Below are 534,906 nucleotides of genomic sequence, written 5' to 3'. Positions count from 1 at the left end.
ACCGAACATAGTATTTTCAGAGATATATTAGTTATCAACGTATAGATTTTTTGTTAAAAGAATTGTTGTATAACAGTTAGCTCCGATCACAGGCTCGAAATATTAGGTTACACTGTTCGTCATATTTCAAATCATGAAATATTTTTGTTTCTTTTTTTATGACACCTACAGTCATACTAAATTCTACCAATTTGAACCATACTGTACCCGAGCCAATCAATAAAATATTCAAAAATAAGCGTTAAAAACAAGGATTTTTAGACTAAACTATTACGTACCTCGTCTTGTAGTTCAAATTTAGTGTTTGAAATATGGCATTCTCAAGTGGTTAACAAAAACAAGTATCTAATTTGGACTAGTCAAGGTATAAATTTAAAAACAATGTTAAGTTTCTACATCTTGACAAGTCCAATTTGGGTACAATTGTTCTGTTAGCTACTTGTGAATGCCATGTTTGGCATGTATTCAAACACTATATTTGAACTGCAAGACGAGGCAAGTAATAGTTTAGTTCATACTACGCAGTTCGGGGGCTACAAAAGATTGAATTTAAAGCATTTTTTATTGCATTATTTGATTATAATAAAATAATAAATCTAAGATATAAATTTATTTCGCCAATCGTTGTATAATACCCCGACCCCAACTCCCTAATAGTCTACGATCAAAGATTTATCAAAGTATCAAGTCGTTAAATGTGAAATATTATGGCAGTTTATACTGATTATAACATTACCTTGATCAAGAACGAAGAATTTGTGCAAAAAAGACGGTGAACACCGTTTGAGTTAAGTTTTATGCCCCTTCCTCCATCATTGTGCATGAAAACCTACTATTTTGTTTGTTCGCAATCGAAAAAAATTAATTTAGAATCATGTATACTCAATTATTTAAATACAAATGTTCAACATAAATGACAAATTTTTTCGTCAATACACTTAATTGGCATTTCTAATTCTAATAAAAAATTGTTTCAGTCAATTTATAAAAGAAAGTAATATTAGGGCTACTGTGCAACCGTTGGTAACTCCCCTTCAGGAATTTGGGGGACTACTTTACAAATATTTTTTGCGGCTGCAAAACATTCTGATAATCATTTACAGCGACAACTCTAGTACTGACAGTTGGCTCGAAACATTTATTCCTAATCGATAAATTAGTTTAGGCAGAATACTCGGTTTGCGCTGAAGAGATTGTAAATAATTTGTGTCTTCGATGACCTTGACGTGACCGATGAGTAAAAGGCACGCAACAATGTGACGAGAAATGTGTTACTTTGAGTACTACTACGGAAAACATGAATATTGCATCCAGCAGTAACATGAGTAGAAAGTAAGTCGGACATTGGATATTTCTTTCTTACAGTTTAGGAACATTATAAAACTCATAGAATTTATTTAGGTTTTGCCTTCAATTTATGTTAATATTTTTTTTAAGTTTTGGTTGTTGAAAATTGAACCAGTTAATAAAACAATAACAAATCTTTGTTTACATAAACAAAATAAAAAAATGTAGTAAATATTTCCTTCGCATTGTAAACATTCTTTTTCCGTAGTAAACAATGGGATGATGAATTTTCGCATGTGATAAACATGTACGAAAAAGGTCATTTCACACTAGTGTAGCGAAACAATATTGCATCTAGCAGTATTGCTGGTTAGAGTCTTGGAGAAAGTTGGGTTCAATCCCCGACTATAAATAATAGTTGTTACATGTGTTAGTGTGGGAAGTGGTATTTTGCTGCACACGAGAGACATGTTTACGCACGAGCCGCAAGTTAGTGCAGAAAGTTTCTTGAGTGCAGCAAAGGCACTTTGCACTCGCGTTCCACATTATATTGTACCTACAGTTACTATAAAGCATATGCTGCTGAGCATATGTGCCAGCTGCTGATCACCAGCTGATGGCGAGCAGCCTAGTGTGACCCGTGCTTAAGGTAACTGTGAGAAAAATAAATTGTACCGCTTTGGCGCTTTGCCTTGAATGCGTTCGAATTGGTCTCCAAGCAAAATGTCAATAGTCTAAATGAAAGCTATTTTACACAGTTTGCAATCTTATTTAAATTGCAAGTATGCAATCATTGAATATCCCTAGAAACCGGGATTTCAACTTGAAAATGTTAACAATCGTCTTAAACTTGTAAAAGTTGTTAAAATGTTTCAATTATTATATTTTAACCACCCTACTTATCAACTGACAGTAATGTTGATGTTTTTTTTTTTTATTTGCGCCCTTTGAAGTAAAAATTAATTCGAAAATATTCTAATTCAGGAGATTTAATAAACAAGATCACTTATGATAATGGCTCTTAGCCATAAGCTTAGTTTCTCTTTCTTACCTTAGTTTTCGTTTGACCAATTTAGTAAAATGTTTGCAATATCTTTAAAGGTTATCTTACTAATATTATAAATCTGAAAGTTTGTGAGTTTGTGTGTGTGTGTTGCTCAATCACGCATAAACTACTGGACGGATTGGGCTGAAATCTGGTATGATGATAGCTCAAATTCCCGATTAACATTAAGGCATATTCTTATCTCAAAAATCCTTTCGGGCTCCGCCCCAGTGGCTCTATAGTTCCCCATGTTAACCTTATGAGTATTCATATTTAAAGGGAATTAAAGAATTTAGTCAGCTGTTTCAACTTTACAAGTCGGTTCTATAATATGCAATACTATTAAAAAGTTATAAGGTTTCCCAACAGGGTGCAGCACTATTATTATTTTGTTTTGCCATATTATATGACAACAGCTAATTTGAACTAAGCAGCAACAAAACGCTGTGATACAAAAGAGAACTGTCAAGGTAGGATTGTTTATAGTTAGGTTTGAGATTTTAATTTAATGAATTATTTGTGATATTGTGCGAATGTTTGATAATTAATTTTTTTTCTATTGTTAAGGTGCAGTAGTAGAACATTATGACAATAGTAGATGTGTTACACTATATCATACCGTAAATTTATGAACCAAATTTTATCAAACTGTGTCCTCCCCCATTGCAAACTCAAAGCTTGAGTATAACTGCAATAAACATTCTATACTTATATGCCAACCCCGTACGAAGGACGGGTGCTCCGCTAGTTTTTAATAGTTGTTGGCTTAACACGTCCAAGACATAGGTAGAACATAACGCAACAATTATATACATACTGTAGGCCTACTCCCAATAGTAATAAACACATACGACTCTAAAATATACCTATCTTTATTCCGTACTATAATTTAAAAAAATCAAAACGCGTATCCAAACCATGTCAGAGACTTTCTAATTGATTTTACACCTGTGTTTATAGTTCGGTCAGTAGACGACACAGTAGTTTTAATCCATGTCTATTACACTTAATCGGGAAGTGGTGCTCTAGAACATTTAGTCGAACAAAATTGGCCTAGATTTTCGTCTGGAGTGAGCTAACTACAGATATGCTACATTAACGAGTTTTCAACCCCTGAACAACCCAACATTTATTTCCCCGCTCACATCCGGGTTTACAGTCGCGCCATTCCCAGCACTGTATGTTGTTGGCCCAGTGCCATGTTGGGAAACTGAGATTTTACACGCAAACTGCATAAAACATTTGTACTTTAATGGTAAATTGGAAAAGGGTTGTCGCGTTCTCATTTCTAAGTTGCAGACTTCAATTTATATCATTACTATTTGGACCGTGATTCTAATTTCAGTGCATTCAGAAATCTTATATGGCGTAGTTACTTGTCACTTTATACTTTTTCCTATATACATATACTAAAACATATGTACTTGGGGAAGTTGGGGGGTCGCACTTTTTTCCAATATGCAAATTAAAAATGTAATACCGTTTACATTTTTTTTTAACCGCCATTCTTACTCCATTGTATTTAAAAACATTATACCATTGTTATACTTATGAAATGAAATTGAAAATGCTTTATTGATTTTAGGGGTTTTCCATGGATCGATTTTTGACAAATTTTAGTAAGTTATGTTAATCTGCACACCCAACACTACAAAATAAAACCATAAAACGATTTCTTGCATTTTTTTACAATCCCCGTGTCTGTTTTTTGTTTGCTTAAACTTTTACTGTTTTTTTAAGATGCATGTATTTTTGTAACTTTGAGAGATAAGAACATTTTTTGTTCATTATCTTGTTATTAATAAAAAAATTTATTTAAAAACAAAAAGTGTTCATAAAATCAACCGTAAAGAATTTATAGCGCTAGAAAGGCACCAATATCACCGTTATCGGCCATTTTGGAAGAACTACGTCGTACACAGCTCGACCACACTTTCAGACAAAACACCCGGTAGTACACGATTCTATAGCTCGTTACCTATCTGTCACCACCTGTCATAATAATGTGTAGACTTCCGTATCTGTTGTCAAAACAACCGAACTAAAATAACGATTATTCGATATGTCTATAATTTCATTCGATAAATCATTGGTTTAGTTAGGTTAGGTTAACCTAACTAACTAAACGATATATCGAAAGAAAAAGAATATTGAATAATTGATATATCGATCGATATTTTCATTCGATTGATTTTTTACAACAGATACAGAAGTCTACCCTAAACTCTACGAAGCGTTGCACTAATAGCGTTCAAATTTTGCACATATAATTATGACAGCACTGGGAAGATGTCATTAAAATTCTAAACAATTCGGCTCAGTAGTTAATATGAAAGTCGATTTAAAATTTAATTTAAATGTACAAGGATATTAATCTTAATGAAATTCATTCAGTGTCATTACAGTATTCATATCACAAAAATGATGTAAATATTTTCATTTTATGTAATAAAATACAAACAGCTGTTTACTTAATTAATGGTGCAGATTTAAAAGTATTCATGTGTTTAAATGTAAATAAATCTTTTCTCCGTAAAGACATCAGAACTCTAAAGTCCATGGGGCATATCCTTGATGGAATTGCTTGAAACCCTTTCTTATTGCATCCCTAGAGGTAGATTGGAACCTCCATGTCAATTCCTGAGTTTTTATGGCTTGTGGCTTTTGAGATATAGTGATCAGTGAGAGAGAGGTATTTTACTTTTATAAGTTAAGTCAACCCTTAGGACGCTTACTCTGCGCGTAACATGATTGTTAATCGTTTTGACGCCATTCAACGGGTAGCGCCTTCAAGATTCAGTTGACTAAAACCGCAAATCACCACTGTAGTCAAATCACAATCGACGCCTGAAATTGACTTTACCCTAAATCAGGTGCATTCTATGAGTTTAAAAAAGCTGTAATAACACAAAAATAAGAATTTTAATGTTTTGTAAGTTTTATATTGACCGTAATTGATCAAATTCATTAATAAACAGTGTTCATAGTTATTTTGTGGAATAATTTCTTCATATGAATTTCTTTTGTTACTTGTATTATTTACATTATTAAAGACAAAAATGTATAGACAATATGTGTCTACCAATCTGAATTATAGATATTAAATTCTAGAAATTCAGCATAAGTCCTTTTAAGCCACTGAATACATTTTAGTGTACTAGAATGTTTACAAGAAGATAATTTAAGTGTTAAATGTCTTATAAGGAGTCTTAAATTATAATGTTTGACACTTTTTCCTTAATAATTAATAAGTAATGGAGCTTTTTTTTAATAAATTTACTTTCCGATTAGTAAGATTTTCAACACTATTGTGTATGTACCGTGTGATATTTTTGTTAGTTCGCGATGTTTGTTACAGATAATAAAGTATCAGTATTTTAGTATGTACCACGCATACTAGAACAGACAAAAATGCAAACAAATGATGTTACTGGCCCGAAAGTAAATATCATTTTAAACTTTATTTTTATCATCATTGCTGTTTGTGTCATTGTTATGTTAAAATGCCACAATTAGCAACTTGTTGTACTATAATCAGTGCAAGGAGGCCCACTTTGTCAGGTGACTTTAGTAAAAATTAATTATTTTATAGTTTAGCTAAAAATACTTGAGTCACAGAAGCTCCAATAGACATGTAACCTCTTTTCACAAAGTAGTTATCTTAAGTACCGTACAGCCAGCGTCGATAAGGCCAAAATAAGCTACAGTTATGCAAAAGCACGGCGGGTTGTCACCTCCTTGCCTACTTGATCACCCATTTCTTAAACCCCTAACTCTTCTTTTTAAATAAATTGAAATTCTTCCAGGGTTATTTTATGATTGTTGAAAACTGTGTGTAGTTTTTTGTTCTTTGCAAGAAAATTCGTAATAACAGTGTTTATTAGTTTTCTTACAGACAGGAAAGATATTTCTTGTGATTTGGGTAAAATTTTATGAAGAATTTTAAGTTTTGACCGGCTTAATATATTTGCAGCCAAGGTTAATCAACAGCATGCTGAATGATGTAGATGTATCTCAATTGGTAGCATATGAACTTTTTTGGTTTCAGATGTAGCCTATGTCTTAAGATGACATTTGCACATCCTAGTAAATGTTGCCACCCTAAGTTAAAAACAAATTTGCACCGTATCCACGTCACGAGCTCAAATCAAAAATCTTTTACTGAACACTCATAAAATAGAGTCTCCACCAGGTCAATTTATAAGACAAACACCCCTGTAATCCACATCAAATCCACAATTCACTTTGAAACGTCACAATATACTACATACAATAATTTAATTAGAATTGTATTTCAAAAAGCGTACACGGTAGTAAATATGTCCATGACACTAATTAACAAGCATACTGTAACATACTGTATTAAATGTTACCAAGTAAAAATCCCAATAATTTAATAAGTGCTGCTGCGACTGCAAAGTGTAGGCAACTACAAGTATAATATTAAATTAAGTTTCTGTAACGTCAATTTTGAAGCACATACAGTCTCTTAAGACAGTGTCAGTGTCTCTTAAGATGTTAAGTCTTCTCTAACATACTATAGTGAGTATAGTTAAGTGCCTTAACGATTTCAAGCCATATGTCACTTAAAAGTAAACTTTAAGTCATCAAGACGTCAAGTCCTAAGTCATTAATTTAGTACATACTGCTAAATTTAGAGCTGGTCTAGCGGTAGAGCGCAGCAATTCGAACTTCAAAGCCTGGATTCAAATCCCACCAATCATCAATGAATTTTATCTTAGTGATAATACCGCAACCCTAACTTCCTGTGATGTAATTGGTGTATAACGTTTCAGGGCGAAAACCTACGTCCCAGCATGTAAATGGGGGATATTGAAAAAAAAACTACGTCAATTGTTTAAGCACATACTGTAGTACAGTAGGTATCAGTACAGTATCAAGGGCAGTATATTATGTTATTGTCTCAACATCAAGTCAACCAGTAGCGTCATAGCGTCTTGGCGCCAAACTGCTCGTAAACAAACAGTCTGATCACAACTCGCTAACACCCAAGTTTCCGTTGAAATGTCTTTAACTCGGATTACCATAGAATCGCAATTAACTGATCGAAACTTGTTATTAACGTCCATGCTCCCGATGAGCTAGTTGTTCACAGATTTAGAAACAATCGTCGAATAGTTCAGATGGGTTATATAATTTCGTCATATTTAAAATTTATTTTGATTGTTGTAGCTTCAATTTATTATCCTAGTTGTACGATTATGTCTATTTATTATAACTAGAGGTCATTCAGTGGTAGAAAACTCAACTAAAATGTAATATACAGACTTCAATATTTTCACCCCAAGCTGTAAATAAAACAAGTGATTGGAATTTCTTCCAATTGTTTTGATTTTCTGTTTATATTTCGTTATGTCGTCAACAGCATGAAAACCCATCAGGCCCATGTTAATTTTGTTATTTTAAATAAAGTCTTTGTGCTTATTTTAAGCTTATTTCAATTTATAAAGGGATTCTGCACATCTACAGGCAAATATCTTTCCAACAGTATGCTTAGGTAGATTTTCCCCGCGATGCACACGATCTGAGAAAAAAGGTTTTCACGAAACATGCTTGTCAATTAATATATAGGATGAATCGAGGAATAATTATTTGGTACTCTAAAATAATAAATATATACAAGTGAACGAAAATGATAGTAGGCTGTGACAAAGTGGCCTGTTGCTAGCTAGCTTTATAAAAAGGGTCTCGTATTTGGCGCGAGAGGGACTGGCCCGATCCCAGACATATTCGAGTGTTGGCTGTTTTCTCTAAAGCTGGGTTTTCCTAGGCGCGTAGTCGGCGAGCGGAGAGAGGAACGCGGAGAGCGGAATCCACTTGTCTTAGGCAATTTAATGTTACTGTTTTCCTAGAAGCGGAGCGGAATGCCATGTTAATTTCAATTCCGCTCTCCGCGTTCCTCTTTCCGCTCGCCGACTCCGCGCCTAGGAAAACCCAGATTTAAAAGGAGTTTGTGATTTTATCATTGAGCATAAAAATGCCCTTAGCACAAAAAAGGTCAACGTTAAAAAAACTATCCGAATACTAAAGCAAACAAAATGTACAGTACACAGTTCTAAAAATATCCAATGAAAAGGGAAATATTAAAATTTAGTGGTTAACAACCTATATGATACAAAAAAATATGCATTTTATGCTTTCTGATATCACAGTTTCACAATATGTCTTTCAGATTTTTGTATACATTATTTATTTATGTTTAATGGTAATGTATGAAGAAGTAGGGTTCAGGACTATTCGGCAGTTCGGCCAGCAGTGCCAAAGACAAACATGAAACAGCTGTGATTAACCGGATATTGGCACATTGATGACGTCATCGTTCCTCCCACTTCCGCCTCCAGGCTTTCCACCCTTACCACCTAATGGGGGGAATTGAAAACATATTTTAGTTTCTAGAATTGTTATCAAGTAACAATTTAGGGTTGTTAACAAATCGTCCAAGGTAAAATGGTTATAGTGCTCGCCTTCAAACCCTGGAGACAGATGTTCGATCGAGGTCGATTCTAGATCCAAAGGCTTTGCATTCGAGCTTATAATTAATTTTTCTACGTATACGTTGACATTAAATAATAACAAAAACTGAGGTTTGGACTGTTCTCTTATAATAAACGTCAAAAATGCCAACGGAACAATAACGCGCAAAATAAAATAAAACTAGGTCCAACCAAATAAATTGTTATCTAAACGAATCATTGACCAATATGTCTGCAGTCTCCTGCCCTTTCTAGGTCAATAGTTATGCTTATAGTTCAGTACTACCTCTCACTATTTTCAAAAAGGATTGTTATTTTATCTTAAACAAGTTGAACTATTTGAGTTACCCGGTTTAGTATCTTTTGTTCTTGCAAGTTAGTTGCTCCTCCACATCTTCAGGGAGAGTAGAGATGTTCTATTTACGTATAAATAGCTTACATAGAATAAAATTAGTTCGAAATAGAACTTCTCTACAATCTCCCTGAAGATATACTACACACTGTGGTGAAATATATTGGAGTAAGCAACTAACTGTGCAAGAACAAAGGCTACTAAACAAGGTAACTTAAATATTTCAATTTTCTAGATCTTGCCTCTGAATAAATAAATAAAATCTTAAACAATCTTGTGATCATCATAGTCCTTTAAAAATATTTTTTTTAGTTTTGATTTTAAGAATTTAACTTTGGGTAACATTGAAAATCCTCTCAAATATTAAATTACTAAATTTCTATTATTATTTAAAGCGATAATCTTCTTATTTCTTAGGGGTTCTTGGATGAATTAAATGCTAAGACTATCCTCTCACGGCCACAATACAAGGTTTTTCACCATTTGGCACATTTCCACTACCCAATAAATAAAAAATAATTTTACTGAGCCAAAGTTTTTCCCATTAGGGAATTAAAAGTTGCTAAACTAATTTCGCTAGGTTGGCAGCATTGTGGCGGTCTACATTTCAGGCCGCAGGGAGGCAAGCTAGCCAAGTGGGACGCCCCAGTAGAGCCAGCTTTTGAAAACTAATGACAACTAATGTACAGTAAACAGTGTATGGCTTTATATTACACAAATATTCAACATCTGTCTATACTATTAACCGATATAGGGACAAATACTGCATGTACTATATAGTGTTGTTCTAAGAGCTGTTAGAACATTCATGTATAGACAATTGCATAATATTACAAACTAAAACGGGTGATTTTTTTCTATGATTCGGAATCAACCACTTGACGGATTTTCATAAATTCTTCTGTTAAAAAATCAAATTTTTAGAGGAAGGGAATGTAAAAGCCATAATTTTTATTTTTCGTGTCAGTTTTTTAGCATTAAGTTTTATTTTTTAAGTCTAGCAGCAGCATCTAGGAGCAGTCATCACCTCATTCAGCGTAATTTCAGTGCAAATTCAATTAAATGGTTCCGCTACAAGTTGTTTAAAAAAATATTAATCGTCAGTAGTAGATTTTGTTTGTGAATTTCCCATAGAATGAACTATTACCGTAGGCCTCAGGGTAATGCCTAGACCCGGGACCGACTATTGCTTTCGGTTCGATGTCGCTAAAGGCCGAAAACTATACATTCAAATTTATATATGTATTGTGTAATCAAAATGATAAAGTCAATATTTGTAATCATAGTTAAAGGACATTAACGTATTAAAAATATTTTCCTATATGGCACATCAAAATGAAGCTAAGAATAAGTCAAGTAAAAATCATTTTATCCTATACTCTAATACGAGCAATGTTTGCTTGTATGTATGCTTGCTTGCTTGCTTGCTTGCAGAAAGATCTCGAAAACGGCTCCGACGATTTTCTTCAAATCTTGTAAATAGTTTATTTTTGGCCTCAAAACAAGTTTCATGCAGTTAGAACTGCCAACAAAAATCTAATTACGTAGAAAAACGAAACAGAAAGTCACATTTTTTTAACATTAGTCTTATGGGTTGCTAAGTAACCATGTTGGTTGAATTAAATAACAAGGAAAAAGTAAACAAAAGACTTGAAGTTGTAGCACGTGTTCATAATAAACCAACTACCCACAGTATACTATCAAATTACAAATACAGTACAAAAGGAAAAACATCACTTGTTAATATTGAGCAAATATTATACTTAAGATTACTCGAGACATTGTAGTCAAGGGTAGCAGTGCGAAGTCTAAGATCTGTTTATGACGAATACATTAAGGTATCTGCAATCCTAAAATGCTATGGGAAGGGAAGGAAACAGGTCCGTGACGTAGGAAGTAGTGAAGGAAGTAGTAAAGGCAATCATAAAATGCTATGGGAATAGAGGGAAACAGGTCCGTGACGTAGGAAGTGATGAAGGAAGTAGTAAATGCGAGCAGTCCGGAGTGTGGGGACTGTTTATGACGATAAGATTAGGGTATCTGCAATCCTAAAATGCTATGGGAAGGGAGGGAAACAGGTCCGTAATGTAGGAAGTGGTGAAGGAAGTAGTCAAGGCGAGCTGTCCGGAGTGTGGGAACTGTTTATGACGATTAGATAAGGGTATGGGCTATCCTAAAATGCTATGGGAAGGGAGGGAAACAGGTCCGCGACGTAGGAAGTGGTGACGGAAGTAGTCAAGGCGAGTTGTCCGGAGTGTGGGAACTGTTTATGACGATTAGATTAAGGTATCTGCAATCTTTAAATGCAATGGGAAGGGAGGGAAACAGGTCCGCGACGTAGGATGTGGTGAAGGAAGTAGTCAAGGCGAGCTGTCCGGAGTGTGGTAACTGTTTATGACGATTAGATTAATGTATCTGCAATCTTTAAATGCAATGGGAAGGGAGGGAAACATGTTTGCGACGTAGGAAGTGGTGAAGGAAGTAGTAAAGGCGATTAGTATGGAGCGTGGGAACTGTTTATGACGATTAGATTAACGTATCTGCAATTCTGAAATGCTATGGGAAGGGAGAAAACAGGTCCGCTACGTTGGAAGTGGTGAAGGAAGTAGTCAAGGCGAGCTGTCCGGAGTGTGGGAACTGTTAATAACGATTAGATTAAGGTATCTACAATCTTAAAGTGCTATGGGAATGGAGGGAAACAGGTCCATGACGTAGGAAATGGTGTAGGACGTTGTAAAGGCGAGCCGTGTGGAGTTTGGGAAGAGATTTATGTATCTCCGATACTAAGACTGCTTTCAGAGTGAACTAATGATTTTCTCCGAGCAAAGCTCGGTCCCCAGGTACTTTCAATTAAATGAGGTAATTCGAACGAGCTCGCAACTCAGCATGATCGGGGGTAAGAATTCAATTTTTTTCCATTTTGACTCTCTTAGCTTAATATTTCTTCCATTCTTTCTTGGGAATAAATTGGACGTGTGTAAGGGAATATTGTAGTGAAACTCAAATCATGTAAATTTAAATTCGCAAATTCTGCTGTCTTTTTTTATAAATGTGATTTACTCCTTTAGTGTATTGTACTATTCGATTTATTGTGACCTAACAGAAGCTTTAGTTTACATTCAATGTGGCATCGTAAAAGGTTTGCGAATTGGACAGTAATCAGCAATTTAATGTCGGTGACTCTATTAATTAAACTACGTTAATCCAAAATTTGTTACAATTTTAACAGTTGAATGGGACATCTTCGATCAGTAGTCAATTTTAATACAGAAGTGTTAAATAATAATTTGGTACCATAATCAGTAAGTTCTCACAATCCAAAGTTCTTCTCGTATGAGATATTTTGCGAATGTATAGCAACATTCCTGTATACCGCTATAAGTTAGTATTTAGGATAGCAAGGGTATCCAACCATTAAAGCATAATTAAAACACATAACCACATAGTTGGATTTGAGCCATATAGGCCAACCTAGGATTAGAGTGTTCTCTCTAGTCCTAATTATTGTTATAGTGACATTGCCTTTTTATTACACTAACCCAAATAAGGACAAAGTTTTAATTAAAAACTTAAAACGACGGGCTAGTGAGGTATATTTTTATATTTTCACTATATTTTTTATGACTCATACGAGTATATACTTATTTGATAAAAATGTTATTGAGTTTCTGAAGTCAATGTGAATAAAGACGCAACAAATCGTACTTAACATTAGGTCCACACAATTTTCGATCAGTCTAGAGTAAATTAATTGAAACTTTTACATTTGAAACTTTTACATATTTCACGATGCAATAGGCAAGTAGCCAAACCACAATACAAAAACCAATAAGAAACAGCTTCTTATTAGGGCTTATATGGATTTTAAACAGACAGAACAATTAAGTTGGGATTAAATGCTGTACAATTGACGACTAAGAACGCCTGACTCTCGCGAAGGCAATCGGAGTGGCTTTCATGTCTGCAGTTTTAGAGTGTTGCAAAATGAAGGCAACAGGAGTGTGAAGGTTGGCATTTTCATCAACAATAACCAATGACAAACCAATGACCAATAACCAATGGGAACCATTGACTTTGGATATTTAAATTATACTTCTTGCTTTAACGTGAAATCTTAAACCTAATTTATGTGTGTTAAATGTTGGTCACGTTTAATATTTTTTGCGTTACAATGATGTTATAATAACTTTATACGATTGTAGTAGCTAATTGATATACTTTTTTATATGCAGCTACATTTTTTCAAGTTGATTAAATTATAAGTTACCCTACCTAAAATAAATAACACCATACATTATAGGACTGTTGTAGAGACTATTATTATATTTTTCCATGAACAAATCTCTGGCGTCGTAAATTAATTAAAGTTCTGAACCAAAAAATCAGATAGCCTTCAGCAACTATGTTTCTTATTCACAATATACAATTTATCAGTTTTATTCTTGTATGTAACCTATTATTAGTAAATTTCATAACTATGGCCTAAAGTGACTCTTTTTGACTCGAGCTCAAATTTAACTAGGGTGGAAACACAATTCTGACTCGTGATGAACATATGTTTCGTTATTCTAAATTCCTTCGGCTAACTGAATCACAAATCGATATTTTTATATGTTTTACCTTTCTAAATTAGCTCCCAAAATGGATTTCATCTTGTTTTGTATATACAAACAGCTGTTACCGTTTCTAACAACCTGCATTTACCCCACCAAGACAATAATATACTCAAATTTATCTAAACTACGATGCATGAATACAAACAAGGTCGAAACGTGAAGAGGTTAGTCCAACGATATAAACAACTCAGTTCTTTACATTGTTGGGTTAGCTCCGGTCTTCCGATATTTTCCGGCCCGTGGACCTCCACCATAAACAAAGTATTCCTTACAAAAACAGTCCATCATATGAGCGTAAAGCAGCCCAAGACCACTTCCACCACAACACCCATGCCACACAATTTGTCCATTTATCTTAGGTTGTAATCACATCATGTTTTTATTGTTGTTTGTGTCCCACCTCCACATGGCTCCTGCCCGCAACAGTTTTACCACGAATTAATACTAGAGTTCTTTTAAGTATTCGTGCGTGTTACACATTATTTTAAGCTATATCTAAAGTGCCTACAAAGGGTTTGTATTCATTGCTACGATTTAATTGTGGTGAAATCCTATAACAATTAGATAGGATAGTAAACACAAAACATTTTGATGACGATGCAATACCATACTTATCAGCAGGGGCTTTTTTCTTCGAAAAAATCTGCAGACGAAATTACGAAAAGGTCAGAATTGCCTCGACTAAGCTACAAAAAGAATAGTTATTTGTGCAACTAGTGAGCAAAGGGAACAATTGACTCACTCGAGAGAAATACTTACTCACGAGCCGTATGCGAGTGAGGAATGGCTTCTCGAGTGAGGCAATTGCACTTTGCACTCGAGTTGCTCATTATATTTTTCCTACAGTTACCATAAAACAAATAAATTGGTAAAGAAACGTGACATATTTTTACACAGAAGTGAACTTTTAATATTACTGTACATTTAATGATACGACAGTACAACAGCTGACCTAGAGCGCTGTAAACGTATTTCGCGCGCATACGACCTTGTCTGCATGATACGCGCTCACTATTTCGTGCCTTCACGTTGCAAATTTGGAGTGAGATAAAGTAATTAGAGTGCGACAATGTTAACAAATTCTCACTGATGAGCGAATTGGCCACTTTGCTTTCTCAAATCAGTGAGAGAACATGCACATTGTTAGGTAACTGTAGGAAAAATACATTTATTTTAATTAAGATGACCTCTCTAAACGACTCCCAACTTGTTTTCTATTTTAGTAATACGAATAGATCTTGTTTAGTGATTCAATCATTTTGTCTACTACGATTGTGTAAGTTTACACCATCTGTCACACTATTGACAAGGCAACAATAACAACGTATTAAAACAATCGATTCATGATCGATTACAATCAAAATGTACAACTCAGATAACAGCTGACTTAACCCTAAAATAGCTACTTCACAACGCACTATCTAAACCAGCTGTTTTCTGATGCAGTATGAGGAAAAATATAACTATTGTCAGTTGCAATATTCATTCCAGGAACGCAGCCAAACTGCATACATTGTGTGCAAGCCGCATTATTCCAGTGCGCCTATTGTTGTCTGGGCGGCGCACGGCGCACGACGCACGGCCCGGTAGTGCTCGTTTTCGTGACCGGTCCACGGCATGACACGGCTCATTGCACATCATTACGCATTCGTAACACGTGCGTCGCTTTTGGGCCCCAGGTGACTTATAAATCTCGAGATGAGAAGCTCAAATGAGGATGTAGATCGAATTATTGCGCGGTGTTTCAAATCATCTACAAAGGAGCATTAGTCAGTGTTATCAGGGGGGATATGCTATTCCTTGTGGTGCTATGGAGGTGAAGACTGCAATGGAAGGATCTTTGTACGTGGGATTCAAATTTTTTTTCAATAAGTTGTATCCTTGCTTTGCTACAGGGTGAGGTATCGAAATATATACATTTGCTGAAGATCTAAAAAGGTTTTACGTATTTTCAAAGCCCCAGCTGAACAGGCAATATAAACTGTGCAACAATTATTTCCCCCAAAATGTTGGAAAAATTTTAAATCAGTGCAACATAATTCAACTATGTCATAGCTCTCAATTGAAGAATAATACTAGGCCTACTAATAATAATATAACTACAGTATAATAATAGTGAAGAATACTTTTCTTTTGATCCCTCAGCTTTTTTAGCTTTCTTTTGATTGATTCAATCAGCTTTCGGGGCAGAGGCATTCATCAAAGTGAAGTAGATAAAGTGTAAACATGTTTTTGCCATGGGGGAAAATGAACATCTACATTCAAAATATAATATTTGTTGTTATATAGTTCGTTGGGAACAAACAGAAAGAGAGGCAAGAACTACTTCTAGTTTGTAATATCATAAATGATTGACTTTTAAGAAGGTATTTAGTAAAATGATCATCTAAACAACAAAAGAATGTTGAAACATAAAAACTAACAACACATACGTTTTACGGTCATTTTGAAGGTAATTCACGTGCAAAATAGATCAAGAGCATACTAGCGAAAAATTGAATGTTTAGTTATTATTAACAAATTATCCTTTCCAATTTTTGTACTGTACAAAACCTAAATAAAACTCATTTAGATAACGTTGTAACAAAGAGGCAAATAATCTAAAGAAATTTAAAAAATATCTAAATAATTCTAAATCTATACACCTGCCATTTTTTTGCTTTACATCACTGGCTACAAAAATTAACTCGTACTGAATTTTCTATAAGCAATCTGTAAGTTAGCTCAGACATATTTTGTTAGTAACCTGTTTTGAATGATTACAGCACTAACGTTACCTTATCACATAACAATTAATTGCCGTTCTTCGAACACCTTTTTATTCATATTATCGATCAAACTGTATTTAAAAACTGCACTAATCTGACAAAATAAGACGAGCACTTCACATGTGTAGTTTCTCACAAAACTCGCGAGCTTCAAAGATCATGTGTATAACACTATATATTGTCTGTGACTATACACTATATTATACAATAGCGTAATACACTACGTGCGCACAATTCAAATGTCTTGGATACCCGTCTGTCTTTCAAAGCCTTCTAAATCGAGAACAATCAAAGTAATGCTAAATAAAATTATGTTTCATTGCCACAAGCAAAAACTATCAAAGTAAGATGTTGATAGCAGCGGTGACATAATCAATTAAGCGTTATAAATTTACTATCAACGTTAAGGCATTAATACGATAGCTATAAAAAAACTTAAGTGAACTGCATTGCAATGTTAATTTTCAACTGTACACATTATATAGACTATGGCACGTTAGTTAAAACTGAAGGTACAGTTGACCATCTTTTTTGCTGTTTTATTGCAAAGTTTGAATCATGTTTTTCTAAATGTTAAATTGTTAACCTTACAATTAGGATGGGATTAAAAACTGACAGATAAATAAATACAAACTGTACAATATACAAAAAACAAGAGTTCCATTTGCTTGATTCTTTAACCAGACTAAATAGGATTTAATTGGACACTGACAGATTTAAGTCGACTCACTAATTAGACACAAACATTACAATAAACTAACAATTAAATAGTAGTTTTTGAATGTCGTAAGGCCAACTAGAGAAACTTTAAATCTTGGCTATGAAATACCAAGGAACAATTGCAATCTGTACAGTCTAATTATTAACTAGTTCTAGAAATTTCTCTTAGACGTATTAATGTCAATGCACAAATTTAAATTACTCAATACGTGTTATGGCGTGATTTTGTTGTTTGATCATGATAACAGTTTATTTTACTATCATCCTTTTACTACATTTTCACACTATTTAATCCTTATCTTTATCCTTATTCTTTATCATTTATTTTTATTCTTATACGTGAAGGTGATTTCTACGAAAAACTACTCCTCCGTTAATAATGGACGGGTTTTTACAAACGACGTGTCAAAATAAAGTATTTTTTGTGTAGACGCCCCCTTTCACCAATTCCTGTAACAAAAGTCCTCGGGCTTCGCCCCACAGGCCATCAAAGTCCCAATGTATTTCTTACGAACAAAATATTTTGTTTACTTAAACAGACGAATAATTTGTATTAATAACAGCTGTTCATAGTAAACAAATAACACACATAAGAGCGTTCGTTTTCAGAGTGAGTTAGTTTTTAGTTTCGATAACTGGAGTGGAGTGAGTGACATTCTTTGAGTTGACTCTTTTAAGTCATCGGAAATTATTACTGTTTTTCGTTTTGAAATAACGCCTGTAATACTTTTCAATTGCTCGAATTCGAGCAACAGGTGCACTAGTTAATTTTAATTATATGATGTGTTTTCCCCATAAAATATAAAAGTTGACCCACCACTTGCTCATGATAAGAGAAGTTGACGAACTAATGGAAGAAAATATGTCAGAAAACCGTCTATTAATCAAAAATCGTCCTCACCGTAAACACGAGAATTTAATTTCACATTGCAACAAAGACCACTTGGCAATACCCCAACAACTTAGGGACTTAAAGAACTCAACAGATCACTAACGAAGTGTAAAAGAGGCAAAACTGGAAATGAAAGACTCGGAATAAACAAGTGCAATCAAATTAGTCGGCGGTCGAGACGTCTGGACATGGTCTGGACTATAAATATGCAGGGAGGCGGCGTGGACCGGAGATGCATATTGTGCATCGTGTCCTGCAGCGTCTAGCAGACGACGCATTCACTCCACTCCAGCAGTCTACTACTCCAGCTCTCCAGCGCAGGAACTCCAGAGGTTAGGCTCCAGCTCCAGCAGAACCCACGTGACAGCGACCTACTGTAGAGTAAGTTAAACCATTACCATACTTGGTGTCTTTTGTATTGTTTTAATGGTGTAACTGATAAAGTATGTTAAAATATCCGTAGCCTCAAAACTGAATAATAATTGATCTCTAGTTAAATCCATACATAAATTTTCCTTTAAGTATTTTCCCATCGGGGTTTCTCATTGTTGAATATATTTCATAATTTTGAAAATTGTGTTTAAATACTTAAGAGTGTAGTTGAAAACTTTACGATAGATTTTGTGTTTTTTAAAGGTAAAACTATTGGTTTTTCGATACCCGTGTTGACTTTTCATTTATATGGAACAACTGTACCCCATATGTTATTGAAATATCCCCGCCACAACGAACCTGCAGACTATGCGAATTTAAATTTGTCCTATTGGATTGTACCTACTGTACTGTGTTTTAGCTACTCAACTTATGTTTGCTGCTAAAAGAAAGAGAAAACGGCGTTTTTTTTTATATAAAATGCCAGTAGTAATAGATTAAATAAATCAATTTGACAAGTTTGATCAAAATATATCTATAATCAATCAAACTAAAATAATTTTCCTTTTCTCCTTAACAAAAACATGGGTATTTCAAATGAGCTACAGTTTAAAATTATATTACCTTTCTTTGGATATGCTACTAAGATACGGTACTAATTATGACATATAAGATGTTTTAGCTTACAATAAGTCGTGCCAACTTCAGTTGGTAAAAAAAGTGGTCGAATTCGACATAAATCTGTAATTTACATTCGCGCACTTAGTCGTTGTCTCAGTTCAGTCTATTTATAAATTATTTATGACTTAATAACTTTAATGGTATGGAATGTAAATTTCTACCAAAAGTCATAGGGAAAACGTAATATCGAATAAAAAGGGTGTTTAGAATATACAACAATAAATCTCTAGTCAATACCTTATTTAAGTCTCCTTCACTTTAAATGTCTTATTTTAGGACAAAATGGTGAAATAAAAATGTATAAATGAAAGCACAAAATACTCTTGAACACTTGGAGAAGAGGTTTGCAATTATTACAATTTATTGACAAAACAAGGTGTTCAAAAATACCTCAATTATAACAACTATCTCCAATTAGGGGTTTCATTCGTAAAATTAAAAAATATATATACAAACATTTTGTCTCCAAGCAAAACATATTTTGAAGGAAAAAAACATTTATCAAAGCTCAGCAAAAAGTTAGCGATTTTTGTAAGTAAAGCCTAACTGATGCTGTAGGGTGTATAAAAATCTCTTAGCTGGTAACAGTTAAACTCCTAGGGCTTACCTGGTTTACTATGTGCATGTCAAAAACTATATTTTTGGAACTAAGTAATTTATCTTAAGCAATCGGGAACTTGAGGACATTTGTCTTTAATTACAATCAAAGACAAATTGATTGTAATTAAAGACAAATGGTGTTGGGCTGACTCAATTGTAATCGTTTGATTCTTCGACACTGTAATAGCAAGGACGAACGTTTTAGCGAATTTCCCTATAGGGAAGTAGCTATTACCGTAGGTGGTACGGTAAGACCTAGGCCCGGGGCCGATTTACTTTTTCATTTTGATGTCTCCAGAGGCCTAAAACACCATTCGTTAAAATAAATTTACATATATATATATATATATATATACGTCCGTGAACGCGATAACTTGAGTAATTTTTGTCCAATTTTGATGAAATTTTGTTTAAAGGTGTAAGGCAGGATAAACTTGAATGAGTTCGCGAACGAGCATGATGGGGCCATGGGGACGGGGTTTTACGGGTTTATGGGGTGACAAATGATTTTTCTCATTTTTTACCTTAAAAACACAATATTTCCCAATTTCTCTTTAGATGTTTTAAAAAATCTTTAAAAACAAATTTAGTACATCAAAGGGTTATAACGGTATATATTGATAACGGATAGGATTAAAAAATTGTCAATTTAAAATTCCCATGCTATTCTTCTGGAGAATATTGTCAAATGTTGTAGTTTGCTTGTTTAAGGATATATTTTGATTAAACTTGGCAAATTTATTTATTTTAAAATAAGCTATTAATATTTTACAATAAAACACACTTTATTAGTTTCTTTGTAGCAGCAAACCTAGGTACTCGTTAAACCTAATGTTTTAATTAGATTTGATTCGGAATCAATTTTAACAAATGGAAATTCGCTTAGTTGGCAGGTTTGCTGCAGCGGGGGTATTTTTTGTACGATGATTGACTTAGCATTGGAAATATACTCGTACGTAGGATTACTACATGCCGACATTGTAAACAATTCTATAATGCAGTAATCCATACGCTAAACAACTCTTTGAAATAATTTGTAATGCAACTAAACTCAAAAGTAACTTATCTAGAACAATGTGACTCAAGCCATGCATGATACTGTGTTTTACGGATATTAATTAACTGATTTTATTTGATTAAACTCTCTCTTCTTCTTGGGAAATACGTTAAAATTGCAAAGGAACTAAACCGCTCAATGCACTCGTTAGAGCTGATATGTTTTGGACCTATATTGCCTGTGGTAGGCAATCTCATTTGATGCTGTTTTGCCTATAAAATCAGCGAATTTGCCTAAATATTGCCTAAATATTTCCATTTAGGTGGCAAAACAGCCAATCAGTACGACTATTGGCCTTATTGGCCTCAGGTCGGCGCCAATCATGTCTTTGATTGCCGTCTTTGCAGCCAATCGTCCTAATTGTTAGCGGAATCTGGCGCTTTTCTCACGTTTATCAGCCAATTATTCGTTTGAATCGTCTGAATGTCTGCAAATGACGATTCTCATCTCGACTGTTTGGTAACTTGTTAGTTTGTCGTTGGGACCGTAATATGTATACATTACCGTAATCATTTATACATTTATTCTCTAGTGAAGTGCCTCTGGCGTATGAAAAAAAGAATATATATATATATATATATCAATATCAATATGATATATATATTGATGCGATCTTGGAGGGATTTAAAAATAATGCACCTATAAATATAGGTTCAAATAAAAAGCTGATATTTAAATGAGAACTACTATAGAAATTGTCTGAATGAAATTAAAATTTACAAAGATTATACAAATGTAATTAACTATTTAACTAAGGAAAATGACCATCATAAATATGAAACCACAACAAACAGTAAATAGAAAAGATGTTAAAGAAAAATGATTAAATAGAAAATGTAAAAACTAAATAAAATGTTTATTATTACTTATGAATTATTTCTAATATTATTAACTATATTGTTATTTAATATTATTTTTGAATGTTCAACCAAAGAAATGTCAATGTAGTTTATGCCTAGTGTTGCCTTTTTTTGTAGAAGTAGTTATTTTAAATTGTTTTCTTTATATTGTGTGTTTTATGTGCGAGTCCTCGCTCTGCCATCTGAATGCCCTTTGCATATGTTGCATTTGTAAAGCTTGAATTTGTGTATTTTGTGTGTAATTTATGTCTCTGACTCGTGTTTTTCAGCATGTAATGCACCTTTTGACGTGTCTATACGCATGTATGTGTCGTTTGGAAAAGATTTTGATTCTTGATTAAATATCATATCTTATTATTTTTTAATCGATAGTTTTTTACTGTTAAATTTTGAACTGCTGTTATTGAACTGGCGAGTAGCTATCGAACAAGATGTAATACAAAGAAACATACATATTTTGATGAGATCCCCGATGGACAATACACCAAAGACACTAGAAAAACATAAATTCGCGAACAACCAGGACTTCGAGGCGCGAGCGATTAATCCGATTTTTACCAGGAGACCGTCTCGATGAATTCCCAGTTTCTTTGCTGATTTACACTGCCTTCGGCTTTCATTGGTCGAGACTTCTAGACAGTCCACGTGGACTTGAATTCACTTGAATGTCGAAAGTGCATGGATCGCAGTGTTCCTCCCCGCTCTTTGATGAGCAGCCGACGAGTTACTGAGAGCAGTGACGCCATGGGACAGGATGTTTGTTATTGAATTTTTGACGGGTAAGGGTTTTGAGTTTCAGTTCTAAAAACTAAACTTCCGTTACACTAAATACTAAATAGTGGTACTCTTTAATCTTTGACAAATTACAGTATGAAAGAATTTATCACTAATTTGATTATTTTCAACAACGGTAACACATTAACCAATCACCTTTTCATATATATTTCAACGTATTAAAATACACGAAGAATATTCGGTCTGGCATAAAGGAAGCATGGTTTTCTTGGACGTCTCTTTTTCAAAGACTATTTTAGACACTTTTTCGGGGTTCATTGCAATTTAGAACCACTGTTCTAATGTAACTTAACAATAAACTAGAAACTTATTTAACATTTTAGCTTTGGATATTTAAATGCAATGAATATTTTTTTTATGTTACCAACCAACCCACGGTATGAAAACGTCTACGTAAAATAAGCAACAAACTCGTTCACTAACTTCAGCCTCTTACAAATATGGTTTGAATACAAACGTAAAACATTCCAGCTCAGTTTTACAATGTTATGTTGAAATGTCTATTAAAACAGTCCTACTAAAAAGCAAGAAATTAACAAACAATGTGATTAGTTGAATCCGTTTTTAGAGAAAACCTTTAGTTCTTCATTAAGTTTTAAAGCCTCAAACAATCGAGTTTCTTAAGCCACTCTTAAAGCATTTTAGTTATTGCTATACAGGCCATGTAAAAATAACATTTGAAAAGGTACTTTCTAACCGAACATATTCTACAGCTGTGTTAACAGCTGTTTTTTATCTTTCACGAAAACGCTCAGGGAATCGCCGCGTAAATAACGGCGCCATATCGGAAAACGGCGGGAATTATCAGCTGATCTACATGTCAGCCGCCAGTCAGCTGTGAAGATATCAGCTGATCGGCTATCACATTGCGGTGTCGTATATCACAGGACCAGCTGTACTAACGAACAGGCGTGGGCCGCGCTGCAAGCAGAAAATAAAATGCAAAGAGAACAACAGACTGAATAAATAAGAAGAAATGTACTAGACAACGGGTGTACCAACTGTTCTGTTTCATAGAGTAGTACAGTATTATGTTATTTTCTTTCCCTAAACCTCCTACAATCATTGAGGCCTACAAGTATTGAAGTAAAACTATCATCTGATTGTAAAAGTTTAAGCTTTTTTTGGGGATTGCGTTTTGCAGGAACCACATTATTATGACCGAATTATATGAAAAAAATGGATACACTATTGCAAGAATGTGTATTGAAAGAATTGCAAATCATATTTCGAACACAAAAATCACCTAGTAGAAGAGGTCTACCAATACATAAATAGGGAACGTATAAATTTGTAGAATGTATTGGACGATTTGGACGAGGCCAATATTGTCTAGTTATGGTTATGACCCAATTTAAATACAGTAGTTCTATTGGCAATATCAGCAACCAGATTTTGTGATTTTGTTGTAATTCATAACTTAAGAGTAGTTTTTGCTCGTCTTTTTTTCGTTATTTCTAGTTCGAGACGGTATAGGGTTTATTAAAGGTCGTGGCTGATACAGCTCATCTTAGCAACAAGGCTACACTTATCACCTTACAGTATTCTACACTTTACTCTAGTATTTATAATCAGTATAATTAAATAAACAGTATCAGCAATCTAACACATACTTTCTCCCATTAGCTTTTCGACACTCCTTAAAGTGTTAGGAGTAACAGTATTTTTTACTGGGAAAATAAAATAAGTTGCAATAGCTTTGAAACTTTATTTGGTACAGCAATGGGGGTTGTACACTTTTTGGAGTTAAAGGACCATAACATACTAAATTTGAATCAAAGCCATTTAAAAAAATCCGACTTTTTTCTATTTTATGGGTTTTATGGGAAAATCACACAAGATGCAATAACTTTGGAGCCGTAATATTTACAGCAATGAGGGTTGTACAATTTTGTTCAAGATTACAAGATATATATCGTACTCAATATTAATTCAAATAATTTGGCCCGTTTTTTTTATCAAATGGAAAATCACCATTAAAAATCAAAATTTGGTCCTGAAATGGGTTATCCTTGACTATTTTTTCGAAACAATACTTTTTCCATATTTGTATCGGGTCCCCTATAAGAAAGTACCCATAAGTACGAAGTGACGCTGCGATTATAAAGTGATTAATTTTGGCATTTCTTACAAGTATGGATGACGTTTACATGGATAAACTTCATTTCGCCATATATTTCCGCACAGTTAACAGCTGATTTACCATACCTGAGAGTATGCTCTGTACCAGGTGGAGGAGGTTTTGCGCCACACCCTGTATATCTCAGCAAGGAGTCCGTCTCCCAGCTGGAGGTCTGTAAACGCGCTCGTAAATTTGACTTTATGTCGAAGTTAATTGCGTTATTTTCTAAATATTTCATCCGTCTGCGTCAACACATCCCCCACCACGAGGGCTCTACTGTTTGTTTACATTTAGTTGGTTATTCCTCTATGGTTATACACCATTATACAGTGGCTAATTAACCTATTCCATTTGATAGCACGGAGGATTATTTAATTTGTTTTCCTACGGTTACCTGAAAAAGTGGGTCTTCTTTGCTCAGATTATAGCACGCAAAGTAGCTAATTGCTGCATTTACTTACTTTTGACGCACTCGTTTTACTTTGCCACACTTCAGCATTCCAACCAAACAATAAAAAACAGTGTGCACGTTACGTGCATAAGGCACGTAACTTACGCTTGAAAATAAGTTGGCAACACTTAAAGATACTACAACTACGATCAGCTGGTGCAGCGTTTCACAGCCAGAGTGGTTGATACTACGAGTAGACAGTAGAGTAGAGTATTGATACTACGGCTTAACATGTTGTTTCGTGAGTGTTAACGTTATATTTTTGTTCAACGCATGGATTTAACCTAACCTAAAATGTGTTGTTTAGTGTTTGAAATGCTAACTGTTTGCTTTATAGTAACTGTAAAAAAAAATATAGCGCAAAGTGTCACTTCGCGCACATGTTACACAAATAAATATTTTCTGTCGAATACGCTTAAGTCAAACTTCAAGGTCAACTTATTGTGGATTATAGCATTTTTTGTCACATTGATCTCGGTATCAGAAACTAAGGGGAAAATAAAATTATAGATCAGTTTTCAAACGTAATGGTGTCTTGACAACTTACGAAAATAATATATTTGTAAGCCTTAATTTAAAGGCGATAAAAGGATAAATTTTGTTTCAGAAAGCAGTTTCAAATTATAATAAATACCAATAAATCTGAGTGGTGTTTTGTTGTTTACAGTTTTCATACTTTTTGGATTTTTAATTATTTTTACATCAGTAGTACCAAATGTTACGACCAACTCGACCTAAGTTTTAATTAATATTGTAATTGTGCAGTATTGAGAGGCTGAAAGTCAGTAACGAAGCATTCATTTTAAGTCCTATGTAGGATTTTCTTTAATTTACATATAAATTGCTACAGTAGGCCTACGCTTCCGAAGTTAATACATTTCGCCCTGTTTTCGAGTTTAGGACTCCAATACAAGAGACCGACAGATACGTTACCATAACCACGCATTTGTTTTCACAACTGAAAATAAAAATTACTTAAGGTCGGAAGTTAGAAAATGTAATTTTTTCAGTCAAGTGTCTTTGTTTTTTTGTATTAATTTAAATGTCTTTGTTTGAGACAGTCCATATGTAATTCCACCACATGACCATATCCATTGTTTCTTTCATTCACCGTGAATCACCTCTTATAAGAACATGTATTAATTTTTTCTCTTGTAAATTAAACCTCTTTTTATTTTAATCCTCTCAACTTCCTCACTTATATCATAGCTAAACCGCACATTTTTGGTCCTTCGAGCCGGATAAAGGTTTAGTTTAGTGGTTTGAGCTGAGGGACACGATTGAATATAGTCATTGAATTTATTTAATTGCACTTGGCATTGATTGGGAAATGTTGAAAATCTCATTATTAAAGCTAGTGTCTAAAGTTCAAATGAGTACGTAAGTAGGTAGCCTAGATATTGTAAATGGTTAAGGAGTAATTTGAAGAGAGGACGAATCACGATTAAAATTAGGGTTTCTTTAAACTCCATTGTTGCTTTTATTCACCATAAATCACCTCTCATAAGAACACGTATTCATTTGTTCTCTTATGAGAGGTAATTCGGAGTGAATGAAAGCAACAATGGTTATGGTCATGTGATGGAATTACATATCGACTTTTAAAAACAAAGACATTTAAATTAATACAAAAAACAAAGACACTTGACTAAATACAATTCAATATTTAAAAAAACAATCTGATTTGTCTGCATGTGTAAAGTGATTTCACGTCACCATAAACCTCTTAATGGGCAGTTAGAGGAGATCATTGATATTTTACAACCGTTTTACAGGATGGTGAGCTGGTGGAGCCTCATGGTGTTTTATGGTGTTGCCTCAGTCATGGGTTCCCAGTCTATGGGGACCTACACACGTCTACAACCTGGGTGAGTTTTTGGTTACGAAAATAGATTTAGCATTGTTGAAAATAGTAAATTTGAATCCAAGTGTTGATAGATTACACAGTAGAAGCGATTATCACACATATTATATTAACGTATTGTATTCATCATCAGTCTCTGTATAACGTTGGTACTAAATGTTTAAGATGCCTGGATTACTTATAGGGGATCCTGGATATATTATTTTTTGTATGGTTTCGAACCCTACGGTTTAAATTGGTGGAATATTTCCTACCCTAAAGACTGGGACGGTGGCGTCGTCCTGTAATCCAACTTATAGGAGGTCACAAATATTGGGTATTTGTATAGGCATGCACTGTGGATGCGATGCTCCCTGGTGTGGATTAACGTCCGCACTAGTGAGTACTACGACTAACCGCAGTACTTTCCTGATAATTTGAACAATTCGTTAGTTACAAGGAAAATATGTGGTTCGGATTCCACTATAAACAATAGGTTCCTTAGTTGCCATTGGCTGTATGGGCTTTTAAATAACAGCTGTGTCTAAGGAAAAATGTCGGCCTTAGTCACTAACAAGACTACAAGATCACGCCACTCATCCGACACTCATTTCTATTCATTCTTGGCTTAAAATACCTACATTAGTATAGTCGCCATTTTAGATTAAAGTATAAATAATAAAATACCCTAAATCATCGTATACGTAAAGAAGAGGGTATTAGCAGCATAGACAAAATTATTAAATACTTTGTCTATTAAATTCTTTCGTCTATAATATTAGTTACTTTTAGGTAATAAGACCGCATTTAAATAGTCCCATGAAAGTTTGTGCAAGTCTATATTAACCTATTAACATACTCACTACCAGTCAGTAGACTACACACACATACACAAGACTATGACGGCTATTAGGGAACATATTAAATCAAATTATACTAAACTAGTAGCTGAAACCGTGCTTTGCAGGCGAGAACGCAAAAGAGGATAATTATTTTTCAAATTTGAATATTGTGGCTTTTCTATTTGTTGCCATTTATAACAATCAAAATGTACTTCCCAAAGAGCCTACCTCGAAACTATGAGGAACTGGAGTATAAACCTACCTCAAGTAAAATTTTAAAATCTGCAATATAACTTATCAATGACCTTACACGGTTCTGTAGTTATCATTGTGTAAGAATTTCAGTGAATTTGTTGAGTTAATTTTGCGTCAAGGTAAAGGCAGACAAACTACCTCTTTTCTAATACAAGTTTTTACAATAATAGTTAAGTTTAAGCGTTTCAAACAAATTGTTAAATTCCTATCGGATCCTTTTCATGCGGGCCTTCGTGTAAATAAATGTAAGACTTTTTAGCTTTTTGGACTGGTTTGCATTTTTTCACCTTAGCAATATTGTTTTATTTTTTAAATAAATACATCTGCGCATAGCATGGGTGCATATTCTCTCGCACTTGTATACAAAAATATGTATATTACTGCTTGTTACATGGATGCATTTTCTTTGTGTAATACAATAGCCCATTCAACAATGGTTGATTCAACAGCAAACATGACTTTTTTGTGTTTTTCTCATGGACGTACGCCAGTCTGAATAATTAGCCTTGGCCTACGAGACTGCCTACGTTTGGAAAAATATTAATGAGTGGCATTTATATCTTGAACCATTGACTTTAGATACTACCAATACTCTTCTCGTCTTTCTTTGAAATCTGAATGTATATTGTAAAGGGGGAGCGAGCTGGTCTAGTGGTCAGAGCGCGAGACTTCGGTCAAAGAGGTTCCGGGTTCAAATCCCGCCAAATCATCAATGGATTATATCTAAGTGATAATGCCGCAACCTCTAGGTCTAGCCTGAAGTACTTATGCATAACAAACCCGGGCTCGTGCCTATCATCCTAGGACAAAAAAATGTATATCGTAATGTATATTGGTTAGGCTTATGTGTACCGATGTCGACTACGTTTTTCTCTAATTTAATGGTGTATTTCCAAATGGGTGATTCATTTGTTCATAGTCTAAGTGCAATATTTAACATCTAAATTGCTTTACTTACAAAACACAGCTTAATTGTTGGCTTGATGGTACATTTTAAAATGCTTAATACATAATTATGCCGGACAAAAACATTAATTGATAGTAAGCTGATCCATAAGTATAGGTACTCTCCTTTTTGTGTTGCATATTTAATTCATCCTTAGACTAAATAATACACTATTGTTTATTATTTGATAGGCTAAGTTTGGGGTCATAACTGTTACCTGCTGGTTTGTGTTATACTGTTAACTGTATACGTGTAAAGGGAACTTCCATATACTTAATGTTAAAAATACCTCACCTGTTCTTATTTGTATGTTATTCTTTTAATTTATCGCCTTATTAAAATCTGGTGTGATTATTTGTTTGTAATGCTGTATTCTGTTTTGTTTATTTCAGCTTAACTTAACCAATAAATAGTTTTTTTATAATACTTATGAAGTCAAACGGGGTGAAGCCCGTGGGTAACAGCTAGTCTTTGTAGTTACAAAGGTGTATTAACATGTTTTCTTTAAATGGTCAAAGATTTGTTCACATTGATTACGGTACATACGAAATATCTTTAATTTAGCTAAATAACGTAATAAATTCAATGTTTAATTCAATCCAAGCAAAGCTCATTGCTTCATTAGAAAAATAAGTATTGGCAATATTAGTATTAGTAGTAATTAGTATCGGAATTAGTGTTGTAATTAGTATTAGTATTTATTATCTACAATACCAGTCGACAAGTGTTTATCAACTGTACGGAGTTTGGACACTATTGATTTGCCGGATACTTAGAATTTCAAGCACAGACCTCATAAATGTTGAGAACCTTTGGTGGTTTGGGTAGCTCTTCCACCAAACTTATCATAACCTAATCCTAGACACAACGATGAAGTCTACATCAACATCATTTCACTGGAGTTTAGTACGGGTATGTGAATCGTTTAATATTTACGTGAAGGTAAATGTACTTTATTAAGTATTAAATAATAAAGTTAACTTTAAGCCATTAAAATAAATGAAATTTTATCATTGATCACATGTTATCATGTTAATGATCATTGATGTTTAGGGAATTTGTTTGTAATGTCTTAGAATTGTCTGTTTTTCTGTCGAGTGTCTGGTGCCGCCCAAGACGGCAATGTACAATGCCGAGCTAAGGATAAGGATAAGGATTTTTTCAAACATTTAATTTTTTAAATAGTTTATTTTTTTATTTTTTGCAAGTGAAACCCGATGTGGCTTACTTTAAAACCAAATTATTAACGTTCAACACGCCAGTCAGCGGTATTTTACACTCATCTAAACGTATTTGTAATATATAAACTGTTTACTACCAAATATTTAGTTACCGGTTCTTTTTTTCCTGTCACCGATATGTATATTTAAGTTATAATTTTGTTTACACGACATAATAGATGTTTTAAACCTGATTCAAAGTCATGTAGATTTTATGTTGTCATACCACAATGGTTTTAATGAAATGCATATTTGTATAAAATTCTTATATATTCGAACTTATATATGTTGTGGCGTGAACATATTCTATTTTAATGAGGTAAGGGATACACAATTGAAATTGTTTCTTAATAGTCGATGAGTAACGATTTATTACAGTATATTTACGTTATTACTCATCTCGTTGGGTGAACGGGTAGAACGCTAGTTTGAACAAAAACATATTCCTCAGTATTTAACCAATATATTTTTAGGTAACCATAACGAGCAGCCCTAAGTATTTAACTAGTTTGCAAAAAATATTTCTCAGTATTTAACCAAGATATTTAATCATACCGTGCAGCCCTAAGTATTTACAAGTGAAACACTGCAAAAAAATATTCCTTTAACCAAGACTCAAGCATAGCATGCAGCCCTAAGCGTGACTACAGAATATAAAACTCTTATTTTGTACACAGATCGTTAATCGATCTCCCGCAATGTCGTTCAACCGAGGTTCAAGGTAAACTGGAAGAAATAAAACGCGTGAGCGGGTCATAACTCTGTCTTACATCTCACAGCTGTTCTATACCACTGCGTGACGTGTTTTGAGATGCAGCTGTTATGGGGTGGGAATCTTCAATATAAAAACATTTGGGAGAATTTAGGTGAAATAGTTATTTGTGTAACTAGTGGTGAAAGTGGTACTTTGCTGCACACGAGAGCAATGTTTACGCACGAGCCGCAGGCGAGTGTGGAATGATCTCGAGTGCAGCAAAGGCCTTTTTCACTCGTGTTACACATTATATTTTTCCTACAGTCACTATAAAGCATATAAATAATTAGTCTTTCAAACACTATGCAACACGTTTTTAGGTTCAGCTGGCAACACAAATGGTGCCCTAGAGAAAGTAGTACCCGCGGTCCATATCACTCCGCTATTTTTCCTCGGCAAGAAATGTGCTCCGCGTTTTGAGAATATAGTTCCGTATGTTTTTGTAATTTGAAGTGGTTTCCGCGCCTAAAAAAAATGCTTAAAAGGTATTTTCTTGTTTATTAAGATCGTAGGAAGGTTTTAAAAACGTTTAAAAGAAAAGTCCAGAAAGTTCAGAAATACCGAAACTATAAACACGAAATGACAGGTTAAATCGTAGTTATAATAGTCAATCAGCTGCTCATAGTATAATTATCTTTAAGTGTTGCCAACCTATTTCCAAGCGTACACGGATTACGTGCATAATGGAACCACGCTGTTTTGTGTTGTTTCGTTGGAATCCTGATGTGCGGCAAAGTATAAACCGAACGGCAAAGTATAAACCGTACGGCAAAGTATAAATATGCAGCAATTAGCAGCTTTCTGTACTATAAACAGTACAAGGAAGCCAACTTTGTCGGGTGACTGTAGGAAAATAATATTTTCCTACAGTCACCTGATGGGGTTTCCTTGCTCTGATTATAGTACAAAACGTTGCTAACTGCTGCATTTACTTACTTTTTCCACATTTTTTGCCGCACAACAGTATTTCAACCAAGCAACGCAAAACAGCGTGTTATTATGCACGTAATCCGTGTACTTTTGGAAATAGGTGGGCAACAATTAAAGCTACGACTAAGATCAGCTGTTGCAGTGTTTCCCATTTTGTCCAACGTTTGTATTTAACCATTGACTATTGGATACAGAAGTTGTTGTATTAATAGACAAAGATTTAACTTAAAACGTGTTGTTTAGAGCTTGAAAGAATAATTATTTCTATGCTTTAAAATAACTGTAGGAAAAATATAATGTGTAACACGGGTGTAAATTGCCTTGGCCCACTAGTTACAGTTACACAAATAACTATTTAAACGCAACCCAAATCACAAGTACCCTAGGACTTTCAACTACAACTCTTTAACATGTTCGTATTCCTGTTTTCTTCACTTACCATAAGACCAAGAGTGGCATAAGTTCAAGGATCGGGATTGAGCTCAATTGGATACGAGTTCTTGATCAATGATCTGCATACACGCGACGAAAATTTATTAATTATTAATCCTGCATATACATGATGAATCAAAAGTCAAGACCCCCCCTCTAATATTTTTCTAATTGGATATAAAGAGATATCCATTTGGTGGTCATTCAATCTTAGCAGGAAGTTTCATTTTATAATTTTGAAAAGTTTGAGTGTCCCCCAAAAATTGGGGATTTTGGGGGCAACTAAAAATTTTAAAACGGAAATCCCCTTCAAATGCCTCATTATTTTGAAGTGTTTACAAAAACTTAAAGAATGGTGAAAACCGGAGTTCGCTATCTCTTCTCTATCCAAAGTGGTAGCCCATCAAATATGACGTCTACTCTTACATTACTTTTCTTGTTCTCAAGTCATTTTTATGCTTTTTCCGTTATATAAACTGATGTTACTAACACCCAAGTTCGACCACAGAAGAACAACATTTTTTCAGTTTTCCAGTCTGAGAATGCCTTGGTCTGATCTTGTATTGTTCCTTTTTGGAATATTTCTCCAGAGCTGCGCATTGGCATGTGGACTGACCGGCTTTGGGTTGCGCCGTGCTTGCTCTTTATTTCAGCTACACGGCACGAAATAATTAAATGTTGACGGAGAATGAAATTAATTAAAGTTGTGAGTAAAATTATAGGAAAATGTATTTTTAAATTAAATTTATCTTAAATTTGGTCAGTGCAATATGTGTTTTACTATCGTGTTCCAACACATTGGAGACAGATCCGTGTGTGAAGGATCCAGATAAGACTCGTTTTACCTGTAGGAAATTATTGTAGTATTTAGTATATGAGAGGTATTTTCAGACAAACGAGAATAGCACACATACTGTAATAAAGAAATAAGTTCTTCTTTTTACATTACTTGTGCAGCCGATCGCCGTGAAAATTGGGACAACTGTTCTATATTGAAAGATTTCTCTCATCTATCTATATATATAAAATCCAATGTATGTTTGTTTGTACGTTTGTTTGTTTGTTTGTCCTTTATGGACTCCGAAACCGCTCGACAGATTGTAATGAAACTTTTAGGCATTATTAAGCATTATTCAATGATGGTTTGTGTGAAGTTTGGTGCAGATCCGTCAAAAGGGCTCCGCCCCAGTGGCTCTGGAGTTTCCCATGTTAACCTTATGAGTACTCATATTTAAATGGAATTAAAGAATCTTAACAGCTGGTTCAACTAAACAATTTGATTCTGTGATGTTCAATAGTATTAAAAAGTTGATAGGTTTACCAACAGGGCGCAGCACTACTGTATTATTTTTTAAATTTATGACAGCAGCTAGTTAGCAACCAAAAGGTGAGTGAGCGTAGCGAACGAACTTCAACCAGGACGTGATTGAGTTATGCGAACGAGCTCATCTTGAAAATAAACGAGCATTTGACATAAAACCACATTAGGACAGAACAACGTCTGTCGGGCCAGCTAAGTTCCCTATAAAAATATTTGCACTCTGCACCTTGTCTTACGAAGTTATTCCTCAAACTATTTTGTGATTGGTGGGATTTGAACCCAGCTGACAGGAATATTTAGACCTGCACAACGTAAAACTAGTTATGTAAGCGGTATATGAACAAAACACTACTACCTACTCGTTTTACTATGACATATTAGAAATGTATGCGAATTCACTATTACGATATAATATTGACAGTGATTGTAGACTATTACACTATTAATTGGCCGAGTTATATGTGGCAAAGCTGCGTTTAAGTGTAAAGTATCCTTAATTGCACAACTAAGCCCACGCCATCCAGTAATTGGAGATAGTTCAGATATAGATATGAGGGTGAAGCAGGAAACTAGTTAACTCAAGTCTTGCAAACACGATACACCATTTTCAGCTTTTAAAGTTGAGTCGATTTATTTTTTGCATCACATTTTGAGTGATTACAAAACTTTGTTACAAGCATATCCTAGTGGAATTTCATAGTAACAGTAAATTTTTAGAAAACTATATCAGTCAAACTTGACTTAGATAAACTATTTGACTTTCAAGTCCTTTGCAACGGATGAAGAATAAGGTACTGTACGAAAAAGTTCCCAAAACTAACAATTGTACCAACCTCAAATCTAACGTGCCACTATTTTTAAATTATATTTTGATTGATTCAATCAATTCAAATTGATTAGTTTTGTGTGGAGGGCTAAATGTACAACTTAACAAAATTGTACAGTATAAAAAATATGTTTACAAATTTATACATTTATCAAAGTAAAAATGTAATGTTAGTAGAGGAGTAAAAATTGCAGTTTTATATTTTGCCAAAGTGTGGACCGATCGATGTATATTTTTTAAAGCTAACTCAGAACTTTGGACTACACGAGAAGCTGACTCAGGGAATTTTAAAGGCACGAATAAAATTAGGCTATAGGTTATCAAGGTTTACTATGCAAATTTTACCTTTAACAATGATTACAGACAAACACCATCTCTATGTTGTGATACTTAAAATAGATCAACTTAAAGTAGGTAAACTTTAAACTAAACTAATAATGTCTTTAACTCATCGATTTTTTTTCAATCTTGAGTTCTATTGAAAATATCTGACACAAATAATCAAACATAAACAACTAATTTAAGCTATAAAAATAACAGGTCAATACCCCCTTCTTAAAGTAGTGTGACAAACTGTAATTCAACAAGTAAATCAGCTGTGAGAAGTAAATTTATCAATAATTACACTGAGATGCAAGAAATTATCAGAACCACGAGTGGCATTAACACCTCAAACCACTCTATATCCGTTAATGGACTCCTACAATAATCAGCTGTTAATACCTCGGCTAAGTGACACTGAGTTAATTCTCGCCGCGAACTTCTCTTTCCCTCTCTATTCCATTGTTGTTATGCATATATCCTTCTCTCTCAGGTCCATTGCTCTTTGTTTTGCATATATCTTTCTCTCTCACACGTCTCACTCGTGCAGTTTGACTTGGGCTTTTTATTTTGTCTCGAACCAGTCGTTCGAGCCGCCACTGGCAGCACGAAGCCACGAAGCAGAAACCAGGTGGTCTTGAACCAATATATGAACCGTTGACTTTGGATATGCAAGGCCACTTTTACACCTCTCATCTTGTTGTAAAATGTTAAATCTGAGTTGTTTTATGTCCAATTTATAGCTGAGTACCGGTAGCTAAATGGTTATAGTATTTACGAATTAGGTAGCCAATTCAAACCTGAAGAAAGTTACCTATTTGTTTTTTTCTTTGATCGAAACTAAACTCAGCTGCCCATTGTTATCCATCATTGTGCATAAATGGCCGTGACTGACGGAACAGCTGGTGTTAATCAATAATTAACTTAATCAATGATGCTCAACCCTTTCTACCATAAATTAAACCTGTATCATCCTATATTATACGCACCTGGTGTGCTGTGTGCGTCGCTGTTGCTTACGTGCAGTACTTTGACATATTCCTTTCCTATTTGAGGATCATTTTTTCTATATGGAACAGTTATATTGCAGTGGTATAACGTTACCAAACACGGAGTATTGAAATACATGCGTGGTCATGACCAATTAAAAGTAAATCCCACAGGACAAATTTACATAGGTTGGGAGTGGCAGGTGCACTTTCCTACATGTTTGGTTGCAACACTGAAGCAACTTTATCTGAAAATCCTTTAGAATCACAAATACCGTTTGACGTAAGTAACACGGCCAATGTTTAGGCCTTTTCGTAAAAAAACCATAAAATCCAAAAATGTTTACAAAAGAAATTTATTGTCTTTAGGTTAGGCATATCCATCCAAGTGCAGTCATACTTCTCGTTGCACTCACTTCCTACACAAGCCCCCACATGGTGCAGCAAAGGTCGCGATTCAGATAAAACCATAACATTCTCAGACAGGGAAAAGCGTTGCCATCAAAGCTGGAAATATTTGCAGTAAAATGACAATGAACGCATAACATAAGATAGCCTTGGAGTTTGACACTGCCACTACCTACACACTACTTGCAATACAGTACATAAACACCATAGCACTCTCGGGCTATACATATAGTCTAAAGTGCACAAGGATACTTATTAACTAAATATTTGTAGTTTGTTGGATTATTGCAGACATTTCCCATAATTTTCGTAAAATAAACGGTATCAGCAATCTGACACATAGGCATACTTTCTCCCATTAGCTTGTGAACAACCTTCATCATGGGTAAACGGTGGGAGTAACTTTGATATTTTATAGGGAAAATCAATTAAGTTTCAATATCTTTGGAGCTGTAATGTTTACACCAATGGGAGTTATACCATTTTGTTCAGAATTTAAAGGACCATAACATACTAATTTTATTCAAAACCGGATTTTCCTTATTGTATGGAGTTTTTATGGGACAATAACATAAATTAGGATTTGAACCTTAATTATTACAGTAATGGGAGTTATAGCATTTTGTTCAGAATTTAAAGGACTATAACAAGTTTTTATTAAAACCGTCCAAGCCATTTTTTAGAAAATTTGATATTTCCGTTATTTTATGATATTCATGGGAAAATCCCCATTTAAAATAAAAATTGAAAAAACACCTTGAGATACCATGGATTCATAACAAATTTCATCAAAATTGTACTACAGTTGTGGTCTGTAGCTCTGTACACATCCACACATACAGACAGACATGCGCACACAGACACCACTTTAAAAACCACTTTTTTGCTTCAGTGGGACACAAAACGAATCCACTCAAAACTCAAACTCGAAAATGTTGACAAAAACAAAACTTTCTCCATATGGTATAGGTTCATAAAGGAAAACACTAAAAACAATTCAATGAACATAAAAAAGTCATGCAACCAGAACAAAAAAATTACACAAAACACGGGAATGAGCTGGTCTAGTGGTAACTTGCGGAACTTCGGTTTCTGAGGTACAAGGTACAAGGTTCTAATCCCACCAATCACCATGGCTTTTACCTATATATGATAATGCCGCAATGGGGTGCAAAATCATGGGACACATACAGATGAAGCCCTTAAGACTTCGGTGCTCCCCAAACAGATAAAATAAAACACCAAAAAAGACAAACAACAAAACAAAACCAAAAATTGTGTCATTAGGGCACCCGACTCTTTTCGACCCCAAGTTTAAGCTAAAGGGAAAATGAGCCAGGGCTTTTTATTTTTTATTACATTGCACCATTATATGCAAACTAAGTAAAAAAAAAAAATACTTTTCATCTAAAAAAGAAGCTCCTTAAATAAATTCCATTATTGTTTTTAATTTTACTCTTTTGAACTAGCAACTGTTCTGTCTTTGCTGCAGTATGACGACAATTATCAGAATCCTTAGTGGTTTTGGGTGTTAACCTCATCAGATTGATGATACTGCCAAACTCAGCTTTTAGCTTGATGAGGCATCCTCATTGACTATAGGTTGGATAAGGTCCACTTTGAAAACAACTATGGATTCTAATGACACCTGCTGCAAAACAAAAGTCTCCGGGTTACGACTATACAATTCGAATTCATTGCGTTTATCATTCAATTGTTTGGGCCAAACCACTTAAGTAAACCAATAGCACTTCGGTCAAATGTATGAGTAAAACAGTATATCATTGGGAAGAATAAAGCTTTAAATATACTCAATTTGATCCCCACGTACATGCATAAAAGTACACACTCATTTTGTGATACCAGTCGCAAAACTTACAGTTTAACTATTAAATAGGGTCTACCAAACAAGAATGTGTTGAATGCCATGGGGACGCTATAGTCTAGGAAAGCAGTCATATGTGTAATGTTATTTATTATTCTCTTTCAGGAGACACGTTTGCTCAGTGGAGAAAGAAGTTAGCAGACCTGTAAAGAAGTTTGAGGCTTACAGAAAACCAACCTACCAGAGTTATGTACATCGCTGTCATGACAAACTGTGTCGAGGCGTCAGGTATCAGATGTTTCCTACTAACTATCACTAAAGATACAAAATTATGAAGAAGAGACTCAAACCCTTTGTTAAGGTCGAAGCCGCAGTTTTAGAATGAGAATAAAACTTAGTTCAATTGAACCACTGACAGAATGCACCTTTAAAAATACGTACCTATTTCTTTCTTACGCCAAATTTTTAATTGTGCCAAACTAAAAGAGCTCTTATAACTAAAAGAGCATCATTTGCCAACCTTAAAATATCATGTGGCTATATTATTTTAGCCATGTGTAGGTAATTTTTGAGTTTCACAGGTGGAAAGATGCATCCACTTATCCACGAGTCACAGAGTCAGTTGTTTGTTACAGAGTAGTTTACGAGACAGCGTACAGAGACGTGTACGACAAAGAAGTTGCAAAGGAAACTACCTATCAATGCTGTCCTGGCTGGGCGCAGGATCCCAAGACTGACTACGGATGTAACACTCGTAGGTACCATTCCCATTGGCTGGTCGTACAGTAGTGTATCAACAAACAACAGATTTAGGCAGCACAAATGACAACTAAATCATGATTCACTAAAAATGAATATGAAATATTTGATTTTATTATGATAGACAAAAGTCCAACATAAATGTAAAGTTTTTGGGTTTCTTGTACATGGGTGGACTCTTTTTCATTGAGGTAAGCCTGCTATCTTAACAAAAATCTCTAAATTCTAGGCCCGTGCGCTTTATGTTGCATTCTCAAATCTATCAAGGAGTCTTTATTCATCTTAAAAATTAAAAGGTGTGATTTTCCAGCTGTTTGCAGCAAGCCATGCCAAAATGGAGGACTGTGTTCTCAGCCAGAGGTCTGCTCTTGTCTTCCTGGTTTCACAGGACCTCAGTGTGAACAAGGTGGATATGTTTTGAAATTGTTTCTTCCACAATTACAATGAATGATTTAGGCAGCCGAATTGTTGGAGAGCTCGCTTAGTTCTCCAAGGTTGCCATTTTTGATCTTATCGATTGAAGTACTTTTTAAAAGTTCAAAAGTAGACCGAGCTGTTCTTGGCCATTGAACTTTAAGTTTAAATGATCAAATAAATAATCTGCTGGTTTAGTCAGCAACCAATTTTTCATTCTTGTCTTAAACTACTACCATTATGTGTCGGCATTACAGTTCAAAGTCAGAGCCGCTTCCGTAAACGAGCCTAAGGACGTAAGAGGTTTTAGGTTTGTTGGGGGCACAAGGAGAAAAATTCCTCCACGAGGAAGGAGGGATGGGCACAATTAATTAAGCTTATCTCTCGTGCCCATAACACCTCGCATGCAAACTGTGAGCCTTTTCAAAGTAAATTTACTGACAAAATTACATTTTTGGATTTATTGGATAAGAGATAATAATATCATTGAACAAGCCATATGAATTGGATGAATAATATTATAAAGTTTTATAAAGGAAATCTGTTCCTCAAAACTCACAGATTAAATTAGAGAATATTCTAGCACTGAAGGAAGACTGATTCTGAGGGAATTTTACTGCAATAAAATCTGTTCCAGAATTTTAAGAAATTTTGGTTATGGTTTAGATGCTACTTTTACCATGCTCAATTTTTAAGTATCTTTCGTATAAGTTGTGTAAAGGCTAACTTACGCTACTCTGTAACATTTTTTCAGACGTAGATGAGTGTAAGGAGACTGTAACACCGTGCTCACATATGTGTAACAACACTGTGGGAAGTTACAAATGTAGTTGTCGCCCTGGCTACCGACTAGGACAGGATCAGCGTTCCTGTGTAAAAAAAGGTACTTATAAAATAGGAAAATAATAGATAGAAATTGTGTCTTAAGTTTTGCTTGGTAAATAATTTTCTTTTTAACAGATGATATCACGGTTGGCTAATGAAACAGCTGATCTCAAAGCTACACAGATCATCTCACTCCACTCTAAATTCATTCTTCCCTCATACTGTATTTGGGTTAAAGTATGGGGACCTAGGTGGTGTCCCCATCTCAATTGATTATGATAACTGACAAGATGTGTTACTGTTAGGTATATAAAGTAGCAGTTAAACATAAATGTAAAGAAAAACAGGATAACATTGTAAACTTTGAAGTTTGCATTTTGTCATTCGAACAAACATCTTGCATAAGAAGATATTTATATTTTATACATGTAACTCAAAACCTTTTAAGCCCAAAAGTTCAACATTTAAAGTCAGGAGGATTAGTAACATATGGCAAAATTATTTACAGTGACTAGGAATACAACAAGCATAACTAAACCAAATACCATTGAAAACTAATCCTAGTGCTGCCACCTCAAACCTAACGGTCAAATTTAGATCTAACCATCTAACTGCTAGCAAGAGAATTAGATCTTATTAGACAGTTAGATTAAAGTGTTTAATCAATATTTCATTCAAATTTATGTTTTTCTTACATTATTGTAAAAAGATCTTAGATTCCACAAACATTCTGAACATTAGATGTCTCGTTGAGGGTTATTTGATGCTTTTGCTTTGCATCAAATAATCATTTTTAGTTTTTTAGGTTATCATTTTTAGCAAACTAAAAATAAAAAAAAGATAACAATTCTAGCTTTTTTAAACACCTGCTTTCATTTTCAGGTAAGAATAGAACATTAGAAGGGAAAACTGACGTTGAAATCCTAGCAAGAAAACTTTCTAGACTAGAAAAGGTGGGTTTGATAAAGCTTGTTGAATTTACAAGTCATTCAGTTAATAGAAGTTATGCACTTCTCATGTAGGTAATAAATCTTTTATTGTTTTGTAGATTTGGAAAAAATCTTCAAGACATGAACTAGAGACGGAGCTTTCTGACAGCCCGCCCAATGATGAGTTAAAGGCTTCAATCGACAACTTACACAAGAAATTTGAAGCAATGGTAAGTTGAGCCAGAGACAAATAGAATAAATATAGACCGTCAGCTGTGCTGCGGTTAGCATAAGTTCTGGCGTCGACCGCTAGGTTTGCCGTGTAGTTACGCCGCACACCGCTGCAGCGTCTGCTGGTCACATACGGCTCCTGCGCTCCTCACCTGTAGCGTTGTGCACTGTAACTACACGGTACTCCTAGTGGTGTGCGCCAGAACCTTCCTTCGACAGTCTATATTTATTCTATTTTTCTATGGTTGAGCCATTCTGTTTGTACTGAAGTTGTATATTATGTACACATTGCGAAAATAAATATTCACTCATTCCTGTCTAATTTAAGGTCCTAACCTTAGGTAGTCAGGGTAATTTTTTTACATTACAGAACTATCACAAGTAAACAGATAATCATAAAAGAAATGGTGAAAAAAAATCAAAAAAGTCAAAATTTTTGTAATAATTATTTTTTCCTTGGTATTACACCAAAATACAAGACAAAAAATCTTTTTCAGCTTCTAATTTTTTCAGCAAAGAGCCAAGAACATTGGTTTGTCTTTGCAGGCTAAGCTAAAAATTGACTGGTGTAAGAAAACCAACATGCCAACTCCTAGAGACGGAAGTAACACAAATTGAAGTACAATCACATACCATCTTAATTCAAAACAGTCTGACAGTTAACAAACAGTAAATTTATCTGATACAGGTACGTCAACAGAAAGAGAAGTGGTCTAAGGTAGAGGAAGACTTGCTGAGGTTACAGCCCTTGTGCAGAAGATTGGACGACATTGAGAGAAAAATCAACACTTGCGGATGTAAGTTGAAAATCTTAGGGTTACACAGTAGTACTCAAATATGCCTACATGTAAATCTTTGCTTTGGAAACTTAAAAAAAACATTGTTACTCTCTAGACCCGTTGTTAAATTAAGTACCAAGCACACTTTATGCAATACCTTTCATTCTGTAATTTTAAAGATCGAGAAGTGAAACTCAAATGTCAATCATACAAATTCTGATCTCTGAATCACTGCCACAACTCAATTTAGTTTTTTTTAGAATTCCAGAAGCCAAGTCGTTGGGAACGTATAATAGAAACCTTTACATTCCGTTATTTCTTTGACTTAACATTGACTACGTATAGTCAATGGTCTTCTCATAGCCCTGAAAAACTAGTAGACCTACACAAGTATGCAATTCATGGAGGATATTAAGCTTCCCCTTCTTTGAAACTCTCATTGTTTATCATATACAGCTTTTGTAGCAAGTGTCCCATCCAATACAAAGTGGTACAGGTGCACATGAGAATGGCATTTTCTCTCATGTATTTTTGAAAAATGGGGTTTTCGTACTCAACAATACTATTACCTAGTAAAACCCGGATGCAACATCACAATTTCAATTTTTGGCAACTAGCGTTTATGATTTTACTAGTATCTAATGTTACAAAGAATGTCATTTCAGAGTTGTTAGTAACACAATCGACACACTTTACATCGCCAAGTACTGTACATCCAACGACAGTCCTGGGTTAGTTACTGTACTAGATTCTTTGAAGTATTTTTGTTTTTGTTTTAAAGATTCAATAATATAAACCTATTGTTATAATGTTTAAGTTATTACGTCACATAAATAAAAGTTGCTATTGGAGGAATGTTGTGGTGTTTGAGTGGTTACTAATGCGATGAAATTGCATCTGATTGAAACTACAATTTTTAGTGAACAGAAAATGTATTTTTCCTACAGTTACCTAACAATGTACATGTTCTCTCACTGATTTGAGAAAGCAAAGTGGCCAATTTGCTCACCAGTGAGACAATGTTAACATTGTCTCACTCTAATTACTTTGTCTCACTCCAGATTTGCAACGTGAAGGCACGAAATAGTGAGCGCGTAACATGCAGGCAACGTCATATGCGCGCGAAATACATTGGCAGCACTGGCTGTAAATCAGCTGGTCAGCTGTTGTACTGTTGTATTTGTCACTTCACATTAAATGTTATATTAAAAGTTCACTTCTGTGTAAAAATAGGTTATGTTTCTTCACAAATTTATTTGTTTTATGGTAACTGTAGGAAAAGTATAATGTGCAACTCGTGTTCAAAGTACAATTGCCTCACTCGAGAAACCATTCCTCACTCGCCTACGGCTCGTGAGTAAGGATTTTTCTCGAGTGAGTCAATTGCTCACTTTTCTCACTAGTTGCACAAATAACTATTTCCTCACACTCTTTACATTTTTCGAACATTTGTTACAGGTAAATGTAAGGACCACTTCTATCCGAGGCCGTACCCCTGAAGCACACCTTAGAGATCTCATCCAACGAACACTGCCTCACTGACTGGTGCTTTTTGTACATTTATATAATACATTTTTTTTAATAACAAGTTGTTGATTTATTAATACCTTCAAGAAGCCTATCTTTGCCTTAGTTATTGATGATTATTCTGTGAGCCAAATAATTATAGAAGCAAACATTCAACTGTAAAATATTTACAAATTTTTTATAAGCCATGTAATATTGAACACTAATATTTTAAGCTCAATCACAGGGAATTAAAGTACAGAGGCAACATTCAATGGTACACTTAAGTGGTGTCTAGCAGTAGTCCCTGGTGTCTAGGGCAAACTCCAACACCAACCCCTCGACATCATGTACTACAACGTTCACAATGGAGTATGACCCTGTGCCCATCATATTTAGGAATATGATTTTTAAGTCCAACTACACTCACTCGGCTTTCTATTAGTTTGATTTAAAGTAGTACACAAAGTATGTACAAATCGCTTTTTACTGAAGTGACTGGTTTTATAACAACATCTAACAAAAACCGTTCTGAATACAAAAACTATTATGCACTTTTAAGTAAAGGCCTAATTTCAGACATTATTAGAGATAAACAAAAAGTGTGCAAAACAGTATTCCAGCAAATATTATGCTGAACTTGAAAAGGATAAGTCAAAATATATAACAAAAAAGTTGTAAAAATATTTTTTATTTACACTTTCCTTTCCCACGCTTTTTTTGTTTCTTCTTTATTTCTTTTTTGACCACCTTATTCCTCTTAGCCACTTTTTTCACTTTCCTCGAGCTCATCCACACAGGGTAGTTTCCGTGTTGATCCCTCATTGTCTTCTTGTCGTAAACTCTTCTGCCATCTTCCATCGGCTCAGTTACATCTTTGATCTCAATCACGTCTGAATCCTCCTTTTCTTTGGCTGCCACTTCATTTTTCAACTCAGTTGCATCCCTTACTGAAAACCACAACTTATATTGGTACAAGTTAACCAACAGCTTTGACAGTTGATTGAAGATTAAACATTTCATCATGTTAAAACCTGCTGGTTTACAATGAAGATAGACCAGGGACGTATTTTACTATCTGCCGCCTCTAGGCAGCGAAGTTAGCCGCCCTTCCCCCACCCTCATCAGCGCGCTCACCGACCACAATAAGATTACACCAATACATGACCTGCCAGGTTTTTTTTGTAGAAAAGTACTGGGCAATTGCATGCTGCATCAACAAATCTTAAAATTTTAACCCTCTTTTACAGACATTTTTGTTTCCCTGTATTCATGCAAAGTGCGATTCTGTTTTTAATATATGGAATGCAATGTTGTTGTATCCAATCAGAAGAGTCATAATTGTGTTTTGCAGCGCGTAAACAGCAAAAAAAACGTATGTATACAAGGGTTCTTAATAACGCTTTTCATTGAACACTTTTAGTCAGATAGATTATACAATCACAAATACTTTTATTTACAAAACTGTTATATTTTAAAACTAAATGAATGAAAAAAAAAATTATTGATATAAAAAAGTAAGTGGATCTGACTAAAAGTGTTCAATTAAAAGCATTAGAAGCATTATATATCCACGAGAGATCCTACTTTAAAGAATAACATACAATTTTGAATGAGTTAAGTTAGTAGCCTAGTTCACACTTTTCTCCTTGATTGAAACCTAAAAAATAAATCAATAAGTTAAGTCCAGGGAGTTCAGCAGTTAGTTCTTCAATAGGCTATTCAAGACTGCTAGTTAACTAAGTATTTCTGCAGAAGATCGGCTTCTTAAATAATATGTTGGCCTTTCAAGGCATGAAAACGATCTTTCTGGTGAGCACTTTCATATAGCTGTGCTTTCAAATATCCTTAATGCTACATCTACATTTGGACAAATTGATTGAAGATCTTCTTTTCTAATTTCTTTCGAAAGCCTTAGCGGAGGGATTTTGTTGCTCACCGTCTCCTGAGATCACAGCCATAAAGGCAGTTTTGTACCAACAGCTTAAGTACACAAACATCTACCGCGATCGCGAAGATTAAGCTGACGATATGTTAAATATTACCTATTACATTACCTTTCACAGTTAATGCTATTACAGAATACCGCTGGTTCCAAAATCCCGCTAATCCAAACAGGGTTCAGTTCCAGTTAAAGTTTAGAATAGGACACATCATGGTGGGATGTTTCACTTTCCAAGGGTCACCTTGGAATTGGGAATGAAAAGTTTCTCATATTTTGGACCCACATTGTACAACGGACTACCCAAGAGCCTAAAAACCGTTGCATCCAACAATACCTTTAAGATTAAGTTTAAAACGTTTATAAAATATATAAATGTTTAGTTGTAAGTAAAGTAGTTTAATGACAAAAGTTGTTCTGAAAAACTTATATGTATCAGAGAAACGCTGGCTAATAAAGACATTTTTATTTATTTATTTATTTCCCGGTATTTATTTATTTAACAGCAAGATACAGCAGTTAGCCTACTGTAGCAGTAACAGTGATTTAAGTTTCTAGGCCTACACTAGTTTTGTAGCGCAGAGGTTATAAAATGGAAATTTGTTAAATATAAATAAGTTGTATTTAGGGCCTACTAATAATAGTACATAGATTCATATCAGTGTAAACATTCTTTAGCTTAACCAGGAGTTATTTCCACTGAGCACTAAAAAAAACTCAATTTAATACTTACCAATAACAATATCGTCTAGAGCTTCATCTTTCATTTCAACATCAGTTGGATTAATGCCGAGCATAGTTTTTAATCTTTGCAGTTCTTTTTCGCCATATCTTTCTCTTTTGGCAGATCTCATTTTCCGCTTCCATTTGCTTCTTAAACTTTTTGCCATTTTAATGTGATAATCTGAAACTATGATAAATTTTTTTACACACCACTGCTTACATATAGGCTATTTTCAATGCTGACAGCAGAAAAAATATTCTCAATTTAGAAACTCATAAATAAATGTGTTAAGGTTTTAAATTATATTAAACTTAAAACTTGATTTAGTACCAGAAGATGCCAAGGGCTTGTAGAAGTGATACGGCTGAAACTGTAACATGTTTCGAGTAACATTTTTTTACTCCAGATCCAACAATATCAGTAAGTTTAGGCTTATAATGTGGAATTTGTCTCTCCACTTAGAAAGTGGACTTTAACAAACCGGGGCTACACTTTACTTTACGTCCTACACTCATTCGAATGAAAATATCGATCGATAAGTTATATCGAATGAAACTCTCGATAAACCGATATTTTCATTCGGTTGTTTCATTTGAATGAGTGTAGGACGTAAAGTAAAGTGCAGCCCAAACCGGTTTTAAAGTGATGAGAGTTTATGCAAATGCTAATATAATTTAAAATAGGGCAAGTCTCAGATCAGTCCTGTGACTATACTCCAACAGTAAGCTAGATTATGTTAGTGCTGGTAAATAGTTGTAATGGTGGCCCGTAGCCGTAGCCAAAACCTTGAGTGGGAAAGTGATGGTGGGTGACTGACAATTCCCTGATCAAAGGATCTTGGTGAAGACACCGCAAGTAACAAGTACGGTAAGTAAGTACCTATAACTTTAGGTGATAAGTTTAGTAATCAAACAAACTATTTACAGTAAGCTCTTTATTTGCCAACTTGAAATTCAAAGCAAAGTAGGCCTATTGATGAGAGAAGTATATACATTTACCAGTAACTTACTTGAGAGCATAACTTAAGGTCTAAAAAAAAATAAAGTAACTTAATCGAGTAATAAGACTTGGGAAAGTGTAGACATGGCAATAAATAGAAGAGCTTAGAGGCAAACAAATTGTTACAAACAACCTCTTTTCCTATAACCAAGGTTTACAAGGTTTTAACTAAACCTCATTTCAGATAGGCCTAGGCCTAGTACGCCTCAATTATGGCATAGGCCTATATTAAATATTCTGGGAAGGTTAAACCTCAAAACCTCTCTTTTCAGATCAAAATTTTACTGTTACAATCACGGGACTCGATATCATCATTTTTAGAGCAAATACATTATGTTAATGTCAAAACAATGAAGACTTCATTCAACTTATTGTCTAATTAAATTCAGAGAGTTCAAAGTTGGTTTTCAAGACCATACCAAATTAATTATTTATTCTTTTCGTGGATTTATTGAAATATATGTTTACCATTAAATTTAAATGATTTGATTACTTATTGTAAATGACAGAGAAACTAACCTCAAATTGTAATGTGGATGGATATCAGGCGTTAAGCTAAAAGAAGGAAAATATTTTGTTGTGATTTTTTTAATGTTTTCTCTCTCGGTCGCTCAGGGCAAGCTATAATATTTCACTCATGTAGCTGTAAGAACTCTGATTTATAATCGTTTGCCGTTATGCCATGAGGAGTTTATAGTTTATTTGGTGAATAATTATTGTTTACAGTAAATATTTAGGTTTAATCAAACATTAAAAATAAAATTTAAATTTATTCATATTACGGGATATTCTAGGAATGTCCTTTTGGTAAATTAGCAAACAAATTGTACAAAATTCACGAGAGTATACAAAAGTACTAGAGAGCTAAAAAAAGTAGAGTAGCTCAAAAGAGCTATGGCAACAAACACCTAATGCACCAGGGGCCCTATTTTTGAAATGGTTGACTGTTGAGTTGAGTGTCGAGTCATTCTATTTCCAATCGTTTCGTATTTTTGAAACGGTTGACGGTGGACTTATACAACCAAAACTACTCAACACCTATCGAGCTGTTGAGTGGAGGTTGACTGCACTTTCTTCTTCCTCTCTTTCGGCAAAAAATTACTCTTTTTGAGACGACGCCATATTGTTTTGTTATTGCTTTAATTTACTAATTGCGATTTAGAGGTTATGTATTTGTTGTCAATGTATTAGCACCCAATTATGCGATTGTTTTCTGTAGAATAATCGCATTTTAATTTTATTTACTGTGTCAATACTAGACTATTTAATCAAGGGTTTTAATCTTGTTGGAATGTTTGAAATAGACTAGGCATACTAATTGAACTTATTATAAGATAATTATTGTTATTAGACCTATGATTTAAGGTATTAAAGATTGTGGTAGAGAGAAACAATATCATAGTTTGTTTCAATACCATTCACCTAATAAAGGGATCAAATTAATTTAAGTTACGATATGCTTCCAGTGCAATGGCAAATGGCCGCTTTAACCTAAATAAAAAACAATTAAAAATAACATAAAACAAACCGATGAAGGAAACTAAAATAAGGTGATGTGTTCCGAAATAGAGACGAAGAAAGCAATTAATAATGTATTTAGGATGAGTGTAGGACCTAAAGTAAAGTGCAGCCTATGCCTAAACTTATAATTAGCTACACCCTAAAACAAACATCCATAGTAAATTTTATTTTTAATACTTAAGTTTAGCCTATATAAGTTAAGGTACTTTGCAATCACTAAGATTAAATTAAGCAAGACATAACCCATTATAACCTCAATCTCTCAAGAACGGAGTTGACAGTTTACCTCAGTGTCTCGAAATATGGCAGATTGGATTGAGATTAGCTGCCAGATTTTAGAGTAAGAAGAGGTTAAATCGAAGTCCGCAAGAACTCTGCATTGTGATTGGTTCAAAATGACGTCATCTGAATTTTTGACGGTCGTATGCTCTACATTTCCACCACGAGTCTCTCAACTAGTGATTCCCAACTCGCTTCCCAACTGTTGGGTTTCAAAAATACCAAATCATGTTGTTGGTTGAGTTGAGTGCTGACGATTGACTCAACTGTCAACCATTTCAAAAATAGGGCCCCAGGTTAAAGTTTAGTCGAGTGTGGGTGGAGCTGAGCTACTTGATGCAAAATGTGCACAGCTCCTGGCCGTCACAACTGTATGGACACAACTGTAATTTGCTCCCACAGAAATTATCTATCACTCATTTCATGTCAATTGCATATCATTCATCCTCAAGAAAAATTGAAGAAAATCTTTTTACCCGTTTTGTATTCAATCTCCGTTTGATTCCCAATCAACAAATTTAGACTATGCAACCCAGCAGACGCACATAGGCAGAGTTCGTCTATGTCTGCTGACTCCACAAGACCAATTAATTATAATTAGCTACAAAATTATAAGTTTATTATGTTCGTTTTGCTAGTTTTTGCATAATTCAACATTAAGTTCACAACTTTGTTAATTTTTTTCTGTTCTTGATTATTTTATGTTGTAAACTTAATATTATAGTAAAAAAAAATGTAAACATTAATTGTACTTTGTAGCAAATTAATTTAATAGATCATTCATTCATGTACACCGGAAGCCTTTTTTCATAGGCTGTAAACTCCTAAACGAGTGGGTTTATGAAAAAAAAATCAAGAACTTTAAAGTTTTTAAATTGCATGGTCTATCCGAAAACATTATAAAATATAGGGTGTTCCATAAGAAATTTCAAAGTTGGCCACCATATTGGAAAATTGTGGCTGAATTTTAAAAAAAACCTAAATTCATATTTTTAATTGCCACAAAAATAAAGGAATGTCACCCATTCAAAGTTTTCTCTTCTTACCGTTTCTGAAATTTCAGTGGTGGCCTCCTTGAGTTGATCACTCTGTATAAAGTATCGCTTAAAAAACAGACATTTTAATAAAAAAAAACATTAATTTTAAATTATTAAGCCACAGAGAAGAAACATATATAGGATACATTCAAGTGGTGTCTAACACCAAACGGAAATTATAGAATTTACTTTAGAATTTTCTAGAATAGTCTTCGACGCTAGCGTCCATGTTGTAGGCTACAAAGTTTGGTGCGAATGTTTTGCTACGAATACGCAATATTGGGTTTGGCACAGTTCGGCCGAAGTTAGCCGATAGTGTACTTGGTTAGTTTGGGATGGTTCGGGTTGCACACTCGTCAACATTCGCGGTTGTAATCTGACCCGAACATTCCGGGAAACATTCGGGCGAATGTTCGGCGATAGTGTACTAAACCTAGCGAGCGCACCCGAACATCGAACACAAATTTTGGCGATGTGAACTACCCCGAATGTACACGAGCACACCGAGTACACTATCGCGCTCGTCTTAGTTCGCCTACAGTGGACGATAGTGTACTGCAGGCATAAGAGGTTCATTGGCAAAAGAAATCATTTACATGGCAAACATAAAAATTAATCAGTCTTATAGCTGTTACTATAACCATTTAAAATTTTAAGTGTATATTTTTCTGTGTCATTGGCAACCTTATTTTTTAAGGCATACGTCATTGTCTATTTTCATTAGTAATTATTTTTTCCTTTCAGCCTGTTACTATCTGCATACTGACAATTGAACATGATTATAATCATATGGTTCACCAAATATATATCTGCATGGAATGAGTCAAAATATAAATATTGTTTAGTAAAACAAATAAATATAAACTATAATGACAAAGATTCAAAATTTTTAGTTGTTTATTCTTCTCAAATGTTACATTAATTTACCAAGGTAAGTAGTATACATTGTTCTAATATAGCATCAATTAGCATTTTAACTTACTCCTGAAATTCTTACTTTGACTTATCAATTAATTTCAGTTTACCATAAAATTTAATGAGTTATTCAAAGTTGGTTCTCAACAGACACACAGAAGCTAAAAGTAACAAGTGGATTTTGATAGGATGTATGAACTTCTCTTGTTAGATGCATCTTTGATTGGGCAAATTTACATTTTACCATTCACTTAAGAGTAGAAAACATTATAAAAATAGACAGTATCAGTAATCCCACACATGCTTTCTCTAATTAACTCGTCAACAACCCCTATCATGGTCATGGTTAAACGGTGGAAGTAACTATAATATTTTATGTGGAAAATCACAAAAGTTACAATAACTTTTGAACTGTAAATTTTACAGCAATGGGGGCTGTAGCATTTTTCTTACAGTTAAGATGACTATAACATACTATTAAATGACTATAACATACTAAAATCCAATCAAAATCAGTCAAGCCCTTTTTTAAGAAAACATCTTTTCCGTTACCGGTATTTAATGGGTTTTAATACATGGCAATGATGTGACGACTGTAGCTCTGTACACATCCACACACATTACTTCGAAAACCCCTTTTTCAGGTTCAGGGGGACCCAAAGGCCAAAAACCATCGAAGTAGGCCTATATACTTCGATGGAAAAAACAGATGTATCCACCCCAAACTTAAACTTAAACATTTTAACAAAAACTGATTGTTCTTCATACTATGTATATCACTGAATATAACAAAATTATCATATTTAAAAATGTTTTGCTGTTTCAGATTTCACTTACAGAACAATGGATTATGAACAGTTGTTTGCACAATATGTGTTAGAGCTGTGTTTGCTATATTATTCAATTTTGTTATTAATGTAAGTAGTTTAATATTTAGCACCTATATTGACAATGATTGGGAATCAAAACAAATGCAATACTATGACACTGTCCCACAATCAGTCTTTAAGTAGGCTAATTGAATAATTCTTGACTCAAGTAGACATTCAGTGTTTTTAAGTAATTAAATGGATCTGTTTCTGATTTTATTGGCATATGAATCATGAAGTAATTAAATTACAAGTACCTAGCACAGATTGACAATAATTCATTTGGGATATGTAGAAGCATTATTTGTATTATTTTAGAGCTGAGAGAAACGGGCAGAAGAAAATAAAAATAACTGAAATAACTGAAGAGAGAGTAGCCTAATAAGTCCAAGTGAAAAAGTTACCATATCTTAATGTGATCAAGATAAAAAACTTGTCAAACTAGGTAAGCAATGCATTTATTTAGCCTATTAGTGTAAATTGCTGTTTTCAATTTGATTTTAATTCATCAGTACCTCCAGTACAAATTTAAGTGTTTTCAACTATCTGAATGCAATAAATACTTATGGTTTGGAAACAAAACTGCTCAGTTTCGGGGATAAAAAATGAGAAAACATAATTTCTACTACATAAAATACTTGTCTTATCGTGTGTGGGTCTGTCTGCAGACCGATTTTCTCGGACCAGACTGTCTGCGTGTCTGATGGTTGAACCCTCAGACCACAGACGGTCTGAGGTTCCCCGCCAGTATTTTTGTCTGGTCTGTGAGCGTGTAGCGCTGTCTGTAAAGCCCCCCACACACTACCAGACCAGACCTCCAGACCAGACCGTCTGGCTGCAACCAGACCGTCTTGGACGGCTCTACACACTCCCAGACCAGACGGTCCTAATTCGTAATTGAGACACCGTGGTGAGAACTCCAACAAATGGATGAAGATTGTCACGATGGTCGGCCGTCTGACAGACAGCGCTACACACTCACAGACCAGACAAAAATAGTGGTGGGGGAACCTCAGACCGTCTGTGGTCTGAGGGTTCAACCATCAGACACGCAGACAGTCTGGTCCGAGAAAATCGGTCTGCAGACAGCCCCACACACGATAAGACAAGTGCCAGACGCCAGACCAGACGGTCTGGTCTGGTAGTAAAGACGTCAAGACAGTCTTCATCCATTTTTTGGCGTTCTCACCACGGTGTATCAATTACCAATGTTGGAGTGTCTGGTCTGGGAGTGTGTAGAGCCGTCCAAGACGGTATGGTTTCAGCCAGACGGTCTGGTCTGGAGGTCTGGTCTGGTAGTGTTTGGGGGGCTTTACTATGAGATCTAAGGTTGTAGCTTAATTTTCTAAACGGTATGGGAAATTTGCTAATGACCAATAAGTACACATTACCTAATAGGTACAATTTCTCAATCCCTGTAACTATCTGTATACTGACCATTGAACAAGAGTATCATATGGTTGACCAAATGTATTGATGAAATGGATCAAAAGATAAATATTATTCAGTAAAACAAACAAATAAAATACAATGACAATGATTCAAAATTTGTAGTTGGTTAAATTAATTCTACTCAAGTGTTACCATTAATTTACTAAGGTGAGAAATTTAACAATTCCTAAAATTCTTAATTATCAATTGAAGTTATGAAAATGTATTAAAACATAACTGAACATTCAAAGTTTGTTTTCAAAAGACAAACAGAAGTCATTTAATTTCCCTGTCATTGTACTTACGTTAAAAGGTTTAAGTTTTTAATAATAAATTAATTTATCAGTTCTAGAGAGTACCTTCCAAGCAATGTTTGTTCATATGAATGCAATTGTTTTTAATTATTAGGTTTAATATTGTTCCTTTGAATTTTAAGTTACCGGTAATGTGTCCGTTGTATTTCAAGATACCGGTATTCCAGCTTTTAAATGGATTATCTATACTGTATAAAAATATTATATTCTCTTCTATTTTTGATTTTTTTTTTACAATACCTATCTAAATAATAGTAAAATTATAATTTTTAGAAATGTTTTACTTTTTCAGATTTCACATACAGAACAATGGATTATGAACAGTTATTTGCACAATTTGTGTTAGCAGTGTTTGCTATATTATTCACTTTCGTTATTAATGTGAGTACAGTTTAATATTTAGCACCCATATAGACAATGATAGGAGTCAAAACAAGTACTAAACTGTCCCACAGTCAGTCTTCAAGTAAGTCTTGAGGCAGATAATTAATTGTCTTATTCATAACCTGTCAAAATATGATGTCTCTCTCCAAACAATGATTATGATCAATTATTTAAGATTACAACATGATCGTCTATGCTTATGATGCGTGTGGAGACATTTTGTTTTGACTAATATAATATAAATACCTCGTCACAGCTCTGTAGTTACTGTAGATTACAGCTGTTTCGGCATTAAAATGCCATCATCAGATACACATACATCCACCTGAATTGGCGTCGTTAAACTGTACATATACACGAACACGATAAAAACACAAAAACACGTAAAACAAGAGACAGGCCTGTCGCGTACATGATTGCTACGAGTACGGAAGCTGCTGCAGTCAGCTTCCGTACTCGTAGCAATCATGTACGCGACAGGCCTGTCTCTTGTTTTACGTGTTTTTGTGTTTTTATCGTGTTCGTGTATATGTACAGTTTAACGACGCCAATTCAGGTGGATGTATGTGTATCTGATGATGGCATTTTAATGCCGAAACAGCTGTAATCTACAGTAACTACAGAGCTGTGACGAGGTATTTATATTATATTAGTCATCAATCCAGCTCAGGGGCTAAACCATGTCTATTGATTTTGTTTTGATACACTACCTACTGTAAGATGGGTGGGATTACAACATGAAGATAAAATTAATTGTAGATGAAGTAGTGTTTATTTTTTCTATGGTAAAATGTTTTCAATTTTTAACTAATAAAATCCTTATTGGTTTCTTAAGAATCTTGAGAAGTACAAAAATACTTGTTGCTTAAAAGCTAGTACGTGTGTTGTAATTTTTGTACACACAGACTGAGAAATATCTACATCACATTTGAAGGCTCAAATAGACATACAATTGTTTTATAGTAAATAAACAGGTCTGAATTTTCCTCATTTTATCGGCATTATGAGTCATGAAGACAATCCCAGGTATTCACAGATTGTTGGTAATTCATTTGGGATATGTAGAAGCATTTGTATTATTTCAGAGATCACAGAAAGGAGCAGAAGAAAATAACAAAACAACTGAAAAAATAGGCTAGTGAAAACCCCAAGTGAAAAAAGTAGTTTTAATTTAGAACAATATCAAAATCTTGTAAAGCAGGTAAGTTACACATTAAATTTACTTATTAATGTTGTTAAATGCTGTGTTTTCTGTTTGACCACAATTAATCATTACATTCAGCTTGTCAGAATGTCAGTTAAATTGTTGGTGTCTCGGACTTCGATGCAGAAGGGACGGGTTTGAATCCCAGGATATCCAAAAACTTAAATGGGTTTGAAACGCTTTCCCTTAAAAGCGTTTAATCTCATGTTAACTTTAACTAAAATTCCACTGGCGTAGGAAAATAATTATTTAACTGAAACAATTTATGCGTTTTTGTGTTTGTGCAGTAAGTACATTTCATTGGTTGATAAAAGTATCGTATTTACCATCCTATAATTACAAGGAACTTTTTTTTTAATCCAACACGAATTTGTAAGAACTTAGGATTTACTTTGCTATAGATTCAGCAAGAAAAAATAAACCATCACAACCGAAGCATCATAGCAGCATCAGTCAAACATATTGTGCAAGAAAAAATGGGAAAGCTTCAACATATATCGGTAAGTTATCTTGCAGTGAAGTAATTTCAATACCTATGGACGACGACCTATGGATAACGTTGACAATTTCATTTAAAAGTAATTGAAGTTATTAGGAAAAGTAACCAGCTCCCTTAACTTTCCACTAAAATCCCATCATTACATTTACATTTTTAAAAATAATTCGTTTAACCAAGTATAAAATTAAAATTATAAATGTAATGTGAGTAGTATTTTTACAATAGAGTATACAATGCAAAGACAAACAGGGAATGTTTGGGAGCACAATCTACCTTTACCTTTACGTAGGTTAACGGTGTATTTGGGAGCTGTTTGGGGGAGGGGTGCTTATTAAAATTAAAACTACGGAAATTGTCTCCCACTTATTTGACAATGATACAGCTCGGCAGCCGAGGTACAAATAATACCTACACAGGTATAAACAACTTTACGATGTCAACCATTTAAAAATGATTAAATACTCATAAGGCATTGCTTTATTAACTTTTTGTGTTAACGACAAAATTTACAGTAAATAAAAATGATACAGCAATATATATTTTGATGTATCTAGTTTAGATTGCATGTGGTTAGTCCTCCATTCTCCAGTTAAAAATTGTTCACCTGTTACTAGGTATATTGCTGCAACGTCAGCTGTTTAAAGAACCTTTTATGCATTGTATTATTTAAATTCCTTATTCCAAGGGACATTGCTCCGAAAGAGCCCCCTTAGAGGAACAAAATTTAAGTTGAATGTGTTGTGAATTTACTGTGTGCTATCAATTGCTAGAGCTTTTGTTTACCTAAACAGCAGTAATACATGAGTGCTGCAAATTGGTAAACCTGTTTGAGCTCCACAAGATTACAAATTGAATACGAAACCCGAATTAAAAGTAGTAAAGCATGGTGTTATGGTTTTGTTTCATATAGGACTGGGTAAGAAGTGCTACGTACCATCAAAATACTGCGAATGACCGCTTTAGTGAGAAACCTACAGTGCTTTCAAGTCCAGCACGTAAATGTAAGTTTTTCATCAATTAACAAACGGTAATCTGTATTAAGTACTGAATAGAACTACGATAGCATCATACTCTTAAGCAGTTGTCAGTTCATCCATGAAAGTCATTTCAGAGTTACTTCTTTCTCTTGGCTAGTTTCTCAGACTCATGTAATTCTACTTTCTCTGGACAAATCATATTTTTCTTTGATAATTCTCATTCATCATGGACAATCATTTATCCCTTTCCATGGATAATTCTCCTCCTGTGAGGGCAACTCCCCTTTTTCAGAAGCAATTGAATTTTCTCATTCCTTTCAATCTGGTGTATAACCTTTGTGGTTCCTCTTTTCCTCACAACCGAGCAACTCTCTTGCTCCCTACAAGGAACCGCACCGGCCCGAAGCTGGTGGTGAGAAGGGAGGGAGGTTGAAGGAGAGCGAGAAACAGGGTAGAAAAGAAAGGAAATCTCCAGAAGCAGACGGCCCCCTGATCACCCCATCCAACACCCAACCTACAATCAATCCCACACCAGCACCCTTACCGTGACGATAGTGGATAGAGTACTCAACTGATGTCCATGAGGTTACCAGCTGGAACTCCACCAGTGACACTAACTTTTTGTCAAAGGTTTTGCTTAGAATGTGATTACTTCTTAACTGTACATCTTTTGTTAGAATTTGAGACATTTATAATTTTATTTTATGAACAAAAATATTTTTTCAATTAGTAAACCATCATTCAATTTTTATCTTATATCTTTTTCATATTTTCAGCAAGTGTGGTTGGTTAGGTTAGGTTATGACAGTTTAATTTTATAATTAAAAAATTAATTTTATAATTTTTTTTTAAATCGACATGAGGGGCTCTCCCACAATCCCCCACTCCTTTGCAAAAGAGGTTGTCATCGGTTTTTGACCAAGACCCCTGAGACGCTAGTGACTACTACATATACACAGGGATGTGACAGCCTGTAGTGAACCGGTAGTTTGGTCCAAAAAGTTTTTAATTTATCTCCAAACATTATTTTGGGAAAATATCCCTTGAATTCAATGCCATTTCTAAGAAAAATTTGTCCAGTTTCGATTTACAATTTAAAAAATATCATTTTTGTAAAGATTTCAAAAAATGTATTTATTGATTTTTAAAAATAAGTCAAGCAATTTAAAATACAATATTGCTCAACTTATTATATCATGATGATAGCCTTTAGGCTATTGACAGAATGTTTTTAATTGTTTTTTCCTCTGATATTGCTTCAAGATCTTCATTTAAATTTTTCTTTTTTCTTACTTCTTTAAATCGGTAACTTTCTCTCAATTGTCCTGTTCTTGTTGTATTTTGTTGTAACTTTTTAGTTTTAGTTTTTATAACTTATTGATTGACCATGCATCTGTTCACCAATTGCCTTTGTAATTAAGAATGTTTCATGCAATAAAATACTTATGACTTATTCATACTATTTTCTTATCGATCTCTACTGTCCATTATGGTAACCCTATGTCGACACCTATTTCACCCCTAACCCTGCCTATTTCAACATTTTCCTTATAATCTTATGAGATTTTTTTTATGTTGTGCTATATAGTTATGGTATACTTTATTTTTAAATAGTCATGATTTGTATAATTTATTATTTAAATATACAATGTATTGAATTTCATTTTCATTTTTCAATCACTTCAATTACGATATAAATCTGCAGATTCCATCTTTCACGGATTAGAAAAGAAAATTCAGCAATTAAAGGCAAACTCACAGAAGTCGCTAGATGCCATCTCTAAGACGTGAGTAAAGTCAAAATATTTTTAAGACTATACAAAACAGCAAAAGATAATTTAAGATTTTTAACCGTAGTGTGTTCTATCCTAAATCTAAACTTCATCTGTTAAATACTGTCCAGTCAAGTTGTCTTTTGTTTTAGTATTAATTTAAACGTCTTTGTTCCAAACAGTCTACCTGTAATTCTCATCCCATGATCATAATGATGTAAATCTCCATTGTTGTATTCATTCATCCCGAATCACCTCTAATACATGAACTCATTTTTTTCTCTCGTAAAATAAACCTCTTTTATATCAAAACCCTTGATTTTTTCCTCTTTTATATTATAATTACACCGCACAAATACACTGATAAAGTTTAGTAAAGTTTACTCCCTTCGTCCCTTTTATTCTAGACATTTTGTATAGTATTAGGATTACAATTTAAATGCTAAGCTAATGAGCTTTCCCATTTTCTTGTATCTGGAAAGTTACCATAGCTCATTGTGATAGTTAAAAGAGTGGACTACCTTGTGTTCGTTTCTCAGAACCATACCGTTGTCCGAACTAAAAAACCTGAAATCTGAAGTTAAACATAAGATTAATGGACACGTTTTCCAAACAGTTCTGGACTCTACTAGCCCGTAGCCCCCAATTTAAATAAAAAATTGTAGTAACTATTTTATTTGTCTAAGTTTAACTTTACCTTCTGAAGGAGCCCTTGTAGAAACGAAATATCAAGAAAATAGTGTTGTAAACTTGTTGTGTGCTTTCAACTACATGAAACTCTTTTCTTAGATAACTTAGTTGTCCATCGGTTCATTCTAACTTAATGTGTTTGTCTATTTAAGTGTTACTAATGATGCAAATTCTTTTTACAGGTCCAATCCAGCCAAAAAACATCATCGGATAAAACAGTATACTGTGTATAAATATAAAGTATATTTAAACAATGGAATAGCACAAAACAATATGTACTAAGCCCTCAAGATCGTCTGATAGATATCGCAGTGTGATTTTTCTTTAAATTAAACAATGATGTCCAACCTCAATTTTATTTAAATTCTCAAACATCTTAATTCAATGATTTAAGTGAGGTTTATAAAAGGTTGTTTTAACAAATAAAACAAAACTAAGATTGAATATTGAATAGCATTATGTGTGAAGATGTGTGTATTTTTGTAGGCATTCTAAAAGCTGTCAGCTAAAGAACTGACTTTTTAGAACAGTATTGTACTCACAATTCAACTGAATATTTTAATTGAGCAATATTTCGAGTTTCAGCTCTTAGTCTTAAACTTGGCCAATTTTAATAGAGTACCTACATAACTAAGATTAATTTATCCTATTCTTTTAAATATTTTTTTTATCCTTGGCAACTGAAACTTCCATCCTATCAGACCAAGTTGGGCACCAATATCAACCATCTTTATTCCATCATAATCAAAACTAATCCTAAAATTAATTAAGTAGGTTAATGTTTTCATGACCATATGCTGGTTTAGTAACAAACGCAATTTACATAAATTACATTTATTTACCACACACTCAGTTACTGTCTACAATCCAGGCATGATGTATGCGATGTTGTCGAGTATCTTAGAGAGGGTTTCTGGGGAGCACCCAGAGCTGATGGCAGGTACTTGCTGGGTTAGGCACAGCAGAGGTCCGAGAGCGCAGAGCAGGGAGTCCAGCAAAACAGAGAGACTGCCGGAAACAGCAATTTGACCCTGGACAAAATTATGGAAATATATTTCTACAGTGTTATCGTGTTACTCAATAACAAGTCACCCTTGATAACAAGGGTCATCTTCAAATCCCCTAAAACTTATTTTACCTCTAATGACATGAAATTGCAAACCTCGATCACGATAAGAAGTCAACCTTGATAACAAGTCTTATTTCATAATCCCCACGAATGTTGTTATCGAGGTTTTACCTTTGAATATTGATTCAACGAGACATTCTATCCCATGTTTTAAAGTTGTCACCAGTTGTTTAATCAAAATCGTCACAGTTGATGTGAGCCACAGCAGATTGTGCTGATCTAACTTGCTAATTTCTATCAAAAACACAAAATTGTTTCCAAGTCAAAGTGATGGAATGAATAAAGGGGGCTTCTTCGCAGGGAAGTAGTAAAATTATAGCTTGTGATCATGATAGGTTTTTGTGAGTTCTGTCTACTGCCCAAATTGTTTTCTTGGGTAAGTTTGTTGTGTATCCATTGCTTCTCCCTTAATTTATTTCAAAGTCATGTGCTCTTTCTCCACAAACTAACCTTAATACTGGTTAATTTTCTTCAAGGAAAGGATCTAGGCTAGCTTGCCTTAGAAGAAATAATATTAAACCGTAGAGCACACAGAATACACACAAAACACACAATATTCGTCTTGAGTGGGGACATTGACTAACGTAAGGAAAGAAGAGTTCACAAAAATATAATCGTTAAGTAACCTAAAATACAAGTAAGAAAGTACATAAAAAAACACTTAGGTGATAAATGAGAAGTGCTCTTACTTCATGTTCTTTAAGCCGTTCGCCAATGATAGTGAGCGACTCGCCCAGTAGTCGCAGGTGGGCAGATACATCAATAGGCTGCGTTCCAATCACCTTGTACAGCCCAGGCCCGACCACCGGCTCTGCGACCAGCGTCGATCTGCCTCCCCTGTACAACCAAACCAGCTGATCTATATAGTCATTTTAATTCACACAAAAAAATTACAGGTGGTTTCTGTATTTTTGTCAATGGAACTGTAAATCTTTTTGTCATAAATAAACATCAAAGATTGTAACTCTGGAATATTTATGTCCTTAAAATGCCTTTTGCTTCCTAAAGACTTTGAAAGTTTCATGGTGAGGCTTTAAGAAGTAAATGTTTACTGGTCTTCAATGTAAAACTGAAAAAATCAAATTGAGTGGTATAACCATCCTGCTGTTCACCCCAATAGTAATAGAAACAATACTTCAGTAATTATTTAGACACTTGACACAAGAATTAAGAAAACGCTACTCGCTTGTATCGGGTGACTCACTTGACGGGTGTGTCAGATGATGCAGTGGCCGCGGCTGTTCCCTGGCTGGCTGAGGCTCCCGACTGTTTGTTGATGAACTTGCGAGCCGGGGGTGACCTCTTCTTGGGCGACGCAACCACCATCGTCGGGACCTTCTCCTCCTTCCCACCCTTGCTGGCCAGACGCTTGGCTTTCCTCTTCCAGATCTGTATAAAAGTTATGTTACTACAACCTCCCGTAACCTTGTATCGGGGTTTAACATGTTAAAACCCATAGCAACCATTGTCTGAAGGATCGACTCTGGACACAGTTGTTAATTATTGTTTCTTGGACTGATAATTAATGGTACTTTCTTAAAGAGGTTCTTAGTTGGTAATATGATCATGATTTGAAACATTTTGAAAACATAAAAACTCCACTCACGTATACCTAGACCTACTCAAAACTGATATTAAATTATTAAAATTTGTTCAACTGCAAAACCAGAAGCTACATAGGTACAGTAGACTCCCTCTTATCCGGACTCCTCGGAACCAAGGCCAGTCCAGATAACGGGTTTTCCGGTTAAACCGACGTCCCCAAAAACTCGTTAAAACGGACTGTTTACTGTGATATTTGACTTAAATTTTGGAGAGCATTGTATTTAGACACAAGATCACTGGTCTCAAATTCTTTCCCACAAGAACAGTTGTTTCAGTACCGCCCACTTCCTGCCGATCTAGTCCGGTTAAAGAGATGTCATTTCCGCCGAGTGTAGTCCGGTTAAAAGGTGTCCGGATAAGAGGGAGTCTACTGTAAGTGTAAAAGTATTTTTTTTTTTTATGACAGGAAGTTAAATTATGCATTTCAGCCAAATAAACTGACATATTGACTTGACTTACATATTTTTCATTGTAAGGTACAGTAGCCCACAATTCTCCTAGTTTCTTGCTTGTTTGTGAAAAATCTGAAATAATATATATTTTTGTTAGTAAATTTTATCACACATTAAATATAAAGGATGACCGAAAAAGACCTGACTTTTTAAAAAAAGTATCACTAATTTGTTTTTGTGCCAGTTTTAACTGGTATTACTAAATATTTCAAATACATCACTAACTAAAAATGGCTACAATTTTCATATATCCATTGTTATAAAACAATGTCAGCCAGGTAGAGTCCACTTTCTTCCATGCAGTTTTCAATCCTTTAGTTAAAATTTTCAGAAGCTCATGTCACCATTAATAGCGTTTAGTTAAGCTACTTTCTGGTAAATTTCTCCCTCAAGATTCATCGTGCTTGGGGAATTCCTACCTGAGAATTGTACGGAATGATATTATGGGGTCCAAGTTAAAAGTAAATTTAAAAAAGTCGCTACTCTGCCATAATAGACTGGCCATTTGGCATGCACACATTAAAGGCAAACATACGGTGTTGGCCAATCCAACGCTTCTTATCACGCACAGGTCGTTGTGACCCATGTGATATTTTTATTTGATTCATGTAATGCTGCAAAATAATTTATAAATAAAGAATTTCTCTCTCTCTCTCTTTCTTCTTGGATTCAAAAATGTTCAAAAATCAGTGACCTAACTCCTCTCTCGCCAAACTTACAGTTGCACGTATAGGCTACTAGCCATATAAAAAACATTTATTTGGTTCCTGACGATTAACCTTTATTTGGAATCCTTTATATACAAACGTCAAAACGGATTTTTTTCTCACCTAAATCAGGATTTGCTCGCATCAACTCTTGGCGTATCTCCTTCGCCCACAACATGTACGCCGTAAATCTTGTTTTCTGAAAAATCGGGAAAAGATTACATGAATTCTTCTCTAAAACCTGATGGCATTACTGGTTTTTAAGTGGCTAAAAAGACTGAATGCAAAATCCCTAAAAAGTAACAATATTAGCAGATTCCGCGATACTTTTAGTATGATACATGTATCTGACCGTTCATGAACTTGTTCATGTCTGGTTCAATTACAAATATTGTATTTTATTGATCAAATTAGTTGTTCATTATCACAGTTTTCAATACAAGTAATTCATGAACATTTAAAGTGTAAGTTGTTATCATTTGTTCTTACAAGCAAATCAGTAAATATTCCTAAAAAGTAACAGCGTTCGTATTTTTTACCATTTGAAAAAAAAATTCTGTGTGAGAGGAAATACTTACTCCTTTGTCTTTTCTTTGAGCTTTCATTCGACCGACTATCCTGCCATCCTTGATTATCAATTTTTTCTTTGACGACTTTTCCAGCATGTACAATGATTGAGCCTGTTAAAAGTACAACACAATTTTTACAGTCTATAAAACCTAGTTACAGAAAAAAACATTCAATGCAATGCTGTAAAATATCTAAATATATTGCTAGTCTGATATATTACTAGTTCCCATGTTTATAGGTTTAATATCCATTCACACAACACACGTAATCAGTTCCTATTAGACGGGTCTCGCATCAACTGAGTGAAGATTACCTTAACTGAGCGAAAGCCCTCGAATGGCCCCCAAAAATGTTCCTTAACTGAGCGAAGCCCGTCCAGGTATATGCGAGTTGTCGGGACAAGGAATGTTCTTGTTTATGTAGAATCATATCCCACGCTCATACCAGGGGTGGTCAACCACCTGGCTCCGGCACGCAGTACCCCGTGGTATGTAGTGTAAGCTCTCAGGTGTGCATATTTTGGAATTTCCATGCAACCTAACCTAACCTATCCTAACCCAACCTAACCTAACCTCACAGCAGTGACTAAATATACACGAATTCATATTTTCGCTCAGTTAAGGAACGTCTCTGGTGGTCCCCTGAAGTGCTTCGCTCAGTTCAGGACACCCCGGCTACCTGACTCAGGTCATTTCGCTCAGTTAAGGCCCGACCATTAGACGTGCCTTATCGTAGGTTAAGTAAATGTAAAAATAGTTACCATGTTATTTCATTAAGATTATTTAATAAGCTTAGTATCAATGCTATTGGACCTTAAGTCATTTAAAAAAAGAGCTCAGGACTGGTTACTTTTAAATCCCTTTAATGACATAGAAGAATATTTTAAGGTTGACGAAGTAAACTTTTAATGTCCTCACATTTCCACATTCTTTTTTTATTTGTAAGCATATGTATTAGTATAGCCTATTTTGACTTGTTTTTAGGCTTGTTTTGTTTTGCCTAAAAATAGGCTGTTTATGTAATAACTGAATTTTCTTGACTTTTGTCTATTACATTTGTTGTAAATGTTGAAGGACAATAAAACGTTTCTGATTTCTGAGAGTTAAATAAGTGTGAGAATCCTCCTAGGCTGAGAACCTAAGACAGTTTAGGTGAATAAACTACCAATTTATAATAAATTAAATTTGTTCATTGTAGATCTATAAAAGAGAGGCATTTAACTACTTCAAACAGGTTACAGGTATTACTGAAAGTAGCCTATACTATTTAAAATCCATTTTCCTGAAAACTAAAACTGTTTTGACTCTTGTTTACTATCCGACTATGGATGAATATTCAAATGCAAATGAAGGATCAGCTGTTATTAAAATACCGTTCACATTTAAAACGGTCATAAAGAAAGTTGGTCTTTATCACTGAACCTTTGAAAGTGAATTTTAGAAATAGCTAGATTAAATACTAAAGAGGCAAAGTCCTAAATGAAATTGCCTTCTTAGTTACCATCCGTCCCTCCGCTAGATCATATGTTTTAAAGTTACACCTAAATCGTAAAAATCAGTAGCAAGTAGCACAGGCGAAAATGGGATGTTACAGAGCCCTTATATTGTATTAAGTGTATAGATGGATGAGATAAAAAAAATAGAGCGGTACGACAGTATTATATTGCATTATTTACCTGTTGTGGCTGCCAATGGAGCATGAAAGGAAAACATGTTTCATATAAATTATTATAAAGGAATAATAAATATTTGCTATGACATATTTTCACAATTGATAAAGTAGCAACTAAAATGTTAATAAACATTAGTATGTATAAGATTAGTAACAAAACTTAGTTCTGTAAAAATATCAAGTTTTTGGAAGTTTCCAGTCTGTTGCACGTTATGAAAATCAACTAAAATTGCACAAGGAATAACATACATGAAGACAGAAAGAATTTTCCCAAGTAAAGTTGCAATGAACAGCAACTTTCAAGGTTTAGGGATTTTAAGAATAAAATTAGTTTAAAAGTGTAATTTTTCAAAGCCAAATTTCTGATCATCCATCTAGTCAAAAGTGCCTGAGCGATGACGCCTACCTGGGAAGGTGTTCCCGTGTCCGGACTGTCCGGGTTGATCCTCTGAAAGCCCTCCGTGACTGGAGCATTGTCTTGGTGATCCAGAACCAGCTGATCATCCATATCGTCATCATCCACCTCACTACCTACAGTAGAAATATAATGTACAGGCCTTGTTCACAGTTTAAATATAATCGACTCTCACTAACCAAGTACAAGAAACCTTGAATTTTCTTTGTAAGCTACGTTTGTTTGTTATAGACCCACATATACATATGTGTACGTAAAAATCAAATGAGAACACAAGTTACAGAAGACTTCCTCTTATCGGGCCACCTTTTGACCGGACTACACTCGGCAGAAGTGACGTTTCTTTAATCGGCCAATATATATCAGCACATCAATTTAACCGGACTGGATCGGCAGGAATTGGGTGGTACTGAAACGACTTTACTTGTGGGAAAGATTTGAGACCAGTGATCACGTGTCTAATACAATGCCCTCACAAATAAAATATTAGGTTAGAACTCATAAAATTCCACGTTTTGTGATTGGAAAGACCATGAGGCCACGTGCATTCAACTAAATAAACAAATAATTTTTCGTGTACACTATTGCAAAAGTTAGTATGGTTTTAGAGGAAGTCGGTTTAACAGGAAAACACGTTTTCCGGAATAGCTTTGGTCCCAAGGAGTCCGGATAGGAGAGAGTCTACTCTACTCTACTGTACACTGGTAATAGTGTGATTTTTTCTACAGTCTCAATTCAACAAAATTTATCTTTTAACTATTTATATACAACTTTTAGCCTATCTTTGCCACTGAAATATTCAATGCACGAGCACTGTACAGGGATGGACGGGTCCCGAAATTTCGGGAATTTTTTGGGAAAAAAATATTCCCGATTATCGGGACGGGATTACATTTGACTCGGGAATTTTTCGGGACGGGATTTGGTCCAATCGTCGGCGATTTTTCCGCTTCGCGAGTGCCGAAAACGCCGTTATTGCGAGCGATAGGTCCGCGAACGCAGGAGACGAAGTCATTTCGACGATCGCGCCGTGACCGCGGAGTCATAACGACGATCGCGCCGTAACCGCGAGTCATGACGACGATCGCGCCGTGACCGCGGAGTCATGCTGACGATCGAGCTGTGATCGCGAGTCATACCGAGGATCGCGCCGTGACCGCGAGTCATACCGACGATCATGACGTGACCGCGAGTCATACCGACGATAGCCCCGTGACCGCGGAGTCATACCGACGATCGCGCCGTGACCGCGGAGTCCTACCGACGATCGCGCCGTGACCGTAAGTCATGACGACGATCGCGCCGTGACCGCGAGTCATGACGTCGATCCCGCCTTGACCGTGGAGTCATGCTGACGATCGAGCCGTGATCGCGAGTCATACCGACGATCATGCCGTGACCGCGAGTCATACTTACGATAACCCCGTGACCGCGGAGTCATACCGACGATAACACCGTGACCGCGGAGTCATACCGACGATCGCGCGGTGACCGCGAGTCATACTGACGATCGCGCCGTGATCGCGAGTCATGACGACAATCGCGCCGTGACCGTGAGTCATACAGACGATCACCCCGTGAGTCACAAGTTACTATAGGTACCTGTAAATTGTTACCCATTTTTTGGTTTTTATAGATCAGTGCCACAAAAGGTAAAAATTTATTTTGTATGTCTTTTTTGGTAACTGCAATACAGTACTTTCTTTTTATGCACAGAAAAAAATCCCGTCCCGTCCCGTCCCGAAAATCGGGAAGGAAATAAAAATCCCGTCCCGTCCCGTCCCGAACTAAAAATTCAATCCCGTCCATCCCTAAATAAAAGTATACAGTGACAGCAGACAGATGCTGGACCAAATATGATTCTTTAATGTGTTGTTACACATACAACAGTGGCAGTTTGTCTCGTGCTACAAGTGTGGTCGGTCTTTATTGTCACAACAGGTCTTGTTTGTAAATTGGTTGTCAATTGTTAATTATGGTTCATCATAAAGACCGTTAATACATGTGTGGATTGTATTGATAATTCCTCAGAATGTTCAATTAACTGAGCGGCTTCACAAGTATTTGAAGCTTATGCTAGTGTTCTAAAAAAACACACCCTGATTAAAATATTTTGCTTGGAATGTCTGGCAAAATTTACGCAAGTAATTTAGTCATACATTATGTCAAACAGCTCAGGGGCTCAAAACATAGAATTTAAATGGAAAACTGTTATATCAATGAAATGATGACAGCAGATGCAAATTAACCATCTGAAAGTCCTCGACAACACATTTCTGTTTAAACTTTCTTTAAGTTATAACTTATAATTCATTTTAATAGCCACAGGGTTGTGTTTTATGGCTAATAATAGTAAAAAATTTACCTTGTCACACAATCCTTAACATGTAGGCCTACAGTAGAGTTGTATTTTAAAACTTACTAGATATGTTTTGGCAGTTTTTTAATAAGGCTTACAAAAAAATCCACTTCTGGAGGTGTCGTCAGAATGAGTTACAAACATTTAACACTTAACATAACACACGAAACGTGAAGATAGGCCTATCAATTCACATGTGTACATTGCCGTGGACAGGACTAGAAGTAGACTACTTTCAGTCCTGCCCAATCCAGATCTATCTGTAATGTAATCGTTTTGTGTTAAGTGTTAAATGTTTGTAACTCATTCTGACGACACCTTCTGTAAGCCTTGACGATGGTAAACTTAAAGATATGTAAGTTTATCTTTATTACGGTTAGCAAACAATAATACTGTACAAATAATGAGTTAAAAGGTAAGAGGAACAATTAAATTTAGTCATTCATACCAAGAGAGTCTAAACTAGAATCATTGGTCTGGAACATTCCCATTTCTGAATCGGACTCAGAGTACGGAGGAACTTCTTCTTTCACTGCAAAGTTTGTAGGTGGAACATCATCATCCTAAAACGTGAACAAAAAGTTATAACTTGATTTGAATTTAAAGAAATATATATCGGTACACCACTTTAAAACAGCAAATCAGCTAGAGGTTCTTCGTGATCGTGATAATTAGTCCAGGAAGCTGAAACTCCCCGGACAGGGCTGCTATAGGATCAGATCCTCTTCAGCCTTTGAAAAAAACCTCTCTGTTTGATGTGCCGGGGATCGAACCCGTCCCTCCCGCACCGAAGTCCGGAACGCTAACCATTAGGCTAACAACACACGGTAGAGGTTCTTCTAGTTGTTAAGTTTTAGTTTTGAGTGGAAATATCTGTTTTGGGTCCCTGTGAACCCTAATGTGGTTTTTGTAGTGATGTGCGTGAGTGTATTTTTCTGCATGTGTGTTCCATGTGGATGTGTACAGAGTTACCGGTACACATGTAAACATGTGGTCCGATATTGATAAAATTTGGTATGTGGGTTAGTGATTTTTTTTTCATTTTTTCCATTTTGATTTTTAAAGATGATTTTCCCATAAAATAACAAAAAAATCTTATTTTTACAAAAAAGGGTTGAACGATTTTGATTAAAATTTAGTATGTTATAGTCATTTTAACTCTAAACAAAATGGTACGACCCCCAATCTGTACAAATAAAGGTTCAAAATAAATCTTAACTTTTATGATTGTACCCATAAAATATCGTAGTCACTCCCACCACTCTAGATAAGGCTTGTTGACATGCTGTCATGACTTGCCTTCTACCGGCGCCGGACCTCCTGTGTACAGTAGACTCCCTCTTATCCAGACACCTTTTAACCGGACTTTGGTTTAACCGGACTACACTCGGCGGAAATTACATCTCTTTAACCGGACAATTTTTATCAGCACATTGGTTTAACTGGACTATATCGGCAGGAAGTGGGCAGTACTGAAACGTCTCTGTTTCCGTGGGAAAGATTTGAGACCAGTGATCATGTGTCTTAATAAAATGCTCTCCTAAATTTAAGTCGAATATCACAGTAAACAGTCCATTTTAACGAGTTTTTGAGGACGTCGGTTTAACCGGAAAACCCGTCATCCGGACTGGCTTCGGTCCCGAGGAGTCCGGATAAGAGGGAGTCTACTGTAACGCTTTAATGTATTGGCCAAGTTTGTAAATGTTTTTTCGTACCGTTCGTGTGTTATATGTTTTCGGTGTTTTTCCAAAATTGACGACCTTCACATGAAGAAAATGTTTTAACTTTCGTGATCTTCACCTGAAGATGTGCTCCACGAGCACGAAACTGCAGTAGTGACAAACTACGCAAGGACCATATTGACAGAGGTAAATTAAACTATTATTATTGCTTTTTTCCTGCTATAGTAGCTAGTTTGGAACCCCAAAGCAGAACTATGGGCGACAGTGTAACATTGCCGCAGAAAGATATCGAGGGCTAAAGGCCAGCCTGTCCAACTGGTGTTTTTTTTATTGCAAAATTATCTATTTTTCTTACACTTAACCTGTATAGGTTTCTACAGATAAGTATTATAGATAACAAGTTAGTAAAATTGAATTTTTGCAGAAAACATTTCTGTGGAAATTTGTCAACTTTATTTTCGGCAGAAAAATTCTCCTTTCTGCAAACAGTAACGCTACAAAACATCATGCATTATATAAACAAAAACTGCGAAGTCAATATTCAGTGCATCGATCGTGAGGAAGAACGTATAGAATAACCGAGTTACCAAAGCGATTCAATGTATGTAAGTAGGCGTATTCAAACCGATACAAGCATTTGAAAACTTATTTAGGCCTATTTCCAAATATTCATTAAATTTATCACACACGGGGTTCAATTACACCCAACTTGGCTGCAGAACAAAACGTAAGCCTGCAGATTTTTTTTTGGATTTTTCCAAGTCCGTTGTAGAAAGTTTTCCTTTGGGGGCCCTGTATAATGTCACAATGTTATTGAGGATGACTAAGTTGCAACTAAACACGTCTGTACTAATAAAATTGATAATAGCCTAGTTTTGAATCCTAACCACCCTCACACAATTGGAAGTACAGTATCTCTACAAATGAATGTATACTTTGGTCTGTACACTCCTTACAACATACCTCTTCTGAGTTCATCTCCATCTTGATGGTTACACTTTTCTTCTGTGAGTTAGACATTTTAGGTGTTGCATCTAAAACAAAAAGGCATCAGCGTACATGACTTTGACATACCTTTGACTTTTGTAGCCTATATAATTTAAATGTTGTCACTATTAAATAAACGTTTGATTTTTTTTAGTTTTGGCTGGCAATTACTCTTATGATGACGGTGTGACTTGGACAAAAATTGATACAACGTCTAGGCATTGTAACATATTTAATGTAACTCTAACTAGTATAATTTTACAGTACAATTGTAAATAAATTATCAAGTTGTTAAATCACATCTTCTGCTATTATATTCACTTTAATACTAATCATGCTGATTAGCTAGACCTCAGTAATTATTAGGCTAATTTGTGTTTGGTTAGTAGGTAATTAATTAATTATTAACTCTTTCGGTGTCAATCATATTTTGTATGGTGTCCGTTGATTTTCTGGCACTTTGCAGCAATGTTTACATCATAATTCAGCATTTAAGTTAAGTATGTCACAAATAAAAAGGTAGGCTAACTTAAATAACTACTTACCGATGTAAGAAAGTAATCTAAGAAAGTACCTAGTCTAAAAGGATAAAAACCCATTTTCAATAGAAAAAATATAGGCTAGTACTTAACAAGCTACAAAACACAGCAATAACACTAACAAACAGAAATTACATATAAAGATGTTTGTCTATTGTCTAACAACACACAACTAAGCAAGCAACCAAAACACTGACTTTTTCTCTGAAGACAGCCAGTTTTCTAATATTTCAGTTAATGAAATAAATCCAGTCCATAAATTATTAGAGAAAAATGGGCTAAATTAAAAGACAATTTGTAACCATATACACTACCGTCCGCTTGACATCCCAGAGCAGATCGTTACCATTGATGAATTAATTTATGTCTGACACCGAGCGGATTAATTATAAAGAACTACTTAACTGGTAAGAAGGTTTTTGTAACATAAAATATTTCATACTTGTTGGTGATGCCTCAGGTTTTTCATTTTTCTTTCGGGACCTCTCAGATTCATCCAAAGATTCAAAATCAGTCAGTTTGGAAGATTTTTTTCTCACTCTTCCTGATCTTGAAACTCCCGTTACCTCCAGCTCAGCTGAAAAGTATTGAGACATGTTAATGTTGGCCAGTAGGTTGTCGAAATTGTCGATGAGTTGTTTATAAGTGTAGGCTAAAAATGTTGATACTATAAAAGAGAAGGTACACTGAATACACTGAATTACATCCATGTATTTTGGCAAAGTATTGAAATATTGACATTTTCCATGACTGAATAGTAAGTTATTGGTTTCAGGTTAATTAGCTGTTGCAGTAGGGCCTACCTACTTATGGAGAACAGACAAAAAACTAAAAAAAAAAACATTGAATAACATTCATGTTTTAAGATTAATCAGTGTGGCAGATTGCGTGTAATAAATAAAAAGGTTACTTACAGTCTTCGCAATCCTGTAAATTGAGCACTACGGCCGTTTCGGAGATAACTCCATCGTCGGGTGCGTAGTCATCATACACTAATCTGAACTATTTACATATTTACATTTTTTACGTGGTTTCTTCACTTTCATTACGCACCCGACGATGGAGTTATCTCCGAAACGGCCGTAGTGCTCAATTTACAGGATTGCGAAGACTGTAAGTAACCTTTATATTCATGTTTTAGCCCCGAAAAGTCAATGTTTTTGCAACGATGTTATCGGTAGGCCTACATCGATGTTTCGCATCGATAGTACCATTGATGGTGAACGTCAATGGTTAACCTATCAATGCTCATCCCTATTTATAAATAAACTAGGCCTAACTTATGTTTCACTGCAGGCTTAACTTTAAAACAACAGAACAGTCCATACAAATCTCTTGGGCCTATCACCTATAGGCCTAAGCCACATTGAAATTGACATATTTAGCACAAATTAAAACGCAAAAACTAAAACTGGCCATTGATAAATAGTTTGATTAAAGATAAATTTTTAAATCTATTAGCTACTTACAGCCTACTTCCATCCTAATGAATATGTGTAGGTCCTTGGATAATATATACTGTATTTGCTTAGAATGTATGAATACAAGTTACTAGCTACTTAAAAGCCTACAGAATGCAAATTTGAAATTTTGGCGAAAATTCTGCGGATAACCTCGGTAATGTAGTGTCAATAATAATAACACTACGACTATGACAGAAGAGAAACCGACCAAAACACAGTTGGAAACATTGGTTTGGAAATTGGAGTAAACAAAACAAGAAAGATAGAATTACCTACATACATACATACAGTAAAGCATATGACCAACAGGAGATTACTAAAAAGAGAGCAAAGATTATAGAATGGTAAATTTAATAAATCGATGTATTTTAAATTTTTTCGATATATAATTTATTTTTTATCCTACGCATTTTAATAAATCAATATTTTAAGAAAGCAGCGCATTGAAGGGTCCCATTGATTAACGTAGAAGAGGTCAGTGGTGGATTTTTGTATTAGTCATCAAGGTATCAAGGTACAAGGTCTCAAGGTCATCAAGGTACAATATAATTAATTAATGGGCTTTTTACAAGGCCTTTTTAACTACAGGCCGCGGCCTAGTAGAATTGGCAACGTCGCAAGTGGTGTTGTTTAGTGACAGACGTCCCACAAGATGACATGGCAGACAGGTGACATTACTAGTGGGGCCTTGCATCAGCCCATTAATTCGCAAATTTATTTATTTAAATATAAATTTATGAACATAAATTTAAATTTACTAAAATATTAAAAATAAAACATACAGAATTGAAAACCGAAACAATATAAATTAAAAATCTATATCTGTACATTTTAAGTGGAGTCAATATTGTCATAGTTAAGTAATCAATCTTTCGTAAATACAAAAATACCATCAGCTGCTTCCAAACAAAACAGCTATTATACCACCACTTGCGACGTTGCCAATTCTACCAGGCCGCGGCCTGTAGTTAAAGGCGGCCGTGCTTCAGCAACACAACTAAATGTTATTGTTCTGTTAGTTGTTAAGTTGTTATTTGTTCTGACGATGCCTATTGCATTTCATGCCTAATGGAAAATAAAGCATTTCATTTCATAAAAAGGCCAATTTATTTCTAGTTTACTAGTTTTACTTGTGGATATAACGTATAATCAATGGACATACTAAAGATTGTCTTCCTCCAATCCATAAGAAAGGTAAATCTAGTAGCATAATCAGTTATATTAACATTAACTAAATAATAAATATTCTCTTCAACGATGACTATGCCATCCCCATATTTTACATTAAAACGCAAACGAAAATAATTAATTATAATTTAAAATTGTATTCAGGTTTTATTTCGGATTTCAGTTTACTCTATGTAAGGCCATTAGCTGAAGTTTCATTGTAACTGTTCTACTCTACTGTCACTTGTCAGTCAATGAATCCAGCTGTCTGTCAATACTCCTCGTTGCCGTCAACAACATTGTTTAACCGTGTGTAATTTGTTAATTTGTTAGGTATCGAATAAATTATTACTAAAAGCTGTACGTTGTACGAGTTTGTCAGTTTTGAGAGTATTGCCTTCAAATAATTAAAGTTTAGATATGGTATGTTCACACTTTTATGTGCTATTTATGGGTTAATTTAATGTGCACTAGTTTAGGCTATAAGTTAGTTTGTGATTGTTTCACTTTTGGCTTAGAGTGCCAAGCCAAGTCCGTAATAATTAATGTGTAGAATATTTGGCCAAACTCAACTTTCCCGGGATTCTTCCAAATTTGTCTAGAGATGTTGATCAGGGTAAATTTTAACATCAGTACTCTTGTAGCATTCTATCAGAGAACTGTTCTAAATACTTAGTCATTTCATTTAATAGCTCTTTATTTAAATTAGCTCATCATCAACAATGTGCAAGGTAATTCTCATAATTAAGACCAAAATAGACACAGGTTAAGGATTAACTTATATTTTTTTATTTTGTCTATTTATGCCAGGGGCATTTATTAATGCTTTTTGTAAGGGAGCTGTCCAAACCCTTGTCTTGTTACTATCTAACGTCAACTAATGTATCATTCACTAATATGTTTGGTTAAACTCAACACCCATTAGCCTAAGAGTATGTCATTAGGTTACTGCCTAAGTATACAAAATCAACTTCGGTAAGTTATCTGCTTTATGCATAAAAGTAGTTAGGCCTACCTACATCATGTTTAAGACTCTCCAGGTTAGTAAACTTTTAAAAATGAGGAGAAACACAAAAATAATACAGCATAAATTGGGGTTTTAACATTGAGGACCCAGACCCCAGTTTTTAATGTTCTAAGATCACTTTTAAAATATTCTATGACATCAATACTATAGTTTGGCCGCGTAGAAATCGACCTCCTCTAGCATTGGTTTAGCATTAGCACGCAGGTCGTTTTCTATGCGGCCAAACTATAGGTACAACTTTCTTAAGGTACCCCTAAATGTCTTTTTTTGTGCTGAGACCAGGGTTGCTACCAATGCTCCCCGTCCCGACTCTTTTGGGAGAGCCCCTACTTAGGTCCCTTTTGCCTGTGTATATGTCTGTGTTCCAAGGGGGGGGGTCCGGATTTTTCCCTAACAAAAGGTGGCAACCTTGGCTGAGACCTTTTATAACTAGGTATATCTGAATAGGTATAAGCAATAACCCCAATTTACTAGGGGACCGGTGAGAGTTCAAAGTTTTGGGTGGGGGAGACATCCGGTAAATGTTTATTACATTTGTTTCATATTATACTAGCTTATAGCTTCATTTCCCCTTCGTTAACATGTCTGGTGTTTCGAACAAATCTCTTTGTTCTCTATCATGCTTGACTCTTTATTCTCAACTTTCCACACTGTCCACAGATTTCATGCACACAGTAGGGATAATAAAAAAGTTGCAAAATACTGGCGTCCAAGTCACAAAGAATACACATATTGTAAACTTCTACCAAACAGTCCACAGTTTATTTTATGAGGGCCTCTCCCATCAAGTTCTGCTATAGAAAGTTGGATCCTCATGAGTTGCCTACCTGACTTGACCGAGATGGATTCTAATTCTCAATCTGAGTTGCCGTCTCCTGGCCAGAGAGACAACACTTTAGACCACTTGGGTATAGACGAGATAACGGTTAACCTCACAATAAAAAACAATAAAACGGCTACAATAAAAAACTCAAATGTACTTTAGTTTTAAACTTAACACCAAGGTTGCAGCACTTGTCAAGTATTGCTTTGAGCGTTTACTGTTGAGTTATACCATTGACTAGGTTTAAAGTCGATGGTTATACTCGGTTGGATAGTTGTGCAGTTCATCCTAAATCCCTAAAACCCACCATTAGAATTGATGTTGATTTCACCATTACCTTTGACTATTGTGAATAAATTGTAATAACTTCACTTAATTTGTGTGCCTAATTATAGGCCTTATGCATTTGTCTATTTTTTCAATGTTTTTATTCAATTAATTTAGATAGTATGATTTTACATGGTCAAATGTAACCGAAATGGTATGTAAATCTTGATGTTGCGAATCCCCAGACCACCTTACCTCAATGTAACAAACCTTAAACCTAACTGGTTACAAAGTACTCATTACTGTATAACAAATTCTTGGTTTGGCCCTTCGAAATTCATTACAACAAGGTTGTGCTGTAAATAGAAGTTTGGTTAGCCTATATTACTCATTGTGTCTGATACGTCAGGTTCTGAAGCTTTAAGAGTTAATTGGTGTAGACTGCTTGTATATGAGTCTTCATTAACTTTGGTAGGCCTTATATTATTAATAAGTCAGGTGAACAACGAATATTTTAGTCACAAATTAAACATAACTTTTAGCACACTAGATGGTAAAATTCATATATTGTATATGATGGTTCCATCTGGACTGGATGCACAAAGTTTGTTTGAATTTTAATCGTTGATTATTCTAATTTCTAACAACAAAAATTGTGTTGTATTAAGGCAAAATTAATGCAATTTTTGTTTATTTGATACATTTATTTTATTACAGGCAAGTGAAGTTGAAGAAACTCTCAAACGTATCCAGTCACACAAAGGAGTTGTGGGAACGATTGTCGTCAATGCAGAAGGTATTGATCAATCCTTCGATGTACTCGGTAGGCTCAGTGCATCCAAGGCAATTTTCAGTCATCATGATTATCAATGATATTTCAAGAGAACTAAAAAAATACTTAACCCTGCGTCGATGTCTTTGATTTCAAAACACGATCGGTGACACACAGGGGTTTTTTCCGGTTGTTGAAACAGACAAACGTTGTTTTAGCAAATTTCCCATATAGGGAAATCTGTCTATGGGAACAGGGGATTATGGGGGTAGAAATTGATTTTTCCCATTTTTGACCCTAAAAACACAAAATTTCATAATTTCTCTTCAAACCATTTTGTAGAGCTTAAAAAAATAAATTATTTTGTTTAGTGAAGTGTTGTATGCCCAACGGGTACAGAGATAATTAAAAAATTTTAATTAAACAATTCCCATATTATTAAGAGAATAAATAATCTGCTGTAGTTTGCTTGTTTATGGATATATTTTAACCAAATTTGGATATTTTGTTTATTTCATACTAAGCTATTAACATTTCAATAAATAAAACACACCTCAGTATCTTCCCTGTAGCAGCAAACCTAAGTACTTACTAAAATTAATGTTATTTAAATAGGAAAAATAAATCTGACAATTTTAATGGGATTTTTTAATAGATATCCAGCCAGGTAAATGAAAATTTGCTTAGTTTGCGAATCAATAAAAGTTCTTACTTTAAATATTCATAAAAGTATATAGCAAACAAAAACCACAACACTATCACACTCACGTAGCCGGGCTCCAACTGATTAATAGGGGTTTTGCGGAGAAGGTGTGAGATCAAATGTATGCTCAATCGGTTCCTAGAAAGATGCATGTAAGGTACTGTTACTCTTAAAGTAACCGGCTAGCGATAGGTAATACATATTTTTCTATAAAAACAAATTTATGCGCCCGTAGGAAAATTCCTTGGTGTCACCAACGAAGGGTTAAATAGTCTACCCAATATATAGATTCTATTCTAGTATGCTGACCAGGCAGATTAAAATTCTTCAGTGAAGTGTGTAGTGCAACAAACCCATCAAGTATGTTAATTTTGTATTATAACCCGTCTTGTATTTGATAAACCAATCAAAATATATTGTCTAATGTCTAAACACACCTAATAGTCTATTCCCTGTATGATGGAACTTCTGACTCTTTGTCTACTTGGGCCAATGGTTTAAGGCCCAAGCCAGTCTCAGGTGAACGAGAATCTGAAAACGGATTCATCATACAGATTTAAGTTATAGTCTTACTGAACTTAAGTATTTTACCTATCACTAAAACTTGTATTTAATTGCAGACTTCCTATGGATGCCATTTTTTAAATTTGGTAAAAAATGCAGGACCAATTTGATTGTTTGGTTTCAGGAATACCGATAAAAACCACCATGGACAACACCACAACAGTGCAGTACGCAGGGTTGATCAGCCAGTTGTCGGATAAGGCTCGTAGTGTTGTTCGAGATCTGGACCCTTCAAACGATTTAACGTTTCTCAGAATACGATCGAAAAAGCATGAAATTATGGTAGCGCCAGGTAATTTAATAAACCATTAAGTTGTTTCTTTTCTAATTTTGTTATTTTAAAATGTTAAATATTAAGGAAGAAGAGACATATTCACAACGTTTGATAGCTCTGCACGTGGCATTTGATAGCTCTAAAGAAGTTGACAAAGCAAATAAACGTTATAACTTCAGATAAAAGTAGCAGCTATAACTACTTTTGCATTCTACTACTAACTTTTGAAAAAACTCCCTATTTCCCCCTTAGAGGGAAAATATCAAGTTAATTCCCATTTGAACTTTTGATGTGCTAGCACATCTTTTCTTCCGTGAGTTGTTGTAGTGTAAATAAATTTCTTCTTCCTTAATATATTCCAATTGCAAGGTGTTTTTCTCAAACTAGTTCTAACCCCAAGTTGTTTTTATACAGGAACTTCTATGATTACAACTAAAGATGACAATTCTTAAAATAAACTATTCTTAGTTTATGGCTTCTAGCCAATTCGTTTGATAAAAATCCTCATATTCATTGGAATGATTCTTGTAATCAGTTACAAAGAAATTATTGGCAAGTTTTCAACCATTCTGAATCCTTAGTTTGAAATGTGTTTATTAAATCTTTTTGTGCCAAGATTGTTGATTTGAACTCACAAGTTGAATGTTGCACAGTCCCGTTGAAAAGACTACTAATAGACACTGATTTGATATTTAATTAATTTTTGTTAGTTCTAGAACTATATAGCATAACCACCTTTTGTTTGTATATGACACTTAAGATTGTGTCATATTGAGTGTGCCACTGAGCTTTATTTATGTACTTTTGTCTCCTTATGGTTGTTGACTTTATGTCACTTAAAACCACTGTGCACTATCTTATGTATTATTTTACAGTTTAACAATTATATACTATTTTATGGCTTTCACACAATTTATCTAACATACAATTCTTTATTGTTTTACCCTCCTTCACTAAAATTAGATCCTTAATACATTTAAGGTGAAAGAATGCACAAGCAAAAGTAAAGTAAACACAGGTTTAGGTTAACACATTTTTACTTTCTCCTATACCATGGTATTATGGAGAAAGTATTGTTCTCACCAAAATTTTTGAGTTTGAGTTTTGAGTGGATATATTTGTTTTGGGTCCCCCTGAACCCAAAAAAGTGGTTTTCGAAGTGATGTCTGTCCGTGTGTGTGTGTTTTTCTGTCTGTATGTGTGGATTTGCACAGAGCTACAGACCACATCTGTTGTCTGATTTTGATTAAATTTGGTATGTTGGCATTAATCCATAGAATATGCTAGCGTTTTTTTTTTTTTTTTTTTTTTTTTTTTTATTTTTAATGGTGATTTTTCTATAAAACCCAGAATATAAGGATTTTCTCAAAAATGGCCATAAGATATTGATAAAAATTTAGTATGTTATAGTCCTTTAAATTCTGAACGAAATGGTACTTGTAAATCCCATTTCCGTCAAAATTACAGTTCACAAGTTATTGTAACTTAGGCCTGTGTTATTTTTCCATTAAAAAAATCATAAAATAACATAAAAATAGATTTAAAAGAAAAACAAATTTTGATTAAAATGTGTTGTTCATTCATTATTTTTAAGGAAAACGTAAACATTGCTAAGTTAAACAGGTTAGGTTTACCTGTTGCTTGGAATTTATCATAATTTTACTCATGCAATTAATTCCAGCACTTAGAAATTTTTTATTTTATTTCCTTAAAATTTAAGTGAGCAAAACAGCGATGAAAATCCATTTTACTTCAAGTAACAAAAATCATGACTAAAAGTTGTGTTAAGAAAACAAGGTAATTTTACAATATTTAAAATATTTTACAAAAATAATGTGTTTTAAATTTCTAGGAATATTTGTTTAAAACATTTTGGTTTGCATGGTTTTTTAATTTACGAATTAAGGCCTAGCCTTTCCTCCCCAACCTATCTAGTGCATGCAATCTGGTGTGTTGTAATCAATAATCTGCTTTTCTGTTTCAGATAAGGAGTTTATTCTGATTGTCATACAAAACCCAGCAGAGTAAATCGCTCTCATATTTTAATGTTCTTCACTGTTTTGTTTATTTATTGATATTGCTCACTAATCACCGATGTAAATTAGCTGCTTAAAATTTATTATTAAAACAGATTTTCACTAATGTCTGTTCTGACCTCATTTATTCCTGATGGTTTTTCTACTTTTAACATATATTCTATAAATATAATGTAGAATCGTTGTTTTGGTGACGACCCTGACAAAATACTAACACTACTCACCGACCTTTATCAGGGTGACTTGACTCTGTGATTTGACTTACAGTCCACAGATTATAAGTGTCTGATGTAATATTTTTTCTTTTATTCTTGGACCAAACAAACAAGAAATTGACAATTAATCAGCTACCAGGCCTACAAACTGTGTGACAGGCCTTGGCCCAGGCACGATACAAGCAGCAACCTAAGCGACACGTAAGCAGCGGGGATGGCTATGATAAAAGCATCAATTTCCTGAAAACTCATAAAATTTCCTCTGTTTAGAGTGTAGTTCAAGATTGCAAACTGTGCAGATCATTGGACGTATTGCATTTATTATCGAATTTCCTCCCTTTCCTCCTTTTTAGCGAGTTTCCTCAGGGAAGAAGAAGAAATACCACCATCTACAGTAGTTCTGTAGCTTAGGGAAGATGGCGATAGGTTTTTTTGAATTATCACAAGTATTTCCATCCCTACTTTAGACTACATACTGAGCAGATTGAGGTGGAGAATTGAGAAGGGAAGAGCAAGTTTACAATATCATTACATATGGTTTACAACAAAACTGAAGCATGATCCATCTGAGTTGAGAGCAGCAAAAATTGGTGTGGACTTGGTGCGTCGCTCACAGCTCAGACGTATTATGGCCACCTTCAAAATATTTACGCACAACTAAATGAGACTCGATATCAGAGCAGGTGGCTCGCCGCTCACATCCAGTGGTGTAGTCATAAAATAAATTTCCTAGTGTGGGAACATTCACAAAACGTCGTGAAAAAATACGGGTCGCTTACCAATATACAGGCTGATTCAATTATTAACTTCTTCGGGACAGCTCATGAAGTGTGGACAGTAGTACAGACGTGGCTTAGCGAATGCAACAATCAGAGAAACATTTTGATTATACAATTACCTCTCGCTAAACAATCGATATTTAATAACAATAAAAAAAAAATGATTAAATGATAAGTGGAACATCTTGAGAAGGGACATTTTGATTGTTGTTTACACATCTCGCAATCCAGATCATTAGTGGGAACGGCATTACCAGTATTTTTTTCCAAAGAACCTATACAGGGTGATTCACCTTTGAAGTGTTACAATAGGTAACTTTGTTAGGGTTTTATTTTACAGAGAACTTTAAATGAACAACTTTCCTTATTTTTTTGTAACATTTGATGACAGGAATTATATGCTCATTCCGTGCTAAACGAAACAATCGGCATGATCAGGTCATAAGTCCTCCAGGGTAAGGACTCCTGGTTCTCGGTAAGCGGTAAGGATATCTCATTAAAAACTTTTTGGTAAGAACCTCTCGCTTAGTGAAATACAATTAATTGAAACATACAACCAGAGAGTTCAATCAAAACGTTTTAGTTGTAACATCTCGTAATTGTGCATCAATAGTTCCCACCATAGAACTACAACAGGGTTCCCACCCCACTACTCCCTAGTCCTTCTGAGAAAAAATTAAAACGACTTCTCAACCAGAAATATACACCACAACATGGGACCCACAGAGCTTGTGACCTGGATGTACCCCCGCTGTCGCTGTTGACTTAGCCACACACTTAATTACCCATCGCTACTAATAAAATTATTCAACACCCTGACGCTACCAACAAGCATCCAGACCCTAGAACCAAATCAATTCAAATCCACACTTCGCCAGAGCCTATAGTTGTTAGGCCCCTGTACTGTACTCGACCAAAGAACTGATTAAAGAAAACACTAAACTAATTAAAGAGTCACTCGCCTTACCAAAAGTGTGAGTCACATCTGTCAGTTGCTCTTAAATTGTATATGTTTATAATGTTTTTTACGCAATCTAACCAACTTTTGTTGCTTTTATTCAAGTGCATATCACACCACTGCTCGTATCATACCCGAGGTCTTACATTCACCTGCACCTGCAAACAGAGTGTCACTGGAAACGGAGGTGGCATGCTATTTTTATCTAAACATGCCAAATGTATCTACAAAATACCTATCCTATACAAGTATAATACCATAATATCAAATATAATTAGCAAAGACTGTTGAAACAAATAAAATACAATGAATGTTTGAATTTATAATTAATGACAGTTTGCTAATACTCTAGGCTACTTGGAATTCTTGATAAATGAACTACACTGTAATTATTTTTTGTATTTTTTAGTATAGGCCTACCTCTGTTGAATTGATTGAAATTTATTTTAACAATTGACACCTCTTACTACAAATTATAGTCTGCTGTATTTTCCTTCCACCGCCTAATTATGATAGATAAAGGTGGTTTATTGTAATGTTAATAGAACATTTTACTTAATAATATTTCTTGATAATTATTTTTGACAAAACTTTCTTTTAACATTTAGAACAATGCACAACGACATCAGATCAATATCAGATTATAATTACATTCTCATTGGATTGGAGACATTGTTTGCTAAATGTTTTCATAAATAAAATAAGTGAATTAATTCCGTCAAAACTAGTGCCCAGTGTCACCCATGAACTGGACGCGAAAAACGAGCTTCAAATTTTACAATGGAACGGAACAGGAAGTATACCACGGCCGCCTATGGCGGCTATGAGTATAATTGTGTTGATTGGGTTAGCCTATGGTAGTATCATAGAATAAATCTTCATCTATGGTAGTATCTCATTTTAAAATCGATGCATGCATCTTTATATATATATACGCATTACATTCTGCGTTTTCACTGTTGACTCGTTGCACCGTTGACTCATTGTTATTTTCAGGTTGAAAGAGTAGTTGGTTTGGTTATTAGCGGATGAATACATAACACTATGATTTTTACAATAATTGTACTATTTAAGCTTGATTTTCCCTAAAAATCTTATTAATTAGAATTCAAAGTAAATAATAGACAACAAAACTTTAGAATTGTAATTATTAAGCGGGCTATTATTATAAAACCCTGCATGATACAAAGGGGCTACTTTTTGAGTGGTTGTATTGTAAGCGTCAGGTGTGAGGTCAATTTACTAAAACAGAACAGAACTGTTTCGTTCGTTTGTTGATGTTGACACTGTTGAACTGATGAATTAGTTTGGACCAGCCCTTTGTGATTAAATAATTGGTGATTATTTAAGGTTAGTACAAGATTGAAACTTATAGCATTTAAATCGTTTATCCTACAATATATTTTGGGTCTATACAAAGTATTCGAAGTTGCTTTTACATTGAAAATCCTCACCTACTTCAATAAGAAGATTGAGCCCAGCCCACTTTTGAGACGATTATTCACTAACAAATATATTTGTTGGATAGCCTAACACTACATTTTAAGTGTTCTATAAAAGATCGATTTCAATTACAAAGGTTTATCACCAGTTGAATGTTTATAGCTTGACCTCAAATTAGACCGCTGGAAACAAATCTGGGCACATTCCTTTACATATGGGTAACCTATTGCTGCAAGCTATCTATACCTAGGCTACTTAGCCTAGTTAGTTCCACTTTGTTTACAGGTCCATCCTCTCTATTTTTGTATGGTAAGTATGGTTTAAACACACAAAAATACATATTCTATTACTGGCCAAAGAAGTTAGGCCTTCATAAAAACCAGGCCTAGCCTAAGTTATATTTTGTAAGTTAACTTAATCATGTTAGCCTACCCAGTTTCAAGACATTTTCAATTACGTTAGGCCTAAGTTAAGTTGTACCTGGGCTGCACTTTACTTGACGTCCTACACTCATTCGAATGAAAATATCGATCGATATATCGATTAATCGATTGCTTCATTCGATATATCGTTTGGTTAGTTGGTACTTGAGTATTAAACGGAGGCCACCATTACGAAACGCGCCGCGGCACTTATAGAGGGTTAAATTGTTATAGATGTTGTAGTAGAACTATTCTAGTATTGTTGTGCATCAAGCGTTATCAAATGAGTCATGTGTCTACTCGCAGAATCCCCTCCAAGTAGGCCAAGGTCAGGGTCGTTGACCGGAGCGCGCTCCATTACCTGTCATCGCCTGTCACTGTGTCTGGTCAGCTATATAACTTATCAGTTATAAAATTAAACTATCATAACCTAACCTAACCAACCAAACTTGCTGATAGTGAAAACATCGAATGAAGGTTTACTAATAATCAGTAGGCCTATTATCATAGCTAAGTTAAGAAACTGTAGGTTAGGTGGCCTCCGTTTAATACTCAAGTACCGGTTAGTTAGGTAAGGTTAACCTAACCTAACTAACCAAACGATATAAGTTATCGAATGAAAGAATCAAATGAAAATATCGAATCGAAAAAACCAATCGAATGAGTGTAGGACGTCAAGTAAAGTCCAGCCTGTACCTGTTTTGTTGGTTGCCTCTAACATAGTTCTTGAAGTTATTACTTAGTTGGTTACACTTCCATAGTGGAGAACCTACGATATAAGTTAAAGATGAATAAAACTTAACTATAACTTAAGTTTATCGAAATATAACTTAACTTATCGATATTTATTTGGTTCAATATTATTATCATAATGATTTTATTTTACTTAGGCCTAAATTATAAATAAAATCAATAGGCCTAACTTAGCAATAACATTAACGAAGGTTTTTATTCCTTAACTTAAGTTAGTTTCCACTTAAATTCCTAATCGATATATTGAACCTAAAAAGTTTCGATATGTATTGTTATTCATCCGATGTAATATAGCCTATCGTAGGTTGTCTGCGGAAGTCTAACCTATTTAGTTTCCTGATGTAAATTTCACCTTGAAGTGTAGCATTTTCAGAGGTCACAAATTTAACTTATGTTGTAATTGCATCCTATATAACTTAGCCTAAGTTATATGTTACAAAGGTTTATATTCCAAAAAAAAACAGTGGCGGCTGGTCCATAAGGACTTGGACAGAGTCCTCCTATATTCTAACAATAGCAAAAATAATAACTTATACCTAAATATAATTTTTATTCCTGCATTTACAAGTTAATGTAGGCCTAATAAGTTACAACTTAATGTAACTTAGGCTAAGTTAAACGTTAGCAGGGTCAATGTTTATAGGATGGGTGATAATGGCTGCAACATGTTTTTGCTAACTTAAACAGGTAAGTTAGTACACAGGGACACAGTAGGCCTAGATTAAAAGTCCAAACTCCCATACAAACTGCAAGAAAAAATTTGACAAATCACAGCCCTGTGTCAAGTTCTAACTTAATGCAATAGATACCGTATAGGATGTTTGGGACTCCGTCCAATCAGTAAGTTTTAATTGCCTCAATGAGCGCTGAGCACATTGATTCCTTATTTAAATAGCATTAGTTTAACAAGTACTTAGGTTTGCTGCAACAGGGAGGGTAAAAAAGGGGTTTTTTATGTTACTTAATAGTTTTAAATGAAATGAATGCATTTTCCAAATTTGATCAAAATATGCTCATAAACAAGCAAATTACAACAGTTAACAATTTTCTCCATAAGAATAACATAGGGATTTTATATTTCCATTTTCTTTTTAATTTCCTCTTAATAATGGGGACTTCAATATATTAAATTAGGCCTAGGCCTATTTGTTTTTTTAACCCTAGCAGTGGCCAACGAGCCTAAATACGCTCGTTCGCCCGTCGCCGTGAAGCCTAGAATGGCCACCAGCGTTATACGCTAGTATGGGCCTAAATTTTTTTTACGGTGAAAAAACCGCTTATAATCAACTCTGATATGAACAATATATATAACTTAGGCCCTACCATTCGGAACATTCTGAACTTTCATTTTATTATATAAACAAACCCTGTAAGTAGGTAGCAGGTATTTAACAATATCACGACGATTAGAAATCAAATGAATTTTTGGCGTGGCACGACTTTTGCAGCTGACACTTGGGAACTGTAAAAACACGACTTGTTTGGCATTACCCTGCTTGGATAATTTTCGTCTTGGTATGTTGCGGGTGGTACCACTGGATAGCCATTGATTTTATCTTCATTGTGGTATTGATATTTAGAACGAAATATTGATTGCACAACATTGTGGGATAACAAATGGCCAACCAGCGTAATACGCTAGTACGGTAAATACGAATTAGGCTACATACAGTGTAAGTTATAATTAGACTAAGTACTAGTCATATAATATGTCATTTTGAAGAGGAAGAAATGTAGCTTGTGATAGTGGCAGCTCTGCGCTCAGGGTTATTTCCGTTTTCTCTCACTAAGACGACGAAAGTGCGTCACTACTGTCAAGGTCTCATGCACAAAGTGCCTTGTATTCGCCATTGCGTGTTGTTGCCGGTGGGTTTTCTCTCTCGTTTTATCCCCGATTTATTACTAAATTCGTTATTATTTTGTATTGTTAGAGAAATGTGTGTGTGTGTATAAAAGTAAAGTAATCTTCATGCATTTTAGTGTGAAATTGTGTTTATAAAAGGTTGTATTTTTCTTGCAGTTGTATTTTGCGGTTTTCCGTTTAGGCTATTTATATTATTATGCCCCTAACACGTAAAAACAAAAATTGTTACCCAACGTGTTATACATTTTTATGTAGGTAATTGAATACACTACAAGACCTATGTTGGTTTGAAGTAAAAACATTTGGTAGCCTACAAAAGTTTTATACTAAATAGGCCCACTATGATTTTTTTTTTTTTTTTTTTACTTTCCTGTTAAAGGGAACATTCATTATTAACTTATCGATGATTTTTTTTTTCGATACATCGATATTCTATTTTTTGATCCGATACACCGATATTAATGAACAAGATGTCAGCTGACAACTACGATAAGTAGGTAAGTAGGCCTAAAAATATTGTTCAGTATCAACAAACAATTTTAAAATATTATATTGAAATTAAACTGTTCTAAACTAACCTTTGTTCTTTGTTCTTTTAAAAAAGAGGTTGGCGGCCTCTTTTAACCTTGCATTTGCCCGTCCACATAGACTAAGCGCCCGTGCGTGGATCGTTTACAGCAAAGCAAGGAGTGAGCCGGTACAGTACAAAGGTGAACTGTACTGATAAAATGTTATCGGCAGTGACCAGGATGCGAACCCACGACATCGCTGCCTTGGGCCCGAAGTCCGCGACGCTACCGACTGAGCCACCGACTCACTAAACCACCTTACCTAACCAACCAAACTTGCCGTAATATTTCCAAATCCCGTTTCATATTACTCACATGCCTTTTCTGTTATCAAACAAAATTTTGAAATGGCACAGCAAGTTTGGTTAGTTATGTTAGGTTAGTTTAGAACAGTTTTATTTCTGGATCCACATAATATACTATTTTTACCTAAACAATATCAGTTGTCAATTTGTAATTTAAATGTGTTTGAAGATATTATTAAAACAGAGGGTATGGATCGTAAAGGAAAACAAAAATATCGATATATCGAAAGAAATCAGATCGATAATAATGAATGTTCCCTTTAACAGGAAAGTACCTTTTTTCACAAAATTGCTAAAACACAAAAATATTATTTTATTTATAAATAAAAAATATTTTTACGATAAACTTTATGACTTTTTTGGATTTCTTACTTTATTTCCTCTACAAACATGTATATATCATTATTAATATACACATATATTATATAACTTTTTACAACACAAACTTACACTGTACGGTTTTCAATTTTATCGGTTCTCCGTTTGTTATTGTATTTGCCCCAAAAACTTATAAAAAAATATTTTTCTAACATGTTAAATACATTTCTATGTAGCGAATTAAATTGTCTAAAAAAATGTATGTACCGTAATGAATTTCCCATAAAAAATCTGTAGAAAAAACTTTACCGAGGCTGCTTTTGAAATTTCAAAAAATATTCTTATTTTTTTATTTTTTTCACTTTACCGATAAAATACATTATCTAAATCATTATTATATTAATATTTCTAGATTCTTTTGTTTTTTCTGAACAAAATGAATATAAGGTTGGCTCGGTTTACTTGTACGGTTGAATTATTACTAATTTTTAAAAAAAGGTGTGCAAAATCGCCAAAATGGGTTGGCCATTCCCTACTTCTAACATTGGCCACTGCTAGGGTTAAGCTCTAAAAAATGGTTTGGAAAGAAGCTGCTAAATTTTATGTATGTTTTTTGGGTCAAAAATGGGAAAAACCAATTTTTACCCCATAAGACCACCATAAACCACTGTTCCTGTTCCCATAGTCCGATCATGCTGGTACGCGAACTCGTTTGAATAAACATAGGTTTACACGTTGTATCAAGTTTCATCAAAATCTTATGATTTTTGCTCGAGTTATTGCACTAAGGGACACATAGATATATAATATATAGGCCTATATGAATTTGAACAGATGGTGTTTTGGGCCTCTAGGGACCTGAAAACAAAAAGTAAATCGGTCCAGGTCCTACCACGAGTACTCACGGTAATAGCTTATTCCCTACAAGGGAAATTCACTAAACAGTGGTCTTAACCAACGTTTCAATACTTATAAATTTGTATTAACCTTCCTTAAGTATCAGTAACCTTCCAAAAAATATTTATGCGTCATCCCACTACTTTAACCCACCAGCCGCCACTGTAAAAGAGACACTGCACTGCTTATTACATCACTGACGTTACACACGCGGTAGCAGGGTTGAGAGCACGATATCTTAAACCGTTAGACTGACAGTGTCAGTGGTGTGGACAGACTGGGGCGTGGATTCCTAAACACGGCTAGTGACTTTTTTGTTGTACCTAACTTATACAGTAATAAGTTAGGATATGATTACAAAATAACTTAGTGGCCTCTGAAAATGCCACACTTTGTGGCGAGATGCACATTCAGGAAACTAACTTAAGTTAGTACACTTCTAGAACTAAAGGCAAATGTTTTCTACATCCTAAAATACCAATACGTGATCTCTGAATACTTCATCCAAAGCTTGACATACCAAGGGTTGTTCTTGATGCTGGTAGAAGGGGGTTTTTCTTACTTAAAGTCGGCTCAGTACAATGCACTTCCTTGCACTCCAAAAGGACAACAATTTTAAGTATCGCCTAAAGAGTTTGTAACTAATCTTATTTTGTTTCGCAGTTATAAGAAGTTTTGTTTAGTTTAAGTCCTGACTTGAGTCAATTTGTAAAACAGTTTTGTAACTGAAACTCGCTCATGAATAAAGACCTTATTTATTTTTATTTATTTATTTTAAATGCTCTTATCAATTAGAAAAGATTTTTTTTTTACTTGGTTTCAGTGGATAAGCAAATAAAACAGTTCATTATTCTGAGCTTGTTAATAGAAAATGTAAATACTGTAAATTAACCGGCAAATTGTTTGAGCGGGTTTTTCGTGTTTCTTGATTTAACTTTTAAAGTTAAATTGAAAATCTAAAGCCAGTTTGGTCATCTAGGTGACCTTGTTTTATTGTATAACATGTGAAATTTCTTAAAAAAAGTCTTTTTGCGAAAAAGTTATGTGTAGGGCCTAGCATATTTAATTTAAGTTTGGCATACTGTATATGGATGGATATACAAAAATATATATTTGTAATTTTATAATCTTTGGTCAATGTAATATTTTTTTACTGTATCTAATAAAATGATTTAAATAGCAGGCCTACATTTGGCAATGTAGCCTATTAACCTTTTAAAGGAATATGGAGTTATGGGCCTATATATAGTTGGTACGGGGGGTTAAGGCGTTGTGTATTGAGGGCACAAAAATGTACTCTTGCATGTTCTTGAAAAACACCTTGTACACTGTTGTTACATTGACTAAGTTATCAAATTCTGCCTTTTGATTCTGGTGCCAAACAGAAAATACATTCTTTTTAATTGAAATGGCGACCATAGGAAGGTCTCAGTTATTTTAAGCCAAGTATGAATGGAGAAGGGTGTATGATAAATGGCACAATCTTGTAGTCTTGTTACTCACTATGGTCGACATGTTCCTTAGACAGGTCTGTTAATTAATAGCCCATACAGCCAATGACAACTAAGGGACACAGTTTTATAGTAGAATCCGAACCACATTTTTGCCTTGTGATTTAAAAACGAGTTGGTCTGATTATCAGGATAGTACTGCAGATAGTCGTAGTAAATGCTTAACCTATGCTCATATACATGTATATAGCCTAACAACTGTTAGCATTTTTAAAAAATTTTTCTGAAAGTGAGAAAGTAGGCTACGGTAGGCTCATTTTTAAGTTTCTGGCACCATTTGTTTATCTCAAAACTCAACAACATAATGATTATGGTAGTCATTTTTTACTATGTTATATTATTACTTTCAATACTAAATGATTGTGCTTGTCAAGTGCCTTTAATATGTAGCTTACTTAGTACGATGCTAAATTGTTGGTCAATAAAATTATTGTTTTAAGTTAGTTACTTATTACTAATTATGTTTGGGGAGTAATAGTTGAATAGCGTAATGAATGATGTTGTCAAATGCTTGCTAAGCTGTAGCTTCCTGAAGTCTAAGGTCACTGACCAAGACAGGAGATGCATACTAATAGTTTTGCAACATCTTCCATTTGATATTTTCCTATTGACAAATATTTATTTTAGCATCCTCTATCTTTTTTTTAAACCATCATGATTTATTCTAAAATGACTGGTTTTGGCATTTGAGCGCAAACTTGAAATTACAGTGTTGGTAACTTAAACTCTGTTGGTAATGAATTTCCAAACTTGAGTTTATATAGCCTAAGATCTGTTTAAATTTTAAACATCCTAAAATTTTTTGTAGGCGATTTGTTATCACATGTTTATGGCCTTCAAGGTTTAACAATGATTAAAATATTAATTTTCTTTATATAGGCCTAGTAAAATGTAAAGATAAGTGTGGTCAACATTTAGTTAAATAATTCAAACAAGATAAAAATATTTGAAATAGACTGACCATCATGGATAAGCAAGTTAAATACTTGAACACTTCTTTATTTTTTCTGGCGCTTCACAGAAGCATAGATAAAAGCCAACATCCGTATTTTGATTATTACACGCCAGACATTTAATATACCGGTAGGCTAACAGTTTTTAAACTCTTGTTGTTCTGTAGGTCATATTAACAAAACTCATAGAACCCAGTATAAGCCAATACTTTTAGATAATAGTGTCAAGTAACCATATTTTTTAATGAAACAGAGTTACATCTTGAATACAGACATATTTTTATCATTTTTATGACCAAAAAGGTTAATATATTTTACGAATACTATTTTGCCAGAGAATAGATTAGGCCTAACTATTTTAGGTTACCATAACATAAAAAATTAGGCTCAGTACCGGTAGGTAATTTGGTGATTGTTATAACTTGAATACTTTACACCAAACTGTGATTTCCCAAATGCGGCTAGTAGAAGTGCATGTTTGTTCAACCGGCTATTTCAAGGACTTGTTCTTTTGTTTGTTGTCAACATCAATTATTCCCAGGTTCTCACAGTTGTCCTTGACTTGAGTATTAAAGTGCACCCAATGAGAGAAGAATTGTTATTTAAATAAATTAATAAAACTTTTCATTGAAGAGTGTTGCCTCTGTACAAACCTGTTTTACAGAGGAACACTATAGGCTACTACCAACAGAAAAAATACCCCCTGTCGCAGCAAACCTGCAGACTAAGCGAGTTTTCAATTGCCTGAATTTAATACAATGAAATCTATTTAAATAACATTAGGTTAAACGAGTACCTAAGTTTGCTGCTACAGGGAGGCTAATAAAGTGTGTTGTTTAGTAAAATACTAATAGCTTAGTATAAAAAAAATTTGCCAAGTTTGATCAAAATATATTCATAAACTAGCAAACAATAACATTTTACAATATTCTCCACAAGAATAACATGAGACTTTTAAATTTAGGCTACAATTTTTAGAATTTTCTCCAATAACCGCACAAAAACACTTCAATACGGTACCTATATACATATATAAAAATTTGAACAAATAGCCAAGTGTTTTTGGCCTCTGAGTACATCAAAAATGAAAAAGTAAATCAGTCCCGGGCTCAAGTCATACCATGAGACCTACGGTAATAACTTGGCTACTTCCCTATAGGAAAATTCGCTAATAGCAAATCTTCAATACTTTTGTACAGTAAGGGAATTTTGTTACTTTATTGGCTTTCTGTTCAGTTAATCTTGGATGCCAGAGCTCTTAGTTTAAAGTTCCAATAAGAGATTGTGTTAGAGCTTTAAACGAAAATGGAAAAACGCTTATACAAATTTTAATAATTTATTTAAATTATTGTAAACTGAAATTCAAATACTGTTCTTGGTCATAAATTTGAAAACAGCTGTACAAGTATTTTCTTTGATTCCTTTAGTTATTTTGAGCGTTGTACAGCTAAGCTATTACTGATACTGTGTCAGCGTATTGTCATGTTCTTGGAGCCTATCATGTTATTCTTCCGCTGTCAGAGATAATGTGATAACAATGTTCACTCTTCTGTATTAGCTGTTCATTCACTGCCACACTCAGTTTAAAGGCTGTCATTCATCTTAAATTCTGAGGAAGTTTGAAGTGAAACTGATTATGTTTGTAAAACTAATTGCATGTAAATGATTTAACTGCTCTGACTCATTTGGGTAAGCCGCATTAATATAAATTGAATTAATATAATATCTAATCTAATATATCTTTGGTATTTTAGCACGTTTGTTGATGAATAAAAAAGTGGGAGGTTTAAATCCGAGGATCTTGATTGCTGAGTATTCTTATTTTAAACGTATTTAACTTGAGTGTTGAGTGTGTAAAAAAATGTGTTGTTGAGGGTTTAAATTGTTGAATATTTAAAACATTTTAGTACGAAAATATAAGTAAAAACACTTTACTAGTCTCTAGCTCGGCTAGAATCTCACAACAAAATACATAACAATTATCCTAAATTGGAATAGGCCTATTTCATATTGTTGGTTTCCATCTAAAAATATTTTAAACATTTGAATTTTTTTTGTTCTCTTTTAGGTACTTTACTCAATTTTTTTTTACCGTAAAATTTTGAATTCTAAATGTAACGGTTAAACTCTGTAGATTATTTATGTTTTAGATATGCACTCTGCTAAACCCCTTCATTAAATTGTGGTGTCTATCTTCTTCATTACTGATTTTTGTACCATAAACAATGATGTCCCAGCCTCCATATTCGCAAGACATACCTCCGTGTGACTTTTCCTATTTCCTTAAATAAAGAGGACCTCATTGTTTAAAAAAAAAAAAAAAAAATAAACATAAAAAAAAAAAAAAAAAAAAAAGTGTCATTGTTTTACAACCTTTGTTAAAAGAAGAGCACTGCTGAAAAGAACTAAAATTTATCTAAAAACAATTTGAGCATTTTGGGATTAGAAGAAGCGCTGGCACAAGTACATAGGAGTAGCTATAGGAACTATTCAAGGCGACTACATCACTGTAGACAAATAAATAAATATTGTGTTCAAAAAAAGAAAATTTATTTTCTGATACTTATTTTAAGCACACCTTGAATGCCTACATAAATTTTATTGCAATAGCTATTTGTGTATTAAAAGCATAATGCACGCCATTGCTGCTTGAGAACTCGCACCAATCTTAACTGAGTGCGGTCATACATTTTGAAAGCGGCAATGACTGCGCTCGTTATTCACACAAGGTTTTTCCCACCACCATAATTAACTAACACACAGATTATTTTTTTATCTATAGGCCTACTGTATATAAAATACCCCCGCCGCAGCAAACCTGCCGTCTAAGCGAATTTCCATTTGGCTGAATTGATTTTCAAATGATCTATTTAAATAACATTAGGTTTAACGAGTACCTAGGTTTGCTGCTACAAGGATACTAATAAAGTGTGTGTTTTAAGTAAAATAATTATTGCTTAGTATAAAATGAATATATTTGCCGAGTTTGATCAAAAGATATCCATTTAAACAAGCAAACTACAACATTTTACAACATTCTCCATAAGAATAACATGGGAATTTTAAATGTAGGCTACCATTTTTTTAGTTTTCCCCGTAACCAATAACCGTACAAAAACACTTTGATATACTGAATTGTTTGTTTTTTAAAGCTCTTTAAGAAGGTTTAGAGAAAAATTGGGAAATTTTGTTTTTTGAGGGTCAAAAGTGAGAAAAACCAATTTTTACCCCATAAAACCCCGTTCCCATGGTCCGATCATGCTGGATCGCAAACTCATTCAAGTTTATCCCGCCTTACACCTTCAAACCAAATTTCATCAAAATCGGATCAAAATTACTCAAGTTATCGTGTTCACGGACACATATATATATATATATATATATATATATATATACATATATACAAATTTGAACGAATGTTGTTTTTGGCCTCTTGGGACACCAAAATGAAAAAGTAAATCTGTCCCGGGCGTAAGTCTTACCATGAGACCTACGGTAATAGCTACTTCCTTATAGGGAAATTCGCTAAAATTGGGAAATTTTGTGTTTTGAGGGTCAAAAGTGAGAAAAATAAATTTTTACCCCATAAAACCCCCCGTAAAGCCCTGTTCCCATGGTCTGATCATGCTGGTTCGCGAACTCATTCAAGTTTATCCCGCTTTACACCTTTAAACCAAATTTCATCAAAATCGGACAAAAATTACTCAAGTTATCGCGTTCACAGACGTATATATATATAAGTCTATATATATATATATATATACATATATAAAAATTTGAACGAATGGTGTTTTTGGCCTCTGCGGACATCAAAATGAAAAAGTAAATCGGTCCCGGGTCTAGGTCTTACCGTGCCACCTACGGTAATAGCTACTTCCCTATAGGGAAATTCGCTAAAATGTAATTTAGGTAATGTTGGCTCTTCTACTTTCTCAGATTAATTACTGCATTTTAGTGTTAAAAGAAACGACGAAAGTGAAATCAGCTGATTAGCGAGTGAGAATGAATAAAGCTAAAAGAGCTATTTTGCAAACTGTTAACTTGTATGGCAATTTGATCAGTTCCATTCAGTGGTAGGAAAACATAATTTATCTGCTTGTAAATTAGTTTCCTGTTGTTTAGAAATTCTTAATAGTGTGTTGTGGTTGTTTCAGCCATAAAGATGCCTGAAGAGAAAACAGAAGAGAGTTCGCCAGCCAAGAAGGTTGTGCCTGTGCCCAAGGGTAAGGCAGTTTTGGCTCGTGTAACTCTGTTGGATGGATCCTTGGTGGACATCAGCATTGATGTAAGTTTATCTCAAACGACAGATGTACAATGTATTATACCAGTAGTAATTTAAGGTCCAAGTAGTTTGTTGAAATTTTGTTTCTAAAATGCTGTAACATAATGTGGTCTTGTTTTAGTGGTTGAAACTAACTTGAGTTTCGCTGGTAGAATGGATCTGAAAAGTATTGACAGTGTGTGTACACGGTTGTTTGGTAGCTAGTAGATGCTTGGTAGCTTGCACAGGTTCAGTATTAGGGAATTTAGTGTGAATTGGCTTATTCAGAAATTACAAACTACAGACCAATTAAATGTGGTTAGCCTGTTTCTTTGCTTTAACCCTTTCCAGACGGCCTACAGTATATATACAGACAGCAGAGTTATTTTAAATAAATATAAACTAAAAAATATTTTTTTTACTGTGTATCCATAATTGGTACCCCATAATTTATAGAATGTTGCCCTGCCCTATATAGCACTTTTGTCCAAAATAATTGTTGTATACTTTTTATTATTTTTCTTTCTTTTAGCGAATTTCCCTATAGGGAAGTAGCTATTACCGTAGGTCTCATGGTAAGACCTAAGCCCGGGACCGATTTACTTTTTCATTTTGATGTCCCCAGAGGCCAAAAACACCATTCGTTCAAATTTTTATATATCTATATATAGAGATATATATATATATATATATATATATATATATATATATATATATATATATATATATATATATATATATATATATGTCCATCCGCACGATAACTTGAGTAATTTTTGTCCGATTTTGATAAAATTTGGTTTGAAGGTGTAAGGCAGGATAAACTTGAACGAGTTCGCGAACCAGCATGATCGGACTATGGGAACGGGGGTTTATGGGGGGTTTTATGGGGTAAATATAGGTTTTTCCCATTTTTGACCCTAAAAACACAAAATTTCACAATTTCTTTCTAAACCATTTTGTAGAGCTTAAAAAAACAAATAATTTAGTATATTGAAGCGTTATTATGCGCCTAATTGTTACGGAGAAAATTCAAAAAAATTGTCATTTTAAAATTCCCATGTTATTCTTATGGAGAATAAGTCAGCTGTTGTAGTTTTCTTGTTTATGAACATATTTTGATTGATTTTGGAAAATACTTTTATTTCTTACTAAACTAATTATAAAAAAATCTTTTTTACCCTCCCTGTTGCAGCAAACCTAAGTACTCGTTAAACTTATTCTATTTAAATAGGAAATAAGTGCTATTTTTATGAAGGCATTTTAGTGTAAATCCAATCAGGTTAATGGAAATTCGCTTAGTCTGCAGGTTTGCTGCGGCGGGGGTATTTTATTTTTATTTTTTTATTTTTTATTAAATTTCTTATTTATCTAGAAAAAACATTCCTAGTACATTGGTTAAAGATATAATTGATAAAAGGGTTTTTTTACGAAGATTAATGATGTTAAAAATAGACAATCAACTAGGGCTTATAAAAATAACTTTAGTAATAATTGGCGGATATATATATACTGTCTGCGAAGCCCAAAAAGATAGGCGGATATATCCACCTACCATCCGCTATGGACAAAATGCTAGCCATCCGCCTATAGTCTAGGAGGGTTAAACAACATTGGAACAGTTAGCCTAGGCACTTTAGAACTGAAACTGTAGTGTACATTCTTCTGAAAATAAATAATACAATTTTGAAAACGTAGTTGCAACATATTAGAGGTAATTGAATATTTAATCCATCTTATAAAACAGATTGTGTGACTGTGACGTAGTTTTAAGTTACAAAATACTTCAAAAGTATTCAGTCTATCACTATTTTGTTTCAACAATATCGAATAACATTAAAAAACACAATTTGAAATAAACCAAAGCTTAATTTAATTTTTAATTAATTTCAATCTAATTTCAAAGTATTTTATTTAAAAAATATATGTAATGTTTCTATTTCCGAATAAAGTGATTTGAATTGATTGAATTTGTTTGTGTTTAGGTATAATTAACTCTACAGTATTTTAAAAACAAATTATGTTGTACCTTTTTAAAAACGATTGGCGAGTATTTGGTATTTGTAAAAACGGAAACACATTACCTTTGTTATTTTTAATGTAGCCTTATACACAGTATTTATTATGCATGTTTTTGAGTATTTTTTTCAAAGGAGGTTCCAGATTTACATTTCTGTAGAACCAAAAGATATAGTTGACCCTCCTTGTTTTCCAAAATTACTAGGTGGTTCCTGGCAAATTTCAATCTGCTAGTAGTGTATATCAATGAATATTCCCTACTGTCAAATTTAATTATAATATATAGCCTACTTTGTTCACAATCTTTAGAACAGTTTCTTTTATACATGTAAACGAAAATCGCTGTATGCTGTTTTAAAGATTTGTCTATTCTATAAAAGTCTTTGATTAGACAAATGCATTTGAAACAGCGGGTAAAGGGTGTGGAGACGTGTCAAGTGGTCTGGAATGTTTGGAATTATTGGTGTCAGAAGGTCATTCCTGTGAATCATCAGTCTGTCTGTCTGTCTGTCTGTCCATCAGGTCTTCTCTAGGCTTTACTGCCACTGCAGCCTTCCAATCATTACCAACCACTCACCAACAAATACAATAGGCTATAGACTGGTGCACTTAATGATTTTGAATTTCATCTTTTTTATTTACGTTTTTAAGTATTAATTTTTTTAAATTCAAAGGCTATTGTGCACTTATTTTTATATATTTAAGGTAAAGATGTTAACTATGAGCATGAGTTTCACGTTCACTTTATTTTATTTTATTGTTATTTTGAAATAATTGACCTACTACATAAAAAATTATTACAAAATTATTAAAAAAATGTGTCAGTGTCCTTTTGTTCCTATTAAAACTATTCCCCCTTATAAAATACAACCTACCATGTAGTATTTTACTTATTTATAAAGTAGCCTACATATGAATATTACAGAAATAATTGTACATGTTAATACTAGATACTCATAATCTATTCGGACAAATAAACATGAAATAAAGTAATAAAAAAATTAAACTGATCAGAACTATTTTTACCAAACATCCCAGTAGGCCATACAAAGGTAACGTAGGGAGTTTACATTATGTATGTACAAGTGCTTTGTGAAGACTAAAAATCTCTTTAGAACTGTCCTTCTTTCCTCTTAGGCTTAGTAAAATAAAAAAATAAAATACAAACTACCACTTTTATCATAGGATAATAATCCATTTTTGATTACTTTTTTCCAACTAAAAATCTAATAGGCTACAAACAATACCAATTCTAGTTGTGTGATAGATTTTAAAAGCTTTATCTTAGACATTGGACACTTGTCGCATTGTTCCAAAATATACCTGCTAATTTGTTTTTAAACAAATGCAAATCTGCTTTAGGCTACAGTGTAACCAATGGTGTAATATAATATTTTTCAAACCTTTATACATCTCTGAATAATGAGATTTATTTTGAAAATCGGGCTTATAACTGTCATCACTGTAAATATAGCAATTGTGCGTAATATTCTTTCATAATATTACTCTTTATTGGCCTACTAAATAGAAATTTCACACATATTTCAGAAAATATATTTACACAATAATTTAAGAGAAATTGAAATATAGCTACATATTAACCCTTTGAGGTCGAATTTTTTCCACATTTTCCGGCGAGTTTAGCTTGCCATCCGAGCAGTCAGGAAAGTGGCGCCCAGCGACCTATACTCGCCATTCGACCAAAAAAATTAACTTTTTTTAAGATTTTTTTTGTCCTTGTAGGTTGCCATTGTAGCAGTCGGCAAAATGACAGGCGGCGACCTATGCTCGCCATTCGACCACAAAGGGTTAAAAACAAACACAAAGTAAAAACATTATAAACACAGCTAAATATTAGATGCTAAACTTGTCACGCATAAAAAAAATCATACCATGGTTTTCTGAGTAAAATTTAATGTAAAATCTTTTATTTGCTCCATTTAAAGAATTTGGTGTAAAACGGGTTCACTGGAAGCAATTTTAGTAGTCTTATTTTGAGCAAACTTCACAAATCTTTTTGGTTTCACCCAATATTGTTTTTTCAGAGGAAGGCCAAAGGAGAAGATTTGTTAGAGAAGGTTTGTGACCACATAAACCTGCTGGAGAGGGACTACTTTGGGTTGACGTACGAGGACAGACACGACCCCCACAACTGGGTGGAACTTGACAAGAGGATCGGCAAGTTTGTCAAGAGTAAGTTATACTTGTCTGTGGTGTTTATAGGAAAAATTTTGAACTGAAAAGTCTGCTTTTCCAACTAGCAGAGGTTTGCAATCCTTGTTTTTCTCATTAGTACGGCAGTCTCCGTCTTGTTTGGATCCATTTGGTTTGGACTTCGGAAAGGATCAGATGTTGAAATGTGTATGACACACATACTAGCATCGAAATAATGATAACTTAGTTAAGAATCAATTTACGTTCATCTAGCCTTGATCGGTCTTAACAGATTTCATCTCCTTACTGTATTATTTGAATAGCTACTGATCACATAATTTGTGGTTTTGAATCATATTCATCGGATTATGCATTAACTTGTGATGGTCCAGACATTGTTTGGCACTTAGTTGTATGAACAAAAGGGAGTACTGATGAGTCAGCGGATTATTTCTGTCTAAAACTTTACTTTCCAGATTCTCAGTATCATCTTTTTAGCGAATTTCCCATATAGGGAATAAGCTATTACCGTAGTACTCATGGTAAGACCTGGACCCGGGACCGATTTTTTTTTTTGTTTTGAGGTCCCTAGAGGCCAAAAACACCATCCGTTCAAATTCATATATATATATATATATATTTATATATATATTTATATATATATTTATATATATATTTATATATATATATATATATGTGTCCGTTAGCGCGATAACTCGAGCAAAAATGATCCGATTTTAATGAAATTTGGTACAAACCTGTGAACCTACGTTTATTCGAACGAGTTCGCGAACCAGCATGATTGGACCATGGGAACGGGGGTTTATGGGGGCTTTTATGGGGTAAAAATGGGTTTTTCCCATTTTTGACCCAAAAAACATAAAATTTTGCAATTTCTTTCCAAACAATTTTGTAGAGCTTAAAAAAACAAATAATTTAGTATATTGAAGCGTTATAATGCGCCTAATGGTTACGGAGAAAATTCCAAAAAATTGTAAATTTAAAATTCTCATGTTATTCTTATGGAGAATAAGTAAACTGTTGTAGTTTGCTTGTTTATTAACATGTTTTGCCCAAATTTGGAAAATGTTTTTATTTCTTACTAACTATTAACATTTTTCATAAAAAAACACTTTCACCCTCCCTGTTGCAGCAAACCTAACTATGTGTTAAACTGATTCTATTTAAATAGGGAATAAATGTGATATTTTTAAGGAGATATTTTAGTGTAAATCCAATCAGGCAAATGGAAATTCGCTTAGTCTGCAGGTTTGCTGCGGCGGGGGTATTTTCCTATCAGAAGTATTTATTCTCATAATAAAAGAAAACAATTTTGGTTTCGATCAGCTGTGACCATATCACTGAAATTGTGAAGATTGAATTCAAAACGGTTTCAAACATTAGTATAAATTTGATTGCATTGTGATGTAAATCATTCTTCATATCTTTGAGGCTATTAATGGAATGTAGTGAAATTGTAAAGCTTAGGCAATCTGTCAAAATACATGGCAATAAATATGACACCATTTACTTTGTTTGGTTGAAAACCACAAGATTAAAATAAATGTTAAAATATTTATTTTATTTATTTTAATTTATTAGTCTCAAGTTAATTAAAAATATTAGGATTTTCCTTTGTTGCTTACTATTCCAGTATTAATGTGCAACACATAACGATTCATGTTTTTAAATTACCTTGCAATGCTTGTTAACTTTTGCTTTTTATTTCACCAGCAAATTTTCGTTTTACCAAATGCTGTGATACAAATTTCCGTAAGTTATAATCTTTCATCGTTGAAACCCCACCTTTTAGTATAGTTTACATTTGTGGTTTTTGTTATTGTTTCCATAGATTAGTGACTGGGTACTTTCCTAACACATTTGCACTATGGTGTTGTGGTGTATATTTGTTAAATCTGTCCCCTATATTAGTTGTTTATTAAACCTTGGTATTTTTAATCACCAATTCCTTCCCTGAATAAATATAATTTATATCAATTGATTGTGTGCTATTGTTGAAATGTCTTAGACGAGGCTTGTCAATTAGTTAAAGCATAGGACATTGATTTTGAAGCTGTGTGTTTAAACCCTGTAGCCTAGAGCCATCTTATTAGTGGGTCCACCAATGTAAGCAATAGGCAGATTCATTGGTAAAGACAATTTTTTTAAATGTTTATAGTAAAAATTGCATTTCCATATTTTAAACTTTGAATGTAGGCTACTGTAACTTCATAATAACTTCAAATAATTTATATTCATTCCTGAAGCTTTTGAAACATAACTTTTGAAAGGTCACGGACATTGTTAACTTAAAATTTACCTTTTTTAGATGAACCATGGAAATTCAACTTCGAAGTCAAGTTTTACCCTCCAGACCCAGCTCAACTACAAGAAGACATCACGAGGTGAGATTGAATTGATTATGTTAATTATGTTGTTATGAAAATAATTTTAATCATAAATATGATTCGTAATTACTGAAATGATAATTTGTATTCAAGACAACTTCAATTGAAACCAATGTGGTTGGTACGGTACTTAAGATAACAGTAGCAAAATATACCTATAAGAGTCCTCAAAAGCAGCGGTTTCATATTGTGGGTCCGCTAAGGTTTGGCAGATTGGTGGTTTTAAAATTAATGGTGTTTATTATTTGAGTATTTGGTTGCCATCTTGTAATTTTTCCACAAGACCAGTTTTTCCTAACTGGTCAGTCTTCTTCATTCGATCAAATCTCGAAGATGTGGTTAAATATAGTTGATTGACAACTGAAAACAGACCTTTTTTAAAGCAGAAACTTGTGTGATACTTGATAGAAATATAGCGATTTTTATATTAGTTCATTATACAAATATCAATGTTTCAGATACCAGCTCTGTCTACAGATCAGAAACGATATTCTCAGTGGAAAGTGAGTATTATTTTGTTTTAAATTAGCCTTTAAAGTGACAATTACAATTATCACTTAGGTTCAATTATTTGTTCAGCTATCTTTCAATAATTTATTCAATATTTGCACTTGCATCTACCATCTAATCTCAAGTATTGTTGTATTCTATTCTGTAATGGGTTGAGCAAAATGGTAATCCTTGCTTAAGATTTCTCTCCCTAGTTAAAAGTATTATATTATCGTACTACAGTAATCCTAATTTTCAGATTGCCATGCTCGTTTGTGACGTATGCACTCCTCGGATCATACCTGGTCCAATCAGAGCTTGGCGACTATGATCCAGCAGAACACAAGAACACCGACTATCTCAAAGAGTTCCGCTTTGCTCCCAACCAAAGTGCGGATCTCGAGGATAAAGTCATGGAACTACATAGAACACACAAGTATGTATCATGTGATTGTGATTCCTTCATGTCTAAGTGACCAAACTATATTATTTATAACTACCTACTAACTTTCCTGCGTAATTTGCACATTGCACTTTTCATTGAGATTTTAATTAACTGGCAATAAATATGTGAAGTAGCAAGACAATTTACGGAACAAGAACATAAAACAAGGAACTGAATTGAAAACTGTTTTTTGTTCTTAAGCAAGTTTTTCTAAGGGCTAGGTCATGGACTAAAATAAAGTAAATAAACCAAACATCAACAACTTAAATTTAAGTTTATGAGTTAAATTAAGTTATCAAAAAATTTGCATTTAAACGTTATTTTGAAATAAATATGTTTTTAGCAATCAACAAAATTATTTAAAAAAAGGATTAAGGCAGATTACTATATGTACTTAAGAAACAAATCAAATTTAACCATATTATAGCTGTAACATCCTCCTACCTAACCCATTGGAATTGTGTTCCAAGATTGACTTGATTCAAACGGCAACAGTTTAAGTGGCCAATAAAACTGAGTTATATTCCTTAGATAAGTCGTTGTAAAGCTGTGTTTGGTAACTGGATGCCTTGACCCATATAAGCAATTATTACTACCCTACATAACTTTTTTAACATTATTTCCTCATATTGCATATTTTTAACATTTTTGTTTAAAATATTATTTTTTAATTAACAAAGTTTTGTAAAAATCTACGTTAGCAGAGTAGTAAACGAGATGTTTAATAGAAAACTTCATTGAAAAGTACCTAATACAACCTACTCCAGCATAACTACTTTTTGCAAAATATTAATACATTAAAAAATATAGACTACACTAGAGAAGTATTTTAACATTGAAAAAATCCCATTCAACTCGAGCAATGCTGCTGATTTTTTTTTACTCTTACTAAGTCAAAGTCCCTTAGCTTTCACAAACCCCAGAAAAAAAAAAAAACTCACCACAGATTTCATAATAAACCATTCAATACACTCTTGTGTACACTCAACTGGACCTCCATATTGCAACTTAAGGTTTTGAAATTCAAACATGTTAACAACAATGGAACAGCTGAAGGGTACCTACTAAAGAAACTTAAAGACACCAGCTTTAAAATTAGCCATAGTTGAATTTTCTATGACCCTTTGTAAAACTAATAGTAGGCTATAGATTTGACCCATTCTTTTTGGGACACTCTGTATAATAAGCTGTACAATTTCTATCAGACCCTCACCCCTTCCTTACATTTGATTTTAGCTCATGTATGATTGTGTTGGTAGTAGCCTATAACTGAACATATTTACAATACTGTACAGTAGAAAGGCAATCTCTCTGTTTGTTATAATATTGATGTAAATTTTACTCTTGAAAATCTTAATATTTTGTTAGTGTAAAACGCTCACAAATTTTAATTTTAATTATGATACTGATAGTTATTTCCTTATTTATAAATATAGGATGAATCTTGTTAGGTGTCCAGTATTCATTTCAGTACTGTACAGTAGGGTGATGATTAAATAACTTTTTTCCAACAAAACCAACCTCAAGGATAACGTTGAAATGCTTAAAATACTTGTATATACAGAATGTTCCAAAAACGGAGGATCTGTAATTTGAATCCAAGAAATTTTGTTGTACCAACGGTTTTCAATCAATACTGGACGACATCCTTCAAGATTTACCCTGCGTACACATTTTATTGGCAGAACATTATTTATTTACACAATTAGTTATACAGTCTTAAATCTTTACTTGAAACAGTCAGGTACATACTAAAACTAGACCTGCATGAACATAGTTCTATTTAAGTACCAGTGCAATTAAGATGGGGACTGATGTTTCTAGATTCCTAGGACAAACTACAGTATTACTATTTTTTAAATAGAGCGGACAAACCTACCTTTATTTTGTCCAGGCAGAGGCAGTAAATTTGGTTGGTGAAGAGTGGGTAATACTTCCAGGTATTTCAATGCCGTTATGTAACTGTGTGTTTTGCCTGTTGCAGAGGTCAGACCCCGGCGGAGGCTGAGCTCCACTACCTGGAGAATGCCAAGAAGCTGGCCATGTACGGAGTAGACCTTCACCAGGCCAAGGACTCTGAGGGTGTGGACATCATGCTGGGCGTCTGCTCATCTGGCCTGCTTGTCTACAGAGACAAGTCAGTATTACTCATCTCCTCGTGGCTTCAACGTAACTTTTATTTCAACCTTAATCTTTAGATTCTCTTGAATAGTTATTTGAGTCGTTTATGTCTGTTGCACAGAAGCATATTTGATAATTATAGACAGTGGAACTAGTACAAGGGCTGTCTGTAAATTAAGATCTCCAACGATTACTCGTCTTTCAATGTGTACAAACTTTTCCTTGTAAATTTTTTACATAAAATACACTTTTCTCCTAGCCATCTGTCATCAGGCAATGGATTTCAATAGGGATTGACCCCTTAAGTTACAAAAAATGTAATACAAGGTTAATCTATAGGTAGAGGAAGTGTAGATTTTCTCTGTCATTAACGGCTCTTACTTGAGTGTCGCATAGGTGAGGTCTGGCTAGAATAATTATGAAAGTAATAAAGAACACAGCATTGTGTTAAGATTAGAACTAGCTAGCATCCTCTGTAGACTAGGAGCGCAATTTCCAAACAATTTATGCATAAAATACACATGTTCGATAAAATGATAAATTTGTACCAATTTCACTATTGTTTTTGTGAGTATAAAATAAATATTTAGATCCTTTGTGGTATATACAACTTGTATCTATATTATTAACAGTAATCTATATTGAATATCAAATGCTTTTGTTTTTATAGGTTGAGAATAAACAGATTTGCTTGGCCTAAAATCCTCAAGATCTCGTACAAACGTCACAACTTTTATGTCAAGATTCGTCCTGGAGAGTTTGAACAATTTGAATCAACAATTGGGTTTAAACTCGCAAATCACAGAGCAGCTAAGAAACTTTGGAAAGTTTGTGTGGAACACCATACTTTCTTCAGGTATGTTAAGCAGAATTCAAGTCTTGAAAGATGTTAATTAAAATTTGATACCTCGTCAGACTTAATTTAGCTCAGGATTAGCAGTATTTCTGAAGTTGAACATTTTGAGTAGAGTTTACTATTTTCTGTTAATTAAAAACAGACCAATATTAGTCTAATTAAGTCTAATTATTAGTCTAATAAATTATGGTTAAAGGTGTCCTGGATCTAGATAAATAAAGCAATAAACTGCAATAAATCCTAGGATAAAAAAATTTTAACCTTGTAAATTTTAAAATCAAATAGTAAATTTTGAGTTATTTCACCTAACCTTATTCTCCCTGTTTTAACCATTTTGTCTGTATTGTTGTAGGCTTGCGACCCCTGAACCACCCAACAAGGCAGGTATTTTCCCTCGGCTCGGCTCCAGATTCCGCTACTCTGGTCGCACTCACTTTGAGACCAAGAGGAACCCAATAGAACGCCCGGCTCCACAGTTCGAGCGTAGTCTTAGTGGCCGACGTCTCACCTCTAGAAGTATGGATGGTGAGTAAACCGTAAATGGTTTTCAATGGTCAAGTGAATTCTTCCTTTTTTTAAGCTCATTGAAACTTAATTTTTGCCAAGAATGGAGTTGACGAGCATGATTGAGAAATCACAGTTTAATTGCTTGTATGTACCCAATATCACACATTTCCCTTTGCAGTAGGACTTTTACAAATAATATATTGATAAGAAAATTTCTAATTAAAAAAAGCTTCAAATGATCAATATATCACTTTAACTGACAATCATTATCATCTGCATTCAAATCTTTACGGAAGTCCTACACATTCAGGAGTTGTGTAGGCCTAATAAGCCCATTTCTACTCTGGCAAACCAGCTATTCTAGAAATCCCCAAAACATAGGCCCTTGTGCTCTATGTTACGTAGTTAAAATAGCGGATAATATGTGCAATTCTTTTGTTTCTCTCTAAATATATTTTTCCCATTTGTATAATGCTTTATCATGCATTGCTTCTTATCTTGTGATTGACAAAGATTTTCTCACATAGGTACAGTAGACTCTGTTATCCGAATATCTTATAACCATACATTGTTTAAACCGGTCTGAATAAGCAGGAAGCCGGTATTACGATATAAAGACTTTTCGCAGGGTAGATTTGAGACCTGTGACCACATGTCTTAGATATAATAATATCCCAAATAGTTCTCAAGTGATTTCTGTGGCGTGCACATGTTTCAGGGGATGTCGGTTTGACCGGAAAACTGTTATCCAGACTGGCCTTTGTCCCGAGGAGTCTGGATAAGAGGGAATCTACTTATTAGCTTTTGGAAAATCCTGCTGATGGAATATTCCAGGTACTTAGGAGAACATAAAGTTTTCATCAATATCTTTTAACTTGCAGCTCTTGGTGTGCCGAGGACAGAATACAATGATGCAAGTAAGAGACACACTATGTCTCACCCTCCAGACCACATCCCTGAAATAGACAACAACAAACTTGGGAAACTGTCTCCCGCTAAGTCTAAGATCAAGGAGAAAGTCAAAGACAAGGTATGTGTTTATGTTTATATGATGCAATTTGTTTTTGTTAGCTGCACCTCTTAGATGAATGTTTTTATCCAAGGATATAAATACTGCTGGAAAGTGTTTAAGGGTTGCTTACCGATTGGATAGTGAAATACTTTTTTTTACTTAAAGGAGCTTCTAATCCTATTTAATTAGTGAAAGAAGTTCTCTTAACAACAAATATTTTTTGTTAACTTTATTTTTCTCTAATTTTGTATTCAAGTTTGTAACTTTACAAATTTTTCATTCTTGAGAACCCCATACAACAAAAACGTCTGAAAAACCACTTGAGTATTTTTTATTGTCCTAATGTTACAGTAACTAATATAAATTAAATTAAAGTCAATCCAAAGAATGGTTTTCAAGTCCACCGTTACAAAGAAAGAATTTGTAATATTTGTACAAACAATTGGTCAAAACAATTAATTTGTTCATAGGCTTATAATGTGCCAGTAATGTGAGTGTGAGTGTACAATTTAATTTATTTCCACAATTGAATACATTTTACCCTTTTAGTTGCCCTTTTTCACTTGAAAATCCACCATTATATTCAATTATTTTGTAACATTTCCAGAAAAATAATCCCTTCCTTCAATAGGATGATGGGTGGTGGACTTGCATATTCTTTTGTGTTGCATTCATGCACTATTGATGGACTAATGCAAAGTCAAAAATGATGAGTTTGTGATCTGTTAAGGTGAGCGAGTTGTTTTTGAATGACAGTTACTATTGAAGTTTTTATAAAAAACATAACAACCATTCTTATCTCCAACCTTATGTAGGAATTCAGCTGGGAAATTCCTAATAAGCCATATCATTTTTCTAAGGATTTTATTATGGTTAGGTTTAAAAGCAGGATTACTCTACTGATGAGAATAGATTTTAAATGCATAAATTTAAAACAGAAACACACAAGTTTTTTAGCTCCGAAAATTATGTGTTTATTTGTGTATTTTTGTCAGTAAGGATCACCTGTTGTTAAACTGATCCATTAAAAGTTCTTTATAAACCCTGGCTATCTATACCAAATAACGTCATGTAATACAATTTTACAATTTTTTAACACAAAATTTTAGATTTGTTTGAAAATTTTTTCCATCATAATACTGGACTCAATTACTCGCTCACCATTTGAGATCTGGTGACACTAACCATATGAGTGTGTGTTGACTAACCACTAACGGTACTAACAGCTGGGCAGTGCCAATTCTTCCCAGTCGTCTGTCAGCTCGACCGAGGGCGAGTATGATGCGGAAACTAGCAAAGCCGATGATAAGCCTTCACAGGTTACGTATTCTCTCATCACTCGCCTGCACTAACAGCCTGATTGTACTCATGTACTTGCCTATGCAACTGTTGTCTTTTGCCCTTTCTGTTATGTTTCTTTACAATAGATATCGATGGTTCAGGAATATTCCTTGCTGTTCTCTCTACTTAAATATTTTCCTAGAAGTTGTTTTGTTACTTGTGTTTCAGGAAAGGTATTTCTCAAGCTAATCCATAGCCGTTGTATTGGAGTGGTCGAATTCAGAAATTTTGAATCTCGAATCTGAATAAAAAATTAGTGCCTGTTGTTGAGTTCTTGTACAGTTAATGTTAAATACAACAATTAGTTTTAAGTACAATAAATTAAATATAAACAGTGACAAATGCATTTTCACCACGGTTTACTTAATTTTCAATCAATTCTTATATACAGGGTGTCCCGTAACTCTCTGGACAAATGTATATAGCGTTATTGCTTAGGTCAAGACAAACACATTTCACCATAGGAACATGGGTCTGTGGTGCCTAGTTTTCCGTCTATCTGTATTTATGTGTTTTTTACAAAAAAATTAATAACTCCTAAACGGTTTGAGATACAGAATTGAGATTTTGCAAAAATGTTTATCTTATTTAGACCTATGTTTGTTTAAAATTATACTACATAACTACATAAAACTACATAAAATTTACTATTTTTTTGTGAAATTTGGCATCAAACACTTTAAACGGCTGATGCTTTTTTAGTAAAATTTTAAACAAAGATAGGTCTAAATAAGATAAACATTTTTGCAAAATCTCTATGCTGTATCTCAAACCGTTTAGGAGTTATCAATTTTTTTGTAAAAAACACATAAATACAGACAGATGGAAAACTAGACAGCACAGACCCATGTTCCTATAATGGTGAAATGTGTTTGTATTGACCTAAGCAATAACACTATATACATTTGTTACGGGACACCCTGTATATTTACTACACACATATCTTGCAATTATAACAACATAGTGATCTCATCCTGCAGTTTTGGCAACATCTGTAATATCCACTACCAATGCAACATCTTAATCCATTGATGCTATTGAAATAATATCGGAAAATGTTTTGATAACAGCGCAAAAAACATTTTCTCAAAAATTACTAATCACTAATTTTAAATACCTTTACCGAGCAATATCCTCAAACTGTGGAAGTTTAGAAATGTCAGCTGCGACTTAGTAAGCTACAAATTGATCATAAATATGAAATTCGGGGTTTAAATATGTATGTTCTGTGATTTAGTAGATTCAAGATTGAGATTCGTCACATCACTAGTTACATTATTTTAGTATTACAATGTTTGCAGTTAATGTAATGTTGATGGAGTAGCCTATTATTAGAGGTAACTAATCATAACATAATGTGGTTCTAATTTTGTTTGATATATTGCTAGCTATTTAGTTCAATTTCTAAACATTGATGTTTTCCATTCAATTTTACATCGAAATGGTGTTAGGGTACTTAACTGACTGTCTTAGCTTTTTGTGTCAATGCTTAGGCTTGCTTATAATGTGTAATTTTGAATAAATTCAACTTGACCAAGTGTATTCAGCTTTTTCTGAACGTGCCTGCAGATGCTGCTAAATTTGTTGTCAGCTCTATTTTTGTAAAAGTGTTATATGTAAAAAAACTAAATTGTAACAATAATCTTAAGTTAAAATGTTATGAATTGGAGTAATTTTATTATTCGTTATAGGTGTTATATTAGGCTATGATTCTACGATACCATAATTATCACTTTTGTTAAAAACAAAATCATCATTGGATTAGGTCTTACAATCAAAATATTTGAGTATGGTTCGAATTTTATAGATCAAGACTGGAGTGGAAACTCATAAACTAGTCACGCTATCTTAGAGAAGAAGAAGAATCCTCTCTGTGATACAGCTTTATACACAATCACTTTTATGTTCAATAATGAATTTGTCAGCTTTCCCACAGCTTTCAAACTTCTACTTTTCTATCAAAACAGCACAGTTTCACTCACTAATGGATTTTATTTCTGCTTCTCAATAAAGGTTAACACTGTGGTAACAAGATAAAGTGGATGTAAAACTCCACAAAACTGTTTAAATCAATTTTACCATTTCTAACATGGCATACTTTGTAATATATGCCCAACACAACTATCAGAAGGACTTTTCTGATAGTTAGATTAAACATTAGTCTTACTACTGCACTTTTTAGAATGTTTTTCGATTGTCAATGTTTTTTTAAATTTCCATCCATGAATGACAACTCTTAATCAGTTACTTCCTCTTATCAATATTATTATCTGAAGTCTTAACTCTTATGCTATTGTGTTTTATTTTATAGTAATTTTTTTAACAGAAACCAATCGGAGGCGTAGCAGTACTTCCAACCAAGGCGCTGGGTCTCAACAAGTTGAAGGAAAAAGACAAGAATACTTCCAAGTACGTTTCTGTTTGTTACTGCTTACAAAACTGTTAATTTGTATACACTTAAAAATACAGAAAAACCTCACTAACTCGACAATTTGTCCAGAGGTTATCGAGTTTGGCGGTTGTCTAGTTATCCAGAACATATATACTCATATATACATATATACATGTAGTGTATAAATACATTAATAGAGTTTCTCTGTTGTCATCTATATATAAAGCTAGGATGGATTTGAACTTTTGAGGAAACCGTAAGCCGCACACCTATCCAGCGCATACTTGAATGATAGGTCTTACTGTGAAACTTCCCCGTAAAATATCAGTTTTTCGACAAACCCTTTCCTAAGGGCAGGAACATCAATTGAAGAGCAGTACTTAATCACATTTAAAATATTGAAGATACATCAGCTGTTAGTTTTGTTTTAGTTTGTTTGGTTACTTTTCCTTGAGTCAACCTTTTCTATGTTTCATCAAGAGAAGTGACATTATGTTTTTCTTATAATGTGGGATAGTGTTCAAACCTTTGAGCAATTGATGTTGCATTTAAATGTTATCTAATAAAGTGACACAAGAACCATAGAGTTTGGAAGGAGCCCTTATGTGTCCCAACTGGGAAAAACAAAACGCATCAGTAGAGTATTTTTCCTTGTGACATGGTAATTGATCAAATTAAATTACATCAAGAACAACCGCTTAAACATCCATCATTTTGCATTGGTTGTGGCAGTGAAGAATCTCTGCCATAATCTCTGCGTTTCCTCCCTGTGGGGAGGCACGGGCAGAACAACTAGTACATACTATCTGGTAACATTTTATTTTTATTCTCTTTGTTAACTGACACATATTGCTTGATGATAATAAATTGTTAATTTATTTCGCTATTGTAGTGGCCTGTCGAACGAAAATGAACACGATGACGAAGAAAAAGAAAACAGAGCAACTGAAGGTGTTGTAATAAATACTACGAACTTGATTGAAAAAGAAAAAGAAGCCGCAGAATCTCCAAAGGGCCAGGAAGATAAGAAAGGAAGGGAAAGCTCTCTTTCAAAATTGAAGGTAGGACATTCCAATCGTAAAATATGGTTTGAATTTGTGTACTTTTTGTCGTACCTTTGAATTGGTGTAGCAAATTTTTATAGCGATTTGCCTGTATCTTTTTTGATCTTAGATGCTCTTTAGTGTGTCTTTTTGGTTTGAATAAATCAATAAAATCGTCAATAAATTAACAAAATTAATTTGAAACATTCCAATCAGAAGTTTAAATGGTTAAAGGGATGTTTTTATTTATTAAAATGACTTAAATTTAGTTGATCTGAAAGTAACTTGGTAAAATTAACCTTGAAATAGTGATTCAATTTTAATCCCTCCAAACCACCAATGGATTTTATCCAAGTGATAATTCCGCGGCCTCTAGGCCTAGCCTGAAGTAATAGTGAAAAAGATCCCAAGCTAGAACCTTGCGTCCTAGGATGAAAATAATGAATAAATAAATCCAATGTGCAAGGTTAAAAAAGCTACTTCCCTTTGAAAGTGACCATTGAAGAGCTATGCTACTATGTAGACCTATCTATTTTGTAAATATATTTTATTGTCAAATCTTTACTGGTGAATACTTATTTCTTGGTGATCTAGTTAAATGCAGATGTTTGGGTGTTTTAAACCTCATTCAGAAAAATAACTTTATTAAATAAATTCTAATTATTGACCTGATCTATAAACAACATAAACTTAAGCCAACTCATTAATTACTTCTCGATTTTGTTTAGTGAATAATTTTTTCTGCATTTTAAGACAGATCAATTTTGCTAATTTTTTAAATTGTTATATGAATCTACTCATTAGATGCATGATTATGAATCAAATTGCAGTTATTTTGCTCAAAATTTGTTTGCTTTAATAATGTACCGTGTGTTGTAGAATGGATATTATTTAATATTTTAAATTGGAAAAATGCTGCTTTTTTTAAAGTAGACCTAATGGTTTATTAGTAAAAGTAAATATTTTATTGTGATTTTCCCTTTAAACCATTAAACTGATGCCAGTGATTATAATACTTTATGTCACATCATGATATAACTTTTAACTGCACCATTTTAGAATCTCAGTTTACCATCCTTGATTGCTAAAGAATTTCCTTATCAATTTTCCTTGTCAATTGAAAAACTTATATTTTAAAGCAGCATTTTCCAATTATTGCTTTTTACATGATTTTATTTTGCATGATTAATTGTTGTTTGTTTTGTCTCTTTCTTTTTCCGTTGGTGTTGTAATTGAAGAGCCCAACATTCCTTTTTGGACGCAAGGAAAAAGATAGTAAGAATGTAGCTGATTCCAAAAATGCAAAGGAAAAAGATGGCAAGGATGAAGATGGTACCGGTAAAGAAAAAGATAAAAAAGATAAGGAGAAGAAAGAAAAGGAAAAGAAAGATAAAAAGGACAAAGAAAAAGAGAAAAAGGCCAAAGAAGAAGAAAAAGAAAAGCTCAAGAAAGAGAAAATTGAACTTGAATTACTCGCTAAAGAGTCAAAGAGTAAAAAGGACAAAGACAACAATGAAAAGAAAGACAAAGAAAAGAAGGATAAAGATAAGAAGGATAAAGATAAGAAAGAGAAAAAAGAAAAGGAGAAAAAAGAAAAAGAGAGCAAGAAAGACAAAAAAAGTAAAAAAGACGAAGGTAAGAAAGATGGTAAAGACACGAGTTTTGTTAGTGATAAAGACAGATCTTTGACATTAGAATCCTCCTTTGACACATCCTCGTCTCCTTCAAGTCCAAGTCAATTCAATGAAAGTGCAGAAGGAAATATTCCAGAAGGATCACCTCTTCCAATTTACACTAAACCTTATGACTATCTCGAGGATGGTTCTGACCAGAAACATAAAAAAGCACTAGTTGGAGCATTTTCATATGAAAACAAAGATAAATTAGAATCACCGAAGGATGAGCATGGCAACTCTTCAGGGCGTAAAGCTGTTGGCATAGCTTTCAACTACGCCCCAGGAGAGGCTCAGAAAGTTGCTGAAACTGCTGCTGAGAAAAGAAAAACTCTCTTGGAAAAAAGCGGGAATGAGCCTGATGTAGTACCTGTTGGATTGCGAACACCGGGACTTGATTATGTGGAATCAGCAGCTCGGAAAGAGCAATCCAAGCCTGGTGGTGATTTGTCACCTACGTCCAAGCGTGCTTTGGATATGAAAGGAGGAGGAATCTTTCATTCCGGTAAAGACTCAAAGCCCGGATCAACTTTTGGATCAAAAACTCCTTCAGAAAATCTTGTGACAAAAGTGACTGGAAAAGAAACATCTAAAGATCCCAAGTCAGGTCAACGAGGCACTGATCAATATGGCAGACCACAATTTGATGAAGGAATTATCAGTGGTGCTTATCCTTATGGTGCAGCCGGGGAATCTCCGAAACTGTTGCAAGATATCAACAGAGATTTCCTGAGTGCCGAAAGGAGTCATTTATCTCCAGCTGGTGGAACTGTAGCTCAAGCTGGAGGGCCGAAAATTGTGAAAACGACTACAAAATCCAGCGTGGTTAAAGATAGGGAAGGCGTCACTCAGAACATTGAAGAGAAAGTAGAGGACTTGCAGTCTGGAGAAGTTACTGTGTCTACGCATGTAAATAAGGTATGATTATTAGCGTTGATTTCCCTAGTTCAGCTTTATTTTGATTAATTAGAGTAGTTAGATTTTTAGTGTAGGATAAGATTTATAGTTAGATTTTTCAGAAGGATTGCAGGTTTGAGAAGAAGTAATTCTGCTATTTTGAGTATATACAACATTATAGAAATGTATGATTTAAGACAGTAAATTCAAGATTTAATTAACACTTGTTGCTCAATGAGGGTTGTCTTTTGTCAACGAGGTCCGCCAAACATGATTCACATTCTGTGGTTAGGTTTCTGTGGAAGGGGAGCCAACCTCTACTAAAATTTATTACCAGTTGACGGACATCAATTAGTAAAATTGCTTGTGAGCGTTGAAATAGGCAGAATTTATCATGGAATTTAAGGACAACTCTAAACTCTCTATTTATTTTTATTTTTGTATTAAATTAAAATTACATTCACTAAAATTAATACAAGAAATAGGTATTTAAAGTGAATGAATATAAATGTTTATGCCTCAACAAATACTGAAGTTATTCAGATTCGACAAGACTTACATTGTATGATTGATTAGAAGAATCACTGCTCTTCCATTCCGTGAATATTTACTCATTCCTTGTTTTTTGCTGCATATTTGATCTTAAAACCTTAACCTAAAGCTTGACAGTATGGCTAGATAACAATTATTTCTTTATTTAATAAAATGAACATATCCGTATTACCTGAATGTGAGTTTGCTCTGACTGATGATGTTATTTGTGACAGGCTGAAGGGTTGGAAGACGCAGGGGGAAGATCTCCGTATGTTACAGCCACTGCTGTCACCACACGGACCGCCACCACCCATGAGGATCTGGGCACCAACGCTAAGACTAGTCAGGTTAGAAATAACCATCGTCTCATTCACTAAACTAAATTAGACAAATATATATCCAGGTGTATATAAGATAGTTTTATTTGTAAATTAAAGTCTATAATTGTGCAGCAAATTGAATTGCAGTTGTGAAAAAGTAGAATGTCTTAGTAGTCATGAAGTATGTCTTAGTATCAAAGTAACGTAGCCTAATAGACAATATCACATGTATTTGGTATCGTAGGTGGAAGAAACAACCGTCGCACAAACAACAACCCACAGTGCTACCCGACAGGAGAAGAGAGTGGTTACACAAGAAGTACGAACGCAATCAACAATCGTTAGCGGAGACAATCAGGTAATATTTTTAAAATCATTCATAAAACCCTGTTTAAAACTTGAGTTGGTTGGTAATTAAAAATTACAGTCGGGTCCACATAAGTTTGCAGTTGAGGGAGGAGCCTATTTACCATATGGTTTTAAATGAACCAATGAGAACCGTGCGGTGTTGCCAAATCTAATAGTACCAGCTGATTAGAAAAAATTGCTTAGTATATTTTAATTAGTGTTGTCAACAGGCGATGTGGCAACGTCGCACTAGCCTTGTCTTGTGATTGACTACCACCAACTGCAAACTTACGTGGTGGATAAATGCTTGGATGATAAATTCTCAGAACAACCAAGTAGAAGAAGCTGTTTATCATTGCAATATCTTATAACTCATGTTTTGAATATTTAAAGATTTTTTTAATTCATTGCTTTGACTGGCCTATGTCTTTAAGACAATCGTTTTTACCTTTGTCCTGTAATTTTTTTTATGTTTTGATAGTACATTTTTTGTAGTGAATAATGCAGCGAAGCTATTACTTATGTTTTAGTGCTATGTATGTTTTCCGTTGTTAATGATAGCTAAAATTTATGTTTTACCGTCAATTGTGATTTGCTTGCAATAATACATTCATAGTTATTATTATCATCCCATTAGCTTGTAATGCTGTATTTTTATTTTTGAAATGTTGAAATGTGGACTCACTATTAAAAATTGGAGAGTTGATCACCACAATAAAATGATTTATTAAATGGAATTTTTTTCTTTCATATTCTGTATAATGATCTCTTATACTAGATTACACAAATCTCAATGGTGTCTATTTCTCTTGATCTTGCACACATTCGACTGAACTTGTATTGTCTGATGTCTTTTATAATTTTATTTTTACAACTTAGTCGTGAAAAGAGGCTTTATGAGTTGTGAATAGTAACTAAAGTAACTCATTGCTACAACAGTTTGTGGCAATACAAATGAGTTTGTTAGCGTGTGAGTCCACATTAGCATGTTTGGCTGATCGTAGCATGTTGTTGTCGTAGCTGAGTAGACGTTCCAGCACGTCCTCCTCTAGCTCAAATGACTCCGGCACTCCCGTGGACTTTGACGGATACTACGTCAATGGCAGCTTCCAGGTAAACACCACGTCACATGAACACATTAGTAGAACGTTAATATTTGTTGTTATTTTGATATAGGCCTGTGTTAAAACTAGGTGTGGTCGATGACATATGTTTTTCTTTCAGTAAAATCTTTTTTTAGACTCGAAACACTAAAGGTAGAAAATATGTTGTTTTGTCAACTTATATGCTACAATTAAAACCAACCTCTTCATCAACTACAGTTTTGTATTGAAAAATCTGGTTTACTTTAAACATTAACTACTCACTTATCAATTATGGTAAATTTTTAAATTCTATATCTAACGATGCATAATGGTTTGTTGTGTTGTGATACAGTGCTTTGTAGTGTTATGTATTACTTTTACACTTGTTTGTTGTCGCTAGAAGGAGCCGATAGTCCATACGGAGACGATTGTGTACACCAGTGGTGGGGAGGGGAATGGTGGGCTGCGGTCCACGACGGAGGTGCCTGTGGTTGCCACGGAGACTCGCACTGTCGCGCTAGAGAGTGACGATGGCACGTACTCCGCCACGGGAGAGATTGTCAGCTCACAGACCATCAGCAGCAAGACACGCACAGTGGAGACTGTCACAGTAAGTGGATTACCATTATCAACAGCTTCTGTTATTGGGTTTTGTGACATTACACAGTAAAGGCTGGTTTATCATCTCATATAGGCCAGAAAGGTTTTTTTTACAATAAAACTGATAAAATCCGTTGGAGTCTGGCATATTTACCAAGCAATTTTTCAAAAAGGCTTAAGAAAAAATTTTGAAAGTGAAAAAGCATGTTCTGATGGTTTTAGGACAGTTTGACAATCGTTAATAATATGTGGAGCTTCTACATTTTGCACATTGAATGTGGAATTGACTGTAGGAAGAAGCTTGAAATTAATTTGTTCAAAATTATGTAAAATTATTGCTATCTGTGAAAACCTTAAAAAAGCCTCCGAAAATCATTTTAAAAACCCCATTTTTATGTGAATTTTTTCTGTGTGATTAAATTGTGGATCTAATCCATTTTGGTGTTCACATTCTGCCCAATTTTTCACAGCCTATCTGTAATGTATGTTTAAACAAAGATTTTTCATTTTCTGAAACATTCTTTTTACACATAACTATCATTTTCAGATACGTTCTGATAATTCCCTTCCACTGGGTTTTTTTTTTTTTTATGTGAAAATGTTATAATAGGTATCATCTACATTTACGAATCCTCTCTAGAGTCAGGTTGGGTTAGGTTAGGTTTGAACCGTGGCATAACCTAAACTGATTCTGTGTTGTTACATACAACTTGTATAGTGGCAGCGAATAAAAGGAAAAGGAGCTAATTTCCCAATAAACGTGTTGATTTCAGGCATCAATACGTCTTTAGTTTATAAGTTTGTCAATAAATATCTATGTTTTAGTACAAGACAGAAAAGGATGGTGTGGTAGAAACGCGGGTGGAACAGAAAATCACTATCCAGAGTGACGGAGACCCGATAGACCACGATCGGGCTCTGGCAGAAGCCATCCAGGAGGCAACAGCAATGAACCCTGACATGACCGTGGAGAAGATCGAGATTCAGCAGCAGCAACAGCAGCCGCAGCACTGAGGTGAATCAAATAAGGCACTCGGTAACCTGGCACTACCAGATAGTAGTGTGTAACATCTACTGTACATTACATGTACAGCCCAACCCCAAAAGAACATATCAATTTGTAGTCGGTATAACCTGACCAGTCTTTGGTTGTTGTGACTTAATATACTATAACCTTCAGTGGCGGATATAGAATATTTTTTTGGAGGGGGCCGAGATTAATTTAAGGTTAGGTTAAGTAATTTCAAGTAGACATGCCTTGATACTTTATCTCAGTTTTTTATTCATGATAAATAATAATTTATATAGGGGTGTGCGATGCAGCAATTTTTTTTCGATTCGATGCGTCGATGCGATTCAAAGAATTTCGATTCGAATCGATGCGATTCGATTCGATGCAGCACGGCATGATTTTCTTTCAAAATGATTTACTGCTTGTGTTTCTGTAATGGACCATTTGCCTTAAAGAGGTTCAAGTAAAAAAAATTACTAAGTTAAATGTTTTATGAACAAGAGGATAGTTGTTGACCTAACCTCCTGCTGATAGACACTGCTAATTTTATGGTTAGCCTAATAAAATTCGGACTTTTCAAACAATTAACAAAGCCTTTACAGCAAAGCAATTTTTACTATTAGTGACCTGTATTAAATTAAACTGAGTAACTTATTTTACAAATGATGTTATTTTATTTCCATTTTTATATTGTTTGCTTTCAATACTTTGGGTTTATTCTAAAGGAGTCAGAAAAAAAACAAAAAGTAAATAATCAGTGTTTATTGTCTCTTTGATACATTAATACATTATGTATAATAAATAGATGTAAAACTAAAAATAAAATTGAAATTAATAAAAAATTGTGTTTAACTTAAAAAATATTCAAAGAGATCAGTGAGTAGGCATATCAAAAAGATAATCTATATATTAATCAAAACTTAAAAATAAACTCTTTGTAAAAAAAACATTACTAGATGAATTGTGAAATAAATACATTTTTTAAATAGTCTAAAAGTGTCAAGAGAAAATACACTGAGGAAAAACAAACAAGTAAATGGCAAGAATGAGATCACCTATTCTCAAATGACCACGGAATATAAAAACAACTAGTAAACTAAATGACTACCCGTGATTAAAAATTAAAAATAAAACAAAATATTTGAACAAAACCACAATAGAAAAATAATACTGAGATCAAATAAAGTATTAAAAATTGACTAAATAATATAGATGATACTATTTACAAAACATGAAACAAATAAATATATAATAAAGACAATAACAGATAAAATAAGAACTTACTAACAGGAACAACTTGAGGAAAATACTTGACACATTTAACCTATTTAAGAGAAGACACAAGTTTGATATTGCATTGTTCTGCAATTAAAACTACTAATAAATCAAATAACTATGGGTTGGAATGCTTTTAAATGTACAAAAGATTCTTTCTAGGATAATGAATACATTTTTTGTCAATTACATTACAGATATGTTAGTTTTATCATTTTTACATTATTGTTGGTCCTTTTCATAAAGTGAAATCTAAAATAATGTAATCAGTAGGTCTTACTTGTTTAAAAAAGAGTTAAATAAAAAATAACAAATAAAAATGAAACAAGTAAATGCCAAGAATTAGCTAACTGTTAGTTTGTGCAGTTTTTTTCTCAAATTATTAGACTATATATATATAGATCAAAAGACTAGTAAATGAGTAAATGACTATTTAAATATCACAAATAGAACAATATATTTGAACAAAACAACAATAGAACAACAACAATAATAATAATAATATACTGAGATCAAATATGAAGTCAATTTATTAGAAATTAACTAATAATATATGATAAAATAAAAGAGATAATATTATATCTACACAAAATGAATCAGATAAATAAATAACACTCCTACTAATAAATAAAATAAGAACTTACTAGGAACGACCTGAGCAAAATAGACTTGACACATAAGCTGTACCCTAAGCTCTAAGAAACAAGTTTGATATTGTCATGCAAAATAACAAGTTGTTCTGCATGTGCAGGAAGCAATTCCCTGCGTCTAGAAGTGATGGTGTTTCCAGCTGATGAAAATAGTCTTTCACTTGGTACAGAGGTGGCCGGAATGCCCAGATATTTCAGGGCCACTCTTGCAATTTTGGGAAATAGATATTTGTTTCTGTTCCACCAAGAGAGTGAACATTCATTTTGTTTTATTTTGGGTGACTTTAAATACATTTTCACCTCAATGTCAATTTCATCATCCGTACTCTGTGACAAAATTTCTGGTCCTTCTTCGAGATACCTAAAAATACTTCTTGAATTTGACGGAGCTGTCTCTTCACTAGGCGTATCTATTTGACTTGGGGTTGATTGCTGGTTATCCCTAAGTTCTTTATTGAGGTGTGTCTGAGCTCGAAGGTGAAGCTCTGGGTTTAAGCCCGCCAGCTTGTACTTAGGATCAACGAGGGTTGAGATTAGGTAGAGAGGGTTGGATTCAAGAGGTCCGAATCGTGTCCTTAGAGATCTTCTAACAGCTTCCCCAAACTCGGTGCTGCCATCTTTTTCATCTATATCTACTAGCACCTTCTCTATTCCAAACATCATTGGCAGAATGGAAGAAATTGTCGGATACGTTTCCCCACTTGAAAATGAAGTAGCTTCAACGAGGGGTTCAAAAACCTTTAGGACACTTTCAGCCAAAGCCCACTCGTTGCCTTTTAAGGTGTTTATTTGTGTGTTGCTCCTGCCCAACTCAAGGTTTATTGCATTGCGGCATCGAACTAGTCTTTCCAACATAAAATATTGGCTATTCCACCTAGTTGGAACATCTTGGATTAGTTCTAATGGCTTTTGCCCAAGATTTTCTTGTTCGCTTCTTAATCTTGCGTTTGCCACACTGCTGCGTGTGTAATGGCCAACTATGGTTCTGCATTTAGCCATTAGGTGGCTCACAGGAACTGTTGCCTTAATGGCATCCTCAACACACAGTTGGAGAACATGGCCAAAGCAGTCAATGTGAGTCCACTGTTTCCATTGGGAAATTGCTGATCTCATGTTGTAGGCACCGTCGGTCACAGCATATATCGGAATTTTATTTACACCAATGAGACTCTCTATCTCCCATTCTTGGATTGTGTCTTTTATTCCCTTACAAAGATTGGCACCGGTGTGCTGAACAGTTAATTGTTTCAGTGCTAGACAGTATGATTTTAATTCAAAATTGTCAGTAAGACAATGAAATGTCAGCGACATGTATCCGTCATGTTTTTTAGATGTCCATCCATCTGTAGTGAAACTCCATGACTGCAGGTCATTGAAACTTCTCAGTTCATTTTTTATCTTCTTTGTCAATGCTTCATGCATTTTTGGAATCACACTTCGGGAAAATGTGGTCCTGCTCGGTACTTGGTATCGAGGGCTAGTGAGCTTCATAAGTCCCTTGAACTCCGCCTCTTCCACGATTGAGTAGGGATGGAATCCGGCAACTATAAATTTTCCTATTTGGTTAGTTAGCTGGATGGCCTGTGCATTGGTTGGGGGCCATAACTCCTGTTTTTGGAACGCGCTCTTAATTGTAGGTTGAGACGTAGGCCTACCATCATCAACGGATTTGTTCGACTTAAGTGTAGATGTTTTGCATTTTTTCTTCATCCATTCGGATTTTTTTAGCTCATAGTCTTTAAAGGCACTTACATGTTTTCTTTTCAAGTGATTAATTATTGCAGTTGTCGTTCCTGTAAAAAAACGTATTGCTGTAAACTTAGCCAAATAATAATATTGAGTCAGTCAAGAATGGTGAAATCTTCACTCTCATTATTTCTTATTGTTTAGTTTAGGTAACATTAGGGTACACTTCCATATCTGTTGGCACAAACAACCGAATGAGTAATATTTATTATTCGATTGTTTAATTCGATATATCGTTTGGTTAGTTAGGTTAGGTTAACCTTACCTAACTAACCAAACGATTATCAAATAATCAATATATCAATCGATATTTTTGTTATGGAAGTGTACCCTAACATTATTTGATAACGGAACTTGACTTTAATTATTTTATTTCTTTATTTATATTTTTAAAAAACTTGTAATTTCTAGCATACAGGTCAACTTTCACTGGATTATTTAATAATTATTGCACAATGATTCATTTTTATATACCTAGCCTGATTCATTTCAGCCAAATTAAAATACCCAGCTAAATTTAAATATTAGGCTATAGTTTATATTTTAAGTTATGTTGATGATTGCAAGTTTCATTTCATGTTAAAATAAATAAATGCATTTAATTCAATCCAGCCTATCCATTATCCAATAGATAAAAAGCATTTTAAGCATACCCAAACTTATTCTATAACAAATATAGACAAGTGCTTATGAAATTTTTTAAATAAGTTATGCACAGATGCTGGGAAATTAAGTGGTTGAATTAAAAATAAAAGTATAATTAAAATATTATTAGCATAGCATGGGATATGGTACATTTACACCATTTTGACTTTGATATTGATTCAAAGCCTATATAAATAATTTTAAGATTAGCTGACTTAAAATATAAAAAAGTTGAGTTAAACATTGTTTTAACTAACTTTAATTTGTAACTTAAACATAGTAGGTCTAAAAAGACCATATTAACAAACTTTCAAAGTGGAAAAAGGGCACAGTTAAAAAAAAATCTGGTGGTAAGACTTTCCATATAAAACTATCTTAAATTAGGCCTTTTTGTGATTTGATACATAGGCTATCTATGCTAAATGAATGCCTATTTCGTTGATTTATTTTCAACAGTCTAAAGACAAAGTTATTATCAGTTTTACTTTTTGGGCGAACCAAATTAATCTTTCAAAAGTTGATTTTTAAGTCTACAACTAGGTTAAGTAGGAAAACAAGACGTACCTGTTTTAGCAGCTATTTTAGTTCTGCATGTCTTACAAACTCTTGAATCTTTGCCTTCGCAAAGAAAATACTCATATATCGGGTTTTGGTTTGAAATAACCACGGTACTGGGAGCGGGAGCCGAAGTTCCCCTATCGGTATCGATAGGGGTAGGCCTAGCACATTCTGTATCTGATTCTACCTCTACAGGCACAACGTTTTGGTTTTGGCTACTTGTGCCGGGAATAGCCCAAGAGGGATCGTCTACTATAGCTTCCTCCAACTCTTCAAACATTGTGAAATTTATTTTAAAAAGTCCACATAAGCATCCGCGTCGTGTAACGAACTAAGCAGACGTACTGTCACACACCCTTATCAATCACTACGCAACAGCTGTGGCCCTTGGGGGTGTGTCTGTAGCGTAGCAAACACGGCAGACAGCTCGGCTCGGGTATTTACTCAAGGGAGGTACAGAAGAGCCTTCGATGACGTCAGCTGTCAGATCTCTTGAGGTAACACCATTACCGCAACGATACGGAATTCAGTCATCGGCCACGGTGGTGTAGTGGATAGCGTGTCGGGCTGATAATCCGATCAACAATTTTTTTCATATCAGCAAGTTTGGTTGGTTTGGTTACGTTATGACAGTTTAATGTTAAAAAAAAGTATAACATTGAGTTTTAGGCATTTATAATTTTATTTTATGAACAAAACTATTTTTTTAGATTAGTAAACCTTCATTTGATTTTTTCATTATCAGCACGTTTGGTTAATTTGGTTAGGTTATATCAGTTTGATTTAATAATTGGAAAAAATTAAGATTAATTTTATAATTTTTCTTAATTTTATAATTAAGTAGACCTAATAGTGAAGTAAAAATTACGCGCTCTGCTCTCTACTACAACGCTGTTAACGGAGGAATTTTGCACTAAACTATGATGTCATCGTTGCCTCATTTTTACCTCCCTTAAGTCAGACCCCTCGGCTCGGCGGCTTTACGACAGCTGGTTATACAGTATTGCACAATATTGTTGCTAGACTGAGGCTATTCGCACGTCAGACATCACGTCTGTTCCAAAATGGCACCATTTTACGTTCTTTAATCCAGTTATTTTTATAACTGTTTATGAACATGTTGCACATAAAAAACCCTAGTATTAGGAATGGAAGTAGGCCTACATCTAAACCTCATTAGCCGAAATGGATGGAATAAACTTCATGCTTCACGTTTTCTGCCAGAAATATAAATACTGATTATGAAATATGAGACTGTTCTAAACCAACGTCATATTGATGGTCCATTGGTTGGTAGGTCCATAGCGTCATACTTAATTATAAAATTATAAAATTAATATTATAATTTTAAAATTAAACTGTCATATTTCATAAACTAACCGGACTTGGTGATGATAATGAAAAAATCTAATTATGGTTTACTAATCGAAAAAAATTTTCTGTCCATAACATAAAATTATAAATGCCTCAAATTCTAACAAAAGATGTAATCGCACGCATGTCATCGATGGGACCGGCCTGGCCTTGGCCCCTTTACATTATTTTATAATACTGGAACTACAACGGGAACGGGCTGTGACGTCATTTTGACGTGCGAATAGTCACTTCGCTACCCGATTTAACTTGCTCGGCAGCTAGGCTGCTGTGTTGTGTTGTAGAAATGAGCATCGATAGTCGATTTTCTTACATCGAGTGTAGATTACCGATTAAAATCGATGTTTTCGTGGATGCTACTGCTATTAGGACAGCGATGGTGGACTTATTCATCCCTTTTGTGTGTTGCGATTCCGATTCCTCTGTTGTTATAAACTTGTAACCTAGTTTTATACTTTAAGCAAAAATACGTCCGATATATCGGAATTCGATATTTATCGTTACCCTTCCCACAGCACAGACTAAAACACTTTTCAACATAAAACGGCGTAAAAGCAATCGTCATTTGCTCCCGTGAAACACGAATGTCGATTGGCTGACATGACGATGCAGCGTCGTCTCTCGACCAATGGGAACTCTTGTTACATACTTTGATTTAACTTAGATTGTCAACATTCACCATTCATTATATATTACAAAATCGACATGGACCTTGCGTACTATAGTTTTTAATCGATACACTATATTATAGTAGCACATAAAACTTCACTAAACTCTTTAACTAGTTAAGTAATACGGATAAAATATGGATCTACTTTTTGGCGCAATGTAAGGCAAGCCCCCAACAACACTGACGTTACGGTTACGACGATGACGATGTTGAATCTAATTTTTATTTTTCTAATGATGCGTAATGCAGGGATGAAACTGAACATTTTGACGTGTTTAGGTTATTTATTTTGTAATGAAAATAATACAAAAGTCTGACTTATTGATACAGACATTGTTTTGTATAATTAATTTCGTGTTGGCAGTACATTCGCGCGCCGGTTGTCCAAGTCTGATCTCGCTGTCTGACATCTTGAAGAAACGTAGATTGGGTTGTGCAATATCATCTGCCTGCAGAGAGAACAGCTGAAGCTAAACTTTAGCTGTTTTGAACTAAATAGTGTGCTAAGTTGGTTACTAAAGTTGTTAGCGTGATTACAAAACTAATAGCTATCAAATAGAAATAAATAAATGTTAAAATAAAATATCTATCCATCCCTATCGGGTGTCTGTATCTGCGGAATCGGGTGAAATCGACGTTTGGCAATCGATTCTTGATACCGATATTCCTAGTATCGGCAATGTCCGAGTATCGGTGGTAGCGATAATTGACACTTCCCTATCTAAAACTCATTTTGGAGTCCAAAATTAGTTTTAAATATGCATCGGGACGTATTCGTTGCATCGGGACTTAATCGATGCATCGGTCTTTTTCGATGCATCGAGGCCAAATCGATGCATCGTGATTTCGATGCGTGCTGAATCGAATCGCGATTCGATGCATCGAATCGAATCGAATCGAAATTTCGATGCATTTTCGATGCATCGCACACCCCTAAATTTATACTATGGTACCTATTTTTTCTTGCCCCCGCCCCCCTTATATTTGCCCCTAAAACCTTTAATGTACAGTAGATAGCACTGGGAGTGAATGTGAATTTTCAAGGATGAGAGCTTGCTGTTTTGTAGCGTAGGTCTGCTCATCTTATCTAGTTTTTAATTGTTGTGTAGTAGAGTTTAACCACTTCCACTCTACGTTTTAACAAATTTGTTTGTTTTAACAGGCCAACTGTGTTTTTCCAAGACAATGGAGAGAGCTCCATGAAGTTGTAATAGGTATAATGAATGTTTTTATACAATATAATACTTATGACTTATGTTTGTGAATGTTTGAATTCTACAACACATTAAATTTTGGGTGTTACAGGTTTATAGAGTAAACTGAAGCTTTGCCGAGCCTGCCTTATCGCAAGGACGCCAACTCGCCGGTGTCAACGCTCTCATGACTGTCGCTGGTTTTTTTATCTCCTATCCGAACAAACTTGTGTTATCGTTAGCTATAATTTTTCCTTTATCGCTTTTGTTCATGAAATGTATATTTCATTTAACATGTGGCATTAGTAATTATAGGGGGTTGGTCACTTGCTTGTGCTATCCACATAAAAGGTGTTGTCTAGCAGACCGAGAGGCACAATAATAAGAGATATATATAATTTAAACTTTTGGAGTTGAAAAGGCAATATGCAGGTATGGTGTGTTATTTGTGTTGAGAAACACAGATAAAATGTATATATAACAGCAAGGGGTGGTGGCAAGCTAGTTTTCTTATGTATAGCTCTGGGTTTTCACAGGTATAAATTCATAATTTTTTTTATAAAGTGCCTTACACTTGGTTTTTTTCTGATTTGTGCTTTACGAACAAGCTACGCATCTTTTTTCATCTTTTATTTTGTTCATGGATAGTTTTTGATAGAAAATTTGTTGAACTTGTGAAAAAGATTAACGAGAACTTTCGGAAAAGGATTGGTGAAATCACTGCCAAACATTTTTGAACGAATCTTTTTGGTATCATTGGTTTTTGCATTAAAAGTTTAGTTAGAATCATATGCTCATGTGTTAAATATGAAGTTTAAATCCTATTAGTGTTTATTTTCAGAGTAGATATGCCAAATTTGTAGTTTTCTATCATAACTATCTTAAATATTGTAAATACAAGTTTAGTTTAAAGATAAATGCTAAGCTCACATATTCAAATGAGGATCTATATATGAAACATAGAGATTTAGTATAACTTTTACACAACAGTTACGGTCAGCTGATAGAGCATCCCAGTAACGCTGAAGAGCAGTGCTTTTGCACAACCAGTTCGGCTGGTGTTGTAGTCTGGTAGATTTCTTATTAAATTATAAATTGTATATGCATTTAGGTTAGGGGAGTGTTTTCAGTTTGTTTTTCAATATTCCAATTTAAAGGTTGGTTAAAAACCGTTACCTTTGTTATGGTTACCTGTAATAACATTCAAGTATTGGCCTACAGTGTTATTATTTTACTGGAATCGATTACTTTATATGTAGAACCTTTGAGATATTATCATCAGTAACATCTAGTGTTGAAAGATTCTCCTCTTGCTTAGTAATTCCATAATTTATTAACATTCCAGGGTCACTAGATAGATGAAAATTTCCATTTCCAAGTATGAGTATTTTTGTAAGGTAGTATTTTACATATCGTAAAAAGCACATCACATTATTTAGTACCTGTTGAGTTGAAGTGTCATTCCAGTTGAAAAGCGAACTCCATGTTGGGAAATTTTGTATTCCAGAAAACCTCCCCCTATTTTAAACACGGTCTGCTTGTTAATATATTTGTATGTAACGTTAAATTTTAATATTTAATATATTTATATGTTGAAATATTGTTTTGTAATTTACTTGCTTTTCATTTAGTCTTTCTATCTTACATTTCTTACATTCCAACCTACCGTTATTTACTGCAGGTATATTTATAGCTTTTTTACTGTGTTATTGTTTTATAGATTTTATTATAATATACACTTAAAAGTGAGTGTTCTCCCATCTATTTTTTGTAGTTGTTACTAGGTTTTTTGTATGTAATTTTTAAATCACAGAAATAAAGTGAATTTTAGATGTAACGTTTTAATTTTATCTTTCTTTTCTACACAGTTTACACTTTCCCTTCTACCACTCTTCGCGAGTATAATTTTGCAATGTAAAAACAAAATAAATGTTTGTTAGAATGATTCAGTGTTTCTTTTCTTTCTAGGTTAATACCTGATAACTACTTTGTTGGACAAAATTTACAAGTTTTTGTTTGTTTTAGTCATACTATAACAATAACATACAATCTAGCTGATTCTCTGTGATATGATACATATATGGCACGCCCTGTATGTTACCACAGACTGTAAATAGTAGTTTACGCAACGATTGCGTAAAGATAGTGTTAACGACAAGAGTAGAAAATTTAAGGTACAAGCCTTGGCGAGTGCCTTAAAAACTTCTACGAGTGCCGTTAACACTATTTACGCGAGTTGCGTACACTACTTTACCTACGACGGTGTTTTAATTACTAAAAATCACTACTCATAACTTCTAAGAGAGGTTATGTTTTTGTTTATAACCTCTAATTGCCACTGACATTGATCAAACGAAAAATTGTATCACATACTAATTGCACCAATCAACAATTAAATTGGCCTGAACAGCTGATTAGTTGAATTTCGAATCATTACAATTTTGCTTCTCCTCTCTCAATCCTTGAACCTCATTGGTCCGTTACCCGTGTTGTTTGAGTAAAACTATGCTGTTATGAATGTAAACAATGCTGTTATGAGATACTTTTCAATTCTAAGAACTGTACTGAAACGGCTACTTTAAAAAACAGTCGTAGGTAAAAGTGTTTACATCATACTACACAGAAACAGGTACTTTTCCATCTGTATTGATAGGCTGGAAAGTTTCCCTTTACCGTGCCTAAAAACGGAAAAGTAACGTTATGTACTTTAACTGTGCACTTAAAATAAACAGCTAACTGCAATGGCCTTTTTTATTTTCTGTAATATAAAAATATTATAATTTATGCTATGTATTAATAGTGTCTTTAATCAACACTGTACCGGTATATCAAGGGTTGAATCTACAAACAAAAGGTCATAAGAAAAAATTTATTAGGTTAAGCTTATAAACATCAAATAATAGGTTGAATCTTTTTGAGGACACTTATTTCTTGTCAGCATATGCGTAGTGGAGATCTTTACAATCTTCATCAGAAATGTGAACCCAGCCAGTAGCCTTCATGTGGTATACTGAAAAAAAAATTAAAGTTTATTTGTTGTTTCAAATTTGTATTAAATATTTTTTTGTAATAATAAAAATGTGACAAACAACAAATTTATTGCTAGTATGAAGAGACCTTTATTACTTTATTAAATACTAATAGCAAAACCCGGCTTAATGTAAGGGAATTGATACCTCACCTAAAAAACCATGTTGTTTAAACATAAAATTTGTCATTATACTTGGATAATGTAGAGGTTGAAATTGATCATACTCTAACTAATAAACTTATGAAATATCTCCACCCACCTCTGACGATGCCTCCACTGTAAGAGTCTCGGAAGGTAGCGTGGTAGATGGAGCGGCGGCCAAGCTCGTAAGCCTCGTCGTCACTCAGGTCCCAGCGGTAACCAGAGTCCAAAACTCCCAGAGCGTATGTGGACCCTGAGCCCGCTGAAAACACCTTGCCAGGCGTGCGGGTGCCTTCACTGTCCACGTAGTATAGTCCAGGGCCCTGCAATGTCACGTACATTAACATAGGCCTACTCTTCTTTACAATCACAAATAACAATAGCTATTTTAAAAAACTAGTTTGTTATTTAACTTATAGCTTGTAAAAATAATTAACGCTAAAAAAAGAACTTTCATTGAGAAGCATATTCCTCAATTTAAAGAACTGTAGTTGACTCTCTCAATGAGACTCCACCTCTCATTGACTCACCTCAATAAGAGGTAAGTGTTATTTTTACACAGTAGGATACTTGAAATGGCCGGCCACATTCAATGCAAAGATGAAAGAGAAATGGTAAAGCAGGTGCCAAGGGCAGGAGACCATTGGGAAGGATGCGATTGGCTGGTATATACTGGCCGATGAAGTATTAGTTAAAAAAGATAATGGTATTATTTCACCTTTTACCAAAAAGCTAAGGAAACAAAGCTTTTAAGTATATAAGGAACGTTCCTGACTATTACTGCAGAGTAACAGTATATCCCATCTCTACCCTCAATAATCCGAAATAGGCTAAAATAAATTAGTACAGTTTGGTCATTTGATTACAGTTTTGGCAAAAAACTAGTCCGATTCCACAGTCCTTTTACAGCGAATAGAAAAAAATATTCTTTGTACAATGCACTACTAAATTGACTAATTTTAACAATCAATAGCTGAGATTATACAATTATACTAGGATGCTGTTGTCCGAGATGCTAGCATCCCACTTCGAGCCGAATATGACGTGATTTGTGTTGGGCTAGCCAGCTAGCCTCTTGGACTGCTACATATTTTTCAATCCTACGTTTCATATATTTCTATAATAACCTTTTAACATAACTGTTTGACGTAGAAACACTCAGATTCTTTTAGAGAAATATAGACCTAATTATTGAATCCTTTCATGAAGTTATTTTTTAATTGCTATTATTTAAAATTGAGCTTTTGCTAAAAAAAATTTACAATTTTTTTTTTAGAATAGAATGTGATTATGAGGTAATTACAACCACTCACTTGTCACAACCCAACAACTCGTACTTTGACAATTCATAATTATATTGACTCACTCGCTTATCCCAGCCAGCAATCATCATGCCGATAGACAATCCCATGCCTTTGTAGTTGTAGATCATGTTGGTCATGAGTTTGGACGCAGCTGCCACTGAGATACGTTCTCTGTTGCGCAGCTCGTACATGCGACACTGCTTGGTCAACACTCGGTCCCAATACACACAGTCCGCGGCTCCTCCCGCTATGGTGCCCAGCAGGTAGTCGTTGATCTCTACCACTTTCTTCATCGATTGGGACGCTACAATCAGTTTGAGCATTTTTTATTGTTTGTCATATTCCTTGATGGAACAATTTATGGGTAAAAGTAGGTGGAAGCTAGAGGTTTTATCATTTACGTACTTAAGAACTTAACCAAATCACGCCAAAACCAAAACTTTGATAGTTTGACACTTTTTGGACTAAGGGGATGTTGAACTATTGAAATTTCAAACTATAAGGCTGAGTATATTGGACACTCACGGGGAGTAAAATTAAATCACAATATAAAGCAAACAAATTGACTGAATAGTATGTAAAACTTGACAAAAATAAACAAACTTATCAACTTACTCTCTACATACTGTACATTCTTTGACTTCTTACGGTAAAACATACTTTGTAAGATTAGCCTAGCCAAAACTGATTTTCACTGGGATGGTTAAAGTATTGGGGTTTTGCGTGCTCGAAAATAATAATAAGGCACAAGTTTATGATCTCAGCAAACCTGTCATTGGCTGCTGCCGACATGTAACGTCATCACTGCCCTTGTCGGATTACAGGGTGTCTAGTTTATTTCCATTATAAAATTCAAGACTAATTCCAGACTTTTCAAGACTAATTCCAAATTTTTTAAGACTAGTTTTTCCAACAATTAGTGCGTGTTGATACCAAAATGTATCGATTCTCGATTCTTGATACCGATACCAATTTGTATAGCTTAACCAAATTTTCTGAATAATACTACACCAACCCCTGTCTTTGTCATAAAGTAGTATTATGATAATGTAGTGTTTTCAAGTAAAGAAATAATGCAGCAATAAAAAATTCTAACTAGCAAATTTGTTTTTTTTTTATCATGAAATCTTCCCTGTACCGTACGTTTAGACATCATCATTGACTGCAGCGGTTACAGAAACGTGATCGTCGTCGTCCGCAATCACGGCAAAATCATGAACATTTCCCGCGGCCTTGTAGACATCAATGACATCATCGTCGTCTCCCGCTGTCTCAGAAACGTCATCGTGATCGTCTGCGATCGCGGCAAAATCATGAACATTTCCCGCGGCCGTGTAGACATCATCGTCGTCTCCCGCTGTCTCAGAAACGTCATCGTCATCGTCTGCGATCGCGGCAAAATCATGAACATTTCCCGCGGCCATGTAGACATCATCGTCGTCTCCCGCGGTCACGGAAACGTCATCGTCATCTCCCGCGGTCACGGAAACGTCATCGTCGTCGTCCGCGATCGCGGCAAAATCATGAACATTTCCCGCGGCTGTTTAGACATCACCGTCATCTCCCGCGGTCACGGAAATGTTATCGTCATCGTCCGCGATCACGGCAAAATCATGAACATTTCCCGCGGCCGTGTAGACATCATCGTCGTCTCCCGCGGTCACGGAAACGTCATCGTCGTCTCCCGCGGTCACGGAAACGTCATCGTCGTCTCCCGCGGTCACGGAAACGCCATCGTCGTCTCCCGCGCTCACGGAAACGTCATCGTCGTCGTCCGCGATCGTGACAAAATCATGAACATTTCCCGCGGCCGAGCAGATATCATCGTCGTCTCCCGCGGTCACGGAAACGTCATCGTTGCCGTCCGCGATCGCGGCAAAATCATGAACATTTCCCGCGGCTGTTTAGACATCACCGTCATCTCCCGCGGTCACGGAAATGTTATCGTCATCGTCCGCGATCACGGCAAAATCATGAACATTTCCCGCGGCCGTGTAGACATCATCATCGTCTCCCGCGGTCACGGAAACGTCATCGTCGTCTCCCGCGGTCACGGAAACGCCATCGTCGTCTCCCGCGCTCACGGAAACGTCATCGTCGTCGTCCGCGATCGTGACAAAATCATGAACATTTCCCGCGGCCGAGCAGATATCATCGTCGTCTCCCGCGGTCACGGAAACGTCATCGTCTTCTCCCGCTGTCACGGAAACGTCATCGTCGTCTCCCCCTGTCACGGAAACGTCATCGTCGTCTCCCGCTGTCACGGAAACGTCATCGTCGTCTCCCGCTGTCACGGAAACGTCATCGTCGTCTCCCGCTGTCACGGAAACGTCAACGTCGTCTCCCGCTGTCACGGAAACGTCATCGTCGTCTCCCGCGGTCACGGAAACGTCATCGTAGTCTCCCGCTGTCACAGAAACGTCATCATCGTCTCTCGTGGTTTCGGAAACGTCATCGTCGTCGTCCACTATCGCGGCAAAATCGTGAACATTTTCCGAGGCCGTGTAGACATCATCATTGGCTTTTGCGGTTACGTAAACGCGGTAAATTGAGGGTGTTACATAACTTCAACTGAAAAATCAGTAGTCCTAACGAAGTATCTAGCCTATAAGTATAAAAAGTGGATGTTTGTATATATATATTTGGCAGTGATAAACTCAGACACCGCTGGACGATGGCCACAAAACTTGGTACATACATGTAGAATTTCATGGAATAGGTTTATACATCATTAATTTTGTGATAACTTTCAGGGCATACCCCCTGGGACCATCTTAAAGGTAACCATGTCAGGGTTTTGTAAGACTATTTAAAAAGAATAAAGGAATATTATTAACAGCTGTTTAAAATAAACCAACGAGTTAAGTTGGTCAACAGCTGTTGTTAATGTTAAGTTGACCCCCCTCTTACCATCTTAACCCATTGAGGTAGTAGTTATTTTAGCATGCGCAGGACCCTTGGCAGCAATTAATTTCCAGTTTTTTGCAGGCTTTTGGTAAAAAATGTGTAAAATAATTATTTTAAGAGATAAATCAATAGTTTTTTTTTTTAAATTGTAGGTTATAGTATTATCTATCATAAAATATAAAATTATTAAGGTTTTTTTATTAATAAATATTTTTTACAAGTATATATAAAAAAAAAATTTATATTTTTTTGTTTTTTGAAAGCAAAGGTATTTTTTTCAAATTTTTCATTGGATGAAAACACAAATCAATATATTTTATGAAAGTATACATGAAACTCTACATAAAAATGAAATTTTATTTGCCTGGGTACATAAATAAACAAAATATGCAACATCAAAAGAAAACATACCTTTCTCAATTTTGGTTCCATTTTGGTTTCCACGGTGATCTCCACATATTGCAATCTCCATACAGTATCTTGAAAGTTTTTTGCACTCAAATTAGTTTAATTAGCACTAAAAATGTTATTTACACTATATACATGTTGAACTGGGGCTTAAAAGTTAACTTTTGTGTGAAAGTCCTTGAAGCACTTTTCGAGGTGCAACGGAACTTGGCACTTCTCACACATCCATGGTGTTTCTGATCTCTTTTTGTGGGATGTGCACACTTTGCATGCTCTTGTTGGGTGACTTTTATTTGCTGTAGGGGGTACCTTCACAGGGAAATGGGCCCACTGTTTGGATTGTAGTCTCAACGGCGATGCGGCGATAGGAGCGCGCCCTGGTGATGTTCGAGCTGGAATTGGCACGGTTGTCAATATCTGTTCCACAAAATTCAAACGAAAATCTGTGTAATGCATGTTTTTGATTTTGTTGATTTTCTTGTAGACGCAGAATGCATTAAATAGGGTCATATCCATCAAATAAAAAAAAATCTTCTTATATGCTTTGACGGCACGCCGCATTATGGGAAAACTAGACAGGACTTGGTCTTGCCGGTCAACCCCCAACATACCTCGATTATATTCAATGACACATTTTGGTTTTACAATGTCAACTTCCACATTTCCTTGTTTCACTTTCTTCGAAACTGTCATTTCAATGTCCTCGTGCTTAGTTGACAACATATAGACATCCTTCCTATCACTCCATTTGACAGCTAAAACCCCTCTACCAGACCGTTTGATTGCTTCTCCTTTCTCCAGTTTAGCCTCCTTGAGTGCCTGAGGCATACACCTCCTGTTATTCAATACTGTTCCTACAGCATGTGTGTCTTTTTGGGCTAATTTGGTGTATAAGAGAGGGGAAGAATACCAGTTGTCAAGATATACAGTGTAACCCGTATGCATAAAAGGTTGCATCAAATCAAGAACAACAGCCTCGCTTGCCAAAACATCCTTTTCTTTATCTTCGCCAACATAAATTTTAAAACAGCAACAATACCCCGAAGAAGATTCACACACCTTGTAAATTTTCACACCAAATCTAGCCCTTTTTTTGGGGTTGTACTGAATTATGCCGATTCTTGCCCTCATTTTCAAAAGGGTCTCGTCGAGAGCAATATCTCTTTCCGGCTCAACCATATGTAAAAATTTGGTTTCTAAGTAATTTATTACAGGCCTGATTTTTTTCAGCTTGTCTCGATTGACTTCGGTCTCATCTGAATCGTCGTAAAAATGTAAGAACCTCGATATACTTGAAAATCTCTCATATGACATAGTGTTTGAAAAGATAGGGGTTTCAATGATTTTCCTATGCGACCAATACTGTTTTATATCAGGTTTTCTGACTTGCCCCATATTCACATATAATGCAAAATAAACCTTCAATTCATCCACAGTTACATTGTACCATTTGTCATCAGACTTGAATTTTTTCCTGTCTGGGGTTGCTAAAAGCTTACGCGCATAATCATTAGTTTCAACACATATCATGTTCCAAAACTCATCCCCCGCAAACTGCATAAAGGTTTGCAGTTCTGTTGGATTTTCCCCCAGGGCCCGCAAAGAATGCACATTTATACCGGGTACCCCACGGAAATCAATCTTTTTGGGTATGTTTATTTCATCAACCCAAGGCCAGTCGCTATCTTCAAACTTCCGTTTCTTAGCCTTTGGTGGTTTAGTTACTGTACCGGTAATAGATTTGTTAGGCCTAGGTCTACCTACTTTACAAACCTTAGACATAGGCCTAGTTAGAGGCTTAGTTTTTTGGGCTGGATTAGATTTTTTAGTAACCTTGGGCTTAGGCCTAGTTGGTTTGGATTTGCAAACTTTACTTGTAAGAGTTTGACTACATTCCTTAGGCTTAGAACTTGAAATTTCAGAAAACTTTCTCTTTCCTAGGGTTGATTTGGGTTGTTGTGCATAAAAACTAGTACTCGGGACAGGATCAATGGATTGGTCATAAAAACTAGTATTAGGGACAGGTTCAATAGATTGGCCTTCATCAAAAACATTTTGGGAGGCAGAGTCATCTGCTTTGTTTTCATTGTCAGTCTCTAGGTTTAGGCCTAGCTCTAGCTCATTTTCATTCTCGGGCCTGTTGCATTCTATACCTTGTTCATTATGAAGATTACCTAATTCTAATTCATTACCTGAATTAGGAAAATTATCGTCGTCAAAGTCGTAAAATAACATGGGAGATTTCCTTCCGTGAGATGTATCCACAAGATAATCCACTGGTGTTTCATAATTATGTCCGTGCTGGATTATTTCATCATCGAATCCATCATCACTAACATTATCTGAACTTAGATCATTGTCACTGTCTAATAACCTATCTAATTCAGAAGTACGTAAACTTTTATGATCCATTTTACACAATAAACATAAACATAACCATAAACACAAACAAAACACTCGAAACCGGCGCAACAGATTACTCGTCGATTACAGTCAGCTGACGCGGTGATGGGTCACTAAAAATAAATATTTTCCAAGACACAGAATTACCAACCGGGCAAAACTAAATATCCTAATACAGCTAAAAGACAGTCAAAGAACATGCCAGAGCGATCTATCGGAAAAATAACGAACTACGTCGTCAAACTATTGTGCAATCTGCACATCGAGTCAGACTCGTGTGTCGGCATTCAGTCCCGATCGGCCGCATCGAGTCAGACTCGTGTGTCTACCCCAATGGGTTAAAGGTACCCTAACCATGTCAGGGATTTTGTTAGACTATTTAAAAAGAATTAAAGAATATTATTAACAGCTGTTTAAAATAAACCAATGAGTAAAGTTCTATGATGTTCAACAGCATTAACAAGTTACAAAGTTTACCAACAGATTGCAGCACTATTATTTTTCCCCTGTTGCAAAGTGAAAGCATGCGGTACAGCAACTAGACCGAATCAAATCAAATCAAATAAAATCAAATCGTTTATTTGCACATTAACAGAATAACACCCTTAGTTTGACTTCAGTAGTCCCATTGTATGATTAGCTTCCATGATGAGGCTATATAAAAATGCATTTAATCCTTGATAACTAACAATACGGAATAATAATGTAAAAGGTCATGTTAGTGAAGTCACAACTTCAGCCGGTTCATAACAAAACTCAAAAGTATGTCGGGCAAAGCAGATGGGCAACAGCTAGTTATTTCTAAACAAGTTAGATTGAGTACCTAACTTAGGTTAACTTACAGTTTTGTTTACAATTAAATGTAACACACTTTAAACAAATTTTGTTTGTAAAACTTTACTTAGGCTATTTACCATCTACCGTAATAAGAAAATTTTTTTATTATTAGATTACCAATGTAACTTCCTCCGGTAGCTCGGGAGTCAACGGCAAGTACGATGCCGCCTTGGTACATGAATCCCAGAGTGGTGGTTCCATGTTCAAAATCAATTCTAAGCTTCTTTCCATCTGGCCCAACAATAAAATCTGATAGTTTTTCAGGCTGAAAAATGAGAAGTAGCATCAAAACATATTTTTACTTTTTGACATTCATTTAAGTTTTGTGTTCGGGAAAGAGTTTAAAAATCATAAATATACATTTCTCAGGTCACAACCTTTGGTGGATGTTGTTCAAAGGTTTATTAAGGACATTTTCCATCACGATGGTAAAAAACAATACACAACGTTTCGGCAGCACAACTTTTCTTTGGTGAATTTTGCTTAACTTAAGCTTGACGATAAATTAATTAGGATCTGAGAAAAACACCTACAAAAGACCAGAATAGTTGTTTCAAATGTAGGTTTAATTATAATTACCGTACTATCTTCAACACAAACCTTAACTTAAATACACTGGTCTGTATCTTAAATGTTACCTATTAATTATTATCCTATGCATTAAAGTGTCAAATTATTTAACCCTAGGAGAGGCAAGACCAATTTTCAGTATGTGCTTTGTGGAGTGGCACGCTTATTTTGGTGAATTTGTAAGGGTTTTTTTCAAAAATCTGTAAAAAATTAGTAAGTAGAGAGAGATAAACTAGGCCTATTGAACCGTGTCCGTATATTAATTTTGTTCGTAATAGTCAGTAGAATTCAAAAATAAGAAAAACTGGTAGGCCTAATAAGAACCAATTTTTTTTAGATTTACTAGCAATAATACAGAAAAATTGGAAAACGTCAATTTCTTTGATGGATCCAAAAATGTCCTAAACTAATAATAGGCCTAAATCAATATTATAATACCCCCGCTGCAGCAAACCTGCAGACTTAACGAATTTCCATTTGCCTGGATCGATTTTCAATTAATCTATTAAATTAACATTTATGTTTAACGAGTACCTAGGTTAGCTGCTACAGGGAAACTAATAAAGTGTGTTTTTTATTAAAATATCAATAGCTTAGGATGAAATAAATAAATCTGCTAAGTTTGATCAAAATATATCCATAAACAAGCCAACTACAACATATTATAATATTCTCCATAAGAGTAACATGGGAATTTTAAATTAAACATTTTTTGAATTTTCACCGTAACCAATCACTGTACTAAAACACTATGATATACTAAATTATTTGTTTTTGTAAGCTCTTTAAAAAGTTTGTTTTTTAAGGGTAAAAAATGAGAAAAACCCATTTTTACCCCATAAAACCCCCCGTAAAACCCCGTTCCCATGGTCCCATCATGCTGGTTCGCGAACTCATTCAAGTTTATCCCGCCTTACACCTTCAAACCTAATTTTATCAAAATTGGACAAAAATTACTCAAGTTATTGTGCGGATGGACACACACACACACACACACATATATATATATATAGGTCTATATAATATAGACCTATATATATAGATATATATATATAGGTAGGCCTATACTTATATAAAAATTTGAACGAATGGTGTTTTTGCCCTCTGGGGACATCAAAATGAAAAAGTAAATCGGTCCCGGGCCTAGGTCTTACCATGAGACCTATGGTAATAGCTACTTCCCTATAGGGAAATTCGCTAAAACCTTACATTTTAGAAGCCAATAACATCATTCTAAATAAGAATAAAAAAGATCAAGTTTTAACCCTTTGAGTGCCAACGTCCAGGGAACCGGACGTTTTTAAAACGAGCCAAAAGTGCCGACGTCCGGCCGACCGGACGTTTTTAGAACGAGCCAAAAGTGCCAACGTCCGGCTGACCGGACGTTTCGTAATGATCGAACAGTTGTCATAACAACCGAATGGATACTCGGATTCTTTTAACCCATATATTAACATTGAGTCGAAAGTTACTAGATGCGATACATCGATTTTCGTTGGTCGAAATATCGAAAATTCGATTTTTACGAAATTTTAACCTAAAAATCGCTAGATCGCGCTCGGCATTTTAAGCGCGACCTTCGAGAATAATCATCGGCATTTTTTGAGCGTTACTTTTATTTCTCGCCTGGCACTCTAAGGGTTAAGTAATAGAATAGTTTGTTTTCACATGAGAAGAAATGTAAACAAAAACAACTGATCAGCTGTTATAGGATACACAAATTCACTGACTTTTTATCATATTTTGGATTACACATGTGTAAATATTTATGCGAAATAATGCATAAATATTAGGCCTACACTGTAAAATTACGGATAAAACTCACACTTTGTCTTGTTATTGTACAAAAACTCACGACGACACCACCATTTTAGGTTAGTTGATGACAAGTGTTACTGTTCTTTCAGCTTTGAAAAATCCAACACTTCTATTTGTGTGACCAGACTGATAACATTGAATTATACTTTTCTTAGTTTATAAGAGCTTAATCTTGTACTTTTCAAATTACTTACATGCGTTTCAGAGATCGACAATTTTTGTCAATTAGCCACACTAGCATCACGTAAAAATTGGCTAATTACAAAAATTTGTCATCAGCTGTTGGAATGTAAGCTTAGGACATCATACTGTATACAAAATGAAAGTTTACTTCCTCCTCGTTGCAGTGGTATCACTTGTTTTGTTAGAAACAAAAATTACGTCTGCTAGGCCTATGATTTTTTTTTAATTACTCATCTTTCACTATTTCACAACAAAACATGGCGGTTAGATCGATTATTAGGCTAGATTGATAAGGGTTTTTATTAAGGGTTATTCTTATAATAAAATAAAACTTCAGAATCTCATCTTTCCATTGGTAGGCCTACCCTATAAGAGTTTATGTCATTTCACTTACAATAACTAAGTTATATGCCCCCTACGTAAAACGCAACAGGAAAAATGTTACGGTAATTGACAAATTTTGTCGGCTGCCACTCGTAGGGTTAATGTGATTAGGGAGTACCTAGTTTTTTTACCCCCCCCCCCCCCCCCCTAGGACGCTAGGCATGAGCCCGGAATGGTTTTTAAAATTGCTCCAGGCTATACCTAGGGGTTGCAGCACCGTATCACTTAGATAAAATCCATTGGTGACTTGGTGGGATTTGAACCCGGGACCTCAGGGACCGAAGACCCACGTTCTAACCACTAGACCAGCTCGCTCCCCATAGGGAGTAGGTAGAGTGTAGGTCAGGTGGCGACTGAAACTTAGAAGGTTTTGATTAGCGTTATCTTAGGAGCCTACTGGAAAGACCTAAGTTAAAGCTAAGCCTACTTACGAAGCCTAGGCCTAGCCTACAATAACTTAAAACAAGATTGATCTCAATTACAACGCAAACCAGTACCTAACTTAGCAGTCTAATCCTATATACGTAAGATGGGATTCACAGTCAAATAACTGGCCTATAGCCATGCAAAGATAATTAGGCCTAGCCTAGAAATTCCTTTGGGTAGACTTCTGTAGGTATCTGTTGGCACAAACAAAAGAATGAAAATATCGATCGATATATCGAATGAAACAATCGAATAATCAATATTTTCATTCGGTTGTTTGTGCCAACAGATACGGAAGTCTACCCATTCCTTCTAAACAAGGGAAACAAAACCGGATTTTAGGCTTAAAGCTATGTACTTACTTCACCGAATGGTGGCAAAGCCAGCACAGTGTGATTTATGAAATTAGCACCTCCACTGATGTCAAAATGTATATCATCCTTTGTTCCCCTTCCTTGTTTCTCAGGGAAAAACCTGTCCATCCCACAAATAAGATCCAGAGCCATTTTACCTAAAAATCAAGTAAACACCAATAAAACTTTACTTCGTAATCGTTGACTGTTAAATTTGTGTTCACACAAAATTTACCTTAGGTTACAGTCTTAAATCAGTATTTTAAGTATTTTAAGGGCAAATTTGTGTAAAATTCGAGTTATAACAAAAAAGTTCATCAAACTAACCTCAGATTTTCGAACTAAACCAGCGGAATGGAGTGACAAACAAATTTAGACTAAGAAGAAGAACAAAAACACTAATTTTTTTATACATCATGCATTCAAAACTGGTCATGGTTTGTTTCCAGAATTCCAGGAGCTATTAAGAACACTGTCTCAAAATATGATCATTGATATAGAATGTGAAATATTATTTTCCTCAATGATCAGTAGTTGTTCATGGATTATTGAATTACTGTTATATATCATTAATTGTAACATTACCAAGGGTTAAACCTTTACTAAAAACACAAGAAATACTAGTAAGCCGGCTTTACACTATGTAGCAAAACAAACGTGCATGAAGCAAAATGCTGTACAACCCACGATTACTAGAAATAGTTATTTGTGCAACTAGTGAGCAAAGGGAGCAATTGACTCACTCGAGAGAAATACTTACTCACGAGCCGTGGTTTCTCGAGTTAGGCAATTGCACTTTGCACTCGAGTTGCACATAATATTTTTCCTACAGTTACCATAAAACAAATAAATTGGTAAAGAAACGTGACATATTTTTACACAGAAGTGAACTTTTAATATGGCATTTAATGATACAACAATACAACAGCTGACCAGCTGATTTACAGCCAGTGCTGCCAACGTATTTCGCGCGCATACCACCTTGTCTGCATGAGCGAATTGGCCACTTTTGCTTTCTCAAATCATTAAGAGAACATGTACATTGTAAGGTAACTGTAGGAAAAAAGGTTTTTTCTAGTAATCGTGGTACAACCATAGACTAACCAACACAAGGGTTGGTACTTGGGGGAGTATGTTTTATCTATGGTACAACATTCCAATTCGGAATGTTTTACTCCTGTTAGATGTTACATGTAGCAAATGTTATATGTTACATTTAGCAAAATAGTTTACATATAGCAATTGTTATATGACATTTAGATTTCTTGAGTGCTGCATACTATATATGTAGCAAGAACCAAGAACTTTGTCCATTGGCGAAAATGTGCGGAGACTGTGATATTGGCCTGTCAAAGGCAAAGGAGGCCGGAGGGAATACTCCTTTTATCTATGATAAAACCATAAAGTGGAACCATACTCCTCGTGGAACTGACCTGTTGAAAGATCTTGATGCAGATGATGTAACGAATGTCCTTCATTGAGGCGTGAGATAAGATGATAAGTTGTGACGGTAGTTTTAAAAACTTCTTAGGAATGACTAGTGAAAATTTTGAGTACAATGCCGGCTGTTCGTGAAAAAAATAATTCTGTCCCTGTCCCACACACTATCACAACCTTCCATTGCAAACAACAATAATTACAAACAAAAATAACAAACTTTTCACAAATTCACAAAATTTTCTCAAATCTAAGAAAAAAAAAAAAAAAAAAAAAAAAACTTAAGTCCTTAGCACACGACTACCGGTACCACACCAAAACCCTCAAATTATCCCGTTTTTAAACGCTCACTCTCCCTTTAATTTTTGGCAAAATTGTATGATTAAAGTGTCAAATTACTGTAAATTTTGTAAAGATTTCCAGAATAATTTCCTTTGTTCAATGGGCGGATAGGATTCGCCCCATTTCGCATACTAATTTACATGTATTTCTTATGGAAGGAGTATTTTAAAAAGATATTAAGTAAGTAATAACTCATAATCTGTGTAACCAAAATAAACACATTATATACTTTTCTTGTAGAAAATTTAATCTTCTTCAATTTGATAATTTAGTATAATATACAAAAAAAGTTGATAGTTTTCAAGATATAATAAAAAAAACCAAAATGCGTACCTTTACCCCCTCCACCCCCCTGACTCAACACCTAAGAGTCAGGACTTTTGGTATGCTAACACCCTAAGCCCCCTGAACAAGTCTCCGAAGGAATCGTTTAGTTACCTGCTCACAGACTCTATAACCACTTTTGGATCATTCATTGACTGGACTACTTTTGCTATGTAACATATAGCACGTTTTGCTACGTGTAGTGTAAACCCGGCTTTGCCATGCACTATTTAGCATTTAGCTGGTGATGGACACCAGATTATAAATAGAAAATTACGGTTATTGCATCTTCAGAATTGATTTGATTTAGTGTGTGTGTATCTACGCCAGTTTTTTTTTACGTTTTGAAAGGGACCGGTCCAAAAAACCCTGGTCTTGTTACTATCTAATATTCTAACGTCGACCTTTTTGTTGGATAGCATAAATTTTTTCATATCCTAATGACAAAAATGGCATCTGGGTCTGAAAACAATCTCGTTTGGAATGAAACCAGCAACCTTCAGAAGAAATGCGAGCACTATAACCACTCGGTTACCCAGACAATAAATTTACTTTATTTTTGGTTTCGTGAAACCAAAATATTTTCTAGTTTAACCTTTCTTCAATTGAGTCCAAATCAACGTTTCTTCGACTTGACTTTAACATGTATTAAATTCATATAAAGTTATGTCTTTGCTGGGTGGTGCACTGGGCATAAAATTCAATCCAAGAGGGTTAGCTCCATTTGGTTGACCCTATGTTCACCCTATGTTCAGTAATCATTAGTGATGACATACTACAGTAGTTAGAATGTTATTTTGTGCAGTTGAACTATTTTTTGTGTTGTTTTTCTGTTGCTTTTTAAGTTATTAAGTTCTGACACCACTTACTTCTAGGGTTTCTTTACCTTTTCACACTTTTTGAAAGACAAATAACGTACATAGACCACAACAGTAACTCCTCCATTGCGAGGCATTAACACACCTATAAAAACCTCAGATGTGGAAACTGAGTTGTAAAGAACTGAACATCTAAACAGCACAGCCAAATGCCTGGCAAAACGTAGCGATTTGTTTGCATACATGTTGTAGGTTTTATCCTAGTATGTAAACCTGCTCTTAAGTAACTTAAAACTGTCTTCAGCTGATTCTAAATGACGATAAATTTACTGTTTAAAGGAAAATAATTACGCTAATTAACTATTGTTGGGGACAAACGAGACATAGGTACAGCACAGGTATTTTTAAATACACCAATACATTTTAAAAGGATTTATTATTAAACATTTGAAAAAAACTGTAGTAGCGGTAACTGTGGGATAATCTGGTACAACTTATAGGAGTATAATTGGTGCAGTTTTAACAATGACATATTGCATTCAAATCAGGTTGAAATCACTTCAACACACAATGGTGAAAATCCTTACATTTTTTGTGAACAAATTATAATAATCTAAAAACTACCGTAAGTATCTACTTAACATCACCTTTCTGATCATAACATCATAATTTAAAAAATGGCAACTAAACTATGACATTAATTATTCAATGTTACAAAAGAATGTTTTACTAAATTTTAGTGCATTCAATTCTAGGATCTTTGCTAATACCATTTTGAAGAATGTTAAGTAAAATAGAATAATTTTACATCAATGTTAATAAAAGGCGGTTGGCTCTGTTTAAAATGTTTATCATATCATCATCATATCTTTAGTTTTAATAAGTCAAAACAAATCAATATGATGAGCATTTAGATACAATTGAAAAATTATTTAAATGCTACAGACACCAACCAGTAAAAAAAACATAATTATTAATTTATTCATCTCAGAACAGTAGAAAAAATTAGGTTTTAAAACGGACAACTTGAATAATATTTTAGCCCGGAATTGAATTATGTTTATATATTTTCTGTTAAAAAATTGTTTTAAAACAAACAATATCAATAATATTTTAGTCCATCACTGGATTAAGTTTATGTTTTCTGTCATTGAGCATAACAATCTTAAATTAAATCAAATTAAGTAGATTGTGTTCACCAACGGCATAGAAACACCATAATTACTGGTATATCGAAGAAAACACTATGAATAATGAAGTGAAACTATAATTAATTATACAAACCAAAAATATGCCATATATATATATAGATTGATATTTTGCCAGGTAACAATATTGTAAACTAACTACTCCTATATACACTTTTTATTTATATAATACAATTAATTGTAACAATACTGAAGGAAATGAATCTAACAGAATGGCAAAAATAAAAATAAATAACACAGATTAAATCTCTAAATTATACTATACGAAAGTAACAGCCATTGTAAGTTATCATTATGCTAGGAAAATACTTTAAAAATATATTTGTCTAAAGGAATATTAAAAGCCTAAAAAAGAAATGTAAATATATATGACTATATGACTGTATGAATGATGTATGATGTATGGTAGGCTGTGTGACTGGAAAAACAGTAATGTACAAACATTATCTTTCATTAAATCAATTAAATGTAATTGTCTCAGCTAAACAATTCAATTGTCTGAAAAAGAGTTTGCTTATCTATAGTAAAACTGGTAAAACTAACAACAAATATATTTTTTAAATTTTTTTATAAGTTTTCCTTTTGAAATGTTGAGGAAACAACAATTTAGGCTACATAGAAATCAAACACTTTCCACTACAGTTTAGACGCTTATTTGCACAAATAATTTTTTAACCAATGAATTAAAACATCACGTTTTTGTCTGAGAGTTATAACAATTTAAGACCGGGCATGAACACCTCTCGAACAACACTGGGATAGTTAATAGGAAACAAGAAGGAACATAACATATTCCATACAACCCATTTATAACACACAAGCACGGGCAATACAAATTAATCCTAGACCTAACACAAAAGGCATAATATCATGAGAACTGGTAGGGCAATTTACAATGGCCATCGTAACCAAACAATACTAAGTTTAACATTTGATCACTGTAACAGATAACAAGCACTCCATAGACTACCTAAGTAACACATAAGATGTGTATATTAAAGTACTAATCTTAGTATCTTTTTTTATCTTGTGTGAGAAACAAAAGGTTATTAGGTGGACGTAGCAGACTTACACGAGAGTAAGTTTTGTGAGATCATAACCAACTTTTAGAAAGACTGTCACGAGCTTGTCTCGACGGTTTCCACGAGTTCCTCAGTTCCGTTGGTGAAGATGCCAGATTCTCGCAACGAAGACAGTTTGTCCCTCGCTTTGAAGTGTCTTGGCTGGAATAAAAAAATTGTCGTTAGATTTGGATCTCATTGAGTTTTCCAAGGTAATCCACCTTGGAGCTTATCTTAACTTGTTTCATGGTATATCTGGGTGACAGGGCTAAACCAAATTTAGGCATACCAGAGGCAAAATAATTGCATGACTGCAGCAATGCAACTTTCACCAATACATTTTACCAATCATAAACAGTAAATTTCATCAATACTTTTGTAAATTGGTAGGCCTTATGTGTAGTACAAATTTAAGACCAAACGATATACTTATTGTTTGTTTGAAAACAATGTACAGAGTAGAAAATGCAGACGTAATCGTAATATACAGAGTAGAAATTAAATGTTTGATTATATTTTGTTACGACTGCAGTAAGATTGTTTAGTTGTAGCATAATAACAAGTATAGACAATAATTGTTCCAAATTGTGACCAGTGTATGTTTGACTCCATAAAATTGACAATATTGTTATATTTTTATTTTGAATTTTATTCAATCCAGTATTATCAGTTCTTCTTGAAGACATTTTCTCTTGTTAAAAAAGTTACACTTTTTCCATGAATAACTATTTAATTCTAATGAAGTTCTTGGAAACCCCCTTTACTTTATCCATCTTAGTAAACCTTGTCACCAAAATCTATTGTAAATAGTGCAATTAATATGAATTAACTAATAATTTAAATTTTAAACTATGTTTTTAAAGTTTTGTAAGAGAAAATGATAACCAATGTCCAATATAGTTACTATCAATGTAGCACATAGAGAAATTAGACACTTGTAAGACAAAGGGGCGTAAATACATATGATAAGCCTATGTACATAAACCCCTTCGTCTAGCAAGCCACGAATTAGTCTAACAAATTAGTCTAGGACAAAGGTAAATCGAGAACATGAAAAGGGATGTCCAGTGAATAATATACTGATGTACTAACCTTATAGTTTGTATTTCTCCCCTCCATGCAGCATCTGGGACATTCCCAACTGTTAGGTAGATCTTCGTCTACAATTCCAGACACATCAGGGTACTGTAAAGGTGAAAGATTATTGAAACAGCATTATTGATTGATAGTTATATATTTTAAAATAATGAATGAAGGATATTTATTGGCACAAAACATAAAGAGTAAATTACGAGACTTCGGCCCACTTACCGATGCGGCTATGCACGTTGGATGCACCAGGTCGTAGCAGATGGCACACTCCATGATGGAGCTTGGTATCAACTCCCGAGTCTCAGCTTCTATCCTAGAATGGTCGTTCTCCCACCCGTCTTTACCACAGATCAAACACGTTGTGTTGTTCGGCAACATTGGCTGTTATGACAGACAGAATTTAAACATTGACATAATCAAAGGATAAAATTTTACTTTGACACATTTTACTTTATAGTTAATACAACTTACATTATGAAAATCTTGTTTTAATTACTTTTACATGAATTTTATGACCCTACATAAATAATAATATTAATTACACAAAATATAAAATCTCAAAACTATTATGATGTTTGAAACTTATTTTTAAATGTGATTCAGCTCTTTTCAGTTATAATCCGGCTAAATTTAAGTTCTAAACTAACCTCCAACTAATCCAAATGAAATTTATTTCAAACAAAACAAATGTCTAGATAAAATTGAATTTTTTTTCTTGGACAAGTAACATTGTGATATTTCAGTTATTTAAGTTTCCTGTCGATTATTTGACGATTGTAGGTTGGTTAGATTGAATAACTTACAATGGCTACAAAAAGGTCTAAAAGTTAATGACCATTGACTTTTTAGTTAACAACTGACCTGAAGGCATTGGCGTTGGGTGCAACTTTGCTTGGACTTGCCCGTTCCACCAAACTTGATCATGTCCTTGCAGAAGTTACATTGGCCACAATCATTGTTATTGCAAGCCACGCACTTCTTGCAGCGCGTCCGTCGTCGTTTGGGTGCGGCTATCTTGGGGCTCTTCACAGCCAACTTGCCTTCCTTGTCTTTCTTCGGCTTTGGGCCTCTCTTTAACTTGACTATCTTGCGTTTCGTCTACAAGAGTTACAGTTATTAAAGGTAAGCAAGTAAAAAAGAGTCATTACAGCTGCTGAAATAAAGCGGTTTTAACACCTGTATTACCCTTGACTATTGTTGTTGGTTGTTGGTTCACAATCATGAAAAATCGCTTTAATCGGTTCCATGACTGTGAACCGAAACATGTTGCCACTGCAACCATATTGGATAAATAATAACACAGGTTTTAAAACTACTTTACAGCAAATATTGGTGACCCGGAGGCCAGCTTTCTTAAAAGTGATATTAAATTAATCTTAACATGAACTAAAATGTCAGACAAATAACAAATAATAAAAGGAATAATAATGTCAGATAATCTTTTCCCAATATAAAAGGAATGCCATTTAGTTATCTTTGCTGTAGAGGCAATAAGTGGGCCCATGTTGATATTAATTTGTTAAACTGTCTTACTATCACGTCATTATACATCACTTATTCCCAAAAAAACCCCATTAAAAATTTGAGATTAAGGGTGTAACATAGAGCACAACCGCCTATGTTTTCACTAATTTGTGGAATACAGCAAGCCACCCTGTTAAAAGAAACAAACAACTTTACATAATACACAAAAATTAGAATATTTTTACTATCTCTTAACAGAATTTTCAACCAAGCTTAATCAAACCTTCCTAATATTGACCATATATGTTCAAATTACTAATTAGCAAAATTATTACCATGACAGCCTGTGTTGCCTTGAAGATGGCACATCCAGTGACAGCAGACGCGGGACTGTCGTTGCGATGTCGCTCCACCAAGATGCGAACGTCCTTGATCAGCGACACCGGGTCCTCTATCAACGCGGGCACATTCTTCTTGGTTGTGGGCAGGAAATGCAGATACGACAAGATAGCCTTGATTCCTCTCAGTTCCTGAAGAAATATTGTAGTGTAAAAGAAAAGTTTCCACACAAGCAATATTTTTTTGCAGGAAAGCGATCCAAACCCTTAAATGTTTTTGGCTATGCCGGGATCAAACCCGTCCCTAATGCACCAATAATAGAAATGACAACCACTACACTAGCTCCCAACACCCAAATTTGACTGCTTATATCATATTCAATAGAAAAATATGGGAGGAACAAAAGTCTGAATGATATCTAAACATGTCTATTATAGTGATTTATGATATCTTTTGATGGGTACAATTATTTATATATTCACTTTCAAAATCAAGAATGGTACAAAGAAGTTACAAAATAATCTTATTGTACTAAATCTGATAATATTCTAGTAGACTGTATTCTGATTGGCTCAAGGAAATATAAAGTTAGGTAAAAAAATGTATTTATTTTTACCAATAAGCTAGTTTATTTTAGTATAGTTTGACAATGTCGCCCGTTTTGTCTGGCTGTGCCAGAGCATTAAAAAAAATGTTATGTGACAATAAAAATGACTTTGATATTGAAATAGCGGTGTAAATAGCCTATTATAGTATAGGTAGCATCAGCTCAACTGTATGAACTAAAAACAAAAGTACAGTGGAACCTTGATAAGAAGACCCTCGATAACGAGCCACCCTTGATAACAAGTACAATTTTCAAATCCCCTTGAAATTATTTTACCGCTAATCACATGCTAGTTAATGCAAACCTCAATAAGAAGTCAACCTTGATAACAAGTCTTATATAATAATACCCATGAGAGTCTTCTTATCGAGGTTCTACTGTATAATTAAAAATTTCTGGATTTTACCATCACTAAGTACCACAGTAATAAATATATAGACGGGAATCTCTCACACTGAATCACACATAACTACAACATTCTCACAAACTGCTAACCTGTATAGTGAGGTGAACATGTTCCTTGGCAGGATTGGACGGCGTGTCCTTGATATGGGAAACTCCCAGTAGACAGTGAACATACCTCTCTAGCACATACCACAGCATCTCTGTGAAGAATGGGTAACGGAACTTCTGAGGTACCTGAAACAATAAATGCCATGTTGTCAGACACGTTAACAATTACTTAAACACTTAAACTACACCTGAAGCTTTATAATTTTATCAGTGAACAGCAAGAAACGTTTTTTAAGTCCAGTTGGGTGAATGCCATGGGTGAAGTCAAGTTTTATGCATTGACGTTTTAATTTTGGATTCACAATGTACGGAAAAATAAAAGTTTTAGTTTGCCTAATATTTTTCCTCTATAAGAATTATTAACTAAATTGAATTGATGATCAAGTTGATTGTAGTGTGACAGATTGCAAACAAATATATACGCTACAGTAAACTGCAATTGTTGCAATTTGTTTCAAATACATCCATCTTGTAGATGACTCCATTATCAGTTTAGTGTGCTGCACACAGCACGAGACTTGGCTGTCCAAAAAATTGTAGAGGGCTTCATTTTACATAGTGAGATTTAACTTAAATGAAACAAACGAAGATGGGACATCACAGTACTGTTTAACATTTTTCATCTATCCCACCTTTACATCCTTCCAGCCACATTACTTCAGGCTAAGCCTAAAGCGTTGTGGAATTATCACACATATTAGTTATTACAATATTGGTTATTGCAATTTGCAATATTGGTTATTACAATATTGGGTTATCACAAATGCATTGGTTATTGACAGGATTCGAACCTAGGACCTCGGGGACCACACCTCATTCCCATGGACAGGATTTACAATAGAAATATATAATATAAGTCTCTAGTCATTTAAAATTGGAAATTTATGATACAATTAAAAGAAACAACCCAATATAAGCTTACATGAGTGGTCTCCTCCACTTGCGCTATGCGTAACTGTGTGTCGATGCAATACGAGTGAAGGAAGTTGCCACCAAACACCATGGAGTCAGAGGGTGTGTACACCGCGTGTATCCAACCCGAGGGGATGAAGAACGTGGATCCTTCGTTAAGAGTGACACGACCACACCACTCCACCGTGTCCCCGAAAAACACATCCCCTTGCTGTCCCGACAACACCCACTTCTCATATTTAGAGATGTTCACGTCTGTGGGTGGTATGAGCCAGAAGATCTGCAAATAAGTAAAACTCGCCTAGTAATAATCTTAAAACTAATTATCAATTTAGGAGTTTTTGTGAGAATAGCAGGCTTACATGAATATAAGAGTTCTGGCAAGAGAAACTAACAAATTTAAGCTATGAACCTGACAAATTAGAGAGCAATTTCAAATAAGGAAGAGAGAGTTTTCTTGAGACCTCCTTGGTTGAAAATGCTGACAGTGACATTGAAATATTTAAAATGTGTGTATATAGTGTAAAGTTTTGTGTCTCGTGCCAGTTTGGACTCTTTCCTATTACGGCAAGCCTTCTATCCTCACAAAAAATCCTAAAAACTTGTGTCTAGGTTACATCTTTAATAGAGGTATGCAAGCCTGAGATTTTAAAAAGCCTCAAGCTTTTTCGGAGCAAAGATTTTTTTTCTCATGAATTTACTTAATTACTAATAATAAGTTAATCAAGTCTAGTAAAACCCCTTTTTTAATGCAATTTAATGTTAAGATTGTACAGTAAATGTTTATATATATATATTTTTTAGATAAAATTATTAAAGAGTAAGCTTATAGAAAATTTCACTTAATTTTGTTTTTATCAAAAGGCACCTAAAATTGGCGTGGCGCGTGGCCATAGACAAAGAATACAAGTGAATATTAAAACAATCAATAACTATCCCAACAATGAAAAAACTTGGCTTTTTTATACAGCGTTTGGCATAGAGGCATGTAAAACTGAGTATGTAATTTAAACTCGAATGAATGTCCGAATTTGAATGAGAAAGAGTCTACAGTACTATCAATGATACATATTCAAAATTGTTTTTATTAGACTGCTAACCTTGCTTCCTTTCAGTATGTGATACCACACTGACGTTCCTCCAAAGTCTATGTGAAAGTCTGTGTAACAGCCTTTCACGGACATAAGGCAGTACTTCTGAACCTTTGGATACATCATGTCTTCTATCGCATTCGTAGACTCTGTCTGAGCCTCTTTCAGATGTCTCGGCCAAACTGTGTCCACCCAATCAATCTGTCTCACCTGTAAAAACAAATATTTATATTGATGTTCTTTGGCCTAGGATCACTGCTTGAACATTAAAATGGTATAAAATTACCTGATTCCGTCTGTGATCCTAAATTTTGTAGTGAGCAGCTACCGGTTTCGAGGTTATCACCTCATCTTCAGGCTGTTTATGCTACTCTTGCGAGCTCGTCGAGTTTTAAAAAAGACACTAAACATTTAAATACATTTACAGAACACAGACTCACGGACAATTAACATAAGACCAATAATTTTTACTCAAAATGTTTGAAACAGACTTAAGTTTTCCTCGTTGCATGGAGAGAAATCTGTCGCGTTCCTGTGTCGAAAATCAAGAAGGAATTATAAATCCTGTCCCGAAATTAAAGTAGCCAACAATCCCATCCATCCCTTTTTTTTAGTATCTCTGATATTGGCACTTTTACACGAAAGAAAAAACTCCATTTAAAGGAGAGCAGTTTTTACTCCTATGTTATAACTTTTGTGAATTTGCCGGGGATAGGACCCATCTAAGTAAGAGAGGCATTTCACTGTTGTTCATTCAAAACAAAATTTCATATTTTGCAACATATTGTAGGCATAACATATTTATTGAATAAAAAATGTATCCTTACTACAAGTATATTAAACCACGCAGAAGAAGCAACCAAATTAAGTTAAAATCTATCAATCACGTTATCAGATTTTTCTTCTTTAAGTTGGATGCTTCATAACCAAATTTACTATGCAAACAACTTACAATCATCGGGGACTGCACGTAGTTGTCTAGTTTGGTATGACTGAACTCCAGAGAAAGAACATTGAGCAGTTTATCTCTGACTGGGTCGTCAAAGTATTTCTGCCACTCTTTCATTGTCATCACAATATTTTTCTGCGTGTTGACATCCATCACATCGATGTGCCGTCTTGAACCTAAGTTTATCAGAAAATTCAAGAATCAATTAAAACTGATTTTTTTATGTTTTCCTCTAGCAACAATGATGACTTACCTTAAATTATCTTGAATTATGAGCAAAGAAAGAAACTGTATATAACCTAACTGCAGGCACAGTTTATGTCTTTAGACACAATAAAAAAGGATATTTTGCATTATTCCTAAATCAATGTGTCAAGTGCCCCTTTTGAAATAAAGTAAGAAAACGCACTTTAGCATTTCCGATAGTTGATCTTAGTTTTTATTCACCAATTCAGTTTTACAAAACCATTTTGTAGGCTAAATTTAAAATGTTTACTAATCAAATAAAAAGCTTACAACAACTAAAACATTATTGCTATCCGGTAGGTTTAATAGACAGGCTACTATTTTTTGTATGTGCCTGTCTGTTTTTGCATCACAAGAAAAATTAAGTTGAAATTTCATGACAAGGTTTAACCACAATTTTCCACCAAGGGGTGTTATACAGTAGACTCCCTCTTATCTGGACACCTTTTATCCGGACATCGGTTTAACCATACTACACTCAGCGGAAATGACATCTCTTTAAATGGAAAGCAAATTGGTTTAACTGGACGAGATCGGAAGTGGGCAGTAGGCTACTGAAACGACTGTTCTCGTGGGAAAGATTTGAGACCAGTGATCACGTGTCTAAATACAATACTCTCCTAAATTTAAGTCGAATATCACAGTAAACAATCCGTTTTAATGAGTTTTTGGGGACGTCGGTTTAGCCGGAAAACCCGTTATCCGGACTGGCCTCGGTCCCGAGGAGTCCGGATAAGAAGGAGTCTACTGTAGGTATATTGCCCTTTTGGTATTGTTACCTTACGGTTTTGCATATGCATTAACAATTTAAATGTTGAGCATTTAGAAATAAATATCAATTATTGATCTTGAATATGGAACTAAGAGAATAACTGCTAGGCTATGTTTATATCTGCATTGTGTATTTTTTTTACAGCGCAACACGTTTGGTTGAAAAGAAACAGATCAAACACTAGTTTTAAAACCATTTGAGATGATAAATAATTTTATTGATCTTAATAAAACATTAGCCTATATATATAAATAATTGTTGTTAATACTAAGTGAGTTGCAGAAGCTTTAAATTACAAGACTTTCTTACCAAATACATTTACCAAAATATTAAACCCCACTGGGAAGCATAGGCACTGTAAACTACCTAAATTACAAATTACAAAAACCTAAATTACAAATTAGGCTACCTAAACTTGGTCGAAACAAAACATTAAGTCTACTTACCAACACAAATCTTGACATCATTCACAGAAAATATTTTGCTAGGCACTAACAAACCAAGATCTGATTTTTCTGTTACAAGGATTGGAGTTTCAAACCCGTTCTGTTGCAAGTATGAAATTGTAAAATCTGAAACAAAACCATACAAAAATTACTCTATTAGAAATCGTCAGAAATTATCGTTAGAGTTGGTTTTAAAATAGCTGAATAAGTCGATCGATAAAATAAAATGCACTGGAAATTAAACTGAGGAAATAAAAAATAGGCTAGTTTGCAACACTCCGGAACACATCATTAAATTTTTAGTTAAAAATTAGGAAATTAAGTACTTGAACAGATTAGTCACCATAAAAGAAGTTTCAGTAAGTTATTTGTCTAATTCTAAAAATGTTATCAGTCTTCAAATGACGGTATCTATTATCATTGAATGAAGTTGTAAAATCACATACAGAACAGAATTTATCTAAAAATAATAAACTGACAGAAAAGAATTGTACATGTTATGCACGGTTGTATTTTTAACTGGCCACTTTAAGGCGAAGACTGCAGCAGGATAATAAGGCCAGTTAAACTGACGTGCCCTTAAATTCATTAAATTTCATGTTTGATAGACTAAGAGAATATGTAGACTCGTTGCAATCGGTCTTGTGATTTGAATTTGAAGCACCAGCACTACTAGCAAAAGAGTTGCTTTGTTATCAAGTTAAGTTGTTTGGTATCCTATGGTTTCTTGACATGCAGAACTGTCTAACAGTAGCCAACTAATTGTTCATATTATTTAAAATCTACTGAATAAAAGTTTGGGCCCAAAGTCTGTGACGCTACCAACTGAGCTACCGACTCACCAAAAATTCCTATCATATCAGCAAAAAATGTACTGATTGAATTGTATTTATGTTTATATTTAAGCAGGTATGTGCAGATATTTTCTTGGAAAACAAATATTCAATCTACCTTTTCCTTCCATTTCTTGGATAAAATCTCGATCAAACTTTACAGATTCGAGTTTTTCTTGAAGGTTGAAAGTGTGTTTTCCCTCGATGTCTTCTTCTTCACCTAGCACCCAGTCTTCTGAGTAAAGCTTTGTATCTCGCTGAAAACAGGTTTTCAATATAATGGTGGATTTTCAACAAAATTACAGGTTACTGGTTGTGGAAATGTCCAATCCATAAAAGTAGTGTTTGGGTTTGGGTCAGTTTTTATTTAAATAAATAATAAAAAATTAAAAGTTAATTATCACCATTGATAAAACAGTCCCTTAGTAGATTACTCATCCTTATAGAACAGCTGGAGCCACTTTTATTGTTTGTTCTGTACGGTGCACTGTAGAGGTTGTGTTTTGTTTACAATTTGTTTCTTGTTATTTCAGTCATTTAAAACCTTGTTTAAACAAATAAAACAATCTAAACATAAACAATAACTCGTCCCCTAGTTATACAAGCAAACAGCAAAGCACAAATTATTAAATTAACCCTAAAATAATATAAACAAAATTTTGTCAACAGTAGCCATCAGTGTCACCGGACATGAACTAGACTGGAAAAACGAGCTTCAAATTTACAATGGGATGACAAGTCTATGGTTAGTCAATGTTATCACAAGTCACAGATTGTAATGTAAATTGTTATAGCTTTTGTCAAAGAAATAATGAAATAGACTACATAGTACAACAAATTAACCATGGTATAATTTTACCTTTAGCCATAAGAGCAACCCTGATAAATTTTGAATGAATGAATGAATTAAGTGCTTTATTTTAAAATAAACATTCCTCTCATAAACATAATCAAACACTTAATAAACAATGGTCTACGACCGTCTGTTTGGTTGGCACACCTGGAAAACACATTTATGAAAATGAAGTTGAAACAAAATACACTTAATAACACAAATTTACATACAATTTTACATCCGTTTTAAGCAAAACTAAAAAAAATACCTTTTTCATAACATTGTTTACATAACTTTTATTATTTTATTTTTAAAATTATTAGGTTTTAAAAGCTTTACCCATAATGAAATCTATTAAAATTACTATGAATATTCAAGAAGACAGGCTGACAAGTTGTTTGACATAATTATTGTTTTGCTATAATTTATGAATTAGAAAGAGAATAAAACAATTTTGAATTTGGAAAAAAATTCACTTGATTTGTTCGTAACTAAATTCTCTAATTAACTCCCACCTCCTTCTCCACGCCTCTCTCATAAAGTTTGCTAATTTACGCCAATCCCTACCATTTATGTATTCTATGTCTTCTCCCCTGATCAATTTTAACGGACAGCAAAATTTAGGTTTTTAATTCCATTTATCAGATAAAAAAAGAAAAAAATACCCCCGCCGCAGCAAACCTGCCGACTAAGCGAATTTTCATTTGTCTGAATTGATTTTCAGTTAAATATATTTTAATAACATTAGGTTTAACGAGTACCTAGGTTTGCTGCTACAAGGAAACTAATAAAGTGTGTTTTTGAGTAAAATATTGATAGCTTAGTACAAAATAAATAAATTTGCCAAGTTTGATCAAAATATATCCATAAATAAGCAAACTACAACATTTGACAATATTCTCCATAGAATAACATGGGAATTTTAAATTTACAATTTTTTTAATTTTCTTCGTTACTAATAACCGAACAAGATACTTTTATATACTAAATTATTTGTTTTTTTAAGCTCTTTAAAAAGGTCTAAAGAGAAATTGGGAAATTTTGTGTTTTGAGGGTCAAAAGTGAGAAAAACCAATTTTTACCCCATAAAACCCCCCGTAAAGCCCCGTTCCCATGGTCCGATCATGCTGGTTCGCGAACTCATTCTTGTTTATCCCGCTTTACACCTTTAAACCAAATTTCATCAAAATCGGACAAAAATTACTCAAGTTATCGCGTTCACGGACGTATATATATATATATATAAATCTATATATATATATATATATATATATACATATATAAAAATTTGAACGAATGGTGTTTTTGGCCTCTGGGGATATCAAAATGAAAAAGTAAATTGGTCCCGGGTCTAGGTCTTACCGTGCCACCTACGGTAATAGCTACTTCCCTATAGGGAAATTCGCTAAAACACTAAAATATAATAATTCTAAACATATGTCATCGGACTGAAAGTTTTTTTACATAATTGTAATAAGTTACCTAATTTAAATTGATAATTCATGATATTAAAACTTACCCTCCTTTTTTTGGGTTCTGGGGAACTCATGTTGAAAGTGTAATTTAGCGATGTGTTATCTGAAACAAAAGAAACATGGTGTTTAAATCTTCACTAGCCAAAAATAAAAGTAGGCATAGGTTATAAATCAATTTTACAGGCTGCAAAAAACCAATTTAACATGTTAAAAGTGTTTATTTACATGTTTCTTATTCAGTAAATTATTGATAACAAGTAAATTTTACCTTAAATAGTAATAAAATATGGTTTCACTAGCTCATTTAAATCACATAAAAGATGCCGTCACTAATTAATTTGTGATAAAATGAAAGTGACAATAGGAATTATTATTCTTATAATTTCTATCTTCTACAAGCCATATTAATCAATGTCAAACCAATATTTTAAAACGTAAAAGGTATGATTACAATAGTTTATATAAGTTAGGCCTATGTAGGTTCCACACAACTGAAATGTTCAAGTATTAATTAAGGCGAGGGGTGGATTGACCAAGTATCATCTGTAAATTTATGGGCAATTCTAAAAATAAGTGGAATTTCTGCCTAAGGTTTTTTTTTGTAAAAATGTTTATATAATTTACCTCCATGGAGGTTACATTTTTCTGTTCAGTCACTTGTAAATCCTAACCTATAGATTCATATACATCCAGAGCTTATGTTTTCTTTTCTGAAAGCTGAATACAAGCTTTGAAAACTAAAACTAAACAATAAACCAGAAGAAATTTCCAAATAAGAAAGTTTTATCCAGTTTGGAAATAAGAAGCAACACTGAATACATATGAACAAGAGGTTCTACCCGCGAATTCACGGGTGTACAGAAGCCACCATTAAATTAATTTAATCAACTTTGACTTTATATTTCATTTAAAGGGCCCAAGTTCAAGAAATTGTCATTTGAAAGGGTGTTAAAAGCAGTAGAACCTTCATAGCTTACGTCCTAAGTTGGCCGAGGTGGGTACAGAACTCGCCGCTATCTTTCACGACATCTACTTTAATACTTTTCCACTTTTTTAAATAGGCCTACGTTTCAATGAAATGGCTAACTGTTAAAGATCGGTGACAACCTCTTCGAACGAACAACATAAATGGTTTGTTAATCTCATATTCATCGTGTTTCGACCACCTTTAATCACTCACTTGTATCAAACAGCTAGAAATAGCTTCACTGTCCATTCACCGCACCTCTTTTAAGAACATGAAAGTAAATAATAAAATAAATAAACAAAAATGTAAATAAACTATATTGTCAATTGCATTGGCCAGCTGTTGTTCATTAAATTAATCAAATAACGTTATCTTCCTAAACATGCTAGGCGTAACCCTTTGGAAATCAGCCAGTGGGGCAGAGCCCTTAGGGAGTTCGCCCATATCAATACTTTTCGGCAAATCTACAAACTCTTTTAAGCTTGCCATCTGTCTATATTACTTATTATTTGGTAAATCACTTTAAAAATATAATCGATTTGAACGGATTGTGTTTTTGGCCTCTGGGAACCTCAAATTGAAAAAGTAAATCAGTCCCGAGTCTAGGTCCCTAAACTTATCTACCCCAAGTTTTAAAAATAACTTACCCGGGTATTTTACATCTAGGCTATCTCTAACTTAGTTGTGAGTAGGCTACCGGTACTAAAATTGTGCGGAATTTCACAACAAATTTTTATTAAGTTACAATCCAACAACTAAGTTAAAAAACTCGCAAAACCCGCCACCTGTTTGTAAAGCTGAAACATTTTGTAACTTAGGCCTAAACTTCACTTAACTTACTTGTAGATTTATTCAACTTAACTTATGTGTAGCTCACAAATTCCTTTTTTTCGCCTACTTTGTTAATATATTACTTAATGTTAGCCTAGGGGCCTATTACATCTTTATTAGGCCTACTTAGGTTATTGTAATCAGCTTAAACGCCAGCATTGGTTTAAACTGCGTTGGAGAAACCGGGCCTTAGCGTGGTGTTTCTTGGGTTGGATAAGGTTAAGTTAATCTTCCTTTTTATTTATATGAATATAACATTTAGGCTATTTACGATATGATGGTTAGGCCTCTTGAAAGTAGAGTTGTCATAGCTTATTTGAAACATGTTTTGTAAATAGGCTATAGTGGATTTGGATTTCAAAGTTTCAATTTTGGTTGAGGGGGTCTTTTAGGCTAACTTACTTGTCTAATAGATTTTACCTGTTTAACTCGAGTCTTTAAATGGGGTTTTAAATATCCAGGATTTGTAAATACTTAAGATTATGGCATCTATCATCATGTCAATTAAGTTCACATAAAAACGAAATTGTATGATGTAAACTAAACAAAACATACTTTATCCCTAGTAGGCCTAGGCCTACCAAGTCCTGTTTTGTTTTGGTCAACAATTAGTTTCTAACTAGGCCCTAGTTCCCTTTGGATTAATGCATACGCCTAAAACTAAAATTACACACAATACTTACAAATCGATTTCTAACTTTTAACTTTAATTGAGCATTGTCAGCCTAAGGAAAATCTTTCCTGTAGTAATGTTTAATAAACTTTAATAATAATAGTGTGCACACACGTCAAAGGAAAGGTTCTTGTTTTGTAAATTTGCTTACAAAAAAATTACTTCCGAAAACCGTGATTGGTTCTTTATCATCTTCTTATTCTTGATTGTGGCTCCTACACAAACATACCCTACCGCTCGCTATACACCGAAGTAGAAATTCCGCCATTTCTCAAGGTGCACAATGAACGTAACCCAGTTGACTATAGAACATGAATGTAAATTCATGCTACATCATGAAGCTGTATTATAACATAAGATCAAGTTTCAAATTACTAGCCAAAATCAGGTTAATATAATTTTAAATTATTTTGTCTGTTTTTACTGTAACAACTTCGCAACAGTGGTTCATTATTTTTGATCTGACTTATTGAAAACATTCTACATGCTCAAAAATCAATGGTCTGGATGACTAGTCCTTCGGTTTACTCTATTCTGTCTATTACATGTCAGACCCAGACGTCAACGATAGACGACATTATCTGTTTAATTCTTGTTTGGATTTGTGTTTTGTGTTTTGTTTTTCACTGTCAAGTCACAGAAAATGAGTGTTAATTTTTAACTTACAAGCGTTCGTTTTTTATGGATATGTTTTAAAAAACATCTTAACATGTATTTAATTTGTAAAGTAGATCTTCCTTAACAGTTGATATTTTCTCCAGTCTTTAAAAACAAATTTTACCCTAAAATTAAATCTTTTAGTCTTCATGTGTTGTAGGTTATGACTCTAACCTCGCCCAGAAAACTATCCTCTTATAAATATAAATTCGCAATCAAATAGGTTCCAAACTTTTGAAAACTTAGGGCTAGCGACTTTTTAACAATAAAAATATGACTATGGAAAGGTTTAAGCTTTCTCATATTTGGCAGTTAATTCTTCCAGTCATTATGAAATGTTGGGCACTTTCAGGAGCAGCTGTTTTTACTTTCCTGCTGGTTTATTGGGCCTATGGAGGATTTCTAGCTTTATCTCTGTTGGGATTTGCAATAACAGGTAAATACCACATAACACACGTTCACTAACTTATCGATCGTCAACTATAGTTTACACCAGACTTATCAAATCACTACCCTAACCTGCGGGCCAGGTTCTCGTTTTGGACCAAGCTTATTGAATTAAACATACGTAAAGCGCAACTTTTTCTTATCAAGTTTCTATTAGATTTTCTTATCAATTAGGGTCTAAGTTAAACAATATTTATTTAACTTACATGATATAGCAATAAGAAATTTAATCATGTAGGCCTAATTAAAAATAATTGTTAGGTTAAAGACTTACATGTTTCACCCTTAGTACGGCATCGTCAGGGTAAAAAAACATAAACGACATTAACTTACCGTACTGTCACAGGCACCCAATAATAAAAATAACACAAACAAATAATTAGACAGACCTATCACACAATGTGGACGGTTCTGGCGCAGGTAAGTTTAGTAGACTGCAGCGTCAGACACCTTCCTCCTTGTTGCCCATGTTGTCGGTCAGGCCCAGGTTAAGGTCAGGTGGTCGGTTACTTTGGTTTATTAAAACAATGAAGATAGAGTGGGAACGGAACTGCAGTTTTTCATTGAGGATATGCCCACTGGCGGTGTTGTCGTGGTATAATTTGTAGGTGCAAGAGGTGAGTAAACCTTTTTAAAATGAATTAAATTTGGTCTGGGGATTGTCATTCATCCTATGTTTATCTTTTTCATTGCAGGTATTTTCTATCACATGCAAGATGCCCTGCTGTACCATCCAGGGGACACGTTCCAAAACCGACTCTTTGTGCACACACCTACACTCTTGTCCCTGCCATATGAAAATATTTTTATAAGAAGCATTGACGGAACACTCATTCATATGTACTTCATTAGGCAGCCAGAAGATAAAGCCTCTCACGTCCCAACAATTGTGTTTTTACATGGAAATGCTGGCAATGTAGGACACCGGTAATTAATAACATTTTTTCCTGATAGCCTGTTTGTTAAATTGAAACAGGAACATTGTGTACAGTTCTACAAAGAACCTATGATGTACTATCTGATGAAATATTAGTTTGATTTTCATTTAACATTCAGTTGATACCTGAGATACCTCAGTTGGCCTGAGATACCTGGCATCTAAAATCCTCTATACTAGGCTATATTATTTGTTGGATGAATGTTTGGCCAAGAAGCTGAATTCATACTACAATGTAGCTTATAATGGCAGTAGCTACTGTGAGTATTATTACTAGAGCTATGTGTTCCATTCAAACTAAATTAAATTAAATACAACAAATTTAACGCCTTTTACGCAAACATTATTTTATTGTCCCGGGTGATTATAAATTAATATTGGGGTTTTAACGCTTTATAACTTTTCCTACTATTAAACATACTGCTATAAATAACACATCAGATGAAAAAGTAGCTCAAAGAGTTTATGCCTTACAATGACACATCATTTGACAAAATCGATCCAGTAGAACGGTAGATTTAATTGTAGGCTACAAGTTAAAAAGAAATCTCCAACTTTTAACCGTTATAAATTTGGAGGTTGGTTTACGTTTTTGCAAATACCTAGCTTTTAAATGGCGAGGAAACTGACCAAACCTTTATTGAGTATTTTCAAGAAATGCATACCTAATAGTGCATAGTATAAAATTTAATTCTCTTTTGAAATTTCCATTTTGGTCGATTTCCTCACCATTTAAAAGCTATATTTGCAAAACATTAAGCAACCTCCAAATTCATAGTGTTGACCTTTGAACAATTAAATCTACAGCTATACTGAATCGATTTTGTTAAATAATGTGTCGTTGGAAGGCATAACCTCTAAGGGTTGCTTTTTCATTTGATGTGTTATTTATAGCGGTAAGTTTAATATTATAAAAGTTATAGGCCTAAAGGGTTAAAACCTCAATATTCATTTATAAACACCCAGTACTTTTTAGTATGTTGAATTGCATTCCTCATGCAGAATATTAAGAATCTTTTGATTTTTTTTGTGTCTGCTAATCAGCTTAGACCAAATGCAAAAAATAATGATATTTGACAATACTGTAAAAAATGCAATCCTGGAGGCAATGATGAATAGACAAAGTATTACTCTTTTCATATAAACTAGCGTGTGATTTTGCAGCAATTTAGATGATAAGTGTTTTCAAAGCTCAATGCCAACTCAGACTTCACAAGAGTTTGCATGGGTAATTCAAGTTTAATAAGTAAGAACTGGGAGATTTTAGCAACCATAATAACTTTTCGCTTACAAGATAATCTGGAAAATCAAGCTTACGTACTTTGCCTTACTAGATTGCGTAATGCAAGCGGCCTGTATCACAATCTTCACTGTAACATACTGATGCTGGAGTACCGAGGATATGGTCTGTCAAAAGGGTCGCCCTCAGAACAAGGTCTCTGCATGGATGCCCGAGCCGCCATAGACTTTCTCTCTACTCGTTCCGACGTCAACCATAAGATGGTTGTTGTTTTTGGACGCTCTCTAGGTGAGTTTCATACTGCACTACAGGTATGGTTTTTAATAATTTATTTCAACACGTATGTCTAGTTATCTAACCTTCTGTAGAGCCTCTTCGATGGCAATATTAAATAGAATAGGCGATAGTTCGTCTTCTTTCTTGACACTTAAGTTTAAGTTTAGGTACCTTCACATTAAGTTTCCTCAAAATAATTTAACTGTTGTAGCCACTTTCCTTTGTAGGAGGTCCTACTGCTTTTGCCATAAAGATTTGTCACGCAAGAAGGTTTAGTTAATAATTTTTGTATGTTGGCAGCCTGTAGTCTGGGTTCCTAACTTAGATTTGACACATATATTTTGAGTTTTACTGTGTTTTTAAAATTTGTTTAGTTCTTTTATAAATTTCCTATCTATCGTTTAAGCCAATCGATGTTGGGTACCGGTACTCTAAACCTATCTTAGAGAGTTACAATTGCTATAAATCGATTTTGTCCATGCCAGGTGGAGCAGTCGCCATAGATCTGGTCGCTAGGCCAGAGTACAGTGCTAGAATCTGGTGCGTAGTTCTGGAGAATACCTTCACGAGCATTCCAGACATGGCTTACACCCTCATCCATTCCAAATTCATCAAGCATCTTCCCCTGTGGATTTTTAAAAATAAGGTTTGTAAAAAGTTGTCCATGAACCCTGTTTATTAATTAATTGTTTAATTAACTAATTAAGATAATAGGAAAAGCCATTTTTTATTAATTACCTAACTTGATCACTTTTTAAAATACATAAAGGAAAGAAGAAACAAACTAAAAAATGTAAACAATTGATTAATCCTAAATGCAAGCCTAATGTCAACAAACAAAAGCTCGCAGGTATACTCGTTGTGGGTTCACTGAAACAAAAACATAATAGTATTGATAAATATTGCTGATATACTCTGACAATTTAGTGACACATTCCAAAAACAACTGACATCATTTTTCTTACCCAGTGGTGATTTGGTCAACTACTAACAGTGGTCAACACAATAGTATAGTCAGGCTATCTGGCAAGTATAGCCAGGCTATCTGGCAAGTATAGCCAGGCTATCTGGCAAGTACTCTAATGATGCGCAAAGGGGTGATGTATGAAGTATTTTACTGCATTCACTCCATAGTGAATTGATATTCAACCTATTCGCATTGCAGTTTATGTCCAAGCGCAAAGTGCCTCATGTGCAGATCCCTGTGCTGTTCATCTCCGGCCAGGCAGACACGCTGGTGCCGCCGGCCATGATGCGGGAGCTGCACAAACTCTGTCCCAGCCCTCACAAACAGCTGGTATCGGTAGAGGCAGGTACGCACAATGACACATGGGCCTGTCCCGGCTACTACGCCAGCATCGCCACATTCCTCACCTCCGTCCACGCCATGCAGCCCAACCCTCCTCGGCCGCCCTCCTGCGTGCTGGCCGTCTGACACATGCTTCCACCCGCTGCTTCGACTGTGATAGCTCTCGTAAATGTGAGATATTTGTGAAATGAGTATGAGGTTTTTGGGGATGAAAGATTTTATGGTTAAAAAAATCATGGTTTTAGCGTGATGTGAAATTTTAAACTTTTTAGTATGCCTACAACGAATTGTGGATTTGTACATGATAATTAACTCAAATGAGTTTTAAGTGACTTTGTCCAATATGAGTAAAATAATTGTGTTAAATTTGGGTCTAAAAGACAAGTTTTACCCTTTAAGCTCCAAACGATATACATCGAACGTAAGATTAACAAAACTTCCCCATAATAGTTACATGAGTATAAATCATCAATAGCTGAAAGCTATTACTGACATAGTATCAACCTAGGAATTAAAAACTTACACTTGGGCGTTAACAATTGCTATTAGTAAAACAGACTGATAAATCAGATCAATGGCCAAAGATGTCTCTCTTGACTCGGAGACAACCGTCGTAGGTTGAGGGCTCAACTCTAGTCTCAGCTATGTCTAGTGCGTAACTTACGAGTTCAACTGTGTTTTACAGAGCCAGGTGTACATCGAAGATGCTTTTAAAATCAATTTGAGTTTCACGTTCTTAAGATTATGAAAAAACATAATAGGCATAAATAAATCATTGATTAATCCGTATAATTTTAAGGGCATAACCTTTTAAATTTGTATGCAAACTTTGTAATAGAATAATTTGCAATTTTCAAATGTGCGAAGGAGTGTTCCTTGTGATTCAGGCAGCCTATTTTAATGCAGGATGAACCTTAGTGATAACAACTTGCTATCCGGATTTATCTTGCCAGGTCCGGTATCTTGTTAGACAAAACATTTTTACTATACCTTATCAAGAATCAACTGTAAAACATGAACAAATATACGTGTCACTTTTACTTTGTTTATCCAGACCATTAACATTTTTAAAACTTTTATTGTAACTTAAGTAAGTAGCTTTCAAGCTAATTCTGATCAAGTTGAGTTCTAAAATTAATATTTTAAGCTCAACTCTTTTGCAAATTGTTGATCACCAAGTTATAGTTTATAAATCTGCACTCAAAATTCATATCTTGGCTTTTTATCAATTTTGAAGCTGTTTTAAAAAACTATAGTTTATCGATAAAATGGAAGTAATAACCATCACAGTTATTTACAAATTATTATTGAAAAATAACTATTAACTGACTGTCTGATTTAGCTATTTATTTTTATGGGCTAACACCGCTAAATTGTACATATAGCTAGTTCTAAGCAAAATATCACATGTAAATAATATGTATGGTTTTGTTACCTTGATTATTTTAACAAATTGCAATGCTATGTTTTAAAAGTATTGCGACAATAAAATTGATATATTTTAGATGTATTGCAAGTTTCTATGTCCTAAATCTTTTTTAATATTGGGTGTTTAAAATACACATGGATCGATACCCTTGGATGGCTTATAAAACATCTTGAGCTTGAATTAAATAAATATGTTATATTGTATATTTTTTACGTTAGGGGTCACTATTACCATAGGTCTCATGGTAAGAACTAAACATGGGACAGATTTCCTTTTTGGTTTTGGTGTTCCTAGAGGCCAAAAACACCATCCAATTATTTCATATATATGAAACGGGGTTTTCCAATTTTTGACCCTCAAAATATAAAATTTCTTTCAATTTCTTTAAAAGAATTCTTCAAAATTAATGTCGGATGTATGTAGTTTTTTTTTTTTCAAAGCAAAGGGAAAGGGAAAGAGACTTAGAAGTATATTTTGGTCCTTTATTAAAACAACATTTAAAGTTTCAAGGAACATTGATACAAATACTGATATTTCATCTTAAAATAGTATTTAGTAGGCCTAGTGACTAAATTCTGTGAAAAAAAAACAAGCTTACAAAATATTAAAATCACATAATGAAAACTTATGGTTTCGTACATTTAATAAATAATAATAGTAAGGGAGAAAAATATGAAAAATTGTAAGTTGTAAGCTTTGTAGCAATTATAATAGAAATAACCACAAAACACACATTATTATTTTATACAAGAAAATAATCTAACACATTTGTGAAGCTATAAACTAACTTTTACTGTGTGTTCAACATAAACAATATTCAAATACAATTTGACTGATAAACAATAAATAATACATACATATTTGAGGAACTTGTAAATTTCAATAAATTACGAACTTTGTTCATTTTCTACTTAACTAATAAGTAAATTAATGTTTGAAACCATTTACGATAATGAATATTATTAAGTATTTCTGGTGTGTTACAAAATCCAAACCTCTTTGATTAAGTTAAAGTCGTTACACACTGGTATAAAAATAAAGCATTACATGATTCAATTAGGAAATGTGCATGTTTTCCTGAGTAAAATGACGGCACAAAAAAGTGGTGTTAAAATATCTTAGTGACAAATTTATCTTCTTAGGTTTTTTTACAAGGATGGATTTCTTCAAGCTTATCTTAGAAAATATTGGAGCCCAGGAGCGAATAGATACACCTATTAAAGGCCACAATACATAATCCTATTGGGCTTTTTTAATTATATTTATTTATTTATTGAACGGCATCCATCATTAAACAAGAATAATATAGTCTTACATGCCAATCGTGCCTACAATAGACTCTTCAATCTACGCTCCAAAAGAATACGGTATACAGGGGTGCCCATCCCCCCCTAGACTCATGACGCACCCCCCCCCCCCCAATTGAGCAACAGCCCCCCCCATAAATGATGTACACAACAAATGAGAAACATTATTCCCCCGCCCAGCACTATTTGTAAAACTATAAAAGAAGTTTTATAATTTTTTTCAGATATTTAAAATTCCAACCCAGTTAATCTATATCAATAAAGTTATAGTTTTGTCTGTACATTGTTCAGAATTATACATATTTTGGGTTATTTATGTTTTATACATTGAAGAAGTTGAAACATGTCTTATCTCCATTTATGTCCGTCTGTCACGGCCCAGAAGGCATTTTATGCAGCCTACTCATGGCCTACTCTAAAGAAAACTAGAGTACCGATTATGATTCTAATGGTTTAATTGTATCCACAGGATTGGCGAGAGAGTCCTTATAGCCATTAAAATATGACATCACTATTTTGGAAATAAAATAACGGACGATCAAAAATACAATTTTGTGTGATTTTTCTAGTTTATTTTCTCCATGTTTACTACATACGTCATTAATTTATGAAATACTAATAATCTGTTAAGAGAACACGTTATACAGGGTGACAAAAAAGTCTGGAAACGGTTTAATATCTTTTTAACTAAATTCGTTAGAAAATTCAAACCTTTTACATCAACTTTTATGTATGAAAACTATTTTTTGCAGTCATTGCCATTATTTGACCTTCACCAGGGGACGGCCCACGAGGAGTAGGTACATAATCTTTAATGTAAGCATAGGTTGATATGCACATCATTTTAAAGGTCTGGTCAAGTGGAGTTCATTGCCGAAAACCGCGTCAAAAAAGGTTCATCTGTTACAAAATGGCGGCAGTTCAAAGTTGTTGCGGAATATACCTGCAGAGGCCTTAGTATTGGTAAATTACTATGAGTATTTACTAAATACTCATAGTCAACATTAGCAGGGAAATCTGAAACCCGGTTAAATTTGTTTTGAAGATTGAATACTATTATTCTATGAGCTAGTTGACTTTAAAATACAGTTTAAGCTCTCAAACTAATGTTTAATACGAGGATTTGCCCATACTAAGGCCTGTGCAGGTATATTTCACAAGAACTTTGGACAGCTGCCATTTTGTAACGGATGAACCTTTTTGGACGCGGTTTCCGGCAATGAACTCCACTTGACCAGACCTTTAAAATGATGTGCATATCAACCTATGCGTACATTAAAGATTATGTACCTACTCCTCGTGGGCCGTCCCCTGGTGAAGGTCAAATAATCGCAATGATTGCAAAAAGTAGTTTTCGTTTTCATACATATAATTTGATGTAAAATGTTTGAATTTTCTAACGAATTTAGTTAAAAAGATATTAAACCGTTTCCAGACTTTTTTGTCACCCTGTATATGAAATTACGAACAGCTGTTTTGATAAAGATTCTTTTCCTAGCTGTCACTGATATGTTTACATAAATGTTCTTTAAGAATACTGTGTAGGCCCTAACCATTTCCGATCACGTTTGTAAGCAAGTCCAAAACCAAGTGAGATTAATAACCGTGTGGCTTTGGCTTACATAACGGGTTTGATTTATCACGAGTACTATATGTAACTGTAAATTAAATTAAATAACTAGCCATCATCCAGGTCGGGAACCAGAGATTCTGTGTGTATCAAGTTGTACTTGAATTTGATTACAGGGAAAAGACCGTGAATCAGTGTACAGGACTGGAAAACTTATCTTTCTATATAAATAAAATTAGAGTTTTATAAGTCACCTCAATTTAAGGAATTTTTTATTGCCAGAATATCCATAACGAATTGTCAGCGTCTTTCTCGATATAACGATCCCCTCTCCCTCCCTTTAGAAACATCACAGCTTCTTTGATGAAAATGAAATGGAAACAACGCTTGCGCCAACAATCGTCTGCTCCGTTATACACTTCTGTCTGCTGTGCGCTATGTTACAACAGATTTCAGATACAACAGCTGGGGAATGATGACGATATAACTGTGATTGAGTGATAACCATGGTAACTTTAGTAAGGCTGTGATTGGCCAATGAGTAGGCCTAAATATGGCGACTTGTTGAATTTGTGTATGTATTGAAGAGAAACCTATAAATGAACAGAAGAACAAAGAAAGAGAATAACAAGATTGTTCTCGTTACATTCTTTTTTAAGAGTGTTTTAATTATCTCTAAATATAATTTTACACTTTTTTATTACTTATCTATCAATTCCTATGCTGTGATACAGCATCGGTAGCCTATCTGTCTATCATGAGCAGTACCTTATAACACACTTTCTAAAGGTTCCTTTAATATTTACGTTATTTATAGCAATGTAATGTTTGGCTAGTGATTAGTTGAGTTTGAGTTAGCTACAATTTTAAACGTTGCCGTTTGTACAACTGAACCAAGATAAATGATTTGAAATTTACAATAATAATGATTGTGCAATATTGAATTTCGTTTATAAAAATGTAAATCGTGACTTAATGGCTGTTTACAGCGTTTTAATGAGTTTCTGTTTTTATACTATATTGGATTAACCTATTTTTCATTCCCCCCCCCTCTCCCTATTAACTCAGGTAATCGAGTATACACAATAGTGTAAAGTATTGTAGCCTATGCTACTTGCTACTTGATTGTATTTTAACTAGCTTTATGTCAACAAAGCGTTCTGCTGTGTGGTGTAGCTGGACGTGTCTGTACCACGCGTTATCTTTTATCTATCACAGCAGTTGAGCTATCCCGTGCGCTCCCTCGCTTAGATCTCACGTCTTGCTAATCTTAAATAATAACTTTCTACACGAATCCTAAACTATCCTAAAATCCTATTTTAACTAATTTAATTCAATAATATAACTATTGTCATTAATTATCCACTTTCTATCTGGCGTTTTCGTAATGTATTTTGGATTTTCGTCACGTTGAACACTGTTGCAATTAGCTTTAGCCCCCCCCCCATTTGAATTTTTTTAGCCCCCCCCAAGAATTTCAATGACGCAGTCTGCGTCACGGCCCCCCCTTGTGGGCACCCCTGCGGTATAGGGCCTAGGACAAATAATCAGTGTGGTAACCTGTATTACTTATCTATCTGCCCCTGAATTCTAAAATTTGTCTAGAAAGGTAGCTGCACCCTATCCCTTAAAACACCATCAGCCACTTAGTTATTCTTACAAATATAATTAAAACTTCAATCCTTGCAAGACCTGGTTTATCGTCTCTGCAGACTTGTGCAGCTGTTGTTGCTCTACTTGGTTCAAAGGTTGTTTCACAACATGGGACACTCCGCTTTCACCAAGGACACACGGTAAAGATAGGAAGACGTTGTGGTCGATTCCGTGGAATCCCTGCGACAAAAATAAACTACGTTTAGACAAAATTACAGTAAAAGCGAAGAAAGTTTGGACATACAAGAAGAAAGAATTCCTAGGAAAAAGGAGTTGATTGTGATAAAGGGGGAAACCCCAGAAAAAAACCATAAGGAAGGTTAGGTAGAATAAGTGAAGGAAGATTAAAGGTGAAAGAGTGTGTGGGTAAGATAAGAGTGAGATGGTAAATGTTGGAGGAACTGTGAAATGATATGAGATTAATAGGTTTGTTTTATAAATGCTTAATAAACACAACAAGAAGTATTTACCATCACACTTTTTCTTGTCATACCAGTTTCTAGAACATGAATTAAATTAACTTTGTTGTTGTTTCCTGTGCTCTTGACATCCAGAACTTCTTCTTCTTCTTGACATGTGCTTCTTTACCCAAAGAACATAGGCAACCACAACTAAGGAATGTAATCTGATATAACACTTTTCTCATATTTGGAACATGGCTTAGTAACGTGGAATATCTTGAATTTTTTTGTGATCAAACCTTCAATTATTATCATTTTCAAAGGAGAGTCCAGTTTTTTATACACATAAATAAACAATATCAGCAATCTGACACGTATGTAAAGCTGGTGACAAATGTTCTACTTGGGAGCAGATTACTAGAGGTGTTCCTCAAGGATCTGTTCTTGGTCCACTACTGTTCTCAATTTACATCAATGACATCACAGAACATATCACTAACTCACACTACATCTGTATGCTGACGACTTACAGATTTACTCCACTTTATTGTAGACGAGATGGATACTGCTGTGCGACTCATGAACATTGACATTGAATCAATAACTCACTGGGCCACGAACAACGGACTTAAACTCCACACTGACAAAACTCAAACAATGATGGCTATCCCAGATTAATGACTAAAATAAACTTACTCACTGCACCACGACTTAGCATTGACGGAAAAGATCTTACCTACTGTGACAAAGTGAGAAACTTAGGACTCATAATGAACAAACATTTGAATTGGTCTGACCAAGCAAATTCCACTTGTAACAGGGTTTTTGGGGCTATTCACACCATCAAACGTTTCGCAGAATACCTTCCACTGAACTTGATAATCATGTTAGTAAAAACTCTCATCTTGACTCATTTCAACTACTGTGATGTGGTGATCAATGACATGGCTAATGAGGTCTCTAGCAGACCTCAGCGAGCGCAGAATTCCTGTATCAGATTCATATTTGGCCTTAGACGATATGACCATGTCACTCCCTATTTTAACCTGCTTTCATTAATGAGGCTAAATGAACTTCGGGAATTTCACACCCTCCGTCTTCTACACTCCATTATCAACAGTAAAATTCCTAAGTATTTATCAGATAACTTTCATTTCATTTCTGACATCAGCACCCGTTCCACTCGTATAGGCTCTTTTCTTTTGTCTACACCAATTCACCGGTCAACACTTTTTAATAAATCTTTCTCAGTGTCTGCAATTCGAATGTGGAATTTTCTTCCTGACCATATAAAATCCATAGAGAACTGTGCAGGGTTTGGGGTAGAGATAAAATCTATGATTTTGAGCAGCAGGCATGAATCTCTGGCGCTGGTGTGGCGGGTTGTTGGCGGCTTGTGTGAATGGACTTTTTGGATTTAAATTTATTTTCAACATGTTTATAATATGGTACTTTAGATCATTTAATTTTATTTATAAAGTGGATACCGGTAGTTTTATTTATGTTTTAGAGGTTAAGTGGTAGAGGACTTGCTAGTCCTAACTTCGCCTCTTAAATAAAGACATTTTTCATTTAATTTAATTTAATTTACTTTCTCTCATTAGCTTGTTAACAACCCTTATCAAGCAAGCGGTAGGAGAAACTGATATTTTATGGAGAAATCACAAAAGTTGCAATAACGTTTGAACTGCAGTTTTTACAGAAATGAGAGTTGTACAATTTTGTTAAGAATTAAATGGGCTATAACATACTAAATTTCAAACTTGAAAATTTTAACGAAAACAAAAAAAAATCAATATTTTTTCCATACACTAGGGGGGGGGGGGAAGTAAAAATATAACCAAAGTACAAAAGTGTAGTTTGTTTCAATACAAGTTTGAGGTAGGTTTACCTTAACATCTGTAGAGACTGCGTGTACTGTGTGAGTGTTGTGGAGAATTGACTGACAAAGCTTGGCAACACTTAGTCCGATTGCCCATGAAGTATAACCCTTCAGCTTGATGATTTCATAGGCACTAGAAAATACATTGTTCATAAATGTAAATTACAATATCACTGGCTGAAAAATCACATTAGATTAGTGACAAGAAAGTCGTTTGAAGATTCAGAGCCACTAAATTATACAAGTGTTAATGACGATACCCATTCTCTTGAAAGAAGTGAACTTAGACTGAATGGCAACAAAATGAATAAAATGCTAAGAAAAATGTCTTTTGTAGAGCTCGTATCTATGTGAGTAGTGTTTTTTATATGAAGTTAAAGTCAAACGCTTTTAAAGAAAGCGGACTAAACCCATTAAATGTTTTGTTAATCTATGCGAATATTCTTATCATGATTCAGGTCCCCCGCTCAATAGTAAATTAGTACTACAAAAGGCTTTTCCACAAGATACTAACCTATCCACCACTTGTTTGTGTATTTTTCCGAAGCTGTCGCTGTCGCTATCGGTTCCGACGTGTTGGTTGAGATCTTTTAACCTCACTCCAGCAACGTTTACACCAGACCAGACGGGAACTGAAATAAAAAAATTAACATCAAATGAAATATAAAATCAATGGAGTGATAAGATGCGCAACATGTTGAAGCAAACTTGATATTGCAATGTACGCTTGAAAAGTAAGCTATAACTAATAATGTGAGTAATTGTTAATCTAGAATCTAGATAGAATCTAGATAGAAATTTGAAAATTCAAATTCAATAATTTTCATTGGAATATTCGTTACAAAACCAAGAAGCAAGATACAGAGACTAACCTGACTTGTTAGTCATTAACAAAGCTACACACAGATCATCTCACTCCAATCTACACTTATCTTGCAATCATAGTTTAAAACATGCACCTAAGTTTGCATCACTATCTTGTAATGACAACAATAAGTATAGGGTTTATGCGACTTATTCACTGACCACTTGAGTCTCCATGCTCTCCGATGATCCATCCATGACAACTCTCAACTGACAGGTTTAGTTTTTGAGACACCAGAAATCTGAGTCTCGATGTGTCGAGGTTGGTTCCTGATCCAATCACTCTGTTCTTGGGCAAACCGCTCAACTTCCAAGCAACGTAAGTCAAAATGTCAACTGAAAACCAACAAAGTCAAGATTTATAATTTACAAGATTGTGTCAGCTAAAAGTTTACCGTCATGTGTTCTTAACACGTTCAATGCGGGTGATGAGTAATCCCGTCATCGCTGACGCTGCCAAGCTGCACGCAACGAGTATACTCGTCAAAGCACCACTACAAAATTATTGCCTCGATACGAGCTGAGCCGTCATCGTCAGATGTTGTTTTTCGTTACGCTGTATGAAGTAGTCCTTTGTGTTTCCTTGGGTGGCATCGTTCCCGTCACGCACAGTTTTTGTTATTTGTGTGTATGTTTTTGTGTTTTAGTGTGTTATATGACGTAAGTGTTGTGCAATAGTGATAATAGATTGATAACTTTCTCACTGAAGATGAAATAGGAGATACGGACAACAACTATTTACAACACAAACCAAGGATTACTTTTGGTGTCACGAGCGTCGTTCTACATGGCAGCCAGACAGGTGCGGCACATGACGAGAAATAACGTCATAGTTCAAATTTGTACGAAATAACACCAGGTCATCATCCAAAACAACATTTGGGAAGTTAATTGGAGTTTTCATATTTTAGCCGTACGAGTGATATAGCCAATTTCAGTGCCACATTGAACGTGTTAATTTACAATAGACTTAGGCGATTTATCCTTATCTGTTTTTATTTGATAATTTTTGCGGGTGATCTGAAGTGGTTTCATTATTAATCATTTCATTATCAAATCAAACACTTTTAGTACATGAAAGCATGTATAAAGTTGAAGTTAACTTTCACTACTGTTACTTTCACTGTTGGACATTAACCTGTACAGTGTACACCCATCTTGATTAACTAATTGTGCATATGTAGACTATGTCCCAAGGCACATCATATACGTGTGTGGTTTTTGCACATTCCATTACATGCTTCGAACACCATCAAAATTCTGTTACTTGATAAACTGCCCCTCAACATAGTTTCAAGGACGTTTCCCTTACCTTGATTTCATCAATCCTTTATGATCGCAGGCAAATTGTGGAAACTACATCAGACATATTCAAGCCAGAACTAAACATTAAGCTTATTGGCAAACTCTTATTAATTTGTCATTGACAAATGTTTATCCCTTACCTGGATTGCTGACAATCAGCAGGATTGTGTTGGGGCTGTATTTGACCAACTGAGGGATGATATGTTTGAAGATATCCAAGTTCCGCTGGACCAGGTTGAGTCGGCTCTCCCCCTCCTTTTGTCTAACGCCGGCAGTCACAATGCAAATCTTGGAGTTTGCTGTGATTTCATAGTCTGCAAAATTGTACAGTGTGTTCAAAGAGTCTTGTTATTGACTAAGGCCGACTTATTCCTTAGACACAGCTTTTAATTAATAGACCATACAGCTAATGGCAACTTAGGGGCCTAAAGTTCATAGTGGAATCCGAAGAACTCAACTGTTCATGGGCCTTTAATATATCGTCATTGTTAATGAAACAGCTGGTATTAGTTAGTAACAAAGCTACACATATCATTTCACTCCATTCTACACTCATCCTTCACTCATATTTGCGTCAAAATATGCACATAGGTGGCATTCCATCTCATAAATGAAAATAATATAATAAAAATCCGCCTTGGCCGCAACTGATACTTTCCTGAGACGCTGGGGCAGGTATGCTTCAAAAGAGAGGTATTTATTTATTCCTTAATACATCCTGATTTCGGTTTCAGATATTTCGGATTATTGATTTTGGTTCAGGGGGCTTAATATCAAACTAAGAAAGTAATCATACCTGTGCTAGCTTCTATCTTGGGACTCCTCATGAAACATGCGCCATGTTGAAGGTCCATCAACTCTCCTTTGACCTTGTCTCCCATCACATCCACTAGAGCTATCTCATCAGTCACATACTGTAAGCATATATGGATTAGATTATGCAACATAGACTTACGAGTGTGCGTATTTTAATGTAGAGCTGAGAAAAGTAGCAGTATACATAACAGGGTGTCCACATTCTGGAAAGTCAGGGATAGTCATGGAAAGTCATGGAAACAAATTTTGGTCATTGAAAGTCAGGGCAATAGGCAAGAAGTCATGGAAAGTCATGGAAATTTTCAATTATGGATGGATTTGAGGGGACCATTCAATGCTCTAGTCAGCCGTAACCCGGACTGTTGTAGCATTTTTCAGGATTTTTCACAAATGCTCGACAATTCAATTTATTACAGTTGTATTATTTTATGAGTTTTCGGTTTGTTTTAGTTCATTTTTGTACCTATTGTACTCCATTGTTAACTTTTATTACATATTTCAGTATTTTCTGCAAAATAACATGTCCAGGCAGTATTATTTGTGTGTGTATGTTATATTATAATTTGCGGGTAAAGTTTGTGAGTCATGGAAATCAATGGTAAATGGTCATGGATAGTCATGGAAAGTCATGGAAATTAATGACACATTTTTTGTGGACACCCTGCATAATAATAATGATGATAGCTTTGTTGTCTTTAGATGAGGTGCACCATGGTTCCATAGACATGACCTTTACTAAAACCCCAATGATCAAGTACAGATATGGCAGTGCTCGATTTACGGTGAAACGGCTTTCCGGCACATCTCTTTCGGAAAGATAAAAATATTGGCATAAATAGGTAGGCCTACTAATCACATTAAATGGTTACAGTTCCGGCACCTCATTTTTTTTTATCAAGCACTGGGTATAGGGTTCAAACGATCAGAAAGCTACTGACCTATCTCAGCGCCATATCCACTCAGCTAACCAGCAAAAACAAACTAAAGTCACTTTATAAGCCCAGTATGTATGTGCTATTATAAGTCCAGACACATAGTCATTGGGGAAAATATGTTAAAAAGTACAGTACAAAAACATTTGGCGCAGTCCAAGACGAGGTAAGTAGAGATTGAAAAATAAAGGGGTCAAAGGATATCTGTCAGGCTGCTTTAGTGAATGGGTCCAGGTTAAGGGGCGCAAGAGGTTTTTTGGTTTGTTGGGGACGCAAGGAAGAAAAATTACTGACGAGGAAGGGGGGCAGGGAGAACAAAATGTATCCATAGTTTAAAAATGTATCCATAGCCGCCATAGTGCATCACATGTAAACTGTGGGCCTGATATAGGTCATAGACTTATTCTGAACTGTCATAGTTGCCAAACCTTGAATCAGTCGGTGTCAATCTCTCTCTGCCCACAAATGAGAAACAACCTAAATACTCTTATTAAGATGGTTAAAGAACTATAATCTCTCCACACTTAAAAATGTGTCCTTGATAACAGTAATAAATAACACATTTTTAAAAACAATTACAAGCTATTTAAGTATTTACCTGTGTGAGAATGCTGAAGGCGCAAGCCATGCCCACTTGTCCTACTCCGACGACAGTTATTTTGTTGCCGGAGCTTTGTGATGGCTCGGCGATCTTCGTCATGAGATCTTTGGCGATCGCAGACATTGCTTCCTAAAGAAAAATGAAATATTATCACAAAAGAAAACCAATGGCACACATAATGCAGCATAGAAGAGGATAATTCAAGTATATTAACTAATTTGGAACCGAGGTTGATTTAGATAATCAAATTGGATGGTAATATATTACAACTAATTTAAATGATACAATAATAAAATTACACCCCATGCTGTAAGAACTATTTAGAGATTTCCTGGCACTGAGATCGTTGGACGCCGATCCACTTACCAACCAAATGTGAGGGCTGTAGAAAGACTTTGATATTGATCATGCCCTTACATGTCCTGTTGGTGGCCTAATTGGAAAACGGCACAATGAAATTAGCGATGCTTTAGGAAACCTTATGGAACAGGCATGGGGAAATTGTATAAAAGAGCCCCCCATAGCAGAGAATGAAAATGTAAACGGGCCTGCAATTAAAGCTGACTTGGCATGTAGAGGGATTATGGGAGACACAGAGGGAAGCAATACTTTATATCCGTGTCGTAGACAACAATGCTCCCTCATTTGTCTCCAAACCTCATGACAATGTCATAAAAACCGCAGAAGAAGAAAAGAAAGTATATGTCACCTTGTGAGTGCCGGAATGCCTATTTCACTCCCCTGATAACATCAGTCTGCGGAATCTTAGGCAAGAATTTCAAACACTGATAAGAGCACTGGCTGAGAGGTTGTAAAAAAAAGGGGCAAGCCTTACAGTCTGGTTGTTAGTATTAGAGTGAGATTGACTTGCTCAATTTTAAGGGCACCGAGCATGTGCTTGAAAAGATTGAGAAAAAGTGGAGATCTGCTTGAGAATTTGAAGATGGAGCAGGCATTCAACATATTGAAAGAATCCAAAGTTTTAGTAACATTTGTAAATCTAGATTTATTGATTTTGTATTTATTAATTGAAATAAAACATTGTTTATTCATGTTGAAAGAATTACGTGTAACGTGAGTTTAATTTTCATATTGTACTGAAATAGATTAAATAAAAAACAAAACAAAAGGCTTACAACAGTAAGGATAACATGTTTTGCTTGATACTTAGTCCTACGAGAATCAAAAAAGCGAATCAGAATTTTGAATAACAGGAATTTTAAAAACAAAAGTTTGGAAAAATTGACCAATTGACCCTTTACTGTAGTTCCCGTCTGGTTTAAACAAAGAAAATGTATCCATTGTAATTTTTATCAATTTACTTAAGTTTGTGGTTGACAATATTTATGAAGCCATACTGATGTTAACAAATTTCAAATTGTTTCCATTTAGAATACAGAACTTAAAAAGGCATAACAAGAACTTGGCCATGGCAATCATTTAACTGCAGACCTTCATTCACAGTTAAGAATGACACTTAGTTTCTCTGTTAGTTAAGTTCTCTTCAATCAGGCTCTCAAACTGTCTATACATCCTCCATTAGAGTCCAAGAATACTTAAAATCTAAATATATCTTGTAAAGTGAGTTAAGGTGAGTTTCACTTCCTGGAAGACAATGCTTCAGGCTGTTACTGTTTAATAATAAAGCGATATAATGAAACAAAAATGTTGTGAGGAAGATTATAGTCATCTTTGAACTTGCAATATATAGATATATGTTTATTACTCCATTTAAGTTTGTTAGACATATTTTTATTTTGTTTTAAAACCAAAAATACAACTTAAAATTTTGTGGATTTTTTCCATTTTAAATTATTTGCGTCTCAAGGTCAAAATCAAATTTTAAATTTTATTTGTCAATTTTATGTTTTATTGAAAAAATACTCTTCTGTGTTTTGTGCTATTTTTGTAATAAATTCCATAACATTTTTATATTGATATAAATGTAACGTTTAATGTAGGCCTACCTACCCACCTAAACCCCCTACCCTCCCCACCACCTACGGTACCCATAGTGTTTTATCTAGTTTCCCTGTGTTGTGTATTATTTAATCATTGACTTTGCAGGATTTGCATGGTTTTACAAAAAAATATATATATATTGAAAATGGATATTCTGAGTTTTATACATTTAAATATTTTCCTTATAGGTATTTATATAGTTAATTAACTTATTGACTGCAAAGTTTAGTTTACTGTTTACATTCAATAGCTGAGCCGCTTGCTTAATGCTTTTAGATGAAGGATTTCACAAGGTTGAAGTTTCATTTATCCAACAAACTAATTAGTATCTAGGTAGAAATGGTAGAATTATATTCATAAATCATTAACTTTATGGTCGAATATGTATTGCAATATTGCAATATATTTAGGCTATTACTTACTGTATATAGAAATAATATTCTTCTTATCATTGCAAATATTAAATTACAAGAAAATATAGGTATGTACTCTAGTAAAATAAAGAGTGAAGGTTGTGATTAAATTCCATGCAGTGTTGATGAATTCGTAAACAAATCAATGTTACAAACAGCTGTTACACAATTTTAACAACAATATTTTTATCTAGTCTAAGATGAATCATTCCTGATTTGATTTTATCATCTGATAGAACTCCCCAATATGAGACCACATTAAAACAAAACAAACAAAAAACTAATGCAACTTGTCATCAATTAAATGAATGCCGCAAAACTTACCTATGTCAAAATAGTGTCTCTAAACTAACACAAACTGAAACTATTGACAGCTGTACTGTGAAGAGTGTGAAGGGGATACAAACACAACAGCTGCTGCACAGACTGACTGGCTCCCTCCCCCCCTTACCGCATCTTCCCCCGTCCCTTCCAGCAGAGGTCACCTTGGACGAACCGAATTGTTACAGGTGATTCAACAATGGAAAAAATCGAGGGTTGAAAAATAGACTCAGTGGAACTCACAATAGTTAGTTTAAATTGTGCAACATAAATGATCCAAAGTGTTTTACTTCACCTGAGATTTTTTCCAGTGCCGCACTGTCTTATCTCCAGTATCAATACAGGTGTTGCGCATGCGCCAATCAACAATAACCTACTTGTTGGGTCACCTTACCCCCCCCCCCCTGAATATTCCCCCCGAGACTTCCAGCACGCGTACTTGACTTTCGGCCGTTGACCTGAATGTTATGGGTCTGTAAATTGTGCGAAATTCAGAGCAGGATTTTGCGAATTGGTCGTAAAAGTTGGGAATTACGAGTGTGCTCTAAATAGACTGAAGTGGGTTGTGTTTCGGGGTATTAACTCTTTTTGTATCATCCAAAACTAGATAAATATAAACTATTGCAGTTTGAGATTGATTCGGGAAAGAAGGATTTATAATTCTCTTAATTAAACCGGCTTCATCTACAGTATGGGATGTGGAGTCTACTTACAGTATCCATGTATAATGTCAAGATTCAAGAACAATTAATATTATGATTTAGAACAAGAGCTGCAATTTTAAACAAATACAAATGAAATCACATGGAAAAATAAATAACACAAGAATGTGACAGGAAAATGAGTCAGCTCGATTTACAATATTATCAAAACGATCCAATGAGTCTTTCCGTAGATTATCTTTGCAAATAAAAAGTTAAAATAAAACTATATATGTAAAAGTGTATCTAAAATTTGGTACTGTATCTCAAAAGTGGTGCGAAGTGCACAGACTCATTTGTATGAGGCTATGACTGAGGTGTACAAAAAATAAAAAAATACGAGGTGAGATCTCAAAAAGGATTCTCACACAAAACTGATATGATACTACTTATCATTACTCAGTCTCAATTCATGCACAAATATAATTGGAAACTATAAATTATTGAAGTGAATTTGTCTGCTATTTTGAACATGCGGACTGAAATGGTTCGTAGCTATGAGAATGGTAAATATCAGTAACAAATTACTGCATGTAAAACAATGTTGATATATGGTGTTGCAAGATAATAAGTCCATACGTCCTTAATAACAATTTATGGTTAGTTTCGAAATCTGCAATCATCTTATCGTTTAACTGCTTGCGTCATCAAGAAAAAAGTATCCAAGTAGAAAAAAATTATGACTACCCCATGTGCATTGTGAAAATCGTCCCACGTAACTTATCCCACAAAAACGTCTGAATATCCAAACGCAATACGTAAGATACAAAATCAGTAATAAATACATTATTGCATTTGAAACATTCCCATCTCTTCTTTAAAGATAAGTCCGTAAGTTCTTAACAACTTATTTATGGTCCGTGTCAAAATTTGTTATCGCCTACCGGTATCTTATCATTTATGGTTGTAGATATTGATTCTTTTCCGGAAACTCATTGAGTACAAGAAAATATGATTCCTGTCGAGTGATGATGAAAGTTTTTCATACGCCCCAAGCATATAATCGATGCTAATACTGTCCATGCATCCCCCAAGAAATCACAACATACATGCGCCTCCAGATGAACACCTGATCACGTGAATGTACCCTTACTCATGATGAGGCCTTCATGATAACTTACCGCTTTCGAAATTATTGGAAAACATATCACAGTCAGCAAAATCGTAGCCACCCCCGTCAGTTTAGGTTTCATGATTTTTCTGTTAGAATAATTCGGTGTTTTCTCTGCCTGAAGAGGATATTTGATTATTTACAAATTCACAGCTTAAAAATAATTTAATGAATGAACAAATGTTGAAAACAAGTAAATTACAACTAAAGATAAACAACAAATCAATAATTAATAATCCTCCAGTAAAAGTGTAAAGTAATTTGAATTTTTCCAATGTTCAAGGCTATGTTCTAAATTATAAACTTAACGTAAATAAAGTTTACCTTATATTGGACTTCGGATGTCCAATATTGAATTACTGAATGCCTTATATCGAGCATGTTCGATGTCCTAAACACTTTAAAGAAATTAAAGGCTCGGACCGATTTTCTTTCAAGCATTTACGATACGCTTTAATAATGGGCGTCCATCAATATGGGCAAGGGGGTCTAAGCCCCCACCAGACACTCACTACCTTAACAAAATATTTATACATTTAAAAAGTATAAAAAATAACAATTAACAGTTACAATTCCATCAATATGGTCAAGGGTGTCTAAGCCCCCCATGAGACCCTACCTTAACAAAATGTTTAAAAATTTTAAAAAGTATACAAAAAACAATAACAATTAACAGTTACAAAAATGTGTAAAACCAACTAACCATTTTGAACACCAATGTTATAGATTTTCCAGAGGAGGGCCCCTGGACCCCCTTTTTTCCAGAGATATAGACTACCCTCCGGTAGCTCTAGCCACCCTTATGGAACAGTTAGATGCACACCAATACTTTTACGTCACTGGCTGACATTAAAATAAACGTTTGATCAAAATTCTATAAAATGCCTAAATAAAAGCTTTAGACTTCGCTCTAATAAAATAAACGGCCAAAGCTAAATAGTTACGTGATTCCTAGCACATCGACGAGCTCCCATCCATTGACGCTGCCAATAATAGCGACGTCTTTCTGTTTATGGTAACTATATTTAGCGCCCACGTCTGTCTGTGAGATAAAAAACTCTCTTAATCTTGACAAGAGTTAATCCTAAAGATCATTGTTTTGGTACTCTATGATTCTAATGGTATATCCAATAATGCAAGCCTCCTACTTAAGCTATGTGTTAACGACATAGAATCCATAGCATTGTATATACACTCCATAGTGAATTTCTGTATGACTTTTGTTAATAGTGCGAGTTCTTCAATATATCGAAAGTTCTTTACATTTGAGAAACGTAAATTCATTGTTTTTAGAGACATGAGCACACAGATTAAAGTAGGCTTCGGATCAAGGAACTTTTATTGGTGATTAGAATGGTTTGAATACGAGCCTTTAGGATACAAGTTTAGGATGGAGTTGTCTTCACTAAATCCATCGGGCCATGACTCATCATTCCCCATACTACAGTTATCGTTTTTAATTGTTTTAAACGTACCATTTCAATGTCCGTGTTCGTGTATAACGTACTTAGGTACTTTATGTGTATCGTCGACCTTCTGATGAAGTGAGTGTGTCCTTTGACGCCTGATGATGACTTCGTCGAAAGCCAAAACTTCCGACACTAGCAAAATTGTTGGATAACGAAATTATTCAGACGAAGTTAGTCCATTCAAATGTAAGCAGGTGTGAAAAAACTTTTGATTTTACAAATACAATGAGAACTTAACTAGAAGCATTGGTCAAAGAATTATACTTCTCTGTTATAAGTATCCAAAGTCAATGTATCGGCATACCGTAGCGTGCATCAATTATTGAGCCGCTGGATTGAAGAGCATTGTTGCAGCCCGCCCATTGTTGTTTCAAGGCCAATGCGTTATCGACTATCGTCTGACAGTTCGATGCTAGAGCTGGATGATTCGTGATAGGCAAAATCATAAATTTAAAACCAACTAGGCCCTAACGCTTCACGATACTACACTCAAAAATATTTTATCAAGCTCGTCTAGATGGGACTTCAGTCTCTAAGGTCCCCGAGTACAAATCCTACTGATTATCAAATAAGCACACATAGTAAAGTAGTTGCATTACACGTTTTTCTCACTGTCTATGGTATTCTGCTCTTCCAAGCATTGTTGAATGTAACGATAATAAACAAAACGCTTCAAGCAAATCGTTGTGCAACATTTCAATGCTGGATCAGTGTGCGCCTAGCCTGAGTGTCATGACCTGGGTGCGAGTGCCTCCACTAGTGCAGTCAGTACTGCAAAATCGACGCGTTATTTCGTCATATTAATATATTTTTTACACAACAACTTAAACCCAACAATGTAGCCTATACTTTTATCCATCCCGTGTGATGTAAAAACTTATAAAATTTATGAAACAATTGTTGCGGAGTAAAATTTCAGGAAAAACAAAGCTGGGGAATATTCATTAATAAATTGTCCTATAACGACTTTAAACGTTTGGGTGTACCATAGATTAAAAGAAGTAGACATACTATACTGTCTATACTCCTTTTATCTATGGGTGTACTCAACATTAGAGTTTTATCTGTCAAATTAAACTAATAAAACTTAAATTGTTTTTTATCGGTGAAATGTATTGGAGATCTTTGTCAAATCATATTTTCACGTGAGGATAAACAAGGGACAGTATAATTATATATTGTGTCTTTAAAGACTTTTTGGTAGTGTTTGGGAGCCTACACAAAAAAACTTATAACTCTAAATTTTCTCAGTGCCGATACCGTATGCATACTGTATTTTTATAAACCCATTTGAGCTATGTAAACCTATGATACGATAAAACAACCAGGCAAGATCAATTTAATTTATATTAGTCACAGAAACCCCGTGATAAAAATAACTATCCTTTTTCACTACACTTTAAATGATTTACTTGGTTGGTATGTAGTAACACACTACTCTGTTATTATAATTAATTCCATATAACCTAAGGATGTATTGTTTCACTAATGTTATTCAACCATGATTAAATAGCTACATGAATGTAAAAAGAATTTCCACCAGTCTTAGAATACCGTATTTATTTCCTTTACTTTCCTTTTCGCTTATGTTTTATACCACGGAATCATTCGTTCCTAATTAACCTCCAATTCCAATAATAAAATTATAACAGAAAACTAATTTACACCACAGAAAAATAAAATATCAAACTCTACATATAACCTACAATCTTGTTTTTCACCAATTTTATCCTACCTCTACATCGTAATGGTTCCCGTTCCCATTGGACACACTGTTGCCGTTCATGTTGATTGTTAATCCACAACTGTCACTAACACAACCACACACACACGTACGTACACAGCACTGGTATCACAAACTGGTATGCACTGTCGGCGTCGGCTTACCACTACTGGGTTGGGTTTGACGAGCAGACTAGTCTTATATACCAATGACTCATATACTGGGATCCTCGACCTGTCTGTACTGTAGGAATCGACTACACCACAACGGTCAAAGTTTCATCATGCGTTAGGTCCGGGGTAAATTGATTTGTGGGTAATTTTAAGGGAATTATGCTAGTGACAGCGGTTGGTATGTTGTGAGTTTGTACTATGCACGTAATGTTAGTTGAACTCTACATGGACAATTTAGTAACTAGTGATCTTGGACGATTCTAATTTTTGGGGAAGGGCCAAAAAAGGGGGAAATAACCCCCCAACAATACAAGCATGTACAAGAACATTTTTCCACCCCACTGTGTATACTGTATACATTTAACATATTATGATGAATGTTAAAGCGTGGGACTTCGACTTCTAACCTGGATGCCTAGTAAAAAGTAATGCAAATTACCACTGAGTTTAGCTATGGTGTAATCCCGTGAGGTTCGGAGCCATATTAAGCGTTTGGTCCATACACCAAAAAGAAAGAAAAGTAGAACGCAGTATCTCGGTAGCTGTATCCGTGTTGAGATATATCTTACTCAGTGAAAAACCCACTTGAAAGAATGTACAGTATAGTGATTAAAATTTAGTAATGGGGTGGGGAAATAGTAGATATTCTAGGTTAGGATCATTTGCTGGTTTTTCGTTCACATAAGAGAGAAAATTATAAAACTGTTATACATAGTCACCATGGATAAAATTAAAAATTTAAGCCACGTGTTTAAATGACCAAAAGGGTTCTAACGAGGTATTTTGGTACACCATAAACATCTAGTTATTTAGTTTCATGATGTTTTAGTCCAGGGAGCTGAAACTCCACCGGACTGGGGATGTTCTAGGACCATGTCCTCATGGTATGGTCGTTATCAAGTGTTATGTGGTGGGTAATTTAAAGACAGAATGGGTAATTCATCTGGGAGGAGGGTATTTTCAGCCGAGAATGTTAGCAACACTGTTGCCCCACCTGCGTCAATCACATATGATCGCTTATCATTAAATCGATATTTTGCTGATAAGATATATTTAGAAACACGGTTACAATGCCCCGAGACAATCTTGATAGTAGGAACAAATTTTGCTCATTTTATAAATAAAAAAATTATGTAAATATTACTTTAGAATTCAAATTTTTAGTCAGGAAAATATTTGACAGGTGTGCGTTTTTTTACGACAAACCTTCGATTAAAAAAAAAAAGTATTTGTTACGTACATTTTCCCTACAATAGGGAGGCCTACGATTTTATTTGGTTTTGTTTATGTTTACGTTTTGTTGGTACTTCAACAAGTATTGTTTTAATGGATTAATAATCTTAAATATACCTCGTAGAACGAAACTGTGCAGAGTACAAACAGAAATGTTTTATTACATTTTCCATAGTCTGGAATGAAAATTATAATTGTAAGATTAGGAAAATATGGCGTACGATTACACTCATAATTCGTTTTTAGAATGAGTGATAAGTTATGTTTCATACATTTTATAGCAATCCTATTTATTATATAACACTGTACAAAATAAACTATTACAAATTTTGAATGGCTGTTACACCAAAAACACAAAAAATGCAAATGCAATAATAAATCTTATTCCGTCATATTGCGTGAGATAGGAACAGTCACGTTTTATCCAGGAATCACATCGTCTGATGCAATCCTCTCCAACGACGGAAGTACCGTAATCGCCACTCAACAAATTCATAGTCATAGAACCACAATTGAAAAGTAATCAGTTAGTTAATCTACTTCAGATGAATATTTATGATTTGCAAATATGTAACTAGAGTTATTGTTGTGGAAGGAAACCTTTTTTTACTCGAAATTGAGACTATGGTGATAAATACTAATCAAATTTATTTTGTATGATGAAGTTCGGTACATTATTTAAGCGTATGGTATGGTTACCAACTAATTAGCTATATGTAATTTAACATGCCTTCCGAACTTCCCTGCCCCCACAACGGTTATGCTTTAGAGCTTATGTATTATATGAGTTAACACGTTCAACGTTTGAAGACGCGCACTGGCATCTACTCTACACAGAGATCAACAATACCGTCAAATCATTGTTACAAATCTTATTCTTCCAGTCACCAATCAATATGTCGAAACGTTGAAAAATCTTTCCGGACTACATACTATATAAACCTTATTTCCAGCATAAACCAATTTTATAAATAAACCAATTGCTGACACTTACTTTGTTTTCCAATCCTATTATAAACATATTTTTCTTTCTTCAGAGGCTGCTATTCATTATTCTCAGGTTTCAGATGTGACATAATAATAATGTGTTTTCTTTTTCTTTTCAAGTTCTAGAAAATCTAAATTTTGATTTGGTTTCATTTATTCATAGTCTTTGGTCTTTGGAAATAAAAGTCTAGATAGATTTGAACCTAGAAATGTTGCAAACTGTATTATAATTTTATTTTCAAACTTTCAATCTTCAGTAATTTATAATAGTTCAATTAATGTTTGTTATTTTAATTTTTTGCCCATGACATGAGGTAAATAACAGCTGGTGCTGAGCTGACACTATTTTAAAGGTCTTTGCCAAACTGAAATCGAGCTTATGTTTTTACACGGTCAATGCTCCTTGGCTGATGCAATGTTGAGAATTGTTCTTCATTATATCACTTTGCGCTTAGAAACCTTGATATGTGCATTTGGTTTTATTTTAATTTGTTTACAACCTCCAAATTATTTTTTAACTACTTACTTGTTAATTAAATTAAATATTAACTAGGTGCCGTATGGCTTTTTACATTACCCAGAAATCGATACTTGCACGATGTATATTGAATGCGAATCATGCATTTTCGTCTATAATATTGGTAAAAAGTTAGAATACTAAAACAAATTTATTTTCAACACACGAGACTTGATATTCCAGTTAGTTTCTTGGAAAATTTACGACAAGGACTTGAAATCCAACCATGTAAAACGATTTAGGTTCAAAATAAATACTATTATAGCTTACGATTGTTTATGAAATTAGTTCACATACATCGGAATCTTTAAAATAGTTCTAAACAAATAAAATACTAAATACTCATTACTCCTGAAGACAGTAAACCTATACACTACCAGTAGACCAGTAGAGTTTAGCTATGACAGTAAAAGGAATAATAAATAGAAGTTTTTTTTGGAAAATAATTATTTTGTTTGAAATTCAAAATACTATAGTTCAAACCAGACAATAAAACTTTTAACACAGATTATTTGTCTGAGTAAAAAGCCACAGAGAAGTAAAATAAATATTGAAAAAAATATGTATAACATTTAAATTACTAGATATATGTTGTAAAAAATATATATTAAGATATGAAAAAAATATTTTACTTCTTTGTGCTAAAGCTTTATTCCGTTGCCCGAATTATTCTCAACGCTCACTGCTTAGCAGGAAAGAGTAGCGGATTGCATCTTTACTATAGAAGGCGTTTCTACATGGTACATTAGTTTTATTTACAGTTATAAAAACAACTATTATATAAACAACATACAATAAATTACTGTCCAATTTAAATGCTTAAGAGTGCGTTACATCCCTCGTTTAAATTGTGTTAGATCTTGTCATGGTTGTCAACTAAGTACTTAAGACAAAGTTATAATAAGTAAATGTTAAACAGCCTTTTTTGTTAAGCTTTTAATAACAAAGATATTGTGTGATAGTTTTTGTTGTCAATATTTTTGATTTATGTTTAATAATTGATTGTCCAAATGCAGTCCAAGGTGGAAGAAGAACCATAGCTAAAAATTAAAACTCATAAATTATTTTTTCATCTTTTGTTTATATTTATTAATAACATAGCAGGCTAATTTGTTTATAGAGTAAAGATACATCTTGGATGGAATTTATTTAAATACATAAATACAACCGTATTTAAAATTGTAATTGTAACAACCTAGAGTGTATTCAAATAAATTTTCAGATACATTTTGTTAACTTTAAACCCCCATAGTTTACATAAAACATCAGTTGTCCTAGCCGCGCTTTTCTGTGCTATTTTTGTTTAAATTATTTATATAGGTTTTTTACGGAATTTTTAATACACAAAATTGTTTTTGTTGTTCAAAAATGTATTAAACCAATTGAAGTTTAAGCCCTTTGACCGGTTTATATTGATTTGCTATATATTCAATTCGCCATAAAAAAGAATTGTTCCAGCTTCACATATTGAAGATAATCAGGAATTTGGAAAACGTAATCGTAAATGTATACAGTGGCGTATCCAGGGGGTTCTTCGGGTTTGAACTCCCCCCCCCCCAACCTTAAAACGTATCCCGTACTCCCCTTTATCTAGATTCCCAGATCCCCCTTTAGGGTCATCCTAGTTACGCCTATGAATATATAACAAAGTAATACGAGAAATCAATAAATGTTTATCCACAGAGGCGTTTTATTCACACACTAAACGTAACACACACAGGGACGTAATATTTACACACAACGTAACACACACAGGTACGTAATATTCACACACACAACGTAAAACACACAAGGCCGTAATATTCACACACACAACGTAACACACACAGAGACGTAATATTCACACACAACGTAACACACACAGGGACGTAATATTCACACACACACAACGTAGAACTCATACAGGGTACGGTCACAGGGACGTAATCCCTTCTCCGTGGTGTATCTTATGTTATAGATAGTTTGCCAGTTAACATGTTTATTGCCAATTTTCACAGAATTCACCAAATACTCGGTAAAGGTCGGATAATCTTGGCTTGTGACGCAGGGGATTACGCAAATCACAAGCAGCTTCTCTCTTTTCTCCGAACGATTGTATTTGTATTCATATTAAAACGCATATTGCGTAAGATAATCACATAACTGGAAGTTCTAGTTGGATCCAAGGTTTGTATTTTTGCTTTCAAATAAAACTGAAATGTTGACATCAGAACAAGTGAACAAGGGACGAACATTATTGGGTTTGAGGTTAATAGATGAGCAAAATTTGACTACGACAATTAAAGATAGTAAATAGTTGAGACAAAAATTACAAGAATAACAGAATATCCCAAATTTGATAATCAGGGATTCTGTACCATGCCTAAAATGATCCAGGCAATGTTTGAAATATAGCTCGTATATTTTGCCTAGTCGTTTATAGAATTCCCGTTAGCACTACAGGTTTAAAGCAAAAGTTTAAGTATTAAATATGTTGTTGTAGGACTTTTTTAGACTTTTGTTTTCTTGTTTGGCATACACTCGTCTGATTCAAAATAAACTAACCTACCTAACCAAACCATATACTAAATATTTCATTATTCTAAAGGACTTTTTTGGATTTTTGATTCCTTTTAGGCATTAGTCAAACCTAATTTAAAAAATTACCGACCAAACCAACCATACACAAAATGTTTCAATATTGTAAAGTAAATAGTTTTTGAACAAATATATTTATTTTATAATTTGCCTGATACATGTGTGGACATTCCATAGAATACCTAGGCATTATACAAAATGCCTAGCCAAAATATATAAAATCCGATCGTTACTATCAATTAATTTCGTACAATGCCTAAACGCTTCAGGCAATGTATAGAATCCTTAGTCATACTAGAGAATTTCTACATTATGTACTTTACCTATACACAATTTAAATTCTATTCCCCCAATAAACCTCCGTTTAGTTGTGCAAGGCTTCCAATTTCATCATCCCACCCATGTGATTGTAAGCATGCATGGTCTAAAAGTAATTTGTAAATTATACTTTAAGATCTCGAGGAACTTTGAAATTTAATTTATGACTAATAGCTCGTGAAAACTAGTTATTGGACATAGCTGTCACTTCGTACTTTGAATCTTCGAAGTATTAAACAGGATAGATAATTCAAATATATAATAAAATTGTCACCAACATTTTTGAATTTAAATTTTTATCTTTGGAAATGAAAATATAAAAATAAAAATTCTAAAATAATGGTGAAGTTTTTATTTTAAATTTGAATAAAACCCAATATTACCAGTTCTTGGTGAAGAAAGGATAGGTAATATTGACAGTAAAGTCAGAGCACTGTCATTGAATTGAGTTGTGTCATAAATGTGTCGAGTTTCCGGAGTTCTAAGGTTCTAAGGTGGAAAACTTCTAAGGTTTCTGCTAGAAATACCCGTGATTAAGTCATTATTTTATTACTGTCATATATTATGTTACAACATCATATATTATGTCCTTCGTCAAGAATTTTTAGGCATGGGCGTTACATAATGTAGTACAAGAAGACTTATCATCATCTTGTAAAATATGAAACTTGTTTTTATTTGTGTTTTAGTGCACTAAATATATATTTTTTAAATTTTAGGATACATTACGATTTATTCTTCAATGTATTTTTTATTATACTACTAGCTGGCCCAACAGACGTCGTCCTGTCCTAATGTGGTTTTATGTCAAATGATGGTTCATTTTCAAGAGCTCGTTCGCATGGTTCAATCACGTCCTGGTTGAAGTTCGTTCGCTACGCTCACTCACCTTTAGGTTGGAGCTTGTTCGCTGCGCTCACTTGCCTTCAGGTCCAGATTGAAGTTCGTTCTCACTCACCTTTCGGTTGCAAAATAGCTGTTGTCATAAATAAAAAAAATTATAGTGCTGCATCCAGTTGGTAAACCTATTAACTTTTTAACGCTATTTAACATCACAGAATCAAATTGTTTAGTTGAACCAGCTGTTAAGATTCTTTAATTCCATTTAAATGTGAGTAAACCTACTCATAAGGTTAACATGGGAAACTCCAGAGCCACTGGGGCGGAGCCCTTTTGACGGATCTGCACCAAACTTCACACAAACCATATTTGAATAATGCTTAATAATGCCTGCAAGTTTCATTACAATCTGTCGAACGGTTTCGGAGTCCATATAGGACAAACAGACATACATACATTGGATTTTATAGATAAGAAAAAGCATAACTTGATCAATACAGTAATTAAATTGTTTAAAAATGTTCAGTTAAAGAAGGCGAAGGGAGCGGTGTTGGACTTTGCCCTAAACACCAGCGACTAGTGCTAGACACACATACCATTGAATGTTTTCTCTGTGAACACGTAAACTTTATTAGTAAATTAATTTGGAATAAAAATGTATTGCATACAATAGCATCTCGTATCAAATGTCGTAGTGCCAAAACCGAAATAAGAACTAACGGTACTCATTCTGTTCAACTCAACTGTGTAATATTTGACTGAAAATAAATATTAGCTACATATGGTCCGTATAGCAAGGGATCTCTACTTGAGTATACAAAAGTCAATAGTTACACCTATAGTGAGTTACATGTGTATTAGTTATATAACTATATAGGTCAGTGACTGATTGTCACCCCCCGGTATACAGATCTCTCAGTAATTGTATATCATTTAAACCGTACAGAATTGACATTTCCCTCATTCTGGGAATTGCGGTTTCTCTTTTGAGCGCGTGATTTTCTTTTCAGTTCGACTTTCCTCATTGCCTCTGCAGTGGAGCTCTTGTGTTTATATTTCGCTTTGCTTTTGTGATGGTAAAGAGTAACGTAAACGAAATATTGGCGTTAATAATGTTTACGTTTAATCAGTGCTTTGTATAGAGAAACTTAGACATGAGTTTAATTGTTGATTCCTATTTATGCGTCCAGTCCATATTGAGTGTTATGCGCACGAGATAAGCCAATGAAGGATATAAGGACGAGAACCATCAATATGCAGTGATTAGTTGTCGAAATAAAATAACTATACTAAGCTAATCATTACATTTTATTCTGCTTCTGTTGACTCATTAAGTTTTTCGAAAGTTACTTCGTGTTTCATCTCGGCCAATTGAGACTGGACAATTTCCTTAGACCATTAAAAAGGTACAATTTATAAAGAGAGGCTTACATCAGTAAAGGCAAGAACCCCTTTGGTCACAGAAAACATACTACTATAACCTATAATGTATACTATAATGTTTGGTTGAAAAACAAGCACTTAGTACATATGGAACTTCTTCGCTATTATTTTCACCCCACAGCTATTGAATCATAGGACACTGAAGTAGATATCCAATTTGTATAGTACAGTCAGTAGGTATATTCTAAGTAAAATGGTCCCACTATTATAGTATTATGGATAAACTGTAGCCAATTAATAATTATAAAACAACGACTGCGCTGCAGTCTAAAGTTATATTTTTTCTCTGAGCTTTGCCACAAAATGATTCATTGTGTGTCATAATGATGTTGTGATTTAGTGCCCTTTTATTTAGGTTCGATTAAAACGTTTGTTTGTTCGCCAACCAGTAATCTTCTTTTGAATTTGAAAGAAAATTTTTTCTTTTAAAATAATTGAATTTGACTTTAACTACGTCCATTTTAATTCTACAGTCATGTAAATCTATGCTTCTAGCTTCTTGCATAGGCTGAAGCACTGAGGACTGAGGACGTGCTAGAACCCAGTCGGCGCATCACCCTCCATCAAAAGCCAAAGCCAGGACACTGGCCATTGGTAAATTCCAAAAGACCAAATCTCTTTCGCGATGTTGCAGACGTCATCATCCAGTATCCACCTGTGGATGACCTTGATACCTGTTCGTGGTTGCTGGGAGGCCCGCTAGGGTCGCTGGTAGCAGCCAGTGTCTGTCTGTCTGTCAGTGTGTTGTGTGTAGTGAGTGCTGTGAAGTGCGGTCCGGGACCATGACGATATCTTACTCCAGATTGGTTGCCAATGGCAGCAGCTTCGGCTGTTTTTGGAGTATACTAACAAAGTAAGAAGTTTTTCCTAACTACCCATTTTTTAAATAAATATCTGATTGGTTTTTTTTGTTTAGTATGATTTTTTAAACTAAATGTCACCTACGTGTGTTACTTTTAAGGTATTAAGGATAAAACGGCTGTCCTTAAGGATTGTAAAGAATAGAATGTGCCGGTGTTCATAGTTGGTAATTTTTGAGGATATTTTTATTATTTATTGTTACTGACTATTGCCACCTGATTCTCGTTTCGATATCTTTAAACGGTTGAACTACATTTCAATGTTACCGTACAGTTAAAGTAATACACCAAGAAAGCTAGAAGATTTTTATCACTTAAAATGTAAGCTTTGATTATATATTTTTTGGATGACATAGTAAAAAATTGTTTTTAGGGGATGAAGAACTTTTTACGTCGTTTTAGAGCGTTTTACGCCGGGGATGATCTATTAAACTGTCCATCAAATATTTGATGAAAATCTATGCTATCACTTGGATTAAGCCCAATAGTTTTGTGAACTTCGATATCAGTTTGTAGGTTCTTGAAAAAGATTGAGATCCAGAAAATATATGTGGTCTCCCAGTTGTGATTTCGTATTTGCTATGTCAGCAAATTGTATTTACAGCGTTTGAGTATTAAATGGTATTAATTACGAGTTAAATATTTCCAATAGAGGTATTTGGAGTGGATAACAGCTTACTTGAATTGTCTGCTAAAATACTGTGTATGTGTTTAGTTATGTAAATACCCCCGCCGCAGCAAACCTGCCGACTAAGCGAATTTCCATTTGTCTGAATTGATTTTCAGTAAAATATATTTTAATAACATTAGGTTTAACGAGTACCTAGGTTTGCTGCTACAAGGAAACTAATAAAGTGTGTTTTTGAGTAAAATATTGATAGCTTAGTAGAAAATGAATAAATTTGCCAAGTTTGATCAAAATATATTCATAAACAAGCAAACTACAACATTTGACAATATTCTCCATAAGAATAACATGGGAATTTTAAATTTACAATTTTTTAAATTTTCTCCGTTACTAATAATCGAACAAAAATACTTTCATATACTAAATTATTTGTTTTTTTAAGCTCTTTAAAAAGGTCTAAAGAGAAATTGGGAAATTTTGTGTTTTGAGGGTCAAAAGTGAGAAAAACCAATTTTTACCCCATAAAAACCCCCGTAAAGCCCCGTTCCCATGGTCCGATCATGCTGGTTCGCGAACTCATTCAAGTTTATCCTGCTTTACACCTTTAAACCAAATTTCATCAAAATCGGACAAAAATTACTCAAGTTATCGCGTTCACGGACGTATATATATATATATATATATATATATATATATATATATAAGTCTATATATATATACATATATAAAAATTTGAACGAATAGTGTTTTTGGCCTCTGGGGACATCAAAATGAAAAAGTAAATCGGTCCCGGGTCTAGGTCTTACCGTGCCACCTACGGTAATAGCTACTTCCCTATAGGGAAATTCGCTAAAAACTGATATTCTTTGTGTAGTTGTACGGCATTTACCGCGAAATGAATAGATGGACAGACATTAGAATCTTGCCTGTTAATTTAATGATCTTCTGTCCTACGGACTCATTAACTGTTGGTCTTAACTTATCTGTACATGTGTTAAAATATTCGTAAACACTAGTTGCTCTGTCCAGTGTCCATGCACGCAACGACGCAACGCAAGAGCGCGCCGCGAGATAACGCAGAGATGTGGTTCTTTACTGCCTCGTCCAATGCGAACAACTGGATGATTGGGCACTTTTTTATGTAATTATAAATTGCATCAATGTCCATGTCGCAAGAAAACATACTTATATTAGTTTTTGTACCAATCGGGACACAAAATGCTCCTTCCAAACTATATGGTTGTTATGGTTATGTTATGTATCACCTAATAATACATAACATTTTTCTACAACTTCAATTGTTGCGTTTTAAACATAGAAAACAGAATTAATAACTATAAACAATTAAAACCAAATTAAATTAGGTTTGGACACTATCCCTCATCATAAGAAAAACGTAGGCTACTGTCACTTCGTAATGGTGCAAAATAGATATTCTATGATAAAAATGAAAAGGTTATCTAATAAGAAAGTAAACAAACAATTATAAATAGAAAAAAAGTCACAGCAGGCGCATCTTCAATATTTTAAATGTGATTAAATACAGCCCTTAAATTGAGGTTAGTGCCTTATCGAATGAGCATTTAAATTATTGAGGATTTATACAAAATCTGATATTTTTCGGGGAAGTTTCACATTAAGGCCACTCCTGAGACTAAAGGGGGTCATACCCCTTTACCCCCTTCCCCCTTAACTAAGGGTGGAGGTTTTTTGGGGTTAAAGTGGGTTCACCTTTCATTTAAGTATGTGGTTTACAGTTTTCTCAAAAGTTAGTGATCTTATTGGCTTTATATAAAGACGAGGGGGACCCATGTGAAAATTGCCTATTTAAAATCGTTTCCATTTAAACTGTTTCGTCTGTCTTGTTTACAATCTGACTGTGGTTAAATGTTCAACTGAACGATCAGCTGTTAGATTACAATTCAGATTCAAACCGTTACAAAGAAAGTTTGTCAGCAACACTGGATCTTTGAAAGTGAACTCTAGAAATAATTGAAACGTAAGGGATCTGGGGTCAAAGCCCTTCTACCTATTTTGTTACCATTCGCAGGGGCGCTGGTTCATAAGCTTTAAAATAACACATTTGTAAAAATCAGTTGAGTAGCTCGGCTGAAAAAGAGGTGTAACAGATGAACCGCAGATTGTAATAAGTAATGTAGATCGATGGTTTAAATTTATTATATAAATAGCTTTAGAGTTATTCATAACTAGTTGCACGTAGGGTTTTTTATGCTCAATTCGCTCGAGAAGATTAGAGAGTAATGTAACCTGTTATGTAACTATTTACCAATTCCACCTGTGTACATATGTTCCATTATGAAAGTTGGCAATATCAATGTTAGTATTCGAACAGTAATAAAAGGCTTATGTAAACATGCTCTAGAAATTTGACGTTACCATTGTCTCTGTAGGCCTACTAAACAGAATAACAAAGTTTTGAAAAAAAATTGCTACAGCTGGTCCATATATATAGATGGTCTTCCTCAGTATCGAATAGTCAATCATAATTCTATACTCGGTTAACAATATTTAGGCGGTTTGAGGGGAATTTCCCCCACCATTTTTTTGCACTTAAATGTATGTTGCTTAATCAGCTTATGAGCAATTATTTTAAAGGTAAGGATGGAGTGAATTGGATAGATTTCTTCCCCTAAGACCACCTAAAAAATGTGAACGAAGTTAGCCTTCGCAGTTTCTTTCTTTTTGACTATATGACTAAGCTAATAGACTTAAGTATCAAAATGAAATGTCCGTTGGAATAAAATAAAATAAAATGTCTAAAAGCAATGGTTTTTTTTCAAAAATATACTCATGTGGGGCACCATGTTTTCTATTTTTATTTACTAAAGTTCAGGAATATTTTTTTTTATTTTCCCAATAGTTACTTTTATTGTTATAGTACAGTAATTGCTAACACAATTTCTTATCCCATTATCAAATATGAAACCCCTTCCCATGGATAGAAATCCTATGAAAGGCAGAAAGGTCTCTAAATTTCAGCTGGATATTTTGAAATTTGTGTCGTAAATTTATTCCCCTCCCAATGTCGCAACAACATGCCTACATAGACTGAATTTCAATACACTTTTTATCGAATATATAAAAGGTTCAAATTACTATATGAGCTTTAGCTATTTTGTCATGGCCATTAATAATTACCGAATAACTAGGCCAAGTAATCTGTTGTAATTCTACAATTACTTGAGCATGTTCCAATCACACAGTACAGGTATTGCTGACACATAATTACACTTGCACCACAGAGCAAGGACTAAACATATCTGCATTACAGACCACGGTTACGTAAACACACAGAGTATATTCTTTGTACCTGTCAATTATTATGCATCGATAAGAGTCAATTACAATGTATTTCCTGCATACGTAGCTAACATTTTATCCATATAATTAACATATACATTTCTCTGTAGCAGGCTGTATCACTTTTATTCCGGAGATCAGCAGGTAGATTTCGGGACCAGCCGAAACATCGCTTTTGTTCCGCGGACATATCTCTTCCACGAAAGGGGGCTGCAATCTCCCTCCCTAGAATCCTCTGTTTGGCCCTCCTAATTCTTTCTTTCATGCGGGCTTTAAATAAAACTCGTTAAATTATCATTTTCTCCTTAACAAAAATATCAATAATTTAACCTTACCTAACCTAACCTTTGAAAGAAAGAATTAGGAGGAGAGCGAAAGAGAGGATTTGGGGAAGGGAGAGTGCAGCACCCTCTCTCGCGGAACAAGAGAGATGTCCGCGGAGAACAAAAGCGATGTTTCGGCCGGCCCCGAAATCTACCTGCTGACCCCCGGAACAAAAGTGATGTGAAGAAATTGTCCTTCAACTGCGGAACAAAAGTGACACACGCCTGTAGCAAGCCCTTTTTCAGCTGTCCTATTATACCAATTTCACGATTAAGTTGTAAATTAAAACCTTGATCCATCGCTCATAAGAATGAAAATGAAAAAGACCATTTTCTTAAAGACTTCGCCCCCCTTGCGTTTTTCCTTAGATAACACGGTTAGTCTATGGGTTAACAAAGGTTTAACCAATATCTAGAGTTCACCTTCAAAGATTCAGTGTTGCTGACAAACTTGCTTTATAACGGGTTAGTTAAATATGAATTGCAATTTAACAGCTGATCATTCAGTTGAATGTTTAACCCCAGACATATTGTAAACAAAATACGGAGGTAACAGTTTCTGAAAATGGACTTTAGCAACTTTTTGCGAGAATTACAGTTAGATTGAGGTAGGTAAATCACTCTTTAGTCTTTATTGTGTAGATCTAGATATTTGAAAAGTTAAAGGGTATTGCATTATTATTTCTACCTTACAATTGTTATGAAATCATTAAAAAGTAATTTTTACAGAACTACTTACACTTCAATTTTGGAGGTCGGGGGGTCCCTTTCAGCAAAGGGAAATATAGCATTAATTCTGGAATCCTAAAACAATTTATTTCGACCACTTATAAAAACACATATTATTTCACAACAAATTAGTACTAGCAGATGAGTGACATTTATGAAACATCCTTGAAATGAAGTGTTAAACCTATGACTAGGAAAAGTGTCGATAAATTATAAAACTACTTAAAAACACATTCGTTTGAAGTAAATCTAATTTATGACCGATTCAACAGTCAAGACTTCATGTAGAAGGTGGGTGACACAAGTTTAATGTTTATGGCGTTTTAAAGGTTACTTTACAAACAGACCTGACCATTTTAGAAAAATCGTGTCAAGTACTGCAAGATGGTCGTCTTTTAATGCATTTGCGTAGCTCCGTCACTATTCTGCGACGGAAAGGAGTTGAAAATGTCTTAGGAAATGCGGTCGGACTAAAAACCTTCGTCCATTAACTGAGATATTGGCAAAAGACGATGAGGTATGTAGCACAGATTTGAAAATGATTATTTTTGCAACCTGCGTAACTACGAACATAGCTGTGATCAACAGTGACATTCTCTATCTTAAGTATATTTTTGTGCGGGAGCGCATCAAACCACGAACTTCATTTGTCAGTCGTGATATGAACTTTGTCCTGTCAAATAATTGATTTTGAATAATTAAGTTGATTCACAAGAAGAACCAACATGCTGCATAAAAACTATAATCTACTATTATGTTCGTACCGTGGTTTTAATAACTAACAGGTAGGTATAGCATAGCAGTAGCACGTGTGCAACCTAGGTATGGCGCAGTCATAACGGTAGCAGCTTAGCAAACACCGTGAAACACATTTATCAACTGTTATCACTAGCCTGCAACAGTACAGCATGAGGCGAGAAATGCTCCAGTTGAACATAACCTGCACAAAACTTGTTGGTAACAAACTAGGCTACTCCAGTTGAACATAACCTACACAAACTTGTTGGTAATGAACTACTGCAGTTAAACATAACCTGCACCTGTACAAAACTTGTTGGTAATGAACTATCCAGTTGAACGTAACCTACACAAACTTGTTGGTAATGAACTACTGCAGTTAAACATAACCTGCACCTGTACAAAACTTGTTGGTAATGAACTACTCCAGTTGAACATAACCTGCACAAAACTTGTTGGTAGGCCTAATGAACTACTGCAGCTGAAAATAACCAGCTAAAACTACTCCAGTTGAACATAACTTGCACAAGACGTCCCTACACTGCACAAAGCTTGTTGGTAATGAACTACTCGAACATAACCTGCACAAAACTTGTTGGTGACAAACACTAGACTCTTCCAGTTGAACAGAGTTCTAATGTTACGCCTGTCCTACTGTTTTTGGCTTGTAGCATTAAATTGAGCTGTCGCTTTAGGTACTACTGTACAAAAGGGCGTAGTCGAAAATGCCTGAGTTCTCATCCGTGAAATTGGTCCAATGTCAAGCCGGGTGGGTATGTTAATGGGAACCAGACCAGAAAGCCTAAATTTTGAATAACTAATTCAACAAGCAAAACATTAATGCATTCGTGAAATCTTTTTGATATCAAAATATAGCGGAAAGGCACTTATGTATTACAAAAGTTGGTAAATTATGTTATTCTTATGATCCTTTATTCGTGATATTTTAAAAATACGTTTGTTTGACGACATTTGTCAAAAATGGGAATTCCTCCAATGGTCTCGTGACTTCTAGACAATGTTAAGGGGTAAAGTACTTATCATTGTTATCTCTAGTGGTTAGGACAAGTAACATGGAAAATTAAACAAGTTATCAGGTAAACTTACGCATGTTTATTGTTAGTTAAATGTATCAACGATTTGATATCTTTGACATAAGCACTGTTCGTTATTTGCTAAAAATAACGCCAATCGGAGTCGTGAATCATAATCACAATCTCTGCCTATGATTTATATTATTTTCAGACTCTTGAATAGTATCAATAGACCAGTTGAAAACCCACCAGCCAGTTGTTGTTTTGGGTAAACAGAAAACAAGTGGGATTTTTTAATCGAACATAACCCCTTATAAGTACGACTGGTGACTGAATACATTTTTGGTGTGGTCATTTTTGGCACGTTTCGTTTAATTTATGACCTCAAAAGCGTTCTCCTCTTTTTCTGAAATGTATTTGTATTTTAGTATTACAGTATTTTATCTCATTTGTTAAAAAAGACTGCCTAACGTACTTACTCCACAGGTATTAAAATAAGTATGACTTGACTTAATATTTGACTTTACTTTTAATACTTTATTCTGAAACTTAAACCTTTATTTTGTTTTACAGTACGTGTCTCTTTTGGGCCTGAGTTGTCTCTTCGATTCCTCATATAAGCTATTCTTCATTTTTAGTCTACACAACATCATTCTTCAGAGCTTGCACAATCATTTTGATTTTGCAGCTCTAATTCTATAGCAGACCATTTGAAATGTTCATCATTAAAATCTTTTGACTTGTTTGAGGAAAAGTACTCAATTTTAATGTGTCCAATTGTTCTTGTTGTGGTGGCAATTCTCTGAAAAAATTGTAACAGTGTGGTTTTTTTTGTAGAAGATTCTTTTGGTGGACTTTGAGACTGATTGTTATGTTTATCTAGGCCAAGTGTGTCCTCAAAGTAAGACATTCTTTTCCTCGTCTTTCCGTTACTCTTCTATATTATAAAATCCTGCCGCCATGCAGCTTAGGGAAAAATCCAAAGACATCTTTTGCTTCTCACTATTTCCAACAGTTTTATAACTTACAATAGTATTTTCGATAACCGCAACCAAACCTAACCTATAACAACAGCACTAAACAATTGAGACTATTGTATTGTCAATGCAGCCAACCGCACGGTGAAAGTGTCTGCAAGACGCAGGTTGGGCAACTGACATTCTACATTCCACTCGATATACACAATGAGCTTATAGCCGACGTATAATCTAAGCTTGGATTTCAGAATGTAAAGTGCTTTTCAATAAATAAAGGTCACTTGAATCATGTACATTATTAGGGAGAGGTGAGCTATGAAGATTGATATTGGCCAGTCTAATAAAAGGTATTTTTTATTAACCTTTACATTTCTACGCTACAAATTAATGTTATCTAATGATGTAATAGACTCGCTGAATTCTGAACTAACATTCACGCCTTGATTGGTTTATAAACGCAGGTAAATTATTCATCCTCAATCATTTACAATTTTCCTCATTGCCCTGGATATTCCAGGAGGAAAGGATTGAGTTTGTCATTTCCTCATTCTCAAACAGAAATGCACTATGGAATTTCTGTCTATTTTTTGCTGTAGCGTTGGTTGATGGTCATTGTGCTTTTAGACCTTGTTTTTGTAAATGATTGCCCTTATTGTAAAACCCTTAAAAGTTGTCCTTAAATCTACTACTAAGATGCTCCAAAAATGTTCTTCCTATTCATCTTCAAATCCTTCACATTTACATTTTCCTGTTTTTATCAATGACTGCTCTAAATTGTATCCAAATCAGGATGACGTTTCGTAGATTACCTTGGTGATTATTTATCACTTATGAACTGCATCAGAAGTGGTGACATGCAATCATGTCGTCATTGGGTAGGGTCGAATAGGTCGAGGTCTGTGCGATCCAACACGCATCCCATTGTAATGTGAGGGACATTTTATGACGTTTGTTTTCAAAGTATACCAGACTACAAGATGTTTGACCTACAAAGGTTCCAATTATGTTATCTCAGCTTGAACACTCTTTTAAAATCTTCAAAGATCTCGCAGAAAAAGGTAGCAGCCGTCACAGTTTTCCGTGTGTGGTTTTAAACGTGCAGTAATTACATTTAACTAGTCCCCATTGGGAAAAATGTACCTTGGAGACTACTATAGTTTCTACTGCTACTATAATTTTTAAAAGCTATTTAAATACAGGTAATGAGCTCATCTAAATCTTGTTGTCAACTTGGTCCCCAATAGCATGTTTCTTCCTAATTAATAAAATAAAAATATAACTTATCATTTAAGTAAGATATTGACATACTGTTGCATATTTTAAGCTAAACATTGGAAGTGTGTACCTAATTAGGAAGATGACTGTAGAACTGAGTGAGGTTGCCTTGTTATTTAGCTTCATTACCGGCTAAGACCAACGCTTTCCTCAAACCCGTAAGGCGACCTCAAGATCCAACAATTAGATTTTGCGTCGCATCAACCACAATGTAAACGCGGACTTCCCTTGTGCAGCTCAATTACTTCCACTAACTTCGCGTTGAAACAATTCTTAACCAAGGATGCATAAAGTATTTCGTTAACAAGGCGCTTCAGACAGAGCAACAATTGGCCCATCAGGCAAGGTCTTCCGCACGCCGGTAACTGTCGACTTATTATCAACAGGCGCTTTTACTTCATCATCTGACCTTTCCCTCTGATGTACAATTAATTGCTCGCACGGAAGGTCGGGTCGAGGAGATACCATTGATGAGCGCCGCGATAGGTGGCCAGAAGGACGACATTGGACACGAGAAAGCAGCCAGGGCCTCGGGTAAAGTTGATCCTGGGTTCAAAGTCCTTCGCAGACCTACGCGAAAAGGACTCATGCAATTCAGGCTTAGTAGATTTTTAGCTTGACACTCTATCAATAATCAATGATCGATCAATGATCAAGAGTCATAGACTGATATTTCTTGTTCGTTAAATCTTCTTCTGTGTTAAGCGAAGGAATTGTCCCACCGAAATCTGGAGAATCTTTGATCTTAGGCGTTTCAAATACCTTCGGTGCAGGCCTATAACGTACAAAGGACTCATGCAATACGGGCTTAGTATATTTTTGGCTTGACACCCCAATCAACAATCAACCTTCTTTGATTGGCAATTTTTGCCCATCCAATCTTCTAATGGCATTGTTAGTAAGAGAAGAAATTGTCCCTCTGAATTTTGGAGAATCTTTTATCTCAGACATTTTAAAGTCCTTCGGTGCATTACTTGGGTGATCCAGATTCAGTGAACTTTGCAGTACCAAGATTTAAGATGCATTCGTCCAATGATTAGTGATTATTAGCCATTGATTAGGATCTCTAGTCTCCGCAATCTTGCCAATTAATGACATGGGCGCACTGAATTCTAGAACTTAACGTAATGTTGAATGCATTTTGGGGATTATTCATACTTGGTAAATTTTTATTTTTCCTTATAACCTTGGAGAGACCAAGAGGAAAGGATTTAAATTGTAGTTATTCCCTCATCAACGTAAACTGGGTTGACTAGGTAACGGTTTACGGCACCTGCACTTACAACACTGGTCAACCCTAAGCTCTACTCTAACAAATAATAACTGTATAGTAGCATAGATAAAACATACTCCTCAAGGAGTACTTCCTTGAGGAGTATGTTTTATCTATGATAGTAGTTCTATACTTACAGGTTGTAGGACAGCAGGTTTTGTTTTGTTACACATCCAGAGTTATAGCAGCTGTGTTGTTTAGTTGAAATTGATGTCCGATATGTCGGCTTTTCAGGGGGTAAATAAATTTATGTGGTTATTCATTTACATGTGGTAACCATTAATTTACTGTAAAAAAGGAAGGACTCCCGAGCCACGAAAGACTGGTTATTATACGGCAATAAGTATGCTTAAAAGGTAAATGCTGATGACATTCATACAAAAAATTAAAATGTTCCCAAATAGTATTTTGTTAAACAATTGTTTCTGAAATCAAAAGACACTTTTCTTCTCTTGCTATTTATAAAAACAAGTTTCATTTTGATAAAATAGCTTGCTGATGTAATCACAAGAAATCAAATAAACTGTAAAAGTAAACAGTAAACAGTAAACAGATCCCATTAAACAAAACATAAATTATAAGTATCTCTAATTTACCTACGTCTCATCCATAAGAAAGCAAAAACAATGAGAAGGTTGGCGAAGCTGTGTGATTTCACTCGAATCTCAAACTTTCAATTACTCATGTCTGAGCAGAATGGTAGTACATCATTACATGTGTAAAGATTTCTATTCAACTACATTCCTCGGTAATTGAACCTTGAACGTGGCACATCATTACGTTCACTAGAGGAGACCCCTCCTTAGAAGGGGATATTTGCTCATTTTCTTCGAGAAAATGTCTTCTCAGAAGAAAAATCGGTCAATAAATGGATTTTTTCAATAATTAATCATTTTTTAAATTTATTTTTTTAAATGTATTTTTTCAATAAAAATTTGCTAATTTTCTTCGAGAAAATGTCTTCTCAGAAGAAAAGTGGTCAATAAATGGATCATCTTGAGTCTAAAATTGTCTTCTGATTCAATAAGTGTACTGTAACCTAAATTTTCGAAAGTAAAAATGAAACGCAATTACATGTTATACAGATTTAAGAATGCAAATAACTTTTGTTCATGATTACATTCATGAGTAGTATAATACAGTAGCAATCTTTTCTTTTTTACAATTAAACGTACCCCATGCCTAATTGTCTAGGTGTTTATTTTATTTCTTATGCATTATCATTGAATATACAATAACCATTACGTTCAATATTCGTGTATACTCAATGGCATTACATGACCGTCCAACCGATTGCCATTAAGCTTTGGAAAATCATCCTATTTATGTCTGTGACGATTAAAGTGTTATTTCCAATCTTAAAATCCCTTACGACTCATCCAGATTTTTAAAAGTTCAAAAGCAAACTTTTTAAATGTAAATTGATTGGCCTCCGTGGGAAAAAATACTTAAAACCTGATTAAGTAATATAAAATCCTAGTAAAACTAAGAACGTTTATTTAACCTCTCTTCGAATAAAATACTTAATGTTTTATAGCGGTCCTGATTCTATAGTTTGTCGTTCTGCAGTAGGTTAAAAGGACTACTTTTGTAAATAAATGCGTAAATCTATTAAATAGAAATCAAATGTGCACACACCTACGGAATCAACGAAAACTTATAGTAATAAGGGTCTAGTGTGAATTTGCATTACATTCTGAGTTATTCACATTCTTCACGTGAATACACAGACTAATCAAAACTCACTACCATTTTGATTCACAGTTCAATAATTTGGTCTCTCTTCTACCATAGAATCTTCTTTATGTCTATAATGTAGAATTTTTACAAAATTTCTCCGATTACTAATTGGAAACATCTTCAACATTTTCTATATCTCATCCATGAACAAAACTGTTAAGCATTTGACTGTACACAATACTCTACTGTGAGCCAGTTGTCTCCGATGCTATTGAATGTGCCTTGGTGTTTGCTATACCAGCACAGCTGTGCACTTCAAGTGTGTACTGCCATAAGCTAGGTCGATTTCATGCCGTGTAACTTTTGTTGTGCATATTTTTCACGTCGGTGCCATTAATGAAGTAAAAAATCTGCAGCTATGAATGTGCCGGAATAAAATATTCTTGATGACAAATTCAGGGCGTTCGGTTCCTGTAGACGTATTGTACACACTGTACCTATTACATGGTCAGCCTAATAGTTAAACCTGTCACAGACAAAAATACTGTACGCCCTAAACTGATCTTCTGTATTGGTCCAATAAGTTCTACCAAATACAATTTAGTGTTAGGATGAGGTATGTGTGAGGTTTTCTTCAATCGATCAATATTTAAAATACAGAAACTGATAATTTCATTGCAAAAATCAATATAAAGTTAGCAAATAATCCTTCCTTATCTATGATGTCTGATGTCGTGAATTCTCGTAAGAAAAAATCACAAGCCTTATTAAAGTCGTACATCAAGCACATTTTTTATACTCAGTCGCTAGCTCACGTAGCAGCACAGGTAGTTACAGATATGTTCAATGGCTCATTACATGAGTCACACATTGGTACACGTAGTTTACTGGTTATTGTTCGTGCAGAACTACTCACTGATATCACGAACTGACGATTAAACTGCAGAACTTTACTGCTCCGAGATATGGATCATTCTGTATCTTGGAAATGGGCATAGTCACAATGCTACGACGTGATACACGTGCAAAATTAAGTTTGAAAAACCTTCAAGTTATCGTTTTTCTAAAGTTTGATGTTTGATTGTGTTTGTGATTTTTGTAAGCATGATGTTAAAAAGTACTGTATTAAACATTTTGTTAAGGACTTTACCTGTCCGGTACCGTGGAATTTCTACAGATAGGCCTAGTCAAATAGCGTGTGCTTAGGCAAATCAGTGGCGACTGCATGAGTAACATTCAGTATAACTGCGTCTAGCTTATCATCCCTACATGCCACCACTAAGCTAATGTGTTCAACATATGCACGTAGTTTGAAAAAAGGCCACCTTGATTAAGGTTAATAAGCTATTTGTGTGTTTTAAGAGCGCAAAGTTCGTTATTGTCACTGGAGAACTAAGGACATTTCGAGAGCTGCAATGACTGTGGTCATAATACTCATAATACTCACAAGGCTTTTCCTGCCATCACAATTAACTTATCATAATATACAGATTAACTTTTTAGTTATATCATGATTGTACAGTATAAGAAATGGCATTTAGGTTATGTTTGATTTTTTTTGTTATGTCGTTTGATACCAGATGTTGTTGTTTTATATAAACGCAAACAGTAAAATCAGCAGATAGGGGGCGGAAATGAACTATTTTGCGTACTGTTTACAGGTGTGGCGATGTGATCATTTCCATGTAGGAAAATAAATTTGCTAAACAGTTTTTGACTCCTTATACGCAGCTGACTAAGTGACTTAGTTGGGTGCAAATAGGAATAAGCCACGGCCATTCAAACCACCATCAACATGGAAAAAGCATAATTTATCAACATATCGTTTTCATTGTGGCACCTTTTCCCTTGATCGTTTTGTTGATACGTTTTTGGCCCTACTATCTCGGAGAATTCCTTTTGATTTAAGCACTGACTGTATGAAGTAGTCATTGTAGAGTATGCATGGAGACTACTTTTGCATCAAAGGCTACACGCGCATCCACCTACAAGACAAAAAGGTATTACTTTAAGGAGCATCACAACATCCTTACTGCGCAAATGACGAAGAGGCATATCAAACTGGTTCAACAGGAAAACAGGAAAACATATCAAGCCCATTTAGGGACCCGTAAGTATGGATTCGCATCATAACAGGTGTGTATTTATAAACATGACACAAGCAATGCACCATAAACAACTTGCGGTGGGCTGAACTGGACCTGTTGGGGAATTCCGGGAACTTTGCGTAGGACAATTCCTACTTTCCCTTCCCCCGCTTGATATTAACTTCTTTAATTACTACTCAACCAGCTTTATAGCTTTGCGCACTTTCTTTGCGGATCTTTGGCGCCTTGCAGTCAAGTGGTTTATGGAAGTCGTGATTAGAATCAGCTGCCGAGGTTTCACTCTGCGCTGTCGTCGTAAATTTGTTCACGCATTTTGTTTAACGAATAATTGTTTTGTTGTCAAGCTGTAAATACATTTAACCACGAGTAGTTGCTTCCAAGAATTGTAAGTGTTTGACAAGGAGGCTTGGTAAGAGTAAGTGGTTGGCCTTTTTGGTATTTTTTTCATTTTTTGTTAACCACACCAAACCGATCACGTATTTTAAAGATAGTATGAGTTATGTATGAATATTGATTATAATTGATATGATAGCCTTGTTGCTGACTGTTCAGTAAGTTATTTGGCCTGAATAATAATTATTGAAATCCAAAACTTTAACTATAATTATTGTGACAAATTTCGTACCATTCTACAGCTACTGACTTCTCAGTATGGTTAACCTTTGTATTATTAGGTGAGCACAACATTTTATTACCTGTTCAGCTACTGATACACACTTATTATTGGACTATTCCACTAATTATTGGAAATATAAAGGTAGTATAATAAAAATATTTTCAAAACATTTCAAACCATTTTGACGTAAAATGTACGAACTTTTTCCCGGTTAAATCACGTATACATCGATTAACGCCATTCTATTCAGAACATGTGTGTTGTTCTAAGTACGATTCGCTAATAAGGAAACAAGGCAGTTAAGCTTGACAAGTTGCAAACATAGAACCACTTAACACATACCTGACGCTCATACCTTGCAGTCTGCAGGCACGATAGAACTGCTTCTGCTTGCATGTCTTCAACTTAGTAGTCCATTTAGATAAACATGCTCCATTTCAGGTGTATCATCCGAATCTCTGAAAATCTTTAAAATAGTGTTATTTTCCTGTTGGTCACTTTTGTGCGCCAATGTTGACTGAATGTTTTGTAAGAAATTATAATCTCTGGTTGATTCAATATTAAAATGCTATTTTCATTATCAAACGTATTCTGTTTACTACAGTTTTGAAGATTTTTTTAAATTTAGGATTAAGAACAACAAATGTCACTATTACCAACTCTAATTTTTACGATTAGATTAGGTACAAAGTCAATCAAAACTAAAAAAAACCATAATACTGAGATCGCCTTAGAAACACTTCCAATCCTACATCACCATCGCATGTAATCTGCATTGTATTACAACACGTACGGGGTACATAGAACAAGTGCCATTTAGTCACACCACTCCAGTCAGTGAATATTTTTGTTTCCATAGAAACAATTTATATCGGCAATTAGATTGCTGTTAAGAAACTAAACGGATGCTGTTCAATTTCGCAGTAAAATTTAAGGAACTCTATGTGGTCGGGGCGAGTTCTGAAGGATTCTTGGCAGAGTTTGTTCATTGACTGATCTCCATTGCGCGCCATCAGAGAACTTCAAGGGGAAGAATCGGATTCAATCATCAAGAGCTTGATACTGAAGAGATTGTCAAGGGGGTTAAACAGAAAAGATCATCAAGAGGATGAAACTGAAGAGATCACCAAGAGGATGAAACTGAAGAGATCAACAAGAGGATGAAACTGGGGAGATCATCAAGAGGATGAACTGAATAGACCATCAAGAGGATGAACCTGAAGAGATCATCAAGAGGATGAACCTGAAGAGATCTTCAAGAGGATGAACCTGAAGAGATCAACAAGAGGATACAACTTAAGCGTCAAGAGGATGAAACTGAAGAGATCACCAAGAGGATGAACCCGAAGAGATAAACAAGAGGATGAAACTGAAGAGATCACCAAGAGGATGAAACTGAAGAGATCAACAAGAGGACGAAACTGAAGAGATCACCAAGAGGATGAAACTGAAGAGATCAACAAGAGGATGAAACTGGAGAGATCATCAAGAGGATGAACTGAAGAGATCAACAAGAGGATGAAACTGGAGAGATCAACAAGAGGATGACCCTGAAGAGAACACTAAGAGGATGATACTGAAGAGACCATTAAGAGGATGAAATTGAAGTGTTCATCAAGAGAATGAAACTAAAAAAATCATGAAGTGCAAAAGTGCATAACACTGAAGAGATCATCAAGAGGATAAAACGGAACAGATCATCAAGAGGATGGCACAAAAACATCATCAAGAGAATCAAACTAAACAGATCATGATGAGGATGACATGGAAAAATTTATAAAGAGGATGAATCTGAAGAGATCAACAACTGAATTATCTGACTGGGAACGAGTTTCGACAGAATACAGGGATAACATTAATGCCTTCAGGAATACAGAAAAAAATGAAAACCAGGTGATTTAGGATAGACGTTTAACTAATAAGTTTCTTAACGTATCTAGTATTAATAGTAACTAGAGTTAAGTAGCTTCTGTATTTATTATTAATCTGACCGAGTGAGGTAGCTAAAGCCGCTTCACATTCGGGAGGTCTGACTATCGGACCGACCATTCCGAGGAGAGTTTGTACGGTTTCTTTCCTCACTTAGGCAAATGCCGGAATGGTTCCCTCAAGGGCCGTACCCCGCCAGGCAGAATGGAAGATAGAACTTAGTTCTAATTCTGTTTGGTTTAAAAACCCCTTTTAGGTAGTTAGGTGACATTAAAAAATAAAATTATTTTTCCCAATTCGTAATTTGTATTTTTCTCTGTAATATAAGACTATAAATAAAGTAAGTTATGTTTTCATACAGGCATAATGGAAGAATGTACTTGCTACTAGTTATGTTACATTTATAAAATCCTGAGGGAGGAAAACCCATCAACATACCTATCTATTTCACTAATGTACTAGAGTCTGTATGATGGAACCTATCTCCTGACCCTCTGATATACCTGAGGAATGGCCAATGGTTTCAAGTCAACAAAGGGTGTTTTGTTTCTGTGATATAGTTTCAGTTTGTACTTTACAGTGGATCGTTTCAGTTTAACTGATATAATTATTAATTCAATTATTTCAGTAACAAAAGTCGATTCAAAGACGTAAAAATTATTTGCACACAATTAACTGAAAATGCACATTTTAAACTTGTTCTTAACAACTCACTGTTTAAAAAATAACAAAAGAGGAATCAACCAATTGATTATGAGAGAAATTCCTATGTCAGAGGAATGCAATTAAAAGCGAGCGTTAGGATTAGGAGTTGGAGACAAACTACTACCGGTTTTAAACCAGTTGCACATGCAAATAGTTTCTCGGCGCCAACGATTAAACATAGCTTAGCTATCCTGGACCAGAGTTGACTTTTTATTGCAGAGTATCACTTCTGAAGAATTATAAGAACAATGTAGTACTGTAAATGAAAATGTCGTGTACCTCCATGATCGGATTATGGTAACTTGGTTTTATGGGGGGTTTACAGGGTTAAAAGAGGCCATTTTCACTTGTGACCATCAAACAAACAATTTATAAACCATTTAGCATAACTTAAAAACAATAATGTAGTTCATAAAACGCGTTCTTGTGCGCTAAATGGTTACGGAGAACATTTTTAAAAACTAAATAATTGTCATGGTTAATCTATTTGTTTAACCATCAAACATTAAACTGATCAGTTGCCAGTTACATTATTTATGGGTTCACTATTGATTGAGAATATAATTTAGTAACTACACAATAAAACACATGATAGATAAACGTAGGCCTACTTAGTTTTTAAAAGTATATAGGTTAGGATTTATTATTTCGATTCAGTTGTTTGAAAGTGCAAAGTTGAAACAATTTAAGGAACATAAACATAACTAATATAATTGATTCTTTGAATATAAATTTGCATTATTACCGACCAATAAACAATGTTTACGTTAATTTACGTGCTTAAAGGCTGTACGAGAAAGCATTGACGAATCTCCACCCGATGTCAAGTGACCCCTTTCAAGCATTTGTTGACGTCATACCTTTAATTCTTGCCAAAAGAACAGGTTACAAAAAACATAAAGTGGAACATGTAAACACGAAGTGTAGTTTCTAGAATATTGCGTAATGGTTCTTTTTGCGAATTGAACCCAGACTTGATTTCCCAGAAGCCCTTGGCGCTTGCCGAGCCCTTCATTCGCGCACAGTGTGCCAATGCTGCCAATGTCGCAGCAAAGTTGCGAACTTGTGTTGGCTCATATCAGCATTCTCGACAGCCTTCTATATCACATCGCCGCTGGTAAAACTTTCCATAAATCACTGCCACTCCTGTGATATGTCTAGGAAAATAACCTATTGTGTCAATAAATGTAGTGTTTGTACTGTAAAGTCCATTGACATTTAACACATTTTGGAATGTCTGTTGATGAAAGTATGATAGAACAGAAACTTACTTATGATTCTTTGAGACGATCGAATGTATAAAAAATGATTAATAAATGAAAACTAAGGAATATCATTGGTCACAGGGGGTACATAGATCTCATTATATGATACTAAACATAATATAGGCCCTTATATCAGTAACATTATTTTAAACTATTACAAAAACGGGGTTTTTAAACTTTAAAAAAATTCTAAACAATCGATTTTGTACTAATAGACCAGCGTGAATTTAACACCAAAAATAGTTAATCACATGCTGGTCTACTATCTTAGTGGATGCTATAGAGTCTGACTTATGTTGCAAAAAATCGGGTTCAAATCTAGCCAATCTTAGATGGCTTTTAGTTGTTGGATGATTTAGTTTTCTGGTGGTAGATATTCCACTTTTACCTGCTAGTGTTTTGGATTGAAACCCAAAAAAGAGAGTGGTTTCTCAAGAGATAATACCTCTCTATACATATTCCACTATACGTAGTCTTATACTTTTGAAATATCGAAATATTATGTTTCTGCCTCTTCAAAATATGAAACGTCCAATCGCATTTTACTCAATGTTTTGACACAAATCGTTTGACCACAATCCCAGACCCAAATATAACTAACAGAATAGATGACAATTAACAGTAGTAGTCATCCTTGTGGCAGTTTCAGCAAATATCCTGGTAAGGACAATATTGTAGCGGGATAGTGGATGTACTCCGTTAGTCACAACCAGCTGAGTTGCTGACAATGCCAGTTTTCCTTTCACTTGTAGCTCTTACCTATACATATTCATCGTCCTTAGTTACCCAGCTTGTGTGTATAGCAGTGTATTGTTTTGTATAGGCTAGACAACTGTATACAAGTATACTTTTAGATAAGGTTCGAGATGATTAATTTCACTTTGATGTTTTCGAAAAAGCTACGCTGTTCTGCCAATCTTCTCAACAATCCAAATTATATATAACTTCTGTATATCCTGGGCTGCTGGGGCCTATCAGAGCTTGTAATGTATCATATTATTAAGTGATACAATCAAAATTTATGTCCAAATAAGGCACATCAAAATGAAGCTTAGAGTGTGTAGATTTGCCGACAATCATTGGTATGGACAAATTTCATAGGGGATCTGCCCCACAGGCCGATTTCCAAAGGGCTACGTCCGACATGCTTGCTAAGTTTGGATGAGTTAATTTAATTTATTTAATGAAACAGCTGGTCAATACAATTAACTAGTGTTTGGTTGTTTACTCGAAAACATGTTTATGATGCTTTATTTAAATTGAAGAAATATGTGCATTATTTGGTAAGAGGGTTATGTTTGGTTAAAGAAAGGTTGTATAAGTTTTGTAGAGTATTGCCTTTGACTCCAATAGTCAATGGTATTGCTCACAGTTTCATTTAAGCTACATGTAAAGAGGCTTGTCTAAAATTGAAGAATTGTGGTAAAACATATAGTTCATGAAGCATCAAAATCAACTTATGTAATTGCTACACTAAGGTATGTCGTAATCTTCTTTTGGATCAATTGACATCATAAGATTGGTTTTTATAGTAAGTAGGTTTACACTTTTAAACTATCTTTTCAAAGTAAATCATAGAGTTTCTGTATTTTTAAACACACATCAGCACCATTTTATACATTGGCTGCCTAGGTCACATTTTCTTCCCGTTGCAAAGCAAGGGTGTAGCACATAACAGCTCATCGTCCTCACTTATATTGACCTATATTGAGTGTCAGTGTCATTAAAATATATTTTTTTTTATTTATAATTTTCCAGTGTAGTTGGTGTTTAAGGGGTTCTTGTGTTTTGTAATGGAATGGAACGGTAAAAACCCAGTACTTGTAACTATCTAGCCGACCATTTTTAGACAATGACGAATAGCACCTAGTCTTGAAATCCGATTCTTGAATCGGAATTATTTGGAATCAAACCAGCAACCTTAGAACACTAATCTAACCAAATCCAAACGAATCAACCCCAAAGTTCTATTCTAGAACTCTTTGTAGATTAATACAGTTTACACCCGGCCTGATTACTGAACTAGTTGGCAGAAATGTGTGCAATTATTGTATCAGATTGCGCGCAAGCAGCTTTCTATGCCTACAGTAACACAGGGCATTGCCATTACCGTGCCAGAGGCGACGTCCTACTTCTGCGTGGGCCGTCGAATGCTGATTATATCATTTTTAGACTCCGCTCAACCACAACATCACCTTTGGTCTGCAAGAAAGTAGAGTTAAAACGGACTCCAGAAGTTATGTCGTGGTGTGTGTATACATCACTTTATCCTTGTGGTGCTGGTATCCATCCGAGTGTATGGGTCCCGGCCACTGGTCATACATTCAGGGGCCATATTTATATAATCTAACCTAACCTAACCTAACCAAACTAATATATGCGGATTAGGGCCAGAGGTAGCCGGTTCTCCGTTTACCTATCCATCGAGAGGTTTGCCGTTTTTTATTAAATCAGATAGGAAAACATAAATTTCCAAAATCATGTTAATCATTTTATCAAATAATATATACTTACTAGGATGAATTACCCAACTACAGTACTGTAGGCCTACAGTGAATTTTATAGAACCCTTAATGTTCTGTAATATTTTTTGGACAATAGCGTGTAATAATTTATATTTTTCTCCACCGTTCTATCTGTTTTCTGTTTACTTTAAAACTGTCTTTGAAATCCAAAACTCAGGAATCCTGGTTAGGTTGTTTAACGACCCCCAACCCCGATCAAATTTGTATCAGAAATGTTATAAATGCAGTTTTTAACAGCTTTAATCAAGAATCACTTTTAGAATAAAGAGCTTGGAAACGGATTACCACTTATGTATAATAATTAATAACAATGCTAGAAACATAAATTATACTGTAATATACAGTTAAGTACCTACTATTTTGTTACAACATATCTTGACTAGAAAAATTTACCTATGTGACAAGTGTATTTGATTCCCATAAACATGTAGATTGAAGATGGTTGATTTCTTGTCATTTTGAACCGTACCAGCGTAATCTCAAGGACAACGTGCCTTATATAGTGTTACATAACAATTCTGTTTATCACAAACCTGTTTAAAAGGAATCTTCGCGACGATAGATTGTATTTTATCCTGTACATTGATTTATGGTCAGTCAACACTGTCCTACACTATCTACTAATCAATTTATTGTGAATTCTTCGTGGAGTTTGTATTAAATAATTGCCTATAGTTAAACGTTTGGATTTCAACCAAAGGAAAATTGAAAGCTCATTGAACTATTGTAGTTTATTGCAGATAGAATAGTTAAAGTAGAGGTTTGGCTAAAATTGCTTATAATACATTTTCTGCAGCAATATTTATGTTAGGATCTGATTGTCTGGGACTTTTATTGTTGTACAACACTCTAATAGTAGTTTTCATCACTAGGAGCGAAAGTGGCTCTTTTTGGTACTCAATCGTGCCTCGCTTGGAAATACGATTAAGTACCAAATAGACTCAGTGTGATGAACAACTAATTTCATCATACTGTGGAAATAAGATTCTAATCGTTATACAATTAGACCACATAATTTGAGATCACAAAGTCGTCATCCATATTTACATTTCTTTTGTTTACAAACATAACTTTAAAATATCGTGTGATTAGTAGCGTTTTCATAATGCACTGATAATAAAATTTTGAGGTTAGCGAACCGAAAAATTTACCATACGCTCTTTCTGTTCCCTATTTGAAGTTACCCGAAAACAATGATTTTTTGTACGATTTAGAGAACTAAAACGGCTGCTTTTTGGACAGAATGATGAAAACATTATTTAAATAAACCCTCATACTTTTACAGGAAAGATTTTGTATATGCTTGGTTAAAAATTTATTCTAATCGACTTTCTAACCAGCTCCCGACACTAGGGACCGTCATGTTTATTTTAGGGAAAACCCACAACCAATCAAACAATCCAGTATCATCGTTTAAAATGGCATCCATTAATGTTTTACTGCAACATTTCTGCAATTACTGTACCTGATTATTTAAAGCAGTCATTATTATGAACAACTCTATCCAAATATGTATTCACATTATTTACAGGAAATTTGTATTACAGGTCTAGTTAAAATAACCTCTGATCTATTTTCTACAACATTTCTGATAGAACCTGATTCCCTAGGTAGTCATTATCAGCCTTATCCAAATAAGCACTCGCATTTTCCACAGGAAAGTTGAAATTACAGTATCCGGCGCGATCACTCTCTCTGTACACACTGCAAAGTCAGAGTTATTAACCCCTTTTGATATTTATAGACTAACCTAGGCCAAGGCTTGATGAGGGAGAAGGATTGTAGTTTGAGAATGACTTGGTTTATTGTTTCTGTTGGATTGGAGTGAGATCGAGATGTTTGATCGGCAGAACGACTTTGATAATTTCTGCCTGCTAACCCTGATCCTCGAACATGTATTCATAAAACGCCCTCATAGTAACAAAACACTGGGCTCATATTTGGTAACTTTTCGAAACCTCTGCGCTTTTTCGAAATATTGTTCTTGTAATCCTTCCCGAACACCAACTTCTGCTGAAAAATGTGTCCAATACGTACTCGGGAATTCGTAGACTATCATCTCATCCTTCCTAACGATTATAAATGCTGTCCAGTGGCACCCTGTTATTTTCATTAATACAACCGGAATATCATTGTTTTATATGTCGATTTGGACTACGCTTTTTAATTTGTTTCAAAACCCTCTTAAATTACTCCTAGTTGCTCTGGATTTACGGATTAAGATTATTTAAACCTCCTTGTCCTTCCCTTAAAAATATTCTGGGTCTCCTAGGTTATGCTTGGAGTATATGCTTTTATACGATAATATAAATGAAACGAGTACCAGAGGACTTGGCGAAGAATATTTTTTCGGAACAATTGGCTTTCCACGTGCTCGTTTTGGGTACTTGAAAAGTACTTCACGAGAGCTCTGGATGGACTTCTTGTATTCGGGACTATACCGTGTTTTATTTGTCTTACTATAATATATAAATATAAGTAAACAAATACTATATTTTACGTATTATTTTAGATGACAGTGTCTAAAACGTGGTAAAATTCCCAACAGCAAAACATTATTTGTAGAAGGTTCTATAAGGTTCTATAAAACTGAACGAATTATTTTATCGTTTTAATTAGATCATTTGAACCTGCGTCAGCACATCTTATACGCCAGATATACAAATACAGTGGATATTCAGAAAAAATAATTTTATTTACCCGGATTCATGAGTTTAACTCTGCCATCTAATCCTGACAACAGCAACATTTACACCAAAACTTCTTCACCTGAACATAAATAACAGTTTAGTCTGTATCATCATCCAACCTTCATCTAGTCGTTGACATTTTGCTAACTCACGCCTTCACCTTCAATCCTCAGCCTTTATCACCTTCAATCTTCCCTAATTAGATAATTTTTCTCAAGTTTAGGCTCTTTTGTTTCCTTCAGTTAATTCGAATCGTGATAAACTTCCTTCACATCTCCTCCGCATCCGGATACTGTTTGACGTTGTCAAGCGAGAACAAAACGTTTAGTTTTTAGCTTCAAATATGCATTTTTATATTATACAATACAAACAAACTTCACTCTTTCCAGTAATACATGAATTAGGGTTTTTTTAAGAGCATACTACAGTTAGATAGCATTATAATTTGCACCTTCGTTAATTTAAAAATTGTATTTTTATTTACAAATTACGATTGCAAATTGGTTGTTTGGTTTTGTTATTAGTGTTTGCCTTAAAACACAAGTCTTAAGCCCTTTTATATCACTAGCCTGAGATAAACTGAGCAATATTTAACGGTCAGGTGTGTTGTTAGCCTAGTGGTTAGCGTCACGCACTTCTGTGGCCGATTCCCGGATCGATTCCCGGCACGTTCTGAAAACGTAAATGAATTTGGACCGGTTTCCATTATAACTGTTTGAATTTACTTAATACCACTGGCATAGACACGAGCAGGAGAAAAACATTCTATGGGTTTTTTTTTTTTAAGATAATGGGGATTCATATTTTATCCCTGATTGAAAAATTATTTTCGTTGTTAATATAAACAGTAACTTGCATAACGATAGTATGGTCTAAAGAAGTATTAACAGAATTCCCGTCCACACCAGTTAACATTAGTCTATCAATAAGTCCTCCGTTGACATTTTCCCCGAGGACTAATAATTCCTTGAGGATGTGCAGAAGGATTGTGTACAACGTCTTATTTACCGCAATTACGTCAATTTTCCCAACAGCGGTTACAATTATATTCCACGCGTCACGACAGAAGCCTTACCTTTGTCTCGACCGTGAAATAATCAAAGACTTCCAGAGTTCTACCCAGAGTCACAGCCCGAGTTTGGAATCATTTCAACATGCCACACGTCACCCAAGGACCAAAACATTGGCTAAAAAGCAAAATTAAGTGCTTAAAGAATGAGTAAACCTTTTCTGACCCTTCCGTAAAATAAGAAATGTTGTCCAGTTCACTTCCGAATTGTGGATATGGATGTATATCTATTTGTAAAAAAGTCCATATTTGCACATTCTAACTAAAGATGGTTTTATCTTAAAGTGGTTTGTATTTGAATATGTTTTAACATTTTATTTTTATTTTTCAGGTACGTTGCCGTTTCATGTAATTTGGAATTAGAAGTACCAGTTCCCCGTATGTCAAAACGGATAAGTACTGTATATTATTTAACGAATACTTTTTTTATATTTTGGAAGTAGAGTTAGTTTTTTTTACATATTTTATAATCTAAAATGATGAGAACGCAATGTTATTTAAACTTTTTACTGAATAGTTACAACTAAGCCTTACATAACATTAGGCCTATCGAGTTCAACCATTGTGCTTGTATGTGGCAAAGTCACTAAATCTAACAGTGATCATTAAAGTTACATGACTTCTCTCAGAGTAATTTAAATGGTCAATAAAGTAGTAATTACTTGGAATATCACTAATTAGTTACAGCCAGTATCAACTGATTGATTAACGACAGTTGTAACGGTTACGTAAGTCACTGTTACATGTAGGAAGCTGTTACGGTTGCAACGTGTTACGCTGATGTAGCCTTCAGCGACTTGGCTGAAGGTTTGCGATGATGTAGGACTGGCCGTAGGAGGAACTGTGTCATTCAGCGAAAGGATGCCAAATCATCGTCGTATTTCTCACCCAGCTGACTTCATTAGCAGCTTGTCATGTATGCTCAATGCTCAACATGCTGAAATTAAAAAAAATAAGTTTTCATCATACTGCCTAGAAAACAGCCGTATTTTTAGTTTTCTAAATCGTCCGCAAAATCGTCGTTTTCACCCGATTTGCTGAAAGGAAACTTCAACCCACGAATCAGAGAAAAGTATTCGTGCTTCAACCCCAACTTCAAATGGTACCTACATTTATTTGGGTCACTAACCTCAAAATATTCTTATATCACATTATAAACACCGCTAATCACACGATATTCTAAGTTACGTTTGTAAACAACAGAAATATAAACATTGATGACGACTTTGTATAGGTAGCCTCAAATTATGTGGTCTAATTTTATGACGATTAGAAGATCATTTCCAGAGTATGATGATAATATAGTTGTTTATCACACGGAACGGAGCTAAAGTGTCTTAAATCGTCTAAGTGGTAAATCGCAATTCCCAGCTCAGCGCTCCACTTGTTGAACACGATTGTGAATCAAAAAGAGCAACTTTCGTTCCTGGTGATGAAAACTAATATTTGGCCTGGATTGATGAAAGGTTGTAAGGAAAAGTATAGCCATAAAATTACCAAGGGGGGCTCTAAAAGTTGTTTAAAAGCGCATTAGTTCGTACTAAGTCTTTAAACTACCCAATGTGTGGGGGTCGCCTAACCTCTAATGATCACCACGAAAACATTATCGTAATGGCCAAAATCGTGGAATAGACCTATCATTATAGTTGTTAGCTAAACGGTCCGATACCTTGGGTAAAACAAGACGAAATACCTTGTGATGTGTTTTAAATATTAATTAGCCGTTCTGCTTCAGCGAACTGATTGGCTTGGCAGTGGTTAGCCATGAAACTCATTGGCGCTATTATAGCATCCACTAATAAATTAAAAGCTTAAAAATCCTTTCCGGTTTACATGAAGTATGACCTGGGTTCTGTAAACAAATATTCAACGAGGGGAGTGTTTTTTTAACATCGTATACGAGTAAATAGTAGTAATCTACGAGTATTTATGTAGTTTTTAGCCTCGGATTGAAGAGAGTACGCTGGTTTTATTTAACATGTAATGAGTGCAGTATTGCAAATACATATCAATATGTTGACTATAGTTCCTTCATAAAATTTAGGCGGTTTGAGGGGATGTTCCCCCACTACTCTTTTGCTTAATGTATGCAACAGCTGATTGATGGGTTGAATAAATCTTTGTTTACTCGTTACCTCAGCTGTTCAGCTATTGTATCTATATATTAATAGGCAAGCATGTTTCTTTAAAACCTTTTTTCTCAGCTCGTGTGCATCGTGGGGTAAATCTACGCATACCGTTATAAAGCTATTTTCCTGTAGGTGTGCAGAATCCCTTTATAAATTTAAATAGGCTCAAAGATAAGAACAAAAAATGAGTTTAAAAATTTGAAAAAAATTAACATGGATCTTATGCGTTGCTATGCTGGTTACGAAATAACAACGAAATATAAACAAAAAATCAAAACAAATGGAAGAAACTCCAATCACATGTTTTATTTACAGTGTGGGGTGAAAATAGAGAAGTGAGTAAGTTTACATTACATATTTTTGGTCGAGTTTCGACCACTGGACGACCTCTCGTAAAAGTTGAATAAGAGGAAACAGATTTATTCCCCTAAAACTGCGTAAATTTGGTGAACTGAGCATAATTCGGTTGGTCTTTAACTTTGTGTATATCGTCAGCTCAATCAGTCCAGTGGTTTTTGCAATAATACCAAGTCCAAGCGAATAAGTTAACATCAAGATTGCAGTCACCCAATGCACCAACTGTTGCCTGTTGCCTGATGCTTGCCGCCCTCGCCTAGACATACCAGGTCGCCTAGATAGGCAAGGCCGAGGCTAAGGTTGCCTATTGTGTCTTTATCAGGCAAGTCGTGCGATACTCGGCGTATGCAACTGTGCAATCGTAAATCAAATAATCTAATATGTTATATGATATGGGAGAACGACGAAGAAACCCACGTTTAGAGAGATATGGTGATACGAATTGCAATAGTAAAATATATAATATAATACTGAGGATGATGAAACGGGAGAAAAATTAGTAATACGTTTTGAGAGGCAAGGGAATCATTGTACGTTTACCTTTTTTAACGGTGCGATTACGTTTCTGGGCTATGGCCAATTCATCGCTAACGTACAGTAGTGAATTTCTGAAACTGAAAGTTCATTATTAAAGTAATTTACTACGGGTTCCTATTAAAATTATATTAGTAATTAAATGTAATATATTCTAAAATAGCGGGTCACACATTGCAGTTTATCTTCAGTGAAAGAGTTGATACTGCTAAGTTCAGGTTGGACATATTCAGATTATTGTATTCTGACTCAAATTATAAGGTCACCTTCACGGAGTTTTATCCTATATATTTGTTCTCATTTCCTGGCAGAATGTGTTTTTGCATGTTGAACATAAAAAAGTAGACAATCTCCAAATAAATTTCATCTATGCGGGTCTGAAGAGAATTCAGATGTAATCAGCCTTAAACCCGTTATCGATCGTCCCTTGTTTGGACGGGTTATCTATCTATCTATCTTCTATACTATTATAAAGAAGAGGTGGTGTCTGTGTGTGTGTTTGTATGAGCTAATCTCAAAAACTACTGGTCGGATCGGGCTGAAATTTGGCATGATGATAGCTCACATTCCCGATTAACATATAGGCATATTTTTATCCCAAAAATCCTTCGGGGCTCCGCCCCAGTGGCTCTGGAGTTTCCCATGTTAACCTTATGAGAAATGGAATTAATGAATCTTAACAGCTGTTTCAATTAAACAAGTTGGTTCTGTTCTATGATGTTCAATAGCATTAAAAGTTACAAGGATTACCAACAGGGTGCAGTACTAGCACTATTATTTCTTTTACATTTATGACATCAGCAAAAGGTGAGTGAGCGTAGCGAACGAACTTCAACCTGGAGGCGAGTGAGCGTAGCGAACGAGCTAACCTGAAGGCAAGTGAGCGTAGCGAACGAGCTAACCTGAAGGAAAGTGAGCGCAGCGAACGAGCTCCAACCTAAAGGTGAGTGAGCGTAGCGAACGAACTTCAAAAAGAACCGAAATTTCTTAAACCATGTCCTCACTCATAACTGCTATAAGCATTTGATACTTATATGCCAACCCCGTACGAAGGACGGGTACTCTGCTAGTTTTATTATATATGTTTACTAGTATTACTGTATATAAATGAAGAACAATTTAGCCGATGACAGATACCATACAGAAAAAGTGGCTTTTATTATTTATTTGATTCAATATCCCATTAAATTGGCTTGTCGGTTATGTGTCATGTCGATCAAACTATTTCTTGTATTAAATGTCGGTCAACTGGTTTGTCGACAAAGTGTCATGGTGGTCAAATGGCTTCGACGTTCCATCGTTGAACCGTAACAGTGAAATGTTCCGAAAATTAAATATTTTAACCAACAGTGAAACGACATATTTGAATCTCTTGTGGCTTATCAAAACACAGCTTTGACATGGCTATGGCATCTCTGGGCTTTCATTGTCGCATTGCCAATTTGCCAATGTGCCAATAGCAAGCACCCTCCATTGCACCAAGGTCTGCAACTTGCTCAAGTTCAGGGTGCTTCCGGCCCCAGCAGCCTTGCGGAACAGATAACTCACTGTGCCAACAACGCCAATAGTGCAAGTTTGCCAAGTTCGAGAAATAAAGATGCACGTTGTTTAAAAACTGTCAACACAATTTCCAGGTTAATTGATATTGCGTAAATAAAAGCATGTAACCATTTAATTCACCCAACCAAAATGGGCACTTTACGCGGGTTAATCCAGTGAAAATTCTTCAGCTGATTGACGAAAATTTGTTGATACTCATAGACAGTCAAGAGGGGCGGTTTCGATACCAGACTGTCAGTAAAATCTTTAGGGGTTTGGGACGTTTTCTCTTAAAAAACTTAATGTTCTGAACTAGGCCTACTAAATCCAACTAGCGTTGAAACTCATAATGAATCTAAATGACCATAATCGCACTCAACGTAGGCCCTACTGTTGAAAATATAAGAGAAAAATATTCTGTTTACATTTGAGCAAATAAACGTCAACACATACATAGGACGAGTTATCATTTCTCGACTTCGTCTCAAACTTAAAAACCATCTCGACCGAGCAAAACCTCATTTTCGGCTCTAGGTACGAAATATACTATTCTGATCTTTAACTTTTGAAAGAAGATTATGTGGGTCATATCCAGGTAATATCAGTTATGAAGTGTAAGAAGGCGTGCATTTCTTTATCATAAAAAAAAACACTTTTACATAAATACAATGTTGTATAAAATGTGGCCAATAAACTTTCAACAACACGAGTCAGAATCAACGGTAATTCTATGCATAAAATATTATTGTTTCCTAATAAATTTATAAAACTTCATTGAATAAATGTGGAGCACACAAGACCAATTCATCTACAGTACTTAGAAATACAGGAATCAGAGGTTTACCAGACCTCTTTACATATCTCAATTCGATAGGCAAAATTGTTTTTCCTAAGCAGCCCTATCACACTATCAGGATATTTGTTATTTGTCTAATATTTTCTCCTGACATGTATGCTACACATTCCATAATTTTCGCTACGTTCTGGAAAATCCTCCTAATAGATTTATAACGACCGTTAAATCTGTTTTGGAAACTGATAACATAGTAACATAGTGAACTCTCCTTACTATATCTCATAAGAGAGAATAAAAAATGTTAGAGCGCTAAATGGACAAATAAGTAAATAAACTTTTAAAAATGATTAACATTTCCTCTTTTTTCTTTAGCTTCCTAGTCGCTTTGTTTACTTTTTCTCCGAATGGCACAGTGTATTTTCCTAGAAAACCGTCCCTTGGCTATCTTTGAATCTTTGATCCTATCGTCAAAGAGACACAAGAAATACATTTGAGTTTTTACAGTTCTTTGACTTTGACCTCTTCAGGCTTAAACTGGTAGGCTAGCCTTCAAAGCTTTGTTCTGAATCTAAGGAATGTCCAAGTGATTTTGATTGCGTTTATTATATATAAAAACTTATTAGTGTTGAAAACCGATTGTGTGTCACTTCTTGTTTCTATAAACTGATCTACACGTATATTAATTGCCATACATTTGTCGTAATGTAGTTCAAACTTGTCTAACATTGTGTTTTATTAATTTACTAGGCTTAAAGCTATTAGTAGATTTCTCCATTTGCGTTCGTTTTCACTATCTAATGGTGTTGTGGCCCTAACAGATGTTTTTGTTATTTTAAGTTCTGTTCTTAATGTTACTGAAGAGTTAAATTTAATTTATTTAGACGTCGGAAAAATACATTAGGTGCTTTAAGTAGTACAGTACGAAAGCACACACATGTGGTAGGTGTATTTTATAAAAAATTGCCATTGATTATCTATTCTAAAACTATACCATTGGTTATCGAATTAAAAATATATTCTATAACCGTTGCTGTATCAACTTATAGGCTCTACTTAACATGTGTTTTGGTTAGGTCGTATGAGTACATTGTTTTTCAAATTATAGACAATATTGTAATTTTAACAAATTTATGAGACCAATTGTTTACACACCCATTATTCTCAACTAAATTATCTTCCCTTGGTGAAGCACGGGTACAGCAGCTAGTACATGATAAATCGGGAATTTCAATGGATATACCGGAGGAACATTTAGACAAAAACTAGTAAACGGACATGAAACCTAAAAACCCCACAGACAAAGGAAATATTAGTACAAAGTAGTGACGGTATATTGACTGTGCCGAAACACAGTTTATGCATCTCAAGTCTGAAGTATTAAGCATTATAATTGGGTGATCATTTTACGAAGGATTACAAATGTACCTACTTTAAAGCACTCAAACTTTTTATTCTGTGCTTAAAGGGCTTAAAGTGAGTTCTAGATTGGCTGCAGGCACAGTAACTGTAGTTACAGAAGGTAACGTTTGCCTCCTCGCTTGTGCCCAAGGTCGTTCAAGGTTGTTGCTTGCTCATGCAGTCATGCATTACGTCATGTTTAATTACAAGTGTTATAATCATTCGCAGTTTTGAATGAGCTATTACGTTTTATGGTCTTGTTAACCGATTGTTTCGTCCAATGCCACGAGGCATTGTCCAGGAACTGTTTTACAAGATTTAATTAAGACTGGTTATCTTTAGTTACGGTAATAAAATCATAATTCGTTTGTTGTTTACTAATGGAGTTTCTAGTAAATTTCTTAAAACTTGTAACATATTGGATGTATCTGTAAACGGCATGTTGTGTATGAAAATTTAAAATATAGGTCAGCACATAACAATTTAACATGTGTATGCTACATAATTGATAAGGCTTAACTGACACATCTAATTAGAGAATCAGCTGATCGATTGGTTTCCATGGAAACAATAACAAATGTACAATATAACAACGAGTAAATAACTAAACTTATTCAACCTACACTAAACAGAAAACATGCCTTAAATCGTCTTTAGCTTATCCACTAACATCGAACTAGAAGTGTAAATCTAAATCTAAATTCAAATTGTTTATTTGGCGACTAAACATTACATAATAGGCTATGTCTATACATAATTCAATTAAATAAAAATACAACCATCGTCAGAGATTGGTTAGCAATAAAATCAAACAATGCTTAGTTTAAGTCAAACATCAGACAAAATAAAAAGTTAAATAAATCAGATTAAAAATATGCACGCTTGTAGAAAAAAATCAAAATGCAGTAAAAAAGGCACACACCATGCATTACCTAATTACAGGTGGACCTCTGTCTTAAAAACTAACTAGAGTCATAGAAACGCGTTTCTAAGAGCCAATTACTTAGAAAGGCGTTGAATTTTGTTAAAGGCATTTTGCCTCACTTCAAGAGGCAAATGATTGAAATACTTGCAACCTGTAACAGGGAAACAATTAATTGGTTTACTCAATCACAATCTATGAGATTGTGTAGACTTTCATTAGCATTACTATATTTCAATTGATCCACAAGAAATAGTGGAGCAAAATACTTTCAATTTCATGCATTTATCATCTTTCAATCCAATTTGCTTGAGATATCAACATTTACGTTGTTCTCTCGCCGCGACTCATGTTGCTGATGACGTCATTTAACAGTCAGCAATGGTCAGCAACAACTTGACTGACCTACCGACACTGTTGTTGGCGTTGTTGTTGGTTGTTGCTGTGTCATTACAGCGGAAATGCTAACAAAGCACAGCCGCACACCTGACACACCGCCTCCCACAGTCAATCGTTTCACCGCGCTTCGACTTTCGACTCTTTGCACGTGAAACATTTTATCAGTGTAAATAGATTTTCAAGTTTTTTTGACTTGATCGATTAGCTGCTCCATTAAGTTTGCGGATACTAGTTGATAGATAACTCATCTGTGGAGTAGTTAATACTGTAACTAAAAAGAAAATACATTCTATTTGAAATGTTAATTTTAGTTATAGGTTATTGTTTGACTTTTCCTTTACAAAGGTTATATTGTAAGAGTATTTTTAATTTAATTTTTTATAACATTAACAATGGATATACTTAATCATACAATATATTTTCTGTAAGCTTCCGTATATGTAGTCCAACTTAAGACCGACTGAAGCCGTGTGTTTCATATTTTAAAAGTTAAAAAGAGCATTTATGCACGGCGACGGTAAAAAGTGTCGCTTGAGCGAAGTGGCGTTCATTAAATACGGCTGGCATTTTTAGGAAGCGCCGCTGCAAAAAAGTCTTTAGTTTCCTCCAAATGGATTGAATCAAATGGGTTCGTGTGTGCACGGCTGCTGTTGTATTTACCATACCCTACAAATAGTATTCATAATACTATTTAAAAACGTCTTCAACAAACCTTACAAAAACAGTTCCTCACTATATCGTCCCTTGTGCTTTAGTTGCATACTAACACTTCCTCCCATACACCCTCCACAGTTGTCTCTTATACCCAAAATAAACCCCGATAAAAAAGTGGCCTCCTAAAATCACTTCTAGGTCCCTTCAGGGGCGCCAACAGTTCCCGGCATAATAGAACGCCGCGCCGTTGCTGCTCTGCTCTGTTGAGTGTTGACTGTTGAACAGACAGCGTCACTTTCAGTTGGGCTGGCGTCTGCCCAACAACTCCGTGTTGGAATGTTTCAAACATCCCGCCTTCATGTCTGGCTGTCATCATAATCATTCATTAAACTTCAACTGAAGAGAAACTAATTAGGCCTAGTTAAATCCATTGAACTTTTGAAGAGTTTCCTTAATGACCCCCTTGTCCTGTCATTAACCAGGACGACAAAATAAGGTTAATTTTTTATAGGTCACAGAGAAGTAATAGGCTACCTACTTATCCTGTGTGTTGGTTTTAGTAAATTTAAACTCTTATTTACGGTTTCGCATTGGGTTTTTAAGTGAATGAAATGATGAATTGTGGATTACCAAAATTATATTTTATAAGTGTCCCCTTATGATGAACTAAAAACCAACAATCCCTCAAGAGTCGATGGATCACACCGAGCTGATGCCACTCTCACTTGTTTGTTCCTTTGCTTCTACTAAAGTAACGAAACACCACATTAGGGATGGATCGTACATTGGAGACACTAGTGGTCTGTGGTGTAATCATTGATATATATCGATGGGTGTAATAAGGACCCGAGATGCCAGACGTGCGTCCCACAATATCACAATGTGGTCTAGACCTTATTGTTCACTAAAAGTTAGACGTCAGCAGAAGTTGATTTATCCCAACATCGGTAACCCTCAGTGGGGATGAATTTCACGTTGAAAACACAAGATGGATGAAGGATGACTGATGTCTGTCCCACACTGCCACAATGCTGACTAGAACGTACTGTTCACTAATCGAGTAATAGGTGGATGTAAACAAAAGTTTAAATATCCCACCAAAATCCCACCGTAAGGATGAATCCCACATTTGAAACACTAGAGGTCTGTGGTGATGGATGGAGGACCCGAGATGACTTATGTCTGTTCCACAATGCCACAATGATGTCTAGACCTTACTTTTCACTAATAGAGTAATTGGTAGATGTCAGCCAAAGTTTAAATATCCCACGAGCAATAAAAAAGCCCACATTGGAAACCCTATAGGCCTGTGATGGATGAAGGACCCAAGATGACTGATGTGTGTCCCACAATGCCACAATGAGTCTAGACGTTATTGTTCTCTAATAGTCATACGTCAACATCCACGGCCTCTTTATATTCTGCTTTGTTCGTCCTGTTGCACTTTATTGTGATGTGATTAAAACAATGACTCGCCCAAACTTGTTTAATGTCATGATTTTTTTCTACGTACCACCATTGCACCATTCAAGTGTGAAAAATCTTGTATCAACGTGTAATTGAGAAGGGAAAATGGATTTGGAATTGCGAGGTAATTTTAGCGAATTTCCCCATAGGAAAGTACTGTAGCTATTACCGTAGATGGCACGGTAAGACTTCGGTCCGGGACCGATTTGATTTTCATTTTGATGTCCCAGGGACCAAAAACACAATTCGTTCACATTTTTATATATATACGTCCGTGAACGCGATAACTTGAGTACTTTTTGTCCGATTTTGATAATATTTTGTTCAAAAGTTTAAGGCAGGATAAACTTAAATGAGTTCGCGAACCAGCATGATCGGACCATGGGAACGGGGTTTTACGGAGGGTTTTATGGGGTAAAAAAATGGATTTTCTCATTTTTTACCCTCAAAACACAAAATTTCCCAATTTCTCTCTAGACATTTTTAAAGAGCTTAAAAACAAATAATTTAGTATATCAAAGTGTTTTTGTACGGTTCTTGTCAACGGAGAAAATAAAAAAAATAAAATTAAAAATCTCCATGTTATTCTTATGAAAAATATTGTAAAATGTTGTAGTTTGCTTGTTTATGGATATATTTTGATCAAACTTGGCCAATTTTTTTATTTTATACTAAGCTAAAATTATTTTACCAAAAACTACACTTTATTAGCCTCCCTGTAGCAGCAAACCTAGGTACTCGTTAAACCTAATGTTATTTAAATAAATTTGGTTGAACATCAATTCAAATAAATGGAAATTCGCTTAGTCGGCAGGTTAGCTGTGTCGGGGTATTAATATCCTAGAGTGATTTTAGTGGGGAAAATATAATGCAACTATTGTAATTTATTCGTTACAGCACCTCAAAACATAATCAAGAAGACTAAATTACTTTATTAACATACTCCTCGGTCGTGATCAACATAATCGGTCTGACCGATGAATGAAAATTATGAGTTAGGCCTACAATGAATATAAAGAGTTAGTTGTGTTGAAGTTGTACTGTATTTTGCACAGTATGGGTAGAAAGATAGTTTAATTAGCAAAAAGTGTAGAATGCTAAAGAATTGCGGTTTCTTTTATTCGAAGGGATAATACACATAAAGATTGACTTTGTTAATAATTTTCAAATTACTTAAAAACCATATAAAAAGCTACCCGTGTGTTAATTGATGTAAGAAGAAGTTAGGTAAGGAGAATATAATATTGTTACACATTTTAGCATTGTCTTCAATCATATCCGTACCTAACTTAATACGGTAAATAAATAAACAATGGAACAATTAAACCTAAATACTTGAAGTTTTACAATGTTTCTTAACCACTACATAAATTAACTTTTCAACTATAGATTTAAATTTGAACAAAAATTAACATTACGCAATTTATAGTTAAAACTGTTTGAATCATCGGTACGCAATTGAATAAAATACAGTTTAACTACAAAATTAAATTAATGCATGGTTTATTCAAAATTAACAATAGGCATATAATAGGAATATTTGTAACCCTAACTAAATAAAAAATTACATTTAATGGCACAATCAAAATCAACAACCAGTAGCGGCAGCCAACCACTGACCGCAGGCGTTGAGCCAACATGTTTCCTTTCCCCCGATTTTCTATCACAGCTGATAACCCAAGGTGAACAGCTGACAGGTGACCACGTGACCAGATTGTTGATCAGCTGTTCTACGTTCAATGTGACATTTCGCTTCGATTCATGTCACTGTAGAGTTGTATTGTGAAAATTCGATTTGCACGTTCAAATTCGCCCTATATTGATGTTACAAATCTGATAGGGATAGAAATCAGCTGTTACTTGGAAATTATTCGTCTTACGTAATGAATGATTTATTATTTGCCTTTTAGCTACGTACAAATTTCACAGAAGTACTGAATTGATTTTTTTCAATCGTAAATGGAATGAGGAAATGTGTTAACAACATAGATTTACACTCTTATTTTACATTCTTATGTAATGGATGGACTTTATGGTATGTTTATGTCTGGTATAAGTAGCTATAAGTAGAATGCGTTTGAATAATGTATTCATTAGTTTCTCTGCCTTTACATAGTGCAGTATATGGAGAAAGTATGGTTTTCATCAAATTTTTCGAGTTTGACTCTTAGGTGGATTTATCAGTTTTCAGTTTTTCTAAACCAAAAAGTGGTTTTCGAAGTGGTCTGTGAGAGTAGATGTGTACAGAGCATGGCCCAAGCCTGTGGTCCGATTTTTATGGAATTTTGTATGTGGGTACTAATGCATCTCTAGGTTTTTTAGATTTGTTGGAATTTAATTTTTTTTTCTTTATAAAACTCACAAAATAATGTCAAAGAAAGGTAGAAAAAAACAGTTAAAACGATTTTGATTAAAGTTTAGTATGTTATGGTCCTTTTAATTCTAACAAAGCAGTACAACCCCCTTGCTGTAAAAATTACGGTTTGCCCATGAATGATAAGGTTTGTTGACTAAAGGAAGAAAGTATAAGTCATACTGCTGATACCGTTTATTTTTTATTTACCTAACATTACCTACTAATAAAATTACGATCTATTTGTAAATCGATGTTTTAACGTAATTTTATCACCGAAAAGTAAAATACACAGCGTCAATTATTCTCTATAACAGAAGAGCCGGGCGTGATAAATATCTAAACCGGTTTCAGATTTACGATATAAAACATCTTCTTGCAGAAACTAAAGTCAATGACGGACACAACAATACTAACCTGAAAATACTAACTAGCAAATACAAATAAATTTTTAAATATGAAACTTTAATATCACATGGTGCTTAGCAGCCCATTTACTATAAACCTTACAGTCTTGCTATATTTCACCGAAACGTTACTTTTATATTTTTAAAATTTACATCTAGACTCCATACCAAATTGAGGCTAAAAGATATGTTAGAAACTAAATAGACTCGTCACTGGCTGTATTAACATCGCTAAACAGCTATGTAGTGAATAAACTAAAGAGGATAAAGATAAACTATTGACAAGTAACGAGATAATCTTGCAAAGAGAAAGATGTGCTAAGCGTAGTCGACTGTATAGTAAATCTATAGACAATAGTCAGTACATTAACATTGTAAAGTTGTGTCACGTGTTTACTTGAGTGTTCCTATGGTGCAATGAGTCAATAGTTGAGTGTAGGTTTGTATAGGTCTGCTGTGAGTTTAAAGTTAAACAACTAATGTATTGTTTGGTTGAAAGAATATTTGTGATAGTTGTCTACCCTCTATTACATGTCATTTTTACACCTACTTTAAGATAAAAATGTGATCCTGATTTACATAAAAATTCGCTTATCTAGTTTTAGTAGGTGTCACAGAATAAGATGTCTTCAACGGTAAGGAATACAAAACTAAAAAAAATGTATGAATTAAATTTCATAGAAATTATATTAATGAGTTTTTACAATGCAAATTGATACATATATTTTTAGTTTGGCATTTATGTGACAAGGATAGTATTAATAAAAAAAAGGAAAAATCATTAAGTATCAACCTGCCATAAAATATTTTCTTTTAATTTTTACCTATTACATTTGAGCAACAGTGTAAGTTCGCCTATTTTTTACCAAACCAATAAAACCAATACTGTATTATAAAAAAATAACTATAGGGCCACTGAACGAAACCTCTTACAAAAATGCATCTATTGTCCATATAAAAATGTAAAAAAAATAAGTATTCATTTTCAACCAAATATTTTCTGACAAGAGATTTTAAGTTAGACCTACTTAGACATGTAATCGAAATACTATAGCCTACGTAAATTTATATTCCCAAATGTCTTGAATATTCAAAACAAAATACACTATTTAAATGATTTAGCATTTCAAATATTATGGCATTTGTTTGGTTGATTTCCAGTGGATCAAAGTTACGTACATAGATATAAAGTCAATGGTACATAGTAACCACGATTAGTAACTTTGATAGTTACAAAGTTTACGCGAAGAACTAACCTACTATTTCAATCCAGTGTGTCCTTCACCAAACTAATTCTCAATCTAAAATACCTTTCAATAATTAACTTAAAACATTCCACATTATTAATTTGGAAGGCAATCAGCGATGGAATAAGATTAAGATAATTACACCGTCCAGAGGAAGTATCACTATAAAATACTATCGTGTTTGCAAACACGTTTGACCGGACAAAACAGCACCTCCGAATGCTAATACCCGATATTTTCGCAACGTTTGATTTGTTTGCAACCGTTGCGAAAGGCAAAAACTGTGCTGAATAACTGATCCTAATTTGTAGCGAGTTAACGTTCCCAAACGAACCAGTTTAATAACAGCCTTGCAACCAACTGTAAACAAATACGTCTTGAAAAGTTAATGTCTGTCGAATTTATCGATTGGTAACATGAAATATTGTGATCGCATGGGTGGTCACAAACTGGGTAAGATTCCTGTTTATGGTAGAAAATTGGTGTACTAATTCCGAGCATGAATTGGAAAGCTTCAATCAGATAGAGAAGGTAGCACGCAAGAGAGGGTTTCATTGGGCGGACAACCGAAATACTCTTAAGACTGAAAATCTGTACTTCGATCTTAATAGCCGTTAACCAGTGTTTAAGAACAATTTTAGCAGTTAGGGCATATTTTTAACAGCGACTTTTATATGCAAAATATAGTGGTGTAGAATTTGACAACTTTTCCCTTTCTCCGTAATCTACAAAGACCTAAAGCAATGAATCTGTATTCATTGCCTATAGTTTGTATGGTGGAACATGTCTCCTGACTTTCCATCTATCAGGGACTGGCACAAGCCTTAAACCATTGTCCATTCCCCAGGTAGAGGAAAAAGGAGAAGGTTAGGAGAAAGATTCTATCACACATAGTTAAATGATCAACATTTTGTAAGAAAATCAAAAGAACTGACCACGTATCAGAATCCTAAACTGTTCCCAGAGCTTAGTGTAGTTTTAATGTAGGTCATATCATGTAGGTCACGGGGACTGGGGAGCGAGCTGGCGTAGTGGTTAGAGCGCGGGACTTCAGTCCCTGAGGTCCCGGGTTCGATCCCCACCAAGTCACCAATGGATTTTTATCTAAGTGATAATGCCGCAACCCCTAGGTCCAGCCTGAAGTAATGTGAAAAACAATCCCAGGCTCGTGCCCAGCGTCCTAGGACAAAAAAAAAAACAACAAAAAATGTAGGTCATATAAGTAACTAATTTTCAATAATTTATGGCTTACATTTCTTTCCCCTCTGAACTTTATGTGTATCAATGCTATTCAGGAATCACTGGCATATTATGTTTTCAATGTTTGCTTTGCCGTAAAACTGTAGGAACGTCAAAAAATTGAAAATTTTTAGTGAAAATATCGAAAGTCATTAAATTATAAGTATACAGTAATATTTTTACGAAGTTCGAATTGATAGAAGGGAGTGAATACCGCTGCATTCCGTTTTTCCACAATCCTTGAATCAACGAACAAACGTCGTAAATGCTCTTTCAACTTCAACTAATTTAACAAAGTGCTCGTGCACTAGTTTAGCATTCGTTATGCGTTGCCATTGAAGTTTTGCGACCGGAAAAGAATTTAAAGAGGATAAAGAAATGGTTATTCATAAAGGTGTCGGTGGCTGCAATGTGGGACGAGCGCAGACTGATAACCTGCGTCGTATCGAACGAGGCGAGGCCGTGGCCTTTACCTGCACAACGCTTGCAAACTAAACATTACGTATATGAAACGTATGTTATTACTGTACTACAGACTATAGACTTATAGAGCGCCAACTATACGGGACAAAACGTGACCAAAACAATGCACGGCGTGGGGATGAGGATCACGTAGTTACCGTTCCCTCTGGATAGATCGCAGCACTAGTTCTCAAAATTTTTTGGGAAACTAGCGTTCTTTATGTTAAAGGGTAGGTATTTACTTAATGGTACTAGTTTCTATCCATAAGTATTCGTAATGTTAAATACGCATAACCAAAAACGGGGTGTTTAAATTTAAAGGAGAATTATAAAATTCATTTGCAGAAACATCTGTAATGTTGTCACATGGCTAAATATAGCTATCTAACTCAAATTACGTGTTAGACTAGTCCAGGGTCAGTCTCATTTTATATTCACAAAGTCTTACGACGATACAAATCAGCTATATGAATGTGCTTGTTCCAAACACATTTTTTGATTATAAATATATTTTTGGAAGACTTGTCTGTGGTCACTGTAGAAATAAATTAGGCATGTATTTTAGGCTCGATGGTGTATGAAAAATAAACTTCACGCGGAATTAGGATGTTTTCATAGAGTGTGTATATTTGATATCACATTGTATCAATGGTTTTACATCCTATCTGTCAAAACCAAACATCCCAATCGTCACTCCTATCCCCCAAGTCAATATAAAATACACCTAGCAGCAAAAAACAAAACTATTATAATTTCTATGCTGTAATTAAACATTTTCACGCGCAGATTCAACCTTGCAACTCGATGGTGAAAACTATAATTACAGAAGATAACTGCTAAATGACACTTGTGTGATTACCAACCTCTGCAACCTCATCAGCTGATCAGCTGTTTGACTGTCATCAGCAGGTCGTTCCACCAGTCATAAACCGGCCGGAAGTGGAGTAAACCCGTCATTATATACCGGATGTTACCTGTAAACGGGATTATTTCATGTTGTAACACCGCTACCGTAGCCTCCAAACTTGTTGCGCTCACACCCAATCAAGTAGAAGACGGTAATTTTCCTCGAAGATGAAGATGAATTGGGCTTAATTATTGTAGAGCTATGGTCAGTACTTTTTGATTAATCTCATTTGGTTTGATCCCAAATGGTTGGTTATGTACTAAAGTACCATAGCTATCAATCAAATTCTTCAAAAGGTTGTCATTAGATAGTATAAATGTACAATTCTGAATGATTATTTGGTCGACTCAATCTATCGAACTATTGGCGTTGGTTTGGTGCAACTATTAGATGACTAACAGTGAGGCCTTAGCTTGGTCTTTTGTAGAACTTCCTTAAAACTCTCTTAAAACTGTCTATTGGGACAACCCTTGATTTTAATGGTCATTATGTATGGTATTGCAGCTATATTTAACGTTTAGGGGTTTATGTTACCTTGTTACTGTCAAAAACGATTCTTTGTAATTTGTTATGACTACAGCTGTTTCGTGCTTTGGATGGAGCACAACTTAATATAGACTACTTGACATTCTTTAGACCTGATGTTGTGCTCCATCCGAAGCACGAAACAGCTGTAGTCATAACAAATTACAAAGGATCGTTTTTTGACAGTAACAAGGTGACATAATCCACTATACGTTAATTCAGACGATCCAGAGGCCATTCCATCATGAACTATAGTTAAATGCATTACGAATAAGTAAGAAAAGAATTTTGTTTATTATCATTTAACTGGCTGCTGCATGCCTTTTCAGTGAGTGCGTATTTACTGATTATTATTTATTTACTCTTTGTTCAGAGAAACGCCTTCTTCTCCGCTCTAGGTCGAGTTAGAATATATATGATATGAGTGAGGTTCGTTAAATGTCACTACCGCCCGTTTGACAACAATCTACGGGCATATAAGCTGACAGAAATAATTGGAAAATTGCAGGAATCCTTTGCATAAGACCTCCACAGAGTGATTGATAGAGAGGTTATCCCATGGATAAGGTGGTGGATAGACTAGTGACATCTTAATCCTTCCCACCAAAGGCCAAGTGTGGAATCTCCTGATAGCTCTCCTGATGTCCTGATCCTGCAGGACTGAGAATCGTGTTCAGGACAGACAAGACAAGTGGGAGAGTGGCAAGGAAGGCAGTTGCACCGCGATCATTCATTATCCTCAAAGGTTACTTTATTCATGAATCCCTGTTTATCCTTTCGGTTCTTTATGTTTCCCCTCTCAAGGACTGAGATGTTGCAACGATGTCACAGTAAATCTACAATGTTGTAAAAGCTGTCTAATTACACATGGCTGGACTGAAATATTCATTTTGGAGTTGCTTAAATCTATCGTAAATATATGAGGCTTGAGCCGTGTGAGAATAAATTAGAGTATCGAATTACGTAATCAGACGCTATATTAGTGAATTCACAGAATGAAGAGTTGAAGCAGGTGTCTCTATAATTATTTTATGGTAGTACGAATGTGGCACATTATAAAGCCACAGTTGGCTTTTAAATTTTTTGCCCTCCTACCTGTGACTTTCGATACTGCAGGTAAACATTTTATCTCAATTAATAATCTAAGGTAGTTTGTATGTGTTTGTGTTTCATGTCCAGTAGTTATGCTTGAGTAAACGTATGTCCAAATTTATATATGCTTGTTTTGCATGTTAGGCCGATTCAAACTAAATTTTGTGTTTAGATTTTTGATAGCCCTGGCAAAATACGAGCAACAGTTTACAAACAAACCGTTACATTCGACATAACGAACGATTGGTACGATTGGTAGTTATGTCTATTATTTGTAATAGTTTTAAGGTTGGTAAAATAACAAGGAATAATATAACACATCAAAACATATAGCGGGCATAAACTAAAACTGTTTTAGATGGTCCATAACAATGAAAAATCTATTAGAAAGCATAACTATTGACTTTGGATACTGTTCGATCAAAAGCCAAATGTATAACATCTAGTCTGTAATATTACCGATGTAGATTTCGATGGAATAAAGAAGTTGCTGATTCACCACGATGACACACTTTATTTCCCCACATCAATAATAACTTCATATTAATCTATAATAGTCAAGTTTTCAGGTCTGTGTTAACAGTTTAAGACAAACCTAATGACACAAATTTAACCAATGAACGTGTTTCCCACTGTAAACATGGAAAAACAAATCAGGAGAAAGAGGAAGTAGTTTTCGTTTTTTGTCGTTATTTGCTCTCTCTTCGCCAAAATTTGAAGCTATTATTTGACACTAATGGTTTTGTGTAATTAACTCACAAAAAAAACTACTGAACGTCAGTTGGTTCACAGTTCTTTCACAGTTCGAATTACGTTGAGATATTGAATAACGTATGATGATACAGAAAACTCTTTTTAATGATCGCGTACTTAACAAGGATTTTATTTAGTAGAATTTCTCTTAAAAATTTACGTTGATTTATCTAAACTCGTATCTAATTCATTCATCAATATCTTCTAATATCATAATGGTTATCCACTGCAATAACAACCTTTTTTATCCACAGGATATTTAAGAACATACCTCTTTTACACTTCCATTGAGGCCAAAAAATATAGATATATCTAAGAAATGAATTTTAAGAAATATATTTTTCAAGATTTCCCAGATACTGATGTTTACAATAATTCTATTACAAAAGAATCTAAGTGTTCTTAGTCTTATACTAAGAAACTCCTCCCAATAAACTATACTTCAAAACACATAAAAATCCATAACAAATCGTGCAAAACATAACAGGACCAAGAACGCTACCTTGAGGAACGCCCATCAAGTTGTGCAATACGCGCACATAAACGCAATTTACAATCTAAGAATGCTCTGATATAACTCCTGTTGGATAGGGAAGGTAACAGCCTACCATTACCATTACCATACCATTTGTTACCATTGTGAACAGCAGGTATTGTCAAGGTTGTGGTACCGCTATGCGATGACGAGCTTGGTGCCTAGATCATCTGTTGAGTAACATAACTGTACAGATGAAGCCGCAATCAAGGGCCAAGGGCAAGGGTTGTGGTAAAACATGGTATGAAGATAGGAAAGGTCGTATAATGGAAGAAAGAAGGGAAGTTATAGCACGAATGTAAAAAAAATATGATAGACAGACAGACATAAATTGATATGAGACTCGTTTCTGTTTTCTTAGGCTATGAAATGTAAAAAATAACAAAATCGTCATGATTCTACGCAATTTACAGAAAAAACTTTAATTTAACTTTTAAAGATGATATGAAGAGTTAGAAATCGTTATAATGTTACGCTTTTGTTCACGTTGAACACAAATGGATGGTCTGAACAAGTATTTATCGGAAATGAACTTAGTGCTTACAACTACTAATTGCAGTATTTGCAATTAGTAATTGCAACATATCTTATCTACAAGTATTATGTAGCACGCTGGTAAAAACAAATGGGGAAAGTAATGTCCAATTTAAAAAGGCTACATAACCTCGAATAAATTTAAACCTCACTGAAAGAATATCCTAAGTTTTACGTATAGTCTTCTAATTTATAATATGTATCATTTAAGCATAACTATAGTAAACTACTGTATGATTTTTAAGTCGAGATGTAAAAACTATACAGAAAATTAAAACCTACGGTAATAATTGAGTACGGATCTTGAAACAAAATAGGACCAAGAACACGACCTTGGGTATATCCCATTTTTACTATGATAATAAATTAAGTCAATTTTAACGTATTACATATGTAAGTATATGACGGATGTGGGTTTTCACTTTGAACTGTGAAACAAGCTCTACACATTTATGACTTCATATATTTATTGAAACTACTGTAGTAGCGATGCATATACAGAACATTTGCAATGTATACATGGTAATATAAGTTACCCGTTGCATCGCTTACAAAGACCTTTAACACTTCGTTGTCACGTTGTTTAAAATGTACATATATTTCCCGGACGGATTGTTTTCAGTGGCGTGAAACCCCAGTCTGGGCTAGGCTACATCCTTGTGTTCTCTTAGTTTCTAATGAGTTCACAGAACTGTCACTGTCATGTCTCTTTCTCTTCGTTACATAATGTGTTATGTATTAATTACCTGTAATACCACTGATCCCGAGCGATATTGTAGCACAGATTACAATTTGTTATTTTCATAGACCGCTCGAATGCAATATTCAGTGTAGATTTGTAAGGTAAATATATTCTAAAATATCTCCTTTAGCTTGAAACAAGTCTTTGATCTTAGCCAACAAGCATAGATAAAATCTCTATCAAGTTCGTATTTGTTTAAAAAAAGTCTACCCTTTTGACGTGCAGAGACTAGGTTTGGTGAAGTTTATTCAAAATATTACAAAATATGATGGACCTAGTATTTTTCACCACATTATACGCAATATTGTATCGTCACTAGGACCTAAAGTGACTCTTATCTACAGGAGCTAAGTTAAAAAGCCCGAAAATGATTGATGCACATAGAGACATACTTCAAGCTAGAAAATTCTCAAATGAAAAATTTCCTGTACCTTAGTTCATTGTATTAGTTATCTTCTAAATAAAATTATCCTATTTGCGATTGACTAACAGTTGTTGCCAAGTCTGTTAAGATGTTAATATACAGTTGAAAAATGATATAGTTGATGTTTCTCTTCTATCCCTGGCTGATTATTTTGTGTCTAGGGCTAGGAGTAGAACGGAGTATAAGTCCTGAAATGCATGTATTAAACAACTGTTTAAAACATATTCCAAGTACGGACAGCTTACACCTAATAAAAGAGCAGCCTGCTTATAATATACCCAACTTGGTTAAACATGTTCTTTGGAGAGAAAGTTACGGCGTGCACGCTTAAAAGATGCATAATCATCTACAAAAATTGCTATATAGCCCTGCAGTTATATGCGTAATTTATGTAATAATTACCTAACTGTTGCAATATTACTTTCTAATTGTCAATCCAAAGACAATTTGGAGGTAAATTGAGTTTTTTAGATCTATCACCTTCGTTTTCAAACTCCTGAATATTTTTCATCGTGGGTTTCAATTAAACTGTTAAACGTGCAATTTTCAAATCAGGTAGCTAAACAAAAATAGTTTTGCAACAAAAAAGTTGGCTAAATGGCTTGCTTGGCAGTTACAAGGCTGTTAATTCGATCCTGAAAGAAGTCATTAGCTTTTAACCAAAAAGGAAGAATGTTAAGTTCTTGTAACGGGGAAACACTGAAGTTAGCTGCCATTCACCATGTTTTAACGGCCCAGGTTAAAGAAACTCTTGATCTTGGTCAGTAACAAAAATGTACAGATCATCTCATCCCCTTCTATAAATCAACATGCATATTCACATGCATAGCTTTACATCAACATGCATAGCTTTAAATACGCAACAGCTCATCGAAATACCCCAAAGAATCGATTGATTAAGGCCGTCGACACACGGCCGTCTGTCGACCGCCTAACTGTAAATTGTTATAAAACTATAATCATAATCATGTATTTAACAAACTATATTGTATTGACACTAAGTTAAACAAATCGTGTTAGTATGCCAATTCTCAGCTATTAACATAGTTAGATAAGATGTTTGCAGAAACCAACTAGCATTTGTACCACTCCTTGATCATAACATACAACCTGAGGTGTTGAAACTTGTACTCACTACGCCTTGCTTCAGCCTACTCGCTGATTATTCATTAGTAATTGGTGTTGCAATTGCTATAATCCTTGTTGAAACTATTGAGTTTAGAGAATTGTCATTTTTTATGTTCCATAGATTTCATTTAGGGTATTTGGAAATGTCCAGGTTGTTACCATGTGTTGCGCCTACCCAAATCGGTGTGACCAATCCCAAGCCTTATAGGGAGATGTTGCTTATTGCTGTTGTTGCAGGAAAATTAGCCATAAGTCTTTATTTTTCCAATTTATCCCAAGACATTGATGTCCGCAAAGGGCCGAAATCCCCCGAATTGGGGCTGTTATAGGACCAGGTCCTCTTCAGCCGTCGACCAAGCTCAGGTCGTATTTGGTTAGATTCCTCTCTAACTGTAACGGAGGGTGCCGGGACTCCATTGAGGATATTTTTCACTAGGATGCTAGGCTCTATCACGCAATTGTTTTTCACATTACTTTTGGTTAGGCCTAACGTTGTGGCGTTATCATCTGGATATAATCCATTGGGGATTTATGGAATTTGACCCGGAACCTCAGGGACTAAATTCCCGCGCTCTACCACTACCAGCTCTCTTCCGTCGAAGATTGTTACCGTAAAATAATACTTTGTTGGCCTACCATCTCAATCGGTCACCACGCGCAAATCGATGTGTAGTTTAATTGTATCCAATTTGGTATCTACCAAGTTACGCTGTTTGCAAATATGTTGTTCTCTTGTACTCACGATTGTATTCTGTTTCAGATGGCGAGGGAGCGTATACAAGCTAGTATGGCGAGAACTTATAGCCTACCTCTCTATATACTACGCAATCAACCTCACATATAGGTTCGCTATGACAGAGCACCAACAAAGGTAAATACATTACTAATACTATGTAGACTGATATTTAGTATTTAAGAGGTAACAGTTTGTCGTAGATAAGTATGTGGAAATAATTGCACTTCAGTGTTTTTGAAATTGCATTTTTGTCAGAAATTTCTTCCCAAGGATTGTAAGGCGAAAGTTTGTTTTAAGGTTTTTAGTCAGATCCATGACAAATCCACTCAACTATCAATCGCAGGTATGAGAATTTAAATTTTCTGACGGGATGATTTCGAATGTGTTTTACATAGTGAGATAAAAATTTCATTCATATTTGATCGTGGGTAGGACACCCTCTAAATAATACATAAAACTTACTCTGTGATCGTGATTCATGGAATACCCTGTCATATCTAAATCGTGGTTTACATGATACCCTTCATGAGATTTAAATTATTATATGTGTGTGTGATCTTGGTTTACAAGATACCCCTCATAAGAGTTAAATATAATACATTTTTCTGATCGAGGCTTACATGACACACCTCCTCTAAAGATCTAAAAGTGATCTAAAGATCTAAAAATCTATACGTGCGATCCTGATGTATAACAGGGTTTACAGGATACCCTCTCTTGAGACTTCCCCCTCTGAGATCACCCTCATTAGATCTAAATTGTATACATGTTTGATCGTGGTTTACAGTACATGATGCCCCTCATGAGATCAACATGTTATACATGAGTGATCGTAGTTTAATGACCCCCCCCCCCCTCATTAGATCTAAATGTTATACATTGTGTGATCGTGGTTTACAGGCTATTCGAACGAGTGCGGGACTACTGCGCCCGACACAGCGACACGATCCCCATGTCGTTCGTGCTAGGGTTCTACGTCACCCTGGTAGTGAAGCGATGGTGGGAACAATACAGGCTGCTGCCTTGGCCCGACACGCTGGCGTTGTTCGTCAGCGCAGCCATCCCTGGTGTGGTAAGTCTCTGGAGAAACCGACGTCTGTACATAGTCTGGGTCGGACCGAGTCTTTCTGATGATTAGGTTACGTCGAGTCTGAGTCGTAAACGGTTTTGACTACTCAATACATTATTGTCATGGTATATAGGATACGTAGGGAGTTGTAGTGGTAGTATCGCGTTTGGGACGTAAAGGTTTCTTACAAAATATTGCTAGGAATCCCTGTTCAAGGTCAAATTGCTATGTAGATCAATGCATGAAATCTACAGTATCACCGTGGTTAAATTGCATAGTGTTAAGATTAGGATAATAGCGTCACGCGACATAATGTTAGAAAATATTGCGATAAATATCTGTATAAAGTAACACCGCTTTGTGGTCCATCGTATTGTGAGAGGTTTTCGTAAATAGACGTTTGGATCATGTATACTTGTAGAAAGATACAGCATGTAGTTCAATCGATTATATCGCGCAAAGTTTTGTGAAAAAGTTCTGTATAAAACTATATGTCTGTCTTGTGGTACCAAGTCTTGTGAACATTCTCCGTCCATTTCGGTAACATGGTATGAAACATATTCGCGAGATTTGAAAGAATCGTGTGTGAGTCGTTCAGAAATTTTTGAGAAATCAATATCCTCAAAACATTGCTGTCGTGTAGTTCAAAGTTTTGTGTCAAGTCTTCGTACAGAATAACATCGCTAAGGTGGTTCAAATGACTTGGAATCGCTTGGTACAGTAACAACAGGGTTTTCAGCCATCTCTGTATTAAGTGACGGCGTTTGCGTTGTTGGGTTTTACCGTACAAATTTTGGTAATTTCCCCCTACTCACATTTCACTGTACAAAGTTGTGACAAGTCCTCGTACAATATAGCAACGCGTTTTGTACGTACCGAATAGAGTGAGAAGTCTCTATACACAGTATCATCCCGGTTGAGTCATACAGTCTTCTATGAGGACTTTCTCTGTACTATTGAAGCTTACTACTAGTGCGGTTGAGTCAAACAAACAAGAAAGCCTTGTCAAATGACTGTCCACATACATCATAGTAGTACACGTGGTCAAATCGTTCAAAGATACGTAACTACAATAATTATATTTACATTATCAACGCGGTTGGATGGTTCAAAGTATTCTTAAGAGAATAATTCCTCTAAATATCACAATTGAGAAATGCAATTTCTTGTGAAAAGACTCCATTTAAAGAAGCTTTAGGAACTGGTAATTCTACGTCTTGTTAGTTATTTCCGAACGTTATTATTTCGCGTTCTGCCGTACAAAGCCAATTGTCGAAATTTAAATTAAATCATGTGTTAACTGTACTGTTGATTATACTAGTAGAAATTCTAACAAAACTTCACTATACTGATGATTGATATTAAGGAATATGATTTATCCCCTGACATCTTACTTTTTCATGGCATACATCTCTCTCCTTATCTTAGTTATGGATGCTTTCCTCCTCCAAAACAACAAAAATAGGCCATGAGTTTTTTTTCTTGCAAGTGCACATTCAAAGTGGATGTAGTTGATCTTATTAAAAAAGAAACATGGTAAATAATGTTCAATTGGATGTTACGTAAATTATAATGGGATTCGATTTGTTACGGTATTCTGGAAATAAACTGTTATGATTGGAGTATAGAAGTTTTGCGGTGGATACAGATAACTTAACATGACTTTTAAGTGGTTGTGAAAGCTTGTTAATGATGTTGCTCGAATGTTTAAACTGATATAGGATACTCGTGCGAGATACATCCCACAAATCGTCTAATGTTAAGTAACGTGTTCCTGATATGTGATGCGGTCAGGGGTTTAAAGTAGCGCGTTATACCTTAGAAAGTTTGTTAATTTGAGACAAGATAATAACATACACTATGTCCAAAATGTCAAGAACAATAGAAATCTCGAAGTAAATGTAAATAAATTTGTCAATCATTTCAATTAGACAATCGATTTAAGGATTTGGGTTGGTTTGTTTTGATTTGGCACTGTTACATTTCACCTCAAACAAGACATCAATCCGAGTAGGGGCAGAACTTCTGGTATTTTTCATTCAAAAACCTCACCGGCTCGAGCAGTAAGCGAAGGAAAATTACTCAGTAAGAGGACTTTTGGCTGTTATGCACAGGAAAATACATAGCATCGAGCATGGGGCGGAGAAAATGGGTCGGGATGAAAAACGTTTGGTATTTTGTAGTACTGTAAAGACGTTAGATATATCAGTATACGAATTAAAATACCTCCAATGAGAGCGTGTTGGAAATTGAAACCGATAAAGACTATTCTGTTTTTGATTCGTTCTCGTTCTTCGTGACGTTCCAATCCAGAGAGCTGAAACCCTACTGGACTGTGGCTGTTTTAGGACTTAGTCCTCTTCAGCAAACTGTTTTTGATCTTTCGCAAACTGAAGACCTGATCCAGTACGCTGGTACGCTGTAGTCTTTGTGTTGATCATATTACTTGGATTCAACCAACGAACTATTAATTACCAACAGTTAAGTAGGTTTCTTCTTTACGATGAAAAGCCTTAGCCTTTCACCTAGCAAAAAATTTTATCTTCGAACAACCTATCTAGTACTACATTTACTAATCTGATTCAATCTTGACGTACGCGCGCATCTGTAAACATTATAAGTATCGGAGTCCCTGCGTCTCGTGTTGGATCTCCACACCCAGCCTGACTTGCACGATTATTGTCTCCAGGTGACTTGACCCTAGCACGCCACCACAGGGGATCGCGTCGCAACACACTGTGTAAGTACAACATGGCTGCCAGGTCAGATCCCTGTGTGCCGTCTATCAGTTGTCTTGTTGATCAAGTGTAGAATCAATCACCATCTTTCATCATTGACCCATTTGTCAAGTAACCCATTACATTCTTAGATCCAAGCTTTTTTCTCTTTCCTGAGACATTAAAAAGTAACCAATCATATTCGGGTGGCGCTGGTGATATCACTAATTACCACACCTAAAAACGTTTTCAGTAATACACAAAAAGTCAGTAATCATCCTTTGGACACCTCCATTCACTACTCACCAATATTCATTGAATCCAATCATACTGCCTCAACTAAATGGTATTGGTAAAATGGCATTCTTCCTAAATCAATTCTTTGACTTGGGAGATTTTCATAATCTAACTTAAATATACTCGTGTATGTATGTATGACTCACTAATATCTAAATCGAACACGCTTCTCAACTATGTTTTGAAACACTGCGACCTTGCTACTAACTCATTGAAATCCCAGAGGTATTGTAGATTCCCCCGACCTGTCTCTCCATTGCTAACATCATACACACACTTAACTTATTTAGCCAGCTTATATAACACTGCTTCTTTCACGACTAACTTTTTGAAATCCCCCGAGGCATTCTAGTAGAGTCTCGCAACCTGTCTCTCCTTTACTAACACCAGACTTAATAACTCAACTTCACATTGACTTAGCTTGTAGACACTGCAAACTCTCACAACCAACTAGTTGAAAACCTCTAACACCAAGGCATTAAATATTTATCTCAACCAGTCTCCCTATCACCATCATGCAGACACCCATCGCAACTTTTGACTCAGCTTCCATAAAATTGAATCCGTTCACGACTAACTTCTGAAACTTCCAAGGCATTGAAGAATTCTGCCATACCATCTCTTTATCGCTAACATTATACATACACCCAATTTAACCACGTCACCTTTAATAACGCTACACCCTCTTACAACTAGTTGAACACCCCAACCCCCAGGCATTGTAGTTTTCCCCCAACCTCTCCTTCGATCACAATCAACAACCTTCACGACTAATTCATTGAAGTTCCCCAAGCCATTGTAGAATTTTACCCATCGCTCTTCATCGCTAACAACGCACATTCGCCCAACTTAACCACCTAAACAACCTTCAATAAACCCTTCAACAACACCCTCTTACAACTAGTTGAACACCCCGAGGCATTGTAGATTTCCCCCATTCCTCCTTTTCTCTTCCTCATTCAACAACCCCGCATGTTAGACGCACACAGTGGTGAAGGCAGCTGGACTTACAGGGTGTGTTTGTTGCAGAACGTTCGAGTGGATTCGGGAATATTTCGCGAAGAACAACTTGGCCTCGACGCTGATGACTTTCGTGATGGGTTTCTACGTGAACCTGATAGTGTCCCGTTGGTGGGAGCAGTACAGACTCCTGCCTTGGCCTGACACTTTAGCTCTTTTCGTCAGCGCTGCCGTTCAGGGCCAAGTAAGTGTATTTGTGGAGTTTTTGATTTTCGGATCGCTGCCGTTCATGCTTGAGTTGCTTGTTTGCTTCGTGCTTCGGAGCATTAGGTCGGTGCTGAGGCTGTGCGGGGGCACTAGGGTTCAAAGTTGGTAGCTTTTCATATACTGTAGTTGCGTGTTTTGGTTTTTACCGTAAATCTGGGTCATTTAAGTAATGATCAGTCAAATATGTTCAACACTCAAATTCAATTGCTTGTGAAACTGAGGGAATTTACAAGGTTTCATTCATTTCAAGGAACCGTGCCCAAAAGGGTATTGCAATTGAAAACTATGTATGTATCTGAGATATGAGTTTTCTGTAACTTCGTCCAAAATTAACCACCCCTGGATATTTTAATTTTTTTAAACTAGTTTCTTGTATAAGTCTTTATTCTCATATTCGGCACTAAACGCAATAACATTCTAGTTACAACCACTTAATTCGAGAACATACTTATAGTGGTCCCTCAGTACGATGATAGTATTAACGACCAATATTCTCAGTTATGTCTCAAAATATATAATTCATATTCAAACTTCTATACGATGATAAACTCTTGTTCTCAAAGGAATTGCAATGATTGGCTCTAAAGTTTTTTTAAATTCTCTCATACGTTTTTCAATACTATAACAATCTTACAACATGTGAATACGAGGATTTTCTCTAAAACATCACATTCTCAAGTCAGTCTCTAAAAACAATATAATAAATTAATCGCCGCATTACTGTAACAATAACACGATTGTATTCAGAAGTACGTAACAAATTGCAAACTCAATCACACCACATGAGTCAGCTGGTAAACGTGGTTTGCAACAATTGTAAGGTTGGTAATCTTCCAACAATTCTCAGCTGGGTAGTCAGCTGATCGCAGCATCTCGTCCCGCATCCGATTACAGACCGGATTCCCAAACGTGTCGAGTGGTCACGTGTCCAGCTCTCAGCTCTCGTGACCTCAGTAGGAAGTCTTCTGTGAACGTAGCCTCGATACTTCCTCACTCTTCGGACGTTTCGTTTATTTTGCCTTTGCTTGTAAAAAAATATTATAGATTGGTAGGCCTAGTCTTGCTCTACAGGTACATGATCTGTGACTGTGAGGATGATTATTTCTTCGTGTTTAGGAAGGTTGTCCAAACTCATCATGGTGGAAATTATTTCAATTGTGTGAGATTCAAAAACGGAATAGTCTAGTTTCTTGGCTACTGGCTTAAAATGGAAGGATTCACGGTATGAATAAAGTGTCAAATCTTTGTCTTTTGGGGATGACCACTTCGTGGATGTAGAATTCAACAGTTGTTTTATAGCTGACGCCTAAGGTTGAATTACTGCACCGCATCCTGAATGTTGGTCAATATTTAAGTCAAATCCTTGTATTATTTATTATTTTTTTTCAACTGTTTTCTATGTTAGGCAGACCACACATTAGATTGTTTTAAATTATTTTTCAATTTAACATTAATGTTTTACAAGGTGGTCAAAATTTTCCTTCACAACTCGAGCGAAAGCGTTTAGCAAATTCTCATTTTCCAAACATGATCTCGAATCTTCATATCCCAATTTTCGGCCCTTGGTGCGGAATTTATCCTAGTAAGGTCCATCTTCCAGTAAATATTGTGTAAATTTATCAATCTCACTATCCCAATGTTTTTTTTACCTACTTTAATTTGTATATTATCTGGTTTAATGAAGCAATGAAGGCATTATTAAAGTCATCGGTGCACTTTGGGTTTTGGAGACTATGTAACAAAACTAACATACCCTCTAGAAGAGTCCCCCAAATGTAAGACTTTTGATGTTCCAGCTGTTCACTCATGTCCATGCTGAGGATACATGTGGAAGGATGCATTCTGTACAAACCATGAATTTGAGATTTCCTGCATCGTCTGAAAAGATTTCAAATCAAAGTCACTTCTCAACACCGTTATGCGCAAATTGTTGTTCGCCTGAAATTATCTTTGTTGGAAGCTCTGTCTTTTTCAACTCTTTTGAACGTTTACAAATTCACCCGTATCTTTTCCATCCTGTCAACACATTATACCCTAGAATGTATGCACGTTGCCAACCTCCATGGCAATGGTTGGATTGAACATTGAACTATTCCTGATATCAGCGATCTGCAACTCAACGGCCAAGTGAAAGGTCACTTTCTAACGTTACTTCACACCGTACATCTCCAAGTACTTCCTGCAGTGCCTCGTTGACCCCGACGTTACGTGGTGTTGCATTTGTGTATTCGCTTTTTCGTCCTGGATAGCTTCAATGATATAGGTTAGATACCTGCCGTCGTCGACAATCCATGTATGTGTTAACCAGTGTGTGTTGAGTTAGTTGTAGCCAGTTTAAAAAATTAAAAATTATCGACCGACAGAATGTGCTGATATCGATTCCTGATAGTTTTCAAATACGTCATCTTTTGCAGTCAAGCCAAACGGAAAAGAAGACTTATCCTTAAAGCATCCTTTATGTCACATCACCTAGTATTGTATAAAAAAAATTATTAAGTAGAGTTTTTGTTGGTAAATACTCTGTATATGGCTCAACCATTCAACCATTAACTAAATTATATAAATTTAAAAAAAATATTCGCTTCAGCTGGTTCATAATGGGATGTCTATTTTCATAGTCAATGTAATTGCTAGACCGCAGCGAACAATGTGGCAACGTCGCACTCGTCGGCCTATTATTATATGGTCAACAGCATAGTAACAAATGTGCAAACATAACAGACGCTCCAATATGATGTGCTACTGTATTAAGTAGGCCGGGATTGCGACGTTGCCACTTTTATCTCTCCGCAGATTTGTGCTAGAGGAGGCTATGTATTACCATTGAATATATAACACAGAGTGTTATATATTCAATGGTAACTAGATGACCCGTGCTGCTCCGCAGCATTGAAATTAATAATAAAAAAATAAAATACTAAACTTAATAAGGGCGGTACAACTTTAATTAAACTCTTATAGGGCTGCTGGATTAATTTTGCCTCATGACCAAATTAAAGTATAACACATTCCATATAACACAGAGAAAATCGTCCCGATGTATTTTTTTCCGTTTTGAAAATCAATTAATCCAGAACAATATCCACACACTTCCTAAAAGCACCTACAGAGAAAGCACGTACATTTGTTAACTCATATGTAACACAGCGTGAATGAGGCTTTATTAAGAATGTTTTATTAACAACAATATTTCTTGTAAAATAGACATCTCTGTCGGTAGAATTGCATGTACGCATATTCTCAGGAGTAGTTCCCTCCATCTGGTAATCTTTATTAAAATTACGACTTTTATAATACTTCCTTCAAAACAATGTTTGCTGTTCGTCCACCTTTTGATTTAGTTTCTACTTTTACAGTATCGAAAGATTTCCCTCTCGATAAGGCGACGTACAACTGACCGTGACTAAATACTGGTTCAGGCAAGTACACACCAACTCGATCAATCGTTTGGCCCTGCGCCTTGTTGATGGTCATGCAGAACGCAACCTTTATGGGGAATTGTCTTCGTTTGAAAGAAATGGTACTGTAGAATATGATGGAGAGAGATCAATGCAGGGTAATAGTGCACGTTGTCCAATATTTGTGCCAGTTATGATTTCTAAGTCTAAACTGTTTTCATACATTTTCTTGACAATAAGTCTTGTTCCGTTTAGAAGACCTGCTGTGTAGTTTAAATTTCTTAATAACATCACAATGGCACCTTCCTTTAAGACTAATTTGTGAGAAGGCAAACCAGCCATCTCAAGGCTGTTGAGGAATTCAATAGGGAATTGCAATAGTTCACTGTCATCATCTGTAATTAGTTTATTCACACTTATATATGTTTTGCTTGAGCCTGGGATGAGGTCTAAAACTCTTTTATTGATTTCCTCACAATGCTCATTCTTTGGTGCTAAAATGGCACATTTTGATAAGTACGATGAGTTCATAGGCGTTTGTAGGTTTTTTCCATAAATTTCTGAAACTATGTCTGAATCAGAGATAAGTGGTGGGGGTAAGTCCACAGATTTGTCATCAATTGTTGGGTATTCCCCATTGCCAATTTCGAGCAAAAAGTTAGCAAAATCTAACTCATTAGTTTTAGCCCTCATATTTTTTGGTAATTTAAAAATTTTGAATAGTGGCCATAGGTATGAAAACTTAATTGAATTCTGAACAGTAGAGGCTCTAGATGAATGAGGCACAACCGGCAACACTTGCCGGAAATCTCCACCTAAGATAATGATTTTCCCACCAAATGGCACATCGTTATCCATTATATCTTTCAGTAGCCGGTTGACACACATTAAAGCATATTTGTTGGCCATAGGTGCTTCATCCCAAATTATTAATTTTGCAGAACGAATGATAGAAGCCTCTTTACTGTTGACTTTTAAGCCGGAGACAGAATGTGCATTCAAATTCAGTGGTAATTTAAATCGGCTATGAACTGTGCGGCCAAAGGGAAGTAACATAGCAGCAATCCCAGTCCATGCAACGGATATGATTGGCATTCCAATATTAATGCAGCTTTGGATTAAGCATTTATATACAAATGTTTTTCCGGTGCCACCAGGTCCATCTATGAAGTATGCCTTAACACTTGCAGACTCATCATTGTTTAGAAGTAAGTTTAGAATTTCATCAATCACAACACGTTGTTCTTCATTTGATGAAGCGATCATTTTCGCTAGTTCATAATGTTGGATTTCATCTATAGTTTCCTCTACACATGAATTTTGAGGCAATTCATCAATAGATGGTAAATCAAATGACTTCAGAGAGAAACCATGTAATTTTAACGTTTCTGAAATATCTTTCAGAGCTAATTGGTAAGCTACTTCGGTCGGGTATGATCTAAGGAAATCTTCAGACATTGAGTCCTTAAAGAGATTCCACAAATTCAGAACATTTGATGGACACTGAAATATACAGATGTAGGCAAACAACTGTCGAAGCTGGTATGGCATTTGAAAAGAAGAGGCCTCTTGTAAGGCTCGCTGCCATTCCATATCATCCAATATTAATCCTCGTGCTGTTGCTGCTGCCTTAAATGTAGGATGTGTGAAATTTTCATACGTTTTCAAAACTGGTAGCACCAATTACATGTAGTAATAATATACGTAAATGATATCGCTCGGAATCCGCAGGTGAAACATTATACATTCGGCCAATCGTTCTAGAATAGTGTTTACGTTTATGCCATTCATTTTTCTTCCATACATAGTGAACTGGTGTTTCGGGATATACATAAGGACTTCTAGTTGAAGGATTGCTGTTCAACTTGAACCATGCTACTAATTGGGTAGTTTTTAACTGTGCTTGGATTAAACCTTCCCCCGGGGCATCGTTTCTGAAGTAAACATTCTGAGAATCAGGTAAATGGACTGGCAATCTAACCACAGTGTGAGATTGATCGTGCATGCAATATGCAAACATTCTCCAAGCAGCTTTACTTGGTCCAACATATCGAGCATTCAGGAATAAATTAATTTCATCGTGATCAAGTACATCGTTTTCCCTTGCTACCTCTATATTGCAACAATCGTGACCTTTATATACATACTTATGGATGTACTTTATAGATCGTACACTGGAGCAGATCTCTACATTAATATGTGCACGGAAATATAGAAGAAGAAATGGATTGTATGGTACAATGAACTGATTTGTAACATTTACATCGTCTCCAGTTGCACGTTTAGTTATGGTTCTCCCATTATTTCTACGCTTGTAAATCGGATAGCCATTAACATTATCTTGCGTTTCCTCAATAAAGGATTTAGGGAAATCTTTTTTGCATTTTCCATCCTTCATACATACACAGGAAGGATTTAATATACCACACGGCCCATGCACCATGTGCTTACTAACTAAGTCATACAAATCTTGGTTTATGGGATCGGGAATTATTTTTTTTCGTATTTTGTATATTGTATCTTAAACCGATGCTTGTTGTGAAATCTGGACATGCATAACTTCAATTTGAAAATTCAACCATGAAAATTGGTCGAGTAGAAGAGCCAAACGAACTGGGAAATGAAAAACTAAATTTAACTACCAATAGAGCAAATTTATTTTACGTATAATCCGGGTTTGGACTGTAGCTACATATATTCCAATGCTTGATGGGACATCTGTGCGTACATAACCTCAATTTGAGACCTCAATCTTGAAAATCGGTCGGGTAGAAGAGCCAAACGAACTCGGCAAAGAAACCCTAAATTTAACTCCCATAAGAAATACATGGGGAACAAATTTCGTTTACGTATAATCCGCGTGGGATTATAGATACATTTATGCCGATGCTTGATGGCAAATCTGTGCGTGCATAACTTCAATTTGAGACCTCAATCATGAAAATCGGTCGGGTAGAAGAGCCAAACGAACTCGGCAAAGAAACCCCAAATTTAACTCCCATAAGAAATACATGGGGAACAAATTTCGTTTACGTATAATCCGCGTGGGATTATAGATACATTTATGCCGATGCTTGATGGCAAATCTGTGCGTGCATAACTTCAATTTGAGACCTCAATCATGAAAATCGGTCGGGTAGAAGAGCCAAACGAACTCGGCAAAGATAAAAAAAATTTAACTCCCATAAGAATAACATGGGGAGCAAATTTCTTTTACTTATAAGCCGAGTAGGATTATAGATAAATATATCCCGATGCTTGATGGCAAATCTGTGCGTCCATACCTTCAATTTGAGACCTCAATCATGAAAATCGGTCGGGTAGAAGAGCCAATCGAACTCGGCAAAGATAAACCAAATTTAACACCCATAAGAATAACATGGGGAGCAAATTTCTTTTACGTATAAGCCGAGCAGGATTATAGATAACTATATTCCGATGCTTGATGGCAAATCTGTGCGTGCATACCTTCAATTCGAGACCTCAATCATGAAAATCGTTCGGGTAGAAGAGCCAATCGAACTCGGCAAAGATAAACCAAATTTAACTCCCATAAGAATAACATGGGGAGCAAATTTCTTTTACGTAGAAATCGCGTGGAATTATAGATAACTATATTCCGATGCTTGATGGCAAATCTGTGCGTGCATACCTTCAATTCGAGACCTCAATCATGAAAATCGTTCGGGTAGAAGAGCCAATCGAACTCGGCAAAGAAAAGCCAAATTTAACTCCCATAAGAAATACATGGGGAGCAAATTTCGTTTACGTATAAACTGAGTGGGATTATAGATAAATATATGCCGATTCTTGATGGCAAATCACTGTGCGTGCATACCTTCAATTTGAGACCTCAATCATGAAAATCAGTCGGGTAGAAGAGCCCATCGAACTCGGCAAAGAAAAGCCAAATTTAACTCCCATAAGAAATACATGGGGAGCAAATTTCGTTTACGTATAAACCGAGTAATACTATAGATAATTTATATGTCGATGCTTGATGGCAAATCTGTGTGTGCATACCTTCAATTTGAGACCTCAATCATGAAAATCGGTCGGGTAGAAGAGCCAAACGAACTCGGAAAAGAAAAACCAAATTTGTTTAATATATAAGATACTGTACTACCGTAAATGATTAGTTTTTGAGCATTTCTGGTCCAATTTAAAATAGAATAAGGTAGTACAAATCTTCAAAATTCACATGTAAAAACAAAGTTTGAAACATTAAACATTAAATAAGAAATTACAATTGGGTTACATCATCACTTTGTCATTCAAATTAAGTGAGTCCAAACGTTGGTTCAAATACGAAACCAAATTCACAGAAAGCTTATGTAGTAACCTGAAAATATAGCGATAATACACTTAGTATCTATTAAATGAATGGTGAATGGTGACACAAATCATATGAGTATACAAGTGGTACGCAGAATACCACTGCTTTTGATAACAAAAATATTTGACATTTCATTCAACCAGGACCCAAATCTCTTAGTCCTGGTTTAGCTAATACATTTCGACATGCAATAGTTTTCAATTTATCTGGGAGTAACTAGGTCAAAGTGCTCCGTTCGGCGTGTATGCTCTGTGTTCAGGGCTAGATAGTTATCTGCAATTACCGTTATCTGGTTATCTATTGCACCACATTCATAGATACAGGTGAGATTCATAGATAACTATTCTGTACCTGCTTGGCTGCTGTAATGTGGACATAAACGTGAAACGTTCCTGGCAACTAGTATTTTACATTAGAGGTTTGTATATTAAGGAACGCGGCAGCGTTCCGCCCCGCCAAGTCCCCCAGCGGTACCCAGCTGCTGCAGTGTATATATACATGACGTGACAAAGTGGCTTTTTTACTCGTCTATAGGTCTGAAGAAACAAAAGCTATTGAAATAATTATTCATCTACTGGATAGGGGCACTCATTCTCAACAAAATAAAAAAAAAATTTAAAAAACGGTTGTGTTTGAGCCAAGAAAAACTAGTTTGAAAATTCACAAATTTTCCGTGTTCTCCTTCTTCTCCTTGAATGTTGACGGACCTACAGCCCAAACCACTTGCTCAATTTTAATGTTTTTTATGTTGTGTGAAAGCCCTTAGGGTGTAGATGTGCCTTTTGAGGGTCTCAAGTCGGTGCGTTGACCCATAAACCCTTGGCAAGCCCTCAAAGTATGATTTTGGCCCATTTAAATAACATGGGATTAAAATCAAAACAAAAGAAGGACCAGCTGCGATTAAATCTCAATTAATTTAAACTAGTGTACATGTTGCTCGAATTCGAGCAATTGCAAAGTATTACAGGAATTATTTCAAAACGAATAACAGTCATATATACAATGTGTTTAAAAGAGTCAACTCAAAGATTACCGGTGTGTAACTCAGACCATATTTATCTTCGTTATTGATAAACCTAAAGCATTCTGGCCGGTTTTCTCCTTCTTAAAATGCCTCGCTGTACATGCATTGAGAACGAAAAGTCGTTTTGGGGTATTGTTAAAGGGCGCATTTGTAACCTAATAGTTGAGTTTGTCCAGGGTCAGGTGCTGACTGTGATGAGTTAAGCCTATTACCATAGATTAAAAGAAGTACTCCTTTTATCTATGTTATTACGCAGCACACTGTTCTGTAGCTGCGGTCGTTATCACGATTACGCCTCCTGTCTATGTTTCGTTGTCGCCGCTTCGGAGGCATTAAAAAAACCACAAATAAACAAATTATAGTCACGATCATAGTCTTGGGGGTTATGTTTACACAAACTCAAATAGCCTAGTAAATAAAAGTACTCAATGCGTTTCATTGAATTGAAAAATAAATAACAGCAATTAAATTATACAGCTGATCAAAATGTAAACAATTACGTTCTTCATAAGGATAACATGGGAACTTTCAAAGCCACTGGGGTTTTTTCAAAAATGTGAGGCCAGTTTGCAAATCTACGCGTCACGCCCTTTCCAATGAGACGTCAATAGATAAAATCGGTTAAGAAATGGCGGAGGAGTTCAACCGACAAAGTTTCATGTAGCGTATTAATTATATAGATGTTAGAGAAATTCATAGGAACAGCTGAAAAATTATTTTAAAAACTTTTATAAAGTACCTATTTTTTCAGGTATACCCACGATTACTAGAAAAAACCCGGTATGGATCATAAACATAAACAAAATGACGTTGTTGGCCCGAATCCTATACTAATAGCATTGAACATATGTTTTAGCAGTTCCATTTAACCAATGTTAAATCATGTTTATTTTCGGGCCAAAAACGTCATTTGTTGATGTTTATGATCCATACCGAATGATTTGAACTACTTACTATATAAAATTACTTAGAGCAGTTATATTCCCCGATACTTTCCATTGAAAAATTCAGTGTACCGATGGTACACTGGTACAGCAGCTCGTCATTTTTAACAGTTTAATACTACTTATCAAAACATATGAATCCTAGGAACTTGAAACTTAGTACTAGTATTAAGGTTTGTTTTATGTTTTGATAAACTAAAACAAATAGTAAAACAATCGAGAAAATCACTCTACGTATGTTAAACAAGCAATTAAAAAGTGATATGTAAATTAAGGATAAATGAGTTTTTCAATATTTGTTTTGCCTTATTCTATTTCTAACAAACCTAATCTGTTTGATTACATTTTTACTTCTCTAATAAGGGCTCAATTTACACTAGTCTTTAGATATACGGGTTTAATTATCAGAACACTTATGTAACACCAACGCATTTTATGTTGTTCAAGATAACCATTAATTAAATTTGAAACTGAGTTTAAGCCCAGGGGGTTTGTTAATAGTAATTTTGGTACGTGCGTCAAAAAGTTTTTAATCGGTTTAAAGCAGATAAGACCAAAAATGTAGAATTTAGTTCTACACAAACAAAATTATTGAAATTAAATGAGATGTAGTTGTGCCGTGGTCTATATATCAGAGAAAAGAGGACTTTTATTTTAACTGTTAATTTTCTACAAAAATAAATAAAATCTTACAAAAAACCACTAAGTGGTAACACTTTCCCCGCCAAGTCAGCAATCCAAAAAAGATAATAAATCATTACTTTTTCCGCCAAGAAAAACAATGTAATGTATGCAAGTTTGGCAACTTGGTGGCAGACTTTTGCTCGATCACTTAAAAAAATACCATAAAACTAGTTTCATTGAGCAAGTATCTCTCCCATTAGTACATTGCTAAGTGAGAGCTTATTTTACATAAATGCATTCATTAGGTGTTGCTGATTACCTTGAAATTATTATACTTAGTTGGACTAATTAATTAGAGAAGTTGATTTGTGAAATTATCCACGAACGTAACTAATGAAAAAAAAACTAAGCAAAAGTCTGCCGCCAAGTTGCCAAACTTGCATACATTACATTGTTTTTCTTGGCGGAAAAAGTAATGATTTATTATCTTTTTTGGATTGCTGACTTGGCGGGGAAAGTGTTACCACTTAGTGGTTTTTTGTAAGATCTAAAGAGACATTTTATTATTACCAGAGATAAAACATACGCCATTGCGTATCAGACTATACATATGATCGCTTTTTAAATTCTTTAGGTTCATATTTTTTTGTTTTAATTCCTCATTGGTAATGATAAAAATCGTGTACAATTTTGCAATAATTTTAACTATTTGTACCACCTAATTGTTTGGTTGTTGTTCACGTCTACGTTACTTTGGCTATTTCGAGTGCGGTTGTTTGTATTTTTTTTTTTATACAATGTCAGTTTTGTACAACGTTACAGCTAGTCTTGGGTTATTTTGTACCTTTTTATTTTGAAGAAATTATTCCAAACACTAATGAAACCAAAGTATTTAAACAAAATCAGTAAAATGACACAAAATGCTTGTAATGAAAACTATAAACTCGGCGATAGATTAAAACTCGTATTTATTTGTTCTCGATTTTACATTATTTAGTTGTCCACAAGGATCAGAAGAGACGAATTTTAATTTGATTTGATTTGATAAAACGTATTCTCAGAAGTAGGGGGGAAAGCGTTTAAAAACCCAACAAAATATTACGGTACAACAGGATTCAAATTTTGCAGTGATCCAGGGCCGTGGTCACCATGATCTTGCTGAATACTATGACAATTAATTGTTCTACTAAACTTACAAACATTGTTTACCGGGAAGAGCTGTGTAAGTTGCTGGACCGATTGTCAGGTCGTTCTCAGTCGTGTTTGTACATTTAGGGCATTGTTGCGACATGTCGGTTATGAGATGCTGCGACAGGTTTTGTGTCGAACTTGTCTACAGAGAGACATAAGAATACATTTGTACCGAACATCTCACCACAAAACAGTTTTACGGTAATGTCAGGGAAACCCCAAAAATTTCATCGTTTTCTAAGCTTATTTCAATATCTACAGTGCTAGATTTTTACAAAATATACGTCAATAATTTCAGTATTATGAGTGTACCACTGTCTGCTGTATGCAAATAAATAAGTAGTTCAATTTTATCTCTAAGGTTTCCCTTATTAGCGAATTTCCCTATAGGGAAGTAGCTATTACCGTAGGTGGCACGGTAAGACCTAGACCCGGGACCGATTTATTTTTTCATTTTGATGCCCCCAGAGGCCAAAAACACCATTCGTTCAAATTTATATATATGTATATATATATATAGACATATATATATATATATATATATATATATATATATATATATATATACGTCCGTGAACGCGATAACTTGAGTAATTTTTGCCCGATTTTGATTAAATTTGGTTTAAAGGTGTTAAGCGGGATAAACTTGAATGAGTTCGCGAACCAGCATGATCGGACCATGGGAACGGGGCTTTACGGGGTGTTTTATGGGGTAAAAATTGGTTTTTCTCACTTTTGACCGTCAAAACACAACATTTCGCAGTTTCTCTTTAGACCTTTTTAAAGAGCTTAAAAAAAACAAATAATTTAGTATATAAAAGTATTTTTGTTTGGTTATTAGTAACGGAGAAAATAAAAAAAATTAAATTTAAAATTCCCATGTTATTCTTATGGAGAATATTGTCAAATGTTGTAGTTTGCTTGTTTATGGATACATTTTGATCAAACTTGGCAAATTTATTTATTTTGTACTAAGCTATCAATATTTTACTAAAAAACACTCTTTATTAGTTTCCTTGTAGCAGCAAACGTAGGTACTCGTTAAACCTAATGTTATTAAAATATATTTAATTGAAAATCAATTCAGACAAATGGAAATTCGCTTAGTCGGCAGGTTTGCTGCGGCGGGGGTATTTTTTTAATTAGATTTGGGTTTAGCAATTCCTAAAATAATGGCATTTTGAAGCTAAGATAAATTGTTTTAATTTATATCCTATGGTTTTTCGTATGTTATTTGACAACGATGCCGGTTTTTTTTTAAGACAGTGCAGATAATAAACTATCGATTCTTAGATTCTGACGAGAAACATTCATTTTTGATATTCATTGACTTTGTCATTGATTTTAATGTAATTTCAGTAACTATACTTTTTAATCGAGCAACATTGATGACAATCTACGTGATTTAAACCTATTTTCCGTTATAATGATCAATTACATCTCTGTTTCTACTTTACTAATTTAGCATAGTATCGGTAGAGTCGCCTATTGTTACTGTAGTCATAGGATTTCACCATCGTTATTGTATTTCATTGTTGAATTGTTGCTCTAGTCGTGTTTAGATTAAGGTTTTCTGTCACTGATGTTGCTTTTGAAATGTTAGAATCAGTTTATCTTTAAGTTTTCTAATAACACGCATGCTGTTACCACTTGGTCATTATGTATCCAAGTTGTAAATTGGTGATCTTACCGTTGTAATGGATAAACCAATAAATAAATAACAAATACCAATAACTTTTATTGTTTTACAGTTCCGTTCAAATCTAGGCTAAGGTGCAAAACACTCATTTGACTACACCTCCAGTGATGAAAGTTACCGATAACGGAAAGCGGTGTCCTTGGGTCACTTGTAAACATTTGTGGCAAATTGTTTTACTTTAACAACAATGAGGTTAAAACGTGCTTTAGCACAGTCTTGTATATTGCCAACACTGGGTTGTGAGTTGAAATGTTTTTATGATTTAGAAATATTGTATCGTTTTCTAAAAACAGCAAAAAAACTCTGATGAGTGAAACGTCGTTGGTTCTTGAGGACCTGAAGATGAAGCTTATATTGCTTCGAAACGCGTAGTCTCGACAGACAGCCTTTAGATTACTCTGGCAGATCCAGGTAACATTATACCTTTTATAAAAAAAACATAAACAAATAATCCAACAAACTAAAATAATCTTAAAGTATAATAGTAGTAATCGAGAATGTGAAATCAACAAAATCGAATGAAAAAACAAATACGAATGAGAATGTGAAATTAACAAATCACTTGAGTTTTTGTTTGGAGTAGTGAGGTATAGAAAACTTTAATAAAATTAACTTTGCGTTGAATATAATATCCTGTGCAAATATGAAATCGTAGATATTTATGTATACCGCTAAAAGTATTCATTTGAAAACACTGTATTTCTGTATTTTCCCTTAAATCTTTTATATATTTTACGATTAATGGTTCGTAAAATAACGACTTAGTGTATAACTTAAGAGTTTATAAAGATTTATTTTTAAGTACCGGTAATCAATTGTTAGTCAATTTCAATACAGCACATCATTATTATATCATATACACCATTAATTGTTTCGGTATAAACATAATTCAAATCTATACAGCTTATTCAATGAGCAATAATACACACCGTCAATTTTCTCATTAGTTATTTTAAACGATATACTTAAACTTATCTCCAACAATAAATTTTGACAATTATTCAGGGCGAGCTTATCTTATCATACATATTTGCTTACCTTTAACTACCTGTTGTTTCGCTACCGAATCGGTATGTTGATTGACTGATGACGTGATTTTAGTTTATGGCATTTTTGATGAACTGCGCCATAATAAGCTATTGTTTCATGGGGCGCCACGGTAAAAAGTAGGAATGACTCATCAGCTACACTATAGGCTACTACTATTAAATCAGAAATGTAGTAATATAATAGCTTTTACTAATTTAATAACCCCTAATAGCATGGTGATTTTATTTTTCTTGACACTTTCTTAGAGTGTAAAACGTATCAAATTCATCCAAGACATCCTGTCTGCTTTCCTGTAGGAATTGCAAAATATTCTGACAGAAAACAATGCCAAAAGTGTTATGTCATATTTTGGGCATTTACCTAAAAAAAAAAACAGGAAATCCAAATGGAGTTGAAAACATTTAAATAAAATAAAATCATGTTATTATAAGAAAGTGGTGGCGGTTAAGTGTTAACTATCTTCTTGCCTCAATTTAATTTGATTTTAAATGCGTTCTATGTTTCAAACTTCTATCAAGGCCTTGAAAAGGGTTCAAATTGATTTTTGTAGACCACAATGAAAAGCAAAAACAGATCTTTTGGAAAAAATAATAGTCTGTTCATTGTCACACTAGTTTATTACATTTGTGGTAATTTGTTTCTGAAATTCAAGGATTAATTTCAATGTTAACATTAAACTACGTATGATATTACGTATGTTTCTTACGCGGAAAAATATTCTTTAAAAGTCACCCAATGTAATAAAAGTAGATATTTAAATGGACATTCCTAGATAACGTCCTCTCAATATTTACAGAATTTGTTTCTACGTTTTGGAAAGTTTTGAAACACTTTTACCACATAGTGAAAATGTTAATCGATACGTTATTCTAGCCCTTTTCCGTTATAGGACCACAGCGCAACTTTGTTTTTTTTCAGGTTATTTGTATCTATAATCTTGTTTACCTTTAGTTTTTTTTTAGGTTGGGTTCGGTTAGGTTAGGTTATGTTATAGAACTTACAACATAGGCTACAATTACTTGTAGTCCTTAACGAGAAAGGTCCAAATGTTCTTTATTGTTATGTATGCGTAGATGTATTTTATGTGTTACTGTATGCGTTTATGCGTTTCAGGACGAACGAGGTAGACTGATGCGACGTAACATCGTCCGCTACGCCATCCTGGCTTACGTCATTACGCTGAAACACGTCAGTGTGCGTGTGAAAAAACGCTTTCCAACGCTTCAGCACATCGTAGATGCAGGTAAATGCTAACAACGTAGGGCGTAAAGTAAAATAGCACATACAAAACTAAATTATAACTGTGGCCCTGTCTCTACAGAACCAAATGGAGCTCTCATTTCTTTAATCCAAGAAAAGCACTATAGTGGAGTTGAGTTGGCCCAGCTGGTGGATAGTTGTTTACTATTCCTCGCAGTTTGGGGTTCACTTTCAAAATCTTATTACTGCTCCCGGACGTACTCTTACCTGTATTTCCATTTGTTTCACAAATATAAGCACGAACTCGTTTTACTCAGTCCACTTACAGGAGTTACGGAAAACTGCATGCCACCTATTGCTGTTGTTGGAGCGGTCATTTCTATCGATGAAAGTGTTCTAAGGTTCGTCAGCAGGAACATACTTTAAGCCAATGTAGAATATGTATTACATACCACAACCGCCACACTGACGTGAATACCAATGGTCAGCGAGTTTTATGGGATATAGCGCAGTTTTGGAATTTCATCGATTGACAAATTTTGCTAAATAAATAAAACATCAATATGTGGTCTGGATTTAGTGAAAACTAGAAAGAGGCATCTTTGAATAAATTAAATTGGATTATTGGTGAATATGTAGCACGATTATAATACGGATTTCTCTAAATTCCTCATGTTTCTTCATGCGATTCAGCCAACGAAGTGTGAGTAATTCTGGTTCCTCACTCGCCGCTTCTTGCTTCAGCTATTTTGAAAACTAATGAGGAATGCATAAGTGGAATTATGGTTAAACATTGATGGCTTTAGATACGAATTATTACTAGAGATCCATTGAAATGTATTGTGTTAATTTATAATTTTGTAGTATAGTTTCAAATCAATAAAATAGATATTCTATTCCAAAAAGTCAAAAAATCGTTTTAATGTACAATATGATAAACTCATATACCTGCCAATGAAACCTACAGTATTAATTACTTGAATAAACGGTAAAAAAATGGCTTTAATTTTTGAAGTAAGAAATTTGTAGCGTGTTTTCAAATATCCCTCAATACTGTGTCATTCGCACTTACATATGCTGGGTTTCCTAAATGTAGAACGAAAGTTCTGTGTTTTAAAGTAATGAGTAGTAAACGACTGTACAGTAATCTAATCATCTCTTTTCCGCCTTCCGTTTTAATACCCTTCTTAAACAGTTACTGTGCTCCGTCGTCAATATGTGAAATGTAGTTCAAAACTCAACACGAACCATCGCATTTTCCATCTTCACATTCTGACCTTCTCAAAACTAATGACAAAAATGACAACAGTAAGTTAATGTGCAGACAAAAACTTTACACGAATCTTGTATTTTCCATCTTACGTTTTCCTCCCCTTCGCTTCGTAAACTGAGAAGATCAGTTTATGCAGTAATATGTACGAACATTTAACAAGTCATCCCATCTTAAACCTTCCCATTTCCACCCCTTTGTAAAACTAAGGAAATAAGTTCATACAGTAATCTAATGTGCAGACAGAAACTCATATTGAATAATCTCTTTCCATCTTTTATTTTCATCTCATTTAAAAAATTGAGAAGAAACTTTCCTGGTGACTTGGTCTATCGTTGATGTGCAGATGAAAACACAATGAATGGTCCTTTTCCCATCTTCCATTTGCTATACCTTATCAAAACGAAGAACAAAAGGCACATCAGTAACGTAATGTACTGACAAACCTCAACTCAAATCATATCTTCACCATTCGACCGTCGACCTACGCCTCATCCAATGTCAAGGTCTACATCTTCCCAACAGGTGTTTTTCTACGCCGGCTTCTTCGCCGCAAATTACCCTGTTCTTTCGCGGATTCGTGATTGTTTACTGTGTAATCCGCGTATCCTACGTCTTGTTTTTGGCGGCAAAGTCAAGGTCAATCGATTGTATGCTAATTGTAGGTTTCGCACGGATTCTCCCTGTTTATTTTGTTATGCAGATCTGACAGGCTGCAATTTCCCATCACACGTCCTCGCGTTCTGCGTCCTGCTTGTGACCTTGAGGCTTGCGAAGGATTGCTGAATGAATTAAACATTCCTTGCAACAACGGAGTCAATTAGCGAACAAATTAATTTAACAACGGATTAACTTTGCTAGATGTTTCTAAGTATGAAAGGGATTCCCTGTTCTCAGAGTAGGTTACATGCAAGGGGATTCGATTCATCTAATTCATGTACTTCGTTGACCTTCCTACTCACTCATGGTTACTTATGAGTTTTCTGCGGTGATTAAAATAAGCAAAATTTTGCAAGCGGTACCATGATTGCAAGTGCCACTAACGTCGAAGATGCTTTACCTGGCAAGTTGCAACCGATTGGAACATATTCTTCTTGAACTGTTACTGAATGAAATGTTACAGATTAATTTGTCATGTGGTACATGTTTATAGTAGCTCTTAAAAAAATTGTTTGATTACACGGCTGGGCACAAAGTGGTCAAAACTCCTAATGGCGATGGTGACAGAAGGATCTACTTATTAAGCATGTATTGAAACACTTGTTAATCCTCTCTACCCGGGTAAAATATAACCCAACCTTACGCCAATTTTAGCACTGCAGGCTTTCATAGAGCTGCAAAGTTGTCTAGTATGCAATCAGTCCTTATTATCAGCTTCGGAGAGGTTGTGCTCGGAAATGCTCGATGGCAAAGAATACTTGTCAAATCGTGCCCGCATGTAGTCTCTTTGGCAATTGGGTTCTCCTCTAATACCATTTCTCAGCTCCTCTACACTTTGAACTCAAAATTTCCGCTTGAGATTCGTTATTATAGTTTGAACCACTAATAGCAGTTATTACTCTACATCTTCTAGCGAGAACGCAACAGGTGGTAGGTGTGGTGAGAAATCCCTCACCTTCGGAACCACATTACGGGAACGGAAGCGAGTTTCAATCTGGCTCCAATTGGATTGGTTGAGCGTTCAGCAGCTAGCTTGGGCGGGGCAGCAAGGTCGTTGCGTTAGGCCGTATTTTGCGATATATTGCGACTCGCTTGCAGATTGTAGATTGCAGGGTAGGCAGGGCCCAGGTGTGCAATAATGCAATCGTGCAATGGACTCTACATTCACCTTTCGGCATGAAGCCATTAGCAGTAAAATGTGTTTTGTGTTCATTATCCCACCGACATTGTTTTAGGGTATAAACATTTTCTGGTAAATGCTTTTTAGTATTGCTGTACTAATTTGAATTTAAATCATGATTATCCCTGCGTGGATCGCTTTGCAAAGGCAATTGAAGCGAGAGAATCACACGTCAATCTATAAGTTAAAACTTTCTCATTAATCACCAAATGATTTCTGGTCACGCCATTGACTTCTTCCATTCTTACTAATTTTGTTTTTCACATTCACTCCCCAAGCCCCAGTTTTTTTTTCTTTTTTTAGGAAGCTAGGCACGAACCCAGAATTGTTTTTCACATTACTTCAGGCTAGACCTAGGGGTTGCGGCATTATCACATAGATAACATCCATTGGTGATTTGACGGGATTTGAACCCGGGACCTCTGGAACCGAAGTCCCACGCTCTAACCACTAGACCAACTCGCTCCCCCCAAAGCCCCAGTATCCCTAGAAACTGTACAAAAAGCTGTGAGTCCCCTGGTACTGATCTTTCTTTCCCAAAGATATATTGCCAATCGGAAGTACTAACTATCAGGATTACTGCTGTTATAGGCACTGTCGGATGAGTTGTAAAAAGGAAAATTTACCAATACAGTATTTTCTCCAGTTCATTGACCAAGATTCTTCTGTCTACTTTGCCTGTGGAAGCCTCCCTTTTTGTTTAAAAGTAATTTCGTAATTTTACACATTTTTTAGTGGAAAAGCGAAAACTTTCAAAAAGAGTCTTAAAAAATCCGCAAACAAAAATTGGACTGACAAGGGAAATAAGTAAACTTCTGACTATACCGTAGTTTTAAAAGTGGTGTATAGTAGACCTGGTAAAGTTTGAAGCATATAAAGGGGTAAAAAGTTGAAAACTTGATCGATCAATAGACTCCGCTTAGCTGGGGGTCGACAATGGAGATATTTTTGGCAGACTGGAGACCACAAGTAGGACAGTATGACTATCTTTACACCGTGGCCAATTGTTGAATGCGCTGCTTTCACTGTCTCGTAGCCGTCGATGATGGGCTTAGAAGTGCAGACTGCATCAAACTCAGCTCTTTAGAAAACGTTTTCGGTCTTTTGGATATTCTGGACATATTTTGATTTCCAAGATCTCAAGATCATTCTAAAGAGGTTTAAATTACCTTTGTTTTGTAGTTGCCTTTAGTTCTTGAGGTGTATTAGTTTCCTGGTGCGCATTTCGCCACGAGGCGTGGCATCTTCTGTTCTGAGGTCACTAGTTTATTATCAGTTTTGAAAGAGGTTTGTTCTTTTGCGTTTGTCCTAACTACTGTATTCCTCTCTAAAGTCGGGTTTGCGCTAAAAACTCTAACGGAAGATATGACTTTTTAAATATTGCGTTGCACTTAATAAGCTGAATAAACTATTTCTTAAAAAACTAATTTAAGAGCTGCATTTGATGAAAACGGTTATTTTTCTGTCAGATGCCTTCCTTGACATGTTTAGTTTAGAGTTCGCCTCTGAAAAGCTGATATGGAAGTGTATATATAAGTATAGTATACCAGAGATTTTACTAACAACTCTTTAAATAATTGTTGTTTATGAATGGATATTGTACCAACCACCCTTTTGACATGGGCTTAGTGCCTTCAAGCCCTCTCAATGGTATCACTTCCTACTAACACAGATGAGCAAGATCTTACTTCTCTGATATTAACGAAGTAACAGCAAATAAATACCTACTGCCATTCAGTACGGTGGGAAAATTGTGCATCGGTATATATAATGTTACAGAAATATTATTGAAAATATATGACCAATTTAAAAATGCAAAAAAAACTTTGGCAGTAATGCACTTGTAATATTTTTTGTAATATTGAATTGCGGGTGGGCCTGTGTCCATTGGCAATGTCAAATTTCCCCATCGTCTATGCCTACATTGTTGTTTCCCCACCGCAAACAATCCTGAAACAACAGTTAGTAAAACTTCAATGCCGGCAGTGGCGTTTCAATGTCGTACTTTGTGCTATTGATACTTGACATGTTTACATCAATCATTTGTGTTCTTGTCTATACCTGCCTGGAGCTTTTTCAAAGGGAACTTAAGCCTACTTTTGGCAGAATCAGATTAATACCTGTGGGTAAACTATGCCTATATGTACATCATTCAAGAGATTTTTACTAAACCGATTTTATTACCGTCGAAAACCTAGATTTTACTAAGAAAACTCCCTTACCTCTACTCATGTTCGGTGCTAATTACTTTTGATTCTATATAATGCAACTTGATTCTATGAAACTATTGACTTCGTCTATCAAACCTTCGCAATCACAAAATCAATACATGTGCTGAATAAATATTTCATAAAAATCGTCTTACCAAAGAGTAAAAATCACCTTTTATCGTAAAGCAACTGGAGGACCATGAATTAAAAATGTTTAGCCATGAATTAAAAACTATGTGCAGTTAACATTAATGTTCATAGAAACCTTCGTATTCATCCTTGCTGCTAAAATGCACTCATTTCGACTTCGTAAAGGGGTCTTAATTGTTGCATTCTTCTTTATGTTGTCTCATAATGTTAAGCGTCTCTTGTATAAGATGGCAGCTAAGTTACGAACGAACCAAGGCCAACATTGTATACATTCCTCCCTTCCTGCGTTTACATCAAAAGCAAACTCACACGTTCTGTGCACTTCTGCTTTGTCCCTAGAATATTCTATCGTTGAATGCTGCATCCTCGTCGGAATGAATGGATTATGGTGCAATCCGCGTTCACACAAAAATTGACATGAGAGTGGGGATTAGTGGAATCACCGAAATTAGAACATCGAAATAGATAGAAACCCCTTTCTCGGGTTTCGGTTCTTTGGAACATTGATCTCAAAGAGGCTACGCTTGACGAATTCACTTAGATTTTATCCGCCTCTAGCACACTATCCGTCTCAAGAGGCAAGACGATTGAGGTTCCAATGGTTCCACAAGCCACTTCATGGTAAAACCACCTTCATATCTGGTGGAAACCAACTTGTCTACAATCGTATTTAGATTTTGACATGGGATTCTTTTAGTGGCTTCTTGATATCCGGCCCAATACTCAAGTATATGAAATGTACCTCCAGTGAGAAAAGTGTACTGCATTAATCCGTTTCTGCACTCAGTACGTTAAATCATTTTTATTTTTATTTGCTTTTGGCAGATGATTGGTCTTGCAGATTCAGAGTATATTTTTAAACTATGAAGCACATAGACGATGTTAGCTTTCCCTGGAAGATTGGATAGTTTTCATATTCAAGAAAGATAACACTTACATGGCTTAGAACCTTGAATTTCTAGGCTTTATTTTAGGGAGATCTTGAAAACATTCATTTCATAGTTTTAGCTTAATCGTTAATGCACTCCTTACCTAATAGCACAAATGAAGATGCTTCATCTCTTAAAATGTATATAGAAAAAATTCTTATCTTCTTGTACTCTGTTGCAGGTATAATGCTGGAGAGCGAGAAGAAAATCGTGGAAATGATGGACAGCCGCAGTCCAATGGCCAAGTATTGGATGCCGCTGGTCTGGGCGACGAACATCATCAATCGCGCGCGTCGCGACAATCTCATCATGTCCGACCAGCTCGTGCAGACGTTGCTGTTCGAGCTGAGCGAACATCGCCGCAAACTGGGCTCCATCATCAGCTACGACACCGTGTGCGTGCCCCTCGTCTACACGCAGGTCTCTCCCCACTCCTACCCACTCTGTCTCACTAGCGCGACTAACAACGGCTGTACTCTGGTGGAGTCTCATAGCCTAGAATCCCAATGAATCGAATTTGTCTCAGAACCTCGAAAAATTTTAATTTTCAAAATGACTGCTGTTATTGAAGAAACTTTATTGTAGGTAGCTTTTTCCTCCTCATATGTACATAAAAAAAGGGGGTTTCTGTTCTATTGTGTTAGTTTACATTTTCTAAATTTCATATCCATAACTATTCCACTAAAATTATTTATATAAAAAAGAAAGTATCATAATTAGTACTGACCGGTACTTTGGTATTATACCGACCACACCTAAATTGGCTTAGGCTACCACGCCTAGGTTAGGTTAGGATAAAATAACCGGAAGATAGCCTAATCTAACCTAACCTAACGTAACCTAACCTAAGGGTAACCAATTTCGGTGTGGTAGGTATAATACCAAAGTTAAAGTACCTACTGACCTAACTATGAGAAATTGTAATGATCAGCTTTACAATCATTACAATCATTACATGAATGTTAGGGCGCACATTAAAACCCCAAATAAAGCTACTCGTATTTAAGTCCCAATGATCATAAAAAGTTCCTAATCTATCAATCATTCTAAATCTACTACACTAGAGTACAGCTGCGCCGCATGAGAGCATGATTGTGACTAACGTGCACGAGCATGACGCACGATGCATGAAATTAACTACTGTAACAAACAGTTTGTTTTCAGCCTTCCTGAGGATGAATCTCTCGATTCTTGTAGACTCGAGGCCGACAGACTCGGGCTCTTGAGTCTACCTTCCTCCCGCACAACAGCAGCAGCTGAGAAGGGCAATCAGAGGTCGCTTTATAAGAAAATGCTGCGTTCTAAGGCTAAACACCAAAATCACTTGTGGAAAATCATCTCTCATTTATCCGACCATACAGAAGTCAGAGGTGATTTCCCTACGAAAACTTTTACAAATCGCGTAAGCATACGACCTCTGATTTTCCTTGCTCTTAATGGTTATTCTACATTGGACAATCAAAGGTGGCTTTCGTACGGGAATATTATCGTTAAGTATAATTTAGACATTCGTTTTACATAACGTGCAATCTTTTTGCTTCTTCATCTTTGCAATTTCACAGACAAGTTCTCTGTCTTGCCTGATTGAACTTTCTCGAAAGATAAGTGGAATAATGTTAACACCGCTTAGCTACCACTTGATGGTCATATCGAAGTCAGATGAAACACATATTTGCTTGGTCAATAAATGAAAAGTAGGATTATCTTATAAAATCTGGGGGATTAAAAATAAAATATTTTAGATGGTCATTTCACACTAGTATCTTTGTAGTTCAGTTAATATATTTATACGAACTCCATATATGTAGTAATATTGCCAATCTTCAAGGTTCTGATTTTTGTATTTGAATTATATCGATCAAGAATATCTTATTGCTCAATGAACCTGCGGGTTAATTATTTCTGGAAACAAAAAATACGGAGATTCGGTTACAGAATTGTTTGAAACTTTACTTTACCAAACTGAAACGCATTTTTTTTTTACTGTTGAATTAATACTAATTTCTGTATGTAGCAAATTTGTATGATAGTAACAGGTTTAAATTCATATTTTCAGTATCGTCACTGATAAAACAATTACTGTGCATCCCTTACCAAAAACTAACGACAAATTTATTGGATTTTTAGCTTTTTAAGGAAGATACAATTTACAAATTTTTTATCTACAAAAATTCCTATTACTTGCGTTCTTTCTATGATAGAACCGAACTGAGCAATACAATAACGCCAAGTGCAGATTTTTTCCTTGAGTTAATTAAGTTTGACCCGTAACCGCTTGGGACAATTACGATGATCATTATACACAAGAACTGGTTCTTCGGCGTTCCGCGTTCCAGATATGTAGTGACCAGCGACTAGCGACTAGCCTTGCTGTTGCAGACGACAGTGTTGGCTCACACGGAGTTGGAGTGAGAAAACTTAAATCTATCGTAAATATAAACAATATTTAGATCAAGAAGCAATCAGGCTTAAAACAGACCTGAATAGAATATTCTTCAAAATTATTTTTCAGAGGAGTTTTTTAATGCAGCTTGCCGCTTTCGTGAACATGGATAGCTAACTTACATAATGTGTAAATTAAGCTTAAAATGTATTTAGGATAGGAAGTCTGGGCTTAGAGTATGTCAAGCTTAAAATTAAACTGATTCCGGTAAATCGATCTCAGAGTAAGCTTTAAACTTTAATAAGAAATCAGCTCAACACGATTTTAACCAAGCTTTAACTTTTCAAATTTTGAAGGGAGTTCGTTTTTAATGCATATTCAACTTTAATTGAAATCGTTAATAGGACAAAAGTTAAAAAAATAACAAAATAATGCATACATTTGTGATGCACTTGTTTTTGTTTCTTACACGAATTTACGGTTTAAAATATGGTTTTGCAACAAAAAACAATTGGATCCAGTAGTTAAATAAAAAAAAAAATACATTAGGCTGCAGTGCTAGAATATTAATTACACAAATAGTTTATGATAAACTAGTTACTTCTACAAATAATAATTTCGTCAGTTTTTCAACGATGATTTGTTTACGTGATTTGAAGTTTATGATTTTATAATCCTGGGGTTATTTATATAATTTGTATATAGCACCAGCACATTGTTGTATATAGTCAAGGCCCAAGTGACGCCGACCGTCACGGGCCAAGTGACGTCAGAGCTTACGTCACGACAAGGGGTTGCTGGGAATGCAACGTCATAACGTCACGTTAAATGTCAACCCTCCTGTCATCATGCACGTTGTATGAAATAATGTAACAAGTTTCAAATTAAAATTTCCAAAATACTTTAGTAATTCATAGTTGTTTATATAAAACTAGGAGAGTATTGCACTGTTTTTAAATGAACATTTATGAGATTTTGTTATGCGATATGAAGTTGGTAAATGTTTCTATTATCAATATGGATTTTGAAAATAGCACATTTTTTCCATACAGTTTTAATCATTTTTAACCTCTTTTGGCAAATAAAATTGATAACTTTAAAGAAGCGTTTTAGAAGGAAGAAACATTGTAGAAATTCTGTGTGATGACAGGAGGGACTTGTACATATTTTTTGTGAGTGGAGGGACTTAACGAAATGGTATGATTGTGGCGGGTCAGTTATTGAACAGAGCGGGTAGTTTTAAAGGAAAAAATATATTCACAAAAATTATATTTGCCTTATTTTTTTCTAAATATAAAACAAAATAAAAACTAAAATACGAACAATTCAAGTTGACGTACAGAAAGATTAGTATGATGCGATGATTTTGTTTCGCGGTCTTTGGACTTTGCGGTTTCGTTCCATCGTTTACCTCATGATGATGTTCTCCGTCTTCCACGATTTTCATCGCTTTCGTTTGAAAATAGAAAAAATAATACAGATCAATGTACACTGCCAGTGTTAGGAAAACATAAAAGTGAATTAAGACCAGTTTTCGTTGAGACTTTAATGTTTAAATACAGTCAATAGAAGCATAACCATAACCTAATGATATGTTACAACAGATTGGGTCCGTTGGAAGGGATAACTATTACATAGTATTCTTATGACAAGTTATTAAATGTGAACATTTGTGATAGATATGGATAACTTTCTTAAACGTGCACAGAGAGCCAAGTTCAATATGATATTACTCCTCCAAACATTGTCTTTTGATCCAAAAATATAAATTGTTGTAACCCTAAAAAATGATGATCCTCTTAGTTGATTTCGTACTGATATATAATTCAAAACCAGCAGTTTAATGGAATGAAAAAATATTAATTTACATAGGCAAAGTTAAGAGTCAAATGGCACTTTCTTACGCTTCTGTACATAAATATTATACAATTATTTTTACAATTAAATTACAGGAAGAAATATAAATCATGGATACAGAAACTTGATAACTTTAACTTCAATTATTAACCTATTTCAAAACACGTAAATCTGCTATTTCCATATTTCAACCGTTAAAAATATCGTATTCTAAATTATATTATGGTAAAAGATTGAACCTTTTCAGTAGGATATTTGAATAACTTAACAAACTCAATTTGCTGAATAAAACACCATAAATCAAATCACAAAGGGAAAGCATTACATAACAGGCTGTCAATTGAGTTATATCATTGACTGTGGTAAAATGGTATTTAGAGACATTTGAATAAAGTAGGGGAACTTTTACCAATTGAGCATTATTGTTGGCGATGTTGATTATATTGGTTATAGCACGAATATTAGAACAGAATTCGGTGTATAACATAAACAAATGACGTAACTGGCCCGAATCCCATACTGATAACATTTACATAGTTTAGACAGTACCTATTAAGCAATGTTATAATAATGTTTACTTTCGGACCAGTAACACAATTTGTTGATGTCTATGGTCCATACAGTTTCTGTTCTAGTATTCATTGGCTAAAGTAAAAGAGTATTGGGTCGACATTTCGGAACTTTGAAAACTAACCTCGTCTTCAGGTTAGAAACCTGAACAAAACAAGAAGTGTTTACAAACGATTTATGAGAATCAAAGTAAGCTAACTGGGCAATGCCAAGAAACAAGCTAACTACAATTGTTCAGAGCTGTCTAAATTGTATGCAAGCAATAATGTAGAAATGATCAAGCATAAGTTCTTCTTCTTCTACGCGCGACTCGTCTGGCTCCATCCTGCTCCTCTTGACCTTGGCACTCGTATGACCTTGGGCCGGATTCCCCCAGAGCTGTTGACCTTTGCTGACCTTGCTACATATCTTGCCCACTGGTCACTGGTCATCCCCCTCTTCTCTTCCTTGGGATTATTCAAATACCTCAGAATCGATTTGGCTAAAAATATCCGAGGCTACGCCTATGTTCTCAAGGCGTGTCCTTTTAAGAATTTTTAATTTGTTTCGACAATAATTTATAGAGTTTGATTGGTTCCAATCGGGTAACCTAAATGTTTTATTGGACCTTCGATTTAAAAAAAATGTTAAATTTTGGTAATTTACAAGCTCGGAAGTTATGTTTTTGGTTTTTGCAGGTGTGTAGTGGCGTACTACTTGTGGTAATTTGCTTTTACAACAGTTCAAAGAAGTAAAATTATTTTATCCGTCCTCACACGCATCGATCATGAAACGTTTCCTCTAAATATAAGAAAAATACCTTTTAATCCTTTTTCTAATCTAATCCTCGCAAATTGCTTGTAAACATATCTTAATTCTTAATCGTGTTAAGTAACTTGCGTAAATTTTTCTTAGTATACGCCTAATAAATGAATGAAAGTAATGTTAAAAGTTTCAGAATAGTAAAAATTAATTCCAAAAAGGTTTAAATATAAGAAAACTTGTTGTCGTTTAGTTTAATCCCCTCTAAGCAAAAACTTAAGAACATTTGTTGATAAAGTCCTTTGGAAATGTATACCTACTTTTTTTAACTGTTAATTTTTTTCAATCACTCTTTTTTCGGGACGTAGAGTATGGTATGGATCGACGGCGTTGCACTCTTGTGCACAACCACACAGCTCTGCAGCTTGCACATCGAGGACACATAACGGCTACAACGACCAGCCGACCTGGAGCTGTCCTACCAGTGGCCGAAATTTCAAAACCTCAAAATATTTAAAATTCCAAATTCAAGTAAATTTATTCAATATTTAAAAGTAGGATGGCCAAGTTTAGACAACTTATCGGCGTGGTCCAATTAATTAGTGCTCGGACAAAAATATAACGAATAAATTGCATATTCTTTAGTTTCAAAATCAGAATTCTAAGGCTTATCGTAGGTAATTGTACAAATAACATGTTAAGCTGCAAAGTATATTTGTGTTGTCGTCACTCTCACTTAAAAAAAGTGTATCTAAATTATAATTTCGAAATTATCAACCAATTACTAAAATGTGGAAGACTAAATTATCCATTTATCTATGTACCTCAGTATGTAAAGTAAAACTATAATACTATTGTTTGAAACTGAAAACTGAAATTACAAAAAAATATATAAAACATCGTGTGCAGGTACGCTCTAAAGTTCACAAAGTTCACATTAGTTCAAAGATAAGCTAAGTAAAGTAAATTAGTAAATGTTTAAAATCATAACAAACATGCTTTGGTTCTTAAGTCTTTTTTCCATGATAATTCTTATTTGTAATCCAAACTGAATTAGCACCCTTGTTACTTTGATCCAACATTCAGGCGTTCCGTTATTCAAATTAGAAACTTTCTTTTTTATTGGCCCTTTAAACCATAAACCAATTCAGGACACGAGTTGCATTTTATTGGCCATTTATTGTTCTAAACATTATTATCATTATCAATTGAGAAGGTCGACGCCACCTAGGTGTGTGTCACCTATTGGTGAAGGATGAGTGTAGAATGTTGTGGGATGATCTGTATAGCTTTGCTACTAAGATCAGCTGTTTCAACAGCATATTTCATCATATGTACAATTTGGCATATTAAAATCAGATGGTTAAATCTAGTGGAGTATTTTGTATAATGTTTTCCTTAAATTTGGTCTTTTGCAGTGCATTTTGTATTCTCTGTATGATATTTATCCCAAATGATTGCAAAGGGAAGAAAACTTTGTGGAACGGGTGTGAACTTCAGTTATAAAGCGTGACTGTTCATGTTAATAGGCGACAGGTAGATCATATTTTAACTGACTAGTGTTGTCTTTTAAGATTGGGTCAGCAATAAATTTCCCTGGCTGAAGAAACAGCTGGTCATAGCCATAATCAAAGCAGTCATGTCACACGTCCCTACTCCATTCATATTTGATAACATACCAAAAAAACAACATCCAGTTAAAACATTCCCAGTTACAAACAAATAAAGTAGTTATTAATTACACGACTTTCAAACGCTAACTTTAAATTGCACCGACATTGGCAGTGTACATCGAATTACCCACGAATTATCTTTCAACACTTAAACTCGCGTCCCGGTTCTTAAGGTTTAATGATGGAAAGCGAGAAAAAAATCTTCGAGATGTTGGACGAAAGACACCCAATGGCGAAGTATTGGCTTCCGTTGACCTGGGCGACCAACGTGATCAACCGAGCTCGTCGTGAGGGCCTCATATCTTGCGATCATCTGGTGCAGACGATCATGTACGAGATGAGCGACATCAGACTGCGATTGGGCAGTCTCATCGGGTACGATAACGTCAACGTGCCACTCGTCTACACACAGGTGAGCTAGTATAGGCCGAGCACCTAGACATAATACACTCAGCAGGTAAACTAGAAGGTAGGCTACTACGTTCAAAGTAGACTGTCTAGGGGTGTCTTCGGGAGATGCCGTCTTTGAACTTCAGGGATTGGAAAACCGCCAAACTTTGACTCCAACTTATAGGTATTGATGCAAATGTGGTGCAGCAAGTTCTAGAACTATCAAAGCACCCAGGTGAGCATTTAGTAAAAGACGAACACTAGGCTAAACAACACGTAAGTAAACTAGAAGGCATCCTTCTACGGTCAGCAGAGACTCTTGGATCTGTTCTTCGGAAAATGGCTGGCAAAAGACTTCGAATATGGTCGTTGAACTGGCAAATTTTAGTTTGGCAACGCTAACGCTTCCAATATAATCTTGATTACATGAGTCAATAGTTTACTCAGTTCTACCCAGTTTGAGTTAATCAAATGTTTTGATATACAATATCTTGACGAATACTACTCCAACTTTATCAGTAGGGATACAGACTGGACGAGCTATACATATACTTACAGTATAAGGCATTTACCAGAATATACAGTAATCGCTCATTTGAAAACGCATCTGTCATAGACACAAAAGGAAAAAAAGTCAGTGATACCAGCCTATTTACAATAAAGTTTAGTTTTAGCATTTTATTTATACCGTACGAGTATTGAAATAGAGTATTTATTTATTTTTTACACAAAAACATGTACATTAGTTTATAGTTAATCAGTCACGATCAGTCCACACCACGTTCTGCCTACCTTCTGACTCCGTAAGTAAGTTTTATGAAATTCAAAAGCATTGTAGTAAATAGTAATAGTGTAGAAACGTTGTGCATTGGACTTAATAGTTTATTAAATAGATATTTTGCATTATTTACGTGGATGTATATGTATAGTAACCTATTTTTTGTTATTATACTCAACTAACAGTTTTTGTTCCTGTATATGTAGCAGCAGAGATATAATTTTTTTTAGATATATGAAGTTGTTTGGCTGTTTTTTGTTTTTACAGTTTTTTTTGCATGAAGCTATTTAATTATTGTTTTATTTTTAAGGCCTTTCATACGACAAGGACATTTTTGTTTTGTTTCCGAATGTTTATATTTTGAATGTTGTAATGTAGGAATTTTCTCCATTAACAGGTGGTAAAGTAATTTGACTAAGCATTCAATGTAGTAAATACCAATAGCATTGTTATTTTGTTATATCTAAGGGAGTATGTTTTATCTATGGTTATATTATAGCTTTTCTTCCGGTGGCAAGTAAATAAATGATCCTGTCTACTGAAACAGCTGATCATCTCACTCCATTCTACACTCACATTGGGGTTAAAATACGATCTAGGTTGCGTCCCCATCTCGATTAATTGATAATTGATTGTATGACCATCTCTGTTTCAGTACCTTCCATAAAGAATAACCTCAGTCACAAATGCACATATGACTCCAAAATACTTCCATTAGACCCATATAATCCCATCAGTCCCCCTTATAATCTAAAATTGTTGTTAACATTTTTTCAACGCTCTTAAGTTCAGGATTTTAAATTACATGTACTCCCTAATATTATTCAACCTTGTGAATAGATTGAAGACAGTTTTAGGTCGTGTTTTTCCTGTTTATGGAGATCCCTTTGTTGTTTACTATTTGAGACTTGATTTTGCCAGCTGTAAAATTAGATTGACTGAATGTAGAAAACGATTTCGTATCCTCTCATTCCATTTCAACGATATTACCAATGTGACAAATTGTAAAATCCTCCATTGAATAAGACAGAATTGTCCTGTCGACAAAAGAGCACTCAAATGTTACTAACATGAACACACCAAAAACAGGTTTTATAGCCTATGTTACGTAAGTCACCCCACATATTCTATTAGGATGGAGAATAGTTTATTACGCATTAGTTACGCCCTCTACTCACAATAGCCATCACAGTAGGTGATTTGTCTTCTACAGTATTTATCAGTATTATTTCTCGCAGGACGTTACGCTTCTAGAGTTATCTTGACAATGTCAAGGCGAGTCCAAGACAATCCATTCGTCAGACAACATCGCTTACGTAAAAACAGTCGCCGTGACCGAGGGGTAAAGAAATGGCGGAAGAAAGGTGTTGAAATTTGACAAGCCCTTGGCGATCCCGGACGTGTTGAAGGCGTTGGCGTTGAGTTAGCGATTTTCACGGTTCTCGGGAGTTTTTAAATCGCGTTCCTTATTTTTCCGAAGGTTGTATCCATACAGTTGCAAGCTTGTTGGGTGGGTATATAATCCCTTAGCGAAGAGTGCTCCTGAAAGCCATGTAGAATACATAGTTCAGGGCCCCCATATGGCTATTGGTATACTGTATGATGTAATTTTACTCGCAAATTAATCAGAAGGTTCTTCAAGAGGAACTGGTAATATTGGAATTAATATAAATTTGAAATAAAAACTTCACCAATATTTTTAGAATTTTTAATTTCATTTCACTTAGACATTAACTAAGTTAATTTATAAAAAAATCTAAAAATATTGGTGAAGTTTTTATTTCAAATTTATATTATAATCAGAAGATTGTCGTTTCGATCCTGAGAAAAGCCCGAGCTCTTTGAGGGTTCGAAACTGGACCCGACTGTCCTTGGCCAAAGGGGTTTTAATCTATGGTTCTGGTTGAAGATACAGCTCGTTTCAGTAACAAAACTGCAAAAGGTTGTCTCACTCTTCCACAGTCATCTTTCATTCATACTTGGGTTGGATGAATTATGCAGTTAAAAACTTTCAAAGTATTGTTTCCACCTTTAAAATCACTTTTCGACGTTACTGTTGTGCTGAAATTGAAACCGGGTTTACTTCACCGCTAGAACCTTTGACTTTAGAAGCTGGACGTTCTCATCTTATCGTAAAGTCTGAAGACTGTTTTGATTTTAGTAGCACTTGACCAAGCTGATGTCGACAAAAAAACTTACACTACAACCTCAAAAATTGTAAATTTCAATTTTATTTTATTTATAGACTACTACAAATAGGGGAGCGAGCTGGCGTAGTGGCTAGAGCGCGGGACTTCGGTCCGTGAGGTCCCGGGTTCGATCCCCGCCAAGTCACCAATGGATTTTATCTAAGTGATAATGCCGCAACCCCTAGGTCTAGCCTGAAGTAATGTGAAAAACAATCCCAGGCTCGTGCCTAGCGTCCTAGGAAAAAAAAAAAAAACTACAGTTTTTCAACCTCTTTTGAATCCTCTCTTACTATTCTGTGTTCTCTGGTGTTTCCATATCAATGTAGGCTACTTTAGGAAAAAGAAAAAGGTATATGATCAAAAATTACTTTTTTGTCATACTGCAACAAAACATTCGTTTATGGGAATACGTGTTGCGGGTCTAAAGTAGCTCTTTCGGGTCTAAAGTAGCTCTTTTACTCCATTAGGAAGTCAATAGCATATTTCATCACTAGGGCATAAAGTGACTCTTTTCGATCCGAGCTCAAGTTACGATCGAGGTGAAGCCGAGGTCGGAAAATGAGCGAGGGTTGTAAATACACTTTTGGCCCGTGTGATGACTATATTTTTTCGTCATATTGCATCAATAATTAACAAACTAAGCTAGAAAACGAAAATATCCCCCCCCCCCTACGAAATATAACCCATAAAACGACTTCCAATTTGTTTTCAATTCTGCTCATCTAAATAAGCAGCCGATTATTAAGTGATTCAATAATTTTGTCGATTAATTACGATTGTGTTAGTGTACATTATACTATCGATTTGTCGAACTATTTCGTATAAGGGAACAATCAGTTACAATCGATTAAACAATTGATGCATACTTTCGATATATGTTATTGCTTACGATCTAAATTTTCAACTGAGTTGACAACAGCTGATTTTTACTCCCTAGGGGCTAACAACGCTTTTTACTCCCTAGGGAGTCAAAAGCCTCTTTAGTCCCTAGGGAGTAAAAGCTTTTGTATCCTCGCGATTGTAAGAAATCACATGTTTCGACTGATTTTATATGTTGTAGCTTATTTTAGCATTCTTGTGAATACTGTAGTTCTATATATTGATACAAGAATGTACACTAACCCAATCATAATAGGCGAAATTATTTGCTTATTTGCATTGGAACAATTTTAAACAAGCTGGAAGCTGTTTTTAGAGGTATGTAAAATTATTTTCATTTTAAATCATTTTCTAAATTAGTTTGTTGAATAATGTTGCAAAATGTCGAAAAATATAATCATCACACGGATTTAAACTTGAGCTCGGATCGAAAAGAGCCATTGCCCTAGTGATGAAATATACAATATAGTTAAGCTATATAAAATATAGTTAGTGATGAACTACTATTAAAGCGGGTGTCTTTTAAACATACGTTCAGTCATGACTTATGCAACACTTCGGCGTCATTGTAAATACGCCAAATGACACACTTGTGGGCTATTGTACGTCAATGGCACGCCCCTTTTAATGGTGCTGTAAAGTAAAACTGGGTTACATATATTTTGTTACCAAATCATACTGAAAATTTGTATTTGAGCTTAAAATAGTCAGTTAAGTCAGCATATATTTTGATATGCTATAAAAATCCATCAACGACAGTAAGAGTCAAAGTACATCTTTTGATCGGTTGATTGTTTAACAAGAAAGAAGAAAGAAGTGAATAAAATAAATGCATATTAATTTCACGAATGAACAAAACAAATAAATACCATTGTATTGTAATACGTTATACTATACGAAGGTACAACGTGGACTGTTCAGAAGACATCAACTGTGGGTTAATTATAAAATAAAACTTTAGGACAATTTTCATACCAGTGTGGAAAAGCCCAATCTGTAGATTAATTCATTAATTCATTTTAAAACTTTCCGAATACAGTACCTACGATCGGAAGTTTTATATTGAGAATTTTCTTTTGTATTAACTCAGAGTAATAGTAAATAATTAAACATGAAAACCTGCCTATATTAAAACTATGAAAATTAACACACACTACATAGAGTTCGGTAACAGTACAATTATTTATGAGAATTACATGGAGTAACTCTACCTACATTTTAGTTAGGACCTAATATGCTTATCACATGTTTCATTATGTTTATGTTTCATTCAATTTAATAATTAAGTACTGTATTTGTATTTGTATAAATTTCTCTGTGAAAAAGTGTTGTTTAAATTTGCCACTGGAAAAGCTAGTAAAACATTTTAACCTTAAACCCCATATTTTTTTGCCGCCAATTCACGGTCCATCTGAACGCAGCCTTGCCATTGGGCACAGGTGACTTGTCAGTCTACTTACTTCCGCCCGCCCTTGCTGTCAACATCAGCTGATCTGGCAGCGGTGCCAACTGTTGCACACTAATTGTGACAGTGATATACTGATAAATGTATATGCTGTTGAACTGGTTTATACAAAAATACAACCTTATAGGTTTACCATCCTCAAAAGTAGCCAAAGTCATTGATGTAATATAGTAGATGTACTAAAAAGTACTATTACACCTTTTGTTCCAAAAATCTAATAGCCTACTGTTTAGAGGAAAACAATTAAAAACCATCAACCACAGACAAATAAATCTTATAAAAGTTCTTGAAGAACAGTAGTACATTTGATTTGTGTCGGTGTAAATATTGTGAATTGTCTGTGAACTATGGTAAGGTTAGTAGATTATGTCCTAATAACCCGTTTTAATAATGTTTTAATAACCTCGTTTTGAAATAAGCATAACACATAGGCTACATACAACATATTTTATCTTGTGTATGTTTTCATATGAAATCAGCTAACTATAGTTGGAGAGAAGTTTCTCATTGGATATTTGTATATTTGGATAACTATTGACTTTTGGATACTAAAGTTGAAAACAAATAATTATTTTATCACATACCTTAAGCTTTAGCTAAAAATTTCCTTTTAGGACGTCCAATTAAAAAAAATCATTTTTTTTTAGATTCTTACATCATTTGATTTGCTTGCTACTGTAATATTCCAAATGCATCACAATAAGTTAGTTTGTTCAGCTCTAGCAATTAGTTAACATTTATCAGGTTTGGCGTGTACAGTAGTAAATTTTAAATCCTTGCTAATTAATTTAACAAGAGACTGGCAAATGTTTCGCTTCACCCCTAACTTATTTCCTTAAAATAATAATATAGACATATCAGCTTCAGGATTTATTGGAATTTAGTCATAAAATCAATTGATCTATATACATGCATCTCAATGGCAAAATACTTACAATACTGTATAAGGACAGTAAATTATTGTTAATTTTATTTATTTTAATTTCAGGGAAACCAAGAAGATTATTTCGTTAAATGCATTGTTGATACTTTTTGTTTTATTATATCTTACAGGTCTTGAAAGGATATTTTATCAGGTGAAAGTTGTTTTTCTTACTATTATGTTATGTTTAATATGTAATAAAGTATCGGTGCTGGTCTAAGTTTCAGTATTTTTTTTTCTGTATTTCTTTGATTTATTTAGAGTTAGTTTTCTTTTGATTACATTGTTCATTATTTCAAATGGCAAAATCAACTTCACTGTATGGTTTGAGATTTCTACATTCAACTTCATTTGTTATCTTGTACGTTTATTTATTTTTAAGGTTGTGTTGCAAATTTTCCTATTGTTTTTCAGTTTATGATAGTATTTGCTTTATATTGTAATCATATTTTCATTAACATTTGCATGGTTGCACTTTTTTGCATGTGTGTGAAAATGCAAAAAAATTATGTACAATTCAAGTAAAGTTTTAAATGAATTTCAAAAATGTAATATTGTAAAATATTTTTACAGTTTGGAAAGTTAGAACGTTTCCAGAGACAAAAGTACCCAAAACTATCTAATCAACTGATTATAATTTAAATAATTTTTAAAATTCGAACATTGTAACTATAATTTTTAAAAACTTATCGTACGGGAATGATTTAAAAATATGTCTGTACATTACAATGCAATTAAAAAATATCATACAAGATACAAACTAAACGTCTCAACTTCCCTGCTTTCTTTAGCAGTGTTTTATTACAATACAATTTACGACTTTGGTTTTGCAGTAGAAAATTGATACTGTATCTCTCTGGGGAAAAGCATTGACTATATAGTCAATCAATCGGGAAGGTCACTTACAATTTTATTGTTTGCACATAAATCTACAACTTGAATATAAACTGGAAGGGGGAGATGTTCTCCATTTCGTAGTTTCCTTCTGTAAATACTTTAGACACCTCAGTAATGCAGGTGCTCGAAGATTTGATTTCTTTTTCGATATTTACCAATTCATTGTCTATTTTTTGGCCATAGAGCTCAGAAAGCTTTATTTTTCGTGATTTATACAAGTGCAAAAGCCCAGATGTCCGAGGGTTTTGGACATCTTTCTTGCATAAAAATCACTAGAAACACAAAAAGCTAGAATGCATGTTTAATTTTCAATCACTTATGTAAGATATTAATTGTATTTATTCTCTAACAGGTAGTAACTCTGTCGGTGTACTCGTACTTCTTGGCCAATCTTCTGGGAAAACAATTCATCATTACAGAGCGATCTCCAACCGGCAATATAGAGTTCGACATGTACTTTCCTATCTTCACTGTCCTACAGGTAATTATTTACTGTAAAAAAATACACAGTTTAGCAATGTAGTTAAAAAATTTTACTGTGAGATTTTTTTGGGATTTGACCAAGTGAATAGTCCGGGGAAGTGTATTGTTTATTACTGTATTCTAATCAGCTTTGAAAGACCAATTTAGTCTATTCACAGAGAAGTAAGGAACAAAGGACACACTCCATGGTACACTTAAGTGGTGTCTAGCACTAAACCTGGTGTCTAGGGCAAAGTCCAACACTGCCCCATCGCCTTCATGTTCTACATACGGTGAAGAAAGACCTTGTGCTCTTGCGATAGGAATTTCCCAAAGTGTAAGCGTATTTTCTCTTCACTTTATTTCTCTGTAGCTAAAACAAAAGTAGCAGTAGGTAAAAGCTAGAATCCCCAGCGCTAAGTTAAGCTAAAGTACTGTATAGCATTTGAACACACGTGCACGGTAAATTAATTGTTAAATGCTTATTTAGCGATATATCCTCCAACATTTTAGAACATATCAAAATTCCTTGGTAGAAATATTATAAGATACTCCATTTAATTTCTTATTTTTTCAGCTCTACATATTAAGCCTATAAAATAATCCTTCATTCAACAATATTTTTTTCCAGTTTGTCTTCTACGTAGGGTGGTTGAAGGTAGCAGAAGTTCTCATTGGACCGTTTGGTGAAGATGATGACGATATTGAACTCAACTGGCTTATTGATAGACATATCAAGGTAGGATAGTGGAATATAACAAATTAATTTAGTGTTGATGGTAAATAAATGCTGTATTTTTCAATTACCAGTCTTATATTGTATGTTATGACATTTTGTTTCCCACTTAAGAGGTTTATAAGCACCAAATTTTGTTAACTGTAATGTTTTACATCCAGCAATAAGTCTTTCCTGATCATACTATTGATATCTAATTTATTCAGCATGATAGGATAAATATTGCCCACCAAATTACATTTTTAATCGAGTCAAAAACATTGTTAGCTCATTCAAAGTTAAACATTTTTTTTATTATAGCAGAGAAACTTTCAAATACTTCTTGTTGATTTAAACTCCAGGTGTAATATTACCTCTGTGTCGCTTCTCTTAACTGACATGATGGATGTCAGTGACATCCATTGACTATTGGAAACTGAAGTTGTATTAATGGTCAAAGGCGACATCCATTTAACGATTAAGCATCTTCTAAAATGTTGAATATGTTAAAAACTTTTTTTTTATGGTAGGATATATAAATGGTGTATTATCCCAGTACACTAGCAGAAACTAGTTGGCAAAAAAAATACCTACTCTGTATTCTATTTTGAAAAGTATTCTTTATTCTTAATTGAACCAGAATTGTTATCACGCCTTGTTTTCTTGTGCAGGCTGCTTACATGATCGTGGACGAAATGCACGAGGAGCACCCTGAGTTGCTGAAGGACCAGTACTGGGACGAAGTTGTCCCTAAGGACCTACCGTACACTGTCGCTTCCGAGCATTACCGCAAGTACGAGCCTAAAGGATCTGCGGAGGACTACAAAGTGAAGGAACAAGATGCACTCTACGCCAATCTGTTGCACTCGCGCAAGTCGATCAACCCTGATGACGTTTACGCTGACTATGTGAGTGAAATGTTTATCCGACAGTTTCACGAGTTTATTAAATTATTTATTTTTAAAGTGATAGAATTGAGTCTTCCATGGGAAAACTTGCGTCCCATTGTAGAACTCATCAGAGAGTATGTTGAATAAAAGAAATATTGTATTTTAACTTTCTCTTTAGCCTTCAACTGTTCTATTCGAATTTCTACACTCTAAGATGAAACATCAGAAATATGTTATGGGTTGTCATTTAGAATTTTTACTAGTCCCTGGACTTTAGTTGAGTTCCCTTTCGATATCAAACAACAGTTCGTTTTTACTTAGCTCATTGTCTCACTGGTTTATATAGGCTCAGGAGGAGGACATTTTGAGTATCAAAAGGAGTATTTTATAATGTATTCGTTAATCCTTCAGAAATATAAAATTTGCATCACTATTTCTTAAGACACTATAGTTAAATTATAAGTATATAGCCTATGACAAGTATCTAAAATTATATAATTCTTCCAGGAAAGTGTAGACACCCCATTGGTGGAGAGGAGGAAGAACTGGTTCCAGCGTCAGATGCACCGAGTGGGCTCCATCCGCTCGTCTTCTACAGCATATTCCTCAGGCTTGTTCGGCCGTCAAAGGCACAACTCCGTCTACTCTACGCCTGATCAACAGAACGGTCTGCCTATCTCAGTGGTGGGGGGAGGTCAGTCACATGCCCCTCCTTATCAGCAGAACCCACACAAGATGTCCATCTACGACCGACTCATCGGCCGCAAGTCCACACGCCAGAACCGCAACAGGCCAGGTAGATGATTTGATTTTGAAATTCTTGAAGAGTAGAAATCATTTTACGCTTTTAGCAGAGTGGCGCAGTAGAAGCGTGCTGGGCCCATAATCCAGAGGTCCGTGGATCAAAACCACGGCTATCACTTGTGGCGTATTTTTGCCACATTTGGTGATTTGGACATATGATTTATGATCATGACCAAACCGTTCGTGTTGGAAACGGCATCTGAACTCATTATCTAAACAGAGGAGACAATTTACTGCGAATCACAGGCCCAAAGAGCCAGCTTTGATTATTATTATTAATTGAAGCATTTTAACTAGAGAACACCCTAATCTTTGGATATATGCAATAATTTTTAATCAATGAACTGGACACAACGTGAACTAACATTTGAGCAAATAATGAAATGGAGAGCTGACGGAATAAATTAAATAAGTGATTATGACTACATAATCTGAAAAGAATTATTAATGGAATTAAGAATAGGTAACTATTGTGTAACATGGTACCTCCAAGGGGGCCATACCCCCATATCCCACGCATTCAGCAAGCCATCTTTCTTCTTTCACAGCAGAGACACGACAACCGGTGTTTCCGTCGTGCTCCCCTACTCTTGTTAAAAATTATGCGCGACTATAATGTCCTAGGTTGTATATCATGGCTTGAGCTCACATGAACGTTGCGGGACATTTAAATTATTGTGGACTGACACAACACCACCAAGCTATTGTTACACTTTTAACACCACCAAATCTCACTTTACCAACTTACATTTTTGAGATCATAACTTTTTTTGGAATGATTAGTTTTCAAAGTATAATTTCCTTAAGTGATCGCATCTGGCTGACATTAGTGATTAATTGAGCTACTTTTGAAGTGTTGTAGATATTGTGAGATGATGTTTGGCATTAAGCTTGTTCTTTTTGGTGTGCTAAAGCTCTAATCTAATAAAAAATGTACAAATATTACGTTTTTACTTTACTGCATAGTTACATTAGCACTTGAAAATATATAACTTCAGAAATTTTAGGTCTTGATGTGGTACCTTAAGACAGTATTTGGTTGTCAAATGTATTTTTATGAGGAACCTTCTTTTTAGCTAATTTTGAAGATTAACATCTGTCTATTGGGTTTAAGCTAAAGTGGTGTCAAATTTTACCTTCACCGACACCAAGTGATATTGAATTTGACGGTAATGCAGTATTCAACAATTATTTGTCATTACATATTAGCATGGTTAAAAGGTTGGAGAAACATAGATGAAAATGACAAATTTGTTGTAGGATGAGTTTTTATTTTAATTGTCCAATGAGCTCCAGTCCTTCTCAAGTGAGCTACTTCAATTCTATCACCAATGCGGTGTCCTTTACTATTCTCACTTGTATTATACCCCTATGTGACATAGAGTCATCGTATCCAATCGCTGCTACATTTTTATACGATGGAAAAACTATGTTCTCTATTGAAGTCCATTGCTACTTGACTAATGTGAATTGATGTCAATTCACCAGCAAACCATTTGATATCAGTATATTTCAATGTTATGTCTTTCAAATAGCTAAGTTGTTATAACATTTTCAATACCTGCAATAAACCACATTGACCATTTCCAGGGCCACTCAAGATGAATGGATCAGTTGTGATGAAGAATCGACCTCGAATCCCGACGCCAGATGTTACCAAGGAAGTTGTTGACAGAGAGAATCGCCTGGCTCAGATGAACCTCAACAACAACAACGCCAACAGCGGAGGAACTGTGAGCCCCAACTCACTAGTCAGCGCGCTGGTCGCACACAACCCTGTACCGTACGCACACACTGACACTCAGTTGCCTGTGGCCGTCCAGGTCAGTGCTCGACACTTATTTTTAGAAAATCCTTCGGAGAATCATGTTGGATTAATATCGTTGACACACTAGGGTGTTAGGGGCATTTTAAGCCGAATTTGAAAATAATTTTGACAGGCTGAACTTTATTGACAGTTTTTAGCCTTTGGGTTGGTTATATCATTGACTATATAACCACAACTGGTTGTGGTTACATAGTCAATGGTTATATTCAGTGGTGATGTGGGTTTCCAACCTGCTTTTTCTAGTAATCATATAATTTCATCCTATGTTAGTCATTTTTTGAGTACAGTAATGGTGAGCGATCATACTTTGGAAATTGTATGACTACACCACTCACCACTGGTTATATTTACTATTACCTAAAATTAAAAAGAAAAAAAAACATACAATGTGAGATTTTCTCAATTTATACCTTATTCGGGTAATTGTAATTAGGAGTATACTACATGGTAATTGTTCTTTTAAGATTTATTAAAAAATACTATTATACCCTTAACTAGTTTTTTACAAACACATCCTTTTCCAGGTCGTTCTTTCTCCCATACAAGAGTCAGAGAGCCACCAGAACACCATAACACCCAACACCCCTGGTGCAGCAGCTCTGGCACAGGCTGTGTTAGCTAACAGCCTCAACCCCGCGGGGCTCAGCACTGCGGCCGTGCTGACCACTTCACATCCCATCAACACCTCCGCAGTGCTGACAACTGCGCAGCATCCGATCACAATGTCAGTCAGTCCAGTGACATTCACAACCGTGTCTATGAGCAACCCAATGTTGACGAGTCTAGGCATCACGCCGTCGTCTGCTCCGCACACTCCAGTGATTGCGCACCGCTCGCTGGTGCTGACCGACGTGACCCAACCTGTCACAGAGGAGGGCAGCTCAGCGGGAAGCGTCTCAGGCGACGACCGCAGCCGCAAGGCCAGCGTGACTTCGCAACCCAAGCGAGGGGAAGTTTACGTGTGATAGTTAATTTAGTTTTTTCATCAAACATGGCTGTGCAAGTACAATAATGCGTGGCAGTGTGGTGGGGATTGTTCAACAATTGTATTTACTGTGCATTTTAGACTTGTGATTAGTGTGTAAAAAGTTAAGATTGTTGATTGACATTATAATTTGTACATTCCAGTTAGTTGTTAATGATGCGATTTGTTGTCCTGTGATATAATGTTTTTACCTTGTAACGATATCATTTACTTATTCATTTTAATGGGAGCATATTTTATTGTAACGACGTATATTTTATTGAATTGATTCTACACAATATATGTGCAAATGTTAACTTTTAAAATGTACAGAAGTAAAACCAAGAATAAATAGATTTTGTGAGTTTAGACACTGTATTTGAGGTTGAATGCTGTCAACTTAATTACCGTACCGAATGTACTTTACTTGAATATTTTTTATAACTAAATTGTTATTGAATGAGTTCATGTAAGCTAATACAAACTGTGCCGGTATAATGGTAATAATTTTGAATCTCCAAACAGTTTTAATGTGATTTGTATAACTATCAGCAATATCTTTAATTTACATGTTTAGTTTAAGAGATTTTTAAAGACCAACATAAAATGACACTAGCGATTTTGTATTATTTTTTAGGGTCATTTTAGATTTTAATGTTTATAACTATGTTAAGAGGTGATCCATAAAGCACTATAATTTTAATTGGATCATCAATTAGTTGAAGGTTGAGTTTGTGAGATCTTTATAGAAATTCTGGTTGTACTAAAATGATTATGATGTTAATATTCCTGTCTAATAATATTGTATTATCTGTACAAGAGGTAGTTGTCAGATCCTGAATGGTATAGTCTGATTATCTGTACAAGAGGTAGTTGTCAGATCCTGAATGGTATAGTCTGATTATCTGTACAAGAGGTAGTTGTCAGATCCTGAATGGTATAGTCTGATCCCGCAGAAGTGGCTGTGAAGGGGCTTGTGTGCCATTTTAGTGAATATTTCATCAGATCTACTGATGTCAACTTTGTTGGTGATATAGTGCTTTTTAGTGTCAATAAACATTTTCAGTGATAATATCACCTTTGAACAATTTTTATTCATTAATTGACACATACACCATAATATTTTAATTTGAATATCGAATAAGGCTTTAATTTGTAATATCACCTGACTTATGCTGAGACAATGGTGCTCAATATAGATGATCTGATGATGAGCTCGACTATAGCTCCATCAGATGTTGTTAGGTAAAATAAATGTATAAATAAAATTGACAATGGATATAAAAGAAATGGGTTGTTTTTTGTTGTGACTTTCAATTAAAAAACCTAAATCATTTCTAGTTACAGGGCGGCAATAAGGGTCAGTGGAGCCCTGGGCAAACTCATAAGCAGCACCTCCTTTTTTTCGTAGTGCGTGCGGGTGGGCAGTAGTTGTACGCCGCCCGCCAGTCGCCCCTCGACAACCGCCGCGCCCCTGGGCATATGCCCAGTCTGCTCGTTTATAAAAGCGGGCCTTGTCTGGTTATAGTCTTAAAGAGTTCTCAACCATAGGTTTATGCAGACCAAATTGCTCGCTTGTTTCCCTAGACATCAATCTGAAATCTGGGACTGACTAGAGAAAACCCAAACATTGGTGAATGATGGTGAATGAAGTATTAAGATGATGCACAATATATGGGGCAGATAGAAAGAGTACCTACCGTAGTCTACTAACTGTACTATCTCAAATTACATGAATGGTACAAAATGTTCTGCGAAATGAGTTAAAATATTCATTTTTCATAGATTTTTTGAAATCCATTTTTAGCCCCTGAGCTGTGATATTAATTAAAAATAAGTATTTACCTTCTTCTACAGCTCAAACTGTTGTAACTTGAGTTACGGCCGTTTCGGCATTATAATGCCATCGTCAGACATATTGAACATTCAGCTGAAGTAGCGTCGTCATAGTTGAAACACATAACACGAACACGAACTACTACTTACTTTAATGATTGGTTTAGATTACTAACTTACTTCTTTAATTTCAACCGGTACAGTTTGTGCGACAGGCCTGTTCGTTGTGTTTTCGTTAGTAATTGTAAAATGTTATTCAAGTTCGTGTTATGTGTTTCAACTATGACGACGCTACTTCAGCTGAATGTTCAACGTCTGACGATGGCATTATAATGCCGAAACGGCCGTAACTCAAGTTACAGCAGTTTGAGCTGTAGACGAAGGTAAATAGGTACTTATTTTTAATTTTTTTAAAGAAATTTTGTACCAACAGCCTAAAATGTAAATATTTTATTTTTATTCACCGGTACTTTGCAAAGAAAAGATAATCACCTTTATTATCTGTAGAACTAGAAGCAGTGCAAAAGATTAAATTTGTTATTACTTTTGGGCTCATGAAAACTTGTATCTCCACCCGAACGGAACATCAAAGTACATTTATTTCTATAGCTTTTCCCTTTTTAGGACTAGATATTATTCATCCATACTCATCACTCACTGATGAGAATGTTAACAATCCAACTATTACTAGCTTCAAAACCATGCCACATCAATATACACCAGTAAGTAATGTGAGCAGGATAGCTTGTGGGATGATGTCTCAGTGATCGCAGGAGATGATTACGATGCAGCGATTGCAAGAGAGAAGATGATGTCTGGATGTCTCTGTGATCGTAGAAGACTTTCACAAATTCCCTATGTTCAAGGGAGCTCTCCATGGTGTTGTCACCATTGCAGGATAAGAAAGAAGATAACAATGTCCTTGCGAATATAATTAACAATAGCATCAAGAACACAGATTACAATCATAACATAGAACAGTTCAATACAAACTGACAGTTTATTCTGTTCGTCATTATTGCCATTTGCAATTTAAATTTTACTTAAGATTTTAAAAACAAACTTAGGTCTCTCTTGTGGCACTGTAAGAAAAATCCTGTCCCGTCCTTGGACCAAGAAAATTCTCACTTATCCATATCAGTTATAGATTTAGATGATAGTTTCATAAATTAATTGTTACTGTTACTTTTCAAATGGACGTGTCAAATTCTTATGACTTTAGGTATTTTTAGTCGATAATTCTTATCAAGGAGGGTTGGGGTCGCAAATAAGCTACATCTTGGGCCCACACATATACAACCAAACCACGGGTCTGTTGTAAGCCCTGAACTACCGGTACCTTCCAATATTGATTTAACTGGACATTCCATATGCATCTTTAAGTTATCACCAGTTTTTTTTTAACAAAAATCGTCATAGTCAATGTGAGCCACCGACATATTGTGCTGATAAAATTACTTATCACTGTTACAAACTTTTTTACCTGATCAAACTGTGATGATAGGGCTTATAGTGATCAAAAGCAACTGTAACGACCAATCAATTATGTTAGCAACAAAAAAAGAACAAAAAATGGATTTTAGATACTACTATCACATTTCTGATATTGACTCAATAGATTATACCTTTTTTAATATATAAATTTGGCGATAAAATTGTCTGGTCCATAGATGGAACTTCTACTTTAGTACCCATCCAATAGACTACTACTCAATTTTCGGTACACCTATCACCTGGAAAACTTAGTTTCTAGTTTAAAAAAAGGAAAACTTAGTTTGCTTGTTTATGGATATATGTTGATAAAACTTGGTAATTTTTATTTTATTTTATACTAAACTATTAATATTTGAACTGACTCACTTTATTAGCTTCCCTGTAGCAGCAAACCTATGTACAAATAAAATCAGGGGTGTGGCTCCAGAGATGTCCCTCCCCCCATGAGATATAGGTATACCTAGTATTTTTAAAGGATATTTATTATTAGCGATTAAAACACGATTCTCAGTTATAATTTGTAATTTTTGTACATAGTTTTACATACCATATTCTTCTGTGGAAGGAGGGAATAGTATTGGACCATAGACTAACCAACAGTCCAACACAAGTGGATAACCGGATAAGGGATAAGGAAGGGAGTGGTTTTGTCTGAGATTGCACTTTGTTTTGTAATCCATTCTTGGAGTGAACTAATTAAATAACTATATTGTAAAATAAAAATTTGATGATATAAAACCTAAACAGTGTTTTCCTAACTTCATGTTTGGAAAAGCTCGGTTACTGGACTATGAAAATATTGACTCAGCTTTAAATGTACGGATATAGATTTTCAATTCATATTGTTTTGGGTTTCAATTCTGTAAGTTTGATCCTACTAATTATAATTTTAAATATTTTAATACATTTATGTTAATAAATTTAAATCAATAAAGTGTGAACTAATGAGCTGATGTCACCAATCTGCCATGTTATCTTATGGGACGTATGACACTAAATAACCCTACTTGCAACGTCCAGGCCTATTTAGCAACACTGAGCTATAATAATATAACTGGAGTAACCACTCTGTGTTTTAAAAACGTACCACTGTTTTTGCTGGTTTTGTTTCAGAGTTTCGTTTTGTTAGGTTGGCCGGGTGATTGGGTTGGTGGGACTTGTCAAATAAGAGGCAAAATCAAGATGGCGTCATCCTGTTTTGTTGATGATAGTAAACAAAAATCTGCCAACTCAACGTTATGATTGCAATATAAGTTTATTTGTTTATTTTACGAGCAAGAGCAACCCATTTTAACAAGATCATAAACCGATGGTCGTTATTTAATCAAATGCCATAAGGCTATTGGCCTAAACCAATATCTCCAAACCAGGAAACTTGACTAGCCTATTTTCACCCCATAGCTTTAAAAGAGGTAAATAAGTTAGTATTTATTTACTATCATACAAAAACAATTTATAATGTTTCAAAATAACTTTAAATACAGAGGTTTTAACGTGCAATAACTTAAATAAGTTTTTGATATAAGTCCCTGAAATAACGGATAACATAACCCCAAATAAATAGTATGGTTAGGTTAGAATGAATTGGAATTATTTGACAGCATCCCACCAACCGATCACACGGCCTACCTAACAACACGAAACACCAAAAACAAACCAGCCAAAACAGTGGCACGTTTTTCTCTAACGTTTAACCAGAGAGTAGTGACTCCAGTTATAATCTATATCTCAATATGTTTAGCAATTCTCATTTTAGTCAATTTAGCCTATTCTCATGCCGGTTGAAGTCCTGAAAGCAGTTAAAGGCGGCCGTGACTGAGCTGACGATAGAATGAGTAGTGTAGTGGAGTGGAATTGAGATGATGGAACGAACTGACTTTCTTCTGTTCTTATTGGTTGTGGTTCCAATCCAATGTTTCAGTTTCGATTTGATTATGATCAGCGAAAAAAAATTAGACTTCAGCGAATCAGCGCAGAGCTGTCGAACAACGACGGACTGGACTGGGGACTGACTGACTGACTGATTCAGAAGTCAAAAAAAGAGTAAATCTTTCTCAAATTTACCAACAACAATTTAGTAACTGGATTAATTTGTTTATTATTGTAGTTTGTTGTATGGTATACTAACATCATGAAAGGATTGCCTGAAATCTGATTTCTACTATAAAAATATCGATTTGGTAAGTGATTAGATACAAGATTCTTCTAAAGAGACATAAAATGCCTATTTAAGGTTAGTTAGAAAGCCCAGGCTATAATGCAACTTGATACTTATCATATGAAAAGTTAATTTTTATTAATCCTAATGGATTAAGCCTATCGAGTTTTCACCTCCCCTGATTTTATTCCCTAGAAAAAAGCTTTAGGCCTATAGCCTAGGTAGTTTAGGACTAGGTAGCCTACTGTCCTACCTAAGCTGATTACAGTGAACCTCCCATGGGGATAATCATTTAGGGACCGTACCCTAGGTGGCATGGTTAGACCTAAACCTGAGTTTATCCTCAAAGTTATGCCGCTTTGACTAAATTTTAGATAGGCCTAGGCCTAAGTTAGTTAACTTATAGACAGCAGAGCTAGTCCTTATTTTGAAAGCTGGCCGCTTATTTTGGAGGGATTTTTTTTACTGGAGACCAAAATAACTTACCGTACATAATTAGAGAGAAGGCAACATACTTTAACTGACTTACTGTCCAAATTTGACATGACCGATTAACTTAGCGGCCTTTGAGTTCTGCCTCCTCGAAGGCATGGATGTCTGCGAGGATTGAGTTGAATGCTTCTCCACCGCTATAGTGTACTCCGCCAAGTAGTTATACAGCGTGCTGCGATGGTTATGTTAGGTTGGGTTATCCTACTAAGTTAATAGGCCTATTATAAATAAGAAAGTTTGGATGTATGTTTGTGACAAGTGAACGCGAAAAATACTGGTCGGATTGGGCTGAAATTTGGCATGATGATAGCTCACATTCCCGATTAACATATAGGCATATTCTTATTTCAAAAATCCTTTCGGGCTCCACCCCAGTGGCTCTGGAGTTTCCTATGTTAACCTTATGAGAAATGAAATTATTGAATCTTAACAGCTGTTTCAATTAAACAAGTTGGTTCTGTTCTGTGATGTTCAATAGCATTAAAGTTACAAAAATTACCAACAGGGTGCAGCACTATTATTTCTTTTACATTTATGACAACAGCTAATTTGCAACCAAAAGGTGAGTGAACGAACTTCAACCTGGAGGCGAGTTAGCGTAGCGAACGAGCTCCAACCTAAAGGTGAGTGAGCGTAGCGAACGAGCTCCAACCTAAAGGTGAGTGAGCGTAGCGAACAAACTTCAACCAGGACGTGATTGAGCCATGCGAACGAGATAATCTTGAAAATTAAGAAGTTAAACGGGGCAAAGCCCGCGGGTTACAGCTAGTCATAAATATTCAATGTGAGCTCAGCCATTGCCGGGGAACGTGATAATCGTTGCCAGCCTGTAGCTTAGAATAAGCTTTAGTCTGGTGTAGGTTGGTACTAACATTTCTTGTAAAATCCCGTCTGGCAATGCTTTTGTCCCGGTTCCGGCAATTTTCTCTTTTCGAGCCACTTTACAAAGACACTGGCTACGAATCCAGGCAGTGTTGCTATCTTTGGGTGTTTCAGTGAACTACGTCCACTCTCGGGCTAACGCAGCACAATCACTGCTGCTTTTTTTTATTCGTCAGACTGAAATATTTGAATGCCAATTGTGTTCACCGATTCAGTTGCGCGGCAAGCGCCTGTTTGAAGGTATGCTGCACTAAAATAAATATATTATATTGAAATGAAACTGTTCTAAACTAACCTAACCATCAAAACTTGCTGTAACATTTCAAAATTCCGTTTGATAATCCCATGCCTTTTCTGTTATAAAACGGAATTTTGATACGGTAACTTAGCCCACAACAAGTTTGGTTAGTTATGTTAGGTTAGTTTAGAATAGTTTCATTTCTTAATCCAATAGCCTAACTTATATAGGCTCCAATAATTTATAAAGTGCGTTTGATGAAAAACGGAAGGAATACGGATCGTGAAATAAAACAAAAATATTGATATATCAAAAAGAAATCATTGATAATAATGAAAACTATTCCCTTTAACAGGAAAGTTACCGGGTAAATACTGGTAGGCTTAATGACCTGCATAATAAATTAAACCTAGGGCGTAGGGCATAGGCCCTTACAATGAGAGTGGGTAAGGGTTAATGGTATGAATAAAATGCTATCGTGTTTTAAGAATGTTCAGCATTAGCATAAGATATACCTAGGTAAATCAAACAAATAATTTAACTTAAAAATTTTAATAGGCAAGTTTGAAAAACTGGAGGAAACCAATTTGAAGGATTCCTCTAGAATGATGAAGTCGAAGCACAGTTCCAAGAAAGGCATTGGTGGAAAACCACACAGAGATCATGGGAAACCATCATACGGAAATGGTAAAGCAAAAGATTCCAAAAACAAAGCACCTGATTCTCCTGAAGAGTGTGCTCTGTCTTTTCCTGATCTCCGAATTGTTGAAAAAAATCAACTTCCAACATACTGCCAAGGTGAGTAAAGATTTATATTATTTGGATCATATATATAATATCATCATTGGATATTAGTTGGTATTTAACCATGTTAGTCTGGTTAGGTAAACCAAAGCTTATTTTATTGGCCTAGTGATAATGTAGGTACCCATTTTTAATTACCTTCAACCATCCAGTTCAACTCCAACTGTAGTCCTTGTGTATCCTTGTGACTAATGGATAGACATTTTAAATAGGCCTATTTTTATTGGATGTTTTTTGGGGTTAAAACTATTTATAGTCCATTAGAGAATGTGCTGAAACCTAGGTCGCAAGAATACGACCGCAATACGCAAGAATATGAGTTGAACTGGATAACTGAAGGTAATTTAACCATTTAATGTCGTAATCAATTCAGGGGCAATATCGATAGGCCTAACTCAAAAATTAAGGGCAGCCAATAAAGTAGGTAGGTACCTATCTCTAAACAAAATCTAAAAAATGAAAGTTTTTGCCCGAATGGTCAACTGGAGCGGCTGCCCTTTCTAAAACCATATTTTGTACAATGTGTATAATGTATGATCCCTTTATTCTCAGCTTTGTCTCCGCTTACTTTTCTGTTGAGTTATTTACTGTATACTTTTTCTGAGGGAACATTGCAAATATCCTAGTCTTGTAGCAATCTAAAAGTGCAACTGTAACCTAGAGGCGTGTAAGTTAGCCAGTGATGTAGCCAGTCAAAGGTTAATCGATTGTGCAACATTTTTTAAAATTTGTATCCTTTGTTGTAGCATATTTGTATACCATAATGGTCAGTCTTGGGATGCAAACAAAGCAGACTAAAAATGGTTTTCATTGTTCAAAATAAGCACAAAGGCCTATTTGAAACAGAAAGCTGCATAAGCCTTTCACTTGACAGTGGATAACCCAAAACCTAATGTAATCCGACATAGCAGAATTAATAGATCTGGAGGGAAAAAGTGGGGTTAGTGAATGTTAAAGTTGCATCTTGTTAAAGCGTCTCGGGGTCCTGGTCAGAAACTGATGAGAACCTCTTTAGCGAAGGAGTGGGGGGCGAGACGTCACGTTCTTCTCTTGAGGGAACACCAATACCGCAAAGATACGAAGTGCAGCCATCGGTGTTCGTGGCGTAGTGAATAGCATAGCCTAAGCGGCTGATTTCAATGAGGTGTCCAGATCGAATCCCACCGGTGACACTAACTTTATGTCGAAGATTTTACTTAGAATGTGATTACTTCTTAACTTTTAACTGTACATCTTTTGTTAGAATTTTAGGCATTTATAATTTTATTTTATGAACAGAACTATTTTTTTCAATTAGTAAACCTTCATTCGATTTTTATCTTATATCTTTTTTATATTATCAGCAAGTTTGGTTGGTTAGGTTAGGTTATGACAGTTTAATTAAATAATTATGATATAAGTTTTATAATTTTTCCTAAATCGACGTGAGGGGCTCTCCCACAATCCACCACTCCTTCGCAGAAGAGGTTCTCATCGGTTTATTGACTAGGACACTGAGACGCTAGTGTATCTTGTATATTGAGAACAGCTGATTTTCTACATTTAACCTCCCCATCTGCAGAACTGTAAAATGGCCCTGTGACCAAAAGTTCCTGTTTTTATTACTGTATCCAACTTTAAAATTGGAATTTACTCCGCAATGAAGTGTACTTTGCATCCAACCAATTTCAAAAGGGTTTGAGCCATAAAAATGTAGGCCTAACGTTTTATTGATTACCAAACAAAAAGAGTGAGATGTTTTCCATTGAACAGTTCTCAGCCGCAGTAGGGAAGAGGGAGTTGGAATGGAAGATCTTGACAGACTTCAGTTGGAATTGGAATCCCTCCTGACAGGCGTGGCCGTCAGAATACGAGACTTGAACAATGAAATTGCTACTTTGAATATTGCTGAAGAGAGGCGGGACAAGAAAATCAAACTTGCTCTGACAGTATGTACAATTTATCTTTTGATCACCTAAATATTGCTGCAATAAATACAGATATATGCAGCACAGATATATAGATTACTGGCAGGATATAATGTGATGTTAGTATTGAAAATATGTAAAATATAAAGTTTCATTTTTTAGAATTATATTTTAAAAGTGTAAGTGTTTAAAAGATATTTTATATTTAATCTGTATTATGGCAATAACATTCATTTGCCATACTGTATTGCAAACATAGGTAAATACATTATCTACTTTCACAATACAAAACTCTTTTCCAGTCCAAAAAGAAGGAAGAGGACAGGAAGAACCGGGACCCAATGGGGAAGTCTAGACCTCGAGTTGGCACTTTGGATGATCCCAGTGTTTTGGTAAGTTTTATGAAATGGTTAGTTAAAAAGTGCCCAATATGTGATGAACTATATTGTTCAGGTTGTCAATGCTATCTTTTGGAATATATTAGGCAGTGCTGTTTTAGTTGACTACTTGTGTTTTAAGATTTAGTTGTATTACACATATTGGTAATATGACGTTCTAAGGAAATTGTTAACCCTTTTTAAATTTGTGCTGATATCGGCTGAAGGCTGGAACATTTAAATCTTGAAAAGAATATTGTAATACATTAGTAAATTATAATCTTTATGTGTTTTGATGATTCTCGTTGACTTTACAGTAGAACTCCAACCATCCGAATCAATTTAAACCAAAACATATATTTTGATAGTTGGATTTTCCCCAAAAACCGGGGTATTTAAAAAAAAAGGCTAAGTTGAGTTGAGCTTTTACTATCGTATTCGCAGATCGCGTCTGCGAAGATTTCGCAATAAAAAAATTCATGCTTTACCGCGACTGTGGAGGAGGATTTTGATTTTCCATCACTGGAGACAATGATGATGTCTACAAGACTTCGGCAAACATTCAAGATTTGGTAACGCTCACAGAAAACGATGACGAGTTTGTATGACCGCTGGAGACGGTGAGGCTACACGACTGTGGGACATATTTTACATTTTTCCGCGATTACAAAAAATTATGAAGCTGCGAGAGACATATATTTTCACAAGACCACAGAAAGTGTGCAAACTTTTGCCGTGGTCGTGAAAAATATTGACAATGTCTTCGTGACTGTGGGAAATGATGAATAAACAACCGCGAGAGTGTTTTTGGGTTCTGCTGCAATTACAGCTTCTGCCTTCTTTAAACAAAGATTCTAATAAGCCTACTGTGGTTTTAAGTTTTTTGCAATTTATTCTCTCTGTAAGCCATTTGGATAATGTGCGGTTCAGTTGGTTGGAGAAGATAATTGGAGTTCTAATGTACTTAGTTTAGGATGAAATATTTTTAGTGTTTGAAATAGAGAAGTTAAATTTGTACATTTTATCCAATTTGGTTTAGGGAAGTTTTCAACCAGTTTTTGTTAGCTTTTACAAATTTCCCAAGCAATAATATGTTTTTGCTGATGTCATTAAAAAAATTGAAATTAATACTTTTACTTTGCCTATCAGGGGTCCCCTGATTTACTCAGCACCACTGCATCTCTGGAACCACCAAAACTACTCATACCTAAAAATGATACTCCTAACAAGTTTTGGTTGTCGGTGGAGCCATATTGTGCAGAGACTACTGCTGAAGATATTAAGGTAATTAATTTGCTATCCATCTATTGAGTGTTTATTTGTTATCAAATCATGTATGTTCAAAGTGATGGTAATTTTCTTGTAATTTGATATTCACATATTTTTTCATCTAAGTTGAGTAAATTGTCTATTTACTATTTCAGTTTTTAAAAGAGTTGAAAGCAACCTGTGAAAAAGAAGCGGAAATACAAAAGATACCACCATTAGGACGTCATTATACTTTACGCTGGGCTGAAGAAGACTTGCTAGATGAACGAGACTGTTCATCTACCACTAAACTGAAAAGGAAACCTTCTGACGATGTCAAGGAAATGTTGAAGAAAGCAAGTAAAATTGTGTAAGTTTTATATTTTTGGTGTATTTGAAATTGTTGACACCTAGTCCCTCTTGTCTTTTTACCTTGTTTGAGGTTCCACACACAATTTTGTAGCTTCTGTGGCCACTCAGTTCAAGTCAATATTTTATCTCATCAGAATTGAGCTATAGTGTGTTGATGTCATTTACTCATTTCTATTGAATACGCTAACTGTTTAACCAAGGCATAATTTACATAAGTCACATAGGATAATTTACAGTTAAATGTCATAAAATAAGTTATCTTCAGTAGCAAAAAACAACAGAGGAGATTAAATTTCATTCCAGCACAATCTGTGAGTGGCTCTTTCAGCCATGTTGTTTTGACAAAGCATTGGCAGCTTATCCATAGGCTATGAACTGTCTAATTCAATAACAAGAAAAATCTATGTTAATAACTCAATCCCTAAAGTGAGTTTTCTTTTTTTTCATAATCCACCACTTATTCAAATTTTATATCATTAGTTACTTTATAAAACTTAAATCAAGGGTAAGGCTTGTAAGTGTGATGAATATCAAATAATTCCTATGTGTAATATTTCTTACAGAATTCGTGACAGAGTACCTGGACCTCTAGTGCAACGGCTTGTATCTGCTCTTGTTGAAGAAAATTACGTTTCCCCTCTCAAAGAGTCGGTTTTAGTAAATAAATTGAGTGAGTTTTTAAATTTTGACTGAACTTACTACTATTATAAACTAGCTACTATTAAAAAAACACATTTACAAATTCATTTAGTGGTGAAGTTTTGACTGTGTCAAACTAGACTGGAACTGTGGCGTCGTGCTGTAATCCAGTTATTTGGAGGTAACAAATTAATTTTGTGGATATTTATAGGCATTATCTTTATATGCTATACTCCCTGGTATGGATTAACGTCAGCACTAGTAAGTACTATTACTAACCGCAGTACTATCCTGACATTAGACCAATTCGTAAATTACAAGGTAAAAATGTGGTTCAGATTCCTCTATAAATTGTAGGTCCCCTAGATGTTATTGGCTGTGTGGGCTATTAATTAACAGTCCTGTCTAAGGAACATGTCGGCCTTAGTCATTAAGGGGCGGTTTGGGAGCTCGAGCCCAGCTAGTACGCGCCTAGTGTTAGACGCGCCTAACTTTAGTCCCCGGACAAGAAACCAGGCTTGGGAGCTCGCGCCTAAGTTGAAATGGTCGTAGATCAAGTATAGTCGCGCCTAAGTTGCAGCGCAGCTAGAAGGACAGGGAATCGCGGGGAATTCAGGTTTTTACGTTGGCAACGGCCACTGCAGAGCACGTTACCGTTGACAACAAACGATGAACAATTGAAGATGGATACAATTTTATCTTGGTATATCAACGGTGGCTAATTAGTAGACTATGGTTTAAGTTACTGCATTGTACCATTGCAACAATTTAGTTTTGTAAGATCGTTGATTTACATCTCAATGACGGCTATTTTTTATATCTGGTACTACACCTTATAAATACGTACAGTGCAGCATAGGCTTCTGAAAATCAATATGATTTCTTTCAGAGATCAAAAACATTAGGTAGCCTAATCATTTAACAAAGATTACCCTGTGTGTGGAACGGTAACATCTGAAACTCGGTTTCATGCAATAAAAAGCTTAAAAATTAAACAGCAATTGTCCTGTATAATATATGGGTATTGACGGAAATAAAATAAAAAGTATTTTAAGTAATTGCAGAGGTTATGATAGTGTGAAGCAAATGTATATATGTTAATACTTACAAAAAAATTGTTGTAAATTTAAAAAATTTTAAACATGACACTCTTTTATCTAACTTTCCTATAGTGAAGTAGCTATAACCATAGGTAGCACTTAGTTCCGGGACCGATATACTTTTCCATTTTGATGTCCCTGAGGCCAAAAACATCCCCTATTCGTTCGTCCCTATTCGTTCAAATGTTTATATATGTATAGCCCATACATTATATACACGTCCATGAACGTGACAAATTGAGTAATTTTTGTCTGATTTTGATAAAATTTGGCATGAAAGTGTAAGGCGCGATAAACCCTTATAAGTTCGCGAACCAGCATGATCAGACCATGTGAACCCGGGGTTTTATGGGATAAAAATAGTTTTTTTCTCAATTTTAACCCCTAAAACATAAATCTTAATCTTTAAAATATTTTAAAGAGTATAAAAAACAAATTAGTTTCTCTTAAATGTTTTGTACGGTTATTGGCTACAGAGACTATTAAAAAATCGTAAATTTAAAACTCCCATGTGATTCTCATGGAGAATAAGTTAACTGTTGTAGTTTATGGATATATTTTGATGAATCTCGGCAAATTTATTTATTTTATATAAAGCTGTTGATATTTAGGTAAAAAACACACTTTACTGCCCTCCCTGTAGTAGCATACCTACACGTAGGTAGTTTTAGTTACTTGTTAAACCTAAAGCTATTTATATAAATTTAATTGAAAGTCTTATTAGGTTATTGGATATTCGCTTAGTCTGCAGGTTTTCTGTGGCGGGATTATTGGTATACTGTATATATTTTCTTATACTCCAAATAATCTAGGTACTACATTTTGATGTAACTAGCACTTGTCAATGACACTGAACTGAGCTCAATCACAACGCAATAAAAAGAAAATGATTATGACTGTGAGCTATTTGCAGTTTTTTATGTTTTTTTTTATTATCTCTTCACTCTTTCGTAATGGGTGAGTGGGGGGGGGGGGGTTTGTATGCGGTTGCTAATTTTTTCCTAGCTAATAAAATATTTATTAATATTTATTATTAGGTACGGGTGCTTATAACCAAACTCTCAGTCGAAATAAATTATATTCAGGCTCCATATATTTTTTTAAAATTAACAGTAAAAACAAAAACAAAATAAAATTTCGTTAAATTACTTCCCGCAAGATTTTTTATTAATTTTGAACAACAGAAACCTAAAAAAAACTTTTCTCAAATATATTTTGAGGGTAATGAAATTGTTCGGAATTTAATAACGAATTCGAATATAACATTCTTTTACTTAATATGTAAACAATTAACTTGCTAATGAGCTAATACCGGCATGATGTCGACTTAGACCTGCCCCCTGGCAGGACTAAAGTTGGGGACTAAACTCACTGATTTTTATGACGAAAACATATATCTTAGTCCCGAAATTGGTCTCCCAAACCCACCGAGACTATCTCTTAGGCTGGCGCCTAAGTCTACTTGACTCCCAAACCAACAATATTTAGGCGCGAGATTATCCCTGCACAAGTTAGGCGCGCGCCTAACTGATCCCGAGCTCACAAACCCGTTTTCGAGGCGGCAGCCTAAAATACCGGAAAAATCCGGATTTAGTCGCGGACTAGCGCTAATACCGAGCTCCCAAACCGCCCCTAACTATACTACACAATCACGCCACTCATCCTACACTCATCTCCATTCATACCTGGCTTAAAATACCTACATTCGTATGGTTGCCATTTTAATTAAAAGTATTTAAGTTATAAGTATTAGATTGAATACAACATTTGAATGACAAAATTAGTCTAAATAATGTAACATTTTTCAGACAAAATCGGATCAGAATCTGACACAGGTGAACCGCAAACAAAGAAGACCAAACTTGAAGATCCTGGAAGTCCTTCTGAAAACAAAGGTAGGCCTATGTTGGACCATTTCAACAGCTAAATTTACTATCCAGCAAAATTTCTCTTTTTTAGCCTGCATATAATATTGTAGATAATCAAATGTTAATAGTAGGCCTTCAGACAGCAGATTTTCAACCTCCAGAATTCCCATTAAAAACTTGAGTTAAAGGAATTGAACGCAAGCATCAGTAAAGTTGGTATAATTTCAGGTCTTGGTCTTGCATTTTGATTACAATTTAATCAAACTTGTTGTTACATGTAACATTGTATCTACTTTTAATTGTTCCAAAGTCCTATTGGTCAGATAGATATGTGGTTTTCAATGCTTAAGGTTTTATTTGTAATAATGTCTATTGTTGAAGTATCAATGTGTTTTGCAGGTGAAAATGCAGTTCCCAACTACTTAAGAAAACTACCGACATATCACACATCTGCATGTTTTGAGCTGAGAATTAGGAAAGAGTTGGAAGCCTCTGGCTTTATTGATCCTCAAGACTACAAGGTAAAATAAAATAAAAATCCAATTCTCCTCTGTGTATTTGATAAAGACCTTTTCTGTATGTAGAGTTACCTAGTTGGCCACTCAAACCTAAGCAGGTTTTTTGGTCTCCCCAACAGCTCCCACCATTGTTCTCTGTCCTCCATCACCTCCTCTGTCATGGACATCCTCCCCATGTCTTCTGACTTCACCCACCATCGCAACCTTGGTCGTCCCAACAGCTCCCACCATTGTTCTCTGTCCTCCATCACCTCCTCTGTTATGGACATCCTCCCCATGTCTTCTGACTTCACCCACCATCGCAACCTTGGTCGTCCCAACAGCTCCCACCATTGTTCTCTGTCCTCCATCACCTCCTCTGTTATGGACATCCTCCTCATGTCTTCTGACTTCACCCACCATCGCAACCTTGGTCTCCCCAACAGCTCCCACCATTGTTCTCTGTCCTCCATCACCTCCTCTGTTATGGACATCCTCCCCATGTCTTCTGACTTCACCCACCATCGCAACCTTGGTCTCCCCAACAGCTCCCACCATTGTTCTCTGTCCTCCATCACCTCCTCTGTTATGGACATCCTCCTCATGTCTTCTGACTTCACCCACCATCGCAACCTTGGTCTCCCCAACAGCTCCCACCATTGTTCTCTGTCCTCCATCACCTCCTCTGTTATGGACATCCTCCTCATGTCTTCTGACTTCACCCACCATCGCAACCTTGGTCTCCCCAACAGCTCCCACCATTGTTCTCTGTCCTCCATCACCTCCTCTGTTATGGACATCCTCCTCATGTCTTCTGACTTCACCCACCATCGCAACCTTGGTCTCCCCAACAGCTCCCACCATTGTTCTCTGTCCTCCATCACCTCCTCTGTCATGGACATCCTCCCCATGTCTTCTGACTTCACCCACCATCGCAACCTTGGTCTCCCCAACAGCTCCCACTATTGTTCTCTGTCCTCCATCACCTCCTCTGTTATGGACATCCTCCCCATGTCTTCTGACTTCACCCACCATCGCAACCTTGGTCTCCCCAACAGCTCCCACCATTGTTCTCTGTCCTCCATCACCTCCTCTGTTATGGACATCCTCCTCATGTCTTCTGACTTCACCCACCATCGCAACCTTGGTCTCCCCAACAGCTCCCACCATTGTTCTCTGTCCTCCATCACCTCCTCTGTTATGGACATCCTCCTCATGTCTTCTGACTTCACCCACCATCGCAACCTTGGTCTCCCCAACAGCTCCCACCATTGTTCTCTGTCCTCCATCACCTCCTCTGTTATGGACATCCTCCTCATGTCTTCTGACTTCACCCACCATCGCAACCTTGGTCTCCCCAACAGCTCCCACCATTGTTCTCTGTCCTCCATCACCTCCTCTGTTATGGACATCCTCCTCATGTCTTCTGACTTCACCCACCATCGCAACCTTGGTCTCCCCAACAGCTCCCACCATTGTTCTCTGTCCTCCATCACCTCCTCTGTTATGGACATCCTCCCCATGTCTTCTGACTTCACCCACCATCGCAACCTTGGTCTCCCCAACAGCTCCCACCATTGTTCTCTGTCCTCCATCACCTCCTCTGTTATGGACATCCTCCTCATGTCTTCTGACTTCACCCACCATCGCAACCTTGGTCTCCCCAACAGCTCCCACCATTGTTCTCTGTCCTCCATCACCTCCTCTGTTATGGACATCCTCCTCATGTCTTCTGACTTCACCCACCATCGCAACCTTGGTCTCCCCAACAGCTCCCACCATTGTTCTCTGTCCTCCATCACCTCCTCTGTTATGGACATCCTCCTCATGTCTTCTGACTTCACCCACCATCGCAACCTTGGTCTCCCCAACAGCTCCCACCATTGTTCTCTGTCCTCCATCACCTCCTCTGTTATGGACATCCTCCCCATGTCTTCTGACTTCACCCACCATCGCAACCTTGGTCTCCCCAACAGCTCCCACCATTGTTCTCTGTCCTCCATCACCTCCTCTGTTATGGACATCCTCCTCATGTCTTCTGACTTCACCCACCATCGCAACCTTGGTCTCCCCAACAGCTCCCACCATTGTTCTCTGTCCTCCATCACCTCCTCTGTTATGGACATCCTCCTCATGTCTTCTGACTTCACCCACCATCGCAACCTTGGTCTCCCCAACAGCTCCCACCATTGTTCTCTGTCCTCCATCACCTCCTCTGTTATGGACATCCTCCCCATGTCTTCTGACTTCACCCACCATCGCAACCTTGGTCTCCCCAACAGCTCCCACTATTGTTCTCTGTCCTCCATCACCTCCTCTGTCATGGACATCCTCCCCATGTCTTCTGACTTCACCCACCATCGCAACCTTGGTCGTCCCAATGGTCTCCTGCTAGAAGGTACCGCATCCAGCACTACCCTCTGGGTCTTCTATACATATGCCCATCGAAGTCTATGGCTTTCAATTAAACCTATAATATCTCTGTGGATATCACACAGTTCTTTGTCCGTTCTGATTGTCTTACTATATGTTTATTCTAATTGTATGTAGATTATAGTTCAATTATTTAACAGTGGTAACTTTATATCGTCTCCAATCCTGGCATTTTGAGAAGAAATGAAGGAATCTTGAGATAAATCTGAATTCAAATAGTATAAATGGTTATCCTACAATAAATGTGCTCTAGGCTGATTGCTAACAACAATAGAAACTGCAGACCTTTATAAAACTTTGGACCATTAGGAGTCAGAAGAATATCATGACTGTAAACTAATAAATTGTTAAATTTAAATTACCAAAACATATTTTATGACTGAACATTTTTGGGCCAATTTGTAATAGCCGTATTTCTTACAGGAAGATAATGATGAAATTCTGGCTGAAATAAAGAAGTGTCAAGAGGAACTGAGAGCCACTGCGTTGCACACTGTGGAGCAGCTGAAGAGACTGATCAAACTGGCTGAGGTGGAACTTGAGAAATCGGAAGTGCGGAAGAAACTGAAAGCGGTGGAACAAGAGGTAAATAACATCCTAAATCACCGATCGTAAATCACCAATTTTGTGATTGTGTCATAAAAATATTTGTTTGTTCGTAATTCAATTTTACTGCACCTCCAACTAATCAAATAGGGTCCCAATTAGTTTAATTTGTGGAACTCGGGTGTTGAACTGCTATCAATTTTGGCCATTTATCATAAAGCCCAATTGATGGCCACATTTGACGGAGTAGGTTTAAGTTTTCTTGTAGATGACCCTAGCAGGTTCTCCTTTCTCGTCAAGTCCAGGAACTTGCGCTTTATCATTCATTTATTTATTTATTATTTTTTTTCATGAATGTTTGGTATTTGTAGTGGTTGTTCAATATGTCATTATGTACTCTATTTATTTCTGTAGATTTATACCTATTTTTCTCATAGTCTTGGCCTTTAATAAACACTGTAGTTTCCATAAATTATCAACCTTTTTTATGTCAGAAGAAAAAATTTATGATTAGTTGAAAACAAAAATGATAGGATAGCTACAGACAAGTTGTCTATTATCGGTTAGTTATTTTTAGGTTAACAGGACACTAACTTTTGTGTTTTGTTAATAGAAAGGTGCCCACAACGTATTTGAAAACATAAATTGTCTTGAGTAAAGACTACACAAAAACACACCGTTGAGGAAACACTCCGTAGTTAATGAATTATCTTTTTTCTTTGACTATTTATTAGCTGTTTGTAAACTCAGTTTTTTTATTTTTTATTTTAGGTTGTGGAAGTATCACGGAAGATACTGATATTAAAGCAGAAGAAAAAACCTATACCAGAAAAAGAACAGGAAAGTGCGTGGAAACTCCTTAATGAAAGAAAAACTCTATTGAAAACACTAGAATCAATACATTAGTAAGTTAAGAGAATCAAAAAGTGATCACTGTAAAGAACTTGAAAAGCTATTTATTGAAGAAACTATTGCTTTCAATTGTGTTATTTTGAACACAGCACATCTTTAATTTACATTTAGATTTTTTTGTGGTCAGTGTTGTTTTCTTGCATCTTTTTCAATGCACTGTGTCTATTTATCTTTAGGTCATACATTTTGTTTTCAAAAATTTTCTAGAATGAATAAGTGGCATTGAATGTGTAAGAGATCGCGTTAAAAATATAATGTAAAGGTTTATAAGTCAAACTTTTTATTTGTTTATTTCTCTCCCTTTATTATATCTTATATATTTAAAAAATTGTTTTTCTTTTCCGAATTCGTGTGGCTCTTCTACCCGACCGATTTTTATGATTGAGGTCTGAAATTGAAGGCATGCACGCATAGATTTCGCATCAATCATCGGCATAAATTTACCTACTGTATTACTAAAAATAATAATAATAATAATTTGATTCATTTTCAAATTATTACTTCAGTTTAAGATGTATTTCACCAGTTATAATTATGTCTGTAGCGGTCCATACATAGATCTGATCTTAGTTTTTCTACGCCACTAGGAGATCCAAGCTTTAAAAGCTCACTGCTATTTGGTCCGACAAATAAAGCTTTAGTAGACACAGCTTTGTCACTTTCTTGAAAGGAGGAAAAGTACGATTGTAAGACAGAATCATCTAGCCATTCGTCAGTGACAATGGCACAATCCGTTTTTGACTTCAAAGATTTGGATATATATATATATATGTCTGGACGAAACTAAGCAGTGAGCTTCCACAGCACGTTCAAGCCTATCAGTCAACGACTTTACTGCAATGTTTTTTCATCAAGACTGTCTTTAAGGAGTTTTACCTAACCCGCCATGTTAAACTCCCCTATCCCAAGCGTGATGTATACAACTTCTTTACTTCACGAGTGATGTAAAGTTGAAAAAACTCATACGGCGAGATAATGAAACCCATTTAAATAACATCGAGTGGTTAACTTAAAAAATGTACCTCTATGGAGCCAACGTCGTTCCAACGCTAGAAATCAGCTGTGCGCTTGAATTTTATTGTTATGCTTTGAAGAATTTTCCTAACCTAGCTTTTGTTTGTAAATTAACGTTACTGTTAGAAGATGAGTGAAATGGATGATGAAAATTATTGCGTAACCTCCTGTATATTGTCGGGTCAGGTAAAATCTTGTACGTTACACGTTGCGCAAGAGCTTGTTTACATCACTTAGGAGAATTATGCAACTCGCTTCTGCTCGTTGCACCCAACATTCACCTGTGTGGTGTAAAAACGCTCTTACTACACTTGTAATGTATTATGTAAATAGCTATTATTTCATTTTGATCGTCAATGTTTGAAACTAATCTACAAATTGAATCCTTTAAAACTTCGTTCTCTTTTCTAGTAAGTTTAAATTCTCTATGGAGGCTTGAAAGTTTAATCTTACTTAAGTTAAGTTCACGAGTCAAAGTGTCATTTTCCTCAACAATCGAGTCTTGTAATTTAAAAGATTCATCAAGTTCATTTTTCTTTTGGGTTGTTAACAAACTTATATGTGATGTAAGATAGGAGACTTCAGAAAAGAGTTCATTGTTTGTCCCAACCAGGTCACAATTGTTTTTATTCAAATCATTTAAAGTCTTCACCAGACAAGCTATGTTGTCTCCTATTTGGTAAAGATCTATACCGGGAAAATTTGCTGGTAGAACTCTCAATTCGCTTACCAAAGAAAGTAGAGTAGGCCTATATTTTCTGAATCGGGATTCAAATTAAAATTTTCCAACAAACATTTTTCCAGTAGATCCATTAGCCAGACTTAACAATCAATTATCCTTAAAACTAAAATTGAGTATTTACAAAGAAAGTTAGGCACATATATTTATATACCTATATATATATATAATATACATTTGTATTTGAATTATACCAGAAAATAATGTCCAACTCCAATGTGTAGCAGGGGTAGACCATCAGGATTAGTTGACGCAGTGCAGTAGCCTCTTCTGTTTGCCTGTTGAATGTAGGGGCAGAGGAAATTCGGAGCTCAGGTAGCGTAGCTCCAGAGCCTTCAAAGGTGGATTACCAAAAGAGCAGCAACCAGGTGTAGGCAGGACTGTGGGGACACCCGTTGAATGTAGGGGCAGAGGAAATTCGGAGCTCAGGTAGCGTAGCTCCAGAGCCTTCAAAGGTGGATTACCGACAGAGCAGCAACCAGGTGTAGGCAGGACTGCGTGGAATGTTGTGTCTCCCAGGGAAGAATGGTAAACCTGCTTCCGGTTGGTTGTTGATCAATTTATTCAAAATCAAAGTCCCACATTATATCAATAACAATAAAGGTTACTAAACCCGCCAAGATAATGAGTAAACCAACTGTACGTAAAGGTAACATGATGCAAATAAAAATATTCTATAATATCCATAGCAACCTATTTAAATGTTTTTTCTCATTGCCTAAAAAGCAGTCTGGGAGTTATGACGATATGTTCCTCCCAATTTAACTACATTCCACTTAAAAGCAATCCCTGAGCTCGAGTGTTCTTTTGTAAATACAAAACCTTTATTGACTGAAGATAATTAAGGTTTGAACCAATTTTTCAGTGACAATAATCTTACCAATAACTCCTTTCATTGTTTGTTCCTTTCATCTGCAGCAGCAAACATTCCGTTTTGACTAGTGTATATATCTTTCACTTAAGTATAGATGGGTATGAAAATAATCGCTTATAATGTCTGCACAGTCGCATCCATTGTATGTTACTTTGATTATTTCCTTTAAGCAATCTTACAACTCAAGCTTTGAGTGTTCAAAAATCAAGTCAATCTCACCCTTGGCATTTTTCTTGATATACCGCGAGCAACAACATTTATGACTAAAAATGGTTGAGAAAAGTAAAATAAACTAGATAGGAAGGAAAAGTAAAATAGGCTAGATAGGAAGGGTTAAACTGTTTATTTGCAAAATATCACAACATTTCAGAATAGCATTCAAATAAATTGAGATTGGCAGGTGACATAAACTGCAAGAAGACAAATCAAGTCTTTAATTTCTTAGACTCTTTCTCTATAGCTTTAGCCTTAGCTTTTTCATATAGAGAAAGTAATTGGCCTTCTTTAGCTAAAATTTTTAAAATTTCTATAATGAGTGGTAAGTAGTTGTGTTTCCTCCTAATATTTTCTAGCTGGTAGCGTTTGATCTTGTTTTCTTCCTCTTCAATTGCCAGACGCAGTCTTGTTACTTCAGCTTGAACAGAATCAGTCTCCATCCCACTTTCCTGTAAAAAATATCATTGAACTTTTAGAAAAATCAGAAACTTGAAATCTAGACAAATAACATACCGAAATATAAGGGTTGATATATATGCTACAAATGCAAAACCCTGCTAATCTGGCTGATATAAGGGTTTTTTTAAAATTAAATATGCCAAGAATGGCAGGTCATGAAGGCAATTATCTGTCGCCGGGCGTGGCAGAAAAAAGGCCTGACATCCGTTAACCAATTACAGTAGAACCCCTCATATCCGGCCACCACGGGACCAAGCCCCTGGCCGGATAACGATTTGGCCGGATAAACCAACCTACTATGAAAATGACAATTCATACCTAATAATAATAGGTAATCAATATATGCAATAAAAAGTATCATTTAATTCTGTTCTGGGATCATTTTTAGAAAAATAAACATGTTTGTAAAAAGGAAAAAAATATTTGTAGGTTAAAGTCATTACTGTAAGTAATGAATGTAGGCTACAAATATTATGATTCCAGGTAACAAAACATATTAAATGGAGGTAAAAATGACAATAAATTGTACTTAAAGATCATTAGTACTTAAATGGTACATTGCATTTCTACTCAACATTCTTAACCATTTTGTGAAATACAAAAATTAATGTACTAGTACTGTACTGTACTAAACCCACTTTGGAAATAATCAGCCAACTGATCAGAGGTTAGGCCTACTAGCTCAACTGAGTATAGTGACTCAGCAAATAAATGTATAAACAAACAGATAAATAATGAGAACAATTTATTTTATGACTTAAGCAGTCACAAAGACTAGTGCTTGTATCTAAACGTCTGTAAGGTGTGAGAAAAAAATTTTGATATTGGCTTCCTGGAAGGGGCCGGATAAACAGAGGACCGGTAAAACCAAGGCCGGATATGAGGGGTTCTACTGTAATACCCCCCATTATAGTGATACAAAGGCGATTTTTTAGTTAGGGCCGTTTTTGTGTATAGCTCCGTAAGTCCTTGCCGCTTACTGGTATCATTTGTGAACAGAATGACACTTTTTCTCTGGCGAATTGTGTAACATATTTGGTGAACTAAAAGCAACATGCAAAAACAGCCCTTTCTTAAAAAGCAACGACCCGGCTGTTGAAAAGGGGTGTTAAAGAGAAACCCCCAACTATCTTACACACAAAAATTCCCCTATGTGTCTCTTTTGAATTTCAATTTTATTTTTTTTAGTCCTTCCTGCTGAGACTAAGAATATGTTTAAATTTGTACTCTTAACAATTTTGATATTTTTTCATAGTTATTAAACACTTTCCCTCCTAACAAAAAATAAAACCACCCACATTTCTGCAACAATAATGTGAGCTGGGGCACATATCACAAAATGATCAAGTTGCCAAGTCTGGTTAAGATTTCTTTGTAAAAGTGTAAGGAAAATGTTGTTATAGGCATTTTACTGTGACATCCATAGTTATATTGGGCTTGTAACTAAGAAGAGGGGTCATACAATTTTTTCCTTTGTTGACGGAAGGTACAGAAAATGTTGTCATGTGACCAGAAAAATATATCTCTGCATAGCCTATCACATGATAACTCCTTCCATTCACCTTCCAACAACCTTCATGTCCAACCAAGTGTTTAAGACATTCAGGACCCTTACACAGAGTAGAACCTAAGATAAATTATCGTGCCATGTTGATGGCTATTATTTTCTAGTGCTTTTTCTCAATGAAATTATTTATAAGACATTTATTAAATCTTAGGCTTGCTAAATAAAGTGATCCTTAGTTTCTTACTTCAATTTGTTTCTGAAGCTGCTGCAGTTTCTCCTCATATTTCATTTTCCGGTCTGAGACAATTGCCATCAAGTTGAAATGGATTTCTCCCTCATTATATCTAGAAAAAACAACAATAAAATGTCATAGCTTATTTGAATATATTAATTTAGAACCTCAAGCTACACTGCAAAGAACATTAGCTGCAACATATTTTTAAGGGACCTGTAATGTAATGTTTTAAGATAAAGATACATAATGTAGGTGATTTACATCACTGCTAAAAAGTAGAATTTTGTCAAGGAAATCCAAAACAAATTCTGCTAAACTTTAAAGCAGCCAATAGTAACTCTACAAATCTGAAACCTGGAAATAAACAAAACAAAAAACAAGAAAGAGAGAAATATATTTTTGAAAATAAAAAACTAAGAACCATCTACAGTCAAATTGATGAAACTGGTGTGTGGAGAATCAGGACAAGCAAAGCACTATGGGAAGTCATCTACACAGACCCAGACATAAAAGCCCAAATAAAAAGGAGGAGAATGAGATGGTGAGATGGATTATGTGAAGAGAAGAGAAGAATATTCAATGTTAAAATCAAATCTGAAAATATTTCTTGGTGAAAACGGCCACTAGTTTGCAAATTGATAATTGATGACGACCTCGGCAAAGATGGCAGGGCTAGGTGCTAAGAGACAAAGGAAAGTTAAGAGCAGTGACGGAAAGGATGGAAAACAGAGAAGGGTAGTGACTAGTTGGTGAGGCCAAAAATCTACAGAAGTTTGAGTGGCCACATAGGTAAGGTAATTAATTATTTACTCACTTTTGTATTCTCTTTTCAATGATAGGCTTGACCACATCCAGCCAACTACTCTCTGCTGGGATTGCTCCAAGGTCGATCGGTCCCTCCTTCAGTCCATCGAGCTCATACAGCCTCCCATCAATAGGGATGTAACCCACAAAGTGAAAAACGTCTTCATCTTTGTTTGAACTCTTGTTGTCAAACTCAAACAGTGTTTGCCTGAAATCAAATTTGTATCGATTTGTACACTGTTGCATCACAAGGTTCTCGAAAGACTGAATACTTCTATCCGCAGTAACAGTCAAATATGTATAAAGTAGGCCCTGCACAATTTTCAAGTACTGTAATAAGTATGAATACCCCCGCCGCAGCAAACCTGCAGACTAAGTGAATTTCCATTTGACTGATTGGATTTACACTGAAATGTCTACTTAAAAATATAACATTTATTCTTGATTTAAAAAGAATTAGTTTAACAAGTACTTAGGTTTGCTGCATCAGGGAGGGTAAAACTGTTTTTTTTTGTAAAATGTGAATAGTTAGTAAGAAATAAAAACATTTTCCAAATTTGATCAAAATATGTTCACAAACAAGCAAGCTACAACAGTTTACTTATTCTCCATAAGAATAAAATGGGAATTTTAAATTTACAATTTTTTGGAATTTTCTCCGTAACCATTAGGCGCATAATAACGCTTCAATATACTAAATTATTTGTTTTTTTAAGCTCTACAAAAAAAGAAGGTTTGGAAAGAAATTGCTAAATTTTATGTTTTTTGGGTCAAAAATGGGAAAAACCTATTTTTACCCCATGTAAACCCCCGTTCCCATGGTCCGATCATGCTGGATCGCGAACTCGTTCGAATAAACGTACTTTTACACGTTTGTACCAAATTTCATCAAAATCGGATCATTTTTGCTCGAGTTATCGTGCTGACGGACACATATATATATATATATAAATATATATATATATATATATATATGAATTTGAACGGATGGTGTTTTTGGCCTCTAGGGACCTCAAAACGAAAAAAAAAATCGGTCCCGCGTCCAGGTCTTACCATGAGTACTACGGTAATAGCTTATTCCCTATATGGGAAATTCGCTAAAATTAAGGAAAAGCCAATTGACAAATTGGGATTAAATCTCAGAAAATTATGATTTTATTGATAGCGTTGCACTTGAAAAAATCTATTCATGTAAGCCTCTTATACCAAGATTAATACTTACATCCAAGGTGCCATATAATTTATATTAGGTAGCCTATGTAAAAAAAATTATTTGTTTTTGACTGTACAGTACATTGCAATTACAAACTTTTGAGTCCAAACAAATTTCTCAAGCAAAACGTATGGTTGTATAGTTATTGATAAAAGTTCAATTTTAGCCTTTACCTGGCAAATGAATTATGAACTGATCGAATAGTTTGAGAGTTGCTGAGGGCTAATCCTTTCATGTTGGCATCAAAAGACTGAGAAAACTCCTTAAACTCGGAGAGTGTTGGGCCGAGGGTGACATCCGAGTGTTTGCAGTTAAGTAGAATACTCAAGATGGCTTGAGTGGCACAAGCATTGTTGATGACCTACAAAAAACGTTCAAGTACCAACTTATGCAAGTAGTTTTAGTGTAATACCCAAATCAACTTTTAACAATTTATACATTCTATATCTAAGTTAAAACAGAACGTACAAAACTGAGAATGCAAACTTTAATTCCTTTGCTTTTTTAAATAAAAACCCTAGATTGGACAGAAAACATTTAAACTAAAAAAACGTTACATGCACACCAAAATAATGGTTATAGAATTGAATTATTGGAGATGGGATCAAACGCTGGCTGAGCCTACTGGCTTACAGCTAACGAATCCCCAGCTGAATATGTAATTAAATACTCTATATTTGTTATTCAAACCACTACTGAAAATATACATTAAGGTGAAAGTTTATTATCATTTACCTGCTTGGCAAAGAAAATTTTCTCCAGCCTATTATCTCTCACAACAGAACTAGGAGGTTCATCATCTGGGACCCACTTGAAAAGAAATATCAAACCATGGATAGGCCTGCAGTGGAAAACACAGCAAATTAGAACACAGTCTAGAAACCTTACTCACTTACACACATGATAGGATCCTATATGCATGCAGGAGCTATTTTCCCCAAGATTAAAACATAATGAAAAATAAAGAATTCAACTCTTCACAGATGGCTTTTTATGCAGGTAAAGTCATTAACGTTCTTCAATAGTTTGGCTACTATTTTCATATTCATTATTACTATTGTGAAGAGTAATTATTTGGGGTAGGTTAACTTAGTAATAAACAAAATCTTTTAACCCTTTAGGTACAATACTTTTACTTATGTTACCTGATTTAATATGTACCTAGATTTACTTAATATATAGATAGGCCTACACAATCATAAATTGATTTGGAATAGATTTTCTATTAAACCTTAAGTACGGTATGTCACAGCTAACTGAATATTTTAGAATTGTATCAACTGATTTTCAAGCCTTAAATCAAACTACGCACATAGTACCCCATCTTAAATAATTGATGATTGAAAACCAGTTTTGATTCTAACTAAACAGAAAACCATTATTTTCAGGTTTTACATACCTAATCTAGATTCAATTTCTGAGGGGGAGTAAAATAGATAAAATTAAAACTGTTAAATTTTACTAATAAAAACCTATTGTGCAAGTAGGCTACTTACTCCAAGTTTTTAAATTGTTCAGCGTCCAAACTCCAAAGTTCTTCAACCTGAACACCTTTACAGCCTAAAATACAAAAACAGTATTCATTATAGCACAACTTTAAAAATTGTATTACCAGCAAATAAAAACTCTTTAAAAAAAAAGTTAAAACATATTGTTGGTTTTGTATAGTCTATAGGGTGAAGGGTACGTATTCTTATTGTACGGAGGCTACCCTTATACAGCACGCTGCGGCGGTTATGTTACCATAAATATGTTCGCAGGACTTTCATAATTTTGTTTGAATCGAACAATAGCACATGAGTCATACTTTCGCCTACCAAATCCCCTCCAAGTAAGCCAAGGTCAGGTCGTTGACCGGAGCGTGCGCATCACCTGTCACCACACCTGTATCTGTGTCAGTGTCCTGTGTGATGACCCATCTGGTATCGTTCGATTCACAACAAAATGCGGAAAAGTCTTACAAACATATTTATGACTAGCAGAGTAGGCTACCCATCCTTTGTACGGGGTTGGCATATAAGTATAAAATGCTTAGTTGCAGTTATACTCAAGCTTTGCGTTTGCAATGGGGAGGACACATAAAATGTGCAATAAACAATAAAACAATAAACTACAATACAACTACAAAAACTCTTTGTACGAGTCCCGTGCAACACGCTTCTAATACCATTGCTACAAAAAAAAGTAAAGGTAAGTAATGCAACTTATTCATCTATACTTATAAAATCTATGACCATAAATCTAGTACCTAGCTTACTCCAAACATCAAAAGCAGACTTTAAAGTCATTTTTATTGATTTAAATAATAAGTGTTGTCTGAATGTCTCGTGCAACACACCGAGAATCGCCCACTTATGTTGCTTAAGTTAAGAAACAGTTACTCCGAGATCTTTCACTGAAGAGAGGATCGGTGAAGAGTCAAACCAAATAAGGTATACCTAGTTGAACACCGTTACATTCTTGCGCCGAGAAAAAGAGAGTAACTTAGGCTACAACGCACTTAGGCCTAGATATGTTCAACTCCATCTCATTCTGCGAACACCACCGCAGCACATTGTCCAAGTCACTCTGCAGCTCCTCACATTCAAAGTCCATTGTTACTTCCTTATAGATTTTAGCATCATCTGCAAGTAGCAACACTCTGGAATGCTTGGCAGCATGGACTAGGTTGTTAATAAAGATTGTTAGATCATCACAAAGATCAGAAGTCTATAAACTTTGTAACAAGCAGTTTTTTCCTGATACATGTAAAGGATAGTTTTACTTATTTAAGGCAATTTAACTTTCGGCTTACCTTGTTCTAAGGTTAGGCCTACCTAGCATCAGCCATTCCTGGCAGCATTAAGTTAAGTTACTCGTCCCACACAATCAGAAAACAATAAGATTCAACCCAAAAGTTGCTTTTCAGTGATAAACTAAGTTAAAGAACGCCGCAGATGCCATAGAGCCTGTAAGAAGTTTTTACGAATTGAAAGGATCCGTTTATTAGCCTAATTATCCTTTTAAAACACAAACTAGGCCCTAATGTGAGCTTTGAGATTAATCTAGAGCCTAATTCACACGCATTGCCAAGAATAGTAAGCCCTATTTTTTCCTTCAATCCCAAAACACTGATTCAGTTTAGTGACACACACTAACAATGGACCAAGATGCTGAATCTTAAACTGCTGTTAGTAGGGAAGATGTTGAGACTGAGACCCGAGACATTAAACAAAAATATGAAGGCGGTTGGACTAATAAGCGTAAATACAAGTATCAGGTTTTGTTTTTGGCATACTTAGGCCAAAATAGGGGTTTCAAATAAGGATGACAAACTACTTTTTAGATTAACCCAATGAGGTTAGGTTTTGTTATGGGGCTTATAGAAAACAATTGCGCCTACAGCCCATTCTAAGGAAGTTGTTAAATTGAATTTAAGTGACCAATAATTATCTTAGACACTATATTTACCAAATTCCTTGATCAATTCTGTAAATATACCGGGGTCACTCTCGATGAGACACCAATTTCCTGCGGTGTCGGCCATTTCTATTTTTGCTAAGAAAGACAAACAAAAGTTATTTTTGGTTTTTTACTGTATTCCTCCATAGAAAATGTGATTATGCTTTTCTACATGCAACTGTATAGTAGGGTTCGACCACAACGGCCCTTTAACGACCAAATACAGTAACCACCAGGGGCCCATTTCATAATAAACTACAAGCTACAAGTTACAACTTGTAACTTGTAATTTCCATTAGATTTGCATTGGGCGATCAGCTGATTTACTAATAATATTAGTTTGTACTTTATTATGAAATGGGCCCCAGATGGGTTTCGTAGAAAGTATGTTGACATTTAACACGATACAAATTACAGTTGACATGAATAATATCACGGCCACCTTTAACTACAGGCCACGGCCTGGTAGAATTGGCAACGTCGCAAGTGGTGTTTTGAAAACCGAAACAATATGAATTAAAAATCTATAGCTGTACATTTTAAGTGGAGTCAATACTGACATGGTCCAGTAACCAATCTTTCGTAAATACAAAATTCAAAATACCATTCGCTGCTTTCAAACAAAACAGCTGTTACGTTACAACACCACTTGCGACGTTGCCACTTGCGACATTGCCACTTGTGACGTTGCCACTTCGAAGGCCGTGGCCTGGAGTTAAAGGTGGCCGTGCTTGCGACGCGACGTTGCCAATTCTACCAGACCGCGGCCTGTAGTTAAAGGCGGCCGTGGCTACCATCGTCCGTGACTCCGTATCCATCCATCCAATCGTCCAATCCGTATCGAATCAAACAGAAGGAAGAACGGAAGAACCAACGGAAACCTATCGTATCGAACCGAACCAGAACCATCGGAACCATCGGAACATTCGGAACCATCCAAGGATCCAAGTAAATGTTCAATGTTGTCGACTGTCGAGTGTCATCAATTTGTTTGTTTTTCAATTTAATGTTATAAAATAAAAATATCACAGTCAAAGAAAAAAGTTCATTTAGATAGGCTTGCAGATGCAGTCTGCCTGCAGTCATAGATATTGACTAATGCACTTTGCAATAAGTCAACTAATAATTCAATTCTAGTTTTGTTTGAGACATTGTAATGCTGTAAATTAAATTACTATGGCAATCCTTCATACAATATTTGCTGTCCATTTGCTATTATTTATTGGATCTTGTTGTTGTAGAATACACAAACTAGATATAAAGGTAGGTGGCCATTTATTTATATATTTGCTAACCTATTTACTAAGTTTTTACAGCTCCAATACTTTATATTTGGTGTAAAAATAAACATAGGTTACTCAATAATGAAGACTCTTAATACCTAGGCTAGTTTACTAAATTATATTTTAAGTGCATAAGTTAATATAAGTTCGACTATTTTAACTTAGGCTATGCCTAGGGCCAGGGCTTGCCATTTTACCATTTACCATCCGTTGTCTTCTCCACAATCCAGGGATCGGGAATCATGGAGGGTACAGTTTCTTAACTGGGCTATGCTAATATTGATTGAAACTATCGATTCGATTAGTAAAGCACGGGTCACACTAGGCTGCTCGCCAGTGATCAGCAGGGCTGCTTGTCAGCCACTGGTGATCGCGATATTAACGATGTGTGAGAAGGAAAAGAACAGCTTTGAGGATTTGTAACAAATCACTGTAAGCTACTTATTTGATGTTCTTACTTCTATAAAGAAACGTCCCACAAGATATTGATTCTTTACTATCACTTGTACCATCAAGGCATTGGAAGTAATTATTTTTCCAGTTTAAGCCTGAGGTTTAATCTGAGGTTAAAATATAGTCTTAACCACGATCATCAGAGTTAATATAGATTTGGGGAAAGCAGCCCTTTTGGAATAAGTCCGATAAGTACAAATAACACATTGAGATTGAGAGGAAAACTTTTTGGTTATACCTAGGCCTATTTATATTCTCCTGTAACTAACAAAATGTTAATGGAATTTAAAGAGATATAAATGATATATTTCATTATTTAGCATTTGGTTGATGTTTTTCTCCGATATTTATTGATATTTTGACTACCAAATAACTTACATCTTGCTTGTTTTTAAAAAAATCGACAACCAGTAATGTTACCTCTGCTGGTGTAGCATGTTTCCACCTTGTCAAGTGAAAGATGGCCATCAACAGGAGTTAACTCACTTGCAATATTGCCAACCACACACACAAAATAGTTGTTAATTTCATCAGGGCTATTCACTCATGCAAGATCCAAAGGTTTCCTTGACAAAGTTTGTTGGCAATGCTCCAGGATAAGAAACAATTTTGCCTATCAGCGATGTAGCCATTACTACGATCGTTAACTGGCCTACCTCAGCAAAATCGCATAAGTTAAAACCTCTTCTGTGGTAGACAAAACATTTCAAATTATTGCATTAGGGCTAACTTAGGGATTCCCTTTAAAACCAATGAAGAGCATTTGCACTTAAATTATTTAAATTAGTTAACTTAAATTGATGAAACTTGAAAGCTAGGAATTAAATTTAACCTTGCAAATAAATAATTGGATGAATTTATTGGTATTTTTTTAGATGTTTGATAACTGTGTTACATGTCAACTAACTCTCCTACGTCCATGCAACATCAAAACTGTAGCTGGAGCAGCCAGGCATTAATTCACTAGCATCTGTTTTTTCATTTTACTTACTGACGTTAAGCTTCTGTTTGCTCATATTCAGTATATTAATCTCATTGTTTCAGAATGATGAAAGGAAGTATATTGCTCTTAGCACTTTTGGATTTTACAAAGAAGGCATCTTGGATGTTAAGCTTTCGATGTTTAAAGGAACGCCTCAAATAAAAGAAACTGACATTGTAAGTAGATTGTAAAGAATAAAAAGTGTTTAGGCTACCAGTTAAGATTTTAAAAAGTTGTATTCTTAGGCTATTTAACATTACCTAAACTAACTTCTACTATTGTATTCCAACACTTACTCTCTCTCTTAACTTAGGATTTAGTAACTTAAAACCCAATATTAACTTAAAGGGTATTCAACTTTGATTAACCCTTTGAGTGCCAACGTCCGGGGAACCGGACGTTTTTAAAACGAGCCAAAAGTGCCGACGTCCGGCCGACCGGACGTTTTTAGAACGAGCCAAAAGTGCCAACGTCCGGCTGACCGGACGTTTCGTAATGATCGAACAGTTGTCATAACAACCGAATGAATACTCGGATTCTTTTAACCCATATATTAACATTGAGTCGAAAGTTACTAGATGCGATACATCGATTTTCGTTGGTCGAAATATCGAAAATTCGATTTTTACGAAATTTTAACCTAAAAATCGCCAGATCGCGCTCGGCATTTTTAGCGCGACCTTCGGGAAAAATCATCGGCATTTTTTTAGCGTTACTTTTATTTCTCGCCTGGCACTCTAAGGGTTAATATATTATTTTGGATGCACTAACAGCATTGGTATGATATCAACAATGTTTCAAAAATGCAAATGTAATTTTCTCTAGAGTTTGAAATATTCATATCACTTGAAATTCTTGCTCTATTTTTGCCTATTTTACACACACAATTGTCGACAGTACGGATTCAGCGTGGATCGGACTATGAATGATGCCATGAACCCGTATCTGGACATACACCAGGAGCACTGTCTGCTGGAGTCTCCGGTGCTGCAGTCGTCAAGCGCCGACGCCGTACTGTTAACACTAGACCTAAAGAGTAGACAGTTGCGGGTAAACTGCAGTAAGCAGCTGCGGTACCTGCACATCTACAAGAACCGCTCGTCCATCCCACCACTGCGGCTCAAGCGAGACTCACTCAGTGACCAAAGTCTCATGCTCACACGCAGGAAGAGGGATCAGCGTAAGTATTATGTTGTTTCTTATACAAAAATATAGGTAATTTAGCCTACACCTAAACAAACTACAAACCTTTACAGTTGTAAGTGGATGGCTCAGTTGGTTGCGACAGACAACAAAATAATATTAATAGAAGGTTAATTAGCAATTTGCTATAGGAATGGTCCTAGATTATGAACATAACCTAACATTACTTGTTCTGCATATTAAAGTTATATCTTGTTATGCCTGTTTTTTTGGAAACCTAAACCTTATTTTGTATTAAAATTCATGAGCTATGTTTACAAATAACTTTTAATATACCTTGGAAATTTAGAAACAAACCTTAAAACACAGTAAGATAGGTGAACTGAAAAAGCACCCAGGGTAAGAAATACTATGTGGTCTAATAAGAAGCTAATGCACAATGTAATTTTCAGAAGAGAAAGAGCAAAAGATGACAGTTCCAGGAGAGCAGTCTTCCTGCGCTGATTTACAGATTCCGATTGTTTACGATAAGAATCGTGGCGTTTACAACACTAGTGTAAGTTTGAATGAATATCTTACTAATATTTTGTAGAACTTTTTTTGAACATTTTAACAAATAAAGAGGGTTATAAATGTTCTTAAATTGTTTGCTATACAAACGCTATGATGTAATAGCATTGATAAATTAAAATATAGATACACTACTCAATTTACTGTAATACTAAATTATCGGCAATTTGTTGGTTTCAATTCTGCCTAATATATTTTCCAGTTTGTCATCTACGTAGCGACTGAAGCTGAAGAGGGATTGTACAACCTCTACTTCCACAGCTGTCCTAACTACGGTAGTTCTCCCGTCTCGCTGGACTTCACGGTATGTATTTTTGACATATTTATAGCATAATGCAATATTTGGTTGAATAATTAACCAATAACTAACATATACAGATTGATTCATTTAGACATAGTTATTTTTAATTTGTAGGGGGTTATAAAATATTTTCAATTTGGCCACGGTTGAATAATTTTTTAGTCAAATTTGTACGTAATTTGTTATGCTATAAAATGTATTGAAATTTGAAGGTTTTGAGGAGCCATGAATAATTTATCCCGTACCGAAATGCCAGTAGGCTATAGTGATTTTGCAATCTATTTTCATAGATGGAGATAGAAGAGAACAACAAAGGCAATTACCTCTCGGCTGGGGAAATGCCTCTACCAGCTCTTTACACGATGATGTCCATTCTGTTCTTTCTGTCGGGTTGTTTCTGGGTGTTCATTTTAGTTAAGAGCAAGTAAGTATGAATAAGTAAGTCTTTTTAGCATTGACGTTAAGATACTAAATCAAATCAAATCTATTAATTTTGTTCATAAAATATAACATGAACTGTGTCATAAAATACAAGTGAAAACAATAAAACAGTTACACCAAGAAAATAAAGATGCTGTGCAACTATCTCCTGTAAGATGCCCTATATAAAATACTATGCAATTAAGCTAATTTTAATGAGTAACTGGCTTAAAATTGTGCTAAAATACACAACTCTTGGTTCCATTCTGTTTACAAATAATGACAGTAAGCGGCGAGAAGCCTCGTTGCAACATAAATGCAAACTAAGGAGCGATATGCAAAAACGGCCGTTTCTTAAAAAACTTCCCTTGTAGTACTAGAAGAAATAAAACAAAAGCTTACAAAGAAATAGAAAACAAAACCACAATTTTAAAAACTGAGTAACAACACAAACATCATGGTTGCTTAGCAATTCAAATATTGTACAATCTTAATTTTTTTCGATTGAATGTATTAAACCTCTGGTCTGTTACCATCAATCAAATAATGAATTTACTTCGTAATACTATGAAAAAACTGAAGGCTCCGTTGTGGTTATCACTGCCTCATGTTTATATGAAAAATCCAACAAAAGTATCGGAGAAAATAAATTCCATTGCCTCTAGTGGTCGAGAAAAATTACAACTCATAATTGACTTCGATAGAACTTTAACTAAGAGCCATGAAAATGGAATAGTGACAAAAGCTACTTTCTGTCTTCTTGAAAACTATTCCAACGTCAACGAAGAAATAAGGGGTAAGCTGAAACGTAACTTGGAAAAATATCTACCGATTGAAATTGACCCAAAGCTAACTGTAGAGGAGAAAATACCCCACATGGTGAAATGGTGGGAAATGGGAATTGAGTACATGAAAGGCGTTGAATGGGATATTGATGCTGTAGACAAATACGTCAGAAGAAACAGGCAGCCTTTTAGAGATCACACCAAAGAATGTTTGGCCCGATTGCAAAACAACAATGTTCCGGTGTTGGTCTTTTCGGCTGGGATTGGAGAAGTGGTGAAACTGTCTCTGAATCATGAAGGTTTCTTGACAAACAACGTCCACATTGTGTCAAATTTTCTCAGTATAAAGGATGGGAAAATCGCTGGGTGTCAAGGCGATATAATTCACGTCTTCAGCAAAAACGCAAAACTTATCCAGAACAAAACTTGCTACTCAGAGTTTTATGGGCGCAGTAATATCATTGTACTTGGAGATTCAGTCGGAGATGCTAAAATGGCAGATGGTTTACCTCATGACACTGTTCTCAAGATTGGGTTCCTCAATGATCATATCGAAGAGGCTCTAGAACAGTACAAAGAACTGTTTGACATTGTGTTGGCTGATGACCAAACCATGGATGTTCTGCTGAATATTCTCAAACAAACTCTGTAGTAGCTTTGTCATGAAATCTTGAATACATTTTGTTTTCTAAACCAACTGCTGTATAACTCAATAGGTGAAATGTAAACTAAGTTTTTTACAAACAAAAATTAAGGACATTTGAGGCTGTAGCTGCTAAACGGGCCTATCTCAAAAACTGATGTTTTGAAATAATCGCTGATAAAAGTTTAGAGGTTATGTTTGGCTGTCTGCATTGGCAGTCGTCTAAGCTTGAAGGGCCTGGTGACACCAGCTGGCTTTCAGAGTTATACCAACCAAACAAACTGAAATACACCATTCCAAGTGATCAAAGCTTATACTAGAAGACATTAGGAAGCGAAATAGCAAATCTAAAAAAATCGCAAAATAATAGTTAATCTATAAGGGCCCCATCTCGACTTAGACCCCTTTAGCAGCTACAGCCTCATTTATTTTGTGTTGTGTGATGATTTCTTTGAATTAACAAGAGCAACTTTGGTCGTAAAAAAAATGACAAGGTTCTGGTGATAGTGGTGAAATTAGACTATGGAATATAAGAAACATAAGTGCTTAAAACCACAAGCATGAAATAGTGTTTCCAAAGAACTTTGTACATATTTACCCTAAGCAAGCAGACTTAAAAATAAGTATTGGGTGTACTGTCATGAATGAAATGTTGTTTTTTATTATACTAAAATATCCCCTGATAAGTGAAATAAATCACTGAATGTGAAAGTTTCTGACTACTCTCATGTTAAACTGTTGAAATAACTTGTAAATTCATATCTTTGCACAGACACCCTGTTTACAAGATCCACTATTTGATGGCAGTCCTGGTATACCTCAAGTCTTTGTCTCTCATGTTCCACTCCATCAATTATCACTTCATCCAGATTAGAGGAGAGCATGTTGCGGCCTGGGCTATTCTCTACTACATCACTCATTTGTGAGTAATTCACTTTTAAACATTTTACTATTTCACAGTGTGCAATAAGAATTGTTTGTATTTAAATTTTCTAAACTTTTTACACACAATTGGTAAATTTTAGTATCGATACACCTTTCAGATATGTTGTTTTATGTAAGTTTTTTGAGTTATAGGTTTTCTGTTATACTGATCCCACCAGGTTAGTTAGGTTAGGTAAAAAAAATTTTAAATGAAAGTATGTCTACTTTGTTATGTAAAAAAACGTAACCTAACCTGGTGTGGTCAATAGAACAGTAATAACCTGATGTGGTCGCTATAACCTTTGACTATTAATACAATAGCCAATGGTATAACAGAAAAGTACAGAGTTTAATTTATAACATTGACATAAAGTAAGAAGTCTCTTCTTTGCATTCAACTTATAATAAATTACATCAGAGAGATTTTTTTAATTTATTAAAAACTCTTGGTGTATGCAAATTTATAGCTGTCTAATATAAACAAATTTTGACTACTTAACCTGTCAAAAGTAAGCTAGAGGCATGGAGAATAAATCTAGTAGAATCATATTTTGAAACGTCCTTAAGAGATTAGCAAAGTCTAGTGTGGGTTTAAACTAAACCAATTCCTAAGCAGTAACACTTCCTTTGAAACACAATTGAAAATACAGCCCTAAAGCTAATCTAAGATTGAAATTTAATAGTTATTTTCTGGTTTCAGATTGAAAGGATCGGTTCTATTCATCACGATTGTACTTATTGGTACTGGATGGACGTTTATAAAACACATTCTATCTGACAAAGATAAAAAGATATTCATGATCGTCATACCATTACAGGTTGGTTATTGGTTTGTCCTAAGCTTGTCAATTTTTATTTTGCTATTATTTTGCTATTGGAAACGGACACTTTTGAATCACGCGTTTCTCTGCAACTGTTAGAGTGAGAAACTCGGATTTAAGGTTATTCAGCTCCCCATCCAATGCTATTTAGTCGCCATCATGCCACTGTGGATGAAAGATCATTGCATGTTGGCATACGATGTTTTTTTTAAAGTGGTGAGTAAACTGAAACTCAACGTGGTTGGTCAAGAGTGGAAACTCAACGATGTTTTAGACATTACTTTTGTATTGGTCGTCATGGTGAACTTCCGAGTCAGAATACAATTTTAAGGTGGGCTTCTTATTTAGAACTAAAGAGTCAGTTATGCAATCAGAAACACCTGGAATACAGTTTAGTGTGCTGTAAAAAATGAGGGATTTATGAGCCATCATTCTTTGAAGAAAAGAACTCCAGTCACCGTTAATTATTTTGCACAATAAGAGACGTTTTCATTCCCGAACATAAAGGGTAGAAAATCTGCACCAAGAACATATAGTTTCAACAAGATGGGGCAACTGCTTACAAGGCCAATACGTGTGGCTGGGCGTGTGGTCTCATGGTTTGGTGATGTTGTGTGACTACCGTCTTCACCGGACTTGTCAATGAATGACTTTTTGGTGTGGAGTCACATGAAGACAGGTTAAAAAAAAAACAAACATGTACTCTGGAACAACTGAAGGCAACAATCGGGAGCCAAATTAAACGAATTAATGGATAGTTTACTGAACAGTGTAACATTTTTGAGCAAGCTTGAAATGTATATCCGTTTCAATGGCCGCAATTTGAGCAAGTTGGATTTTCAAAACTTAAAATAAGGTATTTTATTTAGTAAATGGCATAACTTTTCCTTAATTTTGATGTCTTTCTATGCTTAAAATTTTAAGAGCAATAGCTTATTTAAATCCATCCGTTTCCCGTGGACCACCCTGTTTATTACTATTTTGCGTGATAATTTGTAAAATTGTTGTAAACTACAGCTCAGTTTATACAACGGTTTTGTGGACGGTTGGGGATCTCAAGGGTGCATGATGATTTAATATAAAGACAAGAAGGGTGATTTTCTCCTAACCTAACTATGTTACAAGTGGAATATCATCGAATGAAAAGTATATACATGTTTTTAAAGTAGTCAAACTTAATTCCCTTCCTAGTTATTTATTCCTTCCAACTTTTCTTCTTTATTTTCTTTGGATTTACTGATTATTTTCAAATTGAGTTAAAAACATCGCTTTCAACAAAAGTTTTATGTGGGTCTAATGTTTAAAAAATATGCTATAGGTACAGTACATTATTGCATTTATTTGTTAAGATTTCTCATAACGCATGTTAGCTTTTAGGATAAGAAGTAGGCTTAAATAAATATGATGAATGTAGTTTTTCTTAAATATCAACATCCTCTATTTGTTATTAAGACTGCAGTGTTTCAAAGTACCTTGCATCAAATTTAGTGTTTATGTACAATTTTGAGTTTCCTGTAAATCAAGGAAAATTCCTTCAATTAAGTCCTTAATACAAAATTCTATTTAATACAAAGTGTAATAATAATTTTCCTTATTTGGCAGTGTTTTTGTAAAAAAATTTACCGTAGTGATTTTTGGAAAATATAGTTTGGAAAATATAATTAAATCAAGTTAAAAGCCTAATTTTTTATTCAGTTAACACGTTCACTGCGCATTACGAGTAATCTCGTCACCACTGCCGCTTTCCAGTGACCCGCGACGAGTATACTACAAACTATTGTTCCAATGTGAGGTTAGCGTTTTGCTTGCCGCTTATTGTACCAGAATATATCTGAAATACCGGTAATTCGTTTTCAGATCCGACTATTTTATAGATGGTAGGGATTGTTACAAATTTATTGTAGTGTGAAGGATTGGATCTAATGACATGCAATGGAATAACGATAATGAATATACTGTAGCATTGTGGAAGGAACCTAATCTCAAAATAGTGGTTGACCGTTTTTTTGTGATATTTTTTATGGTGTATCTGGGTTCTTCACCTCTGCTTTTTCCCTCCATTTGGCAACACTGAGGGCTGGCTAGCAGTATTGTTTTGTGTTATCTGTTGGGTTCTTTTAAAAGTATGTGCACAACGTCTGGGACGCAATATATGCCTTTCATTTGGATTAAACTAAATTTAAACGTTTTTGCGCACTCATCCTCGCAGCGCATTAGCTGTTTACACCACCAGCTATTGCAAAACCGCATTAAACGTGTTAAAATTCAAATATTCTAGAAAATCATAAACTATACTTGAATTACTTATCTTAGAATTGTCCTTTTGAAATCTCACTGAAATTATTATCATAAAAAAAATTACCTAGGAACAACCAGGCCTTTTGGGAAATGGCACACGTACCTACCTGATATTAAACAAGCATCACAGCATATCTTTTAATTTATCAACATTGGATAAAAAATCATGCTGTATGAATTTTTTTCCAGCATAACTTATTTGTAAGAAAGTTGATTACATAGTAGAGGGCCGTATTTAATTTTACTTTTACAATAAGTATGCCCATGCTGGGCATGTTTGGTGAATACACATATTGTTTTAGGTACTAGCAAACGTAGCAAAAATAATAATTGAGGAGTCCGAGGAAGGAGACGTGGAACACAAGACATGGCTGGACGTGTTCATGTTGGTAGACCTGCTCTGTTGTGGTGCCATTCTCTTCCCCGTCGTCTGGTGAGTGGTAATAAAGTATTGAAATTTAAATTCAAACTGTTGACAATTAACTGTAAATCACATCTCGGTTCTATCCTTCAATATTGATATAATTACACATTCCAGTCCCATGTTAAAGTTGTTAGTTAACCAAACTTTAAATGAAAATGAACATCGAATTGTGTTACTCATTCATTGACAGATTGAGCTAATATCAATCACCAATTTATGTCTCCAAAGATTGTAGATACATCATCATTGTCACTTGTGATCACGGTGAAAGTTTAGACAAATTCTGAACCGTAAAAATCTCAAATTAAATGTAATCCCTCCTGAAAATCGGTTACATATATTTCCGTCCATTTTAGGACCCATCCATTCCTAATGACCACATCCACGTTACCAAGTGGTACGCAAAGTATTTTTTTCTTGAGATGTGGTAGGCCAGTAAAAAGGTTGGGTAACAATGGACCATATAATAGTAGTTTTCATTACTAGACTGGAAAGTGACTCATTGCGGGGAGAGATGGCATTTTCGCGCGAGGCGAAGCCGAGCGCTGGAAACGCCATCGTGCCCCGCAATGACACTTTCGAGGCGAGTATTGAACATTATTTTTCATTACGATACCGAAAACTTATAAAAACATGAAAATTTTCGTTTATTTAACTTAGTATTAAGAGAAAAAACCGAACTAATGAAAAAAAAACTCAACTCTGAATTATTAATAAGTGCACGGAAAAAACTCATAACGCTAACTTTCCGTGTGTATGTACCTCGACATAAGCACGGAAACTTAACGTTATGAGTTTTTTCCGTGCACTTATTAATAATTGCATGGCCAATAGTTTGAGGAAAAACAGACTATTTTGGGTAAAAAAAAGTATCTTTATTAAATTAACTACAGAACAAGCTGATGAATAAACAAATAAAGAAAGAGACCTTTGATGATTACATAGGATCAACACGCTGATAAATCTTTATTAATGAAAATGAAAATGTATGTTAAAGTCGCAGTTTTGATTTTCACTTATGTTTAACATTTTTTGTGGTAGCTTTAGGTTTTTTCTCATTTCTGCAACATTGACTTCCGAGTGTGTTCCATCAACTTTATTATTTTCTTGAATGAAATTGCGATTTTGCACAGTATCTTCTTCTGATGAAATTACATCGTCGATTGTAAAATATTATTTTGAAACCAGATTCACCTCTTCATCATTGTTAGAAATGTTATTGAGTGGCAGTGAATCCAAAGAGGAATTGTTGTAATTTGAAATTGAATTAGTAATGTCTCTGATTGGAAGTAAATTCAAAGAGGAATTGTTTTGATTTGAGATTGAAGTACTTGGTTTTGAAAAAAGTTTTTTAGACACATCAATTTTTCTATTTATGGACTCCTCAATGTAACCTTCAGCAACGGTTGCACTTTTCCAGCCTCCGTGCCTCTTGAGTGTGAGTAAATCCGCTCCCCCTTCCACCAGCATTGACGCGGATGTGCGTCGAATAGCATGACCTGTGTAGGATTCAGGCTGTTCTAGCTTAAGGTACTGGGCGACCTTTTTGGGAACATCCGAAATCGTGCCTTGCCTGAAGCCAACAAAAAGTCTAGGGCTCGTCATTTTTGATGGGCGTAAAGACAAATATTTACGTACTAGCTGGCAGGGTTGATACGTACATTCATCGTCTGTAATGATGAAACTTCTGCTAGCATGTGTTTTACCATCTCTCAATGTAACCTTAATGAAACTGCCATAATCTTTTACGTCATTTATGCTAAGGCGTAATAGATCATCTCGCCTAAGGGCTCCAAAAATGCCAAACGTCAAAATTACTTTACTTAACAACCATTCTTTGTCGGGAGCGTTGATCATGAACTGAGAAATTTGATCAGATGTAAAAACATTCGCTTTTTTAGGTTTGAAACCAACAGACTTTTTCTTTAAAAATGCAACTGTTTTTGGAAATTTTAAATTTCCAAGATTTTCTTTTACTTTTAAGACATTTTTAACCATTGAATACTTGCTCCACAAGGTGCTAGGTTTCATAGTTTTCGACAGTTCTGACATATAGACTAGAAGTATGTCATCATTAACCTGGCTAGGTTTAATGTTTTCTTTTTGACACCAAGTACAAAGCTTATCGTATTCATTTTCGTATCTTAAACGCGACACATCAGGCAATAATTCGTTTGTTACACTTACCGCTCTGTTCATCAAAGTTTCAGGAATATTATCCATATTAGTACACATAGTTCAAAGAATCTATCTCAACAAACATAACCTAACTGACAATGTCAATATATAAGCGAGGAATGTGTTTTCAACAACAATACAATCAGCTGATCTGACTGCACCGCAAAATCCCATAGCGGTTACTTTCCGTGCAGTACATACGCACGGAAAGTTAACGTTATGTAACTTTTCCGTGAAGTAGCGGGAATTACCTATTTTCTTATCTCATTTTACGTTTAGAAAGTGTACTTTCGTGTGTAGAGTAATGAAAATGGGATTTATATTTCAGTATGCAAAAGTCAATAGTTCTATTGATCTTGAGAAGCCATACAATATTTTTAAGTTATGGATTTCCTTGTACCTAATGAATATTTTCAATCTCTTTATGACTTATCGCTTGTACTAAATGGCAATAATGAGAACCCTTTGATTTTGTTACTAATATTTTAGTAACAATAGACCTTTTTTAGCATTTTAAAATGTTTTGTTTTGTTGCAGGTCAATCAGGCATTTACAGGAAGCATCCCACACTGACGGCAAAGCTGCCATTAATCTCCGAAAGCTCAAGCTATTCAGGCACTTCTACGTGATGATCGTGTGCTACATATACTTCACTCGAATAATTGTCTACTTATTACAGGTTGGATTGGTAGTCTTTTAAGTTTACTGTTTGTTCTTGAAAACAATTATGTCTCAGTTGACAGATTTTAAATATGAATTGTGTTTAATTGTTTGAAAATGTAGCAGTGTTTACATTTGGAAGTTAAGAGTTCCATAAGCTCAGCAAATACATAATTAATTTACTGTAGGCCACTTCTTTGGTGTAACTGTTAGATTCTAGAAACTTAAATGATATTGTTTGTTAATTTCAGATGACAGTGTCATTTCAGTATGAGTGGCTGGATGAAATGTTTAGGGAGATGGTTACTTATGTATTCTTTGTCATGACGGGTTACAAATTCCGACCGGCTTCAGCAAACCCATACTTCCAAGTCACCAATGAAGATGAGGAAGATCCTGATGACGAAATGGATGTTGTGTACGTATCATATGATTCATAAAATAATTTATTCATTGTTATTATTTTTAAAATGTCCAGTTTACTTGGGAAAGATATTGTTTCAACCATTGCACGGTAGCTTAATGGCAACATTTTGGGCTGACAAATCAAACATTGCTAGTTTCGTTACAGTCATTTCATCTCTGCGGCCAGCTGGCCTTCACGGGCAACGTGACTTACGTTGTATGTACTTCACTGTCTGGCTGAACACCGTGTAGTACATCAGTAGTCTATAGTAATGTTAAAAAATGGTATCAGCAATCTGACACATACTTTCTCCCTTTATCTCCTCAACCCTTATGAAGGTTAAGCAATGCGAGTCACTATGATATTTTAAGGGGAAAATCACAAAATCTGCAATAACTTTTGAACCGTGATTTCTACAGAGAGTAAAAAGAGTTAGAGTTAAAAAGGCTATAAGCTACTAATTTTAATAAAAATTGTTTGGGCCGTTTTTGTAAAATTTTGATTATTCCTTTATTTTATGGGGTTTATAGGAAAAAATCACTATTGAAATTCAAAATTTAAAAAAATGTAAAATGCCTGGAGATAATTTTTTATCAAAATAGTAGCTACACATCCACCACACATACAGACAAACACACACAGATACTTTTTTGGGTTCAGTGGGCCAAAATCGGATATATCCACTCAAAAGTCAAACTTGAAAATTTTGATGAAAACAATTCTTTCTCCATACTATGAATAGGGGATAAAGTAAAAGTGATTTGCCCAAGTTCCATTAGTTTTTTTTTATCTCCTAAATATTGTATTACAAACATACTTTGACCTTTCCTCATCCTTGATTTATGTTACAGAGTCAGTCAATGTGGGGTGAAGGAAGGCCTCAGTAAACTGTCCAGGGTGACGACCTTGGAGGCGACACATGAAGAGAAAGATCTGCTCATCAACAAACGGGAAAGCAGTCACGAATATGATTAAACTATATTTGCAATTTGGTTCAATAACCGAGTTTATTTATGCGTGTGATAGTATTCTCCTAATCCACCTCGTTTGAAAACTTCACACTACTTAATTCCGACTTTGTATTTTTCACACGTTATGTGGGCTGGCAATGTATATACTTTAATTCTTTTTTACTTTTTTGCAATATAATTCAAGTGCACATAGGTTTTAATGCTGGGCTGCAAAATTTTCAGGCTGAGTGTAAAATAATTTGGATGTAGGCCTACCAATATTTGTGACTGTTCACAATAAAAGTTAGAGTTTCTTACTCAGGACAAAAAAAAATATACATAAATAAAATAACTAAAGACCTAACAAAACTTCTGTTGAAATTAATTACAGTGTATCACCTTTGATTATGTTATAGTCCTGACTAAGTTTTAAACATGTTTTTTTTATTTTTATCAGATATATAGCAGTCTACAATGAAAAGCATTGAAATAATAAATCAAAGATAAACGCAGTTAACATCCATCCGAACTATCACATTTTGAAATATTTTATTATATCTAGTTTACTAGGGCCATTTAGTTTTCACTTAACTGGAGAAATTTGTGATTTAGCATCAAAATCTAGTTCTTACTTGATTTTTATTGGAATGAACTACCAGATTTTTACATCTTTGAAGATGAATATCGATATTTTTATCAGAATCGATAAAAATACTAGCAGTTAATAGCAACTCCCGTATAGAAACAACACCACTTCTCATTAAAACATTCTCATGTGGTCTACTGTTCATTTTGTCAAAACATTACATGGTTTTTTGGCAGTATGAACTGTTTTCATTGTCATACTTTTTTTTACTTCTTTATTCTATTGTCATAATATGAATCCAACTTTTTGTTAGAATAAATTGAAAGTCCTTGTAGTTTACGTTCATAATATTGGATAGTATTATTTCGCCATTGGTTTGATGTGACTACTTTTAGTTTATTTTCCTACATTATTATTTCGGCTGATTTTGATAGTGACCATTTTTTTTTTTATGTACATAATATAAGCAATGAGATTAGTAGTTATTTCCAACCACTGTAAGTACATAGGAAGTAAAAAAAAACTATTTACTACATTGTGGAATTTCAGTATGTTTTATCTTTAGGTAGTTTGTTGTGATATTTTCTCTCATCGGATTGTAGTTAAACCTTATAAATAATTATAAAATTAGAATTTTAAACCTAATTAGTAAACGTTTCTGAAATAAGCTGCTTCCGTAGTACTCCTGTTGCTCTCTTTCTCCACTCTAATGAATAAAAAGTCTAGTAATGTTCGCTTAGCTTTTCAAACCAAAGATATTTTCCTTGCTCAGATATTGCATCTGAGTCAGTAGTTTAAATTGTTTTTGAATTAGCCAAGAGCCATTTTAATATTGGTTACACAACAATTCGTGGTTAGGTGAAATAATGTTACTGTTTTACATAACCTATTTTCAACACCTTATGTAAAAACTGTACATTTAACCGGTTTAGACGATTTTAATTTTTTAGAATCCAAAGTATAGATAAGTGCTTCGGGTTGTAAGGAATGAATTAAAATTACAAAAATATGCTTCACATTGTTTTAAAATCTGTTGTATACTATAATATGAATAACTAAAAAAAACTATAGGCCCTATATAAAAAAATATAAGCAAAAAATCAAATATAACGCTAACTCTGCAACTTATTTTATGAAATTGAATACTTTCTTAAAAAATTGTATTAATGGTCTGGGACTTGAAGGATTTTAATCGTATGATAATAAAACCTGGATTTAAAAATGTTTTTATTTAGTAGTTGTATTTTTTTTTCAATTAAGTCTCGACTGAAAAGCAATGTACGCTAGCAACTTTTGTATTATTTTGTACATAGCACATTGTGAAATAAAAATGTTTTGTAATTATTAAATGTTATTCTTCCTATTGTGTCATAAACTGAAATGATAATTCATCCAAAGAACCTTTTTTTATACCCTTAGGAACTATGAACTACAGTAGAGGTTAACTAACACAATCGTAATAAACAAATTGATTGATTATACCAAACAGTTGCTTATTTGCATTAGCAAATTGAAAACAAGTTGGGAAGCTGTTTTAAATGGATTTCTTTATATGAGATTATTTTAATTTCCTAGCTTACAGTTAGTTAGATAATGTTGCTTGCAATATGACAAAAAATATAGTTCATTACACAGGCAAAAGTGACTACCCTTGCTCAAAAGAGTCACTTTTAAGCCCTAGTGAGGTATACTATTTATACATCTTAAACTATTAAAGATATCTTCATGAAATTTGGTATACTGTTAAATGTATCATTGAAGGCAGCGATGTTGTGGGTTCAGATCCTGGTCACTGCCGCTACTTTTTATCAATACACCTCATCCTTGCACTGTACCGGCTCACCCTTTGCTTTGCTGGATATGTTTCACGTACGACTGGGACGGGTGGCGTTGTCCTGTAATCCAGCTACTGGGAGGTCACGAATTGTGGATATTTATAGGGATGCACTGTGGATGCGATGCTCCCTGGTGTGGATTAACGTCCGCATGGGTGAGTACTACGACTATCCGCAGTACTATCCTGATAATTAGACCAATTCGTATATACCAAGGAAAAAATGTGGTTTGGATTCCACTATAAACTGTAGGTCCCTTAGTCGCCAGTTAGCTGTATGGGCTATTAATTAACAGCTGTGTCTTAAGGAATATGTCGGCCTTAGTCACTAACAAGACTACAAGATCGTGCCACTCATCTCCATTCATACTTGGCTTAAAGTACCTACTTTGTATGGTCACCATTTCAAAGAAAAGTATATATAAAAGTATTAAAGTATTAACTTTAAGTACAGAGTAAATACTTTGTTGTACAGAGAACGTTGTTTTTGCTGCAGAATGTGAAAGTAACTTTAACCATCATAGGTCTAATTTAATGGTTGCCTTAGCATGTAGAGTAACGATTTGTCACTAATGATCCAAGATTTCTCTCTGTTCTTTCATTACAGACTGCCATTGCTAGACATCAGTATCTTTAATTTTCTTTAACAAGTTGGAGGTATGACTGTTGTAAAATATTTTATCCCACACAGCCTGCTATTTGTATTTGTGTGATGTTTCGATGTTTGTTGATGCTCGTGTCATGGTTGGATTTTAGATCAATAAAATATGTAGATGGAACCAATATACATATATTGATGGTTGCTTGTTAACCAATGCAGACATTGAAAACTGAATAAAACTAAGAATTTTCTTAAGTGTTTTAATTTAAGAATAGTTTTTACAAAAAAATTACAGCCTGGACAAAGTTTGTGCAAGTGATTAATATCATAGACTGTTTATCTACACTGATATAGAGATATGTACGTCCCATCTTTATATCCTAGATTTGTTTTACAAAATTAATTCACACTAGGCCTAGAGGGTTGTGGCAATATAACTTGGATACAGTCCATTGAAGATTGGTGGAATTCGAACTTATTACCTCGGTGATCGAAGCTTCACTCTCTCTAGCCCTAGATCAGCTGATTACCCTCTTATGTGAATACACTGTTACGTTTGTTTATATTTTACAGAAACTGAAAAATCTGTTAATTTTTAGCTCTATAGCTATTTTTCAATATGGCGTCCAACATAAAAACTGTTCAATGAAAACGAATTTTATTTATTACATCTCTTAAAAATAAATTTACTGTATGCAATTTTATCTTGCATAATATGAAAAGAAACGCTAAATAACAAAAATTATTCGAACCAACATTTTTAATTTATACCTTTAATAACGCATAGCAATATATTTCAATGGATAAAACAATTAAATTAAATAACTTTAAACATAATTGATTCTAGCAAGTGAATTGTATTTACCATTCTATTTAGCATAATTTCTGTGATTAGTCATGTTCCGTTTAACCAGGTCGTTTTCCAGATAATGCTTCTAATTGGTTATGAAATTTATCTTATTTTGGGTCTTTAACCATGTGATATTTACTGTAGTTTACATCGCTTCTTTAGGTTCTCGAATGCCACGCCATACTGTAAGATAAAAATCTGGTTTAAGCAAATATTATAGAAATTTATACTAAAAACAAAAATTACCTTGGAAGTCTTAGATTCTAACTAAATCAAATATATTTGCCTACCTCATGACTTATAAAATATATAAGTCATGTTTTGTCTGCCTCGGGTCATCTGGCTATAGCTGTCAATTGGTATCAATGATTGGATTCCTCCGGACGTCCACGATTGTTGGCTATAGCTGTGGTTAATGTAGATTCTTTTAGCAAATTTCCCATATAGGGAATAAGCTATTACCGTAGTACTCATGGTAAGACCTGGACCCGGGACCAATTTACTTTTTTGTTTTGAGGTCCCTAGAGGCCAAAAACACCATCCGTTCAAATTCATATATATACATATATGTATTTATATATGTGTCCGTTAGCGCGATAACTCGAGCAAAACTCATCCGATTTTGATGAAATTTGGTACAAACATGTAAACCTACGTTTATTCGAACAAGTTCGCGAATCAGCATGATCGGACTATGGGAACAGGTGTTTATGGGGGGTTTTATGGGGTAAAAATTGGTTTTTCTCATTTTTAACCCTAAAAACTTAAAATTTAACATTTTCTTTCCAAACCATTTTGTAGAGCTTAAAAAACTAATAATTTAGTATATCGAAGCGTTATTATGCGCCTAATGGTTACGGAGAAAATTCCAAAAAACTGTAAATCTAAAATTCCCATGTTATTCTTATGGAGAATAAGTAAACTGTTGTAGTTTGCTTGTTTATGAACATATTTTGATCAAATTTGGAAAATGCATTCATTTCATTCTAAACTATTTTAAAGTAAATATTTTACAAAAAAACCACATTTTTGCCCTCCCTGTTGCAGCAAACCTAAGTACTCGTTAAATTCATGTTATTTAAATAGGGAATAAATGTTTAAGGAGACATTTTTGTGTAAATCCAAGCAAGCAAATGGAAATTCGCTTAGTATGCAGGTTTGCTGCGGCGGGGGTATTTTCTTATCTACCACACTGTGCTGAGAATTGTCTTTTTTTGTAAATTCTATTGGGTACTCAACATTGTGATACTCATCTATTAACAGCTACTTACTCAACTGCTTTCCTCTATTGTTTAATTTTCAAATACTGTTTGTTGTTGAATTTTAAGAACCTACAATATTTTGGATAAACAATTCAATGCAAAATTTATTTCTTTTCAAAGTGTTATAACTTTTGTGGATCAAACTTTAAAATTAAAAACCTACCCTTTTGATTTCTCAGCTTATATTAAAAAACAAACTATTGTACGAATAACAGTACGAGGAAGAGATTTTTTTCATCGAAACCAAGGTAAAATAAAGGTGCAACTAATCTGTATTTTGTAATGTATTCAATTGTATACATTTGATAAAACAGTTTTCATTTTACATAAGGAACATGATATTATATAATAGCTGATGAATATTTTTGCAAACCGTGTAACCAATACTCTATGAAGTATTATGTAATGCGAGTTTTACTACATGGAAATGCTTCTGCTCGTTTTGTTTTTCAAACAAAGTACGAGAAACTTAGAATAAATGCAGACAAAATGTTAGTTTTCGGGTGTCAGTAACATGAAACAAACACAACAAGTAAGGTGATAACTGTGATATATATATATACGATAACAAAAATTGTAAACACAATACAGCATGTTGAACAATGAATTTAAGCTTAGCTTTAGCTCGATGTTTAGCATAGGGGAAACAAACTCACTGGGAATTATTAAAACACAAAAATATCTAAATATTAAAACGGACAGAACATACGGCTAACCATGTAGTGCCAATACTTAAAATACAATATATCAACTAGAATTTTGAAACGATAATCTATACCGAACCCTCAACTTTCCATTTACAACACATTACAAGAATTATGTACAAACACAAAGTAAGCCAGAAGAACACGATAAGCCTAATTCGCATTTCGTCCCTATCAGCCGTCTCACGACCGAACGTCAGTTTGTTTATACACAATAACCAATTTTAAAAGAAGTCATAGAGTACGTGGGGAAGCTTGTGTCGTCTACTTTACACGAGAAGGTGGGAAGATTGGGTTCAAAGTATGTACTTGCCGATGACGATGCCAACAATGGCCATAATGATGGCGGTGATGATCAAAAGTGGGGAGTACGCGGAATCATGGGAAACCTGGGAGGGAGAAGAGGGAGGAGGGTAGCTGGCCGACTTGTACTGCGTGGACTGGAGTCTCATCAGCTCCTCCTGAAACCATCATTAGCAATCAACATTAGCTAAACTGGAGGTGTTTTTGTATTCTACGAGATCACAGGAGACATTTTCAAGGGAATCAGCGTCAGAAAATCAGGGTTAATTTGTGTAGGTAGACTTTGTCTGAACATTTTATTTAGATGCATCCTGGACGTGCATCCTGGATTTGATCTCTGTACACTCCTATGTTAAGTAGAGTTACAATTGTACAAAGAACTTATCTGACTTATGTGAGAAAAGTTAAGGAAATTTTTTTGATGGTTTAAAACTGACCCCAGCTTTCATTGTTAATTGGCCCTGATTTAGGAACCAATGGTTTTATTAATGTAACACCCATCCTCACTCATCTTTGCCTTTAAATACACACCTTGGTGTGTTCAAGTAGTGCAAATTGAATCCAATCTAAATTTTATCTGCTAGAATACATTGTGTATTCTTATTCCTCAACCAGCCAAATCCAACTTGCATTAATAGGTTTCGATTGCGCTTCCAAGATGAAATTTAAGTTAACTTAGGAGAAGATTGGTGTTGAATATTACACAAATACCTCTATCAACTATAACAACCAGACAAAGTAGTTGCCAAAATATTCATTGTTAGTAAGTTACATAAACTACAGGGTTTGGATGAAGACAATGTGATCAATAAACCGATCAAGTAAATTTACATATTATTACAGACCCTATATGATAGTGGAAGTAAATAAGGTAGGGTTTTAAGAATCGAGGTCAGGCAAATATAAGGTATAATTTAGCAGTCAACGGTTCATTTTTCTATGGTCCAATGCAATAGGCTTATGTAACTCTGAAACAATTGTTCCTTTCTAACCAGAAACTGTAATACACATATTTTAATACATTACCTTAAGCTGCAAATTCTCTTGTCTCAAAGAGCTTTCCTCTTCCCTCAGATGTTTGACTTCCTTTGCTGCTTTGACCAACTCACCATCGTGAGCTACGCTAGGCTGCAAAAAAGAAAAAAAGTATGGAAAATATTCCTTCTGAAGCACTGTAGTCAAGTCAATCCTGTTAACCCTCCCAGTATCAAACATCTATGCTTCGACAGCAAAGACACACAATGGGACTGCCAAGCGTTGATGCATCGACAATTGCACATTATCTTACTAATATTATAGATCTGAAAGTTTGAGTGTGTGTTTGTGTGTTGCTCAATCACGCATTAACTACTGGACGGAATGGGCTGAAATTTGGCATGATCAAAGCTCACATTCCCGATTAACATTTAAGCATATTCTTATCTCAAAAATCCTTTTGGGCTCCGGACTTAGTATTATAATACTTCAGTATCTGTACAACTTTAAACAGCAGAAAACTGACTTTCTTCTGGGGTCTGTCTCTATATCTTTTCCGGGTATTTGATATTTTGAGAAAAAGGTCAATAATTTGGTTGCTGTGTTGCTTGTTGTAGTTTACAAGTTGTTTGCTGTTGTTGTTGTTTAGAAGTTATTTGTTACTACATTTACTAATAAATATTGATTTTCATCTGTTTATGCTAAGTATTTAGGAGTAAAAAATATTAATAATGACTAACTTGATGATGATATGTTTGCAATGTTTTCAAGCTTATCCGTAAAGACGGTAAAGGTCATCGTAATCGGCCTAGTGAGTGATTTATGTTATTCTTCTATCATAACATTGCTGTGAAATGCCCGAAAATCTATCACACACAAAATGACTGACACCAAGAGGGTTAAACTTACAAAAGCTGATACTATTATTTCAGGAATCTTTATGCTCTGTGTGTTATTGTGTTGTCTTAAAGACTCGCAAACCTGTTATAGTCTTGTAGGGAATATTTACTAATAAAATCATACGTAAGGATAAATTTACTTTACTAAGATTGCTTGACTAAGTCTATGTTTTGCCTTTTTTTATTATTAGATTTAAAATGTTATGTTCTTTAACCATTATTACAATAGATTTAGCAGCTCCAGTCCAGCTGGGTGTGCTGAAAAGCTTCTTCCAGCCTCGTGGCTCCAGGTAATTCTTTCAGTTCAGTACCAGTATATATAAGATATGTAATGTATAACACTTAAAACATTACACACAAGTACATGGGAACAATTTAGTAATTAGTTTTGTTAGTAAAACTTGATAGGGTAAGTTCATGAGACTCAGTTTAGGGGTGTGTTTAAGAACCTTCATATTATTTTGAAGACAACATGTAATTCAAGTGGGAATTCACATTGTTTGTGTGTGTGCGCCTACAAATGTGGCAGATAATGTTATCAGCTGGCCTCATCCTTGTTGTACACTCTTCATTATTTAGATTGGGAATGAGGATAATGAATATAAACAAAATTTTGCAAATAGCATGATGTATGAGGTTGTCCATGAAAATGCCTAATCTAAATGGAATCATTAAAAAAATTTAAACTATAGTATATATTTCCTTTGATTTTTTAGTTTACCTACTTAGCTTTATTAAGAAACAGATTGTCAAACATCACAGAGCAGGTGTCATTTTTTTATGTTGAGCTAGGCTGGCTTAATGTTTATTTTTAGATTATTAAAAATGTTCTCTACTGACCACACAACTCATATCAGTTAAGTGGTCAGTTATATTTCCAATAATAAGACTGTTTTTACTTTGTAATTTTGTAATGGTAATAAAATAATTTATTTATTTAATTGTGACTCACCGAGTCGCCAACTCGCTTTGTATTCTCCTCGACAGCACTGCTGGTCTCCTGGGCGGTTGCGCTGGTTGCGTTCTCCTCCACCGGCATCTCAAACACACACTTGAGCTTGGAATCCATCAGATTCTCTGCTGTCACATCCTTCCACTGATGGAAAAATAAACAGTTTTAGTAGAGACGGGTAAATTTCATTTATACTTTAACACTACCAATTCTGGAGTCTATTACAAAAAATCAATTCTAGCCCTGATTCCATAAAATTGATTTAAGTTCTGATTCAATAAAACAGATTCAGGGTTCGGATTCAATAAAATTAATTTTGGTTCGAATTCCACAAAATCAATCCCAGTACTGTTCTTTGATGTCATTTCATGATTCCAATTCTAAAGCCCAACATCAAAAACCAATTTAAAATCTACTCTGGTATTTCTATCTAGGTCTTTGCAAATAAATTTAAGGTAGACCGATCAACATAAAAAAATCTAAAATGTTCAATGGGACATAAGTACCGTATATGTGATTACAATTTGAATAAGTTTAAAATTTTTAAGATAATTTCATATTTGACATTTACTGGGCATGTTTATTTATGAACTTAAAGGAGCACAAGAGAAATAGGTACAGTCAAGACTGTACAATATTTTTTTGTCCCTTAAAAAAAAATATTTTAAAATACCAAAGGCGAGACACATACAATAACAAACCAGTACAGCTTACCACAGGTACTGGAATCTACCAAAGGTCAGTATCACTATTACCATCCATAATTATGTCATTGAATAAAGTATACAATTTCTTAGGGTGAAACAATGAAGAATAAATCAATTATCAGTAAACAGATTGACACAATTATCTTAAAATCAAAAAGTTGAAAGTAACACAAATAATTTAACTTCTGTTTGCAACTCTGTACATGTAAATAATTAGTCATTGAAAAAAGAAAACTGGGTCGGTCTACTTTGGTTGACTTATAATTAAAAAGATCAATTTTTGTAAGTACGTCAATAATTATAGGCTACGTGTTGAACATTTGATTTTTACAACCTCATTCACCGCAGTATATGCTTATAAGTAGTGTTATGCAACAGCTACTGTGTTGATTCTACAACAGTGTAAATCCCATTAGCCCCCTTCGCTTGTACTTACCAACTGGTCTAAATTTATTTCCCCATCAGGTGCAATCATCGTCTGAACCATGAATTTGTGTTTATTTTTTTCATTTGGATCAAACTCGAATGGCTGCAAACTCACTAAAAATACACAAACTGTGTTAGTTTTCAGACACAACAATTCACACTTTAAACTTTCAATTAATTGGACTATGCTTGAAAACATTCTAAACAAATTGGGATTACAATTTTATTTTTTAAACACTAGGCCTAGCAGTAAAAATATTTAGTAGATCTTGGACAGTATTAAAGCAATCAAATCACCCATTAAAAACACATCATTCAGACATCTTCCCTTTAAAATACACATCCTATTTCTTCATGTTTACTTATTTAATGTAGCACTTTAGATTACTTAAATTTACTTATATAAGTGAACAAGTTTTTATTTATTTATGTTTTAGAGGTTAAGTGGTAGGGTGGACTTACAAGTCCTAACTTCACCTCTTAAATAAAGACTTTTTTTCATTTCATTTCATCCTACAGTGTTAACTTTGTAATAAAAGTACATAATATATTAAGGTGTAAATCATAAGACCTTAAAAATGTTTTGTACCCAAAATATGACACGAGTCTAATGTTTTAGGCCACTAACTATCAAAATTTACACATATTTGAACTTTTTTCAATTAAAAATATCGACAAAACACAATTTCCAAAACCTTGTAATCATCACAAAGCTGAAATGACAGATAAACACAACCATAGACAGAATAGATGTTACAGATTACACGATCAAGTTTTTTATTGTAAAACTTTTTAACATGCATTCACAAACACTTGGGCTTCAAATGTAAACTTTCTGTTTATCCGTGTGTGTGTTCGCACAGTGGGTTTTCAATTATCTTATCTTACCAGCAATCTCTATGACATCCTTTGGGGTGAGAATTCCCGAGTTCGGTCTGACGCAGTACTTCTTTGGAGCTGTAGTTTTGATTTTGAAACAAACCTTGTGATTTGACGGGTTTGTAAGCTTCATGTACGAAGTGACTGGGACGGTGAACGGGCCTGAAACAACAGATTTATTGTAGACTAGAGAATATTAGCGTCTGACAAACCGTTAAATACTGTACTTCAAAATATTATCCATTATTCAAGTCTTAGGAGTCATGAAACCACAAATGCCAAAGGTGGATGTTCTCAAGTCAGAAAAATCCTCTAAAAAGAGAACAATGTTAATAATTAAATGAGTCAGACAATGTTTTGGTTCTTTGTCCAACTTAACTTCTGGTTTCTATATTTACAATGCATCACACCAGATTATTTAGGCTCATTACAAAAACTAGTTTTTAAATTTTTAAAACAGCCCTTAAAATTCTATAAAAAACTACTTTAATAACCCCAACTTTTGGAGCTTTTAGATAAAATAATTAAAAACTTTCTCAGCCCCTAAGTGCAAGCAATTCTTTTAGAAGTCATAGAAAATAAATCAAATAAAGATCCTACAGTAGGGATTAAAATTAGGTTTACCACTAATCGTATTACATTTGGCAGGAAACTTTCATTGTTTTGTGTTCACCTACAACATTTCAAGAAAAGTGGGGTGTTCTTATATTTAAAATTTGAGATGAAATTTTGTATACCATTGTTATGTGGTAGCATACATTAGGCCTACTGATAGCATGCACATTGCACAAGTATGGTGGAATTAATTGAACTAAGATTAGTGAGTTTTCCTTCCAGAAGACAGAGTCGTTGACCTGGTTTTCTGTTGTTGTAATTGAATTGAGGTTGTCTGAAGTTGTAATTGCCGTAATTGAACTAAGATACTAAGATGGAATTAAGATTTCCATGAAGATTGCAGATATTTACTTCAACAAAGAATGTATCAAGAAGAGGATTACACCACAATACGCTAAAATCAAGGTCAACTGTAACACCACTGCCGCTAAAAGAACAAAGGAACAAGGAGAGGTATTATTCATCAAAAATATGATCAAACAACTTTACTGTGAAAAAGAAGAACTGAACCAGATTGCCTACGACATCCACCTACAATTTTTGAGATTATACGGACTAATTGCGTGGAATTTACTACACGAAGTCGTCAGTAAAGAGGTTGAAGACGCCATGGACCGGAAATATTTACGGATAAACGACAAATTAGACAAACTCGTAGAGAAGAATACACCTAATGAAGACTTGGATAGGACCAATACAGAACACAAATTCCAGAAGAGAGTCATCAACCTTACAGACATTCAATTCAGTGAAGAAGAAACGAAAATACTGAACTACGGAATGAAGTACAATTTCCCAATGAAGAAGAAGGACGAAAATGAACTACTAGCTACTGAAGTCGAAGCAAATGTAAAATCACTCAGAGACGTAGACCATTATGCCGTTCGGAAAGAAGTGACAGCCAACGATTTCACCAGCCTAGGACCCATAGACCCCAGCAGAAATGAAGAACTGAAGACATGCAACAATATAAAGAAGAAGCTGGAAGAGAATAGCTCAATTGTTGTGAAAGCAGACAAAAGCAACGCCATCGTAGTGCTCGGAAAAGAAGAATATATAAAGAAGACGGAAGATTTCATCAAAGAAAATAACTTCAAAGAGCTGAAAAAGGATCCAACGCAGAGGTACCAAAGAGAGCTGTCCGACGTCGTGAAGAGATGCACCAGAGTGATTCCCGAAGAATATCGACAGAAGATGAACATCCTAAATTCTAAAGCGCCCGTGATGAAAGGGATCCCAAAAATACACAAGAAGAATGTACCCATCAGACCATTAGTTAACTTTAAATGTGCTCCTACCTACAATGTTTCAAAATTGTTAGCAAGTAAGCTCAGCAATGATTTAGAATTAGAATATGTATACAATGTAAAGAATAGTTATGAATTTGTTGAACGTGTAAAGAACATAGATATAGATTCGAATAGTAGGCTAGTCTCATTTGATATCGCAAATCTGTACACAAACATACCTGTATCAGAAACTATAGATCTTGTTAAATGTAGGCTTTTGCAGAATAGTTTAGACGATTAATATGTCAATCAGATTGTAAAATTGCTTGTGACTGTTTTGAAGCAAAATTATTTAAGATTTAACAATAGATTTTACGAACAAACAGATGGTTTAGCTATGGGAAGTCCACTTTCGGCAATTTTGTCAGAAATATTTTTACAGCACCAGGAAAAAGAAATGTTAATGAATTTAAGAAAGAATCATGATGTAAAACTGTATGTTAGATATGTAGACGACATTCTTGTTATCTTCAGACAAGCCCAGGAGCAGGAGCATGAAACGATGATGCAGACACTAAACAGCCACCACCCAAACCTCACCTTTACCAACGAGTTTGAAGAAAACAAAAAGATCAACTTCCTGGACCTCACACTAGAGAGAAAAGACAGCAAGATAGAGTTTGACATCTACAGGAAACCTACGCAAACGGACACTACAATCAACAACAAGTCTATCCATCCGACAATCCACAAGACCGCAGCCTTTAGATCTATGCTGTACCGAGCCTATAAGATCCCACTTAGCCAAGCCAATAGGAAAAAAGAACTGGACACCATTAAGAAGATCGCCCAAGTGAATGGATTTCGAACCAAGACGATAGAGGACATCGCAAGGAAGACGAGGAGAAAAATCGATAGACAGAATACACTAAACAGCAGAACAACATTAGAAGAGATAAAAGAGGAAAGCACCAGATATATCACATTTAGCTACACGGGGACTACAACACAAAGGACTGCTAACAGATTCAAGAAATACAGAGTTTCAATAGCCTACAGGACTCAGAACACCATGAGTAAAATACTGCATCCAAAAATAGAAGATTGTAACAAATTTGACACTTCGGGCATCTATAAAATCAATTGTAACGATTGTGATAGCTTCTACATTGGACAGACTGTGAACTTCGTAAACCGCTTCAAAAACCACATATCTGCGTGGAGGAACAACAAACCGGAAAGATCAAATGTCGCACAACACCTGTTACAAAATGGGCACTCACTAGGAAAAATGGAGGATAGTCTAGATATTTTAAAGAATTGTAAGAAAGGATATGTAATGAATGCTTGGGAGGAATTGTATATTTATAAGGAAAAATGTAAAGATAGAAATAAGTTGATTAATGAACAAATACATTTTGATTCCAGTTGTACTTATAAAAATGTGTTGGCCGGTGCTTCCGGTAGCCAATAGGGTATAAGTAGGGACGCCATTCAAGATTCTTGTCATTCGCCTATTGGGTCTGATGATGATTGGAGTGTCCAATCGAAATCGATCACCACTTACCATTGTTTTTGTATATTTACCGTCTTGTGAGTAACAGTATAAGCGTAAATATATGTTTTAAGTGTTATAAGACGTTTCTTTTATTTACTTTCCGTAATTAATTGAAATTATGATTATTCATATTTTTCTTCTCTATGAAACATTTCACTGCTATACCAGAAATTTACATTTTTTAAATTAAATCCCTAATTTTGTCCAACTCTAATAATAAAAATACCACAATTAGTAAGCCAAAAGTACAGTATTTCCATTGTAATGCCAATATAAATATGAAATGTATAAAGGAGAAACTATTTTTAACAATGTTGATGCTTGATATTATTGGTGGTTTAATCATATCCATTTTTCACATGAATTTCCAAAAATGATTCAAATTTAAATTTGTGAACTACTGCAAGCAAAATCATTTTTAAAATCTCTTGAAAATCAAATCAAATCAAATCTTCTTTATTTATTATTTCATGCACATATGTATACATAAATAATGTCAAACAATATTAAAAATACAAAAACAAAAAATAAACTAAAAAACTCTAACATTCCAATTTTAGAAAATTTATAAAAAGTTGTCCTACAAATAATTTGAACGGTTTTCTTAAATCTCTTTGAATGTTGAAAGCAAAAATCATCTATACCACCACAGAGATACAGATATCAATGTGTGCACCTCAATCAAACTGTTGAGTCATTGTATTACTCACATACAAGCACTCCTGTAATAAACTGCACCTCAGTAACATAAAACAGGGCAAAGCAGCCAACTAAAGACAATTATCTTGCTTTTTTAACTGATTGAAAAAACATAATTGATAGTGTACGATCTTAATTAATGATTCGATCAGTACCAACTAATCTATCTAACAATATTGGAATTTACTTGTGTAAGAAAGTCCTTATATTTTTGGAATGACAACATTCATTCTATTATATTTGTCTATTGATCAAAACAAGTGCGCACCTCTTTAATGGTATATTTACAACATACTGCAGACTTATTAAATATTGTTGGGGAAACATGTTTTCAAGATTGATTGCTTAATAGGAAAAGCTTCTGTCAGAAAATTAAAGTCATTAATGGGAACTTAATGTAACTTTAGGTAATTTCCAAATCTCCTACTTACAAATAATAGGACTACTGATTTTCCGACAACGTACTTAAACAAATTAGTTTTAATTTTGAATACAATCTTCATATCGGTAACCAAGTAGGTATTCAATTGAGCATTTCCAAATTTCATGTGTAAAAGTATTGAATAATAAAGGTTTATTAAGGAAACTATTTAAACTAGGCCTATACTTATGCAAACTTTGAAATCTACAATAAGTCAGTAAAACAATTGGTTTGGCCTTCTTTTTGGTTTTTGGGTAGGTAGTAATAAAAAAACAGTAGAGAAACTCTTATGTTTGCTGGAATTGAAAGGATTAAAAAAGCCCTTACCATTCAATCTACACACCTCCATTGCTCTCTTTCTGGTCTCCTAATTTTGACTATTTCACGTCTAGGCAACAGGGTTTTCATCTTTTTTTACCCAACCCGCCATGTTAAACTTCCCTATCCCAAGCATGATGTAAACAACTTTTTTACATCACTTGGTGAAGTAAATTAAAAGAATCAAATTTTCTTCAACCTTGTCCTCTCCCATTGCAAACACAAAACCAGGTATAACTGCAATAAGCATTTTATCCTTATACCCCAACCCCATACGAAGGACGGGTACTCTGCTAGTATGAATATAAAATAATGTTTACGGTATCTAAGAGCACCTAAATAACTAACGTCAAGTTACTGATCTGTCAAGCAGTCCGCAAGAAAACTTATCAGGATAAATTTACTTAAAGTCACCCATAAGGGGTTAAAATCCCAGCAGCATTCTGTAAATGAAACATACTTAACTAAGCTGTTCATAATTTAGAATTTGATTTGTTTTACTAAGGCCTGCTCAATGTTTTTAACTAAACTTGTTTGTTTTGGCTGCTACTTTTATAATTTTGTTTAGACCTTGGACTTATTTAAATATAGCCCATGTTAAATGCCAATAAATTAATTTGTATGCTGAGCACAATTAATTATAACCAAAAAAGATTACTCATGTAAAGCCTAGTAAAAAAAGTTGATAAATCTACTTATGATATCGTTACCATGGTGAAATATATAAAAGTAGCTCAATTTTCAGCTAGTAAAAATTATCAATAACAAAAATTATCATTACTACTTTGTTGGAATACCTTTTAACAAAAAATTATGAGCACAGGAAGACGCAGTTTGCCTCAAAATAAAGCCAACAGTTCTTTCAGTGTATCGACTGTTGGTGCAAGCACTAGCCAACCTCAAAAACACTCTCTGGTTAAAACTGTTAGCAAAAATTCAAGTTCATTTAAATTCACACCAGGATCCCCGATGCCGTCGGGGAAGAGTAAGAATACCAAGTCTATCCGGCTAAGTGATCTGATGGCAGCCATGTATCCAGGTCTTAAAGTTGGCCATAAGAACTGCACTGAAAAACTGGAACTTGTTCCCAAAACCATGGGATGGCTTTGGAATTCAGAGGACACGGCTACAGGGGAACCCGTAAGTGTTGAGTGTGAAATTATTAGGCCTTATCTTGTGAGCTTCAGCGTTTTACGACATCTACATGCAATTTTATGTACTTCAACTACAGATTAATTTTCAGTATTACAAAAAATCAGGTAGACACCTTATATATATCCACATGGCATTTTAGTTTGAAGTTCATAAAACAATTATGCTTTAATACTGACTAGGCCTAAAGTGATGTAAACATCCAGGAGGTTGCAAACTGATTTAGAATTTACACTACCCTTTCAAGCTAATTATTTGAATTTTTACCAATTTAAGATTTTATTCCATTACTTCAGCAGTTATTAAATTAGATAATAGATTATTACAGAAAAACCTACTATGGCAGACTTTTAAAAATCTTAAAGTAGGTGGTAGACAGAACATAAGATTTTTGGAATCAATTTCAAACGGGAATTTACCTAAGAGCGTTGGCAAGTAAAACGTGGTAGGCCTAGTCTAAAGTTGTGGTCGCACCGTACCAACATTGCCACCTTCTAATTTATTTAAGTTTAACTTTCTCCGATTCAATCAAAATCGACAACCGACAGGTGTAACATCTCCTTCCAATTAAATAGCACAATATATCGAGGTTTTAACACTGTCTTGGTCAGGTACCAGGTGTTTAACGAGTTAAGCTTCTGTCTGTGAAACAGCTTGAAGGGAGTGGCTCACCTAATATAAACAAAATGGCTCTAATACAAAATTGAAGAATGGGTGGATTCTTTTATAGTTTCATCACTGAAGAAATTTGCTACTGTACTTTTAAAACATCCTTACTTTTTGTATATTTGCACCAAAAACTTTCATAACTAAGGCGGTCTTTGAATTTATCAGACATGTTATAGCATAATATGATATAACACTAGTTGCAATAGTAATACTTGGATACACAGAATCTGCAGGGGTATAAATAAAAATAAACTGTGTATCAGCAATCTGACATGTACTTTCCCATTAGCTTGTCAACAACCTATACATGGGTAAGCGGTGGGAGTAAATGATATTTTATTGGGAAAATCACAAAAGTTGCACAATAATTTTGAACCGTAATTGTGTCAGCAATGGAAGGTTGCACTACTTTGTTCAGCATTTTAAGGACCATAACAGATTAATTTGTGTCAAATCCGGCTTTTTCCTCAAATCCGATTGTTGTCTTATGGGATTTTTTTTATTGATAAATAACATCAGTTACAACAACTTTTGAATCATAATTTTCACGAAAATGGGATTTGTAACATGTAGTTCAGAATTTATGGACTAGTCTATACATAACATATTAAATTTTACCTAATCGTTCAGGCCATTTTTGTGAAAATCTGATTTTTCTGTTTTCTTTTTGGCTTTTATGAGAAAAATCTCCATTAAAATCAAAATGAAAATAAAGCCTGGAGATAACACGGATTACCTCCCCTACCCACATATACCAAATTTCATCAAAATCGGACTAGACAGGTGTGGTCTGTAGTTCTGTACGCATCCACACATAGGCCTACACACACAGACATCACTTTGAGAACCATTTTTTTTTTTTTTTTTTTTGCTCAGGGGGGCCCAAAAGGGATGTATCCACTTAAAACTGAAACATGAAAATGTTGACAAAACGGTACTTTCTCCATATAGGCCCTATAATATGTATAGGGGGAGAAAGTGAAAAGGAATGTCTATTAATTTTGAGGCTGCAAAACCTCAAGATCTCTTAATATAAACAAAATATGACATTAAACACAATTATTTTGAAGTGTCACAACTGAAACCAAATTTAAAAATAAGCGTGTAATATAATTATTGGTATGGTGTTACATAATTCTGAGATCTTTTAAATCTTAAGTTTCACAATTTATAAGCCTAGTATGAATGGTATGAATACTAAAAATTGGTGCACTCATTGGCCAGAAAATTCTAAATTGAGATACGGTTAGGTGGATGGTAGCAATACAATGAATACAATGTGAAATGATCCAATCTTTGTTTGCCAATGCATTTTTGGTACAATCCTGTTGATGTCATTTTTCAGGTTAGCAATCTTTTTATTGTCTAGCAAGATGAATCTGAATCTGACTTATATATATACTGTATTTATAAATATTTATCTTGTAACTTGCCACTCATGTATTATCGATTGTAAAAATGGTGTTTACCGTATGAATAAATGAATAAATAGGAAATAATGCAGAAAGCATGAGCTAAAGAACCTTAAAATATGTTTAATTTATCATTTTCCCCATTTTTTTTTAAACACCTCAAAATGTAAAATAATTATAGATCCTCAAAAATATTAATCTTAGGTTCTAGGCTACAAAAATTTAACACTCAGTAGAATGTATAACTTGTAATTTTTAGACCAGGCACAGTTCACATAATATATTTGATTTAGTTTCCTCACGGATGGCGTCCAGGGGCTATAGCTTTGGGTGTGAGAAAGAAAACATTGAGAACCCGTCTAATGTCAGAACCGCTCTATACAACACCGACAGGATTCAAGGGGAAGAAATCTAAAAAGAAACCCGGAACTGCAGATGCACCGAGTACAACCAAACAATCAAAAAGTCGGACCTCCAGCATAGAAATAGATGTACCCCCGACCTTGTGTGTTCATAAAGAACACGGTGTATATCATGTCAAGATGAGGCCAATAAAAGGCAATGGGAAAGACCCAAGTGCAGAAGAACCACCTGTTCAGTTTAAAATTGCGGAATCTGTAAATTCTTGCTCCCAAGAAACTAATTCATCCTCATCTTCACTTAAATTAGAATATTTGTGCACAGGCGCACTGAGAAAACCAATTGTGAAGCCGGAAATAGTAGAGATGGGAACCCAATGGGACACTTCAGACTTTGAAAAGAAGGAAATCATCAAGGAAAAAAATGTGAATGAGAGTAAGGAGGACAAATCTCTGAAAAAGGGGAAGAAGAAGATATAAGTTGTAAAGTAAGGAATAAATTACAAGCACTATATAAACTACCTATATTTAAATGTTACATTTATTAGGCCCTATAGGTATCATTTGAGAAAAACACTTCAAATTACTATTTCAAAAATGCTTGTGTGTGTTTTTTAGGATTTTAATTTTACAAACACAGTCTGCAGGAGACATAAACTAACAACTTGATTCATTATAACCTAAACTTTAACTTACCTAATCTAACCTAAGTACCTTCAAAGGACTTAATGCAGTCACGAATTTGCATAAAGCACGGCCGACCACCCTGACATGCCTTTTCTGACACCAAAAGGAGTTTGCTAACGTTCTAGAGGTTTGGTTTGGTTACGTTATGTTAGAACAGCACCATTTTATGTAATTTTTTTAGGTGAAATATAGATCATTAATCTATAGGTAGGCTACTTATTTAATACGCAAGCAGGATTTTTGTGACAATTACTCCTCCGAAACTACTGAACCGATTGACATGTTTTTAGTGATTGGAAAGAGCGTAGGCCTACAACGTGAAGTTCTGCAGGAAACTTTCTTTTTAGGTAAATAATAAGATCGAGTGAGGCCCTGGGGCCCTTAGAAGTTTTGTATTTCTCCATAAGATTAACATGGGAAATTATCAAGCTGTTATTCATTTTCAAAATAACACCTTTACTGTAATACTTTGCAATTGCTCAAATTCGAGCAACAGGGACACTAGTAAGTATAAAATAGGCCTACTGGTAACAATAATAAATTACATTAAAGGTGTTAACTTGTGAAAAGCTTTTAAGTAAAAGTTTAAGGTAGTAGGTGATTTTCAAACTGCCGAATCAAAGTTAAGTTTTAAGTTAGGTAGCTAAAAAAATTGTCACTTCTATTTGCTTGACTGATTGAAAACAATCAGCTGTTGGCTTACTTCACCCACAGTTCATTTCACTTAAAGTAAATGTTATCCGTCCTACCTAGTTTATTGTAATTTTATATATTTTACGGCAATATCTTGAGAAATATTCAATCAGCGGTGAAAAATAGCCTAATAGTAGATATTTGGATTCAGGGGGGGAGGAATATAAAGTTACATAAAAATTAAAAATTCGTATGGAGGCACCTATCAGTGGCGTAACAGAAGGGTCCGTAATGCGGGGGGGGGGGGGGGAGTGGGGGGGGGCGGGAGCTGAGTGGGCCCATGAATCGGTGAGCGGAAAACGGCGAGCAGAGAAGCCCATGAGACGAGTGGGGCCGAAAAATTGGAGTTTCATTCTTATTTAAATGTATCATCAATCATTCAATTGTATTGAACAAGTCTTAACGTGGTGTTATTGTTTAATTTCGATAGGCCTCTTCAGTGATAACGAACTAAGGTAACAAATTTAACGTTTTATGACGTGGGTCATTGATTAGGCCTATTATGCAATCTGACTTTTGTCACCGGGAAATATTTTACTTCTCTGTGATTTAGTACACTGCTTATGTCGTCTGCAAACATTTTGAAACATTAGTTACCTGGAGCCTGGAGGCATGAACGTTGGCTGGGGGCTTTTAATATTGTATTATTTTACATTTATAGTTTTGCCCTAATATTGATTGTATTTTGTTAAATACAAAATTTATTGCTACACTAATGACTGTGTTTGTTGGCCTATATATCTAATTTTACCTAACAATTAACCAATACTAAAGACATGTTTGTAATGTTAACGCTTGAAATCCATACAAAGATAAAATAAAAAATGCAAAGGCTATTTTAGCCTGCGATAAAAGTACCGTCAATCTTTTAAATTAACTAACTTTTAGTGTATGAGTTAGTTATAACCAAAGATTAAACTATACTAATGAATAAACCTCCTTGATATAAACATTCTGATACGGATGAAAAATGGTATTTACTCAGGGGAGGTATAGAAGAGGCTACGATGACAGCTGTGGGCTTCTTATTAGCTGAGGGAACGCCATTACCGTAACAAAACGGTAGGTAGCCGTCGGCCTCGGTGGTCTAATGGTTAGCGTACCGGGCTGATATTCTGTAGGTCCCGGGTTCGAATCCTGCTGGTAGCATTAACTTTTTGTCCAAGATTTTTTTATTATCAGCAAGTTTGGTTGGTTTGGTTCGGTTATTACAGTTTAATTATAGAATTTTAATCGAGCAAATTCTAGTTTTATTTAATAAACAGAATTATTTTTCCGATTACCAAACTTTTGTTATATTATTTCTTTATCAGCAAGTTTGGTTAGTTCGGTTAGGTTATGATAGTTTAATTTTACAATTAAAAAATTATAAAATTGAATTTGAGACATTTATAATTTTATTTTATGAACAGAACTATTTTTGCGATTAGTAAACCTTCATTGCCAAAGTGCTCTCTACTACAGCGCTGTTCACGGAGGAATTTTGAACTAAATGCCTCATTCGTACCTCCCCTAAGTCAGACCCATGAAAAATAAGGTAAGTATTTTGATTTTATTTCAAAACTAGCTATTTACAAAAACTGTTATTGATATAATGATGAAACTTTTTCATCAAACCAAAACTGAAATACTTAAGACGCCCTTAATGGAACATAGCCTAGTCCATAATTTATTTACTACCTACTCCATTTAGGCCTATGATTAATCTGTTTGATCATTAATTGTATCGGTTGTCCAAAAATAACTCTGGGGGGGGGGGGGTTTGATTATGTATAAAAAAATAACTCATAAAAATAACTCATGAGAGGGGATCCCGTAAAAATCTGTTACGCCTCTGGCACCTATAAGTTAGTAATTAATTGCCGCAAAAAGGCCTAAGCTTAGGCATAAATGAAATTAATGTCATGTTGATCTATTACCTAAGTTTACTTAGCCTACTTAGGCCTAACTTAACATACTGTAACTTAAGTTAAGTTAATTTAGGTACCGGTATCCTATTGACTTAACCCTCCAAGTGTCCATAGTAATGGTATTAATGTCCGCCCATTTATTGCGCAATTGCAGGGCTTTATTAAAACGTATCTCAGAAACTTAAAAACAATGTAAATTATACTGTTTTATATATCATTTTGTTTGGAAAATTATGGGCTTCAATGAAATATATATATAAAACATTACAAAAAAAAAATTCAAACATTTTTGTGGGGTTAACATTTTTAGAAAATTATAAAATAAATAAAAAAAATTATGTTTGCGCTCAATAGTTTATAATTTATAAGTCTACAAATAATTTAAAATAGCCACTTTGTTCTAAATTTTAAAAGGATTACAAAAGTATAATAATATATGGAAGTAAATTTGCAAATAAATAAGTTATGGGTGAAAAACAGATTTCGTAATTCGTACATTAGGCGGCAGCTAAGAATGCATAAACTTAGCCTAACCATAGCTACAAATCTGGCCGATAATTTACATCAATAACTACCTACTTCAGGATAATCAACCAGCCCTTCAAAATCACTTAAATCTTCTTATAATGCACCACGTACATCACTACTTTTTATTTTTAACACTAAAACAATGATAAACGTAATAAAACACATCAGTCATCGGTGCGAGGTTAACCAAGTTGTTTACCGTGGGCACTTTTTCACCTCAAATTAGTTGACGAATATCAAAACTGGAAAATCGATACTTTTACCGCTCGATTGTTTTAGAGTAATCGAATCGGAATCGAAGTAAATTTTATTGGTTTGACTGAGACTGGCTTAAAGCACGATTACTAGAAAAATACCGGTATGGATCATAAACATTAAAAAATGATGTTTTAGGTCCGAAAATAAACATGATTTATCATTGCTTAAATGGAACTAAAAGAGACTCCTTGAGCTGAATAAATTGATACTAAATAAGTTACTGTTACATTCAATTCAATACTCTCTTGAGTAGCCTACTATAATCATATCGACCTCCAGACAAAAAATAAGATTAATGAAGGAATCATGAATAAAATTTCTAAGAACTGTGAGCAAGGTCATAATAATTCTCCAGACAAAAAATAAGATTAATGAAGGAATCAGGAATAAAATTTCTAAGAACTTGTGAGCAAGGTCATAATTTTGTAATTTTTAATTCATCACTAAGCTCTAAAATTATTAGTCTTAAGCATAAGGAAAAGAGTAAATTACACTCCCTCACAGGAAGGAGGCATTTTGGCATTTTTTACAAGAGCTGGGTTGATACTAACAATAATAATACAAATTAGGTTTAATAGAAATGGCCTCCATCTGATGATATTCAGTTTTGATTAAAACAAATTCTGGTCAATGAACATAACCTTAGCAATAAGCTTTTCAACTGTTGACTTTGAATTTTATTCCCATAACTATCTACTGATAAATAGAAACAGAAGAAGAATTTGATCGTAAGGTATTAACAAATTTATGTATTCTCTTAAAAAATTGACATTACGACCCTAGGCGCTACAATTATATGTTCTCTCCTAATGATCTACCATTATTAAATTCAAACTGTCAACTTCACAAATCACAAGTCAAAGGAGAACGGGAATGGAAGGAGTGGGGTGGACTATTGATATCGTGATGTACTAAATTCTAAAAACAATCGAGCTGTAAAAGTGTTGATTATCCAGTTTCGATATTCGTCAACTAATTTAAAGTGAAAAAGTGCTCACCGTTGTTTACAAATACGCACGTCAGCTGTCTGCTACAATATTTTCAGAACTAAAATGAAAAGCTTCTAGAAACAGACATCAGGAGAAAGCTTATAAACTGCCGAAAACAACGATACCAATCTCGATCCAGTTCAATCTGATTCAGTCAGTCCCAGAGCCTTTGCCGTAAACGATGTTTGAGTGTCACAAAAGCGACGCATAACACCACGGCGGGTGTGTTGCGTGTCGATTATGCGACGCTTAACACTCGGAGGGTTAAATCTATTATAGGCTAGGCTTAGTCCTATAAATTTATGTTATGAGGTTTGTTCATTTTTTATGTTAGCCTACTGTCATTAAGTTACTGGTCTAGAGGTTATTAAAAAAAACAATTAAAGTTTAAATAACACAGGGTAAACTTAGACCAAAAGATTTGTCCTAGCCTAAGTCTAGTTTAATTTACTGGCAAGAAACTTACACACCTTTTGGGTTCAAAATTCTTGGAATAATGGATTTTAAATTAGCTAAACATACTAGGTTATTCTAGTCTATGTTGGCAGATGTGTGGGAATTAAAGACCTAAATTTAAGTTTATAAGTTTGGTGAAGAGGAACAGCATTTTTCTTACTCTTCTTTTTGACAAACTAAACTTATGCCTACAATGGAATTTGAATTTGCAGTACAAAAAGTAATTCATTGAAAATAGCAATAAGCGCCAATAGGAAGCGCTAATTATCCAGAGTTAAGTGGCCAAAATCTGGAACTTGTCTTCGGCCTAAAATTGGATTTGTGCTGACCAGTCATCAACCTGACTTATGAATACTGCATTGAGAACCAAAACACACATGAAAGATGTAATGAACAAGTATGTTTTTCACTTGTCGTAATTGTGTAATATTCTGTAACATTGAAGTGTATTTAAAACACAAGTTAGGGTTTTATTTGTGTATAATATCGTTTCTTCAGTGTGGCGAGCAAGATATTGCAATTAACTAACACAAGTAACTTAATCGAGATTGAACACTTACCACGGAATTTTAGTTCATGAAGAGGGTTTATTTGTAATATTTGTTCTTGTTTCGCCATGTTAATAGAATTAAATTAAATACCTATTACACAGATTATAATTTTTTAACCGCACAAAATCAGAAATCAGAAAATAATCCCGGGAGGGCTTGAACTAGGTTTTTAACATACGCATGCGTCATTCGCAAAATTTGTTTGTCGTTGCACTGACGTCACGAAATTTGAAAGCCAGCAGCCAGCACCAGAAATCACTGAACACGCAGTTTTTTCAAAGTCAGCTGATATAGCATAACGTTCAAGCATATGTAAAAGTGAATAATCAATGGTACTAAATAAACGGTAATTGAAAAACTGTTATCTTTAGATTGTTCTCCCGAATCATCGTGTTACCTTTTAAAATATCCGTTACGTTACACCGTAGACTGTTACACTTTCTGTCGTCCTGTAATCCAACTACTAACTAACTAGGAGGTCACGAATTGTGGATAGGTATTTATAGCACATAGAAATGCACTGTGGATGCGATACTCACTGGAGTGGATTAACGTCCGTACTAGTGAGTAACTATGACTATCCGGATCCGCGCAGTTCTACCATTTCTACCCTGATAATTTGACCAATTCGTTAGTTACAAGGAAAATGTGGTTCGGATTCCACTAAAAACTGAAGGTCCCTTAGTTGCCATTGGCTGTATGTGCTTTGCTTTTAAATAACAGCTGTGTCTAAGGGAAAATTACGGCCTTAGTCACTAACAAGATTACAATATTGCGCCAATCTTCCTTCACACATATTTTGGGTTAAAATACACACATATAGTGGCGTCCCCATCTTAAATAATTGATAATTGATTGATATGATTTAATCAGGATATGCTACTAATACCCGATCCATCAAAAGTACAATTTGTATTAATACTATAGATATTTTAAATTTCTAAATTTATTCTTTTTCGATTATTGCATCCTCTGTATCTTCTGTTCTTTCTTGAGTTGAATCAAGGCCACACTAAAAAAAAGTTTACGCCACACTACATTATTTTGACGAACTTCCCACGCAAGGAATTAGTCCAGAAAACAGCAGTTTGCCGCCAGCTTATTCAAATGGGGTTTCATTGCGTACTACTTTGCTGCAATGAGTTTTGCCGGACACCAATCAGCTGATTATACTGTATTTAGGTGGCAGTGAGTAGTTATAAACAAAAACATGAGAGGTTATTACTAGTGAATTTTAGTCCTTTAGTTGGTGGAAATAAGGATTTGTACGGATTTAGTAGTATGGCGTAAACTATCGTACGTAACTCGTCCAAAATGTGTGTACCGGACTCGTATGGTAATCCCGTACTCGACTTCGTCTCGCACGGGAACGACCACACTCGTCCGGTAAACACTTATTTTCAGGACTAGTAACGTTTTTTTAGTGTGGCCTTGGTTGGATCTGTGCCTGATTAGTTCATAGATAAAACATACTCCCCGTTAGTTGTAGCATTAAGCTATGGAACAGCCGAAGCCGATTTTATTGTTAGTTTTGTCCGGTTTTCTGTAGAGATGTCGTGTTTTGTTTGAAAAAAATTCTGTTATTTCAGGGTTAGTTTCTCATTATTTATGTCTCACTGTTTGGTTATATAGCTAGTGAAAAGTTATTGTTTATGATTATATAGTTTTATTAGGTTAAACGATGTTTTAAACTACGTACTGAAATAACAAGAAACAAATTGTAAACAAAACACGACATCTACAGAAAACCGGACAGAATTAACAATAAAATTGGCTTCAGCTGTTCCATAAGGATGGGAAATCTATACTGTTGCAGTTAGACAACAACAATAGAAAGTATTAAACCTTGTATACTTACTTGCTTGTATACTTATAACCGTCAAAAGCTTGCATTATATCAAGGCCACATTTTAGTGTTGCCTTGATTATATTCTTCCAAGATCCCGAACTACAACAAAATCCAACCAACCGCAATCACCATATACCATTTAGGAGGCTATGCAACACCACCCATTCAACAACTACAATACTACAATAACTACAAATTACGCCATAAATCCCCAATATGCACAATAGCCTCACCAAACACCCACAAACCTTTCACCCATATTATCTCACCGTAAACTTTGACAGGTCTTAGGGCCACTGCCTTGACCCTAACCGTAAAACTGTAATACTGTGCAACCTTGTCATTGTAAAAGTTTAGTGTGATATTGTTTGAATAAGCAAAGAAAAAATGAATTCACAACAGCCAGCTTGAACAGTATCCGATTATTTTATTTTTGTGATAGGTACTGTGTTCGCTGTACATTGTGTGACATATAAATAAATAGATTGATCCTATGCTAACCAGCAGCTGCGTCTGGATGACAATTTCGTAAGTATACACGTACAGTCGCAGTTCTCATGGCCCACACGTCTCCGGTCCCGGGAAAATGCTCCGGCGAAACCACCGGATATTCTCTACTTCGCCGGACCGGCTGTTCTAAACGGCCCAGCGGGTAGCGGCCAGCGGGGCATTGTACATTAAGGAGTTAGGAGATGAACACACATACCGGCGAAACAGCCGGGCCTGCCCCTGCCCCCCTCAACCAGTCGTGGTTCCCTCAAGGGTGGTGGTTCTGTTTACTTGATTTGAGTGCAGTGTCCAAGTGGTTTGTCTGAGTACACTTTAAAAGTGAATGTAAAAAGTTAGAGGAACTGACTACATTGAATAAACAATAACATCTTCAGACAACGATACAATCAGCTGATTATTTTGTAAACAAGTACGTTGACTTTCACCACAGCTGATTTCAAAGGTTTGGGTGTTTAGTGTAAATTTTAAAGGCAGTAAAAAGGTGTGCAATTTTTAAGCCATCCTAAATGATTGATAATTGATAAAAAAAACATTACTAATGTTGCCATATCTCAGTTAATATTCATCCAATCTTGAAGATTAGGGTGTCAATTGATTTGTAATTAAGTTTACGATATTCTTGGAACATTTTTGTAAACTCAAGGGTTTTTAAGTTATTTAAGAAACAAAATTTTAAATGGCCGCCATTTTGTTTCATGAATTTTAAAAATGTTCATAATTATTTTGGAGCTTTATCTAGCTGACATAGATGTTTTTGATAAGTTTCAATTTAGTATCTCTCCCTGTTGCAGCAAACCTATAAGTAGGGGCCTACTCGGGCGGTTGGGGTATTTTACTAATGTACTAAACTAGTTAGTTGTCACATATAGATCCTGTATTTATCCTGTAAAAATTACAAATCCATTTACAGTACAAATAATTAACATTAGGCTCCTCAAAAACCAGGTTTTTAGTGTGCGGCAATGCACTGGCCATCCTGTTGCTATGGTAATAACAAACTGTAAACATAAACATTGCCATGCTCTATTATAAATTGTTGAACAGCTGTTTCTGTTTGTGGGGACAGTGGGCCACTTTTGTCTCACCGCGGCCTTGGATTAGAGGAGGCTATGAAATAAATAAGTAAATAGATAGCAAAGTATTATTACAATACAATCCTGCTAACTTATATGCTTGATTTTTACATGATTCAAATCCAGTGGTTGTAAATAACAGAATACAAAACTGGACCACGATTCATTTTTTATATTTATAAAACAAACATATCTGTGATAACAATACTAAAATTGGACAATCACTACGAAACAATAGTAAGAAATTCTTAAAATGCAAAAACTTTCACAATTGAAACATTGTTACAAATATTTACAAGCTAAACACTATTTCGCAAATGAAAAATACAACACATAAAATTGTGTTCTACAAACAATACAATTAATTTTCATAGAGAATTAAAATCAAAATGTGTAAAAAAAAACTCTCAGACAAAAAAAAAACTAGATAGACTTTGATACTAACTGATATTGCACGTTTCTGTAAACAAATTTACAAAGAAAACAATAAAATATAATGAGATCCTGTGAGTTTAGTGTATGGTTATCTACTTAACAGCCTACCTTTTACCAGTAGGTTCATGATTTATTAATAATCCATGGTCATATCAATCAATCAAAATTCTATCTTTGCTAATGAACCTTTTGTTAAGGTATAAAATACTACTCCATTCATATCAATTGGAAGGTTTCCAAAAACATTTGGAAGATTTTACAGATCCTTGTTTTAGTTTGGTGGTTAGCTAAAACTTAAAGAGAAAAATATAGTAATTTTTAATAATATCATTATTTTAGATTTACAAATGTACATACATATTAACATTATTTTACTTAAAATTAAAACAAAATTTAATTTTATAACTGAATATAAAAATAGTTTTTCCTTAACTTTATAACATGTAAAATTCACAATCTATTTTAAATACAGATATGTACAAATCATAAATATACCCTTTGTGGTAGAATGCTTCATGCTTATAAATAGTTGCTTGAATGCTTTAGTTAAAAAAATTGTTAGATGTTTATTTGTAGGAAACTGTAAAGTATCACTGTTAGATATTTTTATGAAGGGAAATCAAGTGATTTTCCCTGAATCGGGTTATCATACATTTTCTTTTTGCTGTAGAGATGGTAGAATCAGCCATTTATCAATGACCAATATACATTTAATTACTACTGGTAATTTTGTACAGTTTAACACAAATGACTGAATTACAATTTTAACACCATTTTCTACAATAAGTATTCTAACAGGAAAAAATGGTTCTGAAATAGGTACATTTCAGAAAAAAATGTGTATAGTACTCAAGTATATCAAGACTTTAGCACAGTGCATTTTTGTTTTTAAGTGATAGGCAAATTGAGATTATTATTTCCAAAGGATTCTGACTCGTAACCATACAGTTTTGTTGCCTTAAGTTAAAATTTGAATTTGAACTTTAAAATTCCTTAAATTTACCTTGGTTTTTATGTCAATGATGTGAAGCCAAAGTGACAGTGTCTTGCTCACACGTTGAATATCCTAAGCTATAATGAAGTCACTTACTTTTATATCTACTATATGAACCATTCAATCACAAAGGGTCAATGTTATAAAATAATTTGTACACAACCTAAAAGTTGATCTAGTCAAGTTCTGAAGGAGTGTTGAGAGGAACTTTACATCTTTTAGGCAATGTTCCTCCATTGTCGGATCTTATTTTCGCTAACTGATCTTGAGTCAAACTAATTTTTCCACCGTCCGGTAACATCACGGCGTAACCGAAACCACCAGTGTCTGTCATACTGACCACCAGAGTGCCTTCTATGTCCGGTGAGTCACTCTCAGGAGGGAATTCGTTCACTGGTTTGCTCACAGGTTTCGCTGGACTTCTGTTAAAGTTGAGATTCCTCACTGGACCCGGCCTGACCGCTGCGACGGGTCCTCTACCTCTCAATGGCGATGGAATTCTAGGACCCACCTGTGCTGGCATTCTCATGGAGTTGGGTGTTGCCGGACTTCTACCTGAGAACCTCGGTCCACCGCGAGGCGGAGTGACTGGAGATCCTCTGGGCGAACCTCTTCCTCTAGGTGATTGAATGGGAGACGTGACCAACGGTCCCCTCTGTCTGGGAGAGTAGGTCGCGTTACTCCTAGGAGACCCACCCCGTCCTCCGAACCAGTTCACATTCTGCATCGTAGGCGTAGTCGGGAAATTATTCTGAGCCCTTGGTCCTTTGTTGACAAACTGGTTAGGCTGATTGGTGTTGTTAGAATTCGGTTGTAAAACCACAAATTTCTGGTTTTGCGGAATATTGGGCCGTGTGGGGGTAGCTTGGAGCCTAACGATGGTGGGATTCGGTCTTATAACAGGTTGCTGAACCATCTGTTGAGGAGATTGCATCTGATAAGCAATAGGCTGGGTTGGCTGGTAGACTTGTGGTTGAGCGACATTTACTGGTACAAACTGACCTTGGTTAGGAGGAGCGCCTGGAAGTATATAATTTCCCATCGGTGGTTGTTGTTGAGGAACTACGTAGTTTATTGTTTCTACATTATTCCGCTGATTCAGCAATTTGAGGCTGGGTTTGATGTCTGGGGAGTCTTCAGAGTCACTGATATAAACTACATCGCCCTCAGGGGAATTGGAACGCTTTACTTTCGACAAATCAGGTGCAATCGGCTTGGAAGCCTTCTCCATTTTGACGTTTGTCGCATTGACAGGAGGTACCAGGGTCTGAATGACGCTGTGTTGTGATGACACAACAGGGGCTGTCATGGCATTTGGCTGAGAACCTTCCATGAATTCTTTTTTGACAGATATAAACTGCTTTTTAGGTGGTAAACTTTCTTTTGTCTGATCTACATTTGCCTGTTCCAAAGTTTTAGAGGGTAACTTATTGTAAGTTTCATCTGGATCAGGGAGTTCTTCTTTGATTTTCACTGGCTCTATACTGGACCCTACTTTGTTGTTGTAGTTATTTTTAATTGTACTAGTTAGTGGATTTAGCTTATCAGAATCTTTTGATTGTTGCATTTTATCCGATATATCAGCCAACTTTTTCATCTTCTTCGCCGACATGAGTTTTTTCTCCTTCTTCTTTTTGATTTCCTTGTCTTTTTTACTTGCAAACCATTCATCTTCTGAATCATCATCAAAATCTAAGGGACTTTCCTCTTGGGACTCGTCATCCATACCATTTTCTTCTTTAGAAAGAAGTTTTAAAGAAGATTCTCTTCTTGTTCGCCTTTCACCTAAAAATACATGAAAAATTGTACAGGTTAGTTAATAAGATAACAAACTATTTCAATGCGATTTTTTATAAAATTTTGGTTAAGGGTTGGAAATATATCTTATATTGCAGAAAATAGTAATATCTATTAGTTTAAAATAACATAAAATCCAACAATAATTCAAATAATGGAAAAAATAAATATTCTTAGGCATTTTTGTAATAATCCTAACAGGAACTATACTTTAAGAAGAGTCGAGTAAATCTAGTTACTGGCACCTTTGGTATTTCATCAGAAGGATATCATTATGTATTGGGTATATGAAGTCTGCACGTACAATTGTATTCATTTGGAGATATAGCCTCTAGATCAATTGTATTCTTACGTCTCTTACTCAGGTAGATTTTACTATCCTAACTCAAAGCACTACTCGCTATCAACAATTTAAAAACCAACACAAACTGAAGCGAGCATACCCTACTTTGGTAGCTGTACTGGACAGAATATATGATCTTTGGGAGTCACAATCTATTAAGGCTCTTACGCAAAATACACCATTAGGACCTCTTACATAAAAAAGGCCTATAATTTCTTAGTTGGCTAGTTTCATTAAAAATCAAGCTATAAAGAAAAGGCTATACCAATTTAACAACCAATGTTTTCCACAGAAACTTACGTTTTCCATCATCCGTTAGCCCATCAGCAGATGTTCCAGGCACCCCTACGTCCATACCCAAGTTTGCTCCTAGTTTTTCTTCATTCATTCCACTTTTTTCTTCTTTTTCTTTTCGTTCCCAATAAGCAATGCCAGGATCCACGTAGTTAGGACTCCTGCAACATGATGTACAATTCTTTAATGCTTTCTACGTTATTTTTTAACTCAAAAGCAAACTGATGTGGAGGATTACTGTCGAAGCTGTGTTTAAAGATGTATGCATGAATAGTTTTTCATGAATAAAATCACAAAATTCAAGTAACCAAATAAAATTGATATCGTGCAATTGCTGCAGGAAAGAACAGTGTGAACCGTAGAGGGTTAGTTTAATGTTTCTTCTCACCTATTTTGAAGGTCAAGCCACTCGTTCCTCATCTTATTGCGTGTCTTGAACACTGCCAGCTCCATCTTGGCTTCCCTGGGCTCTAGATCAGTGATGATGTTCTGAAGAGCTCTAACCAGAGCGGCGTTTGGTCCCTGGGTGAAATCATTCCACGTTAGTTACTGGAGATTACAATAAAACTAACTAGGATCAATAATGAGGATCACTAATTTTTTGTCAAGAATAAAAAAATGTGCTGAACAAATAGGTTCCAATAACCCTAAAGACATGGAACGTTTTTAAATTTTCCACAAACAAACATTTATCATTGATTTTAGCGAGTTTCCATGTAAAGAATAAGCTTTTTAGGACAATATTGTGGGTGATTGCATGTAAACCTGATTGGACCAAAATAAACCAAAAGTGAATGGAGTCCACAACATTCACCTATACATGACATTTAAAAATTGAAACAAAATGAAAATATTGAGTGACATTAATCAACATATCACCATTATTTCTTTGTTCTCCAATTGCCAATTCAATTGGTTAAAATTGAATCGATGGCCTTTGCGTTGGAAACATTAATGGTATACATTTTAATAAGTTACTAGTCTACTCTACTGCATTTTCATGTACGCATATAATTTTAAATTGGTTCTAAAGTTTAGCTATAATTTGAGTTAAGTAGGAAGTTTTAGACAACCTCGTCTTGGGAAGTCTGTGAGTCGACTTGACTCAGCTGATCGACCAATTTTCGGATATCCTCTAGCGACTCACACACCAGCTTGAAGTCCGAGTGGTTGGGTCGCATGGACCGAGGCGGCTTGTGGAGAGGCCTTCTGAACACACCTACGCAAATATCAGTCTTGTACATATGATCAACATCAGAAAGGTTTCAAGGCCAAACATAAGGTAGGAGGTTGTGATCAAGTATATGTTTGAGTGGAAAAATGTTTACTGGGTTGTATGGGAAGTTTTAGGATACTTGGGATTCAAATGAACAAATTTATTAATGCAATTCTTAGGGAGAAAATATTGGTTCAGGCTTACAGGTGATTTTAAATAAATAATCAGATTATCGAGTTAGCAGGATTTGTTAAGGGATAGCAGGCTTACACCTGAATGGGAAAAAGTTGTTTTTCTTGTGCCGCATTAGACTCTTTCACATTCAGGTAAGCCTGTTATCTGTTATCCCAACAAAATACCTCAAAAACCTAGGACCTTGTGTTCTAGATAAAAGTGTTAGTAGGTTATTAATATGTTTCCAATTTTGTTTTAATTTAACTTTTAACAAGGTATTTGGTTGAATTCTGTTGATTGTATTAAATCAAAGAGAATAAAAACAACTAAGTAGTACAGATGGGAGATGAGTTTTGTTTCTATGATCAATGGTTGGTGTGTAGGAAAGTCTCATTACCTTCTGAGATAATGTTAGACTCCTGGGGATTATCTTCTTCATCTTCCGCAGCACACATGGTGAGAGCTTCTTCCACTCCACCTTCATAATTCTTCCACTGGAAAACCGGAACTGTTAGTCATGTTTCCATCACTGCTTACATGTTACAACTTGGCCAAGTACAGTAAACAAAGCCGTGTTGAAGCGATATTGAACAAGCTATACAAGAACTGCCATGTTAAGTATTATGTAGATTATGAAGAAAACCACTCTAAATACTAGGCTATTGCAAAACAGTAACATTTCAATCATAGTTCATTTACTGGACTTGGTTTATATTGTAAAATTGTAACAATGGGTGCGTTTTAGATTACAAAATTACTTTGCTAACACACTCATTATTTTAATAGAAATATTTGAGTCTCTTATAAAAAATAAATTCACTGTAATGTAATGCTATTGATGCAGTAGAACCCCTCATATCAGACTATGACAAGATCATACCATTGTCAGAAACTTTATTCATTTCACACACAAAAACTATAAATAACAATGAATACATATTATAAAATAATCTTTTAAGAAATTGAGAAAATGTTCTGTACTATACTTAAAAAAGTGTTAATTGAATATGAGAAATTATTACTATGATTCCGTAGGTCTACTTATATACATACACAATTTTATCATGGTAATATCATCATGGTTTTTCAATGCTCATGGAAATAATCATCGTCAGCCACAACCGGAGCAAAATCCTGAACATCTCCCAGGATCATAGAAAAATTGTTATCATTTTCTGGGGTCATGGCAAAATTCTGTACGTCTACCGCAGTCCTGTGGACATCATCATCCACTTCAGGGTCTCAGAAAAATATTAAACATCTCCCACAATTGCAGAAACATCACCAAAGTCCCCTATGATTACTGAAACTTTATCATTCACAACGCACAATCTTTGCATACGAGCTCTGCAATCCCAATTACTTTGCAATCGTTAAATCGCTCAAGCTTGATTTTCTGACCTTGCGTTTAATCTCTTGAGCTTGCAGTAGATGAGGCTTGGCTCGGCTAATAATTTCGAGCTGCTCGCACACCACTGATATGTACATAAGGGTCGTACAAAACTTAGGAGTCGCAACACCTTTTATTGGGACCTAAGGTCAGATATGCCGGAGTTGGATATGAGGGGTTTTACTGTACTCGTAAGAGTAATAATGGTCATCCACATTACCTATTATAACATTGATAAATAATTTCTTGCAATACCAAAATGAGACTTTAAGTAGGCCTAGTTTTAATTAGTGATGGTCGGATCCGGATATCGGACTATCGGATCCGCCGGATCCCAGCTAGAACAGACACCCGAACGGATCCAAAAAATTCCGGATCTTGGGCAGGATCCGGTTTTGATGGATCCGATTTTTCCCGATTTTTTTTACTAACACAAAGCTGTCTGCATCCATGTACAAGACTGATTTTCCCCCGATTTTTTACTCAATGTCACAGTGCTGTATATTACGACGTCAATAACCTGTATGGTTGGGCAATGTCACAATACTGTATATTACGACGGCAATAACCTGTATGGTTGGGCAATGCCACAGTACTGTATATTACGACGGCAATAACCTGTATGGTTGGGCAATGTCACAGTATTGTATATTACGATGTCAATAACCTGTATGGTTGGGCAATGTCACAGTACTGTACATTACGACGTCAATAACCTGTATGGTTGGGCAATGTCACAGTACTGTACATTACGACGTCAATAACCTGTATGGTTGGGCAATGTCACAGTGCTGTACATTACGACGTCAATAACCTGTATGGTTAGGCAATGTCACAGTACTGTACATTACGACGTCAATAACCTGTATGGTTGGGCAATGTCACAGTGCTGTATATTACGATGTCAATAACCTGTATGGTTGGGCAATGTCACAGTGCTGTATATTACGATGTCAATAACCTGTATGGTTGGGCAATGTCACAGTGCTGTATATTACGATGTCAATTACCTGTATGGTTAGGCAATGTCACAGTACTGTACATTACGACGTCAATAACCTGTATGGTTGGGCAATGTCACAGTGCTGTATATTACGATGTCAATAACCTGTATGGTTAGGCATTGTCACAGTACTGTACATTACGACGTCAATAACCTGTATGGTTGGGCAATGTCACAGTGCTGTATATTACGATGTCAATAACCTGTATGGTTGGGCAATGTCACAGTACTGTATATTACGATGTCAATAACCTGTATGGTTGGGCAATGTCACAGTACTGTACATTACGACGTCAATAACCTGTATGGTTGGGCAATGTCACAGTGCTGTACATTACGATGTAATAACCTGTATGGTTGGGCAATGTCACAGTACTGTATATTACGACGTCAATAACCTGTATGGTTGGGCAATGTCACAGTACTGTATATTACGACGTCAATAACCTGTATGGTTGGGCAATGTCACAGTACTGTATATTACGACGTCAATAACCTCTATGGTTAGGCAATGTCACAGTACTGTATATTACGACGTCAATAACCTCTATGGTTAGGCAATGTCACAGTACTGTACATTACGACGTCAATAACCTGTATGACTAGGCATGGCACAGTACTGTATTTTACTACATACTAAATAACCTGTATGGTTAGGCAATGTCACAGTACCGTATATTACGACGTCAATAACCTCTATGGTTAGGCAATGTCACAGTACTGTATATTACGACGTCAATAACCTCTATGGTTAGGCAATGTCACAGTACTGTACATTACGACGTCAATAACCTGTATGACTAGGCATGGCACAGTACTGTATTTTACTACATACTAAATAACCTGTATGGTTAGGCAATGTCACAGTACCGTATATTACGACGTCAATAACCTCTATGGTTAGGCAATGTCACAGTGCTGTATTTTAATACGTACTAAATAACCTGTATGGTTAGGCAATGTCACAGTACTGTATATTACGACATCAATAACCTCTATGGTTAGGCAATTTTTCAGTACTGTATATTGCCGACGTCAATGATCTGTATGGTTGGGCAATGTTACAGTACTGATATATTAACCTTTAAACATTACCAATTTAATTTTAAACAGTATGATTTAAATTGGCATTCTGTTAATTACGTTTTTTAACCCGCCCTTATGACAGTGTGTATCCGGATCCGAATTTTTCAAGATCCGGATCCGGTACTAACATTTTCCTGGATCCGCCCATCACTAGTTTTAATCTTGATTTAGGATTATATTTTTAAACCAAGATAGAAATCTGAGATCAATAACCAGCTTAAAATACCATGTGTCCAAAAAAGAAAGGGTAAAAAGTAAACTGGCATAAACACTTTTTTATAAAAGATAAAATTTATATAATTTTTTTCCCTGTTTTTCCTACTGTGGTTTAACCACCTAACCTCTACATGTTCTCGGTCATTTTTTGAAAGGCTTCCCTTTGCTTCACCTTTGTTTTTAGTTCATCTATGTTTGAGATCGGTAAGCAATACACTTGATCTTTCACAAGTCCCCAGACAAAAAGATCACTCCTCAGATTTTGTCTCAATAAACCATTCAATACATTGTGCTTTCAACTACATTTCCATAGTGAAACTATACGTTTTTAGAATTCAAAACATGCCAACAACTGTGGAACAGCTGATTACTGATGAAGGGTAAAAAAAACCTAAGGTTAAAATCAGCCATAGTTGACTTTTCTACGACCCTTGGTAACACGTATATTAAGCTGTAGATTTAATCCATTCTTGTTTGGGACACGGTGTATAAGAAAAAACTTAAATGCTAATAAACAAAACAATGCCCATGCATTTTTATACCAACCTTAATGTTACTTTCACGATCATTTACCTTCGTGTCAGGTACTTTAGCCATTTTATAGATCCGAACTTCATTGAAATTGGGGAAATAGTGGTAAGTATACCCTTCTTGGTCCTTTCCCAACCTCATTTCTCTCAACTCTTCAGTTTCGAGATTATTGATGCGATCTTGTATGGTCTTATGATTATGCTGAAAACCAAAACTAACATCAAGTTATATACCTTTAAAAATATATAAATTGTTCCCAAACATTTAATAGTTATCCAAACACTAGTTGAGTATACCCTAAATCAATTACATATTAGTTGGAATCAGTAGGCCAAACTTATTTGCTTCGGGTTGTGTTTGCAAAGTGAAATAATTTTTTTCAATACTACAATCGGTGCATACAGTATTGTACATTAGCTCTCACAATCACAGTGAAATTTAAGAAATCTTCCCCGTCACAGTCAAGTTGTAATCGCAAACATCTTCTGCAGTCACTTGTAAATACCTGGTCACTGTGAAATCAAAAAAATTGTCTGAGTTCACGGAAAATCAAGAACATTGTCTACGATCACAGCAAAATCGTTAACATCACCTGTGGTTGCGGAGACATTATAATCGTCTCAATTTTTTGATTGCGCATTTGTGTGACACTTTCTGCAATATCAAAAATAAGCTTGAATCAACTTGAAAATCAAGCTGTTCGCACTGCTCTAACATGAATCCCAAAGCTATGATTTCTGGCCCGAACCGATCCTTTGGGCCAACTGTTGGCCCAAACTCACCCCAACAAATCGGGGACCCGCAGATTTCTACATATTAAAGAAGTTAAGTCACTAAGGTGGTTCAAATTAAATAATAATAAAATAAGTAAATTTTACTTTTCAAAATCTAAGGTATAATTAGCTTTTAGGAACAATGTGTGAAACATCTATACATTTCTATCTCCAATTAAATGTGTTTTTCCACTTATAAAGTCTATCCTGTCCATCTGCTATAGTAGATCATTACTACCAAACATTATGCCATTGACTCATTAAAATGTTAACACTCAGAATTAGATGATCGCCAAGCATGACTGTCAGTGACTCACCAACAAGAAGTCACACAGGCCTTTCAGCAGCCATACTCTCTGCAAGAAGTTGAGTTCATGAAACTCGTGATTGTTGAGAGGATTCTCGTCTCCCATGACGAGCCAGAACTGAGGCTCGATGCCGAGGCTGTCAAACACCTCTATGGTGTTGTCTCCTTTGCTATGGTAGCTGCGATACCAACTGCACAACTTTGTGTGAAGTCTTCTGGTCCACACAGAGTACGGCATGGCAGGACCACCTTCTAGCTTGGCTCTGAAGAACGGAGGGCTGCAAACATATAAAAATAAACTCTCTGATTTTTAGAAGTTTTTTGTCAACTCGTTGTTGTTGGTAAGGATGTTGACTGATCAAGTACTAATATGGAAGTAGAGAGCCATAGGGCTCAGCCAAAAAGACCAATGCAAATTTTGTGAACAGAACGTAAATCTTTTGAACACTTGTGGCTGGACTGTCTTGCCCTATCGCAGAGAAGGTTGAAATCACTAGGAAAAGCGACAAAAATAGCAAAGAGAAATGAGTGTCCTACATTTTTTAGGATTCCCTAAGGTCTTCTTAAGGTTGATGAAATGATTTGAGGAAGTAAAACATTTTAAAGACAAAATTAATAAAGAAATGAGTAAAATTTAGTTACTGAGTTTTTAGTCTATATTTCAAAGTAATCAATATTCAGATTCAGACCAACAAACAAACAGGGGAGCCTGAAGTTGGTTATTATAATTTTACCACAAACTAATTATGAATAGTCGCGATCCAAGTCTATAATATACATAATCTCTTTTCACAACTCTGATGTCATCATCTGTTTAAGTTATAGTTACCATATAAATCCTGTTAAGCGACAAGAGTTTTTAATAACCTTCCCATATATATTGGCCACCTGCATAAACCATTCATTTTGACAGTGAAGTAGATTCATCACAAACCAAGATTTAGCCAAGATTTTAACATTTTCAAACACTTTCTGTACTCATCAAATAAGCATTAACTTATCACAAAAATCCAACTTACATTATCATTGAGGTGATGAGTGTAGCCAGTGTCTTGGAGGCCTGAGGTATCAGTAACATTCGCTCTAGCTCTAGATGAGATATGGGATCAATGTTGAGCACGTTGTACACCAGGTGTAGGAACTGTCCGATCACTGGAAACTGCCACACAGAATAGATAAGGAAATGAATTACAAGATGAATGAAAAAAAGTTCAGCATTCTCTTATTATTTACAGTGGTGTTTTTGACGTCATTAGTACTTTTCTATCATTTGTAGTGGTGGCTTCAAAGCAGAAAAAAATATCCTAAAAGAATTATATCTAAATATTTTGAAAAGATTTAACAAAGCGGAGAGTTTATTTCATTAGTGGATTTACTCCATATTAATCAATCTTTTTGCTTATCTGATCTTACCGAGGCCGGTTTAGGTCTGAAACACGAAGCTCTACTGTAACACTGGTGAGATCAGAAAATATAACACTTGTAATTTAAAGTACCATACATTCAAGCATTAAAAGTTTTAATCTGCAAAACATAATCTACAGTCACCTCCCACATTGATGCAATCTGCTCCTTGGCACCGTCTGTGAACATATGCTCCGTCTCCCAGATGGTCAGTTCTCTCTCGGCGGCCGCCCGCAGCTCCCTCTTGGCCTTGATCATCTCTTGTGAGACAGGTGGAGCCTCCGAGTCTTTACTGCCGTCACTGCGGTTCTTGCCATTCACCACCCAGTTGAGCAGTTTTGACGTATAACCACCTGCACAGAGTACAAAGTCTACAATCGTTACATATCATATTTCGATTGATTTTGAGTACCCAAGTCGACACCCGTTCTATAAGGCTCAGTTCAATTCAATTCAAACAATTTTATTCATGCAATTTTAAAATTAAATACATAATCCCATGTGCCATGCAAAGCACGCGCGGGATGAAAAACACATTTTTATTAATACATTTCATTTTCTGGCAGCAAACAGTTCATTTTTTCTTCTTTGTCACTTTAACAGAACAGTGAGTAGACATTTCCTATTGCAACAGTTTTAATCATATGAATAACACTTATGTTATAAATAAACAAATTAGAATAATTTAATAAGAACACGGTTTTTAGAAAGACAATAAATTCTACATGCAAATATAAATAGTTATTTATCTAAAACAAAGCTAAAAATAAGTTACAGATTGTGTTCCAGGTGAGGTACAATATAGGCACCACAAGATAGGGTGTTTAAAATTGCATTAAAGTTTGCGGTTTACAGAAAAAGTGAGCTAGAGATGGTTGGTTGTTCTTTAGTTATAGTGCTAGCCTAAAAACCAAAAGTTTTCGGACAGATTCTGAGAAAAGTCAATAGCTTTTTGAGGGTTTGAAACTGGAACAATGATAAAAGTTGCAGTAAAGTTACACAATGACTAGTTAAAAATACATCCAAACATTTAAGTCTGCTGTAGATTGAAAATATTGCATTGATTTTTTTCATGCTATTACAACTAACTGAGACCAAACCCTTTTCAGATTAGCAGAGATTTGGAATAAGCAAATTTCTTTAGGAAAAACAAAGTATCTATAGAGAAATCATCGTGATCACTGTAGATGTTTGTGTAGCTGCGATCGTAGAAGATGTTGGCGTTATGGCAAAAGTTGGTGAGAGATGATGACAATGTTCTATTAGGGAATGTTGCTGGAAGTCAACAGTCCCGGAAGATCAAATAATTTATACCTGTGCCGCTAGGTCAAAAACTACAATGTGTGCAGTGTCTCTGGATCAAAAGTCCCAGTAAGTCAAATAATACAGTCCGAGCTAAAAACGTGGTCTATGTTAAAGCAATTGACTTATTGGGAATTTGACCTAATGCAACAGCAGTTTTAATATAACGAAATACGGTAAAATACAAGTTCAGTTTCGCTGAGTCAACAGTGCCGGAAGATCAAAAGCAATAAAAGTGAACGTCGATTCAGTGTAAAGTAGACCTCCTGCAACGCTTACTACACCAACAAAACTCGCTTTTAGTTACTTCGTGTTTTGTCATAATTAGAATAGAGCTAAAATTATCATATTTTGTACATAGCTTATCTATTAATGCTTCTTGCCAACTGTTTGGTCAACACTGTAAATAGGTATAGCCTTTCGTCAAAATTTGTGGCATAAAATACCCGCAAGGACGATCTGAAAATTTCTGGCTATTATATACGTTTGTAAAAGGAGATCCATTTAATTGTAGAACTATTTTATGAGTTATAATGTAGTCTACATATAAACTTTGTAAATGTATTACGCCTCGGAAGGGTTGAAACCTGTCCAAACTATCATATATATATTATTAAAACGAAAATGGGATTTTTTCACGATTCTGAATCAACCAGACGATGGATTTTCATTAGTTTTGTGTTGATTGAAAGAAAGACAATTTTGAGAACTAGGGAATTTCAAAGCCATAATTTAAAATTAGTGTCCCAGTTTTTTATTAAATTAAGTTTTAGTTTTTAAAAAGTGTAGCAGCCGATGCTAACCTTCTCCAATAAGTCAATGATTCTAGCTAGCTTTTAGTACAATATAATTTGCTTAACATAACAGCTGTAACATTCAGCATTTGTGACACAAATTCAGCATTTGGAAAAAAATTCAAATACATACTTATGGTTGGCTTATTTATACTATGTGTAATGCTGACCATTGATACATTTAATTCTTCGGTACGAGGATGGCAGATTAATTAAATATGCAAAAAATACAGTAGTAGGATGTTCAAATTATTTTTTAAAGTATTCTTTGTAATCATCGATTCGTTTCAGTCCAATATAATTTGTTTTAACTAACAGCTGGTTGAATGTGCTATGTATACTTATAAAAGGCAAAGCCCTCACTGACACACTCACTCTCACTCACTCATCATCACTAATTCTCCCACTTCCCATTTACCTAGGAGGCTGAAATTCGATACACCGATTCTTTGGGCATTAAATAGGAAAACTGAGTAATTTTTATTATGATAGGGCATTCGAGCTTCGCCCCAGTGGCTATGGAGTTTCCCATGTTAACCTTATGATTTTTCATATTTAAAAGGAATTAATGAATCTTAACAGCTGTGTCAATTAAACAATTTATGACAACAGCTAATTTGCAACCAAAAGCTGAGTGAGCGTTTCGAACGAACTTCAACCTGGAGGCGAGTTAACCCCAAGGCAAGTGAGCTCAGCGAACGAGCTCCAACCTAAAGGTGAGTGAGCGTAGCAAACGAACTTCAACCAGGACGTGATTGAGCCATGCGAACGAGCTCATCTTGAAAATTAATTAGTTAAACGGGGCAAAGCCAGCGGGTACAGCTAGTTATTCTATAGAATTATTAGGTTTTTAGCGAATTTCGCATATAGGGAATAAGCTATTACCGTAGTACTCATGGCAACACCTGGACCCGGGACCGATGTAATTTTTCGTTTTGAGTCCCTAGAGGCACCATCCGTTCAAATTCATATATATGTAAGTGTATAAGACATTTTGGGGACTTGACTTTTTCGGGTCTCAAGAATTTATACGAAAATACACTATTGCAATATTTTGAGGACTTGAATTTCCGTATGTGTATAAGACATTCTGGGCACTTGACTTTTTCGGGACTCGAGAATTTAGTACTTTTCGAGGACCTGTGCTAATTATTCCATTCCAAATGCAGCGCGTTATCGATCTTCACCCTTGTGTGGGCCCCCCATTCACTGACGGAATGTCTCGTGGCGTATGACGACCGGATATAAATAGTCATTTTACACTCACTTATCTCGTTATTTTTTCAGCATATTCGTTGACCCGTCTTCAGGTCTTATGCAATAGGTCAGAGCGTCTGTTGCAATAACTGGAATTCCTTATGTATGTTTGCTGCTGATTAGTATTGTTAGTGAAGTATTGTTAGAAATTCCACCTAATCTTTAAAGTTACCCATTAAATTCATAGAAATAATAATATTTAACTGTTTGACGAGTACCCCTATTGTATTCAAAATACTAAACGGCCCAACCCAATATTTAATACAAGCCAAAGGTGTCTTATAGATTCCGAGTAAATTATTATAAACTATCAAATGGAGCATATAAAGTGCATTATAAATAATCAACAAACCCTAACATAATTGACTATTGATTCAGTTACTGATTCGGGAATTACAATTGCTGATGATAACTGAATGCTCTGACCTGAAGCAGTGTTCTTCTTTACTTCTTTACCTATAAAACACATGGGCTACAGCCTTTCTTCACTGATCACGTAATGCGTGATTTTCTATAAAGTCTTGGAAAAATAAAAGGAAAAATAGATATAATACAGGTGTACTGTATGTGGTTTACACACAAATATTCATCAAACTGTGTGATAGTTTGTTATAGCAATAAACAATTTGAGAGTATCGTATTGTTTAAGTCGATGGAAAATCTCTGTTGATCCTGTTTTACAAGCAAACCAAAAAGATACAGTAGTCACCACTCTATGCGACATATTCTAACCAGAAAATTGTAATCGTATGATTCTATAAGCATTGGTAGGATTGCAAAGTACTACACAAACATTATTTCAAGGGTAATAACAGTCACAATTTCCGCTGACTTTAAAAGAGTCAACTAAACTATTATACTAATGGACACACAACTAAATGGAACAACTAATGGAAATTCTCACGATGTACATTCGTTCGATATAAGCATTGAGTATACACGTCAGTACATACGTGTATACCCAATGATATAAGCAACGGTTCTTGCAATTTATTGCTTATTGTGTTTTAGAGTTGTTTTTGGACTTACTCTGTTTTCGGACTTACTCACACTCGTATAAGGTTTTCCACGTTTGTCATTGATAATGTAGCCATGTTGCTTTGAAATGGCGACCATACAAATGTATGCATTTTAAGCCAAGTATGAATGGAGATGAGTGTGGGATGAGTGGAGCGATCTTGTTGTCCTGTTTGTGACTAAGGCCGACATAATCCTTAGACACAGCTGTTAATTAATAGTGCATACAGTCAATTAATAACAGCAGAGGTCAAGTTTGGTATCAAATTAAAGGTTTTATTCATAAAAATACATTGCCGCAAACCCAAACTCAAACGATGATGATGATAATAACGTTAATGATGTCGCTAAAACGTATCATTTGAAATTTAACAGCTGAAAATAAGTGAAATAGAAAAGGTTTTGGTTAAATCCATCAAATTGTAATTGGACACTAGTAAATACTAGTGCACTTGTTGCTACCTCCCCCCTTCGGTTTCATGTATTCCTCTCAATCAGTTCAGACCTAGGAGGATTAAACATTAATGTTACCTAATTAATGTTAAATCCTCCTAGATTCAAACCTGAAACACCCAGATCGAAACTCGCCTGTCGTTATTTTAACATCGCCTTTTTTTAAATATATTTTTCAAAAAAGAAAGATTATATTGATTTACTTTGGATTTTAAAAAATGTTAACGTTTTATTTTGTTAAAGATTTATGGTGATACGTAAATATTGCGGTGTAGTAAAGTATATTATTTTGTAGTTAAGTGTTAAATTTTGAAATTTTAGGGTGAATCGAGATGAATCTTTTTTTATAACATGGGTCTCTCCTACCTCAACATACATACCAAGTTTCATAAACATCGGTTGGAAAAGTGCAAAGATAAATATTTGTATGTAAAAAATACAAAATGGTGGATATCTGGTTAACGAAACGATTTCGGAAAAAATATTATCCTTGATTTTCTGTTTATTTTGACCCAAGGAATTACTAGGTAAAGTATCTCCCCGCTTATTTTTAACACCCTGTTTATGATGTATTCTTATAAGTGAAAAATGTAAGCTGGTAATACAGAAAGATGTTTTATAAATAATATGAATGTACTGGTGATTTGTATATTCATCTTTTTCTTGTTCTTAGAACTGTAAATTAAAAGTCCACTCAGCAGTCGCATCGTACGATGTAGTTCTTTCCATGCGTTGTGAAATGCTAAATTTTCCGTTCTCTTCAACCCAAGTTATCTATTGAACCACTGATTGTAAAAAATTCAAAAAAAATATATTTTACGCATCACACTTTTGGCTACAACTTTGCCACAGACGAAACCTCTCTAACCCAAAAACAAAAAAAATCTCGCATGCTAACTTTTTCATGTTAGAAATCACGATTTAAAACTATTTCACCATACATATCCATTTTTATTAATTAGATCGGTAAATAGTTTTAAGTTCCAACAAAATAGTCATCGAGTAGGACTAACCAAGAAGCTCTGTGCCAATTTTCAAAATTTTAGCACAACTTTACACCAAAACACGAAATTATTGAAGTCTTGCGTCGAGAGGACTAACGTTGTTTTTAACAGATTATACTTTTGACCTTCCGGCACTGTTGACTCAGCGAAACTGAACTTATATTTTATCTTATTTCGTTATATTAAAACTGCTGTTGCATTAAGTCAAATTCCCAATAAGTCAATTGCTTTAACATAGACCACGTTTTTAGCTCGGACTGTACTATTTGACTTACTGGGATTTTTGATCTACAGAAACTGCAAACATTGTAGTTTTTGACCTAGCGGCACAGGTATTAATTATTTGACCTTCCGGGACTGTTGACTTTCTGCAACGCGTCCGTTCTATTATATGCGGGAGATAATAACAACATTGATGTTATCACAGGAGACGATGTTTCTACAACATTTCAGAGTTTTGAATGTCGCTATTGTTCTCTATTGTAGGCAACATCCATAACATTGCCTACGTTTGCAGCGACATCTGTAGCCTTTTTAACATTCGTGAAATCATTGCTAAAATCTTCAACCATCTCAGTGTTATTGCTAACATTACTAATAAACATAATTATGATTATTGCCAACAGCAAATTGATATCGCTAACTACAGCAATGCTACCAGCTTTGGTGAAGTTTGTTGCAAATATTAATAGCTCTTTTGATGTTTGCTTTTGCTGCAAAACTGCAGTGTTTTCTTACATTTATGACCACATTGCTTTGACGGCATTCTTGGTAACGTAGTTAGCTTTGTACCGTTACAAATAATAATTTTTGGATTACCCATATTTTTATAATAGTGGGACTCTACTGTTTGAACACTAATACCGAAACCCCGGTCTGACAGGCCCACGGGAATTTTCAAAAACGCATGTTGGCAACACTGTTTACTTGGTAGATTCCATTCCCTCAATACCTTCCCCCCTTTTCCTCCCCTACCTATTGATATATCGTTTGTTCATTTTGCATGGGTGCCATGACCTTGACAGGTTGTTTTGTTTGTTCAAAACATGTCCGTCTCAGAAGCCCAGCGTTAGTGTGTTTTAAAGCGGGGTCTCACAGACCGAGGGTTTCGGTTTGTGTGTTTCTAAGCGGGGTCCATTATTTTTCAAATGGGATCTCACAGACCGGGGGTTTCGATTAACGTCAGCCTAGGTGGGGTTTCGGTATTAGTGTTAAAGTACATTAAAGCTCTACATCTAACCATTTAAGACTCACTAAGAGAAATTGTTACAAATCAACCACTAGCCTTTTATTTACAAACAATTCAAATTTACTGGTTTATCAAACCTTTCTTGTTGGTCTTTGGTGATGTTTCGTCTGGTTCCTCTTTCACTATGTCTCCGTGAGTTGCTTCCAGGGTGCACAGTTGCTTCACATGTCTGTCACAACAAAATCAACAAAGTTAAAAACAAAGTGTATATTATCTTTAATTAAAATATGAATCACTTGGATGAAGGTATAATTAAACTTTATGTTGAGAACTAAACACAAGACAGAAGGAATTCAAGATAAGTCTTGTTTTGATTTTCATTCACAATAGACAATAACATAAAAATAACCAAAAACCTTCACAATTCTAGCCTAATGGCAGACAAAATTGTATTAGCGAATTTTCCTATTAGGAAGTAGTTGTTGAGGTACCATAGTTGAAGTGTTGTAGGCCTACAAGTAAAGTTAACAAAGAAATTTGGAAAAAACTGTACATTCAAAATTTTCATGTTACTCTTGTGGAGAAAAAGAAGACTGTTGTAGATTGCTTATTTATGGATGTTTAGTTGATCAAATTTGGCAAATTTATTTATTTCATCCTGTACTATTAACATTTGATCAAAACAATAGACAATATTATTTATTCACCCAACACTTTTCCCCTTTCCCAAAAGCAGCAAACCTAACTACTCATTAAATCTAATGTTATTTAAATGGGGAATACATCTGAAATAAATTAAATATTTAGTAAAAATATAATCAGGCAAATGGAAATTTGCTTGGTATGCAGGCTTGCTGCGGCGGAGGTATTTGTATTTGTATAGATAAGTTTAAATGACTCACTCAGGCAGGGCTGCCAGCTTGGTCTCGAACGCCTGCTCCAGCTTGAGCGCGCGCTTAGACAGAGTGTCGCAGGGCCCCCAGTAGTGGTAGCAGTTCTCCAACATCAGTCTAACATCAGCAGCTATCTCCGTCGGACTGGTGTACTCCTCCGCTCCGTACTTGCGCTCAACTGTACCAAAATATAGTGTGTGATGAAATGATGTATTTGCACCCAACATTAACAGTAAAGTTTGTGAAAAAGTAATGAGCACACACTCAATTTTAACTACTTACAGTTTGTGATAAAGTTATATATTCGGAAATACCCCAATAATCAATATAGTACAAAGTTTGTGGTCAAGTTTTTAAATAGCACTAAATTTTAACAACTTACAAAATATGCAGTTAGCTTTGCTTTATCAAGTTTACATAAGAAGACGTAACATTGTGATTCTTTTGCAAACAGAATAATGTATCACTAGGAATTAGGAATATAAAAACTTCCACCATGCAACCAGTTAATGCTTGAGACAGAATTCAGAAAAAAAAAAACACTGAAGGGTGATGAACTAATGGTGATGAAAAAACTGGACAGTGTGCATAATTGAATACACCAGAAAAATTGGATCAAGTTGATTTACAGGACAACTCTAAAACATTAAATACCGCCACAATGGGAGTGTTTATTGTGTAAACATACCTTCTCTTAGCCACATGGGTTTTGTGATGATCTCAAAGTAGTCTGACATTCCATATATATTGTGATCTGGTTTGTCCAGGAATGGTGGAGCATTAGGACCCGTCATGAGACTCTCGACCACCCTGATAACATAGTCGTTAGAATGGTTAATCGTAAAAGTAGATGCTGTTTGACACAGCTTTAGTAATAACTGATACATTCAGTGTTTTCATTGTGATGGTGTAACCACAAACCTCATACACATAAATTTTTAGACAAAAATGTGTTCCAAGTCCTATTGCAAACTTGGATACGCTAGTTACTTCGGTATTTTAATGTATAGGGCCTAGGGTATGTAACTATGGAAAATTCAGAGCAGGAGTGTGTGATATTTTATTAAATTAAATTCCATGTTGATGGCCCCTGGATTACTTTATATGACTATAGTTCGGCCGCTTAGAAAGCGACCTCCTCCAGCATTGGTTTAACATTAGCGCGCAGGTCGTTTTCTAAGCGGCCGAACTATATAATAATGGTACTATACCTCGTCAAGTAATCCAAAAAATTTTTTGGATTACTTGACGACGTATAGTACCATTATTATAGTGTGATATTTTATTGGTAAAAAAGGCTGCAAAAAGGCAATGTTATTTTAGTCACACTGTCATTAAGCTATTGTCTAGTATTTTACAAAAAATACATTATTCGGTTGGTTTGTAAAGCAAATCACAGAAATGTTTTAGTTTAGAAAATTATACTAGTAAAAATTATACATAAATTAAAAAGTCCCAAAAAAAGTTTCAGAGATTTATTAAAACACACAATATAGCCTATACTAGCAAGATTTACCACCCTTATACCTAAAAATGTGCTGAAGATCTGTTAGCTCTTCATCAGGTACTTCTGGTTCTTTCTTCTTCTTTTTACGACCTCTCTTTTTCGGCTTCTTCTCCTCTTCTTCTTCAAATGCTTCTTGACTGCAAATTAATTGAAACCATGTTAGCTAGACTAATTGCAACCAATTCTCACTTTTTCATACATGCATCTATGACAAGAATTATTACTTTTTAAATTCAATAATAAATGCCAATTGCTTTTGTGAGTGATACTTTGTAGAAAGTGTTTAGCAATCAGCAAGATGAGAAGTTGATATCTTTTGTTAAATTTGTTACATTTGAGTAGAATTGATAATCTGGAAAGGGACATGCGATGAATGAAGTTTTAGTATACTTACTACATTCTTAATCAAGTAAATCACAAATTTTGGTTTATTATAATCATAATGATTGCAATACCAGAATAATTTTTGTTATGTATATGTATGGTTCTAAACTTGGTCATGTAACATTCTGAATCTCCTCTGATCTTGGCTAATGAATAAAAATACCATATTTATACCAAAAACAGGTTTAGCTACACAAAACAATTTTGCTACAACTGTTTTGATACTACTTACACAGTGCATAATAAACATAATTTTTAACAACATTTTACTACATATTTTGTTTACCTATCTACTTCACCACCTTCTATATCAGGGCTGAAGTCTCTCTTCGGCTTGCGCTTACGACGAGACTTCTTAGTGTTTTCTTCCTCCTCCTCCATCTTCACCCTGAAAATAATTGTTTTGAGACAAAAAAGCAAAAAAGATAACTTAAAAAAATTAAATCCATCAAGGTCACATAAAGGGGGAAATAACAATTTGTATCAAAGGTCATACAGTAGGACCTCGATAACAAGACTCTCATGGGAATTATCACATAAGACTTGTTATCAAGGTTGACTTCTTATTGAGGATAGAAATAACATGTGATAAAGGGTAAAATAAATTCAAGGGGATTTGAAAATTACACTTGTTATCGAGGGTTTTCTTATCGAGGTTCCACTGTAGTTTAAAAAATACCCATGCCACAGCAATCCTGCAGACTGAGTAAATTTTCAATTGCATAGTTTGATTTTTACTAAAATAAACCTTGTCAGATTTAACGTATTCCCTATTTAAATAAAATAAAGTTGTATGATTACTTAGGTTTGCTGCTACAGAAAAGTTAATAAAATATTAATAGCGTTTTATGAAATAAACATTTGCCATATTTGATTGAAATATATCCATAAACAAGCAAACTACATTAGTTTATTCATTCTCGAAAAGAATAACACTTTTACACTGTGGAATTTTTTTTTGATTTAATTTTTGTTTCCTTAATAATTGTAATTGGGGCCTCATTGTAATTTTAAATTGAATTTTAAATCCATAATAAGAAAATTAATGAATAAATTTAAAAAATAATTTAAAGAAATTCAAGTCTTATGAACAATCAGTTTGTGTTCTTTAAAGGACTAAAGACAATTTCTACAAAAAAGTAAATCATTCACAACCAACACATCCATAAACTTAATTTAACAACTGATACAGAAAACACTGCTAATGGATTAGTAGATGTAAGTAATAGGCTTCTGCCAAAACAAGTTTGACTTTTGACAACCATCAGAGCTTTCAGAAGATCACTTTCTGTTTTAAAAGTTTACCGACAGTTCGACAAACAAAAACATACTTGAATGATTACAAAAACCACGTACCAACAAGTTACTATTGATGCCTACTATCCATGCTTTTCAAGACATGGCTAAAGGCACACAGTTTGGTATCAGCAGGTTTGCTTGGAGCAATAAACGTAACATTTCGGTTAACTCTGCGCCTCCAATACAGAGACGTAGGCCTCTCCATCCTCTCGCCACGGCATGGGCGGAGAAGGCACACGACTTCAGTCAGAACACATCACTTCACGGACTGCGCTACGTCGGCGACACCAGCTTGCATTACATTGAAAGGTAAGTTTTAATTTCTGTGAAAGAAGTGATTGTAACTTTAAGGATGAATTTGGCTTATTTGGAAACTCAACATTGAGAGATCAATGCAATTTAAAAAAACCTTTGAGTTCATTTAAAATTTTTGACCATTTGCGTATTCTTTGAATGATAACAAATGTGTGGATACTCATTTCAACAACTGGTTAAACTATCCCCTATGACCCTTAAAATGGAAATAAATTTTACATAATTTTAAAATCCAAGAAGTGTCTACAGTAGCCTACCTGCCATACAAAAATTAGGCTTTTTGGTGGGATTTTGGGGTAATTTTCAGGGAGACTTCAGGCATAAATAAATATAGCTAAATTATACAACAGTGGCTAACTTAGTGATGTTAACTATGTAGCAGTAAATTACAATGAAATATTTACATATTACAACAAGACATTTAGTCGTCAGCTGACAAAAAACCTGGATCGTTGACTTAGCACTTCACACTACAGTAAAATAAGATAAGAGTTAGCCTTCTCCCAGTCCCAGCACTTATCATGCTCAAACTCCAAACGTAAATACTTTACACAGATCACAAAAAAATGTGATTCAAACCATTTATTTCCTCCTTGGTGCAAGAACAAAACATTAAGGGCGGAGAAAAAGTAATTAAATTCGGGATAAAATTAAATAATTAGAAGTTTTTGGGGACATCCTTTTTTCACAACTTTAACACAATCTTTAATCACAACTGAAATATTTGTGATTTTTTAAAAGAACTGGAATATGTTGGAGCTATAGAACCCTGCTACAATATGTAATTTAAGTTTTCAGAGACATAAAAAAAGATTAGCTCATCATCTGTGTGGATTAACGTCCGCACTAGTGAATACTATCCAGGTTAGTATAACAACGACTATCCCCAGTACTATCCTGATAATTAGACCAATTCGTTAATTACAAGGAAAAAAATGTGGTTCGGATTCCACTATAAACTGTATATCCCTTAGTTGCCATTAGCTGTATGGGCTATTAATTAACAGCTGTGTATAAGGAACATGTCCGCCTTAGTTACTAACAAGACTACAAGATCACGCTACTCATGCTTCACTCATATTTGGGTTAAAATACGCACATAGTGGCGTCCCCATCTTAAATAATTGATAATTGATAATTGATCTGATAGAAAACAACAAAAAACTTGCTAAGTTTAATTCAGTTAATGAAGATTGCAGCAAACCTGCAAATATATGATTTAAATGGGTATTCTATTAATACAGGAAACCCCAAAAACGAATAATATCCATGGAAAGTAAATAAAAGAAACGTCTTACAACACTTAAAACATATATTTACGCTTATACTGTTACTCACAAGACGGTAAATATACAAAAAAGATGGTAAGTGGTGATCGATTTCGATTGGACACTCCAATCATCATCAGACCCAATAGGCGAATGCCTATTCCATTCGCCTACTTTAATACCGATTGTACCGATTGTAAAAATCATTCGCCTATTGGGTCTGATGATGATTGGAGTGTCCAATCGAAATCGATCACCACTTACCATCTTTTTTGTATATTTACCGTCTTGTGAGTAACAGTATAAGCGTAAATATATGTTTTAAGTGTTATAAGACGTTTCTTTTATTTACTTTCCGTAAATTTAATAACACGTACAATGCTGATCAAGAAGTTATGATATCCATATAATATTTAGATGTCAATATAACAGGCTGAGTTACTGCTTGAATCGAGAATCGATACAAACATCAGTTGAAAAAACAAACAAATTATTACTGATCAATACTGAATTTATAATTCTGACTGTTTTAGTTTATTGATTAAGGTAGTTTATTTAATGCCTAGTGTTCAAGAAAATCAAATTTTTGTAAAAAAAACTTGCCTACAGCACGAAACTTTCATTTTAAATTTGACACAAATTCGTTGACAGATTAAGTTTACCCAACCAATATTCTCAACAAGAGGGCCATGCATGCACAATAAATATGTGCAGTGATAACCTAAGTAGGTACAAAGAGTGTATTGATAACTTACCAACTATACATAAATACTGTGGAAACACAAACCAAAAACATTTATTACTGCACAAGCGTTAAGTAAGCTACAGATATCTATCCTTACCAATTTTGATTCCACAAATTTTCTGCAAAATAAGCCAGTAAAAGCAAAGCCTTACAATAAATAAACCCACTAGCGTTTTATAAACAAATATGTTCCAATCATCAATCGTTTAAGCCACAAGAGCCACAAATGTTAACAAGAGCTGGATGAACGGTAACTAGTCGGATAATTTTTTTTAAAAGACTTTTAACATGGTAAATAGAGTTCTAATTTGTCCAAAAACATACCAATAGGCTATGTGTTTAAGCTCACTATTCAACATATTTTTTTATCATTAGGCCTACAATATTTTGGATATACATATACAATCAATTTCTATTAAATATAAAATAAGAAAATACCTCTACCACAGCAAACCTGCAGACTAAGTGGATTTAAATTTGTCTAATTGGATCTTAATGAAAATAATTCCATAAAAAGTCATATTTATTTCCCTGAGTTCATGGATACATGTACCAATAACAAATAGATTTTTGGCCTCTGGGGACATTGAAATGAAAAATTAAATAGGCTCCGGGTCTAGGTCTTTCCGTACGGTACCATTTATCCTGATGGCTTCTTTCCTATAGGGGGATTCGCAAAATTACCAAGCTTAAAAAAACATTAAAAGCTTAAGATATTGTGATTTACAAGTAGTACAAGATTCTTTACATCCTTCACACACAATTTCACCAAAATTAATTTACAGTAGTTAACAGGATACTAAACTTACTTACCTATTTGAATAGCACTCTACCTATTCAGTTTTTGTTTTTTCAACACTTTTAGTTGAACCTAATTGACAATATTTTTCTGGTTAGGCTCCAATGAAATAATTACAGTAATGGTGTTATATAAAATAACTAACCAACTAAATTAATGCCGTAATACCAATTTCTGTTAATAACACTACAACACACAAAATAACAAAACTTGTTCCTATAGAAAGAAAGAACTCGAAAGCTACTGTAAATGGCGCAAAAATCAATTTCAGATATTTAAGATAACATATTGATTCTTGTGTCGGAAACAGTGCTCGAATATTAACCAAATTTAAAATGTTTAAATCTTTTGTACAGGAGAGATATATAGAGCATCAAAAACAAATTTATGTTATATGTAAGCAGCATTATTAATCATAATTGTTGGTCTCTTAAAAGATATATACAGGGAAAATTACCTAAAATATCAATTCCATTAATGTTTCACTAAAGTAATGAGAATATTTAACCAGACTATACAAGATAATGTTCCCTGTTTTGTTTTAAAATTTATTTGTCTAGGCTTATTGGTTAGTTTAACGAAAAACAATAATTCCTTCCAAAGAATATTAAATAATAATGATTTTGACAACTATAAGCCTACAGATCACCTCTTATGTACCATAGAACCACTAAGTTTTTAATTTACTACTAAGCCCAATATAACCTTTACCGTTAATCAACATAGACAATAAACTCACATTACTTCATTTTCTACAGACTCAAATAAGTCTTCTTCAAAATCTGACAATCTTGTTGGTGAAGCCATCAGAACAAATCAAATCATTATGAAACAAAATTAAACTAAAAATCTCAAGACATTCTGAAGGAATTGAAAGCTTCTTGTTTTTAAAGTATGATAATGTTATGAACCTAAAACAAACAAAAATAACAATTCAATTAATTAAAAGCAAGGAAAACATATGGTTAAATGTAAACTTAGATGTTAAATTTTCTATTCCACCATATGATATTGTTACAAATCTATCCTTAGCAAAAATAAATGAATTAGAATTATTCAAAGTAAAATAATAATTCACTATAACAAGATACAATAACTGATAGGCGAGTATGTGTATATTACCAGATTTAAAGAGCAATAATTGTAGTTAACACTTAGAGAAAATACAACATATTTCAGGGAAAGTTGTTATATACACTATAGGCCTAATAATTGTTCTATGTTTTGTCAAAACTATATACAAAATACAGTATATATATTTATTTATTATTTGCAGAAATCATGAGACAAAAATAAAGGAAAAAATAGTAACTACTTGTTCTGTCTGCTCATTTTATAAAATCTAGAAATTTGCTAATAGGTTTTATTTGTACTAAATGTAGTTGGTTAAAGTTATTTGGGATGAGGGTACAGTATTATGATATATCTGAACAGTCAATGGCGAACCAAGGATTGGGTCCCTGTCCCTAAGTATTGTTTAGTTTTCGACTGAACTAAAGGGAACAAGGGAGCTTAATAATGACAAGCAATTTTGTAAAAAACGAGTCAATTTGATACCAAATTTGATGCAAATCGATCAGCATATTTTTATTTGCAACAACAAAATATGTAAAAGTGAATAGAATTTGTAAATGACTGATTTGCATGACATTTGCTATGAAATAAAATCAATTTGAAGAGAAACCAGACTTGTAGCTGTAAACTCTTTAGTCCCCTTTGGAATGAACTTAGTCTACCGGCAGTAATAAAGGTCCGGCTGATGCACAGGTGAACAATACCCGGCCTAGGACACAGACCCAACTCTTGGTTTGCCATAAACTGTGAAGAACTATAGTCAGTAAGTAACAAAGCTGTGTATAAGCACAGAAAACGTACTACTATATTACCCAGAATGCCAACCGCATGGTAAAAAGCATTAAGCGGTTTGAGAGAGCTTTGCCTGTCAATCCGTAGGCAGCGCCACCAGCGTTGCTATGCTAATCATAGCAACGCTGGTGGCGCTGCCTACGGATTGACAGGCAAAGCTCTCTCAAACCGCTTAATGCTTTTTACCATGCGGTTGGCATTCTGGGTATAGTAGTACGTTTTCTGTGGTATAAGTCTTTGGGTTATTAAGCTCTCCTAACAATCAGAATGATGATGACTCGATTGTAAAAAGAAAAGTGAGTAGTTTTTCAAAGGTTCAAAACGAGATTGGCTCATTTGGCCTTTAATAAGTTATCCTGACTACAGAAACAACTGATCTTACAAACAAAGTAAACACATAACGTCACTAATCTACCCACTCGTCTTCCTTATTTGGGTTAACAAACTTTACTAGAGTCCCCATCTCAAAATAGAGATGACCAACACTACATCTTACTCCAAGTTACACACATCCCTCGCTCAAATTGAACCTATATTATCTGCCACTGTCCAAATGTAAGGGATATAATTAAAATGCTAGTTTTGATTTGCAGATTATTCTGGGTGATTGCGTTTGTCATTGCCGTGCTGACTGCTGCTTACTTCATATCCAACTTGTTCAGCAAGTGGCGCAACAGTCCTGTCATCATGAGCCTTTCACCCAAAGCAACCTCCCTCACTGCCTTTCCCTTCCCTGCCATCACAATCTGCAATATGAACAATGCTAAGAAGTCAATAGCAAAGTCCATACTGAGAGAGTAAGTAAGGCCAATTCGTCTTTGAATCTTAAAAGAATTCTGAGATTATATCGAAGATAAATATTCACACATATAATACAATAAATCGGGAACTAAAAAAAGCAATTTCAAACAAATATCTTACCCCTACTGTTTCTGGGATCAAATATTATAACTACCTTCCTGAAATAATAAAATCTGAAATGAGTTTTAAATGCTTTGAATCCAACAATGCTTTCAAACTTAAAATGATTTACCAGTAAAATTTGCTTCAGTTTTTGTATTACCATTTTACATAATAAATACAGCTATATATTTTTTAAAGGGCAAAGTACAATGAGCCGAACCTGAGACGCAAGTTGCTTCACGATGTGTGCAAGTTTGAACAGTACGATGCTGATGCTAGTTTAGACAACCACACTGTTGAATGGAACCACTACCTTAGCTTCATGGTCAATGTAAGTTGCTTATCGATGAAAATTATGTTGTTCGATATAAAACAATCTAAAATGGAACTTTTTTAATGAATAGGCTATTTTATTTTATTTATTTCATAATTTCAAACCTTAAAAATGGAAGATATTTTGCATCTGATATAACAAATAATGCTATTTGGGATCAACAATGCCTTAAATTTTCAACAAGATTTGGCTTATCTCGCCCAAAATAATTACATGTTGATCCTTTTTTACAAAAGTATGTCTGGAAGTGGTTAGGAGCGGATTTCTTTATTTTGACTCAAAAAACTACATCAGTATCCCCTAGGACCTTAAAGAGGGCCTAGCCGTGAGCTATCTGGAATAAAATAAACCGGTTGTAAAATCAATTGCAATAAACTACCACTTTCATTTGGTGTAACTGGCCTATATAAATTTGCTAATTTTATAATTAGTTATTTCTATGTTCTTGACTCTAGATACAATATAGAATAGCTTACTCACTTCTGAGAAGACGCTCGTGAATGAAGGTGTTTTAATTTATTTCTACTAATTTCAAGGTTTCTCAACCATGCCGGGAGATGGTAGCTGCCTGCTTCTGGCACAGTGAACAACGTGATTGCAATGATTTGTTCAACGCTGCTTTGACAGATGAGGGGATTTGCTGTACTTTCAACCGAGTGAAGAAAAATTTCCTCTTTCACAACAAGTAGGAGTTATGATAGCACTAGGCCTACAGACATTTGTACTTTACAGGGATGTTTAATCTTTAATTTAGTCTCAACAGAAATTTGAGGAAACATCATCATGAACCGAAAATACAAAAAAGCTGTAGTTTTCGTAGTAAATAAAAACTGAGTTACCTGTGATTTTCTATAATTTACACATGAGCACATAAACCTAGGCATATTTTTAAAATTGAAAAATGTTGACAAATTTAAGAAGAAACAATGAGTTTGCAAACATTTTGTAAGCTACACCAAATCATATACAGCCATTCTTTTGTAACGGATGGGACAATCGCTCTGTGTTTTTTGCTATAAAGAAAGCTTTATAAGCTAAATACTTGTCATAGAGTGAAATCTTACCTTATGAATGGTTGCAGAAATTGTTAATCTAAATCAATAAGCTTTTCGTTTTTGAGAAAACAGATATGGAAAGGATCTGAATAAGTTAGAAAAAGCGTAACGGATGGGACACATTTTGGAAGTGAGGTCTGAGGTCTTACCTTTAATGGTAATATTCCAGCTCTGTCCATGGCTTTAACACAACATGAAAAATACCATATTTTAATCACATTGCATAGTTTACTAATATCCATGGGTTTTTATTATTGCATTTGACATTCTCTGTCAAAAAATTATGTTTCTATGTAACGGATGGGACACCAATTTGTAACGGATGGGACGAGTACCCTTACTCAGGTGATCTAGGCCATAAATAATGCAATTTTCTTAACAACAAATTAATGTGATTAATTGTAATAACTAATTAGTTTATTATAGGTTGAAAAAAAAAGTGTTTTAAAAGTAAAAACCACTTTTTAATCACATACTTTTTTGTAAAAAAAACCTGTACATTTTTCTCTTAAATCTATTTTGATGCCTCATAAAGTTCTTGGATCATGTCCATTATCTCATCCGCCATTCCAAAATGTCTGTTAGATACAGGGTATGTGGGTACATCTATTTTACACAACATGTCATTTGGCGTTAGAGTCTGGATGTCTGGCACTGTCGGCCAAAAAAACTTAGTACCACTTTTGTGCATAAAATTTACAGACATAAAGTTTTCATCTCGTCTCTCGATAACACCTGTAACAATTTAGCATTAATTAGGCTTAATTAATTGTAATACATGTAGTACACTATAATTCTTTCTTTACAAAGTGTTTCAGAAATAGGCTATATTTAACAACAAACGTCACTAACTTATTTTAGGTTTATAGGCCTATATTTATATTTTTGAAAAAAAAAACTTTCTACTTTTAGCCAGCCTATTTAATTTTTTTAACTAAACAATGTAAAACCCTTAAGTGTTACCTACCTGGATACCAGTCATCATAGACCACAGCAACCCAGTCTCCCTCTTCCACATCGTCATCGTCTGTCTTGTTACACACTGGAATATCGGAAGAAAGGTCATCATATATTTCTGGAGTAGATGGAAATTCCTCAAAATCCTCAAGCAGGGCTGGCCATGATTCATCTTCTGACGAGGAGTACACATCATTATATCTCAATCTGTGCTTTGCTTTAGGTTGTAAAACTTGAATTTTTACCTTCTTTGATACACATGATCTCTGAGCTTATACATGCGTTTCGTCTGCTCGCTGGAAGCAGTGGTAGGACTGTATCCCAGGAATTTCCATAGCCTTACTAAATCTCAAATCTAAGAAGGCTTCATTTCCTTCTACTTCCTCTTTTGGGATATACAGTACATTTATTTTGACGCATTCTTTTGTAGCACAATCATAGAAGTCCTTAGCAGAATTTACAAGAGCCTTCCTACTTTTTACTGCGATCCACACTTTACCTTTGACGATGCCCCCTATACCATCTACCGCACCCTTACCATGACTGGCAGCAAAGTGATTCCATGTCACTTTCATATTCAAATCATCCTCTAAAAAGCATAAATTGGATATCACGTACCTGCTTTTAAATTGTGCTGCGCAGTTGTCGGTAAACACATCAATTTCTTCAATGCTATTAAAGATGTCATGGCTATTAAGAATGGCTTTAAAAAAAGTCCAAACAGAGTACTTAGAGTGTGACAGATCATCACTCACAACAGCATAAGAGGTAACTTTATCCTTACCCCATATTACACAAGTGAAAATTGCAACTTGTTTGTGGTGCCAATGTGCACTTTGTATTTCATCTTGATGTATTATTGAGTAGTTCTCTGCAAAATCAAACTGGACAACACATTTTTTATCAGTAACACTCTTTTTTAACTTCTCAAAATGTTCATGCTGTGCGTTCTTAATAAAGGAATGAGTTTTAAATTTGGGGAGGAGGCTGTTGCATTTGTTAATGGCATCCTCTATGGAAGACACATTTTCAACAAGAGTAAGATGGTTATTAACCTCTTGCCACTCTTTCCATTTAATGTTTGATTCTGCTTCAAATTCTCGTGGTACAATACCAAATATGTCAGTTGTGCACTCTTTACAAATATTTGTCATACACTCCTCTTTGGAAGTGTCACAGCACACATTCTCAAGTAAATCTTTATAGCTTTTAGAGAAATTTGAACCCTGAAAGTGTTTTGCAATTGAATTGGTAAGTGAGGCGAAATTGGCATGGTATTTACAAACACACACATTATGTGGTGTTTCTGACACTAACAAAACATGTTGTGGACGTAGCTTATAAAACTTGCTTTTTGAAATAATGTTCTCCTCATTGTCCATTTTAAACATCTCATAAGCTTCACTTACAGTGACTAACATGTGCCGTATTTGGATCAAAGTTCGTTTCCCAGTAACAGGGTCTTTAACAGATTTTTTGTCCCGTTTACCGGGAGCTTGTCTTGAAACCTTATCGTTTTCATAGTAGGCAAGAACTTTCTCTTTTGTTTCTTCATTAATAAAACGTTTCCCAGGAGAAACATGTACACTACTAGGAAAAATGTTTTTAACTAGCCCTTCTTTTTTCGCATCGTTGATAAATTCTTTAATAACAGCAACTTTTTTAGAGGGGCTGTAAGGAAGAGAGTGCTTCAGTTTTTTTACAGCCTTTCGCAACGTGTGTGTACATTTATAAGTACCAAGTCTTGTGGAATTCTGACCAGTTGGTGTCCCTTCATTTGCAGATAGTTTCTTCCTCTCTCTAGCTGCTCTTTTTCGCAGTCGCTCCTTTTCTCTATTTGCTTTCAACAAACTTGGGTCGGAGAGTCTTTCAGTCTTTTTTTCAGCTCTTTTGGCTTTATTCCTTTCCCTGTCCTTTAGTAAATAGTTTTCCCAAATCTCAGGATTATTTTTTTTCTTTTCCCGGCACTTGGCCATCCGATTTTTGTAGGTAGGCGCCATAACCTAAAAATACAATTATTATCTCAGCTTGTTTGGTAAAAAAACATTTTTTATGTTGGTTATAATATGTTTAGTTAGGCCTACTTACTTGGCTACTCTGTAAAATTGTCCTTAGCTTTACTTAAATTTTTGGCCTAAGCGGCTTATTTTTCAAATCAGACTGAAAAAATTAACACAATCTTATGTTCAATCCTAGTTAATAACTTTTAAACACGATTAAAAGGGTGTATAATACCTCTTGTATTTGTTTGATTTACCTTTGGTTTATCACTCAGTGGTTCATGGTATGTGCATAACCTCAAAACTATTTTGTTGCTAATAACTATACACCTAAAAACCCAATCCTTTTAATCATCATTAAATGTCCCATCCGTTACATGTCCCATCCGTTACATCAAATAATTGCTAAAATGAATCCCTAAAATTATAATAAAATATAAAGTAAATCTAGTACCCACTTAACCTTACTTCCCCAAATTAGGAATGTTTTTTCATTGCTATTACTGCTGTAAACATAACTTTTATATCTTTTCTGTAACGGATGGGACAACACGAATAGTAATTTTGTAACTAGAGTTAATTAAAAATCACAACTCACCTCAAAAAGATAATTTGGTCTTGGAAATCTTCCTCAGTCAACATCTAACATCTACATCAACTTTTGGTGGGAAACTGAATAATATGCTAACCTCAAAAATACAAAGATACACAAACTATCAGCTGTGCTGCCTCAAGTCAATCAGCTGTTTTGACAACAATAAAAAACCATATAATAAGAAACTTTAAGGAATATTTTTTAATTTTTCTTATTATTTAACTCTTTGTGTTCATAGTAGTCATAATTAAATATAAAAATATAACATTTTATATTTTATACTGTTAGTTACTTTAAAAAAAGAATGGCTGTATATTAGTTTTTAATAAGAGCAAACACTAACAAAAATTCAAAATAAAAATGCTTTGAGTAAAAAAAATATTGGAAATATATTTTGGATATAATATTTGGATAAATATATTTGGATTTTGGATATAATATTGGAAAAATATATAAAAATATATTTTTTTAAATTGATGGTGAATCCGTTTATATAATTTGTCATTTTTCAGCACTGATTCTTCAGAATTGAACGTCACCTATCCGTTCGACTCGGTCGACTGGACACCCGAGCATGGTTACCCAGACAATGTGTCTGTAGACGACGTACCTTGGCGACCGTGGGGACCTGGCAGCCATCTTGGACTGACAATCGTACTTGACGCTAATCTCAAAGAGTACTACTGTTCATCAGAAGTCAGTATTGGATTTAAGGTCTGGATATATTTTTTAAGCTATATCATTAATGTGGTAGGCTACACAATTTTGAAATGACTGGGAAGTAACATTATTTTGATTACTGGTACACAAATCAGGTGGTAGTAGTAATTTTTTCATTGTTTTGTAAAGGTTTAAAACACATTTTATATTGTAATCAGAGTTTTTCAACACCTCCTTTTAACAGAGTGAGTTTTAATAAATATAAGTATAATGATTCTTTCTTGACCTAAAAGTTTTAGCCACATGCAAAATTCTACTAATCCATTGATATCTTACACAATTTCTCCTCAAATGAGCCTCACCATAAAATATTATGAGAGTAAAAAAAATGTATGTATTGCAAATAGACAGTTTAAGACTGCCCCAAATTTTAATTATTTAGATGTGGAAAGAGCATAGGGTAAGAACCTTATAAATTCCACAGGCTACAATAGATTTTGACGAACTTGTCTTTCATTTGTGAGCAAAATTATTAAAACTAATACATTGCTTTTCCTCCATACACAGGTGGTACTACACAATCCAGTCGAGACGCCAAAAGTGTCTGCGTACGCGTCAGCTTTGCCGACAGGTTACGAGACTCGGATTATCTTCAAACCCGACCTCATGACGGCCACGGAGCAAGTACGATACATACCTCAGAGTCAGAGACAGTGTCTCTTCAGCCAAGAGCGGACCTTGCGCTTCTACCGGACATACACCGAGCACAACTGTGCTCAGGAGTGTGAGGCTAATGTTACGCTAGAGTTCTGCAAATGTGTTCAGTTCTACATGCCGAGTAAGAACTCAAATCGTAATCATGAGTTGGATATATGATTTTAGGAAATAGTTATTTGTATAACTAGTGCGCAAAGTGACAATTTGCTGTACTGAGAAAAATGTTTACTGGAAATTTTCTTGAGTGCAGCAAACACACTTTGTGCCTGTTTTACACATTATATTTTTCTTACAGTTACAGTACTATAAAACATTTAAATAAGGTGTTATAACATAGAGATTAACTTTTACTATGCAGTTTAATAAATTAATTAATCCAAGCCTAAATGAAATTGGTTCACTGACAAATTAAAATCATAATGAATTTCACACTCACAATGAAAAAAAAAATAAATAAATAAAAAAATCTGAAGGTCATTTTTGGTTTGTAATGTTTATTCTTAACAATCAACAACAGGTTATTATAGCTTAATTAGGTTCAAAGCGTTGAATGACAAATAAACACTGCACCAGCTGAGTACTATTGCCAACTTGTTTTCAAGCGTAACTACTAATCTAATGCATGTACACCATTAAATTTTGTGTTGTTTTGTTAACCGGAGTGCGAGAAAGTAAAATAAGCAGTGTGAAAAAGTGAAATGAGTGTGGGAAAGTAAGTAAATGCAGGAATCAGCTACTTTGCGTGTTATAATCAGTGCAAGAAGACCTGCTTTGTCAGATAACTTAAGGAAAAATAGCTTCAAAATGCTTAACGCTTTTACAAGATGTTTTCTTTATTACTTCACACTCTGCTAAATCACCTAGGTAAATTTTCACTAAATTTTGTGTAAGTTTTTGTTGTCATTTACATATTTTTATAATTGATTATCTTTATTAATCTTTTTGCCTTTTCTGTTCTTACAGAGGATTCAAAGACCCGAATATGTGGCCGGCAGGATGCGGAATGTGCTGATAGTGCAAGAAGTGAGTCAACAGAATATTGTCTAGATATTAGTTTTTATACAACATTTGATTAGATTCCATGCTATTTTACTTTTAGATGGTTCTAGATGGTACTATTATATAGACCTAATTTACAACAATCACAATCCTATATAAAGCCTACTGCAAAATAAATATTAAAAAATTGGTTCTATGTTTGGTCTTAGCTTAGCTTGTAATAGTTTACGAAACCCCCCCTCAACTTTGACAAACATTTTATTCCTAGCAAGTCTTATAATTTTACTGGAAGTTCAGGCTGAATTCTAATCTTGCAAATCTAAAAAATTCCACATAAAATTTGATGATAAGGTGACACAAATAAATTACACTTTCACAATTTTAGCAGATTATCCAAGAATCTATACATTACTTTATAGGCTTAGTAGTCCATCCTTTGACAGTAGTCCAAAACTGCGTCTAACTTCAAATAATGTTGTTCAAAGCTGACATGTCCTCTGGATGTCTTTGAATGCAACATCGTCAGAGCTTTACGTCAAAAACATCAAGATAATTTACACATACAGTATATACGACACGGGATATTTAAACACGTAATAACTTGATAGTGCTGTCATGACACGGCGCGGCAGAGGTTGTAGGTAGACTGGACACGCGTTATGTAACTTTGTCTCGTTCTTTTTGTTACGCGGTGGTCAGCTGTTCCAGATGAGATAACAGTGTTGAAGAGGGAGTGGGACTTAAATTGCATCGTTGAAGATGTATTCTTTGTGTTCTTCGTTTATGTTCATTTTATATATTTCATATTCCTCAAGTGTGTCCAATTTTTTAACTTTCCCCCAATAATGTAAAACTTTCAAGCCGGTCTTAATATCACTCATTGAGTGATTAGAATCTACAAGGTGTTAAGCAAACGCACATTTTTGTTTATGGTGTTTAGGATCTGGTTGGTGTTCTTTATATCGAGTTTGGAAAGCACGACCTGTTTGCTCTATGTATTTACTTGGGCAATCTGGACAAAATATCCTATACACGCCGGTTTTATCTATTTCGTCACCTATCTCAATTTTATTTGTCAACACGTTTCTAGTACGGTTTGTAGTTCTGAAGGCTAGTTCAATGCCTGGTTTTGCAAGTTGTTTCTTTAATGTCCCGTGTCATGTGTATGTACTGTATGTGTAAATTATTTAGATGTTTTTGACGTAAAGCTCCAAGGATGTTGCATTTGCAACAAAACATGTCAGCTTTGAACAAAATTATTTGAAGTTAGACACAATTTTGAACTACTGACGGAGGCAAGTCTATAAAGTAATTTATACGTAGTCCAGGGGCTATCAGAATGAATATACATTAACAAAGAAGAATGTGTAATCTTGTTTATTATTTTCATAATCTTATGTTTATTTAACAGAGGTGATGGAGCAAAGATTGATAGACGACCGGGCCAACATATCTTCGTTTCTACTGAACATGGCAAACGTGACGAACCGTGAAGCCTGCGGATGTCTACCGGGTTGTTACGCTCTGAGCTTTGAGAAGACACAGTCCAACAGTCAACTGGCGGAGAAACTTGACATAAGACACGACTATCTAGCTGGCCATGACTCCAAGTACTTTCAGTAAGTTAAATATCTTTAAGGCCAAGGCTCTGAGTACTTTTAGTAAGTTGAATATCTCACAGCCACGATGTATTTACATGAGATTTATTGTTAACAATCCTATTTCATTATGTACTGATACTAGATAACCTACCATAACCAAAGCAAGCATAAACAACTGAGAACTATGCCATATCAAAGCAACAAAAAAAGGAGGTCGTTTGCAAACTGAAAATCTTGTATAGCAGTGCAAATGGAACATTGTATCAAAAATGAAAATAATGATTTCATCAAATGATAAATCATACACAAGTATTAACATAAAACATCCATCCTTACTACTGTATGATAAGATATATTATTTGTGACATCTTAAGTAAACAAAATGTTCCAAATTTCAAAAATGAACCCTTCCTTAAATTGAAAAATAGATGATAAATTGATTTGATGAAACAGTTTCTTCAATAGATTAAACGTGCTACAGATGAGCTTGAGGACAATACAGAAAAATGCAGTATATGTTTATACTCAAACTAACTTAACAAATGATATGACAGGTAACATAACCTTTTTGTCTGTCTTCAGTCCTTAATATCAAGGGTGACTAGTTTCGGATCAGAAATGAACCATTTTTAAAGTCATGTCATCAAATTGGTTGGTCCATAAATCCAGCATAAATCCTAAACTACTACCCTTGATTATATTAAGGACTGAAGGCGGACAAAAAGGTACTTAACCTATCATATCATTCGTACATCAGTCTTGGTAACTTAACAACCATGTCAATAACACTGAAGATGTTGTCTAAGATCCACTAAGAATACTACACAACATATAACATGTAAGCAAGTGCAAAACAAAAGCTGCTATTACCAAAGAAACTGCAACAAATATCCCAGGTTTAAAACAAAAAACATTGAATGTATGAATGTATGACCTCAAAAAGGAGGTCGTTTGCAAACTGAAAATCTTGTATAGCAGTGCAAATGGAACATTGTATCAAAAATGAAAATAATGATTTCATCAAATGATAAATCATACACAAGTATTAACATAAAACATCCATCCTTACTACTGTATGATAAGATATATTATTTGTGACATCTTAAGTAAACAAAATGTTCCAAATTTCAAAAATGAACCCTTCCTTAAATTGAAAAATAGATTATAAATTGATTTGATGAAACAGTCTCTTCAATAGATTAAACGTGCTACAGATGAGCTTGAGGACAATACAGAAAAATGCAGTATATGTTTATACTCAAACTAACTTAACAAATGATATGACAGGTAACATAACCTTTTTATCTGTCTTCAGTCCTTAATATCAAGTGTGACTAGTTTCGGATCAGAAATGAACCATTTTTAAAGTCATGTCATCAAATTGGTTGGTCCATAAATCCAGCATAAATCCTAAACTACTACCCTTGATTATATTAAGGACTGAAGGCGGACAAAAAGGTACTTAACCTATCATATCATTCGTACATCAGTCTTGGTAACTTAACAACCATGTCAATAACACTGAAGATGTTGTCTAAGATCCACTAAGAATACTACACAACATATAACTGTAAGCAAGTGCAAAACAAAAGTTGCTATCACCAAAGAAACTGCAAAAAATATCCCAGGTTTAAAACAAAAAACACCGAATGTACAATGAATGAACATCACAACATTTAAACATCTTACAGACCTAATCGTTTCCTCCTCAATGATGAATTAGTTCTTAAAACGAAGGTCCTGCAAACAAAATTTTAGATCAAGAACATGTTTTATTAGTTGTAAGGTGTCTTAGTTGATGGCTTTCCCGAAGTTACAACCATATGAAACCACAAGATACCTCAGGCCAATCCTACTAAAAAGAATAAGATAGTTGTAAGAGTATGAGTGCATTAAAGTGAATAGTCACCTCATAAAGATAGTAACAAAAATTACTTCCGCTAAGATCATGAATTTAGATATTTTGGTGCTAATACGAATTGGTTGTTATTCAAGGATTATTGCTGACTACTTTTATTACTAACCAGTGAAACAAAAGTTTTTTGACGTTCTAAAATCCAGATTTAGAAACTTTGTAAAACTTGAGATAAGAGATAATCAGGGATGGAAAATGACTGCAATAAACTCTAAAACAACACAAACTAATCCTTCCTAACACCTTCAAACTAAAGTATGTTTGATTTATACCACAACCTATAGTAAGTATTGTTAATGTTTATGTTGTTTTGCTAAGTAACTAAAGGTTTGTTTATGTACAGAGAAGTAAGATCTACGGAGGAAACATTTAATGGTACACTTTAGTGGTGTCTAGCACTAGTGCTTCAGTCTAGAACAAAGTCCCACCCCACCCCCCTTGCCGTCATGTACTACAACGCTCACGCTGGAAAAACACTTGGTTTCCTGTGCGATAGGAATTTCAACAATTGTTTGCCATTTAGGATCTTCCTTGCTCGTCACAAGTATTTTCTACCCCAACATACCAGAGATGAAAGCACAATGTCGCCCCATTAGCGTGTTTCCTCTGAATCTTACTTCTCTGTGGTTCATGTATCTATAATGTCTAATGTTACAGAGAAAATATGGCAGTTGTGCATGTATTTCTTCTAGAATCCCAGTTTACAGCCAAGCAAAGAGGCGTAATGTTTGGATTCAATGAGTTCTTGCGTAAGACTTCACAGCTGTTTATTAAATGATTATAGTCAGTGTTTTTGAACAGGTTCATTAGTCAAAAATTTCCACTCCTTGACGAAAGTCATGTTATGAACTTTCTGAACCTACAAAACAAATGTTCCAGGACGAATATGGCAGTACTCCATGTATTTGTGGTAGATACCCAGTTCACAGCAAAACAAAGAGGAGAGCTTTTTGGATTCACTGAATTTTTGTGTAAGATTCCAAACAAACAGTACAATAGATTATGTTTTGCCGAACATCAAAAATATTTAAAGCATTGTCATAATGGTAAATTTTAAGCCGAAGCACCTATACTTATGTGGAGTAAATTCTGTTGATAATTATAAAAAATATCAATGGTTAAATAATGCAATTCTCTTAGAATGTGTGTTTAGGGCAATGTTACGAATTTGAGAATGTATTTTTATGATACAGTAAAAAACCCATAGAAAAACAATTCAATAATACTTAAATATTGCATGAGGATGTCTTACTAATATTATAAATGTGAAAGTTTGTGTGTTTGTTTGTTTGAAGTTCAATCACACATTATCTACTGGACGGATTGGGTTGAAATTTGGCATTATGATATTCATATTCACAATTTACATATAAGCCTATCCTTATCTCAAAAATCCTTTAAGGCTCCGCCCCAGTAGCTCTGAAATTTCCCATGTTAACCTTATGATTCATACATATTATTAATAAATATTTCTTACAAATTACTGGCATTAAAAAAATTATTAATGTATTTTTTGTAATTGAAAAAATTAAAAATGCCGTTTTGTAGAAAAATACACAATGATCAATTAAAACATACTTTTTTTCTCATAAAATAGGTTAGTAAACACAACGAATAAAATTGTATGGTCCGATTTTTAAAAATCAAGTATAGCCTACTGTTAAATTGTCTCTAACAAATCATTCCCTAACCTTACAACTTTTTTTTACTGTGTGAGAACAATAAAGCACTAACTGTTTATGTTTAATTTTCAGCCAACACCGGAGGTCTCCTCGGACTATTCATTGGATTTAGTTTCCTCAGCGCAACCGAGGCCATATACTTTCTCACTCTACGGATATGGTGTTCCAAAAAACGTAGAAAACTGCCTGAAATACCTCGAATAAAAACCCAAGCAGTGGCTCCATTCCCATTTATAAATTAGAATGTCAATATTTAGTCTACAGTTTGTCATATTTAAATTTTACATAGTTGAAAATAACAATACAACCGTCATAGAAAGACATGGCAACTCTCACCAAGTGACATTTGTAGAAAAGCACATCAATGACGTAAAGAGCATAGGCATTGGCGTAGAGTTGCGGCTGTGGATTCGGCCTTAATTCACTTTTAGGATTACTACATGACGCACATTACAACAAACAACTATATATTAACCAAACAATGTTTAAATTGAGACATTGGTACAGCCAATTCTTATATAGTTTTGCACCTGTAACATGTGCATGTATCTGTTTTTTAAGTAAATAAATTGATTGATCGACATAAACCTGTCAGTTGTGCTTATTTTTTTAGGCCTGGATCTTAAGTTAGTTGTTCATGTCAGCGACGTCCCTAAAAAATCTTATTTTTGATTTCCAGTATAAACAAACTTATATTGCAGTATTATGTTAAAGTAAAAGCTAGCATTAAGATGTAGGCCTAACAATAAAATTAAGATAGTTGAGTATTGTTACTATAGACCTTCCTCATAAAATGTCTGCAAAACTCACTTGTAAAAAATTATGTAAAAACATTGTGTTTTAATAGTGTACAATAAACACTGTGTGTATGTTTGGCCTGCACCTTGCTTATCCTATACAGTATCTTGAAACAAAATATACCATGAAGTGATACCAGCTAATCTGATGAAACAATATGCTTCAGACAGTGAATCAGAAAAAATACATCACGCTTCAAAAACGTGGATTAGGATTCGTGTCTGTAAAATTTTTATTTAATTTTACTCGTCAACTGACTGTAACGTGAGCTCTTTGAATATGCCACTGTACGGTACTATTTTTTAATTTTATATTTTGTGTATATCTTTGCCTGTGGCATTTTTTATATTTCTAAGGAACTGTCCAAACTCCAAACTATAGTATTTTTTACTATCTAACTTCAGTCGGACAGTATCATTAATTGATTGCCTGATGAAAAAATTGCACCTGGGACCAGTTACAATCATGCTTGGAATCAAACATTCAAATTCATCGACCTTCAAATTTGAATGTGAGCACTCGGCTACCCAGACAGTAAGTTGTTTAGTGTTTTTAAAAGAATTTACAAAATTAAAAGTGACATTTGGATAATGGGTCTACAAAAAACGCATGCAATCCAAAAATACCCCCGCCGCAGCAAACCTGCAGACTAAGCGAATTTCCATTTACCTGATTGGATTTACAATAAAATTTCTCCTTAAAAATATCACATTTATTCTCTATTTAAATTAACATTAGTTTAACGAGTACTTAGGTTTGCTGCAACAGGGAGGGTAAAAGGTGTTTTTTTGTAAAATGTAATAGTTTAGTACGAAATTAATGTATTTTCCAAATTTGATCAAAATATGTTCATAAACAAGCAAACTACAACAGTTTACTTATTCTCCATACAAATAACATGGGAATTTTAAATTTACAGATTTTTTGAATTTTCTCCGTAACCATTAGGCGCATATTAACGCTTCAATATACTAAATTATTTGTTTTTTTAAGCTCTACAAAATGGTTTGGAAAGAAATTGCTAAATTTTAAGTTTTTAGTGTAAAAAATGGGAAAAACCAATTTTTACCCCATAAAACCCCCCATAAACCCCTGTTCCCATAGTCCGATCATGCTGGTTCGCGAACTCGTTCGAATAAACGTAGGTTTACACGTTTGTACCAAATTTCATCAAAACCGGATGATTTTTGCTCGAGTTACCGTGCTAACGGACACATATATAAATATATATATATATAAATATAAATAAAATTAGAGTTTTGTCTGTACATTGCTTAGAATAATGAACTTTTTGGTTATTTTTACATTTCATAGGTCAGAGAAACCGAATCAAACCTTATCTCAATTTCTGTCTGTCTGTCTGTCTGTCTGTCTGTCTGTCTATCTGTCATTCTCTTGGTAACGCTAAAATACGCACTTTATTACAACTACTCCTCAATAACTATAGCACTGTCCCGCCTGAAACTTATTTTCCAAATACTATACATATATGAGATGGTTTTAGACGTATTTCATCGAATATGAGACAGTTAGATATTTAACAGTAAACCCTTGAAAATCAAGTTTTTGTCGATTTTTGACGTGGAATTTCTGGAAGCCCATGTTAACCTTATGAGAAATGAAATTATTGAATCTTAACAGCTGTTTCAATTAAACAAGTTGGTTCTGTTCTGTGATGTTCAATAGCATTAAAGTTACAAGGATTACCAACAGGGTGCAGCACTAGCACTATTATTTCTTTTACATTTATGACAACAGCTAATTTGCAACCTGGAGGCGAGTGAGCGTAGCGAACGAGCTAACCTGAAGGCAAGTGAGCGTAGCGAACGAGCTAACCTGAAGGAAAGTGAGCGCAGCGAACGAGCTCCAACATACAGGTGAGTGAGCGTAGCGAACGAACTTCAACCAGGACGTGATTGAGCCATGCAAACGAGATCAGATAGTAAAAATAAAAGTAAGCCTACCGTTATAGGATCGACCGGCAGACACAGAGGTAATTTAACCTTTTATTGATTGTCATACCGATCCGGAACAACAAAAAACAACATAAAATGAAGCTATGTATAATAGTTTGGCCAGCATATCTTAAAATATGCAAACCAACTGCTGTTCGTTATATAAGAAGGTTTCAACTGAATATTATAAGATCCCCGTGCGTAGAACAGGGACACATAGCTAGTATATATATAAATATATATATAAATATATATATATATATATATATGAATTTGAATGGATGGTGTTTTTGGTCTCTAGGGACCTCAAAACTAAAAAGTAAATCGGTCCCGGGTCCAGGTCTTACCATGAGTACTACGGTAATAGCTTATTCCCTATAAATATTCCCTATAGGGGAAATTCGCTAAAAGAAATCAATTGGTAAGTGGAAACCTGAAAACCATGGGAAAGATTGATTTATTATTCATTAAATTAATTGTTTAAAAGTTAAATTACAATAAAAAAGCATACCCGCGATTATTTGGTAAATATGTCAAAAATACAATTTTAAAGTCATCGGTAAAGTCACTGTGTAACTCATACATGATTGTTTTCAGGAATCGTGTGGTTAGCAAACAAATCATGCCACCAAAGGTTACTGATTAATCAGGTTATCAGCTAATCTGATTCAATCAATCTAGTCATGAAAGAAAACCACCTGTTTTATAAATCACCAACTCTACACGAACATTGTTATGTGGGAATAAAACTAAACTACACAGCTGATCAAGTATTGAGGAAAACTACAAAATATACCTAGGATTCTGACTTGACAATGACAATCCTCAAGACCAATAAATAGAGTCGCCTAAATATTACAAATATATTTTTGGTTCTTCCTCTCTAACAGTTTGGATAGCTGAGATTGTTAGTGTTCATTTTAAAACATTATGGTTGAGGGTCAAATGGTTTGGAAGTGAAATATTTCTGGAACCAGATTCTACTTGCAATTGGTATATTTTTAAAATTGTAAAAATAAAAATATAAATTGAATATTTATTTAGTCTGATGATTCTGGTTTGAAAAGAATAAATTAAAAAAAGTAGCATTTTCGTTCAGTAAATAATAAAATGATGAGTATCTACAGTTGTGTAAGGTTTTTTTTAATTTTACCTGTTAACAAATATTAAACTAATTAATAAATATTAATAGTATTTCAGTAGCCTACAAACATGTTTTGAATTTGAATTTAAAAAATGTGTCAGATAAAAGACTTATCCGAAGCACAAAGACTTATCATAAGTAACTCACACTTCTCTCCTTGATTGGTTAAAAATAAGGCCAAAAGTAGGCTACTTACTGAACATAACAGTTTTTGTCATATATTTTGAACAGTACCGTGCAAATTTAGTATTTAAAAAATGAACAATGTTAGTTAAACATCACCTTGAAAAAGACAAAGGATTAAATGTATTTTACTCTACACCTATTGGCTACTGAGGATATAAATAGGCCTACCCCCGCCGCAGCAAACCTGCAGACAACGTGAATTTCATGCAGACACATTGAATTTTGGATTTATGAATTTTTTGGATTCATTCAAATATTTCCATAAACAAGTCCTATTTTTCCCAATTTAAATATCATTAGATTTAACGAGTACTGTACTTTGGTTGGTAACTACGGAGAAGATACAAAGTAAATTTGCCAACAGTGATCAACATTTTATCGATAAACAAGCAAACCACCACATTTTTCTTTTTCTCCATATAACAATATGTGAACATTTTAAATATACAGTTTTATTTTAGTTTTATCTGTAATCTTTAATTGTATAACAAAGCTTCAATAGACAAATTTATGTATTTTTAAGTTCAACAACATGGCTGTAATAAAAATCAGGCATTTCCATGTATTAAGGGTAACATTTTTTTTATTTCAAAACTCCATTCCCCGAAGCCGGACTTACTGATTTTCGAACACATTCAAGATTTAAAGAACAGATTTCACAGTCACATATTGAAGACCAACAGCAGATCTAACTGAACTAATTTTTATTTTTTATTTAATTTGAGCATGAACGTGAGAGTTACTTTCCTTTTAAATATGAACCTGTGCAATACAAATTTTACAAGAAGGCTTAGTGTGTAGAATTGCATTGACAGGGCTATTTAAAAATATACGAGGAAAATTCATAGACATAAATGGAAATTAATATGATAAACTGAACATGGCTTGATTACTTGCGGTAATGGTAAAATGTCATGAGACCAATCCATGATGAATTTGAGGGAACAGCTTACAGTTGGCACTTACACAAACAATTTAAACCGGAGCTATTGCGTAATATATTTTATTTAGTTATTATTCTTTTAAGAAATCAAAAATGTTTTATATGGCACTTAAAAGCCATATACTTTACAAGACGAACCTTTTTTTAAATTTATATTATGGAGAACACACCTAAAATTAATTATTTAAATAGGTGTAGGCATAAATGGGGAAAAACGAAAGAACTAAGAAAATTAAAATTTTTATAGGCTTGTATGACTATAAAGTATTTTACTAATTAGTTTATGAACCAATTTCAGCAATTTCAATATATTTTTAAAGGAAAACTTTTTAAAAATCTGTACACCAAATTAAGCAACGATATTTATTACAAAATAAGCATTTTAGAGTTGTAAAAAATCGCTAAAACAGACAGGTTAAGAAAGTAGGCCTACAACAACTTCAACATTTAATTCTATATATTTAGAAACACATTTTTAATAAATATTGACAAAAACAAGAGCCTTAACGTTTGACTACAAACCCATGGACTTGCCGTAAAGCTAAGGGTATAAATAAATCGCAAAGTAGAATACACACAAAAATATTTGTTGGCATAGTTAAAAACAATATTTTAATCAATTTTGTTAGGTAAAGAAGAGGTTTCTAATCTTAACTTTAATTTCAATCCATTTACGCATAATTTTGGACCAAAAATAAAAATATTTTTAATAGGCCTAGAAATAAAATATTAAAACCGTTTCTACAATAAATAGTATGCATAATGTACAACTATTATTAATAAATAGCATTATATGATGCATTCAGCAAAAAAATCGTTTATACCTATGTAGACATTAAATAATTTTCAAGATAACAAAGAGACGAATTCTTACAAACAATAAAAATACCCAAACTGCCTCAAGTCCTAATTCAATCCATCTAAAAATTTCTATTACACCCTAATTTGATGATAATAAACCTAATTACAAAAATAACAGTTCAAAACGTAATTCCCCAACAATAATGTGACAATAAGTCGCAGCATTGCACGTGCCAATGCCATTTCCGTTGCAGCGACGTGTGTGTCGTGTCCGGGTGCTAGTAGTGGGGTGGCGGCGGTCGGGACACGTCGCGACATGTCAGTGGTAGTACGGCGGGCGCGACGTATGGATGGGCGGGTACCGGACGCGTGGCCAGACCCGGAACTACGACGACGATCTGCCGACTCCACGACAGACCCGCCGTCGTGCGGATGTTCCTGTCACTGTCTGCGACACGCGGTCGCCGACTTCACACAACACTCGTCGCTACACGGCCTCCGCTACGTCGCCGACCCGAATATATCCCGGGCGGAGCGGTGGGTTGTGAATACTATAGTAATTTATAATATAAATAAATTAATACATGTAGTTGTGCTGTATGAGTGAAAATAACGAACAGAAGCCCCACGATTGTTAGAGACTGCCGACCTTGCAGAAATGCTTACTGTATGCTAGTACACCCGGTTAGTTCACAGATGGCGTTGATTGAAAACGGCCAAGCGCTGTTGCCACTTGGTGCATCTCTTGACGGGTCAACTTTGCTAGGTTTAAAACCAGCTTTATATACGAAGTAGGCTTCCACTTTTATGCTAATGAGTGAAGCTTTCCATTCGGTGTTTGAAAATTTATTTAACCGTAGTACTTAACCAAAACTGGTCTGCTATGGACTATAGCAGACCAGTTTTGGTTAAATACTACGGTCTCTAGAAAAGTAGCATGCCTGATAAAATAAATCATTAATTTACAATAAAATCAAAATTTCATAGTTTTTCAAATCTACACAAATGAAGCTTTCCAACGCCCAATTATTAATTAACAAAATTGATCCAGTAGAGCTGTAGATTTAGTTATAAAAAGCTCAAAATATTTAGGCAGTTTGAGGGGAAGTTTTTTCCTGCTTAATGTATGTTTCAGCTGATTGGCGTTTTGACAAATCTCAGCTGTTGAGCTTTGAGTTTGATGTTTTAATGGTTCAAATTCAAATTCAAATTGTTTATTTGGCCATTAAACATTACATAATAGGCTATGTCAATACATAATTCAGTAAATAAAAATAAACCATCATCAGAGATTGGTTAACAATAAAATCAAACCATGCTTAGTTTAAGTCAAATAGCATACAAAATAAAAAGTTAAATAAATCAGATTAAAACCATGCACATTTGGAGAAAATAAAATCAAAAAGCAGTTAAAAAAAGCACACACCATGCATTACCTAATTACAGGTGGACCTCTGTCTTAAGAAACTCACTGGTTGGATCAAGACGTGGAAGGAATAGATTTTCTCTGTAAAACCGCCTAAATTTTGTGTATGCCAGGAATGTTAAGAAAATGCTGTTTTGTGCATGTAATTGAGAAAATTTGTTCAAACAGGTTTGTGTTTGAGAATTGGCCAGTTTGATATAAACTATTATTATAATATAAGTAAATTGATATAAATGTAAAATATTGAATAGTTACTCCCACCGCTTACCCATGATAAAGGTTATTGATAAGTTGATGGGAGAGAAAGTTTGCGTCATAATGCTAATTTTTTAAAGTTTTTAAACGCAAAAGATTGTGTATCAGTACCGAATGAAAGATAGCAAAAACAAAACAGAATATTAAGTTAGTCCTCCAGATATTTCTGTAAGTAATTAGTTGAGAGTAATACAAAGCTAAATGATGTCTGCAGGCTGTTTTGGATAGTTTCCTTCGCCCTAGCCTGTATATTCGCCACCAACTTCATCTCCAATGTGTACTACAAGTGGACCCACAGCCCTGTCATACTGAGTCTGTCTCCAGAGCCCACCCCTCTGTCTGCAATACCCTTCCCGGCCATCACCATCTGCAATATGAACAACGCCAAGAAAAGCGTGGCATTGGACATACAGAGAAGGTGGGCAGTTAACAATCGCAACTAGTATTTGACATTAAAAGAACATTCTTGGACAATAATCATATGGAATGAAATCATTTTAATAAAATTTTGGACTTATTTCAAATGGAGGCAGGGAACAACCTTCTATTAGGAACTTTAAAGAAATTAATAGAATCCAAACTAGGCATTAAATAAAAAACTGAACTACATACAGAAAAGTGCAATTTAAAATATTTATGAAGAATTTTGTGTTTTAAATTTGGATAGTAAAACGTTGATGAAACCAATGTGACATAATACTCGACCTAAATATAGGCTACTAGGTGTACAATACGGTTGTCAGCGTAGCAAGCATATTAATCCAATATTTTTGGGAAATCCTACCGCAAAATTGATGGTCACAAAGGGCTAGAGTTTACATAAATGAGATGTCTTTCAGTATTCAAATTCAATGCTAAATCTGACATCGAGACCAATCAGCCAATAAGGTCCATGTTAAATTTATGAAAGATATCATTCATGTAGGGAAAAGCCCAGTAGTCCAATTTGTACCATTTCATATTTATAATTTCCCATAGCTGGTTACTATGCCTGTGCTCTATTTCAAGCGGATCGCTTCAGCCGTTCGGAAGGAGTATGTGGAAATCAAAAGCAGGAGTGTAGTATAAGAGCTTCGCTTGCTCCCCTCAAAAAGGTCAAAAGATTAAATATTTTCACAGTTCATTTGACACTTAATATAGGAACCAACGAATTTGTACAGGGAAATGTACAGGGTCTACGCAAAGACTACACCAAAATGGTAATACAGGCTTTCTCCCTGTATTACATTGAAATCTTGTATAACTTGAATATTTTTTGTCATTAAAGGTGATTATAGCCTATAATGCCTACCTTTGAGTATCCAATAGTCAATGGTACTCTTACTACTAACTATTAACAACTAATTGTTGCAAAAAATTGTAAAAGGTTCATTTTTAAAAAGAAATTATAACTTTTTTCAATCAATAATTTAAACGATCAAACTTTTAATTTCAACTACTGTGCTGCTATGACAGATTTATTAAATTATTTTTTATGGCTTTCAGAGCACAATATGCAGGGGTAGAGGGATCCAAAGACAGGAAAATGCTGAATGACTTCTGTGGGAAAAACCAAGAAGGTTACGACTTCAATGTTGACGAGTCAGAGATCAGCTGGAAAGACTTGAGATCATTCATGGTCAATGTAAGAGTTAATTTTACATCTGCTATTTATACAGGGTGTTGAAAATGTCTGGAACCAACATTATATCTGGTGAGTGGTTAAAGAAAAAGAACTGATATTTTGTGCACGGATATACTATGGTTTTACCTATCTTTTGGTGCCTTATGCAATTTTTTACCACTTATAGGGAACGTCCTGTGGAGGATGCAGTAAAAAGCTTTAAAGGAAACCTATGGTAAATGATACATCATTTTCAAGGCCATTTTTTTCTGAGTAAGGAGCCGCAAGTTTCATCTCAAAAGGACCACCCTAGCAAAAATGGCGACTGTTTGAAGTTTTTGAAAATAATTGAAAGCTTAATTGGTATTTCTGTTAAAAATAAGTTTAGTAAAGCAACACAAACAATTTAGTTAAATTTTTTTTCAGTCATTTTTCAGTTCACCACGTGATAAACTACTGTACTTCGTAACTGGCTTGTAATAGCATTTAAAGGAAACAAATACGGACCATTTAAATAGCAATGTTTTTAAATTTCAAACAGTCGCCATTTTTGCTAGGGTGGTCCTTTTGAGATGAAACTTGTGGCTCCTTACTCAGAAAAAAAATGGCCTTTAAAATGATGTATCATTTACCATAGGCTTCCATTAAAACTTTTTACTGCATCCTCCACAGGACGTTCCCTATAAGTGGTAAAAAATTGCATAAGGCACCAAAAGATAGGTAAAACCATAGTATATCCGTACACAAAATATCAGTTGTTTTTCTTTAACCACTTACCAGATATAATGTTGGTTCCAGACATTTTCAACACCCTGTATATCTGCTATCATAGAAAAAAAAAGTTAAATATAGACCGACAGCAGGGCTGCGGTTAGCAGGTGTTCTGGCGTCCACCACTAGGAGTGCCAAGTAGTTATGGAGCATATCGCTGCAGCGTCTGCTGGTAGCATACGGCGAGGAGCTGACGATGGCAGCGAATCGAACACCGAGCACGCTCTAGCGGTTTATCACAGAACCTTCTTTTGACAGTCAATATTTATTCTGCTTGTCTATTTAGAAAATATTCTGAACTGCCACTAAAAGTAAAAAAAAACGACTCCAACAAAATTTAACTCATATCTTTTATAAGCATGTTATCAGAAATGACTGTTTCTTGTTTCCAGGATTGTAAAAAAAGTGAAAAAAATGGTTTCTTTATTGGCGATACGGGGTTTTTGTTATTAGAATTTAATCTTTACACAAAATAACCTATGCCTAGTCTAAGGCTTTAAATAAATAATCTTTACTATTCAACGGCCAATTGTGATGATGTCTAGTGATGCTTGAATATAGATTAAACCGTTAAAAATCCAAGGACACAACTTTTATTGTAATGTTTTCAAGGTATCGCAGCCGTGCCACGAGATGTTGGTGCTTTGTCTATGGCACAGTGAGACATTTAAGTGTGAAGACCTCTTCAACCCAACCCTGACTGACGAAGGAATTTGCTGCACCTTCAACCGAGTTAAACGAGATTATGTGTTCCAAAACCCGTAAGCAATCAACTATTGTTTAACTAATTTATTTCGCAAATATTTATTTGAATCATTGAAAGTACCTGAGTTTGAATTTCCTACAATTGCCTACAGGGCCGTCGCGTGGGTAGGGCGACCAGGGCGACCGCCCTGGGCGCCGCGGTCAGGGGGGCGCCGCGGCAAAAGTAATGCAACTAAATTAAAAAAAGTTAGATGTACATAATGTATTTTGGAAAGTTAGGTATAACCACGAATACTAGTTCTATTATTCTTGTGTGTAATTGAATGTTGAATATTACGTTGTATGCCTTTATTGAACAAATACATATTAATTGATACCAATCACTTTACAATTTGCAATGTTTTCCCAAATTAAATATCAATATAGTATAGAAATAAATTTAGTAATAATAGCCTAATAATCAACTCCACTGTGGAGTTGAAAGCTTTGTCCCAACTTAATTATCTTAATATTAATCAATATTGCAATGTCACGGTGTTGCTCTGTTTTGCTCTGTAGCTGCCGTATTCTATTTTTATTTCGCCCGACCGGCTGACGGTCGACCTTGGGAACCACCCCTACCCCAATCACTCCTTTCTCCTACGGCAGTCTCAGCTCAGCTGTCAGCTTAGTTTAATGAGTGATTTTAAGAGTTATTTACATTTAATGTTTAGGATCTCATATCTAAATGTTTTAAGGTGGCTTTCTTTTATTCTGTATAAAAATTCTATTCAGAGTAGGTTTGGTTTGAGGTTTTGCATACCATTGCATTAATTTCAATTTGCTCTGTTATAATTAATAATATAAAGGATAGTACTTTTTATACATTTTAATATTTTCTTACATTAATTGTGATTTGGTTATCATCAATTAAAACAGATTTTCATAAAAAAATTTAAGAAATGTATCCCTAATAATTTATTAATCCCTGACTCCTGACTCATGTATTCAATAACTTTAGGTGTCTGTTTTTGGGCATTAAAACAAAGATAGCGACATCATCACTCATTGTGTGTTTGGGGGGGGGGGGGGGGGGCGCCTGGCAACATCCCGCCCCGGGCGCCAAAAAACCACGCGACGGCCCTGATTGCCTATAAAAGTCTGATTTCCCCGTCTTGAGGTATGATATCAAAATGAGTGTACAATCCCCATATTTATTGCAATAAAGGTCTCCCAAATATAAAATTAAGAACAAAATTAGCCAATCAAAAATGACTGAAATACACTTCCAATCCAACTAACACGTGTTTAAAAAAGAATTACAAAACACTTCATAGTAGGCTATAGAGAAGAGTTTTAAATAATCACATTGTTATGTTATTTAGAAGATAAGATCAAAAGAACCTATTTGAACAAGTTGAAACCTAATAAAGTACAATAAAACTACAGACTTGGAACTTGATTTATTATTTTGACTCAAGTTCTAGAGCTAAGCGTTCAGTGCTATTGACAAGTACTATCCTAAAAGTTTTTTTTTCAAGTATTTATACAACGAATATTCGATTTAGGTCTGCAGTGCGGAGAATTACCTAGCGAAAAACTCATGAACTGGCCGAATCCGTACTTGAGTATTACCGTATGAGCATCAAGTTGACTCAATAACACGTTTACGGCATTTTAATGAGTAAAGTAACTTACTCAATTTGTCACATTACTAATCCAAAATAGATTATTTGTCTTGCAATAGTTAAGATTTAAATATTTGAAAAAGAGCTATAAAATTGGTGATTTCAAAGACGCGTGTAATGTACCAGATAGATGTGAAAGGTCATTTAAATTTATTCACTTACTTTTGTTGCTACAGCCGTGACTTGTCAGACCTCAACGTTACGTTCCCGTTTGAGTCAATAGACTGGACCCCAGAGAAGGGATTTCCCCCGAACGCCCCGGTGGATTGGCTCCCATGGAGAGCATGGGGAGCCGGGAACCACCTCGGTTTGTCTATTGTACTTAACGCTGACCTCGACGAATATTACTGCTCTTCGGAGGTCAGCATTGGATTTAAGGTCAGCATATAGATAAGGTCATTCTATAACCAGAATAGACATACTTTTCTCGTTCCACTATAAGGGTTGTTGAGAAGCTAATGGAAGATAGCATGTGACAGTTTGCTGAAACCGTTTCTTTGTTTACCGCAATACAGTAATAATTGATATTTTTTATCTTTAAAAATGGTGCAGTTGTGTTTGAATTGGCTCAAAAAAGCTTAGTATGTTTTTTAAATTTAAAATTATATCAAAATAAATACATTGAATATATAAACAGTTTAAGAACCAGGTTTTAAAGCAAAAGATGATTTAGTAAAGACTAAGACACAGTAACCATAAGGTTAAATTCAAATATAGGCTAGTTGGATGTCAATATCAAAAAGTTCTAGGTAATACAAACTACTGGATTTGTATTTTTATGTCATACAAGATATACTCATAATACACATTGTACTACATCTTTATCTGAAACGAGAATGATGATAAGACTTCTGAGTTAACTGACTAGGCTATTCATATTAAGAAAAAATATATTTTTTTTTATTTTCCAATTTAGATTGTACTTCACAATTCTGTGGAAACACCGAAGATGAATGCATTTGCCTCGCTACTATCTCCTGGTTTGGAGGCAAGAATGATCGTTGATCCTGTTATGATGACTACTACACAACTATTCCACACGATTCCTGCTAAGAAACGGAACTGTGTATTTGGCAGTGAGAAAAATTTAACCTTCTACCGAACTTACACTCAGCGCAACTGTGCCCTCGAGTGTGAGGCACAGTTCACCTTAGACGCTTGCAGCTGTGTGCTGTATTATATGCCAAGTATGTGTATAGTTATAGAATTCTTAACAAGTAGTATTTAAGTACAGTATGATAACTGCAGTGTTTATTTATTGATTCATACATAATCGACTTAATCGAAAAGTCAAAAAAATAAAATAAGGAGAAAATATGAGTACAGTAGGATCACAATAACTCAAACCTTTCTCAAAATTTTCATAATCCTCCTGAAATCCCCGTGAAACAAAATGTTAAAAATACCTTTTATAAGTCCAAGGATTTAAATGTTTAACCTAGATAAGTCAAATTTTTATGTTTTGTGATCTGTAATATTTAATTAATCTTCACTATCGGTACTCAATCGCTCCTGTCCAGCCTCAATAACTCAAATTTGATCATTTAAACCTGGCTTAGGCCTTCTAAAAAAACTCGATAGAATTTTAGTCTTACCCCTTCAGAGATATCGATGTCCCACTGTGTTTATTTTTCAAAGCAGATTAGGATGTAATCATTGACTATATAGTAATTCTCTGTTTTACAATTCATGTTTTAATTGATTTCCAGAAAATGACACTACAAGGATTTGTGGGAGGAAAGACGAAGAATGTGCAAAAAAAGCTCTCAGTAAGTAAATGTAAAATATAATGAGATGACATACTGCTCAATATGGTAAGAAAAAAAGCTCAGTTAAAAAAAAAATCTATCTATATATATAATACGTGAAGCCGTGTTTTGTTAACGCAACTCCTCCCTTATTTGTGGACCAATTTCAACGTTTAAGGTGTCAAAAGATTCGTCTCAATATGAAGTTTTGCAATAAGGTTTTAGAACTTTAAAATTTCTACTCTTAAGGGCGTGAGACCCTCTCAAAGGTCGGGGTTTCCCCATAAGAAATACATTGAACAAATTTAAAAACAAAAAACAGCTGTTTATAAAAAGAAACGCATTAGCTCTTTGGGAGTAAATATTTAATGTTTTAATATTCAGTAGGTTAAATTATTAAATTAAAAAGTCCAAGTTAAACAGTTAATCAGTTTTGTTGGAAGAACGGAAAATGCCTCAAGTTGAAAGAAGAAATATTGAAAACGGGAGGAGGAGACAATTATTAATAATAAGGTATCTTATGCGTATGATGAGAGTAGAGAAAGAGAGGCCTGGTCTAACAGATACACATCCATATACACATGCACTTGGTGAGATGAATAATATTTGCCAGTTCTGCTATGCAACTTACTTTGGAAGTGAAAAAATATACGAAGCACATAGTGTTGTGACGGTTGTAAAATAAACTTGCCTAATGTCATATCAAATTAATGTATGCAAGAAATTTTTGAGTTGACAAGTTCAAGTAGTAAGATTATACCAAACGTACAAAAAGTCTTTTGACTGAATTTTAGTGGCAATATTAGACATAAGTGAAGGAATTAGTGTTTATGTATTCAACGATCGAGTAGTAGAAGAGAGGCAAATAATATACGCTGTTCAAAAAGAGAAAATGAAAATTGCTATCCAAATCTTATAGCTAATAAAGTTATCCAACCTATTTCGACAAATGAATCCATACTTTCAAAACTTTGGGACAGGTATTAAGAGAAACCCCACTGAACAACGTGAGGACGTTCTGATGCGGGGCATATACTGTGACTAACACACAACACGTTAAACTACGTTAACAAACTATCAATGGTGTTGCTGCTTTAGCCTATTCAAAGCAGATTATGGCTTTCCAGTTGATAACCCAGAGTTTGTGGGGAAAAAATGGAGCACATTAAATGGTTGATATCACCCTAATTTTTAGGATTCTCTACGGAGAAAATTCGTTTGATTAGGGGGATGTCTAGGCAACAGTTTTCTTCAATTCTCAATGTTGGAATAACTTTGTTGCAACATGTAAGCTCGAATTGAAGCAGATAGTTTAGCATTCATTAGAAGCTATCAGTTAAAACTGAGGGCAGAAATAATGCAGGTGAACCTTGACGACGCAAATAGAGATATTTAAAAATAGTTTCTAACAAGTGTTTAAACAACCCTAAGATGTAGGCCTAACTAGAATTATTCTAATTTAAGCATAACGTTTTCATAACGTTTTCGGCGTTATGTTTCATACTATGCGGCTCATTGAGCCGCACGGGTTCTCTAGTATAATTTATGTTTTATGTATCCTACCTATTTTTATTTAGCCTAGTAAACAACTAAAGGGAAATTGTCAAGATTTCGACCATCTAACTGGGGGTAAGTCTCAAAGTAGCCCTGAGGTTTACACTCATTTTAGTAGTACCGTAATAATAATGGTGGTGCCCAGTTGAATAGACCAGTTTATTGTAGCTCACAGCACAACTAGGTTGTAAACTGCAAGTCAGGGTGAACATTTTGAGTCTTCAAAATTATAGCCTAAATGTTGGTAAAAATAATAAAAATATTTAAGCTGAAAAAGGACATGGAATTTGAATAGGCCTATGTAAGTTTACCGTAGATTCTATAGCCTAGTGTAATACGATAAAAATAATTGTTTATGTTTTGGCCAAAATGTCCAGCTTTTATTTTGGGTAACTTAACTGATTAACTTAAAAGTGTTATTTTCTGAATATAATAAATATAATTTTTGATATTTGTTGACCTTTTACTGAAATTTTGAAGTTAGAACAAGGTAAGGTGTACTCTTTGACTCACATAAACTTTGTATTTTTCTTCCGTATTTTTTCACCGATTTCAGTATGGTAATAATTGCATGTGCAGAGGCCATGGAGCTCAGATTAGTGGATGATGGGAATGTATCCTCATCGTTGAACACAACCAAAACAAAATCATGCGGTTGTAAACCGGGATGTAACGCTCTGTCATACAAAATGCAGCAAACCTCGTCCGTTCTCTCAGCTCGAGCAGACATTCCACAAAACTACTTGGGTAAAAAAAACACCAGCTATTTCAGGTAAGCAATGTGAGGCTAGTTCACAACTTTACTCGTCTTTTGTTTTTTTAGTAATTAAAATTCTCATGATATTCTGCAATAAACTTGTTTCAAGGAGTTTGTGGATGTGACCTACAGAAAAACCGGACCTACGGTCTATCGTCAAGCCAATAGACTAAGAACCTATCTAATGTGAAGCATTTAATTAAATTGAAAGAGCGAATGGTTAAAATTTGTGCGAGAGCTGTCTGTAAACTAGTCTGCCTCGAGCTTCTGATACTGCCGAGTGAGCTAGTTCAGATAATGGAACATACTATTCCAGTAGTTACCAACCCTAACTTATGTGATGATTAGTCTTGTCAAAAACAATGTGACAAAAATTGCGCTAACCGTCATGTATGAATCGTTTTCTGTGATTTATATTTCAAAACAATTTTTGAAGCATTACCTACAAATAATTTTGTAATTAACGTAGGTATAAATGTTATTTATCCTAATGTATTTGTTTTTTCCTTTGTCGTTGACCCTCTGGTAGAAGGAATAAATAGACTGTGTATGATTAATTACGAAAAGTAACACAGAATACAAAAAACTACCGGCACACATAAATTAAAACTGTACATTTACATGGCAAGCAGGCAGCAGACAGTACATAAAGCTAAACTGTCCCACTCCAGATCATCTTCAAAGAAGTCAGTTACCCTGTAGTATGGTATTTGTTGTGTAATATGTCTTTTGGTTGGTAGTATTGTTTTGGTAGGTAAGTTAGGCCTAGTATTTATAGTGATTCTAATGATTTCAACCTCTTAGAAGTTTAGTAGAAAATCATTACGATTTATGTGTAAAAATATGATTTTTATCTCTTCCTAACTTTCTTAACAAAACTACAGACTTATTATTTTACTTACAAAAGTATTATTTTCAGTAAAAATATGGCTGTTCTACATGTATTTTACACTGACACACAATACACAGCTAATATCAGAGGAGAGTTATTTGGATTTACCGAACTGCTAGGTAAGTTAGAGTAATTGTCTTCAAACCTAGCCTAACTAAATTAAATATTACAAACAAAATATAGGGAAAAATCATATTAAAAGCGGGCCATGGAAAATAAATAGCTATATTGCCCATTCCACCCTTTCCAATTTGATGAAAAATTGGATGATTAAATCAGCTAGCAGTAAGGGTACCTAACTTACCCTATATCAGTTCAATGAACTGATTACAGTTTCAATTTTCTTGTTTACAAAATGCTTTTTAATAATTGTACAAAGGCTGAATGGTAATTTTTTAACTTTAGTCAACAGGACTCAGAGCAAAACAATTCACAATTCCTTTAAAACAATTTTTTGAGGTTATCAGTCTAAAAAATATGATCAATGGTAAAAATTTGAAAATGTGAATAATGCAAACAATAATATTTTTAACTAGGGTAATCGTTAGGGTATAATGTAATGATATTTTTTGCTAGATGCTATAATTTTTCTAGATTAATTGGCACAGCCTTATTTGTGGTGTGTGTCCTATACAGCTCGGATTTAGAATGGATAATTATGCACTTAAATGCAAACAATTGAGTTTAAAATGTTTAGCGAGTGTTTAATTAGGCCTTAAACTTTTTGTTGCAGCTAACACGGGTGGCTTACTAGGACTGTTCATGGGTTTCAGTTTCCTAAGTGCTGTGGAGGGAATTTACTTCCTGACTTTGCGTCTATGGTGCTCTGTTCATCGACGCCTAGAGAAAACATCACCGATTACACCTATTAAATCAAAATCCAAAACTCCTTTCCCTTTTACACAGTAACACAATGATGAAAGAATTCCAAGAAGACAGAAGTTAACTTAGGTGCTACAAAAATAAAGAGTACCCTATCAAATGTTTGAAAAAAATCTTTAAAAAGGGTGATAAAAAGTGTTATTATAAAAATAAACACTGTTAAATGTACTACTAGCCTACCCTACTTCATTAAAACCCAACCTTAAATCAGCCTAAAGAAGATTGACTCATGATACTTTGAGGACATGTAAATGTCATATCATGTTTCCCCAAAGTAGGTAGGGGCGATACACATATTTCGTAACACTTTTACATCATTTTAACCCCCCCCCCCCCAGCCATGTAACACACCATTAACACTTGAGCCATACCCCCCTCCCATCACCCTTGTGTTAGGTAACTTGGTCGTAGCAGACTTTAATATCAGCTTAAGCATCATTAACTTTGCGTATGCCTCACCGACTTTCCTAGCAGACTAGGCTGTGACTAGGTAAGCCCGACTGGGTAGCGGACAACAGGATCAAACGGAGCCGTTCACACGAGCGTAGGGCGACGACTAGCATTCGAGCTTGGTGTCCCAAAACATAATCGGGCCCCGCTTCCCAGTCACCCAGTCTAGCGGCGTAGCAGTAGGTACACATAGGTAGCCTTATGGGAGCGTTCACACGAACGATCGGGTAGTCGCGCTGCAGCTCGCATTCTTCCCTTTGTTCTCATTGTGCACCAGTGATGGATCCGAGTGGTTTGTTATCGATATTTTCATCTAGTCCGTGTACATGTCGCTTGTGTGAACCGGTGTGATCCTGTGGTCCGCTACCCAGTCCGGCTTACCTAGTCAAAGCCTAGTCGGCTAGGAAAGTCGCTCGTGTGAACCAGGCCTTAGATATCAATCTGATTATTTTTTGTATTTTTTATAGGCCGTGCGTTTTTAAATTTATGGTTAAAAATTATAATTTTGTTTTCATTGTCATAAACTAAACTGATCAAAGCTAACGTAACCTAAGATTATATGCTGTAGCCTGCTGTAAAAGAGTGGAAAGCGACCTAAGTTCTTCTAGTATTAAGTTACTTTACTTGAATAGAGTCCATATTAATAGCCCAAACTAAGTTAAGTTACATAGACTGAAATATTTTAATTGATATTAACTTAGGTAGGTTTAAGTTAGTCTATTTTATTAGGCCTAGGCCTATAGAATGTAAATATTAACTGGTATTTTAAGTTAAGCCTAACTTAAACTTTTAACTTAACTTAGCCTATTCTTCTCAGTAGGGATGAGCATTGCCACAAGTGGGATGAGCATCGATAGGTCAACCATCATTGTTCACCATTGATGATAAAATCAATATTTTTGGATGTACGGTACCGGTAACTATTTTTCTGTATTTCGTCTGCTTTGTGTACTCTCCAGTAATGTAAAGCGTCGAAATCTCAATAACTTACTTGGACAAAAACATCGATGTTTGAAGAAAACATGGACAACCTAAGTACCATCAATATAAAAATACCCCCGCCGCAGCAAACCTGCAGACTAAGGGAATTCCCATTAGCCTGATTGGATTTACACTAAAATGTCTCCTTAAAAATATCACATTTTAGGCTATCTATATTAATTTGAAACTGTTTTTCTTTGTCACAGCTATTTTGAGAGAACGGCTGGGCGTAGAAACTCGGTAGAGGTGTCTAAAGAGAGGTCTTGGTCTGTAGATGAGCCATCAAAAGAGAAACATGTTGAATTTCCTTGGGGCTCTGCCCCCGTGGCCTTTTAATTCCCATCCCATGTTATTCTTATGGAGGAAAACGGGGGTTTTGTCAGAGCTAATTTGAGAGAACGGCTGGGCGTAGAAACTTGGTATGGGTCTGTCTCTAAAGAAAGGTCTTGGTCTGTAGATGAGCCATCAAAAGAGGAAAGAGGTAAATTCCCTTGGGGCTCTGCCCCAGAAGCCTTTAAAGTTGCCTCTTCAGATTTGTTTACATTACGACCATATGCATAATTCTACACTACTTTTTAATGCAACAGCTGTTAATATTTAAATTGCGATTTATTGAATTTTTCAAAAAGAAGTACAGTATTTGCAATGGGTTTTTCTGATTTTAAAATTGATTTTCTTCTGCATCGTGTCATGTTTTGCAATATAATGTTCTATTACCAAATCAGTGGAAAATCCTAATATCACAGTAACTTTTAAAATTATTTCTTATGGAGTTAACTTATATCTATTGTATGGGTTGGTTTCTGCCTTTTTTACAACTTCTTGGAGATTTACGTAGGTGATATTCTTTGGCATATATTGCATCTGTAGACGAAACTTGGGTTGGTGTAATTATTACAATGGAAAAGAGCGAGAAATCTTGGACAATTTGATATAGGCTAAAAATAAAACTGAATTAACACTGTGCTACATTTCTTGAGCAATAATTTAAATAACCGATTTGCAAACAATGGAAACATAGAAAAAGTCATAGAACACAACCAAGTAAAAGAAATAGAAATAATGTTTTTTTACACTAAAAACACTAAAAAACAAGATCAACTTTTTGAAAAAAGATAAGATATTTACAAAAGATTTTGATTATAACTAACTGTTGTGTAGATCGTGAGTATTTCCATAATCTTTGAGTTGCCTGTAATGCTTCACAATTGCTCGAATTCGAGCAACAGGTACACTAGTTCCCTATTTAAAAGGAATTAGTTTAACGAGTACTTAGATTTGCTGCAACAGGGAGGGTTAATTTTTCTTTTTTGTTCGGTCCTGGGTCCAGGTCTTACCATGAGTACTACGGTTATAGCTTATTCCCTATAGCCTATGGGAAATTCGCTAAATATTCCCTATATGGAAAATTCGCTAAAAACATTGAACATCTATAGAAAAAATTTGATGTTTCGAAAACATTGAATATCGATGCTCATCCCTAGTTCTCAGCAGAACCGCCCGTACCTGAAAGCACGGCCTATGCTAGCTGGGTAGACTTCCGTATCTGTTGGCACAAACAACCGAATGGAAATATCAATCAATATATCGATTACTCGATAGGCCTATATCGTTTGGTTAGTTAGGTAAGGTTAACCTAACTAGCGAAACGATAAGTTATATGTATCGAATGAAACAATCGAATAATCAATATTTTCATTCGGCTGTTTGTGTCACCCCCGCTAGAGCAAATTTTCATTATTTAGGCTGATGTGAGGCTATTGCTGGTACACCTAACCTTTGTTAGGAGAAAGCCTAACACAGAGCACTAAAGTTAAATTAGTATCCAGGGTAGGCCTATGTACCTAACTTGCTAGAACTATAACTTATTACATTAGCCTAAAATGCAGGTAAAATCGTTAAAAACATTCTACGTTACACACAGGTAGGCCTACTATATTAATGAACTCACCCAAATTATTTGGAGTTAGGACTCTAGTTTATTGCCAGCCCCAGCCAACGAGCCAAGTCAATTCTATTAACCGCAACTAAGAACTAATAGTAAAAGGTTTCCACTTCCACATAAACAAAACGAAAACAAGGCGGCAGGCGATAGAGACACCAGTAATGTTTATGATATAAACACACGTAGAAACTTGTATAATATAACTTCGGAGGTCGTACTAAGGAGGACTACACATCAACATCAACAATAAACAACAAAAAATCCAAAATCCAAGTCCATTACCTAGAGTCAACAACAGTCGAACAGTCAAGAGAAGAGTGAGAAGCAGAAGACCAAAGACGGTTCCGAATGTTCCGATTCCGATAAGCAAAATTCCAACCGGCGAAGACCAGAAGATGAAGAAACCAGAACTAGAAACAGTAGAAACGAAACTCGAAGTCTCGAACCGACACAACCGACATCTAATAGTCCAGTCCCAGCCAGATTATAGCTCAGTGATCCAGCCATAGCCAATAGCATGCCAATAGCATGCCATCATACAGTGGATTCTAAACACTAAACACGGCTTGGCTGGACCGTAAATGTTTAATCTATGGCTCAACCATTGTCCATTGAGATACATATATTGTAAAAATGAAAATATACAATAAAGAATATTCATAATATGAATATGAATATTCTTTTCAGAAGAATATTCATAATATGAATATTCTTTATTAATATAGTTCATGAATGTATTAATAAATATTAGTCATTTTGAGGCATGGAGGAACGTTATAAGACGAATTCCAAATCCCAAGGTCTACTAGAAAAACTTACTATAAAATACATTCTCTCTGGTCCATTCTCTAGGTGTACTAAAAAAAAAATAACAGTGGTTTATCGAAAAATCTATAAGCTTATTTATGAATAAGCTATGCGATGCACGTATGTAAGTTTATGTGATGCATTTTAAAGATTTGGTTAGAAATTCCACTTAGAGAAAATAAAATTTAGATGATGGACACTCTATGTGGATATTAATTATAGGCATACACTGTGCGATACAAGATAATCCCCAGTGTGGATTAAAGTCCACACTAGTGATACTACCAGACTAACCAACACAAATATAGATTTCTCATCCCATTGTAATTTTGAAGCTCATTCTTCGTTCTCTCTAGTCACGGCCGCCTTTAACTACACGCCGCGGCATTAACGGTCACAACACGTCGCAAGTGGTGTTGTTCAGTGATAGTCGTCCCATAAGATAACATGGCAGACATGTGACATCAGCTAATTAATTCGCACTTTATTGATTCAAATTTAAATTTATGAACATAAATTTATTAAAATATTGGTCTAGTTCATGTCCGGTGACACTGACCACTGGTCAGTGATTTGGACTAAAGCATTAAACAATATGCTGTTGGTTTTTAATACACACTATATTTACTTCGTAATATAGATTATAATTATTCACCTAGGAATTCTTGAATAATTATCCATGATAATATGATTATTTTTATTTGTAGCCTTCGTCTTCTAACATTCATATAATTTATTTCTATATACACTGCCTAGCTATATCAGTCAAGCAGACGGATCTTGGTTTCCGGTTTTTGTTTTTCTCCTTCTCCTCTCTCCTACCTAATGTCAAAGAGAAGAGAAGTTTTCGTTTCGGCAAAATCAAATCTTGTTCTTGTTCTTGTTTATTCTTGTAGTCTTATCAACTTGTGAATTCAAGATATTCACAATTCAACAAACCAAAATTGCTGCACTGCAGCTTGAGTTAACAAGTTGGATTAAGTTGTAATCGTGAATGTTAAGTCAATAGGAAAATTTGAAAGGTTTCTACAAAATTATCATGTCTTATGCTAATCATTCTTATTTATTTGTGACTGGCTTAACTTAAAAGATTGTGAAAGTTTCATCGTGGTGTTAGACTACTTAAGGAATGGTTTAGTTAAAAACTTGTTTCAAAAGTAGTATCCATATCTGCTCACAAAAAAGAGGGAAAGATCTCCCAATAATGATGGTAAGTCATAGGCTAAGATTGCAATGTCATTTTGTATAAAGTTACTTTTATGTCTTTTCTAGTGTACTATAACTTATAATAGGCTAAGTTAGTAGCATAGCATAGCTCTGTCATCACTCATCACATTAAAAAATAGTTTGATTTCAGTACCAATCTGGCCTAAATGTGCTTAAAATAGCCCACTTTTAGTAGATACGGTAACAAATTTCAATATAAGTTATAACATAAGTAACTTAGCCTTTATACAGGGGTGCCCAGAGGGGGGGTACTGTGGCGCGTTTGCGCCACAGGAATTTTTTTGGGGGGGGGGGGACTTTTTTGAAGGGATTTTGGGGGGGATATTTTTTTGCTAGCTGTCATAATGAATGTATAATTTTTTATAAGCAGCCCGAAAAAGTGTTTCTAAGTAGCTCACTATCAACACCAACAACATTTTGCCGTTCGTAATTAAGATTGCTTCTAATGGTAAAAACGCACCTTGTCAGACAATGAGACAATCCTTAATATACCAGTGTCGAATTTTACTTGCTACATATGTTTTGGAGGTTCTTTAACTCCACCATCGTCAGGATTTTCAAAAGAACCACTTTTGGAGGTGTCGTCAGAATACGTTACAAACATTCAACACAAAACATGAAACGATTACAGATAGGCCTATCAATTCACGCGTGTATATTGCCGTCGGCAGGACTGGAAGTACTGTAAACTGAATCAGGTTCAGGGTTCAGGTTATGATGGACCGACGTGACGTGGTCTCTGGATTGTCGTCTGCGTTTTCATCAGCTGATATTGGACTATTGTAGTGACTGAGAAGAGTGTTGAAGATACAGAGTGTTTCCAAATTGTCTGGACATTTTTTGTAGACTTGTTTCTTGGGTTAAGAAAAACATAAAATGCCATATAAGTATGGGTCTAAAATGCCTAAATTTCTGTTTGTCGGCCTGTTTGTGATTTTAAAGAATTACTTTATATTTTAGGCATTTTTCAAGATAGAAGTTTTAAAATTAGTGTAAATTAGTAGGTTAAAAGTGCTTACAAATTTTCGTTCCAATATCTCAAGCCGTTTCAATATGGCGGCCATTTAAAATCTTTATTCCATATTTCATGAAAACCGTAAATATTAAGAAAATTGTTTTTCAAATCAAAAAGATAGAGAATTTAAATCCAATCAAATAAGACCTTGTTTGTTAAAATCGGATAACAAACAACCGAATTATCAGTTTTCTTCTAAATTCTGTTACTCAATTTAATTGGACTCAATATTGTTTATTATTTTACAGAGCAGTATGGTAGACCTACTGAATTGCGTTACCGAATGTAGAAAACAACTGATAACTCGGTTGTTTGTCATCTGATTTTATCGTTTGATTTGGATTTAAATTCTCTATCTTTTTGATCTGAAAAACTATTTTCTTAATGTTAACGGTTTTCATGAAATTTGGCATTAAAGATTTTAAATGGCCGCCATATTGGTTAGTCCAATATCAGCTTTTGATAACACGGACGACAATCCAGAGACCACGCCTTTCCGTCTTAACCTGATTCAGTTTACTTCTGTCCTGCCCGCGGCAATATACACAAGTGAATTGATAGGCTTATCTGTTATCGTTTCATGGACAAACGGATTGTCTGACAAGATGCGTTTCTACCATTATTAGTCATAAAAGAAGGCAATCCTGATGCTATCAAAATTAATTATAAGATTACTTTTTCACAAAAACCTTTTGTACTGGTGGCAATTAAGGTATTGTGAGTATTTTGCCCGACGATTTTTGTAAAAGGCAGCCTGGGAGTGGCGAGCAACAAGTCTGTCTTATTTCGTGACTCTGCCTATAATTTTGAAACAAGATACTTTTTGCCAAACTATTATTAATGTACTTAAAGCTGTTTGAATTCTTAAGCCCTGTAAACATTAACGCCACCTAATATATTGTACAGTATATTGTACACTGTGTTGGAGTAGAGTAATTCACCGAGTATATTGTTGTACGTTTTGAAGACGTTGTCTATTTCAATACTGAGCACATGTTGGCTAACAATACAGATTCTGAATTGTAAATTGAAAAACTTCTAATTCTTCCATTAGTTAGATATAATAATGTATTGTTAAATGACGTTTCCTATTAAACATTAAATTTTGATTATCAGCAAGTTTGTTTTTCGTACCTCAAGTTTACTAAATACTTTAAATGCTTGTTTTATGAGGTAAAGGGAAAATTGTCAGATAAATTGGTGGGGGAGGGTAGGTTTAAATAGACGGCAGCATAAATTGGGGGGGGGGGGGGATTGCGCCTCTGGGTTTGGGGGGGATGGGCACCTCTGCCTTTATACCTAACATAATGGCCAAACAAACAATTTGAATTTGAACCTAGTTTTGGTTCAGTAAATATTGGTACCCAATTTTTGCCAAATTCTTAAGCCTAGCCGGTAAGCCTATTTAAGTTGTGAGCTTTGGTCTACCAATTCGGTCGAAGATGTATTTAAGTGCTACCGTATTTATGAAAATTAAAGTCAAAAGCTCAAGTCTAATATTAAAATTTGAAATTACAATCCATAACTATTAGGCATAAGTTACGTATCCTTAGGCCTACAACAGACTCACAGCAGATAGCTTTATTTAGGCTTTGATACAAGCTAGGCTTCTTTATGCAGTTCATAGGCCTACGCCTGGGCTTTGACAAGACAGAAGCCTGATTTAATTTAAGTTAATGCATTTAGGAATATGCTGTTTTCTTTGTGAATTAAGCCTTTTGCAAATGGAATTAACTTTTTTGCCCTTATCAATGGGGGCCAAAAAGGTGCTCACCCCTGTTGATACTTAAATTCAGTCGTGTAGATACTTAAGATACTTTTGGGTTTTCACTTGCAGTCAAACTTGAAGTGGTTTTCACATGTAGATTTTGTAGTTTCTAAAATTGTAAAAGGCATATTTATGATAAGAGCACTTAGGTCCACTGTTTCAGTTGATGTCCTTATTTGTATATATTATGGCCACATTCATAGCTATTTGTCCTATAGTACCTCACTGTGGGCCAACAGTTTTTATGCTAACAGGTTGCTCTTTACTTTACAAAAGAAGGCGGTGAGGTTAATTTGTAGTGTGAATAGAAGAACACATTGTAAGCCCCTTTTTGTGGGTCTTAACATTCTCACATTTCCATCGTTGTAGGTATGTTTTGGCAAGTTTGTTATATGTAAAAGAAAACATTTCTCACTTTGAAAAGATATCTGATGTGCACAACTACTGTACTAGATCAAAAGATAATCTGTCTACACTAAGGCACAAGTATACAGCCACTCAAAATAGTTTTGAGTACCAAGGTGTTAAAATGTACAATTTCTTGCCTGCATCCATCAAAAACCTGTGTGTTTTAAAATTCAAACATGTTTTAAAAACTACTCTAACCCAGGCTTGCCTGTATAAACATGAAGAGTACTTTGGTTTAGAGTTTTAGATATTTTAGGGCCCTTTCACACGAGGCCACTGGTGGCGGCCACCAGTGTCCGCCACCAGTTACCGGCCGGGAAACTGCAGTGGATGATACAGGCAACTTACAAGCCACTCTGCTACAGCCACTGTACTGGTAGTTGTGAAAATGCTGTCGAATAATGAACATCTCATTCTTCTCGCGTTGATAATAAAGAAAATAAGGCAAAGACACAGGCGTACTATACCGAATTGCCGTTTACTTTTCAATTTCGCAAATTAGATCCTCAGTGTCCACTTTCTTTTCTATTATTTCGGCTATTCTCTTATTCTGTTGTTTTCCTTTGTCTTTTTCTTTTTCAGTACCGGTAACGTCCTCTTTATTTTTCTTCTGACCACTCATTTTCACAAACAAACAATTCAACACGAAAACACTCAACAACTACCATAGTGCGTTTGTCTTTGCAGTCTGCACGTGAACTGATTCAAAATAGTAGTTGCGCGCTCATCCACGGTGGCGGCCACTGGTTGCTACGTGTGAAAGCTCCCATTTAATTCAATGCCCCGCGACGAGTTGCCGCCACTGCAGTTGCCGGCGGTTGCCGACTAGCAGTTGCGCGAGGAGACACTGCTCGGCCACTGTGTAGTGGCGGGCAACTGCAGTGGCTGTGTGTGAAAGGTCCCATTTAAAATAATGTTAAAGCTGTGGCGGGCAACCAGTGGCGGCCACCGGTGGCGGCCACCAGTGGCCTCGTGTGAAAGGGCCCTTAGTTGCCAGAGCCATCTTGATTGTTTTGTTTTTATTTTGACGATTGTCATGAACTTTGTACATAGTTTTAACGACAATAAATCATTTCATTTCATTATTTCATTTCATTTGAAGAAATATCTAATGAAAATACATGAACACAAAACACTGAATGTTAATTTTAAGTAAAATTGAAAGACTGACGAGTGAGCCAAGCTTAGTCTTATTGGATGCTCAGGTAAAATTATTTAGTTTACTCAGCAGCCAAAAGGTAATTAAAGAGATAAGCCTTGTGGGAAGACTATCAACACTTTTAACCCTTTGAGGTTGATTTAAACCAAGTTATTGATGAAGGATTATTGCAAAATCATATTTATCCGTGTGGGACAATTTTGCGTACCATAGGTTTGTGAGTTTATATATAATTATTAACAAAGATAAATGTAAATAGGCACTTTTATTCAGTGATCATATTATGTAACTTTTACTTTATATGTAAATTGGTTCTAGCACATATGTAACTTTTAATTAGGCCTATAGTTTTATTCTGTTCATTAATAAAAGCAGAAATCCTCGAATTTGGCTACCCAGTACTTGACACAATCAGTGTCCAATTAACAATGCTAGTAAACCCAAAAGTCTATTAACTTGACTTCGCGGTTGCAGAAAAAGTCGGATAAAGCTAATTAGCTGTGTTTGGTGAAAAATGTATGTCCATAGAAGCTGTTAGACGTAAGTGGAGGTTTTGGTTTGTCTCTCTTGTTGGGGGATCCACCATCTTTGAGGCTCAAACAGTTAAAACTGTTATCTGTAAATTTGAATTGATTTTCAGGACGGTACCACAGAGGAAAAATCAACTCTAAGCACAATTGATGAAGACTACCCACCATTAAGTCCAATTGTTGAAATAGATGAATCTAGTGTCATTGAAGGTAAACTAGTTAGCGTTTGGACTTTAATAAAAATGTGTGAAAATTTCCGTATTCCCCCCAAAGCTGGGGAACGAGCTGGTCTAGTGGTTAGAGCGCGGGACTCTGGTTCCTGGGGTCCTGGGTTCAAATTCCGCCAAATCACAAATGGATTTTATCTAAGTGATAATGCTGTGACCCCTAGGTCTAGCCTGAAGTAATGTGAAAAACAATTCTGGGCTCGTGCCTAGCGTCCTAGGGGGGGGGGGGGGAAACTCCAAAGCCATGCTCTATTTACGCCACTGTGTTTTTTCAAAAAGTCTTTTGTGGTTTTGTTTCCCTAATCAAGTAAGGCTAGACTTTGGTAAATAGGTCTCATAAAAAAAATACTTAAGGTAGGTACAAATTGTAAAAAATTAACATTTTCTGTCTCTTGATTGTCTAAAACACAAGTTATCATGCAGTTCAAATTTTCTTACCGAACCCCACCCCCACCCCCCCATTACTCAATATTACCCCAAAATTACCCCAATATAATTAATCATAATGTTTAATGTATATTAACATTGTGTACATTAATTATAATGTATATGTGTGTGTGTGTGTGTAAAAGAGAAAGCTGAATAAGGTGTTATCAAATTTATTGTGTAAAATTCATCCTGCCAAGAGGCCAAGACCTACAGATGGTACTGAAAATCTTATTACTCAATGTTTAATGTGAAGACTAAGCAATAATCCAAATTTGATAAACAACAGAAACAATTTTAAAAATAAATCTTTTAAGACGATGATATTTTGCGTTTCGAGTTGTAAGTGAGAGTGTTATCCAGTTTCAGCACATTCTATGGTTTTAGCTAGGCTGGTATTAATCTAAAGTCTGGTATTATAAATGTGTCTGTTCCATGTTGTAATTGACTTGATATATATTGTAACTTTATTTATTTTTACAGATGACAGTAAAATGTATTTCAGCATGGACAATACAAAACTAGACTTAGAAACTTCATGTGAAACCCTAGGAGATAGTAAAATGTACTTTAGCTTGGACAAGACCAAACTAGATTTAGGAACTTCATGTGAAAATTTAGCAAATGGGTATGTTTTTTTTCTACTTTAGCGTACATTTTAATTAGGCTCAACTTTATTTCACTTGTTCTAATGTCATTTTCAAAGCATGTTACATTGCTTGAACTGAAGTTAGGGCCTTTAGACATAAAAAAGTTGATAATAATAATAATAATACCAGTAATTTGTAAAATTTTTGAGTTTTTCTATGACTAGCCTACGTTTCCGATTTTTCAAGCAAGTTTAAATAATTATGTTTTAAAATAATGTTTTAATTAATTTGCCATCTCAAAATTTATCAACATATTAAACAATATTTTCCGTTTATTTCATATTGATGTTGCTAGCTTCTAAAAAAATCCACCCTTGGCAATTGTTCGAAGACTGAGAATAACCAGATTAATATGTTTTGTTTTTATAGATTTAAAAAACAATCCAATACATTATGCAGAGACTATTAAATGAGATAAAATAATAATTGTACCAATGGCCTTGAAGCGATTAAACTTTCTTTACTTTCTTTCCGAGCTTTTCAGAAAAAGTTATATATTTTTACAATTGACAAATAACAAAGGGAAATAGGCCAACTGGGACCCAGATGCTTTGTGTTATATCTAAACTATAAAAATAAACTTTTTTTGTTGTGACACGTTGATTACTAAATACTGTTGCTGATGGCCACTGATGGAGCACCAGCCTAATCCTGACATAAAATACTCGTACTTAAAATGTCACCATATACCACCACTGCCTCTGTGTACCAGCAGGGGCACGTGTACCACTGGTTGGGAAACACTGGCTTATATTAACACGTTCGCTGCGGGTTACCGCCCGGGCGGCAGCTCCGCGCTCCGCCACGCTGCGGCGCGCCGCCTGGGCGGTAATGTGCACCCGCCAACCTTATTCCGCAGCCACACTCCGGTGTAGGTCGGAGTATTTTTGTCCGTGCTTCGTGTATGACAGTGGCAGTTTTGTGGTGCAATCCATTTGTAATTATCGTTACTCGTTCCGAAACTATACCTGGTGGATTTTGACTCACTCATTACGTTTGTTAACTGCAATTTTGTGCTATATTAATTTTGTTTTATTGTAAAACAATGGCATCTACTGTGAGTGTTTAGCAAACTACGTCGACTCTTGTCATGAAACAGGTCATCACCACACGTTATTTGATATTCGTCATACCGAAATATGAAAGCCAATAGCCCGGCAATCGGGTTTGTTCGACGCTGCGGGCTGCGCCGCACTGGAGCTACGCCTGCCATTTGATGGGCAGCAGCGAACGTGTTGAACTATGCTAGTGTTGAGGTTTGGTGTAAAAAATACAAAAATCTTGCTCTGTATCTAGGTTTTTACCTTCTCAAACCACAGTTAGTAGAACACTTTTAGTTTTTTTCTAATTAAAAACTAGCAAGATTCTGGTTTTTTTTGGTTGTCCAAAAAAACTAATGATTCGTCACTCATGTAGGAAGTCTCCGCCAGAAACTCCTCCTGAGGTTCTGCGAGTGCGATTGAGCAGCCTTCAGAGTGAATTTGAAGAACTGAAAGAGTTTACTGATTTGGAGAAACAGACCTACCACTCTGACTGTATACCCAGGGACCAGGTTTGAGATTTTGCTGTTGTTTGATCCAATGAGTTTATTTTGGTAAGAAAGAGGGTCAAATATCTTAAAATTAGAGCCCCAAAAGAGTAACTCAACTTACCATTCTTAAATAAAGCGTTTCCAAGCTTTTGAATCTGTAAGCTCCTGGGCTATTTTTCTGTAATTTTGTTCGCTATAAGCACAGAAAACATACTACTATAACCCAGAATGCTGACCGCGTGGAGCTTTTCCTGTCAATTCGTAGGCAGCGCCACCAGCATACAATTCACCAGCATAGCAATGCTGGAATGCTGGTGGCGCTGCCCAGGGCAGTCCGAAGGGGGGGGGCAACCGGGGTTAGCTTCCCCTGGCGCCGTGGCTGAGGGGGTGCCGCGCAGCGGCTATTTGTATTAACATATACTATTAAAATATGCGAATGTGACTTTTACTGGGGGGGGGGGGGAGAGGGCGCCAAGACCACATTTTCTCTGGGCGCCGCTATCCCTAGGGACGGCCCTGGCGCTACCTACGAATTGACAGGCAAAGCTCCACGCGGTCAGCATTCTGGGTTATAGTAGTATGTTTTCAGTAGCCTACTATAAGCCAGAAGAGCTCTATTCCTTTCCAAAGCTACTCAATTGAAAACTTATTAATCAAATCATGAGGTACAGTTTCTTGCACTGATTGACCTTACAAATAACTAATTTGTCTTAAAAGAAAATTTACACATATATTCAGCTGCACATGTACCCTAAATGTGCTGTTGAATGAGAGGCAAGCATAGAACTACAAGGGTGTCCACATTCTGGAAAGTCAGGAATAGTCATGGAAAGTCATGGAAAAAAATTCTGGTAATTGAAAGTCATGGAAATAGTCAAAAAGTAATGGAAATACCCAATGATGGAAGGGTTTGAGGGGACCTTTCAATGCTCTAGTCGGCTGTAACCCTGACTATTGTAGCATTTTTCAGGATTTTTTGCAAATGTACGACAATTACATTTATTACAGTTGTATTGGTTTATGAGTTTTGAGTTTCTATTTGTTCATTGTTGTACCTATTGTACTCCATTGTTATCTGTTAATACATATTTCAGTATTTTCTGTGAAATAACTTATCTAGGCAGTACTATTCGTGTGTGTATGTTATATTATAACTTTCGAGTAAAGTTCGTGAGTCATGGAAATCAATGGTAAAAGGTCATGGATAGTCATGGAAAGTCATGGAAATTAATGACAAATTTTCTGTGGACACCCTGCTAACTTTGGGGTTAACCAGCTAGTACTCTTATTGTGGTACGATATTTTAATCTAAAACTGTACAAATCCCTAAAATTTGTGTAGATATCTTGGGGATCAAACCCATATCTCCCGCCCAATTCCAAAACACTATAACCACTAATCTAGCAACATACTTTTTGTTGTTTTGTAATATGTTTATGTGTTAGAGAATACAAAAATAATTATCATATATTTTTATACCACAGAACAATTCTTGCCCCTAAATAAGGCATTCTTTGCAAGAGATGAAACTAAAAAAAAATAAGTTTAATAAATGTACATTTTAGTATTTTATTCAAAGATTTAAGTCTAAAGTTAGTACTAACTGTCTTCGATTGTGCTAAAGCATATAAATGACATAATATGCTATGTTTCCCGTTATTTACCATGAAATATAGAGATTATATTTTGTAAAGTATAAGTCATCTCCTATAAGTCATCTCCTATAAGTCATCTCCTATAAGTCATCTCCTATAAGTCATCTTCAGTGTGTCTCAGATTTTATTGTTACAACAAGATGTATACTGAAGTTTCCATTCAGTACTATCAGTAAATAGATATATCTATAATTATTTATGAATTAAAATATGATTTAAATAAAATATTCAGAAATCCACAGTAGGTCAATAGTTTTAATTGTTCATTTTCAGGTGAAATCATTGGAAGGAGACTTAGCATCGCTAAATGACAAGCTACAACAATTAATGGAAGAAAACGCAGAGTATAAAAATAAACTGGTAAGAAATCTGTGTAATTTTACTATTACGTTTTTTATACTTTTACTCATAAATTTTCACAGATAATGGAGGCTAATAGTAAATACATAGGCAACGATTATTCATATTGTAAAATCTGTTGATATAGAACAATTTTGGACCACAGACAATAGCCAATCATCATTGTTAATTTATTCCTAAAAACTTGAACACAAATGCTTAATTGAATTGTGTTGGTTATAATGCTGGCAATGTAGTTGTGACCAACCTGATTTCTTTGAACTTCCTTTGAGACCGAAAGTTTACAGTTGTCAACGGCTTGTTCTGCCGTGTCCGCTGTGCAACCTGCGTACGGTTTGTTGTGTGAATAAATGTGGCCGGCCAACCACTTTTTTATGTTTTTTCTGTCCAAGTGTGAACTTTATGTGTCAATGTGTGTGTATGTATTGATAAAGACTTCTATCAGATTTATGGACTAATTTGATGTGAATTTGAAAATTGGTCTTTGACCTGAAAATGGTCATTCCTCAATGCCAGGATGTCATTCACTAAAGACGGACAAAGGTATGTAATGTATTTTATCTTTCAGTCAGTCTTGGTGGCAAGAATGTAAAATAAAAGTTGTATCGGTTGAAAGAATTCAATTTTCAACTTTTTTACAAAATCAACAATACTTTTTTTAGTTTACTATTCTGGAATTTAATTTCACTGGATAAGGTTGAATATTATTAACAAAAGGTTTTGGGGAAAGACTAAAATTGCCTATGATCTATTTTATGGTCTGAACTGAATCAACAAAATTTAGTCAATATTAAGTTAAAGAGTCTTCTTCACCCCTGCGAAGACACTAAAAACATGTTTCAGGATTCCCTTGCTTTTAATGGAATGTCTTAAGATCTAATGTTAACACTTTTCCTACAGATTAATGTCAGTTCTAATGCCCTCATACATGTGATATTCCACGAAAAAATTCTTATATCAAAGATTTAAATCAATCTCAATCTTAAAATAAATTGTATCTTTCAAACATTGATAAAACAATTTTTTTCATTTTAAATTTTTTGAGGTATAATAGATGTCTAATACAACTATTCAACTACATTGTTACCAAGTTTTAAGAAAATCTGTTTAACAACGGTGTCCGAAACGGGGGACAAAATTAAATTGTTTTGTCGGAGGGTCAAAACAATTTAATTTAATAATAATTTAACAAAGGCGCTACTAGCCTTTTACAAAACTTGGCTCAGGCGGTTTACAAAACATGTCATTTTGGAAGTTGTGTGTTTAAAATGTTTTCAGAATTGTGCGCACAATGACCCCGCGCTACCTTCCCGTCCTCACCACCTTCCTCCCAAAGCCCTACCCCCAAAACACAACTACACCCAGGGTGATAAAGACTCTTAGAATTAAGTTGATACTGTGTAATATTTGGTGAAGGCACATTTCTTAAGTTGTTGGTGTTTGATTATATAAAATTTCAAGCAGCTTTGTACTTGTTACTACCGTACTATTTTCAATCTGCCTTTGGTTGAAATCTATTTTGGTCTTAATGATTTTATGTCTATACAATTTCTTTAGATTTCTAAGTTGTTCACAGACCCTTAGATTAGAAGATAAAAAATATTTAGGATTTGCAGAAAAAGAGATTCTCAAAGATTCATTAAGGAACTTACTTAAAACTGGAATTTCCTGCTGAAGACCTGTTAGTGCGGCTTGTGTACCATTTTTTTTTAGTAATTAAGGAACTTACTTAAAACTGGAATTCCCTGCTGAAGACCTGCTAGTGCGGCTTGTGTACCATTTCTTTTTGTAACCCTATCTCTTTGCTATCCATTTTTTCTTACAATACAAATTTAAATATTCAATACAAATTTGTAAAATCTATATATAAAATAGGCAAGCAGGATTTTTGTCGGCAGAACTCCTCAATGGTTTCTCATCCGATTTTTTTGGTTTAAGGCTTGTTGATAAAGATCTCATTCAGTAGATGTCATAAGGTCTTGTATGTTGAAAAAATCGCCTGGGCTCCGTCCCAGTGGCTTTTAAAGTTTCCATATTATCATTATTTGTTTACATTAGATTAAGCTCAGCTGGACAATTTAACTGCTGTTAATATTTTAAAAATTACAATTGAAGGAAACGCGCCTGTGTACACACATTTACTGACTTTGTTGAAATGAAACATTTACTCATTTGAATGTGGGCTTGCGTTCGTATGATAATGGAAAAAGGCAAGAAACCGAGGCAGTTTGATATATTTCACCGCAACATTTTTTTTATATTCTAAGTAAATAAAATTGTGACAGTCAGATAATGCAGGAAGTCGGGTAGTACTTGGACAATTTTAATGCTATATAAAAAAAGACTGCTTTTTGTAAACATATTGGTAACAATGGTGGTACCATGTAAGCTACAGTATCAATGATGAAGATAAACATGGACAACAATATGGGGCTATGGGTGAGTCAGGAAACATTTCTAGAAAACACTAAATCAAGGCTAGCTTTTGAAAAATTATATAACATTTACAAGAAATGTTTGTTATATCGAACTGTTATGAACAGTGTAAGTATTTCGATTGGTTACATAAGCTTTTAGTTGAATCTCATAAAAAATTATGACTGTTATTAGTTTTAAAATAATAACTCCTGTAATACAGGTACTTGAAAATTGCTTGATTTCGAGCAACAGGTACTCTAGTTTTAATAAAATACGTTATTATTTTGCCTTGGATTTTTATTTTCTTAAAAAAAAAGATCACTACTAATGCTTGGACTATTGCTATGAATTCTGATTCTTTCCCTTCTGATCTTCCCCTTCTTCTTATAGTAGTGTGTAGAACTATTTACACTTCTTTCACTGGACTACTTTTTATAACTGCACATGGCATCCACACCAAGCAGAACACTAGATTTCATCGAAGTTGTTGGAACAGCTGGGTTCATTTTAATGGTTGTTGGAGATGTTGCAAAGGATGTCTCAGTACAGTAAGAGCAATCTGTCTGGGCGTGCGGTTCCTTCACTACTAGCCGTCCCCCGTCCACCTCTCCTGGCCATGAAGAGCTGAACCACCCTCGAGCTGTGTAGGCCAGATGTTTTTTGAAATTACCAATAAACACTCCCCGCTACTCCACGCGCCAAGACTAATAGCTTTGACTAATTTTGAGTAGTAGTTGGATAAGAGGCGGTCGTTAACGTTTCTTCAGGTTCAATATAATTGTTCATCTGACTTGGTAAGGATAATGCATCCTTGATTTCAAAACTGAGAAAATGTTCATTTTTTGACCATGTTTCTTTTCCATTGGATACAACAATTGTAACAAAATACAACACTTGCAACGAATACTCTCAAAACTCAGTCTACTCCCCATACCTCCTCCAAAATCAAACACCACAGGAACTGCGCAGCCGCACCAAACACCGCCGCCAGAACAGGAACCATGATGGGAGACATTGCTGGTTTAAGCCTCTAAATGTTTTATGAAGAAATTATTATAGTTGATGATAACTGTAAGATCTCTTCCTTAAAAGTGTGTTGTATCTATGGATACAAAATTTTTGTTGTATTTTATTTTGATCAACTAAGCAACTAATTGTTGTTAATTGTTATAGTTGTTATGTTGTTAAGTGTTTTATATCTGTGTTGTTAATTGGAGATGATAACTCTTGTATAATTGAAATTAGTGGATTTTAAGATGTTTCCTTGAATTCATCTGTAATACAAAATTATGGAATACAAAAATACCTTTTTTTAAATACACTCTAGTTTGTAGCTCATATTGATTTTTTTAAGGAGGGACTATTCATTAATTATTATTTAACTATGATAACTAAACTGCAGTACCTATTTATTTTCTCTCTTATCTCTTACTTTCAAGATCTGTTTATTTTCCCAGGAAAAGAATAAAGATGAACAGGTTAATCTTAAGTCACAGCTAACGAAAGCTTGGAAACTTCAGAACAAAAGTATGACTTTGATCGACCAGATTAAGTGCAATGTAAAAAGTAGTATGAAGGTAAGTGTGCAATGATTTACTACAATTGCTATTTTGAATAGGAAATCCGTAATATATTGCCTTTTCCACTTGATAACATAGGATTACTTGAATCATTTAGTGCCAATATGTATTTAAGTGCTAGAAACAGTTGTAAACCTATACAGTTTTACACCGTTAACAATGAAGATTTGCAACAAAGACAGCAAATGTATAAACAAATTTATTCTTTGTGTAAAGTTCATTTTTGGTGATGACAAGCTAATGCTTTTTAAAGGGTTTCTAAATTTCATGATGGAATGGCCTCTGGATCGTCTGAGTGAACTTAAATATTTAGACTAGCTGGTTGTTGTCAATCCATCCCTGGTAGTTTACAATGACTGCAGCTGTTTCAGATTCAGGTCACTGTCTTGCCAGTGGCAGATCCAGAAGGGGGGTGAAGGGGGCGACCGCCCCCCCTCGTGCATACACATTGCGTAAAATAATTTGTCACACTAACTAACACTAACTTGGACAAGGAAATAGTATAAAACTGCCATTTTGGAGACTTAGTTTATACACATTTTTTTGGGGGGGGGGGGGCAACCCCGAACCCGCCAGACCCCCTGGTTTGCCGCCCCCCCCCTTGTGACTGTTCTAGATCCGCCACTGTGTCTTGCTAATAATCCCTCTTGTGGAGGTGAAAATCAAAATCAAATCGGAAAATACATCTAACGATTGAAACACACCAGACAATGCATTAATAAACTGATCGACTAGACACTGATTGGGCTTGAGGCGCTGCTTGCTCTATCATGATCTATCACTGTGTAAAACTTTACCCCAGTCAGTTCAGTAGTCTGTACCTAGAACAAACACTTTTATAGAAACCACCTCTTCTTCATAATACACAGAATAAATAGATCAATGTTCACACCACCGATAATAAAATGTTAGCAGATGCTGCACAAACATCTCTTTGAAATAGTTTCAACCGATCTCAGAGGGCCAAAGAGTTCTAACCATACTTGGTTTGGATTCATATCCACAAAATGTTATAATTATTGGAAATTACATTTATGTCAATAATGCTGATGTGATTTGGGTGTGTAATGTATCCTGCCTATGTTGCAGAAAAGCTGTACAATTGAGGAAATTGAGATTATTCCACCATTCCCGTGTGTGTAAGTATCTTAATATTTTAGTTTGACTGCATTTTTTAGCTCATTGTGACAAAACAAACTAGATAAATTGAATTGATAATAAAAAGATTTGAATCACTTGAATTGTAGAATTTTTTGACTCATTTCTATACCAAGAATGTACGGTATGATCCAAGAATCGTCTCCAACTGGATTTTAGCTTTTTCAACTTAAAAAATGTAACTAAACTACAAAATATGTGAAAATGCAGTACGGTAGAATTGTTCCATTAGAAATTCATTGCCGAGAGGAAATTTTTTTTAATATCTAAAAATAAAAGTAAATAATTGATAAAAAAAACTCTGGCTAATACTGTAAATCATTCTGATTCTTAAGTTCATAGGAAAAAATAATTGTTAGAGAATTTAAACTATTTTTCAGAATTATGCATCAATTTCATTACAACATTGGTAACGAACATTGGTTATACGGGTAGGATGTAGGGTTGACGAGTGCCCGAGCGGTACCACAGAAAACATACTTCTGTGACGGTACGCATCGTATTGCTACTGCACTGCCACTATGCTGGCTCGGCTCTACTGATCGGAGTGATTGGGGGCGCATGCATGCTAGACACTGTTACCACCCTCACCTCACAAAAAAATTTACCAATCTTTTGATTAGTTAACATCAATCTGCAGTATCAAGTTAAAATATGTAATACGATGTGTTGAATATTAAAATAAACCACGAATGTATCTTTAAAATCAACGAAAAAATATTAATCTCAGTTTGCAATAGGTTTTAGGAAAAATCAATACCCTCCAAAGCACCATTAATGCTGTCATCTTATCCTCAGACCTAAGGATCGGTATGGTTGGCCGGAGTATTGCTCTATTTTGCTTTGGAAATTTAACCTAGATACCACCATAGATTAAATATAACTCAAGTAGACTTCTTATCACATTGTTAATTCAAAAGTTTTTTCATGTCTAGTTCATGTTGGTGACACTGGACGTTAGTTTTGACGTAATTTTGTTTCTATTATTTTAGGGTTAGTTCTATGTGTGTTTTAATTTCTTGTAATATAACCAGGTGACGATCTATTGTTTATGATTAGATCGTTTTATTTTGGATAAACTAGGTTTAAATAACAAGAATTGTTTTCAGCTAATCCATAATGATGACAAATCTACTAAAAAGAGTATGTTTAATCTATGGTATCACGTACTGTATGGAGTCCATGTTTTTGGTGAAATTGGAATCAATGGCCTTGTTTTTTGCAGGAACGCTCGTCGGTCGGTTGAGTTTTTTTGTTTTAGTCCCACAAACGTGAGCATTTACTTAAAGCATAAAATTGCTAAAGGTGTTTTAAGACGGCATTTTGTTAAGGCTAAACAAGTAAATTCTTCAAAAAACTTGCAATGATAAAATTCTGACGAGGAGTGGTATTCAAGCAATTAACTTCAAAGGCCTATGGGCATGATATAGTTTTTAATAAAGGTTTGAAGGAAAGTAGGCCTAACTGTGACCAGACTAGGGGGCGGAAAATTATTTGGGCCTAGGGGCGCCAAAATGCTAGATCCGGCCCTGTAGAAATTGGATTGATAAATAATAAATGTTTGGATGTTATTTGAATCTCTGGTAAAATATATTCCGCGTGCCATTTAAAATGTAGAATTCTTTTGTGAAATAAATTCTGTACTTTTTTGTATGAAAACAGGACTAAACTTTGTAAATGATCATCTTAGTCTATATCAATGTCTTTCTTGTCAACAGAAACAATACTTAAAGTTTAATTACTAAGAATATATCTCTGGAAGAGACAATCCCTGATTTGGAAGTACCAATAATTAAAATTTTATTCTGAATTATAGAAGTAATTATTTGTGGCATTTTTGTGAAATTTTTGTATTAATTTAATTTACCCTGAGTCTAACCTATTGCTACTACCTCTTACCTATACTTCAACAGTGACGAAGGTTGTTTGATGCCATGTGGCGCATAGTTATACCCAGTGCTCGATTTGCAGGGGAACGTTGCAAAGCGGCATTCCGGTACTTCTCTTTTGGAAAGATAAAAATATTGGCATAAATAATAGGTACATAAATATGTACTAGTCACATTAAATAGATTACAGTCTTGGTACCTCATTATTTACTAATCTAGTCATACCTGATACAGGTTACTTAACCTTGCTACGCCATAACAATTTATCAATTAAGATTCTGAAAGCTTTCTGTGCCAAATACTATACAAACAAGCTTGATATATTTTTTATTCGACTGAAGTGTCTTACCCATTATAACTGTAAAGTGGTGAAATAAAACGTGATTTTGTAAACATGCTTTTAAGTTTTTCCCTTATCATGAAAATAAATTTATTTTAGGTAATAATAATTTTATTTTTTCACAGGATAAAATCTGAAGAAAACATCAATGACCCTCAATTTGACAGCTATGATCAAACAATGTTAAATTCACTTAAACATCTTTCGGATTTAGTTGAAACATTTGTACAAGATAAGAAACTGATGCAAGATAAATTAGAGGAACTACAGTCAGAATCTTATGAATTAAAGAAACAAATTATAGCTTTAAATGAAAATGAACAAAAGCAAAAGGAGAATATAAATTTGATTAGATTTCATTGTTCTAATTTAGAAAATAAAATGGCTAACATTGATTCAGAACTAGCAGAATTTTCAAGAAAGTTATTAGAATCAGAAAGTAAACGGGTAGAAGCAGAAATGACAAAAGATGCTGTAAAGAAAGATATGTGCAGTCTGAAATGTGAAATGGATAATATACAAGAACAAACCATGTCCATGATTAATACACTTAGCAATACTGTGACTTTGTTGAATGATAACTTTGTCTCTGATGAACACATTGAATCTCTTAAAAGCATTTTATTGAATTCTTGTGATTTGCATGCTATCTCCAACAGCCTTGCAATTCTTGTAGACATTCTTCTAAACTCCAAAAATGAACTTAAAATTAAAAACGAAAAATGTTGGGAGTTGCAATCAAATATCAAACAAGCCAATGATCAACTAAACAGGATTGAGCAAGAAGTAAACGCATATCAAACAGAGATAAAATGGCTCAAAGAAGAAATTGACCAAAGAATTCCCTCACATTTAGCTGAGCTGGAAAATAGTTTGAAAAATAAAGATGAAGAAAATTTGGCTTTAAACAATAATTTAGAAGCAGCATTGGCTCATGTGGATAAGCTTGTAAACAATATTCCCGAACAACAGTTGAAAATAAACAATTTAGAAAGTTCATTGATGAAAACTAATTTGGAAAAATCTCTAGATAAAGAAAGTACACAGAACCACATTCTTTCGGCACTTAACTGTCTAGAAAATATAATACTGTCCTGGGATGAGAAATCCAAAATTGAAGACCTGGTTGATGCACTGAAGAGAAATGAAGATGTCTACAGTGTTTTCAGCTTATTGATGGATGTTCAGAATCAAACTGTTTGTAGTGAAATTGCAGCAAAATACGTGACCAAATTGCTTCTTCACGACAAGAACTTAATTTTTAAATCTGATTTAAATTTCAAACACTTGGCTGATAAAATTAACTTCCTTCAGGCTGAAAATCAAAAGTTAAGAACTGAAGTCAATGTGTTAGCTGATGTTGTCAGGGAAAGGATTAACAAAGTTGATGACCTAGAAAAATTGGTAAGTAATATGAACAACAAAAATATTCTTGTGGAAGCCAACAGAGACAATCAAATTGAACATAAAGATTCTGTAATGCTGGAACACAGTGAGGGTGTCAAGGTGCCTAAAGTTTATAATGAAGATTGTGACAAATTTAAGAAGGAAATTAATAACCTAAACAAAGCATCAAAACCAGACAATGTAGCAGAGGGAAATGTATGCAATTTGAATGAAATAGAAAATCTGATAGACTCTTGGGACCCTTCAGTTACAGTCCAAGATGGAGCCTTGTTTCACTATATAAAAGAAGCATTACTTAATTACTGGGGCAGTCAGAGCACAATATTGAAAAGCGATTCATTACGAATTTGGAATAAATTTGAAGCAAAACTCATTAAAATCTTTGAAGTTTACAACAAAGTACATGGAAGTAAAAAATCTCATCTCAACATCATTGAAGATTGTGATAACAATCAAGATCTTTTCAAAAACACTATTGAGAATGGTGGTTTAAAAAAAGATATGGAGTTAAAAAATGAACTTAATGGGGAGAATATTGTAAATGAGAAAGCAGATCAACTGACAGCAATAAAACATGTAATGGTGCTAGAAATAACAAGCTTAGATGAAAGTGAAAGTAAAGAATCCCTTATGAATGAATCTTTAGAAAATGTATTCAACAAACTCATGTTCATAATAATGAAAAAGGAAAATGAAATGTCTAAAAGTATACACGAACAGAAACAGGAAGAGCTTTGCAATTTTGAGCTTACGATCGAAAACCTTAATAACAAATTGAAATCTCAGGATTCTTGGACAAAAGTTCTTGAATCGGAAAACGACAAAATTAACTCTGAACTTGCAGATTTGAAGAGTTCAAACACGTTGTTGGATAATAAACTACAAGCTCTTACTAAAGAATCAAGAAATAAAAGTTTAGAAATAAACAACATGAACAGAATAATATTGGAATGCAAAACGGAAAACGATTCCCTTACTTTGGAGTTGGATAAAACCAGGGGGATGGCAAACAAGTACAAGGCTTCAATAAGTTCATTAGTTGAAGAAAATGAAAAGCTAAAAGAAGAAAATTTAAACAAATCTAATGATATTAAACTTTTAGAATCCGAGTTGAATTCTTACTCTGATAAGCAACAGGAGCATTTGAGTAAAGAAACTTACACTCCACATCAGAACAATCTCACACAGAACAATAAAGGGGATTGTAATGTGATTGGAGTAAACCAAATAAGTAGCACTGATTACAGTTGCCCAGACTTAGTTAGAGATCAGAATGAGTTTGTTTCTAACTTTGAGACTTTCCTCTCAGAAGCACTTAAAAAAGAAATAGATTTTATAAAAGATACATTGGACAAAAGTGGAAACAGTGTTACCGTTCATGAAATATTGTCGAAATGTGAGGAAAAACTGGACATGCTAAAAGACATCATTCAAGCTATTAGCAGTAAAATATTAACTGTGGAAATGAGGTATACAAATGACCTTCAAAAAGCACAGTCTGCCCTTGATTACAAAACAAAAGAGATGCAAGATCTAATGCTGAGCAGTTCAAAATTATTAAGCGACTTTGAATATTATGAGGATAACAGAAACAGAGAAAATGTTCAAGGTTTCCAGCCGAATAGTATAATGTTGATACAAAAAGAAGTTTGTCAAATGAAATCTGAATGTTTAAATCTCTCCAATGTAGCGGAAGATATGGAAGAATCAACTAAAGCTGGTCAGAGTATTGTGCAGAACATGAGGGAGAAATTCAAGACCATAAGAGATGAAAACAATAAGATGGTGAAACTTGTATTTGACCTGCGTAAATCAGTTGAAAAAGAGCAGGAAAAATGCAACCAACAGAAACAAAAGGTTGAGAAATTAGCAAAAGAAAAACAAACGCTGCAAGCAAAAAACATTAGTTTGGAGCATAAAATTAAGGATCTCAAGTCCAAACTTTCTGAAACAAAAGCAGATGTTTTATCAGGTTTAGACATAAGTTTTCCTTACAATTTATCAGATAGTGAAAAAGTTGCTTTTGTGAACAAAACTCTGAAGAAGTATTCAGATACTCGACAAGTTTGCTTTAGTGCAACAGAAGATTTGAGATTTTTTGGTTACCAGTGTCAGTTAATGTTGTCTTACATTCAAACTATTCAAAGAATTGAGTACAAACAGTATTTGACCTTACAGCAAAAAGAATATTTAGAAAAGGAAAATATCTTGCTAAAAGGACAACTCTCCGCTCAACATATAGATATGAACAGATATTTCAATGTCATAATGTCAAAATCACCGACGGTAAAAACACACAGCCAGGCATTAGAAGTGATTGGTCACATATTCACAGAACATGACATGTTGAAGAAGAACGTTCTTAAAGTCACAAACGAATGTAAACTGAAGAAAGAAAAGATGATGGAGCAACAAAAAGAGCTGAGTTTGCTAACTAAAGAGAACTCGTCTCTTAAGTTCGAATTGTCAAACTGTGAAGCTTCTGTTCGAAGACTGCGTTCTGAGCTACGGAACCTGAATTCAAAATGTAGACGGGAAAGCATCACTTTTGATTTAATTGAAGCAAAGCAAGTGAAACTCGACGCTTCTGTTCAAACAGGTTAGTAAACCTTTTGTAGGCTATACTATCACATAAAATATATTTTAATGATTAGATGAGATTGTTTCTATAGAGCTTTTCTAATTATTTCATTCATACCTTCAGTATATTTTGCACAACATTCCAAAATGATGCTTGAGAGCTAAGAAAGATTGTGACACTGTCTTACTTAAACTTTTGTTTAAAAAATATGTCTTTAAATGTGATTATATGTAGGAATTTAGAGTTTGTCAATGATTAGAAAGAGATTAGAGATTTTTACAACCCTTTCCTTATTGCATATCCTCTCCTCATTAAAATTCCTCAATCAATTCAAGGGCCCGTTATGGTAATGATAACTTGTGACAAAACCTCAAATAAAGTTCCCTATATCTGAGACAGGGAAGAGTAAACTTGCTTGAACTCTGAAATGCACATGACATGACTGACTGACATGCATACCCACGAGAAATTACTCAGAAAAGGTGTGGCCATGTTAAGTATGTGCTTGTTAGTGTGCTCATCAGGTTATCTTTGTGTAAGTTTCAATCATAAGCTACAATTTCCTCACTGTTTTAGATGGGCTTTGCTGCAAGAGGCTCCAGAAGAAAGTAATGGAACAGAAAGATAATATAGACATCCTTACTGCAAAACTGGCTAAGAGTGAACAACATCAACGGCCACTTGTGACGACTAATCCTTACAACAAGCAAGTTACTTATTTGGAAGGAGCACTTGATGCGGCTAAAGAAAAGGTATGACTCACAGGGTGAATCTTGTATGGTGTCAATCCTGTAGTCTATTGATTGAATAGTCATTGAATAGTCATTTATTCAGTCTTTAAACAATACATTATTGTAATTGACATCGTCATTATTATTGTAAAAGATATAAGATACAATACTTATAATTATTAAAATTTGACATGAAAATTCCATAATATAGGCTGCCCTTATTGAACATTTACGATTTCAGACTAACTGTTGGTTCTACAATGTTGAAATACTATGTTTTCTCACCAAACCAACCCCAAAGATAAATGTTAAATTTAAATGTTTTTTAAAATTCAGGATGTACTAAAACTAGAGATTCACTTCCGGTAGTTTGTTTTTACACATGTCAAATACAAACGTCATAGGACCTATTTATAGTTTTAAAGCAATTTTTTATACAAATATTTTAGTGGAATCAAAACTTAACTATTTTTATTAATTTTAAAATAACAGCACTTTTTGTGGAAAATGTTGTACAGTTTGGAAAATGTTGTAGTATTTTTCTTGAAAATACAGATATCTATATTCTGTTAATAATTTCACATTTCTTTACAAGATATGAGATTTTTTATATGCAACATTACAATATTATCACAAAGTAAAAAAAAAATAATAAAATAAAATAAAATAAATAAAATAAATAAAATAAAATAAAAAAGTTATTTGTGCATGTTAATTTAAACAAATTAAGGTACCTATAATGAGATACAAACGGGACTAAAATCAATTAACATGCATTTTATACTGTGAAAAATGAACAAGTGGAACATATTAAAAAAAAAACATATTCACTGACACTTTCAAATCTTACTTAAGTGCTGTATTGAAAATGACATATTTTTTCTTCTGTAGCTTATTACGTTTTTTATTTAGATACACCGTCTAAACTCTCAACTAAAACGACAAGAGTGCAACAACATAGAACTTCTGGAAGCTTTAAAAAGACATGATAGCTGTCAACATAGGTTGGATGAAATGAATAAAGAAATTGAGAAGCTCAAGCATGATAAATGGTCTACAAAATAATCATATTGGTGTAAGTAAATGTTTGTATTTAATTTATAAAAAATAGTTTTTTTCTAATTGGAATTGGTGTTATATTAAGTTTTATGGTTGTATGACAATTTTTGGTCGAGATCTGGACGGTGCTGCTTCCTACAGGGAGCAACAGGAACTTTGTCAGGGTTGTGGTTAAGCAGGATGTTTATGTTGGGTTTTCAAATCATGATGTGAAAGTTTCACTTATCGTGATTTAATCTCTTTAAGCAATAAGAAAACTTGAATAATGATATGATGGTAATGGTAATGATTTATTTTTTGTCTTTCTTTTAGTTACCGGTTAATGCTTTTAGATCTTATGTCACTCATGAGATTACACCATCAACATGTACCAGCTGTATAAATTTCTTATTGTGTAAGTGTAAAACATAGTCAAATGAGCCTTCCACAAAGTTATTGTGGATGTATTTGTCCTTATTGCTTTTCATACTAAGCTAGTTAATGGTGACGTGGAAGACGCTTTAGTTTATGATAAAGCCTTTTTGGTTTGTTATTATTCTGAAGTTTGTGTAAAATAAATAAAATGGTAATTTACATCAACATCTCTGTCAGTCACTAAATTTAACTACTCAATTTCAAAATAGGTATATATAAGTTATGTTATTCACAACAGCAAATAAGAACAGAGAAATACAGCCTAGGCTTGCAATTAATGTGCTTCAAATAGTGAAACAGTTAAACACTTGAATTGGTTTTTTACCTGACTTCTGAGATTTTGTATTTTCTACAACCTTTCTATACATCAACTAGCTTTTGCTCACTAGTTTTCTGTTTGGGTTTCTTTTAGGAATCAGTGTTGCGGCTTTGCAGTTTTCCTTAAAAAATTGAAATAAATAATCACACGACAGAAGACATGGAATTGAGTCCACGAATATTGTTATGATGAGGTAAAACATTTCCAATTCCCACTGACAGTTCAAAATCCCTGGACAGCTTTAAATAATTTAAACAAGAGACTGTTTGTAGGCTATAAGATTTCTCAGTTGTCGTTGGAATATCCTGTATGGTGATAGGGGTCTTGGATGGCCATGTATGTTAATCTTGATTGCTTAAATTATTTAATATAATGTGTTATAAATTATTTGTTATGATAAAATTCCAAATCACAAGTAAAAAAGTAGTTTGATTGGAATGTTCCACACCTTAATTTCTGCAAGAAGAGTTTTAAAATGTAAATAATGTTTGACAAGTAACACAATGATAGAAAACTAGAAAGAAATCAAGATCAGATTATGTCTCAAGAAACACAATTTTCTTTAGACATTATTTGTAAAACATGTAGTAGGTAGTTAATAAATTTGATATGTCTCCAGCTACTAACTCCAGCTACACAAGTGTGGAAATACCTAAAGTTTATCTTCTAGGCCTTTAACCAGAAGAAATAAATCAAATCAATCAATATTTTATCTTGAATTAAAGTTGATAAAATCCAAACTCAACAATACTTACAACATTTTTTAAATAATGATTGTTTATTAGCATTAAAAAGATCATATAGTAATGAAATTCTTTACATTAGATTACCTTTATTGTTGTCGCCTGTGTTTATAATGTAATTCAAGTTCTTAAAAGATAATAAATAGGTATATTAATTTTTTGATGAAGTTACTTTTGTTTAGTAACAACTTTTTATGCTTACAAATGTTAATAATAAGCAGTCAAACAAATCCAAAACAAAAAAGAATCTTAAAAAAGAGCTAAGTTATAGCATTGTAAAGAATGTTACACTGAAAATCAGGAGGAAACTTTAAGTCAGGATGGAAGATTTAACGATCCATAAGTGAAATTCCGTTTGCTTTCAGTGGCTGATGTATGAATTCATTAGCAAGGCTCATCCTGCATGGGATGGTGCTTGCTTCCTACAATATTGTGCTTAATTAAAATATTCCTTGCCTACAGGAGCATTTACCAATATTGTTTGGAACAAAATTATTAATATGAACATTTTATATCACAGATGTGAAATAGTAATTGTTTTGTAATATGATATTGTTGATTTTTTAACCCAAATTACAAGTACCATAAGACAATTTTAAAAGATAAATTAAGCTCACATTTTGGCATCCCTGTATTCTTTATTTCATTGCCAATCAGCTGATATTCATTGTTGATTACTTATCTAAAAGTTTTAGTGTTATTGGGAAATAATTTCCCAATAACACTAAAACTTGTAGATAATAATTATTATTGTGGTTAAGTTTCAACTTGGCGTTTTACAAGCTCAATTTGAGCATGTAAAAAAAAATTATTACCCAAGTCTTATTTACAATCAATGATCAATAACACTATACCTCATAGATAATTTCAACGATGTATATTAGCTTCATTGTCATATGAAAATAGTAATTAAGTAAAGAAAACAAGGATAGGCCTACTATCATATGAGCTGGTTTTGTTGTTAAAAGTGTCTCACGGTAGTACTCAAGTAAAGTCAAGAAATGTTAAGATGACGCTGCCTTCAAATTATTATCCAATGGCAATTTATCTTTTTTCTTCCCAACCCAAACATCCTTGTCTGAAAGTATAAAAAATTCTGACTTCTTTGTATAATGTAGGGTTTTTGTGTTCATGATGCGAAGGACTATCATGAACTCTTCCACATTTAATCCATCTATGTAAATGTATATAATGTGTAAATGTATGTGTGTAAATGCATATTATGAATATAGGTTTTGTTCTTACGTTATAATAACTTTTTAATAAATCCCAAAGATGCAACATGTTTTTTTTATTTACCATTGGTGTAGTAACAAAACAAATGCCCAATGCCCTGTTTTTTTTAGGGCAGGAAAGAAAGGCGTTCCTATTTTCCTCTTTCCAAAACTCTAATAAATTAATTGGCAATCCATGTTCCTTCCAAAACCATGGTAAGTGTCCCCTTACTGTAAATTTACGCCTATCCCACTGCACGTTACATAGTAGTAATCATATCAGGAATTGCTCTTGATAAAAGTATAAAATATTTAAATTTAGTTTAAGCTTAAATTGATTGAATGACGCAGGGGATCCTTTTTTCTACTGTTTCCAAAATTTAATTAAAAGAATACATCAAACTCGATTAAAAGACACAGGATTTAGAGGGTTTGTGATGTTACATTTAGTAATTCAATATGGTGGCCTGGTCTGTTTGACAAAGCTCAATTTATGCCACCGTAATCCAACAAATTGAATTTCAATTAAGTCTGTTTAGATTAAACGTTGCTCTATCGGGTCAGTTCACCTAAGCTGGCATTCACTGTTAATCTTATTTCACATTACAGAGTTTACTGACATGCCACTAATTTGCTACGGCACTTACCCTCAGTTATCTGAGTTTAAGCTATTTTTTTTTTTTTTTTTAAAGAGGTTGGCGGCCTCTTTTAACCTTGCATTTGCCTGTCCACATAGACTAAGCGTCTGTGCGTGGATCGTTAACAGCAAAGCAAGGAGTGAGCCGGTACAGTACAAAGGTGAACTGTACTGATAAAATGTTATCGGCAGTGACCAGGATCCGAACCCACGACATCGCTGCCTTGGGCCCGAAGTCCGCAACGCTACCGACTGAGCCACCGACTCACTAAATCACTATTTCCCGGTAAAGATCATTATTAGTTATTACGGGTTCATTGATAAAAGAGACTTTTTGTAAACTGGGCTTTTAAAAGAATGGGTGGAAGTTTTCAATCATAGTATACATTTTGAAGGCCTGATAATTATTAACGTTATAATCTGACATAGATAGATGAATTTACAAATTTACCTTAATGACTCCAACTTTTGATTTAAAACATTTTTCTATCAAATTGTTTTTTTTTACATTAACGTGAAGTTCAAAGTTAACTGCTTTAGAAAAGTATATTTTTAAAATCTTAAATTATTTTTAACATTTCTAAAATAGCCTATTAGTTTTACTGAATTCAGAACAGTCTTGCAATTTTGGCTCAACACCAAGGAAAGCCATGTCTGTGAAATAATGGGTCTAAAATATAAAGTAAAAGTAAGAACTCGCATATTTTTATTGATAAAAATAATCATTGACAGTTTGTTTCTAGATTAATAAGATGGATAGTAGCATACGAAATTATTGTCATTGAATCAATATTGATGCTGTGTAACAACAGATCTGTATTAGAGTGTTAGATATTGACAGTATTTGGTAAAACAACTAAAAAAATACAACTGATATTAAATAGACACAACAAATAATATTAATTTATTGTTCTTTTTTTGAATAATTAGGAGTTCAGGAATCATGAATTCTCCATTAGTAAAGTTAACTTCCCTGAATAATTTAAACCCAGACAAGAATCTGTCACTTAGCGCCAATTCAAGGTAAGAGACATTGGAAATAGTTATCCAAAAGAAAGTCTTCTATTGTTAAATGCTTTATTTTTCTCACTATTATTTTATTCCTGGCTTTACAATGCTTTATTTCTTTAGTTCAGTTTTGAAAACATTTAACTTGTTTTTGTTTACCATTTATAAGTGTAAGTTTAATAACCAAAATAAATATTTTGTTTATTTCAATTCCATCAATGTTAATTATTGTACATAAAATGAAAACTTACAATACCTATTTGCTTATTAGGTCTTTTACTTACCATTTGATAGTGCCTTAAAAGTTAAAACCTATGAAGCCTTTAACTACAAACCCTCTTATGTTGACAAAATACAATTTTTTTATGAGAATACTGAAAGTTTTAGATTTAAAAAACCCACAATTTGTTAACAGAAATTTGTTAAACAATTTAACAATAATTTGAACGATAATACAGATCTGAAAATATCATGGTTTTTGTTGAGTATCAAAAGCAACATTAAAACCCACATACATAGTTGCTTTGATAAATTAAAAAGTTATTGCAGTTTTGTGTTAAACGAGTTTGATATAATTAGCCAAATTCAGATCTATAAAATAGTTTCTATTATTAGTTGAAACTTTAGCTACAAAAATTTAATCTCCACAGGCAGGGTAAGAAAAAAATTGCAAACAAAAAAGATGATAGAACTTTTTAATCTTCTTTGATGTCTAACAAGTAATCTTTTATTTTGAAATTAGTTTTTAATTTTTAAATCACTCTCTGTGGTTTTAAAAAAACATTAAGGCTAGTACAAATGAATCATCAACTCATGTTTTACTCTTTGATTTTACAAAACTGCTCATTAAAAAAAATATTTAATTAAAAAGGTTGATTACTTCATTGAACCAAATATCATTTTATAGTGAGAATATTTGAATGTTTATAATTAGTATACAAACACATAGTTGATTACATGAGCCATTAAAAATCCAATTTTTACTTTTTTATGTGTAAAGATATAAACCACAAAGTATAAAATGTTATTGCAGTTGGTTTATAAATAACTTTTAAAATATACAGATTCTAACTATATGGATGGTTTTAATCAATCAAAACAAATTCCAATTAATTAAAAACATGCTAAATAATTCTTGAAAAAAATATATATTTAATTATATTTTTACCAATGGAATCCACATAAATGGAACCTTATACCTACCAATAGAGTATTATATTGATGATATCTTTGGGTACTTCAGCAATTAATTGACTAGACATTCATTGTTATAGAACAATATCCTCATACTGCAATATGTTCATATCAGTGTTTCATGTGAAAGGTCCCTGTACTGTATCAGAGAACTATACTGATATTAAACTAGAAATTAACTGAAATGACAAATAATCATAATATTTAAAAGGTTAAACAGGAGGTAATTCTAATGCCCTGTAAATAAATACCTATTATTGAACAAAATTGCTATTTTGTGTCCTGTTTTGTAAAAGTATAAGAAACACTGAGTGAAAATTAATATAGTTGAACTAAAATAAATAAAATAACATTCACTGTAAAAAGAGAGGATTCTAGAAGGCCTGCACCATAGCTAATAAGCAGAAATACAGTTTGTATTTGACTTGTTTGGCACTCTATTATAAAAAAAAATTAAAATAAGTGGGCTTCTATTTTAAGTTTTTTGTGGAGTTTCCTAGGCCATTATTGGTCCAAACCCTTTTGAAAAACATCATACAAAAGTTGGAATATCAAATCACATAAGATGATTGTTGTGGTATTTATGATTGAGATTCTTTAATCATTTTCGTTATCTGTTTTCTTGAATTCGGAATGTCGAATTTGTATTATTGTTAATATGTATAGGATTTAACTGCTGGCTATTTTGTTAAGCAACTAGTTTAGTGTTCATCTGTGTGTGAATATACTTGTGTGACGACAACCTCTTTGATTTTAAGGTACCGTATAAAATTAAATATTTTAAATCTGTGATGTAATTAACGGCACTAAAAAATGAAACAAATTTAAATCTACTTTCAATTTAGAGGTACCGGTAGTTAAATATGTTGATTTGGAAATCTATAATGTTTATGTAAATCTATCTTTTACAACACACAGTAGAATTCAGGGTAAACTGTGATGGGTAGCCAATGAGCTGTAAGACCCAGGATTTATCAGATGTTGTGATGAAAGTGTTCATTGTGGTGTAAACACCATCCACCTGTAACTATACTTATCAGACATGCTTCAATGATTTACTACATTCACTATACTTTATCTCGACCAAATCTGAAATGTTCCGAATTTTTACAGGTGTAATGTATCAAAGTAGAAAGTAGGGCCTACGATAAGGTAATACGCATGACTATTTATCTAATGTAGAAAATGTCAATGATATTCTGCTCGCCTCACTGATGAATATAGTCCCTTGTCCAGTCTAAATGTAGTATAAGACTTTACCCCACAATTATAATATTTTAACAAGGTTTACATTGAAAACTACAGTCTTTTCAAAAGAACCAATTAAGCCTTTTTGAAGCCCGAAATGAGATCTTAAATGGTTATTCATTCTCTTTGTAAAAGTACATTGATAAAAAACGAATGAATTTTTATTGCTCATCAAGTCTCTTTGACTCTTTGATTGATGAAAAAAGAAATTAATTCAAGCAGAACATAAACCTTTATTTAATTTATTATTTAACCACTATTCATTTAAAAAAACAAAACAAAATTCAAACAAATGGAAAATTGAATGAAATCAAATGTTTTATTCGGACAAACAATTACATTATTAATATAGAAGTTTTGATCACAATCTTTCTATGTAAAATAGTTCCTAATTATATTCATGTGTTTTTAAATATAAAATATGGTAAATATTGTGTAGGTAATTTAGGCTTATTCAAAAATATTAGTTTGATTGTATTTTTTTGGTTTTACCTAGAAACACTTAATTAAATCTTAAAAATATGTCATGAAACATCCTTTAAAGAAAAAGAAAGATTTTTTTCTAAGTTTTGTCTGTTTTTATCTCTTCATAGCATGGCGACTGCTTGCATATTATAGAGGGCACATACTGGCAACGAGACTAATTAAGATTTGGTATGCAAGGCTTCACTAATTAGTATGATGCTTCATGCTCATTCATACAGGATATTAATAATATTAATTTGAGCTGTACTAATGAAAATACAACGTTCTTATATAGGTTTAACATGTTGCAACACGTTTATAACACCTTGCTTTGCATTTGCTATTATTACATAGGGCTAGGTGCATATTATAACATGTATTGGGAAATAGGGGAGAAACATGTAGACATCTGGACATTTAAGCGTAAACTGAACATGTTATACATAAAAACATATTTCAGTTTTTACCGTATAGAGAAGTAAACTTACACAATCTATAAACATTGGTTTGACACATATAGTCATTTACCAATTTATCAAAAACAAACTTTTCCTACCACTGCACTGAAATTATCACATGCCATACCTGTAAACATAACGCAAAATATCTCATTGGCGCTCTAGAGCGGGAATGGACCATTCCCGCTTGCTGATCAGCTGATTTCACAGAGTTGTTGTTTCTACACCAATCACAGCCGGGGATCCGGTACGTTAATGAACAACCTGTAAGCAAATAACATAACATTAAAAAGAGAAAAACACAACCTAAATAACATACACTATAATTATAGTAAAATATAATTATAGGTAAAATGTTTTACCAAACCCGCCATGTTAAACTTCCCTATCCCCAGCGTGATGTAAGCAACTTCTTTACTTCACTCGTGAAGTAAAGTTTCAAAAACTCACTAGTGAAGTAATGAAACCCATTTAAATAACATTGAGTGCTCAACTCAAAAAAATATTCCTCTATGGAGCCAACGACGTTCAACGCTAGAAATCAGCTGTGCGCTTGAATTTTATTGTGATGCTTTAAAGAATTTTCCTAACCTAACTTTTGTTTGTAAAAGAACGTTAGAAGATGATTGAAATGGATAATGAAAAATATTGTACGCAACCCCCTGTATACTGTCGGGTCAGGTAAAATCTTGTACCTTACACGTTACGCAAGAGCGTGTTTACATCACTTAGGTGAATTATACACACAAAATTCACCTGCGTGATGTGAAGACGCTCTTACCACACTTGTAAGGTAAATTGCTATTATTTATTTTGTTTGGATCAACTGTCTGAAATTTTGAAATAAGCACTTAGCAGTTCTGACTGTTTAAATTAACATGTCAACGCAAAGGTAAACAAAGTTTGTGAATTTTCTCATGCTACCAATTAATATTTACTTTTGAAAACCTCATCTCAAAACTTTGGAGGTAGCTAGAGAGGAACTCGGGGAAGTGAATAGTCCTATGTTATTGTCACTCCTAGGTATGTGGACAATCTTTGTATACTTAATTTGGGCTGTGTATGCTGAGTATTTTAGTCGTGGCAGCCGGACAGACAGACACCACCTCAATTTTATAATAGTATAGCTAAATAGATAGATAGCTAGGTATATAGATAGAAAGATCTGGATTAAAAAAAAATGAGATTCTACTGTTTAGATGTTTCCATATTCAAACATTCCTTGTTATTACAAATGTATAAAATTATACTCAAAGTTTTGAAATGATAGGTTCTGTTTGCAATTATTGATATTGATATATAATCTGCAAGGTGTTAGAAACAGTCAGTGAACAATCTATCAACTACTACGACAGCCAGATAATTGATCCGTCAGTCAGATTTGATATAACCTCCAGGCTGTTACTGTAACTGTAGGTGAAGTTGTATCTCTAATTTGAATACAAATTACTGCACATTTTAGATCGTAGACTTCAAAATGTACTTTTAATAACCTCTACCAAAAAACCTTTTTTGGTTGTATCTTTATTTCTTTATTCACTACTAGTCAGCTAATAATAAATTTAACAGTAAATATGTTGTTTTGGACCACATTCAAAATTTAAAAAAAGTTGTTAACTATATTCTTTAAACAGTAATTTCTTTAGTAATATATTTTTTTATGCAAAATACGAATGCTAATAATAAATGACTTTAGTGGGATGATTAATAAAGAACTATGATTTCTATAATTGTTATGATATAGATTTTAACTACAACAAATTTTAGTTTATATATTTTTTGTTCTTAACATTGTATTTTTTATACAACACTCGATATGATAGTATAAAAAAACATTCTAAGCAAAATTATTCAATAGAGAATTTATAATTTCTATGTAACAGTTGAACAAAACTGCAGTACCAGTTAAAAGAGTAGTTATTCCAAAAGAGAAACATTTAACTTGAAGTACGGCAATATTCAACAAATAACATTGAAACTTCCACGAACAGTGTTGAAAATTCTGAGAGTAGAAATTTAAGGATCACTTCAGACAAGCCCTACTTTTAAGTTGAAAATCGAATAAGTTACAACATTAATTTTACTTCCATCATGCTTAGTCTATATGTAGTTGAATTATCAGTAAACTTAATCCATGTAGTATTTCTTTCGATTAAAACTTAGCTTGTATCGTTGGTTCAATAATTAAACTTTTTGAATTGTGAAAGTAGGAATAACATTCACTTTTTATTTGAACCATAACAACACTTGGGCTATTACAGCAAACTAGCTGTTACCCACGGGTTTCACCCCGATTGACTTCATAAGTATTAAATAATAGTCCCTGTAAACATGTAAAGACGTAAATAACTTAACATTATACTTTGAAAAGGTTATTTCCCTAAAAAGTAAACTCACATCTATTCCTGAAATGAACGATGCACTTACTACGCAGTATTAACTGTAGGCCTATGTTTTGTACTCTATAATTGGGATTTGAGAAGAGTAGTAAAATTTAATACTATATTAGTCAATACCCGTAGAGGTAGTAGAGTATAAAATGCAAAATAGTAAAATGATAAAACCAAACCAGTTTATCTCAGAACAAAACAACAAAAGTAAAAGAGTTACTTCGTTATATGTATTAATTAAATGAATTAGTTGATCATAGCATTGAAGACCTTTATACACAACATTAATTCACCGTATAAAGTAACAATGGCCCTGCAATGTGTGGATAAGGGCGGCTATTCAATGTGCGGACTTCATTAACAGTTTATCAAACACAATAGCATTCCTAACTCTAGGTTGAATATTGCATAATTTAGACGAGGGTTCTCATTCATTTGTTAATACTTAATACACTTGAAACATACTATATTCTGCATTGAAACCAACATATACGTTTTCTGTTAGGTGAAAATCCGAAGTTACTTAATGGGTTGAAAAATGGTTATTTATGTATTTGAGGACATATAGAAAAAAAACGTAGTCTTTTCAATCACCTTTTCTACTTAATGTATGTGTAAAGCATCCATAATGACTAAACTTGATCAAAAATATAACACTTATATTCATGTTTGATACTAGTGAAATTCGCTTAGGAGATATTTTATTAAAGCATGAAAGTATTGTATTATCGTAGATCTTTTGAAACCATACATGTCCTCTTTCACTTTACTTATCATTTTTTGACCTCTAAAAGCCAGAAACACGATTTTTTCATTATGAACAAAAGTTCAGCTTCTATAATATGAAAGTCGAGATATAAGTTCTTAGGTGATTTGTGATTCATGCAGTTATGCACTGATTAGAAATAAACTGCATAATTGAGCGGAGCGAGCGAAGCGAGCGAAGCTCTTTGAGATCGGACCTTATGCAAACTATGTAATCAATTAACTCAATAACGGCTGAACATATTGAATCCAAACTTACCAGGGGTATTTCGACAAATATTTTTGATGTTTCGAAACAAACAAATTTAAATTTGATGATACCTGTACAAATTAAGATTGACATAAAATTTGCAATGTTTAACATGAGTCTTATGAGTTGCCATGATGGTTACGAGATAACAACGTAGATGTAAACAAAGAATCGTAGCGTATGCGACTCGACATTCTGTACCCACGGGCACCTCAGCTTGCACATGCACATATGGCCTATTTACAAAAGACAGTACAAAGGAAAATGAGTCCGATGAATACCATTAAGCGTTGAACAATACACCGATTCGCATAATTTCTGGCGCCCTTACTGAATTATTCCAAGCAGATTATTTCTTTTAATTGTTGTTATTGCTATTAGTTTTGTGGTAAATATTAGTCCGGAGTGTGGGAACTTTTAATGAAGATTAGATTGAGGTATCTGTTATCCTAAATGCTATGGGAAGGGAGGGAAACAGGTCCGCGACGTAGGAAGTCGTGAAGGAAGCAGTAAAGGTGAGCGGTCCGGAGTGTGGGAACTGTTTTTGACGATTAGATTAAGGTATCTACAATCTTAAAATGCTATGGGAAGGGAGGAAAACAGGTCCGTGACGTAGGAAGTGGTGAAGGAAGTAGTAGAGGTGAGTAGTCCGGAGTGTGGGAACTGTTTATGACGATTAGATTGAGGTATCTACAATCCTAAAATGCTATGGGGAGGGAGGGAAACATGGTCTGCGACGAAGGAAGTGGTGAAGGAAGTAGTAAAGGTGAGTAGTCCGGAGTGTGGGAACTGTTTATGACGATTAGATTAAGGTATTTGTTATCCTAAAATGCTATGGGAAGGGAGGGAAACAGGTCCGCGACGTAGGAAGTCGTGAAGGAAGCAGTAAAGGTGAGCAGTCCGGAGTGTAGGAACTGTTTATGACGATTAGATTAAGGTATCTACAATCTTAAAATGCTATGGGAAGGGAGGGAAACAGGTCCGTGATGTAGGAAGTGGTGAAGGAAGTAGTAGAGGTGAGTAGTCCGGAGTGTGGGAACTGTTTATGACGATTAGATTAAGGTATCTACAATCCTAAAATGCTATGGGAAGGGAGGGAAACATGGTCTGTGACGAAGGAAGTGGTGAAGGAAGTAGTAAAGGTGAGTAGTCCGGAGTGTGGGAACTGTTTATGACGATTAGATTAAGGTATCTACAATCTTAAAATGCAATGGGAAGGGAGGGAAACAGGTCCGCGACATAGGAAGAGGTGAAGGAAGTAGTAAAGGCGAGCATTGTGGAGTCTGGGATCTGAAATTGAAATACTGAAATGCTATGAGATGGGATGGAAAGATGTCCAAGACATAGGAAATGGTTAAAGAATTAGTAAATGCTAGCAGTGCGGAGTGTGGGAAATGTTGGCAATTAGATTAATGTATTTAAAATACTCAAATGCAATGGAAAGAGATGACAACATGTCCACGACGTAGGAAGTAGTAAAGTTTAGCATCGCAGAGTGTGGCAACCGTTTGTGGCAGTGTATCTGTAATACTTAAATGCTATGAGAAGGGAAAGAAACAATGACGTAGGAAATGGTGAAGGAAGTAGAAAATGCTGGCATCGCAGAGTGGGGGAATGATTTTCCCCGAGCAAAGCTCGGTCTCCAGGTACTTAGTTTATAAACAGTAAAAGAGAGTATTCAAATTGAAATCTATAGAAACTGTATTTCCGAAGCAGGAATTACTATAAGATGAATTATTACAGCTAACAGAATAGCATGTCAATATCTTTGTTGTCATGTTTCTCTAAGATTTTTGAGAAGCTAATGAAGAAAAAGCTTTTATATTTTCTCAGTTATACTAATTTTTTTAGTATTCATCAATTTGGCTTCAGATCAAATCTAAATACAGAACATGCTCTTTTAAATTTTCTACAAAATATTTATGATGGACTGAATAAGGGTGAATGTGTGAGTGGTTTATTTTTAGATATCAAGAAAGCTTTTGATACGGTTGATCATGAAATTTTATTAAATAAATTGTACAAATGTGGGATAAGGGGTATTGCTCAAAATTGGTTCAGAAGCTACTTAATGGATCGGCAACAATGTGTAAAAATTAATTCAGTTATGAGTGAAATGGGAGTAGTGAGAAGTGGTGTTCCCCAAGGTTCAGTCCTTGGGGCAATTTTGTTCATAATTTACATAAATGATTTATGTAATGCTAAATTTTATGGCAGATTAACATCTTTCGCGGACGACACAGCTCTTTGCTACACAGGACACAATTGGAATGCAATAGAATTGGCAATGACCAAAGATCTCAGGGCACTGCAGTGGTGGTTCTCCACCAACCACATGCTGCTCAGTGCTGAAAAAACCAAATTCATAAATTTCAATCTCAGGAAAGAAATTGTTTTTTCAAATGAAATAATTTATCATTCTGCTGATTGTATCAGTAAGCAAAATGTGTGTACTGATAAATGTGAGATTGTCAGACAAACAAACAACATAAAATATCTGGGGATCCTTTTGGATAGTGAAGTTAATTGGAAAGTACACATAACTAATTTGAAAAATAAAATCAATAGTATTTTGAGGTATTTTTATTTTCTTAAGGATATGACCAGTGAACAAGTGTTACGTACTCTGTATTTTTCTTTGGTTCAGAGCAGAATTGAATATGGGATAATCTTTTGGGGGAATGCGTATCACACTCACTTAAATCCAATCATCATTCAGCAAAAACATTTAGTAAGATTAATTTCACGTAAAGGCAAATTTGAATCATCTCTTCCACTATTTATCAATAAAAACATTCTTCCATTAAAGTATCTTTTTGTTTATAAAGTTTTAAAGATGTTTTACAGTAAAAGTGGAAATATGATTCCTAATGACAATACCTATCGAAATAAACTTAGGAATGCGGAAAAGTTTTTACTACCACGACCAAACAATACATTCTTTACCAAATCATACAGTTTTTTAGCACCGAAAATGTTTAATCTCCTACCTAATAACATAAAGAATGTAAATAGAGGCAACCTTTTTGCCGCTAAATTGAAAAAATGGTTGTTAAGTTTAGAGGAAATTGACTATTTATTTTTGATTATAAAATAGGTTCAATGTAGATAAGCTTAAGATAGACACAGAGATAAGGGCGCACTTTGGCAAGCTCTACCACTCAGGGACTAAGCATTGCATGCTATGATGGGCTATGAAGGCACTTGTGTCCGAGCCGCCTGGTGGCAGAGTGCGGTGCGCGGTTTGATATTTTCAAACCTTAGTTTTTTTAGTTACATTATTATGTTTATCATTTATAGTATTACGTTTATATTATGGCACCTTATTATGTATAGAGATCTCAATTTTTTAATTTACAATTCTGATTATTTTGTCTGATCGCTGTCTTTCATTTATTTTTTTGGTTATTTTATAATGAAGGAACCCCCAAACAGGCTTTGCCTCGGGGGCCCTACATTTTCTCCCAATAAATTGCACAAAAAAGAGAATTAAATTAAAATCATGTAGGTATAATTCTTAAGTTTTTTATTATATTAATATTGTTGTGAATAAGCCAGTGTTTTTTTTTTCTTCTTAGTCAGTCTGACACGTGGGACATTTAGTTTTAATGGAATATTATATCAATTTCTTTTAATTGTGTTGTGCGTTGTAATTTTGATTATTGTAATACTTGTATTACTGGGAGAAAATAAATATTCTTATTCTTATGTTGGCATTTTTATGTCAGGTTGAAAATTTAGTATAACCCAATTAATAGGCTTAAAATCAACACAGTGCAGGTTCTCAAATTAAATTGCCATAGCCTAATATAAAAACGTCTTTTATATTTGATTGTAATAATTTTGTTGTACAGTAATTTATTATGCATATACAGTTTTTCATGATGATGCTGTAATTTAGCATGAGGAATAAATATATTCTTGTTTAATTCATCAATTCTCTATCCAGTGCCGTCTTTAAAATCTAATCTATTTATTGAGTAGGCCTACAGTAAGCCTATTTTGGCAACGGGGCGGAACTAGCGCAAACGTCACCAATTCAATGCCACTATCGTCGCGACAACCACCAACTTTTTCAGGGTATCATCAGCTCGTGAAATTAGCCACGCCTTATTTCCTGTGGTGACCATTGACTATGGTATTGCTATATATAGTCACCTTCTTCTGTCATTCTGTTCGCTGAGCAAAGTTTACTAATTGGCTAAATGTTTTAGTTGGAGAAAATGAGAAGGAAGCCTATAGGCCTATTACATAAATGGGAGCTAAACAAACATTAGGATATTGACAAAATAATACTTATCTTTATGCTATTACAAACACACAGTTTTACTATTACTCATATTTACAAGTAAAAATCAATGACCTAATAGAAACAGCTAACTGGATTCATATTTCCTTCAACTCTTCCAACCAACCACGAGAATTCAATTGGATTGTTGCTATGGTAACGTCATCATATATTCAATTTGAATCATGAATCAAATTAAAGTTATTTGTTTATATCAAAGCTTGCTTACTCCGCTCAATTGGCGGACCTGAGGCCGCATGCCTAGTATCGTTAAGAATCGCAATATGTAGACTGCATGTGCAGGATGAAAACACATTCAATTTCAACAACGACATGGAGTCCCATGATCTTGGTTTATGAATTCATTACTTAGAGCTTTCTCGAGACGCTTCAAGCTTCTGCTTGTAAACCTCGTCATGTAATTAATTAGAAATGAAATTATGAAGATAACAAAACTCCTGTCCAACTTTCATGAAGAACAATTATTAACTATAAAATATATTTCTGAGAACCTTAAAAACCACTATATTTAAATAAACTTGTCTTTTGAAACTATACTTTTGCTGTTGATTAGGTGTTAACCATTTTATACATATTCAACGATTCAATTATGCTCAATAAGATAAAAAGAAGCACTTTTGTTTAACTTGCTCGATTTTTGGTTATCGATATATTCAGAGTAATGAATGCAAGACTCACTCCTTAAAATTGTCTTCATAAAAAATAAACCAATACATCACAAGTTTAGAAAAATATTTATAAATCTTATACATACCTTTATTTTATCATAGGCTATTTAATTTAATAAAAACAAAACAAATAGTTGTGTTCCTGAAAACCAGCATAATCATAGGCTTACTGTTAATTTATATTAGGCATGGCTGTGAATGAAAAATATACTTATATTTTTATTGTATTTGGATAGAATTCTAAAAAGCAAATCGACCTTCGTACGCAGGTTCGCTGCAACTAGAGATTTTTTAACTGTCATTGTCCTTTATGAATCTTGCAAAAATGATTAACTAATATTTGCGTTCAATATACTGATTTAAAAAAATTAGATATAATCATTGATATCTCTCTAATTCTATAAATATAAGATATTCCACGAAGCGATATTTTGAGATTTTTTATTACAGCTCATATAACATTTATTAAGCTGCAAAGTAAACACATGAGATTTAGAAGCCATGCGTCGAATGGAAATTGGACAATAAACATCCCACTCATGCAAATAAGCAATCCCATCGCCATTGTAGGGCTGAAAGGGATCACAAAAGCGGAAAAGTTGCGTCATTCTTCTCTGTACGTAGGGAAAGCTATTGAGAATATAATGCATGTAAATCTTATGAAAACGAATATTTGCACTTATGAATATATTTTGCCAGAATAATGGTAAAAAATAATTACACATCTCCATATCAACAATAAAGTATGTTATTGGAGTTAGTTTTAGTTTTAAGATTATACCAAAAGTTTTGTCTGTATTTTCCTACGGATTACTTCACAATTAATTTTCTACAAGAGGCTAAATTACCTCTATTGTATGTAGTAATCCTATGCCGTTTATAGTGACCGGTTTCAGTGCCTACGGCCTTAGGGCCATTTGCTGTAAAACGTAAATTTATCCTGTTTTAGGTGGTCATAAGTCAAACACTTAACAGAATTAAAACCGAAACTGGTTACCATACGACTCAATGATTAGGCCTACTTAGAACGTAAAAAAACTTAACCTAAAATTGGTAGTAAGTTGTTATTCTATACACAAAGCTGTATCCAGCTATATAAGTTGTAAGTAACATTACCCTAAATATTGTAAAATACATTCACTGACTTATTGACTAAGTAATGTTACAAAGAGCAAATAGAATCCTGGAGTATTTCATCAAACCTACGCATTTACCTAAACTCGAAGTGTTCTTACAGTAGTTAAGTTCAGGAAAGAAAACACATCAGACTTATATTAGTTGTTGATATTTTATTGTGTTTAAATGGAAAACGAAAATAGGTTTTGCTCAGTAAATGTTTACTAGCAAAGTAGACGCTTGAGAGACAGCCTAAAAGCTCCTCATATGGGACTGCTGGATGTCTTGTGTATCTAATGTCTGTCCAAAGCAAGTAATAGTTAAATCCTTACCTCTCTAAGTGAATTTAAAATATACATTATTTTCATTTAAATGGTAAAAAATACAATATAGTTACATAAAAATACAGCATAGGACATATGTCCTGTTAGCACAAATTTGTTCCCAGTATTTACCAAAGGTAACGATGTATGCAAAATGGTGCAATTGTTTTAACTATGAATACGTTGTTGTATACCTACTCATGTGGTTGTTTTAGTCTTGTAAGTCCCTGATGATCCCAACTAAGGCATAACATGAAACTGATTTTTATCCTCAAAACAGTATTCCTCCATTGGGAAGTACTTCGGGATGTACAAAGACTGTGTCCACAGGGACTGTGACTTGTTGCCATCGATGTATATTATATATATCACTGCTTGTTGATCTTATCTTTTGTGTATCCGCCATCTTGTTTGTTACTTAAATAAAATTAACTCCATGTGCATATTATAAATGTTTCAAATTAAATAAAAACTATTTTAATAAATCAATATTATGGCATGACAAAATATATGTCATGTTAGTTTTATTTTATGAGTGGAGGTAGTGGAAAATCAAATAATAGATACAAAGATAAATACATTTTAATGAGAATTTTTTTGTAAGGAGTAAAGGTATTATAAAATAGCTAAACACTGGTCTTCGTTTAAGATAAGGTGAGTATTTACAGCTCCTCAGATTTTCATTAGCCTCCAGTTTAATTTGCAGACAGTTATCTGAAATGAACACTTTTTAGAAAACTGACTTCCTTTATGAAGTCATTTTAATGAAAACTGGAAGAATTTCTTTGTCTTAAATGAAACGTTATTAATATAATAAAAATTCACAAGGTTAATTATATCAGGTGTCGGAAAAATATCTAAAGCAAAATGTTTCTAATTAACCTTTTTATCTAATATGATTTCATAACTTTCATAACTTCTTTAAACTAAAAAAATAATTTATTACTGAAAACATTTATACAATGAATTTGTTTACACCTACTATGTCTTAGTTTTAAGATATAATAATGTGAATTTATGGGTTTAATCCCCTAAATCTACAAGAACAAAAACACTGTTATTTCATGAGGAAGCATGCGATTTTAAAATGACCACTGAACAATTAATTTTTTTTACACATGTAAGCCATAATTAATTATAATATTGCGGACTGTGTAAAGGGGATATTAAAGTATAGGCCTATCAAATATAAATCAATACTGTAGATAGTTGCTGTAATTAATCGAATCTGATATAGGCCTAAAGTAATTCAAGTGTAACATACTAAACGCATTCCAAAATTTGAATATGTTTTGAACAATATAATCTATATGGATAATCCCTACCTACCAATAGACCATGTTAGTGAAACCTTTGTACACTTAGGCTGTAGGTAGTTTTAATTGAGTTGTCATTGTTATAGAACAACCCCTCATGTACATGATATCATAGCTTTATTCGTGATTTAAAATTGTTAAATCTTTGGCTAGGATAAACATTTTGAGGTCGGGTTTTCACTACTACATTTTTAATATAAATAGCTATAAATTTGTTTGTTGGTAGATTTCCTTTCAACTCATCGTGGAACGTCCCCAGTATAATGAACCAAATTATGTTTACTTCAAAAATTAAATGTTTAGGCAAGGTATTTATGAGCAAAGCTTCAAAACGCTATCTGCAAAGGATATAAAAATAAAATATCGTCCTGGGAGGTTTTGAGAACCATGTGTTCCATAGAACAATAAAATAATAAGTTTTACTATAAAATGTTGCGTTGTATACCTTACTCATTTAATCTTCCTTAGTTTTGCATACTACCTAAGTCAAAAATACAGTGTAGCATAAAGTATGATTTTTATCCTCAAAACAACAACCCTCCACTGGGAAACACTTCAGAATACATGTACAAAGACGCCGTCCACAGGGACTCTCGTTGTTCTTATCTATTGTGTCTCCAACATTTTGTTTGTTACTTAAATTGATCTCACAGTTCACGGTGTAAATAATGTTTATATAAAAAACTATTTAATACACCTGAATGGCTATTGTAAGCATTGCTTAACTAACATTTTATTTTTGGATAGATACCAAAATAAAATATACAATATACTTGCTACAGTTTTCAGCTTGAACTACACAACCTATAGCTTGAATCACACAACCTATAGAAAACATTAAATAATTAGGTAAATTAATGAATTGTTGTATGAATAACAAAATAAAATATGCTGAAAAAAATAAATATTCTTGCTACAGTTTTCAGCTTGAATTACACAACCTTCAAAAAAACGTGTATATACAGTATTAGGACAAAAAATGAATATTTTGAAAATATTTAATAATATCAAATATTTAGTATAATAAAACAGGAGAACATTTTCTTCTAATATGGTTTCCTAAATTCCAAGTGGTTTTATAACTGACTAGCTGTAACCCGCGGGCTTTGCCCCGTTTAACTTCTTAATTTTCAAGATTATCTCGTTCGCATGGCTCAATCACGTCCTGGTTGAAGTTTGTTCGCTACGCTCACTCCCCTTTAGGTTGGAGCTCGTTCGCTACGCTCACTCACCTTTAGGTTGGAGCTCGTTCGCTACGCTCACTCACCTTTAGGTTGGAGCTCGTTCGCTGCGCTCACTTGCCTTCAGGTTAGCTCGTTCGCTACGCTAACTCGCCTCCAGGTTGAAGTTCGTTCGCTACGCTCACTCACCTTTTGGTTGCAAATTTGCTGTTGTCATAAATTATGTAAATGTAAAAGAAATAATAGTGCTGCAACCTGTTGGTAATCCTTGTAACTTTAATGCTATTGAACATCATAGAACAGAACCAACTTGTTTAATTGAAACAGCTGTTAAGATTCAATAATTCCATTTCTCATAAGGTTAACATGGGAAACTCCAGAGCCACTGGGGCGGAGCCCGAAAGGATTTTTGAAATAAGAATATGCCTATATGTTAATCGGGAATGTGAGCTATCATCATGCCAAATTTCAGCCCAATCCGACCAGTATTTTTCGCGTTCACTTGTCACAAACATACATCCATACATCCATACATCCATACATCCAAACTTTCTCATTTATAATATTAGTAGGATAATGCATGTCAACATATTTTATTGTACAGTAAAATGAATTCATTAAATTGATTTGGAAAGTATATCTGAGTAATATAATTATTCAGGCCATTTGAAGAAGTATTTGTTTCAAGCTTACAAATGTTAAGTATGAAAACTAATCAAACATATGTATAGGATTTATAGTAATTTTTGAAACTAAATATCAACACTAAAATACCATATAGAATTATACAAACTATCATATACTGTATATCTGTTGTGTAATTCTAACTATATGCATCGGGCGAGGAGTCTGTAATGTTACGTCCAGAACTAATTAGACTTGTCGAAGCAATCTATTAGTAATTAGTTTCACTAAAGATAAATTTCCTCTGACATGACAATAAAACCAACTGACGCATAGTTTAGTTAACAATTGGACAATAATTGGTCACAACTTTAAAGGAATTTATTAGGTTTCGAAATTTGTTCCAACTAAGTGCCTTTAAAGAAAACACGTTGTTGTTATTGAGTTAGTATTTACTGAAACAAAAAGAAAGTCCTATACAACGAAAACAAACAAAATATTTGCACGGTTAATATTTTTCTAAATAATCACAATTAAATTTTTTATTGGCCATAAAAATCTTGTACACTCTCGGTGAGTTTTGTGATTACAAATCCCAACAGTCACATAATAAAATCAATGACGTAGGTCTGAATGTAATGAATATTGACGTGTGGGCTTTTAATGACAAACCTCAATTTCAACCACACAGACTTGATTGTACTATATTGCATTTGTGACATCAAATAGTGAGTTTACGTGTTCAATTGAATACAACATTTTAGAAAAACTTTATTTTATAGTTGAACACAATAAGCACTTAAGCACTCAGGTGACTCAAATGATCTATAATGGTATTGTTTTAAATTCAATAATGGCAACTTGTTTTGTTATTGTGAAGCATAAACATTTCACTTTATGATTACTTTACCCTGTTTATAGTTGTATATATAGTAATGCTAACACAAGGGGGTGCAAAGCTCAAGGCAAAAATGAAGGTTTGTTTATTTGATTATAAATGTACATTCAATTTGGTATACAAGAGCACTAATAAGAAAATAAGAATGCCTAATAGCACATGCAAGGGAGTAATACTGTACATAATTCTCAATTTATGCATAAAATGGGTATTAACATATAAATTAAGATATAATTCCTTAAAGTAAAAAAGTTAATACACTTACACAAAAAATAAAATGAAATAAAAGTGAGTTGAATTTGATCAGTATTTTCAAAACTGAGCTCAAAAAACGGAGCCCATTAAAGCCTTATGAAGAATAATAAGGAAAATGAAGCTTTTCACTTGACAACTTTCAGTTGGATAAATATTTCCAATGTCTCTCACCTTGAATTGGCGCTAAGTGGCAGATCCTTGTTGGATTTTAGATATTCAGAAAAGTTTACTTTACTAATGGAGAAGTCTTGATTTGTGAATTCATAGTCGTTTGTAAAATAACTAGAAGTTACATTTCAAGAGGGCATCATTACTAAAACTAAAGTGTGCCATACTTTCGAATGGCTAACTGTGGACAAATTCTCATTTGTTTGTATTGTTATATATCATTATAAGCATATTAAGATAAAAAATAATTTTTCTACAGTCACCTGACAAAGTAAGCTTCCTTGCCATGATTATAGTATAAAAAGTTGCTGATTGCTGCATTTACTTACTTTTGCCACACCCTTTTTTTGCCGCACACCAGTATTCCAACCAAACAACACAAAACAGCGTGCTTTTATTGTGCACGTTATCCGTGTACGCTTGGAAATAAGTTGGAAACACTTAAAGATACTACGACTACGATCAGCCACCACGAGACCTAGGTTAATAGCTACTTTCCTATAGGGAAAATTTTCAGACACTAAGCTGAAATGAATACTTTTAGGAAACTGTCTTCCTTTATAAAGTCATCTTAATGAAAACTGGAACATTGTTTTAGTAAGAAAGCAAATTTCTTCATGACTTTACTAAAAACTATATACAAATGGTTTAAGAAAATACTTTTGACAATATATTCTTTGGTCATTCGACTTCAAAATTTTTTCGTTACATGTTAAACTTAATTTACAGTTTAAAACGTATTTTTGATTTTATTTTACAAAAACGTGAAACAAATCTAACCACCAATAATTAATATTGGTAATTATTTCATAAGCCATGTAAATCATGATTTAAATCTCCTTTTCCTGATAGAATAAAATACCATTTAATAATGGGGAAACATACATTTTAACAGATTTTCTAGAAACCTTAGATGATTACAAAAGCAATTTTAAAATAAATATTTTAAAAACATGCCAAATCTAAAAATATAAATGTTTTAAAAAAATCATTGAAGCTGATACAATAATTCCGAACAGTAGAAATCTAAATGGATTTCAAATAAAGGAATGAATGAAAACGTATAACTTCCTACAGATCAAATCATTAGAATCTTTGTGTTCTTAGGCTGTTAGTAGATTTAATTGATCGATCATCGTTATAACAAAATCTAAAGCGCATTATGTGAAATCATTGCAAAATGTGCCTATCAATATTGAATTTGAAAGGCCTTTGTATTATCCAGTGAACCACCTGAATTCAGTGAAGCATTTTACATACCAGTGAACTTTTCGGATGTTCAATTATTAATTTACAACAATTAAAATCACAATTTGGTATTATATTTGACTATTCTTACATTATACAATTTGATGGGAAAATAATTTGACATATTCTGTTTAAATAGATACCTCCCCCTGTGGTACAAGGCGATGCTATTTTTAGTTTCATTTTACGTAAAAGTATCTTTATATGCAACAGGGCGAAAATGAACGAAATTGAAGCAAAATAAAACAAAAAGAAGTTTTGGAAGCAGTTTACATAGATTCTATCCGGATAATTGCCCTAAGATTTTAAGGTTTAGTTTACCTATCGAATAAAAAATTCCTTACTATGATGTACTGAATTCAATGAATGTAATTTGATAGGATGTAATTAAGTATACTGAAATTGAAACTAATTATAACATACATGAATTTAACTAGTACATTTTACTATGTATATATTTGTCAATGTATATTTTTTATTCTATATCACACAACAGAATTCAGCGTAAACTGTGATGGGTAGCCAATGATCTGTAAGACCCAGGATTTATCAGATGTTGTGATGAAAGTGTTCATTGTGGTGTAAACACCATCCACCTGTAACTCTACTTATCAGACATGCTTCGATGGTTTACTACATTCACTATACTTTATATCGACCAAATCTGTAATTTTTACATTTTATTTAGTTGCATGACATGTTTTTAGAGGTTGAAAGAACCATAATGTACTAGCATCGACTATTTATTTATTGTAGACATTAAATGCCAATATGTTCATCATAATGGTTAATACAGGGTGGCGCAGATGGATCGGGTGGTTTTAAAATACTTGTCAAACTGTCAATTTTAAAGGTATTGGATTGAAATAAAGTGCAAAACGTGTAGTTACAATGGAAGTTTATTGACAAAAAGTTAGTTAAGTTAGTTTTTAAAAATGACATTCATCAAATGCCTTCCTTCACGAGTGACGCATTCTTGGAGTCGGTCCTAGAGGTTTCGCATTGCTCGCTCAAGCACATCACCAGGAATTGATGTGATTTCGTTGTGAATTGCAGCCTTCAACTTCTGAAGCAAACATCTACATGAACAAACCCCGGACCATTCAGGAGATGAAGGCTGCAATTCACAACGAAATCACATCAATTCCTGGTGATGTGCTTGAGCGAGCAATGCGGAACCTCTAGGACCGACTCCAAGAATGCGTCGCTCGAGAAGGAAGGCATTTGATGAATGTAATTTTTAAAAACTAACTTAACAAACTTTTTGTCAATAAACTTCCATTGTAACTACACGTTTTGCACTTTATTTCAATCCAATACCTTCAAAATTGACAGTTTGACAAGTATTATAAAACCACCCGATCCATTTTCGCCACCCTGTATAACCTCTTGTCGAGTCTAAATACACATTATCCCTAATTACAATATTGTAATCATGTGCACGATGAACAGATCTCATCAAAAGAACCACTTATACCTTTTGGAAGCATGAAATGAGTTCGTAAGTGGTGATTCATTTCCTTTGTAAAAATACATTAATAAAAACTAATGCATTTTCTGCTTGTTCATCGAGTCTCTTTAACTCCTTGATGGATGAAAATAATTTTAATTCTAACAGAAAACGTTCTTTTAGTTTCAACCTAAGATGACGTTATACAACGTTTTATTAATTAAACAACAAAGAAATTGCGAAGTTATATCAATTAAAAGTATGTAATACTCTTTGACATGATTCCAAGGCGCTTCTAATAAGTATGAGCGTATGAGGCATCATATTAATTCATACAGGATACTATAGATTGTGCTGTACTTATAACAGAACATAATTCAAATATCTAGGTTCACAATAGATTACTTAATCTTTTATAGATTTATCATCCAAATTTATCAGTTGAAGTGGTTTCAACCCAGTATAGTGTGATAAAAATACACAATTTGTTTTTATTATATAACTAATTTTAAAACAGTTACAAAATAGTATAGTTCAACTTATTTTGTTACATATTAGTGCAACTTATTTATAACATGATTGGTTATAGTATTATTTAGCAACGAGTTGGTTTCCTACAGAAACATTCACCATACAATTCGCTATTCAAGTCTTACTAAACACGAAACACAAATAAAATGATACTGTAGACCTCCCAATAGTAAGAAGTATACTTTAAATCTAAAAACGTTGGGTTGCCCCATATTCAAAGGTTTTGCAGTTTATTCAAACATTTCAAACAAAAATACTCTGAACTGAATTCTAAGGGGTACTGGATTTAACTATAATAAATTGTACTACATATAAGGCCAAAATAAATGTTTTAAGTAGACCTACTGTATAAAGTTTTCTTCTTTTTAGATTTATATTCCACGCCCTTGGTCCACCTTTTTATTATATATCGTTTCAACTCTATTCAACGTAATAAATAATGTTTTAAATACCTTATACCATCAAAGTGATCCCTAGTAGTCAATAGGCTACTGCAGTTTTATTCCCAAGGGGAACTTCTTCAGGCATTGAAGAACATCACATTTCATTCCAGAGGAAGTCGTCAAAATTTAAACCCATTGAAGTGCATAACTTCTTTAAAATTAGACTGATGGATTTTAACTTTGACGATTTCCTCTTAAATAAAATTTGATGTCCTTCACAGCCTGGAGAAATTCCACTTGGGAATGAAACTGCAGTAGCCTATGGACTACTAGGGATCACTTTGACAGCAAAAGGTATTTAAACCATTGTTTATTGCTATACAAGTGATCTGGAGCCTAACAACATGAAACAATTCACCGTTTAAATTCTGTTCTGTTAGCTATTGTATTGATATATAATCTGCAAGGTGTTAGACACACTTCAGTGTACAATCCATCAACTACGACAGTCAGGTAATTGATCCGTCAGTTAGATTTGATATAACCTCCAGGCTGTTACTGTAACTGTAGACTGTACTATAATGTACTGTATATGCCTACTGTGGACTGTACACTAATTATTACGCTATAAGTGAGTTGGTGAGTTATTAGCAGCTGATTGCCTTAATTAATTACAAGGCAAGTAAATTATAATTTCGGAAATATGAGTATTATAAAAGCTCTGTCTGTATTGTTTGTTTGTATTTTTGGAGCTTGGTTCATTTCTGTCACTGGAAAGTAGGTGCTCAGGATTCCTATGGAGTCAGTGTCTATGTTGGCAGGTTCATAAAATGTTTCTGTTTAAAAAAAACCATTACAATGTTTCAGTTTGGTGTATTGGAAAACGTCATAGCCAAAAGGTGATTTTTTAAAATCTAAAAATTAAATTAAGGTAGATAAAAATCTCAAACTACTCTTTTTTAGGTTATGATATACTAAATGATAACACAGTTAGTTGCTATTATAGCCGTGGTTCCCCAAGGAACGCTAGAGTTCGGAGAAAGTTGAGAATAGCCAATATGTTTTTAATATTATTATCATATTTTGTTATGGGTGTAAAACATTGAATGGTTTCTAATCTATATCTATAAAAGAGGAACTATGTATATGTGTGTGTGTATGTATATACGTTATGGACTCCGAAACCGCTCGACAGATTGTAATGAAACTTTCAGGCATTATTAAGCATCTTTCAAGGATGGTTCGAGTGAAGTTTGGTGCAGATCTATCAAAAGGGCTCTGCCCCAGAGGGTTTTAAGTGGGCCAATGTCAGACTTTTTTATCTACAATGTTTACAAATAAATATAATTTAAAAGCAGATGTTTACTTTTACCAACTGTTTTGTAGGTTTGAATAATTACAACATTCTGTATTAGCATTAGTCATGATTTGAAATAGTGCCACAGTGTTTCTACAGAGTGCAGCACAGAAAACTATTTTACTTTTGAATAAGTCCAAATGTATTAAACCCCAATCGCAGCACACCTGTGCACTTAACAACGTTTAAATTCTCCAATGTTAAATATTAAAAACATAAAAACCTTTATCAAAGTATTATAAACAATAAAAGGGATGACTTTTTAAAATTTATGACAACAGCTAATTTGCAATCAAAAGGTGAGTGAGCGTAGCGAACGAACATCAACCTGGAGGCGAGTTAGCGTAGCGAACGAGCTAACCTGAAAACAAGTGAGCGCAGCGAACGAGCTCCAACCTAAAGGTGAGTGAGCGTAGCGAACGAATTTCAACCGGGACGTGATTGAGCCATGCGAATACTTATGAAGTTAAACGGGGCAAAGCCCGTGGGTATAGCTAGTTATACATATAAATAAAATTTATTGACCAGAAATCAACTAATATTGAGATAAAAATTATGTACGAGGTATGAACCTGTTTTGAAAACATTTAACTGAATTAACAAGTTATTTTGAATCTTATGTTGTTTTTTAAAGCGAATAAGCAATAAAGAAACTTTGTTATAATTTTGATTTGATTTCAAGTAAAGTAAAATGTTAATGAATGAAAACAGCACTGAAGTACCAGTTAAAAGGTTATTTATTCCAGAGAGAAACATTTAACTTGAAGTACGGCAATATTCAACAAATAACATTGTAACTTCCACTCGCAGTGTTGAAAATTCTGAGAGTAAAATGTGGAGGATCACTTCAGACAAGCACTACTTTTAAGTTGAAAAACGAATAAGTTACAACATTTATATTACTTCTATCTTTCGTTTATAACCAGAGTTGAACTTTCACTGACAGGTTTGATATTTATTATTTATCTTTTGTTAATTGTATTTAGTAATACTGCTATCTAACGTTTTGATATTTGATGATAGATAACAGATCAACATGATATTTCTGAAATTTCCTTACGAATTCAATCAATTAAATTCTAGTAGAAAATAGGTTGACTTAAAAGAGTTAGAAAACCAATACAGATGTAACCAAGTAGAAAACCATACAGAGGTAGTTCAAAGCAGGATATACTGTACTGTTTTATACGCAAAGTACCAACCCTTAAAACACACACTTTAATCCCCACTAAGGAACTTATATGTTTTTTGCTACAGTTGCAGAAAGAAGATGGATGTGTACCACAGTGAGTTATCACTGAGACTGTACCAGACCATGTATCTTGTGTAAGGTTGTCTACAGTGTCTCACAAAGTTTTCTAAGATTTATCCAATGTAAACACTTTCTACTAAACATCATAAATACTCGAATAACTTTCAAATTTATCGTTTTGTAATGCTGCTATGAAACTTATATCTTCGGTGGTGAGTTGATATAGATATATTTAATCACTAGCAGAGTACCCGTCCTTCGTACGGGGTTGGAATATAAGTATAAAATGCTTATTGCAGTTATACTCAAGCTTTGCGATTGCAATGGGTGGAGGACACAGTTTGATAAAATTTGCTTTTTTAAATTTACAGTATTCTATAGTATTACACATCTACCATAGCCATTATGGCTAGAACATTATGTTCTACCATTTTACCTGAACAATAGAGAAAAGTAAATTATCAATTCGCAAAATATCACAAATTATTCATGAAATGAAAAACATATACATAACTGTAAACAATCCTACTTTGACAGTTCTCATTGCGAATCACAGTTTTTTGTTGCTGCTTAGTTCAAATTAGCTGTTTTCATAAATGCAAAAAAATATAGTGCTGCACCCTGTTGCTAAATCTTATAACTTTTTAATGCTTTTCCATATCATAGAACCAACTTTTTTAGTTGAAACAGCTGACTAAATTCCTTAATTCCCTTTAAATATGAATACTCATAAGGTTAACAGGGAGAATTACAGAGCCACTGGGGCGGAGCCCGAAAGGATTTTTGAGATAAGAATATGCCTATATGTTAATCGGGAATGTAAGCTATCATCATGCCAAATTTCAGCCCAATCCGTCCAGTGGTTTATGCGTGATTGAACTTCAAACAAACAAACACACAAACTTTCACATTTATAATATTAGTAAGATAATTTCGCTGGCTCACGAATCCTGTGCTTCAAGTAAAAGGTTTAACGGGGAGTATATATACACAGGGTGGCTGAAAAGTATCTTACTTTTCACCCCTTACCCCCCCTAAATTTTCAATCATTTGAGATATTTTGAATCTGTTTGCAACAAATTGTTTGGATATGAAGGGCTATAATAATTATGGTCAGTTTTAACAAATTTTCCTTTAGGGGTAGCTCAAAATTTTCAAATAGCAAGTATAGTTGAGTTTGGTATAATTTCACAGGTCTTAACGAAACATAACAATTAACATAAAGAAAATAGAAATCGGACTATTAATAACAAAATGGTAGATAAAAATGATTAAGACAATGGGTTTTAAAAGTAATTTAGAACTGCCATTTTGTTGCCTGATGTTCTCTGTAGTTGGTTCAGCATGATTGATGAGGTGTAAGTGTGAAGTTGGTCTACTCGGCTTTGTTGATCAATTTCTAGTTGTGAAACCTTCTATTGCTGGTTTATTCTATATTAAACCATAATGTATAGTTGATAAAAGGCATGAGAAAATGCTAAAATACCATATTAACCAGCTTAATAATTTATATAATTGATATACTCCCCGCAGAAAACCTGCAGGCTAAGCGAATTTCTATTTGCCTGATTTGATTTTCAATTAGGGCATAAATCTATTTCAATAACATTAATGAGTACCAGGACGTGATTGAGCCATGCGAATACTTATGAAGTTAAACGGGGCAAAGCCCGCGGGTACAGCTAGTTTCCTTTAAATATGAATACTCATAAGGTTAACATGGAGAATTACAGAGCCACTGCGGTGGAGCCCAAAAGGATTATTGAGATAAGAATATGCTTATATGTTAATCGGGAATATGAGCTATAATCATACCAAATTTCAGCCCAATCCGTCCAGTAGTCAATGCGTGATTGAACTTCAAACAAACAAAGAAACAAACACACAAACTTTCACATTTATAATATTAGTAAGATTGGTTAACAAATTAATATATGATTAAAAACACATCCATAAACAAGCAAACTACAACAGTTTACTTATTCTCCATAAGAATGACATGGGAATTTTAAATTTACAATATTAATTTTCTCCGGAACCAATATCCACACAAAACATTTAAATATACAAAACTATTTGTTTGTTAAGTTCTTTAAAATGGTTTAGAGGAATTGGGAAATTTTATGTTTTGAGGGTCAACAATTAGAAAACCCCAATTTTTACCCCAATATTCCCCTGTAAAACCCTGTTCCCATGGTTCGATCACGCTGATTTGGGTCCTCGTGCAAATAAACGTAGATTTAAACGCTTGTACAACATTTAATCGCAAACATATCATTTTGTCTTGAGTTACCGTGCTAACGGACACACACACATATAACTGTAGAGTCAACCACAGCTATGAATAATACCTAAAATTGAAAAATACAATTTACACTAAAACAATATATTAAGTGTAGTTCCATGTTTAAGTACAGTAAATGAGTAAAAGTATGAATAAGTTTATGCTAGAAGAATAAAACAAATAGGCCTAACAAGCTAATATTGAATGTGTTATTAATGTAATTAATTAAACATAACCGTAGAGACCTTTTTACACAGCATTAATTCACCGTATAAGGTAACAATGAATCTGCAATGTGTGGTGGAGGGCGGCTATTCAATGTGCGGACTTCATTAACAGTTTATCAAACACAATAGCATTCCCAACTCTAGGTTGAATATTGCATAATTTAGACGAGGGTTCACATTCATTTGTCAATAAACCTAAACCATAGTGTATTATTTTATTATGAGCTATTGTTTGGCTAAAGGTGTGAGGATTAAGGGATTGGTTTGAATTGAATAAAGCTTTATATAATTTTGGACATAAGAAGATGCCGTCTCTTTAAGGCCATTTATTACTCAATCAATGAGTTATTAATCAACACCAGCTATGGGAAAAAGTTATTTAAAATAGAAGTCTTATTAATCTATTTATTAGCCTTAGCACAATTTTCTAAAGAGAAGTAGTTAGTATTTAGTTACTTTGGTAGGAATTTGGTTCCCAATCACTCTACGTTTTGTTTTAGCACCTACAGAAACCAAAATCACATTTTGTTCGTATTGGTGTATAAAACTGCGTCATATGTCATATAAACAATTATTTATAATATCTTCTTAAGTAATTTATGATTTATAAGGTTATAAATGGTTTAAACTATATTCTTAGGTATTGCCTGGCATACGTAAACCGCAAATGCTTGATGAAATAAAACCCTATTTCAACGTCGTCAATACGGAACTGTCTCCCTCTCCCATGATGAATTCATCACAGCTTTCTCGAGTCACTGTTTGTAAACCTCGTCATGTGATTAATTTGAAATTAAATTCTTGGATATACGTCAAAATTTACTCCCATCTAAATGTTAATTGACTAAATGAACTTACGAGACTATATAACACTGTATGTATAAACAAATGTTTGTGTTATAAAAATCTGTTTGGGTTTTTACTAAGTATACTAAACCACTTTAAGCATATTAAAAGATTTAATTAACTAAGAATCGATTGTAGTACTCGTATTTCACATTACTATTGGAATATCTTTCTTCAATTAGTGACGAATTTGAATTACAAACACCATTATTTCTCTCCAGTATAATGATAGTGAAAATTAACCATTGAAAACCATACAAGTCATTGTAAGTTGCTATTTTGTAAATATATTTTCATAAGACTTAACCTTTGTTTTTATTGGTAGGATTTTAATTGAAGATAAAAAAATCAAATTTGACAAACTTAGCCTCTTAAGCTATAACCTATTCTTTATCCTAGATATTTTAAAATTAACACTATTTAATTATTAACTAGCATTACCTAATATTGATAAGCACGAATAACATCTTAAACATCTTAACATCAAATGAATTTTGCTATACCAAGAGGGTCATTGATTTCAGGAAAGAAAACACATCAGACTTATATTGGTTGGTATTTTATAGTGTTTACATTGGAGACTTAAGATGTTTTGCTCAGTAAATGTTTACTGTCAAGGGAGATGCTTGAGATACAGTCTAAAAGCTTCCTATCCGGGCCTTCTACGTCATCCCCTGTGTATTATAGCAAACAAGTAATTGAACAGCTTAAATCTTTACCTTTCAGGGTAAATTATATAAATATAACCCCTAGTGCAATTTAATTTAAGAAAAGCCAAGCAAAAAGATGATAGTGACACTTCATCTACACCCTATTAACAATATATTAATTTATTTTTCCACCATATGAAAGTAAACGTGATAGCCAAAATAGTACATTTTGTTTTGTATACATCATTCATTTAATAATTCTTAGTCTTGTAAGTCCTTAATGATCACAACTAAGTGTGACATAAAATATGAGTTTTATCCTAAAAAAAAACAAAAAAAACATTTATCCACTGGGAAGCACTTCAGGATACTGTACAAAGACGACGTCCACTGGGACTGTCACTCGTTGCTCTTATCTTTTGTGTTGCCATCTTGTTTGTTACTTAGGTTGCTTACAATTTTCTTACAATATCTTAATGTGTATAGTATAACTTGTTTTTTTTTACAAAAAAACTTTCTAAATTCGCTTACTTAAAGGTTATTTGGACTACTTTGCTGTAAGTTCATATTTGCATGAATACAAAAATAAAATACAATATGCTGTAGTTTCTAGCTTCCAGTGCAGAACGTTTCGCAAACTAATTATAAATAGTATGGCAATAATATTACAATTAAGTATACCATGGTTCCAAGTTGTACTTTAATTGTTAATATTTGTCAACTTATAATAATTGTGAAGTGCAATGAATTATTGAATTGGTTATACTATACATACTGAGTATACAGGTAAAAATAGGTAATCAAATAGATATTTGGACTCCTTGAAGAATTAGTTGTTCCAAGCTCAAGAATGTGAAAAAGCACAATACTCGCATGTTTTGTTTGAGATCGAAAACAAAATCCTGTTTGGGATTCTATTTAAAACAAAATATTATCAGCCGTGTCAACGCTATTACCCTGCTGTGTAATTTTAATTAACTGCAATCAAGAAAGGTGTCTATTGTATCACGGGTAGAACTAATTAGAGTTGACGAAGCATTCTGCTGATAATTAGTTTTACTTAAGACATGATCGATTTTCTCAGACGTAAATATAAAATCCATCTAACGCACAATCAATTTATTGTTAGAGATAGAAATGGTTGTCCGTTAAAAAAAATCCTTTTATTTCCTTTCTTTCTTGATTTCTCTGTTGGAGAGGAAAATGACGCAACCTATTTGCTTTTGAGATTTATTTTTAGGCTTATTCGCCTGATAGTGGTATTTATTATATTCAATATACAAATTTTGTTACATAAGTATGCACTTTGGTTATCAAACTTTGAGTAATCGGTCATTCCAGACCCACTGTTATGAATAATATAATGCTGTTTATACATTGACATAATAAGGTGATCAACTTTAGTGTAATAACTGTCAAAGTAATTAGGGATAACGAGATCCATTGATTAGCAATCAGACAATCAGGCTCTGATGGGACGTGATCAGTTGTATCAATTGGAATATGAGAAATAAATAGAAGTCATCAAGCAATCAGTTATAAAATCATGCGGTGAACAAATCAAAGATGTTCATATTGATTTCTGTACTCTTCAAAGTTTTGTAATTTGTTATATGTTTTTCTAATGTTTATTTGTCTACTTCGGTAATAATGATGAAATATCTTAACAAAACAAGGGAGTTTCAAGTCCTGTATTAATCAAATCAGATAAACAGTTTCCAAAATTATTTAAAATTACCAACCGTACAGCGAACCATTTTTATTATCGCTTTATTTTACTTTTTTACCATAGGAACTACAGTATAAGCGTTTACATTTGATTAGATGTCTGACTATGCACATGGGGTAGTAACTATAAGTATATAGTAAGACTATGGGGTAGTCTTTAGTTTATTATTAACTGCGACAAGAAACCCAACCCTTTCTTAAACTATCATAAGAATGGTTTAAAAGTGATGCACTTCATTCCCAATATTATGACTACAAATATAACTGTTTGTTTTAAAATTGAAATCACACAGATAGTATCCGTATGTAATTCTGACTGTTATATGTTAACTACGTGGACAATGATGCTCATACTTACGACTTATGAAGGTTGTTTAAAAAAATACTTGATAGACTTAAATATTTTGTTATGTAAAAAAACCAAGTGATATTAGCTAAGGTGACAATTAGATTTTCCATCAATAGCTAAACTAGTATCAGTTACATTAACAGGTTATTAAATGTTTTAATCGAAATCAGGTCATTAAACATAGTATGCCAGTTAATTGTTATTAGTAAATGTGTTAAATACTTTTATTTAACTTCAATATTCTTTATTTAATATTTTTTATTTAACAATTTGCAGTTTTATTGATTTTATTTATTAATCAATACTAGAGATTGCTAATTTAAGAACGCTGTATGGATATCTTATTTCAACTCACAGAAAAACTTAAAGGTGAAAAATAAATATACACTTTATTATGTGGTCAGCATCTGTAACAAAACGATGCGATATTGTAACTGTAAAAGTAAAAGCTTCCAGCAATGATATAAAATGAAATGATTTCATATTTTTTCAAGTTATAGCTCAATATTTTAGTTGACTGAAGTACACAAACAAAAATAAAAAAGAGAGAAGATACCAAGTCATGTAGACAGTTGCAATGTAGACTTTGATCATTCAGAACGCCTGACATCAGTGCTGCAAACCCCTTTGTTCCAACAGACAAAACATTGTCTTTAATCAATCGCCGTTATCATTGTTGGTTGTTCTGTCATGATTGTACAACTTGTCTTTGAAGTGTTGCACAGAAGAATGATTGTGCGATGAGGACCTGGGTAAACATATCTCGTCATCTCAGTGGTTAAACACTGGGTTTGTATGTTGAGAGTAGTGAATTTAAGTTTTAAAAGTCTAAATGCTATAACAATGCAAGAAATGGTAAAATAACCTCAATACTAAATAGGGTTTTAGAGGTCAACATAAAATAGCCTATTATGGTGGTTCAATCCAATATACTCGTACAAACTAGGGCATTATACAAGATTTTTTTGTAAATAAATAAATAACATTATTTGCTAAAAAAAAACTATTATTTTAAGTTGCTGTATGCAAATAAAACAAATGAGAAAATACTTGTATCTTTAAAGTAGTACCCCAAAAATTCATTTAGGTGGATCTAGAGTGTGTTTATATTAACTTAATTTCAATTTATTTATATTATACACACGTGTCTATACACCTCAAATACGAAAAATTATTTCCTTTTAATGATTAAATACCAAAATTTAAAATTACTTATGTTTTTTCTTAGTGGAAAGTGAATAAACTTTTCTCAATTCAAATCAAGATTATTAACTGTGACAAGAAACCCGACCCTTTCTTAAGATTTAATTAGCTTTAGAGCTGGGGCTAATTAAATGTTTATTAACATTAATTATGCTCAATCTAAAGTTTGGATTGAGATCTTGTGAATACAACCAAAATGTGTATTTTAATTTGAGATGTGAAGTTTTAATAAACAGGTAATAACAAAGTTTTAAATACTTATATGTATTTTATTGGTTTTATTTTAAACCTTTTTAGCGAATTTCCTATATAAAGAATACGCAATTACAGTAGGTTTCATGGTAAGATCTAGACCAGAAACCGATTACATTTTTGTGTGGTTGTCCCCGGATGCCAAAAACACCATCGGTTCAAATTTATATATCCGATTTTGATGCAATTTAGGTGCTCTACCGTAAAAGACCCTTCACAAGCCGAACTATAGATACTAATTACTTCAGAGCGAGAGGGAGAAGTTTTGGTTCAACGATCCAAACTCCAATCACTCTCTTTACTACAATTTGTGGTAAAGCGTTCCCCTCTTCAAACACCCCTTCCTACCTCAACTACCTAATACTACATAATATTGCCAGCGTCTTTAGAATCTCTCTCGACAGTGCAATGATGGAGATTGTACAAAACAACAGAGTAACAGTATTTTTCTTAAACCCCCATTTACCAGTACACCAGACACCGTATATTCAATAATTTTGCAAATACTAAATAATTGTTTCTATTTTCAAATCTGCAGAGGAATATATTAATAAAGTAACAAACTAAATTATAATTATTAGACTATAGTTTTTTGTGTTTATATTTTTATCCAAGCATATAGAATATTGACTCATTTAATACGACTGATAATGCGTACTAACTTTGGTACAGCAACCAATATGCTCATGTTTAAAAGAAATGTATAAACAGCTATTACAGTTTCGTATAAAAACATCATAAAAGCTTTTGTTTTGCGTAGTCTAATAACAATTACTTTAAAAGGAATTTTGAGGCCTAATTCTTGAGCATTTTTAAATCAGTTAAATTTTTACAAAATGCTTCATTATTATTAATGTTTAGTTGTGTATTTAAAACAAAATAGTGTTCCAATGATAATCGTAGACTCAAACACATCAAATTATTACAATAAAAGAGCTACAAATATAAGTTTTAGTTATTAGCAAGAGCGTTTTGGCATAAAAGTTTCTCAAAGTTTGGCTGAACAATGCTGGGACATCCTGGAGGGAACTCTAAACTTTTTATAGTCCCTCAAGATTTAAGTGAAAGCATTATAAAGAGAACCAATGTAACATTTATTTCACAAAATTGATTAAAATAGTTAGAATTTGTTTTATAGATTAACATTAGACAACAGCAATGAATAGGAGCTTTAATACATTTGTTTATGTAGGACAGCCACTCTTAGTTGATGGTCAGCCTCTTTTAGTTGATGGTCAGCCTCTCTTAGTTGATGGACAGCCTCTCTTTTAGTACATGGACAGCCCCTCTTAGTTGATGGTCAGCCCCTCTTAGTTGATGGACAGCCACTCTTAGTTGATGGTCAGCCTCTTTTAGTTGATGGTCAGCCTCTCTTAGTTGATGGACAGCCTCTCTTTTAGTACATGGACAGCCCCTCTTAGTTGATGGTCAGCCTCTCTTAGTTGATGGACAGCCTCTCTTTTAGTACATGGACAGCCCCTCTTAGTTGATGGTCAGCCCCTCTTAGTTGATGGTCAGCCTCTCTTAGTTGATGGACAGCCGCTCTTTGATGATGTACAGCTGAAATGAATTGTTGCTCTATGATACCTTATCATAATGAAAACTGGAGTGAGAGGATAGTTTTGGTTTCAGGTAATAAGAGAGCAATTATATGATATCAATACCTTTTTTATTTTAGTTTTCCACGAAAAGGATTTATTCTGTCGTGACCAGGACATAATCTAGTCTAATCTGAAACAGCACACACTATTAACTGGATTAATATGGTTATATTTAGAAACATAAAAAGTGTACCCAAAAACAGTAAGCCAGTCACTGAAAGTTCTGTTAAGACTAGTGAGAATGAAGGCAGTAAGGAATTATGTTAAACAGCAGTTATGTAAATCGAATGGAGATTTTATCCGTTAGAGAGATAAAAGAATATTGTATTTTGATTAAGTGTTCTAGTGTGTAATTTTCTGTCTTTGTACAATCTAATGCCACGTACAACCAAACCATGAACATTGTTTTGCCTTTGTGATGGATTAAACAATAAATGTATTAATTTTATGTAAACAAATTCATTGTAGGGTTTCGCACAAAAACACTTGTTTGTATCTGTAGACTAACAATGATCGGTATTTATTTGTGGCAATTCAATCCTTTAGCTATTCTGTTGTGATATTATGAATTATTGCCCTATACATTATGTGTATTACCTTAATTTCTCAGCATTCTAGCACGAACCGTCCCCCAAATTTAGTTGTTCGAAATCCCTCTGTTACAAAAGTTATCCCCCAAACGAGGATTTAAAACACATCGCAGTCCTGATTCTCTTTCCTCTGTGATTTACGTTTGTGATTTGTCAACCTGGACAATCCAACCGTCCTATCAAAGAATACATTTCTCTCCTTCAATCCACTTGATGGAACTTTTCTTTCAGTCATAACTAAATTATTTGTTATTTTAAGTTCAAGGAAAATGAGTGTTGAAATAGACCGTCTGAAAAACTCTAGTCTATCCTAAAAATATGAATCGCTCCTTTACCTATAAGGGGATTTTAAATCAATTAATTTCGGTTATTTTTCCAACTTAATAAGAAAATATTTGACGTTTTCATATCTGTTATAACTGTCTTTGTGGTCATTTCAAACGATATAAAAAATTTGACTTATAAACTTATTCATCCAAAATAAATTAAATACTTTATGGGACTATTATACTATGTGTTATAAACCAATCATATATCATATTTATATGTATACGAGTAATTGATTCTTCTTAGTTAGGATCTGTACTGTTACTATCAGTAGAAGTTTCGTTGTCTTCAACTCAATGTTGAGCAATTCAACGTACAACACACTTCAAAATGAAGTGTTTTTACTTAAAATAACAGGTATACTCATCATATAAATTGTATCTATGCTCAAGAAACATTGAAATAACGATATTTTTACAATGTAAAATGTACAAACCCAAAACAAAACTAAAAAAATATATCAATGGCCCTTTACAAAGTTGGTATGGTTTTATAAATATGTTTTTATTCCGAAAAGTCATTAGGGACTCTTCGAAAACAATCAGGTCAATCTTTGATCGTAAAAAGACAAAAGGATTGTTATCGGTGCAGACTGTTTTTAGAAATATCGTTGTTTCCGTTCTCTGCGAGAGATGAAACAGTTTCTTTGTTTCAAACAGCGAAATACTTTTTTTTAAATCTTTTTCAAAGAGATTATCACCTTTATTTTGTTTGACCTTGTTTGACGTGGGAAATGAATATTAAATTTCTTTTGGGAATGACATTTTATTATATTTCAAAGGATATAATTTTAGATTTTTACGAAATTTTTACTATAATAACTTTTAAAACGACGGTTAAAAGTTCAAACTAAATGTAGGGAGTTGTTTTAAAACTTCAATAATGTCAATAGATCCTTCATATAACAGTTGAGAAGGCTGTAAAAAAGAGGCTTTTTGACACTAATATAATGATCTAATGTCGTTGTCTGCATTTGTGTAACTAACAGTTATTTTTAGGTTTCGAACTCTTATCATAGGTAGATAATTTATTAATAAACCTCAAAAATTGGTTCCTCGCAGACAACTCCTATACTTTTTTTTATCTAAAAGTATCTCTTGCATGTAAGTTTTTTACTTTACATTATTACCCCTTAATTCACACTTCCAACAAACACACTTTCAAAGCCGTAGAATTCCTGTCACTATTACATTTTATTTATTTTTATTTAAACTTAGTTATGCCACCTAATATTTTTTTACGTAGCCATTCATTTCACAATTTTAATTTTTTTTCTTGTAACTCCATCACATCATTTTTTCACCTCATCATTTCTCCTGTCATTTATTTATTTATTGCATTTGATAAATAATGTATGTTTGGTAGCAACTGCAGTCGACGCACAGGCTCGCTGCCCATGTCGGCTTATTCCCTATTAACATGTACATTTTTTTTTTACCATAGATGTAATGTAAAGGTTATTTAATTTTATTCTTTTAAATTCACTTATGTTTTTGTTCTTCCTTTAAATATTTGTGTACATATTTTGTAAATACCGTAATTTGTTGGAATAAAGAAATAATTCATTCATTCATTCATTCATTCATTCATTCATTCATTCATTCAATTATGTACTGATATAACAAATTGTTCAGTAAATGATATTCTACATGCCATACACAGGAACACCCTTTTACAATATATAATACCCCCGCCGCAGCAAACCTGCAGACTAAGCGAATTTCCATTTGACTGATTGGATTTACACTGAAATGTCTACTTAAAAATATTACATTTATTCCCCATTTAAATAGAATTAGTTTAACAAGTACTTAGGTTTGCTGCATCAGGGAGGGTAAAACCTTTTTTTATTTTGTAAAATGTTAATAGTTAGTAAGAAATAAAAAAGTTTTCCAAATTTGATCAAAATATGTTCATAAACAAGCAAACTACAACAGTTTACTTATTCTCCATAAGAATAACATGGGAATTTTAAATTTACAATTTTTTGGAATTTTCTCCGTAACCATTAGGCACATAATAACGCTTCAATATACTAAATTATTTGTTTTTTTAAGCTCTACAAAATGGTTTATTGCTAAATTTTATGTTTTTTGGGTCAAAAATGGGAAAAACCTATTTTTACCCCATAAAACCCCCCGTAAACCCCTGTTCCCATGGTCCGATCATGCTGGATTGCGAACTCGTTCGAATAAACTTAGGTTTACACGTTTGTACCAAATTTCATCAAAATCGGATCATTTTTGCTCGTGCTAACGGACACACACACACACACACACACACACACACACACACACATATATATATATATATATATATATATATATATATATATATGAATTTGAACGGATGGTGTTTTTGGCCTCTAGGGACCTCAAAACGAAAAAAAATCGGTCCCGCGCCCAGATCTAACCATGAGTACTACGGTAATAGCTTATTCCCTATACTGTATGGGAAATTCGCTAAAAATATATCAGATAAATTTTGTTTTAGAACAGGAATCGAAATCTATCCTCTTATCCGGTAATGTTCCTGTAATCGAATCGACTTTATTGCGGGAAAGTTAGGTTATAGTTGCTAAATCAATATTGCACCTTGGTTATTTAGAATGGATTTACATTAACTTCGCCAATTATCATTTTGCTTGTGAAACTAAATAAAATCATTGACTATACATACCTACAGGTATATATAGTCTTGACTTTAGGTATATATAGTCAATGATAAAATAAAATAAAATACCAGAATCTGTAAGAATATTGCATTTACACTAAAAGATTGCAAACGAATATGATCAAAAATAGAATTGTTTATTAACCAACACGTTAAATAATGGTTAGTACAGAAATTCTTCCTCACTTGTAAAAGTAAATTTGCACGTCACAGCAAAATGCATCTTAGAATAGAAAATCTAAAATGCCATTCACGTCTTGAATCTTAATACTAAACACATCAAAGTGGACAAGTTCAGAATCCATTTAGTCATTATGCAGTTGGAAATATGTAGGCAGATGCTAGGCTTTTATAGCAAACTTGAGACTTAATGTTAGCAACTTTACGTCTAAGTATTAGTGATGCAGACAGTTTTAAGTCTGTAATTTATAGCGAGCATAAAACTACAAGTATTAAATGTTTACCGCCATATTTCAGTTTTTTTTTACAATTTTGAACATAAAATCCTCAAAACATTATTTGAGTTAATTGCAATTTTTGATGACTAATAAGTTTACACCTGTGATAACGTTTATCCAGGATATGGGTAATATTTTTCCAGTCATGATTATAAATATATTTACAATACAGTAATAAATAGATAATTTATATGTTTTACATCATAAGTAAAACAAATATAACGTAACTTTTAGATGTTTGTGTAGCAAAAATTTAAAATAAATTATGCAAATTTATATGATTAATAAAGTACTTGTGTTGACTAATTAAGAATCAAGCTACACGGTAAAGCTTAGGGGAAAATAATTTTCTTTTAAAATGACAAAATTATAATCTTACTAATATTATAAAAAATGTGAAAGTTTGTGTGTTTGTTTGTTTGTTTGTTTGTTTGTTTGTTTGAAGTTCAATCACGCATAAACCACTGGACGGATTGTCCTGAAATTTGGCATGATGATAGCTTACATTCCCGATTAACATATAGGCATATTCTTATCTCAAAAATCCTTTCGGGCTCCGCCCCAGTGGCTCTGTAATTCCCCATGTTAACCTTATGAGTATTCATATTTAAAGGGAATATTAAAGAATTTAGTCAGCTGTTTCAACTAAAAAAGTTGGTTCTATGATATGCAAAAGCATTAAAAAGTTAAAAGATTTACCAACAGGGTGCAGCACTATATTTTTTTTAATGAAAACAGCTAATTTGAACTAAGCAGCAACAAAAAACTGTGATTCGCAATGAGAACTGTCAAAGTAGAATTGTTTACAGTTATGTTTATGTTTTTCATTTGATGAATAATTTGTAATATTTTGCGAATTGTTGATAATTTTATTTTTCTCTATTGTTTAGGTGAAGTGGTAGAACATTATGCCTATGGTAGATGTGTAATACTATAGAATACTGTAAATTTAAAAAAGCAAATTTTATCAAACTGTGTCGTCCCTTATTGCAAACGCAAAGCTTGAGTATAACTGCAATAAGCATTTTATACTTATATTCCAACCCCGTACGAAGGACGGGTACTCTGCTAGTATAGATTTAAATTTTGTATAATGAACAAATTCAGTACTACATAAAACAATTATGTATCCTTAATAAATTCGATTTTAATCCACTCGATTGAAAACCTCAATAGGATAGAATGTACTGGTTGAAACAATCGTATGGCAATGGGGTCACCACTAATGAATTAATATCGAAACATGAACAATAATAACTGTTTCAAATAATTGGATTAGATTATATTTAATAATTGTTTATTATGAATAATGTTTAGTTGCTTGCAAATAAATTAGTGCATCCAATAATGTGCAATGTAATGAAAATTATAATCCCTAATCCTTTATTAATTTAATTATAAAACGATATTAAATCCATATGTGCAGTGCAGACATTGAATTAATTATGTTATTTAAACATAACCAGTAAATGTCTTTTTTATGATGGTGATACAGGACCCAGCTGTACTGTACTTGATCATTAGGCATTAATAAATGCTCCTGGCCAATGATACAGCTGAACTTATACAGTAGAAAGCTACAATTCCCCCATCTCAATTGTTATTATCAATGATAAAAAGTCTACCAGAGCCATATGAATCATACAGCTGAAGTACGTAGAGTTTATTGGCTTGGTTGCACTTCTTTCCTAAGATTGTTACGATTGTTGATCTTGTAAGATTGTCTGAGGTATTTATTTTCTTCCAAATATCAAATAACGGATCATTAACATTGTTTAGTAAGAAGTGTCACTGTACCAAAAAAACTAGTCCAATCCTAAATCTAGACGAGTTGACAAGTAAGCCAATACAAGGTTGGTCAACATATTGGCCAAACGTTCAACCACTCGGTGTCGATATATTTTATTGGTCTGTGAAGTCAACGACCACTAAAGTGTCCAAGGTTTGTTTACTAGTACTAGAGCTAAATGTGATAAATTGCTGACTAAAGGAATATGCTTTGAAATTTGTTATGATAAAAATGTTATGGACAAAGAAATACTGTAAAACACCTTACATTTTTTAAATTATTTTATAAAATAGAAAAGTACAAAATTAAGCTGTTGTAAACATTCTCATATATAAAAGATTTAGTAGGCCTATTGTTTCATGAAAACTTTTGAAATACCACCTTGTCTTCTAATTGTCTACTATATAACGAAATTCTCTTATATTTTAAAACAACAAAAATATTGTTTTATTTTAGACAAATTGTTATTGATATGATTATTATTAATGAATAATGTGCTAAGATAACACTTTGACTTTGTTACATTAATAGTGGTAATTAAAAGAAAACAAGTGTGGTTATTGACAGAATCATGTCTCAAGAAAAACCAAACTGAAGCTAAACCAGCCATTACACCTAAACACAATTTTTTACCTACATTCTTGTACTTTGCATATCTGTGAGGTGTTCAACTACAATTCATCTAATGTTACCATTGGAAGCATTAACATATTTCAAAATCCTTGAGAAAAGTTTATCGGTATGGTTAAACTTCTTTCCTAAGATTGTTACGATTTTACAAGATTGTTTGAGGTATTTGATTTCTTCCAAATATCAAATAATGGATTATTAACATTGTTTAGTAAGATGTGTCACTGTACTAAGAAAACTAGTCCAAACCTAAATCTAGAGGAGTTGAAAAGTAAGCCAATACAAGGTTGGATCACATATTGACCAAACGTTCAAGCACTCTGTGTCGATATATTTTATTGGTCTGTGAAGTCAACGACCACTAAAGTGTCCAAGGTTTGTTTACTAGTACTAGAGCTAAATGTGATAAATTGCTGACTAAAGGAATATGCTTTGAAATTTGTTATGATAAAATGGACAAAGAAATACTGTAAAACACCTTAAATGTTTCAAATTATTTTATATAATAGAAAAGTACAAAATTGAACTGTTGTAAACATTCTCATATAGGCTATACATGATAAAAGATTTAGTATCGTTTCATGAAAACGTTTGAAATACCACCTTGTCTTCTAATTGTCTACCGGTACTATATAACGAAATTCTCTTGTATTTTAAAACAACAAAAATATTGTTTTATTTTAGACAGATTGTTATTGGTATAGTTATTATTAATGAACAATGTGCTAAGATAACACGTTGACTTTGTTGCATTAATAGTGGTAATTAAAAGAAAACAAGTGTAGTTATTGACAGAATCATGTCTTAAGAAAAACTAAACTTAAGCTAAACCAGCCATTACACCTAAACACAATATTTTACCGACATTCTTGTACTTAACACTTCTGTGTAGTGTTCAACTACAATTTATCTAATGTTACCAGTGGAAGCATCAACATATTTCAAAATCCTTGAGAAAATCGTACGAGCAAAGAGGTGGCATTAAACATTGGTAGAGTCCCTAATGAATTATGTTTTGGGTTTTTACTATAGTCAACATTATTTTTGTCAGTGGACGATTATAAAAAATGAACCTACTTACATTAACAAATTCTTAGTTTTATCTGAACTCATCGTTTCACAATATTACTAAACAAATTTCAATAACCAATTAACTAATCATGTGACCTTACCTTACAGTGGCGTAACTGGAACATGGTTTGGGGGAGAGTTGGATGAGCTCAAAGTCTACTACACTCATGCGGGGTTACTTAGGAGGGAACCCCAAGAAAGAGGGGGTCCCCCAAAAAATTTAGAAAGATGAGAACTGCGAACCCGCGTTTTCAGGCATTCCAGAGGCATTTCACGCGTTCAAAGGATTCAGAAAATAGTATTTCTTGATTAAGAAGTACCCCTATCGGTAAACACACATCATTGTTTTTTATTGGCCGTCTGAGTGAATCGCAGCTTATTACAGTTTCCCCATGTTTTAGACTTGGCTGACATACCCTCCCGGCAGTCCTGACATTATTGTCCTTGTAACAAGTAAAGAATCGCTCAAATATGTTATATCAAAAGTACTACGCACCTTAGTAAACAATTAAATTCATTATCAGCTTTATGTATTATGATTTTAACATTTTGTTCATATTACATCAAATAATTATACTGATACTTTTTTTATTTAAAGCTTATTACGTAGTGTTATTGACAATGAGGTTTTGAAAACAATGATTATTCAATGCCATGAACATCACACGGATTTCACACACACGGTTATACAGTATTTTCATATTCTGGTACATCCTATGTAATCAATAAGTATTCTATAGGTCTTAGCATTTGAAGATTATTCTCCTAGGCGACAGTTACTATGACGGCAGCTGAGTGGGCTCAACTCAGTATTCGGTCGTCAATATATACCTGGTCAATGTAGATTTCAATTTAAGATTATATTGTACCAATAGCTTTCACTATGTTACGGAGTTTGAGTTAACAAAAATAGAGCCATTAATTTAGCGAATAAATAATTAATGACATCACGAGTAACTTATCTTACTTAATATTTTAATTTAGATGTTTGTGAGTATGCAAAATTGAGATTCACGTAAAAACTATGGGAACAAAAGATTTGAGATTTTGCAGAAATATAACCAATATATCACAAAATTGGTAACAATAAGTTTTGATTTTAAATCAATGATGTATGTATAATTTCATGCACCTTTTCTAGAGATCCGCATTCTTTTCCGCGACCGCTTCCCATTGAAAAGCACAAATATAGCAGCTAGTAAATCATATAGCAATTGAAATAAATATACAGTAATACATTATTTTTTACAGAAATACCATTTTTTCAGTTTTCCATCACTGTTTTCCCACATTTTTTAAACTTTCCATTCCTATTTCCCTGTTTTCACTTTTCCCACCAATTACCTTTTTCCATCCCGGTTTTCCCACATTTTTACCCATTTTCATCCCTATTTCCCTGTTTTCCCTTTTCCTAACCAAGTTCTCCCAATTCCCAACAATTACCCTTTTCCATCCCTTTTCCCACCAATTACTCTTTTCCATCCCTTTTTTCCCATTTCCCATCCCTTTTCCCCCATTTTCCAACCCTGTTTCCCTTTTCCCACCAATTACCCTTTTCCATCGCGTTTTCCCACCAATTACCCTTTTCCATTCCGTTTTCCCACATTGTTACCCTTTACCGTCTCCATTTCCCTATTTTCCCTTTTCCCTATTCAGTTTTCCCTTTTACCACCAATTACCCTTTCCATAAATTTTTCCCATTTTCCTCCGTTTTCCCTACCCTTTTCCATCCCTGTTTTTACACATTTTTACCCTTTTCCATCCCTATTTCCCTGTTTTCCCTAAATAAGTTCTCCCGTTTCCCACAAATTACCCATTTCCCACATTTTCCCCCTTTTTTATCCCTATTTCCCTGTTTCCATTTTCCCAGCTCAGTTCTCGCAATTTCCACCCCTGTTTTCCCTTTTCTCTCAATTACTCTTTTCCATCCCATTTTCCCATTTCCAACTCAATTTTCCCTTATCCCACATTTTACATTTTGATTTGGTAAGGAGTGGTTCTACCAGTTACCCTTTTGAATCCCTTTTTTCCGTTTTCAATCCCTGTTTTCACTTTTCCACCAATTACACTTTTGCATCACGGTTTTCCCCTTTTTTCCAATTACCCTTTTGCAGCCTGGTTTTCCCTTTTGCCACCCCCCCCCTTTCATCCCTATTTCTCATTTCCAACTCAGTTTTCCCTTATCCCTTATTTTACCCTTTCCCATCCCTGTTTTCCCTCATTTTTACCCTTTTCCAGCACTTTTTCCCTTTTCCCTTTTCCATTCTTCTTTCTACCAATTACCCTTTTGAATCACTTTTTTCCGTTTTCCATCCCTGTTTTCCCTTTTCTTACATTTTTAACCTTTCCACTCCTATTTCCCTTTTTCCCTTTTTCCTACCAATAACCTTTTTCTATCCCTGTTTTCCCACCATTTACTCTTTTGCATCTTGGTTTTCCCTTTTATTACCAATTACCCTTTAACAGCCTTGTTTCCCCTTTTACCACCAATTACCCTTTTCCATCCCTTTTCCCATTTCCAACTTAGTTTTCTCCTTTCCCTAATTGTTACCCTCTTCCATCCCTTTCCCCTTTTCTCACCAATTACCCGTTTCCATCCCTGTTTTCCCACATTTTTACCCTTTTCCATCCTTGTTTCCCACATTTTGCACATTTTCCACCTCTGTTTTCCCTTTTCCAACTCAATTTTCCCTTAACCCACAATTTAACCCTTTTCTATTCCTCTTTTCCTATTTTCCACCCCTGGTTTTCCTTTTCCCATTAATTACCCTTTTCCATCCAGTTTTCCCATTTCCAACTCAATTTTACCTCATCCCACATTTTACCCTTTTCCATCCCTTTTTCCCCACATTTTTACCCTTTTCCATCCCTATTTCCCTGTTTTTCTTTTCTTTACTCAGTTCTCCCGTTTCTTACCAATTACCCTTTTCCATCCCTTTTTCCCATTTTCCACCCCTGTTTTCCCTTTTTCCCATTTTCAACTCAGTTTTCTCTTATCCCACATTATTACTTTTTTCCATCCCTTTTTCCCATGTTCCACCCCTGTTTTCCCTTTCCCATATTTTCCCCCTTATCCGATCAATTACCCTTTACCAACCCTTTTTAACCTTTTCTATCACTGTTTTCCCACATTTTTACCCTTTTTTCATCACAATTTCCCTTTTTTCACTTTTCCATCCCTGTTTTCTTACTAATTACCCTTTACCATCCCTTTTTACCCTTTCCATCCCTGTTTTCCCACATTTTTACCCTTTTTCATCACTATTTCCCTGTTTTTCCAACTCGGTTCTTCCTTTTCCTACCAATTACCCTTTTCCACCCCTCTTTTCTCTTTTCCCACCAATTACCTTTTTCCATCCCCTTTTCCCAACTCAGTTTTCCCTTTTCCCACCAATTATCCTTTTCCATCCCTATTATAGCTGTGAAATTGTTTGCTAATTTTATTAATGATAGTAATTAAATTACTTATTGCATTTTTAAAATTACTCTTGGTAAATATCGCGGCCTACTAAATAATTTTAAAATAATATTTTGTTATGGATAATTACAAAGTTTAATTTTAAATCCAACAAACCTAAATAATAATACATTTTAAGAAGTAGAAACGCGGAGCGGATAAAGACATTCGTCTTCCGACCGGCCGAGACAAATATACTGCCGTTGTTTGCACTGTCTTAGTTATTAGTTTGTGTGTTTCTGTAGAATTAAAATAAATGTTTCACAAGATGAAAACTGTACAACTACAAGATAAGTAGTAAGTAAGTAAGACAGTGTATAACTAAAGTGGATAAAATATTAAGACATTATTACTCTTCTATAACCATTCCATTCAAATACCTAATACAATTTGCTCTTACATGTGGTTAGTTAGATTTAAATTTTATATTCGTACATAATAATTCTACATTAATGATATTTATTTCTTTAGGATTTTAAATGTATTAGGAAGCAGCCTCTTTTCTATTAACCTTCAAATTTGTATTCGAATTAAAAGTTAATGCAGGGACGAGGGTTTCAATGATCTGCTTATAAAAAGACTAAACTGTTGAAAGTAGTTTTAGGGATATAGCATTTTTGGAAATATTCAAATATTCATGTACAGCTAGTGAACAAAACATAATTTTAGGTTCTTCCTCTTGTTCTGACATTACTCTCAACAATTATCAACAGTATGCATTAAAAGTTATACGTTATTTACAACAGAACTAAAGGACTCCATGTTTTATTTCTCTCCTAGCAATACTCTACTAGCAGATGTTACGCATATTTTCCACTTTTGTGATCCTTTACAGGTGAACAATGGCGATGGGATTGCTTATTTGCATGTGAAATATGTTTTATGTTCAATGCTCACTCTGTCCATAACGCCTGAATGCGCCAGAATCGTGTACTCTACAGCTTTATAAAGTTTATGTATAAGTTTTCAGCAAGTAATCAAATTAAAACAATTATGAATAATTCTTTAGGAGATTCATTTTTAATCCTATTTTAATTTTAGTTGACACTAAAGTGTCTAATTAATTATGAGACGAAGTTCACAAGCAGGAGCTTTTAGTGACTTGATGAAGCTCTAAGTAATGAATCCATAAACCCAGATCATAGCAAGCAGCTACTTCAAGTCTATAAATTGAATGTTATATCATTCGGAATATGGCTTTACTTTAGAACTTATTGATATGAAATCTAGTCAAAAAGTTAATTAAAAAAATCTACTTCTAAAAAGCTAATAATTTAATTTATTTTGTATTCGTAATAATTCAATTGATAGTATGTTTATGTAGGTTTGAAATTAATTATTTTAATATCATAGAAACACGTTGTTAAGTAGAGAGACAGCTTTTAAAATTAGGAGCACCATCTTTTTATATCGCACTATTACACAAAATGTTTTAAATTTACATTTATATAATTAACTGGATAGCCATTTAGTTCATGAAAACCTTCACATTAATCACATACACCTCCTCTCTTGATTGAAAACGATTTAAATAGTGGCCTTATTGGTTACTGAAATAATATATATATATACAACAATAACACAAAGAACACAGACTACAGAGTGGGGAAATGAGACATCTGGATTATTGCACCGAGAACGCGGTGTGCTTCAAGGCAGCTGTCTTGGACCAATATTATTCAAACTACACATGTCTGATTTTCTAGTATGTGCTAGATCAGCTTTGCGTGGTTTGCATGCATATTGAAGATTGTGCAACTGTTAATTATCCTAAGACATCCAACAACGCAATGGCTACCCGTTTGTCTTCTCTTTTTGGTTCAGTAAAATGGTCTGTCACCAAATGTTAGGGGAAGTTCAGTGCAGTCCTCGAAAAATATTGTATAGTCCTTAATTCTTTCTTAAACAAACAAAATAATTTATATATACTAAGGTTTATCTGTAACATCTCTTTATTACCAATCCTATTTTTTACGATTGATGCGTCACTGTAATGCTTATTCTAGCACGGTGACGGATGGTATAAAAAACATTTCCTTTAATGTTTCGCCCTCCTAGCATTTGATTCATTTCGAGACTTCTCTTTCAAAGATCCAGTGACGCTGGCCAACTTGCTTTATAAAAACTTTAAATGTGAATTTTAATTTAACAGCTGATATTTCAGTTGCGAAATATATAACTATTGGTTTAACCACAGTTAATTACTCTCCATGACATTGCAGGCTATGGAGACTGCGTGTATTCGGGTTCTTTTGTCTAAGCAGCAACGGTTGAGCTCGCTAAGTCACCTTTTAGTATTTAACAATTTACACCTTCTGCATGGTGAAATCCTCACGAAAAAAGAATGTGGGAATGAAGCTTTAAGGGCAAAGCATGTGTTCATTCGATTACTGCTTAAAGTGTCGTGAAAATTTGTCACCTTTCAGAGAAATTTTAGATCCATTCCCTAATTGTGTGTCACTAGTAGTAACTGATATCAGTGCAAACCGATCCGATAAATGGCATACAGACATATAATTGCTGAAGTGTCTTACTTTCTCTGAGCAGAAAGTCCCTTTGCGGAATACACAGCAAGGTCCTTCATTTACCGAGGGCTCAACATGCGGTTGGGGAAGGCTTTGCGGGTTTCAGTTTGGTGTTGTACAACGAAATCCAAAGTATTTTCAATCATCTTTACGTTAGTTATTTTAAATATAAATTAACGTCAACGCTAAACAGTGGTATATAACCTTGATGTAAGTAATTTGGTATAGGTAATATTAATTTATAGTTTTGATATCATTTGTTGAGATAACTTTTATTATAACTCAAGGATAGTCATTCAAAAATCCGAAAAGCATTTTCGTACCGTTTATACAAAGGTTATAAATGTTTATCTAACCAAGCAGTTGATGATAATCAAACTAGTCATTACAGTATATCTTAAATAGAAAATAATGAGTAACAAAACACTTCACTTACTTTGTAGGGAATGATTCGTTTTCATTCTTCTGTACCGCGGTAATGATAATTGCTTCTCACCTTGTGAGATTGTTATTACAAAAAAAAAAAAACACACATACACATACAGCCGATTCCAATTATGAGTTTAATGAAACAAAATACATTTTTGACATATTACGTAATTCCAACATTACAAATTTATGACAAACTTTAAAAAATATTAGCTAATAGCAACGTTGCATGATATAAATATAAAAAAAAACTGTTTCTAATATTTTATGTCCCCAGTTTAACCAAGAGTGTAAATAAATTTTAAACTATTAAAACGGCATTTCTTCGTTATGATTTGGGTGCTCTGGTCACACTTAACAAATTTGAAAATCCGTGCAAGCAAGAAAACATATGTTCCTGTAGAGCCAAAGTGACAGACTGACTGTCGTACATTCATCTTCTGTCTTCACCGTCTAAGATAAACATACTACATTGTCTACCCGTGTACTGTGGTTCTTGGTCTTTCACTCTCTTACAAGTGAAAAAGGAAACTATATTGGTGTGGAAGGTCAAGTTACATAGGGACGAAATTTATCGTTCATACCGTATTCTTCAAGTAACGAAGGAAACTAATTTTTAATATCGAATCTAAGTGTAAAAAATTACTTGAAAAAATTGACAGCTGGACTTCATTCAGCTTGTTATTTAATTGAGGATGTCAAGGGGAAGAAGCGATTTATATAATAATTGTATATTTGAATCAGAATGTTAAAATATAAATCAGAAAGTTAAATGTAAACATTAGAAAACAGTTTGGCTTATTGAAGTTGGGCTCTTCTTTTGGAATTTGTAAAATATTAATGACAATATTTCATCCGAGCGGATATAGAACAATTATTATTAAATGGTGACTTCTGAGGTTTTCAAGCATGAAGTCAAATTATCTAAAAATACCAATGGTAATAAATGCTTCGCTTACTTTATAATGTAGCCTAGTTTCTTTATCGTAGCCGATATTAATTGGATGAATCGTTAGTTAATATTTAATAACTACAAGACTCCACCAGAGTTATTTTTTGTGGTTTGAAATAATCAGTTTTGTTTGAAGACGAAAACACGTTCGCTTATTACGGTAAATAAGATAAGGCATGTTTTATCTTACTTGCAATACAAACCTTTATAAGTGATTGCTTGCTATTCCGCTAGAACATATCAGAGTCAATGGTATTACACTATTATTTTACTTCTTATTTGACTAAATGAATTGTTGGATTAAATCGAGGAATAACACTAAAATGGAACCCAAAATCCAAAGATAGTGAGATCTTGGCTGTTTCACATAGCTTATTGATATCAAAACCGTAGATTCTACCTTAGTTTCCCATGCATGGTCAAGGTAGGGCCTACAATTATTTCACGAACTTAAACGGATAAAATTTAATATAATAATGATAGAAAAAAATTATTAAAACTCGTCGGAGACATAAACTTCTTGCACAAAGCTACTTAATAAATTAATCATAATATTTTTAGCTTAACATAAAAATTCCACGTAAATATTTTTTCACTGTAGAAAACACTTTAAATTGGTATTAATTTTTGAAAATGATAGAATTTATAGATTTTAATTTCTTTGAATAGGGTTCCTTTGATTTTGGTAATATGAAGTTCGTAAACAATTATTTATTTTTCTAAGAATTAATAACTTTGTACAATGTGAAAGATACCTAAACATTCTTCCCACAAAAGTTTAAAAATAATGCATATTTTTGTGTAGCTTAAAACCAGTATAAAAGTAATTTCTACGCAAAATAAAATACAAAAAAACAAAATCCAAAATTAATTTTTCTGTTATATATTAAGTGAAATAATAAAATATAAAATATAAATAGTTTTAACCCATACTGCCAAAGGAGGTAGTTTCGTCCGTTAATACTCCATAACCTTTTTATTAGAGTTATAAACCTCTCACGACAGGGTTTAATATTTCAAAGCTCTGGGCAGTAAAATGTAAATTGCTCATAAAACACCCGTCAAAATATGTGTCGTAGTCCAACTCTTTAATTTATCTTGTTGAGAAGTAATACCTAATAAAAAAGCTTAAGCTATATACAGGGTGAATAAAAAAGTAAAGACCCCCATCTAATATTTTTCTAAGTAGTTATACAGATATATCCTTTGTGCGGTCGTGCAATCTTAGCAGGAAGTTTCATTTTACGATTTTGAAAGTTTTGAGTGTCCCCCGAAAATGGGGGATTTTGGGGTTAACTCAAAAGCTTTAAATAAAAATCCCCTTCATGTGATACCTCATTTTGAATTGCTTAAAAATTTAAAAATGGTGAAAAAGGCTCGCAATCTCTTCCCTATCCAAAATAATAGTTAATATTACAATTACATTGAGTTTTCTTATCTTTTCAATGTAAAGACTTCAATAGATTTGACGGGCTACCATTTTGGATAGAAGAGAGAGAGTGAACCACCATTTTTTAAGTTTTTGTAAACACATCAAAATGAGGTATCACTTGAAGGGGCTTACACAAAAAAAATTGGATTTCCTCCAAAATCTCCCATTTTTGGGGAACACTCGACATTTTCAAAATCATAAAATTGAACTTCATGCTAAGTTTACGCGACCACTAGAAGGTTATCTCTGTATAGACAATATATACTTAGACAAATATTAGATGGGGGGGTCACTTTCTATTCACCATGTATATTGCCAAATATTCACCATGTTTGATACCAAAAATCTTTTTCAAACATTCAGTCGAAAAGCTAAATTTGAGATATCTATGAGTTTAAAAAGCTTGTAGGAATATTTGCTCAAAAATGTATGTTGTTATTTGTATGCATAAGTATAGGCCACCATTTTTTAAATCATTTAATGTAGCAGAATTTAACTTCTAGCGTCAGAAACCCTTTTTGTTTCATTGGATTTGTCTTTAATGGTTGTCACTTGAGCAGTTCGAAAGTCCAACTTTGGGTTGTTTGTCTTAAAGTTTGCTTTAGAGAGATGCTTTGAATAATAGCACAATGTCACTAGAGGCAAACTTTTTACTCAGTGTTTACCTTTAGAACTGAATGCTGTGATAGACATACCGGCTCCCTATAATATGATTTATGGCAAATTTATATAACATATATAAAAAACTGAAAACAGCCACGTTAGAGAATACTGAATGTTACTCTTAGTACTACTGATGAATGAGAAGTTGGAAAATTTAGTGGCTGCTTTTGAATTTAGAATTTAAATAATTTTATAATAAAAAAAATATATAAAGCAACCACCTAAATGAATACTTAGTGTCATTCGTAGTGCGTGCTAATTAAGCATTAGGAGATGGCATATCGAGTCTTTACTCTTGTGTGAGTTTGATTTGCCAGGTAAAAACCATAATAGATTACTTACAAAATTAAAAAAAGTAATTAACATACATTTGGTTATGGGTTTACTCAGTAAAATGTTACTTGAATACAGCTGGTCTGGAGATAAACAATCCTTCAAAAGAAAATGAATAAGAATGTAGGAGTAAGAACAAATTAAAAAAGTAAAAGTGACATAACAGTTCTATACCTTCCTTTATCGGTGTTTTTTTATCAAATAATTGCGCACTTACGTTTTCTAGTCTATAAAAGTGCAGGGGTCATATTTTAAATTCTTAAATTCTTCTGAATTTGATCGATATTGATAGGCAATGCTGACAAATTAAACATTAAACAAACACAATCAACAAGCTTACAAATATAATTCTTACATATTGTATGGAGAGAAGAACGAGGAGCGGATGAAGACATTCGTCGTTCTGCCGAACGATAGAGACAAATATTCTGTCGTTGTTTATACTGTATCAGTTCTTAGTTTTGTTTTTAAGACCTAAGATATATTTTAAATGAAAAGTTTCCTAATAAAACTTAAGTTTTAGTTTTCTTAGTAGATTCTTTTTTATAAATTATTACCTTCAAAATTCGTTAAATATTTTAGGCAAATGTATATTATAGTTTTGGTTTAGAGGAGTTTTATTTAAATTTAAATTATTAAGGACAGATTTGGAATTTAATCAATTGGAATATGCTATTTCAATAAAATATAGGATTGCATTTTTTATTAAACAACATTTTCGTACACTACCGGTACGTCATGGCAAAAATGAAATTCGGACAACCTTATGAAAATACCAAATTGTTGAAAACTGTGATTGGAATTGGGAAAGTAAATTCAAAAAAATATTAAACCATTCTTAAAAAGTAAGTGAAATAATAAAGGGTTCTTTATTGTTATGTTGTCATATAAGAATCGTGGGAACATCAACAATGAGTTATAAGATTTATAAGTTATTTACGTAACAGCAATAAACGTTTCAATGCTTTGTTATGTTGGTAGCCATACTCGACTATCAGAGAATGACGCAACTTTTCCGCTTTTGTGATCCCTTTCAGGCGAACAATAGCGATGGGATTGCTTATTTGCATGAGAAGAATGTTTATTGCCCAATACTCATTCGGGTCATTGCGTCTGAATCATGTATGTTTACTCTTTAGTTTCATAAAGTCTCTACAAGTTTTCTGCAATAACTTCAATATAGATTTGACCGTTATAACATTTTAAATTCGTATTTTAGAGTGATGATATACAATTTGTATGTTCCCTAAGAAATAAAAGCGTGACATTACCCATTCTTAATATTTAAATAATTATTTGAGTAATTTGTTGGAAAGTTATTTTTATTTTTTTAACTAAGGTCTACTTTATATGTATAAAAATATATTATATTAGGAAACCATGTGGCAAGGATAACAAGGAAACAACTGATTTGAGCTACTTGAGAAAGCTCTGAGTAATTAATTCATTAATCAAGGATCGTGGGAAGCAGCTCCATCGTGTCATAGTTGAAATTGAATGTTATCATTCAGAATCGCTTATCCAGCAACTGCCAGATCTGAAATACTGATGTTTTGGACGAATATATTAATAAATTATAACATTGTATCTTGTTGTGATAATATTTTTTCAACTTCATTGCTTTGATAGTGTTTTGTGGACTGGGTAAAGTTATCACCAGAAAACCTAGCATAACAACAATCATCTGAGTAAGAAAGCTTTTGAATGAAAAAAAAATAATTTTTTATACCAGATAAAACGAAAATTACTTTTTTAAATCATCTATAGTCATGTAACGCTTCAGTTTTGGTCAATTACCTGGGTAGCCTTAACAGTCAGTGGGCGCCTTCAAATATGACGGTTGTTAGTTTGATTCCAAGCGATATCGTTTCCAAAACCAGATTCCATTTATTATTGGGCTATTACTTTATGATCAACGGGCTGTCAATCTTACAAAAAATCTACGTTTGATGGTAACAAATTTACAACGGAATTTCTTCGTTGTTTAGCGTATTTGTCCTGGCTACTCTTAATAAATCTCTGAAAATCCTTGCAAGCTAGGAAACCTTAGAAGAAACACATGTTGCTGTAGAGCCAAAGTGACAGACTGACTGTCGTACATTCATCTTATGTCTTCACCGTCTCTAAGACAAACACCCTATATTGTCTACCCGTGTACTGTCTTGGTCATTCACTCTCTTACAAGTATAAATAATGCTATATTTGTCTTTGAAATACAATAACATAATGATGAAAAGTGATTTATCGTTAATACTGTAAGGGAGGATTTTAATTTTAATATCGAAATAAAATGTTATGAGATAAAGATAAAACTTGAAGTAGGGGTCTCTATGAAACTTTTATATTGGAATCGGAATGTTGAAATATAAAACTGAAAGTCTGATTAAATAAAAGTATTTGAATAGCAATTTAGCTTATTGAAGTTAGATTCTTATCTCGAAAGTTATTAATACTGCTAAGAATATTTGACTTCTATGAATAGAGATTAACTATTGATAAAATGGTAAATTGCGAGCTTTTCAAACATTAAATCAAAATGGTTCAGTATCAAGGGCAATGCTATTTTTTTACTGTGCAATGATTTACTTAGGAAACCCAATGGTTTTAGTGGTGCTTAATAATGTAAAATAATTACCAATACACTATTTTTAGTGTATTACGTTGTTAAAACCACTATAATGATGATTAATATATATTTTGGTTTAGGGGAGAAATTGATTAAAGGTTTTTATGCTACAAATCGTAGATACATTCTTTTAATTGGTTAGTACAGAATAAAAGTATAGATATAGTTTTTTCTATCTTCTCTACATTTGTGTTTAAACGCGTAAATTTAAATAATAGTCTAATAATTTTAAATATTTTACAATATCTATGATAATTTATTTTGGGCATCTTAAACATCTTGATCTAAATTAAGAAAAAGCTTTGGAAAATTAGTTTTTTTCAGTAAAGTATATATATTGGACCAAAATTAAAAGTTTTCATAATATTAATCGTAGTAAAAATGATCAGAGTTATCGTGATTCGAAGTTTTGTTTTTAAAGAATGAATCTACGGCCTAACGTTGCAACTGACTGTGAATTAGATAAGGCATGTTTTGCCTTCCTTGCAATATAAAATGTTATTATTGGTTTTTTCTATTCATCTACAAACAAATCTATTGGATCCATGTAAAACTTAACTAAAGAAAACTCCATTTAAATAAGTCGCTTAAAAATAAGAAGTATAAAGCCTCTACTTTGTGAGAATTAACAGAGCTGTTGTAGACAAAAGTTGACCTTTTATGGCTACAACCTTAGTTAACCTTACTTAGTTAACTTTTTTAAACAAGTAACGTAATGTATACGACGACTCAACATATTGGTACAAGTTACAGAGAAAGAAAATATACATAATATTAAATTAAACAATATTCCTAGGAAAGCGATTACGTTTAAAGATTTAAAGCAGCCCGTCGGATTGAACTTCAAACTAAGTCATTTTTAAGTTAAGCTTTTGCATATCCTCACCACCCAATTTAATTCTTCAATAAAATATTTACCTATAACTATTTAGACTGTTTTTCACGTAAAATAATGCAAAAATTTATACAGATACCCCTTTTAGGCCGTGACACAAGGATGTCTTCAGTAGAAGGGTCAGATAGGTTTCTGTCCTGAGTCTTTCGTGTGTTATTTACAACTGTAATTTGTCACTCAGGACAACACCGACGTCTTTCTGGCTTTTGGTTTTACAAGCACAAAACAATTTCATCACATTAATATGGTTCCTGTCTGAATAACACATTTTGGAATATATTTTGGTAAAATTAATTATACCAATATAAAATATGCGTTGTAATTTAATAATTAAATGAACTTTTCTCAATTCAAATCAAGATTATTAACTGTGACAAGAAACCCGACCCTTACTTAGGATTTCATTAGCTTTAGAGATGAGGCTAATTAAATGTTAATCAACACAAATTACACTAAGTAAAAGTTTTTTATCTCGCGAACAAATTGAACATTTTTATTCGAAAACTCACCAAATTCCGTAATTATAGATAATTAAATTGATTGAAAATAATTGAATTTTACTTTATTTTTTCAAGTTTATTGGTAATTTGCTTAAATTTTTTGAATAACTTTTTATTTTAAATAAAACTTACATATAAATACTTATGTTAACTTATGTTAACTAATAATTGCGTTTAAAAGTCAAACGTTGTTTTCTTTGTGTGTCTCAATTCTTTCCAATGTAAAATAAAGAGTAGTGTTGTCTCATTTACATGAATATAATGTAACATACAGGGTGTTTCGAAACTCCATGAGCTTTAGGTGAAACAAAAATATCATATAAACATATGCCTCATATTAATAACTCAAAATCCATAGGATTTATAAAAATGTTACAAACAGCAAAAATGATTGAAATTCAATTCACTTTAGAAAAATGTACAAATGTTATAGGGTTATAACACAAATAACGGAGAAAATGTTATTTTTATAAAACTGCTAAATTATGTAATTTTGCTAAAATATCTAGTTTTAACTTTATATAATTTTATTGTTCTCCCTTATTTGTGTTATATTACATGTGTACATTTATGTAAAGTGAATTCAATTTCCATCTTTTTTGTCTTCTGCAACTTTTTAAAAAAATAATATGTTTTTTTAGTTATTAAGCTTAGAAAAATTTAAATTTCTGATTGCGCAAAAAAGGATAGCTGACGATAAAAATAGAGTATGATTACTTGGTTTTATTTGACCACAATTAAATGCATTATGTTGCATTTTACTGATTGCACTTATGTTTGAATTGATTAAATATGTTGGTTTTTAGAGTAATATGAAAATATTCACAGACAAATACTATGAATTTACTGAGGAGTTTTATTATTCTAGGTCAGAAAAACTCGCAATCACTTTTCCGAAGAGTAGGTATAAAAAATAAATATGCATGAACATAATTCCAAGCGATGTAAGTACAAAAATAAAGCTTAATTCAAAATGATTGGTATCAACAAACTGACATATTCTTTCCCCCATTAGCTTGTCAACTACCCTTATATTGGGTACGGTAAGCGACGAGAGGAACACTAATGATATTGTGTGGGTAAAATCACAAAAATTGAAGACAAATATTTTTTATCATGTGTATGGGAAGGTCATAATTATACTAGTCCACCCTAGTTACTATTACTGTATTTTTATTGAACTATTACCTTCAGTATTCTATACTACCTTTTTGCAATGCTTACTATTAACATGGATAGAAAATATGTAAATATATTTTAAATTATGAACTCCATCACGGAATTATTTCTCTGTACAACACTTCAAAGACAAGTTGTACAATCATGACAGAACAACCAACAATGATAACGGCGATTGATTAAAGACAATGTTTTGTATGTTGGAACAAAGGGGTTGGCAGCACTGATGTCAGGCATTCTGAATGATCAAAGTCGTCATTGCAACTGTCTACATGACTTGGTATCATCTCTCTTGTTTGTAATTCACAGATTTCAGTCGAACGATACAATTTCACTGTGCATTCGTTTGAACAAAATACTAAACGATGTCAGTAACTGAATGTGTTATGGGCTTTTTGGAAATAACTTTGCAATGATCATTGTTTATAGTTGTAAAACGTCATAGTCTAAAAATATCAATAGTGCTTGGTGATATTTTAGATTATTTCATTTACAAATGTATTTTTTATTACTTTGTAGTTTAAGTAAACACTTATAAATGAATTTATCATTATATGTTTTTGCCAATCTTTTTATCCATATCCATTTACGTTTACATTACAAAATGTATTCATTGAGTTCCGCAAAATTTTAATAGCATTTTTAAAAATATGTTTGGTCCTTTTAGGAACATAATTATATTTTTCATATAGAAAATAATGTTAGAAAATCATTATGCTAATATTGTATCCGTCTATTATTTGAAATCTCATTACATTATCGCCACAACAATTTTTAAAAGTAGTAAGCCTAAACGTATATTTAATTTTGGTATTAACATTTTAAAATTGGAAATATATGACTGTTCTGATGGCAAAAGCGTTCTGTGCATGTCAAAAACAACGCAGATCAGACAATGCTTTGATCATGCTGTCAAACGGCATTCATTGTTAATTGCGTTTTATTGTAACTGTTTCTAAATTAACGTTCTTTTATCTTTCCTAGATTTTTATATGAAAGCAGTTAAGTACATCGTTCTTAAAGATTGCAAAACACAAAATGTTTTTTTTTTACCATCAAAAATTATACCAACAATCATAGTCCTGAATGTGTAAATACAAATTGTAATAATTTTGGGTAAACCAAATATTTAAAATAATAATATAATTTCGCTATACAAATTATGTATTCCTACGGCAAATGCCATTAAACAATACATTATATTCTTCCTTACCTAACCATAAAGCATTAAACTGTAAGAATGGAGAAATGTAAATACATTGTTCAACATAACGGCTTTATATATTAAAGAAATATTTCATTTTGGAAAAAAAAAACAATTGTGTTACTATTTCTAGCTTGTATGAAAAGTAGTTTAAGACAAGATTTTAGTTAGTTATGGACTACGTTCTGTGTGAAAAACGATTTAAACATTTCAAGAATAAAGGATTTTGTAGAAATATTTATTGCACACGACAATCTATAAGATTGAAAACTTTTACGTTGTAAAATGTCCTTTTGCTCCTAACATTAAATTACAGTGAAATGCAGTATTGTTTTATGATGTAACATCTCCGAATGTTATGGTAAACAATCCATCCTATTGCTGGCATTGTTTGTGAACCTCACCTTGGTGAAAGAATAGCAGTAGGTAGAACATTTCTGGGAGTACAGTGGTACACATGTAATAACATATAAAAATACTTGTAATGCTATTTAAGTTGTAACATAATTCAGTTTACAAGCATACATTGAATTATTAAGTGCATAGGCTATTTGGAAATATTTATATTAAAGGCATACTACAAAGTTTTATGCCCCATTGTGCTCAGAAAAAGATAGCATTTTGTTTTTGAGTCATTTAGTTTATAATCGAATACGGGCTAACTATATTGTTAATTTTAACCACTATATGTGCTCCTATATGTGCTTTATTAATACATTTTCTCTTCCTTGCTTTCCTGCTGAAAAAAAAAACAATTTTGGTAGTACGATTTGAGCAGGACCTAAATTAGATCACTATTATCTTTTGTACTATATTTTAAGTGTATTTCAACTCATTTCTCCAAACATGAAGTTTGATAATGAAATTTAATATTATCATTATTGGTTAAGTATGAATTTTCAAATAATCAAATTGGCAAGCATTCCTTGAATACAAATATAAACAATATAAATACTTAATATTGTAATCCAATACAGCCTACACAGTTAATACAGTTAATAAGCCTAACCTCAGGTCGCACGACTATGGGGAGATTAACAAGATAACGAGCAGCACGTGGGGTACGTGATCTCAGTTATGTGTATTGGAGGGGGGTTATCTGGGGGGGGGGGGAATTGTGGGGGGTACAGAGAGGGGGGTGAACCACAATTTCACAGACAACATGTGCCACTCTGATGTCACCTGTTGTAGAAGACAGCTTGTGACACACAGAACGTGTATGTCATACTGAAATGGCATTTGGAAATACAACTGTTTAGAAAAAATATAAAAAAATACTGAAGAAAGACATCTTAGACATACTAATACTAGTTAACTTGATCCAGAAATGAATTAATTTATTGTTATATAGAGATTCTACAAAATTAACTTTTTGCTTGGTAGTTGCCAAGAATACAGACATTGGAATAATACAGTTAAATAAATACATAAAGATACATTACCGATCCTACAACGCTCACATGCCTTTTGAATAATCTCCTACCAACACTTGTATTAAAACAGCGGATATCATGGTATTATAACAACAAAAATTGAAACTAAATAAAACCATATACAAATAAAAAAATAAATTCTTTATTGTCTTGACAATATAAATTACAGTACAATTAGGTTTAGTATCAAATAAAGCTCTTTAAATTTTGATGCATTTCTCATTGAAGTCTTCAATAGAGTAGATTGGATTTTCAGTAGAAAAATTATTAAACACAATTCACAAGGTTAGATTGATGATAAACTTTGAAAGACCCAAGTTTATCTGAGCAAGAAAACCTGAGTTACAAGAATTGTTTTGCAAAAAATAAAACGTTAACTGTTTAAGATAAGTTAACTGTTTACTAAATTTCTATGTAGTCTTTTAGACCAGACAAGAACAGCATATTAAATTAGAAAAATTCCTCTCTGAGGTCTTAGAAGGAAGGTCTCGATAAAATTTGAATTGCCAAAGCATTGACTTTTGTTTACCAAAATTTGTTTTATTAATATTCAAAGGTTAAAGCCATACTTCTAAGCTTGTCCTTTCTTAAGAGTCCACGTCTAGCAGGGAAAGTTAACGGTGTTTATATTCCCTGGAATCCTTTAAGGAAGCGTATAATGTTATTTTACGGCTTTTACCGAGTTTGGGGAGTGGGTTTTTCAGTTATGTGTTCTTACGTAGTTGAGAAGAAACTTCTTATAACTCCCCCTGCTTTCTTTCTGCAGTATAAAGTTAGTTTACACAAAACGAAATACGGATATAATTAATTTATGGTGCTGTACTATAACTATACACCCATTTCTTATTAATTTGTCTGTCGTTTTATGGTTAAAGATCGATTTAGGACTATGTCTAAGAGTATTAAACGATAATACATCTTTTAGATTTTCCGCTTGACATTTTGGCAAGTTCATATACTATATAAGTTCATAACATTCCCACAATTTCAGAAGAAAGATAATTTGAGATTTTTTTTCCTATTGAGATATTCTATTAGACGTTACACTTTAAATTTGGTAGCACTGTTTTCTTACACAAAATAAATAGTTTATGCTTAGTAATCGGCTTTGTCGTTTAGTGTTCAAAATGCAAAGGCTGTATTTAATCTTTATGAAATATGGAATTGTACACTCTGTTATATTTTTACTCTTAATGAACATGACACAGAAGGCTTTTGTGACATATCTTTCAACCAGATGATAGTTCCATTAAAATATTTTAAGTAACAAATATCTTTCTTGAATATGTTTATAATAATCAATATGATTCATTTACACATCAGTATGCATTTGTCTTAAGGGTTATTGATTTTAAACATGAAATAAATCATAGAAGCACTGAGTACACATTTGTAATATTTTATTCAAACATATTCTGAATACAAATGTAAAGACTTATTTCGTTACGTAAAATGGCTGCTGCCTTTTAGAGGAAGTCCAAGGGAGGAGAATAAATTTAAAACCAACCTTACAATCATGAAACAATTAACATAAAAATTGCATTCATAATCCTAAAAATATGAGATATTGTAAATCGTTGGAAGGGAAGATTCGCGGAGCAGATAAAAACATTCGTCTTCCGACCGACCGACAAATGCACTATCGTTGTTTATAATGACTTATTTGTAGTACATGTGTTCTACTGAAAGTTTGTAGGAAATTTTGTTCAAGTTTTTGAACGATTTATTCAACCGTGTGCGCTTTATTTGTTTAGTTTCCAAATATATAGGTCTAATACTGTAGTAGGAACATTAGGTGGTACAAAATATTGACTGGTTATCAATCGTTGTCACTTGGATAAGAAATTGAATAGATTATTCGTATAACAAGTTCGTTTCGTCGTTTTCAGCCTTCAAAATCGTCAACAATGGCAATGGGGTTTTATTATTTGCACGAGAAGGAAATTATACTTCACTTATTATACTATCTAATTTTCATTGGGGTTCATTGCTCCTGAACAACATGTACTTTACGAACTGATATTTAGCCGACAGAAAAAAAATACATATCAGCTTAAAACTTGTTGAAAATGTTTGTATTCTATTTTTTATTGCTTTAAACTTTGAAGATGTTATATGAAATTATGAATAAAATAGTTTAGCTGGATCAGTTCCATTGCTTCTCTCATAAAAATATCGAGAGCCCATCTATTTCATGGTTCCTAACAAATGATTTATTTAGAATTGGTAAGCAATTTTATATAGCCAAGATCAATTTAAATCCTAAACAATGAATTAATAGGGATTAACGTTTAAAACGGCTACGATTGAAAGCTATCAATTCAAAATGGTAGGCAACTTAAACACTTTAAGATAATTACAAGACATACACATTTCATCGAATTTTATTTTTAATCTAAGATACAAATAGGGTTTTTGTTTCCGAAAACAGGTTTTTACGAAATTCGCACAGGAAAATCGTGTTTCCATTATCAAACAAAAACAATTTCATTTTAAAGAATGAAAACACGTCCGCCTACGTTATTACAGACGGTTAATGAGATAAGGCATGTTTTGTCTGCTGTATAAATCGTTAAAATTGATGTCCAGTGTATTAAAATTTTAATCAATTCCTTATGTAAATAATTAAAATATGAATGATGATTACTGTATTGCAAAAACATAAAACTTTATAGAACGTTATATAACAATAGTTAGATAGCAGAAAAAAAGAATAATAATATAAAAGTTGAATAAATGAAGTAACATTTTTTAAAGTTTTCATCAGATTTGAATAGTTTCTTGAACTTAACATTATTTATAATGTATACAAAGTACTTGAACCGTCAATTGAAATTACAAAGGTTAAAAACTAATATTTTAATAAATAAGAATGCTTTCTCTACCCTCTATTTGTAAGAAAATATTACCGCACTGAGAACAAAAGCTGTATGACGTAGTTTATCAAATAATAAAAATCCCTAATGCTGTGTTATAAAATAGTTTGAAAAGTAAATGCACTTTAGCAGTAGAAAAACTAATAAATCTGGTATTTTGTTTAAGCCACCAGCAAGTTTTCTCACAAGTCTGGATAATCTCAAAATTCAATTCCCTTGAACATGGCCAGAAGATATATTTACATACGAATATTTTACTTACACTGTGTAGTTATTTGATACACAATTTTGTCACCCTTACTATATCTGTTGTTCTTAGATTATGTTATCTAATTTTATATCGCATATAACTATGTCGCAAAACATAAACAGTTAGAAAACGTTTTATTCTTACTAAATACGTGATGAAGTTTAATTGTTTTACACAAAAAATATTGTTCAATAAATACAATATCTAAAAAAGTGATGTAAATGTAATGTGCACATTATACCACTAGACCAGCTCGCTCCCCCACATTTTAGTATACCTAAGATTTATTATTATAATCCCCCATGAACACACCATAAAAAGGCGTTTTTTACTAAACACAAAACCACTAAAAAGGTGTCTTATTTCCTCACACTTTATTGGTACAAAATCGGTTTGACTTAAATGTATAGAACTTTTACCCTTCCTGAAATATAATACAAAATTAACAAGTAACCACGTACAAAGTGTTTTAATGAAATCCCTACAGTTAAATTCAAAGCAAGAGACCCCATATAAGGCTCGTATACTATTGCTAATTTTACTAATTTTTACCACAAAACATTTAAAACATAATTGAAGGGTGTCAGTCCAATCATTACTACAGCTTTCATGCAGTGTAGCAATCATAACTAAGAATTAATATTTAAATGTTGGTGGAAAACACAACCTCGTCATTTTTCCAGACCTCTAAACCTAGGATGGAAGGTAGGTGTAAATAAATTTACAAACGCAATCAACATGTAAATAAGGTTGCTTGAACCGTCCTTCGTATATCTGTTGTCTATTTTGGACACTACGTTGAATTTTGTTGAATTGAAAAATGATAGAATTTCATTGAATAAATCTATAGTGCAGATTCCTGAATAGGCGTTCGAAGTTGTACATTTCTATGGAAAAATAAATGGGTAGAATTCAGCTGATTTAAATAAAAACCATTATTTTTTACTTAATTTTAAAAATTGTAATGACATAAAAAACTGATTAAATGCTGCTTGAAATGTCTGGTTATGGGAATGGGCACACGGGAGGGACTAAGGCTAAAGGTGTAGTGACGTCATGTCTCTAGTGGCTAATGTCTACTCTTGAGGCAACACGATTACCGTGACGAAACGATGAGATTTCAGCGTCGTTTGTGGCATATTTGGTAGCGTTTCGGATTGGTGTTCTGGAGGTCCCGGGTTCGAATCCTGCTGGCTGCACTAACTTTTTGTCAACAAATTTTTTATATCAGCAAGTTTGGTTGGTTAGGTTAGGTTATGACAGTTTGATTTTATAATACTAAATTTTAAAATTAATTTTATAATTAATTTTATAATTAAATTTATAATTAATTAAAAATTATAAGTAATCATTAGTTCGATTTTTATCTTATACAGTTTTTATATTATCAGCAAGTCTGGTTGGTTAGGTTATGTTATGACAGTTTTATTTTAAAAAATAAAAATTTATTTTATAATTTTAAAACAATATTTTTTAATTAAAAAGTTAATTTTATAAGTAAAAATTAAATAAAAAATTAAATTTATCAACTTAGCGGTTCTAGCGGCGAACGCTGGCACTACAAGATATGTGAGCCTTCGTCCCTCCCGTGTGCCCCACCGTCTAATTATGATGTAGTGTGTTTTGTTTTTATATAAGATAACAACTTGTTTCGAGATCTTAATTATACAGAGTAATGATTCTCTAGTTAGATTAACTGGCTTATGAAAACACACATATGACAAGAGATTAAAAGTTAATAATTAATTAAAAATAGTAATATTGTTAGGGTTTAATTGACAATATTCCTAATATATAGTATATTTATTTGTTTGCATACCTACAAGAGTAACTATTTGCACGGTAGTACAATTCACCCCATTTCAGAAGCAGGAAAAAGTTAAAATTTTATGTGTAATGTTTAGGGTTTAAACCACGTACTATGGTACTTTGTCTTACGCCTAGACAATAAAACCTTATCTGGATTGTCGACTATAAACCATCATCAGACGTTTATAGTTATACCAGTTGCACGTGACTCTGGCATTTATCGTTATTGTCAACACCTCAGGCGCGTCATTTATCATTTATATTTATCGCTTCTACAATGTTAAAAGTAAAATTTACATCTCTACATTTTTTTCATGATACCTTCGTACAAAAATATTTCTTTTAACATAAAACTAAGCTAACTAAGATTATTTAGATTTAGAACTAAGATTGTTTAGGTAACATTTTTAAACTAGTAAACATTTACAAATATCAAAATGGTAGAAAAACCAACTCCTTCAGTTTTTAAATAAATTAAGCTCTAAAAACAAGTAATCGCTAGGATTGCAATTAGAAATGAAAAAAAAAAATACTAATCGACTCTTTTTACCATTACTTAAATTATGTTTTAGTACGGACTAAAGTTTTTAATACTGTACTATGATATTTCTTAATTGAATATTGGACATTGTTAAGACTTAAAAAAATACAATATCAATTTTAGACACTATAAAACTAGTTTGTTGTCTCGTGATAATTTTTTATTATCAGGAACATCAAACTGTTGCAATTAATACATCGAACGATATTTCCTAGATATTTTATGACCGAATTGAAATTCGTACCATAGATAAAACATACTCCCTTGGTAGATTTCTCATCCTTTTGGAATTTTTATCTATTGTATAGGCTTGTAATTTTGTGCTCAGTTGAATGTATTTTTTGCCTTTCGAAACTACGTCTGTGCACTATAGCTTAAAATATATTTGCAGTTTTAGTAAATATGTTTGAAATTTAGCAATCTTAATTATTTGCTATTTTTTAAAGTTTGTGTATTTTTCAACTGATAGTTACAGAAGGTAAAGTCTACTGTAAAACTATTGGCTAGGACTGAAGTGAGAGTGAGAGGGGAGGGCTTTACCTTAAATCGTAGTTAGAGCCAAACTTGTACGTACTGCTGTAAAGTGATTGATTAATGTTGGATCGCTGTAGTAGAGGAAGTTCGGGAATTTAATTAGTAATTTTACGTACAAAATGGAAATTTCGTATTAAACAAATTTTTGTCAAATGAGATGTCGTATCAGTACGTCTTATAAATGTATCTTATTAGTACATTTTCTTTTTTTATTCACTTGAAATTCTAATGCAAATCACTAAGCATCCTCCTAAAATGACCTTGGTAATGCATGTTTGATAAATATATTTAAGTCCCAATGAAAAAAAAACTGCATTAAGCAAACAAAAAGTTATTTAAAAAATAAACATGCATATATTGGACTATTCTCGCATCCTTTATGTTAAACTGCCCAATTTATTTACCTATTACCAACTTCAAAAGGATGTCTTCAGTTGTAGAAAGCTCAGATAGCATTCCATTGATTCGTCTCTGTCCTGAGTCTCTGTAATTTACAACTGTAATTTGTCACTCGGGACGACACTGACTATCTGGGCCTTGGGTTTTACAGACTTTGGGTTTATCACAAACAACAATAGATATGAATATTTCGTTTGGCATTTAAATCAGTGGACACATAAGTTAAAGTTTAATATGTGGATATCATTTAGAGAAGACCAACATGTTGATCATAATGAAATGAAATAAAAAAGAGGAAAAATATAATCATTCTTGAATACACAGTTTGACAGTTTAATCGGTTTGAGTCATCAATCATTGACTTTATCGTCAGCGGTGACCGAATTAAATTTCCTTTACCAACCTTTTCTCACGGAAGAGACCTATCCTGTGGGTATTACAAGTTTTACAAAGCTAATTTTATCCTAACAGTTGTACCTAATAAATTAACTATTTAATAAATAGTAACTTTTTTTACGTTTAGCATAGAAAACAATTACCAGCAAATTGAGGTATTTATCTTATGTAGACAAATAATTATTTCGTCTTTTAACACCCATTATCTAAGGTTTAATAAATCCACTATTAGTTAGTTGTTATTTTTCCTGTTTACGATCATTTGATTATTTTAAAAGGTGTCAATCAACCTAAATAAAATGTTAAAATTCTACGTTTGTACGACGGATCAAAAGATAAATAAAATATATTACTAAATATACAACAGTTGAAAGGTTTACATTTTTAAATTATTCAAAGGGGAATTATATTAGAAACACTAGAGAAACAATCATATTTAATGTATTTATAGTTAGATGTTCCAATGATTATTGCGTTTTATGAATAAATGCTATATTTTTTAAATTGTCATTCATTGTAGTACGATTTTTTATGATACAACCTTCTCATCCCTGAACGCTAGGTTCTTGCTTGGAACCTTTTTTATACATTATTTCGGGCTAGTCCTAGAGGGTCACGGCATTATCTCGTAGATAAAGTCCATTGGTGATTGGCGGGATTTGAACCTGGGACCTCGGATTCTGAAATCCTGTGCTCTACCACTAGACCAGCTCGCTGCCCTTTTAGCACGATATTATGGAAACATAGCTAGTTATTGGTGTCCATGTAGCATAGGTGTTATGTGTGTCAACTAACCAAGCAATTAGATAGCTAGTTAAATACAACTACTCATTATGCTTGCGACGGGTATTGATTTAGTTCAAAACACTTAAAACCTTATCATATTTCAGTTTATGATCACAAAATTTACACTCTGAACAATAATAATAATGTGGCGTTATTAAATAGCGAGATATATATTTCTAAGTAAAACCCCCATCGCAAAATCACTCTTCTGTGCGACACTTCAAAGACAAGTTGTACAATCATGACAGAACAACCAACAATGATAACGGCGATTGATTAAAGACAATGTTTTGTCTGTTGGAACAAAGGGGTTGGCAGCACTGATGTCAGGCGTTCTGAATGATCAAAGATGTAATCTGGCTACATATAACCATCGATCTCTAATAACTGAATATTATTTACCATCGATCTCTAATAACTGAATATTATTATTTACAATTTTAAAACTACCTTTAACCTGAAAGTATGAGAGAGTCCTAAGCTTTCCCGATTGACCACGTTAACATATATGGAGTTACAGCTGTACTAAACATCTAGACAAAGTATTTATACTTTACCCTGCAGGTTATGTCGGAGGTATTTTATCTATACAAGGTAAATTAAATTGACTCCCACCTTTATTAGATGCTTCTTAAAATTGCTTATTATTCACTAAGAATCATACTGTATTGCATAACCTTTACTTAAAAGGGCACAATTACAATTAATTTATTTTCATTTTGTGGGCAAATAGAGACCGTTTTTAATATTTTCGGAGGGCTGCTTCTCCCCCCCCCCCCAAAAAAAAAAACTATAACATAGCTTTGACAATTTTTTAATCTGACTAATAAATGATTGAATCGTGAACTTGTCAATTCCTACCAATTAAATAAAATACTGAGATTACTTTCTTGCAAGTTCATGATTTCTATTGTATATTTGTTCTTTGCACGTTAGTGTATCTAAGTTGCATGTCCTATGTAAATTTCATGTAGAGCAGTTTATTAAGAATTATAAAAGGATTGTTCGTGGTGTAAAAAGAAAACATTTAAAAAGTATTATTGAGCGAAGCTCTTATACGTCGACTTTTATGCATTTCGTAATACGCAAACTCCTCATAGACGGCTGAATCAATCGTTTTCAAATTTTGGATGGTGATAAATACCATATCGGTGAGTGCCAACATCTATATGGCGTTAAAAATAACTCTCAGGAATCCGCCCCACTGGGTCTCAAAGTTTCAATGTAATCCTTATGGAAGCAGTATTTGACACATAAACAAAGACATATGATCAGCTGTTGACTTTTGAATGCAGCAGATGAAGAAATAGCTTTTATACTTTTATAGCTGACTAGCTGTACCCGCGGGCTTTGCCCCGTTTAACTTCATACTTGAGCTCGTTCGCATGGCCCAATCACGTCCTGGTTGAAGTTCGTTCGCTACGCTCACTCACCTTTAGGTTGGAGCTCGTTCGCTGCGCTCACACGTCCTGGTTGAAGTTCGTTCGCTACGCTCACTCACCTTTACGGTTGGAGCTCGTTCGCTGCGCTCAATTGCCTTCAGGTTAGCTCGTTCGCTACGCTACCTCGCCTCCGGGTTGAAGTTCGTTCGCTACGCTCACTCACCTTTTGGTTTCAAATTAGCTGTTGTCAAATATTTAAAAAAATAATAGTGCTGCACTCTGTTGGTAATCCTTGTAACTTTAATGCTATTGAATATCATAGAACAGAACCAACTTGTTTAATTGAAACAGCTGTTATGATTCATTAATTCCATTTAAATATGAGTACTCATTAGGTTAACATGGGAAACTCCAGAGCCACTGGGGCGGAGCCCGAGAGTCCGATCAGAATAAAAACCACTTAGTTTTCCTATTTAATGCCTAAAGAATCAGTGTACCAAATTTCAGCCTCCTAGGTAAGTGGGAAGTGGGAGAATTAGTGATGAGTGAGTGAGTGAGTCAGTCAGTCAGTCAGTCAGTCAGTCAGTCAGTGAGGGCTTTGCCTTTTATATATATAGATAGCATTATTCCACAGACATTAGAACAGAAACGGTATGAATCATAAATATAATCAAATGACGACACTAGCTTGAGGTCCGTGACGTAGGAAGTGCTAAAGGAAGTACTAAAGGTGAGCAGTCTGGAGTGTGGAAACTGTTTATTACGATTAGATTTAGGTATCTGCAATCATAAAATGTTATGGGAAGGGAGGTAAACGGGTCTGTAACGTAGGAAGTGGTAAAGGAAGTAGTAAATACGTGCAGTCCGGAGTGTGGGAACTGTTTATGACCATTAGATTAAGGTATCTGCAATCATAAAATGCTATGGGAAGGAAGGTAAACAGGTCCGTGACGTAGGAAGTGGTGAAGGAAGTAGTAAATGCGAGCAGTCCGGAGTGTGGGAACTGTTTATGACCATTAGATTAAGGCATTGCAATCCTATGATGCTATGGGAAGGGAGGGAAACAGGTCTGCTACGTAGGAAGTGGTGAAGGAAGTAGTAAAGGCGAGCAGTCCGGAGTTTGGGAACTGTTTATGACGATTAGATTAAGGTATCTGCAATCATAAAATGCTATGGGAAGGGAGGTAAACGGGTCCGTGACGTAGGAAGTGGTGAAGGAAGTATTAAATGCGAGCAGTCCGGAGTGTGGGAACTGTTAATTACCATTAGATTAAGGCATTGCAATCCTATGATGCTATAGGAAGGGAGGGAAACAGGTCTGCTACGTAGGAAGTGGTGATGGAAGTAGTAAAGGCGAGCAGTCCGGATTGTGGGAACCGTTTATGACGATTAGATTTAGGTATCTGCATTCTAAAAATTATAAGGGAAGGAAGGAAAACGGGTCCGCGACGTAGAAAGTGATTAAGGAAGTAGTAAAGGCGAGCATTTGGGAGGGTGGGAACTGTTTATGACCATTAGATTAGGGCTTTTGCAATCCTATGATGCTATAGGAAGGGAGGGAAACAGGTCCGCTACGTAGGAAGTGGTAAAAGAAGTAGTAAAGGCAAACAGTCCGGAGTGTGGGAACTGTTTATGACGAGTAGATCAAGGTATCTGCAATCCAAAAATGCTATGGAAAGGGAGGTAAACAGGGTTGTGGCGTAGAAGTAGCGAAGGAAGTAGTAAAGGCGAGCAGTCCGGAGTGTTGGAACTGTTTATGACGATTAGATTAAGGTATCTGCAATCATAAAATGCTATGGGAAGGGAGGTAAACAGGTCCGTGACGTAGGAAGTGGTGAAGGAAGTAGTAAATACGAGTAGTCTGGAGCGTGGGAACTGTTTATGACCATTAGATTAAGGTATTTACAATCCCATGGTGCTATGGGTAGGAAGGGAAACAGGTCCACGACGTCAGAAGTGGTGAAGGAAGTTGTAAAGGCGAGCAGTCCGGAGTGTGGGAACTGGTTTTGACGATTAGATTAAGGTATCTGCAATCATAAAATGCTATTGGAAGGGAGGAAAACGGGTCCGCGACGTAGGAAGTGATGAAGGAAGTAGTCAAGGCGAGCTGTCCGGAGTGTGGGAACTGGTTATGACGATTAGATTGAGGTATCTGCAATCATAAAATGCCATGGGAAGGGAGGAAAACAGGTCCACGATGTAGGAAGTGGTGAAGGAAGTAGTCAAGGCAAGCTGTCCGGAGTGTGGGACTGTTTATGACCATTGGATCAAGGTATCTGCAATCCTAAAATGCTATGGGATGGGAGGTAAACAGGTCCGTGACGTAGGAAGTGGTGAAGGAAATATTAAATGGGAGCAGTCCGGAGTGTGGGAACTGTTTATGACGATTAGATTAAGGGATCTGCAATCCTAAAATGCTATGGGAAGGGAGAGAAAAGGTCTAAGACGTATGAATTGGTGAATGCAGTCGTCAAGGTGAGCTGTCCGGAGTGTGGGATCTGTTTATGACGATTAGATTAAGGTATCTACAATCTTAAAATTCTATGGGAAGAGAGGGAAACAGGTGAAGGAAGTAGTAAGGTGAGCAGTGTGGAGTGTGGGAACTGGAAACCGTTTGTAGCAGTTAGATTAACGTATCTGCAATGCTGAAATGCTATGAGAAGGGATGGAAGCATCCCCACGACATAGAAAATGGTGAAAGAAGTAGTAAAGGCTAGCAGTGCGGAGTGTGGGGGTAATGTTTGTGGCAATTAGATTAACGTATCTAAAATACTAAATTGCTATGGAAAGTGGTGAAAACAGGTCCAAGATGTAGGAAATGGGTTAGAAAGTAGTAAAGTATGAGCATAGTGTGAAAACTGTCTGTGGTAGTTAGATTGATGTATCTTTAATCCAAAAATGCTATGAGAAGGGAAGGAAACAAGTCTCTGACGTAGGAAATGGTGAAGGAAGTAGTAAGGCTTGCAGTGCAGAGTGTGGGAACTATCTTTGGCAATTACATTAATGTATCTGCAATCCTTAAATGCTATGGGAAGAGAGGGAAACAGGTCCACGACGTTGGGGGTGGTGAAGGAAGTAGTAAAGGAGAGCGTGTTGAGTGTGGGAATGGATTGTATCTGCAATGCTAAATGGCTATGGGAAGAGACTGTAGACTGTAGGTTAAAATAACTTCGAAGCATACATATTTCGATACATGCAATCGTTTACAATATAGAAATTTACAACTGAGTTGACATCAGCTGATTTTTACTCCATAGAGGATACAAACTATTTTTACTTCCTAAAGAGTAAAAATGCTACTTTAGACCCGCAACGCATGCTTTAAAAACAACTGGTATTACTGTAGTATGACCAAAACAATATAATATAAACTCTTGATGACTCCGCTCAATTTTGTGAATGCCTCTGCAAACGCCACCTAGTTTAAAATAGGGTTAACGTTTTTTTTTCATAAATTTCACCTTAATAGAGTTTGATCAAAAAGAGCACCAGCAATAATATTCAGCGCTTAACAAGTTTTTCATGTAAGTTTAAATATCAAGTGAACATTTTTAGTACTAATCATTACCAGCATATAAACTATGGCCAAACATATATAAATATAAGTTTTTAATTGCGTTTCCAGTATATTTGCTTTGTATGGTTCTAACTCGTCATTAAATAACTCACCAGTGATAATGCACATGATTCTGTACATCCAATCTCCGACGGTTACGAAGTTTAACCCCATGTTCGGGACTACGGGAAGATTAACAAGATAACGAGCAGCACGTGGGTGACGTGATGTCGGTTATGTGTATTGGAGGGGGGATATGGGGGAGGGGGTGTTGAGGGGTCCAGAGAGGAGGTAGATGACAAATACTACAGCAACCACCACACGTCACTTGGATGGATACGAGTTCAGACATTCCTATTGTAGGAGACAGCATGGCACAGTCTGTGTCTGCTATATTGATATAGCACGTAATATTGTATTGTGCAAGACGTCGCAGAAAGTTCAGAATAGAATATCAAAGGAAGTATAAACAAGTACCGTATTTTAAGTTTAGAGAAGTTTTGAAATTTTAAAATTGAAAATACTTGTAGCAATTTACCTATAAAATGTGATAATATAAATATTTTACAAAACCTGAAACACAATTTTTAATGTTTGAAAGTATAATTTGTCAATATAACACCATTTTGTTTTTACAAGGGGTAGGGATATGAAATTTTCTCATAGTATTTTTAAACCTACTTTATAAATTGCAGTTTCAAAATGTTCGGTGCATAAATAGGAAAGTAATATAAAATCAAACTCTTAAACCTCTTCGTGGGACACCCTGTATATTTCATCGGTTATTTACATGATGTTTCAATAATAAATTAATTCTTTTGTGACTTATATCCATTGACTATTAGAATAGTCAAAGCTTATATTTATGTCTAATATTCCAATTGATACAACTGATCACGTCCCATCAGTGTCTGATTGTCTGATTGCTAATCAATGGATCTCGTTATCTCTAATTAGTTTGACAGTTATTACAATGAGATTGTCCACCTGATTCTACCAATTGTTTAAAACTCCCCAACAAAACATATGGTTGCATTATGATGAACTAAATAGATATTTTTCTTGAATTGACTTGGATAACGCAATTTATTGTCAGTTTGGCTCAATAAATGACTTATTGACTTATTATTAAACACACAGCATAATTTATTCACAGCAGCTTATATGTCTTGCTACTAGCTACCAGCTAACAATTGGCCCATATGTAAATAACATAAACAAAAACCGTATTTATTAAACTAGCAATGGTGTTTTTAATCCTTTAATTTATATTGCAACTTTTAGAATACCATCCATGAAACCAATTATGTTTTAGTGAAATTACGTACAGTAATAATTTAGCAGGATATTGTACCGTCACTTCTAATTAGTTTGGGCTGCTATAACAATAGGATAGCTAACCTAATTGTATTAAGTTGCTAGGATTACACGGCAGATGCCAGATTCCGACATTTTGTAGTTTAAACCATTATTGTTAAAATTGGGTTTGTTAAAGGCTTCAATACTAAACAGTTGTGTGTACTACATTTAAAAAGCTGAATAACGTTATTGAACTAATATTTCTAAAAATAGTTTCACATAGAAAGTAATTAAATTGAATAAATTTCTGGAAGACTTCAATGCATTGCGGAACATTTCAGTAATAATTCACCTTCATTGCTGTAGAACTTATCAGTTTAGATTTTGTAGTCAAATTTAATTGGTCTTAAGTGTTTTAAGTCCCAGATAGAAAGCTTGTAGGCTGTATCTTAACCACCTCCCTTAGTAGTAAACATTTCCTTAAAAACATCTTAAGTCTCAAATATGTTATTGGAGGATAGACAGTAAAAAAGTCACAACAGAAGAAGCCTATTATATATGTTTCAACGAAAAGTCATAGGAATACATTTATTTTCATCGTCATTTATTTTAAGAGCTTTTTGCGTAACTGTTGAAGTGTTATTTATCTCGATAGCTTTCGTTTATTTACAACAGGAATGAAGCAGTCTTTCCGCTTTTGTGATCCCTTTCAGGCGAACAATGGTGATGGGATTGCTTATTTGCATGATAAGGATGTTTATTGTCAAATTTCCATCTGAGTCATTTCGCCTGAATCGTATGTGTTTAATTTACCACTTATAAAAGACGCCTTCCTACCATGGCTGTGTGTAGCAAACAAAAGTTAAGTGAAATATTTAAACTTACTTAGCTCACATTCAAAGTAGTAAAGAAAATCCGCATAAAAAGTGCATTTTCAGTTCATTGTTATTTACCCGAATACAGCAAAACAATAAAATCTTTACACTAGGAACAATTTCCTCCCCTTTTTATACGACGCTAGGTACGAGCCCGGAATTGTTTTTCACATTACTTCAGGCTAGACCTAGGGGTTACGGCATTATAACTTAGATAGAATCCTTTGTTGATTTGGCGGGATTTGAACCAAGGTCCCACTAGAAAAAAAGGCCATGCTGCAGGATCCATGACGTCACAATAGTGGATAGATTTGTTGATATCACTGCAATATCCAATATGTTTTAGGTAAATAAGCTGGCTGTTTGTTAGATTTTAACGGTAAGATTTTAGTACAAGTATCCACCACAGTGACGTAGTGTTGCGCTGCCCGCACTGCAGCATGGCCTGTTTTTCTAAGGGGGCCTTGTTTGAACCTGGGACCCCAGGAACCGGAGTCCCGCGCTCTAACCACTAGACCAGCTCGCTCCCCACACTTAGAACAATAAGCATAACACACTTAATGGAAAAGTAGGTGCTCAGTTTTATGAGCAATATAGTATAAAGTTATTGCATTTTCTGTTAGTAAAGAGTGTCCTGCAACCATATGAAAAAACTTCGTCACGTTATTTGGCGTGTTAAAAGAAACAAAAAATATAATACAACATGTCCTATCTCATTATAAGATATCTCCTGGTATTCCTAAGGAGTTTTAGTGCTAATATATTAGGTAATATATATATAGGTTTAGTGGATATGTTTTGTATTACAGAATTAAATAATGGAAACCGTTGCATAAATTATGCAATATTCAACCTAGAGTTAGGAATGCAATTGTGTTTGATAAACTGCTAATGAAGTCCGCACATTGAATAGCCACCCATCGCCACATATTGCAGGGGCATTGTTACTTTATACGGTGAATTAGTGCTGTGTATAAAGGAATTCAATGTAATGACGAATCTACTCCTTTAATCAACACCTGCATGGTGGTAATACTGACTTCGTACACTCGTTGAAGATAAATTGTCATGAGTACAATGGAATTTACAACTAAATTCATTTACTTCTATAACTCTTCTTTTTTTTTAACAAGCTGGTTATAAATAATATGGGCAAACCAATAGGCTATAACACTTCTTTCAAGTCCACTTACAAACATTCTTCACAAAGATTTGCAATATAAAACAACTTTGTAATGAGAATTACGATATTATTGATTCAGGTTATAACAAAGGCAATCTTCGAACGAACCATGATTGAAACAAAATTACCAACCAATGGTAATCTACATCAAATATTGCAAGGTTTCCTTAACTAGTGTTATTTATATATAGCTACTATCAAACTTACATTAGAGTAGGATGAAGAATGCACCATCAATAGAAGGTTTTGCTACTGATATTGATAAACAAAGCAGAATAGACAAACTTCATACTAGGATCTCATATCAGCTGGGCTAACTACATAATATAACAACGTGTAGTATATTACCTTTGAAAATCATTTTTATAGTCCACCAATTGACTTTACCTTACTATGTGTTGTTTTTTGGCAAATACATGCAAGAATAAGTCATAATGGTGGATTATCACGTTTTAGGATACGAATATTAAATGTATGCACCAATTTTTTATTTGTACTGGAAATTGTGCTGTGCTATTGGAATGAAATAATAAAATATTTCAATATTGAAACGTATGTAAAACATTTTATTAATTGGTGATGCATTGTGCCACAACATTGTTTTAAAATAGATTAGGATCTTTAAAATTGAGGCGTCTTGGAGTATTTATGATCCTCGCTGGAAGAAAGTGTTTATATTGGATAAATCTTAGAAAAGTTTGTGAGCTGCAGACAACCTTGGCCAAGACACATGATCTTGTAAAGTCACAGTGATAAACGAACTGTGGTACCCATCTATCTTGTGTATAAACCTCTAGGACAAACACTCTACATTGACTGGTTTGTAGTATTTTGCTAAATAAGCAGATACAAAGTTTTTCCTCAACTTATTCTTCTTCTAAGCTCACGTTTACCTGAAAGATAAATATGAAAGTTAGACACACCGCATATTGTAAGCAACACAATCCATAAAATTGGAAAAAATTAAAGCCTAAAGAACAATTTTTCTTTTATTATGAGGTGAGAAATTAAATCACAAGTGATATATAAACCCTATGTTCTATAATTTTACTTAAACAGTATTCAAGTTTTGGTAAATGTTATACAGATTCCAACTATATATTATAATTTTAGTTTGGAGATTAATTTTTTCTTGCTCTACCTAATTTTTCTCCATTCAAACAAAATAGAGAAAAATATTTATACAATATTTACAATATCAATATGATATTGTTAAAACGATAACTTTCCTTGTTTCGTGGATCAGAGTGTTTGGGTGTATTCCTAAATTCAATAGAATTGCGCATTTGACTAAAATCATAGAATAATAGGATACTACAATCATGGGATCTTAGGATACTACATACAACGAAATAAAATAAACGCGAATAAAAAAAATTAAACTTTAAGTGTAACGGACAGGCAGAAGAAAAGAAATCGGCGTAAGGGTGGTTTTTGCTTCATTGAAGTATGAAACTTAAATCAGTTCGCTCCAGAGCATATATCAGGTTAATTAATTTGTGATTGGACATATAAATAAGTCGTTGGTAGTGACAGTCATCAATAAGAATCAACCTATAATGAAATATCAATTACTATTATTGATGTCAAAACTTCGAGCTGATTAAGTATTCCTTTGGGATATTACTCCAAGATTGTCATTTCTCGTTCTTCAATTTAATATTTCAGCAAGCACACAAACTACAAATTAGGATGGCTACTGAATACAGATCCCCCTCAGATCTGTATAAACTAATTTATCTGCAAAAAAATCAGATAAATATAAAACTTAGATCAAGCTTTTTTATAATAATCATCTAGCTAATTGAATTTTAATTAACCTAAAATATTTTCTAAAAATGTCTGTTATAAAATAGAACTTGATTTCTCACAACATTCTGCAAAATGCACTAGTTAGTCTTATTGAACACTTAATAAAAACACAACTTTCTTCAACGCACACTTTTTTAAAATAACACAACAATCTTCAACAGTTATTTTATTTAACAGCAAACTTCGAAATTTTATATTTTTTATACCTTAGCAAAAGTAATATTTTTCACTGCTAAATGTACTAAGCGAAAAGAACGATTCACTATAAACAAATTTATACCTTTGCAAAAATTACAACTAATCTACCACTTACAATTTGATTACAGTACAATCAAAATAACTCTTAACATCTTGAACATAATTCAAGTTTACAGATATCAAGATGATTTACGCTGAATATGTTTTAACACTAAATATTATGGTTGTATTGCAAGTTATTCTTATACAAAAGAGCGTTAGATAAAATATTAATTCAATAGAAGATACTAAGAGGAGCTAAAAATCAAGATTTTAACTTATTCGTTTTTAAACTAAAATCGCGCTTGTCTGAAGTGATGCTTCAAATTTCATTCTCAGTATTTTAAACACTATGAGTGGCAGTTACAATGTTATTTGTGGAATATAACCGTACTTCAAGTTAAATGCTCCTCTTTTTGAATAAATACTCGTTTGTTAGGTAATTTGGTGACAGTAAAACGTTTTATATGGAAATCTATATTTGTAATTAAATAATTAAGTTAAGTAACATCTTATATAGTTCAACATTGTAATCAACACTTCTCGAGTTGTGTGTGTAGAATATGATAAAAGCATATAATTTTTCTTTGTAATTTTAATGTGCAATGGTTATTAGATAGAATAAAAAACCGGTTGTGACAATGATATAAAAAAGATATTATTGTTTGAGTATATAAGCGAATAAAGAATTATTTAACACTGATACCATTATCATGAAACCCAAAGGGCTCCAGCCCTTCCTTCCCTAATTTTGTATGTTAATTTTTTAAGTTGTATAATCTACAGTCCACAACTTCACCCACAGTTACAGTAACAGCCTGGAGGTTATATCAAATCTGACTGACGGATCAATTATCTGACTGTCGTAGTTGATGGATTGTACACTGAAGTGCTTCTAACACCTTGCAGTTGCAGATTATACATCAATATGCGGCTGTATAAATATAGAGATCAATTAGAAACAGAACCTATGATTACAACACTTTGAATAGAGTTGCGCCTAGATTAAGGGGCGGTTCACGAGCTCGGGACTTCATAGTCCGCGACCAGACGCTGGTCCCGGACTATACATAAGCGACGACCAAAAAATGGGTTCACGAGTCAGAGCCTAATGATGTGTAAGCCGGGCCCATTGTAGGTAGAGACCAGATCCGTAGCGGAGCCTAATGACAGGGATTCGCAGGGAATTTCTGTTGAGACGTTGGTAACAACCAGTAACAGTCTGGAAACCCATGTGAAGCCACTGCTGCTGACATACGCACTTCCATACAATAGGATGATCGTGAAA

General features: G+C 34.3%; 20 protein-coding genes and 1 long non-coding RNA gene across 34 annotated transcripts; 12 read left to right on the top strand and 9 right to left on the bottom strand.

Moving 5' to 3' along the window:
• Window positions 1-18,444: 18,444 nt before the first annotated feature.
• On the top strand, window positions 18,445-43,533 carry LOC128995355 (epidermal growth factor-like protein 8). Its single transcript, XM_054420343.1, has 10 exons — window positions 18,445-18,555; window positions 26,888-26,980; window positions 38,190-38,312; window positions 38,660-38,778; window positions 39,094-39,189; window positions 39,952-40,080; window positions 40,905-40,975; window positions 41,071-41,181; window positions 41,871-41,979; window positions 43,420-43,533. Exons 2-10 carry the CDS (start codon window positions 26,889-26,891, stop codon window positions 43,458-43,460), a joined length of 891 nt encoding a protein of 296 aa, XP_054276318.1. The 5' UTR covers window positions 18,445-18,555; window position 26,888; the 3' UTR covers window positions 43,461-43,533.
• Window positions 43,534-44,142: 609 nt separating this feature from the next.
• On the bottom strand, window positions 44,143-47,699 carry LOC128995309 (protein LLP homolog). Its single transcript, XM_054420285.1, has 3 exons — window positions 47,652-47,699; window positions 46,143-46,319; window positions 44,143-44,417 (listed from the first exon to the last, which is right to left on the bottom strand). The coding sequence occupies exons 2-3, from the start codon at window positions 46,297-46,299 to the stop codon at window positions 44,158-44,160; spliced, it is 417 nt and encodes a 138-aa protein (XP_054276260.1). The 5' UTR covers window positions 46,300-46,319; window positions 47,652-47,699; the 3' UTR covers window positions 44,143-44,157.
• Window positions 47,700-50,793: 3,094 nt separating this feature from the next.
• LOC128995953 (uncharacterized) lies at window positions 50,794-59,377 on the top strand. The gene is made up of 9 exons (XR_008490997.1): window positions 50,794-50,900; window positions 51,711-51,801; window positions 52,072-52,198; window positions 53,791-53,879; window positions 54,968-55,083; window positions 55,488-55,586; window positions 56,496-56,586; window positions 58,268-58,349; window positions 59,207-59,377. It is a non-coding gene; the product is annotated as an uncharacterized LOC128995953 (long non-coding RNA).
• A 465-nt stretch (window positions 59,378-59,842) lies between these two features.
• LOC128994918 (HMG box-containing protein 4-like) lies at window positions 59,843-72,805 on the bottom strand. The gene is made up of 11 exons (XM_054419750.1): window positions 72,610-72,805; window positions 71,583-71,717; window positions 70,578-70,648; window positions 68,381-68,495; window positions 65,565-65,689; window positions 63,496-63,597; window positions 63,041-63,116; window positions 62,218-62,282; window positions 61,358-61,542; window positions 60,843-60,990; window positions 59,843-60,055 (listed from the first exon to the last, which is right to left on the bottom strand). Exons 1-11 carry the CDS (start codon window positions 72,620-72,622, stop codon window positions 59,885-59,887), a joined length of 1,206 nt encoding a protein of 401 aa, XP_054275725.1. The 5' UTR covers window positions 72,623-72,805; the 3' UTR covers window positions 59,843-59,884.
• A 1,212-nt stretch (window positions 72,806-74,017) lies between these two features.
• On the top strand, window positions 74,018-80,342 carry LOC128994845 (dynein light chain roadblock-type 2). Of its 2 annotated transcripts, none has more exons than XM_054419658.1 (4): window positions 74,018-74,193; window positions 76,605-76,683; window positions 78,051-78,218; window positions 80,185-80,342. In XM_054419658.1, the coding sequence occupies exons 1-4, from the start codon at window positions 74,191-74,193 to the stop codon at window positions 80,226-80,228; spliced, it is 294 nt and encodes a 97-aa protein (XP_054275633.1). In that variant the 5' UTR covers window positions 74,018-74,190; the 3' UTR covers window positions 80,229-80,342. The 2 variants fall into 2 exon arrangements, with proteins under 2 accessions (XP_054275633.1, XP_054275632.1); XM_054419657.1 differs by lacking the exon at window positions 74,018-74,193 and adding an exon at window positions 74,363-74,501.
• A 3,035-nt stretch (window positions 80,343-83,377) lies between these two features.
• Window positions 83,378-128,796, top strand: LOC128993989 (protein 4.1 homolog). Of its 4 annotated transcripts, none has more exons than XM_054418156.1 (20): window positions 83,378-83,538; window positions 95,378-95,508; window positions 99,549-99,696; window positions 101,987-102,062; window positions 102,524-102,568; window positions 102,814-102,990; window positions 104,984-105,136; window positions 105,791-105,976; window positions 106,329-106,501; window positions 107,365-107,513; window positions 108,722-108,814; window positions 111,163-111,245; window positions 112,121-112,289; window positions 113,510-114,862; window positions 115,609-115,722; window positions 115,940-116,053; window positions 117,064-117,156; window positions 117,529-117,738; window positions 118,554-118,743; window positions 126,964-128,796. In XM_054418156.1, exons 2-19 carry the CDS (start codon window positions 95,386-95,388, stop codon window positions 118,740-118,742), a joined length of 3,648 nt encoding a protein of 1,215 aa, XP_054274131.1. In that variant the 5' UTR covers window positions 83,378-83,538; window positions 95,378-95,385; the 3' UTR covers window position 118,743; window positions 126,964-128,796. The 4 variants fall into 4 exon arrangements, with proteins under 4 accessions (XP_054274131.1, XP_054274133.1, XP_054274134.1 ...); XM_054418157.1 differs by lacking the exon at window positions 83,378-83,538 and adding an exon at window positions 92,805-92,912; XM_054418158.1 differs by lacking the exon at window positions 108,722-108,814.
• Window positions 120,711-122,375, bottom strand: LOC128995697 (zinc finger BED domain-containing protein 4-like). The gene has a single exon (XM_054420715.1). The coding sequence runs from the start codon at window positions 122,373-122,375 to the stop codon at window positions 120,711-120,713; it is 1,665 nt and encodes a 554-aa protein (XP_054276690.1).
• Window positions 128,797-129,706: 910 nt separating the features above from the next.
• Window positions 129,707-141,893, bottom strand: LOC128995891 (proteasome subunit beta type-5). The gene is made up of 5 exons (XM_054420926.1): window positions 141,626-141,893; window positions 138,000-138,147; window positions 131,390-131,631; window positions 130,142-130,346; window positions 129,707-129,861 (listed from the first exon to the last, which is right to left on the bottom strand). Exons 1-5 carry the CDS (start codon window positions 141,767-141,769, stop codon window positions 129,776-129,778), a joined length of 825 nt encoding a protein of 274 aa, XP_054276901.1. The 5' UTR covers window positions 141,770-141,893; the 3' UTR covers window positions 129,707-129,775.
• Window positions 141,894-144,954: 3,061 nt separating this feature from the next.
• On the bottom strand, window positions 144,955-161,043 carry LOC128995285 (jmjC domain-containing histone demethylation protein 1-like). Its single transcript, XM_054420252.1, has 13 exons — window positions 160,862-161,043; window positions 158,425-158,483; window positions 156,189-156,327; window positions 155,238-155,363; window positions 153,777-153,949; window positions 152,834-153,034; window positions 151,744-152,013; window positions 150,804-150,947; window positions 149,698-149,892; window positions 148,760-148,996; window positions 148,118-148,279; window positions 147,899-147,991; window positions 144,955-146,968 (listed from the first exon to the last, which is right to left on the bottom strand). Exons 2-13 carry the CDS (start codon window positions 158,452-158,454, stop codon window positions 146,864-146,866), a joined length of 1,875 nt encoding a protein of 624 aa, XP_054276227.1. The 5' UTR covers window positions 158,455-158,483; window positions 160,862-161,043; the 3' UTR covers window positions 144,955-146,863.
• Window positions 161,044-161,467: 424 nt separating this feature from the next.
• LOC128995963 (protein ABHD13) lies at window positions 161,468-167,221 on the top strand. The gene is made up of 5 exons (XM_054421048.1): window positions 161,468-161,944; window positions 162,651-162,882; window positions 164,227-164,420; window positions 164,894-165,054; window positions 165,574-167,221. Exons 1-5 carry the CDS (start codon window positions 161,782-161,784, stop codon window positions 165,841-165,843), a joined length of 1,020 nt encoding a protein of 339 aa, XP_054277023.1. The 5' UTR covers window positions 161,468-161,781; the 3' UTR covers window positions 165,844-167,221.
• Window positions 167,222-171,579: 4,358 nt separating this feature from the next.
• Window positions 171,580-186,287, bottom strand: LOC128994173 (L-lactate dehydrogenase). Of its 3 annotated transcripts, XM_054418532.1 has the most exons (9): window positions 186,190-186,279; window positions 182,996-183,103; window positions 178,475-178,606; window positions 176,925-177,042; window positions 176,269-176,442; window positions 174,986-175,159; window positions 174,474-174,591; window positions 173,969-174,092; window positions 171,580-171,856 (listed from the first exon to the last, which is right to left on the bottom strand). In XM_054418532.1, exons 1-9 carry the CDS (start codon window positions 186,238-186,240, stop codon window positions 171,692-171,694), a joined length of 1,164 nt encoding a protein of 387 aa, XP_054274507.1. In that variant the 5' UTR covers window positions 186,241-186,279; the 3' UTR covers window positions 171,580-171,691. The 3 variants fall into 3 exon arrangements, with proteins under 3 accessions (XP_054274507.1, XP_054274508.1, XP_054274510.1); XM_054418533.1 differs by lacking the exon at window positions 182,996-183,103 and having other exon boundaries at window positions 186,190-186,287; XM_054418535.1 differs by lacking the exons at window positions 182,996-183,103; window positions 186,190-186,279 and adding an exon at window positions 181,177-181,295.
• An 8,699-nt stretch (window positions 186,288-194,986) lies between these two features.
• On the top strand, window positions 194,987-292,171 carry LOC128994431 (bestrophin-2). Of its 4 annotated transcripts, none has more exons than XM_054418992.1 (12): window positions 194,987-195,118; window positions 243,314-243,424; window positions 248,402-248,576; window positions 263,979-264,108; window positions 277,862-278,100; window positions 285,561-285,689; window positions 286,302-286,409; window positions 287,057-287,293; window positions 287,783-288,071; window positions 289,670-289,902; window positions 290,432-291,693; window positions 291,788-292,171. In XM_054418992.1, exons 1-11 carry the CDS (start codon window positions 195,048-195,050, stop codon window positions 290,870-290,872), a joined length of 2,163 nt encoding a protein of 720 aa, XP_054274967.1. In that variant the 5' UTR covers window positions 194,987-195,047; the 3' UTR covers window positions 290,873-291,693; window positions 291,788-292,171. The 4 variants fall into 4 exon arrangements, with proteins under 4 accessions (XP_054274967.1, XP_054274966.1, XP_054274968.1 ...); XM_054418991.1 differs by lacking the exon at window positions 277,862-278,100 and adding an exon at window positions 270,646-270,884; XM_054418993.1 differs by lacking the exon at window positions 248,402-248,576 and adding an exon at window positions 244,190-244,361.
• Window positions 292,172-296,240: 4,069 nt separating this feature from the next.
• On the top strand, window positions 296,241-310,950 carry LOC128995154 (transcriptional adapter 3). Its single transcript, XM_054420068.1, has 11 exons — window positions 296,241-296,381; window positions 298,530-298,769; window positions 300,528-300,703; window positions 300,985-301,074; window positions 302,209-302,343; window positions 302,484-302,677; window positions 303,243-303,349; window positions 306,227-306,313; window positions 306,686-306,807; window positions 309,640-309,801; window positions 310,534-310,950. Exons 2-11 carry the CDS (start codon window positions 298,577-298,579, stop codon window positions 310,666-310,668), a joined length of 1,401 nt encoding a protein of 466 aa, XP_054276043.1. The 5' UTR covers window positions 296,241-296,381; window positions 298,530-298,576; the 3' UTR covers window positions 310,669-310,950.
• A 2,675-nt stretch (window positions 310,951-313,625) lies between these two features.
• LOC128995155 (ubiquitin carboxyl-terminal hydrolase isozyme L5) lies at window positions 313,626-321,288 on the bottom strand. Its single transcript, XM_054420069.1, has 7 exons — window positions 321,186-321,288; window positions 319,232-319,295; window positions 318,471-318,576; window positions 317,909-318,096; window positions 316,533-316,730; window positions 315,728-315,827; window positions 313,626-313,966 (listed from the first exon to the last, which is right to left on the bottom strand). Exons 1-7 carry the CDS (start codon window positions 321,259-321,261, stop codon window positions 313,727-313,729), a joined length of 972 nt encoding a protein of 323 aa, XP_054276044.1. The 5' UTR covers window positions 321,262-321,288; the 3' UTR covers window positions 313,626-313,726.
• Window positions 321,289-322,141: 853 nt separating this feature from the next.
• LOC128994783 (protein GPR107) lies at window positions 322,142-338,352 on the top strand. Its single transcript, XM_054419552.1, has 12 exons — window positions 322,142-322,439; window positions 323,957-324,070; window positions 324,792-325,074; window positions 325,490-325,593; window positions 325,810-325,911; window positions 326,199-326,332; window positions 328,529-328,678; window positions 329,381-329,498; window positions 332,102-332,232; window positions 334,939-335,080; window positions 335,313-335,479; window positions 336,319-338,352. Exons 1-12 carry the CDS (start codon window positions 322,353-322,355, stop codon window positions 336,440-336,442), a joined length of 1,656 nt encoding a protein of 551 aa, XP_054275527.1. The 5' UTR covers window positions 322,142-322,352; the 3' UTR covers window positions 336,443-338,352.
• A 3,452-nt stretch (window positions 338,353-341,804) lies between these two features.
• LOC128995411 (vesicle-associated membrane protein/synaptobrevin-binding protein) lies at window positions 341,805-362,099 on the bottom strand. Its single transcript, XM_054420420.1, has 6 exons — window positions 361,909-362,099; window positions 347,405-347,557; window positions 346,527-346,630; window positions 345,384-345,527; window positions 343,584-343,685; window positions 341,805-342,715 (listed from the first exon to the last, which is right to left on the bottom strand). Exons 1-6 carry the CDS (start codon window positions 361,964-361,966, stop codon window positions 342,551-342,553), a joined length of 726 nt encoding a protein of 241 aa, XP_054276395.1. The 5' UTR covers window positions 361,967-362,099; the 3' UTR covers window positions 341,805-342,550.
• Window positions 352,981-356,343, top strand: LOC128995410 (uncharacterized). Its single transcript, XM_054420419.1, has 2 exons — window positions 352,981-353,375; window positions 355,762-356,343. Exons 1-2 carry the CDS (start codon window positions 353,049-353,051, stop codon window positions 356,305-356,307), a joined length of 873 nt encoding a protein of 290 aa, XP_054276394.1. The 5' UTR covers window positions 352,981-353,048; the 3' UTR covers window positions 356,308-356,343.
• Window positions 362,100-365,494: 3,395 nt separating the features above from the next.
• LOC128994124 (uncharacterized) lies at window positions 365,495-428,551 on the bottom strand. Of its 4 annotated transcripts, none has more exons than XM_054418412.1 (16): window positions 428,274-428,551; window positions 404,901-404,947; window positions 387,381-387,482; window positions 386,731-386,847; window positions 385,892-386,013; window positions 385,213-385,381; window positions 384,448-384,539; window positions 377,439-377,647; window positions 376,910-377,049; window positions 375,901-376,168; window positions 374,826-375,011; window positions 370,982-371,078; window positions 370,268-370,413; window positions 369,583-369,716; window positions 369,201-369,355; window positions 365,495-368,545 (listed from the first exon to the last, which is right to left on the bottom strand). In XM_054418412.1, exons 3-16 carry the CDS (start codon window positions 387,473-387,475, stop codon window positions 366,936-366,938), a joined length of 3,540 nt encoding a protein of 1,179 aa, XP_054274387.1. In that variant the 5' UTR covers window positions 387,476-387,482; window positions 404,901-404,947; window positions 428,274-428,551; the 3' UTR covers window positions 365,495-366,935. The 4 variants fall into 4 exon arrangements, with proteins under 4 accessions (XP_054274387.1, XP_054274385.1, XP_054274386.1 ...); XM_054418410.1 differs by lacking the exon at window positions 404,901-404,947 and adding an exon at window positions 392,260-392,431; XM_054418411.1 differs by lacking the exon at window positions 404,901-404,947 and adding an exon at window positions 392,260-392,431 and having other exon boundaries at window positions 374,853-375,011.
• Window positions 393,280-407,046, top strand: LOC128995696 (pickpocket protein 28-like). The gene is made up of 10 exons (XM_054420714.1): window positions 393,280-393,287; window positions 393,980-394,183; window positions 394,488-394,620; window positions 395,160-395,308; window positions 399,743-399,944; window positions 400,458-400,728; window positions 401,571-401,630; window positions 403,018-403,225; window positions 406,002-406,093; window positions 406,877-407,046. The coding sequence occupies exons 1-10, from the start codon at window positions 393,280-393,282 to the stop codon at window positions 407,044-407,046; spliced, it is 1,497 nt and encodes a 498-aa protein (XP_054276689.1).
• Window positions 412,932-424,990, top strand: LOC128994125 (pickpocket protein 28-like). Of its 2 annotated transcripts, XM_054418415.1 has the most exons (10): window positions 412,932-413,168; window positions 414,527-414,730; window positions 415,798-415,936; window positions 417,299-417,447; window positions 419,235-419,436; window positions 419,975-420,245; window positions 420,768-420,827; window positions 422,940-423,132; window positions 424,037-424,128; window positions 424,743-424,990. In XM_054418415.1, exons 1-10 carry the CDS (start codon window positions 412,948-412,950, stop codon window positions 424,916-424,918), a joined length of 1,707 nt encoding a protein of 568 aa, XP_054274390.1. In that variant the 5' UTR covers window positions 412,932-412,947; the 3' UTR covers window positions 424,919-424,990. The 2 variants fall into 2 exon arrangements, with proteins under 2 accessions (XP_054274390.1, XP_054274391.1); XM_054418416.1 differs by lacking the exon at window positions 424,037-424,128 and having other exon boundaries at window positions 424,743-424,801.
• A 1,496-nt stretch (window positions 428,552-430,047) lies between the features above and the next one.
• LOC128994895 (repetitive organellar protein-like) lies at window positions 430,048-454,448 on the top strand. Its single transcript, XM_054419722.1, has 11 exons — window positions 430,048-430,284; window positions 435,292-435,391; window positions 436,318-436,462; window positions 437,901-438,036; window positions 439,944-440,030; window positions 443,906-444,025; window positions 445,118-445,167; window positions 447,541-451,421; window positions 451,980-452,155; window positions 453,047-453,209; window positions 454,020-454,448. Exons 1-10 carry the CDS (start codon window positions 430,279-430,281, stop codon window positions 453,197-453,199), a joined length of 4,854 nt encoding a protein of 1,617 aa, XP_054275697.1. The 5' UTR covers window positions 430,048-430,278; the 3' UTR covers window positions 453,200-453,209; window positions 454,020-454,448.
• The last annotated feature ends 80,458 nt before the right edge of the window (window positions 454,449-534,906 follow it).

The sequence above is a fragment of the Macrosteles quadrilineatus genome, unplaced genomic scaffold (genome assembly GCF_028750875.1).
Source record: "Macrosteles quadrilineatus isolate MER2022 unplaced genomic scaffold, UCM_ALF_1.0 Scaffold_5__1_contigs__length_97177068, whole genome shotgun sequence".
NCBI lineage: Eukaryota > Metazoa > Arthropoda > Insecta > Hemiptera > Cicadellidae > Macrosteles > Macrosteles quadrilineatus.
Note: the sequence above shows the minus strand (reverse complement) of the source record. Positions and strands in the feature narration are given on the sequence as shown.

Bases quoted from the DNA above. Each gene is read 5' to 3' on its own strand.
- LOC128995355 (XM_054420343.1), top strand. From the start codon at position 26,889: ATGGTGAGCTGGTGGAGCCTCATGGTGTTTTATGGTGTTGCCTCAGTC. The intron at 26,981-38,189 runs GTGAGTTTTTGG...ATTCTCTTTCAG, and splicing joins TACACACGTCTACAACCTGG to GAGACACGTTTGCTCAGTGG. The intron at 40,976-41,070 runs GTGGGTTTGATA...ATTGTTTTGTAG, and splicing joins AACTTTCTAGACTAGAAAAG to ATTTGGAAAAAATCTTCAAG.
- LOC128995309 (XM_054420285.1), bottom strand. From the start codon at position 46,299: ATGGCAAAAAGTTTAAGAAGCAAATGGAAGCGGAAAATGAGATCTGCC. The intron at 44,418-46,142 runs GTAAGTATTAAA...TGTGGTTTTCAG, and splicing joins TCTAGACGATATTGTTATTG to TAAGGGATGCAACTGAGTTG.
- LOC128994918 (XM_054419750.1), bottom strand. The intron at 70,649-71,582 runs GTATGAAATATT...TTTTTGTTTTAG, and splicing joins ACCTGAGGCATCACCAACAA to ATGCAACACCTAAAATGTCT. The intron at 63,117-63,495 runs GTAAGTATTTCC...CCGATTTTTCAG, and splicing joins CTCAAAGAAAAGACAAAGGA to AAAACAAGATTTACGGCGTA.
- LOC128994845 (XM_054419657.1), top strand. The intron at 76,684-78,050 runs GTATTGATCAAT...GTTTGGTTTCAG, and splicing joins GATTGTCGTCAATGCAGAAG to GAATACCGATAAAAACCACC. The intron at 78,219-80,184 runs GTAATTTAATAA...TTTCTGTTTCAG, and splicing joins TGAAATTATGGTAGCGCCAG to ATAAGGAGTTTATTCTGATT.
- LOC128993989 (XM_054418156.1), top strand. From the start codon at position 95,386: ATGCCTGAAGAGAAAACAGAAGAGAGTTCGCCAGCCAAGAAGGTTGTG. The intron at 95,509-99,548 runs GTAAGTTTATCT...TTGTTTTTTCAG, and splicing joins TGGTGGACATCAGCATTGAT to AGGAAGGCCAAAGGAGAAGA. The intron at 105,977-106,328 runs GTATGTTAAGCA...GTATTGTTGTAG, and splicing joins GAACACCATACTTTCTTCAG to GCTTGCGACCCCTGAACCAC.
- LOC128995697 (XM_054420715.1), bottom strand. From the start codon at position 122,375: ATGAAGAAAAAATGCAAAACATCTACACTTAAGTCGAACAAATCCGTT.
- LOC128995891 (XM_054420926.1), bottom strand. From the start codon at position 141,769: ATGGCTCTGGATCTTATTTGTGGGATGGACAGGTTTTTCCCTGAGAAA. The intron at 138,148-141,625 runs GTAAGTACATAG...CTCATTTTTCAG, and splicing joins CTTTGCCACCATTCGGTGAA to CCTGAAAAACTATCAGATTT. The intron at 130,347-131,389 runs GTGAGTCAATAT...GTGACATTGCAG, and splicing joins TTGCTGGCTGGGATAAGCGA to GGCCCTGGACTATACTACGT.
- LOC128995285 (XM_054420252.1), bottom strand. From the start codon at position 158,454: ATGAGTTCCCCAGAACCCAAAAAAAGGAGG. The intron at 153,035-153,776 runs GTAAGTTGTTTG...TTGTTTTTACAG, and splicing joins ACGTGCAGTCCCCGATGATT to GTGAGACAGATTGATTGGGT. The intron at 152,014-152,833 runs GTTAGCAGTCTA...ACTTATTTGCAG, and splicing joins ACATACTGAAAGGAAGCAAG to ATCTTCTGGCTCATACCACC.
- LOC128995963 (XM_054421048.1), top strand. From the start codon at position 161,782: ATGACTATGGAAAGGTTTAAGCTTTCTCATATTTGGCAGTTAATTCTT. The intron at 161,945-162,650 runs GTAAATACCACA...TTTTCATTGCAG, and splicing joins GTTGGGATTTGCAATAACAG to GTATTTTCTATCACATGCAA. The intron at 164,421-164,893 runs GTGAGTTTCATA...TGTCCATGCCAG, and splicing joins TGTTTTTGGACGCTCTCTAG to GTGGAGCAGTCGCCATAGAT.
- LOC128994173 (XM_054418532.1), bottom strand. From the start codon at position 186,240: ATGAACGGCAACAGTGTGTCCAATGGGAACGGGAACCATTACGATGTA. The intron at 183,104-186,189 runs GTAGGATAAAAT...TATCCTCTTCAG, and splicing joins GGAACCATTACGATGTAGAG to GCAGAGAAAACACCGAATTA. The intron at 176,443-176,924 runs GTATGATTACTT...ACAATTTTGCAG, and splicing joins CAAGATAGAAGCTAGCACAG to ACTATGAAATCACAGCAAAC.
- LOC128994431 (XM_054418992.1), top strand. From the start codon at position 195,048: ATGACGATATCTTACTCCAGATTGGTTGCCAATGGCAGCAGCTTCGGC. The intron at 243,425-248,401 runs GTAAATACATTA...TGTTTGTTGCAG, and splicing joins ATGACAGAGCACCAACAAAG to AACGTTCGAGTGGATTCGGG. The intron at 287,294-287,782 runs GTGAGTGAAATG...TAATTCTTCCAG, and splicing joins ATGACGTTTACGCTGACTAT to GAAAGTGTAGACACCCCATT.
- LOC128995154 (XM_054420068.1), top strand. From the start codon at position 298,577: ATGATGAAGTCGAAGCACAGTTCCAAGAAAGGCATTGGTGGAAAACCA. The intron at 300,704-300,984 runs GTATGTACAATT...ACTCTTTTCCAG, and splicing joins AAATCAAACTTGCTCTGACA to TCCAAAAAGAAGGAAGAGGA. The intron at 301,075-302,208 runs GTAAGTTTTATG...TTTGCCTATCAG, and splicing joins TGGATGATCCCAGTGTTTTG to GGGTCCCCTGATTTACTCAG.
- LOC128995155 (XM_054420069.1), bottom strand. From the start codon at position 321,261: ATGGCCGACACCGCAGGAAATTGGTGTCTCATCGAGAGTGACCCCGGT. The intron at 319,296-321,185 runs GTAAATATAGTG...TTTGTATTTTAG, and splicing joins AGAATTGATCAAGGAATTTG to GCTGTAAAGGTGTTCAGGTT. The intron at 318,577-319,231 runs GTAAGTAGCCTA...TTTCCACTGCAG, and splicing joins GAACAATTTAAAAACTTGGA to GCCTATCCATGGTTTGATAT.
- LOC128994783 (XM_054419552.1), top strand. From the start codon at position 322,353: ATGGCAATCCTTCATACAATATTTGCTGTCCATTTGCTATTATTTATT. The intron at 324,071-324,791 runs GTAAGTAGATTG...AATTGTCGACAG, and splicing joins AAATAAAAGAAACTGACATT to TACGGATTCAGCGTGGATCG. The intron at 325,912-326,198 runs GTATGTATTTTT...CTATTTTCATAG, and splicing joins CCGTCTCGCTGGACTTCACG to ATGGAGATAGAAGAGAACAA.
- LOC128995410 (XM_054420419.1), top strand. From the start codon at position 353,049: ATGAGCACAGGAAGACGCAGTTTGCCTCAAAATAAAGCCAACAGTTCT. The intron at 353,376-355,761 runs GTAAGTGTTGAG...TATTTGATTTAG, and splicing joins ACACGGCTACAGGGGAACCC to TTTCCTCACGGATGGCGTCC.
- LOC128995411 (XM_054420420.1), bottom strand. From the start codon at position 361,966: ATGGCGAAACAAGAACAAATATTACAAATAAACCCTCTTCATGAACTA. The intron at 347,558-361,908 runs GTAAGTGTTCAA...CTGTTGTTTCAG, and splicing joins TCATGAACTAAAATTCCGTG to GCCCGTTCACCGTCCCAGTC. The intron at 346,631-347,404 runs GTAAGATAAGAT...GTGTATTTTTAG, and splicing joins GGATGTCATAGAGATTGCTG to TGAGTTTGCAGCCATTCGAG.
- LOC128994124 (XM_054418410.1), bottom strand. From the start codon at position 392,327: ATGGCTTCACCAACAAGATTGTCAGATTTTGAAGAAGACTTATTTGAG. The intron at 377,648-384,447 runs GTTTGATAAACC...TACTCTGTGCAG, and splicing joins ACCAAAGACCAACAAGAAAG to GTGGTTATACGTCAAAACTG. The intron at 370,414-370,981 runs GTAATGAGACTT...ATATTTGCGTAG, and splicing joins GTCTAACATTATCTCAGAAG to GTGTGTTCAGAAGGCCTCTC.
- LOC128995696 (XM_054420714.1), top strand. The intron at 399,945-400,457 runs GTCTGGATATAT...CTCCATACACAG, and splicing joins AAGTCAGTATTGGATTTAAG to GTGGTACTACACAATCCAGT. The intron at 403,226-406,001 runs GTAAGTTAAATA...CAAATGTTCCAG, and splicing joins CATGACTCCAAGTACTTTCA to GACGAATATGGCAGTACTCC.
- LOC128994125 (XM_054418415.1), top strand. From the start codon at position 412,948: ATGTCAGTGGTAGTACGGCGGGCGCGACGTATGGATGGGCGGGTACCG. The intron at 413,169-414,526 runs GTGGGTTGTGAA...TGATGTCTGCAG, and splicing joins AATATATCCCGGGCGGAGCG to GCTGTTTTGGATAGTTTCCT. The intron at 424,129-424,742 runs GTAAGTTAGAGT...TTTTTGTTGCAG, and splicing joins TGGATTTACCGAACTGCTAG to CTAACACGGGTGGCTTACTA.
- LOC128994895 (XM_054419722.1), top strand. The intron at 435,392-436,317 runs GTAAACTAGTTA...TTATTTTTACAG, and splicing joins TGAATCTAGTGTCATTGAAG to ATGACAGTAAAATGTATTTC. The intron at 445,168-447,540 runs GTAAGTATCTTA...ATTTTTTCACAG, and splicing joins ATTCCACCATTCCCGTGTGT to GATAAAATCTGAAGAAAACA.